Source organism: Anas platyrhynchos, chromosome 2, assembly GCF_047663525.1.
Source record: "Anas platyrhynchos isolate ZD024472 breed Pekin duck chromosome 2, IASCAAS_PekinDuck_T2T, whole genome shotgun sequence".
Taxonomy (NCBI): Eukaryota; Metazoa; Chordata; class Aves; order Anseriformes; family Anatidae; genus Anas; species Anas platyrhynchos.
Window position 1 is genome coordinate 148,033,183 of NC_092588.1, and position 576,716 is coordinate 148,609,898.

Genomic DNA, 576,716 nt, shown 5'->3' on the forward strand with positions numbered 1-576,716 from the left:
TAAGTATAATAAATAGTTCACAGATTCTCCAAAGAAATCAGGAGTATTTTAATAAAGTATTGTTGTGAAAATGAGACAGGTATATGTGTGTTTACTTCTGGAGAGCTGACTTCGTGTCAGCTTTTACTTGCTGAGTCCAACATCTACTGGTGATGACTAAGAACTTTCTTAGAAAGAAAGATGCGCAACAGGTCACATGCAACCTCTGCGTGATAATAAGGAAGGAAGACTACTGGTGCATGAGTTTATGGGGAAGACAGGTGTTTTGGTTCACAGCAGCTAATTTCACCACTTCTAATTTTGGGCCAAGTTCACACCAATATGCATTTTAGATTTTAATTTGATCATTTGATTCACATTACCCTCAGTATTTGCCAACAGTTGGAGGTCCCTAAGGGAGGAAAAAAAAAAAAAAAAAAAAAAAAGTTGGAAAAATGAAGCTTAAAAACCAACATCAGCAACAACAACAAAAACAATGTTTCCATACAGGTCAAACCCATTACACAGCTCCTGGGTTAGAAATCACATTTTCTGCATAGATGGTTTACTATGACTTATCCTGCCATTTGGAAGCCTACCAATCATTTTTAAAACTGCCTATTTTTTGTTGAAATAGCCAGCAGTGGCCAGAAAAGCCACTGTGCTTTGATTCCTTCTTGCAGGGAAGGCTCAGGTCTCAGTTGCTACCTTTGATGTTTCCTGTACTACTAATGACTACTGTGGAGCTCCTCTCTGTGGGAGCTATGACACAGAGAGGCATTTCACTACTGCTGTGAGACACAATTTAGTTGAATTCCTTGAGTATATATATCACTAAAAAAGTAGGCTCAGCTAAAGCAAGACACATAATTTTATCCAGATTTCAGAAAACATCTTATACTGAACTGCATTAAAAATACATCTGAAAAACAAACAAACAACAGCAACAAAACAGGCTTAAGAAAGGAAAGCCAGAGGAGCCACTTAATGTGCCAGATTGTTACCAAAAGAGCTAGTAAGTGCTGCAGAACTATTCTCTTAGACTTAAACATAAATTAAAGCAAAGGAAGACATATTTCCACATATTACAGCATCTGATCCAGATTGGCTTTCTAAATAATTTATTGTCATAACATTTCTGAAAAGTTTCTTTTTTATGTTGGTAATCTCAATAGTTATCAATCTTTTGCAATCTCCCATTGTTGAGAAAAGTTTACAAAAGTACTGTGAAAAACAGCCCGTGACTCCAGGCAACATTTTCTTATGAGTGACACAACATTCACTATCACTTAAACCCTTTTGCAATATCAAAATGGCACCAGAAGTGCTAAGTAGTCACAAATAAGCAAGAAGATGACATTTTTTTCACAATCTCTTGGAACTGGATGTAGGTGCCCAACTGCAGGCACACGTGAAAACTTTAACCACCACTTCTTCACAGCAGTTATTTTAGACCTATCATCTCTCTTGGATACTGTAGACCATGTGGTTCTGCTGACACATCTTGAGAAGGTTCTTGCAATGGATAGATACACTCTTAAATCATTATTTTCTTTTCATTCCACTTGGTCTAGGTGCCCTTGACACAATTTAAAAATACAGTGCAGCAGCACAGTTTAAGATAAACCACTACCAATAAGCCAAGCAATTTAAAATCTCATATCCCCTTCACCTTCGAACAAATCCCCCCAACTTGCAATTCTTGTCAACCTTCCTAGAGGGAAAAAATATATATATATATATATATATATATATATATATATATGAACTGAGCAATGTATGAATTGAGCAATGTGCCTTAAAAATAATTTGAATTTATACTGCCATTCCATAGCAAAATAGTTGGTTGAGCTATTTGATCTATAACATCACTGTACCATAGAAAACAAGTTGCATTGACCACAATCTTTCAACTGTAGACAATGAATTAAAGATATGATTTTGGATAAATATATGGTGATGGCTGTTCTTGTCTGTTCCATCTGCTTCCCTGTTAACCCTTTAATATTTTTAATATTTTCTCTGCAGTCAACCTGTATTTAGCACCTCTTATCTCCCAGAATCATCCCAATATGAGCCTCTTCAAAAGACTATCCTCCCCGCACCCCTCCCATCTACATTAATTGTGTCCTTATTAAAAGTCAATGGAGCAGTTAAAAGTCTGTTTTCAAAGCAAGCCCTTCATGGAGAGTTACACTCTGCAGTGGCTCTGTATACTTCCAAAACCAACATTACATCACTGTTTCAAATGATCCAGCCATAGCCGTCAATGTTTGCATATTGCACTTAATTCTCCTAGGAATAACCATTGAAGAAGTGGGGTTTCCATCACTTTCAGTTTTTATAAGGCTTCAACAGACTGGGCAACATTTTGCCCCTTGTCTCACCCATGAAACTACATCCCTGCCACAGGTTCACAGTGGCCAAACTGAGCACAGCATCTGGCAAAAAGCCCAGAGTTTGACCCAGCAGGTTTATGGCGTATGGAGATGATATTAACACACATCATGAGCCAAATTTGCACTCTGGATGCTTAATAAAGTGCTGCCACTTCAATCATTACATTTGACCTTTATATTAACAGTAAAACAGGCTAAAACATTCACTAAGAATGATTTATCCTGCAAAAACTACTACTTATTAGTGACAAATAATTTGCAATTTGTAACCTTTTTTTGACTACCATCTAATATTTGAGTAATGGGAACTGAACAGTAACACGTGGATGGGCAGCATTTCAGTACATATTTATAGCAGTTTTTAAGTTTACCAGGTGCTTTCAGATTCATTTGAAAAAAATAAATAAATAAAATTGTTCACAGAGTGAAAATTTCATTTTAAACTAATTCAACATATACTAAAGTATAGACATAATAGTAAACAGCTGTTTTTCAGTGTCATGACTAACCCAGATTTTTTCCAGAGAAAACTTTGTGAACTGATCTTTTTTCTTCACTGACAGACTAAAATAAAATAAAACAAAATAAAATAAAAATCAACTTTGACATTCCCTTTAGATTGAAAGAAAATATTTTGCTTGAGACTTCTTAGCTTTTTCTGGCATTAAGTCCAAGCATTTTAATAGCAAATGTCAAGATATTTTGAGATACAGAATGATTTCTGGCAATATAAAAGATGAAAAGTATCGCTCGCTCAATGCATGTGGTCACCATGCAGTGGCAGAATGGTCACAATTCACTTTCTCGTCTGTGTTCAGCTAATTCTAATTACCCAGGAGTAAAATAACATGTTGAACTCAAACAAATAAGTACAGTACATTAAATTGCTCCCTTGCTTTCAATATATTACCCTCCCAAGACCCTTACTACTTTTCCTTCAGCCAGGTTATGGTTTTTGTCCAGCAGTTGAACATAACAGCACTAGTGCTGGGCTGAATTAACATCAATTAGCATTTAAATTGCATGTTTAAATGAGTGCATTAATAGTTGCACGCAATTTATATCTCTCTCTCCTCCAGTTTCAGCTTTATCTAGTGCTAGAGATTTGTCAGACAGACGGTATCAATCTGCCTAATCTCAGACTTAGGATGACTACTTGCCTGCATACATTTAGCTGGCACACACTGATTAAAAGAAAATTTTTATAGGTTGGCTTTAGATTTACAATGTAGTTTGACATACATTTTATCAAGTGCATCTGATTTTACAGCTACCTTTCAAGGGCCAAATATTACCTGATTTACAACCACTTCCTAGTGCCTTCAGATGTGTTGCACTTCACGCTAGGCTGGAGCAAATTTGGCCCCGTGTTTCACTATCTATCTGTATGGACTGCAATAAATTATGGTCTGTGCCATGACATCCTCTGAGGTGAAACAATGAATATCAAACCATGGTTCTTGAAGGGTAGTAAGAGTAAAGCACAAGTGAAAATTGTCTGTCACTAATTGTTGGTGCTGTGACTGAGTTCATTCTATCCCAGAATTTTTACTGAGGGAGATTCTAGAGGTTTAACATATGCAGATTTGATATTCCCTGAAATGAATTTGTAATATCACTGTATTATGTGAAATAGATAGCCCCATTCATGACATTTATTATTATCATCATTGTTGTTGTTGTTATTGTTATTATTACTATTTATTGTATGGAAACAAGGCATCTGTAGAGCCTCAGTCTAATGAGGGAAAATAGGTCCTGAAAGTAATATAAAAATTATTTTAATAGCTTTTTCTGTCTGTTTTGCCATTTCTAGTTTCAAAAACAGATCAGTCTCACCACAAAGACAATGCGTTTGGAAGCCCATCTAGAGACTCACCCTCAGTATTCATGTGGCTCACACTCCCATGCATTGCTTAAGTAGCATGCTAAGCCCACTGTCCATGTGTTCGAGATGACCACAGACAGATGAGAAGGTGTTTGTGGGATTGCTGCAAGGCAGGTTTGTGAACAGAAAGCTACATAGACATAAACAAGGCTACTTCCAAGTTTGTGTCAATTGCATAAAGACACAGATTCAACCCTGGGCCATGCTGACACTAAAAATGATATCTATACAAATATCAGAATAAAATTTCAAAAGCAACTTGAAATATCCACATAGAAATATAAAACACCAGAGACAGTAAAAGCCATTTCAGACAGCTTTGACAGGAATCATCTAAATTACGATTAGCTGAGAAGCAACACTCATTAAAACAAAATTGCAGAGACCTGTGGCTGAAGTGCAGCTGCAGTTGTAATTGTGTGATAATTTCATTTTATTCTGATATCTGGCCTCAAAGATGTAATGCAATTCTTTATATGTTACATGTCCATGCACTGTCCTGAGATTTATTATTTATATAATAAATGAAAGTTCCTAAGCTTTTTCTTGAACAGCATACTACTATGGCAAACTGACTCATCAAGGTTAACCATTCCTCTTGCCTACTACCTTCAAAAATTACATCCTCAAGAGGAATTGCACAACTAAGTCAGATAGTGTGGGCAAATTTAATTAACTAAATGTCAGAGTCCACAGTTGTTACAGATGACATAACGAGAAAAAGAGATAGGGCATAACCTTGAGGTACTTGTTATTGCTGCCAAATGTTTTAAAGGATTGTTTACATGGATATGAAGCTTTCAGTCTGTAGCACAATTAATATATGTGTGTACAATTACAAGTCCCTCAAAATAGAGTTTTGTTGTGATGTTTCTTATACTCATTGAAGGAAACCTGGTGTGCAAGAAAATAAATATATAGGGTTCTGCCAGCTCAGCTCTGGCATCTGTGTTATCATCCAACAGGAGAGATCTGGATCCAGTGCTGCTCTTTAATTGCAACCACGGCAGGGAAGCCCAAGCTTTGCCCACCTCAGGTTCACAATGGCAAACTGCCAGTGACCTTGGGCAGCCACATGTTTGCATCAAATGGTGAATCTGTAGTTATCTTACTGCCTTACTGTAAGCAAGGCATCTAGGAGCACAGCATTGGGTAACTAGGACCTTCCTGCCTCAGCTGAGAGTAGTTGCACAACAGGTCCTGGGTGTTGCCTTTTAGCTCTTATTTTTTCTATCAGTTACATTATACAGTATACATTACCTTTCCAAAAAACAACAATGTGCTCTAAATGTTAAACAAGTCCGTCATTTCCTGTTACATCTGTACTGGTTTTGGGGTAAAGAATACAGGTTTAGTCCATATTTTTTAAATAAATTTACAACAGATATTATAAATAAATATAAAAAATAAATTTAAATAATTATATATATTACAATCAGACCCAACAGACTGATTAAAAACCTGCTACCAGCTGAGCTGTAATATCCTACTGCTCTTCTGGGCCAATGAAAGCCCAAGGCTTGAACATCAAGGCTGGCCTTTTGGTTTTCATTGTGATTTATTAATCTTAGGCTTTCCTAAATTTAGTGACAGGTGCTCCCTGCGAGCCTTTGCTGCCCCTCCACTACCATTCCATGGAAAGGGATAGCATAAGTCACCCACTTTCCCTCAGCAATGCACAACCAGGGGGTGTAAAGCCCACACAGGACCACCCTAGAAAAGGTCTTAGTAAGGACCTTCTCTCTACATGAGACCATAAAATGGTATTTAGTTTGGAAAAATAAATAAATAAATAGATTGGCATCATGAAGAGCAATTTAAAAGAAACACTTATACATTTCCAAACAAACGTGTCCCAGAGCACCTATGGTTATTTAAAACTAGCCTGGGAGTGGTAGAAGGAAGTAGCAGTAGCATTAAAGAGTTAATTAAGTTGCAGAAGCAGAATGGGAAATAAATGAGGAGTGATAAAGAGAAATAAACCTTAAGTAGGACTTCTGAAAAGATCTGCAATAAACTAACTTGCTTATCTTAAGCCCAAAAATTATATGAAGGGAGGAAGGGTGGAACTGAACACAACAGCTTGTAGAAATAATTCCACCCTGGTAGAATTCTTTTTAATACTTATAAATGACACAAACACATCAATTCTCTAGTTTGAACTGTCATAAATAAATAGAAAAACATCCTTTGGACTTAATTTTTCAAACTGCAACATTATTATTTTTTTAAGGGAACGCTGATAGCAGAAAATAATGATTGGTGGCAACAAGATAAACATAATGAAGGTTTAGCACACAGTAATCTCTATCTGATGTTTCAGTAAGATGCAGTGAGGTGGGTTTTTATTTGTCATAATTTACTAAGAACATAGAGCTATCTCTAAGGATTTATGGGGAATATAGTTGTTATTCCTAGGCAGAAACAACTTTCAGAATTTTCTAGGAAGCCTCACAACAAGAGAAAATTTCCTATAATGTAAACACTGTTGAGAAATTGCCTTTTCTAGGCATCCTTTGTTAGGATGTGGTCTGATAGAAATGAGCTAAAATAAAACCATAAGAAACAAATATGCACAAAGAGCATTCGCTGTTTGATTCACATTCCCCACAGAGTATTAATGGCACCAGAGATGTCAGATCATCATAAAGGATATACTGCACATGAACACCATGTAAAAGATTATTTACATTATTACAATTCAGAAATTATGAAATAACATGTTTGACATATGAGTGTGACACTGATTTACACCAGCTAAGGGTCTCTCTTTGCTGGTGCTTTTGACACATATCTTGAAATACACACCTGTTATGCAAACTTTTATAATGATGGCTATGTACACATAAGGTGCTAAAAGTACTGAGTTTTCATTTTTTGACCCTTGGGTTATCTGAAAAACTTTTGCTTAAGGGCCATGTGGGCTATATATTAATGAGGAGGGAATCAAGGAGAGGTTTGCTGCAGAGCTTGCTCTCTGCTAATAGGCCCTGCTTCTGCTCTCTGTTAATTTGTCTCCTCTTCCCAGCAGCCTCAGCTGTTTCCCTGGTCTGTACTATTCACTTCTCCTCTAACCCACAAAGGCAGAAAAGAGGAATAGAGGGAAGATCATTCCCCCTAGCTGAATCACATGATTGTAAAGCTCCCTGCAGCAACAGATGGAGGCTATCTTGGGCAGCAAGCTCTCTATACGTGCATAAGTACTATGACATAAAAATAAACCAATTTGCTAGTGTTGCTTTCCTTTTGACAAATATTTCCTAAAGCTAGTTATAAAGAATTAGGAGATAGTGCCTATTCCTGTTCAGAAATCCCATTGTGTACCATCAAACTGAGGTGCCAAACACCATACATCGGTGTTGCAGTGATTATAAGCAGTACTCACAGAGCAGCCCAAGCACACATCAGGGGGGCTGAGCACTTGGAAGGGCACAGAGAGGCCCCACTTGTGTAAGGAATGTCCCCAGTACCCCAAACAGCTGCCACAGAGTGTCCTGGTCCTTAATACTAAATACTACAGAGACCACATCCAGACTGCCTACCAGGCATGGTCACCAGCCTACACCAGCTCCCAAAACTGACTCAGAACTTGTTGGGGAGAGGTATTGTTAGCCTGTACAAAAACCATTCCAGCACCGTGCTAAAATTTCATACAGACAATCAACTCCAGGTGCCCAGGAACAACACCTGGCACATTTTCATCTAATACATCTCCAAGGCCTCTCTCCTGCTACCTGTTGTAATCATGCGTGGTACTGCAATATATATATACATATCATCATTTCACCACTGATACGGTGTCCAAGCATGCACATTTTGAGGAGTTTTAGCTCATCACACTGTCCATCCAGAACTGCTCATGCACAGTGTGGAGAGGTTACCCTGTTCTCAGCTTGCCAGGAGCACAGGTGGGGAGATAGCACACTGGCATGCAGGACATCCCCTCAGCCCGGGGTAAGCAAAGAGAGGAGTTAAGTCTGGCTGTGGACCTCACCCTGTAAAGCCAGGCACAGCTGATGCTTAATAAATGCTCTCAGGGAGGTGCAAAACAGTCCTCTCCTCAAGTATAAAAGAGGTGAAGAAGAATGAAGAAAATATGTATTCCCAACAGCTGGAAATCCTGATATTCGCACTACCTGTAACTGTCATACCTATACAGGGTTAGGGGGTAAGCCCAGTGAACAATAGCATTGTAGATGGATTACATGTCTAATGCAGAAGGAAAAAAAAATATATATATATATATATATATATATATATATAACAACATGTCAAATCTGAAAGGGCTGAGCACTGAAGACCTTCATATCTTACAAATTCATAAATTCATATAAGGCAGAACTGTCAACAAACCTGCAGTCATGGATAGGTTATGACAAGTGCATAGGCCTTCTCACAAACATTGTCCATCCTCTCTGAAACAAAAATGCATAGTAAACCACTAAATCAAGATGTACATGTTGTATTCAACTTGGATATGGCAATCCCTTTTCCTACAATGGTCCTCTATATCAAGGAACAAAGGTAGGATCATTCATTACAGTACCATATATCCCAGAAATATAATATTCACAAGAAATACTCCTTATTGATTTCCTTATTGGAAAATAGCCAATTCCTGAGAGCTATCAACCAAATAAAGAAAAAGGAAAAAAAAAGGGGGGGGGGGGGGGGGGGGGGCAGAAAGTCTGAGAAAGGAAGAATTTTTAATTTTTTCTTTTTTTTTTTATTAGCTCAAAAACAATAAATTCTAATTAGAATTATTTTATTAATTCAGACAGAGTTTCCTTACATACATATTCTGCTATGAATTCAAGTACTTGAAAAACAAACAAACAAATAAACAAAAACTCTCTCTTTTGTTCATTTCTGCATCTAGAATTAACCCTTCAGGGAACAAAAAGGCTGATGGAGATTCCTGCATGCACTCCAAATCAATTGTGCCACCTACTCCTTTAGATCAGCTTCAAATCAAATTGCAACAGGCAAGCAATTGCTCACTTTTAAGTGCTTATTTGGTTCTGTACTTGTTTAGATCTTGTGAGACTGCTAAAGCCATCACTTCAGGATTGTTCGTAAAAGCTATGTCAAATTATTTTGTAACAATTTGATTTTTTGTGTATCTATTATTTACCACTTTGGTGATTTAGACACAGCTGAAATTTCAATGTTTTTGCTGCTGAACTGAGCAAGATTGGCTGGAGAAGGAGGGAGAAGGAACACTGTGAGCAAACAGTGCTACAATACTAGTTAAATGAGGTTTCTTGTTATTTCTGTGTTTGGACAAGTCTACTACAATATCCCTAACACACTCTGCAATTTTGTGTGTGCCGCTTCAATTATTTTTTTTTTTTTCTATTGTCCTGTTTTCCATATCTACTTATATTTTTTTTTTTGGTGCTTGCCAATGTTAGGCAATGCAGTTGTCTCAGCCCCTGCCCCATATAAGACTATAAGACTTTCCTCTGTAGTAGCCCAGTTCATTTTTAGGAATTTCAAGAGATGGATCTTCCCTGCTTCACTTCTGCCGTAATGTTATCCTATGTACAGAACAGATGTTGCCTAGAAAAGATGGTAAGACCCTTAACTTTTTATTGAAAATATACACCTTTCCATTACAACTGTGCATAGCCTCAGGGTAGTGTTAGAACAATCATTGACTATTACACATAAATACCATTTTGTTAGAAGTGGTACATGTGCTTTTAAGCATAATTGGTGCCCTGAAATATCTTTGCCTTGCACATGGGTGTATTCCTGGATATGCTGTAATAAGGCATTTCAGGATGCATTCACGCCATCTAACTTCAAGTGGCCTGTTCACTGTATAGTAAAAGGTAGGCACATAACTCAGGTGCTTCAGATTGCTGTCTGGAAAAGCCTACTTTGTTTTCATTAACTAGATAGGGTGTTTAGGATCCTCAGTTTGGCACTTCAATTAGATGCCCAAAGTTCAAAGATGTGAATACTCTACTTTGTAACTTTACTGTCTTAGATCTCCACTGGCTGTGCTTTTTATCATACTAACAGACAAATTTAGGCTTACAAGATGGTAATTATCAGTCTCTCTTCCTTCCTTTTCAGACTTGCTCACCTAAATTTTACTTTTATAGAGAAGCACTGGTTTATTTCTTGTGAATTGAGCCTATAGTAATTGTTTCTATTTTCACTCAGCCTAATGTTTGTACAATTTGCATAATAACTTTTCTTCGTTCCCAACTTGAAACCAACAGAGTTATGATAAATGAGATTCAAGGAAAGTCAAAAAGACAAATGTTTCTTCACCTGCCAAAATATCATTAGTCTGACTCAGAAAGAATGTCATATATCATAAAGTGCTTTTTTTTTTTTTTTGCTTTTTTTTTCCTCTAGATCATGTAGTTGTCATAAGTAGGCAATATTCTATGCATTTATCGCCTCTGTTACTTTTCCTTCACTATTAAATATTTTTATTACATTGGCTAACTAAAAACTTATGATTTGTTACAGATCTTACAGATTTGTTACAGATTTGTTTCAGAGCTGCTGATAGAGCTAATTGCTAAATTGCCACTGATCTGCACTCTGGGTAACTTTATTATCTGCCTTCGTGTCACCTCCAATCCTTTTGCACAGAAGCTTTATAAGGCGTTAACGTTCATTGAATTTGACCAAACAAATTGACCATCCTGTTACATGTGAGAACAAGATTTAGTAATTTGACTGTCTCTTTTACCTGAGAAATTTCAAGCCAGCACATCAATTTTCAAAGGTCACTCACTTGCTCTATTTCATTTCACTTTCTTTTCCCCAATCTGTTTGCTTTTCACTAAGTCATTCTTGTTGCTTTTTGGTCCATTCTAGGGTGACAGAGCTCATTACTTCTGCAGGACTCAGGAAAAGAATAAATTGTGCATGACTGATGCCATGTAGTGAGCCAGAATCACTGATGAAACTTACCTGAATTTGCACATGGAAAAGGGGATCTGGACAAAACAGTTTGCACAAAACAGAGCTTTCCTGAATGCTATCTACATTCTGTGCTGTTCCAATCACGTGGCCAGAAATAACACTTGGGATGCAGACAGAGATAGAAACCTGACAGAACAAAAAATGGGGGTCTAAACAACTAAGCCAAGCCTCTTTCCATCATATTTGAAAAGCCCTGGCAGTCAGGTGAACTCCCTGGTGACTGGAAAGAGGGAAACAACACTCCCATTTTTAAAAAGGGTAGAAAGGAGGACCCAGGGAACTACAGACTTCTGAGCCTCACCTCTGTGCCTGGAAAGATCACGGAACCAGTCCTCCTGGAAGCAATGTCGAGGCAAATGCAAGACCAGGCGGTGATCCAAGAGAGAAAACATGGCTTCACTAAGCGCAAAGTGTGCCTAACCAATCTCGTGGCCTTCTGTGATGGAGTGGCTGCATCAATTGACAAAGGAAGACCAACCAATGCCATCTACCTGGACTTCTGTAAGGCCTTTGACACGGTCCCACATGACATAATGATATCTAAATTGGAAAGATATGGATTTGAATAGTGGACCACTTGGTGCATAAGGAATTGTCTCAGTGGCTGCATCCAGAGAGTGGTGGTCAATGGATCTATGTCCAGGTGGAAATCGGTGACAAGTGGTGTCCATCAGGGGTCTGTCTTGGAACCAGTACTGTATAATATCTTTATCGGTCACAGTCAGAGGGGTTAAGTGCACCCTCAGCAAATTTCAGAGGACACCAAACTGAGTGGTGTGGTTGATACAACAGAAGAAAGGAATGCCATCCAAAGGGGCCTGGACAAGCTTGAGAAGTGGGCTCACATGAACCTGATGAGGTTCGATAAGTACAAGTGCAAGGTGCTGCACCTGGGTCAGGAAAGTCCCAGACATGAGTACAGACTGGGTGAAGAACTAATTGTGAGCATCCCTGCAGAGAAGGACTTGGGGGTTCTGGTGGATGAGAGGCTCAACATGAACCAATAGTGTGTGCTTGCAGCCCAGATGGCCAACTGCATCCTAGGCTGCATCAAAAGAGGTGTGATCAGCAGGTTCAAGGGACTTGATTGTCCCCCCCTACTCTGTCATCATGAGGACCCACTTGGAGCCCTGCATCCAGGTTTGGGGCCCCCAGCACAAGAAGGATGTGAACCTGTTAGAGCCATTCCAGAGGAGGGCTACAAAGATGATCAGAGGGCTGGAGCACCTCTCCTATGAAGAAAGGCTGAGAAAACTGGGGATGTTCAACCTGGAGAAGGCTCCAGGGTGACCTCATTGTAGCTTTTCAGTACTTAAAGGGGACTTATAAAAAAGATGGAGAGTGACTTTTCTTAACCAGATAATGACTGGACAAGGGGGAATGGTTTTGAACTAAAAGAGGAGAGATTTAGATTAGATGTTAGGAGAAAATTTTTCACTCAGAGGGAGGTGAGGCACTGGCAGAGGTTGCCCACAGAAGCTGTAGATGCCCCATCCCTGGAGATGTTCAACACCAGGTTAGATGAGGCCCTGGGCAACCTGATCTAGTGAGTGGCATCCCTCCTGGCAAGGGGGTTGGAACTAGATGATCTTTGAGATCTCTTCCAACACAAGCTATTCAATGATTCTATTATTCTATGATTCTATGATTGATTCTATGATTTCCAGACATTTGCACAAAGCACTGCATTACACCTTCAAAGACAGAATGAAGGTGACCACTCCAAAATATATAGACTTCTCTAATTGTAACCTGAAAATATGGTTCGGATTTGTTTGTTTGTTTTGTATAGTTTTGTTTTGTTTTACTTCTCCTCCCTCCCTCTTTAATGTCTATCATGGCAAATGATAGGAAAAAAAAAAAAAAAAGAGAGAGAGAAAAAAAAAAAAGAAAGAAAGAGAGAGATAAAAAGCAGGTTTCCCATTACAGGACTTATGGCTTTGGGACTGCAAGGTGCACCAAGAGATAAGAATTCAGAATTTAAAAAGAGCATGATAAGACTCTCTAAGACCATTTCACTCTCTGAAACTACCTGTTCTAGGAGGCCTTTTCTGGGTCTGTATTTCATTTATCAGAGAGCTGTGGTCAGTGAGACAGCAGCAATTGGCTAGTGCAGCTGGACTGGAACCAGCAAATAATATATCTGTGAAGAACTGGTCACCAGTCAGTCAAACTCTGGTGAACAAACTGTTATAAGTACTCCTAAAATATGTCAGCTGTGAGAGGAAGGACAGAAGCAGAGTTTTTTAAATAGCAATGCTTTTTCAGATTTATAAAAATGTTGTGAAAGTTTGGCTGTACACAAAATTACACATATGTTAAGTGTAAAGTAGTGTTACTACGATGCACCATTTTGTAAAATGTTTAAATATGGATCAGAATATGAATGTTAAAACCTTGCACAGTCTAGTCTGTTTCCCACACATATGCCAGAACAAATAATGATGTGATTTGAGAAGCATAATGACAATACTGTGTCTATAATGCATTTGCCCAAAGGTGCACTTGTACATATGTTTTCTATTCATTTTTGTTCTCTATTGCACATTTCTCTCAATTTAATTATTCCATTGATTGTAATTAAGTTTCCTTTAAGCCTGTGAGTGTGGAATGCATTTTCAAAATAAATATGAGCAAGCTGACTTGTTTCTGAAGCTTTCCTAAACTCTCACAGCTCTGTAAAATGCCTAACAGGAACTTTATTTGAGAACATAAATGCATTTTATTTTAGAGACTTTCTATGCCTACTCATTTTAAAAAGTGAGTTAAAATCTACTGAATTTAAAACTATGAAAATCAAACCTATGATATATATATATATAAATCCTTTATCCTTATTATTTGTGTTACAATAGCAGCTATTATGATGTGGGCAGCCCTACAAAGATGAATATCACTTTATGGTAGGTGCTGAACAAACACACATTAAAGAACAGGCCCTGCCCATAAACAAAGCTTATCCAAGTTCCTTGGATAGTGTAAAGAGAAGATCAGAAAACATGACAGTAACTAGATAGTAACAGAACTAACTGTATAACCACATATATTTTTTGCATAAAACTGTAGTCTCAGTTTGCCACCTGTCTAACCATCTCAACATTGCAACCTATTTTCATAACTTGAAGAAATTCTTTGGATATTCAAATGCTTATAATTATAGCATTGATCTGCCCCAGCTGCACTGTAGCACTCCAAGATTGTTTTTTTTTACCTCTTGCACTTCCCCAAAACCACATGCTGTCCTATAAACACATATGGTGGTGCCGTAGCTTTGTAATATAAACAATAAGTGGTACTAAAATAAGTCATATGCCTATGCTTCTGAGGTGAAGGTACTGTAAGAAACTTGCAAGCAGTCTATTTAAATCAGGCTTAATTAAAGACTGATGAGATTGTTTAATACCTCAGCATTACCATGTCTACCAACAGTGCACTAATATTATATGAATGTAGTGTATCCTAAAACAGGATAATTTGAAATCTGTAAGTATCTAAAATTTTCTAGTGACTCTCTGATGACAGATTTGAAAGAAAACACGCTGCACAATATTAATTAGCTAGCAATATCTCGCATATACTATAGGGTATAGTTTTATATCCAGGATATTGTCATATTAAACATAACATACTAAGTATCAGATTGAAGCAAGCCCACTTCCTTACATTAAGCCCTATTACATCTTCTACATACACCCAGAACAGAATAATTAAAAACATTTTTTCAAGTACCTGATATATGAAAAATCTTAATAGATACTCGTTGAAACTAGTAAACACATTCTGACAATACAGTGTAGAATATTTTGACTATAACATACCAAATAGAATTGATATGACTATGTCTGACCTAGTCACTCCAAGCTCCTTATGTAATGGGAAATATAGATTTCTTGATGGAAATGTAGACATCATGGTCACTGATGTTTCATAAATTCAGTGCTTAATTTCATAAAAACTAATGTCTAGAATACATCAGATGAATTGCAGTTTCAGTGCCCATATTTTCCTCTGATGACTACGAAGGGGGATAGATCAACTGTAATACCCACAGAGTAGATGCCTAAATTTAGATGGTTCTCATCTTTTGTGTAATTTGTCTTGATCTTTCCTGGCCAGTCAAGATGACTATGAAGACTTAACACTGTACTTAGCAGATGGAGTAGTGAATGCTGAAAGAGGGAGCTGAAGTAAAACAGTAAGAAACAGAGACATAATCCTTCACATTTTACTTATCTGCAGAAGTGTATGGAAGAATCAGAACATGCATTTCTGATATGCAATTGCATATCTCAGGTAAACCGCATAAATTCTTAGCTGCTTGTGGACCCCTTCATTGCTCTCAAATGTTTCTTTTGTCTTGTCTGAGTGGGGGACGACACAATTCAGTACCACAGTCCCTTTCATTACTTGACTATACATTGAAGTTTGCTTCTGAAGTGGTGAAATCTTTGCTGACTCTTGAGCTTTAATATTCCCATAAAAATATTCAACAGTTTCTCTTCCTACCATAACCAGCACAAGTAAAGTTTCACTGTTATCTGAAATGCCACCTTGCACAAGTGGGGCCCTGTAGGAGGAAATCTAAAAGTAGCAGAAGGTCATGGACCTGTTATGGGGAAGACATTTTGCCAGGGTGGACCAATAACCAAATTGCCAACACTAAATGTTTATTATTTCTGTGGTTGCACAGGGAGTGAAACCAAACTTCTCACTGCTGATTTAGCACAGATGAATCTCTATTTTAGTATAAACACATTTAGTATTTTGCAGAACATAAGTAATGTAAGAGCTTATATGAGCTGATATTGATATCTTGGGTCCACCATGTCTTACAGATTTTAGTGCACTGGAAGAACTAGAAGACTTATTTATAACAATTGTATGTCACAGCACTTCAGTGAACTACAGTGTTGTGTTTCATATTTGCAGCTGAAGGAGTGTTGATGATACACCAATACTTGGGCAATTGCTGAGCTGTGCTTTCACAGTGCCAACACTTTTCCCCACTTTACCTCCCAGTAAGGAGGCAAAAAGGGGGAAAGGAGCTGACAGGGGCACAGCTGAGACAGCTAGCCAGAACTAGACAGAGGAATGTAATATAATGTCATGCTTAGCAATAAAAAACAAAGTAGAGGAAAAAGAAAGAAGTTACTTTGGCTTCCAAGGTGGTCATTGCTTGGAGATTGGCTGGACATCTGTATGCTCATAGGAGGGGTTGAAGACATTCCTTTTTGATGCCTGCATTTTTCTTTCCTCCACCTATTGAACTGTCTTTATCTTGACCCATTAGTTTTCTTGCTTTTGTTCTTCCTGTTCTGTCTCCCAGCTTCTTGCACTTGGTATAGCATGTGATCATATTTTCTAATTTTTATTTGGACAACTACTCCAAGACTCTGAAGTGTCCCACCTTGGTAACTATCACACGGTATCCTGGTAGCCAGGAACAATTAGAATCTCTTTTGGGGCATTCACAGAAGCAGGGTTGGATACTACTGTAAATGGCCTTAGTGGTGAAATTCCTATTTGTTTTAGTTCTCAGTGGGTTTCAGTTACAAAATAAAACAGAATCTTGTTCTGAACTCTGAGAGACAATGAACAGAACCTGAAGTGAATAACAAAATGGTATGTTAGCAAATCTGTGTATTTATACAAACTCTACTTGCAATCATTTTATAGTTTTACCTAGATAACCAATGAAAATATTGAATACGATTCAACTGCAAACAAGATCTCTGCAGGTTTTTTACCAGAAACTATCACCTGACAGTGTTACAGTTGCTCTGTCAGATCTATCAGTTTAACAGTTTTTAATCTATTCAGTATGGGCTACACTGATTTTGTAGAGTACTAATTTTGTCCAATACTAATTTTCATCATGTTTAATTAAATCAAATACTTTACAACATTATTTTTTTAATGTTAATACAGCTACTTTCATAAACTCTTCATATTATCTCATCAAAATCAGCATCAAATTTACTCAGAAAGACCTAATTTCATTAAAACAAGCTTCCCTAGTGTTAAATATATTAGCCTCCTTCAATTCTTTATTGATCATATCAATAAAAGCTCTTCTATGATTTTTCCAATGATAAATTAATTCTGACCATTTTAGGATGTCCCAGGTAATCCCATTTTCTATATATTTTTTTAAATTATTGCTGGGTAATTATTTGTGCCCTGGAATACTCTGTCTTCTAATACTTGTCACAAGTTAATGTTAAGACTTAGAGAACTCCACTTAGTTTTAAAATTAAATTCATATGCAAGTGGTCTGGTCCTGAGAATAAAATCTTTAAATATGATAGTCGTGGCTTGATATTATTCTTAGGTATTAGCAGATTAAAAAATGAAAGATTTCATTACTACCATTTTCAGATATAAACATGAGATAGATATGTCTGTGATATAAGACATATACAGACTAACAGCAGACTATCAGAGCATTTCTGAGTTTTTCCAACAGGGCTTTTCCACCGTTTCCTCAAAAAAAAAAAAAAAAAAAAAACACTTTCAGATTTTCTTCTACTTTGACACATAACTTAACACATATTTTACCCATAATTTCATATTTTTAACATCCTGGACAACCATATAAGAGTTTTTATGATGTCCTAATATATTTTGAAATAACTTCTCACTGTATTTGTGAAGAAACCAGGGGGAAGGGTGCAAGGACAGGAATTCCTCAGATATTTAAATGTAAAGTCCATGAGGCCAGCTGATGACATCTATTAGAATGAGCCCTGTGCATGTCACTGCCTCAGCTTCTTCGTCAGATCAGATCCTTAGCCATTTGAAACATGTTGACCTTTTCTTACTCTCATCCACCTATTCCTACCGACAGATTTATTTCCATTGTCTTCAGAGATTCTAGTTTTTAAAAATAATTCAATTATTTTTCACATTTTTTTCTTAAGCTTGATTATTTCTAGCCAAAGATAGCAGTTATGATTGCTGAATTGTGTTCTGAGGCAAACGTTTATTATCTACTACTTCTGTATTCAATGCTGAGTTTACATTCACAAGTGCTTTTTAATATTTTTTCTTTTCCACTTGTAAAACTTATGATTCTACAGAACAAAATATAAGTACTGCTGGCCAGAACTAATATTCTGTAAAATAGAATATAATGGTCTATAACTACATATATAGTTATATATACATATATATACATATACATATATAAAAGCCAGATCTCCAGATCTTAATTGTTCATGTCTACTTCCTTATTTTATTACAGAATCCTCCTCATAAATCTCCTACAGAACTATAAAATTACTCTGACTTGTTTTCAACATTTTGTGTATCAAAAACATGTTGATTTTATTACTTAGAAATTCCAATTGCTTTTAACAGCAAAATGAAACCTACAATAAAAATGTTCTAGATCAAATTCTGCTCTGCAATGATCAAGTAGCCTTTTCCTCACAGGTGTGATAGATAAATTGTTTTAAATGTGCTTATTAATTATTAATATTAATTTATTCTCTAAAGCTAATTTTAATCAATATGCCCCTCTGTGATTTATCAGTCTGAGCACTAATACATAAGATTACTATATCCTGTCCTTTTAAATTTTCAGTAGTTTAGATAACAGTTTAGTTAATATCTTTAATGTAGAGTTCTGCTCACAACATCATTCTTTTCCAAGGAGTCACCAGAAATGCTAACATTCAAGCCACATGAAACATCCTTCCACATTTCAATAATACACTGAATATAATTTCATAAATGAGTACTTCTAATTCCTCATTTTTATTACTAGGGCATCTAACTACCAGTAGACCACTGAAGAATATCTTCTTTATCCATCTTTGGACACCTAGGTTCTTTCTATCAACTTATTTTATAGACCTACAGGAAGAAATTTGTATATTATTTCATAATTCTTTGAATATCACTTAAAATTACTTTCTACTTTAATTGTACTACATTAAATCCTTCAATATTGTCATATATTTAAAAAAAATAAAATGAAAGCAACCAAATTAACTCATTTAACTCATAACAAAAGATGGTCATAATATTAATAATTTAAATGTCTATAACACATTACAGTTATAGCAATCAAATTGTCAGTCTGAAATAGCTATAACATTATTTTTAACATTCATGAACAATGATGTAGATGTTGGTTCCCTAATTATTAATTCCGAAGAAAAACTAACACCTCTTGGGAATTTGACATATTTCTTTCAGCTACAAACTAAGGGATAAAACTATAGCAACAACCGTTGTTGCAACAGTTATTATAATACAGAGTTTAAACACTTAAATACTCTAGCAAGAAGTGATCAAATCAAAATTTAAGTGATCACATTACTGTGACAAATCTGCTACATCAGTACACATATTCCAGTGAATCACTTTTTCATCCTTTTCAACTGCACTGCTATGTTAAAAATAAATAAATATATATCTATATATATAATTAAAAAAAAAAAAAAAAAGGGCAAAAGGGCTTTGAAGGTTTTCCATGGTAGGTATTCATACAATTGAAACTGAACAGGTCTAAGCACAATTAATCTATCTGAACAAAGGTCAATGGATTATTTAAAGTAATAGTTTTAATAGTATATGTTCAAGTTGTGTACCTCCTCCTGACTTATAGAAATAAATTCTACAGTCTGACAGTATCTTATTTTTAGAATTATTTTGTCTGTTTCAATCTTGTTACCTGTCAATTTTCCTTGTTTATGTACTGAGGCAAATGGAAAATATTGACCTAAATGCTGAAATATATATATGTGGTGAATATATAGGGTAAGCCTTCCTTCCTTTACTTGAACCTTGTCTGTTAACTATCATAAAAGACAGCCTAAAGTGTTTGTCAATGATGTATATTTCATAACAAAATAAAATTAAGAAGGAATTTAAAAGAATATACCCCATCCACCTTTATGATCAAATAAAATAAAAAAAGAAATTCACCTGTACAACATAAGGATCTGAAAATTAAATTCAGAATATTCAATTTGTTTCAAAAATCAATTATCTCTGACAATGTCCAGATGATTATTAATAAGTACCATTTTCTGAAAAGCAGAATGCTATGGCCTGCACTTTGCATTGAATTTCCAGAATATAATTGACTTACACTCACCCAGCTTGCAACATAGCCTGAGAAGTTCTTGTCTGTCTATATCTACTTGCACATACCTTTAGAGATGATAAGACACATGGAGCTCTCAGAAGCTATAAAGACTCAGAAACTGTAAATAGACAATAGCCCCGCTGTGGGAACACAGTCTTTGGCATTTCTCCTACATATCATACTAAATAAACATTTTACTATGTTAACCAGGTACGAATGAACTCCAGTACATCAAATTCAAAGGCTCTTTACAAAGGGAACCTTACAAAAGAAGAAGGAGGGGGAGAAGAGAACCAGAAAAGAAAGAGCAGAAGTTCCTACTCCCTCTCCTGTATTCCTTTTACTGTTCACTCTTTAGCTTATGTCATTATTAATAATGAAGTTAAAAACTATCCATGACCATATGCAGACATATTTATTTTCATCCTCCATGATATTAAACTTCCACAAACATTTATATATCCCTGAAGATGGATTTTCCTGTCATACAGACGTTTTTATATGTGTGTAACCCAGCTGACTTCAGGGAAGTTATGACACCTTTATATATGTATAAATGAGACATAAATCAGGACCATATTTTCCTAAAATGATGTACAATAGTCTATGTCTTTGAATGGGAGACTAAAAAAATCAGAGCAAACATTTTTCATTTTAAAGTAAGCTGAGTCATATGCCTCTTAGATGCTAAAGCATATTTACATGGGTAAATGTACATTCAGGTAACACATTGTACCAGTCAGAGTGTATCTGACTAAATACAATCTTGTAATGAATTCTTTCTAATACATATATACACAGGTCCTTTTAGTCATACTGGAAGAATTCTTGTATTCTTTGTTTGGTTTTGGTTTTTGGTTTTGGTTTTGTTTGCATAACCTTGCAAAACTATGGTTATGTTTCTCTTATATCAGATGTGGGTTAAGATGAACATGAAACACACAGTTTTAAAGGAAAAAACAAACAAACAAAAAAACCACAACTATCGATATTCAATATTGAAAATCGAAATTCAATTTCAAATTATTGACTATAATGAGCTGGTTAATATCCAGGTTTGGGAGCATAGCAGGTAACATAAAAGTTTTATTTTCTGTACTTCTTAAATGCAGATTACAAGTAAATAAATAAATAAATAAGTTGAAAATAAACATCAGCTCTGGAGAAGTTTTGTGGTTTAACAGATTAGGAGAAAAGAAGTGGGGACTTCACTGTTAGCACAGCTGCTATCCTCCCCTGTGAAAATGGGCAAGTCAACTGCCTGCATATTTTTCCAACTAAAAATCTTCACTGCCTTATCTGTATAGATTTTAAATTTTACATAGTAGGTCCTGTCCTTTGCTGGCCTGTCACTGACCTCAACTCAGCTGATGTAGTAACAGTAGTAACTGTAATAACTACAGCAATCTTGCTACTCAGATATAATTCCCATCTTGCAATCTACTTCAGTGCAGTCAACAAACATCATTTCTCCAAATAAATGAATCTTCAGGTTTGAAGCATTTCTCATTATTCATGCACTCTGCCATTAATTTGTTATGCAGGAGATTCAGAATGAGGGAATGAGACGTGTGGCTGGCTTTTATATGATTTGTCTTTTATTACAGCAACAGTGACTGATAGAATTATTCCCTTATCTACAAAAACACAAGCAGACTTATGTAATTTTAATATCTACAGATAAATCCAGGCACATAGTTTAACGGAACAGTATGAACTTCTCATGCAGTTCTAGTTAAGCAGAGGTTTTGTACATCTCTTCACTGTCAATAACGACCATAATATTTAAGTACAAGCATTTACAGACAGGAAGCATTTACAGACATAAAGTATTCTGTAAGATTTCCTAAGTTTTCTTTTTGACCTCATCTTTTCTTTGTTAGTGGTAGGCTAGTCTACAAATACATGTAGGGAAGGTACAAAGATGATGGAGGCAGGCCAGTTTTTCAGTGGTGCCCAGACAGAGGCAATGGGCACAAACTGGAACACAAAATGTTGCATCTGAAAACACTTCTTTACTGTGTGGGTGATGGAGTAATGGCACAGGTTGCTCAGAGAAGTTGTGGTTCTCCTTTCTTAAAGATCTTCAAAAGCCACCACGGTTCTGGGAAACCTGCTCCGGGTGGCCCTGCTTGAGCAGATTGGACCAGATGGACCCAGAGATCCCTTCCAACCTCAGACATTCTGTGACTCTAAATTTGTCTTTCGTTGTCTCCTTCCTCTTGACATCCCATTGCTTCCTGTTGTATACAGTTTTCTAACTGCTTACATCATCTCTGAAGTATCTCCATTTATCTTTATTCACAGCTCCAGATAACACAAAGGATGTAGCAAAAGTTATAGAATTGTAGTTTATGTACTAAGGAAAAAAAATATTACATGACATATGCTTTAAATGATTCTAGAGAAGGTTAATTGGATTAGAAAAAAAAAAAAAAAAGAAAAGGAAAAATAAGTCAAAATTCACATTAGAAACTTGAGATACGTGGAAAAGAGTATTTTAGTAGTAGTAGTAGTTGTTTTGGATACAATGCTCAAGAATTCTCTAAGTAATATAATATAACCTATTTATCTACTTAGCAGTCTGGATATTCCCAGTGTCCTCAGAGAGTTTTTCCATTTGCAGTTTTCAGACTTTTCCTGTACTTCAGAAACATTTTTGCAGTATGATATCTAACTATGCACTATTGGACAGAATTTTTAAAGGGGTATTTTATCATATTTTTCCCGTTTTTCAAAGCATAACTAAATATTTCTGGCATTATCTTAATAATTAATAACATATACTGTTCTTGTTTTGAACACTGATTTTGTCTTAAGCCTCCATTGTGTTATCTGTATGCAAATACATACACAGATATATAGCTAGGTTCATTACTTTTTTTTTCCCCTACGAACCCCATCAACTAAAAGCATAAGTTTCCACTTTGTATACCAAAGGGTGTGAGCTATCTTATCTCATTCTAAATATCCACCGGGTAAATATCCAGTAGATGTCCAGTAACTGACTAGAACAAACCTTGTTGTTTACTTCCCTCTGAAATCAATGGAGAGAGATAGATACATTCACAATATTTTATGTTTTTTTAAGGATTTTGTACTATTATCAATACCTATTATCAGTGTGACAGGTAGCTGGAATACTCATATATGTCTTACCAACTGAAATTTTCTCTTCTCTACCCTTTCACAGATGTATAAAGAGCTCTTTTTGTATTAAAATGAGTAATTAATATTTCATAACAAATTAATATTTTCTTTCAGAAATCACTTCTTGGTGAATCTATACCTCTCCTTTCTTGATTTTTCTAGACAACAAATTCTTTAATCCAGGTATAGTTGTTAAACAGTGCTTTCAGTAATTTCACACATTTTGATAACCCACGAAGAATTCCATATATTTTGATAACCAATTATGTTTTCCAGTCTTCTTCATTCTATATCTCCATATATTCATAAATCATACATAGCTGTATATTAGTCATATTAATTATTTTATGTTATTAATCGTAATTAATTGTATATTAATTTCAAATAAATAAATAGATAGATGGATAGATATTACATTGTCAGATCATAAGTAATACAGTTTTCAGTTCACTATCTTTCACACTGTAGTGATCATTTTACAGCGTTTTATATCTTAAAATCACCTATTACTTGAAATTGTCCAGAAGAGGGCAACAAAGCTGGTAAAAGGGCTGGAAGGTATGTCCTATGATCAGAGGTTGAGGACACTTAGCTTTTCTACTCTAGAAACAAGAAGACTAAGAGGTGACCTCATTGCTGTCTATAACTTTCTGAAGAGAGGAAGCAGAGAGAGAGAAGCCGGTCTGTTCTCCCTGGTAACCAATGATAGGACCTGAAGGAATGGCACAAAGTGCATTAGGAAAGTTTTTCTTTACCTCAAGGGTGGTCAAATGCTGGAACAGGCTTCCTAGAGAGGTGGTTTATGCCCCAAGCCTGTCTGTTTTCAAGAGGCATTTGGATAATGCCTTTCATAACATGCTTTAACTTTTGGTTATCCCTGAAGTGGTCAGACAATAAGAATGGAATATTTTTGAAGGTCTCTTTCAGCAAACTATTCTATTCTATAAGATTATTAGCTAGCATACTCTTCAAGTATTCTCTAGCCTTTTCCTCAATGACTTTTATCTAGTCCTTTGCCAAAACAAACAAACAAAAAAGAGGTAGGCAGCATTTTTTAAACTAGAGAAAAGGAAAATATTCCTTCAAAGTCATTGTGTCTTACTAGAGATATGTTGTACCACAAAGTAGAAATATGTTCTAAATGGAGAGAAAGTAATTTCTGACATAAAAAGTCCATGTTTAAAGATACGTTTTTGTGTGACACAGTAAGTTATTTGAAGTTAAGTGAAATAACTTTCATTAGTCGTAGCAGCTTTAACTATTGCTCAGCATTGATTTTGTCACTGAAATGTGTTTATTAAAAAAAAATAAAATAAAATAAATAAGGTGAAGAGTACTTTGGATAATAGCTGCTCCTGCTAATTAAACTTCTGCTGTGACAGAGGGCATCTAGCCACTCTGTGCTCATAGGCTGTCAAAATGCACGGTAATGGCCTAGGTTTTCTCTCTTCATTTAGTAATTGACAACATCTGCATTCTTGAGAACTTGAGGTGTTTTATTAAAGGTGAGTAGATTAGTGCTCCCATTAGCTTGGCATTCAACATCAAGACACTTCTATTTTAAAACAAAAACTTGAAAAAGATTATACCACATTTTGGAACTAGAAAAACATATAAATTAAACTAAATTAAACTAACTCTCATTCTGTTTGTAGACAGGGAAGGTACCAGAAGGAATCCAAAAAGCAAGGAGAAATTTAAATCACTGAAAGAAAGCCTATGATATTCAGTGCTATTCACACTTGCTCTTACATTTTATTATTTGGTCTTCCTAATATAGTGACACATTGGTAAATTGTACTTTTGGATGTTTCAGAGCATTGTGTCTATTAGCAGATACTATCTTATGCAGAAAGGATAAATCAGATATACTTCTCTGTTGGCTCTGATGAAGATAGGAAAATGGTTGTGTTTTTTTTTTTTTTTTTAAATCATGCTAATATCTGATATCATAACAAAATCCTGCAAAATCCTGTCAAATGACTGGAACATGAACTTGTGAAGTATAATCTGCACATCTACTAGCACCTTGTAAAATAAATGTTGGCTTCTGTTAGCAAGAAAAAGACAGTGCTCAAATAAAAGGAAAAGAGGGAGGGATGGGGATCAGTGAAAATCAACTTACCAGTTTTCTGACTGCTGTTGATAATATTTATTCTTCTTCTAGGGGTAGAATCTAGGCACACTAATAAGAATTAGATCCTAATAAGGACAAGTCACTGTCTAAATACTGAAATACAGCCCTGAGGCAAAGTCCTCATGTTATAAGTAGGAGAGAACAAAAAGGTGGGAGTCAGACAAATAATACAAGAAATAATGATATAAAAATGACCAGTGTCAATGAAGACTTCTTTTAGGTCATAATTGATGGCAATCATGTTCTTACTGTGATCTAAGTGGAATTTTAGTCAGGAATGATTTTATTATCATGATTTATCCCTACATCTCCACCATCCACTGTACAGTGAGGAAGCATACCTTTACTATCAAAAGGTTCCTTTAATCTAGACCTTACAGACAACCCCCCCCTGCCCCCACCACCACCACCCATGGCGGGGGGTGGGGGGGAAGACTCAGACTGCTATTTTTAAAAGTAGTCATTCTAAAAGCCTTCAAAGAATCTGAAGAAGTTCATAGAAGATACACCATTTTGGGGGCTGAAATGATGTAAAAATAACTTATGGGAGGGTTGCTCCAGAAATGCAAAAGACTTCTCTATACATATCCAGTTTTTACACATTCTTTCCTGCACACAGTCAGTGCTGGTACGCACACAGCAAACCACTGCTGGAGAAAGGATACTGACATTCAGTCTGACCTAAACTAGCTGTTCTCATCTTGTCGTGTGATGTTATTTAATAGAAAATGTGAATTATAATGTCTTCTCCAAAGAGCTCAGTGTTAAGGGACAGATAATTTTTTTAAAAGTGTATTAGTACACTTCAGTAGGTTCAAATATAAATGTATAGATCTGTTCACTTCCAGGGTATAATATGCACAAAAAATGATTCACCAGTATATTAATGGATCTTTCATCTGAATTAATCCTCACAGCTAACCTGTCTGATTCTTAGATTTTGTGGCTCACATGAAAGCTTGAAACAGAAAATGTCTCGTGAAGAGTCCTTGTTCAAAAAAGACATTTCCACCAAAATAGTTTGAATGTTGTTCTACACAGATTAAGCACAAACAGCTGTATTAAACTTATTCAAAATAAATGTGAAAACAAATGGTTTAGTAAGATCCTATCTTCTTTATTTTAGTAACAAAATGTAAGGGGAAAATTGCAATGAAATTCTGGACCTTGATTATGTGCAGTATTAGTTTCACCCTTTGAAGTCATAGGGAATATGCCTTTGAAAGAGAACAACCTAAGAAAGCATTCACAGAAATATGACTAAGAAGGATCTTCTCAAACATATTCTGAATGTTTGTTGAAAGAGGCACAACCCAAAAATGAAGTCACAGAAGACAAAGGAAAACATAATTTTAGGCTAAGATCACAGTCAACTTAGTTGAATGTAATTGATTTTTAAGGAACATGAGATTGGAGTAACAAAAGTTTAAAAAGGTCTTAATTGCACAGAATGAAACAGATCAAAACAGACTAACTCCTGAGAGAAATTCAAGACTGATAGTTGAAATACTTTCAGTAGTATAAAGTGTGTAAAGTGTGGTTGAGACATCAACAGTTGTGGTGCACTGTAAACCATATAAACCAGTTCACCAAACTTAGGTATTTCTAAATTAATTACCAAGTCTAAGTTCAGCAGGACAGTTCCAATGATGCCAAAAGATAAAAGCTTTCAATCTTAATTCAGTTTTATTATGTATTATCTGTCTTTTAGTTATCACCAATCCAATGAGCATTTTAATCATCCGTATAGTAAAAAAGTTTGAATCAAATCATTGCTATATATCAGATCACATAAAAGGCATTTCTTAATATGCACATTTACATCATAAAGTGACAGCACTCCAGCTGCAAGCTTTCATTAGCTCCATGGTGTACTGAAGACATCCTGCTTGTCAGGTCAGTATCCGGCTGCTTAGCAGTCACACCTCGAGCAATCCAGCAGTCCATTTGCACACCAGCGGCAAGAGAGTTTTCAGGTAAATGCAGTGCTGTTTCAGTAAATATTTAAAGCAAAGACATCAGAAGGTATTACAGTAAAAGAAATAAAAATAAATAAATAAATAAAAAGTTTCACTATTTCAGAGAATGGTAAAGATAAATCAATAAATCAAATCAAAAGATTTCAAAATACAAAATATGAGATTTTGAGTCTGTACAGGTCATCACATGACTGTGAAGTCAATACATGGGAAAGGAAACTGTGAAAATCACAGTGTCAAAAAAAAAGTGTCAAAATCACAGAAGGGCTAGATACAAAGAAAATACTGCCAGAAAATTGGAACCATGACAGAAGGGAAGAGATGGGTCAAAGGCAGCATGTACAAATCAAAAGAAAGAAAAAGAAAGAAGATAAAAGACAGTCTGATACAGATTAGGAAGACTTGGTCCTGATATTCAATGTCAGTATATGATTGTATGTCTAAAAATTATTTTGAAGACCAATGAAAATACATACTTTTATGTTTGCTTCCAGGACATTACGTTTAGCAGATAATTTACTAGAGGTTTGGAGAAGGACTATATTTGTTCTTTGATGTTTTTGTCATAACAGAAGTATGTTATGTCATAACTATTAATATAGTTTTTCCTTTAAAGTGGATCTCATATGGAAGCAATTTCAGTGATGATACCTGTGAAGTTTGAATACTTAAGTCGAAATAAAGCTTGTTCTAGCAAACAGCTTAGTTAATTGTTTTTGCAGTATTGACGACTGACAAGGTCTCTGGGATTTCCTTCTCTAAATTAGAGAGAATCAATATAGTCTATTGGAAAATTTTCAGTGTAGAAAACAACTTTTCAGCAAAAGCTGAAGGATGGCAGTGGGTCTAATAATGTCAAGCAAAATAAATAATTAAATAAAAACAGTGTATCATAAAGTGTATCGCACTGCTTAGTTTGTTGTTCTTTGCACACCGAGTTACAACATTTCTAATTTCCAACATTACTAATATAAAAGAAGAACATTCTCTTGAAACACTTTACTACATTTTGATCAGCTCTACTGCAGCTAAAACAGCATCTGTGTCAAAGCTTATTTTAAGCAAGGGACAAAGAAGTAATTGCTTGTTTTGGTCTTCTCACCTGGGTCTCTTGAACTGGAAAAGACAGGGAAATTTTACAAGAAAGAAAAAGAACTAGTATGATTATTGCATGAAGAAAAAAAAAAAAAAAAGAGGAAATTTGTTATTGAGTTGCTATTCTTTTCTCCTCAATACAGTAGAGAAAAGAGAATTCAGGCTCGTTACGGAACAATAGTAAAATCGTAAGATGGAGAAAAAGACTGCCCATTTATGGAAAAAGATAGTTTTTTCAAATCTTTTGACATCAAAAATAGATTGCAAATTAGCTGCTCTCATTGTGTGTTTATGTCATGATTTATTCTTTTAATCTACTAGGGTAACAGCTTCTACCTAGAAAGAACTAGGCATATTTGCTTGAAAATATTAATGAAGGTGAGTGCTTTTTTTTCAGAAATTTATGTTTATATGATCATTTGGCAGGGTCTTAAGACGACTAATTTCTGAAAGTTATCAGAGATAAAAAGTGAAAAAATGCCCATTATTTGAGAATCTAGCCAATAATTTTCTGAAGGGGCAATTTTAAATTATTGGTTCAGTGGAGCCTAAGCAATCCAAAGGAATGCTGCTATTATTCTAGCAAAAAATCACACAGGAAAATGCAAACTATTTAAAATAACTGAGGATTTCATTTAAACTTTTATTTATTTATTTATTTCTCTTTCTATCTTAGAAAAGAAGTATAATAAAATTATAAATCAAAACATTTCTATTGTATTAAAAAAAATCTCTTATAGTGACCCAGGATGAATTATAATTTGTTTTGTTTTGTTTTGTTTTGTTTTGTTTTGTTTTCATGAGTAACTTCAAATATATTTTCTTTGTATAATGTAATGGTAAAAAATACCAAAATGAAGTAATTAGACATGGGATGGAAATTCAGTTACAGTTAGTTTTATTGCTTACCTTTTTCTTCTCTACCTAGACATATCCTTGATTAGCCCCAAATGACAAATATTTCCTAGCTGTACCTTACTAGACTATCCTTATGATATTCCTGTTCTGGATGAAGGAATAATATTTTCTGGAAATATTTTCTTATCAAGGTTCTCTTTTAAAGTTCATGAACTACAATTTCTTTTTTCTGTCATGAGAGAGAAGTATTTAGGGTTTACTTCACTTCTCTGAGAAAACAGTAATGGCAAGTAGTCCTTTCCGAGTAAAATACTGATATCCAAGTGTGATATCCACCATTTGATACTGATATGCACCATTTCCTTTGTGGAAATTTGATTTCAGTCAGGATCCAGCCCCAAAGCACTTCCTGTGAAATGTCTGGTTCCATTAAATGAAATAAGAAATGAGTGATGTTCCCTTATATCTTTGAACTGGTAAGTGTCTGCATAAAGACTTAAAAGCAGAAAATAAATTTTTGGTTTTGGTCACCCTTTATCCCTAAAGGTATTCATGACATGGATGCATTCAAAATTCCTTGAGACCTAATGGTGATGAAATGTGATGATGTAGATGGATGAAAGTTCATGGTAGTTACCCTCTGGCACATTTACAATGCATCATTGTTTTAGCAAACCTGTGTTGGTTCTATTTCGTAGATAATGTTCTGAATAATTTGGATACCATAGTTGTAGTAAATAATGTAAGGTGATGACCCCATTGTTTTGTATGTGTTGGATTTGTTTGGGCACATGTTCTTAACTGAACTATTGTGCAGCTATCTGTTATTTGGTTGATTAACCATGCTTATTATGCAAATGGAAAGCAAGGTTGAGAGAAGTCTGGAAAATCAGAACACAGCAATATACAAAATACCATCGAAAAAAACAACAACAATAAAATAGCAAAGTGAGGCTTCAGAATCTGCCAATGTCAAACCAAGAGGCTGATTGCAAATGGGAGCTTAAGTACCAGGACCTGGGGGTCCTTGTAGTCTCAAAGTTGAACATGATCCAGCAACGTGCCCTTGCTGCAAAGAAAGCTAAAGTTATCCTGGGTGGCATCTCCTCCTCTGACCTGAAAATTCATTCTGCAGCAATCGTTTCACTTTGAGCATGTCCTAGCGTGGACTTCTCACAAAATACAATTATGGGGAGAAGTGGAACATAGCTTCTGTATAATTTCCCTTGTACCTTATGCTGTAAGTCAGAAGCTTGGGTTTCCACTCTATATTGTATGCATTTAATGGTAAAAACACTTTGGTCAAACTGAAAAAAAAAATGGCTTTTAATGTTCAAACTAGGGTATCCCTAGTCAAGGACGTTGAAATTACATCTCACCCCATTTCTTTAGCCATACATTCCTTCAACAGGGGGCTGAAGATCGATAACCTAAGTAAATCACCAAACCCATGTCATAGAATCATAGAATATCCCAAGTTGGAAGGGACCCATAAGAATCACAGAGATGTAGGGGTTGGAAGGGACCTCGAAAAATCATTGGGTCCAACCCCCCTGCCAAAGCAGGTTCCTCAGAGCAGGCTGCCCACGTAGGCATCCAGACAGGCCTTGAATATCTCCAGAGAAGGAGACTCCACAACCTCCCTAGGCAGCCTGTTCCAATGCTCCATCACCCTTACTGTGAAGAAGTTCTTTCACATGTCAGTGTGGAACTTCCTGTGCTCTAACTTGCAGCCATTGCCCCTTGTCCTATCCCCACAAACCACTGAGAAGAAGTTAGCTACATCCTTCTGTCCCCCACTCTCAGATATTTATATACACTGAGGAGATCCCCTCTCAGTCTTCTCTTCTCCAGGCTGAACAGACCCAGGTCTCTCAGCCTTTCTTCATAGGGAAAATGCTCCAGGCCCCGTATCATCTTTGTGGCCCTCTGCTGGACTCTTTCCAGGAGATCCCTGTCTTTCTTGTACCAGGGAGACCAGAACTGGACACAGTACTCCAGGTGAGGCCTGACCAGAGCAGACTAGAGGGGGAGAATCACCTCCCTTGACCTGCTGGCCACGCTCCTTTTAATGCACACCAGGATCCCATTAGCCCTCTTGGCCACAAGGGCACACTGCTGGCTCATGGTCAACCTGTCGTCCACCAGGACCCCAGGTCCTTCTCCTCAGAGCTCCTCTCCAGCAGGTCATCCTCCAGCCTGTACCGATACTTCGCGTTGTTCCTTCCCAGGTGCAGGACTCTATACTTGCTCTTATAAATCTCATTTGGTTTCTTCCTGCCCATCTCTCCAGACGGTCCAGGTCTCTCTGAATGACAGCACAGCCTTTTGGCGTGTCAGCCACTCCTCCCAGCTTTGTGTCATTGGCATACTGGCTGAGGGCAGACACTATTCCCTCATCAAGGTCGTCGATGAAGATGTTGAACAAGACCAGACCCAGCATTGACCCCTAGGGAACACCGCTAGTCACAGGCCTCCAGCCAGACTCTGCTCCTCCAATCACCACCCTCTGAGCTCGGCCAGTCAGCCAGTTCTCAGCCCACCTTGCCGTCCACTCATCTATCCCACACTTTCTCTGCTTTGCGAGTAGGGTGTCGTGGGAGACAGTATCAAAAGCCTTGCTAAAGTCAAGGTAGATGACATCCACCTCTCTCCCCCCATCTACCCAGCTGGTGGTGCCATCATAGAAGGCAATGAGATTGGTCGAGCACAACTTGGTGAATCCATGCTGACTACTACTCATAATCTTCTTTTCTTCCAATTGCTTGGAGATGGCATCCAGAACAAGCTACTCCAATACCTTTCCAGGGACAGAGGTGAGAACAACTGGCCTGTAGTTTCGCGGATCCTCCTTCCTGCCCTCCTTGAAGACTGGAGTGACATTGGCTATCCTCCAGCCTTCAGGCACCTCACCCATTCTCCAGGACCTTTCAAAGATGACGGAGAGCAGTTTGGCGATCACATCTGCTAGCTCCCTTAGCACACGTGGATGCATCCCATCGGGACCCATGGATTTGTGTGCGTTAAGCCCACTCAGATGCTCTCAAACCACTCCCACGTCCACCAGGGGGGAGACCTCCATTTCCCAGACCCTTTTTCCTATCGCCAGGGGCAAGGATTCCCAGGGGAGTGTCCCTGAAGCAAAGACTGAAGCAAAGAAAACATTCAGTATCTCTGCCTTCTCAGCGTCTCCCGTGACCAGGGCACCTCCCTCATTCTGCAAGGTACCCACATTGTACCTAGTCTTCCTCTCGCTGTTTACATACTTGAAAAAAACCTTCTTATTATCCTTTATCTCTTTCGCAAGCCTCGTCTCTAGGTGGGCTTTAGCCTTCCTCGTCATGTCTCTGCAGGCCCTGACAACACATCTATACTCCTCCCAAGAGGACAGGACCTTTTTCCACATTTTATAGACCATCCTCTTCCTTTTGATCTTATTGATGAGCTTCTTGCTCATCCACGCGGGTTTCCTGCCCCCCTTCTCCGATTTCCTGTTCTTTGGGATGCACCGATCCTGAGCATGGAAGAAGTGCTGCTTAAACGTAGCCCAGCTCTCACAAGCACCCTTGCCTTCTAGCAGCCTATCCCATGAGATACTCCCAAGCAGGTCCCGGAAGAGGTTGAAGTTGGCTGTTTGGAAGTCCAGCGTAGCAATCTTGCTTTTAGCCTTACTTCCTTTGCCTAGTTCCATCTGGAACTCCACCATCGCATGGGCGCTGCATCCCAAGCTGCCCCCAACCTTCACATCCCTAACAAGGCCATCCCTGTTGGTAAGAATGAGGTCCAGGAGCACCTCCTACCTCATTGGCTCCTCCACCACCTGCATCAGAAAATTGTCCTCAACGCAATGCAGGAACTGTTTGGACTGCTCATGCCTGGCTGAGTTGCTGACCCAGCAGATGTCTGGGTAATTGAAGTCCCCCATGAGGACCAGCGTTTGTGATCGTGAGGCCACTAGCAGCTGCTCGTAGAAGGCCTTATCGACTTCCTCCTCCTGATCTGGAGACCTGTAGTAGACCCCCACCACCATGTCTCCCATTGCCCACCCCTTAATTCTTATCCACAAGCTCTCTACTTGTCCTTCACCCTCCCCCAGCTGGAGCTGGGTACACTCTAATTGCTCCTTCACATAAAGGGCAACCCCACCCCCTCACTTCCCCAGCCTGTCTTTCCTAAAGAGGACATAGCCCTCAATGACAGCGTTCCAGTCATACGAGCTTTCCCACCACATCTCAGTGATCACAATGAGATCGTGGCCCTGCGACCGAACACAGATCTTGAGCTCATCCTGTTTATTTCCCACACTCTGTGCATTGGTGTACAGGCACTTTAGGGAAGCAGCAGGTGCAGTTACCCCTGGGGGGATGCAAGAAGAAGATACTAGACGGGGGATCAGGAAGGCTACCTTTTCTGAGGAGCCCTCAGACAGTCCTACAGGAGAGCTCAGAAGTTTTTCCCTGTCTTCAACAGTGACAGCAGTGACGACTTCCCCCAGCCCTTCTCTGTCACCTTTAGCTCCCCTCCCTTCCCCCATCAAACCTAGTTTAAAGCCCTGGTAATCAACCCAGATAGCTTGCTCCCCAACACACTTGCGCCCCACTTGCTCAGTTGGTGTCTGTCCGTAGCCCACATACCCGGCCTCTTAAAGGACGGCCCAAGATCAAAATACCCAAATCCCTGGTCCAGACACCACCCCCTCAGCCAGTCATTTACCTGTCCTGTTCTGCTCCTTCTATCTGCATCCCAGTCACCCAGCAGGAGGACCGAGGAGAACACTACCTGTACCCCTGATCCCCTCAACAACCTCCCCAGGGATGCAAAGTCCTTTCTAATATTCTTCATTTTTCTAATAGCAGCTTCCCAGGATCCAACCTGAATGACTACATGAGAATAGTAGTCCTCCGATTTAAAGAGTCGTGGCAGAACCTTCCTAACATCTCTGACTCGTGCCCCAGGAAGACAGCACACCTCTCTGGATAGGTTATCTGGGCAACATATGGGAGCCCCAGTGCCCCTCAGCAAGGAGTCCCCAGTCACCAGGACTCTCTGCTCGTTTTTTGTGGCACCAGTTACAATGCAGTGCTCCATTCAGCCCTGATCCTTATGTTTTGCACTTCCCCCAATCTTGACTCTCTTCTCATGTTTGTTTCCTGAGTTCAGACTACTGTCCAGACCCTCAGCCTCTTCCGCAACCTCCCTGAGAGCCTCAAATCTATTTCCCAGGGACACTGTGGGGATAGGTGGCACCATGGGTGTCAGGGGCAGACATCTCTGCTCCGAGACAAGACAAGGGTCCAGCCCCTTGTCTCTTGCGGACAGTCTGGCCCTCTGTTCTGCATGTGTTCAATGGGGGCAGCCTCTACCCCTTGTCGGGACACAGGAGAGGGCTGCCGAGCAACAGCAGGGGCGGGAGACCCCTCCTATCTGTCACCCTCAGAGACTCCTTCAGTCTGCCAGTTTCTCACTGAAGCCCAGCCACTTGCTCGAGGAGTCCCTGAAGCAGGGCACACCTGCACCCGTGAGAGCGCTCTCCTCTCTCATGGCCTAGATGGACCTCCAGATTCCAGAGTTCCCCACAGTCACCTGTCCAGACTGCCATCTCAGGGGATCCACCTGGGTGCCCACGTGAGCCCAGAGAGGCAGCATCGCCTCCATTTGGGTTGCCACCTCGGACCGACTGCTGTGACGGGTGCCCATCATGGCGAGGTCTAGGTTCTTCTCCCTGCCCCACTTGAACTGCCCTGCACAAACTGCCTGCACTAACTGCCAAGCTGGTCCTGCTAGCGCATCCTGTTGGCGGTGCTCCCTAGGGACTACTTTTATAGCACCGGGGCTGGGTGTGCTGTTGTCACCCCTGGTTCCATCCTCAGCACGTCAGCGCCCATGGCGGCACAAGCCAAGCTCCTGTCTGCTCGGGTGGTGGGGAGGGGGGCAGGGCTGTGGCTCTCTTCTGCGTTATTGGGGGGTTTGGAGTTGGCTTCATTCGTCTCCCTGCCAGGAGCCCTCGCTGCAGCTGATCCCTGCGAGGTTCCCGACTGAATGATCAAAAAAGTCCAACTGCTGGCACCACACAGGTCTACCCAAAAGTTTAGACCATGTGACTAAATGCTCAGTCCTATTGCTTCTTAAATTCAGACAGGCTTGGTACAGTGACTATGTCCCCGGTGAGTCTGTTCCAGTGTGTGACCACCATCTCGATTAAGAACCTCTTCCTGATGTCTAGCCTAAACTTCTTCTTGATGTCCAGCCTAAACTTACCCCACCTCAGCTTAACACCATTCCCGTGGGTCCTATCACTGGTGATTACAGAGAATAGGTCACCTGCCTCTCCACTCCCCCTCATGAGGACTTGAGGTCCCCCCTCAGCCTCCTCCAGGCTGAACAGACCCAGTGACCTCAGCCGCTCCTCATATGTCTTCCCCTCTAGGTCCTTCACCATTGTGGTCACCCTCCTCTGGACACTCTCCTACAATTTAATGTACTTTTCGTACTGTGGTGCCCAGAACTGCACATAGTGCTTGAGGTGAGGCCACACCAGCTCAGAGTAGAGCAGGACGATCACTTCCCTTGACTGACTAGCAATGACATGCTTGATGCATCCCAGGATATGGTTGGCCCTCCTGGCTGCCAGGGCACAACTTGCTGTCAACCACAACCCCCAGATCCCTCTCTGCAGGGCTGCTCTCCAGTGTCTCATCGCCCAGTCTATTCGTACAGCCAGGGTGCCCCGTCCCTGGTGTAGGACCTGGCACTTGAGTCTCTGTCATTTAACTAGTCTCTAAGCACTAAACCAATGTAAAGACTGTGAGTACTGCCAGCTTTTTTCAAAACCGGTCCCTTGCTCAGTATTTCCTACTGACTCCCTTCTTGGTTAGTATATATCTATTATCAGAAACAAAATATCCATACATATTTCAGTGTTCTTTAATAATTCTAGGAATTTTCATAAGTGATTTAAAAAAAAAAAAAAAAAAAGTTAAAAATACCCCTAACAAAGTTTTTTTGATTCTAATGTTTATTTTAATTATAGGACCCTCCAATCATCTTTAAATGTAGGTTAATTCTGATGAATACTGCTTTTTATTTTAATATAGCACATATATTAAATAAAGGAATAAAATTCATTTCCATGGTATAAATTTATGGATTTACTAACACATTTTTTTCTTTTTTTCTACAAGAAGTAGAAATAATTGTATTAATTATAATACAAGTCATTAAATATTTTTTCTTCCATTAAGATAACAGCATATTAACAGAAAAGGAAAACATGTAGAATTGTGTTTATATTGGAAATCTTTTGCCCAGCCCAATCATGAAACGAACTTAATTTATTGCACTGAAAGGGATCTTGAGATGGAAGTCAGCCCATTGCCTGCTTTGGTTGTTCCCTCAGTAAGTGAGTCACTATGGCTTCATCAGTGTCCTAAGAGCTAAACAGTGGTGTAATCAAAACAGTTATCATTTCTCTTCAATCATTCATTCTATCTGAATATATATATTTCAGTTGCTATTGCTTGATTTCTTTTTACTGCTTCAAGCATATGTGTAGTAATTACATTCAAGTTAGCCTCTCCAAAATGAGCAGTCCATTGTTGGTTTGTTGGTTTTGTGTTTTTTTTTTTGATCTCTTTGTCTTTAATGGTCATGGTCATGCTTAAAGAAAACTTCTACAATTTTCAATCCAAATTCATTGCTTTGAATTGTCCTGTGAAAATCTGGAAACAGCACCATCAAATACAAATTGTAGATTGTTGTTGCCATTTTTTTGTTGTTCTATTTTGGATCTTAATTGAATCATCCATCTATTTTCAACTGTCATTAGGACTATTTATATGTTTTCTAGTCAGCCATCAAAGTCACTATTAGATAATCAAGATTTCGGTTTGCTGAACAGATAGGTGCATGATAGGAAGACAACCCTCAAGTCAAATAAATTATAGTCTGAATAATTCCTGCTATAAAAATCACACTCTGCTTTTAACTTAGTGTTGAAAATGTAGAAAAAGTGGACAAACATATTGATTTTACTTTGGGGTTAGGATGTGAGACATAGGTGAGTTCTCTGCTGTTCAAATCAGAAGTGAGATAATCTAGTTGCCCTCTTGTATCTTCTACAGTATACCTTCAACTGTATGCCTATTCATTCACAACATGCACAGATGTGATTGGGAAAAAATGATCCTTAACCACATGGGTAAGTTCCTTCTCTATATAGGCAGTGGATCAATATGATGGCTACTTAATATTAAAATATATTTTCTGTTTAAAATAACACAGGGTAAATCCACTTGCTGGTACTGTCCATTTAACTGTACTGTCATCATAGCCTCAGAGTTCTGCAATAAGAATATGTTTTTAAACTAAGGATTTTTTTATTTTATTTTATTTTTTAAAACTGTAGGTGGAGATATATATATTTATATAACAAACATCTTTGAGGCTGCTGTGACTCAATTTCTAGATAACAATTCTGTCGTGATGGCCTTTCCAGCCCCACGTCTCTCTTGCTGTCAAAGGTTGCTACACCTTTTGGAAGGCAGACAAAGGATTTTTTTTTCCTGTAGCTCATCTGCCTCAGCTGATTTTCTAGTGTATTAGACTCTACTAGTGAAGAAAATGGATTTGTCCTGCTGCCACAGACTGTGATCTCTGGTCAGTGCAGAGTCACAAATTTTCTTTTCTTCCCCTGTTTTGGGGGGTGTAACTGTCAGCACAGCAACAGTCACCTGTGAAACAATAACAGTAGATGAGTTCTCCAAAATTGAGTTCTTTAATTTTTGAACAACTCTAACAAGTAATAGTGCTTTATGCCTGAAGTCTGAGAGTAAAACTGCCTCTGAGGAACCACAGCACAAAATCACAGATAAGCTCCAATTGATGGAAGCTTTGCTTACCAGGGTGTTGAGCTGGCATATCTCTGCAAGTACATTGTGATGCTGAATTGCAGTTTATTTCAATCTCAAATGAAAAGGTTCTAGATGGACCCTAGAAGCCAAAAGTAATAACATTCCTTAGCAATGACAGAGGAAAATCAAAATTTATTTTCAGTAGGAAAAAAGTGGCAACAAATTCTTTATGTGCTATGTGTGCAAGTGGTATGTTTATTTCTAATTTTTTAAAAAATCTATTTTAACAGTGTGCACATACCACTATAACCCACAGAAACCAAAAGCAATGGAGATGTTAGGCATGCAGACATGGAGCAAAGGTGTGTAAGGCATGCAGGAACTCCAGGTTCTATGATTCATCAGAGAGACATAGAGTCCTTTTATTTTGACTTTTAAACATGACCTCTGACATTGGAATTGACTCCAGAGGTAAAGGATATAAACCACAAAGACTGTATGTAACGCTTGCTCGGAAGAAAGGAAAAAGTCATGTAAATGAGTGATTTATAAAACTTATATCTTTCTATCCATGGTTCATAGGTATTGCCAGAAATGGCAATTCAGCTAACAGCCACTCAACTAGCATTTTTTTGGGGATCTTTCCCATGAAAGTTAGAAGTGGAAGCCCCAAATATATACCCCAATATGGATTCTCTTGTTTAACTCATTAACCATACACATCAGCCTTGTGACAGCTAACACCAGCACTAGAAACAGAGTTCTCAGATACACCATTATCACAAGTCCCCTGCAGCACCTTGTAGTGACACTGCAGCATGGAATTACTATAGGAGAGTGGGGGAACCAAGCTGGAAGGTGGACAAAGTCTTTATAGGAAGGTAGGTAGAACAAGCACCTTTCATCACACTGTTCCCATTTTTATCACTGTTCTTTTTCATTGCCTTTAACAACTTTTCCTGTAAAGAACATGCATGTACTTATATGCTATGGCAAATAAAGTAAATCAGCATTGTACCATCCAACTGTCAGGAGCTGGTTTTGTTACAGAAATGAATCAAGTTTTAACAAATAGCAATATCTGTTTGGGAGCAATGGTATAGCTAAATATTTGTAAAAGTTAGCTTGTAAAGCTTTCTGGAAAAGAACTTTAAGCAGTCATGACAGTATAGCTTCTACCATGAGAAACTGCTTCATGCATTTTTTATGTATGGATCAAATTGTGGACTTTTGACATGATAGTAAGGTTTGTAGTATTTCTTTAATCCATATGAAGAGAGTCAAGGCTTTTCACAATGATTTTGCGAAGCTGATATTTAGTTTTAATTCAATTCGAAACAAAAAATCTGCCAAATTTTGTAAGGAAAAAGAAAATCTGGCAGACCACAGATCTTGGCTGTCCCAGACCTTCAGGTTCAGGGAAAGCAATGCTTCTTGTGGACACCAAGCTGGAAATATGGAAGTGACTATGCCCATGATTTCTGACACAACATGCCCTGGTTAGGGCATGTTAGGGCATTGCCCTGCAATTAACCTAACATGTCAGGTTAATTGCAAAGGACATGATCCTGATTACTTGAGAGCCATATCCTTGCTGTCCAACAGGAAGACTGCTAAGAATGAGTTATACAATTTTGCAAAAAACAAACACTCTAAATGAATATCCATGACAGAAGTAGTGTTCAGCCAGAATGCTGACTATTGATGGGCAGAGCTTCAAAGATATCAGAACACTGATATATAATGTTTCATATATCATGAATTAACATTTTTCAATGAAGACATTATGTCAGTGAATTCCTCAATTGCTCTATTTCCAAGTCATTGACGCATTTGGAAAAAAAAAAAAAATAATAAAATAAATAAAATAAAGAGAGTTTAGGAGCACTTCTTGATTTCAAAGCAGATCTGCAGCAGAAGTAAAAACCTTCCAAAGTCATGTTGCTGGTTGGAAGGTAATGATTCATACTGCTTCTATTACAGCTAGGGAAAAAGGAACCTATCTGGATATGAAACAGAAATAAAACCCATCAAGAGATACGGGCTGTACCAGTGATCTATTCAACTAGACTGAAGTTAAAAAGTTAGCAACACGGGAAATGAAAATGTGAGATTGTTAGATCTGTAGACTGATTTTGAAATCAAAGCATTTTGGCTTAAATAAAAAAAAAAAGGGGGGGGGGGAGGGGGAGAGGAGTGAGAGACATTCTAGATGAACATTCAGATCCATCTGCATTTATCCACATGGAGCCTTAACACCTTTAGAGGTCCATTAATTGTTACCCTAGCTGCTAAAGTTTCCCTGTGTCATCCAGTAGAGATTTTTAACCTTTAAAAGTATAGGATAATGAGTGCTTATATGACACAAAGGAACTACAGTGCACACAAAAAATAATGATTCTGTCAGTTACAAAAAAGGTATTTAGTACCATAGAGTGATTTTTCCAGTGTTGCAGTCGACTGCCTTCAATGTCTTGTCTCCAAGGCTGAGTGAATCACCTTTTAAATATATATAAAGATATCCTGTGAAATCACTTTGTCAGTAGCTCAGCTGCACAAGGTAGAGATAATCTATATCAAAAATTCCTGACAGGGACTGTGCTTTCTTAGCAGATCTTTGAAACCTTCCCACTCAGTGACCTCAGGCTTCAATGAGTCACCATAAAAAAAAAAAAAAAAGTCAAGCTGCTGTATGTAGGTAATGAATGCACAGATTCATAATGCCACTATTGCAGCTATGAAAAAAAATCAACACTTTCTGCAAAGGAAAATCTGTGAAGTTTATATTTGAGAAAAAAAAAAAAAAAAAAAAAAAAGGTAACACAATCTCACTGATTTCATAGTGCACATCTATACTGTCAGATGGGTTCAGTGCCTCTTTCACTCCATGACACATATCTCGAAGTCATTTGCACTGCATATATGTTGCAAACCAAGTTCTATCTTTAGCAAAAACAGCCAGAATATCAGTTTGCTTAGGTTTGCTTAGTAGGTTGCACCATACAAGCAGTATGAATATGGCCAGCCTACTTCATAAAGCTCTAGACTTGAGTGGTACAGACTAGAGCTTGCTTATTTGGAGCAACAAAGACATAGCAAATGTATTTGTGCCAGAATGCAGTATTAAGGTTTTTTTTTTTTTAATTGTAATCAATTTTTATGGAACCCTTCTGTCAGGTCATATGTATAATGGCCCCTTCTACCAAGTCCTTTTATGCAGCTTTCCCAAGACACAGGGCAACCTGCTCTAGGTGACCTTGCTTGAGAAAGAGGGTTGGACCAGATGACATCCAGAGGTCAACACTACCATGATTCTGTCACACGGTGAGACCTCCTAGCAGAAGGGGGAAAATGAGGTAGATCCCTACGGTCTTCCTTTTTTCTTTTTTCCAGTACAAAACATGATCAACATATACCATATTCTAGGTGTAGCCTCAGGTGCCAAAAATCATCTAGCATATAATGCATATAAGAATATACAAAATCAGCTTGCTGTAGCTGTTTGTAAAAATCACCAGAACCAATAGAAAATTATGTTATAAGTGAAGTCTTCACTCCAGTGTTTTTCATAGGCTTATATAAGGAGAAAAACGGCAGAAGTATTTCTGAAAATTCAGACAGTGGGCAAATTCAGGACTGAATAAAGGAGATATGGACGAGTTCTCCATTTGACAAAACTCATTTGAGCCCATATTCATCTCACATGATATTATCTATCAAAAGGCTCTAAATCAGGAGCATGGTGTCCCTACATTTTCCCTATAACCAGTTTAGAAAAATTGACAGCTCTAGGGAGCAATTCATCCCCAAAACTACATTTAACTGACCAGTTTGGGGGACTGGTGTCTGAATTCAGCAGCTGTGTACAAAGGACATGGCACATGAAGCAGCAACTAGGCAGCCTGAAGATGGTGTCTCTAACTTACAAGTGTTTTAGTCTGCTTCTCGTCCTCAGACCAGGGATGAGGACACATGTCTACATGGCTCACTCACGCTACTTCTGAGCAGATGCCCTCTTCCAGGCCTAGCTGTGCTGAAAGCCATTGCTATTCCTCTTGTTTATCTCCTGCAAATACACATCTCTCAGTGAGCTGTGCAAATTCACTCCAGAAGCAAGTGAAACAAAGGCAATGTTCTTTGTATACCACTTGTTTTGTCTAATTAATACTCTACATGGTATCCCACGCAGGGAATGAGAATTATATTATGAAAGAGGTGTGGGTTTGTTTGTTTGTTTGTTTGTTTGTTTGTTTGTTTGTTTGTTTTAAATGCTCCATGAAACTTTGGAAATTACCCCATCTTTTAATATAAATATATATATTTTAAGACAGTGTACATCTTAATAGGTATATACACACATATATAAATACATATCAGCAATCACACCTTGAGAACACATGAATACAAAACATTTCCAATTAATTACAGGTCCATCTGGTCTCTGTGGGTTGTTAGCAGGGTAGTTAGTTTTATAGTTGCAAATTCAGGAGCTCAAATTTAAATCCAGCTTGTAATCTGTGAATTGCACTCCAGTCTGCAGTCATTAACTGCTCTCAGCCTGAGGGCCATACTCTACCTCCAGGACTATTTTTGAAGCATAACACTCCAGTCTTGGGGTGCAAAGTTTTCATACATTTCATTCTCTCTGATGTTTGTAGGATTTATTATCTTTTCACATCTGTTTAATAGAAAAACACATACAACACATGAGGACATATAGTTTATGCATTACAATATTTTATGACAGAATTTGTATTCAGTCAGCTGAAGTGAAGGATATGAACAATTTTAAATTCTAAAGTACTAAATATATATAGCGTATATATGGCACACATCATTATCAGAAGAACTAATCAAGTAGGACATAAACTGTTTTTTCCATCTATAACTTTGACAGTCCAGGAATTTTTGCTTAAAATGGATACTAACTACATGGATAACTTAAGACTTTGCCTAATAAAATGGACTGTGAATTCATATGTTTTGATATATCAGTTATCTTCTAACATTGTAGGACATTACTTGACAATAGTTGACAATCGTTCTGGTAAAATTCAGTGAAAACTGTCGTACGTTCCATCAGAAGACAAGGAAACTACTTTCCATTGTCTATGCTCCCTTAGCAATTGGTCTTCTGTGCAGTCTGGATGACTTGGTCTCTAAAACATGAAAATTGTTTCAGAATAATTTCTAAAAGAGTCTTTACTGGTATTCCAAATATTACAAAACACAAGCATACACAAACAAACTAATCAACTTGCAGGAGAGCATTCCTTTAAAATTCACTATTTACTGGGAGTTTTAGGAGCTGGTAAGATATTTGAGGGAGGAGGGATCCCTGGGAAGCTCCAGGGCAGGACACCTGGACTGAAGCAAAAGGAAATACTTATTCTTTCTTTTCATTTATTCAATTTCTGATTTTTGTCCTTCCTCTTATTATGACAAACCCATTTACTCCACTGATTTCTATCATTACTTTTAATACTGTAGGCTTTTGCTGTTTTTCTGATATGCAGAAAACTCAGCAGGGAACAACGCATACTTACCTCCTGCTGGTTTATAAATCAACAGATTAGAGTGTGACCTAACTGCCTTTTAACAAAAAGTTGAAGTTATTTCAACACTGTTCTGTACCATTCTCAAGGGTTCTGGATAGCAAAGACAAACAGTGAAATGTCTAAACCATAATTTCTTTGCTAACTGCATAGACTCATGTTCTTCATCCCACTGACAGACACTACTAGGCCAGATTATTATGTCTGTTGAAGAACATCGATATGCGTGAATATGGCAGCTTAATTTCCAGGAAGACAGACCTAGGAAAGTGAGAGTAACAAGCTACAGCTTGTTTGTTTCTGTATCTCTTGTGCAATGTAAACAATTCTTCTTGCTTTATTCTGGCCAGATAATTTCTTTCTTTCTTTTTTTTTTTTTTTTTCCTACCACAGTTTTATTGTTTGTTTGTTTGTTTCATTTGACCTATTGGTTGAGCCCTGTGTATTTCTCACCTGCACTGCATTTTTTTTTTCCTAGAAGCATTATAAATGTATTTTACAGTCTTTTATTTGCATAATTGTTTGGAAGTAAATCTATTCCATGTAATTCCACTTCCAAAATTTAAAAGAAAGGCTATGTCAAGTGCCCATTCACCAGAGATTCTCTTCAAAGTCAGAGAGGAGTGAGAAAGACAGACAAAGGAGATCCTCATGGACTGATCTTACATGATTCTCTGCAGGCAATCCTCCTCCTCCACTGACTACAGAGGAAAACCCTTGGCAGAGAGAAGGCATGTGGACTCCCCACATAGACACTCTGATTATGTGTCTAAAATTGGATGAAATAACCAAAGTCTGAATCAATACCAAACACTGAACTGCATTCATTTACCTTCATGTGTTCATGATTCCTGTTGGCAATGATTATTACTTTGTTTCCTTCATCACATTGTCCTGTACATCTGTGAATTTAAATATATACATTTTCCATATGATTTCAAATTTGAAGTTCGTGTATCTCAATTTGTGGCACTGTTCATATTTCATAGAAAGAGTTCCTCTGGAATGAAAATGATACCATTATTGTCCTTGTCTGAGCCATACTTCCTCGGTTGACATTGCAAACTGGAACATTCTGACATAATTCACCAAAGTATTTTTTGCAGTTTTCCATCTGTGAACCACCATTGTGCTTTTAATTGTGAACTGCTCCACATGTCTTTATGCCTTAGGTATCCATCCTTGCAGCATTTCAGATCTTTCATCAAACCCAACATGTGCAAACACTCACCGGGGCTCAAGGCTTTAGAGGATGATTTTCTTGGACTGAATAAAAATACTTTGTCAGTGGGGAGTTCTAAATTTTTAGTAGTCTTTTTCAGAGTGTTTTACCCTAGATGCTCTCATTTAGCCAGATGTTAAGCATTGACTTAACTCCAGAACTGAAAGATAGATTTGTGCAACTTAAAATTGTAGAAATTCCTCCACAAATTCTGGCAAACCTTTGTTCTGAGTCTGTCTAAAAATCTTCCACGTTTCATTTTTATGTGAAGTATGAAGTACTTCCTGAATTTTGTACTGCACTTTCACAGTTAGCCTCCTCTGCTTGAGCTATTGAAAACCATTAAAACATCAAGTAGTTCAAAACCACCTACTGTCAGAAATAAGGCTGCCTTCTGTCTACCCTTTTGCTGGTGCCCATTGCTTGTAGTTCCTTTTAAACTTCCTTCAGTTGTCCTCCACATTTCCCAAGGGTTTAACTCTGCTGGGGCCTTGAACTACTCCTTTCTTCTGTGCAGGGTGAAGCTCAGTTGATTTTATTCCTGATCCAGTGTTTCACTCAGCAGCTGCACAAAGGACAGGGAGATGGCAGACGCTGGTGGACTTGGTGAAGGCATTCTTGAAGCACAGAAATACTGCAGTCATTCTTCCTTCACAATGTGTCACCTGCTTCCAATTATCCCAGGTAAAAACATCCTGAATGAGGAGTTTCCCATAAAGTGAGCGTTAGCAAGGGAGAAGACATAGAGAAGATGAAATGAGAGTGTCCATGGAGAAAACAAAACTGTTTGTGGTCTACCTAGAAATGTAAGACATTGGTAAGAGAATCAGAAGTAGCAGCTAATGGGCCTCAATAACTAGCACAGTGTTTTTCCTTTTTGCAATCTTCCTTTTCATGCCTTCCTGGCTGCCTGTGCAACGAACAGCCACTGTGGCAGAAGAAAACAATTGCATCTCAAGGGAAAAAACAATCTGAGCTGAAGCTGTTACTCTACTGAGGTTTGTTTGGCCATCCTACGAGACCAACAGCAGAAGAAACAGGCATATCTCAAAAAGAAGAAATGGTAACACTTTTAGCAAAAGCACTCAAAAATCTTTGATGTTGTTCTCAGCATCACCTATTCAATCTTCTAAGTTTAGAAATAACCCCATTATTTTTAGAAAAACAATTCTACTCAACTGAAGCATTTTCTGTTGTTGACATTTGGTTTTGTAGAATATTGGTGTAGAATCAAAATATTTTGATTTTTTTTTTTGGTGAGAAGAAAAGCAAGGCATAAAGATATGGAAACACAGTCAATTGTATAGCTAACTTGGTCACTTAGAACGGACATGAACTCTTCTCACAACTGTTTCTGCTTTTATAATCAATTAAAAATTCACTGCATTAGAGATCTGGAGATGGGCTGTCTATGGGCTGATGATAAAGAGCCTAGACTGCAAGGCATGTATAGTGAAATCCCTTTCCCTAATTAGTTTAGGCAGAGACTTGTCCAAAAGGCCCAAGTGAATCTAAGTGAATCTTGTAGATACCAGCATATGGTTGTCATATAATGAAGGTTTTCTTTTTTCTTATAAGATATTCATCCTATAAGACGCTACATTTTGAAAACACTTTTTTTTTCCCCATAAAGTTTTAATGGCAGAAGTCTTTATTGAAAATTTTCTAAACAGTTACAGAAAAAGCTGGATTCTGTGTAAAGTTAACAGATGAAAATGGATGTTTCATAAGAGGAAAATGGATGTTTCATGAGAGAAACTTTTTTGCATTATTTTCTTCAAATATAAGAAAATTATTTACTTTTAACAACAGTAACAACAACAAAACAAAGATATTCTAGTAAAATTGATATTTTTTTCTTGGAATTGAGATTCTTGTCACAAAAAATGTTTTATTTTTCTTTCAGAAATATTTATTTTATTTTCTTAATGAGTTTTAAGCCTAATATTTTATTTAGCATGTATCTAGTACAATTCTTCGCTCAGGATTAAAAGGTTATTAGTTTTCCTCGTTGACAGGAGCAGTGTTTCTTCACCCCTACAGTATCTTAGATCTGTGCTATTGTGATAGGATGGAAATAACTCTTTTTATACAACAGTTAAAATGACGTTACACAGGGGTAATCAACTTTCTGTCTATGTAGAAAACTTGTTTTGCATAGAAGACAGTTTTTAAAAGGCCACACAAAAGAAGGTTAGATTTGCTTGCAAGGAATTTGTACATTAAACCACCGCCAAGGATCTACTGCTCTTCGTTACAACACAGGAGTGAGTTCCTATGCAAACAGCTGACACTTTGGATTCCAGGACATCAGGATACCCTGCTGTTGTTTTGATGGGAAAGAAGAAGTGATGAAACAGACTGGGCATTTCAGCTCTACTCTACCTCAACTTAAAACACAAGATGCTGTGAGTGTTGTTCTGTTGTACACTGATCAATGTGATTGTAGCTTTGAAGCTGGCTGTACATCATGCAGCAAAGATATCTTTGATTAATCCCCTCCTGGTTAGTTTAAGTGATAGAAAGCCCCCTGAGGACTCAGGCTTGCTCTCCTTCTTTGCAGAGATCAGAGACAAATAGTTTCTTCCTGTGTTATTCTTGTCTTGTGTAAAGAGGATTTGTACAAGGAAGTCCCTGGTGTAAACAGTATTGAAAAATTGTTCTAAAGGATTAAAGCTTCTCTAATGATCTGACCCAGGGAGTGTGTCTTCTAGCAGCCTGCACTGATGTACTGAGGTTTTGGCTTCAAGAAAGGCAATGCACTAGACATAAAATTTTGAAGGGATGTGATAAACAAAAGCAGAATGCATGAGCATATTTATGAATGACAGTTCTCCCTGCTTAAGGGGAGGTAATTTTGCCCAATAAATTATGCACACAAGAACACACTAGTGTAAGATCTACTTTCCCCCCTTTTTTTTTTTTTTTGAGCGAGTGAGTGAGTGAGTGAAAATAAAAGGCAGTACTTAGAAAGCAGAATTAGGATGAAATGTTGAAGCCCCACTGAATTCTCAGACTGTTCCTATACTGTTCCTTTAAGCCTGAAAGGAACAGGCTTTTTTCCTACATCAGAATGTTGTCCAATGTCACTTCTAATTCAATAAACAGAAATGTACGACTGTCAAAAAAAAAATCTCTACAGCTCACTGACCTTTCAACAGCTTTATCCAATATGAATTTGTCTTCTTTTCAGACACTGCCAAAAAGTCTAACTTTTGCACCTTAAGTGAAACTTCAGTGAGGAGTTCACGCTTACAGCATCTTTCAAATTCATTGCCTGTCTCTCACCAAATGTGCATTTATTAGGCTTTCTGTTAGCTGAGAGCCTAAGGAAAAGGTAGAACAATTCTATTTAATGGGCAGGATATCTGTACAAGAATTCTGCTTATTTATTTTTGGAAATGTAGAAGCCAATGGAGCCGTTGAACTCTAAGGTCGCATTTGCTTAGAGCAAAATCTCTGTGTCAAGATTTCTTTCTGCATATAGTTCTTTTCTTGCAGCAGGAAAACTGCACAGGAAAGGGAGTAGCAGACTGAACATCAAAAGATCACTTGAAAGAATTCTTGTTCTTCCACAGAAGAATTCAGAAAGGAAACATAAAAGCAGAAGTAAAACAGTTGATGCTTTTCTGTATGAATTGCAACTCCGTTTGGAAAAATTACTTTTTGCATGCATATATGTGATGAGAACAAATTAAAATGGCCTGGATGAATTCTTTTTTTTTTTTTTTTTTTTTTTTTTTCAGAGCTTCCCACATCTTTACTGAGTAATTTGGATGTTATTTATAAGTGCTTATTTGTTGTTGTGTGAATAGGAAGATACTTCCTACTTTCTGTGAAGTGACACAGAAAAAAATCTGTATGTGAAATATTGATATGGATCAAAAGTGATGTAGTTTTTTAAATTTACCACCCAACATATGCTATATAAGTCAATGGAAGAACAGATAACATCAGTTATCATACTGGACTATCTGTTTAGTTTGGATTATTCTGAGAGTTACAGCAAGAAATAGAGACTTGGGTATACATCTGCCCCAGATCCTGGGAGCATGGCTAATGTGTCACAGACCACCTGTGCTTCTCCTGGCATCAACCCCTTCTCATCTCCACAACACTGGACCTGTGCTACCTGGCCCCTTCCAACTTCCCTTTCCTCTTGCCTTGTTTCATCTCTTTGCTGGCCTCAGCCCAACTTCATTGCTCAGGTCCACCAGCTCTCACCTGGACATCCAACTTGAACCCACTTCTGTAAACTGATGAACTCTTAAAGTTCATCACTCTTAACACTGACAGAAGCAATTCCACCTTTCTACCCAGCCCACTTAGTTTATTCCAGTTTAATCTCTTGTCAGATAGCCTGAATCTACCACTAAGCAGACTTGCCAGCAGTTGTGTACCGCTGCCTCACCAGTGTCCTTCCCATGGACCATCTGTTATGTCCAGACTCTTTTCCCCACCCATTGCCATCTCCTATTGCCCCTGCTGACCATGTTGTCTCTATTTGCTTCCTCTGCCCTGCTTTCACTCTTGACTATGTACAGAAGTAAAGGACTAGCTGCTGGCCTACAGCTGAAGGGCTTTCACAGCAGTGTCTGCTGGGTTCTCACCCAGACATGAGCAGCAAGGTTAGCTCACCGCAGTGAATCAGATGTGACTGCAGCATAGTTACGTTATTTTGTATTTCCAAACTTCCCATTATTTTATATGAAATAACAACAATGCCAACACAGTCCCATTTCATCAGGGCACTTAGCATATATTAATCATCTATATTTATTCAGCAAAGTACTCAGCAGATGTTTTACTTTAATTCTCACAGAGGTCAGCATATAAGAGAATATTTAAATGCTTACCATAATAGAATTAGGATGAAGCATCTGGGCCTGAGAAGAAAACCAGTCTGCTGTGCAAAAAGTAAAAGAAATATGAAGGGATAAAAATAACAAATTCATTCTTCTTTTACACAACACCTTGTCACAGCTGAATACCTGAATACCAGAAGAAGAAGAAGAAAAAAATAATTTTGATGTACTTTTGTCAATTTAGTGCATTCTGTAAATTTGTTTTATTAGATATGTTTCTTGGTCAGCTGAAATGGTCCCTATAAAGATTTCAGTTACCTTTCCCCATTCGTACTTTTTTTTTTTCCATATTTAATGTATGATCAAGGAAGAGAAAACCAAGAATGCAGAAGCACTCAGGAAAACAATCACAGATTCTTCAGTTACTGCTGAAATAGCTCCCTGAAGATGAGGCACTGTGCTTCCTTTCCATTTTTACTTGGCAATCCTCAAAAGCACATTAGATGTGTGACCTCCCTTGTCCTATCCTTGTCCTCGAACATTAATTAGTTTATGCTTTGTGACTGACTCCTGCTGACTAGTATCTCTGAAGTTAATCATGTCACTTGGGACATATGTATAAGCTTAGGTTCTATGCAATAGCACTAATTATAAAATGAGATGTAAGGTTATTTGGCTACAGAAGTGTGTTGGTTCATGAGGGTACAGAAAACTGAGGTAAGTCTTCAGACATTTCTGGTGAGAAGAAAAAGTAAAGTATGAACTGGCCTCTTGCTAATGAAGGTGTTCATTAACACCTTCATCTATCTTGCTTCACTATTCCTTTCCCTCATTTATGGCACTGTCCCATGGCAATGATATTTTACCATCTCAGTAGGGCAGCAAGGAATAGGGCTTTTTGTGTAAACTTCTGCACAAAAACTTAGTGTCAAAAAGAAGGAATGCAGGATGCCCTGTTACCTGAGATTTTTTTTACAGGAAGAGAGAATTAAATATCCCTTTTCTGCATTTATCTTTTTGTAGTGTTGTTCCCTCTCTGTGGGGGAGCTCTATATCCTACTCCTGAAAGAAAAAAAAAAAAATGTTCTGAAGACAAATATTTGTACTTTTCTGTGGAACAGAAAAACTTGTCATTTAATACATACAAAGTGTCATTGTATCCATTGGTTTCCATTGTTCTGATCCTAAAAGGTAGTGCAAGGTGAACTTTTGGTTAAAAGCTACAGTTCTGGCCAATGAAACCAACGGGAGCTGCTATAAAGTTAGCACCGATCATTCCAGCAATAAAGCATGCTGTTTGTTCCTGCTATGTGTCTCTGAAGTGATCTTCAGACAGGACAGTGATACAGATACAGGAAAACTAAAAAGCAGTTTGAAAATTTACGTGCAGCACTCATTTCATCATTCTCATTTTGTATTTATACCACGAATCTGAGAAATAAGATAACTATAAAGCAGAAGTAATCGCCAATAGTTCAAAAAAAAAAAAAAAAAAAAAAGAGATGGCAGAATATTTTACCAAGTACCTTGTAGATTTTAAATTAGAACAGATGATCTTTCTGGTTAAGAAAAGAAGAAGGACTAACTAATTTAGAAGTTGAAAGTATGTCTAAAATTAAATTATGATTATCCTATATTTTGGATCAGATCGGATCGGATAGGATAGGATGGGATGGGAATCTGTATTTTGTAAGTTATATGATATGCCACTGGAAGCACAACAGTGCTAGAAAATATGCTTTGTCCATGAAAATGGTTGCCAAGGACAATAAAGGTACATGCTGAAAACAGAATAATCCTGTCTCTCATAGCGCACCTGGTGTGGAACTTGTGGTTAACAGAACAGCTGTTTCAATAGCTAACATTCTCAGCACATGACAGCATGGAGACTGATGCCAATGTCAGTCACTTCTCCTGATGCTAAATCATTTCTCCTGAGGCTAGATCTTAAGCACACAAGTGATAAAACCAAACTGTCTTCATCTGCAAAATGCTGGTCGTTCAATCCGAGCCTGGCAGAGACCTGCTTGCAGTCCTGCAGCCAGTGGCAGGCTGCAAGACTGAAATGTTCTCCAAAGTTTCAGTCACCTAAAGGGAGAAATGACAAGATTTCATCAGCATGGTCTCATTTCCCACATTTTGGAGACAGTTAAGCAGTTTAAATCGAGGACAGTACTGATCATGTAATTATACCTAAATATTTTTTCTGAATATATTCAGCGAAAATGTGATTTTAGTCTAGGAGACTAAAATCTTAGCACTTCCTCCTGCAAGATTGTTTGAATTCAGAGCAGAATGAATTTCTTGGAAACTGTTGTGCTTCAATATGCTGTTATTTGTCAAAGTAAAATACGTCATTACAGTGTGGTCTGAAGCTACCACCATAACCAGTTGTGTATGCACTTTTTGGCAGTGTTATGGAGGAGAGAAACTCTCTCCCATCCCTCCTGTGCTACAAAGGTCATGCAGACTATGTTCCTCAAGGAAGGGAAGTGCTTTGAGAAACCCATCACTGCCACTATTCTATCGTATGAATTTGATGGATAGATAAGATCCATCATATGATGGGAGCCGATCTGTTAGCTGCCATTAAAGAAATTATTTAGTTTTCTATTTTTAAAGTAACTTCCTTTAAATTAACAATTTTGTCACTTTCTCTATACAACCAAGCAAAATGATGATTTTGAGTTAACAGCTGAACTGTTAGTACATGAGGACTTTTTTCTTTGAATGGTTTAGAAGTGTTATATACTCCATTCCAAGACCTAGATAAGTAGATAGCAAAATAAATTGTTCTAGTAGTAGTTGTAATATTTCATGCATCTGTTCCTAAATTTGATTTATAATGTTGTTGTTTTTGTTTGGTTGGTTTAGAAAATTGTTATTTTCTGGATTTGGTTTTCTCATTGCTTTGCTTTGCTTGTTTGTTTTTATTTTTATTTTTGTGGTGGTTTTAAACAGCTGGGAAGATGAGCTCTACCACAACTGCTCTCACACTCCCCCTCCTCAAAGGAAAAGGGGGAGAAAATACAATGGAAAGGGCTCCAGAGCTGAAATAAGGCTAGGGAGATCACCCCCATTTTTGTCATGAGCAAAACAGGCTCAGCATAGTGAGATTAGAGAAATTTCTTGCTTGTTATCAACAAGCTAGAGAAGTGAGAAACAAAGAAAAACTAGAAACACCTTCCTCTCATCCACCTTCTTCCACCTCCTCCCCCCGAGTGGTACGAGGGAAGAGGGAATGGAGTCTGTCATCAGTCCATGAGGCTGTGTGTCCACCGCTCCCTCATGGGCCCTCTCTGCCCCTGCTCCCCATGGAGTCCATCTCACAGGATGCCGTCCTGCCTGAACTGAGCCTGCGGGGGATGCCCACAGGCAGCAGCTCTTCAAGAACTGCTCCCACATGGCTCCGTACCACGGGGTCCATCCCCCAGGAGCAAACTGCTCCAGCACAGGTCCCCCAAGGGTGGCAGCTCCCCCCACACCCTCTGCTCCTGTGTGGGCTCCTCTCCACGTGCTACAGCTCCGGCCCGGGGACTGCTCCTGTGGGGGCTCTCCATGGGCCGCAGCCTCCTCCAGGCCACATCCACCTGCTCCACCGGGGGCTCCTCCATGGGCTGCATCGTGAAGATCTGCTCCATGTGGGACCCATGGGCTGCAGGGGGACAGCCTGCTCCACCAGGGGCCTCTCCACAGGCCACAGGGGGACTTGTGCTGCGTGCCTGGAGCACCTCCTGCCCTCCTGTGGCACTCACCTTGAGGGCTGCAGGGCTGGGTCTCACTCCTCTCTGCCAGGTGCAGTTGTGCAGCAAGTTTTTTTGTTTGTTTGTTTTGTTTGCTTTTGCTGTTGGTGGTGGTGGGCTTTTTTCTCTTTCTTAAATCTGCTCCTATAAAGGCTATAAAATTACGCTATAAAGGTATATTTCTTTCACTGCAAAACGTTAGCTCTAAAGGCATGGAACAATTAAGGACTGCCTGGAACAATCAAGGATGATCTGGAACAGTAAATAAGGTACTTTAAGGAACTAAATCAACAGAATACCATGCTGAAATCCTGAAATCTCCTGAGGGGAAAAAAAAATAAAAAAATTAAAAAATTAAAAAATTAAAAAAATCAAAGTCTCCTTCCCCCTTCCCTCAACCTACATCTTAATTCTAGGTATTTTACTCATCTGGACAAGTACACAATATATCAGAAGAGATCTGTTTCATACAGCCATTTCTACATGAAGTATAATATCATGAGAATTGGTACAATAGTGAGCTCAAAGCTGTGTGTAGTCCTGTATACTACATTTAGGGTCTATGTTGGGTCTATATAGGGTCTATAGCCAAGAATTCAGTTCCTTGGGTGCTTTTATATAGAAACAGATAGTCCTGAATCTTTCTAAAAGCAACTAAAACTAAATTAAAAAAAAAAAAATGTTTAGAAGAAATATACTCTGGGTTTGTGTCTCTATGGTGAAATAATTGTTTTGTTGTTTGTTGCTTTCCTTGGCTATTTTACATGTTAAAGCCCTATCTGGTAATCCATGCTAACTTCTATATCTTCCTGTTGTGTTATGTAGCCAATAAAACCCATACAAGGGGAATGTGAAGAATAACCTTGAAGTCTTGCATTCCACAGGGAAGGCAACAAGGAATGAGGCCCAGAGCAATGGCTGTTGTGTTAGTGAGAATAGTCTCATGAAACATAAAAATCAAACGTTCATATATCTTGTTTGATTTGGTCTTTATTAATGCCAGTTGTGTATTCCTGGATATTTAATAATCACTCATTCAATTCAAGAGTGATAGCTGAAATTCTTATCCTAAGACATAGTCCTTGAACTAGATCTGCCAACAACCAATTTTTTTTCCAGCCCCAGGCAACGATGTTTAGTCAGTTAGATCAGGTATACTGGTAATAAGGATACGTAAAGTGTTGCAAAGGGTTGCAGAGTGCATGTATAGATAAGCAGGTCAGGTTTGGCTGGGCTTGTTAGACCACATGTTTAAGAGGTTCTACTTGTTCCTCCCCAGGACAGCTGACTCTGGAAAAAAAAAGTGTAGCTGTGGCCAAGCATTGGAAGTTGAGGCTTTTAATTCCTACTTTGTCATTCTTCTGTTTTCTATTAAAATGATATTCTGTTAAACGTATACAGGGACTGCAAAACAACTTCATTATTCCCACTGTGGGTAATAACATATAGAAATGGTGCAAGGTCAAAACAAACTTTTAGCTATTTTAAAATAATTTTTTTAATGATCATTTGAAACTGAACAGGGATATAATGTTTATGGTTGTGAATCCACCAATAGTTAAAGGAAATAAACATCAGATAAATAAAATTATTTGACAGAATAAGTAGGAAACAAGTAGGAAATATTTGGATTTTTTGTTTGTTTCAGCAGCACTATCCTGACATCATTTTGCTACCTGTATCAAAGGCTGTCACATCCTCCCTTGACCTGGCCAAACCCATATGCATACAACAGAATGAAGATGAGCTGTCGTAAATAACATCATATTTGATTGTCGTACTAGATCCTTATGCTTGATTCTCAGAATCAGTGTTCATGCTCCCAAATTATGTCAGCTTCCTTCTATATGACAGAATACATGTTTCTAGTGATCGGTATGGCATTAGAAGGAGCACTGCACTTAAACCTAAGAGCTATACAAACTGCAGGAATATAAAAGATAAGTCATGTTAGTGGAGCCTTCATACTGCAGTCCAGACAGGTTTTGCATATAGGTGTCAAAATTTTAATGACTGAATATATGTACACATCTATTAACATGCTTGGTATGTATGGTAATATAAAACTTCCTCAGCCTACTCTGATAAAGCTCACTGAAGGAATAGACTCAATTTTCTTATGAATCCACAAACTTGTTTTTGACATAGTTCATGGTATGTTGTTACATCCTTCACACAAATACTCTACCTGAGCAGTGTATTTGTTCCTACCCCTGTTTTTTGTTTTTTTTCTCACTCATTTCTCCACATTTGATCCTCTAAAACCCAACCTCAGTAACCTTCACCAAAAGATGTGTGGGAAGAAAAAGTTAATGGTGGGAGGAAGAGGGAGGAGGGGGTCTCTAATGTCTTGGAAATGGAAGGCAGTCAGACAAACATAGGGTTTTGATGTGAGATTTATCATATCCATCTTTAGCTCAGTGAAGGCTAAACTTCTCCATTACCTGTGATGAGAATCGGCAATAGAGAATCATCCATAAAAAATACCTCTGAAGCTTTCTGCTTCTCTCTATTGGCTATTGAGGAAGCCTGTTGACAGCCTTGTCCCAGGAACCTAACTTTTTGATGTCTGAAGTTTGGAGAAATTAATTTTATCCATGGTCATCATAATAAATATCAAAATAATTGTTATTTATTACAATAAGTCCTTCAGCACAGGGAAGCTCATAGTGGATCAGTTTTTCCACATTTGGTTAATAGTTGTTCAGTGTTGTATCATATCTAGTGCACTAAGTAGTCTCTACAATCACAAATCAGTGTAAAACTATAAATGTATCTCCTTTTTAAAATAAACTGTAGTATTTGAAATTCCTTATGCTTTATACAAGATAACTTACTCATTCCTTTGAAAATATAATTGCTTCTGCAAGAACACTATACTGATTCTAATAGAAATATGCAAGGAAAATAAAAAATGGCAGTAGGTAACTGAAAGGGTTAAAGAGAAAATGAGGCTTAAAACATTCCTAGAGAGGACTAGAAACTAATAACAACTAATAACATGAATTCTCTATTTGCTAGCAAGCTTTACCTACAAACATATTTCATAGAACGTTCATAATATTGTGATAGCAAAGTAATTCCCACCTTAACTTGGGAGAGTAGTACTCCCTAGGGGCATTAGGGAAGTGTTTGCCTGCATGTTTTCTGGGTTCTGATTCTGAATTAAAAATTGCATTTATCCTTCCTTTCAAAATAAGGAAGGCAGGAAGAGTTTGACTCTTCTTGGATAAATACTTGCTCTCGATTAAAATAAATAAATAAATAAATAAATAATATATATATTTTTTTTTTTAAATAAAATGTGTTATAGGCCAAGAAACTTGAAGAATAATGAAGTTGGCTACTCTAAGTATTTGTTTTAGACCCATGAAATCCTTTAGAATAATTATTGTATAGAAGCCTATGGATTTGCCATAGAACTGATTTGTCATAGAACTGATTAGCCATAGAACAGCAGCAACTTTTTTACAGCTCCCTCTGCATTTATTGCTATGTCAGGAAGGCAGAGGTCAGGAAAGACAATATGAATTATATTGCTAACAGCCTATTTTCGTAAGAAAACACTGATTCTTTGGAGGCCATATCTTATTTCTCCCACAAATTGGTCCTGAATCAACAATGTACTTTACCAAAGTCCTAGTTTTAAGCACTGAATACGCCCTAGGATATATGTGTCCCCAGACTGAGTCCTGAGATGAATGTCTTGTCATGACTGTATTGATGTACACAATCTGACTATGTCCTCTAGTTTCCTTAAAAGACAGGCAGTCACAACACACAAACTCTGTAATTTAGATGATCAGAGGACCAGCACAGGGGAACATATTGACCATACCTGATACACGAGACACCCTGTTTGGGCTGGAAGGCTACAAATGGCATTGCAGTTAGACATACTTGCAAATTTGTAGCCACTTGATCCTGTCCCCCACAAAAACCATCGACTTCTGAGGGATTACACTTATGAACAAGCTGATGTCATTAATGTTTTTTAAATATAATATTGCTTAAACTAAATCAAAGAGATTCTAAAGCATTTATTCTATTTTCTACTGACTGTAGAATAATCTGTCCATGTGTTATGACAGCACAAAAGTTCTTTAAAAAGACAAGCACCTTGAGACAAATCACAGAATCACAGAATCACAGAATCACAGAATCACAGAATCACAGAATCACAGAATCACAGAATCACAGAATCACAGAACTGTAGGGGTTGGAAGGGACCTCAAAAAATCATCGGGTCCAACACCCCTGCCAAAGCAGGTTCCTCAGAGCAGGCTGCCCAGGTAAGCGTCCAGACAGGCCTTAAATATCTCCAGAGAAGGAGACTCCACAACCTCCCTAGGCAGCCTGTTCCAATGCTCTGTCACCCTCACCGTGAAGAAGTTCTTTCACATGACCCCTGGGGAACACTGCTAGTCACAGGCCTCCAGCCAGACTCTGCTCCGCTGATCAAATGCTGGTACTAAGCCTTCATATCCATTTACATTCTTTTTTTAAAATAATGTAACAAAGAAATAATAGGAACCATCATTTTAACAAGGTGACCTTCAGAATAGATATTTCAAGAAAGAAACTGCAATTTTTTACACATAACACATAATCTGTAAAGACCACAGCTATGTAGCTCTGAACAGACTGCACTTAGTGCTTTTAGAGTGTTGGTGAAAAGAGTGGGTTTGTTAATTGCATAATTGTAGCCTTATATAATGGTATTTGTGATAGGTGAATTTATAATTTACTATTACAGCACGTTGCAACGAATTACTATCCACTTATCAGTCTATGAACAGCCCTGTATCCATTACACTGAAACTCACTTAAAGGTAGAATAATCACACTAATAGAATAAATCTACTGGTCACAGGGTAGTCCTTTATTGAAAAGAACATGTGAGGGCTCAGCAAGGACAGAAGGACCTTGAATGAGGCACCTGCTCAATTATAGGCTACAAGATGAAGGTTCTAGGCTTCTACTGAAAGTCAAATTTAGCATAACCTTCATAAATAAGAGGAAAAGCAAACAGACAAACAAGCAAAAAATGATAACCTGGGGTTATAACACCCCAGTTTAGTCCTTTGCATTGTTGATCATTGGGGTAACTCCTTGCAGTTTCACCATCCATCTGAATTGTAAATATAGTGAATAGTCAACTGTTGATAAGGATACACGGCACACTGTCTATATACCAAGCCAATGTATAAACCACTTTCTAATGAATGCCTGAATACACCGAACTTAATTAGCTTTTATACAGCTATGTTCAAAAATGAAGTTTTTAGAACCCTTCATCTAGATTATCTTTATTGGTAGCAAATTGTTATCAGCACTTAACTCTCCTTCTAAAAAAGCTCAAAATGCAAACAATGCAGGAAGACTACTGAAGCAGAGTATCAGGATGAAGTAGCCAAAATTTATTATCAAAAAGAGTAATAACCAGTGTATAGTCTGATTGGATTATTAATGGCTGCACCTCAAATTAGATTGCAGCTGGAGTAGAATTTTTCAATCAAAGAAACTACTACTCACCATGTCACCCCAGAAAACATTTTGTCATGCCATAGATTGGGCCACCACTCTGTGCCAGTGGCACGGTGGTATGGGCACACACCTGTGTTGGTATCATGTAATGGAGGTATATATACACTTCAAAGATTTTTTGTGGTTAGGTTAGGAGAGGAGAGTTCAGTACTTTATCCCAGCTGATTATGCCACAATTTTGCCTCAGTCTGGCCACTCCATATAGGCTCACAGCATTATGCAGACACTGTGTGGGACTAAAGGTGAAGATCCGTATCTGAGATAGTCGTCTTTTTCTGACATAATGATTTGGCAGAAGTAAATACTGCTAGGGTGCAATTCATCTTATCCAAACATTAATGTCTACATTAGGTCACACTTGCAACTTATCTCCATTGACAATAAAGACAACATAAATTACATCTAGAATATACATTACATGCATATTTATTGAAATTAACTGGAACTTCATGGGGAGAAAGATTTCCAAACAGTGCTGATGTTTCATGTCCTCCTCTCTTGGGCTACATCTGCATTGTTTTTTAATTTTTTTTTCCAGTCAAGACAGCAAAGAAATAGAACTCCACAGCCCAAGTGCTGTGAAACAGCTCACAGCTGTATTGTTGAAGTTCTAGGGGTCTAAGAAGAACAGATGGATCCCATAATGAGGATCAGGAAAGCATCAACTTTCTATCTAGGATCTAGCTCTCAGTCCAGCCCAGACTATTCTTTGGTCTGTGTATGGGATTTAATACTGTGGTGACTACTTGGTTTGCATCAGAGCAGACACTCACCTTGCAGATCAGAAATCCAGTCAAATGAAGAACAACTATTTTAATGCATTCCTTAAATTTGGAGTTATAATGCAAGACCTCCCAGAATAGTTAGGCAAATAAACTCAAACCATCTATGCAGGGCAGTGTATTTGTCTGTCTGTCTGCCTGCCTGTCTATTTATCTACCTATATGCATATGTATATTGATTAATATGTGAATTAATTGCACATTAATTCCATTGTATTTTATTAATACATACATCATATATATATTAGATAAAGAAAAAAAAAAGGCTTTGATCATACCTTAGTGAATATTAAAAGCAAATGTTAAGCAGTCTAAACAATAACACTGCCACTATCCAAAGGTGCCCTAAGCAAGATAAATACTTGTCACTTATCAGTGGTGCTGCCTACTGATGTGACTTTTGCTTGCTGCAGGAGGTAAAATCTTATGTATCCAGCTGTGTAGAGATAGGGGTTTATTGATCAGTATATGTCTTTCTGTTTTATGAACATGTATTGACTGAGATTGTGTGTGACAATCAGTTTTTCCTTATATATGTATGTGAGACAAGTACCATCTATTGATTTTGATTACACAGGTGGGGTTTTATGAACATCCTTTCTTAGCAACAGCAGTAAGATAGAGACCGTATTTCCTATAAATGTGTACACATTAACTGAAAAAATTCTTAATTTACTTTAGATTGTACTACTGTTCTAATGTGTATAAGCAGCACCAGATAAATATATCCGTATTCATATAAAACATCATATTCTGATATCTATAAGATCATGAATTTAAAACATGCCTGTTGCCCTCATGGTTCATCAAAATGTGTTCACAGAACACATAAGTTTTTCAGCATAACTTGAATAGATCAGAACTACACTTAGTCACACAAAGTTATTTGCATAACTGATTTCTGTTATTATGTAAAATTGCCAAAGCAGTTCAAAGTTCAAGTATATCTAGGTAGGAAAAAATAATAATGAAAAGCAATACACTTTCAAAGTGCAGAAGACACAAAACATCGATCAAGAGAAGCATGACTGAATGAGAGTTTTGCTAGCTGAAAGCCCTCTGTCAGAGTGCCTAACAGCAATTCATACAGGCAAATAAAATTCCTGTATGTACACGAAAATGTCAAATGTAAATATAAATGTGAAGAAATTATTCAAACAGTGTAATGTGACCAAGCAAAACAGTTCTGTATCTGGTCACTGTACTTTAAAAGTAAAATGACATAAATGAGGACTGAGAACAAAACGAACAGAACAGAGAGATTCAAAAATTCATTTGACAACTCAAAAAAGGTTAGATAAAAAACTAGGTAGGCTCTTAAGAGAGGAAAAACTGCACTGACGGTAGAGTTAAAAAATGCCTGGAAGAAATTAAAGTGTCTGCAGTCATGCCACCAAGAAATACAAAATCTACAGAACTAAGCTCCTTCCACAGCTGTCTTTTACTCCAGCTCCTGCACACAGAATTATTTTTAGCAAAGAAAAATATCCAGAGGTTCAAGAAGAAATCAAAGTTTTTGTCCATATAATTTAAGGTTGGGTTCATGTACAGAACCTAAGCCTTTCCAATTTGCACAACCAGCAGCCCCAAAGAGAATACTAAACAGTATTTGAGTGCCCCAGGGTAGCATGTTCACAGTACGTGTCCATAGCAGATGCCCTAAGCATGAGACCTGCCCCTCGGATTGACAAAAACGTACTCTATACCAATATATCCCTGAAGTGGGATATACCTGTACCAAAAGAACAAAGTTCATGAATACACATCTGTGACAGGTAGGCAATGATTGGATGTATGTCAAGGTCCCTCAAGAAGCCAAGGCAGGAGTCTAAGTGAAGAGTTCGCTCATGAAATGAGACCAAATGACTTTTTTACAGTGGTATTTAATATATATATTGTGTTTAAAAATGAGTTATTTTGTGGTCTTTCATTTTAGTCCTATGTCAGATGCATTTATTCTTTCTAAAGCATCACATACTAGGGGTATCACGAACTAGGGGATGAGACATTAAATGGTAAGTGCTGCCTGTAAGCTATTACCTAGGAAAGGTAGGATTTACAATGTAGAAGTTACTTTGGTGGTGATGATAGGTTGATAACAAAAGACAATTTCAAGGTTTTTCTTTCAGTTCAAGGTCTGAAAGAATAGGGGCTTGCCTTTGGATGATTGGTATTTAATTTGGATAATTTTGTAATTGCCTTGAAAATATAGAGTTTCTGCAGGCCCAAAGACTAGAAAGAAAGAAATAAAAATAAATAAAAATAAAAATAATAAAATAAAAATATTTAATAATAAAAATAAAAAGATGTATTAAACACGGCTAACAGTTATTTCTTCAATGTCAAAGCATTGCAGTGTTTTCTTACATTAATTGTTTGAAAAAAGTTATGTCCCTGTCCTGCATTTAAAGGCAAGTTTCAAAAGCTGTGTAAAGGCAAGTTTCATCTCACTGTGACATTATTGTATGGTCAAAATGAATTTTTCAAACATTGTCTGGAAAGCATAAATAGCCATTAAGGATCAAGTATTATAGAAAATTCATTTATTCATCTATATCCCAGGTGCATTTCGTTAACAGATGTAAAGAGCTGCATGCTAGTGTAGACCAGAATGTAACTTGCTTTTGCTATTACTATGGCTGGCTTCTCTGAATTTTTCTAGGCAGGTAGATATCTCCAAAAGACTTCTGATAACCCAACTGAAAATGGAAATGTAAGATTTGGGTGCTAAATTACTCGTACAGGCTTACTGGTAAATACAAAGTAAACACTAAACAGTGCTTGTGAAATAATAAAATGAACATCTGTGCAAGTAGCTTAGAAAAGTGTTTTTGTGCATTCTTTAGACTGCAATCCAAACAGACATAACTGAACCAACTTTAGAAGGTCTAATGTGGGACCCAGATGGATTGTAGAAGAGGCAATATTATACCTAAAACTTCATATTGTACTGAAATACATAGTGTGTGCTAACAGTCATCTTGCAGATCAGAAATCCAGTCAAATGAAGAGCAACTATTTTAATGCATTCCTTAAATTTGGGGTTATAATGCAAGACCTCCCAGAATAGTTAGGCAAATAAACTCAAGAATGAGGACACGTTTCCTCTGGGTTTACCCGGCATTTAGTTATGTAGATAGGGAGGAAAAAATATAAGTGCAAGTGATGCAAGGAACATATTGTTTCTTTCAGATAAGAAATGTTTTATGAATTCCTATGAAGTGTAGGGAACTGCATAATGAAAAATTATGCCATCAATAATGCAAAATGGAAGGGGAGAAATGGAACAAGTTAGGCCTGCAGCATTTTATTTATGTAAAAGAGCTCTTCTGTAACCTTGTCCTGATAAACAAGGAAAAAATGTTTAAAACATTTTTTTAAATAAATCTTCATGGTTTCACTCTACTGGTGCAATAAGATAGCCTGTAATTAGTAAAAGATACTGAGTACACCATTGTGTCTTTAAAAGCAGCATATATAAAAAGTTTACTTTGACAATGTTTAAATTCAGGATCCAGAAAGGAAAAAAAAAATACACAAAAACACACATATATATAGAGCTCATTCCCATTATAATGTTTTGTATCAGCAAAAACACAGTGGGAGACAACCTTGCTTATTTCTGGAAGTACAACACTGCACTGGTGACCTAATTATTTTTGTGCTTAAAGGCACACTCATCAGAAGTACAATTGTCTTAATAACATGCATGAACCTGCCTGTAAAAACTGAGCTTGGTAAATGTGCAGGAAAAAAAGAAAGAGCTAGAGTAAAAACACTACACAGTCAATTTTTCCAGGAAGAATGTATTCTGTTGTAGTTATTAGGAAATTCACTTGCCCTGACAGTGTATGCCACATTCACCTATCAGACAGAAGGAAGTCCCCATATGGTAAAGCTTTGTTCCCAGAGTGGGATCAGTTGAAAGGAAGGACATAACCTAATTCAATGTCATCAGCACAGAAAGGATGAGCACAGCTTTGACAGCTTTCATTAGCAGAGGATCAAATTAGAGGGAATCCCAATTATCTGCTGTGGCTCTATTTGTGCAATGGCAAGCTAGAATAAAATTTATATGAAGAAACAGAGGTAGCAGTGTTCAGAGGAGACAAGGGCTTTTACAAGGTAAAAAAAAAAAAAAAAAAAAAAAAAAAAAAAAGTGCTGATCTTTACCATTTTTAGGACTCCCCAGATTTAAGAAGTCTGTATGCTAAAGGACGCAATGGAATTATTCATAATATAGTGAAACTTATAGTAAGTATAGTATCTGGCAGCAAACTCTGGATCTTTCTCGACTTTCCTTGAATTTAGGAGTCAAAAGAATGTCAACACTACAGATCTCTGTAGTTATTTATATATTGCACTTTGAAAGTTACTTTCTGTCTGAAGGAGTAAGGAATGAGGCAGCCTGTGCTCTCGGTAGACCTCCAGAGATCAGTGGAAATGGCTGGAAGCTGTAGAAGTGTGTAAAATGCTTTTTTGTGTATGTGTGTGTCTGTTTTTTTTTGCTTCCTGTATAATATGGGAGTGATCTCTGTGTGCTTAGGAAGATGTTTTGTGTACTTCAGCATCGCTAGGCAGAGGTCGGAGGCTGTGTCTAACACTGCTAATGAGCTCTCTGCATTGAAGCCCCTTCTGGAGAATGAAAGCCATTTTTAAGTTCAGTGGAGCACCATTTTCTGAATGTAGACTCTGTAGAAATAAATAGACCAGATTTAAGGTATTGCCTCAAAAAAAAAAAAAAAAAGATAGATGAATGGGAAGGTGCCTCTGTATTAACTGAATTGCTATGAGGTTAGATAAAGGAAGAAAGTATTGCTTGGAACTGCTATGGTGTTATTAAAAATGGTCAGTCTGGGTGCAATCTCCAGCTAAGTGCCTGAGGACAAAAAACTGTATCACAGTTCTGATGCTAGTGTTTAATGTGAAATTATATCTTTGGCTGGAAAAGAGCTCTTTGTCTGACAGAGCAGGGAGCTTTTGTTTATGATGTTTATTAGGGCTTACCAGGAAAGGTGGCTAATGTAGAGTGATAAGAGTATTACTAATTTTCTTTGACAAATGGCTCTCAGATATTTTCCATTGTGAATTGTACATTAAACAGCAATTTCTTTCATGAATTTCCTTTTCTTACAGCTATGTGATACTGATTCCACACCCATCATATGGCAATTCTAATGCTTACACACAGTGAAGCAGTATAAAGAGTGCTAAGAAAACAAGATTATAATAAATAAACATCAGGCTAGATATTTTTACAATCATGCTTCTTCAAACAAGCCATAACAATAAGCAGCCTAGAGTAACTCAAAAACACATACCTAGTCCAGATACACTAAAAGAAATTATTGACTTCTGCTATAATTTTTGGTTTGCCTTGATTCTAATTTCCATCAGTATTACAGATACTACTTTCAGCTAAGCTCTGAAAAAAATCTGAAAGATCTGGTTTTTTGCAAAAGAATGAGTTGAGAGCATTACATGTATAGTCTTCTGTCCTGTTACTACTGTCAGCAATTTGCTGAGTAGTCTGAAGGAAGGGCAAGCAAATATTGAGATGAGACTTTGGCTGGAGAAATTATTCCCTGTCATTCTCATCAAGAATATCAGAAAGTGTTTAGTTTAAAATAACTATAGTAAAAGAATGATTTTATGAGCATTTTTTGCTGAGATAATTAGTTTAACAGGAAACCTCTAAAACCTGAAAAACCCTCCAGTTCATCCTAGATCTCTTATAAACAAAATAAATGAGAATGAAAAGCCTTGGGGTAAAAGAGTGACAATTCTTTTCTCTTTTCATCAGAAAACATAGATGTTGAAATCAATTTTTTTTTTCCACTGGGATGAATGAAAAGTATGTGAACTTGATCTGAGGGCTGGGGGAATTTTCACAATGATCCCTTTCATTGAATCAGCCTCTTGCCAGTTTATACAATCTTGAGATTGTATATGAAGTATATGAAGTTCAATGTCTGTACCACATCTTCCTGAAAAACAACAGCTTTCCCAGGACACTCTCATTTTTAGCTGCTGTTTTCATAACCTTGAGCAAGGAGGCCAGGTACAATGCAGTAGCACCATGTACCCTTCAGCACCCAGTCCTTATCACCAGACAATGCTCTCCATGACTAGGTTTTGAGCAATGGTACAAGTTCCTGGAGATAAAGAAAGGTCTTTATCTTCATGTTCAGTGCTGCAGGATATTTTAAGACAAGAAAATCCACTCAGCTCCTTATAAACCTGAATTAGGTAAGTAATGCTTAGTAGTAACTGCTGTAACTTTGTCCTGTAGCAGAAGTATATTGTATGACAAAAAGAGTAGTCACCGAGACAGAAAATGTACAGTGGATTCTGTATTCATTCCTGCCCAAGCATTTGTAATCTCTCACTGTCTGTGAGCCTGCTTTATTTTCCAGTGAACTAAGGCATTTTTGTACAATTTGAGTAGATGTTTCACTTAAGGATTTAGTACCTTTTAGCAACCAATACAGTTGCCCATATACTCTTGAGTGCTTAACTCCTGCATGGTTTTCATGCTCCCCATAACTTCTTTGATTTTTCAGCATTTCTTTTCAGTATTTTTTCATTTCTCCTGCAAGAGAGAAGATGATTTTTTGCAGCTGGAACAGAATGTTTCAGTAGATGTCCATTCTGCTTTTCTAATATAAATGTGAAGGTTATCTTCACTCATGACAGCTCATAATGTTGTTCCCCTGTTTTTTGTTACATAAATATGTTAACTGTATAGGGAATACCAAAATATTGAGTGCAGAACAGTAAATCCAATAAACAATTTTTAGGAATTTCCAAAGTTGGAGAATTTGAGTAAGCAAATGGTGGACAGCTCCACACGTTATTATAGTCACCCTACCAGTCACTGATCTCACTGCATAAATAATTATAATGTAAAGTGAAGGAGAGATGAGAGGAAACCAGACTGCAAAGGAAGAGCCAAAATGCAAAGAAAACAAAATTGGGAACATAAGATGATAAATAGAAAAGGAAGAAAAGAAAAAGAAAAGAAAAGAAAAGAAAAGAAAAGAAAAGAAAAGAAAAGAAAAGAAAAGAAAAGAAAAGAAAAGAAAAGAAAAGAAAAGAAAAGAAAAGAAAAGAAAAGAAAGAAAAGAAAAGAAAAGAAAAGAAAAGAAAAGAAAAGAAAAGAAAAGAAAAGAAAAGAAAAGAAAAGAAAAGAAAAGAAAAGAAAAGAAAAGAAAAGAAAAGAAAAGAAAAGAAAAGAAAAGAAAAAAGAAAAGAAAAGAAAAGAAAAGAAAACTTTTACTGAAAAGGAGTTAAAGAAAGGTCAGATTAACTTGGGGATTTATGAACACTAATATGAAAGAAGAAAATATCATACACACATAGAGAAAAAAGAGGGTTATTAAAGTGCTTATGTACAAATGGAAAGAGCTTAGCAGCAAAGATAAGAGAGCTGACAGCATACATACATTTGGAACTTGTGGTATTGTGGGAATAGTCCGATTGGGCTAGAAAACAAGAAGAATGAGAAGATTACTGTGAAAGGAGATTTGAGTTTTGAGGAGACAGGGAGGGAGGAAAAGAAAGGGAGATGTATGCAGACTGGTGAAATGGGAGAGTTTAATTGCAAAGGATATTTCAGGTATGATATAGAGATGTTCGAAAGAAGACTGTTATTGTGGGTGTTTTTTCCACTATTCCTTAGCTCAGCAGATGAATTAACTTCAAAATCAGTGTGCAAATTGTACACAGTCATAGAATCATAGAATGGTTTGGGCTGGAAGGGACCTTAAAGCCCATCCAGTTCCAACCCAACTGCCATGGGCAGGGACACCTCCCACCAGACCAGGTTGCCCAAAGCCCCATCCTGCCTAGCCTTGAACATCAGTGATGGGGCATCCACAGATTCTCAGGGCAAACTGTTCCAGGGCCTCACCACCCTCTGAGTGAAGAATTTCTTCCATATATATAATCCAAGTCTACCGTCTTTTAGTTTAAAACTATTACTCCTTGCCCTGTCATTATACTCCCTGGTAAAGAGTCCCTCCCCCAAAAAGTGAGGTATAAACTTGGAAAGAGTAGTGGATGTATAACTTAACTCTGTACATAAAATAAGGAGATGCCAAAAGACCATTTATGCATTTTTACTCGTTCTACAAGTATTATACATGTATGCAGAGTGATGGGCATACTCAGATGTATGTCTGCAAGTGTTTTACTCTTTAAGGGTCTGAAATTGACATACTGAATGCCTCAGTTGCCATAGACCTCCATAGGAACGAAGGGCACTTAACACTTCAAAGGTCCTTCATTTGAAAAACAAACAAAAAACAAACAAACAAACAAAAATAAAACATATAAAATTGTGCACAGACAGGCAGCACAAGATTGTTTAACTTCAGGGAAAGGAGTCGATAAAAGAAAGTTAAACTTCTTTTGAAAGTTTTGAGAGTTATAAGTGAAAAAAAAAAAAAAAAAAAACAAGGATGTACTACTCAGAAGGCAAAAAAAAAAAACTGTCTTCAACTTGATTTACTTTTATGAAATATGAATATGCATTGCAGACATCTTTAAAAAAGGCATGATGGAGAAAATGAGGGAGAAGAGCAGGAACTGAATTCAGGTGCTGCTGGCTAATCAAACCAAGCACTGTGGGGCTCCTTTGCATGCTAGCCTACTCTTTCACATGCAAGAGTCATGCTTTGGAAGGATAATGTAATCTCTTGTCAAGCTTCATGGAGTAAGCAGCACATCACTTGTTCAAGCTCTTAAAATCAAGATTATATTGCTCTGATATGCAGCCTGAAGGAGATAACACTTCTTTTTCACATGGCTATTTCACAGTTGATTTTTTATTTATGAGCTGCTATAGATCTGAGAAGGAGAACCTATAGAAAAGAGACAATGCTCTGACTTTAAATGTAAATATCTGCTGCAAATTACTTTACAAACTGTACTATGATGGCTGCTACTATAGAATTTTGACCACAATTGCCCCAAAGCCCAGCTAGCCTTGTGTTGTGTTTCTGACAGCACATTGTTAGGGAAAGCAGAAAGAACTGGCAAGCATGCAAGGAATTTCCTGAAAGAAGACTTCCCAGTTCTAGAAAAGACCAGCTTAGAAAGCCTTGGTAACAAAGGCAAAGTTTTTTTTCTTTCTTTCTTGAATTTGTCTCACCATTTCTTGAACCCAATTCTGCTTTTGGTGTTAAACATGTCCTATGGCAATGATTCCATGGTTTGATTATGTGGTGTGAAAACGTACTTTTCGTTTGCTTTAAACTTGCCACCCGATCATTTCATTTGGAAGCCCTGTAAATCTTACACTGTGAGAAACAATGAATAAATGTTTCCTATTCACCTACCACATGAATAATTCACGATTTTATAAATCTCTGTCTTAATCGTCTTTTATTTTTTTTTCCTATAAAAAGAGCTCTATTCTATCAACAGAAGCTATTTCTTAGTTTTGATCTCACTAGTTGTCTTTTTTTCTACTTTTTATAGTTTCCTATATGTTTTTAGTGATAAGAGACACCAGAACTGTACTCAGATGCTCAAAGAGTGGGCAAACCATTGAGCTGCAGAGTTGCGTAACAGTGTTTTCTGCTTCATGTGGTGTTTATTTCTTAATGATTCCTAACACTTCATTTGCTCTTTTGACTGTTGTTGAATATGGAGCTGTTATTTTCATAAAACTGTCAGCTATAACTCTGACATCATTTTTTTTTGCCTGAGTGGCAATCTGTAGTACAGAGACTACTTGTGTTTATTTATGTTCTTTTCTCCCAACTGTACTACTTTACACTAATGAACACAGAATTTCATCTGCCATTTTGTTACATTTTATGTATTTACTCAGTAACACAAATTCCTTTCAACCAATCTGTTCTCATGAAAGCACATTTTGATAACTTTATATATATATATATATATATATATATATATATATATATATTATGATTACTGAATCTGTTTATTCCCTCTATACCCTCTACATCCTGTGAGAGAGATAATGTTTAAGAATGTAAGAAAAAAATACTGAGAGAAAAAAATATATGCATAGGTTTTTCAGGGTTTCTTTTCATATAAAATCTATTTGTACTTTCCAATTTGGTATAAAGATAGTCTGTCAGTCTCCCTAGTGACCATAATGCTGGAACTATTGAAAAGGACAGATTCCTTCTATTAGGACCACTCAATGTGATGTCTAACAGGTGTTGTTTTTTTTTGTTTCTTTTATTTTCTTTTTTTTTGGGGGGGGGGGGAGGGGAGCAGTGATAGAATTTAATCTATGCTCTGAGTATGAGAAACCATATGTGTATATGTGTGTGTGTGTGTGTGTGTATACACTTAAGATTTTGGATGGCCTATTTTTGCAACAGATGTTATGTCATTAGCTTGAAGTCCTCTGAAACACAGATGTAATAATCATATTATATATCTGTCACAAAATTACCCTAATGCTTATCACATTAAGGAAATTCCTAGATAAAATAGCATATTTTGCATTTTGAGCAAAATTCCTCTTCTGTTTTGAAATTCGTAACATGCTAAAAACTACGTGATCTGGTTTAAAGCACTGTTGAAATGGATTAACCTAGTCCACTCAAAGGCATTCTCAGAGTGGGCTAAGACTGTAGAATTCCACTCGCTTATTTTTGGAGATTTGCGTTAGAAATTCTTACAAGCGTAACAAATCACCCTCAAATGCTACAGTCTTTAAAGATATACACATCTTTAAGGTGTGAATTATCTGACCCACTTTAGCAAAGAATGAATCTCACTTACCTTCCTTTAACTATATAAACCAGAATTTCAGTGACCATAGGGGAATCTGGGGTGACTGGTTCTGCTTGAGCCCATCCCAGATTGAAAAGGAGCTAATACAGCAGCTGTTCTAGTCTGCAAGGCATGCTAAAGTGTATTCAAAAAGATAATGTTTTCCAATCAAATTAAATAAAAGACTGAAGAAAAAAAAAGGTGGTTATCACTGATGTAAGAGGTAAAGATGATAAAAATGAAGTACTCTAAGAACAACACTCCTTTTTTGCATATAACACTCCTTTCTTTTTGCATTCAGGCAGAAATCTGAAATACTGGTGATTATGGGCTACAGTTTAAGACATACTCATTTCTTAATAGTTTTAATGTGCTTGTCTTCCTGCTCAGTAGGAAACACATTAGTGAAAAAATATCAGATGTGGTCTTACTGGAGAATTAGTCAAATTAATTTATACAAAGATCCTGTAATTGTAAAGAAGTAACAGTATGAAAACCACTATTGGAATAAAATTCTCTTTGCTGGGTTAGGTAGATTACAGGAGTGATCTTTGTTTCTGCTTCATAGATTCTAAATTTGATTTTGCCTTACAATTTTGTGTTTGCTTGGATTATATGTTAGCCTTCAAATTTAAAGAAAAGCTAGGTAGCAAACCATCTTTCTGGAAAAAAAATCTGGAATAATATTTTAGACTCAAGTCTATATTAATAATAAAATAGTAGCTTTCCTTATTCATTCCCTTGATTTCCACTTTTCCAAAATATATTCTCTGGCTAAGTACACAGACTTTAGTATGTAGTGTAGTCAGTTCATCTGAAATAAGATCTGAACAGAATATTCATATCTAACACAAATTAAATTATCTCTGAAGTTAAAACAATTTTTCATAGTTGTACTATGTCAGCTTTCATTCTGTCTGTTTCTACTTGCACTTCTGGTTTGGAAGGAAAATTGAAAGAATTCAGAACGATATGCTTTCCCTTTCTGACATTTTAGTTCCCCTTTCTTTTTTTCTTTTTTTTTTTTTTTATTTCACTTCCATTGACTTCCTTCACACCAAACAAAGCTTGTAAGCATGAGGATCCATTTCCATCCTGACTTTGCAGACCAGAGATATAAGTCAAGATCTCACACAGTTCTAAGAAATATCCAATTGAACTACAATTTTATTACAGAAACAGGTCATTATTCTCTGTCTGCAGAGTGCTTTTGAATGTCAGTGAGCAGTTGTGCACCTGCACTGGAAAAAAACTTTTTTAAGTGAAGGAAAAGTCAGTTACTTTAGTCAATAATATCTGCCAGAGAGGCCTTCTGGCATCTAGAAATTCTCTATAAAAATGTTCTCTCTGCAGCAATGGAGTGTCTTAAACTGGTATTTTCTTTAATTTAGAGTTACGGTAAATTCATTTTTTAAAAAATATTTTATTCTTTTTTTTTTAATATTTTAAGAATTCAGACATTCATAACACTTTTTAATTTTCATTAAAGCAAAGCTTCCACTCTCATTTCTAGATCAAGGAAAAAAAAAATACTGTATTCTCAGAAAGACCTAAGTTTTGAAAGAAATTTATCATTTATCATCAAGGTCCATGCAGCACTTAGAAATGTGAAACTGGGTAATAATTGCCATGAATTCATAGAAAATAGGTCACAGGCAGCCAAGATTTTCAGATTATTAAACAGTTTGACCTCTGTTTGAGATATTTTGTGAAAACGAATTTTAATCATCAAAAAATATAGTGAACTGTCCTCTAGTTTAGCAGTAGAACCATAACCTTAGCACAAGAACTGTAATCTGGCTGTTCTCTGAGGCCTGTGTCTCTTTTCTCAGCTGCAAAACCTGTGCAGAACAAGTTCTCAAGTGCAGAACTTGTTGACTCAGAATGATTGTATAGCATAGAATTGCCTCCTGAATTATTTCTTGGTTATGTGCCGCTGGAAGTATTGTCACTGGAAGTGATGGAAGTATTTTTACTGGGAGCCTTTCAGCTTATGCATTTGACAGTTGGAGTAGATATGGAGAATTTTCTATTTAGGTGGTTTTGGGTTTTAGTCTGGTTTCTGGAGAAATCATAGTATATGATTATGGTGACAGTTTGTCTGCTCTTTTCTCACATATCTTTAATATAACAATTGTGATTAATTACAACAAAAATCCCAGAGCAACTACGATCTTAAAATCTGCCTGAAGACAAAGGAGAGAAAGAGAGACCTTCTACACTTGAAAGTTTACAGTGAAAATTTACCTCTTGTTAGATACCAGAGAATAAATGTGAAAAAGCAAGTAAAGCAAAGTATCATAAATCTTTTCATGAAACCACTCATATATACTCCAATTATTTTATTGAACATAATGACTATATTTTTATATTAAAAAATACAAGATGTATGTGGATCTTTTGTATTAAAAGTAGAAATAAATATATATATTTAAGTATCATAAGTGATTTTTTACGTTATAACAAAATACCTGGTTTCTGCTTGGAACATTTTAGCAGAAAATAAACTGATGCAAACCCAGTCGCAATGAAAGGAAATTGACACCGTATCTCACACTTTCTTCGGAAATAAATTATACACAAATGCGCATACAGCAAATAAACCTTCTGCCCATTCTAAATAGAGCAATACATACAGTATTTTTAATCTCCAAAAATTGAAAATAATATGCTAGGAAACAAACAAACAAACAAAAAAGAGCAATGAGAATTCCGTAAATTCCTCCACAGTAAAGTTGCTGGTTGTTTTAATTGTTTTCTTTTGCATATGCTGCTGATTAGCTGCCAAAAAGCAAAGTGACAGATTAAATTTCTCTGGAATTGCAAAAATCTTTTCTAACTCTTTGGATATGCTTCAGAGTCTCTTGTCAGATTAAAAACCTTATGTTCTTAAAGCATGAAAGCCATGAAATAAAACTGAGTGATTCTGTCACCCTGAGGACTTACTACAGTCAGTAACAGCAGTCTTGATCTGACAAAAACTCAGACAAGCAAGGCCACTGAAATATTCCCAAATGTTAATATTTAGTCGTTAATAAAAAAAAGGTTTAAATTTTTAATTTTCCTTTTTTAAGTATTACACAACAAAGCTGATCCAAAAATATTAAGTCTCTTGAGTTCTAATATATATTTTGAGCAGTGAAACAGGCTACTTAAACCAGCCCAATAAGACTTCCCATAACAAAGATAATCCAGTCACATCCCCCAGTACTTTGGGAAACATGCAGGACTACTACATCAGTGAGTATGATTATCAGTGTGACTCAGAAGATCTGAATCTATGTTAACTACAACACCATCCTTGAAAGAAAAGAGGTTTGGGTGGATTAAGATGTGAAAACAGAACTGAACTTTTATGAGAATGACTTCTTAATTGCAATTTTCCATTGCAGGTGTGTTCACAATATACCTGCAGGATAGTAAATCAGGTGTTAAGGGGCATAGAAATTAGAGTGTGACTTACTTACTTCTACTTACTTCTTTGTTAGTTATTGGAAATGAAAACTGAAGAGTGGTGAACCCTTCAGGTACCATCACATGGTCTCTGTATGATTTTGTTCCACTGAAATCTTCAGTGAAAGCATTTGATAAATTGAAAATGATTAATGTATTTGTGTTTCTTCTTCTCTGCAGCTGAGTATAGCAACGAGAATTATAATCTGCAGTTTGAGCAGAGGTCAATGAAGTTGTTCTATTTACTTCATGGGGGATGGAGCACCTTTTACTTAATGAAGATCTAACCTTATGTTTAAACCAAAAAGAAACAGAGAATTTGAAGGCAGTTGGGTCTGACACAAACTCTGCAACTGCAGAAGATCTGTGGCATCAAGTATGCTTTATTATTCTGTGAAGCTGACCCCACCAGGTGCTTTAGCATTAAGCAAGGCTTACATGCTTGCTTAGTTTTCAACTTGCTTTGCCCTTTAGCGTTTTACAAAATTTGGACCAGTGTGTCTGCAGAATCGATCCCTTTTTCTATTGAAAATGCAAAATTCATGTTAAGAACAAAATCAAACAGGTCACGGCAGCTGACAGAAAGGCAAAACCACAAGCTGTATAAAAATGACTGGCAGGATATTTCTGATGTTGTCACATCACCAAAAGCCTTATAAAGCTTTCAAGCTTTCACATTGAGCAGCACTATCTGACGCCAGCTAGATCTCTGGGACTGCTTTTCCCCTTTTTTTGTGTAATTCAGAGGCAAGCTAGGCATTGTTCAAAAGACACCAGTTTGCTCTTTTATTAATTGCCTTTTTCCAGACAACTTCAATTCACAGAAGACAAGGGCCTCTTTCTTAACAATGTTGCATATTTTATCCTCTCAAATTGTTTAGCAAATCCCTTATTCTGTCATAAGTTTTTCATTTCCCCCCTGACATTTCACCCACTATATTATGGGCATCATCTGAGGATTTAAATCCAAAAGCTGTTACTGTGTCTCCAAAGCCTCAAATCAAAATTGAAGGATGTAGTTCAGCTGTTCTTCTATAAATATGCAGCAATTTTAAAGAAATAAGGGTCAAAGCAGAATCCCAGAGAGCATTGCAATAACCTGCACTCACTATATTTAACTAGAAACATGAAAGCTACTTAGTTTCAAGGAAACATTTAAGTATTACAAATGATGAATTTACAAATTCATGAATTATTGATGAAATAGAAACCTCTATGGAATTTGAGTAACTTCTATTTGAACATAATTCCCCATATTTGTGTACAGGAATCTTAACAGCGTTTTTCAATTTCAGTTTGGGATTTTGGATACAGCAAGAGTCTCTCTTTTTTTTTTTTTTAAGCATCTAGTGAATTTGCATTGTAAGTATGTTTTCACAAGGGGCTGTGAGTTTATTGTCACCACTGTCAAAAATCCTCCAGCTCACAACCACATCCACTTTCCCTCTATTCATCCTGCTCTGCTGAAGGAGGTGGCATTTGGTGTAAAGATGTGTCCTGGGGTGTGCTGGCATGTGGATCAGGCTGGTGGGACAAGCACTATTTGGGAAGAACTATGAGGATTCCATGAAGCCTATATTAATATAAAAGACCCACAGGAAGGTTGTAGTTCCCAGAAACTAGTCATGTTCAGAACCAAGACATACTGATTGTGCTGGTCCCCAGTCATCCTTCCTTGCTGAGTATCTGTAAAAGATCTATTTTGGGAAAACATTTGGATCCTTCTCTTAATGGGCAAAATGACTAGAGAAAGAAAACTTGTAAAACTATTTTTAAACCCTTGCTTGGACAAAAGAAAATGGAGCCATGATGGGAAATTAACATAGTATAACATAACATAACATAACATAACATAACATAACATAATATAATATAATATAATATAATATAATATAATATAAATCATAATTAATAGGAATCAAACATTATGCAAGCAGGAAAACCTTTCACTTTCTTCACTCATTTGAGAATTGATTCTGATAATAACACCTATAACCTACACATTAGCTTTATTACTGTTACTATCAAAAGAAGCCCATCAAGACGACTCACACACATACACATAATATTGAGCCTTGCCTTATCCTCAGCATGATAATTACTGTCCCAGTGCCCTCAGATTTCATTCTCATAAAACATAATTTGTGTTTAAGTCAAAACTGGCTAGAGAAATCATAAAAGTTAGAGATTTTTTCCCTTATGGTATGTAAAGTAGTCATTGTTGCAACTACTTGAACTCAGAAAAACTATTCCAGTTTGAATTTCTACCTTCTCTCTACAGATCATGTAGTAATGCTTGTTTTTCCAAATTTCATTTGGAGCTTTAGCTTTTAAAGTGCAAGTCTTCATTGTCCAGTAACAGTTTGCACATCAGTTAGATAGACCAGAGCTTCTTGTGTGTACTGTCAGGCCAAAGACAGACTGCTCTGCTAATCAGGAAGAATTTGACTGCCCAAAGTCACAAGGACATCTAAGACTACAGATGAGTTGTGCACACGAAAGGATGAAACCATTGTCTCCGTCCCATTGCCACTAGCAGAGATATTTATACAAAAAAAGGTATTTTGTTAGGTTGTAAATCCCAACTGTAACATGACTACCTAGCACAAAATGACGTCTACTTGCAAGTCCTGCCTGTTCCTTGCAATTCTTTTCACCCTTCTTAATAAAGTTCTCCTAAAATGGTAGCTATAGAGAACATCCTTTGCATCCAGAGAAAATCTGTATGGATACAACCACACTGAGTTGTGTTGTAACATAAAGACAAAAGAGAAGAAGCTGTTTTTTGTTTTGTTTTGTTTGTTTATTTGTTTGTTTGTTTTCTGGAGGGTTTCACATTATAGTTTAATCTTGAGACTTAATAGGAGTTTCAGTGAATGTTTATTGTACAATATGAACAACTTCTATATTAAACCTGAAAGAACTCTCTCCCTTGGGTCTTCTTTTCATCCTCAGTGGTGAATGGCCTGGTAAAATATCTCAATTTTCTCCTGCATTACATGTTTCAGCTAGCATGTTATGTTTTTCCATCCCAGTGGGCTAGCCTGGGAATTTGATGGCTTCCTAAGACATGAAGGATGACCAACATTTTCACCATTCCTTTTGCAGCCCCGCAGACCACCTTTGCCAGCCACTGAGAAAAAAAATGATACTGTTCTTTGGTGAATGGATAGATAAATAGAGTAATAAGGAATATGAAATAAAAAGAATAATGGGGAAACACCCATCAGAAGTCCTCTCAGAGCATAACAGCAGAATTAGTTTCCTCCACACAGCTGAATAAAAGAAAAAGGGGATAAGGGAGGAAGTCATTGTAAGGACAAAATCAAAACATTCATTTAAAGTCTCTTATCTGTGGTACAAGAACTAAAACAGCTGTTTGCTCTTTCTAACCCATGGCTACCCAACCATCTACAGACCATGGTGACCTCAAGACTGGCTCAAACCACTTGCAGAACCATGCCAGCCACTCTGTAACACTGACTGCAAGATGTAGAGCATACATAGGACAGCAGTGGCAGGCTGGCAGGCACAGTTACCAGCAGAATACATTACCTAAAAAACAAATCCCTTCAAGGTTTTGGATTTTTTACTCTGTTTTGAACATCATAAGAACTAAGCCTTAGGGGATAATGACCTATTTTCAAGTAGGTATGAAGTTATGGAGGAAGGAAAGAAGTAAAAACCCACTAGGTGGGGGTGTCTTTGGCACTGTCTAATATAATTAGCAGGTCCAGTATCCTATGAAGCAGTAGAGAGATGCAACTTCCCAGGCCTTCCTTGTCCACAAATGCCAGGTCATTAACACTGCCAGGGTGGGGGAGTGCAAGAGGTATGTCATGTCTGAAGGCTTCTCAGAAGTCTGAGGTAGATCAGTAAGATAACTTTCAGCAACAGGATTTTTGAAATTTGTGTGTATCACTAGAGGTATACAAGATTTCTGAAAGCAGCATACAGACAAATATAATGCTGTTTTTATAGTCTACATGTTAAACTTTTATAGTTTATATATCCACATCTGTGCAAGACTTAGCAAAATTCAAAATCAGATATTGTTATGATTGCTGACATACAACATGACTCTCTATAGTGTGGTGGTTCATGAAAAATCTATTTGCCATTATTAATCTTGCAGTTTTCATCCTACAGAAAGAAAGGAAAGCCTAAGAATTTAGCAATAGTCAACAACTCCTCCACTTTTTCTGGGACCTCTCAGTTACAAATCAAAAATTCTGATTAAAAAAAATATATATATATGTACATTATATATAATATATATATTTTAATATATGTATTATATTATAATATATGATTAGCTAGACACTATCTATTTAGAAAGTCTTCTGAACACTCTTGAAAGCAATAGAAGAAGTTCTAAGCCATTAACATTATATTCACAGAATTACTATGCATGGCTTTTCCAAAAACAGTTTCAATAGATATTTTGTTTGTAACATTAAAAAAAAAAAAAGACAAAAAAAAAAAAAAAGACAGAAGAAATTAAAATAAAATAAAATAAAATAAAATAAAATAAAATAAAATAAAATAAATAAAATAAAAGCTCCTAACCTAGTAGTATGGCATATCCAAGACCTTGAATAGATTTATTTGATTGTCTTTTTCAAGGTGGCATAGTGACTTGCTGGTGAATGGTATTATGCCATTTTAGAGCAAAATAAAACTTAACAGGTCAGCTGTTGTCCAAGGTGGTTTTAGGCAGTAACCTTTTGATTGATACATAAAGAAACAGTTCTGAATTACTATAAAAAAAATAAAAAGTAAAAATCTTGGAGGCAGGAATCAATTAAGGAATCAATTATGCTGTCGGAGACAAAGATGGAAAAACTGCAGATTGTGGCAATGCATTTTGAGGTTACCTCATTCATGTAAAGACATTTTATAGAATATAATGTAGATCTTCCTGTAGCTTGAATATTAAATTAGACAGTAGTTTTCCATTAACTGCATATGATTCAAATTTCAATTTCCATTAACTGCAAATGATTCAAAGTATAACTTCTTTGTTTCCATAGTGTAGTTTTACAAACTACTAGTTTAAGACCAAGCCAAGCTGCAGAGCAGACCATAGGCACACTGGTCATAGTTTAGGCTCATGACGGTTAACTTTTTTTTTTTTTTCCTATATGATGTACAGTTCAGGAATTAGCAGGGGTTTGAAACCATTCCCAGAGGAGTTTAGATGTCGCTACCTTGTTTTGGGGGCTGAGAGGATTTAATCAGTTGGATACAAATCATACCATGGAGTGAATTGACACTGAGATCAGAAAATGCTCCCATTTTATTTGGTAGAATGGATATTGTATAATAGAACTACTCATTTGTAAATGTATGTAGATAATCTGAAAAACTTTTACAGTGTGTTAGGGGTTAAGTCAGTATTGTGCATAATAATTTTGCTTGAGATTACTTCCCAAGCATAAATGTTTTGGCTGGTGGCTCCATTCATTCTTTGGTTGAACACTGTATAATTTATCCTTTTGTCCTTCACCTATTTGCAAGATGATTCCCATGCTATGTGTCTAGAGAGAAATGAAATTACACTGCGTCACTCAGTCTAGAATGACAAATTTCCAGGCATTCAACTCTACAACCCTTCTTATTAAATGAAAATTTTGCACTGAGAAACTACTATTTATTCCATAATGTTTTCTTAATTTCTGTTTTTATCATATGAAGAGGAATTCTGTAGCTCTGTTTATGGTATCAAATGCTCTGATTTTTCATAATTAAGAGCTTTGTTTGTCAAATTGTTGATGTTTGCACATCACAGCAATGGAGAGAACAGTGCTGTGTGTATGCATGGAAGATGTTCACAGAGAACGCAACTGCCGGCTGTTGGTGTTTGAACAAGCTCTCACAGCAGAATCTGGGGTTATATACTGGGACATCACTGTTTAACTAATACTCATTCCAAACTTTCTTTTCCTCTTGCGTTAGGGAAATCTTTCATTTGAATAATGACCTCACAACTATAAATGCATTTCCTGCTTGATTTAACACTATGGTTTTGTTAATCTGGCACCTAGGATTATCCAATTAGCATATGAAACAGGAGTATTTTCATTCTGGGACCTGGATGAAGAGTTTGGCCCATTAAGTTAAAATTACCTTTCCACAAAAAGAAACAAATAACAGAAGAAAATGTTTTCAATCTGTTACATGTGTACAATCAGGAGTATCTTCTACAATTCTTAGTTCTTTAAAAGAAAAGTAAAGCATAGCTGGTGCCTTTCTACTCTGTGCGTTTAGAGCAAGAAGATGATCATACTGAAAATTTTGGTTTTGTTTGTTCAAGCAATTCCTGAATTAACTTCATTCACCTACTGCCTTCCTACTGCAAATCTCTTGTTTGAACCATAATAAAGCTGTGCACTTTCATTGGGATTTCATAAATTTATGTGTCAGCCAGAGAAACTGATATAGTTTTAATTCCAAACGTTTACATTGATGATGCTGTGATAAGAACCCTGAAGAGCTAATTAATAGCATGATGTAGTTTTATGTCTTTTGATATGCATTTGAATAGGGTGCATTCACAAAACACATTGAAATGTTATTGTTTACAGACACTCTCCTCTCTTGCTATATACAGAGGTCTATATATAAAGATAGGTTGGTTGAAGTCAATGAACAGCACAGGAACCTGTCGATTTTCCTGAGATATGGAAAAAGTCTGCCTAAAACTTTGTGTATTTAATTAAAGGAAATTAATGTTCCCTGAAGCCCTTTCAGAAGAAATGTGCTGAAAATTACAGTTGGTCTCAGTCTCCCACACACATGTAGCTGTCTTCAGAACTGTCCATAACAGAATTCTGACTTTTTGTAAAAGTTTCAAAGAATGTCTCAGTTCTAGATTCTTTTCCGGCAACCACCCTTTCACTAAATTAATCAGCTTTGATCACCACCTTTATTCTCTGACGTCTCTTCGTGATTCTTGTCAGTGCTTATTTTGAAGACTGAATTCTGAAATCCAAAGTCAATGCTGAACAATCTCATCTACCCCATGTTTTTCATGCTATATATATATATATTATCCTCCATATTCTTTCATATGGTTTGAAATGTATATTTGAAATGTATTCACACACAGAGCTTTCATTTCTTATAGGAGATACCTCAGTGGTCTAATAGACCTTAGTATTACGCAATTTCTTAATGGCCAAAACTTTCCGTAATTTCTGTTTTTTGTAATTAAGACACAGTGAACAAACATTAAACAATCATTCACTGGAGCATTAGAATTCTGAATATGTGCTTTGTCTGATAACAACATGGAATAAATTGAATTTGCTCTCATAAAAATAACTATAATAAGAATATAGTAGAATGAGTTAAGCCTATTCTTCCTATGTTTTTTCTAAAGTCGTCATGTGAGTGAAATGTCCTTCTTCTTTTATGTTGTGTTTAATTTCCTACACTGTAAAATTTATGTTTCAAAGTACTGATAAATACTGCTATTCAATTTTACACCTGAGGACTGAGAGGTCTACAGCAGGGAGAGACATTACCTGTCCTTAAGAAGATAGATAGAGCTTTTGCAGAAGAGAAAATAAAAACTGTCTTTACAGATTCAAAATTAATATATAAATATATAAGTATTTCTATTTATAAATTCATTAAATATGATTCTTGGAAATCATGGGTAGTACCTTGTTAGTGATTTTCATGGCAATGGTTATCTCTGTCCATATGGTTATACATGGAAAATTGTGGAAGACATTCTGACAGTAGTATCAGTTTGAGTAATTGGACAGAATATATGGTAGAAAAATTGCCACAGCTGCTCAGGTCTCAGTCTTCAAAGAAAACCTGGTGTATCCCTGATTCATGACAAATATTCATCCACATGAGTTCATTTCAGATACAATAATTCTATTCAAGCTTTAACTGATATACTGTACCATTAAAGTAAATAATTTAATAGCAAAGTTCTAAAGAGAAGGTTGTATGGGAAAATTACACCAACGTAGATTAAATTATATTTTTTCAAAAATAAATGTCATGTAGTGTTGGATCAGTGTAGGTCTCCAATCTCAAAGCAACAACTAGCATACACAGCATTTTAAATTTTCTTTTCTTAAAAAATGTGTTTGAAATTCAGTTACCTGGAGCTTTATATTTCCAGCATCAACATTTTAAAAATCATTAATAAACATTAGAGGTTGCTAGACTTTCTGTATATATTCCTCAGTTTTGCAAAATACTGCAAACCTCTTTTTTGAACTGTGTGTAATGTTAAAACCTGTGCACTTGCACTGAGATTTCATATATTTATGTATCAGCCAGGGTAACTGATATAATTTAAATTCCAAACACTCATGCTGATGATGCTGTGATAGGAACACTAAAGAGTTAATTAATAACGTGGTCTTATGAATTCAGATATGCATTTAAATAGACTGAAATGCACTCTTAATGTTAAAATAGGGAATTATATTTTTTTTACCAATAAGACGTCAACACTAGTAGCTAATTTGTAGATTATGTTGACCTTTGTGGTCAAATTGAGTCAAAGTCACCTGCATTTTCATGATCAATATATGTCCCAATTCATCAAAAAAAATCAATTCCATTTCCTGAAACTTCCTGATATTTCCTGAAAGCATATGTACATTGTCATATTTTTAAATTAAATGTACCTCAGCTAGAGTTAGACATAGCACTAAAGATGGCAATAGAGATCTGATTCATTCTCACATTCTTCTATTTTCTGTTTTATTATCAGTATAAGCTTCAATTATTCTTCAATAATTGAAATTCTAAGTTTGGTTTGTTATCTTGAGCTCTGGAGAGGATGATAGGTAGCCTAAGTATATTTTTTGGCCTTTTGGTGAATGTCTAATATTTCTTAAGATCTTGCAAGCAAAACACTGTAGATACAGTAAATATTTTTTATTATGCTAAACTACTACAGAAGTCTTGTTTCTTGGAGATGTCATTCTGAACTGAAAGTGTAAGTAGGTGGTACAGCAGATATGTTTAATTTGCATTAAAGATTTTCTGGTACAATTATTCTGCTATATTGTTCATACCATCATTTTTTGATAAAACACATTTTCATAGATAAATCTCAAAAAAGTACCTTTCTTTCATTCCTTTTTCCTCATTTTACATTCTCCATTCTGTTTTAAACCTTGTGAGATAGTAGGATAATTTATATATTATAAATGTGAATCAGTTTTATAATGATAATATATATTTATTTTGCACAATTTCACAACTATGAAATACATATTGATGCATTTAAAAAGTAAGTAGAGCAGTTCTGGAAAAGACTTTGACTTTTTCTTCTTCACTGGAGCTTCTATCTCTTTGTCTTCAGTTTCTGTAATCAGCTGTTAGAACAATACTTTAAAGAGCTGCTTTTTATCTTTGATGATCCATAAAGCATCACACTTCAGCAAATTATTATTTAATAAGATTGTCACAAGGACCTAAGTGCCAGGAAGTTTCATTAGTCATTATATAATATATTGATATTCACTGGTGCAGAAATCACAGTTCAAAATTTTACCTTCATATACATGTACCAGAATTTAAGGCTAATGTTTTTGAAAAATATGATGCAGTGCTGTTCTACTTTAAGTAGGAAATTTATTTTTTTATGAAACTTTTTCATTAAATTTCTTTTTTGATAAACGAATACTTTACTCTTTTTTTTTTTATTTGTTACACAATTGAGTAATTAACTGAAACATGAGTTATTTGAGCTACTTCTGAAGTGGTTGGCACAGTTGCCCTAATTTGTACATCATGAATGATCAACAATATTAATGGAAACTGGTTTGTTCTGTCTCAGGGGAGGATTTTGCTTAGTAAATGCTGCTCCTCTGGGTGTATTACATTAAAGGCTGGCTTTCACGTTCCCATGTAAAGTGAAACCCAATAAATCCAGCAACGAAAGACATGCTTCATTTTCTGAAACTAGCTTACTATGAAAAATGTAAATAAATCTTTGTCCAAGAAATCTGTGTGTATGCTGCTTTGATGGCACTTACTGACTGATTGAATTGGCTTTATATTATTTTTTACTATAAATACATAATATTTATTTTTTTGTGCCTCTTCATTTTCACCATTCATATTGGTGTTTCATAGAAACCTGCCTTAAAATTAAACCTCAATTTTAGTGCTTTTAATCATTTGGCATCTGTGTGGTACTTTCCAAAATAACTTCTTTCCTACTGGCCTGGAGTGGTCCTGCCATGAGCATGCAGCATCAGCATGGTGAGGAGCTGGGAGTTCTGAATTGACAGCCTTAGGGTAGACTGAAAGAGCAATTTATTCCATCATTATTATACACAGATTAAGGCAGGTTTCTAATAGAAATCATGTCTAGGAAGAAACATCAATACAAATCCTAACTTGTCCTTGGTGCCTCCAAACTCCCTGAGGATTTAGAAGTTGTCCCAGAAGGAGGTTGTGTGGTGATTTTGTTGTTGTTGTTGTTGTTTTGGCTTTTTTCATTTTTTCCTATAAAAGTCTGAGAACACAAGTTATTTATCAGTGCAAGTCAGCGTAAACCATCCTTTCATCTTGCTAGATCCCCTTTCCACCCTTTGAAAGAAGTCCATCCTATTGCACAGCCACATAGAAAACAAGTCATGAATGGGAGGCATGGGAACAGGTACATCTCTTCTTAAGAGAAGGGAAAAAGGCTATGGAGAAAAAAAAATAAATGCAGGTGGGAGAAGGGAAGAGGAAGCATAAGAGAAAGCAGCCCCCAGTGCCTGAGCACTCACCAAGGCTTTCCTCTCAAGCCCAGCCACTTCTTTCCTCACTCAAGGATGGGAGCAGCTTTCATCTTTCTTCTTCTTTTTCCACCTGTTGGAGCTTGCTTGTCCCCAGAATACGAAGGACTTCAATTCAGAGTGTTGCTGGTTAGATGCTGTATCATAGATCACTTTGATCTCCATTTAGCTGTACCTCATTAGGGGAACATGTTTTGTTTAAGTAGAGATGAGGTTATTCATAAGTAATTCAGTGCCACTGAGAGAAAAATCAATTGTAGGAACATTAAATTTTCATTAAACATGTTAAATGTAACCTGACAGTCAAATGGTCTCCAGTCACATGGGCTTTACTGCAATATTACTTTAAGTAACAGATGAAAGAAGGGTTAGGTGGTAAAGAATACTTTGCATGGCTTACAAGAAAGGATAAAAGTGGAAAAGTGGAGTATTTCTCCATTAGCATTCACTCAGCAGGTATCTTCAATTACTTGTGGGGCCATCTGCACTTCTGTATATACTGTGAGTTCGGAGTGAGTAGTACATGCAAGACTAGAGCAGATTGGAGCTGTCTGGGCTAAGAAAAATCAGACTTTCATGTTTCTGTAGGATATGACACATTTTGAAGCTCCTGTAGGCCTGAGAAAATCATACACCACAACACTTTGCACTCCATTCTTTCTAATATCACAAGGATTTTTCCACCTTTCTTTTAATCATTTTGACGTCATTTCCATGTCTTCCTGTCCCATAACATTGTTCCCATCCCACTCAACACAAAAATTTCTAGATGTTGCCTTCCCCAGCTTTATTCTTATCTTTACATACCCCGCCACCTTGTTCATGGTCCATACTACCTTCACAGCAGTTATGCAGTCCTCTGTCCCCTGAGAGTGCCAACATCATCCCCAATTAGTTGTACCCCGACCCTGCTCCTACAGGTCAGCAATACCTCAGCTTGCCCATCTCCTGGCTGGTTCCTCCCTCCAATGTAGCTGCCTCTTCCTCCTCCCTCCTGCTGCTGCTCCTGACTCACATTAGTACCCATGCCTTAGGCAGCTGCTCCTCTACTCCAGGAGGAAGTGCTCCTGTTCTTATCTAAGGCTTTTATTTCTCCCACAGAGCAAGCTGCAGGTAATTTCTTTCTGTAGGAAGTTATGCTGCTGCCATGAGCTGTACATCCCTCAGCTGTAGCGTGGAGTGGTAGAGCTTCTCCCCAGCCTGTGGCACCACGTAGTGAGGAAGGTCTGTGACTGTCTTCCAAATAGAGCTTTTCTGACAGAGCATCACCATCATTAAGCTTGTACTGACTGTGGTTTATGACATGCCCAGAATCTCCCAGCTGTCCTTCCCAAGTTTATCATGTACCAACGGCATGGCATGATCCTATTAATTTGAGTGTTAGGTTTCATTCAGTCAGCTAGCCTGTGATTTTTCATTTCTATTTATCTATCAGAACTAACTGCCTACTTTTCAGAATGGGATGTATGTATGTGACACATCTTTCCCCAGTTCCTCTGATAAGTCAGTGTGTAGCAGTCAATCAGACACAAGTATGAGAAGAATCTAAGCTTTATTTTACAGTTGCTGCCAGTCTCTTTTGTTCTGATACATCTGCTTAAGCATGGAAAATGATGTTGTAGAAGTACAGGAAATCTGATTAGATATACTACTGCTTTTCCTGCCTTCCCAGATAACTGCAGTCATGCAGCTATATCACACAAGAGTAGTGTTATTTACCTCTTCTTGCTTTAGAAAGACATCAGCAACTGCTTTTCAGAACACGTTTGTGCTGAAGGTTGCTCTTGAATTCTGCAGGAGAGAAAAGAAATGCACACGTCTTGTCATTTTTACTCTCTTCTGCCTAAATAGTTTCTGGTAAAAATATTTGATTTTGATCTTTATTCACCAAAATTAAACAGAAAATGCTAGTGTCTTACAAAAGAAGCCCATTGGCTTGTATAGAACGGGCCAGTGGTAAATGTACCCTCTTTGCTCCAGAAGTCTGTCTTTTTAATGCTACTACTCTCTCTTTAAAATAAAGATAGCAAAATATGTTAGATTCACATGCAGACCATCCTGAGTGCTAACCTGAAAAGGTTAAGGTTAAAAGGTTAAAATGAAAAGGTTCATTTCAAATACAACAACAGTGGAATAAAAGATGCTGGGCAGTTTCTATGTACTATTCAATGCCTCATCTTTAAAAAAGCTGGAAATAACTTTAAAAATAGATAAATAAATAAGTTCTTCCACTCACACAAAGCTTTTATGGAACCAAAATCTTTTATTTGCATGTATAAATCAGGCTTTGAGATAAACTGTCAATTGACATTAAGTCAAGTGGCATAAAGAATTCAAACCAGACGGTTGTCCTTATAACACCATTTACATGTATCTATCCAACTGTTCCTTTTTGAGAAATACAATGGCAAATGCTATATATTTTCCCATGTGTTTCTATGTATTAAGTGTTTTCAGTGAGCAGCATACCCTTGAGTCTCACAGGATCAGTAAGAGCTAACAGGCAGCTGAACCCAGAGTGTCACATATGGCACTCTTTGCACCCTGACTGAGGCAGTCTGAGGAAGACTGTCAACTCATCTTTTCCCTGCTAAATGCTTTCAAATGACCAACTGAATGACACTATTAATACACAGTTCCTACAAATAATTGCTTTTACACACTGAAAATAGGGGTGTTATGCATACGGTAGCTTGAACAAGTTTTTCAATTTAAGAATGTGCTACTTTTGCTCCTTCCAGCCTGCTTTAATGCTGACCTCCCCAGAGAGTTTCTAAATAGTTACATGATTGTCAGTTTGGGAAAGCAGCAGAATTTCTGGCACCCCAGAGGCAATGAAGATGTCACAGCAGGTTCGATCATTACTGCTTCAAAAATGTTACAAACTTTTGATGGATGACATTTCAGAGACTGAAGTTATGTCACTTACTTAATTTGCTTTTAAGGACAAAAGAAGGTGGGATTGTTTTTTTCTCTTTGTTTGTTGTTACTTAACAAATAAGCTTCTTGACATATTCCAGTATATTTATCATTGCATTGTTTAAGTGATGCAGAGTTTTACCTTACAGAATCCCTTACAGGTGTTATAGGAGTTTCTTCCTGTTTTGTGTCCAGAAAAATGAATTAGTACATGTAGTCCTCAGCAGAGAAGAGTACCTTACAAGAGAGGAGAGAACTCTTCAGTAGCCTCCAATCAGCAGAGAATTTGTGAGGGTATCACTTTATTTGCCACAGTTTAGATTCATAAATTAGTTTTACATAAGCTAAAACTACTTGTTTTTATGTGAATGGAGGATAAGAACATAAAGAAAGGTACATTGCATCCATCTTCTATGAGCATCATAGCACTGTTACTAGTCATCTTCCAAATATTTACTTTTTCATTGTGCTTGACAAATTCCTAGGTCACTGATTTTTTCAAAATTCTTATATGATTTTTTGTTGTTGTTATTTCTGTGGATAATGAGTGAAAGCTGAATGAAAGTTACCAGAATCTGGACTACTACGAACAACTTACTATTCAACATTCAAAGAAATGTTTAAACTTTATGTTGGAACGATAGAGGTCATTTTGATAATGAGAATGTTGGTATTTTTATGTTAATCCTGGACAGACATGAAAGTATTTAAGCAGTTTGCCACATCAGTTGAAATATCTGAATTAGAGTCAAATGAGGTAAACAACAGAACAGCTGAATATAGGGCATGACTTTAGAATATACAAAATACGTTGGAGTAAATATGTTCTTTGTGTGACAGAAAAATACAAGACAGTAATGTTCCTTTTGGTTTATTTTCAAATTGAATATATCTCAACCTATGAAATCATACATGACTGTACCTATATCTTTTTAACTAAGGCTGTTAGCAATAGCTCTTACTTAATTACAACTGGAATGTGATCTAATTATTCTTGCTAAATGCTGAACCATTTCAACCTTTAAAGTGAGAAATACTTTTAATGGAATATCTAGGATAAAATCTGTATTATTACTTTTAGTTAGTATTTACCACTTCATATTTATGACAAACTCACAAATCCTTGGAAATGCACAGCAGTAGGAGCATGAGGCCAATCCTTCATGTTACAGAATGCTCTTATAGCAAGTAAGTTATTATCACCAGCCTCATATCTATACAGTGAAGCTGAGGATGCTCAGCAGCTTGTGAGCTGTGAAGCTGTTTGTAGGATACTGCTCCAAACTTAAACTGTGCAGGCACAATGGAGCCCCATGTGAACATTATCACTAAGCAGCTCATGCTAGCAGAGGATTTGGATTTAGTCTATGACTTTTTATTTCCCTGCCTTATGGATTTGTATTGCATTCTTACCATATGTTTCAGTCAAATTCATTGCAAACATTTAGCTTTAATTATTTATACTAAATTGTTATCAATTTCTATGGAAAAATAATAAACTAATCTTCAGAGAGGTGATTTGTATGTCACTGTTCAAAAGTTCTTACAATAGCCATTTTAAAAAGCTGATATCCTAAGCTAAAAAAATTAATGCAGAGGTTAAAGTTAAGACTTGCTGTAATATGGGAAGTCATATGCATGCCCTGTCCTGTCCCTTGTTATTCTATTTAGTTAGGAATAAATTTAGCATTTCAAATCTCACACTAGCACCACTTTGTATTTTGTAATATAGGTTTATGGTATTTTATATATATGATTGCAGTTATTCCAGACGATGAAGGTGGAGGGCCGCGATCTGGGCCCTAAAGGCTTTCTAATCCTTCATTGCCCAAGAAACTGCCTTAACCATTTTATCTGATCTGTCCTAGTGAAACCATGATGCTGTGGGAAATTCAGGAAGGACCCTTAGGGTGAAGAGAAATCTGTAACCTGGAAGATAATATAGTATTGAGGGAATTCTGAGCTCAGTTTTCTGCTTCTGGCATTATTTACATATTTTAAGTTCACATGCTTGGTAAAAACCTCAGTGCACGAAGGACATTGTGTACCTCAGTCTTTGGAGTCCTGCATATCTCCAGTCCTGCAGTGGAGACTATCTAGTAGGTCAATATTTGTATCTTGTAGCTGTCTTTTCAAGAACAGTTATGAGGAGGTCTGACTTGACTAGTGTGTGCCAGACTGAACCTGCAAGCATGCAATTCCCTTCACACTTACTTTCTGTGTCTCTTTTAGGGACATTGTTTAGCAGGTAATGTTGGTGGTAGGGGGACAGTTGGACCAGATCATCTTGGAGGTCTTTTCCAACCTCAATGATTCTATGATTCTAACGAAGTATTGAGGCACACGTAGTTTCTTGAGCTTGAGAATTTGTAGATCCCAAATAAAAGATTCAGGTGTTGAGATCAAGATGGAAGACACCTAGTGAATGCCATCTGATCAGCCTTTTTATGTCACACTGATCCTAAATCGTGTGGACATTTTAGAGATTAGTGTTTAGTTTTGGTGTTTAGTGACTGGTGTTTAGTTTTTTCCTACGTTGTCCTCCTTCTTAGTAGTTCAGACCAAAGCCAAAACTGATAATCCAGAAAAGAATATATCTGAGAACTGAAATACTTATAAAATAATCTTTTTTAACTGTATTAGAAGATTAAAAAGTTTTAATCTGGCAATTAATCTGGAATTGGTGGCAATTCCTCAGCTCACCTTGGTTCTCCATTCTTTTTCTTTGCCCTGAACAGAGCTGTTGTGTCATAACAGACTGGCTTCAATACACAAAATCTTTCTAATAAATTTCAGTCTTGTTTCAGATATTGCCACTGTGCTGGAACTGCTCTTGTGAGAGTTTGTAATGAGGATATGTTGCTTCAAGCTAACTGAGAAGTTCCTTCTTTCATTGTCTTGATTTATCTGCAGCCTTTGATACTGTTGACCATGGGGTCCTATTATATTGCCTTCAGCACCTCCTGGGTTTTTCAGGCTCCATGCTGGCCTGTTTCACATCTTATTTAATGGAGCACTGTCTCTACAGTTATATACTACAGTTCTCTCGTCATACTGATGCCTAAAGCTGTATTGTGCGATTGGATTTTGATGGTGCAATTTGCCATGACAACATTGCAGTATAGTAAAATTCTCACTTTTGTTTGTTAATTTTTTATATATAACATACACGCCAGGTGTACAGAGGTGATAATCATCTGAGAAATTATGCAGCTGTTTGTTTATGGATCTGTATGATAATGTGGTCTCTAACAATACTTGGCGTTTGCACATAACTGACAGGTTCTAAGACCATATGGTGTTAAGTTTGCAGGTTTTGTGTTAAGAAAAAGCTATTTTAGAACAATTGAAAAAGGTGAATTACATCTCCAAATGTATTCTTTATTTTTCATTAGTATGTGCTAGAAGAAAGATGTTCTTCCTGTTAACAAGCAGTGTCTGTTTCAGTGTTTGTTCTGGGCATCAAAAAGGTAAAAATGGAAAAATCCCAGGGTAAAAGGTTGTTCTCCATCTCTGCTTCTTATATAAACAAGTCAGAGACACTTTCTTTTTATTCTGGATTTTCTGCTGTTCATCCATCTCAGGACATCCTGTGCCATAAAGATGTGCCTGTCCAGCTTCTACAGGTGTAGGGGTCATCATCCATCCAGACCTGACTGAAACTGGTCACCTGTATGTGTGTGCGCATGGGATCTCCTTTAAAGTTATCTGAAAGTTATGGATCAGGTTTAATGTATTTTGCTGGAAAATTGCCTAAGCATCATTACCAAGAGAGAATTTTCACTGCTTTTGTTATTTTACATCTCATGAGTTTCTGATATATGCATTCTTACCTAGAAATTCTAGAGCTGAATAGAGGCAGGAATGTGAATCTGAGGTTTATATCTACAGATTCAGAATGAAGTCAGTCCTCACCAGCTTAACTAGTACTTAAAGTAGAAATTAAATTTAAAAGCTTTGTGTGTTTTTTGGTTTGGTTTGATTGGGTTTGGTTTTTGATCTGAACAAGGCTAATTAAAAGATTTCTGATGAAAAATCTACAGTCCATTTCTCACTTGCAACTTAAGTCTTTTGATACACAGAATGCTTTGTGGTTGTATTGAATTTACATGGCAAGGTTTTGGTAGCAGGGGGGCTACAGGGATGGCCTCTCTGAGCAGAGCCCAGCAGCTGCCCCATGTCAGATCAGAGTCAGCCCCAGCAGGCTCCAAAAGGGACCCTACACTGAACTGAGTTGCGCCATGAGCAAGGCTGGTTGGGCCTCTGCGAGAGCAGAGTTAAGAATGTGGGGAAAAAAAACAACTGCTGTGCAGCTGGGAGAGAGGGGCGAGAAGCAGACCTGCAGCCCCCAAGGTCAGTGCAAGAGAGCAGGAGGTGCTCCAGGCACGCAACACAATTTCCCCTGTGGCCTGTGGAGAGGCCCCTCGTGGAGCAGGCTGCCACATGGAGCAGATCTCCACACTGCAGCCCGTGGAAGAGCCTCCGGTGGAGCAGGTGGATGTGGCCTGGAGGAGGCTGCGGCCCATGGAGAGCCCCCCCAGGTTTGCTTCTGACAAATAGACCCCGTAGTACGGAGACACGTGGGAGCAGTTCTTGAAGAATGGGATCCCATGGGAGGGATCCCACGTGGAGCAAGGGCAGAGAGTGAGCATGAAGGAGCGACGAGGAAGTGTCAGGGATTGACCACAGTCCCCATTCCCTGTTCATTTGTGCTGCTTAGGGGGAGGAGGGAGAAGAGGTTAAATGGGAGAGGAAAGGTGCTTTTAGTTTGCTTTTATTTTCTCACTGTTCTAGTAAGTTAGTGATAGGCAATAAATTACATGTATCTCCCTATGTGCTGAGCCTGTTTTGCCCGTCATGATAATTCTTAAGTGATCTCCCTGTCCTTATCTCAACCCTTGAGCCCTTTCCATCTTATTTTCTCCCCCTTTTCCATTGATGAGAGACAGTGACAGAGCAGCTGTGACGGAGTTCAGCTGCCCGGATGTGTAAAACACTACACTAGTATAACAGAAGTTAAGAACTAATTATATGACTCCTTGCCTAGTTTTTTTGTTTGTTTGTTTGTTTGTTTTTTCTTGTTTGATTGTTTGTTGGTTGATTTGCTGTCTTCATTTTCCTTTTCAGTTTATCATTTCTCTTGACAACCATGAAAATGCAATGATGCGAGTAAGAAAAATGGTGAGGTTGCCAGTCCTCCCTTTTCCAGTCACATCCACAAGACCTCCAGAGTGCTTGCTGGCCCACAGTTGTTCTTACAATCAGCATTGTGGTAAGAACTGCAGTGTTGCATCGATTTATGCTATGTCCAGGTTCATGGAGATGAAGTCTTGGGACTAAAATGCCACTTCCCTACTTCATGGTGAATATCTGGGATAGTTCTCACTTTCTCCCTCTTTATCTGTGTTCATGACCATGGAATATATGTAGTATCCTTCTTATGCTTGATATAGAAGTTTCTCCAGCACATGAAGACTAGCCTTCTTTTATAATGCCAGCTTCAGACCTTCTTCATACACTCTACCTTCTTTTTTCATGTAAACTCTGCTCTCTAACCTAATAGGGTATTAGGTCTAGTACACAAGAAGTCTGTTTGTAATGGTAAAATAAAATTTTCTCTGGCATTTTTTTTCTGATGAATTCCTGCAACTTTTCTTTTTTAGGTTAAAACCCAATGTTTGTGATTGTGGAGGGCTGCTTTCTAAGTACCAATGACTATGCACTGCTAAATAAAAAGTGTCAGGGTATAAGCTTGAGCTCTGGAGCCCAGATCACTTATTGCTTAAGTGCTAGCACTTCTGAGTCAGAGATTGTTGGCCCTCACCTCTTCTTGGCAGTGAGGAGAATAGCATGCAGACAACACCAAGGGCTAGCTACCGCAGCACGCAGACCCATCCAGAGAATGGTTATCACTTATGTTTCATTCCTTTTAGACAAATCTAGTGAATCTGCATCTTACAGGAAGAAAAAGCCTGAGATGAGAGCTGGTAGCTATTAACAGAGGAAACCTTGTACAGTTTGGGCTTAAAAATGGGAAATTTGCTAGTACAGAGACATGTATGTCTCTGTATAAATATGTAAATAAATAAATAACAGGTAGATTATAGAGTCATTCACAAAAGTACATCACAGAGTGGAGAAAGGATTGTTGTTGCAATGGCCACTTGGTTTGGTTTTCTTTGAGATGACATTAAAAGCAAAAAAGGTGTAGAATAAATGACTTAGCTGACTTAAATGACTTCCCTGTAATGATTCCTGCATTACTACTGCAGGCAGAGCTTCCACCCTGGAGCAAAGCAAGTGGGGCTTCATCTTCAGCTGGGCTAACAGAGCAACTGCCATGTTAGCTCACTGCAGATTAGATGAGATATCTGATTTTCTAGAATCCTTCTGATTGCAGCCTGACCTTCAGCAAGCTAGGACATTATCTGCACATTTTTTTCCATATTAGAGATAGGTTTACAGGATGAAATTCAGTGAGATTTGTTAAGGCATTTAGCTCCAGTGTTTTGGTTCAGCCTCATTTCTGCTGTATTATACTTTGCACTTTCCATTAGGTGAAGAGCAATTTAAAAATGTGGGAAGAAACCCCCTTTTGAAACCATTCGCTATCATCTTTGCACGGCCCTCACTTCCAAATGTAGCAAAGTAAAGCAATGTGGAATCCATTCATTAAATGACACATTAAGCAGCCAGTGCCTTTTTTCTATATTGCCTGCAATAAAATATATTCAAAGCACTTCATATTTCATTAAAATTATCAGTGAAATGATTTTCATCTAATGTTATTTCTGCTTTTAATAAAAAGGCCCTGCAAAATGAATAACTGAACATTTTTCCTTCCTTTCTTTCTTTTTTTACAATTATGATATTGAAAATATCCCACAAGTGAGGGAATGACTCATAAATTGAGTTATGAAGGTCATATTCTATGAAGAGCGGATATTTTCCATATATCTTTAAAGGCTTGATCAGTCCTGCTGGGTATAAGTTATTTTAGTCCATGGCAAATTTTAAAACTATGCTCTGAGCTTGATATAAGACTGTTTACAGTAGTCCATATTGACTTTGAAGCACGTTTTAAATACCTACATATATTTGATTGGTGTTCTTTTTGTAGGTACTATGGCCACATTAAACATGTAATAAAAGGTTTTGCATAAACTGTCAAGTTTAAAGTAGTTTTGACAGCTTTTTGTTAGAAGTCAGAGCTGTAACAATTAGATTATTTCACTGTGATGTTGTTCATTGTTTTCTGATTACAGAAAGACTTTGAAAGCAGGAAAAAAATACATGGGAAATGGTCATTTTGAAAAGAAAAAAAATTAATAATTTTGTTTCTTTTGATCTTAAGCTCATTATAAACCTAGATAAATGTAAGCTTTGCTGCAGGGATCTCAGATAGGTGCCAGATACACTGGAAAACAAGAAAGTAGGAGTGCAGCTCACCCAGAAGTTACAAAGAATAAATCCATAGGGTATGTGGAAATAATCTGTATTTGGAGAAATAAAGATAATTCATAGAATTATGTTTAAAATAATTACACATTGATAAAAATAATGGTTTCAGTCTGAACAGTTAAAAGATGTTTATAAGGTGACAAAAGAGGTATACTAGAAGTTCTTTAGCTTTGATAAGATAGTTGGTCAGGATTCACTATTAATTTTGAATGTTAATATAGTAAGAACAAGTCATATCATAGAAAGAAGTTATGAGAAACTGTTTGCCCTAAAGCAGAGCGATGGGGATTAATATAAAGTACATTGGGTTTATCATATAATAATATGCTGTTTTTTAACAGCTTTAATATGAGCTGTAATTATAAGTATCCCATTTGCAGAATTAGGAAAGAATACTGAGATAAAGTGAGAAAAAATATTTAATTTGGGTCAAGAAATTAAAAAAAAAAAAAAAAAAAAAGAAAGAAAAAGCAATGAACAGGCAATTATTTTCTGGCATTATAATTTAGAAAGTCACATACACCATTCCAGCATCCTTTAAAGACATAGAGACAACAAAGTAAAAAATGAAGTAGCACAGATGAATTCATGCACTGGAGGGAATCAGATAATCCGTTAAATTATTTTGGTGGCTTTTAATGAACAAAAACTAAATGTTATGCCTTGGATGGTCTTTCTGAGCTAAAAGATGATTCTCTCTTTGTGTTACGATTTAGAGCAGAACAGCATTTCAGGGACTCTTGGAATGTTGAGCCCTACACTTTAGCTACCTAGTTTGTTCTGTTTGAATGTTGTTTATCAGATTTTTTACAGACCACCTTAATTCCTTTCTCTTAGATCAGCCTGCTTAGCTTCTTCACCTCACATGCTGCAGGTGTCCCCTTAGAGATACCAAGGCTCTGGCCTCATCAGTACCCTGCCGAGACCTTTATCAGTTGCAGACAGAGAGTTTTCTGATTGGATTAAAGATTGATTATACACTAATCACACCATCTAGACAGGCAGACAGGCAGCTTGTGGTCAATGGGATCTTGTAATCAGCACTGGGATAATAAGATGCATGCAGCTGGGATTGTTGAACAGCAGGTTTTGACGCACAACCTCCGTACTCTGAAAAAGACCATTTACATCTTAGACTTCTTTGAGAAGAAATGGATAGTCAATTTGCCAGCGGGAACATTAGTTGAAAGTATTTCCCAAAGCATTAAGACTGCTATTCTAATGGTGGTAAGTGCCTTCATTTCCAAATGCTATCTGCAAAGGTCTTTAGAAAAGGTCCGCAAAAATAGCCGCAGCCTACTGACTGCACATTTGTAAAAGCCTTGGAGATATTCAAAATTTGCCAGTTTCCAACTATATCAGACTACTACTACAGGAAATTCTTTCTTACCTTGTATCAAATCAATCTTCACTTTCAAAAACAACAAATCACTTTGAGGTGAATTTGTCCCTGAAGTTTCAGCTAGTTGAGGAATGTAGTCTTTATATAAAGTGAACAGGTAAGATAAACACAACAACAGAATATGTTGTCTCACCAGTTGATTTAAGTACACTTATGTTCATAGGCTTCCAATCAAGAAATCCATACACAAACAAACATACCCAGCCACAAAATATAGTTCTGTAGCTAAGAAAGTGTGTTAGCAGCTTACTGTTTGTGTATGTTTCTGTGGGGAACAATGATGGATGCGCAGCCTTTAGTTGTTACAACAATACAATTAGAAATCTAAATGGGCTTTGATGTTACTGATAGCTGCTTTTTACATTATTCTGTTTTGGAGGATGAAGACTTCCTTACTTTTTGAGAGGCAGGGAAGGAAGGAAACACCTCGTTTTCTTCCTGCTCCATCTTGATTTCTCACAGAACAGCTATTCAACACATGTGAGAATTAGGTGTCACTTTTGGAGAACACTGCTTGGTTCATATATTATTTTGCAAATACTCTGGTAAAAAATACATAGGGAAAACCTTCTTTTTTCTTATTTTACTTTTCAAATGCTAGAAAAAAATGTAGCTTCTTGTAGGATTCTGGCATCTCTAATCAATGTATAGTCTCAAGCACATAAGGTTTTTTAAGATTTTCAGTCAAGTAAACAGACATTTGCAGCTGGATGACATTTCTAGAGATTATTTTTTTCGTTCAATTACTGTGTGTTAAACAGAACCATGCTAGATTACATGCATTTGAAACCACCAACTAGAACTGTTAGCACTTTTCTCTGTTTCAAAGCTAAACACACCAGTGTGTAGAGCAAGCTATAACAATCTCTGGAACATTTTTGTTATGTCTATGCTCAGAATTACCATCTGATTCTTGAAGAAATTACACAAGAATAATTTTGGATAGGAATCTGTGCACCAGCACCAAATAGCACTGCAGTGCAGTGGGGTAAGAAATGTGTGAGAACATTCACCCTTTCAGTTTGGAACAATAAAATATATTTCAGCATTGCTTTTAACTTGTAAACATGTGCAGATAATGATTATCTTCTGCTTTCAGTTTGCAAGCTATAATTACAATACCTGCAGAAAGGCAACAGTGAATAGAATCCTAATCACGGAGGGTGGCAGCTACCTAGAAGAAATTTAAGCAATATTTATTTCATTTTAAAAAACTTAAATTAGAGGTAAAATTCAAAGTTAAGGTATACTCTATTCTCAGTTTCTTAGTATGAAATAGAAAGCTTTTGTAATTTTGCCATAAAACCTTAAAAAAATCAGACAAATTCAAAACCACATTTAATTTTCTTGATTTTGTTCTTTCTAGCCTATAAATCATGAAGATTTTACTAAAGCTGAAAAACAAACAAAAAAGAAAAACTGCTGGCTTAGGTGATTCTTTTGAGTAAAACCTGCAGACCTCAGGCTCTGACAATGGGTTTTGTCACAGTCAGGTTTAATTTACCACAGGAAGATTGTATACAGTTCTACCATAAGTGTTATTTCATTTAAAGACTCAGAATTGAACATTTTTCAGGTAACATTGGGCTAATTAACCAAGGTTTGGAAATCTTTAAAAAAAAAAAAAAAAGCCTAAACTTTTAATACATATGTGTGAACAGGCTACAAATTTCCCATCTTCTCTTGGAGTAGAATATTTTGCATTTTTTTTACAAGAGTACATGTCGCTGAAGTGGTGGAGACCTCTTTCCACATTCTTGAGAAACAAGTATGAAGCCCTAGTTAAAGTAGGGCTGTTACATAGCTGCTCCTGAGAGCAGACTTTGCCTTAAATGCAACTTTAAAATGTTCAAGTTCGTGTTTTAAATCAGTGGGAGGGAACAATGTCCCTGTGAAACACAAATTTTTAGTTCAGCTGCTTGCAAGGAATGGACAAGGGCTATGTAAGGTATAACCTGATTTCTGTTGGGAGCTAAGGCAGAGACAAGTGAATAACATCTCCTTCCCATGTGTACCTGTAAGGAGCATCCCCACAACCAGGGCCATTGAGGTAGACAACAAGAAAGAAAATGAGCCAAGACCAGAGTGCCAAGAAGTTCCCTGAAGGGCGTAGCAGCAACAAAATGGGAATTCAGCACATGGTCCTCCTTGGAAGATGATGGCATAATGGGAATAATGACAATTGAGAATTATTAATTACATTAAATTTGTGCTGAATTACCAGTGAGGTTAAATCTATGCTGAAGTACCTAATGTCACACCCCATTACTACACAGAAGAGAATGCATCTAATAAGGACATGTGGAAAGGCAAAAGCCTGTAATTTCATTTTTTATTTTTATTTTTATTTTTGCTTTTGGAAAGAAAGAGTTCCTTGACCATGGTTTTGATTCTTGAAGCAATCTCCAAAAATAAAGGAGCTATGGGTTTTAAAAATGAAATTGTAAGACTTTATTTTTCTTTTGGTACCTTGAAAAGTCTGCATAGGTTTTTACATGTTCTGATTACCCTGTTTTACCACGCTCTGTCTCCTTTGAATGATCTTTTCCCTTTTTATACATTTCCAGTCTCTTAAAACCAAAACCCAGTCTTGAAACAAACTCAAAAATACCAATTATCCCCATGTTCACCTTCTGCATGAAGGCCACAAATACAGATCTCCTTCCAAACTTTTCTAAATGGGGACAGCTTCACTTTAAATTGTAGGGATAATAGGGAAATCAGGTTTGAGTCCTAGAGCCCCACTCTAAGTACATACATGCTCTGACACTCCAGTCCCAGCAAGTTTCTTATTTCTGTGCTGAGCAGTAGTGTTTGTGATTGGAACAGAACTTTCTTTCTTTACAAAGAAAGCATACTTAAATTATGTGTGTAACTGAAGAATTTGAAGGTGGAAATGGTTTAGTCAGTGCAATAGGTTTAGAAACAACTGGGGCAGAGGAAAAACAACAACAACAACAAAAAACAAACATTTGGATAGCTATCATAGGTCAATGTAGTTTTCAGTAAGTAAAACTGAAGAGGGAAAACTGTGAGACTCTCTGTTAAAATACAAGGTGCTTGTGGTTTTTTTTTTTGTTGTTTTGTTTTGTTTTGTTTGTTTATTTGTTTTTTGTTGTTGTTGTTTTGTTTTCCTTCATTTTATTAAAATTTCCATAAGGAAAAGATTCCAGGGATGCAAACATACATGCCCATGTTTGTCCAGGTTTGCTCACATTGCAAATATCAATATTAAGTTCTAATACATCCCATTGGGCAATTTCAAAATGTATAATGAAAGTATATATAGAACATTTCCATTAAAATCTCATCTCCTGGAACAGAAAAATCTCTGATGGAAATCTATGAAATTCCTTTGCAGAGGCAAGGTACTGATTTAAAACATGAACTGTCTATTTACCCTCATTTAGTTACAGTGCACCATGAAGTAATTCATATTTAGCACTTTAACTCAAGCTAAGGGGAAAAGGGAAAGTTGAAAGTCAGCATAAGATATGAATATATGTGATAAAATTCTGTAGCAATGATCATTGCCTCCTAATAGAGTAGTTGAAGGTTAAGGTAAAGGTTGTCAAAAAAAGAAAAGTTCCCCATCATTTAATGTTCTGCTGATGAAATGACAAAGTAATAATTTCAGTTGGGGTTGTGAAATTGGTACAAAGTTGAAGAATGACATGATATGGAAGAAGTCGTTGAAGAGAATAAAATACCTAAGTCTTTTAGGTCAAAGGATGTGAGACTGAGGTAGGCTCTAAGCATCAACCCAGCAAGGAATAAAAGATGAAGCTAACAACCCTGTATGCCAACAAATACTGAGAAATCACATGAAATGCTTGAACTGAGCATGGACAGGACAAGTCAATAAGTTTAACTGAATGTAAGTGTGAGAGAACTGGGTAAGGAAAGGCAGTATTTACAAAAGGAAAATAGGTAAGTTTCAAGGGGGAGGTGAATTTTGCTTCTACAGTGATAACCTGCAAAGCAAAGTCATATTATCTGCAGCTTTGAATTTGAAGTGGACCAAGTAAATAAAACTGAGAGAGCAATTCTGTTAAAAATGTAGGCCATACTCTGTGCTTAGGTTAATATCTCTGTATAGCAGAGTATGCTTAGCAATATTAAAGCTCCTAAGTAAATACATGGGTAAATAATTTATAGTTCCATTTGCTTCTTTTATATCTTAACACAGTTTCCCTCAGCAAATCATCAATGGACATAGCTTGTTTAATCAAAGAAGCTTGTACATCTTGTGAGGAGTTTATAAACACTTTTGTTTCTCGGGGGAAAAAAAGGCAAGTTACTGGGCTGTTGTACATCTTGCTTCAGACAGCAAATGTTGCTTAATTCCTCCCCACAGGCTTCGAATCAGAAGAGTGTTTGCTCTGAGGGAGGCTAAGCACAGCTGGGGCAGGGTTCTTCTCTCGTGCCCTCACTGCTGGAGAGAGCTCTCATTGGAAACATTGCATGTAGTAGCCAGTATAGAAGACAATTAACAAGATGTTTTTTAAAAAACAAAATCGAAGCATATTGAAAAGCAGAGAAATTGTAATGCCATAGAGATTGTTTGCTCTGTAGAGCTGCTGGGATTGTTGCAGCCAAGAGGATCTAGGATATGAATTTGATGTTTCTACGGGTTTGGATGTTTGTTTGTTTGTTTAAGACTGAAAAAATCTATTTACATCTCTAAGTCCTCAAAGTAAACCTTTCTTCCTGAATTGTTTTGCAGAACACTGGAAATTCAATGCTACAGCATAGTATGGGGATTACAGAAGTCAAATAAATTTCTTTTCAGTCTCCAAACATAAATTACATTAACTTTCTGTGCATCCATTTTACTCCTCTTTTTTATTAAATATAGTGCTGGGATTCATTTAGCAATCCCAGCTGTTGTGTAAGGAAAGCATATGAGGTACTAGTTCTCTAGTGAGGGAGGTCTCAGCCATGCTGAGCTACTAGAATATGAAAGATTTTGCTTGGTAACAATACCAGATTGAACAGGTACTTGTTGTATAAAGTCCATTCCAACTCTAGATAAATGACTGAGAAAAAAGTAATTTATAGTTTAAAGATAAAAAAGAAACAAATGCAACCAAAAGACTGTGTTTACTTCAGAAATGTTCAATATTATCATTTCCAATACTGTCATATTGTATCTGGAAATGGGAATAGGAGTTAAGCTAGATAATGAGGTTTTGTTTAAAAACTGAGGTAGTTTCCTAATGCAGTCTGATGTGATTACAACAGGAGAATCAATAACAGCCACCAATAAAGAAGTGGGACAACTAAATGCAAGAGAAAAATTTCATTATAGAGACCCTTCACATGACATATACAGTGCTAGTGCTTATTGGTTTTGGACCATTATGTTTATACAGAAAATATAGCAGAGAAATTAATCTAGGCTTTTCCTTTTTTCTATTTTTTTTTTTTTTTTTTAATTTTAAAGCATTTATGACACTTAATTACGCACTGTTTTCTCTCTTCACTACCATCATAAATATTGCTACTTGTCCTGCAGGATGGCATGGTTGTGCGTTGCTAAGCAATTTCTTGACATTTATAGAAGGAAGATAAATAAATATATAGGTTGCAAGGAAGGACATGCATATGTAATCATACAACCAATGACAATCCTTCTTAACAAAAACATCTTGAGACCATTGTTCTACACTTTGATGCAGCAGTCATCTTCCACTTATTTGGAATTCTGTTCTCCAGTTACTTATATTTACTAGTATGTTTTTGTACATAGGAAGCCCACTGAATTCAGAAAGGTTTCTCTGAGTAAATGTTAAAGCACTGGGATCTTGCAGAACTATATCTGCTTCTGTGGAAAATTATACTTCAGTGCATGGAATCTAAGACCAAGACTTTCTGCAGAAGTGTCTGCTTGTGGACAAATAGATGCTATTCATGTCTGTTGCTGTGTAACAGCTCAGATGGGGATATTCCTCTGTAATGCACAAGTTTTTGCCTGTTCAGTCCATGTTAAATTAAGGTGAGAGTTCAGTCCTCATCAGTTTCTGATGTACAAATCCTTTCCCTTCATGTGTCTTTTGAGTGCTCAGCAGCTAGGATGAGATGAAAACCTGACTCTTCTTCTGTGCACAGGGCACATACAGGAGAGCCACAAGGCTCAAATTAAGTAGCTGTATAAATTCCTGGGTCTCCTACTGGAATTCACCTTTCTGTTTCCATTAAGATATGGGCAACAGCCCAGCAGTAAATACTGCTGCACACACAACCTTAATCTAATCAAATGCTTGGAGAAGTAAGTGGCTTTCTGTGGACTTTGACTCGGGATAGTGCTTTTACTGCATATAAGCCATCTTGGGCTCTGGAACCGGTTTTGCTTTAAAATCTTAATATAGCCTCTCAGCTAGCTCCTTCATCTGTGAGACAGGTCTGTAATGCTGAAGTATTAACTTGTAGAAAAGATGCAGTGACTGCTCTTCTCTCAGCCTGTTCCTTCAATGAAAGTTTTTCCTATTGAAATGTAACTGGATACACCATGAGCTCATAAGTTATATCACATCACGGGATCTGGACCTGATGTCAGATGCTTTGTATTTCCTCCTCTGTATTGAATCACTACTGATACATTCTTTATATATCAGAAAACATACACTTTTGGAAACCTGACATGATAATCCTATCTCTAAATAGTGGGATGGCTACAGAATTCTTAAAACCACTCATTAAGAAGTCTTTTGAGTAGTGCAACCTTGAAAAAGACAGAAAACTCATAAGAGGGGAAAAATAACAAAGAAAATTATTCCCTAACTTACAATATTTTTTGACCCAGCGATATTCATTCATCCTTTTCAACTGGGTGAATTTCTTCTCTAGGGGAAAATTGCATGGCCTGTGGAAACAAGAATGATTTCTACTCAAAATCTGGACATCTGTATGTCAGAACAAACACAAACCAGTCTGTAATCCTGAAGACTGGCAAGGTCAGTTAAATGCACTTAACTTGATTCTAGCTGTCTCAGAGTTTGATGAACTGTCCCCTAATAAGAATGGATTTTGTAAACAACCAAATGCATAGGGTGCATAACATTATCTTGAAAAGCAAGACAATCTGCACCAACCCTGTATTAGAGAAACTTTAATGTGTTTCTTTAAGATGAGAATCTGGCCTTTATCTTTCCTGCCATGGCATATATTGTCCCTATTTATGGGACAATGTGTTAGAAAGACACATACATAAATAAATCTGTAAGCAACAGAGAAATTGAATTGGATTGGTTGCATTAACAAAAAATAGTTCAAAGAAAACCTGTTCAATGTTATCATTATCAATTGAATATATGAATAGACATGTAACAATATAGGGTTTATTAAAAAAAAAAATTGTAATACAGCTATCTAAATTTTGTTTCTCTGTGATGACTATAAATGAAGAATATATAATAATCATCAATAAAGATCTGGAAAAGTTGAAATGTGATGGTGGGTTTTCAGTGTAGGAGCACACTGTGTGACACCTGTAATCCTTGGTTTTGGACCATTGTGCAAGCACCTCAAACAGTGAAAATTTGATTTCCTATGGGTCTGTGACTTATGGTCACAAATGTACTGTGCCATGTAATAAAGGGCTCATATTATTGCCTGTCTCTTGTAAGCCCGTTAACAAGGTCTTTGATCTGTAGGGATCACCTTTTTCCATTAAGTATGTACATATACAATATCTTTAAAATGTCTTCCTATTAGCTTTGGCTGAAATTGGCCAAAGAATCCCAGAAGCTGTAAAGGTGACTGTTAGAGGAGTAAATATGTACATAATTCTCAGGAAACTGGATGGAAGAAATAGACTGCCGAAAATAGACTGGGTCATACAAGAATGAGATGAAGCTTGCGCCAGTGTCAATTACCACATAAATTTGCTGATATGATTCACACTGACACATTTTATATTTGTACTGGTGATTTTCACTGACATTTAACTCAAATGTGTAGCTCCGTAGAGGCAAAGAAAGCTTGTGTGTGAAGAATAGCAAAATCCCGATTATTTTTTAAATACTGGGTGATAAGTCTGAACTACTTATTTTACTGTAAAGGATTTGGCATAATCAAATTGTATGTGATAAATCTATCTCCCAGACAAAATCCATCATGGGGCCAAATTCCTCTTTACTTTGAACACATAGTTTTATTTATGACTATAATTTGATCAATGATTTGAATAGGAGGCTTTATACTTTACTTCTGTTATGCCAAAAAATAGAACACGATTTTCAGTGTGATGCATGTGAAGAACTAACATCAAATTCTGTCATTTACTACACAAATACAACCCTGCTCACTGAAATGGATAAGTGTAAATTCAGTGTGCAGTTTCATTTTACATCTGGTGTGCTGCTGCCAAAAGGGGCTGCTCTACTCTCTGCTAAGCATGCAGTCTTGCTTTGCATTCAGTAATTAGAAGACTGCAGGGTAGGACTGAAACATATTCTAGTTTTTTGGTCATGGATTACTTTGTCACATAAGCCAATCAACCTGCCCTACATAGTACTAAATGTTGCTTTCTGGCTGTCTGTCAATGCTCCTTAATACTTAGATGAAAGCAACATGTAATTATCAGACAGAAATTAAGAAGTAATTCTTTCTGTTCCTGTTTTGGGAAGATAAAGAAAAGGGGATGATTGAACAGGACACCCATCTTTTTAAACTGCCCAAACCTAAGAAAATTACCTGCCTGAACGCAAAGGTATTTTCAGTTTATCCTATCAGACATCTAAGTCTTTGTAGAATATATTTTCCTGGTGGGGCTCTGCCAGTCTCTGTCCATCTGGAGGTGTGGCTGGCTCTATATATAAGCAAAATGAGTCTGAGGCTGCAGACTGTTTGGTCAAACTGATAAACTGTAGCTTCAAAAAAAAAAGTTTCTAGAGATCTTTTTAAAGAATTTTGATCTCCAGAAGTTTTAATGAGGTCTTCAAACATAATCCAGAACAATCACATGTTATTGAGTCATAAAGAAGTCTACCTGCATGGTGATACCTCAGAGAATATGAGATTCTCTACACAGGCTTGTTAACTCCTGGAATTCAAAAGCAGTTTGTACATTATTATTCACCTTTGTAACTGAGATGGAAGTGGAGTAATGACATGCAATATTGGCTCAGAATCCATCTAAGATTCAGGGTTATGGGAGCAGGGCCAAGAAGGTGCTGTCATGTGTCTGTCCAGTTCTGATATTCTTCTTCTGAGCATCTTTATTGGAGAATATATAGAAAGAGTTGGAGGTAAGCTATGCTGAATAACAAGTAGCCCTTGGAAAGTAGCTGGGGCTTGGAACTAAGGGTTGAGATGAATATGCACACCAACGAATATGCACACCAACAAATGAAGAAAGAGACAGAAGGGATGTTCAGAAGGAGGAAACAGCTGGGATATTAAGCAGAAAATCTCTGACTAGCACTCTCTGAGAGCATCGGAAGACCTGGGGGGGCACCCAACAGGGCTGTGCATAGATGTGCATAGCTGTTACCAATTAAACTGAAGCTTCTCCTTTAAGTTATAGCTACAACCAGAAGGAGATAAAAGAGATAAGACCTTTGGTTTTCTGGGGGAGTCTGTAAGCAGAAAGACACAGGAAGAACTTCAGCCAGAATATCAGGAGGAAGATCCAGAGGAACTGCAGGCTGGCACAGACATTACATAAATAAGAGGATTTTCCTCTTGCTATAATGGATCCAAAAAGTGTAATGGATCCAAAAAGTGTAATGAATTTTCACAGCTTCATGGGAAATATTTTCAGTGGAAGAATGTAGAAATGAAGTGGAATAAAGTCTACATAAGGAGGATTTTTTGAGCTTTTGATAAGGTGATAAGATACCTTGTTATTTGGTGTTTAGATTGTTCACAAAGCTGTGGAAATCTTGAGGGTAGATGATGTATTCGAAATGCAGTCTGGAGGCATCTGGCTGGAAAATGTTTCTCTTTTTCCACTGGTATGCTGATGTGACCTTACAACATTACCTAAGTGAGCTCCATCAGACTAGGAACCAGGAGCAAGTGAGGGCCTGTCTTCCCCAGAAGGGAATCATCTGCCAGTCAGAAACAGGACATGGAAATGCACTTTGCAGGTGACATACTATGACAGATCTTCTGTTAAGCAAGAGAAAAGCTCAGAATGTATAACCATTTGCCTGCTGGGCTATTCATATCACAGTGCAAATCACAGGAGCATCCAAGAATGCATTACAGCTTTCTAAATACAGGTTAAATAAAACGATCACAGTGGTGCTACTTCTCTTGTTAAAAGCAAGCCTTGAGTTGAAACTTTTGTTCCTGGCAAGTTCTCATTTTCTGACATTTGATAGAAAGTTCAGTATGTGATTATGCTTTTTTTTTTTTAAAAAAAAAAAAAACAAAAAAAAACAACTCTCAACAGAGAGTTGAGTGGTTGAAGCTGCAGATCCCTAAGGGAATAAGTCAGGAGAATGTCAAGTCAGCAGAGGCAAAGCCACATTTGAAGGATGCCATAGCTCAGGCTTCACTCACCAGTGAAACTTATCAGAAGTCAAAGTAACCTCTTTATAGTTATGAAGGTATTTAAGTTTCCCATAAAGCTCATGTACACTAGCTAGTAAAAGCATAGTTTTTCACTCTTTGAGACATTATATGAATGTACTAAATAACATTTTTTATCTACAAATGAAACTATTTTATTAATAGACCGATGATGAAAAAAATAATAACACTATAATTGCTTTATGGTTATAAAATTCATCATTAGTTTACTTCTTATTAATTTCCATAGATGTTTCAACACGGGACTTGCTTGTTGAACCCTACAGTAGATGACCTTGAAGTGCAAACTGTCCATAATGTCTAGTACAACTTTTTATTTTCAATTCCAAACAGCAATCATAGAATCATAGAGTCATATAATAGTTTGAGTTGGAAGGGATCTTAAAGACCATCTAATTCCAACCCCCTGCCATGGGCAGGGAAACCTCCCACCATCCAACCTGGCCTTGAACACTTCCAGGGAATAGCCATCCACAGCTTCTCTGTACAACATATTCCATGTGCCTCATCACCCTTATAGTAAGGAATTTCTTCTTTATATCTAATCTAAATCTCCCCCCTTTTAGTTTAAAGCCATTACTCCTTGTCCCATCACTACACTCCCTGACAAAGAGTCCCTCCCCAGCTTTCCTGTAGGCCCCCTTTAGGTACTAGATGGCTGCTATAAGGTCTCCCTGGAGCCTTCTCTTCTCCAGGCTGAACATCTCCAGCTCTCTCAGCTTTTTTTCAAAGGAGAGGTGCTCTAGCGCTTTTATCATCCTCATGGACTTCCTCTGGTCTCATTCTAATAGGTTATGGTTTGAGAATGAAAACAAACTTACTTGAAATTCACTGATAATGCAACAATGAGGATCTGCATTCTTCATGATGCACGTAAAATGAAAAATGCTATTCAAGTTTTTGACCTCAGCTTAAAAACAACTTTCTGTGCAAAGATTCTTTCAGCAGCCTTTTTCATTTCTTTTCCTTTCCAAAATTTTACCTGAAATTTATAAAGAAGATGACTTGTAAAATGAATTTCTCTTAAATAAAGTGCCTTCTTTTTGTAATGCAATGCATTCAGAGCCCATGTGCATGCACACCGCTAAGCATGTATTGTGACAAGAGCACTCTGCAGTGTACCCATTTCCTAGGTCTTGTGTCAGCCATGCAATATGCTGTCACACTTTGGGAAAAACAGTTGTATAATTTTGTTCAGAAAAAGTCTTCAGGGATATTTCACATAAAGGGATTGTATTCACTGACTATGATATGAGTCAAAATCTCTTAGACTTGTTACCATAGCTATTCTTGACTGCTACTGCTGATATTTTCTATACATATAAAATGTACTTTTCTTCAGAATTCAGGGATGAATTCCTGTAAAAAGCTTCAATAAATGATAGAAATACATTTCCTGCCTTTACATATAATTATGTAAAATAAGGATCTTCAATTTTAAACTAATCATGCTCTTCATTCTAGCAGAGAAAATATTCTCTAAGAAAGGGTAGATGATACCATCAGTTAGAGTACTGCTGTACAACTAAGGATAAAAATTGGGGTTTCAGAAGATATCTATCACTTATTGAAAAAGCAGGGATGTGCAGAGACTCAGTCTATTAAAAACTTCTGTAGATAGCATTATTCTACACTTGTAGTGAACTCAAGTTTTTGCTGCCACTCCCACACGCACAAACCACAAGCCGGTATGGATATGGAAAGATTTCACTGATGGGCCGGCAAGAGGAGGAAGCACTGCCCAGAATTTGCAGCTTCCAGAATAGTTTGAAGTGGAAGCTGCTCCATAAAGTCTTTACATATCAAGAGCTTAAAATGAGTAGATAGCAGGATAAAATATCTGCAACATGAAAGAGAAAACTTTAGTATTGAAAAGGGAGCTTGAGTTTAATTCATGCAAGAGTGAAAGTGGGTTAGAAAAGCATATATGTTAGAGCAAATGCAAGAATCCATTAAGTCAGTTAATATTGTCCCTAAGGTTCCCACTGCAGAGGTTCAGTCTGAAAGGTTAGTGTTCTTATTGTTCAACAAATCTCTGAACAAGCTTCCCCAGGTACTTAGTTTAAGCAAACATTAGTGCAAACGTATGTTTTAGAATGAGTGCTAACGTCTCTCTGCTGATCATTGCCAATATCTTCACCAAAAAGCAAGATTTATCCATTATGTAAATGTGATTCTCCAGAGTTAAACAAGGAGCTTTGCTTTTCATTGAACATTATAGAAATGTTTCCAGTTGTTTAAATCATAGCAGTTCTCTCTATTTAAATAAAAGTGTGGAGAGGACAAAAGAAAACATCCTTGATGGAAAAAGTGCTGAAATGAAAGCAGGGCCAATTGTTTCAGGAAGCTTCAGGAAAAGCTGGTCATGCAAAAGTAAAGGGGAAAATTTGTCTTTTGTGCAGCTTCTTCTTTTACTTTTCTGCCCGTTTAACAGAAAACTGTATGTGGTGTGAGCCTCTGACTGCTGAGACTGTTGTGACTCACCCAGGTGTGCCCCTTTCTGCATTGTTTTAAGCACTAAAGGGAGCCCTCCACCACTAACCGCTTTCCTCTGCCAACTTACGTCTGTATTCTGACCCCATCCAATAATTTTTTAGCCCTCTGGCCAATTTTGACCAACTTGGAGATAGAGGTTAGAGAAAATTAAGCTCCCGAATGTACTGTGAAAAGCAATGACAATATAAGACTTTTGAAACTGCTGCCACACTGTTCTGAGAATATCCTGCTTTCTAGGAAGCTCTATCTGATTTTTTACTAGACAAAATAAAAATAAAAAAAAAAAATAAATAGCTTGTTTCAGACTCTGATGTGTAATTTGCTGAAGAGGATATCGGTACACATCTCTGTACTGCTCTGCTGTCTGCTCCTCCTCATATTCTCATGTTAGAGATTGTAATCTCCTTGGCGGGAGAATTGCTGTTAACATAAACAGAACCAGGGCTTCAATTTGCTTTAATACAGAATGAAAAACTCCCTTACATGAAGGCAAGAAACAACTCCGAGCAAGCAGCATAGAGACAACGGGTCTCATGCCCAGCTTAAATAGCTCTTTAAAACAAAATATGATGAGCATCCAGCAGTCTGCTTGGTAATGCGACCATTTATTTCCAACTTCATAAAGCAAAAGAAAGGCTGTTAATATCAGCAGCTAATTACAGGGCCTCCTTCTCTCTCCAGGCACATAAAAGAAGCTGTGAAGTGCAGAAGGGAGAGACTGCAGCAGTGGCAGATTGAGGCTCTTCTTGTTAAATTAAATCTGGCTGAAGATTTAATGTGTTAGAGTGGACAGCAGTGATAATGGGTACTGTTTCTTTAGTGTGCCTGTGTATAAATTAACTACCTTTAAGTGCTATTTGGACAATAAAGCTTCAGCAGTTTTGCTTCTAGTTCCACATATGCTGCAGTAATTACAAGCGTAACTTTATTTACTTCTGGCAATAAAAGTATGAATAAATGATGTCTCATTGCTTTGGTCATGTTCTCTCTTTGGTCTCCTCTCTCATTCTGCTGTATCTTGAGTCATGTCCTTTGCTCTGGTAGTGCTATGAAACACCAAGCTGGCAGCTGTCTTGCTGCGTGACATATTTCCCTCTCACTCAGGTCTTTAAACATTCACTCTTCCTGTTTTCTGAAGAAATGTGAAGATCTGATAGAAAAACAGAATGCCTGTAGGGCTTATGCAATGCAGGGGTGCTGTTCTATGTACTAAGTTATTTCTAGAAAACTTAAAACATTGATGACTATTACCTCTTTCTTACTTTATCAGGTCCTTTCAAATCATAGTACCTTGCCATCAGTACTGAAACTAATTCAGCTGTGGCCCTTAAGCTCAGTGACTACATTGATTTTTCTTTTCCTAATTCTTGTTTTCTCTTCCATTACAAAGTACCACCAGAATTCCCACATGGGTAATGAATCAGATTTTTTAGACAACTGGGTTAAAAAAAAAAAAAAGAAAAAAAAAAAAAGAAAAAAAAATCCTCTACTCTCATGACTTGCAAAAAAAAAAAAAAAAAAAAAGTCTAAAAATAACAATATCAAACAGAAGAAAAAGTAACCTAGTCATAAAATAAGTATAATCTATCTTCTTAATTTTGCACAGAAATTTCAGAAAGCTGGTTGCATTTTTGTTTTATTCTTGGAATGCCTGGAATTATGTTTTCAGTTTGCTTGTAAGATTCTCATTTAAAAAGTACATTAGGTCAGTATTTGAAAATAAATGAATTTTGACTTGAATAGACACAATACAAGAAAAAAAGATGCTGTAATGTCAGCAAAGTTGTAAAGCCATCTTTATCTGGAATATTCAGGTGATACAAAAATTAGATAAAGTCATTCCAATTATAGGCAGGGCTTGTGTTTATGTGTATGTTGCATTTGTTGCTTTTAATTCAGATTTCCTAAGCTCAGCATTTAAAAATAGACACTGAAATATTTTGGCAGCAGCAAAGGCTTGATTTTCAGACATCCTCCATATTCACAGCTTGCAGTAAATTTATTTTTCTCTAAAATCAAATTAAGGTTCTTAACTACGTGGTTTTGCTCCTAATTGTATGTGTTGAAGCAGTAGCTGATTGGAACTTACTGTTGAATTTAAATTAAATTTCACAATATAGACTTGTTTGTGTGTTTTCCCCCTAGTGCACAAATACTCAAAAACTGATGGAAGCTTATGTTAAGATGCAAGAATGCTAGCATTTGAAGGAACAAATTCATGAGCAACTCCCCACATCTTGTATTAAAACACTCTTTGGACCCTATGTTACACTTTTATGAGAAGACTGTATTTTATAATGTTTTTTAAACATCTTCAGCTAGAGAAGCATGGCACGTGAGCAGTGCTGTGGCCGCAGCAGAGGGCTTTGGGAACCACACAGACTGTACAGAGAGGGAAACCATGTGCTTTGCCATGTGTCCTGCTCTCCAGTCAGGTGTGCTGTGACAGTGTGGCATGTTATGGGTAGAAGGTGAGCCCATTTCAGACTTAGCCAGTGAAAAATAGGCCTCTAAATGAAGAACTTCACTTTAGTCTGAAAGGCTGGGGTCTTTCCTTAACCCTGCTGCTGACCCATATGATTCTATAGCAGCCATTTCCCCTCTCTGTTGTTGCTTCCCTCCTGCCTTCTCAGCTGCCCTTATTTTGTTTTCTAGTTTGTTTAATACACAACCACCTTTTCCTCTTTCTATGAAGTATCTCAACCAGACACCTCCCTTTCATTCATCTCCATGCATCTCTAAAGACAAATAGTACTTTGTTGGTGTTGGCAGACAGGCTTCAAGAGGACTTTGGCCTGTAGGAGCTATGCAAATGTAGGAAGAAAACAGTCCTGCAGTGGGTTTTAGTTTCCAAGATTGAGATTCCCAAGATTTCCAAGATGAGAGAAGTGGAATATTCCAGAGCTTTTGTTTGGCACTATTAGTTCAACATCAATGTGAGCTTCAGAGCTCTGACAAGCAACAATTTAATGGGCACTTATTCTTATGAAGACAGTTTTTGCATTGTGCTTCTTGAGAAAGCTGGTGCTTGAAAATAAATTAGTATATGATGCGCTGTATTATTTGCAAAATGAACTTGCAGTGAATAGAGGTGATTAGCACAAATACTAATGGTCAGTGGACCTGGTAATCTTGCAACACCCAGTGTTAAATTACTGTCTTTTAGCTTGTTCCACCAAATGTTCAAAACTTCATAATTAGAGATGATGACACTTGAATCTGCACACCGAAGGTTGTCCAGGTCCAGGGGTTTGCTCAGATTTTTCAGGATAGAGCTGCCAATTGCAGCCCTCTGCTGTGAGGCCAAACCTGAACCCCACAACGAAAGAAATTTGATTCATATTTGTTTCAAATTGTTGATATCTAAGATTTCTAATACTTAATGTTTGGGTTTTTTTTTTGTTTGTTTGTTTGTTTGTTTTTGTTTGTTTGTTTGTTTGTTTTTAATAGGTAAGTGCATTTGGGAATGTTTCCAAAAGAAAGACAGGTTTGGGATTTGTTCCAGGAAATATTTTATCAGAAGAAACCTATTTTTGAAATAAATGCAAAAGTCTGCATTTTTACTCTCTGCTGGACATCTTAGTGGGGGATATGTTTTATCTTGCTTGACAGCAACTCAGTCCACAAAGCCTCGCATGATATCTCACTACTTCTGATTTCAGGACCTGGTGACAGAAAGTGGCCTTGGATCCCATCCCGTGCTGCCTCAGCTGTGTAGGAACCATTTCCCACACAGATGGAGCTCTGCTAAGTGATCAAGAGATGAATGTGAGACTCTTGATTTTTAACTCCCATCTTGAGGTCCCCTCAGCAGTACTGTGAGTATCTCATGTGAGCAGCAAATTGCTTCTGCCTCTTCTTCCCTGGTGCGCTGGGGCAGCTAGCTGGCAGGTTCATGACTGATGCTGGGACATGGGCGAGGAGAAAGTAACACTGATGACCAGAGGCACTTGGACCTGCTGAAGGAATAGGTCAACAGGAGCCACAAGAAATGCAGCCAGGGCCTACGCCCAGTCCTGCACTGGGAACGGAGGAGCCCCCTAGCAGTGACACAGGCTGGGGCCAGAGCAGCCCAGGGGCTGGGGACAGCACGTGGACACAAACATCACCTCATGGGCAGACAACTGCCAATTTTCTACGCAGCACCCACCTGCCTCACCCTCTTTGGTCTATAAACATTATGTTTCAGGTGCCTACAGACTTGATGCAAGAAAGACTTGCTGTTGTGACTGCAGTCTGGAGACCTTTCTCCTTTCCAGGGAAGCTGAAGAAGCTGCTGAGCAAAGGACTTCATTTTTCCCTTGCCCTCTGTCCAGGAGGGATTATGAGCATAGGTATGCTCAAGTATTTTTATTTCAGTAGGAAGAAGAGATTGAAGATACACTGGGACTTTGGGAAATATTTTATGCTTTGGAAGAGATGACACTGACCTAAGGATCATCTAGACCAAGAAGAGAACATCTTGTTAACCAACACAAAGCCAGAAAGAGAGGGTAGCCTGTCATTTCTTGAAGGTGTAAAAAACGTCTATTTCTTCCATCCTGGCACAGAATAACATCATATCAGTGACAGTGACAGATATTTGGGCCTAAACCTCTTTGTATCTTAATTTCTTCCTAGTCAAAATAAGTTTGCTGCTAGTTTTATAGCACATTCTGTGGTTCTTTGATGAAAGAGATTTCACTATTGCAAATTATTATTTTATTACTTTTGGCAGACAGAATGTTTAACAAGTCATTTGAAATGTATGCTTTTTCAAAACCCGCTAACTGTATTGGGAATCTTTACACAGAATCTTAATTTATCCCTTTATACTTCAGTTGTTTTTTGAATTCTTCTTTTGAACCACTGAGCGATTTTCAATCTGAAAAGAGAATCTGAGGAGCAATATGCAATTGTCACACACATCAGACTCCAAAAAAATGGTTTTATGCCTTTGATGTAGTCTAGACAAATGAACATATTTCAGAAACATTGCACATCTTAAGCTACTGTCTGACTGATGAAAGTACTGCCTAATTTTTAAATAATTAGCTCTTCCAGTTTTTGAGATATGAGCATCTGCAAGTGAGGACTTTACCCAGCAAGTAAAGTCAGCATCCACGTGCACTTTCAAAGCACATGAGCAGATGTTGCTCAGTATCCCCTCCCCACTCTGCAGTTGGGGACAGCTCAGCTAAGCGCTCAGCTCCTACTCCATTCAATGACACAGGTGGGCAAAACAGGAGGAATGACAGAGTGAATAATTCTGTATGAGCAGGGCTCTCCATGCAAAAATCTCTTCTTAACAGCACAGATACATTCATGTGTTTATAATATATATATTTGTATGAGTGCAAGCGCATTTTCTACTGCAATGATCTTTTGGCAGCTAGGGATTACTTTTTATCCTTTTCTGTATCATAAGGCTAATGAAACAGTCAATTAAATTAATCCTCTGCAAATTTAAAGTGGATGAGAAATGAGCACAGCTATAAGCTGTAGAATTCACAGCCAGCTGATATTGACGGGGAAACAGGTTAATGCAGTCTGATAAAGAATGAGATCCTTAGCCCAAACTGTAGACACTCTGTGCATGGCATTCCTCTTGATGTCAGTGAGGACAGTAATGCCAATGGTTTGAATTCTTTACAAATCGTAATTTACTTGGCAAAATCTGTTTATCTTTCTATTGATACCTCTTCTGCAGGAATGACTTTTTCCTTAAATCAAAGCTGATTTTTTCTACATTGGAAAAAAAATAAATATAATATTGTCTTCTCAATGCGCACACCTTTATGTTCCCAGCTTTTCTGAGTCTAACATTATCCTCACCTCTAAGAGGTGTCTCCTTTTGGGAAGTAACCATTGAGCTGAAGCACAAATAAGCATAAAGAATTGCCAAAACAAATCTCATTAATCCTTTAACAGAACAACCTTCATGACTGGATTTTGAAATAGGAAATGCAATGTTGCTTCTGTTATTAATTAGTTGGTGAATCAATTGACTGCTAACTACTAACTAAATAGCCAATCCTGCAAACCCGTAAGCATCTGTGCATCTTTAGCCACAAGAGTAACCCTGATTACATTGATGGGAGAACTGTATGATTAGAATTAAAACAGACTGTAAGTGTTAGCAAAACAGAGGTCTTAATTACAATATTTCTCTATAGAAAGCCTGTGTTGCTTTCTAACTTGTAAAGCAGTCGTGTTAGTATTTACATGTAACTGTAGTGACCTGTCTCTAACTGAAGAAAGTCCTATTCAAAATAAGTACATGAGTCAAGACTGAAAAGTACAAGCATCTTCTATACTGGGTTTTCTCAGCAATTCAAAAATAATGGTGGGGGCGAGGAGGGTGAAGTATATATAGTTTTTTCATATGTTACTGTTCCACTTACGTTTCAAGCTCCGTGCTTTTTCCTAAACTCTCCCTTTAGTTTCAGTTCTTAAAGCTGTCTATAGATGCATGCAAGTGTCTACAACGGTCACTGCTCAGCCTCAGGACAGATGAATATCTTTATTTATCTTTATTTATATAGATCCAAAAGTCTGGGCACTCTGTAGTTTGTCGATGTGCTGACCATTGCCAGCAAGATGGTTAATATCACCTTACTGAGTATATTTACCTTTCAAGTTGTAGAAAGATTCCTGGTGCAGCTCCAGGTATGTCATGGTGAGTATTTGAGTCTTTGTACAATGAATCAACAGCAAACAATGACCCACACCTACCTTGCTCAGATTATTCTGTGCAAGTGGAGCAAATACAGAAGTGGCAACTGTACTCTGATACCACTCTACGGAAAAGAACTATGACGGTTTGACTCAGGAAAAAATAAATAAATAAACAAAAATAAAAAGTAAATTATGGAAAACCACCTTTTTCTTACTGTTGGAATGTATTTGTAAAGGAGCAATCACCATGCTCCAGACTGTGGGGTAAATGGGAGGGAGAGATTTAAGGAACACTTTCGGAGTTACACATGGATATGAAGAATGGATTGCTGAAGTTTTTTGGTTTTGTGATGTTTAGTGGGTTTTGCTTCTTTTTTTTGTTGTTGTTTTGGCTTGTGTTTTTTGTTTGTTTGTTTTGTTTTGATTTGATTGATTGATTGATTGGTTTCATTGTCTTTTCACATAACTGCCACAAGTTTTCACAAGTTTCTCACAGATTTAAGGTACTTTGATACTTCCACAACTCTTAGAAGGATATTCCTTAGAAGGAACAGCATGAAGCTGTATCAGGGGAGGGTCAGGCTGGTGTTAGGAAAAGGTTCTTCACCAAGAGGGCAGTCAGGCACTGAGACAGGCTTCCCCGGGCAGTGGTCACAGTGCCTAGCCTACTTGAGTTCAAGAAGCATTTGGACAATGCTATCAGACGTAGGGGCTGATTGTGGTCTTGTGCAGAGCCAGGAGTTGGACTCTATCATACTTGTGGGTCCCTTCCAACTCAGGATATCTGTTATTCTGTGATTCCTCAGCTTACTCTAAACTCAGTATAATTTAAGCCACAAAGCCATGGCTACTGTATGTAATACATAACATGCCAAGGCTGTTAGATGTTCCTGAGATAAGCTAGTTATATTTTCATAGTATTCCAAGATTTTCTTTTAAAGAGCTTCAAATGTTACCAGTGTTCTTGTTTAATCAACTGAGATGTATCAATTTTCACTAGCACAAAATGTACAAGTCATGTCAATGTAGTAAGTTTGCTCTGTGCTTAATGAGAAGAGATTGTCTTGTGTAAGATGTCAGTTGGATGAAGAACATTTGGCATGAAAAGGCAAATGAGCAGACACTGCCAAAGTATCATTGCTGTGAACCAGTTGTCCAATGTTTGATGACAAACGTACTGAAGACAATGTACATCAATTTTCTCTGAAAATGTGTCAATGATGCTGTATAGTTGAAGACAGCAGTTGTGGTGACATAACACATTTCTTATATGCTTTACTAAGTTGCAAAAATATTTCATAGCCTAGAAAATTGTTCTTCAACAGTGTACCCCAGATTTTTTGTGGTAACTATGCTTTCCTTGTACAAGTCTGGCTACCTGTGGCCTGTCTTTCTTCATGCTCACCTTAACCTTGGAAAAAATTACTCCCTGTAACAGAAGTAGAGATGTGGTAACTTAATGTGAAGAAGAATAAACTGTGCTGTTATTGGGATTTTGTTCATTCTTTTTTTTCAAATCTATCACAAGAGACTGTAAGCCAAAATATGTAGAACATAATAAACAACACTGAAAGAGGCTACAAACTGCATTTTGCAACTTTGAACTTAATATTCTTCTAATGCCCAAACAATGGTACATCTTAGGAACAAGATAAAAGAAGCAAAAGTGTATCAAATTCCTGTGAAATGATTCCCCTACTTTGCATGGTATAACATCACCTATTGAGGAATGCAGTTGTTTAAGATGCTTCTACATCTGATTATAAGATTAAATTTAAGAAGATAATATATACTTTACCACTTATTTAGTGCTGAAGTATAATCCTGTTCTATGTAAATGGCTAGAATACAAAATAGATCTGCCTTGACTTAATGAAGGGAACTTTCTCCTTTCAGTTTATATGCTTCTACAGATGTGTGCTTTTTTGAGTTATAAATGCCTCCTTTTAGAGTTCTTCCTCTTCACACCCTGAAGGGGCAAAAAGTAGATAAGGATTTTTGGGTTTTGTTTGTTGTTTGAAAAAAAAAGTTTTTCATGAATACCAAAGTAAGTACTGTAGCATGAAGAATAACTTAAATGGCTTTGTAGCATTGTACAAACAAACCATGAAAACTTGAGATAAATGAAAAATATTGAACTACGGAATTGAGACTCTGGATGAAATTAGTCACAGTATGAATTTAATATCCAGGACACATCATCTGTGTGGGATTACAAAGGTCACCTATTAAAAAGTCAACATTTACCAATAGTTACATTCTGCTCTGTGTGCACATTTACGTGCATAGTTCACAAGTTAAGGAATTGTAACTGATAGAGAGATTATTATTTTTCCTATGGTAAATAATTTGTATTTTGTGTTTTGTTTACAGATTTATAATATCATTTGATTTGGGAGGGAGCTGGCTACCTATTTAAGCACTGAAAACTCAGACTTCAAGGTTTAAAATGTATACTTTAATGAGGGAGTTAGCTGCTGGAGTTAGCAGTGCGGGATGGAAAGACACATTTTGCTGATTCAGAACTTATTTTTGTTTTGTCTTGTTTTTTATTCTATACGTATTTGAGTTCCCACAGACTGATACTCCTTCAACCCTAATTTTCTCCTCTCCTTTCAGCTTGTTGTGCCTTCTCAGGGAAATAATATTCTTATAGGTACAGTATCTTAAAGCCATATAGCTATCCCCTGACAGGCACTTTACTTATGTCAAAAACTACTTACATCTATAAGGTATAAAATAATAAAGAATACTTTGTAAAAGATGCTATATATATACACCCTGTCTTGCTCCTCTGGGCCAGCTCCCTCAGCCAAGCTTTCCAAAAGCTCTGCTTTCTCCTGGGGAAGATTTCTGCTGGTTGTGGTGAAGTGTCTGACAGCTGGGAAACACAGAAGTATTTTTCCAGGCTGAAGCAATGGTAGGACGTTTTCCACCTGGGTCTGAAGGAGCATTATGGATGGATCTGTGTGAGAAATGATGCAGGCAGATCATCTCCTCCTCCTCCTTGGCAAAAGGCTCCTCTGGAAGTTCTGTGCCATACAACAGCTCTGAATCTGCCCTGAGCTCTCTGCTGTCACGTGTGCAAATTCAGTACTTGAACTACATTCCTAGGTAGGCTAGGTATGCTCTAAGATGATCTGCAGCAGTCAAATGCTGACTGTGTTGTAATTCCAAGTCCTGTAGCTGTGAACTTCTATAATATGGCCTCCCTTGCTCTCATTTCTATGTGCTCCACCTGCAATTTGAAATTGCTCTCATAGGCTTACCCAACTTCAAGCAGAGCTACGTTATATCTTTCCTTAAGCCTCTTTAATAAAAGCAAGAGCTCCCATTTCTTTTGGTTGGGGTGTTTATGCCTATTTATGCCTGTCTCAGCTACAAAAGGACACTCAGCCCTTTTGCTGCCTTCAGCTGGCAGAGGGGAATCAAAGCAGGTGAGGTGATTTACCTGTGCAAGAGGATGCTTGACCTGTCCTTACCATTTTTCCAGGGGGCTCGCCTTTCCAAGCAAGGTATATTTGACAAGGCCTATTGCAACGTGAGTACCAGCTGCTAACAGACACAGACCAGTTTACATCACTCTGGGATGAGATCACATCCCAGAGTGATGTAATAGGGCCTTGGTTTGCCATTTGTACTGTTCAGGATCAACTGAAGAAACAAGTTCAACCGTGTGGATTGGTTGACTTGTTCGCGCTTCACATTTCGATAAGAAGCAAAGCTTTATATATCATAATAAAAGTTCTTTATGTGAGAGACTTTCTCAAAAATGCTATGATAGGTAAGCCATATTTTATTTTATCTTATTTTATTTTTCCCACAGGATGAGAAAATGCTAGAAAAATATACATGGTAAGTACATTCACTTGCCTCATTTACTGACCTTGCTAGCACTCTGTATCAACCACCTCTCTGAGCAGGTCAGTGCTGAGTGGGACATGTACTCCTGGCAGGAGAGGAAAAAGTTTTTGTTTCTTTAGTACAAGAATGTCAGCTTTAGTTTGTCCCTGTGTATGATGGTTTTATACTTCTGAGTATTGTGTGATAATTGTAATACCAAGGAGCTGAACTTGTGCAAATCCTCTTGTTTCTGAAGTTAGGATCTGTGGTGAAATAAGAGTGGGTACAGAACAAGGAGAAAAGCTTGGCTGACTTACTAGTGTTTAGGACTTTGTAAGACATTGTTAAAGGACTAACAAGTAGCTCTGGTCCTGCTGCTAATATAACTGTATTCCAAATTAGATTTGTTAATAATTCTATCTTTGTTTTATTACTTCAATTTCTTTTCTGAAGAATGGTGAATTTTTCTCTTTCTGACTTTTCATGATAAGTTTATATGCTGAAAAAATACAATGAGACTATTGGTGCAATTTGCTGAGCAGATAATGTATGACATTGAGGTCAGTCTTTGCAATGAGGAAGGTAACCACCTTCCACATTTAAGCAGATTACTCAAATATTCTTGGTCAAACATGAAATATAAAATCATGAATATGATGATAAATCCTATTTCATAATTTATTTACTCTGCTATTAATGAAGTTTTGGAGAAATATAACAAAAGGTAAAGGTGTCTGGCAGATTTAAAATTGTTGTTAGATATTTTCTTTCTTATTTATCATATGACATTGCATGCTGGGGAAAAATATACACAAGATATCATTTTTTCTTGTTATATGGACACCAAGTAATATTCTCTTTTCTCCCCAAAGAACTTTGAGAAAAAGTTTGGGAAGTGCTTTATTTTGAGTGGACAACTGTTTGGACATAGACAGTTTTAACTTTAAACATTTTTTCACTTCTGTTTCCATGTACATACAGCACACAAAAGGATGAAGGTCTTATATCATTTGGCTTTTTCATAGCCAGCATGAAAGAAAACTATTTTGTTGAAAGCTTATGTCTAAAATTACCTTAACTTATCTGCAGTGGTTGTACCACTGCTTTAGAGGTTTTAGAAAGCTATTGCAGAAGCATCACTGCTTTCTTCCCCTCCAAGATAGAAAATAGCCACATATAATTGCAATGTGATTTTTCACCAAGATGACAAATTAGACCTGGACAAATCCTGTTTAAATTAAAATATTGATGTGAATGACACCCACTGTAGTTCAGTGATTTTTTTGTGAAATAGAACAGACTAAAATGTTAAATCTGAGGTCCTGTTCCTCTAGAATATGCATCTCTGTCTCACTGGGCCATATTCCTTACAAGAAATTCCCTACAAGTTCATGTGTATGATTTTAGGAAGCTCATTTCTAGGCCTTCAGGTTTCCTATGTATAGACTGAAAAAAGTGTGTCTGTGAAATATGTTCTAAAATCTTAACTATGAGAAGTGTTAAGCCTTATTAGAGTATAGAGCTGTTAGTGACAGGGATTGTCCAAAGTCATGGGCAGAATGGGTCTTTCTTATAACGACAGATTATAACGAGGGGTGAGAAATTGGTGTAGATTCTCCAAATGTTCAGCTTTTTTAATTATATCAGGGATAAGTAAGACTGAGAGTCAGTAATTTCTTTCCCAATAGTCAACTGTCCTTTTCTGTTCACCAACTCTGGCCCGAAGGCTTGGTGCAGATTAATGAGCTCTACATACTCATAGTTGCAGTTTTATTATATTAGTGCTGTAGGGTTTGCATACACAGACCCCCACAACAGGAGCAGATCAAGAATTATATATGACTGGTTATAGATTTTGCAGACAATCTTTTCCTGTTACCAGAATCCCCTCCATCATTTGTAGATTTCATTTTAACTAATTGTTCTTCACCAAATTTACATGTAGAAAGAATTAATTTACCCACAGATGCTATTCTATACTGTGCCAATTCTTTCCTTAAAGAGTGAGATCTCAGTGTGTGAGATCTGAACTGTCTGAGTTCTGAAATGATAGTTCTCTCTGTATAAACACGGTATATGAATACATTTCTGAGGGAAAAAAAAGGGGGAGGGTGAGGGAGGAAGAGAGAGAAATGAGGGAGAATTAACTAGTTCATTTATCCAAGCTTTGCTTCATCCTGAAAGTTGCTTTCAGGGATTCTGCTACCAAGGTCACTGATTTTGCAAATCTGGATGCCATTTCTCTATATCTTTAAAGGAACCTATTAAGACTTTCTTGAAAGACAACATCTTACTTTTATATAATGCATTATTTTTTCATAAATACTATTGACTACTTAGGAAATATAGAGTCCTCTCTGGCCTCAGTTGCCTGCGTTGAAGTTCCATGTTTCAAGTTTTGTCGTGGCACTGAAGCAAGAGGAAAGAAATGAACTCTGCTAACCTATTCTCTTTGCCCGCAAGAATACTAAAACTGAGTTACACAGAATTATGTATTCCTAGCTGGGTTGTAATCACTTGCAGCATATTCTTTATATTTATGGCATACATCTAGGAAAAATAAGTAAAAAGAACACTGAAGCTTTCAATGGTCTCAGAACCGTTTCCTTCTATTATTACAATAATATGGTGGGTGCCTGTTGTTAAATGCTGTATAGATCCAAGGTATTTCTAAATTTAATTAATATTTAAGTTTAGTAATATAATGCACAAAATCACTATTATTTTTTACTTTAATGAAGCCTATTTTCTAGCACAATTTGAATAGGCAGCACTAAAATAGCACTAAAATACATTAACATTAGGTCATCTGCTTTGCATTTACAACAATAAGCTCACATTTTCAGAAAGGATAATCTTAAACAACATTTTTGCAGTACCGACTGTACAGCTTTATCTTAAAATTCCAAATGTTTCAACAAAAGAAAACGATTAAGAACTAGACACTTATTCTTCATCTCTCAATGATTTATGACACAGAGGGAGACCTTTTCTTGAGAGTTTGAGGTGCTAAGGAGGAGAGTATATTTAAGTTGGCAGCTTCCTGCCCTCTGCCTTGTTTATTAGGCACAGAAATTACTTCATTGTAGCCACCTTACTAGAAAATGAGGCTATTGACTTGATTACATGGTTGGCCCTAGGTATGGACACGTATAGAGAGATGGGTTCTTCAGTATTTATATAAGCACGTGTAGAAAATGAAAATAAAGCACACGAGCACACACATTCCTCGAGCAAGTGAAATAGAAAAAATAGAAAAAAAAAAAAAAAAAAAAAGGCAAAACTCATCTTCCTATAAAGGTCTTTAGTATTTTTTTGCCTGCACGATGTGTTACATGCTTTCCAGTCACTGAAAGAAGAATTTTGCTCGTTTCAAGGGTTCACTATTTAATCATGGAAAAATAATAGCCAGTATGGAAAAAAAAAAAAAAAAAAAAAAAAAAAGTGAGAGAAAATGTTTACAAAAACTTCTGCTCTTTTGTATGTGTGTATGTAATTTATAGTTCATTGTTCTTTAAATTTTGAGCATAGTTACAATAATCTGTACAGCCCCACTGGTTTTAGGGCTTTACTAAATCTGTGATCAGTATTAATAAAATAAATGGTACATTTGAGTGCTACTGTTCTGTTCCTATTGAAATCAGTGAAAGTTCATCAGTTAAACAAAAAGGGGTAATACTTCACCTCAAAACTGTAATCAGGAAAAAAAATCAAACAAAAAAATCATAGGAGTAAATAATCAACCCACTCTCAAATGACTACCAGCAAACTGAGAATATTTTAAAAATAGAATTAATATTCTGTTTCTTTCCTCCACCTACTCTGTTTCCTCTTGTTTCTTTTCACATGTCATTACTAACTCAATAATCTCCCACATTGATTGTCATACTGCGGAAAGTATTTAACAATGACTGAAATCATGCCTGAAGCTCTTAAGTTACCTGTTAACAAGATGATATATGACCTGGATACGATGCATGAGGCCAAAACATAACACCTGCATTGCTTTGAGTGATGCAAGACATCTCCATAGCACTCATATGCGTACTGGCTGCTAAACAGTGGCACAGGACTGTTGCATACAGGTTTATTCCAACTCAGTGCTACATAATTGTTTTGTTGGAGCAGAACACACAAACTGGACTTAAAAATTTTAATTTATTCAACCCAGATGTTAAGGATAAAACATATCATTGCTGAGTTTGCAGTGGTGAGTGACAAATTAAAAAGTAGTGAAAGAAATACTGTTGTGTACACTCTGTGGGGTTAGTTAGGAGAGAGTGTTAAGAGTAATTCCTCCCATTTTTCCTCTGTTATTTCCATCTGTAAGGAGACTGTGACTCTTTTATACATTTCTGTTAGTTCCTTTGCCTTTTTGCCATGAATACAATGCTTTATTTACACATTCTTTGTTCTCTCTGTTCTGTCCTAAACCCCCATCTACCAAGCTCCTAGGACTCCATTACTGTAGTGATCAATAAATGAGCACTCATATTTATACCATAAAGATCCAAGTTATCATCCTGGCTTGTACACTCAAGCCCTCTATTTTCATCATATATTTTCCTTTTGGGGGCTGCACATTTGCTACACACTTAGCTAACCTGTTTTTTTTTTTCAGGGTTTACCTGAATCCAGAATCTCAGGGTTTACCTGAGTCCAGATTCTCTTGCTGCTAATATTCTCTGACAGATATAGCAAGTATTTCCTTATGTTTCATCTGGCAGTTTTGGTACATTGTTGTTTTTGGGGTGTTTGTTGTTGTTGTTGTTTTGTTTTGGTTGGTTGGTTGGTTGGTTGGTTGGGTTGGGTTGGGTTGGGTTGGGTTAGGTGGGTTGGGTGGGTTGGGTTGGGTTTGGTTTTGTTTTCTTTTATCCCTTCACATCTCATAAATGTGACTCACATTTGTGTGTCCAATTCCAGCATCCTGAGCAGCTATAATGGTAGTTGATCTTTCTGAGAAAAGCTGTGATAAAAGAGCTGTTATTGCTTTTGTTTAGGTTCTAGTTAAGAAAGCTTAAAGTGTACTAGAGGGCATTTAGATGTGGTACTTTTCCTGGCAACCCTGGTGACCTTCACAACTAAACCATCGTGCTGGTAAAGCTGAAACCGAGGCAGAAGCTGGCTGATTTCTGGTTCTCTAGTGTTCCTCTCACAAGAAAAAAAAAAAAATATATATATATATATATATATATATATATATATATATATATATATGTGTGTATATGTTTTATGCTGATTGGGAATCTTTAGCTTTGTAAGATTTTCCATAGAATTTTGTCAGTCTATAGGAAGGTTGTCAGACTTACCTCTTTAGTGAGATACTAAAGTGGATTGTTATGGACACGTATTCCTAGGTGATTTGTAATCAGTGTGTGTCTTGTATTTATAGCTGGCATCAAGGATAGAAGTACAAAAAGAATATAATTCTTAAATTGTATTAAATGGACTAAGAGTTATCGTTATTATTATTACGAAAAAGATTTTGTACTTCTATTTTTAAACCCTGTGTAATTCTATGATGCTTCTCCATTTAATTAATGTGCTAGTACAATAAAATAACACACAAAATCATTATTTTGTGACATTAATGAAGTCTACTTTTCGAGCACAATTTGAATAGGCAATTGAACAACAGTGCACTAAAACACATTAAAACCAGGTCATCTGCTTTGCATTTCTAACAATAAGCCCACATTTCCATGAAGGGTAATCTTAAACCACATTTTTTTCAGAGCAGCCAGTACATCTTTATCTTAAAATTCCAAATGTTTCAACAATAGAAGATTGTTAAGAAGTAGACAATTATTTTTCAGCACCCATTGATTAATGACTTAGTCTATGACACACAGAGAAAGTGTAGAACAAAGGAGTGCATTATAATAATGCACAGGCATTAAACCATCTTCATTAATAGGGTCTTTTTGGATTCCGCTTAGCATAAAACAAAATATGCCATAAAGAAAGTGAAGTATTAGCTTTAAATATCTCTTTAAACTCACCTGATAAAAAGAAAGCCTACATTGTGCCCCTAGTCTTAAAAAATATTTTGTTTTCTGGAATTCACACATTCTCCAAACTAGGAGAAAGCTGCAGGCAGCTCTCTGAGCTGCGATTTCAGCTCACATTCTTCATATTTAATTTTTTACATTAGGGCTTTGCATTGAAATGTGACTGTGTCATCCTTATTCCAATTCCATGCAATAGCAGAGTTTAAGGTATTGCTCAGCACTACTAGCACTATCAAAATCTGAATATTTTAAAGTAGTTAACCTGTTGAGATTTAGTAATGCAAAAGCATTAAATGAACTTGAAGAACATAAGAAAGAACACAGTGAACGTGTGAACGGCTTTAATTATAAAAGATTAAACTGTGTTAATTTTTCAACTGCCACAACCCCACAAGTGCCTTCATGTTTCAATCCTTGAGAGATTTTGGCTCCTCGTTTTATAAATATATTTTTAATTCTGGCACCATGCCTCTTTCCATTGATCTTACCAGGTTTGCTACTGATTAAGTACATGCCCACATGTACTTCATTACAGACATTTTTACTTTCTTTTTTTATAGCTATTATGTTAAGTTTAGATACAACAATTTTATTTTATTTTTTTGCCCAATTCTGTCATGATTCTTTGCTCCAAGTTTTTATTCTGCTTCATGCACGCAAGTCAAAGAACTGCAATTAAAAGATTAAGTTCAAAGCTGCAATATGAACTAGGTATAGACCATGTTCATAGCACTTGGGATGGACAGAAGAAGATGGATTATAGAGAGGTTGTTGGAGTTAAGTGAATAATTCACAGTGAATAATTCATTTGACAAACTTAGCCTCTTTGTACCTACAGACCAGATAACAGTCTCTTCTAGTTCATCCATTATTCAGATTTATTCTGTAAGTATGTCTTGAAGAGGGCAGGGCACAGAGTAGCTAAGGCATCTCATCATGGGTCCTAAAGCATGAACTAAAATATCTAGCTGATTTCATATTTCATTTAATTCCTCTGCAAATCAGGACCTCCTCATTTGGGCCAGGAAGACAGAGTCAGAGGAATTGCTGTGGTGTGGGCCAAAAGCCCATCTAGCCCAGGATGACATCTAGAAAGCTGCATTTGTCTCCAAGCAGTAGTAAAACAGAAAAGACATATATTCCACTTCTGTGAGAGAATTTTTATGTAGGATGGGGCTGGCCTCTGTGGAGGATCACCGTTCCCCCTTTCTGCCTGTTTTAAAGAGTGGCAGGCTGACAGGAGAAGGAAATGGATTGCTTCCAGCACTTCATTGGAGTAAGGTAAAAGGGACATCTTCCTTTTAAATTTGTAATGGATTGACAGGACAGGAGAATGAAGCCCATTCATGTGTGGAGCATGCACTATCCTGGCTGTATTTTGCTGCAGGTTTTCCCCAAACATGTGGAGCGTAGTTAATTGGGTTGCTGGTTTACAGGAAAATCTGATCTTGGCTTGAGACTCCTGACGTTTAATGGTAAGCAAAAGATACTAGGACTCACCAGTTGAGGTACCCAAATGTTTGGTGGTTGACTATAAACACCATAATTGTTACTGACTATACGCTTTTCAGTTTCATTCAGGAGCACACAATATATGGTTTCTGCCCCTAAAGCTTTCTGCCCCAAAAAGACAGACAAGATAAGATATGTATAGGCAAAAAAAGTGAATGATGTAGCAGAAATTGTGCCAGACAGACTGGCTGTAATTTATAATCTCACTTGCATAAGAACCCTCTACACAGAATTTTATTGCTGATTTGAATTTGAATTCCATTTGGTGTAATGTCATATACTGTATGCTATATCTAACAATGGTAATTACTGTTGGTGTTGTTTTCTAACCAGATGTAACAATGCTTTGATGAACTGTTCTTTAATTTAATTGCATTAATTTACATATGTGTATCTGATAATATATTTACTGACAGCTTATCTGGCAAGGACATCCATGGTTCAATAAACACGAATCACACTGTTGTTTGTACATATTTTATAACATTAATTTGTTGGTCAATGTTTAACAGCTTAATGCTAGAGCCATTTCATCAAGCATTCTATTAGTTTATCAATAAATACTCATGTTATATCTTTTAAATGGTAAGCCATAAAAAGAAAAAAAAAAGTAAAAATAATAATTAAAAAAAAAAAAAACAACAATCCTCCCCATCTCTATTAGCTTGTGGCAGGTAAAGAATAAAATTAATATTAATTAAAATGTATTGATATCACAAAGCAATCATGATTTTCAACTTGTATATTTAAAAAAAAAAAAAAAAAGTATTTTTCTGGAAAAAAAATTATCTTTGATACTATTAATTAAATCCATTTAGGGAGAAGTCCATTGTCATGGGTACCGCTTTTTCATCAACTATTTTGATGAAAAAGAAAGCTAGAAACAATAATTTAGTTTTTTCGACTTCTGGGCTTCACTTTGACCTTTTTTATTTTATGTTATGTCAATGACAAACTCTTAAGCACTGCCACAACTTTGCTTTTCTGCGAGTCCCCTTCATGTCCCACATGATGTTTTACAGAACCAAAATTACTGATAACCTCTGGTCCTTGAGGGCAGAACCTTACTGTGATCAGATAACAGAAGAAAGCTTTGGATATTTCTTTCAGCTCTCAAAACTCCTCAAAGCAAAATGGAGCTGGGTGAGTTTCAGGATTTTAAGTAGTCACTTTAGTTTATAACTAGAATTAGGGTTTTCCTCATCTGAATATTGACTGTCTTTCAAACCTTGTCTTACCAGGTCCAGTGCATGCAAACTGGATCTTCAGAATCAAGGATTTGAAGGACATTTAGCTGGATGCTTTGTCAAGGCAGGTGTTTCTGTTTCTCTGCAGGGTATCTCAAGTCTCGTGGCAAGCAGGAGTTTCCCTGCACTGCAGCACAGTGTTGTGACTATTTCAACAACCACAGAATTATTCGATGTCATAAACCCCAGGCTCTCAAGTAACTTCAATGTTTGGCTTCTGGCATGCCTACGATTTCATTGCTCTCACCACACAAATTAGTTCTATTGTTTAAGCTTTCTCTCATACATTTCTTCCTGAATCATCATCTAACTTGAGTTTATTTCTCCAGTGATGGTGATGGAAGCTTAGAATATTTTCCATAAGAGAAAATGGCTTTAGGAGTTGACCAAACTATTTAGCTGCCACACCACTGGTGCCATAGTTTGCCCAGAAAAAGACTATTACTAATCAGACAAGACATATGAAGAGTCATGCCTTATCTAAATGTTCCTCAAATTAGGCTTATTGTTTTTGTTGTTGTTTGTTTGTTTGTTTGTTTTTTTCTTCAGAAGGAAGTTGAAGCTTTGGTATAGCAGATAGACCAGGCTGATGGTTGGACTTGATGATCCTGTCTTTTCCAACCTAAATGGTTCTATGATTTTACAGTTTTTACTGTAGTTGAACTGTTCTGCTGTTACATGTATGTTTCAGTACTGTACGCACATCTCAGTGATCTGTTGGGACAGAAAATAAATGAGTGTGGTTTCTCACGTAATTCTTGGGCAGGAGAAGTTTAGGTACAAATGGATTTGAAAGTAAGGCCAAAATTCCTGCATGCGTTTAGAGGATATTACCTGCAACTTGAAATATAGAGCAGACTTGCACATTGGTATCTTGGCTGTCCTACACTTATTTTTTGTTTTATTTTAAAGGCATTTTTTAAAAGTTTGTATGAGCATAATATCCATGAAAAGTGATTGTGTGGCTGCTTTTAAGACTGAAATCCATTCTCACTCTCTCCACAGGTTAAGTGCCTCCTGCACATAAGCAACAGATGCTTTCAGGCAGCATTTGACTTTAACTTTGGGAAGATAAAGACAATCAGAATAAGCTATAATCAGCATACTCAGTTTTTGACATGCCTTCTTTCCATACTGTCCCCTGCTGGAGGAAAACAACACTTTTATCCTACACTATAACATTTGGTCGCTCTTTGTAACATTACTGTTTATACAAGATGGGTGATCAAATAATAAGAGAGATACCAAAACCTCATGCTGCAATTTTAAGTCCTGGGAATTTCATGGAAAGTCATCCTGTTTTAATACTGGAGTTCAGGGTATATTTTTTCTTTCATTAAGCTATAAGGGTTGCTTCTCTTTTAAGCATTTGCAATCAAAATTCCTTTTAATTGATATGGCCTGTTCCTGAACAGTCCCTTTCCCCTCTTGGTCCATGTATTTTCTGAACATACTGTGCACAAAAACACATATGAAACCTGAGGAATTAGCAGTGCTAAGCAGGTCAGAAAGATTGCTGTCTGAGCCCAGTAGATGGTAGTCCTGTTTAGATAGTTCAGTACAGTATTTTCTGGTTTTGCAGCAGGGTGATATTGCTAACAAACACAGGCTGACAGGCAAAATACAGGAAATATACACAGGAAACAATACTACAGTGGGTGAAAGAGATGACCTAGACAAGCTCATTGATATTCTCCATATTTTGCTTCTGTATTATGAATTATTCTATATTCTGTATTATTGCTAATCCTATTCACACTGAGGTTTTGCAATAAACCCCTATTGACTTTAACATAATGGGAATGGGTTTGTCATTTCTGTTGATTATGTATAAGCATGTAGTTATACTTTTCTTTTTTATAGTGTATTTGAAATGAATCATAGATGCATCCATATAAGATGATAACAAGGTATCAAACTGGGTACTGGTACTTCCAACGCCAAAAATATAAGTTTATGCTCTCTAAACTAAGCAGAATGTTCTTAGTAGAAATTAGCAGTATAAAGATGGCCATGCACCACAGGGAGGTACAATCCATGTCTTTGCAGACAGCATATCTTGGGATACTTATTTTTAAAATGACCTTAAAAAGTAAGTACAAGAAGACAGAATGTATTTTATGAATTTGTAAATCCTATGTCACTATTGTATATATGCTCCTATGGAATGAGAAGGGCTTTTGCTTTCTAATTTGACCCTCACCCTGCCTTTCCAGAAGGCTAGATAAAGCTTCAATGCAATCTGATTCTTTGAGATTAAAAGGCTGATTTATCATTTTCTAACAAGAAGAATCTTGCTGTCATAGGAGGGTAGTGGGCTGATTTGGAATACCTGTCAACCAGAAAGGAAACCCCAGAAAACAAATAAAACAACCAAGAAAACTGCGAGCTTAACTTACAAATTCCTTATCATTTTGCCCATATTCTAATGCAGTAAATATTGTTGACCCCAGTAGCTTTAACCAGCACAGGCAAACAAGCTTTGAATTATTGCTCTGCTGCAATGTAACAATTCCATTGCTCTGACCCTCGGTGTCTTGCAAAATACAGTAGAACAATAATTGTCAATCCTTCCTATACAATGTGTTATATTTGACAGAGGTCAGCATTAGCTACAAGACCTTTGGCTGGTGCTCAAAGAGGTAATATCTCTTCTCTAGTTCAGTTGATAAAATGTTAAATAGAATCAGTGCTGGCCATGCTTTTGCACAAACGGAGATAAAAACAATTTTTACACTGTAACATGTTATTAATAGACAGAAAATAGATGACAGTATTTCGTGAAGTGCTTTGGTAAATATACTATTTAAATGTCAAAAGTTTTAATTTTTCTGAAGAGAAATGACATGATTCTTCTTTCCAATTTGCAGAATGATTAATTTAACAAGGCTTCACAGTGGGCAGAAAATAGAGGACTTTGTTACGGATCTTACGTGAGTAATGCATGAAGGAAAAAGACTGACTCATAGACATTTTGTGTCAGTGTGTGATTTGTATAAAGCAAGCATGTAATCAGACATGGAAATAAAATGCACAAGCATGGGGAAATGCTCCTCTTTGGCACACTGCAGGAGCTAGTGGCAAGGTCAGCAGTTGCAGCTTCTGCGTTCCTCATGTTGTAAGCAATTGGTAGTTAACATTTAGCTTCAGTCATAGAGCACACATCTTCTGTCTGTCATCCCCGAACATTTTGATTGAAAAAAAGACAGATATGGCATGAGTCATATCTAAGGAAGAAATCAGACTTTTAGACCAGAAAGAAGAACTGGCGTGTGAGAGGAAAGCATTTATTTTTGTAACTCAGTTTAATAAAACTATTCCTACTGGTATATTTATAGGCTGTGCACATAAAAATGTATAATGTTGAAATTAACATCAACAACAAAGAGCTCCTCATGATTGATTTAAGTGTATTCCCTGGTCTCTATCCATACAAACAAATAGCATACCATATAAACCTTTGCTTCCCACCTCTGCTGAATGTTGCTGAATATGCTATTTTGAATATGTTGTCAGCTCAGGTTCCTGAAGACTGGGGTAAAGAGAAGCCATAATGTTGGCCAAGAAGCTGCCTGTAAAAACAGCCATTTAAAAGCCAGTAATTCAGCATTGAGCTTGAGTGTCTGCTGTGATCTTCACAATAGATAAAATGAGGATATGTTTGAATCCCAGAAATCCAAACCTTTGAAATATTTTCCTGCAGAGAATTTTGGAATTTTCTATATGCTGTGACACTGAAGGTCCCGAGCAGTTTGTCATTACACAGTGAAGGCTTGCACATCTTCAGGGCACTGAGTACCAGAACAAGGGGAACATGGTGGAAAACAATGGTCTTTGATGACCATTTGTGTTATGCTTATACATACAGAAAAAAATACCTCAGTTGGCAAGCTGTGTTGCATTGGGGATGTTGGTGGAGTAAAGCCTTGTTTGTGCTGATCCTGTGTAGCAGGATTTAGGCATCTTTGCTTCACCCATCTTACCCCATCCCTGTCCCTGTCCCTTCATCTTCACTTTCAGTAAATCTGCCAGTGACTAAGGCTCTGTCTCTGCTCATACAAAAGTCTGGTTCTACAGAGAGATAACAAAGGAGATAAGTTATCTAAATGCAAAATGTGATGAAGACAAAAGAACCTGGCAGTGTTTACTGGAAAATAATTGTTGGAGTCAGCTGTCTGCATCCTTCACTCCTCCATCTCCTCCTCTTGCCCAAAGGTCGAGTTCACCTGGTTTACCTTCCAGTAACCCCCTAGTGCTCTCAGTATGTTGGTGGTGGTGTTTATTTATTTTTTTTTTAATGTGGGATAACTAAAACATTTTTCTTATTAATTTCCCAGAAATTAAACAATGACTTGTGACTCATGGGCTGGAAGAGCAGTATTACATTGCCCAGCCTCCATGTCCAAAGGGAAGGATCCATGTTTCAAAAGTTCATGCTCCAAACAGCAACAATAGCCAGTAAATTTCTCACAAACAAGATGGGTGCAAACAACGTAGTTGCTCCTAAGAATCACAGAATCACAGAATTGTCTAGGTTGGAAGAGACCTCAAGATCGAGTCCAACCTCTGACCTAACACTAACAAGTCCTCCACTAAACCACATCACTAAGTTCAACATCTAAACATCTTTTAAATACCTCCATGGATGGTGACTCCACCACTTCCCTGGGCAGCCCATTCAAATGCCTCACAACCCTCTCAGTGAAAAAGTTCTTCCTAATAGCCAACCTAAAACACCCCTGGTGCAACTTTAGCCCATTCCCCTTCATCCTGTCACCAAGCATGTGGGAGAATAGACCAACCCCCACCTCGCTACAGCCTCCTTTAATGTACTTATAAAGAGCGATAAGGTCGCCCCTGAGCCTCCTCTTCTCCAGGCTGAACAAGCCCAGCTCCCTCAGCCACTCCTCGTAGGACTTGTTCTCCAGACTCCTCACCACCTTCGTCGCCCTTCTCTGGACTTGCTCGAGCACCTCGATGTCCTTCTTGTAGTGAGGGGCCCAAAACTGAACACAGTACTCAAGGTGCAGCCTCACCAGAGCCGAGTATAGGGGGACAGTCACTTCCCTAGCCCTGCTGGCCACACTGGTTCTGATACAAGCCAGGATGCTGTTGGCCTTCTTGGCCACCTGAGCACACTGCTGACTCATATTCAGCTGACTATCCACCAATACTCCCAGGTCCTTCTCCACCAGGCAGCTTTCCAACCATTCATCTCCCAGCCTGTAGCACTGCTTGGGGTTGTTGCGCCCCAGGTGCAGGACCCAGAACTTGGCCTTGTTGAACTTCATGCAGTTGACCTCAGCCCATTGGTCCAGCCTATCCAGATCCTCCTGAAGAACCTTCCTACCTTCAAGCAGATCGACACATGCACCTAACTTGGTGTCATCTGCAAACTTACTGAGGGTGCACTCGATCCCCTCATCCAGATCATCAGTCAAGATATTAAAAGAGGACTGGCCCCAGTACCGAGCCCTGGGGAACACCACTAGTGACCAGCCTCTAACTGGATTTGAATCCATTTACCACAACTCTTTGGGCCCGGCTATCCAGCCGTTTTTAACCCAATGAAGCGTGCGCCAGTCCGAGCCACGAGCAGCCAGTTTCTTGAGGAGAATGTTGTGGGAAACAGTGTCAAAAGCCTTGCTGAAGTCAATGTAGACCACATCCACAGCCTTTCCCTCATCCACTAAGCACGTCACTTTGTCATAGAAGGAGATCTGGTTCGTCAAGCAGGACCTGCCTTTCATAAACCCATGCTGACTGGGCCTGAATGCATGCTTGCCCTTCAAGTGCTGCATGATGACTCTCAAGATAATCTGCTCCATGAGCTTCCCTGGCACTGAGGTCAAACTGACAGGCCTATAGTTCCCCGGGTCTAACCTCCGGCCCTTCTTGTAGATGAGCATCACGTTTGCTAGCTGCCGGTCGACTGGGACCTCCCCCGATAGCCAGGACTGTTGCTAAATGATGGTAAGTGGCTTAGCCAGCTCCTCTGCCAGTTCTCTCAGTATCCTCGGGTGGATCCCATCTGGCCCCATTAACTTGCATACATCCAAGTGCCGTAGCAGGTCACCAACCATTTCTTCATGGATAGTGAGGGCCACATTCTGCTCCCTATCCTCTTCCACCAGTTCAGAGTACCGGGTATCCAGAGAACAACTGGTTTTGCCACTAAAGACTGAGGCAAAGAAGGCATTAAGCACCTCAGCCTTTTCCTCATCGTTTGTAACTAAGTTCTCCCCCACATCCAGTAAAGGACGGAGATTCTCCTTAGTCCTCCATTTTGCGTTGATGCATTTGTAAAAACATTTTTTGTTGTCTTTAATGGCAGTAGCCAGATTGAGCTCCAGATGAGTTTTGGCCTTTCTAATTTTGTCCCTGCACTGCCTCACAACATCCTTATAGTCCTCCTGAGTGCCCCACCCTCCTTTCCAAAGATTATAAACCCTCTTTTTTCTCCTAAACTCAAGCCACAATTCTCTGTTCTGAAATTCAATCTCATTTGATAAAGGGGAGGACCAGGACAGTCTCCTTCAGCAGAGGCACCTTATAAGCAGCCAGGAACAGTAAGTATGTGAGTAAGCATCCAGAAAGGCAAGCAAAGGGAAAACTGAATGAACGTTTTCTCTGAAAAAAAAAAAAACAAACAAACAAACAAACAAACAAACAAAAAAAAAAAACACGAACAACAACAAAGCTAGTCCCATGAATGTTTCTAAATATGTTGTGTGGAAAGAGGCAACTGTAACATGTAAGCATGACTGTAAGCTTGACCATTTCTTTTCAGACTGTAGAAAAGAGAGGTTTAGAGGTTTATGGAGAAGAGAAATCTGTTACCAGTCCCTTTTTTCTCCCTCCAGCATTTGAAAATATCAGCCCAGTGCCAAAACAGCCATCCATTCTCCTCCCTCTCAAACAGATAACCTGGCAATTAGGACTCTGCAAAGATGCTGGACTCCCTTTGTGGCTGTATGAGAAAGAAAGAAAGAAAGAAAGAAAGAAAGAAAGAAAGAAAGAAAGAAAGAAAGAAAGAAAGAAAGAAAGAAAGAAAGAAAGAAAGAAAGAAAGAAAGAAAGAAAGAAAGAAAGAAAGAAAGAAAGAAAGAAAGAAAGAAAGAAAGAAAGAAAGAAAGAAAGAAAGAAAGAAAGAAAGAAAGAAAGAAAGAAAGAAAGAAAGAAAGAAAGAAAGAAAGAAAGAAAGAAAGAAAGAAAGAAAGAAAGAAAGAAAGAAAGAAAGAAAGAAAGAAAGAAAGAAAGAAAGAAAGAAAGAAAGAAAGAAAGAAAGAAAGAAAGAAAGAAAGAAAGAAAGAATATCACGTACACAAATACACACTTTCATCTTTGCATCTGAGTGCATTTATACTGCAGGAGTACATGGGATTTTTCTACAAAGACAAGGAGGCAAGAGCTGTTTTTTCATCATGTGTTTAAAAGTGAATTCTCACATTGGGCCCGGAGCTTTGTGAGCATGTGAGCAGCTGCACCCCTGCTCTTGACTTCACAGTTTTGTTTCTGAAGAAGCTGAGCGCACTGAGCAAAGATGCACAGTTTGGTACTAAGGCAACCAGAGTGTGTACGCTGATGGTTGTATGCATATATTTGTGCATTTACCAACAATGTGGCTGGGAGGGAGGGAAAAGAAACACTGAAGGAAAAAAAAAAAAAAAAAAAGTCTATTACCAGGAAGGATAAAAATTTAGTGACACAATTTAGTAAACTGTATGAAGCGTAGCGTTCTGTGCTCAGGAAAACGCCCAGATATTCAGCTTCTTATCTAAAGCATGTCCAAACTATCTGCACTTCTCGAGTCTGCAAAGCTGAACTGGAAATTGGACAAGACAGGCTTTTCTGGTATTGCCTGTTTCTGGCTTAGACAGATAGAGGCTGATACCATCTTTCTTCACACACTTTTGCGGCGCAGTTAGCTGGCCCAGGCCAGCCACAAAGCGCAGTGATGTGCAGGAGTGATAACGAAGCCCAGGATTAATTCCGGCAGACCTTCATTTTGTTCCCAGTGGAGGTCTGGTCCCATGCACCCAGGGCAGGATCCTGCCCCTTGCTGTGAAAAGCGCAGCCAGCCCCTGCTCCTGAGATGGCCATGAGATGCTGGGGGGCTGAAGGCTCTGTGGATGACTGCGTGGTCTTCCTTGGTGTCTGCATCTGCAGAAGGTGAACAGCACGCAGAGTTGTTTCCTTGGGAACTTCTACATAACCAAGACAATAAAAACAAGGAAAAATAAAAGCAATGGATTTTGCAGATACCAAATATATCGTCACTTGTCCTCTTGATTCCTGGGGCACCTTCTTGTGTCAGCAAATGTGGGCATCTGCCAAACTGTGTTTTTGTAGTATACTGGATGATACAAATCCTGCTGTGGACTCCTGGGAGCCTGGGAATTACACCCACCCTGATTCAGCTGTCCAACCTCAAGAAACCAGAAGAAAAAGAGGGCAGGATTTGCTCACTGTATTGAAAATAATAATAATAATAAATAAAATAAAACAAAATAGGACAAAACAAAATAAAATAAAGAGCTTGAATTAGTTTGCCTTGAATTCATTTTCATTTGTAGGTAGACACATTTGTAAGAAATGAATTATTTCTCATAACAGCAAAAGCAAACAGCCACATTTAAATGACAGGAAACAAGGTTACAGAATAAATACCGATCTATGTTTACAGCGCATTACTAAAGAAATAGAACAAGTGTTTTGTTTAACACAGGTCTTACTTTAACCAGAAGAATGGATATTTTCAGGGCTAACATGAAGAAAAGCATAAATAAAATTGCCTGGCATTATGAAGAGGAGGAAAGGGATGTACAGAGTGATCATAAATAGCAGAAAGTATCGATCAGTGATGGTGAAATATCAGGGAACTCTGCAGAGCACTTTCAGTTACCTCCTTGTCTTTGATTAGGTTCAAATGTTAAATTTAATCTGTAAACCTTTAAATGGGAATCAGACCAAAGAGTCTGAGTCTTGAAGACCCGAGGTTCCAGAAAACAACCACTACGTTTGATCCGAATGTCAGAACAAAATTGCAGAGAAGTACTTCATATCACTGGACTTGGAAATTAAATTAAAAATCAATGAATTGTTTTTATCCATTCTTTCTCTCCTTGAATATTAAAGAGCGGGTAAGAGGCATTGTAGCAGCTTGAGAATTTGCTGTATTTAAACTGTGTAGTCAAAGCTTCTGTCCTGAGTTTAAAACAAAAATATTTTAAACATCATAGATATTTCTTTAAACCTAACAAAATCAAATGAGTGTTTTTTTACTTTCTTACACATGATCCTTTGCTTTCTGTAGGGAAAAAAAAAAAAAAAAAAAAAAAAAAAAAAAAAAAAAAAAAAAAAACACTGTTTCTTTGTGGGGAAAGCAGTTTTTATTAAAACAAAGCATAGAGGTTTCATCCTGTCCCCTACAGGACCAGCCCCGATGTTAACAGCCCCATTTTAATGACAGCCTTCCTAATTCCTCAGTGAATGGAGTTTTCACCAGTGTCTTGGTCCACTTGGGAGGTGGGCACTGACACTCCGGATCAGCTGCTGGCGGCGAGGGCTGCATTGTAATGCAGAACAAATGAGGGTTGGATACATGCCCTCATCGCATTCAGCCGCCACTGCTGCCACTTACAATTACAAAGGACAAGAGCAGGAGACACTTCAGCAGCGGGGAAGCATGACCTGCGAGCCGCAGCTCATTTTGCACTGCACTTATTCAATACAGCACTGCCCTATAATTTCCTATAGCATTGTTATCTGTTAGCCGTTTACACAGTCACACCTTCATTATGTCCCTGGTTGCCAGCGCTGGCTGCTTGTCACATCTATTGATTGCACTCCAGCTGCAATTTGCATGGATCACTCATGGCAGTCCTCAGACAGGCTGATGTCCCTTACAGGGGCTGAGAGACCTTGTAGGGGCTGATCCCCCTTGCAGGGGCAGATACCCTTTGCAAGAACTGATACACCTGCTGGGGACTGATATCCCTCACAGGGACTGATGTCCCTTATAGAGACAGATACCCCTTATAGGAACTAACACCCCTGCCAGGGACCAATACCCCTGCCAGGTACTCACACCTCTTGCAGGGACTGATAACCCTGCTGTGAACTGATGCCCCTTAGAGGGATTGATACCCTTATAGGGGCTGGTATTTCTTGTAGGGTACTTCTTGTAGCCCTCCTTCTGGGGACTGAAACCTCTTCCAGGAAATAATGTCCCTTTGGAGGGTGCAGCGGCCAGCGGAATACAGGCCAGGGAAAATCATGCCCCCAAGCAACCCATTGGCACTGAACCTTTGGAGAGGCAAATCCTGTGAAACCTATTGCTCTCCTTCACTAGATGGAGACCTTAATCACGAAATTGCTGAAAGCCAGAGCAGGTCATCAGAGCTGAGGGTTCTTTGGTCTGTCATCACCTGACCAGCTGTAGCACCTCACTGTGGTCAGGAAGGGCAGGGGCTGGGAAATCTCCTCAGCAGCTGGCAGCCTGTGGTGAGGATCCGAAATCTCCCATCCATGAGGACCTCAGACATTGCCCTTGCCCTGCAGCACATGCAGTAATGGGTACGTGCAAACCACTGTGATAGCCACAAGGAGCTCAGTACCCAAATGCCTCTGTTGGTTATTTGGCATTAACTGCTACAGTTAATTGGGTAAGTGTTTTAGAGCAGAGGCTTGAAGAAAGACTGAGACACAGGGAATAGGAAAGGAAAGTTGGATGAGACATCTCAGCATTGTCTGTGCTGCAGTAGGCTTTCTCTTTTCCTGCCATAATAAAAGACAAACTAAGTTGGCCTGTGAGACTGAGGGTGTCTCCCACAGATGCAAGCTGGTATCAGCAAACACCACTGCATATGCCAGGACAAGAATGTCCCACAGCTGGGGTGCAGTACGTCCTGAACCTGGGATACTGCGCTCTGAACATGAGTGCATGTGTGAACCTGGCTCTTGCAGAACTGTTGCTGGATCCAAAGAGATGTGATTCTCAATTCTGTCTGTGCTGAAGTCAGTAGTAACCGGTCTGCTGCCTCTGGTTAAAGCAGAACTGGATGTGATAACAGAAGCAACTGACGATCTCTGCCCAAAAATTGTTTAAGTGGGTACACAGGCAGAGGACAACAAGGTGATCAGGCGGGGCTGAGAGAAGCGTTAATTGCTACATTCCAGGAGGAATATCAATAGTCTCTTGAAAGGTTTGGTGATTCATTTGCCCTTTCTCTCCTATGCCTTTGTGTTTCAGTGAGAGGTTTTGTGAGATTTTGGCTGCAGAAGGAAAGAATCCAAGCTATCTGGACCAACTATGGTAGCTCAGCTGGATAACAAAACCCTCGCATTACTGCAGAGCAGGCAACTACGCAAACCTTTTCAAATCCTCTCCACAAGTAGAGTGCAGATAAAAGCAGGCAGCAAAATGTTTCTGAAATTATCTGTGATGGAGTAAAATCATGCATCATTTCATGAGGGATGCTGAATCAATGCTTATTACTAACAAGTAAGGTGTTTAAATCTTTCAATGGGTATGGGAAGAATAGAAAGAGAAGGGAGCGACTGAGATGAGCACAGTAAATTGTAACATGAAGTTAAAATAAATCCATCCTAATTATTAGTATTTTAAATTGTAACATATATATTCCTGATCATTCTCTAGCTCTTCCTTTTAGTTCATGACATTGGTTAACTTACTGATCTATTCAAGTCATTTGTGTTTTGTCTTTCCCCTCTATCTTGTTGCCATACACAGTGTTTTAAAGAAATGACACTAGTGCATCCGAAAGCCAGAACTTGTAGAAAAAAATATAATAAAATCTAATCCTGGTAAAATGGTGGTAATTGAGAATTTTGTCACTGTATTAAGGGGATGAAAGTCAGATAGCTAAACATAAAACATGAACTAGCATTTGAAAATTAATTCTGAAAAAAGCCAAGTATGCCTCAGTTTGGTGTTACTTATTTCATAATTTCAACATTAAATAATATGTAACGATTCTCATTTCAGAAATTTTCAGTATCTGCACTAATTTTCAGTATGTACACTATTTCAGTATTTGCACTAATCTGCATTAGTGTAAAATATTATCCTTTTATTTATTATTGTATCAAAGTAGGTGATATTAAACTGCTGGCTTCATACATACAGCTGAGTCTGCAGTTGTTTTGGTTTTCTTCTGTAAAGCACTACTACACCTCTATTCCTAGCCAGAAGGTCATGAAAGTCATAACACAACCTGGCCACTTACCTTTCACTCTTCCTGCAATACAGAGCAACATGGTGTTGCTTTAAAAATTTACACTAAGGTCATGGCCAGGAAACCAATAAACCCATGCAAGCAGTGGAGTGCAAGGGTCTGTGGTGACAGATTATCCATACGGCAGTGGTACTGTGCAGTGCTGCCCACGGAGACAGGGCGTGCCATTTTGAGACCCCACATAGCTAATGTGCCGCATGGCTTCTGACCTCAGATAGTCACGGGTAATTAAATTTTGTAAAGGACTTTGAAAATAGCTAACTCAAAAGTAAAACATGATTGAACAATGTGCTGGACTTGGGGAGGAGGGTGCCTCTCAGGCAAAACTCATCCTGGTAGAAATCAGGCCACAACATTGGTCTTTTTGGGTGAGCTGAGGCACTGAGGCAGATGAGGGGAAAGAGAGGAAGAATCCTGCTAAAACTTCTTAAAGTCCTGACGGGCTCTAGGTCAGGCTATCAGCATGAAACATGTTTTCTATCCACATTGTCCTCTGAGCTCAAGGAAACTATATTCTCAGCCTTCTATCTCGGTATGATTAAGGAGGCATCCTGTACAATAAACGCCACTCTAAATTATGATTTTTCAATATTTGTAGTTTTACCCAAAAGTTTTTATGTGAGTTGTTTAAATCCGAGAACAATGGTGAAGATAAAAGAGCAAGAAAGCTTTCTTGTGCTATTTCAGTATTTGCTGAAACTAATAATTCAGTGTCGTATGTGATGATGTAGTGAGTCAGCAAACGTGAAATATCTCAAGGGAGCTCTTTGTTCTGCTATTTTTTTCCAGCCAGTGCTTCTGGTTGTCAACAGAAAAACATAAAATAAATTTTCAGATTCTAAATAAAGCATCTTATGTATGATCCCAATACTTCTTGCTGGGAAAAAAAAAAAAAAAAAACTAAGTCAAGCACTGATGTCGAATTTTCTTTAACTGCTTTCCCCTTTATAAAAGATTTAATAGTAATCTTGAGCATTTGAAAGGAAGGATATTTATGAAACTGATTCTAAACAAACAAACAAAAAAACAAAAAAACGAAGATAATATTTTATAACCCAGGATACTATTTTGTATTTTACATTGATGTCACTTCAACTTTCCTCTCTTTTCTTTCTCTTTTATTTTCACACTGGATTTAATTTCTAATAAATTCTAGGGAGAAATGAGCCACAGCCATCCAGTTTTTCCCATTTTTAAGATAAAGTCTACTATTACTGATTTTGACTACCTTTAGGGTTAAAAGTAACTCTGTTCAAGTTGCCCATAATTCACTCAACATTCAACTTACCTGTAAGGGGAAAAAAAAAAAAAAAAAAAAAGTATTTCCAAAATGTACTTGTTTCTACCATGTTTCTACCATCTGGAGACCTGTCTTTCTCCAGCGTGTGCAAAGAAGCACAGGATGACAAGATTCTTCACTTAGGTCTTCACCTGTGCTAAGTGTCAAAATTAGGTGGGATGAATCCAGACTTAGGTTTCCCATTTTGTGACTAAACAACAGCTTTAAAGTTGTATTTCCACTGAATCTTTCCCAACCTCTAAGCTTGGCAGAGTTCACATCTGCCAAGTTTATTCAGCAGCTGCCCAGCAGTAAAGAGAAGTTCATTATTTTAAAATAAATCATGTCAGTTTGGCTAAGCTTTTATTTGATACAGCACTTGTGTTTTAAGGCTTCAGTGGCTGACTGTCATTGTCATCCTGATGTAAAGCTGATTTTTACTGGTATGACACATAGAAAGTGATGCCTCAATGCAGATTCAGTGAGAAAAACTCAAAGAAGGTCTTCAGTGGAGGGCAGAGGCAAAAACTTCAGGCTGAAGGACTCTGTAGCTACTATTAATTAGAACAGTAATTGGCAGAACCACTGTGTCCCTAGGGAACCATGTGCGAAGTACAATGAGTTTACCTACTTATATGAATGAAGGGTTCAGGATTCATCACTGAGATGGACATGTTGTGCTTCAATAGTTTTACCTGGTGTCTTAAAATAACTTCTCCTGCCTCCATCTGTTTGTTGAATTTGGACCGAGATTTTGGTCTGCTGAATAATCCAGAGAGATCAGGTTGTTTGCTGGGGCTTCCGGAGCAAGGGACATACACAGACTAATTACTGTTATTGCTGCCTCTCTTGATGCCTCTGCTTATCTTGATGCATATTTTGGATCTGTTGTTCATTTTTGCGATTGCTTGAGTTTCCATGGCTCATCTTAGTAGGGTAAACATCATTATCCTTCAGCAGTATAGTTTTTGAAAAGACCTCCAAGCCAGCACCCTTAGGTATTTTATTTTTTTTCTGCAAACATGCTTCAGCACCTCTACTTTCCAGACGCCTACCTGAGATCAGGCTTTTGATGAAGCAAAATCAGTTTTAGTGCAGGGAAATTAAGGAGAAATTGATGTTAGAGATATAGGATAGACCTGTAATATTATTGACTGCACTCCTTACTCAAGATAATACAAGTTTATTTTTTGACTCAGAAGCTGCTACTGTTTTCTCAGTGGTTCTGGTGGATATTAGTTTAGGGCTGTGATTATAGTTATATCTCCTTGACATTTCTTCATTCACATTATAATATCATCTAGACATCTCAAGTAAGAGTTGGGGTCCATATTTGTAAGAGCTGCACCCAGCCACAAGCAAAAGACAGCATTTATCTCAATAGTTTATAGACAAATCAACAAAAACAAAAATTACAGGAAGCAATGTGGCTTGTTGTCATTTTGTAGAACATAGATGACTTACCTCAGCTACAATGTCTGCTAGAGTTGAGACCTGACTTCACAATGGGGATGTTTCAATCTTGCACCAGTTCGATGATGATATTGTAATACAGGATGGATGTCTGTGAGAGGAGTCTTCAGCAAAGTGAAACCCACCTCCATTTAGCAACACGTCATCATTTACAACAGTTGTAGTGAAGAAAGAGACCCACAAGCTGATGAGGGTGGCGTTGAAGAGAAAACTATCCAGAATTTCAAGCTAAATTTAAACTATTCTATCTATCATATTGGAAATAAAATGCACAATACTGTTTGGTAGTACTAGGAAGCCATTATGTTTTTCTTTTTTTTTTTTTTTTTTCCTATTGGTGTTATGTATCCTCTTGGCTTCTTAATTTTGAATCACCATACTATGAAATACAGACAACTTTCCCCAGGCAAACCACTGCATCAGAAGGTTTATTAGGAGGATGTGCAGAGACAAAGAAACTCTTTTTAAGTTCTTCACTAGAGAGTTTCTAAGCTAGCTCATTCAGAAAAACATAGATTTTTATTTTTTTTCTGAATGGCCTCATTCTGTCTGTCTATTGTAGGATACTCAGTATAAGCTGTAGGAAATCTTAGAAAGTTGTGGTTGACTGGTACTGCTGGCGAAGTATTAGAAAGGACATGTAAATACAGAGGTGCTCTTTTATTTTCATGCATTTTTCTGCATTTACATCCTGAACCGTTGCTTTTGGCTGTGCCATGATTATATGTCATCTTAATCAGAATGCCTTTTCAAAAAACATGTCTAAAAATAAGGTGAAAAAATTGCATGAAATACCTTTCATAAAGCAATAGGATATCACTGAAGCCTGATGGATCTGTTAGGGAATCTAACCAAAGGTTAATGCAATTTACCACACTACTCTTGTACTAGCTGTTATTGCACCTTAGCTTCAGCCACTGTCATTAACAAGGTCAATGACTGGTGTTGGAGGTCTAAAGGAATAGGCTATAATACTAAACAAATGCATGCCTGCAAATGCAAACTTTAGTCAAATTATACTTCTGTAATAACTTCTTTAAACTCTAGCACATTGAATTACAGAAATAATGCTGTACAATAACTATGCTATAGTATTTTTCAGTACTGCCTTATTTCTCTACAATGCAGTTACTGCATGATTACTCTATAAAGCATTTTTAGAGTCCCAGAGAAGTTGGTTATGGTTTCGCGTGACATAGGCAAGCAGCATTCATTTTAGAAGATGGTTGAGTCTTTCATCAAAAACTTTGCAAGTCTTTGCAAGCCACCCAGCTGCTAGGAGGAGAATTTATTCATAACGTAATTTCTGCAAGATTTCCGAACTGGAAAGATTAGGGTGAAAAGTATATTGTATGCAAACAGCCCCTGGTCATTTGAGATTTCCTTAATCCCCTGTGGAAAGCATTTGCATCTGTACTTTACTGATGAAAAAGCTGTCAGCACAGTGCAATGAAGGTCTTCATTTTTAAGTCTGGCCACTGTTTTAGATGCTTCTTGAGTGCCAGATTTCTCAAGCTGAGGCAACTGCACCAGGAGGGCGATGCCATGGTTCCATCTCTCAGGAATTCCTTGCAGCCAGACAACCACAGAGGAGGGCTGGGGACCCACCAGTGACACTGGCACTGGACCCGCTGGTCCTGCTCAAGGCTAATCCCATGCCCCTCTGCTCTGCCCTCAGCCAGTGCTGGGATGTGCACAGGGCAAAAAAAACAGGGCTGCAGTTCCTTGCTCTGGGCAGGCATGCTGCAGCACAGGGAACATCCCCCCGGCAGATTCTGTGTTTCAGGTGGGTTATTCAAAGGATGTAGAGAGACAAAAATGATTTTTTCAGGATTTCGATATCAGAGAACAAATACTGCATAATTAAAATATAATAATGCTTAGCTGTTGTAGCATTGATCCATTTTCAAGTGCTTAAAGAAAGAGTGTACCTACTTACCTTTCTGCATATTGGGAAACTGGCATGGAAAGAAACACGATCAAAGGAGGCTTACAGAAAGTCTGTGACCAACTTAATGCCACACGAGCAAACCAACAACGTTCAGGCTGAGCCAGGACTGCAACACCTGAAGATAAAATAAGGATTCAGACATCCCTGCTTTGGAAACACTTCATTCCATGTTTTGGTTTAGTTTATTACAAACACAGAAAACATGATTAAAATCAAAAGCATTTCTGTTGATGAGGTGTATCTCTACTCCCCTCCAGAGTCAGAGCTGCTGAGTTATGTTTTAATATGCCAACACAAACATCTTTCAGAAAGTTTTGTTTCATCTCCAGAGACTGCTGCTGTTTTGCATGGCATATACAGTCTTACTAATTACAATGATTTGCAGTCTTTGACATCTAGGTATTTTTCCCATTAAAGACAGCATTGTCTGAGCAGCTTTGAAATGTTTACCTTATGCTTATCAGGGAGTTTGACACAGCTTGCTGCTGGCATGCTGCATGGCATGGTGAACTCCTGTCAGGCTTGATGTGGGACCCACCAAAAACAAGGGGAAGAAGGGGACCTTCTCCTGTGGGAGCTGAGTCCCAGCTCCTGTAGCTTTTCCACAGCAGTGCATTGCAACCTGAACACCTTGGTTCTTCTGCAGTTTAATGAAGGGGCGAAATCCTTTTAGCATTATCTTAACCTCCTAATATCCAACACCACAGCATCAGCCAGTGTGGGCTATTTAACATACAGGAAGGTGCAAAGCAGGCAGACAGGACCTGCCTGCAGTAAGGCGTTTGACTGGTAAACTTGATGCACTGAATATGGATCCCTATCCTCATTGCTTCATCGCCACCCTGCGATGTTTGGCCCCAAAGCGAAAGTGGCTTTTGCTGCAAATAGCCACACCGACAGCTCCTCTTAAGTAGGGCAAGAGTGGATTAGTGCAGGCATTTTGCGGCAGAAGGCTCTGGAGTCTCACCTGCGCAGCCACACGATCGCATTCACGTCCTGCTTTAATGCCCTTGAGCATGTTTTATCTTCCAAATTCTAAGGGACCTCACTTTTTTTCTCCACCTACACAGGCAGGGCCCTACAGGAGGGAGCAAAAGCAAGCAGAAATGGGGTGGGGAGGACGGGAGAAAACTGGAGCATTGCTGCTACATCCCTTTCTTCCCCAAGGAGCCTGCAGGGCCTGTGTGCTTGCAGGCAGCATGTTACAAAGATCTCCGTGATGGCCTGCTGTGCTCAGTGTCCCCAGCTCCTCATGGAAGGGGTGATGCAGCTGGAAACTGGGGAATACTGCAGCCAGGAGGCCTCTCCTGCAAGTATTTGTGCACATCCCAGGATATGAACAGGCTGGAGCTTGCTTCTGCTGCTGGCTGTGCTGCTCTGGGAGAAGCACCCCCTGCAAATACTGCAACCCTCCTGTGAAGCAACCCTGATGTGTCTTAGATGAACTTTTTTTAAACATTTTCATTTTTGTAAGTTCAGTGCAGCTTTTTTCGTCTTCAAAAAAAGTTTGTTTCACACACAATTTTTGTAATATCATGTCTTTGAAAATTAAGTTACTCCAAATTTTAGAAAAAAACAAAACAAAAACAAAAAAAAAAAAAAACAAACAAACAAAAAAAAAACACAGAAGGATAAAGAAATAATGGATTTCATATTTATTTTAGTTAAATATTTTTATATAAAAAAGTTCTGGTGCCACCCATAATACTGATGAATTTAGTATTCAGATTTGGATAACTGCTGTGTTCTTGGAGTTGCTTATCTGAGCTATATGTTGCTGAAATGGGGGTGGGCTGTTTTTTGTCTTCATACATTTTCTTTTTTTCTCCATTTCTCTTATTTATTAACTCTACTGTGCATTTTTAGGTATGGCAATTTATGTGTCAATGTATAATTAAGGTGAGCATTCTGGCATCTGGTTTCCTACTCTCTCTCTAGTATATTCTCACAGTCCCAGTCAGTCTTCCAGTTAATAAACTTTTTGGCCTGCCCTTCAGCTCTTGAATTTTGAGAGAACTTGAGTGAAGAAGTGAATTGTCACAAGGCTGGCAAAGCCTGAACTCCTTGGTTGGATATTTCCAGTGCTGAGAGACCTATGTCACAGAAACAGGAATATTGGTTTTGACATACGGGTTGGGATGGGTTGTGGTGGGTCACGAGAGAAGTCACCGCTCCTCAGACCAGATAGGAAGCAGTCTTTTACATCAGAACTCATGCTGTAAGTTCCCCTACCTCTCTGATTCACCTAAGTCTGCGTGGGTGGCTACGCACTGGCGTGGTGTGACTCTGCAGGCTGTAACTCACGGTGTGTAAAGTCACTACCTTTAGTAGCCTGAAATGCTTCAGCTGGAATGTGATAAACATAACGATCTTCCCAGCTCGGGGAGATGGGTGAAGTTCTGAGCTGCTTTACTCTACGACAAGGAGCATGTAATACCGCTGATGATTACTATCAGGGCACACAGGAATAGCCATAATTTCTGTGGGGCACTGAGGCTATCGAGTTCATTGGCCACTAGTGGGCATGAGCACATAATGGAAAGAGAGGTGGTATTATTTTAGATTTTTTTTTTTTTTTTTCTGCCTCACTGGTACTGCTTTTGTATTTTTTGGATTGAGTTTATGTCACTGCCTTTACCATAGTGCTTGAAATCATATACATGCTTGCCTGGGAGGAGAGACAGACCCAGCTGCGCAGGACTGGTAACCTTGCATTGGAGATAAAAAAGGGTGTTGAAACAGGGGGTGTCGCTGGGTGGAGAGGGTGACTCCTTCCACTGTGGAGAACAAGAGGAATAAACAGCACATTTAAGGAATCCTATTGACTCTGTTGTTGGATACTACTGAAAGTGACTGCCTTTCACCTCAGCTCACGTCCGAGGGGAGACCTTCCCCCAGCATGACTTCAGCTGTCTTCATGCTCTCACCAGGCTAGTGCCTAGAACTGAAAGTATTTCATGAAATTGTTAGCACTGAGGGAGAGCTGCTGAGAATTGGTAAACTGTCACATTTTTCAGGTTGGCTTGGTAGCACGCCTTATCTAGGGACTGGCAACACCAACTCGTCAGTCTATCATCTTACACTTCGGATTTCCTGTTCTTTTTGAGAGAATAATTAAGTGGTATCAGAAAGAAAATCTTCAGAAACTTTAAAGAATGTGTTGAGCTTGAAGCAAGTCCTAAGTACAGGTAAATGTTCTGGGATGCTCATTTTGTTTCTAACTGGGCCTTGCTTCTCATTTAGATCCCTAATGGATAAAGCACGGATTGGTACTGAAGCACAGCAAGCACTATTTTCTAAATCTGGCTTCTAAATTGAGCGCCTTAAGTTCCAGACTGGATGCGAGTTTGATATGCAGTTGAATGTGTGGCTGAGTTTTGCAGTAGCATTATTATTGCACATGCAATACAAATTTTCATTATATTAATAGACAAGTGTCAGCTGTGGTGAGAACAAAAAAAAAAAAAACAGAAGGAAAAGGGGAGAAAGGCTAAAGGCTGAAGGCTCAAGCAAAAAAAAAAAAAAAAAATTGTGATTGTCTCTCGCTTCCCACAGACATGTTTTTTCATGAAATAAACAGAAGCTTTTAAAAAGATGTTTACTCAGGCTATAGTTCAAAGGTTTGACTTTTTTGGGTGATGTGTATGATGTTTTGGGTATGATGTTGCAGAAAAACAGCAGCCATTAACCCATAAAAGCTGTGCGCCTAAAAACCTGCTTCCATAGAGGGCATCCCAAATTTTATCTGACACCCAAGCAACACTGGTCAAAATTCTCAGGCTCTCTTACCTTAGCTAGTAAGATACTGGAACCGGTTCTCTTCTGTGTTTATGCTGTGCCACATAGCTAAAACTGGAGGTACACAAGGCACACTTGCCACAAGCAGCAACAGCAGACCTGCTCCTCGGAGGATGGGTCCAAGAGGTGACATCGTCTTGGTTCAAGAGTGTCATCCAAATTCTGGCTTAATTGAATGCTTTTTTAGATTTTTCTGGAAACGTTTTTAACCTGAAAAATCTGTGCTTTGTGTAGCTCTGCTTAATCCAAAACCGACAGAGGCCTAAAGCAGCCAAACGCAGAGGGTTTCTAATAGAGAAGAGAGTCGCAGTGGAAGTGCTGAGCAGCAGGCGCTGAGTAACCTACATTCCGACAGAGGAAGTTTTAGATTAAAGGAGTTCTGATAAACAGGGTTTTACTGTGCTCCTCCAGCCGACTACAAATAGAGTCAGCACTAATGATGACATTAATTATTTAGCATATTTTTTTCTTGACATTCTTCTGTTTTCCATTCACTGCCTATGATTCCGAATGCATATTTTTAACTTAGATAATAACTGAGGAGGGGAGAGTACAGAAGCAGCAAGTCCCTTGTAACTTAAAGCAACATCTTATCTGTGGCATACGTTGGCTTTTTGTAATGAATGCGTAATGCTCTGTAGTCAAGCTTTTCAGAGGAATGCTGGTGTCATCTTCCTCTCCGTAAAAGCCCCTCTGCTCCCGACACGTTAATTGCACAGTTGCCTAAATGAGGCACTGCGGAGTGTTAATGTATCAGCCTGAGCGACAACACACTCCTCTTTTCACAGGGCTTTTGCCCTTGATCGTGAATTTAGCAAAGTGAGTACCTTAAAAATAAGCGGAGATTCAATTACACTTAGCCTCTTGCGTAAGGCTTGTGGGTACAGGGATCCTTCGACTGTAACTCATGCACTTTCCCTAGAAACAATAAGCAATTGGTGAAGTAGTTGGCAAGTGCTGGGTTAGGGAAGGATGCAGCGGCGTTCGTCTGTGTCTGGAAGCGGAGTATTCAGCGTCCACATGGTTTACAGAGAAAATAAATAGGAAAAAGAAAAAAAAAATAGGAAAAATAAAAATAAATTAATAAAAGGGAAAAAAAATAAAAGAAAAAAGGGGAGGAAAGGGGAAAAAAGGAAAAATGGAAAAAAAAAAATGATGAAAAAGGAGGGAAGAAAAAAAAAAAGAGTGTGGGGGGGAGGGAGGGAGAAAAGGGCTCGGGATGCTTCCTGCAGGAGCCCCCTGACCAGGAGCCCCATCCCCGGGCAGGATGCTTCTCCTGGCTCCGGGGCTTGCTCGGGCTCCGGCCCGTGGGGCGCGGGTTTTGGGGCGGCGGGCTGGCGGCGCTGATGTCAGCGCAGGGCGGCGGGAGCGATTGGGCTGCGGGAGACTTTGCAGCAGCAAATCCGCCCCCCTTTCCCCCCAACACGCCTCCCCCAGACTCCTCACCGTCGGTTCCAAAGCTCGGCCGGCTGCGGGTAACTCGCAGAGGTGCCAAAAAGAACACACAAAAAATAAAAAAAGAAAAAGAAAAAAAAGTGGTCGAGGGGCCGGCCCGGCCGCCCCCCGCCCCCGGGCATCGCCCCGGCCCGTCGGGGCGGAGGAGCGACCCCTCGCCGCCACGCCGGGCAGCGCCGCCCTACACGGCGCCCTATAAAAGCCGCCTCCAGCGAGGGGGGAAGCTCGGCGTGAGGAGAAGGGAGCGGAGCGGGGCCGCTCCGGCCGGCTTCGGGCCATGACATCCGTCCTGGGCAGCGGCAGGGCGTCGGGGGGGCCGAGCGGCCAGCTGAAATGCAAGCCCAAGAGGAGGCGGAGGAGGAGATCCAAGAGGAAAGGTAAGGGAGATTTGTGTTGTTTATTTGTTTTTTTTTTTTTGCCTTGTTTGTTTGTTTGGGTGCTTGTTCTTGCCGCCCGCCCCGCGGACACGCCGGTCATTGTCTGGGGATGGAGCACAGCGGCACCCCCAGGGCTCTCCCCGGGGGGAGCCGGCCAGTGGGGGGGAGGTGTCTCCGCACCCCCCTTCTCTCCGCAATCTTTATTTGGGGTTGTGGGGGACTCTCCGGGTGCCTCAGCCCCGGTGTCCCGCTGTGGAGGAGCAGAAAGCTGCGCCGAGCCCCCCGGCTGCAGGCAGGCGCCACGCCGCCCCTTTTTGGCTTTTTTTCACCATTTTTTTTAAATAAGGTCCGCCAAGTTTTGCTATTCTGGTGTCCGTTCCGCTTCCCAAGCAAACCTTTGTTAGGAAAGCGCTAATTGTCATGAGCATGAAAAGTAAAGCTACAGGGTGTCACTGCAAACAGGGAATGTGCCCTAGATAAAAGCTCTTCTGAAGTCCTGTTTTCTCCTGTAGAGAGGATGACACACTACTGCCTGATTTCTGATGTTTTTTTGCCTGAAAAAGCCGAAGTTAACAGACTGAGCACTTTAAAGTGAAACGATACGGGAAGCGGGTCCGGAGATGGGCAGGTGCAACGCATCTGCTTGCAGCGATGCCAACTCCCAGGGTGCCACTAAACAGCAAATGTCACCCAGCCCATCGCTGTCACCAGTACCTGGGACTAGCACTAGCTTCTCAAGTCAAGCCGGCACTCGGATACCTTAGTTCTGCTGATTCCAGAAGCCCTCCTTTAGAGACATCATTAGCTAGGAGTCTTTTGGTTATTGATTATGTCGAAGCCAATAAGCGTGTTATTGGGGAACTTTTCAGAAGGGTGTCAAAGCAGGTTTTGTGTAGTAACAAGTGAAAAGGGGTCAAAATGCTGGATGCTGAAGTGTATCTACAGTTGTCACTGTTTCAACTTTCATGCCTGAACTCTCAATATCCGTAACTGTAGTAACAAACAGTGACCTGAGCACAAGAGAGAACAGCAGGCATGCAGATGTGCTCGTGCTTCCAGTAGGTGTGTAATCTTGTCTTGCTACTCCGCATCTTTAGCATGCAGTAACAGCTGGTGATAAAGGCTGTTTTATACTATTACCAAACAAACTTTGAAATATTAAACAAAGGGAGAGCTGCCATTAAAGCTGCTTCTATTTAAGTTGTGCTCTGCAGGCTTATGTTGTATTTGTTTGAGCAAAAAAAAAAAAACTTTTCCAGGGGTTTACAAACTTATTCTAGCCTTAGATACCCTGTGCTTGGCCAAGAAAAGAGCGGTCATTAATCCATGCAGTGGGGAAAAGGTTCTTTGTTATAAAGGTAAATTATAAATGTTTCCCTTTCTAAGAAAGTGACAAAAGTGAGGGTGTTTCAGTAAGACTTTTTTTTGCTGCTTTCTTTGTTGCCAAATGTTTTGCTGAAATAAAGTGGAAGTTGAAAGCCTTAACAAAACACAAACTTGCTAAATAATAACTTGGTAAATGCAGCTATTTACAGAACGCACAGCTGGAGGCTGATGGCATTCAAGAAAAGTACTTGTCTGACCAGTATCAATGAGTGCATTTGAAGCATTCATTTTTTATTCCTTCAAACATACTATCCTAACCACTTTCCAACCAGTTGGTTAGTATGCTAATTATAGGGATCAATGCTTTTGTTTGTATTTTTCTTTTGTATATAACCACCCTATATATTCATTAACAATACACATTCCTGTGAATTTATGTTGCCAAAAATGGCTTTAACTTACAGTAAGCCAAGTATAAAACCTGTTAGTTTTGACTATTACTATAGTTTATATATATACTGGTGGTAACTAATACAAAGGTGTTGCTTAACAAACCAGCTCTTTTGAAGACTTGTCAAGCCAATGTTTATTAGGCTCACAAATTACGTCTTCCTGAGAATTAATGTGGGCTCCACTGTTTTTCAGATTTGATCTATTTAATAGCTTGTGGAAAATCTTTTTCTGTAGTTACACCTAAGGCATCTCCCTTAAACAGCTCTCCAGCATGTATTTTGTTATTTATAGTAAAAACACTTTTAGAAGATGCTTTAAAATATGTGCATGTATGTACATAGACACAGATACCTATGGACACATGTACACAAAGAAATTCATTGTAGTCTTAAATTTAAATTGAATAGTAATCAGAGTAAGGAAATGATATTGCCTTTCGCATCCCTACTCTTCAAGGAGGTAGGCTCAACAGATTTATACACTAATATATTAGAAGTGTTAAATGTGAACAGTGCTTAAACACAGTTTAAAACATTGCATTCCTAGATGTTCTATGAGGCAAAGCAGCAGAAGCAAATACTATTTTCTATTTAATAACATTATTTTTTACTTCTTTGGATTCAACTCTGTGGTTCTAGTCATGTTTTTGTCCTGGGTAGTGTGAATTACAAATTAATGTATCTGGGTATAGCATTTTGCTCCATTCCTTTTAAACCAGAGCATCCAGGTATAGGAGTTTCGGGACAGTAAGCAAGTTCAAGCAAGGAGAGCAAACATTCTTTGAATAGCTAAATCTCCATGTGTGTTTGTGATAAAAACAATAAAACACATGTGCTGTGCTGCAAAAGACAGAATTTCCCTATATGCAAATAGAGCACTGAAGACCTTGTGTGATTCCAGTGTGCAAAGACATAGTCCTGTAATTGATTTGTGTGCACTTTATTTTAAGCATACAGAATCCAGCAAACTACTCTATAAATATTCTACCTTGATGAGTTAATGTTAAATGTCTGTGCGCAGAATATCACATTGCAGGTGTATATTTGCCCAGTGATTTCATTCAGTTTTACACTACTTGCAGAAAGCGTGTTTTAAAAAAAATAAATTGGCTGGATATTTATAGCTTTTTGTTAAATTATTATAGGTAGGAATCTTTTCATTGTCACTTAGAAAATCAGTATGTTAACTCCCAGGGGAGTTAATTTATTAATTTCTCAGAGACCTAATGCAAAATAAATACAGATGGTTGCTAGAATACCTGAATATTAATTCTGTGTAAAAGCAGAAACAGATATTGTTTCTATTTTATTCTATATCTGTGGTTATAAAATGACCAGAAGTTAGAAAGCTCTGCATAATGACTTAAAGAAATAACTTCTAAATTTTCAAATCCTTAAAGGAAATTGCTGGATTTGTGTGTTCTTGTGTTTTCCCCAAGGCTTTGGAACATGGCAGAGTATTGGTAGAATTGAGCACAGTGGCCTCAGCATGTTTTATATGGACTTGCTAGCCTGCAGTACAGATCTTGGAAAGAAAGCTTGTGTTCTGAGATGAATGATTAAGAGTAGACAGAACAAAAGCAGAGTTGCATTTACTAGTAACACTAAAAAGGCCACACATCAGCAGCCTCCTGCAACTTCTTAGAAATCATTATATAGAAACTAAACATGAAATGGGTGATGGGGGATATGCCACTTAGTTATTGTGCAGTGTAAGACTACAAGTAAGCCACCTTAGTTGCGATGCCTTTTTATAGAGCTAGCAATTAAAGTTAATTACAGGGATTGTGAGGGAATCAGGTATCCCTGATGTGGTGGAAGGCTGGGGCTGGGGTTGCCACTGATACAATGGGACATGAAATAGAAATGGACAGAATAAAGTAAATAAGGACAGCAAGAGGATGAGAAGCAAAAATGATTATGAAATTAAATTTCATGAAAAATAAATGAAATAGAAAGAGTGCTGAGGACAGAGGGAAGAAACTAACTTGGTCCTTCATCATCCTGCAACACCAAAGTAATAAATGAACGCATTTCATCTTAGTGAGGTTCAGGGACACAACTCCTTCCCCACAACAGCATTGTGTCGTGCTTCAAGATGTGTTACGCTTATCTCGTCCCCTGGTAGCTCGAGGGGAAGGGACTGGATTTGGTGATAAAATTAAATTGATTAAACCTTTATCCATCATCTAATTTGGTACCTTTCTTTTTTCTTTTTTTTACTATTACCTCCAATTTCTAGTGATCCGTGTAATGACAGCAATTTGAGATAGCATCAAGGACATTAGCTACAATGACTGAACTTAAATTTAGAATAAAAATATGGGATTCATGAGTCCATATCTAAAGAGCAGACAATTAGGTTATAGCAGTTGTCTTCCTAGCAACAGCACATAAGTGTGAGAACAATAAAATGGTGCATTTTACTTTGAGAGAATAAAATATTTCAACTTTAAGGTAAAGTGTTAATTATGTAAGCAGAAAAAGCAGTAATGTAAAAGTTGACTGTATCTTAAATGAACAATTACAGATATAGCCTTTTTGAACACAAATTGTCAGATGTTTTGCTTTCTTCAGTAGTGATGCAAAGACATTTAAAGGCAGTGGCAAAATATCATAGTGTTGGAAATAGCTTCACACTGCTTAAAATTTTGCAGCTTCTCCTTTGTGATTTGGGTAGGGGAAATTCTCCCGTAAGGTGATTTGTTACAGCTTTGCTTACAAATTCCAATTTAAGTGGTATTAATGGAGTTTTTAAAATACTTAGCGGCAGCCCTTTCTGAAGTGATACCCTACAAATGGAAAACCCCGCTCTAAAAATTAAAGGTCACATGAAATTGCCTTGTGAAATATCAAAGGTACTAAAGGTCTGTGCAAACGTTTTCTTAGGTTCTTTTAATGCCCTTTAGGTTAGCAAGTTGCATTAAAAGGCGAGCGTTAGAATATCTGTCTGATCTCCATTAATTGTACGACTTTTGAATTACCGCTGTCCAATATTGCCTAGGTTTTGCAAGTAGTAATGAACCTAAATTGATCCCTGTGTTCACGGCTAACTATCTCTACAACCTTTCAGGCAGTTTACCACTCTTTCCCATGTAAACTATTAGTTACCCAGACAAAAAAGCCGATATGCATCAGTAGATAGATCATTCTCGAGGCATCTGTGATGAACTTGACATTTTTTTTGTGTAAAACAGCTTGGTTTGCCTGCAGATCATGTAAGTTCCAATAGGAAAAGAAAGTGCTTACATTTCTTCTCTAGCTGACCTTTGTTTCCCGTTGCATGAATTTTAAACGAAGCAGCCAACCCAGAGGTGTTCTAACAGCATGTTGTGATATGTAATATATTACAAAGACTACTTTGTTAACTCGTGGAAGCAGCTTGTCAGCCCATACTAATAGGCAGCCCTCCCTGAGTCATAAAATAACCAAATTTAATGCTTTAACAGTGAGCATTTAAATGGATGCTGTTATCATCATTGTTCAGTCGGTCTCAAATTTCTTGCTTCTTATGATGGGTTTGAAATATGAAGGTGTATTTTTGGGCCCCGAGTTAATAATGTCTGCTCTGGACTAGGGACTGGACATTGCTGTGGGTGGTTTAATGAAAATCCCCGCTAACCAAAGCGTGATAACAAGGAAAGGAGAGAGCGGGGCAGGGTGCATAAAGAGCAGGATGCCCAACATTGAAGATATTATGATGTCATTAGTGAAAGAAAGGTATATTCTTGCAAAATGCTTTCTACTTCATTTTGGCTGTTCTGGCTCAAAAACGTATACTAGAAATAGTGAGGATTCAGAGACATATGGCAAAGGGATTAGAGATGTGTAAAATTTCAGTAGAAGAAAATTGATGAGATCTGTATTGTTTACCTTGGAGATAAACATAAGAAGGAATAGAGCAAAACCATATTAATGAAGGAAAGATTACAAAGAAAATAAACAGGCTACTCTGGTTTATTCCTGATTTACTTAAAGACAGAGGCCTTTAAGGAAGCTGGATTTCTTCACATTATGAAGGAGTGAGAGGACCTTGTTTAGAGACAGTATGTAGCTGGCCTGTGGGATGCATTGCTTCCAGATATGGAAAACCAAAACTTCAATATGTGTAGGGAGAGGAGGTGCTTCATTAGCTCAGCTGAGACTAAAGCTAGAAAGTTTGCTGTTTCCTTTGGTAGGATGTGTTCAGAAGGATTTTTATTTTTTTAATGAGATATGAGCCTTCTTTTTCAGGAAAGTGACTGACTTGGATTTAGAGGAAAGGCAATTTGTAGACGCTTTATTTGATCATGGTCACTGAGGCTGTCACTGCCTGGCTACCTGTGTGCCTCATAAAACTGGGAAGCATGGCTGGAGGAAAGCGGGTGTATTTCCTTGGTTTTCCCAATGACATGTTTAGTCCTTATCCTCTGTTTCCACTCATCTCCCCATATGTAAACTCAGGCTGAAATTGAGACTGATTCCATGATGCTGTGGTGAGTTTAGAAGGATAACAAATTGTGTCGTCCCCATTCTTATTCTTTCCACAAAAGGAACTAAGTGGTGGGATATCATGGGGTGAAAATGAGCTGTGTAAACATTTATTTCTTCTTCAAAAGGCCAGTTACTGATGTGACTGCTAACGTGTACTGTGAGATGAATGGTGTGTAGTAGATGACTCCCACAGACCGTGGTTGCCTTTGTGCAGGTGTTGGGAATTGTTTGTTAAAGCTGTACCAGCCCTTGCACTGATACTGGAGTCACACCGCATGGGAGTGCTGTTTCAAAAGCTGCCGTGTGTGGCGATGGTCCTTCATGTGCAGTTCAGAAAAGAGGAGTGAGCGATTGTAGATCTCAAAGTGCTTCAGGAGAAAGTGTTTCTTCTCCATTCTTACATCATCTTTGTACCTTATGAGGTGCTCAAAACTATTAGCAGAGCCACCATTCTGTCCCTGCTAATGAAACGTCACCATGAGAAGTCAAGGCTGCTGGGAAGTGTGGGAAAGAAAGAAGTAGGTTTTGACAGACATTTTATCTTCCTCTCCATAGAAAGAGATTTATACACAACTAATTTTATGCAATTGCCTGCTTCTTACCAAGTGAAATGGCTACTTATTCCTTAAATAGAGGGGTTTAACAAATGTAAAATGATGGCTATCTAGCCAACTCTAATAATGTGTTACCTTTGTGTGAGACCTTACGCTGCTGCACTTACTAACAGTAAAATTACAATTCAAAGTTCCTCTCAGCATGACTCAGGGTGACAGAGCTGTGCTGCTATGGACATGTGTCTGTGCTTAAACACTTTTATATGTAATAGGGATGTTTGATTTGTCTAGCTGTGTAAAAAATAACTGAATAACCACCGGGTCCTATTAGACGGTAGGTCTTTTTTTGAACTCTACGGGCTTTATTTTCATTAGGGATCCATCTTTTTATTAAGTTGAATGATTTTGTTTAGAGATGTAAAGATGAAATACATTTCCAGCATGTGTGTTCATACATGTACATGCTGTGTGAATTTGTAGTTTAAAATACGTAGGCATATATGTAAACATTTTTATACGCTTTCTGTATGATCTCCCTCTAACACGGTTTTACAGACAAATCACAAAGGCATAACTACACAACAATTGTAAGATTGTTTCAATTGAGAAATAAATTAAGGAAACTTACTATAATCCAGGTTTTTTGGATATTTATGTGCTAACTTTGTACATATGTTTTCTGAGTAGCTAAGTAATTCAGAATGGCAAAGACAGATGCCCATGCAGGACCCTGTAATATTTATGTCAGGAAACCCCAACCCTTCGTCAAAAAGGCAGATTTGGTCTGAAGCTTCTTTGTGTTCTGATCTTTCTCCAGCAGAACCGTATGGAAAAACTGACATAACTGTGAAGAGGAGCAACCCTGAGCTTGTGTTCTGTTTCACATCCATGCCAGCAGACCTGCCAGACAATGCCAGGCAAAAATGCCTATGGATCCTTGAACAATATTTAACGAAAATTAACTTTCATTAGCTGATGTCCAGGTTGTAATTTCATCTCCCTCATGCCAATCATGAATTGCATTTGTGTTTGCATGAATGGCAGTTTTGGGAGGTAAGGGGCAGAGCCGCAGTGGTCTGTGTTGGCTCCATTGTTGAGCAGTGCAGACAGTAATTAAATTGGAGCTCAGCTCTTGCTGCTTGTGGATTTAGGAGTTTAAAAGAAGCAGTACAAAAAGAGACTATCCTCTAATATCACTGACAGTGGGTCTCCTCCAGCTACAACTGCTGCAAAGATTATTGATTGATCCATGTTTATCATTTATTTATGCTAAAGCATCTGATATGCTTCTGTAAAATCTGTTTCTAAAATTAGGACACTTGACTCATTTTCAGTTCACATTCATAATGAACAGCTTTTACAGATGTATGACAGAGGTTTGCTTTACCTTATGTTGTGCTCACATGGAGCACTTTTTTTACTTTTCAGTTGAAACACATTTGATTTTTTTTTAAGTTTCCCTGTGCAAATCCTTTAGATTTTATACATGGGCCAGAAAAGGGAATATACAGTATTCAAGCATAAATGTGAAGCATTTCCATTCTGCAGAATAAGTCAAAAGAAGGTCTTTCTAGGTTAACTTTTACTCTGCCAATAATTCTTTTTAAATAAGATATTAGCTCTGCATTATTTTTTTTAAAGAGCTGAAGCATTTTGGAGTCTCTGCATGTTACAGCACAAAGTGTAAACTGTAAGGTAAAAAAAACAGGCAGTGTGATGCTAACAGTCTCAGTTCTCAGAAGATGCTTATTAGGTGCCAAAAACAAATGGGGGGGATTTTTTTAAAATGTACACTGGTTTTGATTAGAAGTTGCCGTTCAGCAGTGTGGTTTGTAGTACATGCAGTTTAACAGGACACTGCTTTCTAGATTAGTTACCGAGGTGGACTTCTAAGCATTTCAGCATTCTGAAATGGTACCAGGCAGGAAACCATTGGCAAAGAAGCTCTGGCAGCCTTTCCTGAATGTTACCAGTGAACCCCTTATTAAATTTACACTTAGGATGCAAGACACATTGGACTGCTTTTTTGTTCTTCCTCATTTTGTTCAACTCATCCTAGCTGGCAAGGACTCATTGCCCAAAAACATATCAGTATAATAATGCTAGGTACGTGCCTGAAGTACTTATTAAAAAAAAAAAATTGCTATTAGATCTGAGGCCACATTCTCCCAGTTTAGAGAGGGAAACTGAGTCAGAGTAAAAAGTGTTGGAGCACTAATTAGGAGATGTGCATTCAGGAGTCTGCAGGTTTAGTTTCAAGCGGCAGATGAATGCCTGTTTGTAGTTCATACGTATTTTTCTTCCGTAGCTGCCTCACACCCGTAGCGGCAATGCATCGCTTGGCTAGGCCGGAGTGAGACCCTGGTGTGCCATGGCCCAGCATGACCGCGGCTCCCAGCCTGGCTGCAGGCCGGAGCTCTGTGCTGGCAGCAGCAGGCCCTGCCAGCAAGGTGGCCTGTGGGGCTGTGCAGGGTACTTTCTGCCTGTCTGCAGCATTCGGAAGAAGGGGCCTCTTGATTTACTTTATTTTTTTGTATGTAAACAGATGTGTGGGAGTGGATTCTTTGCAAGCGTTACCTAAATGTCATAGCTTCTTCACTAAAAGTAGCGGTGCTTATAGTGCTTTGCCTGTAAATTTTGTGTATATGTGTGCTTCTAGGAAGACCAGGAGAATATTTCATTTTAGTTGAGACCAGTGTAAATTGATGGTACTCTTTAACCATAAGATAATACTTTGACTAAAATGTGGCAGAAAATTCTCAGATGGAAAAAAAAAAAAGGTGCCCTGGTTCCTGAGCATAGGCAAGAAATTCTGGAAATTGAAAACAATTACTAACAAAAATCTGTTCCCTATATTACTTGAACTTTGCCTCAATAAAACCAAACCCTCATCAAGAGTCTCCAAAATGAAATGAAAGCAAGAAGCAACAAATTACAAATTATTTTGGGTCTTATAGAGCGCTTTATTAAGGCGACTATGGATTCTACACTGTAGAGGCCATCTCAGTGTATTATATTAATGACCAAGGTAACTACAAAGGCTGCAAAAAGCCACTCTTAGAGCAAAGCACAGTGTATGTAAAATCAAATCTGTGTATTTATCACATATTGGCACTTAAACTTCTTGTTTTACCCAATACCTCCTGCTCTTGTCATTATCTCAGTCTCCTCGTATGAATAACAGCTGGGGAGGATACACACAAATTATAACAGTGAAAGTATGTGAGATAGGTGACTGGATCAGACCAATATCTCATAAAAGGTCTTCAGGATAGTGTGTGGCCTTGGTTCAGCAAAATCACTTCAGTCATTCCACCACTGCTCAGAAAAGCAGTAAATAATGAGTAGCAAGATCTGCATACAGATATGCAGGTGCTTAAATTTTCTGTGGAATCAGGAACTGAATAGGAAGCTATTACTACTCTTATTTTTCTCTATATATAAAGAAGTTCCTAATACAGTTAGGGCTCCAGTCTCATTCTGTTTTACCAAATCTAAACTGCTCCTCTTAACACTTCCTCGTCTGAAGAAATGTTTCTGTGACACTACTGTATAAAGTTCTTTTCAATGCTGTTTAGACAGAAATGGGAGATAGCCCCTTACCTTGATTTTTTTTTTTTTTTTTTGCCAAGATTTTCCTTCCAATAGCAATTCCTGCAAAAGCAGTGTGTGCATCGTATCTAGGCTGTAGGGTGGAAGCAGTACTTTGTTAATCTTGGTTCTGAATCATTTGATTTCTGTTAGTTTGTGCTGTTGTATATTGTTGCAAACCTTGGTATGGGGCACGTATCTGCCTGCGGGCACAGCCTGCATGGATGTCTCTGCAGCCAGTACATAGCACACTGAATTTCCATCTGTCATTTCCCTGTGCTCCGGCAGGTATCCGTGAGTTTGTGCATTGGAGAATAGATGAGGATGATTCACTGAAACCTGCATGGCAAAAAATACTTCTCAGTAATCACCATCACAGTAAGGGCATAGACATGAAGCACAAGCAGCCAGCACAGTGAGATGGGATGCTGTCAGCACATCTGTGACCAAAAGCATGGAGAGAGGGTAACAATAATGTGGCTTCTGATCAAATATAGGAACCTGGTGTCCGTCAGTCCTAACACACAGCTTGTCTCTGCTGAATGTTGACAACGTGTTACATAAATTTCCATGCAACAGCTTGTTTCACAAACTTTTCCCAGTAATGTAGATTAAGTCTGAATTTCATGTTGACTGCTTTCATGCATATTCATTAGATAAAAGCCCAGACAATTACTGTGATAGTTTCACTAGCAGGTGGAGCATGTTTTAGGATTTGATAGGCATGGGATTTGTTGGAATAATCTCAGAAATTTGGGGGATTATTTTTGTGATGGAGGTTTGTATGGAAAGTGAGAACATAAGCAGATTGGAAGGTGATTTCATTATGTTTTTACATTAGTTTGCTTTTACCATTTTAAATTTAGAGCAAGTTCATACTTTGAACAAATGAATGTCTCTTAGGACAAGCAGTGAACCACACAAATAAATGCTATCTAAATAATATAGTTTAAAATTGCATAAAGAGTATACAGCGGTATTACTAAAGGGATATGATTTTATTGTTCATTTTCCAAAACAGTAAAAAGATCTAGGAAATATATATTTTCTCTCTTCACTTGTGTAATGATCACTGTCATCCATTATGTACATTAAGGTTATAGCTTAAATTCTGTTGAGTAGGTAATATGCATGCATCAACATTGCTTGTTGTGAATTTGTGAACAAAAGCACTATTTCCTTTTTTGTTTCCACTAGAAAAGAAAGATTGAAAGCAGAGTCAAGATGAAGAGAATAGGAGCCTGATCCTGCACTGTCACGTGGGAATCTCTTTTTCAGAAGCACCGGGCACTACTGCTTATGGGGACCTTCATCCCATGGGTCATTCTCCCATGGGTGGTCATGTCTGCTGTGCAGATTGACCTCAGTGGTAATCATCATGCAGGTTACGGTCATGCTAACTGGCGCTGTCAGTAATGCATCACTGCCAAATTAGAATTTCAAAAAGAAAGCAAGGAAGTTAAAATTGCACGCTCAGGAAAGCACTTTATTTCATTCCTACAGTACAGCATCAGAATTTAATGTTATAGGAGGTTTAAAAATACACTTGCATACCACAGAAGATACCAGTCTAGACTCCCCATCTGTTGAATGCCTTGTTAGTAAGTAGCAGTTCAGTATTTGACTTAAACAGAAATCATCATGTAAAAATGCTAATAATTTCTCTACGCTGTTTTGTTACTAATGAAACTTCAAAGCTATGAATGCATATGTTTATATTCAATTTCTATTTATATACTTAAACACAGACACTCTAGTACTATGAATATTAATGTGCCAATATGTGCTTCAGCAATGCGTACATTAACGTACATGCATATTCATAAAGGGGTGAACTCACAGAAGTTTTGTCCCAGGTTTCATAAAGACTTTGAATCAAATCCTTATTTTTCAATAAACATTGGGCCAAATTTCCAGGAATTGGTTTGATTCATAATGTTGTCTTTTTGTTGTTGTTGCAGTATCTCTTGTTCCTAAGCATGTTTTGCATGTGCTACATCACTTGTATAAGCTTGTGCAGAGGTGACAGTGCTGCTTCCACACTCTTGTCCATCCTCCTTTGTCTATTTTCAGTGCATTTTGACCACACATTGTAATCCCCTATGCCATTATAATGGATTAATTATCAGCCCCTCAGTTTCAGGTTCTAAATCTTTCTCTCAGGCTCAGATCACTTATAGCATCAGCTGAAAGGACAGTATTGAATGTCTTCCTCATAACTCTTTGCATCTTGTACTTATCATAAATTTTGTTTATTCTTTACTATGAGCACTGCTTTAAGCATGAAATGTTAACTGTTATCTGGGCTCTTAGCTGAAAGAAATCCATGCAGGTGGGAAATAATGAAAAGTCAGGAAGTCTACCACTCATATCACTTCTTAGACTGTAGACTTTGGGACTTCAAATATCCATTTATTTTTTTTTTCAAAAATCAACTTAAAGAAACTGACTAGGAGAGGGTAATGACAGAAATTGTTTCTTTGCAGAGCTTTCATCAGCTTATTTTCAATTTTTCTTCACAAATATGTGGGCTAGAAGCATTCATATATTTGTATATGCATGAAAAGTAAACACATCTAACACTTCCATCCAGCCATCCAACTTCTGAATGCTAAAATCTGTGGCTTTCAGAAAAATCACATGGCAGAGCCTGCATCTGCACCAGGGATTTTGGCTGTAGCAGTTGCAGCCAAAAGCCCAGCTGAGGTGTTCCTGCCCCAAGAGGACAGGCTGGGCAGGGGCTGGTGACCAAGGGAATGCTGGCCATCAGCTTCAAGGAGAGCCCAAGCACCCTTTGGCCTCATCTCTGCCACTCTGTGTCCTGTTAGATGGCTGGTCCCAGCCTGGGCCAGGACAAATTCTGGATATAAGTTACCCTGGGCAACCTCAGGTCAGAGAGGGCAGTGGCAGTGAGGCTGAAACATGGGTCCTGGGTGAAGTGATTGCAGGCTGCAGGGCCAAATGTTTCTCAATAGGGTTACTGCAGGTTTTCAATTAATAATGTCAATTAATAATACTATCATTATGGGTATTTTTATTATGTAAACTTAAGAGGAATGAAAACAGCATCTAATTTTTACATTTTTTTTCTTTCACAACTCTTAGTGGTTACCCACGAGCTTTTTAGATACTATATTGAAAATTAATTTCAAACATGAATAAGAAAGAGCAGGTGCAGAAAGCTTTGTCTCAGCTAGAATTGGAAATGTGAGGTGCCTTCCTGGAGCTTTGATTCCAGTTTGCTGGCTTCCCAAAGTGCACAGAACAAGTGTGTCCGTGACCAATGGAGCCCATGAAGCATTTTGAAATTGTCTCTAGTGCTCATTTCTTTCTCCAGGAAGAACTAATTTTAAATATTCCAGCAGGCCTTTCCGGAGATACGGTACCTTTTTCCCCTGACTGCATCTTTTTGCTGTTTGTGTGTTTTTTTAAGAGATCTCATCTCACAGATATTTACTTACAGCATTATATTGCCTAGATACATCACTCTCTTCTCAGGCTCTCTACACTGCTGGTTGGTCCCCTCAGCTGCTGTCTTTGGACAGCAGTGTATTGGGAAGGAGCAAGCTCAGTGATGAAGCTTGGTTAGGCTAAATTTAGGGGCAACAAAACATTTCTGTAGAAGACACAGTGTTGGTGGTGCTTGGGAGAAATATGAGACTGCGCAAAAAAATCTGTACTCCAGAGGGAGAGCTGACGTGAGACTCACACATGAGACACTCCTTGTCTTCTGCACTTGCTTTTTACCATGTGTGGCCAGAAAGTTTGTTTTACAAAGAAGTCCATGAACCCTGTTTGTGTATCCAGGTGCAGGTCAATGACTTCAGTTGAGCATGTGCTGCTGAAATGCTGGGGTGGTCATGAGATGCTTCAAATAGCAGCAGGTCTCCTGGAGGTACTTGCACACGAGCTGCTGATGGATGTACTCCTGGGTGGGGAGTCCTACAGCCACGTTTGCTGCAAGTCTTTTGGTGATACGATGGAAGCACTGTGGCCTGGTGGTGCTCCCAGCCCCATCAGCAAGGAGGATGTGTCTATTACTTGGTGTTCATGTAGGGCTCGGGGGCAGTTTACACACTTGCAAAATGGATTTCAAATAAAGGAAGCTCTATTTTAAAATTAGCAATGCTGAAACTTAAAAATATCTCTTCCTTTATTACTAGGATGTATTTTTAGGACCTAATTCATGTCTCGTGTGAATGCAGTCCACCCACTGCTACGTTGGGAGTACTGAGCTGGAGTCTGAGGGCTGGGTGTTACATTTTCCAGAAATAGGTGCTACCCAAGAATTTGAATATTTACATTCTTTGCCTTTTTAAAAAATGTGTCCATGGAGTTGAGGCCTGTATATAGTTTTAAAATAGTGAAAATTTAAAGTATGAACTGCTAGCCTTTTTTTGTCCTATCACTTGATCCTCATTTTTATTTCGGTTGCTTGAGGGGGATCTTTGCTTAGTTAGTTTGCATCTAGTTGCTGTAAACTGGAAAATGTCTCAAACATAGTCACAATTTCTGGAGGGGAAAAAAAAAAGTATGTTTCCTGTTTTCCCCAGTCTTGTTTTGAACTGCAGTACCACAGTGGTTGGCACCCATCAGTACATGAACCTATTTATGCCCCACTGTCTTCAGTGGTCAGTGTGAGGCCAAAACTAATGACATACCTATATTACTTGCTCACTGAAGCACCTGCTGCTGGTGTTCATGGTGGTAAGCTCAGCCAAAAATCTCCTTCTGGGAGCCAAGGGCAGTGTCTGGCCTTCAGAGGAGTCTCCAGTACCTGGATCAGTGACCGTGGCTTTGAAGCATGGAGTTCTGTATGTCTCTACTAATTAAAGAGCCCTGCCGGTGCAACATTTAGCAAGCTATAAAGCTAGATGATGAACTTCAAGAAGACAGGAGGTTACTTACCCCAGAAACAAGCCACTGTTCTCATTAGCGCTGTTGCTGCAGGCAGAAGAGGCCTGCAGTTGTGTGCTGGACCTTGCCCTTCCTGACTTCAAGCACCACTTGCAACTGTTTTCATCATCCCCTTTCAGATATCACTGCCCCACACTGAATATTCATGGTGTTAATGCTGTCATAACAAACACAGAATGTGACCCTGCAGCCCTTATTACCAGGAGGTGCTCTGACACAGCAAAGTAGGATAATGACACAAGCTGGCATGGCAGGAGCAGGCCTTTGCCTTCTTGTCAGAGTGGCCAAAATCTCCTCACACTCTGCTCCTGGACCCCACCTGAGACTCACCTGGAAAGACCCATTCTGAGGAGAAGGGCAACAAGATTTTGGCAACAAGTAGTGCAGCAGGAGGACTGTCTCAGTGTCTCTGTGTTTGAAAGGTAAGCCCAAGGAGGCTCTCAGTACTTGCCACCTCACAAATAAATCAGAAATATGAAAGATGTAAAATGTGTATGTTTTGCCATAGAACAGCGATGGAATTTCATATTAGAAAATAAATAAATAAAAACTACCCACACCTCAAGTTGTTATTTTATTTAAAATAATAATAAAGCCTCTTATTTGGGCACTGTACTCTACAGATTAATGTGATCAACGTAATAACCATGTTCTCAAAAATGTAAAAAAAAATATATATATATATATATATATAGAACTTGGGAAAGCTGTTTCATACCTTTACATAAATAAGGCAAAAATAAATGAGAAATGTAGAAAATGCAAATCATATCTGTTCTCTGGTTTAATCTATCATTATGGGAGCTTGCAATAGGTAGGATTAGAAAATGATTACTGAGAAATATTATCGGTATACAGAACACTTCAAATCACTGAGGACTTTCATTTAAAATAAAACCATCAGCAAAAGGCTATATCAATACATGAATGGAGAGGAATCAGATATTTCTGCCACTGCAAAAAAATTAATAACGCAAGTCATTAGCATTAGTGCAACTTGCTTCTCTTTCCAATTTACAGCCGCATATCTAGATTAACTGTAAAATATTCCTAGGTTTAGGACACACTGTCCTCCATTGAATGCTTAGCAGGGAAAGGTTATTAACGTTGAATGGGGACTGTTCTCTCAGGAGAGCTGCAGATAAAATGACCAGGGAAAGAAATAGCACAACTTCTCAAATTAGCATAATTAGTAATTATCTCTTAATAGCCCCACTTGGCTTTGGAGACTTGGCACTTGAAATTCCGCTTAAAGTTCAGTGAGGAAAAACAAATTTCACGCTGAAATGTCTCAATAACACAGCTGAGCTGCTGAGGTAATCGTCTGGTTTAGGTAAAGGGAAGGAGATGAACATATGGATAGCAAAGATCTTTCCTGTAAGCACTGTGTTTGTGTTTGCATATGCAAAGCACTCGAGGCTTAATGGTACAATTGCGACTTTCTCTGGGGGTGAGGGGAGGGCAGGAGGATGAGAGACTTTTCTCCTTTAATGGAGAGAAATAGATGAAGATAATAAACTAAAATGAGGAAATCCCATCCATTTTGCACTAGCATGGTGTGATTTCTTTTGCAAGTCTAGCTGAAATAAAAACCCCTGAGACAAACAAGCCTCAGGGTGGACAGAAACAGCAGCTTTTGTTGTAGCCAGTGGCAGAACTGAAACCTTTGCCCAAATGGGTACTGTTCTCCAACATTTCACTCAAGGCAAAATCAGATGAATGAGCAAAGCGCCTGGTAACCCTAATTTTTTTTCTTTATGTGGCAAGAAAACAGATGGTTCTCTTTAAATGCTTTTGGCTGGGAAAGAACAAAAGAGGGAGAGATATATTTACATTTTTTACATACCTAAACCCCAATTCTCTTTATCCTTAAGCAGAAAGCAATTTTATGAGCCCATACTGATTGGAACAAGCCTTTTGTTACTGAGAAGGCACTTTTTGATTTACGTGGTGCACAGCTGGTTGGAGACTTTCCACTAGGAAACACATATGCAATTGATAAACCTTCCTGAATTGGTTTGAAACAGCAAAAAAGGTTTTTTCACCCTATTTCCTTTGACAGGCAGGTTTTTCATGCTGGGGGGCCAATGGACCCAAACTAGATTTATTGAAGTGACAGTGCAGAGGGCTTTTTGTTGTGGTTGTGGGTGGTTTTTTGTTTGTTTTGTTTTGTTTGTTTTGTTTGTTTGTTTGTTTGTTTCTTTTTTGCTTTTGTTTTTGTTTTTTTGGTTGGGGTTGTTTTGCTTTGACAGGGTTGTGGATTTTCTTTTAATTGCTGAATCTGAAGGTGTAGGCATGCAGTGGATGATGCCGCTGATGGCCTCTCTTGGGGTAGGATCAGGTCCCATAGAGAAGAGGCACTTTCTGCTCTGCCTGCAGAGCGGAGAGCCCCTTTGCTGCTGGGAAGTAACTCTCTTTTGGTGCCTTGTCAACACACAAAATAGGAATGATGAAGATAAACTAGTCCAAGGAGGTTGGCAGCTGTTATAAAACTGATAGGCTGACACCCTCATGGCCAGAGGAGCGAAAGGTTTGGCTTAGAAATTCTAATTAAGGCTGGCCAAGGTCCATTAGCTCGCCTTCACGAGTAGCTTTGCAGCCTCACACCCTATGTATCACCCTTATTATACAGGTTCTAGGTGAGAAATGTGATTAAGCAATCTGCTATCCTGTGTTTCCAAGGCCCAGCCTCTGAAAGCATTTCAAATGCCTCTACCAACCAATAAAATCCATTTCAAAATTCAAAAAGAGCATGAAGGCAAAGAGAGAAAAAGGAGAAAAGAAATGGAAGCAGATCAAAAGAGATGAAATGACATTTGAAAAGTATGGAAATTAGGAGAATATTGAGATGGAATTAATTACAAAAAAATCCTAAAAGATGCAAGAATCCAGCAGGTCTGATGTAAATATTTGCAAGCCAACAGAAAGCAGGGAGATGGGGTAGTATCACGACGAAATGTGCACATTGCTCCCTGTTCTTCCCCACTGCCCTACTCCCAAATGAGCACTTGACAAATAAATTAAGCTCAAGCACTAACAGTGAAGAGAACACAGAAAAATACTCTGACGGACACCTGAGATATCTCCCGATAGGCTGTACGTGGGCAGCTGCTGAGAAGAAAATGCTACAAAAGAAAAATGCCCACTCCTTGACAAGCCTCTTTGTTGAGTGATTGATATGTTTCTGCCTTCCTCCTTCCCTATAATATTGGGAATGGGAACTGCTGCTTCAAGGCCAGAACTATTAAAAAATAATAATCTGTGAATACTAGCTTGATTCTTTATTATTTTTTTTTAGAGCATATAGCTGGAAGTGGTGAGTGTTGATTTTTTTTTTTTTGGTACCCCAAACTCTTTTTTAAGGCAGATTTTTCAGAACAGGTCTTTGTCAATTTGCTGTAAAATTTCATATGGGGAAATACAGCAGTTCTGGCTGAGTAGTTGCATGTTTGTCTTAACTTGCTTGTACAATTCATTAGAAAGATGATCTTGTTAAATTCAAGAACCCTGAATTTGATTTTTTGGTTCTGCTGCTGTCGTCCTTTTGATTCTGACAATCTGCTTGTCTCACCTCTGCATGGAGTCCATGGGGACAGAAAGAATACCTTTGTCATTACTATTTATAATCTCTGCACGCTGTGAGCCCTTTAGAGACCACTAAATTATGTCTGAAATGACATGGTCCTGATCTGATTTTGGACCTCCTGGTTACTATTGTAAAAGTAATAGCAACTTTACTAAATGGCATTAAGTTTCATTTCTAGGCATTGAGGGAGCTGAGTGTGTAACCTGCAGGTGAACTTTCAAAGGCTACTTCTTTGACATTTGATCTTGTCTGACAGCGACTAATTACTTGACCTAATTCTGCAATGCTTGACAAACCTTAGTGAGGTGTAAAGAGCATTTTTGTTCTGCTAAAACCAATGAGTGCTCAGCAGTTCCATCAGGATTGGACCTTTAAAATTGGACCAAGCAAGGAAGAGGAGAAACATGTAAAATTGCCTGAGCAGAAAAATGCCTGAGGATAATTCTTTCTCTTTAAAAATGCCATTGGGTCATACTGGCTTCATAGGTAGCATTTAATTGTGTTAAGATGATAATCTGTCACCTTGTTCCATTTTTTCATTCCTTTTTCCAATTTTTGGAACCATCAATTTTAGCTATTTCTTGAATTGCTAGTAATTCAGAACAGGGGGTGAATAAGAACATACTGTGCATTGCATTTGTATTGCTTTCAAACAGAGTTAAACATAGCCTGTATATACAGATCATGGTAAGGAAATATCAGTAATTTTAAGTGAAAGAGTAAATTGGTCAACCTAACAGACCAATAGGGTCTGGCCTATTCCTTCATTTAATAAACTATGTCAATATTTTATGCTGTTCACATTACTGTCATTCATTTTAGCTTTACTAATAAAAGATTAAGCAATCGTGGAACTATTCCACTAATAGTGGAACTGGTTAAGCAATAGTGGAACAGGATATCAGGAAAGATATAAGAAAAAGAGAAGTGGGTAAAAAAATAAAATTAAGCTGTATGTCACTAGAATGCACCTATAAAATTTGGCAAGTAACATCAACTGACACCCTAGTTTTGATTTCTTGTATTCATCAAGACTAAAGTACAAATGAAATGGCACGTGAAAAAAGTAAATATATACATGTATATATATAGAGAGAGAGAGAGAGAGAAAGAGAGAGTGTACTTCTTTAGCTTCAGATCAACTATTAAACACTCAGGAGGTGCTAATGATGGGCTTTATACAATCCTGTCATAATTCCCATTTAACTCTCTGAGTGGTTATTAACTACTAGAGACTACTGTGATCTGGCTCCATCCAGGTGGTTCTGCTGTATCTATGAAATATTTGCTTGTTTAGCTCCTTTTTGTTTTACTAGCTAGGTGCCTACCTCAGGGGATGATTAGAGGCACAAGGGATGCTAGATGATCGTTATAAAATAAAGTTCAGGAGAATGTTAGTCTATGTGGTATTATTACCATGAGGCCATTTATTGACACAAAACAGTGTATAAATATGTATAAACATATACACATGAAATACCATGGATTTTTTTTATTATTATTTTTTTTTTGCATTCTAAGTTTTTTATTCACGTTGAAATCAGTGTCACAGTTAAGAAACTCTTAGTTTCTTATGCAGAACCTTGGAAAGCTATGAATGAAATAAGAAGGAACTGGGATTCTTTTTATTTGCTTGTTAGCTTTTGGTTGAGACATAGGCTATGCACTCATACCTTTTCTGAAAGAGTAAAAAGCTTTCAAAAATCTTTGGAAAGAGTGAAAAACTTGTTCAGTTTCACACAACAAAGTAGACAGATTTCTTTCATATTCTGCACTTTAAACCACTGTCTTTTTCTCAGGCTCTTCTTAATTGGTAAGAGACCAATTTAACATATATACCTCAAACCAGTTCATGTTAAAATACATTTAATGCACTGGATCCATTGATACAGTATTTTGGAACCATTTGTATTTAGTCTTAGACTCTTCCCATGGTCTTGGGTGCAGCCCCCCTCCCCCCCCCTTCACACCACACTCTGTACAGGCTGTGCCTTGTCCCGTCTCATACCCTGGAATGCCTGTGGAAATAGGAATCCTTTCTGCTCTTGGTGTCTCCTTCATCCCTTTCTTCCCTCCCCTTTCATAAGCCACCCCAACCTCAACAATAATAACAACCATGTACATCTGCAGTAATAAAATCCACTAGCAGGTAAAAGGCAAGAAGAGCTTTTAGCTGTTTTACATTCTCAACCTCTAGAAATTGTGTCAGGGCATGCCTTAGATTCTGAACCCTTATGAACATGGAATACTTTCAGTACAGCATACCTAAGGTTTTGCTAAATTGTTTCCTAAACCAAGCAAAAATATTCCCATTCTTTTACATTTGCCAAAGTCAAACAAATTCCCCATTGCATGCTGAGCTAAGGATATCTCTTCTTTGTCCCCGAGCAAAATACTGTAGTAGCCACTGGAAGCCTTATAATTAACAGAAACTAGGAGAGATGAGTTATTTCAGTAAGTCATAATTTAATAAGTGGAACATAGCCAAGAACTGTGCCACTGATGAACACTGAAACAATGAGCAGGTAGAACAGGCTGTAAAAATTGAAGTGGCTCTGGTGAACCTGGAGAGAAAATGTAAAGATGACCTATTTATGGCGTGCACACACACTATTTTCTGTTTTGTTTTACTTTCTTCTCAGAAACAGAGAATTCACTTGACAACTCCAAATGCCTTTTCTTAATCTGGTCTCAGCATGGTGAGTAAGCCATTCCCCCCAAGAAAACAAGATATGGATGTCATTTCATTCCACAGAGGTGACAGTCAGCATACAACCTGCATCTTCTGGTCTTGGAGGATACACAAAGTTTTATAGTAACATTGCAATTTACTCCAGGAAAGCAGATCACAGATGAATTCCCAGTAGTCTGATGTGCCATGTACAGCTTCGTTTTCAGCTCCCGTCTCTGAACCATCTGTGGCATGTACATGTGCCTCTGCAGCATAAATACTAGGCTGCAAATACCAAAGTTTAGCCAAAGCGCGTGTCGGTAATGTTGGTAAAGGATCTGTTCATTTACCAGTCAGTCCTCTGCTTCTCCCTGTCCTTCTCCCAGATATCCATGGTTCTGGTGTCATGGTAGAGATGAATTGTCATTGAATATTTAATTTTTAAATACAGTGTTTATCTTTACCTCCCAGTGACCCCAGGTGGGTTGAAATGAGACCTTATGCATTCACAGCTTCTAGACTTTCCACTTACTCAGAAGTGGTGAGGGTATACCTGGAATACTCTGTCCAGTTGTGGGCTCACCAGTACGAGAGACACAGACGTGCTGGAAAGAGTCCAACAAAGGGCCTTCAGGGTGACTGAAGGACTGGAGCACCTCTCCTGTGAGGAAAGGCTGAGACAGCTGGGACTGTTCAGCCTGGAAAAGAGGATGCTCAGGGGGATCTTATCAATGTCTATAGGTACCTGAAGGGAGGGTGCAAAGAGGATGGAACCAGGCTCTCCTTACTGGTGCCCAGTGCCAGGACAAGAGGCAATGGGCACAAACTGGACCACAGGAGGTTCCATCTGAGCGTCAGGCAGCACTTCTTTACTGTACAGGTGACTGAGCACTGACACAGGTTGCTCAGAGAGGTGGTGGAGTCTCCTCCTTGGAGATCTTCAAAAGTTGCCTGGACAGGGTCCTGGGCAACCTGCTCTGGTGGCCCTGCATGGGGCCACCTGCATAGGGCTGTACTAGATGACCTCCAGAGGTCCCTACCAACCTCATCCATTCTGTGATTCTGTATAATTGTATATTCTCCCTTAAAGAGCAGGCAACCATAAAGCCTCTATTTTGGAAATAATAATAAAAAATGGGAGAGAAAATCAAAACCGAAAAGATCTCAGTCCAGATAATTATATTGAGGTTTAATAACCAACAAGTTGCTGCAGCCACAATGAAATGAATCAGAAAAAAAAAAAAAAACAGTAGTTCAGCTTGCAGTGGCATGAGCTGCCAGTTTTCTGTCTGTCTTCCGATGCAGAAAGAGCTGAGATCTGCTTTAAATTCTGACATCTGGTAAAGCGTAGTGATGTATTTTTCGGCACACAGGCTAGTACATTGCACAACAAAGTATGCCATTTATGAGGCTCTCTAAATATAGGAAAGCAGTCTTTTTAAGTAATGCAGTAAATAACAGAGTGGATATTTTAGTTCAAGAGAATGCATAAACCTTGAGGCTGAATTCAAGGAAGAACGTTTTTATGTGGATACAGATCTTGGATTATCAGAACCATATGCCTACCTGTCTCTAGTTTCTGTATTACCCAGTGATCATTACTGCTTGACATCTTGCAATAAATATTCATAATTGACTAGAGGTGGTGATACGAGAAACAAATTGATCTCATAGAACGTGGCCAAGAAAATCTGAGCTGTCAATTTCAAAACTTCCTTACATATAATCATGGGTCTGCATTGTTCAGATTGGCATGGACTGGAAATTAGAAATCTCAGCATCGCCAGATGCCTTTAACTGTGGAATCTCAAAAAAAAAAAAAAAAAAAAAAAAAAAAAAAAGATTTCTTTTCACATTCCTTGGCTGAAAGGAAAATTTGGCCATTGATTTCCAGTGGAGCTGGAGTGGAGCTTCAGATCCTGCAGCCTGGAGGACTTGCTGCCCTAGCTCAGAGCTGACCTGCCTCCTGCCTCTGGCAGTAATCGGCCATGGATGCTTAGGAAGGGAGCTAAGCACAGGACAAGCTATGTAGGAAATCTTCCTATATTTAAAGCAAGGAAGTTGTGGGAGTGCCGGGGCCAGAACTTAAACCTGAACGCATAATGAAGACGGCTGCCACTGCGATGTTGTTCTTTGGCGCTACGAAGTTTTAAGTGTGGGACAGATGGGATCACAGAAGAAAGTCAGTGATGTCCTCCTTTGCTGAAACCCCAGTGGAGTCAGTGGATTTCATTGCTTTACATCAGTGCTGCGGTTATCTGTAATTTCAAAATGAGGCTCTGACTGTGGTTTTGCTGTTAAGAGATTTAAACTTTAAAAAACAAACAAACCTGTTTTATCATGTTTTATGACTAATTACTATTATTCTACCGTGTACTAGGTTTGTGTATACTCACATGTAAAATCCTATTTATTTCCAAATTTCCTGCTCTAATGATTACTGTTATTTGTTTAGTAGCACAACATAGTGTGAGAAGAAAAATAATACAGCTGTTTTCTTTTTATATCAACTCCAGAGCTTTACAATCCATCCAGCCCACAGAAGTCACTTTCCCATGGAGCAAGAGCAGCTCAGAATCCTCAGCTTGCAGTGCCAGGAGACTGGTTCCTTTGTACATGGCCCTGTTATGCTTGCAACCTGACTGCACTGCATGTTTCCATTAGCGATTACAGGTTCCCCTTACCTTGACAGTATTTTCGAAAATCTGTTGGACTCAAAAAGCTTAGATCAGGCACAGACAGTTGACTATGAATAGTAGATAGCTGGCATACAAGCATAGGTAGGTGTCATAATATGCTTTATTCTCATCTAACCACATGCATGTCCCATTAATATAAATGTGGCTTTATTGATTTAAAATATGTACATTTCTAACAAGCTGTGCTGGAGGTTATGGACACACTTTTTGCTCACGTGCATGGAGCCTATGTGCATCTAATTAAATATTTCCTAACTTTTTCTATTGACTACTACCTTCTATGCTGATCAGTCATAGACAGTGATTATTTTTAGTCCATTTATGGTTTCAAATTTTGGGGGATATATGTTTTCTTGACAAAGAACACATGACATTTATGTTCAACTGGAGATCCAGAAAAAATGTGTTTCTCAAGAAACAGAAGTATTGTTACTGGTTGAAACAAAGCATGACATGGAGAATAAAATATTTAGTTGCCATTTGTAAGACTGGTGCATAATTTAAAAAGTTTTAAACCGAAGACTTACTGATACTGCCATGTTGGTAAAAGGAGTGGCTGTTGTTAAATCTGTATGTTTTCAGCTGAGAAAACATTCTCTTAATTGTTCTCCTTCAAGATGAGGTTATGTCTGCATCTTTGTTTCCCACGGCACCTGCAGCTTATATAGATACATTGAAGAGAAGTTGTTTGTTTTTGTTTTTTTTTTCTAGTATTCCTTGCTTCATTAACACATTGTTCTGACACAGGTGTGTTGCCAAGGATGGAAAGCAAGTAGGACTGGGCAGGTTTGACATAATGTTGTAGTCCCACCTTCTCTTGCTCTTTTCAAATAAAAAATAGCATTGGAAGCAATAGAAAGGGCACAAGGTTAGGGAAAGAAAATGTGGTTATTGAGTTCTCCATTACTCTGCCGGTGGCTTTTCCTGGCCACATACTGATATGCCAAACCCATCACTAATAGCTTTGAGAAATTCCTCATGTAGTGCTCATGCACACTCCTGTTATAATCCAAACAACATTAAACTTGCTTCCAGTTTCATACAAATTAGCTGCTCATCAACTCTGTTATTACACAAACGCGTAGCAGCTGCACTGCAGAAACTCATTACTGTGAAACTCCTTCAGTTCCAGCTCTCTTATGCAACCTTCCTGTCGTTTTACTCAATTGATTAACTCAATCCAATTTTACTATTAATTTAATTTCACTGTTGTCAAAGGCCTCATATAATTTTTCATATGTTTGTATCTTTTGGGCCCGTCTGTGTCTAATACACCCTTAAATCAATTATTTAACAAAAACTGCTAGGCCTTAATAATTTAAAGTATCATCACCAGGAAACAAGTATCCATTAAAAAGAAATATTTTAATAGGTATATAAACTGCAAAATCTAATGGTGTTAAAACAACATGGGTTATTTCACTGATTCAAAATTATATTGTTTATCCCATCTTGCCATATTCAATAAAAACTTAAGCTAGCTTCTGTGAAAAATTCAGAAAGCAGTTAAAGAAAAAAATAATAATAAAAAAAAAGCTTGAAGATCTTAGAGCTGATATCCGTGACTACAGAAATTGTTAATTATTGTCTGGCTTGTGTCTTAGATCTGATGCATTCTGGATGTGTGCACTCAGCTGGTGATAAAACTGCTGTAGGTTTCATTTGGAAATAAAATGAACTGTAAGTTCTCTGCACAGTTCACTTTGTATTTTCTCCAGAAAAAAAAAAAAAAAAAAAAAAAAGAAAAGAAAACAAAACAAAACCAAAAACACCTTACCGTGAATATTCAACAAGCCTATTTTTTTTCCTTGAGTTTCAAATGATCCTCCTCTCAGCTGCACTAAGCTTACTTCCATTAAGTTTGCATTAGTGTTACAGTGTAAAACATCACTGAATCCAGATATGAACATGAGTGAAATCATGATCTGAACCCAAGAGCTTTTCAGGCTTCATGTGGTTGATACAGATTACTGTTTTTAAAATTGCAGTGTACAAAATATGTTTTTACTCATTGCAGATGGCAGTCAGGCTTTTGCATGCCTTTTGGTGTTTCTCTGCTAGAGTTTGGATCCCCTGATGAGTAAAGTTACCATCATCTCTTCTGAATTTCAGCACTGATCTCTGACATGTGGCTTACAAAACCCATCTAGCTAGTTATGGCCAACAAGCTTATGACTTTTCTTCTCCTTTCCCACTTGCTTTTTCTGCTCCTGTAGCCCATCAGCTACCACACAGTATTATGCATCACCATGTCATCTGCAACAGGCCTTGGCCAGATTAACCAGGTTGTGTGTTACAGCCCCATCATCCATGAACCTGCTGGTACCAGGTTACTGGCTCATGACCAGAGTGATTAATATATATATATATATGTATGTATGTATATATATATGTATATTTCCCCCACCAAAAATAAGTCTCAGAGCAAATTTGCCACCAGCAATATCTATTGCTGTTATTAAGTAGTGTTATGGTAAGGGAAGGTCACAGGAGGCCCTTCAGAGCAGTGGAGATGCTGAATGATAGAGGATAGATGTTGGTGGAAAGGGTATGGAAGCAAGGGCAGCAGCTGTACACAGGTGACTGTAGTTGCACTGATTTCTGTGGGTGATTATTGGGAAAGGAAAGGACCAACGAAGGAAGAACTGGGCAGATATGGCTAGTGGGCTTCTATGGGAAGCTGTGGAGAGCATTAAGGTGCTCATGTGAGACACTGAGAAAGTCGGCACTGCCAGTCAGCAGACCCCTCTGCACACTGAAGGGGTTGGGCTGCATGTAGTGGACACTGGGAATGGGAGAGAGATTCAGGGGTGTTGAGCAGTCCAAAACTGATTTGTTCCTAAGTGAGTTTTTTTTTTTTCTGTAACTCTGTAAGTCCTACTTACAGAAGGACTTCTGTAAGGACTTCCTTCTGTAAGTCCTACTTACAGAATTACACAGAGCCCTGTATGCCTAAAGCAAACACTCGGTCTCTTCTCTGAGCCCACTGGAATTCATAACTGGACAGCAGTGGTGTAACAGCCCATGCCGAGTGATTGTGCCAACACCTATTTGATGTCTCCATCTATAACAGTCATATAGGACTAATGAAAAGAACACACAGCTAAATGTTCAGTATCTTCACCTTTGAAGTCAATGTCTTTGTTTCACCTTTGCCTTTTCTGTTACAGCAGGAGATCTGTACTTGGTTGCAACAGTTCATTACTTTGATCTTATCCCATTAAGTGGCCCGTCATTAAACAATATGAAGAAAGTTTTCCAATAAAATCTATCTCAGCAATGGTGACCACCTGATAAGTTATAAAGTGGGAGATATGTCCTGGTCTATTTTTTTCTGGCAGGGTATACAGCAAAATTGTTCAGCATTTTAAAATTACGCTTGTTCCCCTATCCCTCTCCACTTCTGCAGTGAAATGACATCTTCTTGAGGTGTGAGTGTCCAATTTCTCTAACAAATCTGTGAGCACAATAGCCATGGTCTGACTGCACAAGACCTCACAGGCACAGCATGTTTTTCCTCTTGTGTTATTTAATACCTAGCATTACAGGGTTTCTGCATTATACTGCAATATAAATAATAATAATAATGTAAGAAGATCATTTCCTAAGTAAATCACCAAGCAGTCAGTTCTAATACTGTACTGCTATTTGTTTTACTTGGTCTGTGTAGATAAAACCACAGGTGTTCTTTTTTCATATGAAAGGTGACTTATCTATAAAGCAAATAAGATGGGCGCCAGCTGCCCAAATTGCTCTGTAATGCTGTTTAAACAGTGTGCTTTGTTATTTCCAGGGGAAAATCTCTTCTTTTTTAAGTCTGTATATGGCAGTGTAAGTTCACTTACACGTACAACAAATGTTCTGCTTAAAAAAATGTCATCGTTCAAGTGACTGAATGGAATAACCCAAATCTTCTTCAGCAAGCACCAGCAACATAGGTGTTGCCTGTAGGAAGGTGCTCATTTGGGGTTTTATGTCACAAAATTTTAGGTAAAACAGAAGACACCGCAGGAGCCCAAATTGTATTTGAGTACCACTTAAAACATTCTGTATGTGACATAAGCCCCTGTTGTCCTCAGTTCTTATTTTGTGGCTAGTATAACAGTTTTGAAAAGCCCTTACCCAATAGCTAACAAAATGTTGGGACCCTTTTTACATATGCAGGGCTATCTTAGGGAGTTAACTCTCAATTTTTATTGTGCTGCTTTAACCTACAGGCCATACAGATAGATTAAAAAAAAAGGTTTTAGTTTTCCTACTTCAAAAAAAAACCAACTTATTTTCCTTGCCATACTACCGAATCAGGTCCCTACTTGTTCTTTCTTGCTCTTCCTTGCCCCCATTCCAAGCCATGCAATAGCAGCAAATGAAATGCTGACAGCATGTCCACTGCTGAGGGCAATTTCCACTGATGGATGACATGCCTATAACAGGTGAACCATCATTCTCATTTCTGTCTTTGAAATACATTAGTAACTATTAGTCGGTGTTATCACTGGGCTTGCCTTCGCAGCAGCTGCACTGCTCTGACTGGTCTACTTTGTCACTGTCTGTACCCCATTGCTTGCCCAGCATTTGACATTATGGACATTGACCTGCTGTGGCCTCCCTCTTATTAATATAAATTTCACTATTTTAATCCTTTGGCTTCTTTTCTTACTTTTACCACTTTAGTGTTTATTTATTTTAACAGGTCCCAGTTACCCAGGCATAAGTGAGATCTTACCCTCCTTGGGTAGCCCAAATCCACTACACATATGTTAGATGCATCCAGGCCTTGGAGGAGTTGTAACACAAATTCTGAATCTTCTGATGACTGTTCAGGAACTTGCTTTGTCTTCTGATGGCTTTGTGTGAGATGCTGAGTATCTCTTTATAGTCCTTGATGTTGTTGCCTGTTTATTCTTAGAAGGACATTCTATATGAAATCGTAAATGGGCTGCCCAGGGAAGTGGTTGAGTCACCATCCCTGCAGGTCTTTAAAAGACGTTTAGATGTAGAGCTTAGTGATATGGTTTAATGGAGGACTTGTTAGTGTTAAGTCAGAGATTGGACTAGGTGATCTTGGAGGTCTCTTCCAACCTAGACGATTCTGTAATCAGTAAGGAATGGAATGAAAGACTTAAACAAAAGTGGCAGCAAAAATGATCACTCAAATAGCTGAAATGAAAACATTCAAAATCATCAGCTTTTTTTTTTTTTTTTTTTGTTATCAGGTTTTTGATAAAGTGTAAAATGGGAATGACTGGCATCAGGTCTTTAGTAATTCCAGGTTTACTGTGTTTTAGTACTTAGAATAAACCTGAAAAGCTTTTTTCCACATCAACTAATAAGGAGGATACGATTAGCATGCAAAGAAAATTGGAGATAGAATTAAATCACATTTCAAACAGACTTGAGAGGTGAAGATTTAAAAAAAATATGCCTCTTAGTAGGCTCAGGAAATAAAATACAAGAGGAATCAAGATTTTCTTCTCTACTCCCTGTCCTTGAGGGTTTTGTGTTCCAGGCACTGTGGAATATAAGGTGACAGAAGCCTTACCAAAAGGATGCAACACACTTGAAGCTCTTTCTCTCCCCAGTGGGCTCATCTGTCACCTGCATTTCTACGTAAATAGCCAGGTCACAAAGAATTAATCTTGCAGAGGTCAAAAGTGCCATAGCATTTGCCAAGCAACCTTTCAGTTCAGAGCACAGATTAAGCAACCACAATAGAGAGGGAGCCTGATGAATCGATCATTCAGCTTGGGAGAAATCATAATCAGCTTCCCTGTAAAGCAACTCCACAGAAACGTTGCCTCAGAGGCTCCCCAGGACTGTGACAGACCCCTGGGTTTGTTACTCCTTTGGGGACGCAGCTCTTGTCTCCTGCACTATGTGCACGAGATGTGCAAGTCCTTCTTCTCCCCAGGGTGCTGACAGGCAGGGTTGGAAGGGTCACGTTCTTCCATAGACACTGCTCAAAGACCTGGTCCAATTTCCTTCTCCTAGCTCTAACCCAGTATTATGCAATGAACTAGGCAGGGAAACAGCATGGGAACAAAAGAAGAGGCCCCTTCCAGCACTTTCCCAAATCTTTGTTAGCTGTTCTCCTGCTACATTATTCCTGAACACGCATTTGTTACTGTACTGGAATACAGCAAGAAAATATATTAGTGCTCAGTGCAATACATAGTTGGCTCTCAGTCCTGCACCTGCATCAATTTCGCTCTTCAGCCCTGCTGGAATAAAAATAATTTCTTGCAAAGTCGCTTACACTTGCTTCTAACTTTATTGTAATAGACACTGACCTTTTAAACCACTGAGCCTATAGGGGTCTAAATTATAGAGTTTACCTCCCTAGATGCTCCTTAGCTGTCATAATGAAGGAAGTTTACAGTGGGAAAGTGAATGAAGCAAGCATGTTTTTAACCATATGGTAATTATCTGCTATCTGTGCAAAAGACATAAAGTGTTGTTTACCAGTTGTGAAAAGAGCATCTGAGAAGGGATTCCCTGGAGAGGGAGTAAGGGAGATTTGGCACAGTGGCTGCTTTTCAGATGGCTTGTAATAGACCCTATAAATTTGGAATATGCACTTGTTAATCAGTGGAGATTGGAGATGGTTGGCACATAATTTTTCAGTTTTAAGGGGCAAGTGATTGTCTTGCCAAGCAGACGTATATATATATATATATACACACTATATATAAAAAACTCTAATTGAATTATGCAAATGCATGATTGTTGGTTGAACTTTAAAAGTAAGAACAAAGAAAAACATGTAAAATAACGTCCTTAACTCTTTGATATCCGATACATTAAATAAGAAGGAAAAGTTAATCGGGTAGTAGAGTTATTTTAAGACTAATAAGCTATTAGCAGTGTTCATACTCTTAAAAAAGTATAATGTAGTTTGAAGTCTCTTTTCTTCCTTTCAGTACTGAAGTAATAAATTCTTTGCTTCTTAAAAAAGGAGGGTGGAGAGAACGAAAGGAGAATGCGTCATAGTTATAATTGTAACCGCGCAAGATTGCAAATCATTTAATTTTCAGTACATTAAATTATTTAGAATAATTACCATGGCTCATTTGCACAAATCTACTTAAACTGCTTTAGCATTTCAATAGCAAGAAAATTAGTTGTGAAAATCCAGCCAAATCATTTGCACTATACTGCCTGAACCTAATGCACACTTATGATCCCTTAAAATTGCTCAGTAATGCATAGACAGATTTGGCCTCAGGCATGCAAAAAACAGTTTGGAGTGAAAACTGATGTGCTAAGTGTCGACTAAAGAGCACTCATTACCTTATTTTATTTTTTAAATTGAGTATTTTCAGCTTTAGTCATAAAAACAGCAGTTTTTCTGTACTGAATGCTGAAAACATTTGCTATCTAGTTAATGCTTATTTTTTACAAAACGCTCTTTGAAATGGTGAGCATACATGCTCTAGTAAAACCGCTGCATTTTGAAATGAGAATGTGTCTGATCAGTTCCTAAATCAATTTTTCATTTGTGTATTTCTCAAAAAAACATATTTTTTGAAGAAGGAAAAAGGTACGTTAGTCACTTTTATTTGCACCTTCAGGTAGAGATTTCAGAGAGGTAAAATGAAAAGCTGAGTTGTATAGGTGAAAGGTTCTCATGAATAAGAATATAGGAGATATGAAGAGACAGGCTAAACCGTGACAAGATATAAGGAAAATAGAAACGGAATCCCAAGACAGAGCATGATCCTTAAAGGAGACACGAATGAGCCAACTGAAAAGGGTTTAAGAGAACAAAGTTGTGAAAGCTGTGGGAAGGCAGGATGACGGACATTCAAAGTCAGCAACAAGGAAAAACAGCTAAATGCCTTGAGAATGGGACAAAAAGAACCCCCTTTCTTCACCACTACATTCTGTCCCCTCCGCAGTTCCTAAAGATGTAGGAGCTGAGCCCTAAAGTCCTTACTTGTGTGCGCAGTCCTTTGATATCTGCCAGACTTTCAGCCAGGTTACCCACTGGAGTAGATGTTTCAAGAAGTCTGTAGGGTGTAAATTTTTCCCTAGCAGGGTTATTATCTTTCAGACCAGGCTCTAAAGCCCAGTGCACATTTATGGTGCCATTTAAATGAAAAACAATAATATACGATATAGTCTGAATATTATACTTAATGAGCTATATTTTCTTTTAAAATAAGATTACAGTGTATAGCCAGAACATTATGCTGCCATAAATTTCATGAGACTTTTTTCCAAACACCTCAGTCTATAAAAGTCAATGACTCACAGAGTCGACATAATCTACAGGAAACTTTGACCTTTTGTGTAATAACAGCCTTACAACCTGTCTTGTCAATGCTCTGCTTCCCCTGAGTGTTCTCTGAAGGCCTTAGCAAAGTAACCATTATGACAATTTCCATCTGGAACTTGCATTTTAATAATTCCATAATTATTAATAATTATATTTAAGGAGTCTCCTTTATGCAATGCCTTTTTTGCATTGTTACTCAATGGCCCACGCAATCATTGATCTCTTAAATCAGAGCCATCCTCCTTGTAGGACTCAAGGAAGCAGGCTGCAAGAAGTTTCATGGAGATGTTGTTTCTCAATGACTGTCAGAGCAAGCTGGATGTTTTGTTTTTACTTAAACATGATAAAATTTTTATCATGTTTATGTCTATTTCACTGATATATCTGATTGTAGGTTATTTAAGCCTAACAGCATACAAAACCTTCTGGTTCTCACAGTACATCAACCCTTTTCTGTCTTACAGAGCTGCCATTCACAGCATTTTCAGTCGGGGCACAGAGGCTGAGCTCAGACGGCATTTGTTTTTATTGCAGAGGAGAGCTGAGATGTGTTTGTGCCTATGAATTATCCCTCCTCGCTTTTGTCATGTCTGAATTTTCCTCGATAGATGCAAGAACATGATACCTATCCTTATTTTCCTTGGCTTGAGTTGCTAATTTTTATTTTCCTATGTTTCTCATACTATAGAGCTTGTTCTTCTGATCTCAGGTCAAAACAATGTCTGCGGACTTCAGGGCTCCTCAGAAACAGCTGTTGGGTATTTGATTTCTGCAGATATGTTTATGTGTTGGGAACAGCAACCCTTGATTACACTGGAAGTAACTGCAGCAGAGGATCTGTGGTGAGCATTGTCATAAGCCATTACTCCCCAATAGGATATATGCAGTAGACAGATAAAATTGACTTTCATTTACTATGATGACATTCAACAGAAGATGAAAATGACTTTTTCTGATTATTTGTATTGAAGTCCTTGGGTTTCTTGAAAGTGCTTTGTGTGAGACCAGGCTTGAATGGTTTTCTAGAAGGTCAGGCAAGCAGCATGCTGCATCCCTCATGTTGGAGAGCATCTTACGCTGGTAAACAGTTACCTCTCTCTTATCAGGGATCTATGAATGCATCTGCTCAAAAAGTAAATAAAGAGCTAACTCAGGCACAAATGTGGGTTGAGTTCTCCAAAAGTACTTCCCAATCAATGCTAATTCAATGCTAATTACATGAGTTAGGGAAAAAAAAAAAAAAAAAAAAAAAAAAAAAGTAAAGGAGGTGAGTATAAGGGGAAATAAAGTAAATGAAATATTTTGCATTATTGCTCTCCCCGCAAAATAGATAAATAAATAGATAAATAAAATTACTGCTTTGGCTGTGTTTTCTTGTTTTCATATATAAACTGTACTAAACTTTTATTTCTATACTGGTTTACGTATTTTGCTTTATTGATAATTTTTTGTGCCATTTCTTCAGAAAATTTAAAAATACCAATAACGCTGTGCTTTGCTGCACAGAAGAGACACACGCACATGCTCACACACACACAAAAAGGGCATTGTGGTTACTTTTTCTTCTGATTTGTCTTCTAAAACAGCCCTTGAGCAGTTCTGCAAATGAACTTGTGGGCTCCAGTATATTGTCTCCATTGTATTTGGATGGATGAAGACATGAACTAATGAATGGTTCCTGCATGCAGAAAGCTCTATGAGGAAGCAATAAAGATGTCAGGTAGCCTTGTTACCTGTTACATACTCAAATAGATAAGCTGAGAGCTCCAACAAACAAATATCTGTTAAGCTATACCAGCATTCATGGTCTTGACAGTACTTAAAATAACTTGAGACTGGAACTGTAGTGGTGACCAGTGCTTGTCTGAGGTTGATAGACAAGAAAAAAAAAAAAAAGGAAAAAGAAAAGAAAAAATAAAAGACTAAAAAAAGACAAGAAAAACATTACCTAACCTAATTCTAAGAGGTTTAGTCTGAAACACAGGAAGAGCTCTAAGTCAGCTGTAGTCTGGAACTGTATGTGATTTTTTAGGCTGTATAAAGTTGATGGTGTGATCTGGAACAGGACATACAGACTGCCCTTCTTTCACATATTTAAGTAAGAAATGCATCAGCTGTAATTCACTGAAACTTCCTTTATCTGTATTCTGCTTGTTATTTTCTTGGATCTTTTATTCTTGCTTTCTGATGTATTTGATGTTTGATGTTGACTGACCCCCTGCTACTTCACTTGGAGCCTTTTTATTAGTTTGGATCTTGATCTAGTACTTGATTCTTATCCTCAGTCCAAAATTCAAGATAATGTTTGTCCTTGAATCTATAAAATCAAATACAAGTACTTATGCGTGTTGGCAATTCCTGTAAGTTCATTCACTTTAATTTCAATGAAATGCTTCAAGTTAAGCATGCACTTGTTTGCAAAAAGAGGAAATTTAGAAGGTGTGACAATGCAGTTAGGTAACAATTACTGTAATGTCTGATCTGTAATGTCTGAAGAAGAAGAAGAGGAGGCTCAGGGGTGACCTTATTGCTCTGTATAAGTACATTAAAGGAGGCTGTAGCGAGGTGGGGGTTGGCCTGTTCTCCCATGTGCCTGGTGACAGGACGAGGGGGAATGGGCTAAAGTTACGCCAGGGGAGTTTTAGGTTAGATGTTAGGAAGAACTTCTTTACTGAAAGGGTTGTTAGGCACTGGAACAGGCTGCCCAGGGAGGTGGTGGAGTCACCATCCCTGGAAGTCTTCAAAAGACGTTTAGATGTAGAGCTTAGGGATATGGTTTAGTGGGTACTGTTAGTGTTAGGTTAGAGGTTGGACTCGATGATCTTGAGGTCTCTTCCAACCTAGAGATTCTGTGATTCTGTGATTCTGTGATCTTTTTATTCATAATCTTCTTCTCAAACAAAATACTTTTTTTTTTTTTTTTTTTTCCCTTAACGTGTAAGGAACTAATAACAGAGTGATTTTATCTTTTCCCATATGCACCTTATGTTCTGCTTTTCTCAATATATCTTGAACAGTATTTTTGACCTCTAAATGCTAATAGGCACAGGTTAGTAACATATATCTTGTGAAGCTCTAACCTTCAGGTAGGCCATTGAGTAGGAATGCAAGAATACATACAAAATATTTAATTCTGCTTTGCAATGCAGAGGATTCCGGAAATTGGCAAAAATAATTGCGGGAGGTTTTATTTTATGCTTCAAGTGAATAAGCCTGACTTTGGGATGTTTGTACTCTTTTTTTCTTTTTCCCTGTAGAAAGACCAAGTGGCTGAGAATACTGGATGGAAATTATGGGATTTAGTTTTGCAGTAGTATGAGTTTGGTGTGTTTTTTGAATGTGAATGTGGTCTCATTGGCAGGGTTTGCACACAGATGTGTGGCATTAACATAGTGGATAATTGGATATTGCAAATGAATTATCCAAATGTGGTGACTAACAGGATAATGTCCCAAGCTGATGTATTCAACACTCCTTTAACATTAAGAAGAGGGGGAAAAAAGATTTATAAGAATAAATATACTTCTTTACATTTGGATTACTTAAAATCAATAATAGTCTAAGTTATAATGATGCAATTCAATATATTCATATATGCATATACATTCTTAGACATTGAATATATCTACACAGTAATATATATATATATATATATATATACATACATACATATAAAGAGTTATGCTAATGGTATATATACCATGTTTTAGGAGATACATGATGTGCAGTAAAATAACATATTCTACCAGTGGGCCTTGCAACATTAAGAAAAGGTTGATTTTTCGGCACAATGCCAGAGTAACTCCCATTACATCTGTAAGGGTAATGATGATAAAGTTTACATAAGTAAATCAGAAAGACAAAATGGTGGAAAATTGGGAGATCCAGCTATCAGGACCTTACATGTTATCACACACATTGATCGGTAAGGGCAGATGCACTGATTTTACCAGTGTAAAATCAAAAAGTGATCTTTTTCCTCCACATCTTTTGTCTTTAATTGCCTTTTGTTGTTGTTCATTCATAGTATGTAGTCGTTTATCTTGGTCAGTTCTGTCCCTTTTTTCAAATAAAACTTTACCATAGGAAGAAACAATTTGAAATTTTCCGGTACAATGCTGTCGTCTACTGCATTTGGTATGGAAATTTTTCTAAGCCTTATTTTCCTTCCAGTTAAAATGGAAAGAAAATATCATGGTGAGTTACACATTCAGGTCCCACTGAAAACTGAATTGCCCTCCTGTCTGCATTTTCATTTTCAGAGTATTATGCATTTTCTTTTCTACATTAGCCAAGGTTTCGAAAAATCATCCTTATCATCTGCAGACACGGTTAAAATACAGTGCAGTATCTGGGTTCATATAGTGTGACCAGCATCCTATTTCTTAATTGGTTAATGTGCCTGCAGTGAATATTTTTGGTTATTGTTTTGAGGGATGTAGCAGGGGTCAGATATGCAGCAATTCTAGGATATTTTGCTTTGAATTTTTAACTCAGGAAACTATTTGCACGTTATCACTACAGATACAAAAATTGCCTGTTCTGCATTGTCTAAATGTAAAATAACTTTTCTTATCACATATCAGCAGAATTAACTTGCTTCCTAAGGTATTTGACTGTCCTGCTGATACTTTAAAATCTGTAGGCAGCCTGGGTAAAATATAAGACATATTACCTTATAATAATTTTAATAAAAATAACTACACAACACATTCAGAGATTTCATTTCAGGCATCACAGTTTGGTTTATTTACCCAGAAAACAAATTAGAAATTACCTTGGTCTTTATTGATTGCAGCATTTAATCTAATGTTTATTTGGCTATTTAATGTGGAATTTTTGATCAAAACAATGTCACCCGTGATATCAGATTAAATTCTCCTACACTTTAATAGGGAGTGTTAAAAGATTAAAATATTCTTTTACCAAAAAAAAAATCAAGTTTCCTTGTTGGCCTATGTTTCAAAAATAAATTCAGAAAACAGATAAATTGCATTTCTATAATCTAGAAGATTATGTTCAATATTGAGCATAAAGCTCACAACATTGTTAACTATTTGAATTCATAAGATGTACAAGGCAGACTAAATCTATCAAAGGACTTGCTTCTGGCTAACTTATGTACACCAGATGGATGTACATGCTGTTACATTAATTTTAATGTGTTTGCCTTAAAAGGTGTGTACATAGGTGTGCCAAAGACATAGCATTCATGTGCAGTAGGAAAAGCATAATGTTTTATTTCTGGAGTTCAGAGGGGAAGAAGGCAATAGTAATGAAAAGCTATTAGGCACAAGGGCTGTTAAAGGCATGCGGGGCTGTAAAAATTCATGTGTTATTATGAAAACCATATTCTGGAAAAAGCAAAGCCTTCCAAAACAGCTTTCCATAGAGACTTGTAAAACTAAGTCAATAATTGTATAATAGCTGGAAACATCCATATTTTGGCTTAAGAAAACAGATGCATCTCAATGTATTAATAAAGGAAATTTCTGTGAGTAAATGTACATGACTTAACATGGAAATTTTAGGCATGACATAAAACAATTGCTTTGTTTATTCCAGACTGGATTATTTATTGTTTTGTGTTTTGTTATATCACTTATAAGCTGTTTGAAATCACTATTGCTGATTCCATAAAGAATCAAATTTTGTAGTTGTCTTCTCCAACATGAGGAAACTATAACATAAATTATAGATGAAATCTAACCCAAAAACATGGAATGCAGGCTGCTACTTTGTCCTCAGTTACAAGAGGTTTACAGATACAGCACACTGAATCTTTAAAGCAATGTCTGGACACCTTTCCCCAGCCTGCCATTCCCTGCTACAAGTTGTGTGTGTGCGCAGGAGCAACAGAAGCAGCAGTTTCTGTGGGCACCCCACTTCTCTTGCACCACCTCTACCCCTCTTCAGTCTAAAGCCCTTGATTTCACATTTGATTTTGAGCAGGAGTCTCTGTTTGAAAAAAAGAACATGGGAAAAGACCAAGTTTTACCATAACTATGATAGTCATGAAACTATGCTAAATTTGAGACGGACAGCATCATCTGATGTTAGAGTTAGGACTTACTCTCATTTCTGGCTTGGATGCAGTGTTTGATTATGAACTATTTTGTTTATTTTGCCCCTCTCACCTTGTCTCTGCCCTGATTTCACTGTTACCTGCTGGGGTCAAGCATTAACCTTTTTTTATTTTTCTACTGGTCCTAATACTGTTTGAAACTTTTAAATGAAGCCATATCATAGCATAATAAAAGACAGAATACAACTTTACAGGAAATGAAAACATTTTAATCTTGGGGAGGGGGAAGGGTTTTATAGGAATCAAAAAGCAAAACACAATCAGAAGGATATTAAGCTATACTTGACCCTATCATCATGACCAGCAATTTAAAAACAGTCTTAGGTATTAACTTAACTGTGACCTGATAATGTGCTATGAAAGCTTTGCCATCTCAGAAATGCATGAGATCTATTGATGAATTTTATCATATAATACAGAAGCTGCCTAATCCCTCACAATGTGCTTAAATGTGAAGTAGAAGCAGTGTTGCATGCTGGAAATGTCACAATGAAATGAGAACCATTAACACAGCATCATGAGATGCATCTCAGGGAGAGACGGCAACTGCCACCGTGCTGCCAAGGACATCATTTAACAGGTAACACAGAGTTCAAGAAAGACATGTAGGTTCAAGGCATGTCTATGTCAAAATGAACAGGAAAGAGTTTGATATTGGTTTGTCAAGAGGCATCAATGCATGTTGCTGCCGTCAGGCATTAGGGAACAACAGCATCATCCTCAAAAAAAAAAGATATTTCTTAAACTTTTGAAAATCTAAGCCCTTTCCTGAGACGTCTGTCTGCCCTGGTTGAGAGAAACTTTGCCAGAGAGGAAATGTCAACCAGTTACTTATATACACCCTTTGCCCCCCAGATGCTAAACTGTTGTCAGTCATTAGAAGCAGTTTGCAGTGCCCTGAAAAAATACAGATCTACCAATAAATATAATCTTTAACCCCATCTACTTTTGAGGAACTGAGCAGTGATCATCTAAAACTTTGCAGTTCTCTCAACTGAATGGTGTAGTGGAAGAGGGCAGTCTGAAAACTCTGCTGTTAGTAATATTCACTGTCCTGTAAGCTACTGAAGATCATCATCTGTCCGATCATAGTAAATATTTAAGGAAAAACATACAAAAAACAAAGTACTGACTTTAAGCAATATAGCTCCTATTTAAAGCATGAAAGTCTGTACATGAGAATGATTGGACTTGGGCACTTTATTTTTTTTTTCTAGTTCATAAGTGCATTTAAGCCTATCTAAAGCAGAGGAACTGTAGAAGGATGAGGCACATTTCTTCTTTATGACATGAGAAAATCCAGGAGATTTTTTTACAAAAATTATATGCAAAGACTATTCATTTTTATCACCATAAAGAAGGGAGGAGATATTATATATATTTTAACACCATGCAATCAATTTGTGGTCTGATGTTGGTAGGTAAAGGCAGGATTTTAAGTGTGATTGGCAGAAGAAACCCTAGGGCTAGCCACTAAAGATGGCCATTATCATTTATTAAGCAGGTGTTGAAATGAATTGGTCTTTTATCGTAATGCAGATTTACAGTGCATTAGGCAATCCATTTTTCAATTTAGTGTACTGCCTCTGATAAATTAACAGATGTCGATTGATTTTTTTTTTCCTTCGGTCCCCCCTGTTTACACCTGACAGCCAGTGCTTTATAGCTGAGCAGTTATTTGAAGTTATAAACATTATAATTAGCAATTTTTTAATTAGGCTGACAATTAACAGGAGATTTGCAAAGCTGCTAATTTGACATGTCATACTCTCCACAGTGTTTATGTTAACCACTACTTGAGTGAATTCAATTGAATTGAACTACGGTGTCTGCAAAATCAATCTCAGAAGAACCCTTCTCCCCACTTGGCTAGCATTATGGCACTTCAGGCAGAGAAGTGGGACTTCAATGAAATTTTACAATATGACAATTCCAACAATTGAAGTTTAAGCAATGTGCCCATGTTAGCTCAAAGCTGCAATTAAGCATGATGTGCCAAACACGGGCATGTTCTGGGCTTTTTTCTCACGTTAGGCTTCATTTTTTTTTCATTTTTAATGGCTAAGATGAAAACATACAAAACAACCCCACCAATCTTAGCTCTGAAGATAACCTCAGTTCTTTATGTTAAGACAAGGACAAAGAAAATACATCATCTGGTTTCACTGTGATCATTGATGAAACCCATGTGACTTTCCCAGCAGAATTCTGCATATTTTAGTACAAACTGTGATGTGAATAGAAGTGTTACAGCAGCCTTGCTGCAGCAGGTGGGAATTTCCTGACTCTTTCCATTAATCTGACCTTCCACTCAAGTGATACAAAATGCCCTTCTTTCTGATTGAATTTTCTCTGGGATCATTATCCACTGAATGCTATTGGCAATCCTGACATGGGGAAAGCTGGGTGGACACAAGGCAGTAAGGGTGTTAGAGTGCTCAGCAAGAGAGAGGAGCTTGCGTACAGAAAGAGACGGCTGATAAAAAGTGGCCTGCTATTATCAGGGTTAAGATAAATTGGTGGGACAGCCTGGGAAAACACATTTCTGGTTGGCTGCAGTTGAAAGGACCAGAAGTAGTGTGTTCTTAGGTCATTTCTGAAAATTAAGATACATAATCACATCCACTTTGTAAGGGAAACAAGGTTATCTTTTAAATGCAAATAGACTAGATTTTGATTAAGAAAGCCCTCTTCCTTGAAAAGCATGGGTATTTCCTTCCCCTAATATAGGCAATTTTTTAACTTTATTTCACTTATTTTATTTTTTTTTTTCCAACAAGTCATGTGCTTTCATCAGGAACCTGCTTCTTTTATCTTCTGCTTCTGAATTGTCTCCTTGCTCTTCCCATTGATGGTTCATCTTGTGGAAACACCATCAGCCCTCAAACTAGATCATGATAACAGTAAAAAGAAAAAGAAAGAAAAAAAGAAAAAAAAAAAGAAAAAAAAAGCAGCTTCATGCACATCTTTTTAAAATTCAACTTCTTTAATCCTCTGCAGCTATCAAAATATGTCCACACCCCTTCCCATATTACCCTTTATTCTCTGAGGTCTTCACTTCTGTTGGAAGTAAGACACATCCCTAACTTGACTTGTGGTGAAGTACCAGGAGGAATCAGGGTGTGCAGAAAGTGCCTCTCTCCAAAATACTCCCTACCTGCAGTCTCCCCACCAGAGTTAAAAAGAAAACCTAGACACAAAGTTATCAGAACCTTTTATTCTACTGGTATTACTATCTCCATGTATAAGTGATCTTAGTCACTTTCTGAACTCACCTGCTTCCTTGAAGCTGCTTGAGAATGAACAAGATGAGGCATTTGGGTTTCATCCCAGTCCAATAGGAAGATGAAGGGCTTGTTTAAAGGGGGACTTCAATAAAGATCTCAGGAGTTGATTCAAAATGGCAAAATGCTTTCTATGTGTTCCACTTCAAATGCAGGATTTAACAGACAAAAAGTACCCTACTTAAATAAAAATATGGCCCTGATGGTGATATTGAATTAATTTGGTTTTAATGGAGAAGGCTTTTATTACTTGCAAATCGTACATGAAGTCACTGAGGGACAGATCCTTGGCTGGTACAAATTGTCATAGGATATGCCTCTGAAGTATCCTGTTTTCTTACACAGAGTTAATGATTTAATTATCTGCTTCTTTTCAGTGACTAAATAGAAACAATTTGGGGTTCATGGCCCAATATGTTTTATAACATATAGAACTAAATGCCAATTTATTTCTAGAGCAGTTAGATAAAGAGCATCTTAAACGGCTCTATCAGAGCAAATGGGGAATCAATATCAAATGAGTTATAATTAAATATGTGGAGCTGTGGTGCCAGCATCTTACTATTTTTGAGCTCAAATGGTTCTAATTAGTTACACAGATAATACCATGTTTGACATAAGGTATATTGAGGAATCCATCTACTATTTGTTTTATGTAAAATCCTACTTGCTCATTTCACACAGTGAGTCAAACGCTGCTGCCAAGGAGTGCTATTAATGGGTGAAGTATCCATTTTTTTTCCTGTGGGACCAACACCCACCCCAGAAGCAGCAATTCTCCTCTGAGAATGAGTCAGAAAAAAGTAATTGATCACGACTAGCATTCACTGCAGAGCTCATCATCCCTACATTGATTGGGCACAAAAGATAGAAAGTTCTGGATTATGAAAATGTCCTTGAGAAACTAAGAGCCAAGGGTAACTCAAGCAATGAGTAGGAGGAACCTTTCAGAGGGAAATTTTTGAAAAGGGAGAAGAAAGGGGAAGGAGTTGTTTAAGAGCTTGAGTTCAAACTGGATTTTCTTCATCAGAAAGCTGAGGTATACAAAAGAAAGACTGTGGTGGATGAACATATTTCAAAATAGATATGTACAGGTCACAACTGAATTAGGGTGAAAATGTTCATCTAGGTGAAGAGGGAGGACTAATTGTGGACCATGAGAGTATTTAAGGTGGGAGAAGTTAGGTCTAGAGACTAGATAGAAAAAGAAGGGAGGATCCTTCCTTGCCAGCATAAGATATAGTATCATAGTTTGAGGAGAGGCATCATACATGTAAACTACAGTGTTATTAATGTGGCACTGTCGGGCTTCAACCCATCAATAGCAAATAAAAGTGCATGTCATAAGGGTAAAATCTTTGTTATAAAGCCCAAAAAAATGGATATTTGGGGGAGGTGAAGAAGAGAGTTTTGCTCAGCAAAGCAAACTGGTTAATGATGTTATAGCCTTTTGCAACTCTTGCATAAGGTCAAGAGGGCCCTGTCCCATCAGGGTAAGGAGACAAAGGAGACACTCTGCTAATGAATATCCCAGAACAGGACGTGAACAACACTCTAATGGAGAAAACTATTTATTTTGAGCTGTTTATTTAAGCACAGGAGGATTCCTAATGGAGCCATCAGACCTCACTCATTGGCTAATAGTTTAATTAGGCCCATCTGGTGGAGGCTGTGGAGAGAACTGTCCCAGCTCTCATATTGGCAGAGAGGTAATTTGTCATCCTGTGGCCCAGTGACTGGCACGCGAACATCTCTAAAGCCAAACAGAAGCTCAGCAATCTGTCTCACATGAGAATAGCTGAGAGCTATTGGAGGCATTTGCGTGGTTCACCTTGGCACACCAAGGAGAAATGACACTATTCCACAGTATCCTTGAGATAACCTCAGCAGAGAGATTCAGGCAGAGTCCCTGAAAGTCAAGTCAATCTTGCGTTTGTCAGCCAAACCAAATACAGGGAAAAGCTTTTTCCTCCCTTTTTCCCAATGTCCCTTCTTCCATGCTGTCCTGATAAGACAGCACAGTAAAGATGTTTTATTTTAGTTTCTGTTCAGGGGCATCTTTACTTCAGATACCAATTCAATTGCTACAAAATCTTGAAACAAAAGAATTTCCCTTTTGGGTGGAAAAACATGCTCTTTTTAATTAATCCTATTTCTACAAAACTATAGTAAGTGATGCAAATAGAGAGCAGCAGTGCAAGACTTCACTCAGCTATAACCAGTCTGTAAACTAAGTAAATAGATAAAACTATGGGTTAATTCAACTGAAGAAAGAAAAAAATCTTCAAAACTGGAACAGCAGCTGCCTTAAAAGCTGAAATCAATATTTGATTCTCAGTCTGGCGTTACTATCAGTATTGGTGTTAGAAGATGTTAAAACCACTGTGGCCTCTGCAGGGGTAATATCTGAGAAAGCATGGGAGACACCAAAGAAAGTTGTGTCTCACGTTTGTTTACCCCCAAGTATTGACGTAGCACTTTTCCTTATTAGTCATTGCAGTATAACCCTTTGCCTTTTCCAAAACTTCTAAAACACTTAATATGTCAAATATCAGCTTTTTAATTTTTTTTTTCCTGTCTCGTATTGTCAGTGCTGACTAAACTAAAAGAAGCAAAAAGCTCATCCAATGCAAACATAGCAGTTTCCACTGTAAACGACACTTGGAGAGTCTGAGTAGCCTCAGAGGAGGCATCATAGCTTGAAAAAAATCTGTAAGTCAGTAAATCACTCAGTTTTATAGATCTCAGGTACCTATATGTACCTTAAGAAACAAAAGATGAAGACAACACAGAGAGTAAAAAAAAAATAAAAAAAAAATAAAAAAATTCTTAAGAGATGAAAGCATCTGAAGCGAATGTTTCAATTAATCTCATGGGCAAACAGTCCATTGTGATCTCTTGACCAAAAAACATTAGGATGTTTAAATTATTTTTCCATGCTTGACAATATTCACCATAATTTTATAGGTGTAGGTTAGTACTCTTTTATGACTGTAGGATATATTTTTTTTTCATGAGCTAGACATTGCAGAACCAAAGTAATGCATTTGAATGCCATAAATTGGATTCTGAATTCAGCTGCTCTTCTTACCTCGCCTGGTTGTGCATACTGTGGCAGGCACACAGTCATGCATTCATACCTGATAGATGCTAATTTCTGCCTATAGTTTTTACAATGGATAGACACGTGTTTTAGAATTAACACAAGTGAGTTCAGAGAGTTTCAATCTGCAGCTTCAAACCTATGGAAATAACGCAGTTTATCAAAATTTTGCCAGTCTAGTTCCCCATTAATTAATTTTGTTTCATATGCAAGTACAAGCATCATTAGTTTGTATCATTTTTAGCAACATCATGAAGGAATCAGCAAGTTGTTTTTGTGCTCAGCCTGATAAACTGTCAAGACAATTTTGCCGGCAAAGCTAACTCACGCAGTGCAAATATTTACCAAGAGATTATCTATCCTTAAAACAAAGTCACTAATCCAGGTTGTCTCTTCCAGACATAACTCTAAACATGTATATTGAGCAAGCTGAAAACATAGTAACAAAAATGTTTTGCAGTGTAAGAGCCTCCTGATCATCTGCTGCCTTCAGCCAAATCTGTTTTGAAAGCTCGTTGCTGTGTGTTTTGCTGCGTTTTGAATTCTGGTTTGTTTTCAAGAGTAGAGGAGACAGCTGATAAAGCGGAGACATTTTCCTGTTTATATGTGCACTTGAGTGGTATTATCTGGTAATTTTGATTCCTACTGATCAGTTTTCTCTCCACTCACCTGTCTAATTTGTCAACACCAGTGGGACAGGCTTCTTCTTGTTCTTTGTTGTCCAACTGGAATCTGGTATGTCTTATGTCTATAGTGTCTGGTTTTGGTCTTGCCTTGGTACTTCTGTGATGCAAATAACTTACAATAAATGAAATGCTACCACAACCACTCAGCAATATACCTACTTACTGCTGGAAAGGAGCAATAGTGCCTCTTTGGTTTGCAGAACTTGGAACAGAGTTGATGTGCCATCATCTTTAGGCCAGAAGAGGTGGCTCACAGGAGTGAGGCCCTGGAGATGAGAGCAGCCTGAAGCTACAGTTTAGAGAGACGTGGACCACAACAGCCACGTCCCTACCAGCTTAGATGGTGCAAGACTGGCTTTCCAAAAGCACATTTTCCACTGGAGCTGCATCTTAGAGTCCTGGTGCCTCAAGAAGATGCAAAGGGGACATGTGCCAGAAATTAGGGCATGCTGCAGACACAGAGCTGCCCAGCTGCCCACCTGTGGGAGAACAGAGCTGCAGCCCAATGCATGCAATGAAGGACAAAAATGGTACTGGGATAATAGGTTACTTTACTGTGACCCAGAGTAAAATGCTGGATTACTTCAGGGACCTCAGAGAACCCCAAAGTAGATGAAAGGGATCTTTTTCCTATGGAGAATGAGGAAAAGATATCAAAGGTTCGTTCACTGTTGCATGTTAGAAAAAAGCAATCCAACAGGAAAAGGCTTAAGCTATCAATTTGTCTTTGTGGAAGACTGTATGGTTATTTATCTTTTTTAATTATGCTTCAAGGGGAACATGGTGCTGCAATAAATAACATTAGGCAACAATGAAGGGAACAGCACAAAGAACGGACTGTAACTTGTTCTTCTCACCCTCTTCATTTTAACCTCCATAGAAGTGTGGGGTTTTCCTTTTTTTTTTTTTTTTTTTTTTTTTTGAGATATTCAGGACTGTGTTATTTCTGGAAGCAAGTGAAACACAGATGCTTACTGATTAAGGGGATACAAGAGATGGCAGGATTACATTAGTATGATGCATGTGCTGCTACTCAGGGACCAGCAAGTTCTGAAATTTAGTGCCAGATACACACACATGGTCACATCTGAGCACATAAAAAAATGTGGCACTTCCACCAAAGCCTGAGCAGATTTTATTATCACGTGTGCTAGAGAAAAGACATAAAATTTCCTGACTAGGATTAGGAAGGCAACAATACCTCTTGTAAGAGTTCCTGTAACTTTGAAGGATGCTTTTCACTTCAGCTCCAAAGATGCCAGCTACAAAGGCACCATTTTGCAGAGGGGTTGTGTCTGGCCAGGTCCTTTGCAGGGTGTAAGCATTTTCAGAAGTAATTAATTTTGCAGGGCTTCATTTGAGAGGTTTTAGCTCAGGGCACTCATGAAGGGGGTTGATTTCCTGAAGGCTGGGTGAATGGCCTCTCTCTGAAGTTTGCAATTTTCTGAAAGTTTGTCACAGCTTGGCTGGTTATACTCACTGCTCTTTCTTGGAAATCTTGATACTTAGTATTTGGGAGCAAATTAAGGAGAATTAGTTAAGACCTTTGCTGGTATAACTGTGGCCCTAAAGCTTTTTTATAATCATGCTGGCGGTAATGTAACAATTTATCTTACAGACAAGTCTAACAACAATGTCATAATTTCAAAAGCTAAGCAGTCTTTCATATTCCTTTCAGCTGCAGAGAACTGTTGGGATTTTCACGTATGTTTTGCCTCTGTAAAAATAGAAGTTGGAGTGCGGAATCATAGATCATCCTTCATACTCATTAGCATTTTAATGGCTTCTCAATTGTTAACAGATTTGATGTAGCTACTGAAAAGATAAGACTGGGTTGTGATTTACGTCTACACATTGCAGTCCTGTAGTAGTCAGTCATATTTCGTTTTACTAAGTGCAATGTCAGGTCTCTGAAATAAATTTTCAACCCTATGAAAAAAAAAAAAAAAAGACAATAATAAAGGAAAATGCCAGTATGCCCTCTCTAGTTTCTTTCCAAAGTGATAATTCTGATTTGATATTTTTGCGGTGCTCAGAGAAAATTCTCCCTATCAGAAACAATAATTAATGATATAACTTGAAAGTTATTATATTCTGCACAACTTAACCATATAGTGTAATAATGTAAAGCAAAATGAATAGTCACAGCAGGATGATTTGCAGAATTTGTAATATAGAGAAGTTATTTGAAGATTCATATTTCACTGTATTTTTACTACGTTTTTATTAGGAACAGATTATATAAGTTGTCTTAGTGAATAGCAAACAACTTTCTTAACATGCACAGAGCAGTTAGGATGTAAATATTATACTCTGCCTACTTTTATCTTCTTGGACGCCATCAGCTCCAAAAAGAGATGTCAAAGCCAAAAGCACCATGGCATTGTATTGGAAATATTCATAGTGTCAGGAATGATCAGAACTATTCAAATTAAGCTACCAAGTGCATATCAGCTGGTTAACTGACTATCATTATTCTAGTAGGGGCTGCTGTAGCCCCACGTGCCATTCAAGACACGTGCCTCTTCCTTCCCTCCCTCAAAGACAGGACTGAACCAAAACCTGTATGTAATAAAGGTGTTTGAATTTAAACACTGACAATATGTATTGACATGAATCTCTGATTTGACTTCTTCATAGTCCTGGACTCATTGCCAATGAGTAATTTTATGTCCTGTAGCATCAGAGCCGGCCAGAATCCAGAACACCACCAGGATTACCAGAAGATCCACCAGAAGGTGTTTTGTTGGCAGGAGTGTTGTTACTGACTTAGCTGAAACAGAGTCAGGACTTCTGAATTAAAGAAAGATTCCTCTGTTCAGAGAAATCCTTATGTCACTCTAGTACAGCAAACAACATTTTGTTGCTTTTTGGTTTTGTTTCATTTTGTGTTGTATTTTGTTTGTTTGTTTTTTAATTCTAAATATTTTTTTGTCCCCCATCTCCTCCTAGGCAACTGGACACACTGAGGAACCAGACAGTACTGATGCTTTGCCATAAGTTATTAGGGTACTATCCTATGCTACCTGTATTATGGTCTAGAAAGTCTCCAAAAGAAGTTGAACAAAATGCCTACCTTTTATTTATTCTGTTTATTTCAGCAGAGGGGCTTTAACATAATATATAGAAACTTTCAGTATTATTGTCTGTTCTGTACCTACCATATGGAGGCAGAGGATTTGAATTTCCAGCAGTGCTGATTCAGCAGTTCCTGACTTTTGGTGGACTTGAGGGAAAGCTGCAAGTTTTGTTTGCTATTTTTTTAGAAAAAGAAAATGGTCCGAAAAATTCCCTTGCATGGCTTGTCTGATAGGTCAGATTTTTAGATCTAATGGCTCTTTTAGATCTAAAGATCTGATAGTTTTTCTCAAACTAATAGCATGGCTTGAATGCATTGAATTAGATCACAGAATCATAGGATCACATACTGACTGCAGCCCTCTGAGGACAGCCTTTATGTCCTGCTGTGATTAGCCCTTTCTTTTAAGTGGAGAATCAAAACCTTCTGGACTTGAAGATCATCTTGGTGTTACTGTCTTTCCTGTATTATAGGGGGGAACATGCAATGTGTTGGACAGCTTTTCTCAGAGAGAGCATAGCTAGAGGTGATACTTGCACAATGCTGTTCGAAAGTGCCTCGTATGCACTTTTCATCACTTGGCAAATTAGATCTCTTCCTGTCAGAAAGTTAGACTCTAAAAATGTAAAATGCCTGTAGTAGAGATTTCCATCCACCAACAAAAGGTTCACTTTCATCAGGAAAATCATTCAAAATGCTTCTGAGTCATTGTGAAAAATACGGGCCATGACTGTGTCTTCAAAACCCCATTGAGCTGCGCCACTGAAGACAAGAAAAATTGCATTCATACCACTGTGATCATCATCTGTCCACTCAGCGCGGCACTCTCCAGGAAAAGACAAAGCTGGGGTGACAGCTCAAGGAGCAGCTTGCGAATTTCTGTGTCACCGCTTGTGAGAACCTGTGGCACCATGCAAGAGCAGGCATGTAGGGGGCTGCGAAGAAGCAAACCCTCTGCACAGGTTTCTTTTTCCTCCTCCCTTTTCTTCATCCCTGAAGTCTTGATATAAACTTGCTGTGATAGATGCAGGTGGCTAAAAATAGTGTGTTTCGTGTGTACCATACAAGCAAGTGAATAATTTTCTGCTGTAAGCAGGATGCCAAGGGACAGCGAAAACCTGAAGGTAATGGCAGGTAAGGCACAATGATGGAGTGTGGCTTCCAGCCCACTAAATCAGTGGCAGAGCACTTGGCACACTTGCCAATGCTGCTGCAGCCAAAGAAAAGCCCTGGAGAAATGCTCCCTGCATTTAAAAATTATGCTTGAGATATACATGTTTTATGCTGGGAGTTTGATAATTTATCCTTGCAGCATAGGAACCCTGTAGTAACAAGTGATAGTTCTTGTTATATTACTTGTTGCAGCTTCTACCTCCTGGATTTTTAGATTCTCTGTTTCTGGCCAAGAGGACACCATATATATTTCCCTACAGTTGTACTTGTCTTAAAGCATGGAAGTTGAATAATTACAGTGAATGCTGGACAGAATCTAGGAAGAGCGCATCATGATGAGTTCACGTTTTCCTGGTTGTACCTGTCATATCATCAGTACTGCATCTGGAATTTATTTCATATAAATTATAGCAGCAAAAACAGTTTTCATGTACAGAATTATACTCTGACTTTTGGACAAGTAGGAAATCTGCTACAGAGGCTTCAGTTTGACACTAGTGAATATAAATTCCATTATTATTTAGTGCCCTGATGCCATGCTGACTGTTGCTAGCAGTGGTTTCCATCATCTGGAATGAAGTCCTGATCCTTTTGAAGTCAGACAGCAAAATTCCTGTTGACTGCAGTAGGACAGATTTAACTCCCAGAATTGTGCAAGATCGTAAGTCACCTGCAGGTAGCCAGATCCCTCAGCAATGGATATTTTTATCAAGTCGACCTTGTTTATGGAGTTGCCTCAGAAAGTCTGATTAGGCTCAGAGTAGATACAACTAGAATAAAAGAGGTGCCTTCCTAATTGGAAAGTGGGGGAGGCTGAGTTTTACAAGAGGTACTTAGTGCTAAATAAGGAATAGAATAGTTTCCCTGGGGAGCTTGAAATCCTTTTAAAACTTTTATAGCTTCCTGTTTCTTTGCCTCTGGTTTGCACTGCCAGATGGAGGTTTCCATGCCCCAGAAGGATACAATTCTGTATCCTAACGACACTTGCTGCACAAGGGACGATGGAGGGAAGAGCTGGGAAGTGAGCCTGCTGCGTGGGGTGTGGTGGCAGAGAACCTACTTATGGGATGCAAACAGGGTCTCTGCCCTTTCCATGCTCAGTTGTGTTAATTGTTTGGAGAAGGGTGTCTGAATTCCTGAGCTGAGTGGTAGATTGTGAATTGCATCCCCACTGCAGCAGTATAACCTAAGAGGAGTGCATTTTCTACTCAGCATGTTTGTTTCTCCCATTTCAAGAAAACTAAAAATGGGAGGAGGGTTAAATCCTTTTCTCTGGATGATGAATGCAGGCTATAGCCACGCTCTCCTTCGTTATGCAAATAGCTCAGGCATATCTTCCTTCCCACCACGTTCTTATTTAAATGTACTCTAGTGAACAAAAGAGCTAGTGCTGTTACAAGGACTAGTATTAGATTGTTCACATCATTAGTTTAAATGAGACTATGATTATACCATCTGCATTCAGTTGTGCTCCATTCAAACCTGGTCATTGCCTTTGCCAAACTTAACATCTTTTGGGGTGTTTCTTTGAACACCATTTATCAGTGTTTCCAGCCTATTCAAAGACACCTCATTGCCTGCTATAGCTACATTTAAATTTCTTTACTTAAACATTGCTGTTTCACTGGGTCTTTATGTCAGATTTCCTGTTCCAAATTACTAGTATTGAAACTTGCACTTTTCTGAAATCAGATGCCAAATTAACCTCTCATTGCTCTTTTCCTATGCATTCCTCCTAGAGCACCCTGGAAGTTATCTCATTTTCTCTTCCATCTGACATTGGCAGCCAGCTCTGAAAGCCACCTTCCCCAAATGGCAGAGTTCACAATCCAGTTGCTGGCCCTGCTGAGCACACAGAGGTGTCTAAGGTGCTTCTCAGTTCTTAACAGCAAAGTCATAGATCACAGAATCCTTAGAATCATTTAGGTTGGAAAAGATCTTCAACATCGTCAAGCTTACCTCCAACCATCAGCTTACCTCCTGAGTCCCATGTCCCTTAGAGTCAAATCCACACATCTCTTACATACCTCCAGGGATGGGGACTCTACCACTTCCCTGGGAAGCCTGTTCCAGAGCTTGACCACCACCCCCATGAAGAAATTTCCTAATGTCCAATTTAAGCCTCCTGGCATCATTTCCCCACTGCCACGTCCCTTCCTCAAATCCCTCCTCAAGGTGGGTGAAGGCTGCCAAGCATTGTGCTCTGGCAGCCACTCCTGCACTGCATCTCATCTCAGGTCCCACTTCTCTGATGGAGTGGCAGAGAGCTCGTGGGCTTTTGTCCTTCGAGGCAGCTCAGCTCTAGTTCCTGGCCGTCACACAGACAGGCCTTCCTCTCACCCCTGCTCTTTCCCTCTTGTGTCAAATCCTCATGTGGGAAAGCAAGAGGCTTGAGGTGAGCATGTGATTCAGCTGTAGAAAAGAAGAGGCACTGACCCAGCCCCTTTCCTTCAATTTAAATCAGCGACAGACCCATGATCTATCTGCTGACTGTCCCTGCATCTTCCAGAAGGATTTCACGGGGCAGCATATGACGTATTCTGCATTATTTCTGTCGTCAGAACTTTGGATCACAGAAGACTGAATCCAGGATAAGGTTACAGCCATGGCAGATTATTTATAACATGTAACACTGGTCATTAAATTTGCATAAAATTGCAGAGGGAGGACAGCAGAGTTTGGCTGCTCTGAGCAAGGTACATTTACAGAGAACAAAAGTTTTCCCATTTATGTGAGAAAATGCAGAGTTATTTCTTTCTCTGCTTTTCTAAGGCTTTCCTTTGTTTCCTTATTAGAAGACTTCCTATTCAGTGTAAGAGCTCAAATTATGTGTACTTTATGGCTCTGTGTTTTGTGGAGGCCTAAGGAATAGCAATATCCATACAACACAAAGTTACAACACATCATGCGTACAGTATGCAGCACAAATATTTTATTAAAGGAAGATGAAAGATGGCCAGAGTTAAGTTACTGACCCGGGTCTCAGGAGAGCTGAAAAATTCCTGAGGTATGTGTCATTCCTTCTTGGCATTTTCAGTTTCCCATATATAAAACAGAAATATTAATTTCCTTCCAAGTACCTTAAGTATTCTAACTCTAAGCTTTGTAGGACATGCACTGTCTTATGGCATTTATATGCTCAGTACTTAGTTCATCTGGCGGAAGTCTTTTACAGGACCCCTAGTTGCTACTAAAGTTTAAGCTATGAATCAGCAACTTTGCCTTATCTTCTGCCACATTCACTGAAGCTACTGAGGTTTGGGATGGAATGTATTGATTCCAAAAAGATTTTAAATGTCTGCTTAAAGTGTCATAGACAAAACCCACCAACACACAGGGCTTAATAAAATGTATACCAAATAAAAGGGAAAAAAAAAAAAAAAAAAAGTAGTCTGCATCTGATTGCATTTGGATTTTAAATATAAGGAGCATTTGGAAGATGACTGCAGGACCCTGAGCTGTAGTTTGTTCCAGCTTTTGTGTAGACAACTATAAAAATTAGATTGTTGATTCAAATATATCTAAACAGTATTCCTGTTTTTAAACAAACATTTTGCTCACTTGCATACCTAGAAAGTTGCATTATTTTCCAAAATGTTTGACTTTTTATTATTTTTAAGTGTGAAATCTGTATTTTAAGCTGCTTTTCTGTGTTGCAATGTAGTTTCTACAGCACTCTTGTTTTTATAAATTATTAGAAATCTGTTCATTTTTTCCTATTTAGCTTCAGGATTAACATAGTCCTTTGAGAACAATAATGGCAGCTACTGAGACTTGTGAAGAGTCTTCTGCTGTTTCAAAGTGCTATATAGCGAGGAGTAGAAAGCTCAGATTCCCTTACCCTGGTTATGACCTGACTCCAGATGATGCATACTGCTGGAGAAAAGGTAATTTAATGCCCATTATTATCATACAATCCTGCACCTCCTTTGAAGCTGTCAGCTTCAAAATCAACTCCAGTCGTGTATGTTCATTTGAAACCTTTGCCGAGCTTTTTATCAAAGCATGACACAGAGCTGCTTCCTAAACACCTTCTCTTTCTTGCACACCCAAATTAACCACTTTCCCCTCATTTAACCAAAGGGAGAAGTACTTTGAGGTCCAGGCATATACAGTAACTGTTGAAACATGGCATAAAAAGAAGGAACATGCTAATTAGATTACTGATGCACTTTAAAAAGATTTGCTTCCCTTGTAGAGTGTGCAACATGGCTGGCATGTTAATTCAGTTGTAAAGTAAATTATTTAAACTAGTAAATCATTAACTTGACATTTTAGCGAAGCATTTCATTAAGCTGCTGAAACATGGAGATGTGACGCATTTATAAAAGTACAAAACAATGCTTGTGTTGTTTGTGAGGAGGCAGATTTGGCTCCTCCTGTGCCTGAAGCCAGAGGAGCAGATTCCCAGGTGTGGGGTCAATATGATCTACAGGTGTCCTCCAGTCCAGTTCCTTCATCTGCTGACCTTGGTACCTGAAATATGGGCACATCACTCAGCTCTTGGCTGCAGAGAAGCTGGAGTACTTGTAAAGGTTTTACAAGCTGTTAGGGAATTTGGTATTGGAAATAATTTCTTTGTGGAAGGACACTGGGGAACATTTTATGACCCTTCACTTTTTTCTTTCCTTTTTTTTTTTTTTTTTTATATATATAAACAGAGCCTTCCCTGATTCTCAGCTATGATATCACACTGTTAGCTCTCTCTGTGTGGTGTTATTTCTGTTGAATATCATTCTCTGCTCTACAGCAGTCCCTTCTTCTTTGGGCCAGCAATGGCCAAGTACACCTAGAGCATGGTCCTTAATGTCTTGTTATCAGGGAATACAAAGATTTTTAATATTTTTTTTTTTACTTATGAGTAGGTGACAAAAAACTCAGGACAGACAGAATGGTAGCGAAGAGATCCTCACAGGTCACTCCCCTTCTATTCAGGTTTCTCCCCCATCCTAATAAAGGCCCCATATAGAAGCCACCTTCTAGGTAATGCAGTAATATCAGTACATACCTTTGCCTAGTGTTTTGGTGGCTTCAGAGAGTAAATAAGTAGTCTCCGAAGGCCAGGGAACTTTCCCATGATAGTGGGAGTCAGAGGAAAATGGCATCTCTAAGGATTTGGCCTTCTAATTGCAAATTGACTTGAACATTATCAAAACTGGGATTCATGCAGCAATTTTACATAGTTTGTATACAGGCTGTTGAAATGCTGGCAGCTGAAACAAAAACCAAGAATGTTATCTCTACAGGATGTGTTCTTTGTTTATCAGATCAGTCTACTATTAATTACAGCTGTAGATACACTTCAAGGAAGATTGTCCCTTCATATGAACTCCTGAAAGATACTGGGCTGACTTTGCCAAAGAGAAGGAGGAGGTCACCTATATGTTAATTAGTCCCCAGTACCACAAGCAGCAAAAACTTGTAACTGATGCATAGAAGTGAGGTGAATTCTGGAACCCTTCATAACGAGTTTCAAACACTTGACAGCAGGTTTCTTTATTGCATATATTCCTGCTGTGCAAAAAGATAACGAGACATCACAGGACAGTTACTTTTGTCATGTGCTTGGAATTGGTGTGCAACTATTGGTAGTAAAGTAGTGTTAAAAAACAATAAGAGATGTAGGATAAAACCAGAATGTATTTAGGATGCTTTGACAAGCAGCTGTGACATCTGGGAAAAGTGTGTATCCTACTCTGACTATACAGGTCAGTGCGGCACTGCATGCCATAAGTAGATGTTGCCTTGAATCCAAGCTTCCAGGACAGCCTTGTGACATTCTGTTTTAAAAAGTAGGACTTCTTACCTAAGCACTGCATCTTAGTATTCCTGTAGGAGCACAGCATGTATTTTGATCTGTGCCAACCTGTGACTTCTTAGAAACATTGCTCCATTTCTAACTTCAGTCCTGAATTCTCAAAGTTGCTGTCCTGTTGACACTATAAATCAAGGATTACTGGATGTGTTAAGTAAACTCCATGTTTCTGAAGAGTTGCTGCCTACGTCTGGATCATCACTGAGGATCATTTAAGGGAAGCCATAGTGAAGATGCCTAGATCTACAGAGTCCAGTAGTATCACAGAAAAAGAAAGAACCGGCTTTGTGAAAATGTGATGAACCGTATCTTAACATACATGAAGGTTTAAGTTAAAATAGAAAATTTAAACTAATCTGTCATGTTTACAGATTTGATCTGCCTAAATTACTGTGGAGAAGAGGAAAATGAAAATACCATTAAAATAAAGTCTGTTAATATTATCAGTAGCAAGACTACTGCATTTCAGAAACATGTTAGTTGCAGTTAATGTGCAGTGGGTGCTAAAGAAATATTTAAACTATCTTTCAAGGATTTAAATGAAAATTGGCTTCTGTAAATACCAATTGGTTTACTTAAATGCATCCAACTGTGACAAAGAAGTGGTAGGAGGAGAAATAAAGCAGAAGGTATTAAAATGCATTTGTTTTGAGAAGTGACTACTGATTTCAGTGAAAAGCTGTGCTGGGGTGAATGAAAGTGGTGAATATTTGTTCATTTATTTAAACTGTTTTCTTTCAATATATCAGTATCAGTTCCACATTTAATGAAATGAATTCAATTAAGTGGGTTCAGAAAAACCATATCAATTAGAAAAATTAAACTGGCAACAGTAGTATCACACCTAAGTCTTTGATGCAAAAAGAATAATCCCATTGAAAATGATAAAATAAGCACAGAATAAATTCCAGGTACTGGAATGAATATAAATGAATTGAGAAGTTATCCTGGATGTACAGTTTCCGCATTTTTTATACTGTATAGTATATAATTGTGAGCAGTAATTAATCATGGTACTTGAGCATGGCTGTAACAGTTAATATATATGTAGCTGGGAAATGCATGAGGTTGGGAAGAAACACAGAAAATCAAGGCATTCAGGGAAGGTCTGACAATACAGTAAGGCAAGTTGATGTAATATTTGCCACATTATTATCCTCCTTCTTTTATGTAGTTTTAAACATGTCCATAGCTTTTAGTGCATTAGGCAGTGTTTTTTCATGTGACTTAATAGAGACATAACTGAAGTATATTAATGAGCCAAAGATTGAATAGAGAGGAGAGCCAATGCTCTCTGCGATCTTCCTGCCCTTTGTCATCTTCCAGGCTGGAGAAACCGCAGCGGTGATTTAGGCAAGGTCACACTGAGGAGTCCTCTGTGCAAGCAGGAACCGTCCTGTTCCTGCCCAAGCATGATGTGTTCTCATCATGTTTACTTCAGGCACAGCAAGGAGCTCACAGTAAAGTTCAGGGTGTACAGAAGCCTGTGGGAATGGTTCTGTTGTATTCAGGAAACCCAAATTCATCCGTAGTGTAAGTAGCTCAAAGAGCTGATGGGAAGTGTGATTAAATAAGTCTCTTCCTGTTCTCCAAGCTTAGCTTTGTAGCTCTGGAGGTGCATCCCATCCCTGTTGAAAGCTTCAGACCCCAGTTCTCACTTTGGTAGTATCGTGGGTGGCAAGGGAAAACAACAAAAAAGAAGCATTTTTCTCATGCTAGAGAACTCTCCAGTTTTGTTTTGGATTCCATATGTGGTGCATAAAGACAGAGCCATAAGATACCTTTTTTAGGATCAAGGTATTCTGATTTCAAAGTGAGAGGTCACTGTCATGTCTCAGCAGAGTTGTAAGGTACAGTTTTCATATTTGAGTCCATTAAAAAAAAAAAAAAAAAAAAAAAAAAAAGTGTTTTTTAACATACTTCCTATGCTGGGGTTTTACCCAGTGAAACCAGTAGATCCCTTCTTCAGCAAATGAATCTGTCAGAGATGCAGAGGTATTCATGGGCAACAGTTTCATCTAGTGCACCAGTATGGTACCAGTAAGCCTATAATTTTATTCCAGGCAAGGAGCAGATCACAGAGTTTGCTTTGTAATAAACATTTCCTGCCACTGCATCCCTTTTCCATAGCTCATCATCTCTTTTCTTCCACAGTAATAAAATAGCTGAGCAGCTATTAGTAAAATACAAGAATATATATTAGAACCAGGGTCCCTTCACACACTGAGAAGAGATGTTGATCTGTTCCGTAACATCTTCTTTTCCAGATGGCTACGCAGAATGTGCTGCTGGTTTGGTTTAGTAATGATTTTATAATGTATTTTAATCTGACACCACAATTGCCTAGATCATTCTTACAGATATATTTCTTAAAAGCCAAATAAATATATCTAGTAGTACCACATCATCTGAATGTAATTGGAGGAAGCCACAGGCTTCCTACCTGCATTAATCAACTGTAGATGAGCTTAATTAATCTCTCAGATGTAAATGGAGGAAGAGAAATGAGAGCTATTTTCTTGAAAGCCAGTATAGCAGGCTTTGAAAACATAAAAGCTGTCCTGTTTACAGGTAGGGCTGTGTAATGGTTGGAGTCTTACTTAAAAACCGTTCATCTCTGTGAAGGAAACACGGAGAAACACCTGGGTTTTGGTTATTCCAAAACCTAATTTCTCTACCAAGGCAGAACTTGCCTAAAGCTTCGCTGTGTATGTGGCATCGATCACAAATGCCTTAGCTTCTTCACTAACTGTTCATTGCTCATTTCCAAGGTGAATAAAAACAAATGTGTTTTTATCAATACTTTTATACAATTTTTATCAATATTTTATCATTTTACAGGGGCTAAAAAAAGTATAATAATAACAGGCTACCCACCTACAGTCTCCTTTTTGGCGGCTCCATTTTGTGATAGCCCTATTGCAGTTTGAGTGGCTGAGGTGATGTTTAAGCGGAAACATAGCTGAAGTTCAGATGCAAATAGCAAAAATCTGTTGATACCAGGATTTTATACTTTAAGCATAATATAAACAAGTTCCCCTTCTTATAACATTTTACAATTCTTTCACATGTTGTTTGGGTGCAAATCTTCCAAACAGTGTTACACAGGTGGCAATCTCAAATTCAGGAAAGATTTTTTTTTTTTCTTCATTGCCTTCTTCCCAGCCAAGTTGGTAGCTTCCTGATTGTAGCAGGTTCTTGAAAACTAAATCAGGGGGATCATTACTTTGTCCAGTCTGACCAGTCTATTATGAGTCATTAGATTGCACTGCCTCTGTTGAGGTCTGTCATTTGTGCTTAGCTGAAGCATGATTTCCAGCAAGTCCTCTACTACCACTTGAAGAGATACAAAGGCAGAAAACCTTGTATTCCCTTTAATATTTTATCCAGCGGTTAGTCACCCTCACTGTTGCAATCTTATGCTGTATTCCTAATTAGAAGTTGTCTGGCATCAATTTCCAGCCAGTGGTGTCACAGGGCTCAGAGGTGGATGTCTCCTATATCCTCACTTTTCCTGTGACATAATTGATTTTTCATAAACAGCAGAAAGTAAGGCTGAAATTTGCCCAGCAAAACAATAGGAGCCATATTGGAAATCCTTTCTGAAAGATATGAGGGTAATTTTTTATCCTATTTATTCTAATATTTTATTGAGCTTTGCATCAGGTTAGTGGATACTCTTTAACCGTGACTTCCTCTGAGGCAGCACATTGTTGATGCTAATACTGAGAAAATGTATTAATCATTTGGCCTCTGGCACACTCTGCTCTCCTTCTCTCCTTAGCACAGTCTCCCATTTCTCAACAGGATGGTAATCGACATGCAATTTTGCTGTCTCGACGATGGTTCAGACACATATAATCCAGATCTCTGTTCCACAAATGTGGCCCTGTAGAACTGGTGTCTCTGTATTGCTTTAGGCTCCTCTGCACGTAGGTACACAGCCCGTGTATGTGTAATCTCATTGTATAGGCTTAGAGAGGCATATGCAGATGCTCTCAGGCACTACATCTCGTTTAGATAATAGCATTAGCTGATAGCAGAATTGATTTATGTAGTGTCTTGATGTTTTCATTAAATGGATCATTTATGCACTTTATTTCTTATTAAATATTTGCTGTTTTGGTCTAGTTATACCTCTTCCAATATGGAACTATACAGTTTTACAGAACAAAATCCAAGAAATAAAAATGAAACACTTGGAAGTTCCGCCAGTTTTGACGTTACTTGGAAAAAAAAAATCTAGCTCTAATTTGGGAACAGTATCCAATGCATTCTCATACACTGAAGAAATCCAAACTGACTGTAAGTATCTAAGCATTTTCCTGGATAGAGGCCATTGGCTCTGTAAACTTGATCGTGACAGATTCTTTGATCCAGGGTAAGATTTGTGGTCAGAATGATCTAGTGACAGCATCCCAGAATGGGCAAGTGCCAGTACATCAGACTTGTGCATCCCACATATTCTGCTCTTAGTTCTTCCTGCTTTCCCACACCCAAACTATGTACTTCAGCAAACTAAATGTGGAGTCTATTTTTTACAGCTACTAGATCAGTTCCACTTAGTATAAGTAATGTTCCTAACTCTAGAAATGTTGGCATGTCAAAAACTGGTTTAATTCTGACAAAAACATATTTCAACATTTTTTGCAGATTAGAATGAAAGGAAAATCATGTTTTGCAAAACTTAACATGAAATAAATTTTAAGGGGTTTTTGAGTATTTTTCTCATTTTAATATTCTTCCCATTATTAGGATCATTACCTAAATTTAATCTTTCTTTTATTACCAGAGGTAATTGCTGTTGCAGATTTACTACAGGGTATAGCAGCCCATTACTAGCATTGCACATTGCACAGGTCTTGCATGGCTTTCACATGGCTGCATCATGGATAAAACTTTTAAGGCTGACCATTATAAACAGATGGACATCCACAGAAAAGAATCAGTTGCATCTATTTTGGTGAAGGCAGTGTTAACTTTCAAGTACTAGCACAATATAGAGTGGCAAACCTTGTATCAGCATGCAGCTCCTTGTTTTCTAGTTTGGTAGCAGTATTTTCTGTTCTAGGAAAAGACCATTAGAACCTTGTCCATCTTTGTAATAGTAGTAATAATAAAATTACCATTTTTGTTTGTTTGTCTGTTTTTTTCCAAGTAATGAGGGATATGCTTACAAAAAATGATTAAAATATCCATTCCAAAATACCTTGGAATCTGAACACAACACTTTTAATCTTCCCACTTGCCTTGTGTACCAGAGGGTACTGCTCTATGTGTGGGTGGATGAGAAAAAAAGAGTTTCAGAGAAGTCTATGTTAAATGTCAACGCTGTCTTGGAAGCACCTTTATTATCAGTGATAGCTTGTCGGGTCTCAGATAAAGCAAAATTATTCAAAACATCTTAATAAAAGTATCTGTTTGTCTTTCCTCTGCTAAATGGCAGCTTATTGATTTCTTTACTGTGCTATTACAGTAGCAGAATTTGAAATGTTTTGAAAACATCCCTTAGAGCCACACAACAATAATTAACAACATAGCAAGTGCTGAGCAGCGAGTAGCTGATAATGACAGAGTCTAATGTCGACTGAATGCAATTAATCATGGATACTACCCATAGAGCTTAGGATTTATACTTGGTTATTATAAAGCACTGATGAGGTCCCCTCTCGATCTTTCACAATGTATGTATTAAGAGTATCTCTTCTCTATAAGCAGAAGAAAGCAGGAGGAATGCTTTGAGACTTGTATTTCTTAATATGTTTACTATCACTCCATTATGCAGTTAGTGGCTGATATTCTCCTAGGAAAGCAGTATCACAGAGAAGCAGCAGCAGTTCATGCCTCTAATCTTTCCGGCAGAAATGACAACAAGCAGTATATATGCACAATCCCAAAGTGGTGTATAAGTGCCAGCACTGTGGGATACCTTTATCCTACCTAAAAACAACTTTTCATTGCCCAGCTTTGCTTAGGGTAAGCAACCATGATTAGTGCAGTGTGCCTACTGGCGGCTTCATAATTCATATAAAATGGCATTCATTCTTTTCCTTCTCTGTTGTTCCTGCCATCATGTTCCACTTGATCAATCCACTCTAATAGCTGTTTGGCACTTGACGGGTGACTAGACTCTTAACCCTGAAGTGAGTTCAGAGCAAGTAAAAGGGCGCAGGAGTTTGTCATGTTGCAGCACACTTTCAGTCAGATGTGAAGCTCTTTATAGATGAGTGAAGAGGACCTCAACATACAGAATTCTCTCCCTCCAAACTTGAATCAAACACAGCTCACAGTCTCACCTAATTCCCAAGAAAGAAAACAGCAGGGAATACTGATTTCTAAATTATAGGATGTTGCATATACATTCAAGGAGCTCACAGTGGAAGGACCACCCTGATCTTCTCAGTGTTCAAAAAGAAGAGTGTTTACCTGTCTGTATTGTGTTCAACTTAAAAATTGAATGTGAAGGAATATCCACTGGTATATTATATATATACTGGTATATTATATATATATATATATATATATAGTCATCCAGCTGATAAAAGATGTGGTCATTGGCAGGCTGATCAAAAGTCTTGTACACTATAAACTCTTAAACTGAATATGTGAAGTGAAATATACTGTTTGAATCTTAATGCTCCATGTTGGTCACCAACCAATTCAGGAGTAAACATCTGCTGATGAAAGCAAGGTGTCTTTGAGGACTTGCAAGAGAAAACAAGACAACAAACGTCTTTTTAGAAAATACTGGGGCCAAAAGAGTGAGTAACGATTGCTGATATGGGTTGAAGGGCTCTTCGGGACTGACTCATAAGTCAGGCTCTTGAAAATCCATTGATGCCGATGGGCATTCAGCACACAGCTACAGAGTTAGAATACCTCTTTCTTGTTGCTGCTATCCACTCCTTTTTATATTTCACAATAAGGCTGTGGAGTATATGGACATGAAATGTTACCTAAGATGAAGGCATAATTGAATTCCATAACTGAGGAGATACTTCAGACAATAAGCAAAAACTCTACTAAAGTGATGTGTTTTTTATTACTTTTGGAAGATAGAAAATGAATGGAAGAGGGCTGCGTTTCTGGGTTTTAGGCAAAAAACAATATTAAATTGAGGGAATGGGAAAGAAAATCCCCATGTGTCCAGACTGCTCCATTTCTATGCAGCTGAATTTCCTCAGAACTGGAGCGAACAATATGGATGATTGCTTTCACAAGGATATTATACGGTATGCAACTTTTGTCCAACTTTCTGGGGTAACTCCTATGTCCTGAAGGAATTTCATAAGAAAAGACAAAAAAAATAAAAATAAAAAAATGTGTTGGACAGTACAGTTTGTTTTGTTTTGTTTTGTTTTGTTTTCACTTTTGATCCATTCCACCATTTATTATTCCAGAATAATAAATGGACATTGCTCTCCTAATAAAGTGCTTTAAGTGAAGTGCGATTGCCTTGTGCCTGGTTTCCACAGTTAAACAGAAGAATGCAGCCCACTGGAAATCCAGTGGGCTGCATTTCAGACAAGACATAAAACTTAGTATCTTGCATGTTCATTAAAAACTCTACACAACTTTGCACAGAAGGTAGTTATTCTGATATCTTAATCAGTTTATAGGCATGACTTTACAATGATCCCACAAATTCCAGTGGATTTCCTTTAATAATTTCTTTCCGATTAGAATTCTCTTACTGAAAACATGAAAAAAATGAAACAGCACATGGGAAAATTAAAGAAACAAAAAATAATGCCTTGAAACAGCACATGGGAAAATTAAAGAAACAAAAAATAATGCCTAAGCAGTGGGGAAGACTGAAATGATACTTCCATGGTTGAATGCCTGGAGTTGTCTCCAGAAGTTCATTTTCTGCCTGTAAGTGAAATAGACGGGAGTGTTTTAGTTAGCAAGCTGGGAAACCAAAAACTGCTATTTTGCTTTCCCGGAAAAATTGATCTTTTGAAAAATCCTTCATGTCCCCTATTTATTATTAATAATAAATATTATTTATTTATGAATAAATATTAAGGAAAAAAAGAAACAATAGAAGTGAGCAAAATACTTAATCGCTATGCTTTGAGTAAAAGGAAATTTTTCATTTTACAGGATTTTATTTTAAATTCTGTCAGGGATTCTATTTGTCATGTGTCATTCAAGTCTAATTAAAGCCAAAGTTACCTGGAAGATGAAATGGTCATTTTCTTTCGTATTACCTACCATTTTCTATCCTCCCGTGTTGTTTTGTTTTGTGTTGTTTTTTTTTTTTTCCAAACCTAGAAACCAGTGCAATGCTGCTGAAAGCAGGAGAACTATCCAGGCATTTTTCTTTCATGCGTATCCAATTGATTGTACTCCAAAGTGTAAAGAGAACTGTTAGTTTTGCCATTGGTATTAATGGAAGCACTAATGAGAGGTTTTAGCAGATCAGATGTCTATCTAACATCAGAGTACTACTCATATTTTTCCCTTGTTTGCATATCAAAAAGTATAAAAAGAAAACTGTTAAAGGCAAGGAGTTAGGATGTATCAGTGCCATAATACAGTTATAAAATTTGTTTATTTTCTGCCTTACCACTTGTTATCAGTGCATACTTAGCTTCTCCCCATGACAGAGGAAATGCCAGGCAAGCACTGGAATTTTTCATTTTCTGCTACACCTGGAAACATTGTCCCTTTACTTCTATGGCAGTGGCTGCAGTGAGTCTGAATTAATGACTCTGTATGTGTATTATGGTCATGATGGACATTAAGTCTTCCAGATACAATTTTCAGTAAAGAAAAGTCATTTTATTTTCAGCTGAATAGGCACTCAATCATATTACCCAAGTCAAACAAAGTTATTATTTGGCTTTTTGCCAAGTTGTACAGTATAGAAAGGTCATATTTTTAATAGCTTTGTACTTCATGGTAATCAAATTTGTAAGCCTGGAGAAATAAACTACTTGACTATATCAGTGTTGTCTGCATGTTTAACTGCTGCTGCTCTGTTCATATGGTAGCTGCAACAGCAGAGCAGCCTGGGTTTTATCTTGGTTATTAGTTTTGTGTTTTAAGGTATAATGTGCTAATCATATAAGATCAGGGCTAGCTAATTTTAGCTATTTACTAAACTCCAGTTTTGAGGACTAAATCAAAAGATAGTGTTCCTGATCAGATGTCTGCGGTAAACCAAACAAGGTTACAATATTGTAAACCTGGATACACATAAGTGTTAATAACTTTCCTGAATCGACCATAATTAGAAAGAACACCTGCTTTTTTTAAAAAAACATTTTTCTTCTGGTTGACTGGGCATTGCATTTTGTGGGAAATGGATGCTGATTACATGCAAATGAAATTTCTAAGGTTTTCTTGTGTTTCATTTTAAAAAATAATCATGCCCTGTTGTGCACCAGAAGCAATCCAGCCTGGCTGTTGTTCAACAGCACCCGTATGTCAAAAAGGAGCTATTAAACCTTGAGAAGTCTGGAGAAAAGGAGAAAATCTTGCATCACCACTACAGCTATCTATCTTCTTAAACGTTAGATTAACCTGAGGTTTTTGTGATTTTATAGTAGCAGTTGTTATGAATTGGCTTAGAGTCAAGGTACAATCTGACTGGTGAGAGGAGATGAATTATTAAGCTGTAACACAACGGCTGAGATTTGGGCCTGCCAGACAGGAAAGTTAGTGCGATGGGTGTCGATGGCTTCTTGATGATGAACTTTTTGTCTGTCTCAGAATAGATGAGGATAGTTGCAATAGCCACGGTGATGTGGTAGTGATGTCTGTCTTGGTTATTAATTTCATTGACCTTTCCTTTTCTTTTTTTCTCAAATTTTATTTTGCCTGCAATTTGGTGGTTAAAGTGTGAAGTTATTGGCTACACTTATGAACCTCTAGAATAAGGAGACACTCAAATCCTAACAATTATTTTAAATAGTCTTTCTTACTTTTAATAGCTACCAAATGATAAGTAGTACCATCAGAAAACCTAAGCAATATTGTCATGGAGACAGAAATCTTCCTCACCTGCTAGAGATTTACTTGCTGCAGTGCACTGCTAGAACTGTGCTTTACATTTTGCCTATACAACATATGCTGCAGAATTTGAATCCAGACTATATAAAGATGTTAATTTAAACTGGATTGTTAAATCATATGATGCAAATCTTTTATTTGAAATTAAAGTGGTCTTCATTGGATTTAGCTTAATTCACTTTGGAAGTGTCCATATTTGATTGTAATGCAGTTTAATTAATCAATTTTAAAACCTTATTCAATGTAATTTACTTGAGCATTGCTTGCATAAGAGTACTTTCCTCTGTCTATATATCACATTCTCTGATAAAAAAACATATTGGTGAACTGGTACTTTTCATAAACCTTAAAGGAGAAGCACCATATTTTAGTTTAGTTGAACACCCCTTGCTTCACGAATGGGTTCCACAGTAAAATACTGTAACACCCAGGACTCACCTCTGAAAGGCACACATTGCTGCCTGCTGCAGTGTGTGATGTGGGTTACTCTCCTGTAGCTGCTGCCACACAGTGGGAAACCCCAGCCCAGCAGAGCACTCTGCTCCATCTAAGCACAAATCCAACAGCTCGCAAGTGCAAGTGGCTAGGGGCCCTGCTTTACATTTTAAGTAGGTCACAGAAGCAAGGGCTCATGTGAAGTGAGCCTGAATGACTTAGAAAATTATAATTTCTAGAGAATTGAAGAGATGTTTCCATATGTTTGACACAGGTTCTACAGAAGTAGACTCTTTGGGTGTGCACTGAGAAATGAGGAAAATCCGCTGTGTTTTAGTTATTATTCATTTTTATCTTAGATCTCAAGTTTGTAATCATCTTTTCTTCCAATCACTTTCTTTTTTCTTGCCTACTGAAACTGCTTAAATACTATCCAAAAAGCAGTGCTTTTGGTTGTGAGGCATTTTTTCCCATCTTTAGAAAGAAGGAACTTGTTCCTGTGCCAACCTGTTCTAAGGTGAGTTTCAGTTTCAGCTAATTATGAACAACTAGCTTGTGTCATCACAGAGAAAATAGTATTTCTGTAACTAAACAGAAATATCAAGAGATTCTTTATGTTTGAAATCAGATGTCACAAAATTTTAACACATATGAAATGGAAGGTGTCATGAGCATAATTACATTTAAAGTTCTATGACTTCATGTGTATTATGTTCATAGTAATGTCACCATCATCCTGGTGACGAGCAGGCACAGAAGCGTCAAAAACCATTATCTTGAGACCCAGTTACAAACATTTGCAAGACAAGAATTTTCTGCTTAAATATAGATTTCAACTTGCACAGCTTTGCTCCAACAAGAAGTACTTGAGGACTGAACTGAAAGGTTAGAAGAATTTTTTTCCTTAAGAAAGGGGGAAGTCACCTAGTGCGAATTCTGTTGAATTCCTTCAACAGGAGGAATTAGATCACTGAATGAAGATCTGAATTGACAATTCCAGCTCCCTGCTGGATGAGGTGACTGATTGCAGTCCTCTTGCAGGGGATACTGTGGATGGACTTCGTGTATGGCTGCAGTGAGGCCAAAAAAAAAAAAGTAGTTTCAAATTTTTCCTCTTTTATGAAGTGTAGACTCTGACTTACTTGCTAGATTCTGAAAATGGGATACACCAATCTTTGGGAGCAAAACTTGTGATGACAAGTGTTGGGTTATCTTACATGTTCATATGTTTTCTCTCCAAAGTTGTCTGCAAATCTGTTCCTTATTGACCCATATACCATACCCAAAATCTTAAGCAATTTCCTTGCCCTTTTCTCCTTATTTAATGCCTGCTTTTTCTCTTCTCCTTGGTCTGGTGCTACAGGACAGGAATGGCACATAATCAGCAAGGCAGTGTTTTGCATGCTGGCGGTGTTACAGTCCTAGTACAACCAGTCAAGCAATTGGATTGAATTGGCAATGTCATGATGGACACGATTCTAATGCTTCCCAACAAAGTCCTCCAGTGTCTTTTGGATGCGAGTCTCAGACAAATAGACATTACTAAATAAAGCAGAAATGAGGACATTCTCTGAAATATTCATCCAGAAATTTTACATTAAGAGTAAACTGAGATCTTCTTCTGCTAACAAGTGCAGAAAACAATGGATTTAATTTATTCTGTGCAGTTTTTGTCCCCACATGGCAGCTGGAGCAGTTGGACAACTGCAGGCTGCTCTCCCACCTTGTGGCCTGGGAGGCCTTCAAACCATGCTTTTGGCCTCTAAGTCACAAAGGCACCATTCCAACATAGAGTTGTGAAGATCTGGAAACAGGAGATTTATTTTGGTGGCTAGAAATGTTGTTTGTTTTTTTTTTAGTTTAGTACATGTAAAGCTCAGTCAAGAACAAACTGTACTTTGTAAGCAGTATGCCATCTGCACTCTGGTAATGATAAAAGTGGTCAAAAGATTGTCTGGAAGTCAGGGAAGGAAAGGACAGGAAAAGAAAAGGGACAGTAATAAAGTTAATTCAGTAAGAATAAAGGAGGGCCACACAAATGTCAGAGTCTATGTGGCAACATATGCTTTTTTATATTCTCTAAAGTTAAGCAAGGGCTGTATCATCGGAAAGGCAGGTTGATTATGTGTGAAAACATCAGTTAAGCTTGAAAGGAAATCTTCAATGAGCATAAAATTCACAAATGCATAAGTACGTAACTTTCTGTGATATGAAAAGGATTCTAGCATTGTTTTTCTCTGCCTCTTACAAATCCTGTCTCATTAAGGGAACGGATTTGGGAGGACTGCAAAACAAGAGGTTTGAGTACAGCAGGAGATTTGATGTAAGTGCAGGGACAAATAAGCAGGGATATCTGCTGAAAGTCACAGAAAGAGGGAAGAATGGGTAGGACTGTGTTCATTACACGATGAAAGTCTGTGGTGTGTGCAGGGACTTGGTGGAATACAGGGAAGAAACCTAAAACTTGAGATTTCCAAAGCCACTGGAGGGAATGAACATGTGCTCAAGCCTCTAAAACTGCTGCACAATCTCTGATCTTAACAGCATGACATTTTCTAGTTTAATACCTGTAATACAGTCTGCAGTCACTGTGCCTGAAGCAGCCAGCAGGGGTGTGAAAGGACAGAGCCCAAAGTCAGCCTCCCCTCTACCCTTCCTTCTCCTTACCTTTCCCCTGGAGCAGGTGGAAAAGGACAAAGCCACAACCTTCATTCATGCTGAATACCTGGCACAGACAGCTTTCCAGTATTTCAGACATATTTCAGGGTTGTTTGCTGTGCCTAGTGCAGAGTGCATTTTAAAGCAGCTTGTGCTGCTGTGCGTGGCTCTCTCCAGCGGTATCTGACCAAAAGCAATGATGAGTTACAGCAAGGTAGAGGAAAAGTGGTGCAGGATACAGATCTATGTTGAAAGGCTGGTATGCAGCTTATTTTCCATGGTGCCAAATCCACAGTCCCATGCATATGAAAGGCAGAGGTCAAATCCATTTCTAATGCGTTTTACACGACCGCATTAAAAGACTCTGACAACCTCCCTCTGCCTCCCTCAAGCACTGCGAAGGGCAGAGTTTACACCACTGAGCAGCTATGCAGCTAATTGCTTGCCTGTAAAAGGCTGATAGATTGCATAACAGTGCAAGGGATGTGTATTTAAACCAACAGAGAAATCACCTAGTGATTCCTTTATTGCGTTCATTTGTACGGGTAAAGTTGTTCTCTTAAGATTTCAGGCAGCATTGTGTAACATTGGGCATCCCCTGTATGCATTTAATAAAGGCACAGATTTCAGCCCAGCAGAAAAAGGAGTGTGAGGTCGGGGTAGGAAACGAGATACGCTGAAGTAAAACATTTCTGTGAAGGAATGAAAATAGGAGCCAAACTCAAATGCTCCTATGTGAATGTGCTTCTAATTGTTTGGATCACACAAGGTATTACTGATACTAGAGTTATTTGGGGAAGAAGCATTCATGTTTACAAACATCTAAGAAATACACAGTCACAAAATGAGATGGGTAAAACAAAGGGTTGGGGTGGCAGGGCAAGGTTTCTTGTGCTTGGTTTCCCTTCTTCTTCTACTTAAATATTTGTATTGCAACACTGAGATAGCAAATGGTTAACAGGCAAAGACAAAACCCACTGTGACCGTCAGGTCTCTGTGCAATCATCAGCAGAACTAGCTATTCTAGCCAATTTAATAGCTTGAAAATGAACTCATTAGTGGTCTTTTATCAGTGGAAAAAAGTCTATTAAATCCGGATGTGTGAAGAAGCAGTACGGAGGCTCATTTCCATCCCACTTGTGACCTGAACAAATCAGAGAAATGCTTTTCAAGGAACGGGGTCAGGCTTGACTGCAAGAAGGTATTTTCTATACACAGCATCCAACTTGTATCTTTCCTTCAAGTTTCTGATGCAGTTAATTTTAATTTACAGTCTATTTGTCACTCCCCACATCTCTCCCTCCAGCCCCCTCCCCAGTACCGCTGTCATCCATAAACATGTGGGCTGTTTATACTTTATAAAGAGAAAATGTACTACAGTCTGTTGGATTTCTTGATATACCTGCCTAGTGACATCCCTCTGACAGGTCTGGACACTACTGCTCATGGACCAAGGTGGTAAGAAAAGATTCAGGTCCTCACCTGGAAACTAATGACGCTGATTCATAGCAGCCTGGGATCCATCCAGAGCTATGGGCAGGGCCAAAACATGCTCCAGCCTTGTGTCTGTCCCTTTGTTGAACATGTGAAATGTTTGAGATGTATATCCCCAGAAGGAGGCAAAAATATTGTATACGTAAGGATATTGGCATTGCTCTGGGATTATGTCTCAAAATTACCTATACGCAGCTGTTTCTGTATTTTTGCTTCTGATGTGACTGACGCACAATGCTGAGTGTGCTAACACACGTGAGACTGAAATACGCATTTTCCTCAGAAGGTGGTATATCCGTGGGATAGTGCCGTCAGACAGCTTTCAGTCTTCCAGCAATAGTCCACAGTGAATTTTAAATCTTTAGCCTCTTGAGGATAAGCACAGAAGGACTGTTGTTGGCAGAAATATTCAAAAACTTTCTCATGTCTTGATATGAATGAGTTAATATCTCTGTAGGACTACCTATAACAACAACAGCTTCAGACACTACTGGAATTTCCACAACTGATCCGGTAGTTCCTATACAACTGTATGCAGTCACTACATGGTGAAATATCACTGTTTTCAACACTGCAAGGGAAAGACTGTTTCCCTTTTTCCTTGCAACTATTTGGTCAAAAGTTAAACTTGTAATGGAATTAGATTTTTTTTTTAAATTTAATTCCAGACATTTTATGCACATGTATTTAAACTTACATTACTTAATAATATACTAGGATTACTTAATGGCCTCTCATCCTGCCCTGAAACATAACCCTATTATTCCAGCCTTAGCTCTCTTATGAATTGAAAATCCCAGCTATGGTAAATTCCTTTGAAATGATGCTGGGATTTTACACTGAGTCTGTGGGCTAGTTTGAGACCACCAAACTCATTTAATGTTGTCTATTAAGCCAGGCATGAATCACAGATCTCTGGGGTGAAAACTCACTTTATTAACCCCCTGGGTCACCCAGCTACCAAGGCAACGGGTTTCTGCAATGAGTAACTCCATAACTAAAGCATCAGCTACACGAAACCCAAATCCCTTGATTAGAAGAGGGGCTGGCAAACCTCAAACCGGGCACATAAATACTTCCCAGAAGTTTGTTTAGCTCTTAGCAGAAGCTGTTCTCCTTCACTTGCTTTGAAAGGAGCAAAACTGAAAATTGTTCCCTAGCCCGTCTTGCCAGTGTAGAGCCAGCCTGATAACTTGATTTGTGTGGTCTCAGCCTCGCAGCATGCCTTCTCTTGTCATTACCTTGTGTGCTCCTTCTAGCATGCCCCTGTCCTGGGGGACACTGGGGGTCCAGGAGACCTGGACGTGTTATTAGCTTGTCTTACAGATGCTATAAGGTTTGCTGTGAGTCTATCATGTACTGCATTGTGCATCAGAAAAGGAAACATGGGGGGTGCTTTATCCCATGAAGCCCAAAACTACATAAATTTGGAATTAAGAGTTGGTATTTATTTAATATTTTAAGGTAAACAGAAATCTCATTTACCTAGGAAAAAGATTCTGCCCTCTTATGTCTTCTGAAGTCTAGTTTAATTTTTGCGTCTCCCTGAAAGACATGAAAAAGGCTGCAGAATTATAAGAATGCAGCACATGAGTGTAGCAGGAGAATTTTATTGAACAGATCAAATAAGGGTCTGTCTTATTTAAGGTGTTAAGATTGCCCCGTGCAGCAGTAGATGTCCCGTAGCACAGGCAGGCTGTTGTGCAGCACTCTCAGGCATGTACCATTATTATGGAGCATCACTCAATCTGCTTTCTTGCCGAAGCTTTTGACACGCTGTAAATTTGTTTGTAAAATTCCACTGTGCTTTGCTTAGCATGTCTATAGACCAGCAGATGCATGCATTTGTTGCTGCGAAGTAATTTTATGTTATCTGAAGTCCTATTTTTATGTTTCAAAGTCTTTCTCCACACATCACTGGGAATGTTAAACTCTCACAAAGCAAGGGGAGAGAGCCATTTAAATTACAGGCATACAGATAACATTCTGCCTTTTATTCTTTGTTCTCACAAAGTATGTACTGTACAAGAAAAGAACATGGTCACCTATCCCCTTGCTAGAGAAACTGTCATTCCTAATTCATTTATACAGGGTGCTTAAGATGCCTTAAGCAAACTGAAATAGCTTTAAAGGAAAATTAATCTAGTTTGACTGGAGCAAACTAGTTTTTTTTCTAGAAGTGTAACACATTTGTTAAAGAAAGAGGTCACGCTGCTTTTGTAGGGCCATTCACAGGGACTGTTAATAAAATACTTTGCCACGCTTTCACCTCTTCCCAGTGGGAGAATGGCAGCACAGCCAGCCTCCGAGAACCCATCCAAGCCAAAGTGGCGGGGTGGCTGCTCCCCTCATCCCTGCTTTGGACATCTCCTGGTAAAATAATGGTGAAATGAAGGAGCAAGTCCTCAGGACCCACGAGGGAGGACCAGGCTGGTGGGGTTATGACTGCTAAGAGGTTGCAGTAAAGGTTCCTGTACAGGGGGTGATCTGTAGGACCTCTCTGAACTAGGAACATAGACACTCTCAAGGGCAGTGTTCAACCTCTTCTACACAAAATGTTATTGAAGAAGTGTGTATTGGCTGAGGGCATCTTCTCAGACACATCTTCTCATCCGTGTCTTCATTTCTTCTCATGTCTCAGAGAGCCTTATTCCTGTGGCTTTTGAAGGATTTCTACTTTGTTGTTCTGTTAATAGAGATTGAAGCAGTAATACTGACATGAATTTTCTAGGGACATCAGAAAAGAACACAGCTTCTTTGCATTAAATTCATCAGCTTGTTCTTTTTGGGAGAAGCGTGGGAAGAAACATAGCACAGGCATGTGTGATGGTTCTTTGGTTCTTATGTATATTGCTCTCTTGTCAGCTTGGTGGCAATGTCAATGCACTATTCCTCAGAACAGCAAGCAAGATTAATTAATGGATAATGTTTCAAAAGAGTAACCCTTCTCTGTTTGACTGGATAACTTCAGGAATACTACAAAAATCTTTCTAATTGTTGTACAGCAGGATTTAATGACAATGTTGTAAAATATATGTAATATATAATAATAACTAAATATAATATATAATCAGTACTGGATTTTGTAGAGTTTATTCCTACATCTTTCAAAATCACACAGATAACTTAAGGGCTAATTTCTATCATCTATATTCATGGAAAACATTTGGATTTTTGTCCTGAAAATGTCTTTTAGAAAAACTAAGAGCCATAGTCAATTGTGAAATTACGAACGTACGTAAAGAAACAAAATCCCAAGTTAGATGTTTTTGATTGCTTATATTAAATTTCTATGCATCTATGAGGGATATATATATATATATATATATATATATATATTATATATATATATAATAAAACAGAATTGCCAGAGCACCTGATTTTCTTGTGAAAAAATCCTCTATTTTAGATATGATACTGGTTACAAATAAAGCTGTTCAGAAGGAAGGTGAACAGGCTGCAGTGTTTATTTAAGAGTAAAATAATTCCGAAGTTATGTCCTCACATCAGTGAAGAAAAGTTTTTTGGAAAAAAAAAATTGAGATAAAAGTTCTTTAGAAGAATAAGGGATGTGCCCAAATACACATTTTAAACAAAATCTGAACTATATACATGTAGCATCTCTTTATTTATTTATTTATTTATTTATTTATTATGAATTTATAAGTTGAACTGCCATGGAACATCACATGGATCTTTAGAGCTAGAAATTGCATCATAGTTAAGATATTTGTTTTGCTAGCTTAACCCAAAACTACATTTAGCACATCTAACCTGAAGTTCAGTCCAGTACTTATCCCTGTAATATTTTCTGGTTTGTAAACATAAGTAGTCTGTATCTACCAACATAGCTTCCTGTTACACAGGTCGCACAGGTTGTGCAACACCTGTTGTGCAGGTTAATATGTGTTAGGTAGTGTTTGGACCATTTAATAGATTTTTATTTTAGGTGAAAGTCTTTCTTTCTTCTGGTTTGATTCCTCTAAGTTAGCCATGCTTAAACATTGTAGCATTAAGAGCATGATGCTCTTAATGAAAGCACATCATGCATAGGCTCAAATGGTTGTTTTCAAGGTCAAATCTTAACATTTAGTAATTACTGAATTTGGATACAAGCTAGTGTTATTTTAAAGTGCTAATAATTATGGAAGTGTGTTTATAATCTATCGTAGTATTAGAATCTCATTACTATAGTAATGCCAAGTGCATTGGTTTCAAATACATTTTCTCTTTTTCATGTTCTACCAATTGATTGCTCCCTGTGCAGTCCAGGACATGCTTAAGAAAATGTACCTTTTGTTCTGCTTTGATGGAGAGTGAGCACAAAGCATTAGTCTGTCTGATGAAATGGGATTGAACTGTTGCATAAATCCCCAAACAATGGTAAATTCCACCTCACTGGAAAAATAAATAAATAAAAAAGCATCTCATTAGTTCTCTGCTGTCATTTCCTGCCAGGTTATCAGCTTTAGAGCACTCCTTTGATGTGTCATATAGCTGTTTTTAAAATAGGAAGAAATGATTTTGGAACTTTGGAAGAATGCTGGCATTTTTCCTTTAACAAATTAGAAGCTGAAGGAAGGCATTTGGAAAAAAAAAAAAAAAAGTGTCTCGTCTCGCCTCCCCGCTCCATCAAAACGCTGTCCTTTAGGCAAGATCTTTCAGGGATATACTGTCTACTGACTATCATCATTTATACCATAGAGAAGCAACTATGAAAAGCTGAGACAAACATTGTTTCACCAGTCTACAGACTACTGTAAGTATTAATACGGTCATGTAAAGATTCCTAAAATATTGCAATAATACTAACAAGATGATAGTAGCATCTGGTAGTGACTTACATCTCTGAGCCACCAATGTCAAAATTTTCTTGTTCAGACAGATGGATTTCATAAAACTGTTATAGTCAGACAGAGAAAATATAGTAGCTGCGATTCTTGTGTTGCTCCTCTCTAATAAGTCTGAGCTTTGAAGAAGTCATTGCATGATTATTTTGATTTAAAGGAAAGAGAGGTCGTATTTTCCTGTATAGAATTGTGTCTATAGGGGGGCATATTATTTTGTGCTGGCTATATTTAGGGGCCAAAACAGTCTTAAGACAGTATTGATTTAATTTTTCAAGTATGGTTTTGGTTGCAGTCCTTTATTAATCAGAGTGGTCACTAGAGCACTGACTGTTCTCATTCCTGAAAATGATTTTGGCATAATTGGTTCACTCTGACTTCAGCCTACCTTCGTACACCCATGTGTGAGTCCTGGGTAACATAGTCTGAAAGGCAAGACAGCCAGCTCACAAGCTGTCATTGTTGTACCTAAGGAATATACAAATCACAAACAGTAAAGCCTGTATGTGTATGGCAATAAATTACCCAAGCATCATTCAAGCTGCGTCTTTTAGCATCACTGGCTGGCTGGCAAAAAAAAAAATAAAAAAAATAAAAAAATAAATAAAAATCTGGGAACATCTATCTCTGAGATGTTACTGTGGCTGATGGCCATGAATGGGCATGGGCTGTTGGATGGGGAAGCCAAATATGCCATGGCTAGACAGCTGCAGGGCACAGGGAAGACTGTAGGAGTGAGGATGCTGGAAAGGACAAATGGACTTGGGGGCATGCTGGGATGGACAAATAAGAAGAGGGAAAGCCCACCACAGCCCTGAGTGAACTCAGCACCTCCTAAGTAAGCCTCCTGACACAGGTTGCTTGTTCCAAGATTGTTTTCCCCATAGCTAGGTGAGATAATAAGGAGCCAGCTTTCAGCTGACTAAAACCCAGTCAAGTGTCTCTCCTGTTCATTCCCATTGTGCTTTGCATTCCCCTTCTGTATTCCCCAGCAGAAGATGTAAGAGAGGCATAATATAAATAACATTGCACCTGTGGTCAGGAGCCCTGCACCAATTTGTAAGACGCATGAACCGTTGTGGTGTGATTCACTTTCTACCGAGCATTTGTTCCATTTATTCTGTTCGTTTTCCTGTGCAGTTAACTTTTAATAAGAGGGAACTCTTTTGAACAAACCCCTTGTTCATCCATTTTAGTACTTTCATTTATCTCCTCATGCCCGCTGTGAATAGGAAGCCTTAAGATATTTCATTAATGAGGCATGTGAAAATGAACCAAGTGGACAAAGCAAGCTATTAATTGATTTTCATGTTTGTTGGTTATCAGCTGTGTGCAAAATTGCTCAGACAGATTAAGAACACATTTTAACCTTATCCCAAGCTCTAACTGCCTGATACTGGAAGAAAAGGTATTTAGCAGCTTCTGTAGCATGCACTGCTCAGCAGTCAGCTGTGGGTCAAGAACAGTACAAGAATCGAGGGCTTTTGGCTCTCCAAGCACAAACCACTAACACTCAGCCAAATGGGGAATTCTCACTTGCAAGAGCAGAAAGAGTGCTTGTAATCTCAGGCATGCAACTATCAGCAAGTAGCTTTTCATAGTAACATTTGAACATACCTTTCAATGTATAGTGGACGGAGAAAAACTACAGCAATACTCCTGTGTGGGTTAAAAGGAGACATACACTTCAGTAACACTGGTTTTCTGAATGAAAAGACCCAGAGACTTGAATAGTGAATAGCAATTTTATCACAAGAACCTAGGAGGGTCACTACAGCTGGCAGCAGCAGTACACACAGCTCAGCCCTGTGTCTGACTGCAGTCCATGGTGGATATGGGGGCAAAGGAAATGATGCTCTGAACAGGCTCTCACCCCACACTAAGCAGCAGCTAAAACACTGCCTGAGCTATGCACTGTGTTTTTCACCACTGCAGGCATAACATTAAAAAATGGTGTTGTTTAAATGACCTGAGAAGTGTATATAGGTTATTCATCTGAGGACTAATTGGTAACATTGCATAAAATCACAGAATCCATTGATTTCAGAGCTCTTTTGAATTTCCTGTTTATGAGCTATTCTGTCTGGAGCAGCCTTGGTGCAAGTTGTCCCAAGTTTCACTGATTTATGGGTCTATTCCCGTGAGTGCCAAATGCCCTCCACTCCTAGCTAGTTCAATGCAAGTCAAAGTCACAAGCCACCAGCAGAATTCAGCTGCTAATCCCAGTCCCTGTGATCATTTGTTTTCTTATTCACTGTATGATTCACTCCCTTGCCTGGATTTCAGAAAACTGCTTCTGCTGTTCATAGTATTCTATCTCCTGAATGACAGACACAAAGTGTCTCAGCAGCTCATTTCTCCCCATTGCACACCACTTTTAGAGTACTGATCAGACCTGCAGATCTTTCGCTGCCTAGAAAGCTGTTCCTATTTCAAATCTGTTTGGATACTGTTTTCAACCTCTTGAACATATGTAATATTACATTTTTAGTTGGTATCTGCTAGTGTATTTTATTTGCCTTGAACAAATGCTCCAGTACAGGTCCCTATTCCCCTCTTACTGTAGGTTACAATTTAATGAACTTTAATAAGCTTAGATGCCGAAATAGATAGATAGATTCTGCTTTTTACGTTTAATATAACGTGTTGCCATGGAGATAAGTTCTTCTGTATATGACAAGTGGCACAGAAGCCAATGAAGGTATTGCCAAAATAGTTCAAAGATTGGAAATGTGACATTAAAAATCTTTTTGCCAGTGAACTAAATTATTTATTTTGCTTCTCTTCTTGCTGACATGTTTTATCTCTTCTTCCCTTTGGGACCATACTCTAATATCTCTACTCCTGCTCTCAGGACAGGCAGACATGTCTCTTTGGAGCCCATCTCAGTTCTGTTCTGTGAACTGGATTATGTTACTTAGAGAAGTAACTAGCATTTGAGCAGCCCTTATCAGCAAAGTCTGAAAGGCTTTTCTTCATCATAGACCCATTACTTGGGTTTTTCCTGATCCCCCACGCAGAAGTTCACTGTGCAGCACTGCAGGGATTGTACCAGTTGGGATAACTCATGAGCTCATCTCCTTCTAGGATTTTCAGCATCGTAATTTTAGCTTGTCCTTGGTACTTCTCTGAAGCTTTGCACCATTGTGTGAGAAACTTTATTGGACTAGAAATATGGGGCTTTAAAATTGGGGTTTTCTAGTTTAATCAGTTAAATGGATTGAATAATCCATTAAAAATATATGCTTGTCAAGGCAGGACAAGATTATCAACACTATACGTGTGTTCAGACATACAACGAAGCACTGGAGTTAGTGTGGTTTTCTCTTGCCTCGTTAAAGCACTTGGGGCCACTGCCACTGATTTAGTCCCTCACACAGAGTAAGAGCTGTGTGCTCAAAAAGCACAAGATAAGTTAGTATTGTCAGAAGTGGAAATAGTATGAAACGTTCATACGGGAAAGGCTGTGGATGTGGTCTACCTTGACTTCAGCAAGGCTTTTGACACCGTCTCCCACAGCATTCTCCTCAAGAAACTGGCTGCTCTTGGCTTGGACTGGCGCATGCTTCGTTGGGTTAGAAACTGGCTGGATAGCCGGGCCCAAAGAGTTGTGGTAAATGGAGCCAAGTCCAGTTGAAGGCCAGTCACTAGTGGCGTCCCCCAGGGCTTGGTGCTGGGGCCGGTCCTCTTTAACATCTTCATCAATGATCTGGATGACGGCACTGAGTGCACCCTCAGTAAGTTTGCAGATGACACCAAGCTAGGTGCGTGTGTCGATCTGCTCGAGGGTAGAAAGGCTCTGCAGAAGGATCTGGATAGGCTGCACCGATGGGCTGAGGTCAACTGTATGAAGTTCAACAAGGCCAAGTGCCAGGTCCTGCACCTGGGGCGCAATAACCCCAAGCAGAGCTACAGGCTGGGAGAGGAATGGTTGGAGAGCTGCCAGGCAGAGAAGGACCTGGGAGTGATGGTGGACAGTCGGCTGAATATGAGCCAGCAGTGTGCTCAGGTGGCCAAGAAGGCCAACAGCATCCTGGCTTGTATCAGAAACACTGTGACCAGCAGGGCTAGGGAGGTGATCGTCCCCCTGTACTCGGCTCTGGTGAGGCCGCACCTCGAGTACTGTGTTCAGTTTTGGTCCCCTCGCTACAAGAAGGACATCGAGGTGCTTGAGCGGGTCCAAAGAAGGGCGACGAAGCTGGTGAGGGGCCTGGAGAGCAAGTCCTATGAGGAGCGGCTGAGGGAGCTGGGCTTGTTCAGCCTAGAGAAGAGGAGGCTCAGGGGTGACCTTATTGCTCTGTATAAGTACATTAAAGGAGGCTGTAGAGAGGTGGGGGTTGGCCTGTTCTCCCATGTGCCTGGTGACAGGATGAGGGGGAATGGGCTAAAGTTACGCCAGGGGAGTTTTAGGTTAGATGTTAGGAAGAATTTCTTTACTGAAAGGGTTGTTAGGCACTGGAATGGGCTGCCCAGGGAGGTGGTGGAGTCACCATCCCTGGAAGTCTTCAAAAGATGTTTAGATGTAGAGCTTAGGGATATGGTTTAGTGGGGACTGTTAGTGTTAGGTTAGAGGTTGGACTCGATGATCTTGAGGTCTCTTCCAACCTAGAAATTCTGTGATTCTGTGATTCTGTTCCTGCAAGGGCTGTGGGTTTCTGCACCAATCATTACCCTGGCTTTCATCTTACATCATTGGTGCATCCACACATGCACCATTTATTTGGTTCCACGTAAGGATGGAGTGAAATTCATGTCTGTTGCATAAATACCAACATTCTTAAGGAAAGTTCTGGCTGAGAGTCTGACAAGTGGTAGAGTTTTAGAGAAAAGGACAATGAACCATTAGACCAGGAAGACTAAAATCCCCTCCTTCCTGGGAGGCAAGTTTACTGCTCTCTTTATTGGACATTAATTCACAGAAGATGTTTGATTTTAAATATCAAAGACAAACATGTTTGGGTTGCAGTGAAGTGCTCCTGTAACTACATAAAGCATATTTTTCAAATTTTCAGGATTTTTGTGCTAACAGTGATTCAACTTATAGACAGTTTACAAAGTCTATTTTGGTTTTGTGTTGTTTATTTATTTATTTATTTATTCATTTATTTATTTACCTGAATATAGGGTACTTCACATTCAGTATTCTTCTAATCAGCAGAGTAATTTGTTACTTACCTCAAAAAATATTACACTCTTTCCTAGCTTGATGATCTAAGTTATATGGAAAATTCATATCCAACTTAGTTGCTCATTTATTCTGACCTCCAGAAAGAATTTTAATTTGGCTAATTAATTTGGCTAATATAGCCACGTTTTTATTATTTATTATTTTTATTTATTTCAAAGTCCTATTTTTAAATTTTTATTAAATCTAAAAATTTTTCTTAAACCTAGGTGTATCTTAGAAAATCCAAATTCAGAGTAGGGAAAATGAAGCAAAGTAGTCAATGAAGTTCTTAATTTCATGTGTCAAGAAAAGCACTACTCTTTGGTGTTTTCTGTAAGAAATAAATGAGAGAGATGAGTACTCAGGAGTCAGGAGGCAAGGACAATAGGATGGGGCTGTATCATGTAAGAGGGAAAGCAGAACATTTCTGATCTTTGCATTTAATAGTTCATGAATATTTTTTGCTTAAAATTAATTAGTCCCATGAAAACTCAGTTGTCCCCATTGGCAGCTACTCTGCCTAGCTTTCTTCCAGTTGTATATGTTCACATTTTTGAATTTGTTTTGATTTTTCAAGTTTGAATGTATCAGTTCAAACTACTTAGTCTCACTTGGCTTCACACTAGAGCTATTAAAATTCCTGTCATTATTTCTTTGCCATAAATTGGAAGAGATGTGGAAAATACTCAGTGAAACTGAACTGAACTTTTAAAAAGAATTTGCTTATTTCAGAATTTCTTGTGAACATTTGACATATATATACGTATATTTAAATGGTATAAAAATGTGGAGAAAAATATTCTGAAAACTGCACCGAGCAATGTCAATGTGCCAGAGTAAATCATGTTTAACCATTCCAGAATCAACCACCTTAATAATGAAGCTGCATCCAACTATGACAGTGCCATGTATTGAGAGGATTCTCATTTCAGAGTTCTTTTGTACTCATTTTGAATTATAAGACAAGGTGTATGTCATAAAACCATCAAAATGCCAAAATGGTGGTTGGAACAAATTTCATGAGGTCTCTAGTCCAATATTCCAGTTAAAGTGGGCCTGTGGCCAACACTGGATTAGGTCAATAGAGATTACCTATTAGCCAATGATGGAGCCTCCACAACCTTGTTCTGCCACCTTTTCTTACCAAGGAGAATTTCACTCTGTCACCTTTGCAAGTCCCCTTCAAGTAGTCATAGGCTGCTACTAGATTACCCCTTAGCTTTCCCTGCCCCAACCAACAACTGCAGATGTCTAGGATCCTGTGACCTAGACCCTGGAACATCTGAATAGCATTGAGCTGAACTATGTCCTGTTTCTCATGATAACGCTTAAATATAAAATAAAACAATGTTCCATATCGAGATTCACCAGCACCCTGTGGAGATGGGTAGTAACTATCCTGACCTGCTAGCTGAGTGTTTTGGTTTATTTGCAATCAGTACACACTGTCAGCTTACATTCAGCTCAATGTCTATCACTACCCCAGGTCCTGTATAGCAGGGCTGTTGCTCAGCCACTCACTTCCCATTGGTAGTCCTGCCCAGCACATCTCATTGAATCCCAGAAGATTCTGACGATTTTCCAGCCACTGGTTTCTCCAACCTGTTGGAGGATAAGCCACTACCCCTATTTTGGGATCATTTATAAGGATACCATTGTGTCTCATCATCCTGATAGAATAAGATATCAAACAACATAAGCCCTGAAGAAGTCCGTGGGATATTTTCACCAAAGAACTTAATGTCTTGTAGTCCTCATGATGTAGTACATAGCTTTATTTCACTTTGCCAAAAGAGTATTAAAAAAAATAATCATGTAAATGAAAGATTCCTAATACCCTTTTACATTAGGGTAGAATCGTTCTTCATATAATTCTTCTGAATTTAGAAATGATTTTTCTCCTTATTTGCATGAGTGGATAATCTGTTCTTTCACAGTTTAACAATAGTAATCAATATTATTAGAAAGGTTTCACTTTTGTATTGAGAAGTCATAACTTTGAAAGAACAGAATTGATTTTTTTAGAGCCTTGCTAACTAATAAGCACCATAATTTTCTTGTCATTTAAAGAAACTCCTGTTCTTGCAGAAGTCCATCTAGGTACAGAAAAGCTTCTGTGAAATGTCATTAGTGTTTAAGAAGAAGCACTGGGTATTCGTCAAGAGCTTTACTGCTAGCAAACTACAGGTGTTCACTTCAAATTTGGGTACACCAGGTATTTTAGTATTCATCCTATACTAAGAAAATGAGCTGACAACTAATTATCTGCACAACTTCACAGAAGTGACTTATGCCAACTCCAGTTCAACACCATTGAAATGAATATTCATTATATCTATTTTGAAGTACCATTTTTCAGAATGAGACACAAACAGATCAGACTGGGAGCAAATGTAAGTCTGAATGAAGCCAGAAATTACAGCACACACTTCCCTTGTGCTTATAGAGTCAGAAGACTTCCTGCATGGCAAGGTTGAAGCTCACATTTTCTTTATTTTTGATAAAGAGAAGACTTACATAATTAAAGCCTATTGGTAAAAATGTCTCTTTCCACATATCAAAAAATGAGGAAAACTTTTCTTCTCAGAAATGCAGGTGGAGTTCAGCTTCATGTAAGGTCATAGACATGCAAACCCAGACCTACTCCTTAGACAGGAAGTGTCTAGGAAGTGTGGCCAAGTCTCCAACATTACTTGCAAGAGAACTCAGACTTTCCTGCTGCCTTTGTGATTATAATTTTGCCAATAATATCCCTCCTCTGCTCCCAGGGGAGGATGAATCTCCCCCAGTTGAGTACAAACAAAGTTGTCTACGCTTCTTTAGATTTCTCTGTTTCTCACTCTCTTGTCTCTCTCTCTCACACACATCCTCATCACTTTCTAGGAGCAAGCATATTCTTGATATTTCACTAGTAGCAAACAGGGAAAGAATCACCTTTGTCTAAAACTGTCTTTTAGATAGGTAACTAATGTGAAGTGTTGACTGCTTATATGTCAGATGAATGTGTTTTCCTAAGGGTCTTGGAGAGAGAGAACACAAACCTGAAGGGCCTGTGCAATCCTGTAACATTTTTTCATTTGTTTCTTGCTGTTTGCTGATGACAGCAAAAAGAGACTGACTTGATGCTTTAACTAATACAGTAGCCATGAGACAGTTTTACTCTAGTTTATTAAATCTTCTGGCAAGTTGCATATGTGGAGGGAGTCTCTTGGAGAATGAGCAGGTGGACTTATCCATCGTTGTTTAGAGTTGGCTCAAGTCCGTTTGCAGAACCATTGCCATGTTGTTATCCTGAGTAAGTTGGTAGCTTGAGGGCTGGACAGTCAATCTATATGGTATCTCCCAGGATTCACTTTCAGTCTCTTCACTGTTTTATATCCACCTGCTTCCTTTTGGAAATGTGGTTAGGCTGTAGGACCAGAGCTGTCACTGTTCTGTCAGTGATAAATAACCAATGCGCTTGTCATTCTCCCTAGTCGTGCCATGAATGCTTCATGTTGCCCTTAGCAGCTGTTCTTTGATAGAAAACTTGCAAACAAACTCGTTAGAATAAAAATCTCATCAGAGGAGGTTTAGTAAATATCTCCAGTCCCATCCTCAGGATTCAGTCCAAGCACAGATTCGTTGGTTTTAGAAAATACTGTGAGAAAGCCTGGAACACTTCCCTTCCACGAAGTCTAAATGTCTTCATTAAATATCAAAATGTAGAGTGCCAACTTCACCCTAAAAGACTAAGTATGTTTGAGGCATCCATCACGTGCAGTCCCATCTCAGTCAGCTGCTCAACCAAACCAGCTGGAGCCAAACGCTGTGGGGGGCCAGCCTGTGGGACTGGGGCTGCAGACTCCTGGGGAGGGTGGCACACTGTCCTGGGCTGGTAGCCATCAGCCGAAATGCCTGTCCTCAGACTACCCAAAGCAATGCCGAGCAATCAAGCAAGTTGCCAAAGCTTTGGAATCATTCCTCAGCTTTTTTTCTTGTACACCTGAGTGGCTGAAACTGTTTTAGGGTTTCAGAAAATTATTACAGAATTTTTCTGTGCCAGAAGTGGAGGCTTTCTTACAGTTTTGTTTGTTTGTTACCTGTATTCTGATAGTAGTTGTCACTACCAAGTAAAGAGTTTTTAGACAGGGGAGGTGGAAAGAAAAGTAACATTACTGACAAGACCAAGCAAATCTGGAAGAATACAGCACAATGATTTTGATATACATCCTGCCCCATGCATATGTGTCCTTCATGCTCTTATAAACCATTTTCTCCAAATACCACATTTGTCTAGTGCCCACTAGATAAGTAGAATTTTCTGTAGTTTTCCAAACAGCAATAGATTATTACTTATCCTTCTCCATATCTTTGAAAGAGCTTCCCTCATAAGCATCAAAGCAAACTGTTCATGCATTTGGATAACAACAAAAGGCTTATGAGCCATCTTCCCTCCCATTTATGTCGGTTTTACTTTAATATCTAGAGAGTTACCCCTATTTGCAGAGTAGTAATCAAAAGGATTAATCTTCAGCCTAATTTTGCTGCTCCTCTTTTACCTGATAATGTTTTCTCATTTCCCTCTGTTTAAAAATAATGGTTGTAAGCCTTTACTCCCTGGAGTAGCTCCTATAAAAAAAGTATTGCTTAGTTTTTCATACAGATGTCATCCCCCTGATGAAGTCTGACAAGGCAATTGCAATTACTGGAATGGAAATGTTTCAGGAATTGTATTTGTTTGGCAAACATCTTAAAAGAAATTAGTGAATGTTAGGTCTGATAAAAGGAGCTATGAACAGTACCAGGAAATGAACTCTGTTATTTATCTACCAGGCAGCTACAGACTGATGTCTCCATGCTGACCTGCAGGGATTGCTCCTGCGGGTGATCTCCATAGGCAGTCTCCTCAGCATGTTTCTCATGGTTTCTGTAATCCAACTGCCTGCTCATATTGGTTGTAGCAGTACTTTATTAAGGTACACTTTAAAAAGGTGATGAATTGAGCTGCGAATGGGCTCCCGAACTTTCAGGGGAATATCCCCAAAGTGTAGCTCCATTGGAAACTATCAGGCTTTTCTTGATGCGCATGAGGAGGAAGATAGCTGAGATTATTGGTATTCTCCCTGCCATCAGTAACCACCCCTTCTGTGACTTTTAGTTATATTCTTAGTCACCAGGAGGTTACTAAGTCTGATCTCACTCATAATGCTTTCATATCAATGTAGCTCTGTTGAATTTTCTTTCACACGAGTGTGAGAGAAAAAAAATGATGTATCAAGGAAACATTACACTCTCTGTAATCACAGAAAGGTTAATTTTTTTATATAATAATGACATAGGCAAAAACAAAGAGTAGAGTAGCTGAAAGCAAGATTTGAACATTCAGTAAAAAATGAGACTTGGGATGCATAAAATTTCTTTTAGGCAAGCTCAGGCTAATTTTATGAACCGTTCACCCAGCTCAACTTTCTTTTTCTGTCTCATTTTCCTTACCAGCTAAAAACAAATATAGCAAACATCAGTAGACCTTGAAAAACATATTAAAATTGTGCACAAGGTTCCTCCTTTCTTTCAATATATCTCAGCTAAACTGAAACACCGCTATATTTTTAAGATGACAGCTTTCAAGAAAATATGATATCAAGTTTAACTTTAAAAAAAGACTATATTTCAGTTCAGTCTAAGAAACATATGCAATGATATACTCCAGAATACATTGTAAAGAACTATTAGAAGACACCTTTGAAAACAAAATCCAGTATACCAAGTAATTTCAAGCTCTGCATTTGTGTTGCTTGTCTTTACAGGTTGTTAATTAATAAAGTTATAAAACACAACCTACAGATAAAGGCATTCATAATGGAATGTATACGATTAAATTTGTGTGTTCTCATTTCTTTTTTTTATTACCACTTTCTGGATATGAGCTGGCATTTCCATCCCCAGGAACAGAAAGAGTTTCAAATTAATTCCATAGACCGCAGCAACAGGCAGGCAACTCCAGTGACTTTTCAGTCCCAGTCCCAGTAGACATGACATGGGCTTTTGTGTTGGGTGGATCTGAGTTAGAAGAGTAGATGCTATTACTTGTTCCCCAAATTCATCAGAATGTGTAGCTGGGAGTTTGACTAGACTTTCCAGCTTTCAAAGGCTCTTCAAAATATACATCTGTGCCCTGATCCACTGGATAGTTTTGTTTCTGTACCTGGGTCACCTCCAAGAACAAGGAATGAAGCTGCCTATCTTAACCAGGTAAGCAAACATCATGTCCATCAGAGAGAGCAATGAGCAGGAGCTGTTTGAAGTTATTAGGAACAGTTGGTGGAGCAGGCTCAAAGCAACCCCATTCTGGTGTCATTATCAAGATACAGGGGTTGTTTCCCCGAGACTTGTTGATAGTCTTCAGTGATGCAAGTCACTGTGTGTTTTGAAGGAGAGGTCCAAGGACATAGGAATTTCATAGGCTGATACTCTGCCATGAAACATGGATTAGTTACAGGAAAAGCAGGCCGTACTCACTAGCTCTCGCACCTTGAAAAGGGATTTTGTAGAAGGCTGCAAGTTCTGTGTGGTGACTCAGACTCTGCTGGATTTTGAGTGCTTTGCTGTTGTATTTCTTTAGTATTTTCTTTATTTTCTTTAGTATTTCACATTTGGATTCACCTCTCATGGCCAAAAGATCATGAGGGATGTAACAGGAATGAGACATGCACCCACCTGGTGCCACCAACTGGTATAAGTACATGAAAGCTCATAGAAGTGGTTTGATTTACATTGTTTGGAGATTTTGTTCTAAAAACAACAACCTTATTAAAATTAGGACAGATGATACCTGCTGAGCCTCATCACAGCTGTTGTGCTGCTTATATATGAGGACAAACTTCATTTCCTTAAATGAGAAAAATGAACCCTCCCCTGGGGCTACCCAGCTCCTCGGCAGGATCCAAATCTCTGTCTGTCCTGCCTGAAGCTCAAGGCAGCCTGTCTTTACGGGTAGTCAGTGCAAAATTGTAATCTTCATGTTTTCTCTGTCCCTTTTCTCTGTTCTTCCATCTGCAGAACAGAAAGAAAGAAAGAAAAAAAAGAAAAAAAAAAAAGAGTTTGCCAAGAGTCACCTTGTGCAAAGTTTCCATTTTTTTTCTGATTTTGGCATAAAAAGATCTCTTTTTTTCTAAACTTCTTAAAAATTGAAGACCTGTCCTTCCAAGAAAGGCTGATATCCAGCCCTTCTGTCTGAATGAAGGTGTAAGCCATTCGCTCTAACTGAAAACTATTCATTAGCTACTGTGTTAACCAGCTAGAAACATAAGTTTGGGGTATTAATTCTTGCAGATGTTTGCTAAAAGCAAGCATGATTTCATTTAATTTCCAGGAAGGTTTGTATTTGTTTTTTCTAGAGCAATTCAATGAAAAATGTGACAGTATCATAAGCACTGAGAGGCAGAGATTTGATAATTCAAGATGCAAGGTGTTTCTACTAAAATTTACTAAAATATGGCTTTGACTGATATCATGACTGAAAACCAGTACGGCTGATTGCATTTTGATGGTGTCTGTGAAATGGAAGGCCTAAAGCTTCATATCATCCATCATATAGAGATATTTACTTTACTTCAAGTGTTTTAATTCATATAAAATGGTTTGCCTGGGTGGACTTCTGTTGGAGTACCAACATTCTGCATGTCGTCCCAACTTGGAGCTCATTGGAGAAATGCCACACTGTCCAGGTCTGATCCTTTACAGAAGTTCTAAGCTTATTTTATGGCATTTAATGCAAAATAAAAGGCTGATACACGTGGTGTAGGCAACTCCTCCTGTCTTCTCAAACACCTGCATTGAAAGAGATGTGGGGACATCACTTTGGCAGTTATGTTTTTCACTTGGTTTTATATTAGTGATGGCTGTGGACTGGAAAAAAATAAGTACAAAGTGTCTTTTCTGCAGTCAGAGTTCAGCTCTAATGAGAGTATTTGCTTATTGAGTAATAAGATGCTGTTAATGAAACTTCACTCATGATCCACTAAGGACTTTGCCATTCATGTTGATGTTTATGTAAGGGCTTAGATGACTACACTGATAGGCCCAAGACAAGCAGGAAATGTGAGAGTGCAAAGATAAGATAATACACGTTCCTTGTTCTTCTGCTATATTATATCTCTAATAAATTGTGCAGTGCTATTTATTTCATTTGTGCCTATTATACACAAGATTGTGATAGATTACTGATGTCTCTTATAAATAGTACGCAGACAAGGCCAGCCTTAGACACAAATTCAAGGGATTATTTGGGACCATATAGGCCTGTACAGTCCATCCAGGCCAGTTTCCTGATCACCAGATTACTTCATGGTACCTGACCAAGTACCTGGCTTACCTGGTAAAGTCTCTGAGGTTGGTGATGAACTCTCTGCTGGAGATACAAGGGTGCTGCAGAGCTGAGTGGAAACATGCTCCTGCATCTCTGTTGCTCTGAGCAGAAACTAAGCCAAGAGCTGTGCTTCTAGTTTGGGAAATGTGTTATCAGCCATGAAAGGCTGCAGGCTGGGGATGGGTGAGATGAGGGTTTGGTCAACCATGGGAGCAGGGGGCAAGTAATGGCTTAAGGACTCAAGGTGCAGTCAAGAATGAAGCAGGTTCGGGTGGAGGAGAGCTCACAGTGTGAAAGGAGAAGACAAATTTTCATTTTTAGGACACACCTTGGTTGTAAATTTTGTTGGAATCCAACATGTCTAAGGCTTATCCTGAAAGTAATTTTCAAGCATTACTGAGTTTGCTTATTTCAATAAGACTACATATGATACCACAGTTCAGTAATACTAGTTTTCATCTGGGACAAAGTTAATACCACATGTTCAATTTTCTTGCAAAATGTTATTCAAGATGTTTTTTTTTACCAACAGCATTTGTACTTGTTTGACTCCAGTTGTCCAGTGGCTGAGGGCATGTCAGGTTCATTCTTTCTCTTCTAACACAGACTAGCCAGTAGTTGCCAGTGCTCGCTCTTTTAAATATGTATGTACTGGTGAAAAAAATACTGTGTCTACACATTGTTTAGAAGCTTGTTTTTCCCTAATAGATCATATTATTTTGCATAATTCCAATTCTAATTAAAAATGCAGCGATTTATATATTGGTGCTGTCTGACAGTGCTTCATAACACTTTTATTGCTCATTAAAATGTAAATGGTAGCAATCGAGGAATTGTTCAATTTATATCTTTACTTTACATACGTAACAAAACTGAATAGTGACATGGCATATCTTCTCCTTCTTTGCTATAATTATTTAGGCAGGTTCTTAAATTTAGCTGAATGTTTTGAATGTGGAAAAAATAAATAGGCAACACTTCCTTCTGTCCAAAGGTAGCTCGGTGGTTAATCAGTGCAGCCAACCCTTGTAAAAGAGAGCAGAAGCCTTCCAAAAGTGAGGAATGAATAGTTTCTTTCTGAATATCTTTGAATGCCTAGAATGTTCTCCTTCATACATCCCACTGTTGCTAAAAGATACATGAAGTAGAACAGTGCTGTTCATATAGCACCTGAGCTCACCTGATCATGACCTGCTTTTGCTGCAAGCCCTCAAAGAAAACACTTTATCAGGGTCCACCTCTCCTATACAAGAGACTGCAGTTTAAATAGGAGAGTTTCAAGAGCCTGAGACACCTTTAATAAACTATTAAGAGAAAAATGCCTATGCTCCAACTTGGAAATGTAGATGTGCCAAAAGTGTGTAGGATCTTGTCTCCCCATGGTCTTGCTCCCCTGCCTCAAGTCACACCTTTGCAATTTTCATTGGATATGCTGTTTCTTGCACAGCTCAGTTTCATGCCACTAGCCACGTAGGCCTATGGCAGGTATTGCCTTTGCTAGCAAGAAGCCATAGGCTTTGTACTGAGTTTGCAAGGCCTCAGGACTGATACTTGCTGGGTTTGCTCTGGTTGCACTTCTCCTGACCTGCCTGCAGGTTTGTTTTCCCTGGTTTAGCTGTGACAGCAATTTCTGTTACCTACAGCTAAGTTGTTTTACTTCTGTTTACATTTGTGTGGTACAACCATAGCTTTATACAGAAAGCAGGAGCAGGAAGTTTTGCTGTGCATAGTAAGACATTCATGGCTCTAACACAGTGATGTCATGCAGAGAAATTCAGGCCTGGTATGATAACAAAGACCTTGAGAGATGGAAACACAGGACAGGCAAAGAACAGTGCAGGCATGTTGTGATGAGAGGTGGGGCGGACTGGCACTGGGGACCCCAGCAATTAAAGAAATGCAAACCTGGAGCTGGTTAAGATGGTTTTAGGAATAACTCAGAGAACACAGAAATAGTACCTAGCACAAATAAAAGGCACCATGGAATGAAATTTGGATATAATGTGGATCTGCAGGCCAAGGAAGAACGAGGAACAGTGTAAATGCTTCTTATCAAACAGAAAAATGACTCAAGTGGATCCTGAAGTGAAGAAGAAATAATCTTATGGACATCATGCTCCATCTCGTGAAGGTCTCCAGCTGCTGTGACTCACCATAGCACCCGTCCCACCACCACTGCCACCAAGATGACAGCACTCACCTTGGGCACTGGGGAACACTGAGCATAGCACAAGGACAACGGGTAGAAACTCAATGTGTGTATATCAGTTTTAATTGTATCTCTTTATTTATTTATTTTGCAAATAATTAGATCTGGACTAGTAATGATTATACTCTTAAGATTTCAATTATACTAGCAGTAAACTCTTGGTTTTATATATACATATATATTTCTAATAGGTGTTTGCCCATGAGTTTGAGCATAAAAATTCTTTGAAAAATGGGATTCCAGTGTTGCCATAACTGTTTCATTGTGTCCTAAAGTATCTTCATAATCAATAATCCAAATTAATGAGAAATGGTGAGATTTCAGATCATTTCAATGTTGTACACTTTGTTGCTTCAGTTATAGAGTATGTGTTATTATTGGAAAATTCTGGTCTTTAAGAATATTGTGTATTTTCAGTGAAATAGTTGTTCGTGAGTTTTTTCATGGCTTTGCTATCTAGATCAATAATTAATAGGTGTTCTCAGAGTATTTCTTGTGAATTCTGGTATTTTAAGAAAATTGAATAAGTATCTGCATACTTTTTTTGGTATGACTTGACCACTTCTGCATAGAAAATATAATGGGGAGAACAGATAAGTGGGATTTCCTGCAGAGATCTGATGTGCAGAAGAAAAACAGAAAGAAATATATACAGAAAAACTGGGGTATAGGGTTTTTTAAGCAGCTTATTTACAGAGAGTCATTCTGGAAGATGTATGGATCAGAAGAATAAGCATACACGAATATAATGACATAGGATGGAGGAAAGGATTATTTTAAAGTAAAATGTTAAAGTAGGTTTGCAGTGTTTTCCAAGTTTAGCAGCATTTTAGGTGTCCAGTTGTGTTGAGAGGGTATGACAGTGTGCAAGGGTATGATACAGGACACAGAGGAGGTACAAGCTGGATATCAGTGGCAGAAAGATATGGTTGTTTCACAGATAAGTCAAGCTACCAGCTTAGATAAACCGAACTGAAATATTGCTTAAAGATTTTCTCTAAAAAAAATTTACATTTGACATTATGGTGAAAATATATTACTCTGTTCTGCTAGTAATCTTTGTCAAGTAATCCTAGTATATTCTGCCCTTAACATTAAAAACAAATACTGAGAAGCTGGTTGGACTGAAGGTGATCTAGAGCTCTGTTCTGCTTCAGTGTTGCACTAGATGGGAAGAAAGTCAAGTGAAACAAGTGTTTGCGTGGTATTAATGAACAATAATGTCCCCTATCTTGGCATAAGAGAAATAAAATCTGAATAGAAAATAGTTGCATGTTTTTCTTTCTAGAGTACTATCATGTATGGACCACAGCTTTAAATTCCAGTGTTAGTCTTCATTATGTCTGAAATGGGACAGTTCTATTGGTATAAATCCCTAAAGGACCATGAATGTGGAATTTAGCTTAATTGAGTTGCTTTAAGTCAGAGCAGTATTTCTAGCATCAAAGTTGAATTAGTCATTGTATCCCAGAGTCTGAAAGAGCAGAAGAGCCTTTTACTTCTTCAGGGTTTTAAACTAGTACAGATGTGAGAGACTCCCAGTGTAGTTCAGTGTCTGCTATGTCTCTGGCATGTCTCTCAATGCCCCACCCCCCACCCCCCCCCCCATGTGGGGCTGCATACAGCTGGACAGGCAACGTGTCTTCAGCTGAACTGTACACTAATCAGGCTTTCAAATGAAGATGGAGCATAATTAAAGTCAGTGTAGAACTACCCAGAAGGCACTAACACATTTTAACAGGCTGTATGTAGCTCTTTGACATTTATATCATAAAAAAGTATGTTTTCTCCTCAGGGGTGCAAACCCAGAAGGTGTTTGATCTGACCTAGCTGAGGAGGCTCATGACCTCCAAAAAGATGTGTTATGCCTTGCAAAACTCAGCTATAGGGCATGAAAACATGTTTGTGTTTCTTTCCACTTCTCTGCCACAGACACCAGCCTGGCTCGCGGCCTTGATTTGCACACAGAGAACAACAGAAAATAATAATTCTGTTCTGCAGAGGCAGCAGTGCAATGATCTTGCTTTGAATGTCACCTCACATATCAACTACATTTTTGCCTCTCATGCATGGAAGTACTTACACTCCCCAGAGCAGCAGAAATATTTTTGCCAGCTCTCATGGACTTGTCTGTTTAAGCTGAATGAGCTTTCAGTTGGCAAGAAAGCTTGAATGAAATAACTTTCATTCTAGTTAAGGGCAACCTCCCCTTCCCCTTTGAATGCTTAGTAATGGGATTCCTGCTTTCTCATAGGAAAAAAAAAAAAAAAAGACTGGTTTGGGATCAGCAGTAACAGTGGTATATCTGAGACAATGCAGATGTTTCAGAGGGGTACCTCACGTTCTTCTCTCCCACCAGGGCTGTGTGGTCACAGTGACCAAGAAAGCAAAAGCAAAAAATAAATAAATAAATAAAATTAAAAAAAAAAATCAATTTATAATGGCAACTAAGGCAGGAGTTACATTCTGTGTGTATAACTTTATTCATGATTACTTCTCCTAAAAGAGACTTTTATGGTGGATCTAGACAAATATTTATGGGAAGATAGAAGCAGAGGTCTTACACTTATACAAATTTATACCATCAGTCTGTCCAGTTCGACACGTAGCTGGGACTTCATGAGTAAAGACCCCCAGGAGAGATGCTCATTCATTCCGCCAAGATCTCTGAACTTTGATGAGGTAGAAAAGATGAACAGGTTGGCAGCATGCTTTAAAGTCTATCCCCTACACAGACAGCCGAGGCACTGGGGCCTTGTGCCTAAAGGGTTCAGGGTGCAGTCGGGATCCGTCATTCTCTGTCTGTCCCAAGGTGATCAGCCGCTACTTTTGCCTTCTAATCATCATATAACTGGCATGCTGCACATTTCTGCAAGAGGTTGTTAGGCTGCTAAAGCAAGTATCTTCAACTTGACTAAATTAAGTATACATATATGGACTTTAGATTCCAAACATCATGCTTTCATTTTATTTACAGACAATATATATATATATTATTTAAAAAAAAAAAAAAAAAAAAAAAAAAAAAAAAAAAAAAAAGGACCATAATCAGCAATAAACAAAAGCCTCCAAGAATACTAAGAATATAAAGCAGCATTATCACTAGGGTTGATATAATAAGGTCAATAACTTTGGAATAATGCTGCTGTACCAGTATTTCTACATACTTTTCAAGGGCTCATAAAAGCCCAGTAGGCAAATTTAATGTAAATTTAGGTAACTTTGGCTTTAATTTGAAATTATTTTTTGGTGTCTTCCACTGCTGGTTTGCCCATTGTCGACAAAAAATGACAAATAGTTACTTTTATAAAACAGTCCTGAGGAGGTAAAAAGCTCTCATTTGAACTCAGCTGTTCACATTTAGACTCCTCTGAGCTGTGCATTTTCCTTCCCACTGTCATGCTGGGAGGCAGCAGGAGAGACAGCTTGGCAGGAAAGATCGTCTTCATTGCCTTGACTGCTTGCCCCCATGTATGCAAGTCAGGGCCCTTCGTTTGCACCTGACCACCAAGCGTGTTGTTTCTGCTGAACAAATGCCCAACACATCTGTGTGCCTGCTAATGGGCATATGTAAAACTGGCTGTGTCCGGGTACCAGCATGCTGTTTCAGAGCCAATATGAGGTACGGCCCTCTGGGTGGGCTTTATGCTGCCTGTTTTGCTGGTAGGCCATGTCTGGGCAGATGTGGCCACCCCTACAAGGCCACACAGAGGCACATGAGTTGTGTCTACATCTAACAGTTGTGGAAGCAAAGTGGGGGGGAACAAAGTATGGAAACGGTGCATTAGGTATGTCTATTCAAAACGTAATGTTTTTAAAGGTGTATAGGTACTAAAGATATATATGGCCTGCAGGCATTTTCAAGACTGCATGCTCAACACATCTTGAGCTAAATAGGCATAACTGAAAATGACATAGCTCAACGATCTTTAGACACCAAAAGTCTTTTAAAATTTGTCCTTAAGAATGTCATCATCTTATTTATAAAACTCAGACAACTCTAAATTTCTAAGGACTACTTACAAAGCCTTGGTATTCTTTGTCTGCTTAACTGTTTCTGGATATTTTATCATTGGTGACATTAAACTACAAGAAATTGGCAGGTAACTCTCTAATTAGAATTTTGTGATTTTATATTTTATAAAATACTTTGTAAGACTTACAAAATTGGTCTGGATTTCATGATCTCTAGTTCATCAAGAGCACTGAAATAACAGGTAATGTTAATTAATTCAATCAAATGCTTATAAGCATGTTTTGCAGGTAGAGTAATTCCAGAGGTTTTGACTTTTCTTTATTAAAATAAAAATGGATGCATTTTTGTTGTGACATGAGAAGTTGCAATAAATTAATGGTTATGTTTCTCAGCTCATTAAAATGTAGCAGCCTGATATCGCGTTGTTACTGCTGATTATTTCTACAGCGAGAAAATGTATGGCTATTCCTTGCAGGCAACAATGATAGATAATAATTGGTTTTAAGGATGCCACCAGAAAACTGTAGCAAATGGAGGAAGTGAAATAGTACCAGCATGACCAAATAAAATAAAATATATTATGTATTACTATGTATTATAAAACTACTTCTTGCTCAATACTACAAAAAAAATGCTTATAAAGTTTTTCAGTACTTAGTCAGAAGTCAGCGTATCTTTTCATCTGATGTATAACTACATATGACAGTAATGTACAGAAAAGTGAACCAGTTTCTGGCAGTTCTGTTCGATTTGCATGGATACTATATATGGACACTGCGGGAAAAAAAAAATCTATTATTGTCCTAAAAGCATATTTAGAACTCAGCTAAAATCAAGATTTAATGCAACATTTGCAGTATCCCAAAAGAACAGTGAATAATTCTGCAGAAATGAGGAGAAATACCTCCAGAAAGAGAACTGCTACTTCAGGTCTAGCTATATTTGTTTGCCTTCCTGTGATCATGTTGAATCTAATATAAGGAAGGTATTATATTTGCTAAGGCGTCTTTGGAAAATTACTATTCTATTTCTTATGGAAAACAAGGTTTGTCTCACAGTGAACTGTACCCAGATATTGCTTTATTAACTGAATTTTCTGCACTATATTAATTCCATTCATTCATCACTCTTTCTTGCATTTCTGTCATGCCTCTGGTGTTGCTGTGGGAGCTTCAAGAAAACGCAGTGAGAAGTAGTGTGGCTGCTTGTCATGTGGGGCTGTGGTGGAACCAAAAGTGTTTGGCTTTAAAAAAAGAAAATAATTCCACAAATTCTTGTAGAATAGGTCAGAGTTCATACCTCATAAGCTAAATGAAATAAAAGTAACCAGACAAAGCAATTATATTGTGGAATAAGAGATCCCCAAGGGGTGTTACAGACGTTTAACTACCATGTCTGTAATTATATCACTAAAATGCCCTGCCAGATTAGTCTGAACAATTATTCCAAACCTAAAGACAGTTTGCAAAGGCTATTTCAGGATTCCTAGAGTGTTGCTGTGAAAATGGAAGGATGGAATTTGAAAATTGTAGGCCAGATCCTGTGAGAGAAAAAAGTAGGCTTTTAAAGCTCTGAATAGATATATCCCCTTCAGGGTGAGAGAGGAGAACGCATCACTCCCTGAATACTGTGTGAAATGTTTCCTTTGCAAAGCCATACCTTCATGTAACAGAAAATATTAGGACCGGCTCCGCATAATCTTGTTTTCATGGAGGGTCTTAATTTGGGTTTAAAATAAGGATTTCAGGCCTTTATGGCTTGATTATGGAGTTGGCCATGTCTGTCTAACCACTACAGTCATAGGCTGGTCACCCAGCAGAAATCCCTTTTTCTTGGCTGAGCTAAAGCACAAACAACCTTGTGTTTTGGGATGATGAAGATTCTGGCACCCTCTCCGGCAAAACAATGGACACCTCCAGTCGAGGGCAGGGCTGAAAAATGTTCTTAAATTACAGCTAAATCAGCTAAAAATTCATTGACAGAGCCTTATGTACATGACAGTGTCAGTGATTGGATTAAATACCTAAAGGCACCTCAACATGCAGATCCATTTTTGATCTAGCCTTCTAGAAAATGTCATTTGCTGTGTTAATTCCCAAACTTGTTTATTATTAATTCCATATTAACACCAAGATTTTCAAATTCTTCTACCATATTTTTTTGATATATGGTAGATATATCCTGCGTACTCTGTCTTGGGAAACCTTGACACTACTAATGATCAAAATGAAGTTGGCTGGGAAAATAATGGTCATCTAAAAAGCTTGTTAACCTAGAAAATGTTAAACAGCCATTCATTTCTTCCTGCTTTTACCACAGATCAACAACGAAATGCTTAACTCCAAATCACTGTCAATTCAGTGTTTATACAGAGCATTGTGTTACGGGTCTTTCACACATAAGTTAGCCAAAACTATCTTGAAATCTACGTGCAACAGCTAAAATATCTAACATAAACTTTTTTAGAACTAGTGTATAAAAACTCCATTAAGACCTTCATCCTTCATACATATTTTTTTCAGTGCAGTACATGTTGTCAATACAACTTTTAAAAAGCTTTTCCTTCACAAGGAAACAAACAAACAACCAAAAAAAATGAACAACCTCAAAGCCCACAAAATTTTACTGATACACAACAAATTATCTTTGTTATAGACTAATATAATTACATGTAAAGTGATAACTGTCACAGCTTGCCATTACTTTTCTCAACCATCTTTACCAATTATAGTACAATAGTGAGCATAATTCCAGCAATTTAAAGCAAGGAGAATTTTTGCTGAAATCATAGTTTTCACTGCATAATTGCAATCTCTAATTGCATAAATGCAGCCTATTTGTTTGCACTGTTCACTTAGGCAAGTACACAAACTAGGGCATTTGACTCCTATTCATACAGTAGAAATTTTCATTTTTTAGTGAAGACATTTTTAGTGAAAGTTTCTCTTTCCACTCTAAATGGAAAACAAAATGGTATCTAGATTAAAGTTTGTGTTTCCAGCTACTGTTGTAATGCTGAGAGTAATAATGACTTCACCTGCAATAGGGAGCTAATCAGGTGAAATAAATTAATGGTGAAGAAGATTGAAGTTAGTTGAAGAGTCAATTTTTTGGAGGGATAGTTTTTTCTTTTCTCATTGTGAATGTCTCAATTTTGCTTGTACTTTATGTACCATCTCACGTGACTTGGTGCTTTTCCTTTTAAAATCAATCGTCGTTCAAATTATGTGGCATTTATCCTTAATCTAATGCATTTTTTTCTACACAGAACTAATAAATCTTATTCAAAACAAATTCTCCTTTTTCCTCATCATACTTTTTATAGAAAATTATTCATAAATATGCATCTTTGTGCATGAGGAAACAAATATATTTACATGTTCTTGAGCATTTTTACTGCATGAGATAGATTGGCATATATACACAAAAGAATGAAAATTAAAGATTAGCTTTGAATTGCGCAAAGGACCAAACATTCTGTAATGACTGCTTGTTGGAAATGGGAGTTGTCAAACTCATTGTCATGATAATTACTCTAATGTTCAGTATTCTAACTAATGTAAGTTAGTAATCGTGACATTCAAGAGGATTGCTTATGATGATAAACAAAATCTGTGTCTAGTGACCAATATTTCCATGCTCCAGCACTTCCAATTTAAGTTCTTTAAATAGAGAAAAAACATAATATTTTTTAAAGGAAAAGAAATAAAAACCCTCAAGTTGTTAACCTGTTCTGTCTGCAGAGGTCTCTTTCTGGGTTCCTGTTTTGAAACATAGCGTATTACAGCATTCAGTCACAGCTTTCAGTTTCTGCAGCATCTTCCGTGAGGAGGTTTCAGAGTACTTTGCAAATGTAAAGAATGCTCCCCTTGTTAGCGAAGGCAGACAAGTGTCAAATCTATTGTACTAATTATGAAATCAAAGTTTCATTTATATTTTTAGTCCCTTTAGAAAGCAGAGTTGAAAGACACTTTCAGGCATTACACCTGCCTCTTGGTGACACTGACAAATAGTAATATTTCACAGTTGAATCATAATCTTTAAAAATGTTTTTCCATCTTCATTGTTCCTCAGGGAAGGGCTTACGTGAATAAGAGAAATGCTAATACGAGGAGAGAGCAAGGTAATACTGGCTATACATACACTGCTGTCTAATGCACCATTAAATAAACTGAAAAGATGAGGGAAGAAACTATTTTCTCTAAATTCTTTTAGTTACATGGTTTAAGAGGTGTTTTAATAGAGACAGATAAATTTCTCATTCAAAGTAAAGTGATGATTTCTTTTATTTATTTATTTATTTCTCACTCTGAACCACCTCTTGGGCTGTTTGACAGATATTTCCATGTGTATCCAAACCTGTGGCTGGTAAGAATATGGCCTGAAGCTGTCCTTCGTAGGGCTATGAGGAAGTAAAAGAACAGCACTGTAGGATCTCCCTGGAAAGCCACGCGTGTCCTTTGGAGCCACACACTTAGCTTTATTTGAAGCTGGTTTCTCACAGCTGAAGTGGTGCAGGCACCGCCGCGCACCAGCACGGCGTCCTTAATGGATGCACCACAGAAAGAGAGCAACTCCATCAAACCGAAGTACAGCCTTTTAATTCCCTTTGGTCCTGAGCACTCACTTATCACTACCTCACAGCATCCTACATCCAAATCAAACCTGCCAGCTGCTTAGAGCTCTAGTTGTATTTAATTTAGTTAGTTAAAGCAGCACCTCGACTTTTCCCTCCCAGCTGCAGACAGGTTTCTTTCAAGCTATGCTGAGTGGGCGTTTTCTCTCCTGGCATGAAAGGGCAGCCAATTTGTAAGGGGAAAAATTAAATTTAGGACACTTAGTTCATAGGAGAGGAAGAAAAATAGACTGGGGGATGTGACATTTATAATGTACATTCAACACCTATGCATACACATTAATAGATACCTACTTGCAGAAACAGTAAAGGCATTAGGCCACAAAACAACTAATAATTTTTGAACAATTGATAATGCTGTGAATCTTTCCACAATAGGAAATTCTGTGTCTATCGCTAAGACTTCATGAGTTTTGTCTTTTTTTTTTCTTTTTTTTTTTTTCCCAGGGAGAAAGAAAAATCAGATTTTCTTCTACCCCTGTAAATCCAGTAATGCCCGAAACCAAAATATTTTACCAAGAACATGAGTGATCTGAATTCAAATTTTTATGTGCTTGAAATTTACTTTATGATTTTGAACCAGTCACTTAGCAGTTAGCATTTAACTGTGCTCCAGTCCTCCATCTGTGAAACAAGACCAGATCGTAATTTTTTTAGGTCTCCATTTATTGTAGTTCACTCAGAAACCCTCTGAAGTAAGGACGGGCCATGGATATATGCAGTACCTACCAAAATTAACTCTGAGGTCTGTTTTGCTTTCAGTCTGCCTGCTTGAATCCCCTTAATACCAGCCCCTACAGAGCTGTGACCCTGAGGCAGGGGATTATAAGAGAGGATTTAAATATAGGAAAGAATAAGAGTGGATATGTAAATGTTAGAAGATAGTGAGTGATTGTTCAGCGGGAGGGCAGGAGTGTGCTGGATGCCTTTTTTTGTAGCTTACCTGTTAAGGTCCTATAACACTTTTGTTTTTCTTGTAGGAAAGACAGCCAAAATTCCCACTGAAGTTTTACCTTTTAGGATCTTTTCCTGGAGAATGATATGAATGCAAAGAGTAGTTGTAGGTAGCTTGTACTTACTCAGTCTCAAACCCTTTTTTGCATACAAACTTTCTGAACAATGGAAAGACCACAGTTGTGGAGGCTTTGCACCACCAACTCTTCTGGAAGCCCTGAAGTAAAATACAGTAATTCACGTTTACATGTACATGTACACTCTTTGTACTGGTGTTCCTCACAAATGCGTTCCTTGGAAAATTTAGACACAGGACTTTTTTATCTCAGGACTTTTTATCTTTTTGAAGATAACATGTTTACATATCCTCTCCCCTATCTGTGCTTTCCTGACCTGGAGCAGCAGCTGCCTCCAATAGCAAGAAAGCAACAGGTTGAGCCCAGACAACCAGTCCTTGCCCTGTTAGCCAACACTGACAAAAAGGGAAAAAAATGTCTTTTTTAAAGGAAAAAAACAGACCTTACTGTCTATGCAAACGAAGTGGACTAGGTGAACAGACAGTGAAGCTAGGGAAAGAAGCAATGTTCCTCAGACATAAAAAAAAAAGTCTATGATGGAGTCTGTCTGAGCCCAAGGTTTCCCAAACCAACAAGCTTCAGATCCCTACTGTTAGAGGGCAGACAAGGAGATTTTGGAATTTATCCTAAGTCTGTTATCTCCATTCCTACAACTGTGCCCTATATTTAACTGATTGAGTTAGAGCTTCTCCATGAGATTCTGAAATAGACAACTTTGTACGAGTTAAAGTTCACAGAATTCCATGTATTGTTTTGATATATGGGGTCAGAAAAAATTAAAAATATTATAAACACCAATGCAGTGATTGATACAAAGGGTTGTTCCTTTTCCCACAACTGATTTGTCCTGGTGTCTTGTAATTTATGCATGCAATGGAACTGTGATGGATGATGTAAATTATATTGTTTTTCCCTTTTGACTTAAGTAATAATTGCCATTATCCTAGTACAGTATGAAAATATGGGGATAAGACTTGGCAAAGTGTTGCAATGTTTCCTTTTTTTTTTTTTCTTTTCCTTTTTAAAGAGGAGAGCAATTATCAGCATGAGTTCATTACACAGAAAGGATGCGTTTCTTAAAGAGAGTGAAAATGTCACGGTTTAAGAACACCACCTGAATGCTGAGAGGCAATCCTGTCAGAGGCACCTTGAAGTAAAAGATGATCAAATGGAGATGTCAGGTTTTTTGAGCCAGTGGTCCTTTTTCAAATTTTAACTCATTGCAACAGATGCAACATTAATAGGTTCTGAATATGAAAATATAGGTTCTGGCATAAAAATATGCAGTTTGTAAAGCTGCCTCTTATGCATCTCCCTAGGGATGGAAACTTGGAAATATAAATTGGAACTGAAAAACGGAAAGTAAAGCAGCCTGAGACTACTTACCTGGACCTTGTGGTATTGAATCCATCCCCAGTAATAATCACTGTCTTTTTAGTAAGCTAACACTTGTCTTCATCGTTTTCTTTTTAAAGATTTGTTTTCTGATACAGACTTGTGTGATCTACCACCACTTGTTTGTGCCACCACAGTGATGACTTTCCACTCTGAGCACTTGCCCCTGAAACCCAGTGACCACACTGCCAGTTTTCACTCCTTGTAGTGGAGAACTTGAGTCTTCCCAAAGAACCAGCAGAAGGCTGTGAGGGAGCTCATCTTCCTTTCACTGCTTTAGACCTCATCCACTGGAAAATATCTACTTACAGACTACTCATTTGCTTTAATCTACTTGCAGAATCATGCTTCATAAACATCAGTCTAACAAGTTCATGAAATCCTCATCCTTACAGCTCCCTCTTTGAGTTACGTATCATAGACAGGTGCCTGTGTAGGATGATACAGTGGCTGTGTTCGTGTTCACACAGACTCACAAGACAGGAAAAGGCTCATGGTGATGTTTTTGGTGAATGTGCCATCCCAGAGCCCATTCCCACATCTTCTGTTTTCTGCTGTGACTGCCAGGTAATACCGGCAGAGGAAGGACCTTTTACTGCCCTGTGACTTTGTTGTTGTGGCCCCTTGATGAAAGGGGCTAGTGCTAGGTCACTGCAAGAAATAAATTTCTCTGTTGGGATATTGTGTTCAGAGTGAGGGCTTGCAAGGATTATAGACTGACCAAGAGTGTGGAATTCAAATAGTCTCTTTTTCCTGGCTGAGGCAATGCTTCAAGTACACAAAAGACAGCAGAGTGTCTATATCAGAAACTGCCAGCAGTACAAAGCGTATTGTTCCTGCTGTTTCCCACGGAACAAAAGCACACATAGAGAAGTCACTGGATGTGATAAAAAAAAAAAAAAAAAAAAAAAAAAAAAAGATAGCCAAGAGCTAACGGGAAGTGGCAAAACTGTTCATATACTCTTTATTCGTGTAATATATACTCATCACTTTGAATATGTAACATGTTTTTTTTTGGCCAAGCAAAGGATCAGATCTGATTCAAATAGAAAATAAAAAATCATGTTTGATGTCTAGTTCCTCTGTGTCACAGAAACATGGGACCTTCAAATAGAAATCCACCAGAAATAGGTGAACTAGTAATGCATTAGAAAGTGTGTAACCACAAATTATTCTGGTAAAACTGTTCTTACACTACTTGTGCAGATAAATGTGCTTTTACAGTAATCAGCATATCCCATGGATTTCTGTATTACCTGGAAAGGACTCGGGCTGATTAGGACGAAGTTTAATTTGGTCCTTAATCAGCTCCAGGCAAGCGGACCGCGAAATTAGCTTGACACATTAATTTTATGTTTTATAGTAGGTAGCCCTGCCCAATTTGCCCAACTGTGCTAGACTGATTTTAGGAGTATATCTACATATGCATTAAAACACACACATATATATATATATATTCCTATTAAATTATATGGAAAGTATTTCAGTTGCCTGAAACACAGGTGCCATGATGTAACATTTTCCACTTTTCCTCTAGACTACAGGCAATCCCTCTTGGGCCTCACATTTAAAGCATCACACTTTCTTTTAGTTCCAGTCTGCTGATGGTGCTAATGTTTAGTGACAGTTACTCAGTACTAATGATCACCTTTGGGGATTTTCAGAGTGCTTGCCTCTTGCTGGTCATTGGTGAAATGTAATCAATAAATCTGCCAGCCAGGCTTTTTCTCTTGCCTCCCTTATTGGAATTAAATGAACATCACAGTAACTGATTTGTGATGGAGTTCCCTTACCATCCAGAGCTATCCAGCATGTGAATAATGCCTGTTTAAACCGATCTGTGAAGAATACTGTAAAATTGTAAGTAAATGGAAGAAAGCAAAAATACTTACGTTAGGATCATTCTTAGGTATAACTCTTGACTGGGGAAAAAAAAAAAAAAAAGAGAGAGAAAATATAGAAATTGCTTAAAAATATGTTCCATTTGGTTCTTACTTTTTTTCCCAATTGCTCATAAAGAGCTTTTCGCTCTTTAACTCTGGTCTGGATTGGCACGATGGACCATTCCTTATTGTTCCCTTCTGATGAGTTGTTCCAACCATTTTTCTTCCCAAATAGAAGTGGTGTGTTATTCACTTTTTTATTTTTATTTTTATTTTTATTTTTATTCAGCAACTGCCTTTAAATTTGCTTTGTGTTGTTGGTCCTAAACAAAATCTAGTTGTGTCTTCTCTGTAGGGAACAGAAGATATCATTATGATGTAATTTATCAGTATTATCAACTAAGAGTTAATAATCTGTCATCTGAAAAATTACATTATTTATTTTTAAACCACTGTCCTTAGTGACATTATTTTCTATTTATGATTGTAAGAGTAATTCCTTTAGTCTTTCCATCTGTCTGATAGAAAATAACAAGCAATATTCAGATAGATGCTAAATGTTTTTCATGGAGATGAGAAGAATGTGCCTTTGACAAGGGCAAGATCATGCAAAGCACTATGAGAAACTTCCATGGAGTATTAATGCTAAACTCAACTGTTCAACTGAGTTTAAGGAAAGCTACTTCTGGAAGACAGGGATCTGTCTTCTCATGCTAAGAAGTAGTGCAGTTCCAGAGCCTCTCATGTTTGTATGGTTGAAAGTATCTTGTGCGATAGTGAGTAGGTGCCTCTGAATGCTTGTAGCATCGCTACAGAGCGAAAGCTTCCAGGCCTTTTAAAAACAACACTACCTTTCACGTGGTAGTGGAAGAAAAAAGTCAGAATAGCAAAACATTGATTTGTCTGCTTCCTGCTTCTTTACTTCACAGGTGGCAAAGCCCAGACAGAGTTGATGCCCTTCTGTAACTCACTCAGCTTTTCTGAGGGCTGACAATTTACATGCTGAATTCTGTGACTAAATTGTTGAAATAATTATGACCTAAATGTGGTCAAAAGAGAGAAAAGCTGAGTATTAATTAAAAACAAGTCTTCTCATGGCAGTCACTTCCTTATCTCAGCTGATTGCCTCCCACTTCCTTGGTCCTCGCTGTCAGTAACTTCTCTGACCTAAGTCCCTTGAACACCCTTTCCTCTGGGAGCGGCTGTGGAGGAGCGCTGGAGCTGCTGCCCTGGCCGAGCATCACTGGTTGCCCAAAGGGCTCGGGTCGAGGTGGAGTGGACCAGCTGGGTGCAGGTCTGTGGCTGGGGGCTTCTCTTTGGATACCAAGCAAATGCTGCTGTTTTTTCCTGCTTCAGGAGCCAATGCTTGCTGTGACTGTGTGTGTGTGGTACACGTGTTTGAGTCGCGGTGTCAGAGTAGAGGCAGGAAAGTAGGAGGCACGGGCTAATAAGTTGAATTTCCCTGAGACTGCTGTCAATATCTTTGGAGTTTCACAAACTCTGAGTTACATCATTTAAATGACTCATGCTCTGCCTTAGTCGTTGTAGGATGAGGGTCAGCTTTCGGGCCAATTAAGAAAAATGTTACCAACTTAGAGACAAAGCAGTTTCCTGAATTTCATGAATTGTTCTAAGTGAGGAAAGGAAAGGGAGACAAAAGCTGAGTTCATGCGATTTTATGGTGTTCTAGTTTGGTTTGGTCCCAACTTCTACAAAGTCAAATTGAATCAGCCCAAATTTTTAGGCATATTTTCACATAATTCACTTATAAAAACAACCATACTAACTCTGCCAATAGAAGTGGTTTAGACACCACACCTTTTTTGAACACATTATTCATTTATTTCGTGCATTTTTCTTAAGCCAAATGTAAGCAAATACCGAACCTGAAAATGACATATGTGTAGTGAAGAATTTCAGAAGCAGAGCTCAGGAATAGTCTATGAACATACGCACATACAAAATGTGCAACACCTACGTTTGTGTTATGCATCATTCCTCATATATGAGTTCTGTCACACACATGTGAATAAGTAGCATATGGTCTTCAAAAAATACTCTTGTGGATACTCTTAAAATACATCTTACAAGAAGTGATTCCCTTCTTCTGAGGAAAACTGTGATAGTTTTTCTCCCCGTGTGCACTGACATTTGAATCATTTTACATCAGCGTGTTGTTGACCAACCTGGCTGCTATGCAGAGGCTGCTCAGCTCACTACACAGTGTGGAGAAAGGTTCCCCCAATCCCTACTCCAAGTGTTGTCATTGTGGGAAAAAACTGCTGTCACCACCAAGGGCAAAAGGATCCTGGGGGATCCGAGCACCATGGTCAGTGGGGTTATATCTTCTCCTCCTCTGTGGCATGGAAGAATATTCCTGCTCCACAGGGATGGATGAGCTTATGAAAACCCTATAAGTGAAACATTTCTCAGGTTATTCCCATACCTGCCGCATCCTACTGTGAAGTGAGGTTTTTAAGGAAACCATGATAGTATTACTCTGGGACACCCATGCACAGCAGTCCTCGTCTGCTCTTTTCTGCTCCCACTTCAGCCTCCACTGCACACAGGGTTGTGCCAGCCACCTGGCAGAGGGGCTGTCCTGTAAACAGAATGGTCCAGGTGCAAAACAGAGCTCTGAGGAAAAGGAGAGAAGCTATATTTAACTTGGAGCTGTGGTTAGAGCACAGCATGCCATGGGGATGGCAGTGCAAGGTGGGGAGAGTGAGCTGTGCTACAGGAAGAGGTGAGGATGGGGGAGCATCTGTGGGAAGGGCTTTTGCTGGGCTTCTCCCTGGGCTTGTCACCCTCTGAAACATCAGCAAGAGAAACTGCAGTTCTGACTTTGATACAAAAATGTTTGTTTTTAATGATAATGTTAAACTACTTTTATAATTTGTTATATTATTGTATTATTTTATTTTATTATAAGCATATATTGTTGTAAAAAGTAAGCATTCCTACCAGACCTAAATCCTGTGAGCAATGCAACATCAGGGAAGAGCTTTAGGTAGGACAGTGCAGCCCCACTGCCCCACAAGCATCACCATCCATGGCAGGCACACCAACCTCACAGGAAACGCGCCTTGCCTTTCTACCCCAGGTAGACAAGTGCTCATGGTCCTCCTGGCATAGCCATTAGGAAAGCAAGCGCTCATGTCTTGGTATGTTTCTGAGCAATGAGGTGTAACTGCATGAGGCCTCAGCTGCAGATGTGTGATAGACAGGTCCATTAGGGCTGCTCTTTTCTGTTTTGTCATATTTTGTTTTCGCTATGCACCGAGAGTAGAGTAGTGTTGCCAGCACTTATAACAGAGCATAACGAGACCAAAGTCAGTAAGACTGCTCGCAGAAATAAACGGCATGTCCAATAGAAAATGCTGACGGGATCAGGCTCTGGGACTAAAAAATTCTCATTAAAAGGTTTTCATTTTTTATCACTTCCATTCAGCCCTGTCACCCCTGTTCAATAACTAACACTATTGACTTCAGTTGAGTAAAGATTACGTGTGAACGCAATGACTGATGGATTAGGCCATGACTTGTGAGATGTATTTTCTTTTTCCAGAGCACTTTGCTCTGGTCTTTTTACAGATGACAATTATAGCATTTGTGCAGGCTGATAACACTACAGTGCTGCAAATAACAAATTAAATATTTGCTCTGGGTTTTTTTCCCCGTTTTCAGAAATTGCATGCATGCCAACATATTTTGAATCCCATCCAGCTTTTCTGCACCATATAACTTTCAGAAATGTAGCAATTATAAGCCATTAAAATGAACCAATTTATGAAATACAGATGCCAATTTATAGCAAAAATCAGTGCTTGTGTTGTATTGCTGAACTGACATTTATTATGTAATTAATGATTAGAACAGGCATTCCTTCAAGGCACCCACAATTACATACAACTAAATGGTATCTCTAAGGGGTAACTGTAAGTTAAGAAACTACATGTCGGGGGAGCCATGGGGAAGTTGGGAATTTCGGATTGGGTTTCCCTTACAGAGATGGCACAGACCTGCAGAAAACGAAGCCTGTCCACTGGTGCAGGAAGGGTGTGAACTGGGCCAGAGCATATTTCTGCACAACCCCAAGTGCATATAGGTGTCAGTTTATCCCTGTGGATATTTGTCTAGGGGCAAGATGCAGCTTGGACTACATTGTGTAAGAAATATGCAGAAGAAAATAATTTGCTGTGGGCTTATTTCTGTTTTAACATCAGTACTGCATATTTCCATGTTAACATAAGAGGCATTTCCATATGTTCCAAAATTTATTCACAGTTAACCCTCCTGAGGCCATCTACCCCAACCTTAGAGGAAAACGAAGCAAAGAAAGATTTGGCCAGTTCTGAGGGTGTCTCTGTACAGGAGCTCACTTCATATGTACATGCCAGTGTTGATAACAGAAAAGGCAGTTTCCTTGTAACCTGACAGCCATTATATACTGATCCTGGGAAGGCTGATTCCACCCATCTTCATGGCATCTAAAAATCTGTACTGAGGGATAATGAAAGAAATTAGCACACTTAAAAAAAATATAATAAAAATATTGTGAGTTACTAGCATGTAAATCAGCTTTCATAAATATGAACCACATTCTACTGTGACATAAGCCTAGAGCCACCCCATTTTCTTTGTCTGAACAAATCACTTTTGGTTCAATCTGACATGGAAAAAGCAAGATTTCTACATGCAGCTTCCTTTTTTTTTAATTTTTCTGGTTTTATTTTTTGTTATATTTTTTTTCATATCCAAACACACATTGGGCTGGAAATGAAGGCCTGTAACAATTCTACTGTGAATCAAATGAGCATCTAACTTTTTTCATGCCATAAAATAAACCCAGAAGAAACAAAACTGCAAAAACATGCTGTTAAAGTAACAATGTTTGAATGAAAGCAAGGAAATTCAGAGTTAAGTGCCTGGTGTCCTTTAACTCAACCGCATTGTGTCTAGAGAGACAGCACTTTGCAGCATTTCACTGTGTGATCATTTCCATTCCTGCAATCCCAAACACAATGGGGTGAATTAAGACTGGAGGGGAAACATTAACTCTTTGTTGCTGATAGACAATCTGGAGGTTTGTGTAATAACTTGCTGAGAAACAAGATTCAAGTTGCCAAGAACAGTCAGGGTTTGGTAGTCCTCTGTCAGTCTGATGCACTGCTTAAGACCAAAAAATTAACAGAAAACACCAACCAAAATACTACAGCATAGCCTTTTTTTATTTTTTTTTATTTTTCACTTGAATTGCATCTCTCATATTGTGAGCCTCCAGGCAATAGATGTGTGAAGTGAATATTTCATACATATCCTTATACACAAAAATTTACATACATAATGCGTTATAGATCCTTTTACTTCCATACATAATATCCCACGTGGTGATTTCTTTACCAGAAAAGGATTTGTGAGAAAATGGCAAGTCTATTCTGAGTTGTAACTGTAGGCAAAATGTTACTAAGCCTCTTGCCACCACAAATTGAATATAAAAGAAGCTGTGCACCAGTTCAGCATAATAAAATGTGTTGTTGGTTTTGGGGTTTCTAAATAACTCTCGCATGTAGCATGTTATTTCTGGAGTTGTTTGCAGTTGCTGCAGCTACAAAGGCCCCACGATCAATTCTGGGCTGCTGACATAAGGAAAACAGTATTTGATGTGGCTCATCAGAGATCCCTGTTGTCCTATTGCTCTGTAAACACAGGTATTTCCAGCCGACAACACATGAAAAGCCTTTGTCTGGTTAGATATTCCTGCAGGCTTCAAATGGGCTGGGAATAGCACTGGAATCTCTGAAGAGCTCAGCCAAGAGCTCCATGTCCCAGAAGGATGGATATCATCAAACCGGACACAGAGATTTGCAGTGGAGGTGAAAGTGGCCACATGAACTCTAACAGGGATGTGGTAAGCAACTCAAGGCCACACATAGCCCTCTCTACACAACTAGTAAATGGCAGACCAAAACACATCCTGTAGGTTCATTGTTGGGGCACTCTACTGGAGGTTTAGCACAAAGCCTCGATGTAGCCATTCCCAAAGTCAGCCTCCTGAATGTTCATGTACAGCCTGAAGTCACGGCCCGATTTTCAGCAATTCCACTCACCTATACCTCTTGCCACAAATGTGCAGTCTCAGAAAATCAAGCTGCAGGTTTGATGCCTTAAGTTTTTTTTCATGAGGCATAATTTAACGTGAGTCCCCTCTTTAGCTTTGCAACTCACTTGTGTGACTTTGAATACTGAGGCATGGGGAGATTAAGTGACTTTGTCAGTGACTTTCACTACTCGGGTAGGTCTTTCATTACTTTCATTACTGTGGTAGGTCTAGGAATTAGACCTTGATGTTGGGCATTCAGAGGAGTACTTTCCTTCCCTAATAACTGAGTCGTAATACACTGCATTCTTATTTGGAAGATTCACATTTGATTTTCAATTCTTTCATCTCCAGAGAAAGGAGTGCTCTGGAGTCGGAGCACTCTGCCTCTGAAAGTATGCAAGCCAGTATTTCTGTCAATTAATGGACTGCAGATGAATGGAGAATGTCCACTCTGGCATACTCCTTTAAAGCAAGGGGTGAAATAGTAGGGAATATTACGAGCTAATTGTTCCCATCTGAACTATTTTTCCCAATGACTTTTTCTTGTGCTTCTGTTACAGGTTGAATTCAACTACTCTTTAAGCACATGTCCTATATAAAGGGCATAATGGCTGAGCAGAGAATAAACATTAAAAATATGAATAATTTTAAAATAAGCAGCCAGCCATCATTAATTCACTTGGTACTCATTACAGTAATATTAATAATGACTTATGCATCGGGTATTAATACAGTCTCCCACTGAAAAGCTGGTTTGCTTCTAATTTTATTTCAAGAAAAATAATTGATACTTAAAACTTCACTTATTCTGCCTTGTTCTCAAATCTTTTTAAAGTTAAGGTCAGGAAAATAAATAATCTCTAAAGTGACTAGCAGTGAGGTATGGAGCTGTTTATCCAAATTGGGTTGGTGACCTCCCTCCAGTCACAGCAGAGCAGATGTCTCCAGTGGCCTCTTCGGGGTGTTTGTTGCAGGAGGGCTGGTGGAACTGGGAACAGAAGTTGGTAACAGTGAGAAGCAGTCTACATAGGAGGTAGCCCCCATAGCTGCTGTCCAGTGTGTGTGTGTTTTATAACCCATTGTGGGAATAAGAGTTTCATTTCCATGGCTGTCAATCTAGTGCATTTCCTGAGCAATATTGCTTTCTAGATGCAAGGGTCAGTTTTACTAAAATACATGGTGACACTGGTGTGACACAATAAAAGCAGAATCCATTGCCTTGGTTTGTTCTGCAGTGTTACTATTCTTGGTGGTGGTGGTGCTTTATTTGCTTTTGATGTGTTTTTTTGTTGTTGTGGGTTTGTGGTTTTTTGTTTGTTGTTGTGGGTTTGTGGTTTTCTGTTTGTTTGTTTGTTTGTTTCAGGTGCTGCCTTCTATCACAAGAGAAACCAGAAATGTTGACATTGTTTTGCTGTTCGAGCCAATAAGTTGAAATGGCAATCTCTCTCCTAGTGTGCTCACAGCAAATGCAAGCTTTCAGTTACTGGAAAAGACTCAAAGTTTTTCTTTTCTTGTTTTTGGGTTGTACACCAAACTCTTCTGGATATGGTCCATATTCCACAAATTGGCCTTCATCTGGTAGTTTTGTATGGAAATTTATCTGTCTGATAATTTTAATAAGCACTATCAATTATAGAAATTGAACTTATTCAGAACACTTTTATTCAATGGGAATTCTTTGGAGAACAAACATGTTTAACAATGGGTACTATCATCTGTAGACTGCCGAAGTTCTTAATTGGCCTCCAATTAAGCCTAAGATTGTTGCGGATGCTTTAATTGATCTCGCTTTCAGATGCAATAAGCTATTAAAAACCAAACGCAAAACCAGAATTCTGCTTTTGGACATGATATAAAAACAATGCGGAATTGTTTGGAAGGGTGGCCTGCTTAGCCCTCACTCTTCATGTAGCCTGACTAGCCCTCCAGGAAGTCTCTGAGCTTTTATAGAATTGGTTTATATACTCATTAGTGTTTAATAGTCAATATTTTCCAGTGGTGGTTTTATTTTATTGTTAATATCAGTAAGTTGTTAACTCCTTAAAATTCAGCCATGAAGCTGGCGCAAGTAAAACCTGCTGTTACAAAAAGGCTTGTTGGACTGAAAGAGCAACAATTCCTTCTGGAAGAGGAGAATATGAAATAACTGGGGTGTGGTCCTGCTCCTTTTGACCTGAAAGAAGTATTTTCATTTCTGGTCCAGGGAGAAGGAGGAGGCTGTGGTCAGTAACCCCTTCCTTTGACCTAGAAAGATGTGGCTGGGCATGTCTGCCAATTCCCTACCATAGTTATTTGTTTCCTCTTGTTTTCTTACATTTGTTTTCACATGCACATTCTCCTGACATTGTCCCCTAGTGCATAATCATTCACCATGTTTGCACTCCAGGGACCCACTGTCAGACATGAGCCAGAAAGAATAAATAACTTTTTTTTTTCATTTTTATTGGCAAATGGGGGGGGGGGGTGAACCTTTATTTCGCCCCCAAACAACAAGAAAAAATCAAAAGGAGTATCTGCCACTGCTCAGATTAAATCCAAACTGTCTGTTAAACCTCTAATTATCAGCTTGCCTTGTGGGTAAAATGGTACCATTCAATTATTGTTTTTTGTTCGCTTGTCAGCTGCAAAAAACATATTATCACTGCTTTTCAAACCAGCAAAAGAGCAGAAATTCTGCAAATTGCTTTCTAAACGTAGTTACTTTAAACCTAATACCTCTCTGCAGCATGTCAGCAATTGTATAATGCGATATTGCATGCAAATTGTATTTAATGTAGGTATACCAATTATTTGTTTTACATTATGTAATTTTATTGAAATCATTTTCTTTGTTGCAATGTTACATGTGGTTCAGTTTGACACATCCAACTTGGTATGTTAAAAATAAACACACACGCACACACACATATACACACTTGCCTGCACACATTTCATCAAGCTACTGTAAATACAAGCAAAAATTGTCAAATGATGGTTAGTTCTCTGCAACGGTAGTGAGGAAAGAAATAAAACCATCTTTTCAGGAGTAATTTCAGGACTGATTGTATTTGACAGTCTTCCTATTTATTTATTTGCTTACTTACTTAATCTTGGAGGGTACACGTATCTAGTATATCCTTGATCAATTTATTTCCTCTTTGCCTGTGTGTGGCACTGGCAGGAGCTGCCAGTGAGCACTACAGCCCCCACCCTCCAAGCCACTGCAGGTAGCATCACGGCTCTGCTCTACAGCTGGAGGGACTGAAGCTCCACTACTCCTGTGATAAAATACATGACATATTTACATCAGGCCTGGCTGGCGGATTTTGGATGTTACACTTCCTTAGCTTTCCATTTTTCTGTTTACATCATGTGAAATCTATTTTCAAAGCAGAGGGAGCTCAGCAAAGAGATTTCCTACAGAGACTGTTAAAACCCTTCTTCCCCTCTCTGACTTCTCTCTCTACACAGCACTGTAAGTGATCTCTGCCATAAGCAGGGATCTGTAATGCCATCACTGGTGGCAAATAAATATACTTTTTGCTGAGCTCCTAATTTGCAAGCAATACATCTTAGCAAGGCAGACTGAGAGGTGGCTCTGCTTCAGCCTTATTGCATCATATATTGCTTCTGCCACTCCATAGGACTCTGCAGGGAAGAATTCCTAGGGATTGCTTTCTTTAGCCAAAATGGTGATTTTCAAAATATTGCAGTACTTGTTAAGGCAACAAAAGGTAGGAACCTGCTTTTCGTAAGGTTCAGCATCTTCCCACTCCCTGGGGGAAACTTATGGAGATTTATCTGCAAAAGTAAAGCTACGTGTAACTTACACTGTTTGAACCACATCTTACTCCCTTTTCCTAATGTTAGAATAAACAAAATAATTATTTGCTTTGGGATGAAGTCAGAATTCTCCTGTAATTATGCTTTAAAAGTCTATAAGGAAAATTTATCAGTTTAGATATGTAATCTATTATTCATCCTTTGCTATGAGAGGAAATACTTTGCTGAGAAAAACCTCAGTGCTTGACTTGCCAGTTAGGAAATCTACTTGCTGTAGGCAAGTGGTGAGGACAATATTACACTGATGGTTTAACCCCCAATGTTTTTCGTTTTGTTTTGTTTGTTTGTTTTTTGTGGACAAAGAACAGCATAACAGAAGTGTATGTGGACTGAGTTTCCCCGAAGTTCCCATCTCTGACCACTGCCTGTCCTTACCCAAAGACAAATGATGCTTTGACATCTATTGACTGAGAAGAGACCACAAGGGGTCACAGGCAAGGAGATTCAGCGAGGCCAGGCAGCCAGGAGGGCCAGGTCACACCTCATTAGTAGGCATGCAGGTAGGAGAGCTTTAGATTTGTTTCAGGCCCTTTACAAAGGTTCCTTGACAGCTTGAGTTATGCTGACAGCCTCCCCTCAAAGGGAAAGAGAGTGTCAGGCAAGAGAGATGAAACATGTTTCACTGTCACCCTCCACACAGCGTAAATGGATGGCCCAGCACCTTGCCATCAGCGACATTCCCATCTGGGGAAAAAATGGAAGAGTTGAGTTTGATGTTATAAATCACCATAATTTGTTACAATTTCCAAAGACAAATATGACAGGGTGGAATTACTTTGCGGTGCTGAGACAGTCATTTGCAGAAGCCATAAAGTGCCAGTATAAATCTAAGGATGAGATATATTTAATCTGAAGAAACAGAGCAGAATATAACCTCGGTATATTGTGTTTACCAAGAACTTAGCTGCAGTGATGCTATGGTATTGCTGGTTGTTCATTTCATTTTACACTTTGAAATCAAACTGACTCTTTTATAAAAAATTCTAATGAGGTAACAAGATTCTTCTGTACATTTTGTATTTCACCACTGAAAGGTGGTTTGAATTGAACATTTATTATTCTCAGTTTTGACAAAAGAAATATTTTGGGGGGGTTATACAATACATGAGATTCCAGAGAGAGCTGGCACACCGTTACACATTCTGGGCTGTCTCTTTACAGCCATTCCCGTTTAGCAGCTGTTAAAATAACAAACCCACTGGCATACTATTCCTGTTGGAATTGTGCAGGTCACGAGCATTACTCCCAAAAGCTGTATCTTGAAACATTTAGTTTTCTTTTTTTTTTTTCTCTTTCATTGACAATGGCAGAGTCCAAAAAGACACGTTGGAAAAATCAGTAGCGAATTGTAGGTGTTACCCTGTGACATTTCTGTGGTCACGGTATAGATCATCGATTTTGTCTGCTCTATAACAGATGCCATTTGAGGTACCTCTTTCTGGCACACAGAAAGGAGTGTGAGTGTTCAAAGTGTAGCTGAAGCCAAAATTGCTAATCATTGCCTGTGTGCTCGTGGGTAGGCTGCTTAGTGTGTCTGCACCTTCATTTGCCCACACATAAAATAAGCACATACTAGCCTTCCTTACCCTTCCTGTAAAATGATTTGAGTGGCCCATAAGTAAAAGGATTTCCAAAGAAAAGTGCAAAGTCCTTTTTAATAGTTTTCAATTTAATAGCAATCTTTTTTATTTCTCAGGTGAAAGAATGATGGCACATTACACACCATTTTTTTTAAAGGCTAGAAAAATAGCAAAAAAAATTCTAAGTACTGATTTGGCACTTACTTAGATAAGTCTTCCCCATGCCCTGGCTTTTTACTTCCATAAATTCCAACGTTGTTATGTCAGCGAGTAGATGATGATATGCTCACCCATTCCACACTTGGGTGTTATCAGGAGAGCGATGAAACACATTTCTGTTTTGCAGTCGCTACTGAATAAATCAAACTCCAGTGATGCAGTGTGATGGTATGAAAATCTCGCAGCCTGAGAAGTCAGTCGCTCATATGTGATGAAACTGGATCACCCTCCTTAAAACACTCTCTTAGCCAGAGCTCTCAGTATGTCAGCTCACTACTCTGGAAAAAACTGGCAGGTGCTTTGAGCTTGTAGAAATGACAGCAACTTTAGCAAATGTTAAGAAAGGTTTTGCTGCTGCCTTTCCCTCTTCCTACTGTCCTACAGATAGAGTTCAGCTTGTTTCAGCCCTTCAAGATGCCATTCATGAAGTCTAACAACTGCATGCGGGCAGCCCACAGTAATTGCCTTTACAATTTTTGCCTTTGTTGCATTCTGATTTCCTGAGCTCTGCACTTGTCAGTGTATCCAATACACAATGATAATAATGAGGCATTTGTTTTCATGCTTGTGTTATCATTATGTTTTCATTTTGTTTCTTAAAAGAGGAGCTACTGTGAGTGGCTACTACCCATGAAAAGTGACTATGTTTCTAAAAGGCTTGTCTTTCAGGCAAGTGCCAACTGGCACGTCTTTGCCGATGCTAGGGGACCTGCAGTGGTTTTGTAATCCTGCTTTAGATGGAATGAAAATCATGTGAGCAGAGAAGGAAGAGTCTCCTTCTCCCTGCTGAAATGATGTAGGAATAGCATGTGGAAGCTTTTTGGGTCTGACCTCACAGGTGGCTTCTGGCTACTGCAGAGAATGCTCTTGCAGGTCTCCCATGCCTCTCCTAAAGATGTGCTGCGTCTATTTAGAGGGGAAAAAAGGTTTAAAGACCACTGCAGAAAAATAAGCCAATTTGCTGCTTTAAAAATGTAGCAACTGGAAGGAAAGTTAAGGCGGCACACACACACTTTACACACACTGTGAGCGTGGAAACACCTGCTAAACTAAATGCTGGGAGCGGGGTGGGCAGGGTTGCACCTTGTTCCCTGCAGCCATGCCGGGACTGCCTGAGTGGTCAGAGCTGCTGTGCTCCGAGAGCAGCAGGAGTGGGATGGGAGCAGGGAAGGGTCTGTATGTCTGCAGGAAAGCTGGGCAGCCTCTGTGCAGCTGGAATTTGCACGGTGGGGCATCTCCTTCCAGCTGCAAGCTAGGTCTGAGCAGAGGGGATGACATGGCTGGAGCCTGACTGGGCCTGGGTCTGTGGAGCCGGAGGGGTGGAATGGAGGCTTGGTATTATCCCTAGCGTGACAAAGGAGTGCGAGACACAAAGACTGAGGGAAAACACAAAGTTTTGTGCCTTTGTGCTTTGAAATGTCCTCACTTTCTCGCCTCCAAGCTGACCTTCATGTCGCAGGGAAGCACTCTGAGAGCGCGTTTCAATCCATTTTGCTTTGAGTGCTCCCGGAGGGAAGTGGCGGTGGGAGGAGACATCCTCACCTGGCTGGGCCCCCCGCGGCACGGCGTGGCCACTAATGGAAAGCAGAGAGGGCAGCAGGGCCTTTCTCCAGCACAAAACACAGCTTTCCCTAAGTGCCCCCAGCCCGCACACTGCTGTGCCAGCCTCTCCCCTGCCATTCCCACCTCTCTGCCCCCGCGGGGCTCAGCCAACCTTTAACTCCAAGGCCGTGCGGGTTTTGTTCCTGCTCCTGACGCCTTCAGCATTTCAGCAGCAGCGACGTCCTCGCAGTGGTATCGCTTCGTGCAGGCTGTTGCCAGACCTCGTAAAGCTGCTGCCAGCGTGGGGATGGTTTGCGGGCAATGTCAACAAGAGGAAGAGGGAGCGGTAGGAGAGAGCAGGAGAAGTCTGTGAGATGCTGCGGGCGCTCTCCGGAGCAGACGGAGTGAGAAAGAGTTGTGAAGTGCTGCTGGCTGGTGTCTGATGCTTCACGAGCCCGGGCCCGGCCTGCTGGCAGGGGGATCAAATCAGCTATTCAGCCACTGCTTAAGAACCTCCTCCAGCTTTATATATGCAGCTTTCTTCTCCTGTACTTGTACTTGCCTTTATCATTTTATATTTTACTTCTGTTACCAATTCTCACCGCAGCGAGCTCTAAGATAGCTTGGGTTTAGCGAAGCCAAAGGCAGTGTACAATGTTATTTCTTAGACATTATTAATCTTACAACATTTGCTTTAGTTCTGGAATGGACATGATTTCCAACATTAAGCAAAAGCCTAGAAGTGCAGCTGTTGTTTTTTTCTCTCTTTTTTTGTGTCAGTGTATGAACATGGATAAGTGCCTAACCACTCTGTCTGTGTTCGGATCTCCTACAGCAAGACATTGTCACTATGTCTTCATTGTCATGGTCTGGCAGCTCTCAACAGTAGACAGTCTGAATTATTTTTTCATCCTCTTGACCTTAAAAACAAGAGTAGTCATGATTTCTCAGTTTGGCACACAGCTGACAGTGTGAATGTAGCCCAAAGAGGACCTGAAGCTGTTCAAGTTCACAGAGACCTGATGCAGACCCCCAGTGCCTGGGATCAGAGCAGTAAGATCTATCCACCACCCCTCAATTTATGCAGAGACTGGTTGAAACGTGTGTCAGCACAATAGAAGACGAGACAATAAGCAACCAGAGGGCACCTGAGAAGCACTGTGTGCATGCAGACTTCTTGTGGGTATCCCACTAGATGCACAAGATGCATCCCAGCTGTGTTAATTCCTGCTCCCTTAGGAAAGGCATGCATTGTGCTTGTTAAATTGGGCTGGGGGGGTGGGAACATCAGTGCGTCTTCTCTACTTAGTGCACTGGAAATCAGATTCACAAAGCAGTCAAAGGTTTACACTTTGGGGGTAAAAAAGAGAGAATTTAAGGGAATTGACTACAGCCTCTTTACCTAGAACAACTCACCCCAGTGAAAATTAGTGCAAGAGACAGCAAACACAGATGAAAAATAAGTTGTCTTGTGCAACCTCTTCTTTCTCATCACCTACTCCACAGCTGAGGGTTGTCCTCTTTCTCCTTACACCTTTCTGTCAACAGCATTATTGGACAGAAAATGAATTCTCTGTAAGCCAGTTCTGGGCCAGTTCTAGCCTTTGTGAAGTACAGTAAATAGAGCAGAGTGGAGGTCCCAGCCTTCCAGCTGACTTTTCTTGGTTCAGAGACAAAACTTGGAGAGCCTGTCAGCTGGGAGAGCACTCTCATCAGTAGAAAGCCACTGTGCCCCGGGATAGGGACAGCTGCCCAGTCTTCAGAAGGGAGAGGAGGAGGAGAAGCATTATGCCTTGGTTCTCAGACCTGGTGGTGGACATGCCATTGCTCTCCTGGGCACACAGATTTCCATCGGTCCCAGCTGGGCAAAAGGCAAAAGGTGAAAGGGTGTACTGCTAAGCTTTCCTGTGCTCTAGGGCTAAACTCAATTTCACAGTAATTTAATTTAATGCTAATTTGGTACCTAGCAATTGTACAATCACTCTGAATGTGCCCTCAAATCAGTCTGATAATAAAGAGCATATACTGCTCTAAAAATTACTGGAAATGTGAACTTCATTAGTGTTCATTTTCTTTAGGGAATCCTCTGTTTCTCTCTGTCTGTAGTCTGGCCACAAGACTTCTGTAAAGGAACAGTTTATTAGAGCAGAGTAACTGTGTCTGAACTACAACTGTATTTTGAGACTGAGAAATCTGATTACAGAAACACAATCATTCAGAATTTTAGAGGGCTGTTCTAGTGTACCCTCGCCTTTTCACTTGGTTTTATTGGCACAACATGTATTGTAAATAATGCATACCATACAAGTAAATAAACTCTTGCAGGTTACTGTATCTGTTTCTTCTCCAGTATGTAGGTCTATTTCAGTATGTAGGTCTATTGCTTACTGTTTTGTCTTGCGCTTCTAGTGTCCCCAAAGGAAGGTCAGACTTCAAACCTTCCCCAGGCAGATCCTCCTGCAATACAGCTGATCTTCTAATTAGCAAGATGTTCCTTATATGCATCTAATACAGTATGGATTTACTCCTTCACTTTCACTGCTTCTTGTCTGGATGCTCTGTGTAATAAGATATTGCATTTCAGAATAATTCATAGACTCTTTGCCTGAACACTGGATCTTTCAATAATCAATCTAAATTACAAAATACCTTAAGCAGAAGCATTGTTTGCCTGGCACTATTTAAAAACCATGGAAGCAGAGGTATGAAGGATGAGGGAGTAGATCTATTCTCTACTCAATATAGTACCATCCTTGAGAAGAGGACATTGCAAAGACATTGATATATAAATGGATGATAAAAAATTGGACTTTTATATATTTGGGAGGTGAGGCTGAGGTATTCATCATGAATAGTGGCACAGCTGTATAACAAAAAAAGCAGTGTATGCTCTAGAGGAACACATCTGTATTTCTAAAGTTAATTTAGTGTCCTCAAACATGCCAGACTGAATGTAATCTGTGTATCTATAGAACTAGAGAATGGGAAACTGCCAAGAAAACTACACGTATTGATACGAAGAAATGTTCTGGACAAAAAAAATCAAATGTTACCCTTCTCTAATTTTTCTGTCTTTATGATGTCTGGAACCCTTCTGGGGCACATGAGTCACTGTAGAAACAGAATAAAAGTAGGGCTTCATTGGAGAGTCAGTCTCAACCCCAGTGAAATGGGGTTGTTTCTCCCCAGCACAGGTAGTGGCAAATTAAAAGAAATGCAGCCTCAGCATGGTGAAGTGCGGTCTCAGCACCCTGTCGATCACATTGTTTCTGACAGATGTCACAGCAAAGGGGGATCACCAATTTTTCATCCATTTCCTTCTGGTTTCTGTTTTACTAGAAATCTTGCTTGCATGTGGAGAGAAAACACACCTTAAAAGTAAAGACACAAATGTATTGTTACTGTGACTGAGTATTAATAGTCTAATAAAAAAAAACACTATTGGTCCAAATCTCATTATTACTGAAAGAAGAAGAATGCATCTCTGCAGAAAAAGTTTCAATAATGTCAAAATTATTATACACTCACTTCATCATTTCTGCCCCTTTTGCAAGCATTATGCTTACCTTTCCCCAGATCCTCTGGATCGCTCTGATGGTAGAATTGGTGCTACAGCAGATTGTCAGTCAGCATCTGGACTCCTTCAATGGGAGGAGTATGATGTTCATGTTGATGGCTTGGTCTTCCTCAGTCCAGGATCCACTCCACGTCATTTTTACATGGTTGATATCATGCTTTTACATCTTAAGCTTCCCTCATTTGTCTGCAGCTCCAAATTATATCCAAATTTCTATATATGTTGTCTTTTGCATACATTAGACATGACTTCCTTGTTTTCTTTGCTACCTTTAAAAGCAGCTTTGTTCAGCTTCCAGTCAGTATTTCTTTCAGTTCCCATAGATGAATCGTTTGTAGCCCAGGGATCCCCAGTGTCAGCCCATGCCCTGTCTGTTATCACCCCATGTCTGCACTCCTGTATGCCCTGTTCTGTGTCTCCACCATTGAAGACCTCTGCTAGTACCTTGTACCAAGTCTGTGCTTCAGTATGGTACATCATTGCATTAAAGTCATAAAAATCCCATTCTACACTGGATGATTGCTTATTTCTCTTATCTACACAGAACTATTTCTGTACAATGCAATTAAAAAAAAAAAAAAAAAAAAAAAAAAAAACAAACATACCCACTTGATCAGTTAGAAAAAAATGCTGTCACTGCTAAACCAGGAAAAACAAAGCTGCAGTCAGGTCAGAAGTGCAGCCAGAGCAAAACCAGCAAGTGTCAGTCCTGAAGCCTTGCAAACTCTGTACAGATCCTATGGCTTCTTGCTAGCAAAGGCAATACCTGTTACAGGACTTGGAGCAGTGTTATAGACATTGGTGGTGATGTTAAGGGGATGTTTGGGGTAGGTAAGCCTTTGAATTCCTCCTACAAATGGCTGCTTCCAGTCATTGTGGGAAGCATATAAACTCCAAAAACTCTCAACCTTTATATTTGAGAGAGAGCACAGTGCATGCGGATTATTGCTGGTGTAGAAGTAGGATCTAGCCTGATCCACCTTGCTATCTACCTTCCTCTCAAAGCAATTATCTTAGTCCTGAGAAATGAGGTGTTCCTAAGAATTTACAAATGATGGGATTTATTTCATCTAATTTTAGAAATCTCTGCATCTGCCTTTCAGCTAGTCACTATAGTCTCTCTTTCCAGCCTGCAGAAGAAACACACTTTCTTTGCTGCACATTTGATCTCTAGATTTTTTGGAAATGACAAAGGCAAATAGGAGAACTCCTTTCTCTATACTGCCTACAGGGGAAGGTAACTATCTCAGATCAAGACTTCAGAGGTCTAATTTGAGGTGAGATAAATCATTTGCAAACTGTTCATTTTAAATATATTCCATAATTCCTTGGGATGCTGTTATCAAACGCATACTTGGGAACTTGACATTGTTTTCAGCTTTCTAGTGAGAAATTAAAAAAAAAAATAACGCACATCTATGCAATTGGAAGATGGCTATAGAAAATTCCAGTAGTCACAGGTTTCCATTATTGTCCTGGTCAGTCAAAGAAAACTTATTGTGTATATTTTTGTTTCTTTCCTGTGTCAGAGGCATAGATGTATTGCCAATGGTGTGTATGAATGAAAATTACAGTATCAACCTAGGCAAAAAAAAAAAATGTTTCTCCAATGGAATAATGGAGTAGGATAGTTACATGATACTTCTGAGTTCTGGAGGACTAAGCCTACACTAGTAAAAGATTTATGTAAACAAAATGATTTAGCCCAGTCATATACAATAAAATGATTTAGCACAGTTATACACAGAGAGTCAATATCCCAAGAACAATAATCGAAGCAAAGGATAGCTGAAATCTTAGAGGGTTCACAACTCAGCAAGCCCAGCAGCTGCCTTAATACAGACCCTGTATATCAGTGAAAGAAGGCCAGTAGGACAATGTGTCCTGGCAGTGACAGCTCTTTGTGAGAAACTTATGGCAAAGTCTCACTTTCCATAGATTTATAAAGCTCAGGCCAGAAAAGATCATCTAGTCTGATATCCTATATATCTCAGGACATTAAATTTCTTCCAGTTAGTTCTGAGTTGAGACCAATAACTTAGGTCAGCCAAATGCATTTAAGTCTTCAGAATGTTAAATGACTGTGTGCCAACAAAAGATATTTGGTAGCTTGCTGATACTTAGTAATATTTAATAATGAATTGTGGATTAACCAGCACTGTAGATGACTGTAACTGATTTTGCAGATCTATGAGTCTTGCTTTTATGGTCTTGACAGAAGTTTATCTATATAGCTTTATTTCAAGGTTTAAATAGTTCAGTTTCACCATACACAGATACCTATCTCCATCTCAGGCAATGCATCTCCCCAGACTCCATCAAAATCAGAAAGTCTGTGCTCAGACCCCTGAGATAGATTAGCCTGGGATGTCTGCTCCTGCTCAGAAAACCTGCATAGAACACAGAACTTTCAGGGAAACTTGCTCTCATGCTTCTTTTTCTTCTATGTCTTCTTGTGATGGTGTCATTTGTGCCCTTCTGTCCTCCCAAAGCAGGAACAAGCAAGAGGCTATGCTGATTTGTGACTATCTCCCTGTATTCTTGTAGCATTTCACATTTTGATCCAGTCAGGAATGAAATGCTGATTTAACAGCCTTTGAGTCATTTATTCTTCCAGGTAGCCTCAGTCCACAAACCATTATTGGATTATATTAGATTAGTCAATTTTTTATCCAAACTCCAGCTATTAACAAGGATATCCTACAATCTTCTTTAGATGAAAAAGGCATGGCACCATGTTTCTGGTGCGTGCATAACAATATAAACTCCTTACCATATCATAGTGATCTTTTAGGATTGCATGCAAGTATAGGATTAAGTAGTGCAAGAACTGATTTTAGTGGGGTGCTGAATGCAGGAGCTATTTGCAAAGAAGAAAGCAGTGGAGTGTGGTTTTCAGTAATGTAGTGCAAAGGTAGTGGAAGGAAAACTTCTGTCCTTACATTCAGTGCCCCTGCAGTTGGAACAGCACACAAGGACTGAATGCACCAGAGTTGGCTGGAAGAGTAAGTATCATTCACCTAGGCTCATCAATACGACTTTTACTTTTCTTGGATGATGATGATGATGGTAGTGATTAGGTGGTCTCTGTCAACCTCATTTTTAGATCTGACTTATGCCCAACTTTCACTAGTTTGATGAAACAGCTAAACAAGAGCCCATATTCCCTATACATGAAATACAGGTAATGAAGTGCCTCTGGAGGCCTCCAGAAGATCCTTCCTGTCTAACTGAAGTACCTAAACACAGGCAGACAGTCTGTACTTAGATCCCTTAGATCCTGCAGAAGGTGATCACAATAATCTGATTCTCTTCATTGATTATATTACAAATTCACCCTGTGTAGGCCGCTTCATTAAGTGCTAAATGTAATGAAGCTTGGATGTTTAAGTCAGGTGGATAGGCTCCTATAGTCAGTACATTCTTACCTTACGCTAATTACCTCGTATCATCTAATTGCTGATAAGAGCGTACTTATAATGAGCCAGCACAGTGTCCACTGGTGCTTGGAAGGCAACTTTGAGGAATGTTTGTTTTGTTGCTGTTGTTTGTTTCTGTTGTGTGTATTTTTTTTTCCCCATGAAAATGGACCTATTACAGCAGAGAGCTGCTGGGCTTCATAGCTTCGTATCTTTCTATTTTGAAGCACGTAGTTATCCTGGGAGTGTAGCGCTTCTCTGAAATAAAAGGGAGCAATGACTCCTTTTAAATTTGACTCAGTAGTGTTCACATAACCCAGTAGAGAAATGCTAATTAGTAGGTAAATTAGATGCCTCTATCTGCATTTGTCCTTGGAGAGATGGTAGATATAATTTTATAGCAATGTTGTTAGCCTCTTCTCATTCAGTGGGCTGGATTAAAAATCAGTGCGAATAACCCAATGGGTGTATCATATAACACAATATCTGTTATGAGTAAAACTCTGCTTAACAGCCAACCAGTGCAGACAATGATGCTTTACCCTCTTTAATATAACCACTTAGCTACCTTGTGCTGTGGAGTAACAGAGGATGAGGAGACACTGGAGACCATTCAGTAGTTTCTCATTTCCTCACAGCCTCCTGACAGCTAAACAATATAATCTACTTTGCAGTATATTGCCATAGTGTGAGAAACATATCTCGGTGTATTGCAATAAAAATAATAAAATTGTATGTTCTACATCTCCATTGCACATACCTGTCAAGTTTCAGATGGCCATTTAGATGATGCTATTGCAGTGGAAGCGTTAATAGAAGCCACTTACACCTTTGTTTTTCAATCCAGCACTGCAGCTCAGAGCAATCAGAGGCTGGAGATAGTATCTTTGGACTTTGTATGCAGACTTTCTATTATAATACCATGAGGGTGGTTTAGGCTGGCATGTTTTCTTTCACACTTGGAGTTGTCTTGGTGCCTACCCCAGTCAGTCATGACAGCTTAGTTTATTCACAACTTTGAACAGTGTTTACTTGATCATATGCAAGCAGCTGGGCATAACTACAATAATAACTATCTTCTAAAAGGTGACCCAGTTTTAGAGAATGCAAATAAGAAAAGTACTTCCAAGCCACATCACTGTCACAGCTTTATGGCATGCTCTGCCTTGTCACTGTGCTGAAGAGGCTTTTCCATTTCTGGCAAATAAGAAACTGTTTCGGGAGTCTGAATCCCACTGATCTGGTGACAAAGCAATGATTTTTAGGTCCACTAAGTAAGCTGCAGAAAGTTTAACAGGATTTGGAAAGGACCGTAAAAGTAAAGGAAAACCAAGTGATTGCAATGGCAGGCTGAGTTGGAGATGGTGGCAGGAAAGGGATAGGCAGAACATCAGAAAAAGGATTTTGTTTTGAAATGCAGAGGTGGTCTGACTAAAGCACAGGGAAAAGGTTCACTTAAAGGGAAGTTACAGTGCCGATGAAGATGCAGATGTTCATCAAGGACCTTCTGAGTGACCTTAGGCAAATCAGTGTCTCTCAGTTCCTCATTTGACAAATGGGTATAATAATATTTCTCTGCAGTATAGGAGAGTTTGTGAAGAAGATACATTAAACATACAAGGGGGCTTGGTGCTTTACTATATGAGTACCTAAAATACAGTGAAGAAATCTCCCAGAAGGCATTTGATCCCACTGCTTTTTGAAGGTCAGAACCTCTTCAGAATTAAGAATCTAATATTATTTTGCTCACTGTTGTAGATGGTGTGACATTGCAAGATGCTAATGCAATATCAAGCCTAAACCTCCAGCACTTGATAACCAAATGCTTGCCTGAAGCAAGATCAGTTGGAAACGAATTGTTTCTATACATTTTCTAATGCTTATAAGTGAGTCTTTAGTAAGGAATAGGGCTTCCTCCATGGAAGAAATTAGAAGTTTGTTGGGTTTTGTTTTGTTTTGTTTTTGTCTATCCATGTTAATTCCTTATAACTGGTTAGAAGAGATAGTTTAAAATGTGTTTTTTGTTTGTTTGTTTTAAATAAAGTTTTAGAATTACATTTGCAAAGCATCCTACTCATCTGCCAAATGTCTTGCACTCCTGAGTCACTTAGGCACTCATAACAATGCAATTCTTTGACTACTTTTAATTTTAATTCTAGTCCACCCAATCTCGTAATACAAAAACAAAGTATGTTTCATGAGAGAAAAGCTTTTAAAAATATAAAAAGTGCTTCCTTTTAGCTGGGACTGTTTGGTCTGTAAGGCTCATTGTCATGGTATCTTGAGGCCAAGAACATATCAGGATTTTAAAAGCATTGGCTATTAATACACAAAACATAAATATTTGGCAATATTAGGATTTAAAAAGATTTTAGAAGTGATACAAATCTCCATGCTTCAAGGAATAAGCCAATCTCTAATTAATCAAGATTAGAAGGAAATCTTTTGGAAAAACTGCTCTATTGTAGGATTTCTACAGCTTGTTTTTAGCTTGTTACTCTCAAGTACTCAATGTCGAAACATGTGCAGACTAGAAAGATGAGTGATCAGATTCCATGTGGGATTTGCTGTTTCTTTACCTCATTATGTATTTATCACACAGACATTTATAAGTCCCTCACACAGTATCTCTGTGCTGTTGCACTTTTGCTGGTGTCACGGTCCATTCAAACTCTGATCGACCAGGATATCCTCTACTCTCTCAGGAACACACCAGTGTTCCTTCTTAACTACACGACCCAGCTGTCTTCATTACATGTCAGATCAATAAATATAAAAAAAAAAAAACAAAAACACTGAAGTAGACAAATGAAAAGCACTCACTAAACAAGGCTTTTTTTTTTTTTTTTTTTTTTTTTCCCAAGAAAGCCTTGATTTCAAATATTAATAAATATTTCTATTGAATTCATTATTTCCATTGCTTTCAGGAGAATGGAGAATTTGTAATTACTGTGCATTGTGCTTCCAGCAACCCATGCAAATGACTTCCTTGTTTCTAAAATCCTACAGTTCAGTTACCCTGCACAAGAAATAATGTCCCACCCACCGATAGGTGTTAATGACAGTGCTCTGTGCTGCCAGCTGAGCTGGTTGAAAGGACTGTCCTGTCACTCCCAGGTCCCAAATCACAGGTCAAGAACAGACAACCATATGCATTTCAAAGCAGCCCCTTCTTGTCTCCTTTCTGCACACCACAGTCTAGCAGCCAGCACTCCAAATATTTTAACTAAATGATTTCACATTTAGCACCTTCTCAATTCCAGAAAATAGTTTTTCAAGAAAAAGTTATACAACATTAATCTAATGATGAGAGTTTCAACCACAGTACTGGAGATGTGTATTTAGCTGCTTGCTTTGCCTGATTTAGATCAGGGACATGACCCTGGTTCCCCCACATTTTAGATGAGTGACCAAATCGCTGAGCTATCAAGACAATCACTTTTGCTCCCTGTCCCTATTAATATCTCATTAGTGAATCAAACTGAGCAGCTGAACCAGGGTCTCCCACTTGCCTGCGTGTGCCAGGCTGCCTGATACTCACAGCAGGGATTTCTGGCTTCTCTGAAACACCTCCAGGGGATCTTGGCTTCATCCCACTGGCAAAGAGCAGGATTTCTGAAATCTCAGGGAGTATGATAGGTTTAAGGAAACTCTCACTCAGCTTCAACCTCAAGTATTTCATAGGCTTGCATTCATGTAACAAGGTCTGTGGAAACCTGTATTTCTGTCATCTTGTAAGCCATTTTTTGCAAATTTGGAACAAATGCCATCTCTTTGATTTAAACTAATGGACGGGGATGCAAAGAGATGGGAGCTATGTGGTCTGTAACCACTACTGAGTCAAACGAGTAGCGTGCCAGTCCAATATGAGAATGGTCACCTAAGCTCACACAGCCACAGAGAACATCTGCAAATTTGAATTCACAAATTTGACTGCACAAGTAAAAGACTTAACATCCATCAAAACTGCAACCTACTTTGACCTCCCATTTGGGACTGAAAAAGAATGGCATGAGGTGAATGACAAGGGTGCAGTTAGAAACGTGCCAAGTTACAGGGTTTCGGGGAAGTATGCATGCGTGTGTGTTGTGATATCCTCTCTTCATAGAGAGAAGAGGATGAAGGAATAGAGAAGCATTTTTTAACCCCTTTCTGCATTAAGGATACATAATAACTTTGTGGAATTGCTGAAGCAAGTTGCAAATGATGTATGAAATGGAAAATCCTTGCCCACTGCACAAAGTATATGACAGCACTGTGCATTCACCACTATACTGTGCTATTTGCTGTGGTAACCAATTCAGACAGAGCTACAAAACTCCACCAAGCTCAGAAGTTTTGGATAAAAGAAACTAAAAAGGCAGAACACAAGTATTCTATTTTGTGGGATGATTTAGTGGTTTAAGCATCTAATCTGAAACACCTAGGCTCCATGAAACTACAGGTTTAAATCCCAGCTGGGTTCATTTCATCCTTTTATCTCTCAGAACGAGATAAATTGAGTACTCTGCAGTTTTACTCTGAAGGGTTCCACAGATGAAATCCTTAAAAAAAAAAAAAAAAAAAAAAAAGTCAAACTCAAATTCTTAATATTTTGGAAATTTTGGATTCCCTAATTTAAAAACAACAATCAACAATAATAACAACAGAAACACTACACTGTTCCTTTTGATGGCAAAAAGTACATTTTGTTAATCTACAGAATTCAATATAATGTCAGGGTTTTTTTTACCCATACTGACTGTGGTATGTACCTCTCCAGCAATTAACATGGTAAAGACACCCCAGGTGGCATATCACTGTATTTCTTGAGCCCTCAGTGGGGATCAAAGACTGACAACGAATTCCACAGCACTGAACAGCCTGGGTATTTCCGCCGAACCCAGCTGGGCTCTTCAAGAAATCAGGAGCACTACTGAGTGTGTGCACCAGAACCTGGTACTAAACTACTTTATCCCACCAAAACTAAATTATCCCACCAAAGGTGAAAAACTAAAGAAGTTTAAATAAAAACATTTGCCACCACTTTTTTAGTTTGATTAAAATGTTTTTATCAAACACTGACATTCTGGAAGATCAACCATCTCCAAGCACACCATCCTAGGAAAACTAAGGCACAGTAAGATTCAACACTGGAGAAAACCATGTAACTCAGTGCCCTCCTCAGTTAAATGTCAGTCAGATGAGTCAGTCAATGACATTTTACATTTAAGTTGTCATAACCACATCCTGTACCTGCTCCTTTCCTTTCTCTCTCACCTTGCCTTCCCTTCCACACTTTCTTTCTGTCAAAAGTCCTTGCTTTTCATGGAGGCCTCATGTTCATGTGTTTGTAAGTTTTTATCACTTGTAAGTTCCTATCTCCCTTTGGAATCACAGAGAAATGCAGGCTGGAAAGGACCACCAGAGCCCAGCCCCAGCTGGAAGCAGGGCTGCCTTCACAGGGGGACCTGGCTGCTCAGGGACACATCCTGACGAGGAAAAAAATCTCTGAGGATGGAGATCCACAAACTGTCAGCAAGCTGAGGCTCTCATGCTTTGTCATTCTCACCACAAGCATTTTCTCCTTACAGCTTTCCTGAATTTCCCCTTATACAATTTTTGTTCCTATTATATATTTCCTATTACAATTTACTCTATTGACAGAATAGAGAATGTGTCTGTTTTTATGAACTTGTTCACCTGGCAGTTTTTCTCTCTGCTAAGAGAGGTGACTTTTAGAGTTGTCACCCATCTCTGCAGCAAGCAGGGACTCTCCTGAACCAGGTGTGTGTATACCAGGGATCAGTCTGACAGCACTGTGTTCCCCAGGATGCAAGAGAAGCATGTCAGTGCAGTGCAAGTCAAACGCAGAGCACAGTTACTCTTGGTTCTATGTTTATTACACAGATATTTCCCTTTCCCTCATTTTCCACCCAACACGAGCAACTGGTTTTTGTTTGTGTGTATTAAACAAAATGTCATTCCCGAACTGAAAACGATTTCATCCTCTATTCGAGCTGACAGCAATTCTTTGAAAATGGCAATAGTCACTCTGTCATTTCATGTTAGGCCTAGGTCAGAGCCAAGTGTGAATTCTTAGCTCATTTCCCACTCAAATTACTACTCACTCACCAAATGACTCAGTGCTCCATTGAAGGGCTCTGCAGAAGGGTGCTGGGACCCCCAGGGGGAAGAAGCCATACCACCCCATTTTCTCAGCACTGCTCGAAGCCCTGGTATGTTACTGCTAGCTTCCCAGAAGCAGGTCAAGAAGAGAGCGCAGCAGACCCCAAGGGAGCTCTTCACTTCTTGTTTTTACTCCAGCCCGGGTTGACATTGCTGTTAGTTGGGATCAGATCCTGCCATCAGGGTTCAGGGCACAAACTCAGTGTGGCCACCAAGTCATTAGCTACCTCCAGCCCCAGCCCCAGATCTGACCAGATCTGGGTCTGACCCACCTCAAAGGTCTCTGCACCCAGTTTCACCATTTTTGCTGTTACAGCTTGACTCCTTTTCTAAATGACTAGCAAGGCAGAGTGCCAAGGATGCTAATAACAAATGAAGCTGGACATATGAAGACCTGGTATCACAGCAGCTGAGGCCATCATGCAGAAGAGAAAGGCTACCTGCACCAAGGATGAAATGAAAAGTACATCCTTGTGTTTAGCACTTCAGAAGATTTCCTTGGGTGGAACAGCCTCTGTCTCAGGCAGAAGCAGTGTCATCCCCTAGGAAACAGTCATCCTCTTAGAAATAAAGACATTTAGATTACAGAAGCTCCCAATAAAAAAGAAAAAAAAAATCACAATACAAAGCATTAAGGTTAAAATGTGATGTCTGCTTTGACAAAAAAAAAAAAAAAAAAAAAAAAAAAAAAAGATCAAATACTTACCAGGGCTAAGAGTGTTCTGTCTGAAAGAAATGTCTTTATGAAAGATATAAAAGTAATAAAAATAGCCAGTACTCACAAGAAACAGTAAAAAATTAGTCTCTTTCTTGGAGAAGATCTACCTGTACATTACGTTAACAAAAATAGAGCAATCAAAGAGGATTTTTCCATCTAGTGTGTATTTTCTTGGCAGTTGTGCTCACTTGTGGACAGTGTTACAGCACTTTAGTTTTCATTGTACAAAACAGAGTCAGAAAAAGCAGAAGTGGAAGGGACCTCAAAGGTTAACTAGTTCATCTTGTTGCCCAAAGGCACAGTTAGCTATGCCAACATGATCTGGACAGATGTTTTGCTTCTTAAACAGGCATTTCACGCATCCATAAGGACTGGTTCACAATTAAACCACATTAAACCACGTTAGAGATAATATATAGCTACACTATTCTAGAAGCACCTGAGAGAAAGTAGGTTCATATTTCAGTTTCTTCTCTAATTTACTGTTTTGCTTTCTGGAAACAGGTGCTAATTCATTGTTAGTAGCAGGAGGGACAGTGGCGGGGATGAGGGGAGCATCACTGTTCGCCCTGGCAGCAAAGTTAGGTAGAGCAACCAAGGAGTCTCCATTGGGACAGCCTCCACTGTCTGCAACGACAGTGTGTGGATGGCCACGCATGAAAACTTCCAAAATTTAGCATCATGAACCCAAGTCATGAACCCACAAGGAATTCAGTTGGAGAACAGGAGGTGACCACTAAACCACTAGACATCGTAAGTCCAGAAGTGAAACAGAAATGAAGCTGCTGGCACGTCTGGGAATGAGAATTTCAGGTGGTACTGAGAGTAAGCAGAAGGCTAAGCAAATGCTCTGTAATGTTACTGACTCTGGGATAGTTACAATTTATTCAAATAACGTTTTTGCTGACTTTAATTGAATTTTGCACCTTATTCAAATATGTACCTTATTTGTCCTTTAAATATTACACTTTCTGTTCCTCTTCACCAGGTTTGTGGAATAATTTGCTGAAATCAGATGCAAGCATAAATGTTTTGTAAAAAAACAGTTAGATATGCAAGTCCCAGAAAAGTGTCACAATCATTCTTTTCACCAGGTCCTTTTTCATAAATGAAGTTATTTAATTTTGGTAATAATTCGGCTGTCTACTTTTAAAGTTATCCTGCAGCTTATTTCATTTATTTGGTCTATAGTATTTATTAAGGCCTAAGTTGTGAGTGAGAGGGCCTCACATGCACTCTTTGCAGTTGATTCAAACTTCGAACGTTGAGTCTGAAATTTACATTTTGTTCTTGATTTAAAAAATTAAAGTTTTGAATTTGACTTTGAATTTAAACCTTGAAGACAGAAAATCTTGCTTGATTGCTTATTTTACAAACATTTTAAGTAAGTACTGACTGTCTAAAACCTTAGAAGATATTTGGACGTACACCTAAAGATCTATCTTATAGCAGATTCTTGAAATAGGATATTTAAGTTCAACGGAATCAGATGTGAATGTGAATCAGCAGCTCATGTCTTAGACATACGAGGTGTCAGGCAGTTACATGTAGTTCTACATGTGTGGTCAACAGAAGAGTAGGGCTGTGGAAGAGTGTAATTCATTGCAATACTGTGGAGTGTGGTCTTCCTGTTTCAGGAGATGATTTCTAAGTAAATTCATGCATTTTTCACTTGAAGATCAGGCCCCCTTAAAGCATTTTGCCTTGAAAGTGAACAATATAAATTATACAGGTATCAAGCAAATGTATAATGGCAGTTTTCAGCTGGTCACAAGTCAGTCAGCCATGCACTGGTTTTCACCAAATTTCCATTTCTTCACTAAGGACATTTTTTCCAGACCAAATATCCACCCTCAGGTATTTTCTCTGTACTCGTTGCAACATCCTATAATAAAAGAAATATTTTTACCTTGTGTTTGGGCATGTCACAGCCACAGTAGATAAAACTTCTTGCACTGCTATCAGCCTAAGATTTAATTCAGACCTCCTTTCAGCTCCAGTTCGTACGTCTGTTTCTTAAAGTCTGCTGTGATGAGAATGGGGCCCTTAGGATGGTGTTTCCCATCTGTAGCAAAGATAAAACTCTATCTCTGAGACACATTTGTTGCTGCTATTGTTTTTTGCTAGGACATAACCTGAGTCCTTTAAAGTCATTGTGAAGATTTCAGTTCCTCCCTGGAGATCAGTATCCACCATGAAGAAAATGCCTTAGGATAATTTTATTGTATTTCATTTTGATGAGACTCATCCTTTCTAGAGTTATCATCGTTTGGAGAATCTCCACACATTTTCCTCCTTTACTTTCAAGACCTTTATACTGTGTGAATCATGATCTTTCTAATATTTCCTTTCAGTACAAAAGCCCATTCTCAATATGCTTCTCTGCCAACATCGGCTTTTCAAGGGCAGTTTTGAATACTTATTTGCACGGCTAGAATATTATGGTACTTTTTGTGGCACCACAGTACTTTGAGTAACAAAACCTGTGCTTAGGAAAGAAAGTATCAGAAGAGAGGGTTTCCAGTACATATTCCAGAGGTGGGAAGTTTGGTGTTCTTTCAAGAGATTGTCAGCCTACATTACCGCTGTCAAGAGGAGCTAACTGAAGCATGATGTATATGGAAATGACTTTTTCTGGTACTACATATAGGGAAGAATAGACTAAGTGCCATATCATCAGCATTATTGCACTTCCCTTTAGGTTCTACATAAAGACTACATAGATTGAAAATGGGGTGCTGATATGCAGATCACAGCTCTCAGATTTGCCCAGATCCAGTAAGATATTTAACACACCATGCTGAGGTTACAGTTTTGTCATTACTGGGTATTAATGAATGATTTCAACATGTAGTCCCAGGACTTTTCCAGTAACTTGCACATTTTCTGGTGAGAGGAGAATCCCAAAAGATTAACAGACTCATCTCTTTCACTCAAAATCTTATCAGTGCCTTTTGTATCTGCTGAGCTGCTCAGAAAAAGCACTTCAAGACAATTTCTGAAGTACAATTTCTGATTGAGTTAGAAAAGCTAACAGACTGGCATTTATTATAGTATTTATTTTTTGTGTACTTCCTTCCAGGTCATCTGATTCAGGAAATACAATCTTAACCAAACACAGCCTAAAAACTTTTTGACCAGGCTGAATTTTGTGCAAATATTTCTATGTTACATGTTTCAGTTCATCCCCCTCCATGGGTGCATGACTGAAACTTCAAATCCTGCACACATGTTACTGAAACTGCATTTGTAAGTGCAATGTAATCTCGTGGTCTTCACAAGGTCTATAAGCCACTTGCATCCTATGTTAGCTTCCTGTTTCACAGCAGTGATTCTGAGTGTACTCCATAGTCTTTAAACCTGGAAGGATTTATGAACGTGAACTATGAATAGGCCTATAAAAATTAGGACTGTCCACAATGCATGAAATTAAACATCTCATAGGATCAAGGCCCAAGATCTCTCCAAGCATCAATTTTCAGGGAACAATTTTCAGGAAAAAAAAAAAAAAAAAAAGATAAATATTAAGCCCTCTCACTGCAGCACAGTTGATTTTGAGCACTTAATTGACTTTGATCTTCCCTCAGGCAACTAGAGATCTCTGTTGTGAGGGAATTTTCCAGGACCAAGGTGAAGGATCCTGTGGAGGAGGAGGAAGATGAGGATCAAAGCTGGGGAGAGCCACACTGGGAGCCAAAGCAGTGGGGACATCAGATCTGAGTCCAAGCAAACAGAGGAGGGAGAAAGAGGAGAAGAGACCATAAATATTCAGTCCAAGATTCCCCAGAGGGGCCATGGACTCTACTGGAAAGTGTTTTAATGACTGATTGGAGAGCTGTCTGTGATTTATGAGGTGGCTCTACCAACTAACACCAAACCATACAGCCCATAAACTGTATTTACAGGACAGCCCTGTCTTATTGGGTTGAATGGGAATAGAATCACAAAAGTATCTTTATTTCCTTATAGAATATTAAACTTTACAGATGTTTTCATTAAAACAGTGCTTCAAAAAATAAACTTTGCTTTTTGGCTTTTCTTTTTCCTTATTTTTTTTTTTTTCCTGAGGTTTTAGAACTGATTTGAATCTCAGATGATCATATTTTTTACTGATGCAAACAGAGGTCCATTATACCTAAACAGATTTATGACAGCTGAGAATCTGTCCATAAAGCCAAATCAACCTTTAAATTAGGCTCAAAAGAAATACTACCAATTAAATTTACTCTGTGACCTCTAACATAGGTTTAACAAGCTCAACACATTACAGATTTCAGTAGGGGAAAAAATCAATTAAACTTTAAAAAAAATCAAATCCCCAAAGTATAAACCTTGACAAAAGTAGTTCACAGATCCTGTAGCATCCAGCTGTTTCCATGGTATCACATCCTGTGTGCCAGTTTTAGGGTGCTATATGGGATGTAAAAGCAGCCTGAAAAAAAATAATAATAATAAAAAAACTATCTATTTTTTTTACTATCATTGTTGTGGTTTTGTTGTTGTTGTTGTTGTTTTTGCTGCTGCTGTTTTTTGTTGTTGTTATTTTGGTTTTGTTTTTCCTGAAAAAGCCCTGTATTTTAATTTGGATATGAACATTTCAAAGTCTTCAGAGATCATGGGACTATTTCTATTGTGGGCAATAACAAACTCATTGCCCTCAAGGGGAGCTGGATTGGGCCCCAAGGGAAGGAAAAAAAAAAAAAAAAAAAAAACAAGGGAAAAGAAGCATCATCTTTTCCCAAATTCCCTTTTCCCCAGAAATAAGCTAACATAACCACCCTGATGCGACAAATTTATTAAAAGCAAATAGTCATCTTGTACTACAAATCCTTCGGAATACAATGTTTTGACTAAATGACATTTAGCAGTGTTGTAGCTTTAATGGTAAAGAAAACACTAGCAGCTCAGTACTTAAACCTCTGTCCCACAGTGAATATCATTTTCAATATCCTGTAAAAATTCTTTGAAGTGTTTGTATCCAGGCTGCCCCAACGGATTTACTCAGAATTAGTTAATAGTGAGAAAGCATTGAACTAAATTTATCGGTTACGGTCTCTCATGATCACATAAAAAATAAAATTAAAAGGAACCCTCTATAGAATACTCTATCAGGCTTGGTAATGGCATCATCTCTGACAGTGAGGCAATAAAAGCATATTAGTGACCCCCTGATGAAACATGTTTACAGGCAAAGTCAAAGAGATTGATCATTCTATCTGGAAAGTGGCATTTTCCTTCTATGCACTGTTACTGTTAGTCACAGAAGCATACTGATCGGCTAATGCATGGCAAGAAGCAAATGTGTGAAATGGGATGTAATTATCCAGACTTGCTCAGCTTTTGAAGGAAACTTGGGAATGTTTTCTGCTCCAAGGCTGAACTCCCTCATTGTACCAGTAATGTCTACTAGCGTTGGGAAAGAGAACCAAAAGGTGATAGCCAAGACTACAGGCATGATTGTGCTGGGCTTCGTATGGGTATCATTTCCACTGAAGTGTTTGCAGTATAAATAGGTGAGACAGAGAAGAAGAATAAGAAAATAATAATAATAATAATAATAATAGTAAAAGAAAACAGTTCAGGAAAATGTCATAACAAAGCCTGAAAGAACTCCCATTTAGCGCCCTGAGAAAATGGCCAACAGCTCCTTAGCAGTTACTATTGGGATTTTCAAACATGGTCTTTGGGATATTTTCTACATCTTCATACTCTCATGCAGTTTATTATATATCCAAAATCCTAAGCCCTAGTGACACACCAAGTGTTTCCTGCAGAGAGACGTTAGCTTATAGACTCCTGTTCTGCCAGTTTTTCCCATTTCAAATCTTTTTTAGTCTGTCACTCCTTGTCTTATATTTCTTCTTCCTTCTCCAGTTGCCTCATTTATTATATGGGGAAAAAAATGGCAATTTTTGTATTGCATACGTGACAGTGAAAATTGCATTCTTTCTATTTTAACTGCTCACTTCTCTCAAAAGATGGGCCAGTGCCATATTAGGGATGGATTGGTCTTGTTCAGAAACAACCCTGCTTTCATTCACTCCCATTTGTATTTTCTGTAAAATGGAACAAAAGGAAACCTAGGCATTTCTGAACCATTGTTATCCCTTAGCTCACCTCCTATCCAAAAGTATCAAACAGACATCACCTGGCGTGTTTTACAGAGCCCCTGTGTGCAAACCAGTACCTCATGTTTTCCTACCCCGTTTCTCACCTTCTCTATTGTTACACAGTCAACATGTCAGACATGGCTGCAAGGGAGGGTTCCAAGTGTAAAACTATTTTTCTGCTGTAGTTTTCAAAGATAATTGTTCAATGATTAGCCAGGTCAGTTGGAACCTATTACTGTAAAGCTGTAATGCTCTGTTCCCTGACTTCCTTGAGTCCTCATCTTTCCTCATGGAGACACCTTCAGCATCCACATGGATGTATGTTGCAGGGCAAGCTGGGAAGCAGGGCAGCCCAGGCTGTGTGTAGGACAAGGGAAAAGGATGGGTTCCAGGGGGCTGTTTTTGGAGCAGGACAGTATGGGGCTCAGCCGTGGAAACAAGATGTTTCTGGCAGAGCTTGGCAGGACAGAAGAGGGGTCAGGAGCCAGGGACAGTAGCTTTGGGAAGTGGTGTGCATTGAGGAAAAGCTTCAAAATGTTGAACATTTTTAAAACCTTCTATTTCTGTCAGCTTAATGATTCTGTTAATAAGTAAAAATGATCAGAATTCTTAGCCAGTCACTCACTTCTATCATCATCCCTATTTCTCTGTTATGGTCCAGATGCACCATTGCCTGGCTGAAACAAATAAGACATTAAATGTAAACCACATAGGTGAAGGTGGGAAGAAGAATCGAACCTTAGAACTGATTAAGACAGAAGTTTTCCTTGATGGGAGGGAATCCTTTAAGGTTTTGAAGTCTCTGATGGGTTCCACATTATTTGATGTTCCTGACTGCACAAGAGGTGTCTGTGTTAGAATTGTCTTGCTCTAGCTAATCAAGAGGCTGCATCTCTTTCTGCCATGTGGTAAAAAGATCAACCAACCTCGTGTTTGTCACCTTTGTATTAAATTGAGCATTACTTTACAAGGGTTTGATGGAGAATATGATGAAGAGGATCCAGATGGTTCAACACATGGTGACTTGTCACATCAGCAACACAGATTGATAAGAGTTGATCAGTTCAGTTCACTACGGACCACCCTTGACTCCTTGTTCAGTACTGACTTTTGTTTTTAAGTCCTTTATTTTCACATCTTTCAGCTGTCTAGATCTTGACTCTTTGCTTGACCCCATTTCTTGCTGTGCTCATCACATATAGCAGTAATCACCTATGGCAATATTCACCTATGGCAAGAAGTTCTCTGGAACAAGAGCTGACACATAACAGAACAAGACTTCAACAAAGATGGCAGGACCTTTTAAACAGACTTTGAAACAGAGTCAAGGCTAAGCATCAGATCAGCCACGCTCTGGCAACATCCAGAATGAGGTATAGAACCACATAAAATGCTCATTCCATGATGTGATTTCCAAGAGTGACAATCTGGAGGCAAATGAAAGAAGAATATTAGTAAGAAAAGCAAGTACAGGAAAAGAAGAAAAATTCAAGTTCTGCCTGAAAAAAAAAAAAAAAGAAAGAAAGAGGGGCATAGGAGCTACATTCTAATATTTGCAGGCTTGAAGTTCAAGAGATGAAACAGTCACCCTTTGTATCAGTGTCTGGATAGGGGACAATATACGCCTTAATAAAGAGGATTAAGAAATAAAGAAAACATAACACTTAAAAGCATTTTTAAATAGAAGTTTCCCAAAGACTGTCATGAGGCTTTTGCTTTAACAGTCTTTTACTGCAGGATAGTATTGTACTATGAAAAGCATTTCATCATCTGCAAGGCAAGAGGTTGTTGGCTCAGACAAGTGTCATTATCAAAGACAATTTTCACAATGCATTCAAAAGCTTCATTAAGTGCCTGCCTGACAATAACATTGGCCCTGCTATGTTCAGGCACTCGAATACAAATCCATAGCTGACTACTGTTTCAGGCTTATGAGGTGAATATCCATCTTTAACCTGCAGATTTATCTGAACCCATCATGTTGCCTAAAAGACACAGGTCAATGTGAGTAGATCTGTGTGGCAAGAAGTCTCTTGTAGTGAATGGTTTTCAGTTTTTTTTGTTTTTGTTTTTTTTTAAAAAATATATCAAAACTGGAAAGTAAATTAATCATTTTGTTAGCACTTCTTCAATCAGAAGAGAGCAACAGGAGACAGATAAGGGCAAAACTGTTGAAGGTCTAAAGTAACTCAATAAATCAGATCTTAAATCCCTTCCTCACCCCATACCTCAGCAAAAAAAGATGACCAGACATCACAGAAAGAGATTTCCTCTGTTTAACTGAAAGAGGGTAGTGCTTTCTCACACATTTGAAATCCATTTTTCCCCATCATTACGGGTTTCTACCTGGATTATCAATGTCAATGTTTGTTATAATGGACTGGAAGCAAAAAACTCTTTCTATCCTTGTCTCAAGTCTGGGATGCCAAAATCTACCCTTTTATTTCCATTTGTTCTGATACCGTCTTTGAAACAAGCTGAGAAATATAAGTTTTATCTACATAAAGTTATAAAGTCTTCATCAAAATATGCAGAAGTGTTCCAGCCAAGCTCCTGTGTCCATATCACAAATGTCTACTAGGAAAATAGTGATGTCGGAAGAGCTGTCCTTTCAACAAGTTCTTAAGTTCTACACAATATGAAATATTTTCACCCATGTTCAGCAGATAAATCCATGTTCTGATAACAGACTGCTTTATTACAGATCATCTCATGGTGTAAAAGGTTGGATTCGGTCTTCAAAGCACAATGAATATCCAGAAGGAGACAGGGCCAAGCCTAGAAAATATTGATCATGTGTGCTCTAGCAATTGGTTCATATTCTCCTACTTAGAAAGTATCAAGCAGGTCGTCATCAGTCCTCCTTCTAGAGGTTTCAAGAAAGATAAATTACTTAAATCTTATATTTAGAAATCAAAATATACAGATTCCACTTGGTCTTGATGCAAATAAATATATTTAAGAAAAAAATGTTCTAATGATTAACAGCATAGATAACACTAAAAAATAAAAAATAAAATAAAATAAAATAAAATAAAAACCCCTAACCATTATCTGCTGAATTTACCAAAAGGTTATTTTAATACCAGCATTTCCCCACTTTGTTTTCCAGATCCACTCTGAATGAGCATGTCTTGGCTTGGCTACACCTTTAATTGTAATGTCTGCAACTTTTGCAATGTAATGGGTACGGAGAATGGCAGTTGCAAAGTTGATGACACAGGCGGAAAGCTGTGGCAGCTGATGTGACAGTACTAATCCACTAAAATGACACCAATTTATTGCCCTGTTTTTCACAGAGTATTACCAGAATAGCTTTTGCTACTGTTTGTGAGTAAAAAAAACCTTGCTCAAAAAATCTACAGAAACAGTATGTTCATGGCCTTTGCAAATCTTTATAAGCCTGGCTTTGTTTTCGTGGGCTCAAGGAGTAAACCTACCAGAACTTTAGTCAACTAAAGGTCATCTGTCAACTAAAGGTGCTGGGCCTTAACTTTGCTGTCACATTGTCAGAAGTTAGCATTGGGGAGAGTTGTGGTTGCACGGAAGTACAGTATTTCAGCATTTTATCTCTTAGTCTGGTTGAGATGCTGTTATATATTTTCCCAGCTTAGACTTGCTCATGGGATGCTTGAACAAGTATCACCTGTACTAAACCCAGTGCTGGAAGCCCTGGGGGACAGGCTTCAGAGATGCTTGTTCTGGTCCCAGTTAATGAAGGTAGGTCCCAGTACTCACTCCCAGATGCTTCAAGCTAAAATTGGGTCAAAATCATTTGGGCACCCACAAGAAAACTGAGTTGGTATCCATGTGTTGTTGCACAGCATGAAACCTCAGTGTTTTAAACATCCACAGAGGGAATGTCCAGGCCCAAGCTAGTCATCATCAGTTCCCTCTGTGGCCAATGAAGAGCAATAGGCACTTTTCATGTGGGATTCATCTTACCTATTTTCGTTGTCTTCTTTTCATAGAATCATAGAACAGCTCGAGTTGGAAGCAACCTTAAAGATCACCTAGTCCCAACCCCCCTGCCATGAGCAGGGATGCCACCCATGAGATCAGATTGCCCAAGGTCTCATCCAGCCTTGCCTTGAACACTTCCAGTGATGTGGCATCCACAGCTCTCTGGGCAACCTGTTCTAGTGCCTCACCACCCTCTGAGTGAGGAGACAAATCATTCCCAACTCTTGAGTATATTGATTCTTTGGGGAGCTGAGCTAATTGAACCTCCATTTGTATGGGATGAAGCTGGAGATGAGACCAGAAGCATTTGCAGGCCCCAAAACAACACTGAACCCCTAAGTCTAGGACACTGCATCCCACCCAGTCTCACCTCCCTTGTCTGCTGACTCCATGATAGCATCATTCTTTATCAGGATTTACTACATGAAAACAACATCACAGGCATTTTGTGTCAGCTTCCAATGAGCAGCCAAGTAGCAGCCACACTGGGTCAAATCAACCATTCTTCAGTAAATCACCTCTAAGTGATAGCCCCACTGAATGTCTAGGGAAGAGTGTAAGAATAGGGAATGTATATAACAGTACTTTCTTGGTACAGTCTCAGCATCCTGTGATCTACAGGATCATGATTATCTGTATCTATTGGTATCTATCTGTATCTATTGGTAGCTCTTGTTAGAGTTTTCTTCCAGAAATTCATTTAATTGTTTTTGGAAACCGTTTACTGCACACAGCATCCTACAGCAAGAATTCCCACAGCTTAACTATGCATGTGGCAAAAAGCATCACCTTGCCTTGTATAGAGTCTGTCCTTTGACAAACAATGTAAGTAGCTAATGTTTTTTTTCCCAGAGACTGAGTACTGGATCCTAAGGGACTGCACCTACCTCTAGGAACAAGAACTGTTCTCCTGGTTGTGCAGCTAAGCAGAGATCTGTTCTGTTCATACAGTAATGAACAGGAGAGTGTGGGTGCTCTCTGGTGTTATAGTGATGACTCTGATGTCCTTGAAGATCATAGATTCCCAACAAGTGTCTTTTTATAGCTTCTCTAGGATAATACTGCTATCAGGACCTAGTAACTGTACCTCTATTTGTTTAAGAGGGGACTTGGAATCACCCATTCAACTACACATAAAATAGAATATATAAGGAATACAAAAAATACCTAGCTATACACACAAATTTGTGCCTGTAGTTTTCTATCTCTGGTAAGTAAATGTTCACTTAAAAAAAAAAATAAAGAAAGAAATTTGAAGAGGGTTGGAAGGCAAGCAATGAATCGTGGATGCAAGGGAGCCCAGCATGCAGAGGTAGTGCTAGATTCAGGGTAACCAGCTTGCATCTCTCAAGCATATGCTGCTGTAACAATGGCTGTAGTACAGAAAGTTTGCTCAGAGGCACTGTGGAGTGGCAACCTGTGGGGCTGCCATCTGTCCTATCTCAAGAAAGCGAAGCTTGTCCTTTCACAGGAATGGAAGCTGCAAACTGATCACAATCATGTGGGGTTGGGATTTCCTATGTTTTTAGAATGTCTGGCTAAAAAACTGACTGTTTAGGATCAAATTATAAATGTTCACAGTTTGACTACAGTATTCACATATCAGCATCACACAGGTATCAAAGTCCTGGTAGTTTGCTTTAAAAAAGTAGAATCTATGACAGTAGGAGAAAATTCTACACTGTTGAACTGCACTGGCTTTTTGGATCAGTCTTTTAAAAATAATTTAAGAAAAAATAATTTCTTCTTCTGGGATAGTAAATGGCAGAGAAATGCCCTAGGCGACCTCCCGAGGCCCATCTCTCCAGCTCTGTGGTTGTACAATAGCTAGAGTTCAAGCTTAGGGCTCCTTCAGCTTTCCCCAGAAAATCTTCCTGAGGCTCTGAATAAAAAATGATGGTGAATCAGAAAAGAAAAAATAACTTTCAGAATACAGCTGATACATCTTATGTTCCTGTACCAGTACCCAGGTCACTGCTTACAATGAACTTCTGTATGTTTATCGTGCCTTTCTTGCAGGAATCGTGGTGTGTTCAGCAATCGTCAGTAGCTTCCCAGCACCCTTGTGGTTGTAAACCCAGGATGCTGGTATCACAGAGTACAAAAGAACCGGAGGAAGTTTAGATACTGTATCTTCAATTTACTCCCGAAGTAACAGGAACACAGAATAGGATTCATTTTCAGAGTTGTGATATTATTGCTTTAACTGCAAACACTGTCTCCTTAACCAGGTCATCTGAGTACACAGAAATATGCTCTCTGCCTTATGGGATACAAGCAAATGGGTGAAATTAAGGCACAAAGATAACAGTGCACATCAGGGGAAGAGAACTAAGCTTTTGCTTCAAAAACATTCTTCACAGAAGGATCTAGTGGGATTTGAAGTTTTCTTCTGAAAGTAGGTAAAAGTTTGAGCTTTCATTTGAGTTTCACTTTATGTTTCATGCTCATTTCAACACAGCTCAAAGTGAAACTCTGGGATTTGGAAAAATGAACAAAAAGCTGGAAATGCGCGTTAAAATGTCATGTGCAGAAATATTTCAATTGTGCACTTAAGGCACCATCTCTTTTAAAACTGCACTGGAATTTCCGTATTTGACCTGAAAAGACTTCTTTGAAATTCTAGCTTTAAGCACCCTGTCCAGCACAGGGCGGCTGCTGAGGGTGCAGGACTGTCTCCTCCCTCTTTTTCCACAAACAAATCTCATGCATACTGGCGTTGGAGCAGAAAGTGTGCATGCTAAAACACCTGTCATTTCCTCAAAACTGGTTTGCAGTAGCCACACATATGACAGACAGATAAGAAAGCTTTTTGATTTTTTTCTTTAGTGTATCATGATGTATAGGTTATAGTAAAAACATATTTGAGAGTGACATCCAACTACATGGTAAAAATCATACTGCATTGAATAAGGATGAGGAGATAAGGGGAAGGGAGAACAAAGTCTGTGGGGGAGTATCACAGCTTAGCAGCAAGCACAGAAGAATGCAAAGAGACTTGGAGAATATATGTTTTAGCTGTATTCTGTTAAGGAATATAATGGCCTTGTTATAAAACCAAAATCTCCTCTTCCAGCTCTGGCCACCCAGGAACTACCTGGGATGGAGGAGCTACGGGTTAGGATGTTGCTGAGGGGGACAGAGTGCTTTAGATGCTCTTAGAGGCTGGTCCTCTTCTCATGTCTCAATCTTTTCAAGGCAGCAGACTTGCCTGAATAAACAGGAGTTTCTTAGTCTCGGGCAAATTCCTGTCTTTTGAAACATGCAGGTGTGCGGGAGGCCTTTGTGCTTTTAGCAAGCTACAGTTCAAGTAGAGAAGTGTTACTTATTACAGCATAACATTTCATGAACCCTTATCGTCCCTCCAGTGAGAGGATGATAGGGTTTTGTATTTGAAAAGGTTGAAAGCTGATAATTTCCAATTTAAAATTTAAAAAAAAAATGCCTATAAAGAAATGTCCATAAACACACAGATAACCAGACAATTCAGAAGGTGGTTGAAGCTGGGATAATTTTTATTTATGTTCGCTCCCACTAGCTTAATTCAGGTATGGTTAGGATTTTCTCCACAAACTTATTTTCAGTCAGAAAGGCTGAATGGGAGTTCAAGGTTGCAGTTTCAACTGAGCTTTCTTTAGGAAGAGTTTCGGAGCTCTGAGGGACCCAGTTCCTGTTGTGCTATTGTTGAAAAATATCTATTTTGTCACACGTCTGAATAGAAGTAATCTATCCTGAGAAAGCAAATGTTTCCAGCAGGGCTGTATCTGTCCACCTGTGCCTTTGCCCTTCTTCCTCCACTTTAGTACTCTACTGGTACTAAAGCTTCTCCCATTTTTCCCTTAGACCTGTTTTTCCCTCTCTTACCCATATGTTTCTTTCAACAAAGCCCTCCCTCAGTATTAGAAACTTGGTGCAGTTTACTGGTTTCCCTAGTCCTTCTTTTTCTTTTTTACCTCCGTTCTCCTGCTCAGATGGATAAAGCAATACCATGTCAGCAATGGTTCAGAAAAGCAGACTGGCACACCAAGGATGGCCTCTGGCTGTTATTCCCTCTGATGACCTCTTCAGCAGTTACCCCACTGGAAACTTTCATCAGAATTACTCAGTGAATCAATATGAAGTATTACCTTGCTAATCTGAATATAGCATTATAAAAGGGGAGTGGAGTCAAAAGAGGGGGTTCAACACAGCCAGACAGAAAAACAATATCAACAGAGTTGGTGCACAAGAGGGAAAATCTGCAATTTAGACCATTAGACCATTACAACATTCTTACAATGGTGCCTTTGGTGGAGCACAGTCCTTTTCACCTGTGAGAACAGCACTGCTCAGTTTATAAACCGAAAGCCTCTTGATTGTACAGTTACTTAATCACTGTAAAACTGCACATTACTGATGTCACATGGCTATAGTAAAAGGAATATTTAAAAGGAAACAGAGCTTAAGGGTAAGCTAGGGTTTGGTGATCTGCCAAGCTGAAAATAGCATTTAACAGGCTTTTAATCTATTTCATAGGTTATTGTCCCCATGAGTGCTGTTATAGTCTACAGATAAGAAAAATGAGAACAAAGGGTTATTTTCACTTACAATTCAGCAGCTGCTGGTATTATTACTGTGTCATTGGTAATCAAACAGAGGTACACTAATAATTGTATCCTTTAAAATGCAGTGTGCAGTAAATATTTGTTGATTTAAAAATAAGTAGGCTGTAGAAATTAGACAGCTCTTTCTGTCAAAGTTAGCAGATTAAATGCTCACAGAGCCAAGCACCATCAAGAGAGAAATGCTTGGCATTTGTGGAAGATTTTGTTGATCTCTGCAAGATTGTTCGGGTCTGTTTGCACAGGGAGAAAAATAGACATTTGAAGTAAAAATGCAATTAAAATCAAAATTAAACACATGTTTTTGCTTTGATCCTAATTTGTAGGTAGTATGTGATACAGTGTTTTATACCTTGGAGATAGGCAATTACCAAAATAACCGACTACTTGCATCCGTTTGACTCACTCTAATTACCAGAATACACAAGGCACAAGAAGAGAAACTTTTACATTTTCCTGCTCATCAGCTCTGCTCAGGGGATGGAGAGTGAGGCTTTCCTTGTGCTCTGTGAAGGACAGGCAGGTGTTTTCTCTGCACATAACATGGGGGAAAAACTGGAGGTTTCTTTTTGCCTTGTAAAGGCAAGAGAATGGAAAAGAGAATTCCTAGAGCTTGGCAAGTTCCTTTGCTTGCAATTTTGTGTGTTCTGTAGAAAAATGACCGGGTGCAGGCTGGGGTGCTTTTTCTCCTCTGTGTTTGAGCAGCCTCACTTGTGCTGCTGTTGAGTGTTGCATCCCAGAAAACCCAGAGCAAGACTGTGCTCATGGAACAAACTTATAGGGCTGGACAGGCAGAGAAGTGATGCTGAGGAGGTGGGGATGTGTTGCTATCATCACTGCACAGCAGGACTCCAGCTGTATGAATGCATTTCGCCTACTGTTGGGAACTTCTTCCCTGCTCGAGCTGAATGCAGAGAAGGATCTCAAGGAAGACAGATCAGTTGTGTTGTACCCATGGCTTGTTTGAGTCCCATAACTGTAAAGGAAATACAGGGTAACTAGCTCAGATGTGTTAAGTCATTTTGTAAGTGCCAAAATGATGAAGGAAACTTACTTTTCAGAAGTGACTTAAGCACATCTAAGCCCGTATGTCATTAGCAGCTAGAAGGACTTGGGTTTGGAAAATGGCATTTTGAGCTTTGAAAGTGCTGTGTGCTTATGAAAATGTTACCTGTGGTGACTTACCAGATCACTTGTAAAAACAGGCAAGTTCTGAGCCACAACACCCACTTTAACAGCCAGCCTGGCTCTGTGCTCCATGGGGTACCAACCTGCCCACCACTTTAATAGCAGAAAGCTTGTGATGTGGTTTCCTTTAAACAACTTGAAGTATTTTTGAGTCTTTGACATTTGATCTGATAGATAGCTCTAAATATTAATAGTAATAATAATAAAACAGCAGCAGGCTCCACACAGTGTTCCTGCTGTGCTCCAAGCAACATGTGAGAGCTACTGCAGCTTTCAGGATCCAGGGATTTCCTTCCTTATTCACCCTTTGGTTTTGTAAGTGAGGAAGGCTCAGACAGTAATAAACTGAATCTGAGCTACACATCTGCTTTTTCAAGTACTGTTTGGTGCAGGGGCAACACTGACAGATTTCATTACAGCAGCCTTTGCAGGCGTTGATGTATTAACACTGTCATCTCGCATGCAGTTTGGATGAGAGAGCCCCTGAATGAAGCTGAGAGCTTCTGATACCGATGTGGCAAATGATTCAGCACAGATCATTATACGCATTGGCCTGTTATCTCCTCCACGACGTGTGAGGCTGAGAGCAAGCTGTCTCTTTGGTTCATTATTTATTTTTCCTTCGCTCAGGGTTCTGCCAGCCAAGCAGCCTGGAACAGAGACAGAGAAGTAGCTTGGGATCCGGCACAGCGTGCTGAGAAGGTGACATGAGATCACGGCCCTCGCAGCACCCCACCAGGGCTGGAGGGCTGACCCTGCACCTCAGCAGTGATGGGAGGGCAGGGACCTCGCAGGAGGTTTTCTGATGAGGTTTTCAGTCAGGTTTTGTGGGACAGTGGTTCAGAGCGAAAGTCTGCTGCTTTCAGACTTTGTATCCACAGCATCTTTCATCTGAGAACCTTTAAGCTCTTTGGGAAGCATTAGGACTTCCCCTGTCCCACTCAGATAAGCAAAATTAGATCCATTGTGTAGGTTGGGAACACATAGCGGTGAGATGAGGTCATTTTCCTCAGGTCATGTTAGAAGTAAAACTGCAAATAAAAAGAGAAACTCCCCCAGATGGCACAGTGTCCCAGCCCTGACAGGAACGAACCCACCAGGCTGCAGACTCTGGAACAAGCAGGTGAATTTATTTCCACAGAAGTGCTGTGATGAGGTCTAGGAGCATGGGGCATTTCTTGCAGGCCATGAAGCCATGGAGGTCATGACTTTGCAGGTCATTTTACACATTAATGGACACCTGGAGGCTGGTCTGATGGTGCCGAGAGTGGCTCCATGGGGCTCAGCTTCCTCCATGGGCAGGGCCCTCAGCTCCTGGGCCCTGGCCCACCTGAGAGAGATCTGGTTGTCCTCTGTGGTACAGCCGGCCCCTCGGCACATGTACACTGATAGCGCAGTCATATCTCAGTGGAAACAGGCCGGGTGAGTCTAGCCCAGAGCCTGGTTTGTACCTCTCACAATAGGCTTTAGCTTGAAAAAGCTGGGGGTTTTCTGCTTGTCAAAAAAAGCAGACAAAAGCTCTGTCTCTGACAAGAGCTCTCTATAAGCTCCAGCAGCTATTTCATTTCATCTTTGCCCATGAAGAAAGCTGTATTATAGAGCGAGGTGGGGAGAACTCGTGTCAAAAGCTTTTTAAAAGTTACTTTAAAAGTATACTTCATCTTCAAAATTTAAGTGGCTTATCCAACTTGTGGCAACTGAAATCGGCTTTCCTTATCTCAGTGTATGGTGTCCCTCAGCCAAGTTGCCAAAATCTCTTCAGCTGAGGCAGCAGTTTTGGGGACATCAGAAAAGCCAGCCTTTAGCCACCACTGCTGAGAACGTGTGTGTTGTGACATGCCACAGCCCCATGGAGGGTGCTGGGGTGCAGGCACTGCATGTTCTCTCCTGTCATCCCTGGACATCAAATCTCACTTGGGATCTGCAGTGGGAAGTGAAGCTGGTGGCCTTATCTCAGCCCCTGCATGACCCCAGCACAAAGCTGCCAGTCTCTTCAGGTGGAAGAAACACTAAAACTGTGCATCGCGAGGATGCTTCAGCTCAGGATTCATTGCAAAACAGCCTGGAGATACTTGTACACATCCTGCCAGCATCCTGCATGGCTGTAGCTGATGTTACAAATTCTTTGTTGTGAATAGGTTTAATTTGCTTCCAAGCACTGCCTACAATCCCCTTCTTGCCCAGCCAAACCCACCCAGGTGCCACTGTGTGCTGGGTACTGGGGATATTGATGAAAGCTGAGCAAGACACCACATGTGGCGAGCTAATTAGAGGCATCCCAAAACAATGAATATCCATGAGCATGGTAAAATATGAATGAATAGAGCACAGGGGAGTATATCCTCAAGTTAAATGTGCAACTTATGTAGGAAGTGGAGGAGAAGCTATGTAACTGAGCTGCACATTGGGTTGAAATCTCTTTCTGCATGCATTAAAGCTGATTGTTTGCTGAAAGCGCCTCACAACTCATTCAATAAGAGCAGCAAATAATTGTTTGTGTAGAGGGGAAGCAGAAATGTACATTTAACAGTCTCCCACAACTCCCTAATGCTGTTAGGGCATTTGTCTATCTTTACACCAATTCAAAAATGCAGTCCCTGAAGGTCACTCTTTAGGAAAGGCCTTAATTAAGATTTCTGCCTGCAGCAAATCTTATGAAGTATAATACATCACGCTGTAGCAAGCCAGATACAGATCATTGGCTACCTTGATCCAGTCATGTGGTATGAACAAATATTACCATTTTCTTATCGCCAAGGATCATTTTACAATGTGAATAAAAAAATAGCAGCATCTAGATTTTCTTAAAATGCTCATGAAAAGACAGAAAAATGTCTGCCATTCAGGCTAAATAAAGCGTTGACTTGGGGAGTGAAGGTCAAATGGAGATATATACTTTACTGACAGAAAAATGCAAATCTTCTTTGCATCATAAATATTAAAAACAATACAGTTTAAAAGGTCTAATTTATTTTTATTGAATTAATTTCCTTCCATCTGTTTTTCTGCTCTTTCCCTCTGGAGCTCCAAGGGCTAGCCTTCCCAAACCAAGGACAAATCCTCTCTGCCTGCCAAGCCTGAAAGTTCAGTTTGGACGTGTTTCCCAACATATCCAGAACTTTTAAGCATTTTTTTTTCAAAGCACCCAAAGCTCCAGCTATGCGCAAAAGCAAAAGAACCTATGCAGTACTGCACTGCTTCATCCATCTCTTTAACCCCTTCCACTCTTACCTCCAAACCTTCCCATGCAGGTCTTTGTGGGAGAGCCCTTGAGCCTTGTTATGTGAGGTTGCACATATGCACAAAATCCACTCTTTCAGAGGTAGTTACAAGGTCAGTGCCAGAATAAGTGACCCCTTTCAGGTTTTCTGATTTACTTTTTTTAGTCAACAGCAAATCTATTTTTGCTTGGGATATTTCTGCCCACACACCACCAGCAAAATAGATATTTTAGTTCATATTCTAATGAAATTATTCCTGTCATGAAAAGGAGCTTATTTTGGGTGGGTCTTACCAAGGCTAAAATGTTTTCTTATCAGACATACTCAGGAATATTAGTTGTTAGGAAACAAAAGCATTCACCTGATGGTGGTAGTGCCTGTGAAATTGCAGTCATATTGCAAGTACCAGGGAAGACAAGGATGCTTTTTTAGCAGAATGAATGAGTGGTTGAATTAAATGTGAACTAAATCCAGTTATAACGCTGAAGTGTGAACCGGGTAACGTATGGGCTGACCTTGAACCATGGGCAGGGGGGTAGAAAAGTTGCCACAACTACTGATCCTCTTTCTCCCCAACAAATGACAAGGTACAGTCAAGCCAAGCCCCTGTAGCAGGCTGATTGTGGAATTTGTTTTCAGCTGAAACTAGCTATTGGTAAGACAGGAGGATCTCAGTCTCCTCACTTCGAAACCAGACAGCTAGCTACTTGGAAGACAGAGTGAAATCCAAGCCTCCTGTAATCTGTTCCCCTCTTCATGTCATTCAGCACTGCTGATGTTCAGGTCCACCCCTTCCAAAGCAGGAAGGACTAAGACTTCAGAACTAAGACTAAATTCTTCAGACTGCTATTAGAAAACACATGGGCAGATATCTGCTAGATGCAGGGATATGCAGACATTCCTCACAGCTCACACCTTTCCCTAGGAAGATTAGTGACCTGACCTGCTCGATTTCACCTGGTATAGACCAGAAAAACATTTTTCTGGAAGATCAGCAAAATCTGAGTTGTAGCTCACCAGCAGGTCTTCTAAAATATCTTGTTGAAATGCCTGGGAAAAGCAAGGAGGAATGTGCTTAACTTCAACCCAGAATTACATCTATATGGGTCTCTATCCCAAGTCCAAACTCGGTCCTTTCTCTGAGCTGCAGAGACATTAATACTTGCTCTGCATAATGAGAGCACTTTGCAAAAGAAAAAAAAAAAAAAAGAGAGAGAGAAGAGAAGAGAAGAGAAGAGAAGAGAAGAGAAGAGAAGAGAAGAGAAGAGAAGAGAAGAGAAGAGAAGAGAAGAGAAGAGAAGAGAAAAAAAGAAAAGAAAAGAAAAGAAAAGAAAAGAAAAGAAAAGAAAAGAAAAGAAAAGAAAAGAAAAGAAAAGAAAAGAAAAGAAAAGAAAAGAAAAGAAAAGAAAAGAAAAGAAAAGAAAAGAAAAGAAAAGAAAAGAAAAAATCAGCTTTGTCTTTAAAAATAAAACTTACTCTAAGATAGTTTTCCTTTTTATTTATTGTGGAGAAAAGCATTTATCATTGCCAGCTGACAAGACAGTGAAGAACAAGTTAGTGTTTTAGCCTTGGGGGTCATAAGAGGCCAGTAATCAACCACCCCTCGAGTCCTGGTAACATTTAATATCGCATCTTTATAAGGCATGGCTGCATATACAGCCTTGAAAATCTGAGGGTGAATAACAGCAGTGGGTATTTAAAAGATGCCTGTCTTTAAGCACAGAGCAGACAGTATTTTTCCTTTCCTGATATGCAAAATGCTCTTGTGATACAAAGCAGTTAGAAACAGATGACAGTAACATTTCAAAGCAATCAGCAGTGCAGCTGCCTAACTACCTTCCTGCTTTTCTTTCATTATTTAACTTCAGTGTCATGTTCAGGGAGGAGTTTAGTATAATGGTGTGCTGTGAGACAGACAGATGATATATAGATGGATAGATAGATAAATAGATAGGAAAGTCTTCACATGAGCGAGAGGCAGTTTGCCTATGACTTTCTTGCGTGTCACTTTTCAAACAGATTTTCAAGGATTTTTTCTCCCCTTTGCAGCCGAATGAGAGAAATATAGCCTGCACATGAGAGATAATATTGTCCTGGGAAATATCCAGTGGATTAATGTATTTCTACTGAAGCTAGCAGGAAATTGTGTTTCAGTTTGTGCTTATGGGCTTATTGTGAATACGTCATATTGAGAACAATTTGTTAAACAAGAAACATAGGGTGTTAAAAAAATCAAAAGGGAAAATAAACCAGGAATGTCAGGCTCTATAATAGGCTTGATGTGTATCTGTATTGTCAACAACCCAGATGCCAAGATGCCCAGATGCTTTGTTTCATAATGAAACAAAGAAGGCTGTGGCTTTGTGAGTTTTTATGGTCTGTGCCTAAGCTTCTCTCTGTAAATCATTCCACTGATGGACTCTAGCAAACAGCCTTTTGATGACATCATTACAGACAATTAGTTCTATACCTTAATTAAGAAAGCTTTATCTGTAATGCAGTTATTGCTGAGCAAAATTTGCCTTTAGGATGGGAAACCTCTGAGCACAAGTGGGAGCTGTGAGAGTCAGGTCTGAGGGAGGGACGTAGGGCACAGCAGATGGATGGCCCGAGTGAGTGAGAACCCAGGGACATGGGATCAATAAGGAGTTGAAGTAAATGATGTGGCCAGGGTCAGCCACTTGTATGTGGCCAGGGTTTAATGGAAAATGGTGCCTTTTGCTTTTTCTTTTTGGTTTCTGATGAAGCCATGTCAGCATTCATTTCCTGCTTACAGGATGTACTATAAATGGGAGCCTGGACTTAGTCACAGCTGCAGCTGGGTGCGATGTTTCCATAGACACCTCCAGCCTCATATGTTCTCCATGCAGTAGCCTTCTTAGGATTTTGTCAGCTTGTCCAACAGGAAAAGGGCTTTGCAGCAGACGTTTAAAGCCCCTCCTATTTACAAAAACAGACTTTGCCCTTTCAGTGTACATTTGGTACATACTTTTGATGTAAAGAAGCCAGAGAAACCCAAAGTAACTAATGATGCTGGGCACATCCCTTTTCGCCTGCCTAGCAGGAATTATGTCTAAGAGGCTTAATTTACAGAGGGCAGAGGGTCTGGTCCTCCTGTTCTGCCTTTGAAAGCTTCGTATTTTGCTTCAAACCACTGCATTTGTGCTTCGTGCTCTCTGAGTGTTTGTGCTGGGGTGTGTGTCTGTGCTGGGTACCAGTTCCTCTCTGTGGGTGACACCTTTAAGCGGGAGTTCTTCCTGCTACTGTCGTTTCTGATCCTGTTTCCATGGAAACCAAGGTCAGATAACAAAAGAAAAGGTTAGGGGATATTTTTCTCTTAATTATTCTAAAATCTTTATCTTATTTTCCTCTTCCTGCAGTCCGTTTTCATAGAAGGGCAAGCAAATACACCCTATTTCTATGTATTATTTATGTAGTGCCCTGTATATGGGGATGTACACACATACACACCCATACATGTGCACACAATGCAATATAATGAGGCACATGTATTTGTATATAATGAGAGATCTCTCCTAAGTTTATGTGGCATTTAACAGAGAGAACCTTAACTCAACTTCTGATGTGTTTTGTTGTTTTTGTTTTTTATTTTGCACATCTCTGTCGGCTTCAGAAGCACAATGAAAAATACAATAAGATTCAATATGAGTAACACCAGCCTCTCCAAGTTCTAATAGTGGTTGTGTAGTTTTGACTGATCAGCAGTTGAAACAAATGATTTTGATGTTGGAAGTAAACTGATGACTGTAGGCCAGGGTGTTTGTGCCATGTAGGGCTACTATAGGGACTGCTTTCTGGCCTCATCATCAGTCAGGTTCAATCTGGGGTCTTTCTTCCCTTCCAGGGAAAATGGCATATTTCTAAGGGGTCCAAGAGGTGACTAAGAAAAACAAATACTATCTGCTACTCAGCAATTTGAGGATACGGCATTGAAAAAGCAGCCCATGTCACTGCTGAAAATTCTGCATGGGACCACAAATTGAAACAGGCTGTAAACTGCTGAGTGATTTAAAGCTAAGCAGGGGCCTCCAATCTCCAGGCTTGTGAAAAACTGGCAACTGTTTTTGCAGTTAAAAGAAATAGTTCATGTACATGACACAGAATGGGTAACTGTGCACTGACCTGGCAACAAACTATTCCTGTTTCTTTGTTTGGTGCACCTTACATTTCCCCCATACTGATAGTCCTGGATCTCTTTTTTTTTTTGTGCGTCAGGACCAGAAAGAACTAGTGTTTGTTCTTTCTGAAGAAGAGCTAGGAGTACAGCACAAGGAAGAGATCTCTATAGCCAGTAGTGCATGACATTTCAGGTGTCTGTGATGGGCTTTGTCTCAGCTAATTTAAGGTGTGGGGTCCCAAAGAACATTTTTGTACAGTAAAATGATGAGAGACAGAAACTTCGAGACAGAGCCTGCCATGTCCTAAGCCAGAGGTATTCATGGCAATTAGCTCGGGGAGCAACCTGTCAGGGTGAGTAAGGACAGAGAAAATAGTAGCATAGGGTTTCAGAGATAGATACTGAATGATATATAAAAGAAACAGACAGGGATGGCACATACATTGGACTTTCCTCCTTACAAACATCTCTGAATTGGGCTCAGTGTTTAATATCACAGATTAGCTTCATAAGTGTAATGTCTTGTGTTAGTTGCATTTACTCTTCTCATATCGTTTTGTATCAAAAAATATTTTTCTGTATTTGTCCTTACAGAATATTTCCCTTTTCTAAATAACATAGTGAAATGTTTTTGACAAAAATCAAAAAGAAAAAAGAAAAGAAAAGAAAAGAAAAGAAAAGAAAAGAAAAGAAAAGAAAAGAAAAGAAAAGAAAAGAAAAGAAAAGAAAAGAAAAGAAAAGAAAAGAAAAGAAAAGAAAAGAAGAAGAGAAAATGAAAAAAAAAAAAAAGAAAAAAGGAAAAAAGAAAAGAAAATATTAGGTTTTGTCTCTGCTTTCATGCTTGCTGGCAAGAATTTTTGTACATTGCCTTTTTATTTTATCCTAAAGCTAATATTGCTATCAAGGCCACACTCTACACTGAAATCAGTGTATATTATATGCATATAAATATATACATTGATTGCAGTATAGAGAGAGTGTGTGTATATATATATGTATATATATGTGTGCGTGTATATATATATACATGTATAAAGCTATTAAATTCCTCCAGGGTGTCAAAAGTAATCTGTCTGTCAGCACTGGATGTGCAGACAATCCCTGTCAGTCAGTAATACCAGAGATCTGACCAAGTGAACAGGGTAATAGAAATGAATATAAGGGGCTGCTGCTTAGCTCCTGCACGTTCCTTAAGTCTGCAACCAGCCAAGAAGATGGAATTTTGCACATAGCGTTTGAGTGTGATGATAGCAACTGTGGGTATTCTTGTGTGCCAGGGATCTAGATGGTGCCAAGAGAGAACAGAAGTTCCTGGCCCATCTCTTTCGTAAATGGTTCACCTCCATGGGGTAGCGGGGCAGGAGGCTTCCCTATGACTTGCCTGGGTTCGGTCCTTTTCAGGTCTAGGAATAAACGGAGACAGCCACAGAAAACAGGGTCAGAGCCTATAAGTGCCTGTTAGCTGAGTGCAGACGAGAATAAACCACTCTCGATGTTTCTGGGTGAGCATGATGGACTGCAGGGACATGTTGTCAGCCAGCCCCAGAGAACCTTCTCCATGTTGCAGCTTTCTGCCTGAAAATGCTCAGCTGAGTCAATCTCTGATACAAGGAAACTAGTTAAGAGGAGTGTCGTCAGATCGCTGAACTGGAACGGAGCAGAAAACCCCATTGCCTGCTGAATGAGCGTTGGGCTCAGCCAGAGCCAGAGCAGGGGAGCAGTGCAGAGAGCTTCTGATGAAAACTGCATTGCTCAAAGTTTGATCTCGTGCATTAATTAATTGGCTGTGCGAGTCAGTATTTTCCAGACACTAAATCAACTTCATAACAGGTTATTCATGAATAATTCCAACCTGTTTTTTCCATTATTAATAATTATTTGTACAACAATATGACATCAAAAGCCCTAATAAATGTAAGGCTTCATTGTTCTGGACACTCTACAAACAACATCATAAGGGGCAGCCTGATAAGTCTTATTAGTGGGCTGAAAGAATTGATCAGCATTATCTGGAAAGACTCCTGTACAGTGAAAAGACTTAATTGTGAAAAAATGTTTCTCGTTTCCCACAGAATTGTCTGAGAATGCAGAAGTGCCTTGGCCCAACTTCCTAAGGAACCACAGGGCTCTTCAAGCTGCACAGAAATAACAAAAAATGACTAGGCTAGCATCTCACCTGGGATGTGAGCTATTCATGTACCCCCAGTGCCTGAAAATCCTGTTTTGCTCTGAGCACATATTTCTGTCTGAATACTCTCTGGTGGGACTTCTTCACTTTGTCTAAAACATTTGGCAAAAAGAGGGAAAGAAACTGGATAGTTAGGGTGAATTCACAGGGGGAATGATGAGAGAGCCACAGGGGGAAGAACTGCCAGGTTGGTTGTGTTCCCTCTAAGCCTGGTGGAGAACTGCCCTGTGCAGATACTGCCACAGCTGAAACTGATACACCCTGAACTCACAGGGCTGAGCCCACACCAATCAGCTGCACAGCATGCAAACAGCAGCTCCTCTTCATCTCAAATGCATCTCACCTTGGATAATGTATGTGCAGGGGGGGGCATTTTTCCTGAATACAAGGAATATAGTGAGGGGAAAAGGCAGTTTTTGGTAAATCTGGAAATATGGGACCCCAAAGCACTCAGGCATGTCTTCAGGCCTCAATGCAAATCAGGAAGGTCAAAGACTACAACAAAAAGGGGTTCTTTTGTTTCTTTTCTAAGAAGGACATTGCCATAACTAGTTGTTCCTTGCTTTTCTTCCATAGGAATTTTTTTCTCTTTGGCCAATAATTCTGCACTGGAATTCAAGAAAACTTTCCTGGTGGTAGTATTTTCTAAACCCTTATATTGCCACACACACACACACACACACAAAAAAAAAAAAAAAAAAAAAAAAAGCTTTGGGTTTATGCAGTTGATGTTCTCTTACAGTCAAACTTTAAAAACTAATATACATGACTTTCTCTGGAGCTAACTGTATAACAAATGTCACTTGTAACAAATATTTCAGCTGCTAATAGAAAAGACTGGGTAGCTCACAGGCAATCAGATCAGAAAAAGTAACAAACTCATCCCTAAGGTTCATTATTAGACAATTACTGTAAAACTGTAGCAAAAATATTTTGTTTGAAGAAGAGAGTTCAGCCAGCAGTTTTAATGAGGTGACAGGACTCTTTGAGTGGTCTGAAGTGCTTTAGCTTAGTAGACTGATCTGGAACTCAAACTACTTCCTTAACCCTGTCACACATCATGGTGGCTTGTTTGCTTCTTTTTGAGATGTGTATGTCTTATTCTGATGTTCCTTGTACCCTATTACAAAGGAAGGACCAAATCTAATCCTTTCTAATCCCAATAAATTTCATAGGATCTTTTCTTTCTTTTAAAAACACTGTAATACTGTAAGCTTAAAAATTCATTTGCATTTTTTCAGCCATGAAACATTTTAGGATCCTAAAAAAATAAAAGAAAAAAAAAAGAAAAAAGATTGCTTCTGACAACCATACCATACTAACATATTAAAAACATATTGCCTGAAAAGTGATGATTATAAATAGCTGGCATTGTAGCTCAATACATTAGTGTGCCAGTCTTTGATTCCTCTATAATTATAGAATGAAAGCTTCAATCCCTGCATTGGGTGAGCACTTAAAATTACAGCTGAGGTAGTAAATTACTGGTCCTCAGTGTCCTAGTCAGACAGATTGCTTTCAGTTCATAAAGAGAAATTCAGTGTTGTGTCAGAGGCAGATTCCCCAGTGAGCTTAATGTCTTCTATTTAAAAGTAGCAGGTGAACTAAAGGAAATACTAGAATATTTTACAATATACTGACATAAACAACAACTCTTGCTTTCAAAAACAAGTAGCACCAGTGTTGCCTCAAAATGTTCACATTGTTCATATTGATTTTCGTTTTACACATCCCCAGGAACAAAATGTACCAGCTAATAGCTTGTTTTTATTAGTTGCACTGGATGCTGTATCAATAATGGGTTTAACTCTTGCATGAAGCAACGTGCTGGGCTTTTTGAACCTGTTGACGGACATTTGATTCAGTGTCATTCTTCTGTCAGTAGAAATCCTAATAAGCACATACACACAATAAATAAATAAATAAATAAAAATAATCATTAAAAAAAAAAAAAAAACACAGGAAACACTGCAGTGGATTCTAACAGGTTTAGTTTTCTGACACATTATTATCTTCTAAGTATTGTTTCTGAAATATAGAACAAAAATAAGTATCAGTCCTAGAGGCTAATTTAACCTTTTTAAAGCACGGCAAAATACTCTGAATGAAATCCTTTTGTTATAGTCTAGGGCAAAGTCTGAAAATCATGTAAGTAAATACAGATTGAGAAATGTCATATGCACTCTGCCCACTTGTGCAAAACAGATTTGTGTGTTGAGCAGAAAGTGCATTCCCTTAAACCCATATTTAGGTGTATAAATAGCTACCTAAAACAAAACTGCATACATTCAATGGGCAACTTCCCACTGAACATCCTGGCTGACAGTATAAAGTGGTTCTGATTTTTCACATCAGCGTAAGCTTGAGATCAGCATCACTTCAAAAACTGGAGGATGTGAGTAACATGAGCCTGACTTCCATCATCAAGGTTGGATGCTCACAGCTTGAGCTCTTGGACTGGTGATTGCTGCGTGGCCAGCAGAAGTCTCTGCTCCTTTGCCTTGAGGGCACACAGGCTTGGAATGACCATGGTGCTCTGGATATGCGTGCTGAAAAAAATATTTCTGCCTTGATCATGATTCAGACTCAGCAGAAAGGTCAAGAATTAAATGGGCAATGAGATTAAATTACTTGCAGAAACAACTACATTGTTGCTGAAACATATTTGTGCAGTGCAATGAGGTACTGTTCAAAATTCTTAAGGGAGACGGGAAAACACTAAGTGCTACTGAAGTGTGCTGATGAAAGTTAGAAGTTGCTGGAAAATTTTTGGAAAATATGCCAGTGCTGTAGTAGTCATATCTGTACCTTCTGAAAAAATCTATCAGATCAGGTTCAATGGAAGCTCGACCAACGACACATACTTTTCAGAACGTCCAATATATGTTCAATGCCTTTTTACCAGGAACAAGAAAGAAACTTTTTTAAACAGAAAAACCTGAAGATCAAAATCACCTAACAGTCTTGAGATCATTTCAGCCATAAAGAAGCTAGGCATTAATTCAAATACTATAAAGAAGAACATTGCCATGTATGCCTGTGCACCCTTCACTGGTAGCAGTCTGCCTCCTCCCCAGGTGAGAGCAGACATGCAGCTGTGTCAAAAACATCCATGTAAAGGTACACAGAAACCTGCCTCTTTCACCTTCATATTTGGATGCTCGTGGACAGATCCCACACCAAGACAATAATCAGCATATGTGTGACCAAGGTGTGTGTTTGCACTGTCGTAGTTGGTGAAAAAAGGGCTTGGTGAGTTATTTTCTCATGAATTGAGAAGAGAGAAGGTTGCATGTTTTGCAGAAATAAAATAATAATAGAAGTACAGTAACAGTACTATCTGAAGGACTAATTCAAGGCTTATTTTGCTCTTAGTTCTCTTTATCAAAGCTTTGGTAAATATAAATGAAAATAATATTGTTTATCTGAATGACCTTTCACGTGAAAGGTCTCTGGATAGTTATCTGTTAAAGTTAAAGGACTGGAGCATAATTCTAGATGAAAGTGACTACTTACAGTTTGAAAAACCTTTGTTTAACTACACAAAACTAGTAAAATAGGACTGGGATAAAAAAATAGTCCTTTTAAAATGCATATCCATTGTTTCTCAATGCATTAAATAGATTTTGGAGGTAATCTCTTTTGCTATTAGATTGACTCTTTTTGGCAGTGTGCTCCTAACCGCATTCTTTTCTTAAGTGGCCTTCTTGGAAGCCTACACTTAACAGCAACAGAAAGCAAGCAGTTGCCCTCTTACAGAGCAAAACTGAATTTGCAGTTAGAAAGCATTGCTTCCTTTCTTAGGTCAGCAGGATGTATGTAAATGTGCTAAAGGAAGACACGGGAAACCTATAATGATTTCATAACATTTGGAAACCATAAACAGATATCTGATTAAATTCCAGGCTGTTGGGATTTCTTTACACAGACATTCTCAAGTCAAGGGAAAATTCTTACTGCACAGATAAATGGAGTAATCATGCTTCAGAAGTCGCTGTTTTGGGGGTTGTTTTGGATTTGTAAGCAAGAGCTTTTTAGACGAAAAAGGGAAGCAGATGAGTATTCTATTTTATTACTATTACAGGCAGAAAAAAAAAAAAAAAAACACAACACTTTACTGCAATGTGTTTTATGAAGTGAGTGAAATGAAAAGGATGACATCTGCCCATGAGATGAATGATTTCCTGAATGAAAATACATATTTTGATGATAAAAATCATAAGTTAATCATTTCTTATGGCTAAACTCAAGTTTCTATTTACAACACATTCCCAAAATTAATCGTCTCAGCACAGAATAATTTAGATTGGAACAGACTTCTGGAGGTCATCTGGTCCAATACTTTTGCTTACCAAAGTTAGATCATGTTGCTCAAGACACTGTCCTGACAGGTTTTGAAAATATACAAAGACAGCATTTCCACAACAACCCTGGGCTACCCAATCCAAAAGTTTCCATCCTGGTTTTGATTTTTTTCTTCTTTGTATGCAGTCAGAATTTCTCTTGTTGTAATCTTCAGTCTTTGCTGTGCATGTGTCCAATGCACACCTCCCAGCATTCTTTAAATAATCCATAATATATCACTATTTCTAGGCTCAGAGTCTTTTTTATAATTCTTCTCTGAACCTTGCTTAAGTTATCAGCTCTGTAGACAGAACTTAGTGAAGCTCTCTGACACTTGCCATACCACATCAAACACCATGTGCTACAACTTTCTTATTCATTGCTTATGTGTTCCTACTATTGCTTTACCCCTTAGTAATTAGAAGATCAAACTGATGGCTTACTCCAAATGTTTTTGTGGCTCTGCATTTCTTGGGTTACAATCCCCTACACCTTTTTAACTGAGCAGACCTTCATTGTTTCCCCATGTTGCATTTGAACAGCTTCATCAGAACACATGTAGATATCTACAAATAACCTAAACTTCATTTGCAGTTGGTGGAGAGAAACTGGTAGTTTTGGGGCATTGTTAATCTTTTTCTAAAGTAGACAACTGGCTGATTGAATCACACACTAAAAATTCCTGTTTCCCCATTGTGTCTTCAGACTGTTAATGCACAGTCTGAGGAGAATAGGAACCTGTTCCATCCATAGAATTTTTATGTCCTTTAAAAATAAATGTGTGTGTGTGTGTGTGTGCAGGTAGACAGGTGCACACCTTTGTATGCCTGTACAGGCAGCTTCCTAAGCATGTATGGGACTGAAAAGTGTTGTTATGTCATATTCCTGAATGTAAAGACAAAGAGTTGTTGTGCTGGAGAACTTCTGTACAGCCTCCCTGCATGCAGCAGCAGTATGAATCTGATGAGAGAGATAGCTGAGAGATAGTTATCAGTCTCGTACCAACACTTAACTGTCTTGTGAGCAGCTTTGGCTGATAAATCTATATGCTGAGACAACTGATCCAAAAATATAACATAATCTTTCTCTACTCTCTCTTTCTTTTTTTTTTTTTTTTTAAATAACCTTTAGCTAACCAGGTAGGTTAGGTATTTCATACATTTTTCAACTTTAAGTTAAAAAAAAAAAAAAAAGGCAGAAAAATAACATGACTTCATTCAGCTCTTCAAATTTTGGAAAAATGTAGTTAATTTTTTATTAGCATTCTTCAGATCTTCGCTTCCAGTTTACTTAATTAGATCTCTCTGTAATTAAGCATCATACAATGAGCTTTTGAGTATTTGAATGAATGTACAGAGGGAAAATGCCTTTTCCTGGTTTAATTTTTTTCAGAAGCCACCAAAGTTTCTCTTGTACTTTTTTGGTCCCAGGTACTTAAAAGGAATACCTTCTTGTAGTTAACGTACAGTATAGCCAACCTCATCTATTATTCCTTATGAAGACTAATCCTACTTTTCCTACAGATTTGTTCTTACTAGTGATTTTATTGGTAGCAGAGTAAATATAAAGTTATGATTATACAGGATGCTTTAAAAACATATATATGAGAAAAAAATCTTTATAAAAATAAAAATTAATGCAACTATATGATTAGACTTTAAGAGGACAATGGTATTTTTTCATTCCTTAACCATATATTTTTGCCAATCTGAAATATATTGGTGCAGCTTACAGGAAATACCTGAAAACATGAGAAAAATAATAATTAAAATAATAATAATAATAAAAAGGCAGCTCTACTATCTCTCTTGAAAAAGAATGAAATTAAAAAAAAAGGGGGGGGGGGAGGTTGGGGAGACAGATGAAACTATGTGAAACCATCTACTCCAGTGGAATTTTTCACTTACATGCTTAACATTTTATTGCTGCTAGAAGGTTTGTGTCTAGCGGGGGGTTAGTACAAAGTGCTTGCTTTGCACACGGGATTTATTTGCAGGAAATCTTGAGTGTAAGGTGCACTCTGCTCTTGTGGAGAATTGCGAAGAGCCATAGATATCTATTAAGGACATAACAGGGAATCTCAAAAGGCAGTGATATGTTACTGTGTCTTTCATCCTAAGGCCAGCTGAGGTCTTTTGTAATGGTAGCATATGAACAAAAGAAAACAGAAAAAGAAAACTGAACTTAAAAAAAAAACAATGTCATTAAGCTGTGCATGTTTCTGGCTGCCACATCAGAAATGTTCTGGGTTCAGCCTTGCTTTTCCAAGCATTTATGTCAGCAGTTCCCCAAATGTGCTGTCTCACAGACCACAGCTGCAAGCAAAGGTAGGCATCCAGCAGCATGAGACCTTGCGCTTCCCTTTAACCTCAGTTTGCAAGTCTTATTGTCTTCTGCCAACAATCAGCCTTGTATGGGCTCAGAGGCAACAGCATCCTGGATGGGAGCTGGGAATCACTGACAGGCTGGAGAGGACCAGAGGCTTTGCAGCTCCTCTCCTCCACCCCTGTTGGCATTGGCCTGCCTCCATGCATTGCACAGTCACTTCCTCCTCTTAGGACTGAGCCTACACCCATGGCCTTCCTGGGTTTTACAGCCTCAGCTTTCCTCAAGCAAAAGACTTGAATGTTGTTAGACACCTTAGCCTGACTTCATATATTCTGTTGATGTAAGATTTTTTTTTTTTTTTTTTTTTTTTGAATACATCAGGACTATAGCAAATTATAAAGGAAAATTCCAGTGGGTGAGACGTGATTTCCAGAAAAAGATCATGCCTGGAAATCTAGCAGACACCTGTCTTTTACTGTGAACCATGCTTCTGAAACTTGCAAGAGGTGGTGCCTCTTTGTGATGGAACTGGGAAGATCCCATTTTCCTTTGCACCAAGGAAGATTTAACAGGGAAAGACTTAGTGTCTCTAGAAAACCTCGGGCAGACCTTTCCTTTTCACTTTCCCACAAGTTTTTTTCCCCTCCCTTTACACTGTATCCAGGTGCCTGCTTGCTTTGCCATGACACCAGGGCACTTCCAAAGCCACATCTGTCAGACTTACAGGAGGTGTTGCTTCACCTCCAGGGGTCAGATTAAAGAGGAAAGAGAGGAGACCTTTGCATCTAAAACTTCTCAGGTTGAGGTCCTGGAGCTGCACTGCTACTGTAAAGAAGTGATAACAGAAAGTCTGCTCCTGCAGAGCATATATGACATGGTTAGAAAATAAATGGACATGAAAGTATCTGTGGAGTATCAATTAGATAAAGAGAAGGTCAAAAACAAAGACGACTTCCTCTTCTTTTGTAATGAACTTTCATTTCATAAAATACTAAGTCAATAAATTAGATTGAAACTCTTTAGTCTTCTTGTAATTATATATTACAGATTTTCCCATCTATTAATTATCCAAGAAAAGATCCAGTAATATAATAACCAGAACTGAGTTATGCTCTTTGGGAGCTGAATCCCTGCCTTATAAATGAACTCTCTTCCTGGAAATTCTAGTTTTTCACTGTGGATGATATATGGATTCAAATCAGTCCTGTGCAGTCCTGTGGGAGAGACAATCATTATATTTTTAAGATGCAATGGAAAAGAAAACTTACACAATTATTAATGTTCATTTATTCCAATTTTAATATCTTTATTTAAAAAAAAAAAAATCAAACAAAAGACCTGTGTTTAGCACTTCAGTGGACTTTTTAAAAATGTACACATTGTATTTCATTCAAACACATTTTTTTCATTTTGGATAATTCTCTATGATTGGGCTTTATAACTTGGATGGAATTTACTTATGCCTAGAGATTTGCAAATTCATTCATACAATACCTCCTTCTTTAGTTACAATAAACTGAGGAAAGGACAAGTAGCCTCATTAAACATACAACCTCAGGAAGGTAAAATGAAGGTATTGTGAACAATTCCCATGCAAGATCTTCAAATTGTCACATTATGGTGAGGTAAAATGTTAATACGAAGAATGCAGGCGTTTTCTGTGGCTATTAACAGGAGCTTAACTTTCCATCAAGAGCCTAAGTTCATCTGAATCTCTATGACCTAGAATCCACTATTTATTTTATTTACTGATAAATACAGGAAGGGATTGTTGTTATTTTATGGCTTCAGAATGACAATGTCTGTTTCATTTGCAAACCCAAAAAAAAGTAATCAAATATTATAGCCAGTAGCAATACCAGTCACAGCAAATTAGCATTGTATTTCCTCATCAATTACCTACTCCTTCAAACATTCCAAATTAACATTTTAAATTCATCACATTGCTGTTTTTTAAAGTAATATCTAATGAATAAATTCCTGCCAGGTGGTGTCTGATATGCAGCTGGCAAAAAAAATATTGAGGCAGCTGCACTTTAACAAGTAGCCGTCTTTTCACCTGCTAACAAGCATCTGTCAGCTGGCTGTATGGATAAGCAGGACGTGAATTTTGCTTGTAAATAAATTGTACCTGTGAAAATCATGTGGTGCAGCTCTCCCCTCTACAGATTATGAAAGAGGGGAGGGGGAAGACTCTTTCAGGCAATGTTTTAACCTTGGTGTAAGCTAAAGCCCTGCTAACCCAGATCTTCTGCAGCCCCTCTAATAAATGGATGCCTTTTATGTCAAAACATTTAAAGGACAGAGGGCATTGGAGAACTTTGAAAAGGGGAAAAGAGGGAAAACAAAGGTATCTCAGGGTGTTTAATCTGCTTGAGGGTAGGAAGGCCCTGCAGGAGGATCTGGATAGGCTGGACTGATGGGCTGAGGCCAACTGCATGAAGTTCAACAAGGCCAAGTGCCGGGTCCTCCACCTGGGCCGCAATAACCCCAAGCAGTGCTACAGGCTGGGAGATGAGTGGTTGGAAAGCTGCCTGGTGGAGAAGGACCTGGGAGTATTCGTGGATAGTCGGCTGAATATGAGCCAGCAGTGTGCTCAGGTGGCCAAGAAGGCCAACAGCATCCTGGCTTGTATAAGAAGCAGTGTGGCCAGCAGGGATAGGGAAGTGACTGTCCCCCTATATTCGGCTGTGGTGAGGCCACAACTTGAGTACTGTGTTCAGTTTTGGGCCCCTCGCTACAAGAAGGATATCGAGGTGCTCGAGCAAGTCCAGAGAAGGGCAACAAAGCTGGTGAGGGGTCTGGAGATCAAGTCTTACAAGGAGAGGCTGGGGGAGCTGGGCTTGTTCAGCCTAGAGAAGAGGAGGCTCAGGGGCGACCTTATCGCTCTCTATAAGTACATTAAAGGAGGCTGTAGTGAGGTGGGGGTTGGCCTGTTCTCCCACGTGCCTGGTGACAGGATGAGGGGGAAAGGGCTAAAGTTGCACCAGGGGTGTTTTAGGTTGGCTACTAAGAAGAACTTCTTTACAGAGGGGGTTGTGAGTCATTGGAATGGGCTGCCCAGGGTAATGGTGGAGTCACCATCCCTGGAGGTCTTTAAAAGATGTTTAGATGTTGAACTTAGCAATACGGTTTAGTGGAGGACTTGTTAGTGTTAGGTCAGAGGTTGGACTTGATGATCTTGAGGTCTCTTCCAACCTAGACAATTCTGTGATTCTGTTTTTGAGGGGAGTTAAGGCAGAAGGTGCAGATGGGGAAAGGGAAATGCTTTTATTCATTGCAAAAGGAAAGACCCTATGTAGAAGAAAATAGATTTGAACCTTCATGGCAACCATCTCAAAGCTTATTCCAGCCAGTGCATTTTAAGATCCATTTGCTGGCTTTCAAATGAAATTGAAGTTTTCCAGAAATGATTAACAGGCTCCTTGTTTAAACACTAGGTCCTGACAGAGGGCCCAAATGAAGATCTGCTGCAGCTGGTGCCATTAAAGTCTCCCAACTTCTCTCTGTGCATTTGCAGATCCCAATAACAAGCAGTCTGCAGTACTCCTTGCCTTCTGGAATTGCTACTAGGTTAGTGGCAAAATAACAACTGCTGCACAGAACAGGCCTTGCTGTGTCTGCAGAGTGCCCAGGTCATATCCAACTGGTGCTCCAGGGACAAATGTCATATTTTTTCGGAGATGTCAGCAGTCTCAGGGCTGTCACAATTTTCTCGGTATGCTCTTGAGCAGAGGACATAGGACAAAGCTGTTCAACTAGCAAAACCTGTGTCGTGGAGAAGCAAATCTTCAAATAACCCAGTCTGAACAGACATAAAACAACAACAAAATATAGGACAAAAGGCAATTGGACCACAGAGCAGATTCACAAGTAATTTTCAGGTATGATAAAGGACAGGAAAAAATTGGCTGTGCTCACCATACTGCTAGTGTCTCTGCTCAGAACCCTCACCCTTCACCCATTCCCACTGAGCTCATTACATTTTCGTGCCTTCACTCCATACACCCCCCAAAAAAATCACACTTAAAAACCAGGAGAAAATGTTTCCAGCACCCAGTGGTGCTCCAGTGGGAAGCTTTCTGCATAAGCATAGGACACTTCCATTGGTACTTAGGTAAATATGAACCTATCACCACTACCATAGCAATCCCTGTGGGCCACTGCTGCATGGTATCATCACTAATTGCAAAGATCATTGCAACAGCTCATAGCTGGCTGAGGGAAAGACAGACACATTCAGTTGTTGTATTTAAGGAGCTTTTCTTTTGGCAGATAGTGTTCAGCTTAACAAAGATAAAATGCTGTCAGTGTTATTGACAAAAGACAGATTTGAGGTCAGAAATCCAGTGTAAGCTTCCTTGTCTTTTTGCATAATAAAATACCCTGTGTGCTTCTTCCTTCATGGCAAGCTGCTAGTCAACAAAGCAGACAATAATAAAAATATTTACACTAATAAATAGGAAAAAAACAGCTAAATGTCCCTGTATTCTCTTGCAACTTTCTTTCTCATGATAAATTATATTCAAGCAAAAGTAAATATCAGGTCTTGAAGGTTACTCTAAATAAATAGGTAATTTAAATGCAACAGTAACTTCTTCATTGTTTGGTGTTTATTTTTAAAAAGACCGCTTATCAGAAGTATGAACTCTCCTCTGTCAGAGCATCTGGAGGCACATATCAAGGTCACTAACTTTTAACCATGTAATTTGAAGTCTCTCCATCCTTTTTAAAATCAAATCAAGGATTTCCTAAAAAAAATTTGTTTGCTTGAAATTTGGAGAGAAAATTAGTTGAGTTTGAGAAGCTAGAAAGTGTACATTTTTGTTTGCAGGATGTAAGCTTTTCTAGCCTGCATCCACGAGTGACAGGATGAATACCCAACTACATGTAAAGAATGAGGGAAAATTTGGAAAGCTTTTGATAGTGTGATGACCCTTGCTCGGGCTCCATCAACCTGAAAAATATAATCACTCAAATTCAATCTCTTTTCTGCCAAAATTGGGATGAGCAACCTTCAACAAGCTAACTAATTTATTTTGGGATTACTTGGACTATAAATAGTATGGGTTTAATCCTATTTATTTGTCCAGGACATGACATTTACATTCAAAAATATTATAAATAAATCATAGAATAGATATAGATATAGATATAGATATAGATTGATAGATAAATACACACAGCACGATGTATACATGTATAACTCCACAGAAGTCCAGGCAGTTTTGCAATGGGCTCAGTAGCATGAGGTTTTCACTCATCATGTTTTGAAACCCCTCATTGGAACTGTTGTGAAAATGAAGTAGTAAAGGTATTTGTAGATGTGGGGGTTGCTGCCATGTGGGTTTGGTCTAAGTCTGAGCTCCCCAGCCAGGAGAAACCTGTTTGTCTTACCCAAGCCCTCTTTCAGCTTCTTTGTTTTTCATTAACAGACCTGTGTTTAGTGGTACAATATAGTTTCTATTAAGATTTTAATCCATAACTACTTCTCAGTTCAATACACTCAGCTACAGGCACGGTTTACCTGAAGCTTATTAGTGAACCACAAGTGCAGTGCTGATGCCTAGATAAGGCCCCCATAGGACTTTTAAGCTCTCCCAGGAGTGCTTGTCTCAGCGTATCCAAGTCATCAGCCACGTACAAGGAGGGAGGAGTAGGAGATCCTTCCCTCAGCTTGGAAAATACTGTCTCTTTGGAGGTTTGCAAGTGTCCCCTGGGACAGGTGGAAATGTCAGTTCAAAGTTGCATGAGTTAAGCGCGGCATTCCCAGCCTCAGTGTAGCACCACCGTGGTTTTCCCACCAGTATTTTCATGTTAGGGAACAAAGCAGGTGATGGATCACCCTTCCAGGTGGTGGAAGCCCTCAGAGACCAGCTGGTATTTGCAGCACACATTCTTGTGACCCAGCAACATCAGCTTACAGGAGAACATCAGGTCATGCTTGGCCTTTTCTTATGTCTAGAGTTTCAGATTTACCATTAATTTTTCATCAAACTGCTCTGCGGAGGTGCCATTTGTACCTTAGCTAGTATGAATTAACATATCCATAGCAGGTTAGAGTTTTGGGGGTCAAATGCAAAGGGGAATGGTAATGTCTGTCCATTTTATTCTGCATCTTGTTTGCAATTACTAGTGTGCTTTGCTTTCTGTTCTACCAAATATTCCAGGATTTACAGGCTTCCCTAGGCTGATTTGTTTAGAGATGGTATTATCGATGGCTCATGGCTTGCACCACTTGCCTGTTTACTTTCATTTTGTTTGTAGGAGACTACCATTCCCCAAAGAGCTGATAATAGCAGCTTTATCTGAGGCTGTGCCCTCTCCACTTTGTCCTTCCTCTTTTTAAGCTCATGTTCAGTAAAAGCTGAGTTTAAACTCTACAGTTTAATCATTACTTTTGTTGCCAACAGAGGTTTCATTATTATTTATGAACTTATAGCTGTACAACTTCACCTCAGATAATAATTCAACATCTTAGGTTTTCTAATGCTGTTTTTGTATAATTTATTGCAGTCTTGATATTATTTTACCATTAAAATATAATATTACTCCCTACTTTGATTATAATGATTTATATTTCTGTTTTTAAAGCTGCCTGCCTGGGCAAGACTTCGAAAGACATAAGCAGAGGAACAAAATGTTTTATAACTTCTTATGATTATCAGGAGTTTATCCCTTGGAAATTCAGTAGTCCTTAAAGGAAATTGTCCTGTTTATGATTTACAGGACTGCTGTTGACGTAGTCAATATTTATTCCCCCAATGTTCAAGAAGATGACATAGGAATCAGTACGTGTCATTTTAGCTCTTCCAAAGGAATTAATTACCCCTTCAAGCTCTCAGATGCTGCAGATTACTTGTTTGCCCATTTGGGAGATTACCAGCTGCCCAGCTTCATACCATGACAGTTTTATTGCTGCAGGTAGCATATGTAGCTGCTATTGCCCTTCATCCCCAGGCTGGCTCTGGATTTGGGCAAGGCTGGTGAGTATGCATCCCGTACTCCACTGGTCTCACTGTAGCCTGGGCAGGGAGCACTGCTTTACCTAAAGTCCTCTGAGTGTTTTCATTATAAAACCTACTCAAAGGTTAATGAGCTTGTGGTATCTGTGTTTTGCAGCATCATAGACGTCAATAGCTGAGTGGGGTCGGTCCATCTCTGGGTAGTTGTTTTGCCCAATCTTTTAGGATGAGTCTTTAGACTACTACCAAACCTCATCTGTGCCTTATATAGTTGTATTTAGTACTAGGTTCTTTCCTCTGTCTGCAGTTAAGGTTTTACAGCAGCTGCTGGAAAGCTAGTGTTTCATCACCAGCATTGTTTTACAACCTGTAGAGCAGTGCATCTCCAGTCTGTCAGGAAATGTGTGTTTATGGGCAGAAAAGTGCACCCACTGTCCCAGCTCTTTACAATGTGTGTAGTCATGCCATGAGGTCTGTGGGAGGATCCTCTCATCTGCTGGGTCGGTTGTTGAGCTGCTTCAATTTCTGTTGAGGCTCTAGTGATTATACAATAAATATCAAGGCCCAGGCAGGACAGAAAGCTGTGGATGGAAGAGGCCTATAAAATCACCAGGACCATCTCTTCATCTGAGCACAGCTTGTGTCGGTACTGTGTCCAGAGGAGTTGCTGTTGTACACCAGGAGAATATGATCCAGTATTTCTTCTGGAAGCAAAGCAGAGAGAATGATGCCCTGCACAAAAAGAACTATTCTACTATTAAGTCAGGCCACTGAGCTATTTCAGTATTTTTTGTATCTTTAAAGTATGGAAGGAAATGGCCACAGAAATCAAATGAAACAGAAGGAAGTTGCAGGATGTAGTGAGCAGGGCTCTGAGGGGCTTCTGTCAGCACTCTGTGTGATAAGGCCATAGAAGATAAAGTTAGAGGTAAATATTCAGCTAATTAATAACCTGAGCAGCTTCTTAATCAAACAAAAATATTTCAGAAATAAGTTCTTTTTGCTGCATGTGGAAGGCAAATTAAATTTTCACCATCTGCCTCTCCGTGGCCCAGATCCTCCACAATATGTAATGCATGTTTGTTTTCGGAATGTTATAGTGTTTCTAAAAACAAACCCAATCACTGTGTGCAATCTGGAGCACCTGGAAGTCTTCCTGTTGGAATTTCTGCTCCAGGTTTTCCCAGAGTGCATCAAAATGTCCTGCAGGTGACCCAGCTAACTTCTGACCCGTAACTCTACGAATGCCTCCTGCTGCTCGGCCTGCTTAGCAATGGGAAGGGTGGCGAGGCATCTTTGTCAGCCACGACAAAATTACACTGAGCAGAAAAGAGGACAAGGAGTGTAACACAGAGGTCTAGCACAGACGCTCATCGTCATTTCTACTGCTGTTGAGATTAAGATGCTTCTTGAAATACAGAGCTAGAAGATATGAATGCAAATGAGGATTTACTATCTGAGATGTCTTCTAAAAATAAGATTTGTACAATAACAATAAATTACAAGCAGCAGCCTCTTCTAAAATTACCCATCTCGTTTTACAAAAGCGCCAACTTGCTTTGCATGTGCCCTTTTAACTAAGCAAAATACCACCCATTAAACTAGTTTATTGTAAGAGAAATAATAGGATCCATACTATGAGAAGCAAATAACATAAACTGTATACAAAAGGAGAGGAGTGTGATTTTACATTCTTCTGAATTTATATAAATGCAGGGATTCCCTCCACTACCCATTTGGAAAAAAAAAAAAAAAAAAAAAAAAGTGGTGTACAGGATTGATATTATTAACTAGTCTATAACAAATGAAACCAGGTAACAACTATACAGTTTTGCACTTGTCGGCTAGACTTGACAGTTCGTACTTAGCAGTGATTCAGCTGACACTACCAAGTGAGCTTAAAAACCAGGCTGTCACGCCGTGTGGGGAAAAGTTTTAATCATTAAAGATCTGTATAGAAGGAGCATTTGTAACCAGTCTGCCCTATTCAACATGTTTGACTGGCAGCATTTGGCTTGTTTCACAGCAATAAAAAACCTTTTTATTTCAGTGCATCATGTTTTATTGACTCTCTATATAAAATATTTCCAGTGTTTATCCTAAAATACTATGATTCAACATACACCGTGCTGGAATACATTTTATTGCAGAAATATTATATTGTAGACATGTTTTGTTTGGAATCTGTATCTCATTTATCTTCTGTAAATTATGTTTTTTTCTTTTTTTTGTTTTTTCTTTTTTTTTTTTTTTTTCATGACTGGGGCAATAAAAGTAGGAGAAAATTGCATCTTAAATATACTGATATAACAATCCATCTTAGAATTGGCCTGGCCATATTCCAATGACACGCTTTCACAGGGAGATTTTATGATTTTAAATTCAGGTCTCCAGGTGAAACTAGTGAAAAAAAATGGAGTGACTAATTTAGTGAGATAGTTAATTTCAAATGGCTGCTTAATATGTCATTTGAAGAGCAAGTAGGAATTTAGGGTGTGTTTAAGTTTTGTTTCTTTCCCATCATTCAGCTGCTTCTAGGCCATTTTGTCTGTATGTTGCTGTGAACAGGGAATATTATGAATGCACTTTATGGATATAGATCCCACAATAACAATTGGTAAATCCCAAACCATCATGTTATGTAGACACATGTGAAACCTGACTGAGGCTTAGCACCTATAAAGCACTGAAAAAGTCTTGCTATTTATGTAAAGTAAGGTTTTTCCCTGAGGTCACTCTTGGAGGTGGAACATGTGCAGTGGTAAGGATGGCTCCCTGCTTTTGCTAGTCTGATAATATTAATGGCCCCTTTCACCTTTTCATATTAGATATGAGCATGAACGTCATGATTTTCAGGTTGCCCTGTTATAGACAGACATCAGGTCATCTGTTTAACTGCATGAAATCTCCTCCCAGGGGACGATGGGATCCAGCAATGAATTGCATGCACACCCAGTGTGAGAAATTGCTTGCTGAGTGACATTCATCAGCCATCACACCCTATTCTTTACATCAGTGGAAGTGTTTGCATCAAAACCATAGACAAGGAAAGAAGTTCCATCCAAGAAGGGCAAGTGGATTTTCCTTCTAACTAGATCTCTTTTTCCTGCTTCTCACCAGTACTGAGTCACAAGGGTGGCCTCCTTTACAGAGCAGTAATCAAATGGTTAGTACATTGGGTAGTACAGTCCGTTGAGGAAACATTATTAGTCATTAGGGCTATTAACGCTGTAAAGTTTCAGGTATTTATTTAGATGCCTATTGCTCTCAACAACCCACCTCTAACTCATTCTTGAAACCCTTCGAGGGTTCATGGTCCTTCCCAAACCATGTAGAAGTTCATGAGTCTGTGTAACCTTTGCTTCGGCATACATGGATCTTTTGGACAGAATACACTTATGATTTGAAATCAAAAAGCCTCAGCTTTGTTTCCATCATTAGCAACATTGAATGGTGAATTATGTGGTCTTAGAAGACTTTCTACATCTCACTTCTCTTCAGAGAGACATACTCCACTGCCATCCATCCATTTCCAATTTATTATTAAAGCTCTATTCAGTAAGACTTTGACTGCCTGTTAGTAACAATGGAACTGGTAAGACAGACACTTTCCTATTAATGTGAGCTACAGCTATGGCACTTACACTTGTTCCAATACAAAGGTAGGTCTTCCCAGGTGTGCAAGCACTTGGAATTTACAATGTTCAGTTTATGCATGATCTGAACTTGTGTTCAAGTTCATGAAAAGCTATGCTACCCAGCCCCAGGAGAGTTCATCCAATTTTACTGCATAGTAATCCTTTTAAAGTCATGTTCATACAAAGGTATATAACATTATAGCCTTCATTTCTAAATCTAATAGAAGAACTGCAACTGGAAAGGTTTTTTGCAAATGTAAAGACTCTTAATAAGAAGATATGTTTTTTCCCTAAGAATTCTGTTCCTTTTTTTTTTTTTTTAATAAATAAAAAGGTATATCTTAAACCCAGTTTTACTGTCAGTAAGAAACAACTTCAGAAAAGTCAAAGTGGAAACCTGAAAATCTTTTCACTTCTAAATTTATGAGGAAAAGATGCTTTTGCGATAGATAACTTTTCTAAGCATCTCTAAGAGCTGACAGCAGAGTCGTTTATTCATGTGAACATAAAGCATTAAATCCTGCAAATGTATTTATCCAAATATGTAATTACCTGATTTTCCATTTCTTCCTCCCAAATTTCATGGATACAGATATGGTGAGATTAATATAAAGTGCTATGTAGCAAGAAATATGGAGCTGGGTGTAGAATGTCTTCTTAAGGAATCTTCTCCTTGAACGAGTATATAGTCAGTAATAAATCAACATGCTGCAGGGTTACTTGAAGCAGCTGCATTTCCATCCTAGAAAATAGAACCTTTTTATTTAAATGAAATAGCTGATTTAAAGGAAGAATGTAAAACTTGAAATGACAGTTAAGTCATCCCATCCCCAGGGGAAATTTAGATGTACCTGGATACATTAAGAGTTCCAGCACTGATTTTTCCCCCCTCAAAGCCATTGCAATTTAAGATACTCTTGGAGACCTAAAAGAAGTGTTACTTCCCACCAGTGTATTTGTCTTGAGAGGTGGTGAAAGCCTGTCCTTGATGATGTCAATAACAAATTTTCTGTCGGCTTCAGTATGGCCAAGGTTCCACTGTGGCTGCTCACCTAAGAATCTAAAGACTTAACAATTTAACCATTTCAATAAAGATTCTAGGAAAATTGTAGGGACAGGGATGTGGCAGTCCTGAAGAAGTACGTGAAAGTCACAGGAACAGAGAAGTCTAATAAGTGCTTTTATATTACATTCCACATAAGGACTTCACAAAGCCAGTCCTCAGTATTAAAGTTGCCATGCAGTAAGTGCAATATCACTAAGTACCTTCTAAAGACTGGCCTCTGTGTAATACTGATTAATTTTAGCAGCCCAGTATCACTTGCTGTTGCTTATTCTTCTGTCTTTACCAAATGATGAATGGCATTTCAGATACCAGTCCTACATAGCTTTTAGGTAATCTCCAGAGCAGGAATAAAAACTTTAAACTACAGAAAGGTGTAAAGCATCTTCCAAAATAGGTCTTGTGCTAGTCTCAAAAATAGTGATCACTGCTGCAAAAATTGCTAGTGGCTTATTGTTGTGTCCTGGTGCTGAAAACCTTTAGGAAATTTATGGACAGTTCATAAATGTAAGTGACTAGAGAAGAACAGCTCATACTTGCATAAAAGTATTCATTCTGTTCATAAAAGATGCTGAGAGGTTTTTAAAGATTTATATTTACCATAAACTGACATTATATTAAAAGAGATTCTGATTGGTGCGGTGAACCTAAAATACCTTCTTGCCTTTCCATGGTTAATAAACCAACTCAGCTAACATTTACTTGGCTAATAGGGCACACACACCGAAACAAGAAAGGAGACTCAGCAGCAGAGGGAAAACATGTTAACCACCATCAAGCCTTTCTGGATGGTCTCACCAGTACAGTCAGGCATAGCCAACCTCGTAATCACTCCTTGTTGATAGCAAGGGCTACTTCACAGAATCACAGAATCATCTAGGTTGGAAGAGACCTCAAGATCATCGAGTCCAACCTCTGACCTAACGCTAACAGTCCCCACTAAACCATATCCCTAAGCTCTACATCTAAACGTCTTTTAAAGACCTCCATGGATGGTGACTCCACCACTTCCCTGGGCAGCCCATCCCAATGCCTCACAACCCTCTCAGTAAAGAAGCTCTTCCTAATACTTCTTGCAATGTGTGATCAAATGCCGCTTTGGGTACAGCTGGGAGTGAACATTAGGGATATAATCCCTTCATAGGTCAGACTCAAGAGTTACAGACTGATTCTTTATATTTTACACTCTCCATTCATCTCCCAGACCTCTCCTCTTTTTTGCTTGGTCTAAAAAAATGAAGGTGATAGAGAAGCAGGAAACTAGAAATTATTTTTTTATCCATTTTTTTTTAAAGAGAAAAAATTCCTACCATGAGTTCTCCCGTGATGCACCAGTTTCAGCCTATGGTACTTTTGTCTTTCTGTATTCACTGAAAACTGACAGCAAGTACAGAAGCAAACAGCATGATCATTTCCATAGGTGCTATAGTCCTTTTTCACAGCCAACAGAGATTATAAAAAACCTTAACACAGAGAGTCCCAGCAGAAGTAATCCCTGCAGGAAGAAAGGGTTTTCAGAAATCTCTGTCACATCAATTTTGCACTAAGGCAAACACAAGCAGACAAGTAAGGAATTTTTAAATAAAGTTTTATTTGTTTGACCCTGATGGAATCAGTGTATGACACTGGGAAAAAAAAAAAAAATGTGCCCAGACTTGCAATGTCCTATGAAGTTTAAATCAAATCATGCTAAAATTGGGTTGCTTCTCAGGTGCCTGGCTTGTGCCATTTAGCTTTGAGTTTGATTGTAAGCAATATCAATCAAATTCTCTCTAAATTGAATCTGATTTTCTTTTTCCACTGAATGTAAAATATACAGGAAGTCTCCTGGTAAAAGCCCTTCTCATCAGATTTCCTCCAACGCCTTGTAGTCCTACAAGGAATGGGATGTATAATAAAAAGACCTACAGGATAAGAGGAGAGAGAGGCAAGTGAAGTCTCTGAGCTGCTGGAGTCCCATCTCCTCCACTGGCTTTCTCTGACAATATAAGAATATTACTCGTGTATTTACCTGCTGAAAAGCTGGGAAAATATTATCTTATTATGTGAAGATTTCTTTTAAACTAGTGGATAGGAATAGGAGAACCAAGGCAAAACACTTTGGCACGCACTATACAGTCTTCTAACATTAGTTGCCTTTTTACATCTCTGCCTTGATCGTTTTCCTGGGCACTCTCAACAGCCACTGCTTGAACCAGCTCTAGCTGTAGAGTCTCCATCCATGGTGTGGTGGCTTTACCCTGCTGAGTAGTTAAGCTTCGCCACAACTGTTCTCTCACTCCACCCCCCACCTCACCCCCAAAGAAATAGGGGACAAAATGTGATGAAAAGGTGCTCATGGGTTGAGATATGGGGCGTCAGCTCCAGCCTGAGGACTGTGCCTGTGGGGGCTCTCCATGGGCTGCAGCCTCCTCCAGGCCACATCCACCTGCTCCATGTGGGACCCATGGGCTGCAGGGGGACAGCCTGCTCCACCAGGGGACTCTCCACAGGCCTCAGAGGAACTTGTGCTGGATGCCTGGAGCACCTCCTGCCTTCCTGCATTGACCTTGGGGGCTGCAGAGCTGGGTCTCACTCCTCTCTCCCAGGTGCTGTTGTGCAGCAGGCTTTACAGTCAAACTGCTGCTCTACACAACAGCTACCTGCTCATTGCAATCATTTTAGAACGTAGTATCTTTTAGCATATATTACACCTCTGTGTTTAGCAGCCGTATGGAAAGCTTAAATTGTGTGAGAACAGTTCATTATCAAATTAGACTTTCTGTGAAACTAGCTACATTATGGGCTGTTTAATCCTCAAATTATTCAGCTCAAAGTGTGCTTTGCAGCCATGGAAGGCTGTCTTAATTTATAAAGATTCCCTCTGCATCTCCATTCCTGGTTTACTAGGCTGCTTGATTTATTTTTCTTCCCAAGGCAAACTGAAAGTCTGTCATACACAACTTCAGCAAGGTTTACCCCACTGAAGACATTAAATGAATTTAAGAGAACAAGACACACTGGCAGCACTCATACACTGTAATTTAGGTATTGGCAGAAATGAGAAACATTCTCTTCCATCACAACCGATTGCCAGTTCTGGGCCTGATTCTGCAGTGTGCATTCACAGAGAAAGCCCTTCCCTCAAATAATCCTGGTCATGATCATGCTGCATCTTGGGTCCTGTTGGCTGTCATTCAATACCCTCATGCGACATCTGTCTGAGGGTGAATCTGACACTGAGCCAACTTCAGTTATGCTTTTTCTTCTCAGGCTTGCTAGTATTGCATTAGTTAAACTGAGCTGCATTTTGCTTTCAATAAAATTAGTTGCTAATTTATCTTATCTCTCTAAATTGCATACTCATAAACCAGAGACAACCTAAAAATTCCAGTCTTAATTAACCACTGCTCCAAGTACTTTAAATTGGTGCTGCTTAGAGTATGTTTGGATAAGAGGAGCATTGTCATGTGGTAAGGGCACAACTCACATGACACAAGAGAACCTAAGGAAGCCAGTTGTTTGTATGATGGTAACAGGCACGTGTTGTCTCAGACAATCTGAAAAATGTGGCCCAAAATGGAAGTAAACTTCACAGATTCACAAACAATAAGAAAGCTCTGCTCACATTTTGGTCAGAGCCCTAGACTATTCAATAGCTGCATGTATCATAGAGCAAGACAACTACTTGACAGTGTTCAAATTGCTGTGTTGGTTTTGTTTTCAATCTTTTATATATAATTATTAGTAGAAAGGAAGTATGAGCACCTTTCTTTCTCTTCACACTTATGGAGTGTTTTGGACAGTCTTTTTTTAACCTACTGTTAATTTTAGGCAGAACTCATATGGAACTCATGTTCAAAGTTTAGGAGCACAACCCAGACATTTGGAATAATCTTGTGGGAAAAAAGATGGTAAACATTCACTACATTTCTATTGTTGCAGTACAGATAAGGTACTGGCTCTTCCTATATTAATGCTAGAAAAACAAGGTATCATCTGTTACTCCTATCAGTAGTTTCAAAGGATCATATGTTGTTAAGTGTAAGTCTTTTCTTTGTTTTTAAATGCCTGGCATTAAGTTCAAGTTATGCTGGTGTATTGCTGATCATTCAGATTAATTATAAAAAAATGCATGAGTATATAATTAACCATTGACAGTTCAAAACAGTATTTTTGGAAGTTATGTGCCCTTTAAACATGGATGCTTCTACTGTGTTTCACAGATTTTCTCACATTTCTGAAAGCTATTTTTGTACATATTGCCCAGCCATTAATAGAACCTGAAATTCACACCTTCAGTCAGACCTGCGTACTCATGCCAGAATAGCTCTTGACTGAAGAGAAATGACTTAAATTAGTCACACAATCGGAATTAAAAACAGTAAAGCATTTGTAATAAGAAAATAAAATAAGATAAAAAAATCAGACTGAAAAAGAAATGACATCAAACACTTTGATTCATTGGTAAGGAGGTGAGTTAAAATAAACAGAACAAATCATAACTCACAGAGCTGTCTTTCAAGAAGATGATCAGCATGAAGAGTTATGGGAGAAAACATTGTCAAGCCAGTATTGATCAACCCATATAAACATTGAGGTCTTTTAGGATCTTTACTCCTCCTTGACAAACCAACCTATTAACGGCCAGGTTCATGATATAAAAGACCTAGCATACAAAGGCAAGTATTAAGATCACCACACGCACACCAACAAGTGCATTTTCTGCCCCCATATCACTCCTGTGCAGTCAAAGAATACTCACCCGGTTGTAGAAACAGAAGGAAATGTGCACACAGACAGCAAGAACAAACAGCCTGTTCTTACTCAAGTGATTTGGTTTCTTCTTTCAAATACAAAATGCCCAAGAAGAGATTACACTGAAATTCCCATTTATAGAAAATACAAAAAGAAACAAATCCGCCACTGATGATACTTGGAACAGCTGGTGGTTTCTACCAGCTAGTCCCAAGTGGCCAGCAGTCGCAATTTGTGACTAGTCTTGTCTTCAGACATCTCAGGGCAACCAAAATACGACAGGATGACAGATAGTCCTTTCAATAGATACTGACAAACAAATTAGTGCAAAGATGCTTTTCATAGCATACCAGATGTGTTGAGTTCTATCATATGGAACAAGGAATGAAAAACTGTCTACGTCCCATCTGTGCTTTTTCAGTAATCACTGATGCACTAGTTGTGGAGTATAAGGTGCAGTAAACATTTGGACTGGGTTTTACATGTGAAATAAATGGAAAACCCCAGGTATTGGCCTCATCATCGGTGTCTAAAGCTTTTATATTAACAAGAATACCTTAAATACCTGGGAGAGAGATGTTCAGGAGTTAGTGCATTGTCCTGGTGATTAATTGAAAAATTATGCAAATGCCAAAGAAAGGTTTATGCAAATCAGAATGGACTGCAAAAATGCATTTTGCTTCCAATTGCATGCAGGGCTTCAAGCCTGTCATAGAAAAGCACTAGGTTAAAGAATTGCTATTTGGATTTACATCGTTCCCTCTCTTGGGGCTTATCTGTCCTCAGACTGTTAACCCAGATTTAATTCAAAGAGGCTACAACTGCAGCTGCAAGAACAGCGCTGAAATGGAAACAATGAGCAGCGAGTGCTCTCAGCAGGTGATTGAAAGGCCCAGGGCGCTGCAGCACATGCATTTCTAGCCCACTGTAAATGAAACCAGTGTCTCCCAGGAAAAGGCCCTTTGTGGGGGTTGTCCTTCCATTCAAAACAGAAGGCTGCTGGGCCATATAGGGAGCGGGGTGGGGTTAGAGGTAAAATAATGTATGACAAATAGCAGGGACATAGCAAGTGGAAGACCTGGTCCAGATCCTCCATGAAGGGGTGAGCTTTAGCTGTTTAAACTGTTTTAACGTAGGCTGATATGATACATGTTGTCCCTACTGCTTCTAATAAAATCTTGCTACTAAGAGACGCCCTTTTACATTCATACATCACATCACCTCTCCAGCCCATGTCTCATCCCCACTGGGCCCTGGCTGCAGGATCTGCTCTCAGCACAGAGGGATGCACTGTATCCTCTTCTCCTGCCCCTTCTCTGTGTGCCCAGGGCACCCCAGGAGGCAGGTGTGCCAAGGAGATGTGCAACCACATCTGGTGTCTCATTGGTATCTTTGTGGTGAGTCCAGGACACCAAAGGACCTTTTTTCTCCCTGGGCACGTTTGCCCTTGGCTGCTGATAGCTGCTCACTCTTTTCTCTGCAGCCTCTCGGAGCCCCACAGCCACCCAAGCTCTTGCCTCTCTCCCACCATCAGACTCGATCTCCTTTTATTCTGACTGTCCCTTTCCTCTCTCCTCTGCTCTCTTGCATAAACCTCCTATTATTTCATGGGCAGTAATCTGTTTCTTTGAAAAAAATCCATTTTGCTTTCTCTTTCCCTTTTGGTTGGTTAGACAATTATTAATCCACCTCCTCTTCGTAAAATAGCCACAGTCATAATAATAAAGTCGAAATATGATTTCCCCCATAATATGGCATAATCTCTCCCTTTTCTTTATTCCCTGCAGATGGTACACCTCTTAGCATAAACAGCATGTTAGCGTACTGATTCCAGATGCATAAAATATGTACAAATCTTCACATTTTCTCTCTCTCTCTCCCTGAACGAGTGTGTGTATATATATTATCCTTGCCATTTAATTTTCCCTGCTTTTCATTTTGATTTCTCTTTTAGGACGACATGGACTTGTCATAATCCATCTGGGATTTTATTCTTCATCATATAAAAATGGCTCGAAGGCCAGTTTTTACTTGGCATTAAGAGACTGAAGATCAGCCTAAATCAGAGTTTTATAAACCTCTTATAACAAAATCCCTTCAGTTGTAAATGTGTTGTCTCAATAATTAGATAAATACACCAGACCACTTGTGACCAGACTAGCACAGGAACTAATTGCATTATTTCCTGTGGTTGCATGCAATGCACCAATTCACTGTCAAATAACAGGCTTCAGTATCTGCCTGTCTTCTTCTGATGTTGTTGTAAATAGCTGTGGTTCTAAAAAGGGGTTATAGCAAAGGCTCTATTAGAAGAGAAAGGCATTTAAACAAAGAAATGTAGGAAGATGCTGTGTGGACTAAAGGATAAACTGAATGTATTTTACATTGGTAGGTAAGGGGGTTTAAAATTCTCATTTGATCATTTACAAAAAGCTTCTGACTTGATTGTGAAATGTTTTCTCTTGTGCTTAAATTTCATGCCACAGATTATTAAAAATTGACTTTGCAGTATTTATTTAACTTATCTACCACAGCCAGGCTATGCTTAACCATAGATTTTGTGAATTATTAAATTTTAAAAGCAATTTGTGTTGGATTTTATACTCCAGTTCTGTCTGTGGGGATGTGCACCTCCAGTCCTATCCCTGAAGCTGGAGTGCTTTGATTCATCTTTAATCTGAACAGTTTTAAAAGTGCATGTTTCAGAATGTAAGACATGACAGTAGTCTCCGGTGTAACGCTTAACTAACTCCTTGTTAGTTTTAACATTTAGCATATGATGAAAAATAACTAGTTTCAATAGGTTATCTGAGCCATAACAATGCTCAACATAATTCATTCAGTCAGATAACAAGAACTACTTTCGAACATAATGAGAAGCTAATAAAGGTCACTGTGCCTACAAACACATATACATCACTATTAATTTAACAGTACCAATTCCAAACGCATGCATTTCAAGTACAAATCTCTTTAACTGAAACCTCTCGATGTTAGATGAATGAAGGCAAGTGAATAAATCTTCTGTATTTAAATTAAAGGTAAGCCCAACTTAACAAAACTTAAATCTAAATCAGGAATCAGACTAGTACACATATTGAGTAAGAAGCCTGAATTACCTAAGTAAGTTTAAGGTCTAAATCTTAAAATAAAAGCTGCATTCCCCTAAGGATTGAAGATAAGATCCATCTTCTCTGTTAAAATTAAGGACAAAACTGAGGTTTTTACTGTGACTTTCAGTGCCTCCTTTTTGGCTTACGCAAATTGATTTCCAGAAAAATACCAACAATTATTCAGGGTGTTCTTAAACTTCTTATTTAAACTGAACCCCTCTGTGAAGGTGGGAAATCCAAAATGTTAGTGTTGAAAATTGAGAACTGTTTATAAACTGTTGGCCTATTGCTGTGCAGAGAACAGCAGCAGCAGATCTCTTGAATGCTGTATGCAATAAATGCAAACACTGATTTGGCATTTACTTGGGTTTTGCCTGCATGTTGGTGTCCATGACTTTGTGAAGAATTTTGCTGCCCAGTGAGATGCATCGTGGCATTTCCCAGTCATACAGGTGTAGCAACAGCAAAAAGCAACATCTAACACACAGCAAATAGACTGTAAAAAAGAATGCCAAATAGATCAAAAATAAAAAGAAAGCAACAGAAAATTATGTACAAACCTCTGTTCTAACTATGTCTGTAAACACAAACTGAAATGCTAAGGCTTGGAGTTGCTCCATATTATAATTAATGCTAGATCCCAAGGTGAAATTGTTTTAATTATACGCAGCATTGGCAAGATTACTGCAGTGGGTGTTGACCTCGTTTTGTTGTTTGTTTGTTTGTTTCTGGTTGATTGCAAAATTGATGCAATCATTTATGTGAGGACTTTTTACTTTAATGCCTTTTTTGTGCCGTGGAACAAGTAGTAAATCCCTGTCATCCTGCTGAACAGCCTGTCATGACTGGGCAGCATGTAAGAAAGAGGAAAGAATGGAAGGAAACCTTCCTTTTTGTGGTTCTAAATTGTTTTGGAGAAGCTACTTTTTGTGTGTGTGTGTTTTCAATAATACTTTAGAGCCTAATTTCAAATAGAAAATTATTGTTTGGGGCCAGGAAATCTTATTCTTCTGATGAGCTTGTAAGCAATCTCAAGGATCAAATCAAAATGGGATGTTTTTCTAAATATGCATTCTGTGCTGTTCCTTATAAAGCCACCATTCTTACAGATCTACATCTGTTCGGATCTCTGTATGGCCCTGTTTTCTCTTCCATAAGCATGCTTATATTGGCATTAGAAACTGTTGAGTCTGCTGAGGCTTACTCTTTGGTGCAAACATGAAGGTTCTCTCTTGGATATGGGGAACCCCGTTTCAAACATGAGTACCTGAGATGGATGCCAAGAACTCTGAGGTGCATATGGCCCCTGTATGTATTTGGGTGTTCAGAAGCCATAATGTACAAACCAGAAACCTGTATTCGGAAAATCACAAGGGTTTCTGTAAGTTTGTGTGTGTACGCATGTGAAGGTGATGTGCACATACACTCCTTCATGGCCATCATCCATAAGAGAGCTCAAAAGCTGTCCACAAGAGTTGACAGATAATCGTTGTGGCCATATGATCAAATTCCTTTCTATGACCTTGGCTCTTGCTTGCAGACTGGAGGCAGTTTACGGAAGAGATTTTTCAAACTGTTGCGGATTGCATGCATATAAGACACTTTAAAATTGAAGATAAGCAGCATGGCTTTGAAAATCTCAGAGCAGCCTTTTGCCAACTTTCCCTGAGTCACACCTTGAAACCAGCTTACAGTATCTTTTCATTGACAACAGTGCACATTGAAAGGACAAATCTACACAAAGGGCTATAGATAGTAGCATTGAAATTAGAATGTTACAGAAAAGCCTCTGTCAGCAGAGTCCTCAAAATAACAGTGCTGAATGACCTTCCTCTGCGCTTAAAAATACATGCTGCCTATTTTAGTTCAGATATCTTTATTTTCTTCTAATTATGTCACATATAATGATGTTGATGAGTTTTTCCACAAGGAGTCATAACAAGGTATTTGGGGTTATGAACACTGAGTCAGGGGTTGTCATTTACAAGAGCCTGGAAGTTTCTAGGTGCGACCTCAGTCTAGACATTTAAAAAAATGAAAAATATTCTGATACATAGCATATGTTTCTAACAAGGTTGTCAGAAATAAACATGGCCCCAAGAGGTGCCTGGAACTTCACTGAGATAACACATTGAGCTATGGCAAATGACGCACATTCAGGAGCCCTGTTCTCTTGCACTCTGAACGCTGTTGCACCTTTGCCCGCAGATTTGTCATTAGCAGTCACATTTCTTCTATAAACTCATTCCTAAAAGCCTAACTAACCATAAAAACAGCATCTGGGTTCCATGGGGGACTCTGCGGATGAATGCAGTGTTCCTTCTGTACTAATCCACCCGTCTTCTTTGAACAACCTGGCACTGGAAGTCGTTACAAGTCAGGTCAGTCAGGGCAAGGTTTATCTCACCTAGCCTCAGCCTTTGCTGTGCTAAGCATCAATCTGGCCAGAAGGAAGACTCTGGGGCAGTCAAAGGATTTGTTACAGTTTGGTCTTTAGAGGCCATCTGTTTTTATTCAGTAGGAAAGAAGGTCCAATGCCATTCATCAGCAGCAGAAATCTCATCTCTTTTTCCGTTGTAAAAAACATAGCACACTGACATACACACCTATGTACTTATGAATCCATTCCCATGGATTCATCCATAATTCTTACTGAATCCCTTACCCATGGATTCAAACTGGTGTGGTCCAGGCCTCCAGATCTCTTCATCAGCAGCCTGATTAGAGATAGGTGATGCCAAGCAAAGATAGTTTAAAATAATGCTTTTGTATTAGAAAAGAAGCTTTACTGTACTTATTTTCTACAACGAGTTCTGCAAGCTAGTATTTGTATTTTTATTAGATTTTACAGAGATTTTTGGGAATGAGTCTTACATTTTAAATATCTGGATTTTAAAGAATCATGAAAATGTTCCTTTTACAACTTATTTTGTGTATGTGCAAATGCACTCCATTGTTATTTTTCATTTCTGTCAAGACACTAAGCATATCTGTTAGAGTCAACAGATAGTGACCCCTGTTATGTGACTGAGAAATAGCTTTTGGTAACTTTATTGGGTGACTGGAGACAGATTACAGTGGAGATTTGCAAAACAGTTCAAGGGACTTCAGGGATCAGTCATCTGCGAAAGCACTGGAAAGCTGCAGTTTGCCTTAGGTGGCTGGTTACACAGCATGAGTAGTGAACAGTCAAAACAAATAGTTTGCATAGGCTGAAATATGTTTACAAAGTGTGTTTGAACAAATGCTACAGACAAATATATCTGGAAAAATCAAAGTCTGATGCAAACAGGAAAAAAGCTTAAAACCACTGAGCAAATGACTGTGTACAAATCACTCTCTCAGCAGTAGACACGAGCTAGACAGATCTCAAGCTTCACACGTATCGATGGCACAGACTTCAGTCTACAACCTGGATCACCTTACAGTGCCAGGGCCACATGGAGCATGACTTTATGTTCTTGTCCCTTTGGGGAGAAGATATAGCTTTGCTGTTCTCTATTTCCTTTTGAATTGAACAAGTTCATTTTTTGTTAGCAAGTCATTTGTGGAAGTGGCAGAGGTCACATTACAGCTTGAAAATTTTGTCACTCAGAGCTGAGGAAATGAATAATGGAATTGTTTGCATATAAATCATCAGCATTAGACAATTGTATTTATCGTGAAAACCATCTGTAAAGTCTGGAAGCAGAATAGCTGAACACAGCTTGATGGACTTTCTTTCCTAAAACTCTGTTCACTGGAGATTTACTGTGTGGCTACTTCTGGAGACAAATTGCTACCTTCTCCTTCTCCCTCTCTCTCTCATTCTCTCTTTTGTTAACAAATATGAAGCAAATCCATCCCCTGAGGCTCAGCCAAGGCCAAGGTGTTTCAATTTTCTTAGCACAAATGATCCTGGATGCTATGAATGGTCCTGGGCAATCAAATGGCTTGGAAAAGTTAATAAATATAGTTCCAGTGTCTTGGTCTTTAGCCATGGCACTCGAGATGTGACCCCCATAACTCCAAATACATTGCCATGACCAGCATTCAAGATATGATCAAGAATACTTCAAAACTGAACAAATCAGCGCATAGCCTGATTCTTGCAGTGAATAACTGGGGGTTTAAAGAATTATTTTGCTGTAATACCTAGCATTTGGTGGCATGACAAAAAAGCCACCTGCACAAAGCGAAGTGACCAGTAGGAACTATAAGAGACTCTGGGTGCAGGGTGTCAGGCTGCAGGGTACTGTTGTCAACCATCAGCAGTGGGGCTGTGCTTGACACTGATGAGGGGTACACACACTCTGGTACAAGGAGTAGGAAATTCAGCATGGGAAAAGTCACACAGTGATGGTTCACAGTGTCTTTTCTGTGTGTAAGAACCTGGCATATTTTAATCAACAGGCCTGGAAGCCAAGCAAGGCCATGGCAAGCATGGTCATTAAGCATATGATTACCACAAGGACTGGTATTTTAGATGGATTAGTACCTGCCATAATTGGCAGCATGGAAGAGCAGGATTACTCTTTGTTAAGTGTTCATTATTATTTTGCCTGCATTGAAAAACTCACTGGTCTAATTTAAAGGTTAAAATGTAGAGAGAGGGGCATTAAATTATACACAGAAGAGTAGCTGTCTGTGCAGGCAGACAGACTGTGTTAAAAGTCTGCTTATTGTCAGGATTGAGGGCACCGAGGGGCCTCCCTGGCCCTGCCCAGCCCCGATTTCATCCCCCTCCAGGCAGGCAGGCAGGCTCTGCCCTAGAAGTGCTGGTCTCCCAGCCCCACCACAGCCCTGCCCTGGATAAATGCAGTAACCCTGTCACACTGGTTAAAGTCTCTCCATTTTCATCCCTCAAGTACACCGTCTTTTAACAGGCATGATCCCTGCTCCTATTTTCTCTTGTTTTGAAAGACAGGGCCTGGACATCAGCCCCCAGGAGGAAATCCCAAACAGAAGAGCTCCCTCCTAGTAACTAAGTGAACTCCACAAGCCCCGAAGACGGAAAGGATTTAGGTCATACTCTAATCTTCAGTGTTCATTACTGTCTACTTTGATCAAATCCTTGTTAAGAAGTCCGTCTCCTGTGTGTCCCTTTCCGAGGTGTTTGATGCTCTCAAAGCTAAGTGTGTCTCCTAGGCTCTGATGCAGGGTCACATATTCCACTTTGGAAGCCAGAACCTCGTGCCTAGATTTCTACGCTGTCTGTTTAAAGGTATAAATCTCAGTTATCTTTTGACACCATGCTATACCTATATTCTAGTGCTAGTACTCTTCCTTCCTCTGTCAAATTGTGCCTGAGTTTCCACAGGATGAGAAGACCTAGATGTAGGCTAAGGAGGACTTTTCATGAAGTGTGAAGAGGTCTGCAGATGAGCAAACACATAGAGTTGGTTTTATCTGACTAAATGTATACCTCTGTATCTGAGCCAGTCACCCAAGATTTCCTTTGTTATCAATGAAGTTTAAAGTACAATACATCTTATCATAAAATTAATGTCATGGTTATTAAAGTTTGCCACCAGTGGCAGAGCAAAAGAGGTACAGGACCAAAAGAGTAAGGTGCTGCTAACTGTGAGTGTACCCAATTCTGTGGCAGTTTAATTTCTGTAGAGGTAGCTTTTATTTTCTGGTGGTTTAGGAGAGGGCTGTAGCCATCATGTTACCCTATCCCTAGTTTGTAAGGAGCTCATTAGCTACGTCAGGTACTCTGGTCTTTTGAATCACTTCAGATCAAAAAATTCCTGCTTTACCAGAAAAGAGGATTTTCTTTGTTGTTATGGAAAGAGGGAAGATGGCTTGTAAGAGGAAAAAAAGGATACTGAATTCACATGACTAATGGAGTTAGATACATTTGAAGTGTGTGAGCTATACATTTTCTAGCAAAGGGGCCTTCTCCTCACCAGGATTTCCTGTGCCAGAGGGAAGAAGGTTTCAGATTGCTTTTGCATTTTAAAATGAAAGAACAGAGCATGGGAGCAGTTTTATAATCTCTTGCTGAGATCAAAGGAGAAGGGGAGGTAAATGTGTCTGTACTTCGTTCTCTCTGGTGCTGCACTAGCTATTTAGTAGAACTAATGGAGGCTCCAGTGTAGAAGAGTCAGGGATTAGCCTCTTCATCTCTGTTAACTGTAAGGAGTCCAAAAGGATTAATATTATTAAGAGGGAATTTCAGCTAAAAGTAGGAAGGAAATTCTCTCTCCCCTCTTCATCTTTGTTTCCAGAAATAACTCTGAACCATGGTTTTCAGCCTCCCACCCACTCCTATTTTTTCTTCTTATTTCTCAACAAAGACAGACTTGGAAATATCTAAAACCCTTGAGAAGTTTTGACATCATGGCATTTTTTGATCAGGTTGCATCAAAATTGTGAAGAATTATCAAGACTGAATTGTCCTGATAAATTTATGGGATTGGATCCTTAACTGGTTTGAGTCAGTGTTATTCTACTTACCTCAGCTGATATGGCTCCATGTATGCTTGTGGACTTCAATAAAGCCACACAGATTCACTCCAGCTGAGGATCTGACCCGTGAAATTATGGAGTCTTATCCAAAGCAAACTGAACTTCTGTCGTGAATTGGTCTTCAAGGGAAAATAATTGCTAATTCAATGACTCCCACTGTTTTTACTGCAGCTGCTAGTCATTCTGTGCAGCGGAAAATCTTTACTTTTAACTGGTGAATCAAGAGCTTCCCCAGCAGCTTCAATACACAGAAGATCAGAGGGGCAGAAGTGTATACATAGGCCGCCAAATGTTGTGTATTAAAAGGCAAGCCCTAGGGTCAGTCCACCAGGCAAAAGTGACATACTCAGGAGAAATCTTCCCAGCTAGACATTATGCCTCAGTGTCCTATTAGCTTTCCAAGTAAATGGTGGAAAAAAAGAAACCTAAAATCAGGGTTTAGACAAGATTTTTTGTCACATACAGGGATGTCGTAGTCAGGGTTAATTTTGTGTTGAAATAGTCCAAAAGAGCTCGCTGGGACCCGTTTTCAGCTTATCAAAGCAGTAACCCTGGCATATTGTATTGATGCTGCAGCACCATCCAGACAAAATCATCCTCAGAACTGCAGAATTTAGAGCTGAAGAAAGTAAGCAACCTGATCAGGAGGTTACAGCTCTGCTGTTCCTCTTGGCAGTCACTGAAGGGAGATGAGCAGAGGAGAAACGCGATAAAAAGTAAATGGCACTTTCCTGCTAAGCTAATCAGTTCTGTTTGAGAATGAAGGGCTGTGCCAACTGCAAATCAATGCACTAAATCACTTTCGTTCCTGTGCGAGTCCTGCCACCATGGCAGCTGCTAACAAGGGAATAAAGAAAACTATTATTGGATATTTAGTAGACTTTCTAAGTGCTTGTGTAAAATAACATATTTAACTTAATGCAAAGTTATAAATGTAATTGGAGTTTATGGACATTACAGCAGGGAAGAGAAGAATAAGCTTATTCTTTCTGCACAAAGAGCTGTTTTATGCTCCCAGACCATCCTTATCAAACTCTATCTGCACTGTTAAAGAACAGTTTTCTTATGGGTTTTTACCACTTCACCAGTTTATTAAGGAGTAAATGTTGGGATAATCATAAGTCTAATATTTCACATGTTTTTTAACATGTTTAAGTCACAGAGCATACTTTAGGATGAAATTAATGTACTTTAATGTCATAGGATATATTAACTAAGTCTTCATTGATTATAAATAAAGCCTACTGCTCCAGATGTTGATATATACCAAAGTATGAAGAGATTTATTTGGATAATCTCCCTAAAGAAAACAAGAACTCAACACAATGCACCCAATGGATTTATTCAATGATGTAATATTGTATACTCTTTTTTTTTTCCCTTTTCCTTTCCACATAGTTCCCAAATAACAATCTTTTTGTCCCTAGCTGTGACTAGGACTGGTCCCTTTCTGTGACTAGATTCTGGGACATTTTCAGTGATGATATTAAATTGCTTATGAGAAGGCTGCAGCTTTCCTAGAAAGCTCCTTTTCTGCAGCATTCTCAGAATTCTCTTAGCTTAAAACACAAGCCTCTCACATCCCTGAACTCCTGGCTCAAATCGCTGTTGTACATACAGAGCCGTCCAACTTTGTCATCATTTAAATCATCAATCGTAGCTGTGCAGTGAAACGCTTGATATAAAACACCCACAGGCAAACAGTAGACTGCCTTCTCTTTAATTACATCAATCCTCAATCACCCCAAAGCAATGCCATCCTTGGAAGTACTAACTCTGACAGGTAGTACTTCTGGGAATGCCATAAAAATGCCAACAAAGCAGCAATGGCAGAGAAAATAAGCTGCCTCATCTTTGGAGAATTATTGGACTGTACTAACATTCAAGGGTACAATGTCAGCACAATGCAGAAAGAGTTAGATGCATAGCCCCCATTATTATTGTTGATGGGAGTCAGGTGTCAAGTTTCCTTTGCATCACTCTGAGAACTTAGCCTTCTTTGTAAAGCTTTAGCCAACTTTTCCTTTGTTGCTGCTTTTAATTGAAGGGCAGATTCGAAGCCACTTGTGCTATGATTGAATAAATGCTAAAAACAGTAAAAAGAAAATACTAACCAAGTAGCAATGATGAACCTGAAACTTTCAGACTCTGTCCAAGCTGTGATGGAAAGTTTAATGAATATTAAAGACTCATGCCTTAAAAGGTGAAAATGGAGTAGCTGTGTTGTAGCAAATGGTACTGTAATACCAGCAACACCAGGGACAGCCCCAGGGCAGCCCCTAACTCCTACTAGCTGTCTCAGCTCCCATGGAATCAAATGTGAATTTAAGTGCCCAAATCCTTAAATAACTGACTCAATTAGCAGACATATCTTGTCTGAGGAAACCCTTTAAAGCTCAGCCCTCTTGTAGCACCTGGAGTGAATTGTTTGCTCTCAATATGTGCACATTTTCAGTAAATGCATTCCTAAATTATAACAGTGGTACCTTTAACATTCTGCCCACGAACAGAATGATTAGCAGAGGACTGCTTCATATTAGGATAAATCAGGGCAGGATTCAGGTTAAATATATATTACAGATGTACAAGAGACAAAGACCACAGCTGGCTGTCTTACAATAGATAAAGAGAGCAGGTTAAACAAAGTCTTTAATCACTAATTGCTGAGTAGAACTTTCTGATGCTGGTCATTTATTTCCTGATGTTTAAGCAGGTATTGAGCTTGGGAAAGAGTTGGGTACAGCTTGAGGAGGAGTGCTGACAGCCTCACTGGCAATGTCTGCACTAGGCTGGGCCATGGCCAGTTTATCTCCTCATGGGTTATGGAGGGGAGACAAACAGCTATATCTAGCTGTATGTGCATTTGTAGGCATCACTACACATTGCAGATTAATAGTTTAGAGGAACTGGTAGAGCAGTTTTCGTTGAGATGAGGCACATCTTGATGCAATGTTGGGTGATCCACACACAACACAGTGAAACCATCATCCTGTAAAGGGTAGAAGAAACACCTCATCTACACTGCACCTATATAAACATTTTCTTATTGTTTGATTTGGTCTGATTTTGGGTGGTGCTGTGTGGAGTCAGGAGTTGGACTCGATGATCCTTGTGGGTTCCTTTCAACTCAGGATATTCCGTGATTCTGTGATTTTTATCCCATGTAAGATAACTCCTAACATTTTTCATTCTTTGAGTGCCCTCAGCATGAGCCCTGTGAGCATAAAGAACTCCCTATCCTTCATTCAGTAACATGTGACCCAGTTGGTTGCCCAAACCGATGTGAAGATCAAGGAAAAAGTATCAAGAAAACTTGCCAGCAACACAGCCTTCTTGCTGGGGCTGAGCTGCTGGGGGTACTGGGACATCTCCCTCTGCACCTTGTGGTGCAGCCACAGGCCATGATAACACCCACCACAAGATAGATCAAGTGTTCCTGGCAAGGTAGATGACCAAGAAAGGGTAGAAATCATCTCTCCTAATTTTGGGCACCTACAAGTTAGTCTTTTAGTCAAAATCAGTAGTCCAGTTTCACAGTAAATTCAATGCAGACATTCTGAGAGGGTTTTATTGTACCTATCTCAGCAGGCATTTATGTGTACAAGTTAATGCTGATGTCTCCTCTCAGAAGGTAAAGTGAGGTCAATCCTTCCTACAGTTTTAAACCACTCCTACAGCAGGTGATGGCTGAACCTGGAGACCTAGACTTTGGAGAACTGAAATTTGGCTTTAACAGCTCAACCCCACCTAAGACTTCAGGCATCCTTCTGCTGGATTCAGAAGATGGTAAAACCTTTCAAAGTCGGATAGTGCAGCTCTGTGCTTTGCACCCCCATGCTGTTCTGCAGGCACAGTCCCAAGGCACGCTCTGGAGCGATGCCTCCATGGGCAGCTGCTTCACCTCCCCACATCACAGCCCCACCAAGCACACCTCCATACAGAGCAGCATCACTTTCACCCACTGCTTCCCAGTGTCTTTTTAAACACCTCTGCTAACTTTGGTGCTCTTACTTTGGCATAGACATCCCTGTTTCACATGGTCATAATTCAGTTAATATATAAATTAATGGTGGGTAACTGAGCTTCATATAGTTTTCTGTCCAAGTTTAGCTCAGCATCCTTAGGTAATGCAAACTTGCATGTAGGCACAGGCTAATGAGAAATAAGCTCATTCACCTTAACTCTAGCCAGACTAGTTTCCCACATGACTGAGGAAGCCCTTCAGTTTGCTTCAAATGTGTAGACAGATGCCCTTTGATAGTATTGTTTGATATGCAGTTGGCATGCTACCCAAAGTCATGGGTAGTGTCAATTATGCAGATTTATGAGGTGCCTGATAAGTCCACTGGTCATTTTTATGCTCTTCATTGCAAGACTTCAGCAGAGAGCTGAGCACTAGTAGCTTTACATAATCATCCTCTCTTGTACTTCTCTTTCCTAAAGTGATGACATCCAAAAAAAAAGAGAGATTTGGGTTATAGAATACAAAATAAAAATATTTCCAAAATGAACGTTCAAATAGCATAAGAAGCTTGTGAAGATGTAACTTTTAAACTGCTATTTCCAAGCCAGAGCCAGATCACTTAGAAAATACATAATATAGTACACTCCACAGGCAGATGGAGATGCACATAAACTGATAATAACTCAAGAGTTTTTATCTCTGTGTATCCTCAAGCAAAGCATCAGGAGAGAAAAACACTCCTGAAACAAAATTAAACAGTTTTAGATCTAATTTTACTAGGCTGAACTAGATTTCAGATTGATTTCTGTGGAATCTAATAGAGAACAACACACATACGTATTGCCTTTCTTATATAAAATCCATCAACCACCTTGTGTTTTTACTTACTATGCTCTTTACTGGAAGTAATAAGAAACTAATATTTCACAACATAACGTGCTTCATTCTGTAAATGGTCTTCCACTGCAAAGGAGCTGGGAGGGGGCTGTTATGGAGCACTAAAATACAGCCAGAGATTTGTCTACTCAAATGCCCATTTACATTCATATGGTGAAATTGAGCTAAAGCCTACCACCTTCATCCTGGGAAAGCAGGAGAGGAGAGCTGCAGGGCAGCCTACTGTGCAAAGAAATAACGCCCTAAATGCTACAAGTATTGGCTAAGGCCCATGATGTGATCAACACATCCCAGAGCGTATGTCCTCTACCTCAAGCTGTATTCTATAAGTTTGTACAACTCACATGCATGGCTTTGTGGACGGTCCTTTCTGCTTCCTAAGTGATAAACTGGAAGTTATTTTGTCCTTCGAGGAAATGGGCACGTGTGGAGGCCCTGCTGGGATGCTGGGTGCCAAGTGGTCAGGGCACAGGACATGAACTGGCTGCTGCATGTTAGGGGCTGGATCACCACCAGCAAAGCATTTCATGGAGCTTCCCAAAAGCTTTCCAAGAACAGCAATTCTGGATCAATTAACAGCCCAAATAGGGAGCACAGAGGTAGAAGTATTAGTCCCGTTACCAGTCCCCTGAGCTCACTGGTGCTTCACACTCAGTGGTCTCTGCAGTATGCCATAATGTGATCCTGTTATTTAATATACTGGCATTTCAGAGCTCTTGTCTTGGACGAGGACCCCATTTCAAATAGTGATAGAGCAGAGACATATTCCCTGCCCAAACAACCAGATAAATAAATGATAAAGGGAGCAAGTAGATCCATTTGGAGCAGGCTCCTTCTCTTGGTGGAGTCTTCCAGGTGAGGCAGGTAAAAACACCTTCAAGGTTTTTTTTCGAGGTCTGTGTGGCTCCTGCATTATGTTGGACAGCTTGTTGCCCTGTTTCAGAGGAAGCATCAATCTCTCTGGGTTTGTACCTCCAGCTTCTGACTCAAACCTCAGCCTGCCTTGTGCAGCCAAAAGCCTTCCACTGAAGCACTGACTATCCCAGTGTTCCCTGTCCCCTTGTCCTGAGAAAAAAATGTGTTCTGATGTTTCACATCTTCATTTCAGATCCCTGCTGAAGCAGATAACAAAGAGTAATGCAGAATACTTTTTTCTTTTTTTTTTCTTTTTTTTTAATTTCTTTTTTTTTAATTTCTTTTTTTTTTTTTTCTTTTAAAAACCTAGATTCCTTAATCCGAATATTCCCTTGTCTCCACACTTATGAAAAATGTTCCAGGCAAAAATCTTATTCAACCAGAAGATATTTCTCTCAACATATTCCTCTGCTACCTCCAATAAAAGCTTTCCTTGCTGTTCCCATGTGGGCCAGTGTGGGATATCATCACAAATGCCTTGGATTGAAAACCAATTATAGAAAGCAGATCATTAGTAACTGTCCACCTCAGAGGCCACACTCTCAGGGATGCCAAGCACCATTTCTGCAGATGGAAACAGTCCCACACTTTTTAACCCTTTTCTATCCTCTAGAACATAGGTTTGTGTTTTGTTTTGTTTTTTAACCCTTGGGCTGCTTAGTTGGATGTGCTGCTCTAGCTGCATTAACTGATGGCTCTCAAGGAGGGCACATGATGCCAGACAGGCCTCACCTTCAGACCTCCCTGTGTAGAACAGAGACAACAAAAAGCAAACCAAAGAGGAGTTGTCATGTGTTACTAGCCCCTTGCAAATATATGCAGGCTTGAATTCTTCCAGTGTAAGGTACTAAACTGGAACTCCTGCACCAGGAACACAGCCATGCCAGTGTTGACACAGACAGGCCAAGTCTGCTGCCATGGCTGTGCAGATACATGAACCATCTGAAAGTGTTCAGAGCATCCACACTTAAAACTTCACCACTTCAGCTAGAGGGGATGGACTGAGATGATCTTCCCAGCCACGCTGGCATCACTGTGGTCATTCACATCACACAGAGACTTCCCACTTGTCAGTGCAGCCAAAAGCACTTGGGCAATGCTGCTACAGCTCTGCACATTCAGGAACTCATGACTCAATGCCTGTTTCTCAAATTAGTCTGTACACACTGATTCTAAACCAAGCAAGTAAATCCCTATCTGGAAACTGGCTGCTTAAACTAAATTATGCAGCATAGTGGCTGTACAGGCCATCGTTTAGGAGACTGTGAACCTCTCTCAGTAAGTTCCGTGGTTTAAAGACATTGTTATTTTCCCTGCAAATTTGCCCTATTTTTCTTTTGTGTAAGGAATCCCCTCTTCCTGTCAATCACTGTCAGCCCAAGCCTGAACTGAGTAGGATGTCAGAAGGAAGGTAGAAAATCATTTCCTGATGTGAAAGATCTCTTCTCTCCCCGTGTCCCTCCCTTTCAAAATAAAGCCAGCCTAATGTGGCTTTAAAAATGCAACTATTCGAACAGCTGCAAATACTGCTTTAGAGAAATCAAATTAGGTTTTTTTTCAGTACGTTTTGTATTATTGCATCAGAACTGACCTGTCCTGAGCAATTTCACACTCCATGCAAACCAAGTGAATTATTTAAGATTGGTTTATAATGTCTGCATTTTGTTTTTAAAATAATTCTGTTAAAGAAATCTCTGACAAGTAAAGTAGCTTATGGTAATCAATTAAAATATGAGAATGAAACTAATTTAGTAAAACATTGCTAATGCTGATCTGGCAAACCACTGGTAGCCATCTGTCTAATCCTTCTTGTGTTCAGAAGTTGCGTTTAAAAAAAAAATAAAAAAATGTTATTAATAGTGCTCATTAGCTGCCAAGCAAAAGAGCATGCCACACACTTCTGCTCAGAGATTAGCTAATATTAACAAATACTACTCACTTTTCCAAGTTTGGGCTAAAATTTACTGTGTGATATCAAAGCCAGGACAAGTCTTTCAAATGGGGACTAGAGGGATAGGGGAGACTGTAATGATTTGAGCCAAAGAAAGGTAAAACACCCAGCAGATGCCAACCATCTTCCTACAACCCTTCTGCAGTAACAGCTCCTCAGCCTCCCTACTAAACTATCTATTCCAGTGCTGCACTATCCTTACTGTTAGGAAGGGTTTTTTAATGTTTAAAGTGAATTTTCCATGGTGCAATTTAAGTCCATTACTTCTAGTTGTGTTAATGCACATGGAATGCTGTTTGCTTCTTTCTTCTGTACAGCAGCTTTTTATGTCTTGGAAGACTGTTGTTATGACCCCACTCAGTCTGCTCTTCTTAAAGCTAAACAAGTTGTCCAACACGTATAAGGACTGATTTTTAAAAGTGTTGAACTCCTGCCATTCCCATTGCTTTTATTCAGGTGATTGAGAGTGAAAGAACCTCAGTGCGTGTGATGATCAAGCTGTATTGTCTGATGCCCTTTAAATACTGATAGGTATGAAGGGCAGAAAAGCTATTTATAGCTGTATATGTGTATTCTTGTCTCCACAATAAAAGTGTATTTACAAGACCTGCGACCTGCCTGCATCCACAGGGCAAGAGCAACTTTACAAAAAGAACAGATTTTAGTGGAAATTTGTCTGCTTGATATGCTAAGCTTTGCTGAAACATTTGGACTGAATTATTTTCTGTTTTTCATACACAAAAATATCTTGGCCAATGTCTTTTTCTTTTTTCTTTTTTTTTTTTTTAATTTGTTTGCATGATTTATATGGCTACTGTAAACACAATGCTCACAATTATTTTTAACTATTTGCTGTTGTTGGAAAATATATACTGAAGAAGTTTGAATTCAAATATTTTTCTGTCCCAAAACAGAGAAGAGCAATGTTTCTTCCTATAATGTTTTTCTCATGTGTAGAAGTGGTGATTTTTATGTTTAAGGTACTGGAGTAGAGTTTCAGGTGTCATCAATTGGAAGGAAGTTTTTATAGGGAATATGCTACAAAATAAGATGTTATTTTCCTGTGTTAGCATTCCACTGTAACTAGAAATAAATCCCACTACCAACTGCTCTTTGTCTCACAATTTCCATTGTAAATACAACTTCCTTTGTGGCCTTCATGAAATAGCTCCTTCTTGTCATTGGAGGCTTTTGGTACAACTGTAATACAAGCAATAATAGCTCCTCTTACATGTTTTCATAAATGTAGTGTTACATATTTCACCTTTCTGGAGAAAAGAGTTTTCAAAATGTCTTGTTTTCTTCTCCTAGGCCCTCTTTCCTAGCCTTGGAAAACAACTTCCTTAGACAAATACAGAGAACATTTACAATTAAAAAGAAAAAATAGCAGCTCTAATCTGGGGCCTCCTGTTGTTGCTTCTTTTTGGGGAAAAAAATGGGAAGGGAAGAGAGTAAGAAAAAGAAGGAAAAAAAAAAAGAAAGAAGGAAAAGGAGACTTTAAAAGTATTTCTCTGAGAAATTGTGTTGCTTTTTCATATCCAGACACATCCCTTATTTTTATTCATAAGATTTCATCAAACTGGCAGAGATAAGACTAATTGTGATGGACATGAAAATATACAGGGACTGTAAAGGGTGAATACAGAATTTACCTAATCATATTCCAAAATGGTAAACAAAAATAACACTGAATTTCACCATTGACAATAAGGCTGAAGTAGCATCCTATGGTGCCTATATGTTAATAGGCAATAATGTGCAAAAGATGGAAGTGCACAGTCATAGCTGAAGATATATACCCAGCCAGATTACTTCACTGTAAACACCTACATTTAATTATCCTGCCATCTATCTTCCCCTCCTCCATAGGCTCCATAATTCACCTCTGCTATGTGCATACTGCAGTTCCTCTTTTCTTGCATCACACACTCAAAAAAAAAATGCCCTCCTCCCCCTTCTAGACATACACTAAATCTTCCATTGTTCCACCAATGAACAGAAATATTAAATTCTGATTTTTATTGTCCGTATTGATTGAAGGATATCCTGTTTTTAGGGCCTGCATGAGCTTGGTTGACATGAACGCATCCACTGCTGATCTAAGAGTGCAGTAAATTTTACAGGCCATCGTGGCTCTCTGCCACACAAAGTGAAAGCACGAGCAAGGTCTTCAGGTACAAGTGGAAAACAGTAACAACAAAACCTTAAGGTGGCTAAAGGGCCACCCAAGGCAAAAAGGAAAATAATTTGATAATGTTCAAAGTTGTTTTGTAAATCCAGCCTACTGCATGCACAGAATGTGTTGGGGTGAAAGACGACTCCTAGAATATCCAGTAATAATATGGAATAAAACTATATGGTTTTGTTTTCCAGTTGGTGACTGGGGTAGGTATTAGCAACCTCAAAGGGCCATTGCTGGTGCTGAAGTCAAGGACCGCCCTGGTCCTAAGTCTATCTGAAGCACTTCCCTTACCCAATGTAGCATTTGGAATAGGTCCCAAAAGTCTCTGTTCTTCTCACTTTCCTAAAAGAAACTAGCTGAAAAAGCCTGGAGAAAATAACAGCCTTTATCCTGATCACAACCCAACAGCCTCCCTTACACTGAGACAGCATCTCACAGAGATGCTGCATTTCTCAGGGAGCTATGCCTTAGCAAGAAGTGTCAAAGTATTCACTTAGGAAAATCTTTTAGCTGAAGCATTCATAAATAGCTTCATTCTTTTGGTTTGTGACATCACTACAATCCCTTAATGAAACTGCGATTCAAGGAGGCTAATTTGTGCTCTAATTATATATTAGTCTGGGCTGAAAGGTTTCTGGACAGAAAAAGGTTTTCTTCAGGCAGTCTTTTATTCTTCTTATTGTATTTACTTAACAAAGAACAGTCAGCTTTTACTGTGCTTCCTCGTAATAGAGTTGAGCAGTAATGTTACCTAGCTAAAGGCAAACATCTGCAGTCATTTTTTGATGGATTCTGATAACAGTCTTTAACAAGAGCAAGGATTAATTGCAAATGTAGGAATAACCAGGCTGAAAAGCTAACAGATGTGCTGCTGAAATAGAAAAAGATTAAGAGCTCTTCAGACAGAATGCCTTCCAGACCAGTGGCTACCTGAGAAAAGTACATTTATTAGCCAGGTAATTCAAGGAAATTCAGAGAAGTACTTTCTCACCAATAGAGTGCCCGCACAAATCATTTGTCCTGTGCTACCTGAAAGAAGACATGCTTAGATTGTTTTTTATGTTTTTGTCACAAGATGAAAGCCCAGCACTGTTCACAATGTGCATGATTCAGAGCCATTCCACCTCACTAAGGCTTTCTAAGCAGATAGGTATTTTAGGAAAGCAAATAAGTCCTTCAGATCTATGAATCACCTTTATAAAGTGTGTTTCTCTTGCCTCCGCTCCCTGAAGTAGCCACTATGTTCATGTAGGTCCCCAGCAAAGCATCTGTAGCTTTCCAGAAGGAATTCAGACTCAACAAACTAAATGAACAAAACCAATGAGCTAACAATCTAAACAAAATATTTATCTTCAATATTTCTGTTTCTAGAGTTTGTGCTATCAGCAACTTCTCCTCATATATATAAGTATATCTTTTAAAAAGAGCTAAATTTTGAGCTAGTATCAATCAGTATCAGTTCTTATTTGGCCTTCACACCAGGTCCAGGCTGGAGGGCAGTGCTTGGGCACCACCGCTGTGATGCACGGCCAGAAGCACTGCTTAGACACAGAAATCAGGAGGGACATGCATTTGGGATTTACATGTGCCAGCTGTAACAAATGTGATTCAGTTCTGTGGATTTTGGTGGAGATGTGGAGCTGGGAAAAGCAAAAAGGGAAAGGACTTGCCAAAATGTTTTCACCTGAGAAGAAGTGTAGAGTAGATCTGTATTTTGTCAGGGTGCACTGACAAAATACTGATTTTATATGTATTTTTTATTCTGTTTTCTTCTAGAAAAATTAAGCATACTGTCAACCTTTATAGCACCCTTCAAGTATCTGAGTCCTGGCACAAGCACCATGGAGGATGAAGACAATTTAAGTAAGCAGTCTCTTTTCTTTACAAACAGATGAATAACAAAGTTCAACAATACAAGCTCTGTAGTGTAGGGGCAATTGTGGAAAGGAGGTGGGCTTGCAAACACTGGCAGGCCCCAGGCCCAGTCGTCATGCAGAATGCAAAGTTCCCAGGTACCAAGTTTAAACATGTTCTCCGATATCCAGGAAAGGAGGGGTTAACCTCAACTCACCTTCCCACTTTTCCCTATGCAGGCCTGGCAAATGGGATTTATAAGTGTTGTGAAACAAATACAAAGGGAAAAATTATTACAGAAGGAAATGTTTACATTTAGAGTCACAGGACTGTGAAGCTCTTTTTCCTTTCCTGCTTGTTACCTTATTTTTTTTGCTTGCTTTTCTCACAGTCTCTAAGGGTCAGAACGCTTTTGATACTGAAAGTTTCCCCCAGTTTATACTTTTAAATTCAGTTGAGAAGGGATTTAACCAGGCTTAAATGAACTAGGTGTAACCCCCAAACTAGCCACAGGATTGTCTCGAGCACTTGCACTCCAAGAAAGGCACTGATACTCCTCGTGCTGTGGCTGTGGAGCTGGATGGGAGCACTGCTTGGTTGGAAGGAGATGTGAAGTCTTCAAAACACCCACCAGCTCAGGAGTATCTCCCTAGGGCTGAATAGCCCTCAGCAAGCCCTCCCATTTATCACCCAGAAGCAATTGGCATGTGTTATCCAGCCCTGCTTACAGTAACATATCTCAAATCATAAAAAAAAAAAAAAAAAAAAAAAAAAAAAAAAAAAAAAAGGTGGGAAGTTTTCTGAACTAAATGAGCAACTCTTTGAGTTTTAGTATCACCTACCAGATGGGTTTCTTTCCCAGCCAGACACACACTGATATGTTGCCCTATTAGAGGCAGTGGGTGGGAGGAATGTTTTTTCCCCCGTTGTTGCTAATCTGCTGTGGTTTGATCATGATGCAGCACAAGGGTAATAGCTTTTGAGCACAGCCCTCTACTTTCTGCTGCTGAGGATCAAATGGACACCACACTGTACTGCTGCAGGGGGACTGGCAGGTTTTTACATATCTCAGCAAAGGTGAAAAAATCCTGAAAATCCTTCAGATTGGTCCCAGGGAGGCTACATTTTCAGGAAGAGATACGAGGAGTGCACACAGGAAACATATTATGCACATGATGAGCTTGTGCAGGCACCTCCTGCGTAATGCTTCCCAAAAGTGCCACTTAGTTATTTTTAGGTAATGTAGGAAGTTTGTACAAGCCAAACACTGTAACACCATTTTCTTATTGCTGCTGTAAAGCTAAGCCTGTGCTGGCTTTAAAATAGCTCACATGGACAGGGTAAGCTACGTTTTCTGGAAAAAAAAATAGCAAATTTTAGTTTTCAGGAACACTGTGCCTAATCCTCTCTTGGGTCAAACACTCACTTCAGTGATAATGACAGCAACTTCTTTCTTCATGTATACAACACATTTTAAGTGCTACTATTAGGAACCTTCCAAAAAAAAAAAAAAAAGACAAAGATGAACTACTTTGCAATCATCCATACCTCACTGTTCACTTCTAGTATAATGGCACAGATCCCACTAATTCCTATAGCACACAGGTACCTGTGTACTAATTAGGCATTGTAAAGAGCTTCAGTGATTTGCTCTGAATAAGCAGAGCCTTCTATTGTGTTAACAGTTTAACAGACGTCTAGGAGAATGCTAGGAAGGTAGAGCAGTGGTTGAGTTATCCCTGCTCACTGAGCATCCTGTGAGAGCACCCTGCCCAGACTGTGCTGTATCAGTAGGCAGAGTCCCAACAGATGAAATTGATTCAAATTCTCTTTCACTTTCCTTTAGATTTTCTTTAGAAATGGAGCCATGGCAGGTTAACTGCAAGTGCATTTTAAACTGGTGGTTATTAACATATAGACAGTACTAATGTGGTTTATGATCCATAAACTATTGCTGGAAAAAGATACTGAAGGCCCTAGGTACCTTTGGAATGGCATTTGGGGTAGGCTAATAATCACTCTCCAGTGAAGACTTTACCCTGACCATGACAGAAAAGGATCACCCTATTCATTCCCAGAGGTCAGATATACCTAAAAGTGTAAGAACTGTCATATGGGATTAGAAATAGGATGTTTAGCTGTGTACACTGTCTTCAACATTTGCTGTTAGTGATGCACTGAGAAAAAGGACATTTAAAGGGTGATCCTCCCCTCAGTATATCTTTCTAGCACCCAGCAAGGAATTTACTCAGCTGGAGTTTGCACCTGACTCATCATATTTCTTATACGCCAACAGACCTGTCTAGTCCTCTCCAGAGCCCACTGATGCTTTTGATCTCAACAACAGTAAGGAGCAGAAGTTCAGCGATTTTGTGTGTTGTCAAGAAGTTCACCCTTTTGTTGTTTCAAGTCTGCTGTCTCTAGGGCTCAGATTGTACAAAACAGTGAATAATCATTCCCTGTTCACTGCTTGCTTGCCTTTCATGATGCTACAGACCTCCGCCTGTCCCTGATCTTTAATCATTCCATCCACACTATGCTACAACATCAAGGCAGACCATCACTAGACACAAATACTCACAATCTGGGGTCTACAGGAGCGTATGATTCCTGTGTCTGTCATTGTGCAATGGTGCCAAATGCATAGAAGTGGTGCAGCTCCCTTCTGAAAGCACAGAACTCTTCTCAGTGCCAGCAGGAAGAGCTGATGGTGATGGTCCCCAATGTAAGGATCTCAGAAACAGAAAAAATCATGTGGGATGAGTCCCCACCCATGCTTCAGTGTTTAGAAGTATGGTCGGTTATGAGCCTTTTGGTCAAGTCCCTTCTCAGATTGCACAGTTGAGATGTAGCAAGGACCATGGTTCCCAGAATGCAGGGAACACCCTCCTCCAGCAAGAAAAGCCCAAGCTATCTCACACCAGCTGACATAAGAGAACCAAACCCTCTGGTTTCACGTTGAAAACTGTATCTATTACCCCCTTTCAGATCTCTCCTGTGCTTAAAGCTAAGCTCTAGTCTGGTCCAGATTCATGCGTGTACTTAAATCCATTTCTGCTTGGAGCTGCCCATGTTTTTTGCTGCACGTGCTCGTTTGTCAACTTGGACATAGGATATCAGAGTGTGAGCATCACCTAAGTCAGGCTATTTGAATAATTTCCCTAATTGGTGAGAGTTTTACTAGAGATGCATGGATTTCACAGTTATTTCAGACAATAATGTGATCAAAGTAGAGTATCTTCATTTTATTTATTCAAAAATGACCTCTCCTCCTTCCCTTCCTGCTCCCCTTATCTTACATATTACCAGTAGCATGGACGGTGTGGAAAATAGGATACGTGTTTATATCCCAGATTTGATATGGCATATAAATCAGAGGCCAGGGATGGGCATTGTTTCTAAATGCTGGCATCTAGACAAAAGTAGTTGTCCGTGCACCCTCAGTAGCTCATTTTCAGTATCTGACTGTGGTGGACAAACTGCCAACTTGTGGCTGGAACAGCCACAGGCAATGGCAAACACCTTTCAAAAATATTCAGTTTCCAGTCCAACTCAGCAAAATACTGTACTTTTTCTGCATAGGCAATGTTTTCCTTCACAGAGTGGTGTTACACACCAGTAAATCCTAGCAATATCGTTTTAAGCAGCCTGAGCCCTGTGAGCTGGTGAGGAGGGCTACAGCTGCAACAGAGAGATCAGAGCTGGTTTCCCTTAAGTAGACTTACATAATGACTTCTTTCATGAAGATTTTAAAATATATGTCTGTGTGCTTGCATCTAAGAGAGGAAGGAATGATTTCTGTTGTTATCTACAAGTTTATTATTCTAAAGTCAATAATATAAACCTAGAAATCCCCAGCAGAAGAGTTCCTGAAGCTCTGTCATGGATTCAATATGTGTATGAAAATGTCATCTTGCTTGCAAGAGGAAAACTGCCCTACATCACTTTTGATGTAGTAGCTGACCTTGGACAAAAGTATCATGGCTCTGTCTCCCAGGTTCATACCTACTGCTTCTGATTTAAAATTTTTCACTTTCAAGTATGCCAGGAATTATGGAGGTCAGTTCTTTTAACCTCTGCAGTTAATGTAATGTAGATGAACAGCAAAAACATACTCTAGGTAAGCAGGTCAAACAAGGGCTAGACATTAAAATGCAGAACACAAGAAAATAAAAATTAAATCCTACCTGTATTATGGAACATGCATTGGTAGCAATCTTGTGTTTGCTAAACATTTCTAACAGCAGTAACTTGCTGTTTCAGACAAATAGGTTGAATCAGAATTCTGCTATGCTACAGAGACTGCAAATTCTTTCTTTCAACATCAGAGCTTATCAATAATGTACTGCCCCTTGTGATTCAAAATTAAAGATGCCAGCCAGAGTGAAGATGCCACCTACTACCTCTTCTTTCCCATCCTCCCTGGAAGTTGGCTTGGCAGCAGAATAACCTTCAACAGGAACAATATTATCTCTTCAAATGTAGCGTGGAGTATCGGATGGCTAGTTCTGCAGAGCCCTTATGACCCAGAGACATAGGCAGTGTCATTATTAGTGATGCATTATAGTTCTGAAAAGCTCTTGATGATGCAGACTCTCTAGGTTAACTCTACTGTGCATAATGACCAAAAGGAGAAAAACATGAAAGAGCAGACAGAAGATTGAGGAATAGTGCATAAATAAATACATTTCACTAACTGCTTTCTTCTTTCCTATTCAATTACTGAAGCAAATACAAGACTGCAATGTCTCCTCTTGCTTGTAAAACTGCAGAAATCAATGAATAAACTTATCTGAGGACATTTTACAGTGCTGAATTATTTTTTGAGATCTTACACAATAGGTTAGAATCTATTGCCCCAAAAAAAATGTAATATTTTTCTTTCTCCTTTTTTTTTAACTCTGCCCCCTTACAATTTTATTATTCTCCAACCTTTCATCATTGGAGAACCATATTTTATTATAATTACTTCCAAATGTGTAGAGAATGTGTTTGGGGAACTCAAGAGCAAAGACATTACAAGAGATAACAGGGCTGAAAATGATCCACAGTTTTGCATTTTCCCCATGTGTATCCTCCGACTTACCCCTTTCCTTTTAGTGCTCTTCATTTCTAAAATTGCTTGTGATTGTTCTATTACAGCTGCTTACTGTATTTATCTTATGTAGTTTGGTGTCATTTGCCTGCTTTGTCTGATTTTCACAATAGAAGTCCATGTGCCACCATTAGAGAGGTAATCTCATGTCTGCTATACAGAGGTCTCATAAAAGGCACATTTCAAAGACCTCCTATTTCAAAGATACCTGAAAGTATAAAGTAATTTCACTTTGTCCAGCTGCTGCCAGATATCACACAAGTCCATCAGGCTTGCAGGCTTTCTGAGGCACTCACAGAGTTTCAGCTGCTTCTGTTTTACATGATGCAATGACTTTTGGCCTGTTGCAGCTCCCACTGAAGTCTATGAAGAACTGAGCTCTGTCCTGGTGTTTCAGGATGAGGTCCTTCAGAAATCTTGTTGTCTGTAGGGACACTTGCATGGATTTCCTTCACTGTGATTAGGCCGAGACACACCATGCATCACCTTCACACATGCCTAGCCCTGTCCACCTATCCACTGTGCCTAACCTCTAGAACATTTGTGTTTACATCACTGCATTTTTTCACTGCTTCAGTGCAAACACTCTGCTCACCAAAAGCTGGGCTAAAGAATTTCACAGACCAAGTTTAAGACAAAAAAGTAATGTTTATTTTATGTTGCCATATTTTTGTGATTAAGGTATGATGCTAAGGTCACACGTTCGTGTTCACAAATTTATGGTGCTCTGACTGTGAAAGAAAAAAAAAAAAAAAAAACAGCTGGAAAAAATACAGTAAGAATTTCAAATTGAAATAACCCCTGAGTTTTCTTATTCAGTGGTGCATAATCAATACAAATTCTTGTCAATCCTGAATACAGTGTGAAGCACAAGCTATCTTTCTTGTCACGCTTCCTGAGTACAATATCATTATGTACCATATCTGGGTCTGTAAAAACCTGCTAGGTAAGAGGAGAGAGGAGGTGTGTAACATAGAAACAAACTCACTTGCTTCAGAAAAGTGTCTGCAAAAGCAAGCAAGCAACCAAAGAGGTGTATTTAGAATGGGTGGAAACAGGAGAAACAGTCAGAGTGGAAAATAAATGGCTGGCCGAAGTCACTGCCAAGACAAATAGAGCAAAGTTAAAGCTGGCGTCTCCTTCCCTCTCAGATCAGAACTTCCATAAATAGTGTTGTGAACTCAACGAGAAAAGACCACATTATCCTTGTGTCTTACTTAACCTGACCTTTTAAATGTCTTATTTCCAGTTAGGCTGGTTTAAAGATGTCACATTTTATACGGCTGAATGCCAAGTGATGAAACTTTTCTTTTTCTATTATGTATTTCTTTTTCTTTCCTTCCTCACCTGTCTTCATTCTCTCCCCTTAGCTTTAGAAAGTAAAAATTAACTAGTCACTAAGACCTTAATTTGTCAGTCCGTGTTCTGCCTCAGCAAGGCACTTCAGCACACATATGGAGCTCAGCAAGTAACGTCGGTGAGGCGCAGACACAGGCTGGAAGTACAGTGAGCACCCAAGGGTGTTCAGGAAAGGGAGCCAAAAGCCTCAGCCCTGCAAATGGGCTCTCACACATGCAGTCATGCCAGGATTTTTATTCAGGTCCAAGCAGTGAGCTGCTCTCTGTGGAATGATTTGCATGAGTGCAGCCTTATCACTCTGATGAGAAAAAGTCTTTTGATAAAAGTGCAACTCATCGGGACACAAAGGAGGTTTTTAATTATGATGGTTGGTTCCACATAATTCTCTGCAGGCCCCTGTGCATCTGTCAGCACAGCCTAATACTGGGCTGCAGCAAAGACACGCTGCTCCAGCAGAAGCTCCTTGAGGCGTAGACGGCTGTTCACCTCTTGTATCTTTGCAGCCAGCTTGTACATCAGGGTAGAGAGGAAACTGAACATGGCCATGGCCCCGCAGAAAGGGGAAAGATGATTCTCTAAGGACCTCCCCTGTGCTTGGGACTCACACATCCTGCACAGGTGGCATGCTCGTGTCTGACAACAAAACATGGAAAAGGCTCCGCAAGCAATGCTGGTTGGAATACAGCAGGCAGCCAGGCAGTGCTCTGAAAGGGATCAGGTGCATCGCTCCAGGGATGGGTTGCTTCACGGGTTGATTAAATTCATGTTTACTTCCCCAACTTGGTCTCTGCCCCAAGCAAGGCACAGGAGGGCTGAAGGATGCATCAGAGATGCAATACGTTTAAACAAAATCATCAGAAATGACAGAAATGTTCTATGATGCTTATTTAGATATAAGCACATTTTCTGTCTCATTCAGGACATCAGTGAGATGAATCTCCATTCTCAGTCATACATCTGCTGTAGCAAAGAGCAGCACAAACACTGCACAAGGGAAGTTTAGAGCAGTGTGATTCATTGTCACAACAGCAGCAGAGTGCTCCCCCCACAGCTCCCCATTGTCATTTCATCCCCTTCCCCCATCACCGTAGTGCTTCCTAGCAGTCACTCTCTCCCATTGCAATCTTTGACATAAATCATCTTTTACAACAGTAATCACTCCCGTCATGATGCTCTGGCGTCTCCTACTCTGATTTAGATTTACTTAGATTTTTTGCAATATTAGTTGTTGCTGATGCAGGAGCTAAGAGTATCTGCAATTGAACTTGACAGAAAGATTCTCACTTATTAAACTGGAATCCAAGGCCAGATCAAATTATTGTTTCAAATACTAGGAATGTCTTTCTGATCATTTTTTAAGCTGGATTTGTGATGTTAGCAACAAAAGAACCTATGGTGTGAGTAGAACTGGTCAATGTATTCATAGCAAATAAATTATTCAATGCATTTACCCATTTTTCTATTTGTGATTCATTTGTGAATCATTTCTGATTTCTAATAATGTGTTCATAAGTATTCGCACACATGGATTATACTAAAAAAAAAAAAAAAAAAAAGCCTTAGGGAGCTTGGCAAACTATTCACTTTTCACTATAATTATCCAGTGTGAGTAGAGTATTTTATTTAAATCACATGGCATCAAGGCATCAGTTATACTTTATCTTTGAGTGATGTAATCTTTTTTAAACAGGAGGCTATTGACTAACAGAAGTAGGACCTTAGGAACAAATAATCATTCAGGACATGCAGAGAATCTGTGCTATGACAAGGAAACCAGCCAAAAAGAGGACAAGCAAGGATATCTATCATTAACTTCTTTTTTCTTTTTTGGCTATTTTTCCAGCCCCAGGCATGATGTCAGCTGCTCTGATGACAACTGTAATGTGAGGTTTTTTCTTTCTTTACTGACAGGTACCAGCAGTGCAGAAGTAAAGGAAAATCGAAACATTGGCAACCTGGAGGATCATCCAATACCCTCTAATGAGAGGGCAAGAGGGGGAACACCTAGCAGTAAGAGAAAAAGACCCTTAGAGGATGGCAATAATGGCCATTTCTGCAAACTCCAACTCATCTGGAAGAAAGTCTCATGGTCAGTGACACCAAAGAATGCTCTGGTCCAGCTACATGAACTTAAACCAGGTTTACAATACAAAATGGTTTCCCAGACAGGTCCAGTACACGCTCCAGTCTTTGCTGTTGCTGTGGAAGTAAATGGACTTACGTTTGAAGGCACAGGGCCCACGAAAAAGAAAGCCAAAATGCGTGCTGCAGAGCTAGCTCTGAAGTCATTTGTCCAGTTCCCCAACGCCTGCCAAGCTCACTTTGCCATGGGGAACTGCATCAACCCATCCACGGACTTTACTTCTGATCAGGCAGACTTCCCAGATACTCTGTTCAAGGAGTTCGAACCATCCACACACAGCGAGGACTTTTCAGTCTATAACCCGGTTAATAACGAATTGCTTTCCACCGCTTATCGCCACGGGCGCTTGCTCTGCCATACGTTGGACCTAATGGGCCACGGTAAGCAAAACAGGCACAAGATGGCCTCCAAAGCGGAGAGCGAGAAGAACCCGGTGGTGCTGCTAAATGAGCTGCGGTCAGGCCTGCGGTATGTCTGCCTGTCAGAGACCGTGGAGAAGCAGCACATCAAGAGCTTTGTGATGGCGGTGCGAGTGGACGGGAGAACATTTGAAGGCTCAGGACGTAGCAAGAAGCTGGCCAAGGGCCAAGCAGCGCAGGCTGCGCTGCAGGCCCTCTTTAACATTCGGCTGCCCAGCCACATTCCCAGCAGGAGTAAATGTCACCATTTGCCACAGGTGAGAGCTCCTGGGTAGCCACCACCACGTTGGAGGAACTCTTTCAATTAGTGCGATCGGTGTTGCTGTTCCTGCTGTTGTCCTATCAGATGGCTCCTCTGACGAGCCATGCCACAAAATAGCTCCTTTTTCATAGAAAAAAAAAGCGTGTATCACAGGCAAAAGCTTAAAAGTCATATCCGAAATCTTTGGGCACAATTTGCTGGCCCTTTCTATATGAGGCATAGATGGGAGGGCAGAAGGTAGGGCAAAATGTCAATGTTTCAATTAGGTAGAGAGAATGGTAACATTGACATATGCAGAAAAAGCAGGTCATTTTGTAATGCTGCCTCTTTCTTGATGTTGGTCCATAAACAAAGGGATGTCCCATATTCTCCTTTTAGAGTTATTTTTTGCTGTGGACAGCACCATCCAGAGGAGATAGCAATGACACGGAATGTGCCTTTGTTAGAGCAAACTCTCCTGACAATTCTGTCACTAGAAAAATTAAGAATTTTTGTTTTTTATAGTCTTACATTTTTTGTTTTGCCCCCGGTCCCCTCCCCTTTTTCTTTTTCTTTTTCTTTTTCTTTTTCTTTTTCTTTTTCTTTTTCTTTTTCTTTTTCTTTTTCTTTCTTTTTCTTTTTCTTTTTCTTTTTTTTTCCCAAATATGCCTCTAACAGGGAATGGTGAAAGCTCTGAAATTTTCCTGGAATAAATGTAGATATTCCTGCTGTATTCATACAGAAAATACAGATCAGAGGTACATCCTTAGGACATCAAAATTTCATAGTTGGTTATATGCCAAAGGCTATCTTAGCATTACTCAGACTTGTGTCAATTTTCTAGGTTCAAAGGAAGCCAGGATTTGCAGACACTGAGAAGCATTACATGGGCTCAAGTGATTTCTTGGTTTGTTTCCACTATCATAAAAGGTTTGATCCACCAGCACCAGGAGGTGATCTACCACCACAAAGCTCCCTTTCTGAAGGGAGTTGTTAATGTCCAGGATTTATTGCAAAGCACTGGGAGCTCTAAGAATTATTCTGCTGCTGGCTTGCTGTGAGACCCTAGGCAAGTCATTTAAATCCAATATTCCTGTAATAAAAAATGGGCATATTATATGAAAGAACACTTTAAGATCCTTAAGTAGTGTGTAAATGCAAATTGTTAGTAGCAATTTCCATTAATGTTAGTAAAGATGTTCATTAGCAAGACCGAGTTTGATAGGAGATGAATTCTTTATGTGACATGATTGCCTACAGAACCCAGGAATTTTATCTGGTGACCCAGAATTTCCCTTCCTGTGTTTCCAAAAAGGAAACATGAGAAATGTGAGGAATTCTAAAATACATCATAATCTTCCACCTCTTTCCCTTTAATTCTGGTTTATAAACTCCATGCACAAGCGGGATATTAACATCATTTAAGAACAGCAGTGATCTTCACAGACTGCTTTGCAGGCATTTTGGAGGCTTTGGCCAACCTGGCATTTCTATCCTCCTAGTACTCCTCTGAAGTATGGATGAGATTTAATTGAGAACTCCATGCTGTCTCCTATCTTAATTAGTTCTGGTAAAAAAAAAAAAAAAGTGGTTTCTTTGGAGGAACATCTCTGTCCTTCCCCATGGAAACCTAGCAATTGGATATAAAAAGGAATCTCTGTTTGTGTCCTACTGTCTGCTTTACTGTCCTCAGTGAACTTCGCTGGGTGGATCAGCAGGTAAATACCATGCATTCATCAACAGATAACTTGGTATCTCATATTCTGAAACTGCATGACAAGTACCACTATTTTGATTCCTGATCTCTCAAGTATTTCCCGGTTGTTTGGCTTCTTGATATCTTCCATTCTCATATCACATCTTACCTGGATCCCAGATTGTTCACTGTACAATACATTCTTCATCGTGTATTCTCTCTCTCTTTTTTTAAGGCTTTTTCTGACCTCCTTACCTTCGTTTTCTCACTGTTCTGGAAGTATCAATGTCAGTGAAAATGTGTCATCAAACTTCCTCTGTCAGTATTTTTAAATGGCTATGTTTTGTCCAACTAAAAGATTAGTCAGGCACTTTTAATGCCAGCACTCAGCATATTCGTTGAGAGAGAAGCCTTAACACTGATTTCTTCTGACTTCCTTACTAACTTTTTCCATCAACAGACATAGCGACCATGACACAAAACCTGAGTTTGTGATAGTCGGTTATGTTGTAACCCAACTTCCACTGACACCAGCAAATGTATTTCCACTGACTTCCTTAGGCACTAAATACAGAAGCGTATCTACTTGTTCTGGCTGCGTTATGCAGCATCTCATCAAGTGGCTCTTTGCTCACTGCTCCAGTCAGTCCATCTGGCTGTTTTGTCAGTCGAAGCAGTGGTAACTGTATTGGAAAGAGTGTTGTTCTCATTGAGCTGTGGTCAGAACCAGCTGCCTTGAAAGTTGTTTCAGCTCCTTCCTATCTCTCTGATCTTCTGTGAAACACATTTTCAAGGACACATTTCAAGCCACATTTTCAAAGCTATGCCTACTTTTCATTTAGTAAGTTCAGCTTGTTTTGTGTCCAAATCTATTTAAAAGCATGAAAGCACTCTGAAACTCAAACAGCTTAGGGACAGAATTTGAAATATTAGGGGTTTTTAATTTCTTCACAGAACAAGGAGTAACTGTTCTCCTATGCAGCCACCACTATTATTTTTTTTCTTTGTGTGTGTGTGTGTGTGTGTTCCATCTTATTTTTCAGGATATCCAGTAAGGACAGGCAAGCTAGATCGGTTTCACCCATATTCTGAATATTTTGTAGAATACAGGCGTATGTTTATCTCTGTGGTTGTCCTTCCCAAAGAATATCATGCCTTTGTGTGTCTCTGCTCCTGTTCCCATTGCTGTTATCAGTGGCTATAAATAGGAGGCCATCATTTGGCCTTTCCTGATTATAGCCTGACTGGAAACAGGAAAAGCCCAAAACCTCATAACACTGGTAGCCCAGCTGTGCTGAACTTACGGATTTGACTTGGTCCAAGGAAGTGTCAAAAATTTCACAGGTTCTTATCAGCTGGAATTCCAAATGTTGACATTTGTGCCTGGCTCATCAAGGCTCCCAGGGGACTTGGTGTTCCTCAGCCTGGCCCTCAGGCATGCTCTCAGCCTGACAGCCACTTTCCCTGCTGACCAAGGGAGATTCAAGGCAAAATGTCAAGAAAGGCACCGTTTTCTCCAGTCTGTTCTAATAGGTGCTGCCTACACAGTAGGCTTCTTGAACCGGCAGGAAATTTGGAGCATAGCTGTAAAGTCCTGCCATATTGATCTCTTCTGATTGAGGCAAAACAAAGAAATGCAAGAACAGCAAAGCCAGAAATAGATTAATTCCCTGGGGCAACTGCAGTCAAACTTGGTTCTTCAGCTGTCTCCCCTGCCCCTCTCCTGCCAATGCTGAAAACCCACCATGAAATTTTGAGCTCTTTACACTGCCAGTGTTTTTATAAAAGAATATCTCTCTGCCTCTGATTTTCTTCTCTGTGATTGTTCCACTATGTGTTTGGCGTGACTGCAAGATTATACCCCAAAATAAACAATACCTCACGTTTTACACCAGGAAAAAAATATATTAACTCAAAATTTAAAGATAGTATAATCCAAATTGTGGCTTCTCTGCAGTCCTCAACAGTGTTTTGATCCATTATTGTGATTCACGTACATGTACAACGGGGTTCCAAGCTCTTGAACATGTATAAGGTGAATAGGAGGTAACTGAGATTATCAAGGGACCATCTGAAATGATCACAAGATTTGCCCATCAATCTGCCAGCAACTGCTCTTCCTCAAACCAGATGTCTTATCTGTGCTAGGCCACCGAAGCATGAAATAAATACTATTGATGGTCTGGGACTGGGCATACCATGTTGATCAGAGTAGCCAAGGAGGAGCCTGGAGAGCTGCTAAACTAATGAAGAACAGCAGAGACAAAGTGAGTCATGAGAATGGGAAGTACAATGCACCACTGTGTGCCTTTTCTAAGTCACTAAATAATTGCTCCTTGTTTCCTGGCATACTTGGTCTGAACTCAAACTGTCCATCAAATAGTATGCGCTTTCTTCAATTATCAGCTTTTATGGAAGTCTGACAATTATTTCTCCTCACATTGTTAGCTAATATTCTTGTAATCCGGAATGGGATATGGCACCGAGGAGAGCTGACCCAGCCAGCCCTAATGAGTCTGCACTGTAGATATCTGCTCACACTCCCAGACTTTCTGAATGCCCTGCGCTCATTTCAGGAGATCAAGGTGACCCCCAACTGCATCTGACCAGTTTACAGATTGTTTTTCTAATCTTACAGTCCGTCTAATCTATCTCACTCAGTCTAAACAGTATTCTTACTGCTGTAGAGCAAAACCATTAATTAATAATAGAGGGGTGCTTGGATTTCAAATGGACCTAAATTAAAAACGAATAGGTGTGAAAATCACATTCGCTCGGCTTTGAAATTGCTTAACACTGCTGTTGCTGGTTCTCATCCAGAGCCTCCAGAGCAGTCCTTGCAAATTTATTTATTTAAATGAAGCCTCATTGTGACTTACATTAGTGTCATCAGAAGGATTCAAACTTTTTTTCTCCTTCTGCAAGTAAGGTTAACCATTTGAATCCAGTTAAATCCTTTTTTTCAAAAGTGCCATTTGCAGACCAGAGCAATCTGAGCATTCACATTGCACTGATTCTTTACCCTGTGCAGACTGAAGCCTCCTGCCAGCTAACCACAGCATCACCTCAGTGAACAATGTCATGGGAAGAGCAAGCACCACGTCAGGGAAAGCCCTGTACCCCATGCCTCTCATCTGCTTCCCTCCAAAAGCTTGCTTCTCTGGGTTGTAAAACACTTCATTTCCATTCAGTATCAATTGTTCCTGCCTCCTTCATTTTATTTCTCTAACTATCCTAATTTGCCAACTTCCTTGCTACCATGCCCTCTCACCTGTGTTGCAATTAAGCCAGTGCTGAGGATGGCAGTGATAGATTTGATTCTGGTGTGAAGAGGGACAGCACAGAACTAACACTGAGTTTTGAGAAGCTGTTCCAGTGTGTTTACGTGAAAAGCTTTGTCTCATCAAGTGATCAAGTACGTTTTTTATAAATGTTTCTGTCTCCTATCATGCAAAGAGAAGCAGCTCATAGGTATGTGTGTAGTTCCTGACAGTGAGATGCAAGAAAGGGAAATGGTGGGGACCAAAGAAATGCCTCTGCAATACAAATATTGTTTGATTTTCAACCATCTGTTTCTGACTCTGCAGGTGGGGGAAGCTGATTTTTATAATCACAGCAACAGGCAGTCAAGACACTTATGGGATTACAGTTTCTTAAGAAAAACAGAAGAAAAAAAATTAGAGGCACAGCGTTAGTGCACTGGATACTGTTATTATTCTCCTGGCTGCTAATAAGATTGCAGTCACTTCTAGGCTCATGGTTGAGGAACTAGGACCATCTCCGCACCCCTCATATACGTCCAACATAAAAGAGGCTTATTGCCCCATAGACATTACAGCAAGAGTCTCAGATGAAGAAATTACCAAGTTTTAATGTATATTAGAAAGATCAAAGGGAGATGTGCTACCTACACAGAATCAGAAGAAACAAATTAATAGTGTAGAAAGGGCTTTGATCTCTTGCTCTTATGGAATCAACACATAAGTGTAGACACTTTAAGGGGTCTGCACATGAAGTACAGTCATCATTACACAATAGCACATTACTTTGCATCAACAACTGTCTGGCAAGCTGCTGCAGGAACAAGCACCAGAGACAGTGTATGCATCTCCACCCAAACACCACCAAAAGCAGCAGGAGCCTGTCTGTGCCATGGGACGCATTTTGGGAGCCTTCCCATCTACACCTCTCTTTTTTGTTCCTCTGAGGCAGTACCCTGTAACTCAGCTCCCTCCTGCCCATAGAAAATTCCAGCATCACCCCAAAAGGACTCCTCTGCACTTATCTTTAAGTTCTGTGTGATGCAGTGTGCTCAGGGCTTTCAGAGTACCTGAATTCTGCTAAACCTAATGCTTCTGACAGAAAGTACACTGCTCACCTAACTAATAATAGTTAGAGCCATAATAATGGTGAAAATTAGTTAATGAATGGCTGATCTCCATTTACAAAAGTGAAAAACTGATTTTAATATCTTCAAGAAAAAAAAAAAAAAAAACAAACTTTGAGGCATAAAGGCATTTTTCTCAAGTGTTTATTTATATAAATTTAAGTTTATAAACAACCTAAATCCCTTTTTCCTCTGAAAAAGGGAAAAATAAAAACATGCCATTTTCCTTTACAAAGAACCTGAGTCCACTGTGATTAACGTGCATTTAGAGTAGGGCGAATCTGATTTAGCCGTCTGTCTTGGCTGCTGACTGCTCTTTTATTGTAACTACAAATACTTCGTGCCATCGATACTGCCACAGAACCAGTGTTTCATTTCTTCCTTTCACAGCCTAGATTGCTTATTAAATATGGCTAGTGATAGGCAGAAAGGACCCTGCTGGCTCCTGTTATTTACCACAATGAACCAGCTTTGTCTATCCTGGGAGCCGGTGGCATGGATCTGATTTGTCAAGAATTATTATTTGTGCGACATGTTATGGGGAGAGAGTTTATGCAGGGCTCAGGCAACGAGCAGAGCTAGTTAGTACATGAAAGCTGAATCCCAGCGTGGTGTCATCCGCACATAAAACTTCCTCCTAAACCAGATACTCGCACAGCTGGCAGAGTCGCCTTTGTTGCTTTCTGGCTTTGTAACTGAACTAGAGACACTTCAAAAAGCTCCCGGCAAGCTGGACCTCATTAAAGCTCCTGCTTCGTCCTGGACTCGCATCCTGACATTGTTTATGATGCTTCATTATTATCTACTTAATACGAGCCATGGTTGTTCTGCTCCGCTAAATGGAGCTGTAATACAAGTGCCCGGAGTGAATTTTTCTTTGGTCGAGTTCCATGCAAAGCCTTCTCTGCCCGAGCTGGAGCATTACGCTCATGCCAAAACCGCATTGTTTCTCTATTTTTATCTGTAGTCACATCTAGGAAGCCTTAATTATTCAAACAGGTTTCTCGCTCCATGCACGGAGGATCAGAAGCCCGCCACTGCCATCCATTTTACGATGACTACCTCCCTCTTGTGGTGCATGTGCCAGCTGTGTGGCAGGCAGCGCTGCCAGGTGCCAGGGGAAGGCCAGGGAAGAGGGATGCCTGGGCACCTGTGGAGAGCCTGTGGTCCTTGGTGATGCTGCTGGGAAGCAAAAAAAAAAGAAGCTCACAAAGAAAAGTGAGAGAAAATACAATGGAAAGGGGTCAAGGGTTGGGATAAGGACAGGGAGATCACTCAACAATTCATCACTCACAGGGAAAACAGACCCAATATAGGGAAACTAATATCATGTATTGCCTATCCCTAACAAACTAGAACAGTGAGAATAAAAGCAAACAAGAAACACCTTCCCCACTATCCACTTTCTTCTCTCTCCTTCCCCTGAACACTGCAGGGGACTGGGAGCTGCAGTCAGCCCCTGAGGCTTCATCCCTGCTGCTCCCTCACGGCCCCTCTCTGCCCCTGCTCCATGCGGGGTCCCTCCCATGGGATACCGTCCTTCCAAAACTGAGCCTGCGGGGGCTGCCCACAGGCAGCAGATCTTCAAGCACTGCTCCCACACGGCTCCGTCCCACGGGGTCCACCCCCCAGGAGCAAACTGCTCCAGCACGGGTCCCACACAGGCAGCAGCTCCCCCCAGACCCCCTGCTTCTGCGGGGGCTCTCCATGGGCCGCAGCCTCCTCCAGGCCACATCCACCTGCTCCACCGGGGGCTCCTCCACGGGCTGCAGCATGGAGATCTGCTCCATGTGGGACCCATGGGCTGCAGGGGGACAGCCTGCTCCACCAGGGGCCTCTCCACAGGCCTCAGGGGAACTGCTGCTGCGTGCCTGGAGCACCTCCTGCCCTCCTGCTGCACTGACCTTGGGGGCTGCAGGGCTGGGTCTCACCCCTCTCTCCCAGCTGCTGTAGCACAGCAGTTTTTCACCCCCCCCCCCCCTTTCTTAACTCTGCTCTCCCAGACTCCCAACCAGCAGCAGCCATGGACCAGCTCTGGCCAGTGGCGGGTCCCTTTTGGGGCTGTTTGGAACTGGCTCTGATCTGACATGGGGCAGCTGCTGGGCACTGCTCAGAGAGGCCACCCCTGCAGCCCCCCTGCTACCAAAACCTTGCCATGTAAATGCAGTACAACATTGCACGTGTGTAGTAGTTCGGGATAAAAACAATATTTCTCTTGCCATTTATCTCAGCTAAACTTTTCATGCAGAGTGCTATTGCACACATGCAAACACACCAAATAGGCATATCGTAAAACTCAATACAGAATATAATTAGAACTTAATTTTAGGATTGGTGAGAACAGACACAACAGACTTCAGACTTGTTATAACGGATACAAAATTATACGTTCTTTATATGTTCAGCTATTTATATAACCAAACAAAGCTAGAGAATTGGCTGAAGTTCTTCTAGAAAGTAATACCAATTGCTGTTCATTTAGTGGTTTCTTTATATGAACTCCTCACAAGTGTTTGCTGCTCAGATGGGAGCAAAATTTATGGGCAAGATGTTTGTTTTTTTCCCTTTTTTCACATGCAGCATACATGATGTGAACTTTTGTTAAGATAAAATATTTTTATGAACTCCTGAGAAATAGAAATGATAGAGTAGGTAAATTCTCAGCCTCCTTTTATCACAAAGTTTTATTCAGTGAAAACCATCAATATTCTCTATATCTCATGATACCCATCAGCTTCTTAGGCTGAATTCTTAGAAATATAAAATGATAATGTGTCTGTGAACCTTTCCTCCTCCACCTTAAATACTTCAATATTGCCTTTAGACAAATCATGTTGCTTTTTCATCCTTTTTGGCTTTCTAATTGATAAATCAGTGTTTACTTTCAAGCAAGCTAAGCATTGTTTCCTATTCGCTTTCTGAGTTGGAGAAGACATTTGATATGAAATCACCTAGCCATGATTGCTCTTAACCTACTTGTCATCACATCTACTGCAGGTACGAGTCACGTAATCAGACCTGAATTCAGACAATGGTACCTTAAAATCAGTGCCATGCTGAGATGTCACCCAAATGAACATATGCTACTGAAGCCACACTGATTTGCTGTATAAATTCCTTGTGTGCTGTTGTTATCCTTTATCTACTTCACCTCTAAAAACTAAAGGTCGAAGGAGAGTATTCCTTTAAACAAACAAACTCAAATGAACAAAATGAATGTGTTTCAGTTTCTTCAGAGAAGTAGCTAGAAGTCCCATGGTTTCTAGGTTTTTCCATTCGTGTCACTTCATTGCTGAGTTCCTATTTTTAGACCATCTTCTCTGAACTGGACATTACTACTCACAGAAATAATTACAATCCACTCCCTTCCCTCCTATGTGGGTCATTGCTTTATTAGGTTAAACACAATGAATAATGTGAGTCTCCAGGGTCTTGCAGGGAGGGTGAAGTCAGAAGCATTGGCTTCATTTCTTGTTTCATAATTAGTTTTTATCCAAACCAACTCTGCCCTATACTTTTAAGGAATAATCCTCTCAGGGATATCAGAGAATAAACTCATTACTCCTGAATCAGCCCCCTCCTTTCTTCCAGTCTCCTTGATACACACAGACAAGTCATTCTAACCCTCTGTGCCTAATGACCCATGTACACTCATAATATGGAACAATAGTTCATAATAGTACCACAATTAAACTGTTAGGGCTTGGTTGTCTTGATCATTGCAGAGAAACTGTGTCCAAGAGAGATGCAAGAATTGAATGTTCTTATTTAAACCTGATCAAGCTACCCAGAAACCCTCTACAAACCAAGTCAGTAGCCATCAACATGCAGCAGACAAAAAAAGCAAGCTAGAAAATAAAGGGAGTAGTGGCTGATAACACAGCAGGCATAAAGTCAAGTTCCTTGCAGCCTCATAGTCATGGCAGCAGTAAGGGGGCAGATGAGCTGACTGATACACCCCAGAAGACACAAATCAGAGCCACACTGAAGCTTGTGTGCCTGTGTATGAACAATCCAGATTAAAATGGAAATGGCTATCCCGTGAGCCAAAAGTTAGCTGCTGTACCACTTGGAATAGCAGCATGATTCACCGAAGATGTTTTCCTATAATAATGCTAATAATGGCTCATAACATGATAACATGAAGAGAAGAGAAATGGCTCATAAGCAACACAATTCTGGAAAACACTTTCACAGATGCTAATGACACTTTGAGCTCTCCTCCCACCCAAAAAAAAAAAAAAAAAGAAGAAGAAAAAAAAAAGAATCCCTGGCATGCACATAACTATGGATCATATGGATCATTGAGCTTGCAGCTCAGCCCTAGAGTTTTGCTATTCCCAGCCAGGACTGGCAAAACATTACAACACTGTCAAATTTTGCTGCATTTTGGATGGATGTTTTCCCTCAGCATAGGGCAACTCAGCATCTTTTCCTTAAATCCACAGAGCATTGCATTATTAGTGTAGCCTGATTGTTGTGACTTTCTGATATTGACTTCTGGTAATAGCCCTGCTCTCCTGGAGCCCATCTCTGGTGCTGGGTTACTTGGAGGTTTGCTGGAAGGTTCGTTTTAGCATATCATAATATATCTATATTGAGTTACGTGGACATTAGCAGAACGGCAGACATGAGTTCTTAACACAGAGATATCTTTGTCCATTTTGTGTTCATCTTCAAATATACACCTTCTTCAATACCACAGCATGTTTCCTCTGACCATAATTCATGCACATTTTTCTGAGTTACTATATGGTCTAAACCAGCAATATTTATTCTGGCAAGTATCTCAGCATGGCTAGAGAAATCTGTGGTTTCTATTTGTCCTTTCTCTAGGCTCTGGCTACTAAGCAGAGAAGATAGCAAGACCTCTTAAAATAAATAAATAAATAACCTTTATTTCTAAAATAAGCCAATTATTTTACTCAAAATTTATAAAAAAAAAAAAAAAAAAAAAAAAAAAAACTGTTTTGAAAGACATTTCACATTGCCATACAAAGCGTCAAATTGAAAGACTTTCCTTGTGTGTGTGTGTGTGTGTGATATTTTTGGTCATAATCATAATAACAGGTGATGCCCCTTGCTTTCCCAGGATAAGAACCTCCAGCTGTGTGCTTTACAGTTTGCCTTTGAGGGTAATTAGAGTAAAAGAGGGATGAGGCTGCTGCTGTCCCCAGGTTCTGGAGAACACTGGCAGGAGTAAACGAACACAACAGCACTCCCCGAAACATTGGCAAGCTGCAGTGCATAAATTTTCCTTTTAAATCCTGTATTCATCAAAAAGAAAATAATCTGCCTTTCAGATTTTCTAGTCTTTGATATTTTGAAACCTTTGTCTCTATGAATAGGCAGGAACCTAAAATGAGTTTAGTTTTTCCAAAACTTACATCTTTGCCTGCAGCTTCTACTTGGACATTTGTGAACTTGGAGAGATCGTCAGCCCTCCCTCAAAAAAAGAGAGAGGGAGAGAGAGAGAAGGAAAAACATAAAAGTTCATTGTCCTTTATGTATCAAAAATCAAGCCAACAAGCCAAGCTACAAAGCAAGAGTCCTTGCAGGCAGAGTAGCAGCCTTGTCATGTAAATGAGCTGAAATCAAGCAGATATCTGAGCAAAGCTTCCCTGTGGCAAAACAGGAGGACTTGTGCAAATCAGAGGGATCTGTTGGGGAGCCCTCGATATCCACAGGTCACCAGCTGAACGCCAGTGAGGCTGAACTGATCAGCAGCAGAGAAAGAAACATTGCACAGACAAGCAGGGAGAAAAAAAAAAAAAAAAAAAAAAAAAAAAAAGGCTTCCAGGCTGCCTTTGACAGAAATTGATCCGAGCAAATTAAACACTCATACTGGTGAGGTTAGCAGCCTTTTTTTTTCCAGCCTTTCAAAATGTAAGCTGTCAGCGGGGAGATGAGAGCAGCTGTTTTGCCTGTTCCCAGCTTCAGACGCAAGGGGAACTCGGTGGGGTCAGGAATAAAAGTTCAAAATGTAGAAATGGCTCTGTCAAGGACCTGGGAGCTGGGTTTGGGGGTGAGGCGCAAAACTTTTACCTTTGGTGGAAAGTCAGGAAGAAAAAAAAAAAAAAAAAAGTCTGGGAGGGAAACTTCATGTTATTTTACAGCCCTGAAGTGAAATCCTACAATCCTACTGATGGGCTGCAAGGTACAGGGACATGCTTTGCTGGGAGCTGGGAGCTGTGTTTTGCTGCCCATGCTACATTTTGTGTTCTGGGGACTTATTTCTTTGCACCTATACTTGCTAACATTAGAAATATATTTAAAGTCCTTTATGTGGTTGTGAAATTAATTTGATTAACTGAACCAACATAAACTAAATTTGCTCTGATATATGTGGGCATGGAACCACAAAGCAACGTGGGAAGCTAATGCTGATATACCACATTTCCACAGGCATAAACCAGAGCAGAATATGAACCTGTGGATTCATAGTGAAGAAAATATCAAACTTACCCCCAAAATATGTTGCAGCTGTTTCTCATTCCACCATGCAGCTGATAAATAGCTAATCTCCATCTCAAGCCTCTCTATTTAAATAGGCACGGTAAAAAGTTTAGCTATCTCTGACTGAACTACTTCAGCTGAATATTCTTAGCTTACTGCTTCTGGCCCCTATTAAATGCAATTCAGATAAAGGCTGTTTTCTGCTACTGTTTGTTTTTCTCTTGACACTGTTGGTATCTACTGAAAAATATATTATTTAGCCAGCATAACTAAGCATTACTAATCCTGGGAGGACAGAAAACTTGCTCTTTGTTAGCTGTTAACAAATATATTGTTCTCTACAGGCACCATTAGAATTGATAATTTTGCAGAGCTGAGACTCAAAAAAAAAAGGGGGGGGGACTACTACATCTTTACCTGTAGCATAGCAGACAAGCAAGAACAGTGAGACACCCTCTTGCTGTCAGTCTGTAACCACTCAGTTTGCTGCATTTTCTGCTTACTTCACTCATCTGTTCACAAGCTGCCCTAACAGTGTCCCACGCAGCTTTCCAAAATCCCCAGCCTTAACCCCCAGTGCTGATTTCCAGTCTCCCTTCTCACCCTCCCATTACAGGGAATGGCCTCTCCCCCGGTGTGCCTTATCCAGGCTGGGGCTGGAAATAAGAAAGCAGCTGCGAGAACAATTCCGTAACATTTTAGGTCAGATGTTAGGTGCCCTGTCCTTGTGATAATTGTTTGCATTAGAGCACATTAACACAACCGCACGTGCAGTAAATTAGCAATGATCTGTGCTGAGGCACAAAATCAAGTGCAATAATACTTCAACTGCATATGAAAAACAGCCGTGATCACTATCTAATTAATTAATAACTAGTTACTGATTAAGAGGGGAACATCTGAAGCTAAATGCGTCCTTGACAACACCAACAGGATTGTTTAAGCACCGATCGCATTTTACCGTAAGATATATAAGTACAAATAATTGCTTCCACTATATCATGGCATTAGTTCCATGACAGTTCAGCTGATTACTTCAAGGTTTTATCTGTGCTTTGTAGCTGCTGGATCCGTTACCATTTTGCACCTTGCTAGCCGGGAATGAAACATCGCTGTCTGTTTACATGTATTGCATGTAATGTAGCAGGAGAAACAGAATCAATACCGTAGATATATACAGTACCTGCATCACAAAGGTTACTGCGCTCAGAAAATAGCTGATGAAGACTTGAGGTAATGAGCTGAAACATCCTGAAAGTAATTCCTAGCAGCACTAAAGACAATAATATAGCTTCCCATGACATGGGTAATCCTCCGCAGACTGAGGGAAGAGTAATTTTTTTTCTTTTTTTTTTTTTCTGGAAGGGGGTTTTGTGGTCAGCTGAGAGTTTGAGTGAGATATGGGCTATACCTTAGGAGTGAAGAGTGGCTCATAACTCATGAGAGGTGGAAACTAAATGAAGTCCCAGAGGTCATTCTCATTTTATCACTGGGGGAAGTAAGCCCTGTGTATCATTCAGCCTTTTTGTACGTTTAGTTACAGGGATAATTCTGGGTGTAAATAATTGCTGTTTTTTTTTGTTTGTTTGTTTTTCTCTCTGTGGGTTTCATGGACAAAAATCCTTTAAAACAATTAAAAACAGTTGGCAAGGGACTATTTGCCCTGTGAGTCCAAAGCCAGTCTCTTTACAGATGTGTTTAATGACATACATAGTAACATAGACATTTTTTGCTGCTGCAGTGCAGGGGCTAGGAGGGCCAGTGAAGCAGTCAAAGAGGTTTGCTATCTTTTTATCTCCCTTCACAGTAGCAGCTATTTGTGTAACGTGAATATTTCTGCAGAAGAGATTTCCATGCATGTTTTCAGACTGCTTTCCTAGCAAAATTAGCTTTTAGTGATCATGCTTTTTGCTGCTCCTCATAACCTTTCAGACTGTTCAACTATATGTGACAGCAGCAGATATCTCAAGACACTCAGTCTCTGTCTATACAGTATGAAAATGAGGGCTTTGTAGAAGTGGAGAGGGGACAAGGCAGTTATCCCCGAGGGAGCAACCAGCAGCAAAGCAGAATGACAGCACAGTTGAACTTTGGGACATGGCCCTACTGAACCAGGGATAGTGCACTCTAACATGTTCCCTACAAATGGAGAGGATGAACCCACATCTCAGGCTGGGATGAGACTGAAAAGTGAAAATACGAGCTCAGCTATCTCAGTGCTTGAATGGTGGGGCCAGGGGACCAGGTGCATTTTACATCTACTTATGGTGATAACCCCAAATTGATCATCTGGGTTTAAGTGCATTGCAGTAACAGCTGTGAACAATTTCACTGTTTTCTAATGTAGTGTGGTGCTAGTTTAAGGGACTATTAGCTATCATCGCAAAACTATTTCTCCTTCTCTCAAATAGTAGGATAAATTCAGACATGGAATTAGTAAACTCTCCCTTTTTTTCTAACGTATCTGGTCCTGATTTCTGGGGGTGTTAACTGGCAGAAAGAAAGAGGTTGAGAAATGAATGATTACAGTTTCAGCTGGAAATGTCTGTTCATGAGTCCAATATGGTACATTTGTTATGGAAGAGGTGTGGCAGGTGCTAAAACCCTTACTTTAGCAAAACTGAAGAAAACTGATGTTGACACTGAATTAAACAGGGACTTTTGTTTTTCTAGGCAGCTGTGAAGGGGGGTGAGGTGTGTTAGAGGACAGGGACAGCCTGCAATAATGCATCTGAGAGCTTTGTGGGTGATATTCCAGGAGATGACTCTGAGCCAGTATTGGGTGGAAACTGAGCAGATAACATGGGAAGAAGCCTGTGGGAAACATATAAAATCACCATTTGTGAATCTACATTGACATATTGGTTTCCACTGAAGCCAGTGGCAAAATTTTGTTGGCTCCAGGTTTCCATTTTAGAGGACCATATTTAGGGAGTATTTGGAAAGGAAAAGACTGAGATACTGCAATTTAAAAACCACATTGATGGCTGTTCTCAAATAGCTGCCTGGTTTCCATTCATACCCTGAGGGTCTGATCAATAAAGCATAATTATCTCCTCTGTTTACAGGGTGATGCTTGTTCGCAGTTTGAATCGAGAACTATTGAAAGGCCATATGAGGAGGACCTGAACATATGCGTCAGGATCAATTCAGAGTTTAAATTGCTTATAATGGCTTTTTAATGCCAATGCAGATATATCAGAGTGGCCTAAAGAGAAGATGACAAAAAAAAAAAAAAAAAAAAAAAAAAAGAAAAAAAAGAGAAAAAAGAAAAAAAGAAAAAAAAAGGAACTGGTTTTGTCACCAGCTATTTTTGGTTTTGTAGTTTAAGGGGATATTGTCAACCTGAAACTTTTGCAAGAAACCAAAAAGTGCTAAATGCAGCACTTTGCATCTTGCTTGTGATTTCTTTATTTGTTTTAGCTTTCTTTTCTCCCTGATTGCTGTTGAAAGATCTAAATCTCCTTCTTGCACTGGGGAGAACAGCACAGGACCCAGCACTCCAGCTGTGGCCTCAGCAGTGCTGAGCAGAGGGGAAGGATCACCTCCTTCAACTTGCTGCCAACTCTTCATAACACAGCCAAGGAAGCTGTTGGCCTTTTTTACCATGAGGTCACACTGCTGGCTCGCGGTCAGCAGTGAGATTTCTAAATTTTTTTTTTTTTTTGATTTCTAAACTTGAACCTGAACCTAGGTGCAGCTAAATCCACTGTGGCTGAGTTATATCCTTTATGCTACTTAGCTAAGTTTATAAAGCATGATCACAAAGAACCACTATAGCACATTATCATGCTTACCAACTATCAGTAGAAATAAGGGTCCTCCTAATCTACAGAAGTAACCTTGGGAAGCATCTCTGCCCAAGGGGGGTCCTGTTGTGAAGCCCACTGTTGTGTCAGGAGAGCTCAAAGGTTTCCAGGGCTGCTCACTATTTATGGGGTAAGATGATGGATTTATGGTCATTCTTGCATACTGATGTTAGCTTCTTCCAAATTTGGCTTTAGTTGGACTTCCTTTTAAATTTGGCTCAAAATTGCTGAAGTAAGCCCTGGGTTGTCTTCTGTCTCCCCTGAATCCCAGACACAGCCATCACAGCAGGACACATCCATCACAGCTGCCACTGATGGCACTCTGCTCAGACCAGGTGATGTGGTGGATGTGGGAGCACACCATCACAACCACTCACCGCCCTCTGGGCTGGGTCAGTCAGTTTTCGACCCACCTCACTGCCACTTATCTAACCCATACATTGTCAGCTTGTCTATGGTAACATTATGGGAGACCGTGCAAAGGGTTTATTAAAGTCAAGGTAAAAAACATTCACCACTCTCTTATCCACCCAGCTGGTTACCCCATTGTAGATGGCCATCAGGTTGGTCAAGCATGATTTCCCCTTCATAAATCAAGGTAGACTGCTGTTAATCACCTGCTTGTACCTCCTGTATCTGGAAGTTGCTTTCCAGGAGGATTTAGTCTGTCACCTTTCAGGTACAGAGGCGAGGCTGACAGGCCTTAAGTCCCCAAGATCTTTCTTCGTGCCTTTCTTGAAGATAGGATTGGTGTTTGTTCTCTTCCAGTCTTCAGCAACCTCTGCCAGTCATTACAAGCAGCAACAGGATACAGAATAATATCCTCCATCTAGTTTTACTACAAGCTGCAAGTTAACTGAGCAAATTTCAGGAAAACCTATTGCAACACACCATGGTCAGCACTGTGCTGGACTGTGGACCAAAAAAATAAATAAAATATATACATGTATATATATGTATATATATATATCAAAATGGCACCTTCTGGCTTTAAAGTCTCTTAAATTATTTATAATTCTATTGCGTCAAATGCAGCCAATACAAATGCAACATCTTTTTAAGTTGATCATGTCCCTTTGTCAGGATTACTTAATAGTCCTAAACACTCTTGTTAATAATGTGTGACAGGCAAGTGTGGTGGGAATGCTCCGTGATTGCTCCTTATGCAATATCATGCTGGGATTGCAGACCTATGCTCCACTGTTTATGCTATCTCTACTTCACTTCAGACATGTTTTATTATGGTACTTTAAAAAGGAGAATGGAACGTTTTATCATATTTTTCTGCCAACCCCCTTGTGTCTATTTTTTTCCTTAAAGAATTGTTTTTATCATCTATCTTTTACTGTGTATCACAGCATTATCTCCACCTGTTAGGGGAAAAAATGAATGGACTTACAGTGTACAACAGACTGACAGCAAATCATAGCATGGATGTTCCCTTCAGAATGACAGTTATACCCTAGACAGCATAGTGACTAAATAACTCATTGTGAGAAACTCCTTTTCACAGACAGTTGTTAAATTGAAGGTATTACCAAAACAGAACGTAAGAATTATTGCTTGCTCCATGGTCATTTTTCTCTGGGTAAGAATATCCGCCTCTTTTTTTGCCTTCTGGAAGGAACAAACTGAAAGAAACAGTCCAGTCCTCAGCAGCACTGCAGCACCATTATGGTTTATGCTGACTTAGTATTTTCATCGTAAACCCTGTTTTCCACATGAGGCTTGAGATCGGGGTTCTTTTGCAGTCCAGGCTTGTTTGGGGAAAAATGTTTTTTAATGGACTATGAGGACTGAGCACAGCCCTTTTAAAATTTGCAGTAAGTGACATAAGAATAAAAATTAATGATTTCAGATGCTTTCTAATATTAGTTTTTTTTTTGTTTGTTTGTTTGTTTTTTTTTGTAGTAAAGAAGCTAGATCTCAGTTGGAAACTGAGGTTTCGCTGGCATTTAATGGTAAATTGCTACAACTCTTCTCAGATTAGAATCAACACATTTAGGTGAATGGCTTTATTTACTAAGAAAAGTGCCTACATTTTCAAGTGCCTACATTTTCATTCTAGAAACTTTACTGAACAAATTCAATATAGCAACTGAAACATCTCCTGTAATCTGAAGACTGCAAGGTGTTTTGTTTTATTAGAAGGTCATCAGCATATCTGTAGTCCTAATAAACAGATCTGCCTGTTCTGAGTACTGATGTAATAATGGATCAACACAACTGTACCCATTCAAAAAAGAAAACAAAAGGGAAGGAAGGAGGGAAGGAGGAAAGGAAGGAGGAAAGGAGGGAGGGAAGGAAGGAGGGAAGGAAGGAGGGAAGGAAGGAGGGAAGGAAGGAAGGAAGGAAGGAAGGAAGGAAGGAAGGAAGGAAGGAAGGAAGGAAGGAAGGAAGGAAGGAAGGAAGGAAGGAAGGAAGGAAGGAAGGAAGGAAGGAAGGAAGGAAGGAAGGAAAGGGTCCCTGTGAAGACAGCATTCACAGTTGTGATACTCTTTGATACTATTTTGTATCATCTAAGACTGTTTATCCATGGCCTGTGTAATGCCCATATTTTTGCCATACCTTTTTTACCTTCCCAACAACCATGTCCTCCTGTAGCCTTTCCTTTCAGATCATTTTCAGTGCTCCCTGAACTCTCCAAGGCACTTAACTCTGCCCAGTGATCTCAGGTGTCCACCCCAGTGAATATCTTACTGTGGCATCCAGAAACAGCCTTAGGATCTGTGATCTCATATTCCACCACTACTGAGCATTTCAGGCAAAGAAGGAGGCAGCAGGTCTTCAAGGGGTTGGAGGACAGGGTCTGCCACAGCTCTGACTGGTGAAGGCACTCAAGCCCTCCCAGGTGTTTTCAGTGTCTCTTGCACTAAAGCTGCTTGCTCCATTGCCTGGCTGCTGAAACATAGGACAGAAATGTGCTGCAATCCACTGGAGATGGATGCAGTTGGATTATTCAACACCCAGAGCAAAGACTGCTTGAAGCCTTTGCTTTGGAGCAGGGACTGGACCCCTGCTGCCAGCAGAGCTGGGATGTGATGAGGGGCTGCTGGGGAACGCAATGTCTCCAGCCAGCATTGCTGGGTTGGGAGGGCTAGGCCTGACGGCAGCTCCAGCTCCCATTAAGGCCCACACGGTGTGACTCAAAACAGGAAAAATGCTCTTTCAAGCATATCCCCAACACAGAGCCCACCATGTGCTCAGGCAGTTGGTTGGCATTGCACACAGCCGACTGGGGGCACTAGGTTCAGAGTTTCCCCATGCCCAGGAGGTTCTCACTGTGTGCCACCCCAGTGGGCTGCATGTAGAGGCCCTGGCTGCATCCTTTTCCCTTGGCTCAGCCACAGCAGCTGTCAGCTCTGCAGCAGAAAAGGGCTCCTACCTACAACATCCACAAACACCAGATAAATTAGGCTCCAGCTCAGTCCTCTACCTGCCAGGACAGGGCTACATATTGAACAGGATCTGCCAGGTCCCTCACTGATTCCTGTTTGGATGGAAGACCCTAGCTAAGCCACACAGATTTAGTTTGGGTCCATTCCTACCACCTATAATGTATTGGTTTAGCAAGGTCTGTACGCAGGGATGGTTCGCCACCATCTGGGCTCTTGAGCTTGGAGAGCATCCACTCCCCGAGCTAGGATAGCTCATGCTGAGCAAAAGATTTTACTTCAGCAATCGAGTTAGTGCTCTAACACACAGAAACCTGTCCAGCAGGATAATTGGGGTGGTCCTCTGGGATAACCTAGCCTTGTCAGCCCAATTCCTGCTTTCCAGAGCCTGGAGGTGAAATTAAGATTGATTCTTGCTTAAAAATGAAACAAGGAAGGAAGGGAAAATCTTTGATTCCTGTCTCCCTGCCATCTTCTAAGTACATGAAAATAACACAGCCACACATGGGTTCATACTGGTCTAGCTTCACCCAGAGTTTAAAAGCTGATTTAAATTCAGCAAGTGTAAGTTTTCTGTATGGACAAAACTCAAGACTATTGGAAATCAATGGGCTTAGCCATTTCTGAAATTCTCCCCTGTGCAAGGCAGTATGAAATCCTGTAACACTGGGGTAAGTGACTACACAAGGTGCAGGTCAATGCCGAGTCAGGCCAGTGGACTGGTTCGGATAAAATCTGTTTTCTGCCTCCCTCTTAACATCCCCCCTCATTTATTTTTTCAGATACCAGTGTTAAAATGACATCAGGATCCTAGTTTCATCTGGCAAAGATTAGGAGAAGAGAGAGATTGAGAGGGTTGTTTGCAAAACTGTCAAGAACATGGAGCAGTCCAAGTGTAAAATCTATTCACCTTTACTTTTTGCTGCTGATCGGTATAATAAGAAAATATTTTTCATTCATCCATCAAAAAAGCTAGAGCTATTTACACATATATATGCAGAATGCATGATGTGATTTGGCATAAGTGCTTTAATAGCGTGCATTTCAGATGTAACCTACTTGTAGCTCCACAACTGGGAATGTCAGACATCTATCTCAAGTGCAGGCTGATAATAAGCATCATGAATCTTCCCTCTCCATCCTGCAGCACTTCCCAGCTGAGGGGCTTGCTTGTGCCTGGGCTTTCATGCAAGGCTTTCACTGAAGGCAAAAGCAATTCCTTGTACAAAGGAGCCACTGCACCACACAAAGACAGACAGACACTTCTGGGGGGTGAAGCACTGTCACTGGAGCCACTGCCTTGTTGTCAACAGAATTTTCTTTCCCCCACCCCCAAAAAAAATATACTTGAGCAAGGAGAAGAGAAACAGACACAGAAAATGTCACAATATCATTCTGTCCAAGCAATGAGAGGGGACTTGTACTGTGAGACTCCTTGTAAAGCTGGTGTGCCTTTACAGTGCTTTTAAAGGGAAGAAAAAAAAAAAAAAAAAGCTAAAAAAAAAAGCACATGGAGAGTAATAGAAATGCATAGGATATTCTTTTGTGATGTGGGGAAAAGGCAAAAAGTCAATAAAATAAGAAACAGTGCCCAGCTGTATATGGGAGATCATTTTATTTCCTTATAATTATACTTATAAAAATATTTTCTTTCCTGTCTCAAAACTGACAGCATAGGGAGAAATAGCTTCAGTCCTATATTGTGGTGTTAGCTAGAAGAAATACAACTTTGGTGTAATTAATTTTACTAATTTTCATTTGTACACACACACATAACTGCAGAGGAATATAATGGGCAATTCTGCAAGGTCATTTGGACCAGCTCACTTGCTAAAGTAAATTGTTAAAAATAGCATTTTTCATAAAATCTCAAACAGGAAAAGCATTTATAAAGGCATCTAGACACAAAGTTTTGAGTCTTTAATGCTTTCCAGAAATATTTGCAAAATTATCAGAAATTCTCCATGAGTCTGATCAGAAACTAATTAGTGTGATTTTTTTTTTTAATTACCACCACTGAAATTTCGTCTGGCCAAGTTTACACAGATAGATCACATCTGAACAAGATTTATTTTTTTTAAATTGTCCTAGCTTTAAAGACATTTATGGAGAAGAATTTTTTGCTTGAAAATTGTAAATATAAAATTCAGTGTATTTATATTTTTTTGAATGAAGCCTCGTTGAATTAGATGTAAAGTTCATATACAGTGAAAACCTTTAGCATTAATTACTCCTGAATGTTTGTGAGTACCCAAAATCCTGATATAAAAGCTGTAATTTCTATGCAAAGCAGATAGGATGATTGAGTTATAATTAAAATGGTAATTATACCCTTAATGCTCTGTATTTGACTTTTCAAAAAATGTTATGCTCCAAGAAAAGCTATTTAAAGATCAGAGAAAAATGTTTGAAAAATGAATGTATTCAAGACATTCTAGATCTTTTAAAATCCCGTTATTGATTTTTACATGCTTTCATGTGTAGTCTGAAACATTTTCTTCATTTATTTCGGTCGATGGAAATAATAAAAAATCATTGGAACGTGAAAAGCTTAAACGAAGGCAATATTCTCCCGGTTGATATTTAACACGATAAATATTTGAGGTGTCGGAGGGGAGGCAGCAGCATTCACTTGCTGGCTGCAAGCCTGGCCTTCCTCCTCCTAACCAGGTAGGGCCAGCGGGACCGAGCACCCCGCGGTCCCCCCCTCGCCACCTTGGCATTTCCTCTGATCCCTCACCGGCTCCTCCAAATTAAACAGAGAGCACCTAGAGCTATACATCAAATGTCAGGCATGGCAGCCTGCTGGAGCCGTGTCAATGTTTGATGATGTATGGCTTGCTGCGGGAAACGCCGGCCGTGGCGGCCGTGACGCCCGGTGTGCTTTGCGCTCACTCAGCTATGCTGCGTGCCCAGAGCTGCTGCAGGGCATGGGTGGGAGAAGAGAGGCGTGTGTGCAAGAGCAAGTGTTCACCTCTTCCCAAACCTCTGCCATGCTTGTTTTATCCGGGGCTTGTGCACCCCTGTGCAATAGTGAAACCAAAACAGGAATAGGAGTGCCTGCATTCACCCCAGTACTGGAACCCCTTCTGCTGCTCAATTCATCTGAGGAAAGCAAAAGGAGAGCTGTAGTTTGCTGAAAGTAAAATCAGTAAAATTCTGCAGTCGTAGGTTTTATTTATTTATTTATTTATTTATTTATTTATTTATGCATTGCTTACAAAGAAATCCATATCTACCATCCATCTATTCATCTTGTGTATCCATCACTCACCCCAGACTTCATAACTTTTCATTCTAGTTAATCTTTGTGAAAATTGGAACTTTTTTCCGTATGTGACTTGACTTGGAGCTTTTAGATCAGAATCCTGAAATTGTGTGGTTTCTGTAAAATACGCAACAGTGATTTCCTAGTTTCTAGCTATCTTTCCTAGCATGAAAAGGGAAAAGAGCCAGGGACTTCACTCTTTCTAGTCTATTTTCTGCTCCCTTTTTCCACCCATGGGTGGTGGTAAGAACCTCTTGGCAGGTTCTAAAAACAGGGTGAAGCTAAGCCATCCCTGCAAGACATGAGCTATATTTTGTTACAAGCAGTCCTTCCTCTTCCAGTACCTGATCAAAAGCCAGGGCATGCATTCATCTCACCAGCAGTTCTGATAACCCCTGATACTCATCCATTTCCATAAGGTCTTCTGGTTGATGGTAGGGGTGATCACACCTTCCAGAGCAGGCACTGAATGGCATCCTTGGCTCCCTGTGTGGCAGGTCGTGTCTCTGCCCTCTGCTAAATACCACCTGAGCCCATCATGACATATTTTTCCTTCTCATGCCTTTATGCCTTTTGCAGGTAATGCTGAGGATCTCCTCTTCTCCAAGGGGACTAGAAATGGCAGCAGGGGAAAAATAAACATCTAAAAAATGGAGGTTCAGAAGAAACAATGAAAAGCCAAAGGGTAAAAAAAAAATTGAAAGAATACAGTAGTACAAGAGAAAGAGTAGAGAAATCTGGAAGGAAAAGGACAAGAACTATTGCCTGTTGTCTCCTCTTGCTTTTTTTTTTTTTTTTTTTTTTTTCAAGAAACATTTGTAAACTTTTTTTTTCCTGTTTAGAACAGAGGCTATTTCAATATCCCATCCCTTGTTTCATGCAGTGGTTTGTGGTCTGTCTGCCTTCCATAATTGAGAGCTGCTATTTGCAAACCCCTGCAGTAAGTTCTGAGTGACTGATTTTTAGTCATTGAGATCTTTCGAAACAGTACTAGTTAGCAAAAGACATGCTAGGGGTGTATATCAGTGCCAGTTGGCCCAACAAAATGGGTTGTTAGGCATCACTGATAGCCATTAGCTATTCCAAATTTCTACAGATGTAGTCTGAAATTAAATGCACAAGCAAATTTTTTAAAAGCTTTGCATAAAAAGCTGAACTTACAGAATAGCAAATATCTTCCACTTTTAAAGACACAGGGAGTCCAAAACAAAGCCTGCTTCAGTAACAGTAAATGTTTCTATGGATTTCTCCAAGGTTTGGCTCAGGTTCTAAACTCTTTCCATATGCCGTATAACTATAGTCTGGCAGGGAGGTTTTGTGGGAAAAAAGAAAAAAGAAAAAAGAAAAAAAAAAAAAGCAAGAGCAAAAGCATTTTAAAATGTGGTAGATTTGGAAATTGTTTTTGAAGTGTTTTTAACATTAAAAAGAAAGCATGTTGGACAGCCAAGTCCAGTTGGTCTTGCCACATTGAAATGAACATAATTCACCCTGTTCTTACCAACGGAGGATCTCAGCAGCTGTGGTTCCTTTACCAAAGCTGGAGTGGAAATTTGCCAGTCATTCACAATTATTTCTTTCCTCTTCTTTGTTTTGTGCTAGTCCATGTCTTTTGGGCTGAGTTTTACATTTGAGGCTTTCTAATCTAAAATTCTCAAAGTAGGATGCTTTGTGCTCCCTTTAAGGGACTTTGCTAATCTCTTTAGGGATGTGTAGAGATATTTGTGGTATGAATGCTCCTGGGTCTTCAGCCTTCCTGGGGAAGAATAGCAGCACCAGCAAGGGGGGGCCTCCCTCTCCCCTAGCCTGCATTTTGTAGTGTAGTTGTACCTGTAAAACAGCTACCAAAGCATTTCACTGCTGCCAGGTACTGAACCAGAAACAGAAACAGCCTGTGGTCTCCCGTAGCCCACATAAGCCATTTTCTCCTCAAAACAAGAAGCCCATAATGGCGCTGACACTGCTGGCTGTGATGGAGGCTTGTTCCCAAACACCATTTCCCAGGGGCAGCCTCCCTTGGTGATGTCCAAATTTATACCTGATGTATCTTTCTGGATGGACAACTGTGTTCCTCTTTGGAGAGCTCCCAGCTGTTGATTTGCTACCAGCCCACATGTAAAGAAAAAAGCTACTGATAGAGTCCTGCAGGAGAAGTTGGCTCTCCAACCTCTTGCAGCATGTGGCAGCCCATGCACCACACCGCCATCAAGGCAATCAAGGAAGCAAAGGCAGCACATGGACCCATTTGTCTTAAATACAGAGGCACACAGACAGAAGGATGGATATGAGGTGCCACCTCCCATTGGGATTGAACGGCTGGTGATAAAACCAAGTGTTACTAAGAGCTGCATTTCACCCATGAGGGAAGTAAGCATTCATTTTGTGCCTTTGATGTGGACCCCAATGTGCTACCTCGTGCTGCTGATGTGATGACATTGTGGCAGCAGTGTTTCACTTTCCCATAGGGATTTCCATACTGAGGTCATTTGCTAACAAGGACCAATATTCTTGACATCACATAACTTTAAAGGATAAATGTACAACTAGTTTCAGTATGCAATGAGGCTGAGCTCTTCAAAGACCTTCAACCATCCAGCTATGCAAGTTTAGTGCTTACATACCTCAGGGGAGCTCAGTTTTTATCCTTTCCTGTGCTACTACAATGTATTTTGCAATGTCAGTAAGCTCCCTGAAGAGTCTCCCAGTTTTGTACCCTGAGAGATTTCCCATTGTCTTTACCTTGAAAGACACCTTTACATCTTTTTTTTGGTGAAAGTTTGATCTGTGGTGTGTTGTTTTTTTTAGTTTAATTAGACAAAAATATTAAGGTCAAAATAACAGGAGTAAAGCCTGTCATATTAAAGCTTGGATAGACATGGAATGACACTACCGCATCGCTGCTAGAAGCAGATGAGTGTTAATCTTTCAACAGTTAAAACCTCTATGTGCTGAAGAAACCATCAAATATGTGATACATGACATAAATTTTAGCAAAACAGTTGTTGAGATGTGTTGGAAATGTCAGCTAAAAAAAGTCTACTTAACCACCTTAATGTATAAAAAATGGCAATCTACAACTTGGCATGATATATGCATATATATATACCAAGTACGTGACAAAATGCAGCTGAACCACATCATTTTAGCCTGCAAGCGAAAGACTTTCTTATTCTGTTTGTTTCCCAAGTCTCAGGGTCTATGATAATTTCATTAGTTACTGAAACATATTGTTAGTGCATTCCAAGGACAACGTTAAATGCATGGGGCTCCTGGTACTAGCAGTGAAAATTAATATCTAGGACATTTCAATAGGATCTGAACATTTCACTACAAAAGCGTTGCAATATAATGAATGTAGAGCTAAATGGGATTTAGGAGAGGGGATTTTATTTATTCCATTTTCTGGTGTAAGGAAATCACTTTATTCTGATCACCTACTACTGGTACCTATTCATTACTAGGGCATTGAAACTGAAGAGACAGATGAATGATTTTAATCTGCTCTTGAAAGCCAGTAGGTTTGGGCTCCCCACTTTGTCAGGGGAGAGAAACAGTCCCAGATGGGAAGAGGTGGCCAGGATATGGCCATCACTTGGGTAATGCTTGGCACACAGGCCCCCCATTGGAAATGAGGGTGACTGCTGAAATGCTTACCTAGAAATAACAAGCCAAAACACTCAAGCAAAGGTGGAAGGTGCTCAGTTCCCTAAATCCACCTTCCTAACGCAGCCATAGCTGACTGCCTAGGGACCATTGCACTGCTTTCCATCAAGGCACCCCGCACCAGGATCCAAAGCTTGTTATCCTCCACAGAGGCTGGTTACAGCTCAAAATACCTTTTAGCATTATTATTCAAGGAGACGAAAATATATGTCATAACATGCATCCTTTCACAGCGCAGTCTGAAATGAGCCATCGCTTGATGTCCCATGGAAACAGAGGGATGGGGTCTCCTGGGACACATAATACAGACTAATATGCAGACTGGGTTTTAAATACTGGGTTGTAAGAAGAAGGAAAGAAGAAAAAATATAAGGACGAAGCAATAAAGAAAACTTCATGGTAGTGTTGGCTGTCAAGAGCAGAGACCCTGAGGTAAAACCCTGTTGTCCAGCCATGTATTACCCAGCTGAGGTAGATATCTCTGGGAACCAAAGGGAAGTGGCAAGAAACCATCAGTCAGAAGAAAGTGACTCTGTGAAGCTCAGGGACAGCTCGAAGGCATACAGCTTTGGTGTAAGGGTATTTTGGCACTCTGGCACGAGAACCATAGTGTTGCGTTTCCCAGCTCAGTGACCTCACAGAGTGCTGTCTACACTGTGAAACAGAAAATGTGCTCATTTCAGCTGTCACTGCTGTATGGGCAGAATATTATTATTATTATTGCTGCATTATTTCATGGCTAACCAAATGTTAAAATGCAGTGCATCACCCGCTACTGCCATGCCAGGGGATATGATGGCTTTTCTTTCTTTCTCTCTCCCCTTCTCTCTCTTTTTTTCTTTTTCTTTTTTTTTTTTCATCTTTTTAATCAATTTCATTTTTAAATAGATGCAGAAGTTGTTGTGGTAGTCAGACTAGCAGTGCTCAACCTAGGCAAGTGAAATCAGTGGCTTTAAATGTTTTGTCAGTTGCAATCAATGAGAGCAGGTCTGATGCTTTTCAGCTCCTAACAGAGGTTTCCTTCCATTTACCCTCCAAAGAGCAGCATCTGTTGGCATGGTGTAATGGCCACTGTGTCCTGGTTTCAGTTAGGTTTCAGTTAGGTTTCAATTCACTGCAATTCTGTGATGAGGAAAGGACAAATGGGCAACCAGGCTGGAAACACACTCTGCACACACGTTCACATGCAGAAATGCTTTCATACGCTCTTTACCCAGGCTGCTCTGAAAAGAAACAGAAATATCCACAAAGCACTGCTGGAGGAGACTTTGCCAACCTGCTACTCACCTGTGAAAATGAACTACATAGATTAATTGCCTGACAAAGGCTGGACCACAGCTGTCACCTCAAAACGAAAGAGTAGCATGTCAACAGAAACAAAGCAGGAGACGCAGGAGACATGCTGGAAGGGATTTTCTCTGGGGCCATGAGTAGGCTCTTTTCTTTTCTTTTCTTTTCTTTTCTTTTCTTTTCTTTTCTTTTCTTTTCTTTTCTTTTCTTTTCTTTTCTTTTCTTTTCTTTTCTTTTCTTTTCTTTTCTTTTCTTTTCTTTTCTTTTCTTTTCTTTTCTTTTCTTTTCTTTTCTTTTCTTTTCCCTTCCCTTCCCTTCCCTTCCCTTCCCTTCCCTTCCCTTCCCTTCCCTTCCCTTCCCTTCCCTTCCCTTCCCTTCCCTTCCCTTCCCTTCCCTTCCCTTCCCTTCCCTTCCCTTCCCTTCCCGCTTTGCCTTGCCTCGCCTTGCCTTGCCTCGCCTTGTCTTTTCTTACCTTTCCTTGTCTTGCCTGCCCTTGCCTTTCCAGCTTCACCAGAAATGTTCCCATTTTATGAACTGGAAACTGAGGTGCAGGGTGAGAGCAGGCCTGGCTTTGGTATGAGGGCACAGGGGCAGAAACTCAGCCCATATCCCTGAGGCTCAACCCACCACTGCCTGCCTGCCCACCAGACTTGCAGGACAGGCGAGTCTTTTGGGGCTGATTTGTTCATACCACAGATAATACTGGAAGTTGCTGTAGCTCAGAGCTTACATACAGACATGGGAGTGGTCCTGATCCTGCAGACGAAATATTTGCGATGCAGGCAAGGGTGACCCGGAGTCAGCAGCGACTGCGTAAATCGCTGCTCGCCCCGTGGCTGCCTGAGCTCCCATGCCAGCCATCACACCTCCAGCTGTTTGCAAAGCCTTACTCCACCCAGGGGGAATTTTCAGTCCGATGCACATAGAAATACTCAGATTAATTTGATTTTTGGGGAGAGGCAAGGAGATTTAAGTGAGGTTTTGGGTTGTTTTTTTCTTTTTGTTTGTGTTTATTTCTCCCCTCCGAGCTGCCTTTCATTGCGCATTTACTAGTTCTGGAAGACAACACCCTGCTGACACTTAGAGAAGCATCAGTGAATAAAGTCTGTTGTACAGGCTGCAAAGCCATCTGGACTTTCTACTGAAAAGGTTGGACATGGTTTTAGGCAAGATTTTATCACATCTGAAAAAAAAAAAAAAAAAAAAAAACTTCTTCTCACAGTACCTCTTCCAAGGTTGATGTCAGATTTTTTTTTTCTTTTGTAGGTTGCAAAACAAAAAATTGACAAACAGTTGGAAGGCAGTAAGGATGGAGATATAAATCTCTAGAGAAAGCTTTGTCAAAGGTAGCAGAGTATAAACAAAAAATAAATTAGTTTTGGTGTTATCAGAAACTGGACAGACTTCGATTTGTATAATAGTTTGTCTGGGTTTCCAGACCACCTAGGCAATGCCTCTGTGAGGCTAAGCATAGATTCACTCAGCAAGAGTGGATTTTTTTTTTTCCTCTGAAAAAGGGAAAAATATTTAAACATATAATCATAGGGGCAGAAGGGATGAAGAAAGACAAGAAGACAAAGGTGCAATGGCAGACAGCCCTAAATCCTCTGTCTTTTTGCCTTAATTATTTCCAGCGTCTCTGAGCAGAATATTTTGATTTGCTTTCCATATTAGCTCTTGAGCCCAAGAATTTTATGTAGCTATAGCCTTTGTGCTACAGGTCCCCAGGACAGTTTTGTGGACCAGAGAGGGCAGAACAAGGCTGTGCATCAGCTCCTTCTTGCCGAGGAGCCCTGTGAGCACTGCAGGAGAGAGCAACTTGCTAGATGTCATTTACTGGGGTGCCCTTTAGGGTAGGTGCATCTTAGCAAATGAGCCAATTTAATCATCAGTTATATAGGAGTAAATATACTTACCTACCTAACAAATCTTACAGGGTTTGGCCAATTTGTAGGTAAACTGCTCTGAGATTTTTTCTAAGCAGTTAAGGACATAGAAATAATTTCTTTTGAATTTAATTACTGGGTTTATCCAAGTATTCTTTGTTTTGTTTTTCCCAATAAGTTCTTTTGTTGGCCACAGTGATCACTCTCTTATGATGAGGAAATCTTAAAGGTTTGATGTGCAGTAAGAAATCTGAGCTGTGATTGAAATCTGTAACGCTTCATCCATCTGGGGGCAGATCGTCATGGACTAAAACTAATGCTGAATTTTTAGCATCCAGTGCAGGTTCTCAGCCAACATGCAACAGTAAAATCCTTTATTAATTTCAGCAATGTCATGTTAATGACCTGTGTTTGTCCAGTGAAGAAGAGTAAGAGAGGAAGAAATGGGTTTTAGCCCTGGTGCCACACATACCCCAGTCACCACAGCCACACACACCCCAGGCCACCACAGATGAGGAAAATTATCCTTGCTAATTACACGTTTGAGGAGAAGCCCAGAGAAGGGTGAGGTAAATGCAGTTTGCCTTAATATCCCTCCCAGCCAAGGGAAAGGTGGCTAGCAAGGTTACAGCTGGATTTCAAGAATCATTACAGCAAATGATAGCAAGATCTTTAACAAGAAAGGAAAAATTCCAATGTCTGTATCGTAATTGCCGAGTAGTGTATTATACACCTCTGCAGTGATTCAGAAAGTTGAATTGTGCAGTGCCTTGCTGGGATCAGCAGTTCAGAATAGATTCAATTTGTTTTGGACACTGCCTGCACCCCACTTTATCTAACAAAGCATATGTGTAATGGGGAAGGCTCTTAATGGTGCAGCTCCTTAATGAGAACCATAAACACACAGGCGTAGATTTTCCAAGTAGTGCTCGAGGGATTTGAGCAAGCACGGCTCTCTCGCAGCTTTCAATATGTACCCAAGAGCTGCTGACTGGTTAGGCTGTAGGAAGAGAGTGGACCTCAAACAGCCAAGAGTATTGTATGGGTTTGCTCCTGTTAGTTTCCAAAGGATATACATTTTAATGCACGTAAGATAAAGCAAGGAAACAGAAAACTGAAAGGACATTTCTCAGATAAAGCACTGATTTTATTAAAGAGATACGGCTCATAATATGAATCTAAAATCTAGTTTTTTATAGTGAACATAAAAGCCTTTTTACAGAGTTAGCCATTCCCAGGCGCTGGTGGCTTTATAGAGCTTTTATCTAGTTAAAGAAAACCCATTCGTGCTAATTTAATATCTGTGGTGTACAACAGCTTGACACCTGAGGCTTGTCCTAAAGCAGGCACAAGGCTGCAAAGTGAACACTACTTCATTGTTTTGAATTATTCAGCACTCGCAGCCAACCTTATGTGTGTCTCTGTAGGAAGAAGGCTTTTGGGTTAAGGATCAGTAGAAAAAAAAAAGAAAAAAGGCAAACAACCAACCCCTCCTTTCCGGTGTTTGTTAGCAGGTGCAGTATTGACTTCAAGAATGATTCTGCAAAATTGGTGTGGACATCCTTCATTACCAGAGCGACAAACGCAGAGCTGTACTCAGAAGCAGCAGAGGCTGGAAGCTGAGTACGGCTTCCTTTAGGGAACAACTGTTCGTGTCGGTGGAAAAGCTTGTTTCCTCTAAATTCATTGAAATGGTACTTGTTGGTAGCATCTTTTTAGAGCAAGATGAATGCAGACAGTAATGAATCAACCTCAAATAGAGGGGCTCATCTGTTAGCATCCTAACATTAACACACTAATGTGAATTTAAAGATTCTAATTAAACCTACATACGAAATGTTTTGCTACAGAATAGAAAACCGTACATTTTGGAGGAGCTGGGGCATTTGGATTTTACATTAATGCCTTTTTGTATAGTATGCTTATTTTATGTATTCTATTTTCTTACAGCCACTCCAGGGGGCTCTGAAACAAATAAAAAGATAGATTATATTAAGTTTGATTGATTTCCTGTAGTCGAGGGATATATTGAGAAAACAGACCAATTTTTTCACTGAGCTCTTAGAATAAATTCCTGTTTGATCTTCATTACTCCCCACCATGGCTACAAATTTCTCTTTAGATATTTAGCATTGATTAATCTCATTTACAAGATCACATATTTGTACTTATGGACAAATTTACAAGTTGATTCAGTATAGCAGAACTCACATCATATCTATCTCTTTCTAAATTTGTCCATCCATCTCCAAATATTCCAACAAACATTTCTTTTTCTCCATTTCAGACTTAGTATCTGTGAAAAAAATAAATAAAAAAACATTTAAAAAAAAGGTGACATTTGTTCAGTACCCCTTTGACATTCATAGGAAGGACTTAAAAAAAGAACTTAAAGAAGGACTTTAACTAGCCCTCCCATTCATCCTTTGTACCATCTTAATTTCTGTGTGCATGCTATATCCTCTCAACACTAGTCAGGGCAGTACCTATCATTTTCATAAAGCCATTGGGTTACTGATAAACCCCAAAACCTTTGGGTAGAGAAAGGACTTTTCTATTCCAACTCCCATTCCAGGGTCTTTCAGTGCATTTTTGTCACTCTTTCATCTGCTGCACAGTGTCTGTCTTTAAACTCTGCTTCATACAGCAGCCAGCACAGCGTTGAAATTTAGTAAATGATCACTAATGATATAAATAATGGTGTGGAGGCAAATATGTTCTGTGGGGCCTCGGAAATTAGCAGAGCAATCAGCCTCCAGCCGGGGTGAGAGGAGGAGAGGCAAGCAGCCAGCAAATGATGGCTCTGAGCCCATGAGCCCCTTGCACAGTCCAGACAAGACGTCCAAGTCAGCCGAGGTCAGCCGAGCCTTTACAAATGCAGAGCAAATTCAGAGCATTTGGTGATTACAGAAATGAGAAATGTATTAGGGTAACACAGCATCACATGTAGCTAAAACTTTGTAATAGGACCATGAACAGCTGAGAGGGTTGGTGAAAGGGATTCTTTTGACTGAATCAATAGGAGCTGTTGATCTTCCCCATCAATCTTGATAAGAAAACGATGAGGATATTCAGTGTCAGAAATGTGTTATTGTTATTGGAGTTTTCATTAGAAGCTCGGTGTGGGAACGCATACCCAGCTGCTGCCTGTGCAGCACGAGCACAGTCCCCTCTGAGGAGCGCGAATGAGGAGACCTCTCTGAGTCAGGATGTACACAGGATATATGAGCACGTCCAGCTGAAATGAAAACATACAGCCAGACAAAATAAAAGCACGTCCATCTAAGATAAAACAAAGCCCATATATGCTGGCCCTGAGGGATAAGCCAGAACCAGACATAATGATCAATACTGTAGGAGTTAAGATCGGAGAGAAATAATTACTGCACATCTCAAGGAAAGGACCACAATGAATTCCTTGGCAATGCCTTGTTCTTTGAGTAATACTCTGTAAATGCCTGTGCATGCTGAAGGAAGGCTGAGTTATGAGGGCTGTGAGTGCCTGCAGCCTCCAGAAGTACCTGCATGACCCTGCTTGGAGGTCTCGCTGCTGTTAATGCCATTTGCCTCCTTTGTGAGGAGGGTAAAAATCATCCCCTTTTACCTCTAGAGAAGTGGTACTTGTGGTAAAGCAAAGAGCTTGCACTGAGGCTGCGGGAAGGAGTGAACCCAACCTCTGACCTGCCTCCCTCCCTCCTTCCATGGGCCACCCCCGCCTGCACTTTCCTCTTGGTCCTGGTTCAGCCCTTCCCCATGGACAGGGGGAGCTCCTGGCTACACAAAATTGATGCCAGCAGATGAATGGTGGAGAGCAGCCCATGACCCTCTGCCATTTCTCTTCTCAAGGCTGTCTTGAAGATGATGTAGTACCTGGGAAGAGCCTGACTAATTCATTGGCTCTGGGGTGCAATCTCTTAGTGATGAATCTCCAACTGGCTACGGCAAACTTATTTACAAGCCTGGGAAAAAGTGTGTTGTGTAGCAGCAATTTGCTGTGCACCCTGACCAGGACCAGCACTCCAGGATTGATATTCGCTGTGCTGTTTTCCTCCCTTCCCATTTAGGCACTGAGAGTACTCCACAGGAAAAAATACAAACTCCCACTGTCAAAGAGCGCCTGTTTCCCCCTTGGCCAGTAAATAGAAGTAGGTGTGCGTCTCCTTTTATCAGTGAAGGAAGTTGTGAACTTAATTCAACCCAATCCCCATTCATCGTGTTCAACATTTACCCCCAAATGTCAGTAATTTTCTGGAAAATAAAGTACTTGGGAGACAGGAGAAACAGAGCCCTTGGTGATATCTGTATAGTAGAGTATTTCTTCCCATCCATATGCAAATCTAACCTTTTTGATATTTCAACCCCGTAAACCCTAAGACAGGATTTCAATAGAAAATGTTTACTAAAGGCTTTCTCCTTTATAATCTATTGATTTTAATATCCTTACTACTCCTGTTGAATGTCAGTTTTACCCTGAAGACTGCCATTGCAAACTTGAACACATTTAATTATTTATGCCATTTGAAATATTAGTGCTGAGAAATGACTAAAAGTTTTTGATTCTGTAATGGTATGATCTAAAGTTTAATTTTCCTGTGTGAATAACATTGGTAATTTGATATGGTAATCAAGGACAGATGAATTCCTCAGACAACACAGTGCAGTTTTAGTGGTAATGACATCTATTTTTCATTTTTCCAGCCTCCTTTTACATGACAAAATATATCTAATTGTGTTATCTCACAGTGTTTCTTCATGTCAGAAATGTTAGTATTGTCTGTTTTCTTTCTTCTGCTAGGCACCTGAACAGGTACCTGTTCCTTTCACCACTGTCAGTGGGCATTTAGGCAATGTTCATGACCTGAGTGCAAGTAAAGGCAGATTTGGGCTTCAGTGTGGGTCGAGCAGCCTTCTTTGCCTTGCTGCTACCACCTACTCCGTTAGTAAGAATGAGCAAAGTTTTGATCTCAAAGACATTGCCACTGAGACAAATATTGTTTGTACAGAAAAAATATAATTAAGGGCCTATAAAAGCCAAGATTTTGAAGGCAGACAAACCAAAGCAGGCCATCTGAAAGAAACACATCAGCTGGAAGGTCAGTCCTTTTGGACAGAGGTGTTTTTTCCTCCCGACATGCTGGGTTGCCCATGCACAGCGCCAAAAGCTGGCGTCGCCAAGCTTGCCCTGCCTGACCACTTGAATTCCCCTCCTTGCAGGCTGAGCCTCATCTGGAGCATCTCTGAGTCAGGCACACTTCCACTGGCTTCAGTGGAGTTTTGGATCAGACCCCAGTTTTCCAAGGAGAAACACTTAAACAAAATTTTCCCCAGAGCCAAGCATTCAGGCGGTGTTCAAGCATCGGTATGAATTTGCAGAGTTCTGACTGTCCACATTTCTTTTATTTTTTTCTCCTCTGCCCCCAGCTACTATTTCTCTGCTATTACATGTTTCTTCTTTTCCCAATGAATGTTTCTAGTCTTTTCTTTTTTCTTTTTTTTTTTTTTTTCCATCTTCTAAAATCTTCCCTTTTTCTGGTACCAACCTGATAGTTGTTCAGAAGCTGCCAAGATGTATTTGGCTCTTGTATTTACTCCAGATGGAGACTCTTATTCTCACTCATATCTGGCAGTAAGAACTGTGGTATCACCAAATGCAACTTTTCTATGAGATTAATTTTTTTGAAGAGTAACAAAAGACTGGTTTCTTTTGTGCATAGTTATTCCTTATGGCAAATAATGTCAGCTAACCTGTATCCCAAAGTTCAACCAGGCTCACAATGGTCATCAACAGTGGGATTTTTCTGGTTTATATCCCATCAAGAATGATCACTTGGATATATATCTTGCAGTAATCTAGGATTATTGATCAAGTGTAAAGCAAGAAAATCTCTAAAATGAAATCTCTGGTTATAAACTGAACAGGGGTAAATGCAGGAACACTTACCCATTATATCTGTCCTGCATGCATTCAGTAGATTTGTAACCATTTTTGTTTCTGTGCAAACACTGAAGGCCAGTTTAAAGGCTCTAAATAGGAAGAAATGCTTCTGCTGATTTCTGTGGGTGTGACTGGCTCAAGACAAATAGCTTCTCTGGTGTGTGTTAGAGGGGAAGGCAGCACACTACGCATCTTGCAACCTAAGGGCATCAGGAAACCAAACCTACACCCAGCCCCGCCACTGGGCCAGCTTTCAGGGCTGCATTATTCAAGACCCTGTGATTACACTGTACTACACATGCCTAAATCCTCAGGTTATCAAACCCCTCACAGGGCTGTCTTGACTTCTTTTTTTTCTCCACATAGAACAGACTGCTCCTTTTCCTCTCCTCTGTACTCTGCAATACCCAAAGTTAGGGCTGTATGATTGCCCTTAAGTGACCTCTTGGATAAGACATTATGGTTCTGGTTGTTTTTCCTGCTTTCTCCATTTATTCATGTATTCCATTGCTCCTACTGATTTCACTGGCATCCTTTTAGGCAATGAATTCAAGACAAAAAATATTCGCCTGACTTATTCTAGCTAAGAGGCTTCACATCTAATGGATTTGCTATTCTTTAATGTCCCAGGTCACTCCTTGAGATCAGTGAATGCTGAATTTCTTATCGTCCCTAAATGTTATCTGAAGTCATGTCGTTATTTTGCCTTTAGTGAGTCTCTTTGCATTCTGGCTTTGGAACCTACTGCCAAATGAAGTAAGGAAAGCTCTGACTGTAGGGATTTCTAAATCCAAAGTTAAAAGTTATTTGTTCTATTTAGCATTTTTAAAATGATTCTTTTAGGAATTGTATGTGCCTCTAAGCTAATTAACTCTTAATGAGCGCAAAATGCCCTGGGATGCAGATTTGGAGGGTACTCTAGAAGTGCAGGCATGGATTGAACTGTAATACTGCAGAAGATGAAATTTATGATTTGATTCTTTTTTTTTTTTATGATGTGTATATAGTTTTATTTATATGTTCTTTATTTTTTCCCTTTTTTTTTTCAAGTCTAAATAAAGCTGATCAGATTTCAGACCACCATATGGGACCCAGTTACATCAGTCCTGCAAAAACAGTTTAGTTTTCCGCTATGGATGAAGTCACCCTCCAGTAGGGAAAACAAGTTTGGAAACAAACTTTCATGTTATGAAAGACAGGCAGCGTTCCAGCGCTGAGCACGTAGCCAGAACATCAGGAAATCAGAACACCTGGCTCTGCCCGGCTCTGTGCTATTCCCTTGGACCAGTCCCTCACCCTTTTAGTGCCTGCATTCATTCATCTGTAAAACAGCTATAATTGCATTTATATCACAGGGGTGCCTTGATGCTTGACAAATGAGAATTGACCCAAAATTCATCCTTCAGAAGCACTGTATTAGCAATACCTTGCTCACATGGTGGTTGTGGACAATTAGATTAGAAGAGGTATAAATGCAGTCAAAGTGAAATTCCATTTAGGAACTGTCAAACTGTTCTTGATAATTTTTCTTAGTTTTCATCTAATTCTTGTGTAGAATTTTGTGAGCATCTCACAGATGAGTTTTAATGCCTCTTTCCTTTATTTGCACCAAGCCAGAGCATTTTGTTCCATGTTATATTAAACTGCCTTCCTTATTATGGGCAAATGGTTGGTTCCCAGAGCAACACCTTGGAAAACGGCACTTAGCAAAACAACGAAAAATTATCATGTGGAAAAAATCCTATTCTTTATGAGCAAATCGAGATTATTTGCAAGGATCATCTGTTAAAAAAATATTTAAGGTTTTACGAAAAGACAGTTGCCTAATGTTTTTATGTTTTATTTAATTAGATATTATACATATATTTTCTATAATAATGTTTAAAAATTAAGATGATTTTCTGCAACAAACTGTAGAAACATATGGTGTACAGCCTGCAGAGGTGCTCAGTGGCAGTAGTATTACTGATAATATTTGTGAATTAGAATCTTCTTTCCTCTGAAAAATAGCTGTGTGTTCTCCCAGTTTAAGATAACGTGTTTTTGCCAGCATGTTTTTATAGCCATTGACAGTTAAGGGAGGGGAAAGAAAAAAAAAAGAAAAAAAAAAGAAGATATGAACTTCTTAAAGACATTTCCTCACTTCTGCATGATGATGGACCTTTCAGGGTGAGGGAGGGAGAATTATCAGCCTCAGCCTCTCAACCAGGGGTGCTCAAGAGGTCCTGCTATACCAGGTGGGCTTAGTCCAACACCAGAAGAACAGGAACTGTTGCTCAGCCAAGCCACAGGCATAGTCACTTGGGACTAACCAGATTACAGAAGGTCTCAAACCAGTACCCCAGAGTAAGCTCTGGCCTGCAGGAGAGGCTCCCAGAAGGATTTGTAGGCATACCATGGTTTCACATTAGAAATCAGATGGCTCAAATAAGAAAAAAGAAATATATCCTTTGGATCTTTCTTTTTTATGCTCAGACTGGCAAAGCATTTGAAGAACAACTCATGCTCACAAACAGCATTCCTCTGACTTATCTCTAATGTATGCTTGAAAGGCTCTGTGCCAAACAAAGTGCTGAGATTAAGTAAATTAAAAGATACTAAATGCTGCAGGAGGGAAACAGTCCAAGTAGTGGTGCTCTCAGGAGCATCACAGATGTTTTAGGTTCACATTCATCCACATGTAGTCTTCAGAATTCACCTTTTAAACTTTTTGCCCTGCTTGGCTTCAATACCCACCTTCCCGAAGGTGTCCTAGCAGACTGAACTCACTCACGCCTAAGGGTTCAGAGCACATAGTCTGCAGAGCCCAGTCCACAGGAAAATCTGACCTTTCACCAAAGGGACTGTGCTGACCCCACTCAGTAAGAAGTGCAAGCAGAGGTTCCCCTCCTCTCCTTTCTGATGGCAGTCAAGGCAGAAACAAGACAGACCATGGTGCTCCTCTGACAGTATTAAACAGATCATTTTACTCCTGGAGCAGTGCATCATTAAAAACTCACCTTGACTGCAGAAAAAGATGGCCCTTTGATACCTTACCCATAACCCAGGCCTCAGCTCCGCTCTTAGGCTTCAGTGAGGTAATAGAAAATTTCCTTCCTTAGCATTACTTAACAACAAAAATCCTGAAAATTACTAAACCTTGATGTTGTTGGTACCTAATCCATGTCTAAGTGGTTTTATGGGACATGTGTTCATCTCTTCAGCTCACTACAACAAAATTATTGAAGGTCTAACATAATTTCCGTGAACTGATCCCACAGCAATGACTAGGAGGCTAAGGAAAAGTCGACCTTGAAATCTTTTCCCCTTACCACTAATCCTAGTCAATACAGGCCTTTGCTTTAATTCAGTTAATTTGGATTTAGAACCTAACACCAGCCATTTCTGAGGGGGGTGAGGGTAGTCGGCAGAGATGCTCCTTTCATCTCTGCTCAGGTAGGTGGCGTCTAATTCTAAAAGGGACTGCTCAGCAGTTGACAGCAGGTGATTAATCTGCAGAAACGCCCAGGTGCTTCAATCAAAGAAAGTGAAAGAATTCTTTCTGACTGTGTCTTTCAGGACTTTGCAGACTCCGTGTACCAAATGGTTACACAGAAGTTCCAGGAGCTGACAGACAATTTCACTTCCATGCATGCACGCCACAAATCTCTTGCAGGAATTGTGATGACCAAAGGTAAGATATCCTCTCATTTATTTTCCTCTGGCATTTTTCATGACTAAGTAATACATTATTTACCTAGTCCGCAGTATTGAAGGATGCCTTTGCTCCCACACAGAAAAAATAAATAGTAATGCAGAGAAAAGACACATTAAATATTTACACCTCAAGTAAGTTCACACAAAAAATATTGGCAACAGAGGTAAAGATTTATTCATAACTATGTCCCCCCATTGCTGTGTTTACAGGACAAAATGCAGACCTGTCTTACTTCACATTTCCTAGTAGATTTTTCTTTTTTGTGGTTTGTTTGTGGTGTGTGTTTTTCTTTCTTTTTAGTTATCAATAAAAAGCTGTATTATTTGTTAATTGTTTTGTTTTGTTGTTTTTTTTTTTGTTTGTTTGTTTGTTTGTTTTTGTTTTTGTGGTTTTTTTTTAGATCTGGAAATACTTAGTTCTGTTTGTACTATACCACCATAAACCTTATTTTAGACCAACAGTAAAAGCAAATCTCAACCCATTTCCTTCCTAAAGAAAGGAAACCCAGAGCACACATAGCTCTAATTCTGCTCTGCTTTAACCATGTAAAGTACTTATCAACAGGGCCACTATTTGATATTCTCTCCAATTAAGATTTACCCAAAGGGCACATGCCATACAGAAGTCTTTATCCCTTTGGTGAAACTGTTGCATAAATGGCCTTTCCTTCCTTCTGAGCACACCTCAGTTCAGGCACCTCAGTCTTTATGAAGATGTCAGCAGCTGAGATGCTGCCGTAAAATCCCTTCTCACTCAGGTGTGTGGTGCAGTGGATTGAGTTTAGAAATGAGAGGATAAGTTCACGGGGGAAGGGTATGTATAATTCATCCAGGCTTGTCTTACTTGTTCCTTTCAACAATTGTACATGTACTGGCTAGTTTCGATAGAAACAACTGTGAATATTGTGAGACAACAGGATAGAGACAGGATGATCTGCTGTACGTTTTCCAACCACAGAGCCTAGGTACCATTTTCTGCAGAACAACTTCTTTCTGATGTGGACAGAGTGAGCAATCAGATCCAGAAGTTAGAAGCAGAAAAGCTGACGTAAATACATTTTCAACCTCTGGTTTAAAATGAACTGTTCTCTGGATAAATCTCATGTCATTACAGATCATCTGTTTCCAGTGATTGTTTTATGTATTACTTCAGGACTTGCAATAATGGAGGAGACTTCCATTTCTGATGTGTCATAAAAAGAACATAGTTCAACTTTTAGATACTCATTGTGGAGCCACAAGTTGGTGTCAATGATACTTGTGATTCCCTTCCAGCTCAGGAAATTCTATGACTCTTATTTTACGGTTATACAAACACTCAACATGGTCTACGAGCCCTAAGGACCCCAGGAGACATATTTAGCACCAAGAAAGAAAAATAAAAGAGACAGTCCCGTTGAATGTGAGATGTGAAAGATGTACACTAGGCTCAGCCTACTAGCTGCCTTGTCACAGCCAGGTTTCTTGACCATGGCACTCATCAGATCTAAACAAAGTGTTGTAATTTATTTAGAAGAGCTCTTTTCAAGCAGTAGGACCACAACAAAGAAAGTCTAAGCATGTCTTTTAGAAGAGGCTAAGTTACAGGACACAAGAACTTTTGCTTTCCCCAGTTTCTGAGGGGAGTCCTCAGTGTCCCTGTTCATTTTTCTTACACTCAATATGAATTTGTTTGTAAGAATCTCACCTCATTCCTAAGTTTGCTACAGCACCAGCATCCTTTAGACCCAGGTGTAAAAGCAAACTTGATGGAGCTGATGCAGTCTCACTGCTCTATCACTGGAGAAGCAGACATGGGAAGGACAGTGTAAGACCCCATATCATAGGGAAAGAGGAGTCACCCAAAGGGGTCATAACTTTTAAAACTGCAGCTGCTGAGGGGATGCAGTGCTAGGGGGAGGAAGGAGCATGTCCAGGCCAGTCCTTCTATCCAGCTGGGGCTATCTGTGCATTGTCTTTGGGGAAGAACTGAAAGAGTCCTCCCACTGTTTTTTTAATGAGCCACATGCCTTTAGTAGGATTTTGCACATTTTTTATTTCATATTTATTCTTAGTCAGCATTAAAACAAAGTATAATTGTTCTGATGTTCATAACCCATTTTTCTCAAGGCTTTTGTTTTAACTCTGAATTCCCTTTTATGAATTTCCCCAATCTGTCAGCCATCCAATTTGTCAATATCTTCCTGGTCTTGCGAAGCCGAAAAAAGAAACTCACAGATATAATGTGATTCATAGAAGATGCAAAGCTAGAAACAGACTCCTTTTCATACATTTTCCAGGAAGATTTGAGTTCCTTCCAGCGTGAGAATGTCTGCCAGCCATGGCAAGACGAATCATTTGCCATTTGTGTCATTTTCTGTACTAAAGTTGTAGCAGTGTGGTCTGCTCCCCACTGTCATCCCCAGAGGGAGCAAGGATCTTGACATGCTCTGTTCAAAGATGGCACAGACAGGTTTTCCACATCAAACACTCAAATAAGTACAGATTTCCCATGTTTTTAACATAGAACTTGGCTGAAAACCCTTAGATCTCTGCAAACAATATACTAATGACATCAATAAAAACAAATCTGGTAATGTCTTGTTGTGTTTGGTATCATACACAACTATTACGGTAAAGAAATTGATTTGTTTTTGCCTTCATTTCAATTTAATGTCATCGTGACTAGAAACAGATTTATCTGTGCTTGTAGAGTTTTCAGACAAAGCTGGTAAAAAGCACATTGTGATTCTGTGATAACTGCTGTTGAGATAATACAGAAATCTCTACAGAGAAAACAGAAGTGTGCTAGATTGGTTTTCTTTTCCTGAACTCTGACATTTTTTCTGCCATTTCAGTTTCCCAGGGAAACCAAAGAGAGCTACATTTGGGCACTGTAATTGACTTATGCTGTAGCACCCAGGGCATATTCCAAAGCAGGAAAAAGAAAAAAACTTTAGAAAATTATGTTATTGACTGACTGTGAATGTTCTCAAGTAATAAATTGCCAGTCAGAAAAGCATGTCAGTTCAATGTATTTACATATACTTTGCTCTGAATTTTTATGAAATTTAAAATCTCAATACATTTTTGTGAAAGTAAGTCTTCAAAACATTTGGTTAGTAGATATCAAGATAATCTTTGAAAACCTCTGCCTAGAATTAATACCTAAGAGCAAATTATCACATTGGATACTAGTTGATGTGATGTTATCTGATGTAATATAGTAATTGAAACATAATAATAAATCAAAAACATACATAACAGATCTGAACTAAATGCTTCAAAACAAAAAGATAGAAAGGTTTAAGTAAATTATTTAACAGTTCTCCAGTTGTAATATATTTAATACCTGCCAGTCCTCTAACAGATTCTTCTATCAAAAAAACATTTGATTTACTCTAGGAAAAAAATGTTTAAAAAGTAAGACACTCCATTCAAATCTTCCATGTATAGCAAGCCATATTCCCACATATCCAAGCAGAATAATATCTTGGAATAAGTGGAATATCTCCAAGAACAATAAGTCTTCTTGCTGTTGTAACATAATATTAATACAAGGACCTACATTTTATTGTGTACGGACTATCCACAGTAGTTCTGACTTCACTGAAGAAATAACGGGTTTACAGCTAGCAAACTATGGTCATTGGTTCACCTGTGTGAAAGACAGTCCAGACCACATCTCATCAACTACACACCATCAGCTCAGAGCACACATATCCATGCATGTGAGGCATGGAGATAACCTACCTTAGAGCAGTATGTACGATGCTGTGCTTTGTGTTTGTGGCTAAAACGCTGCAGATAACACCAATGTTTTGGCTGTTGCTGAACGATGCTTGCACAGTGTCAAGGCTTTCTCTTTCTTTTCCTGCCCCTTGCAAGTAGGTTGAGGATGGGCAAGAGGCTGGGGGAGACACAGCCAGGGCAGCTGTCCCAAAGATGAAGAATTCAATATTCCATACTATGTGACATTGTACTAAGTAGTAGAAGCTCAGGGAAAGGAGCAGAAAAAGAGGACATTTGGGGTTATGGCAATTTTCTTCCCAAGCAACCATGAGGTGTCATCTCAATCCATGAGTCTTCTGGCCTTCCATTTTATCCCCAACCCACAAGAGAGGAGAGTGAACAAGACACTGGGTGAGTGTTTGGCTGTTGGCCAGGGTCAACCCACCACATATATATTCAGACCTGTGAAATGATCTGAAAATCATTCAGATCGTGTATAACAGAATTTTTAAAAACACTGTCTGTATATGGACCTGTGTTTTGGCACAGTTTGTAAAATCCCTGAAAGTGTGGAAGCTCAGACTTATACCTAAATAATTCTAGATGGAGTGTGACAACATATTTTTGCCAAGTTTAAGAACTTTATTCCCCTCTAGGCTCTCCCCACTGGAGCACTAGCTAACACCTACAGAATGATTTATCTCTGCTCTGCCATTTGAGGATGTCAGTCCTCAAACTGAGTCTTGTATCATGCGTGTAAATACCATTCAAATTTCCAGATTTCCTGATCTGTACTGGTTGCAGTCAAAAGGGATGTAAATGCATCTCCCATTTATTCGTCCCCTAGGTTCACTAGAAACTCTTCCAAGACAGGAAGAGGCAGATTTCATTCCATCAAAGGGTTAATTTCTGGATTCCAAAACTGGAGCCAGAGTTTTGAAACAAAATCTTAAGATTAGACAATGTAGACATATATATACCTTGTTCGTGATGTTAATGAGGTTTTCCTTGAAATTTCAGCTGTGAGAGTCAAACATGTAACTGAGAAAAATATTGTGCATGAGACTAGATCCTCAGACTTCGGCTTTCTGTTTCATATTCAGATTTTCTAGTTGCTGCTAAGCAGACATATCTTTAAAAAAAATCTCAAAAATCCTTAATTCTTCTACTTTTTATATGTCTTGTTTATAGCCCAACGACCATAGGATCATAGGATTCTTCAGCTCAGATGGGACCTGAGGCTCTCAGGACAATATCTGTGATCCAAGTGTTTATACCAGCCTTTTTTCCAATGCACCCAGGGACTGTGTTTTATATTTTGAAGCTAGCAATCCTACAGAAAGACAAAGACAGTAGGCACAGTACAGGGAGGAAAGGGCATTGGGAAATGCTGATGACAGGCCACCAAGGGGGACATATTTCATTTCAGTGTGTAGCAATAATAGCTGGACATAGCATTTCTTGCTGTCACAGATTAAGGTAACCTACCAGTTCCCTCTTCTCCTATGTGACTCTGCCTCTCAGACACAAGTTAGACATCTTATTTTGATCCACTGGTCTGCTTTACCATTTTTCTAGTGAAGTTTGCAGGGAGAAATAAATTTATTATTATCAGGGCAGTTAGAACAGTTGGAAAAAAAAAAAAAAAAAAAGGAAAAAAAAAAAGGCAAACAAGTTGATATTTTCTAACACAGGCCAGCAAACGTGAAACCGCAGCACTCTCATGTACCATCATCCCCAATGCATGAAGTCAGGTTATCTGATGACAGGCGGACGAGCAGCTCTAGCCAGAAGCAGCTCTTTCAGGGCTCAGTGAAGTGCATGGCCCCACCATGGGTCTGGTCCAGCGAGGTCAGGAGGATTTACCAGCACACGGGTAAATCCTCGAGGAGAGAGGGCAGACAGTGCTGCCCATCAGAGCTGGGAGGTTGGAAGCCCCAGTCCAGGGCAGCACCAGGTGGGAGTTAGAAGTGGAACTGCACATGAAGTGCTGCAATTTAAAGGCTGGTGCAATTCACAGTGTTTATTTATATCCTAACAGAGTTTGTCTTTGCTAGCTCTGAACAGATATGGGCACACATTTGTGCTCTACATGAAATCACCGGACATGGTGAAGAAAAACTGCCGCTCATTGCAAGGATGATGATTGCTGAGGTTCTTTTTGCTCAAAAACCCTCCCATAATCAGTGTGGACAAAATGAGGCTGCTATTTAAACACTATTTTCCCATTTGTATTTGACAAATCTTAGCAGTTTAAATACTGATAGGAACTTTCTGTCATGCTTTCTGTTAAAAATGAAGCATTAAGAGAGTTCATTCCTTTTCACAGGAGCATGGCATTCATAGAAAAAGGTTATAAGTTGATTTTTCACTTCAATTTTCTCTTTTCTATCCTTTTTTTTTTTTCAGGCTGACAATCATTTTGATGTTAAAAGCAAACTAGGAGGTCTTTTCAGTTATCTTGTATGAAATAAAGATGAACTGGACAAAAGAGCCCTAAATAGCTATTTCACGCTGTGATAAAAGATGGCAAATTATCATCTATACCTCATGGAACAGATCTTCATAATTGCTAAGTGGAATAACAGAAAAAAGTAAAGTTGACAATATGTCTCCATGGATCTTTACAGTCATATTAAGATTCATAAAGCCTGACACCTAAGTACAATCAAGAATATTGATGGGCAATTGATTTCTGCTCCTTAGCTTAAATAGGAAGTTGGAAACTGGTAAAATACAGGAGAAAATTCAGGCCCTATGTAGAGTATCAATCTGCTCCATCCCCAGTTGAATTCAAGTAGCCAAAAAACATTTAGGCAACTGTGATTAAGTAACAGATTAGAAGGGCAGGTGTCTTCAAGAAGAGAGTCACAGAATTTAGGGTCTCCAGTCCCATTTGCACAGTTAAATGGATGCTAAGAGCCACTGAGACTTGGGGTTTCAATAAGATTCCTGACACGGAAAATGGGTGCCCAAGCTGCTGACTTGCTTTTAAAATTCTCATGAAGTCTCTTCAGCTTCTGTTTGCTGTTGTTAAACTTCTCTTGAGGTGGCTCAAACTCACTGGACATTCTTGGGAATATTAATTATCTGCTGCGTACAAGTTCCAATGTGATACATCACTACCAGATGACAAGTTTTCCTGAACCATTTTAAAATAAGTAAATACCTACTTAGTTAGAAACCACGTATGTAATTCAGTTTCTCAGAAATCGGTTTTTCTCTGGTTAGAAGCCTTAAACCAATCAACTTCTGATTCTCCATAAGTAACTTTGAACTCCATAAGAGCATCTTTGTTCCGCAGTTGCAACTCTGTTCCTAAATTGTGTGATGTGGAGTCTGGGATCTCTGTGGCCCAAAAGATTTAGGTTTTCAAATTCCAGCAGGTCCAAAGGAAGGTCTGAGGTCTTGCAGTTAAAACTGCAGCTCCACCAGGTTCACCTCTTCTTTCAAAACGTGGGTTATTTTGAAAGGGAAAACCTTCAGTCACTCCCCTAACAGGAGTGACGTTGGGCATCTCTCCATCTTGTCTGTTATATCCTTGCTGAGGAGCAGAAAATATCTCAAGACGTACTGACTTAAAGACAGAAAATATAAGGTGGGTCATAGCTGTGTAGCCTGCTGTACTTTCACAACGTAGGAAAAAAAAAAAATGGGTGGAAGGTTATCTCAAATATATAATCAGGCCTGGTTATATATTTTACATTAAACAGAAATTAGAAATATGTATGCACCAGCTGGAAGTACAGAACCAGGGCTTCCCTTTTCAAGGTACAGCCCCTCCCAGCTGCTAACTAACCTGCCTCTGTCCTCTTATCTGTTTGGTAGCACAGATCCAACAAGAACAGGAGAAAATACCCACAGGTTTGTGAAGGAAATTGAACGCCCATTGTCCACCTGCTGCACAGGCTGTGGGTGTCTTCAGCTCTTCCTACTGGAGCCCTCTGGGTGGCTCCAGTGGCAAACATCTTCCTCCACACTGCGCCCACTGGTTGTTCTGGTTTCCATTGCAGAGCACCTAGCTCTTCACAGACCCTGAGCCTTTATCCCAAATCATTGTCAGTCTCTGGACATTTAGGTTCTTGTTTAAAGGATTTTTCTGATGCCTCTCAAAGTCTGGAGGCATGCGAGGCCCTGGTTGTTTCACACATTGTTGTGTCAGCCTCTAGGTAATAATAATTTATGTAAAACATGGAAAGGAGAAATAGACACTTCTGGTCCATTCCTGTGTGTGTGAGGCAAGGAGTTGGAATGTGCAGATTTTTATTCTGCTCTATGAAAAGCCAAACTGGAAACTGTCCCAGTCCCATTACAAACAGTGCATCTGATCCCAAAACCAGGGAGGTTTCTCGGGTGAATAAAGGCTTAGTGACATCAGCCATTGCTTTTACATTGTGATCCAGTAAAACAGATAGGAAGACTAAAATGCAGGTATATTTAATAAAAATAAGATTTGAGAATAAGGTCCTCTTGTACAAAATCCACATTCAGGATTTCATCATTTCTCACTCCAATTAAGGATCTCACTAGCACATAAGACTGTCAATTTACCTAATGCTTAAATATTAGTGGCTCAGAATTTATTAGAGAAACACAGATATGAGTCAGCAGTGAGGACTTAGCAAGAGAGTGCAATTCAGTCCTGTTTTAAAATTAGGAATTATCTGTAAGCATAACTCTTTTCCTGAGCAGAAAACTGGAGCTCATACTCACATGAAAGGATTGCCAGATACCATTGATTCTGCTGCTATTCATTTAAGTTAGAAAAAAATCTTATGGACTTGATGTGGGGATGAAGCACGCAGAGGCTTGGACTGTCTGACTCTCCTTCCCTTCCACATTTCGGGAAGGGAAGGGAAGGGAAGGGAAGGGAAGGGAAGGGAAGGGAAGGGAAGGGAAGGGAAGGGAAGGGAAGGGAAGGGAAGGGAAGGGAAGGGAAGGGAAGGGAAGGGAAGGGAAGGGAAGGGAAGGGAAGGGAAGGGAAGGGAAGGGAAGGGAAGGGAAGGGAAGGGAAGGGAAGGGAAGGGAAGGGAAGGGAAGGGAAGGGAAGGGAAGGGAAGGGAAGGGAAGGGACTCGAAAGCACAGCACTGTCTCCTTCCAGGCTCTTCAGATGCAGTTCTGATGGGGTTTATCCTTTCTGTCTGCTAAGGGGAGGAGAGAAATGGACCATGGAAATGAGAACTGGAAGAGACCACTAAGACATCCAGTCCATTTCCCTGCAAGTACAAAATGGCTCCCCGTGGTGCATTCCTGAGTGCATTTTCTGGTCTAGATTTAAATGAATCTATTAGCAATGGAGATTTCAACACTACCTTGGGAAACCATTCTAGTCTAGTAGATCTCATTGTTAATCATTCTCATCAGTTATTCAGGCTGTCTTTATTTTCTGCAGTTTCATCCCAGGTATTCAGTCTTACTGTCCTAAACTGTCCATTTGGTACCCACTCCTCTTTGGTACCCACTTCTTAGCACCCTTCAGATACATGCAGACACTGACACTACTTTTACAGGCGTCACTTAGGAAAGGCTTACACATTTAATTTTTGCACTCTTTCCAGCTGGGTCACTCTCTTCAGCCGTTTTTCCCCTGTTTTCTGATTCATCTCCGCTTGGGCAACCTCCTCCCCATTCTTTTCTGAGCTGGGGAATCGTCTTTGTGAAGGAGACTTACTGGAAAGACCTGCACAGGGGCATCTTGCCAAATGGATTAAGTCCTTTTTCAGGCACCTGAAGATCTGATCGAGCAGTTCAAAACTGCCTGTGTCAGAAAGGAATTTTGCATTTACTTGTACATATCCCGAAGTATTGATGACAGTAAAAGAAATCCCTGTACAACTCCAGTATTTCAAAATCTATATTCCATTTACACCCCTAAATATCTTTAACCCTGCTGCTAGCATGTGCTGTACTGCTAATATTAGCTAGCTGTGTGTTTGTCTTTTGTTTGGACTTTGAATGGGGCTGGCAGATAAATTCATAGAGCCAATAGTTAAATGCATGATGTTTATCGTGCCTGCCCCTGCAGGGCTCAAGGGCCCGCCTTGGGGTGGTCATACACCCATGGCACATCCCCAGGGGCAGCTTTTCCAGCACCAGTGCACTTTCATAGTCTTGACTATCTCCTATTACAAAATTAAAGCCCTTTGAAGGATGTAGTGGAGCTGCTGGGGAAGGAGATAACAGAAAATAATACGGGACTTGTCAGTGTTATGTAGCATCAAAAATTTTTCCTTCCCTAAACAAACTTGAAATGGAAACCTGAACTTACTCAGCTACGAGTAGAGAGTATTTAAAAAAAAAAAATCCTCTGTGATCAGAGCTCTATTAAGCTGCCTCAAACATTATTCCAAATACACTTTTTTTCAGATAACAATAGACAATCCTTTTGACTGATTTGTTAAAAAAGGTAAAGATAGAACATAAAATTATTGCTTATCAAAGAGAGAAGCAGCACCATTTAAAATAACATGAAATTGTACCCCATGAATTATTCACAAGGGCTGATGTTACACTATCATTATTTCTGGATTTCCTTTTCACTGAACAGTATTTCGTGTCAGTTGTTTCCAACACAATAAAAGAGGTGGAGTTTTTTTAATTAATCACACCTGATTTTTCTGATTATTTTTCCTAATTTAAAATGAATATATTTCAAACAGTGAGATGTCTTCACGGTGTCAAGTTGAAAAGAAGACAGATTTCATTATCCCTAGCAGGGTCTAAAACATGCAGCAAAGTAGATACATGCATAGTGACTGGTGTTTCTCTCCGTGTTATGCCAGCTGCTGAGAAATCAAAGTGTGATCCCAGTCGTACGCTGGCATTAGCAGTTGCAAGCTCCATCCTGTTCAATGTGAATTAAGCCCACTGAGCTCCACGGAAGTTCTCCAACATACAGCAGGTGTGAGTCAGATTTCATGCCACTGAATACCGTCTTCTGATTGCACGTTAACAGTCAACACCTCTTGCAATTACCCGGTGATTTTGATTTTCCTTTTCCAACACATAAATATGCAGGGCTACAACTTCTTTTTTATGGAAGACCTTAATGATTGTAGCATGCTAGAAGTGAGAGTAACTCTATTAAAGTCAGCTGAAACACCAATTAGGCCAGCCAAAACTCTGCCTCTCTGTTTTTATTGGTAGAGCTGTGTCACAAAACAGATGGGTGTAGACAGTTTGCATTTATGGCCACGGCTGAGCTCATCACTGTAGTCCAGAAGATGTTAGCCAGTTCTCCATATCCAACTTATTTGCTGAACAAACTTACACATTTTTTCTTGTTTACTGTCTCTTCTGTCAGCATCTTTCTGAACCATTTACATTGGAAGCTCTGTGGCTTCAAGACTGATGTTATAGGAGATCAAGTAGAAAAGACAGCATTGTTTGCTTTATTTACATAGTAGTCCAGCTCAGACAATATGACAATCTATGAATATATTAACATTAACAGAAAAAAATATCCTTAGCTATTATGGGGGGAGGGAAGGGGGAATAAAGATTTACCTCAGAAAGTTCAAACATCAGAAAACAAAATTTTAAAAGGCACCGAATTTGTTTTGTTTTGCTTGCCCTCTCATGATTTGGGAAGTTTTGATTCATGCATGAATGCATGTAATAAGAGAAATCTTACCGCAAGCAGCTGTCTACAGTACAGAAAACTGTACTGCTGCTGGCTGCCTACAGGTCTTCAGAGCTCATGATGAGAAAGTGTCAGTACTGAGGTGCAATTCAGACTATCCAAATGCAAATATCTAAAATAGGCCAGATGAATCACCTCCCAGGAAAGTTTCTCTCCATTGACTGTAAAGAGAGTCTGCAGCAATTAGCCCAGCCACAGACATCTAAACTCTAGTTATCCGGAATAGATGAAATGAATCCCACCGCTGGTGTCAGCAAACTGAAAATGGCCTGTAATGAAACCAATTTGTTTTTTAACTGCTCAGCTATGATCTTGAAGTCTGGAGTATCACTGACATCAAAAAATTTAGTATTAGCAGGGTTGAGGTCCCCCCTAATCGTGAGAGGGGACCCAGACTTCCTGGCCTTCAGGGGAGCTCAAAGGGGCTCAGACCTCCAGCAGAGCACCAGAAGGACTCGTTACCTCCCCACACCATGAGACTGGACCTGTCAGCCGAGTGGGTGAGGCATTTATGACTGTATTTTTGTTCTATAACACAACTAATTAATTGGCATCGTTTGGGGGAATAAAAGGGGGAATAAAAATTCCTTTCCTGCTCTCCCAGCTGTCGCTGTGAACACGGCGTTAGCTGGTCCCCAGCCTGCACACTGACACAGCTCCCCAGTTCCCTTCCTCTGCTCCATTTCCTTTTCAAATTGAAAACTATTAGGAGGCTTTAGGCAAATAATAGAAACCTAATGCAGGTGCCTGTTATAAATCGTTCACTAGTTACTTTTAACCTAATGTCTTCTCAAACATTACTTCTCGCAAGGCAGCGAAGGAAAGAAATGCTTCAAGAACTTTGACAATCAATGGGTCAGGAGTTAAGGTCACAATAATGTAGCCCATTTCTTCTTGTTTGTCAAATGACTTGAACACGGTGAGAACCCTGGGTCTTTAATCTGAGGTTGGCTTCCCTCAGTAAGAATGTAGATCTTGGCAAGAATAATCCTCCTCTAGGATCATATCCTGATGTACTCCCTGGAGCAGGGAGTGAGGCACAGGGCTGATGGTGACAGGATTAGGTGACAGTGTTAATATTTTTAGATTTTGCCACACCCAACGCTTTCTTAGGCATAACTTGAAGATGTGATCTGTCTAGATCTGCCACGTGTTTGAGGTTAAATTAATCAGTGTTTAGGACGCAGCTTGACTCTCATAAACAGAAATCCCCTAACAAATCTGAAGTATTCTGAAAGCAAAATAAAATAGGAAGTAAGTAACAACAAGTTAGTAATGACATTTTTATGTAACATAGAGAAATGTACAGAAGTGCCTATTAATTCTGAATCACTGCAGAAAGTATGTAGGCTCAAGAGTTGGAAATGCTGCCTAAAATGTCAATGTGTTCAGTTTGTGTTAAAAATTTGGCTGCACCAACTGGGCATCATATACCTTATTCTCACAGACAAATTCCCCCTATGTTCACTGGAAGTATTATAAAGCATTTGACAAGGGATAAACCTCCAGCTCTATGTACACACTTGAGATAAGGCATGCAAGAGGACAATCTGTTAGCATATATGCCCACGAACACATCAGGCTGTTGGACATATTTCTCATCATGAAAGGTACCCTCACATGCCGTGTTGAATGGTGGTATATTGGTCACAGATCACTTTCCCCATTTGGCTCCCCAGTGAGGTGTAGATATTTCAGAGAGAGTGCATAAGTCATTTACCCCTGTGTTCTGGAGTGCCTCAGTAGTGAGATATCACTCTTGGGTATTTCTGAGCATGGAGGAACATGGATAATATTCTCTGTCGTTGTAAATGGAAATTACATGGAGACTTTTAACGTTTAATGCTCAGACCAGTTCTGCAAATTCTTGGGAACTGTTGCCTACAGCCCCAGGCACCATCAAAGTGATGCTGAGCAAACATGTGCACCTTGCCAGGACTGGCAGACACCCCAGGCTGTGTCCACACACAACTACCTGCTGGGCCCTGTGTCACTGAAAGCCAACATACGGAGCTAATGTCACCATAAAACAAACATCCCAAGTAGACTTTGTTATCACGGTGCATGTGGACATTGTTATAGCAAATAACATCAGAGGCATTTGTACCACAGCTGCATCAACAAGTCCTGGGTGCCTCCGTAAGACTGTTTCATTTGTGAACAAATCTAGACCTCACAGAAAACACTGAGCATGCTAATCACCTTGCCCTCATGCTAGAAGAGATCATTTATGGAAAAACAAATGTTTGAAATAATTAAAGTCATCACACAGAGTACTGGACTGATGGGAGAGGCGGGGGGTAGGTGACTAAGGTACCCCCCAGATGGTGCAGAGCCTGATGCACTGACTGCGAGGTGAAGGGGGAGAAGGGGAGGCACGTTAGGGGCATACTTCAGAAGGTGAAAGAAGCAGAAAGTCAGGATAAAAAGAGAAAGAAGCAGCTGGTGTCACTGCCCTGAGGAGTATCGATTTGGTCTCCTCAGGTGCAGGATGGCAGAGGGAGGGGTTGTGGGTTTCAGAATCAGGGAACTGCCTCTTGCTGGTTTACTTCTACTGTATGGGGGAAAATAAGATTCCACGGACATTTCTGAGTAAATAAAATAGCACCAAAAATATCCTAGTCTCATCACGAACCCTCCAACCAAGGAAACCACTATGTACTGTTCAGGAAAGTATAAGCCACTCTTTGAGATGCAGAGCGGGACTCAGACACCTTTGTTGCAGGCAATGCCTCGTGAAACGCTTGGTATTAACCCATGCAAAGGACACAGCTAACTAGACTGACATCAATCTGATCTAAACCCATTATTTTTCTCATGAAGACAGTGCCCTTAAAGCACCAAAGCAATTCTTATATACAAGAGCATAAATTCCTTTCTTTGTATGGACAGAGCCATTTGTCCACCTCACCTTTTTATCAGGTAATAAAAGCAAGATTCTCTGGGTTTTCAAGACTCTGAGCTCTTCTAATAACGAGAGATGAAACCGCAGACACAGGTATACCATGATGTGCAGTTTGTCACTAAGACCTAAAACAACTTCTGTCTGAGAGTGTCATGACCAAGGCATCAGTTGTGACTAACTGAACTTTTTCACACCACTTATACCTCACCCACAGATGTCAAAATGCTGCCATGCCATGGTACTACTGAACATTTTGGACTACGATGTAGCTCTCATATTGGTATAGACATGAGATAATTTTGGAGTCATCTCCTATTATAGATATCAAGCATGGTAACCGCTAGTACCGGTGCTGTGTTGAGATTGAGATGTATCGTTAATTCTGTTTACAAACTGGGACGTTATCAGCAACACCAGGCCTTTAAGTTTAAAATACTCATTTCTTCTCTGTTCAGCTGTTTTCTCAGATCAAACCTATAGGTCTTATGAGAAAACATGGCCCCAAGCATGGTGCTTCCTATGCAGAAAAGTCTCTGCATCTTTTTTTTCTGCCACTCAATAGACTTCATCATTAGAAAAATAAAGATTGCTGACTCTATAAAATTATTCCTAAAGCTTTTTTACAGCTAAAATAAGATCACAGAAATAAGAACAAAGCAAGAGCGTGTATGGATTCAGTATTCATTCTCCAGTAAAATGTGTTGAAGTCAGAAGCATTTAGCCCGTGGTGAGATTTTTTTCTACTCACTCTGTGGTGAAAACTATGAGGGCTTCATTTGTTTGCCTAAAGGCAGGCATCTGTTTCCACTGAGTCACCTCATGGATTTCTATGTGATACAACTGGGGAGGGCACAGAACCACCTGGACACCCCCTTCCTCCCTGGAGCAGCAGCCAAAGGTTAAGCAGGACACCAAGGGCATCTCAAGTGACTCTACATGGGCACACCCAAACTCCAGCCGCCTGGCTTGCTTGCCTGTAAATGTGCTTGCCTATGCACATTGACTTCAATACATATTACTGGAAAACAAATACTGAAATATACACACTTATGTACAGTTGTCAAACACAGTCCTATGCTCTTAGACTGCTTTGTTGTGCCTAGAGGAAGCACCCATCTGCCAGAAAAAAAAACTTTTTTTTCTTTTTTCTTTTTTTTTTTTTTTCCCAAGAGCTGCTCCTCTGTTCTTTCTTTTCCGGAGAGACGTATTCTGAAATGTGCTGTTCGGTAGGTAATTTCAGTTTGGGCTCAGTTCATTCTTAGCAATTCTTTCAAATTGTCTGCAGGGCTGAATGAGCTACGTTTCTGGTGAAACCCAGGTCCTGTTGAAGTCTGTGAGCACTTTGCCACTAACTCCAGAGAAATGAGGAATTAATCCTAGAAAGTGTCTATCTGAACCAAGAAAGGCATGTTCTTCAGTTGCTATCACTGTTACCTGGAAAGCCAGTAGACTATTTGAGCTGGTGTCAGAGAGGAACGCTCCACCCCTGGGGCCACAATAGAAGAAGCACTGATGTAACTGCTCTTGAAGAAACAAAAAGGAGACTCTACTGAAAATCAGATCTGTTTGTTCTCTGACATTTTAAAGAGCAGCTCTAGAAGTGTTACTTGCATTTTATTTAGTACTTCTAGTGCAACAGCAATGAAAACCAGCATTACAGGGAGTGTGTGTTCCCACCAGAAAATGTCTTCAACAGCTCATAAAAACCTGGCCATTTATCAGCACTGCAGGAGATATTTATTACCTCTCTACAGCATATGCACTACTATGATGTAGTTATTGATTTAACAAGTAAACATTGTGGCAAGGTTTTATTTCTGAATTAGCAGGAAGACTGAAATAGAACCCTTATTATTCTAATAACACTGACGTGAAATTCTCACATATTCCAAAGATCATATCAGTAACTCTACAAGCATCCTGTTAGGGCCATCTCAGCTGCCACATCAGTGTGGGCTTTGCGAACTTTAAAAATTATGATATCATACTCACCCCCAGGCAGTTTCACACCACTTTTGTTTTTCTTTCTGCAGGTTTGGACATCAGGCAAGCTCAGGTTATTGTGCTGTCATCGGGTACCAAATGTATAAATGGGGAATACATTAATGACCAAGGGCTTGCGGTCAACGACTGCCATGCAGAAATTGTTGCAAGAAGGGCATTTATTCACTTCCTTTACTCACAGCTGGAGCTACACTTAAGGTAAATGAATTTTGTTGATGCTTAGTGAATGTTATATGGCCTTCAATGGAACAGATCCATCCTCCAGACATTGGAACTATTTGTTTCTTGATGTTGTTGTTTCTGAGTCTTTGGCTGATGAAGGACCCACATACTGTACTGTACAAAATGAGTGTTAGGTAGTCTGGAGTGTTGGGTCATGAGCTCCTTTACTTCAGCTGATTTTCCTTCAGTAGCTATTAGACATGACTCATAAAGTTTGGTTTTATGAAGCCTGATGATTTTGTACAAATCTTTACGTGCAGGCTTATTAACATCACTCACTAACCATAGACTGGAAGGGGGTCATTCTGCTCTCTACAGACATTTTTCTGTCTTCCTTGCTGCTGCTGAAATACCTCAAGGAAGTGATTTACTGATCATTAATGCCTTCATTGACTCACTAGAGAACCAGTGAGTGTTAACAGTACAGTAAACTTGGTGCCAAAGTGCAAGATGCTATCACTCATTCCTTCTTTATGATGTTCTAAAATGTTATAGCATGTAGAGTTACTATAGAGAAATTATTGGTCCTGTCTTCAGCCAAACCCACCTTGTTACCATTTAAATGATTAATGGGTCATACACTGCCTGGAAGCTGGTAACCAGCAGGGTACCACCAGGGTCTGTCCTGGTACCTTGCTAAGCATTTCCATCAGTGATCTGGAAAAGGTTATGGAGTGCTTCCTCAAAAGCTTTGCAGATGACACCAGGCTGTGGGGAGACCAGTTGACAAACTTGAGGGGCTAGGCTGCTATTCAGAATGGCTGTGGGAATGGGCCAGCAGGAACTTCAACATGAAATTCAATACGGATAAACAAGAAGTTCTGCACTGAGAAGGAAAGAATGACCTGCGACAGCACAGTTTGGGGCAACTCTGCTGAACAGAGAAGGGGGGAGTAGGCTGGCAGCCACCTGCATGCAACCAAGTCCTTGGCCTGTATGGAGAAGCTGAGGGAGCTGGGCCTGGTCAATGTGGAACAAGATGGCTGACCCAGAAGAACCTATAGGAGGTCAGCAAAAAGGGGGAAATGGGGTCATTACTGGGGAGCACAATGGGATGACGGCAAACAGGCAAGCACTGGAACAAGAGAAGCTCCGTCTGGATATATAAGGACAAACCGTCCACATGGGAATAGGTACACAGTAGAACAGGACACGCAGCAGGGTTCTGCAGTCCCATCTTGGAGGTTTTCAGGACGCAACTGGATAAAGCCCTGTGCTACCTAGCTAGAGAGCTGAGACCCCTTCCAGTCTGAATCCTATAAATCCTATGATCCTATGAAACCCAAGCAGAAGTGAAGCTGAGGTGGCATTTTTTTGTATGGAAGGAACTAAGGAAGGAAGGAAGAAAAGAAATCAAAAGCCCTGAGCTAGAGACCATTCTTCCGCCTTCCATTCTTCTTGGCATTTTCATGGAATTTTAACTGAAGGCCATTAACTGTGGTGAAAAAAAACTGCCTTTGTCTTCAGAAGATTTTGCATCAGGTCACAGGCACAAAGACTGTGTGTTCTTGTGAGTGCCTATGATATTTTTGGCTCCAAAGCAATGCTAATAGAAGTAGTGGTTATTTTCACTTCAGGCTGGGGTTGAAGACAAGAGAGTATATTGAGTAGATGAGCTTGGCTGACAAAGGAGGACAAGAGCCTTGAAGGGTTTAATAAAAAACAATATTCTCCCTATTTCAATCTGAATTGCTTTCAAGTTTACATTAAATTATTATGTTTTCAGCAGTGTAGCAACCCTAGTACTTCCTTTGTGCTACAGTCTCTTGGGAAACAAGTGTTACCACTGTATCTTAAACTATTGTATTGATTCACTTCCCTAACATGTTCAGTCATATTATTATTTTATTTGGATCAATGTTAACAGTCTTTTGTTAAGAGAATCCTCAGCGCAGCACAAGCTTTGTTCACAATAACTTCAAATCACTCCCTGTTCAGCCAAGAGCAGACACAACTGCTTCCCTGACCAGCACATATAATAAAAATCTCAACCAAAAATTGTCAGGTCTAAGCACCTTTGAAAGACAGGGCTGAAGATACTGTCAAATCAGGTTTTGCTTTCTTAAAATCCATGTGGAAGCAAAACTGCATACTGTAATATATTTTCCAATTACATTACAGTATCTATTGCTGCATTCAGTTTTAGGCCATCATCAGGAGCTTTGTCATGAAAGAGAGTGGGGGTGTTTAAAATTAAATGAAAAATGTGTTTACTGAATATTAAAGTCGCATTTACCCCTTTTTCTCTATAAGAGGAGAGAACTCCCACTGGTAGAAAAGCCACATTGTGCTACTGCATAGCTAAAGATGAGGTTTTTAGGACATAGAAAGACAGCTTTTTTAGGACAGATATGTTAACTCAGCTCCACTGGGACTCCCTGTATACTAGCTCCTCAAGCTTGGGGGAAACACAGACAGGATTTCTGTGTTGTTATGCTTTTACATTAACCTAACCCAAATTCAAGTCCTCTCCTGGAATCTGTTGCGCAAAGTGGTATACAAACTGAGATCAAAGAGATGGTTCCCTAACCAAAACCATACTAAAAGCAGAGTACATGTCTCAGCTTAGATTTTCCATCCCTCCCTATAGAAGAGACAAGGTTGTTCTGTGGGACAGTATTCCCTATTTTGTCACACATCTTCCCACTATGCCTGCCTGCTCAAATTGATCTCCACAGATGGATTTCAAACTTCAGGACTTTCTAGTAAAAGACTTATTTTTCAAAGCGGTGTTCTCCCTGTAAAGGAACCACTTCTCCATCATTTACAAATAGTTCCACTAGCTTCAGAGAAAACAAAACTTTTGCTTCTCTGAATGTAGCGTGGAAGCTTCGAAAAGCAGGAACAGGGAGGCTAGAGAGATTGAGGGCCAGGATAGAGAATGAATGTCCAGGGGAGATGGATTCACTGAGCTGATTTTAGTTCTTGACACCTTGCTTGAGATGTCTACAAGTTAGTCAACTGTGAACTAGATACCCCAAGGCTCCTCTTATCATCAGTGAAGAGAGATGGGCCTCTCTGGAGTGTGATTCAGCAGACCTATTTAAAGTATCTATTGTAGGCGAGGTGAATTGCCATGTACTGGGGTAATTTTTTTCCATTGCTGTAAAGATAGCATGGGGTGACTGCTTCAGATATTTAAAATGTAGAATAATTCCATCCACAAGACAAAGTTGCAGCAATATGTAAATTACATTTTTTTCCTTCTCTTCATATCACTAAATGTTAAAGGTGCAGCTTTCCTTAATTTTCTTGTGGAAGAGAGTTCCAGAATGGGAACTTTATCCTCTCTAAGAAGCAAGAGTGACAAATACTTCAAAAGGAAACTTTCTTTCAACAATTCGTTGTCAAGAGCTTGAGTTAAATAAAAGCTAAAAGCACAACTAAAACCTGACAGTTTCCAACCAGTCTGATTAAAACCCCTACCCCTCCCAGATTTCATTTTTATGACAACCATAATCCTCAAGTTCTCAAGACTTTCACAAAAAAGATGAAAAGTAAGACACAAGTTTTCTGATATACAAAAGAAGGATGAGAAAGACCGTTTGAGAAGCTTTTTCTAAAATTCACCATCAAAAAGTACACAAATATCTTAGTCTGATTATCTTGCAATGACGGCAGTAAAATTCACGTTGACTTCAGTGGGATTATTTACATCAACAGGCCAATAAGGAAGAAACAAGATCCGAATTTTCTTTATTAAAGAAAACTAAAACTAATGGGCTATTCTTCAAACAAATCAGCACTGTAACAGTCTTACTACTATAGTAGCCCTACTGGTACCAGAGGATTGATTTTACCAGTAGTTCTTTGAGAGATTTATATGAAAACCACTCTTGATTTTATATGTAAAAAGTAAGGAACAGTCTTCATCCAGTACAGTCCATTTTTATTTTTTTTTTCCAGGAAATGCCAGCTATTTGTTGTACATCTACTATTTCTTATTTTTGTCCTACTAGCCTCTCAATGGATACAGCCTTCATAAGCCTGCTCTTAACTTCTCTAGGATGCTGTGCTCTATGCCAAGCAATCCACGTAGCACTAGAAACTCCCCATACCTACATTTATGTGCTAAAAATAGCTCCTCTACTCCTCTTTTAGAGAGTAAGGTCTTGCGTCAGCAAAACACTTCACATATATTAAACCGTTAGTACATGCTGAAATCTTTTTGAAGTCATCTCAAAACATATGCATGATTATTAAATAATGAACTTAAGCACAAGATTAAAATTAGCACTTTCTGAAGTATTTCTCTTGAATGAGCCTCAAATTCTGACTCTGCTGCAGTAATTCATAACAGGCAAAGATTTAGGGACAAATTCTGCTCTTTTAGCCACTGTCAGCATGTGGAAGTGATACACTAATGCCACCCACTGAATGAATGACATTGTGGGCTCACTATGGGCTTCTCTCTTCATTGCTTTAAGCAGGTGTGCATGGCTATACAGCTTGGCTTGGGAAGGTCCCACCACCTCAGATTCATTTCCCCCCTCACAAGGGTGAGAAGTAGCATTACAGAAGTGCCTCTCATGCTCCACACAGCCCACTTTTACCAGGTCCCCACATCCCCTGGGGTCTGAAGCCTTGTGGGGTCCCCAAGCTTCTGACAGACAAGACTCCCTGCAAAGCCACTGTAGTTAATAAATGCAGAACTCATTTATAACAATATCCTCAGAGTTTTGTTAATAAACCCATTCAGCCACTGGGCAGGGATGAATCAACCATTCAACCCCCAGAAAAACCACCCCAGCGGCAGGTCAAGAGCATATGTAGTAGGGAGTACTTCATCCTCCTGGAGGAAGAGCCAAGCTGCCTTGCCCTCCAGCTGCCTGTGTTTAGAGCAGCTGTCCATCGCCCAACCCATCAACCACACTGGCCACAGACCCTTCGAGGTATGAGGGAGAGAGCAAGGTTAATCAGTGAAAAACAGCCACAGGATGGGTGCTGATTGCTGTGAACTCCTGTAACCCAGCCCAAAACATGACTGCTCCAACCCTACATAGCAACTGTTTCCAAGTCGTACAAGCTGCCCCCCACACTAATGCGGTTTAACATACTAATAGCAGGCACCAGGACTGCACAGCTTTGTATTCTCCCATCTGATTTTGCAGTGAATTATTTAAAACCAACTGCACTCGCTGTAAAATCCAAGCAGCAGGACTTACGGGTATTTTATTATTTCAGAGGCTTGCATCAGGGCGATAATATAATTAGTGTGGTTGGGAAATTCCACCGCAGCCCTCAGTAGAAGGAAGGAGCCAGCGCGGCTCCCTGCCCCTGGCAGGCAAGGTAATGTGCCTGTAAATTCTTCCTGACAGCAAACGCATCCCAGCATCAAAAAATGACAAAACACCCAAAGCACGGAAGAGTGACAGCCAAACAGCTTCAATAGCACAGAGGCTGCTCTGGGAGAAAACAGGCAGAGGCAGCTTGGATGAAATCCAAGGACTTGCTCTGAGGCTGGGTAAAAAGCACCCCTGTTTGCTCTAACGGGAGGCAGAGAGACCAGCAGAAATTGCATCGGTTAATGGTCTGTCCTAGGGTGAATTAAATGGGTAGGACTCTGGCTTTATTAGGAGCCTCTTAGGGAAACCATCACCTGCAAACGCAGTTCTGCTCAGAGACATTCCTACAAAAATACCCTCGAGTTTATGAGGGCAGGACCAGGGCATCCAAGGGAAAGAAGTCTTTCATTAGAATTTCACTGATCACATTTTCACCTTCAAAGTGATAATCGTTGCCCAAATGTACATATCAGAGGCAGCTGTCTGTCAGAGAAATCACCCATGTCTTCACAAATGTAAATCATCTGAGAAACCGCACCACAGCATAGCCCTAATGTGAGCTATTGATGCAAACTGCAGGACGGGGAGGGTTTGGCCTCCCGGGCAGCTGTTGTTAATGGAATACGAGCGCTGTGTCCCCATCTAGCTGCTGAACCACTTCGCAGATAAAAGCTTCATCTTAATAAGTATCTTTTTCATCTCAGCTGAGAAAAGCCTGCAGAAGTCCTCTCTGCACTTTTCAGGACAGCTTCTGATTTCCAGAAACACCAAGGGACCAAGGAGATGCTGCTGGCTTAGATGGGGTGCTCATGGGTGGCTCTGGTTGAACGGGAAGGAAAAGCAGTGCCAGGAGAGTGGGAGGCTTGGCAGGGGTCAGAAACTCTAGGTGCTTTGTTAGAGACCTTTTCCAACAGAGCATAGAAACACACATCTCAGTTATGGTCATGTTAACAGGATTTAAACATGTGGCTCGACACACTGATAAGCAGATCTGATTTGCCTAAGAAAACTTCACCTTTCTTTATGTGCCAGAACCTCTTTAAAATCAGTGTGTTTATGTATCCGTGCTTGTGAGGAAGAGAGCTACCCTTCAAAAATCCATGTGTTTTGTCATTAGAATATATCCCAGGTAAGCAAGCCAAAAGCATGTTGACAGTTTTGACCCCCTTCAAACATTTATTCACTTGGAGAAGCTTATTGCTTTTCTCTTCTTGTCACCAGGCAAAATATATGATGCCAGGTGCTAATAAAAACAAACAAACAGAGGGAGAAAAGCACAGAGAGAGAGCAGAAATGTTTCTGATTTGGCGTGTAACAAATGACCTGGAACCTCTTTTGTGATCATAGCAAACGGCGAGAAGACTGGGAGCGATCAATCTTTGTGCGATTAAAAGAGGGAGGCTACAGGCTGCAGGAGAACATCCTGTTCCATCTGTACGTGAGCACTTCGCCCTGCGGGGATGCACGCCTCAACTCCCCCTATGAAATCACAACTGACTGTAAGAAAAAAATTCTCTCTCATTTTTCCCCTTTGTGTGTTTTTTGTTTGTTTGTTTGTTTGTTTGTTTGAAGACCAAACCTTCTTTCTTTCTTTGTTTGCTTGCAGAAAATGCGTTTTGGTCGACAGCAGGGCTGTGTGGCATGTGTGTAGCTGTGGGACTGGTGCTTCATCCTGCATGTTGGGAAGGAAGGTGTAGGGGGAAAATCAGAGCTGGGCAGAACTGGAACTGCCCTGCCTACCTGAGGCTCCATGGCTTTGCTGGGCAATACCCCAAAGCCTTCACTTTATGCTGGGAAATGCAACCCCAGTGTTAAAAAAATGCCTTGGGAAGGGTCCTCACAATCAGATTCTTGGCCATGAGCTAGACTAGAGGACCAGGTATCCAGCCAGGACTGCATGCATTTTTATCAAGGCTTAGGCAGTATGGATGGGTTGAGGGGCTGAGTTTATGCCAGACCTGAGCTGTCCACGCTGTAGTGGTTGGAGTCTGAGGTAGGTCAATTATATGAGATAAGGCACCTGTAATGCTGGTTGAAGGTCGGTTTCACTCCAAATGCCACCTGCTCTTGTCGCAAACACTGTCAAGACCCTTCTGGGAAGAATCCTTCACAGACCATCCTGCCTGGGTCAGACCAACTACATGGTCATTGCATGGCAGAGGAACTAGATGGAGACCAGCGGGCCAGCCTTGGAGTCCCTGGACCCATACCTATGATATTTAAACAGGCACATGACGTTACAGGGAGTTGGCCTCTAGAGGTGATCCCACAACTGAGGTAAACAAATCAGACCTTGAGTTAGTGTGGATGCCACCAAGAGACCTGCAGAGCTTGTTGGCCACGAAGGGACAACCCATCTTTTCCACACGTCCCAGTGATCTCATGATGTCAGCTCCCCACAGACGTGCACATCCCTGTCATTGCCCCACCAGCGAGGAGGCATGTCCCTGCTGCAAACCCATGGCACCACCTTTGCCTCTGTCTGGCCTCAGGGCCTGGTCCCACCAAGGGATGGTGGACTCAAGAGATCTGTGTCTTGCTGTCACACGTGTCTGTCACTCCATGATCTAGTGCATGCTGCACAAGGTGCACGCTTATCGCTGTCCCTAGGCACTGTTTCCAATACTTGCATTTTACAGTGGCATAATGCTCATAGTACTCATTGCTAAATGTACATATAATGAGAAACAGTCCTTGCCCTGACTACCTTGAATGTGAAGCAGGCAAGACAGAAGAACGGATGGAGGGGAAAGCGTAGACACAGGAATGTAAAATTAATCATCCAAGGTCACACAATGACCTAACTTCCTCACAGGCAAATTCATCAGATGGTGGTTTCATTCCCGGTTCTTATTTGTATGAGTTATTTATTAGCGATTAAGTATTATTCTCCCCAGACTGGAATCTTTTTGTCATGTGTGAAACGGCAGCTTGCTGGGGCGAGAAAAGAGAATGCACCTATTCAGAAAGAAAATACTCTTCCTTTCCAGACATGATTTCTACATTCTGTCAGTAGGGCATATAAAATAAAGAAAAGCAAAGAAATTTTTAGAAGGCAAGCAGCAAATAGACAAATTTGTGGTAAGGTAGGAAAATGAGGGTACACAGGCATCCCCTTATAAATAAAACTAAAAACAAGTACCTATGAATATCAAAAATGAGAAACGATTTTGGCCTCACACTTTTTGTGCATATTAAAAGACATCAGAAAAGATTTATTTTTGGTTAAATGCCCTCAAGTTTTCCAGAAGGCAGGCTTCCTGGGGCTCTCTATTCTCAACACCAGAATTGGAAGCACCAAAATCAGTTATTATTTTTAAAATGTGGTTCATTCTTGAGAACAATTGCAGACTATCTGGGACTGGATGCAGCTCTCACATGCACAAGGAAGCAGGTGCTTCAGGCCCTGCTTGGCTCATGGACTGCTTCAACAAACACATAAATCTGCCAACTAATGAGGGAATGCTTCTTTAGATAACAACATACAGAAAGCTACATTAGAGATATATTTTCATGCAATACCTGGCATTCACAGGGCCACAAAAATACTTTTCATTATGGTTATTATACCAATTGTTGTCCCGATGCAGAATCTGAGGCACAAAGGGCTGTGTGGCTTACCAAAGGTTATGGAGTGATTCGGTAACAGGACTTGAAGGGGCACCACATCTGGTTTGCATTTCACTGCTATAAGCAGCTCCCTCTACCTTTGTCCCGTGCTCTTACGAGAATTTAGCTCTGTATAAAAAGCAATGTTGCCAAAAGCTGTCCTTCAGTGAGATAAGCATTTCCTTTTAGCTCACATTATCCCAGAGACATCTGGAAAGATAAGTATTTTATAATGTTTATCATTCAGATCTTCTCTCTCTCTCCCTCTCTCCCTCTCTTTTTTAACTACAGAAATAACCTTTCTTTCATCCAGTAATGACAAGGAACTCCAGATGAATGCTGTTTCATTTCTTAAACAACAAAGAGGCTTCTCCTAGAGCTAGCACAAGCCATCAAACATTACTGATTATTCTCTAAAGATGCATTAACATTTAAAAACAGTGTCTCGCCATGTGGTTTCTGTTTTTGCAAAGGAGTATGATAAGCCTTTATCAATATAGGGAGTGAGTAAAATCCACTTCTCAAATCTCCTTCCAAAAATTTCCTATTATCCACCGTGTCTTCCCAGCACCCTCAGGGAGGCCTCACATTTTCTTCTTATGAGCTTTGTTCTGGTAAGGGAGGAGATAAGCTAGCATGCACTTGAAACCCAGTTTATTTCTTGCTGGATAGTGCTGGGTACCAAGTCAGTGGCATGTGTAAAAATCTGACCTTACCATGGTTCCTGGGAATGGCTGCAATGCAGAGCAGGAGAGGTCAGGGAGTCCACACCAATGCTAGCTTCACTCAGAAAAGTAAGAGATTAGGGCCAAAGAGAGCAAATTGTGCATTGATTTGCAATGATGCCCTTCATGGGTCTGAGGGGAGCCGACTTGTTTGTTGATGTATCCCAAGCCAGCTCTAACAAAGAGGCAAAGAGCCAGCTGGTACAGGGCTGCTGTGAGCATGGAGTGAAGTTTTCTAACTCTTTTTTGCTGTCTGTAGGTCACGCAGCTGGAAGAGCTTCTGAGGGGATTCAAGGAAATTTGAAGCTTTGGAAGAGGCTGGTAAAATCCAAGAAAGTAGGGGATGAGGGTCAGAGAAGTGAGCAGGAGGAGAGACCAGCCAGGTTCAGTGGTGTCGCAGGAATGAGAGGCTGGGAAATACCAGAGGGGTTTCAGGCTGTTGTGAGAGTTTGTATGGATTTGTCCTGGCTCCTTCTCCTCAGCCAGTCTCCATTCCAAGACTCTCTTCCCTTCGTCATTTTCCAACCACAAGGTTGTAGCCCAACTATATCATGAAACAGCAAGTTCCCAATGCCCTCACCACTCTCTAATTGCTCCTTCACACACATCTGCCCTGCTTTAGTTTGGTGCTGGAGGCCAGCTCATCTCCTTCTCCAGTACTCTTTTCTTCTGTTTACATCTGAGCAAGGTATGCCTGTATTTCTGCCTTCTGTCAGCAGTATCCCAGCACAAAGTTAACATTGATTTCCTGGAGGTTTCAAGGAGACTGGCATTTCCCATTACAGCACACATACTCCATCTCCTGAGCTGGAGCTGCAGCCGTGGGGACAGCTAGCCCTACAGTAACTGTTGCATATTTTACACCTTTTCCTGAATCTAGGGCAAGCCATAGAACAATCAAGCCCTTGATTTGCTGAAGTACCTTTCTAGCTAATTTAGGGCTTCTTGACTCGCTGGCTTCTTTTTTATTATTATTTAAGAACCTCTTGAAAAGCAAAATGAATTGCTTAAAAATTGAGCTAATAAATCCTCCACTTCTCCACTAGTCCTTCCCTGGCAGGATTTTACCTCTTTGTCCATCTTTCTCCTAGAGATGCACTCTCTTTTTTTTTCACTACATGGACTGCGAAAGAGACGAACAGAATCTGCCCCAGGGCTTGTCTCCATTCTTGTCCCCTGGGCTGCTTTTCTATCTCTTGCTAACATGCTGTATTGCCTTGTACCATTGACTCCTTGATAGCCCAGCTCCCGTTTTATCCCACACTCCCTTTAGGTCTGAAACACACCATTGCATCTACTCCACATGGGGTCTTCCTCCTGCTTGTCTATTAACCTACAGCTGTGCTGAAGCTCTCATGCACACACATTCAGCAGCGCTCTCATCTAAACAGGATCCACTTGCGACCACGTGAGCTGGATCATTGCCTTAGTAGGTGATGTGGTGGGGAGAAGATGTGCACTGGAGTTTTCCCAGAAGCTGGGGAGCTGAGGAGTACCCTGTAAGACAAGTTTGCCCTCTCTAATTCAAGCATGCTTTCCCTGTACAAACCTGTGCTTTCCCTGCTTGCGGCTCTGGCTGCTGGATTTTACGTCCCATGCTCAGACGAGATGGTCTCTGTTAACCCCCAGAGATGGCGTTGCCTTGAAGGGTTTCCCTGCTCACACCAGAGAATCAGCCCTGTGTTCAGATGGGGCTGGCCCAGATTGCAGCAGCATAAGATACCCAAACCAGATTATCTGAAAGTCCTGTCCTGGGCAAAGTATCTGAAGAGGTCCAGATTCAAATAGAAGCTAAGGAACCTGTCCATCTGCAAGAGAGGAACACAAATGATCTGCAGCTGTCAGGAGACTCTCAGCCCCAGACCTCTGCATTCAGGGTCCTGCAGGCAGGTATCAGGGTGCAAATACAGTGAAGGTGTTTATGACAGACACCACCTAGGCTAGAATCACACCCAACAGCATTGGGTTGGGGGAATGTTATTGGAAGTGCAAGGGGAGAAATCTCCACCTTCCTTCTGCCAATCCCATGCTTTGTTTAAATGGAAAAAAATCTGTTCTTGTGAGTAGACACTGAGGAAGAAAAGGCATTGCAAGAAGAACCATCTAAATAACTCAGTGACCTGAAAAGAAATCAAATATCTGTAGCTATCTCAGGTTCTAACAGATTGATATATGCCCTTGTTAGGAAAATCAGGGGTAGCTATCTGTCATCACTGGGGCCTAGACACTATTTATTTCCATTGTACAAGTTCTCCCAGGTATCATTTTGTTCCATTGTGACTGCTGGCCTGCTGCAGCTTGGGAATCCACTGTGGAAATTCGTAGTTATTCAGTGCGTGAAGCAGCTTCCTCCTAGGTTGTAAAGTCGATTTTACGCTGATGAATGACCCGTCTGTGGCACTGGCATGAAGGTGCATTATTTTCCTATTTTTCATGTGACTGAGCAGAATAATACCTTGGGGGACCTCAGGAAAAAAAAAATTATCATAGAGAACCATGCCCAGAAGTAACATGAATGAAAAAAAAAATACACACAGCACTGTAGGCTGTAACACTGAACACTGCCTCAAGAGAAATAATCCCAGCACTGGATGAATTTTTGTAGTCAGCCCAGATTGCTTTGTCATTTACAGGATACTGCAGGAATGGCAGACACAGCATGAGGCTGTTGAATTGCTTCAGGGACTTGGGATCTGTTTATTAAAGAAGTTGAGGTGAAATTTTCCTTTCGTTTCATTAGGGCTAGACTGGGATGGTCCAAACTGTTTGGGTTTGGGGGATGAGCATAGCATCTTTGCCAGCCTCGAGTCCTATTGAAGCAATGGCCCCTTTCTGCATGTACCACCATCACAGCCTCAATTTGCCAAAGTAAATACAGAGGAGACACAAAGACTTTCTACAGGTAGCTAGAAGCTGGCCTGCCAAGGAACTTATGTCCCTACTCAGATCCAGTAGCAACTCATCAGCTTCCAATACAATTGCCCTTTTCTCTAACACAGTCCTCCCACAGTGGTGAAATGCTGTTTCAGTGTGGGTGCTTTTGCTGAAATTAACTCTGTATGGAAACCATGGCCACAGCCCCGTCACTTCTGGCTAGTGCTCTCCTGCACGTGCATGACATTCATGGTGTGGAAGTGGTGCTGCTTGTAGCCAGCTCAAGGATTTCTCCCCAACATCCAGCATAAGTCTGTGCATGGGGAAAACTTCTTCTAGAAGAGGTGAGAAAAGGGATTTGAGGAGATGGAAGTGTGGTGGAGAGGGAGCAGTGGGACCTTGGACAGGAGGGCCATAGTGAGGATGGGAAGCCTGAGGGGGTTGGTAATGGTCAGCTTCGGTGGCTGGTGGGTAACAGACAGCAACGTAAGGCCTGCGAGGAGCGGGGAGTGCTCTACAGAGCTTTGGGATGAGCAGAGCTTTTCTTCCTCTTCCAACACCTACACGAGGCCTGCAGGCAGTGCTCTGACTCACCTGCAGTGCTGCAAGAAGCTCTTCCTCCCCCAGCATCTGGCTGCTGAAAATCCCATCGGTTTTGGTAATCCATAGGATGTCTGTTGTCCTAAACAGCCTGCCATACTGGTTGGTTTGCCAATGCCTAAATTCATCTCTAATCCCTAAACCTAGCAGAGAAACAAGTAATCCCCTGGTTTAGAAAGGCTGAGGTCAGGGTGAGGTGAGGCTGCAAAAGCACAGGTGGGTCTGGTGTTGGTGTTATCATGCCCAGCATGGGCCTTTGAAGGAGGTTTTGCTACACACGAAGATTTTGGTACCAATTACTCATTTTTTCAAAGTTTGCTGTTGCTTTATATTTTATTATTAATCTCTGTCAGGCCAGTTAGTTAGGCATCTTAGTGGTGTTTTGCTAAAGCTGACAGGAGAATAACAACTACGTGGGCAACTTTCAGGTCTTAAAGTACTGACTGGTTGGAGATGAATCAAAACCTTCTGGGCAAATTTTTGAAATAAAGTAACTGTGTGAAAACGGGATCTCATCCCATATTTTTCATGTCTCCTTGCTATCAGCATACTAGCTAGAGGTAGAAAAAAAAAAAAAAAGGAAAGAAGAAAAAAAAAAAAACACCTCCTTTCATGCCTAGTTCAGGGTGGGTTTCTCATTCAAGAGCACTTAGGCTCAAAGAGAAACTTGAAGCTGTATCTCCTAAGTCCTACATCAGATCTCCAGTAAAATGACAGTCAGCTGAACTATCAGGTCTCCTCTTTTCAGTTTCTGTTATAAAACTTTGTCAAAACCGATACATTATGAGAAATTTCTTTGGCTTTGACAATGCATTAAAAATATCCCAGTTCACTCTCCTTGTAATATGCTTGGCTGCTTTGGCTTATTTGGGTTCTTTTGTTTCAGAGGGAGTTTTAAAGTAGAAAATAAGATTTTGTAGAAGGATATATCTGTGTAGTGTGTGTCTATCTTGGAAAAGAGAAAGACGAGGCTGGAAACTATGGAGAGCTCAAAGCCAGCATTGGGCACAGCATTGAAAAGCTTTCATGTAAAGCAAAATGTGTTTGTTAGGACTCAGGAAAACAGGTTTCCACAACTATAATCAGATCCTAATTTTAACAGAATGCTTGAATCACCAAAGAGAATTGCACCATATTTATTGATTTTTCTTTGTCGTTGGGTTTTGCTTCTGGGTAAAACATTGCATTCGGACACAATGTTCAGATATGATAGAAAGGCTAACTTATTCAGCAAAAGGTCATGGCTGAGAGGCTTTCAGAATAGCAGTAGAACTTTTCACCCAGACAAGCCGCTTATCACAGAATTTGTCCATGATTTCCAAGGTTCTCTGAGATCTTCTGCAGAATGGCCCAAAAGACCACATGTTCCAGGACACTGCTGCTCCAGTTTCACCCCCAACATCCAACAGCCCACTGGAGATCAGAGACTGAGATACACATCTAAATATGGCACGTATTTTGGGTAGAAAAGATCAAACCATAACTGGAAAAAAAAATCCCTGTGGTAAAAACTGCACCCACTCAGATTCTAATTTGGTCCAATTTACTCTTCCACTGAGAAGGAGCCACAGGTAAAGCTCATGAGCTGAGTTTTATAAAGGTTGTCAGGCACCTCCAGGTCCAGCTGAGATCTCTGTGGGGCTTTACAAACTCCTTGGACTCCTGGGGAGTTTCTTGGAGTTTTCTGAAGAGAGAAATTTGGAGACAGCTATGTAAGCGTGACAAACACAACTTGATCTTAACTATGACACTGCTGCTACTTCTCTAGCTAGCCTTGAACTCACTTTACTCTGGCTATTTCTATTTCCATACCCGTAAAATGGCAATAAAAGGTATCCAGCTGTCACAACTTTGAGGAAGGGTAATTAATGCAGAGATTAGGTATTAAAGTGGAAAGCACTATATATTTTAAAGACTGTTATATTCAGAATATTCATTATTCAGGATAATTTAGCAATTACAATTTATAGATTTTTAAGACCAATGGGGACCATCTTCTTATGATCTAGCCTAAATTTGTCCACCCAGAGACCATAGGACTTTACTCAGTGATTTTCATCTGCAGATCCAGAAGCTGAAGCTGAGCTGAGTACGTCTAGTGATGCAGCAGGAACCACAGCCTCTCTAGGCTATTACCAGCCTCACAGGGGCTGAAGCTGATCTTAAAGCAGAAATATTATTGACAGATTTCTGTTCCTTCCATCTCCTGGGCTTCGTTTTCTATTTTCATATTTTGCTGGCTTCTTTCTTAACTTCTTTTTTTCCAAATCACTCTTGAAGATTCCAATTTCCAGACAACAACAAAAACACCAAACTCACATGAATAACAACATGTTTCTTTGATAAAGAAAAGAGGGTTATGATGAATAGTACATTGCCTCTGTTTGTGTAAACTTTTTGATTAAAACATGGCAGGGAAGAAAATTGTCACCAAATGGGCAATTCCAGGAATGTTGACAATTTTTCACAGAAAGCACATTTAAAAGATAAAGCCCAGCTTTAAGAGAAAAGCTTTTTCCATTTTCTTTGAAAACAGACAGAAGATATAATGATGCATAGCTGATTACATAGGTGACCCATTGGTCCCTGCTGGTGGTCTCCAGCTGATGGCACACCACCAAGTCTCTTGCTGTCCCCATGCATCTCCCACTGCTGCCCTGGCTTTGCTCAGCTGATAAACTAGGCACCAGCAGTCCATGCTACTAGAGAACATCTGATCATTGCTGGAGTCCAGCTGGTTTGCCTCTGTGGCTGGATATGAGGCTAATGAAAGCTTCAGAGGAGAAGGTTTCTCCATCATGGAGTTTCACAATGCTGACACAACCTTTTGCCAGGTCTCCAAACTTTTCTCGTCAGGGGCCTCTATACTTCCAAAGCAACGGCACTGCACATCTAATTTTAGATGAGAGGAGCAATTAGTAATTAAAAATAATAATCCTGAAGTGTTTGAGTTTTACTTTCCTTGATTGCCACATGCACAGAATCTTAATTCCACTGACGGATCCTGTGCTTTTGTCTTTAACATACTAATGCATTTCTCCTCCAGAGCAGGCTGGAGTCTCCAGCCTGGATTTGTGGGTGGCATGAAGGATCTCCCTGACCCAGGACTGTTCATTCCTCCTTGTCTGTAACAGTTGTTTATAGCTCTCAGAGAAAACTGGGCATGATTTTGTTGTCAACAAATTGTTTTAAAGAGAATTTTCATTAGTTACTCATATTTTGATCCCAGGGGTTCCTCAAAGACTTTATGGAGAACTTGTTTGCAAGGTACATACTTTGATGTATTTCTGTGGTTTGTTGGTTGTTATTTTGTTTCTTTGTTGTTTGTTTTGTTTTGTTTTTGCTGTTTGTTTTTTGGTTTGGTTTGGTTTTTTGTTTTGTTATTTTTTTGTCCCAAAGGGTTAAAGCTTGATGAGAGACCAGGGCTCACTTAGAAGTTAGCCCAATATCAAAATGGGTTTCTTGTGTTAGAGCACAGTTTCCTATGCTAGCAGTTAGTTTCATAAAGGTAGCCAACACCTCCCCCTAGGATGAACATGCAATGCATTTCATATTGTTCTGCAAAAATAATAAAAAGTCTTTGTAAAAGTTCTGTGTCACCTGAAGAGGTGAAATTTTGCCCTTCATTGATCATATATGGAGGCATTTGCCTCCATGTGGCATTTGCAGTGCCACATATTGATGCAGAATGAATGGGCGAATTCCCTTCACTTTCTTATCTATACGTTATCTGTACATCACTTGAAACTACTGGTAGATGAGAAATTATGGAAGTGGAAAGATTCATAAATGTTATTTGAGGATTAATGATGAGAAGAAAGAATACCATCGTAAAGGTAGCAACTTCCATCAGACCATGGGCTACCTGACTGCTGTCCAAAGCCAGGATTTCAGCAAGGAAAGATACACAGTGGAGGGAAAGGTAAAGAAGTTCAAATTCAACTTTTAATTCCAGTTCTATAGATCACAGGTGTTCTTGGATAAAGTACGTGTTCGGTACTTAGACGTGTCTATCTGGCTTAATGACATGGTCCAAACCCCAGATGTGAACTGAGCTCTGGCACAACATTGTAGGCACTGCACGGCACTGGCAGTGAGCAGAAGAGCTCCCTGGATATGTAACAGGCCTCCTGTCCTGCATTTAAAAAACGTCTGGACTTTGAGGGATGCACCTCCATGTACATTTGCCTAGTGTAAGCCAGGTGCACATTCCCAGGTGGAAGGACACATTGCTTCACTTGCCACAGAGGGAGCTCCACAGACCCTCAGATGAGACCTTTGCCTCTACCTGCAAGGCTCTGGGTGCGATGAATCCCACCATCAGTAGCCACAATTCAACTTAGCCCTTTGTGAGGAGCCCTGTTCTTTTTTCCTAAACTCAGCCTCCTTTCAGAATATCCCTAAAGTTTCTTGCTTCCAAAAGCTGGGCCACTGCACTTTAGCCTTGCTCTCTGCTGGTTGCCAAAGCACAACATGGCAGAGATTTATCTGGCCAGCCACCTACCAGCAAAGCAGACATGTCCAAGGCTCTCAGAATGCTGAGATGCTCACTGCAACACTTCCAGAAACTGCAATGTTGTACATTTATCCAGCATCTGCTTGAGGAATGTGCATCTCTAATAACCATCAAAGTACAAAGGCAGTCAGATGTTAACACCTCTCTTTCCACCCCTTTGTTTCAAACCACTTCAAGGAAGCTTTATAAACTATGCTGATGAATGGAAGGTCCAGCACTGGAAAAAAAAAAATGCAAGATATGCTGCTTTATTTCTTCCTTCATGAGGAGAGAACGGCCTCCACTGAAGCAGGGAAATAGAAAATGAACCTCAGAGGCAGTCAAGCAAAATTTCAGACAGAGCCTTACTCGTGTGATTCTGTTTAATCACCGTCCATTTCCTCTTCACTCTTCAACTAAATAATAAATATGGAGTGGCTTTTTTCATTACCATTTAAGCCAGAACTGGTCCTGGAGAAAATGTGAAAATAAGGGTCGAGCCTTGAAATCAGTGGATTTCAAGATGCTATTTTGAATACAAGCCACCTGTGTAAATTTATAATCCAATAATTAATAATCCAGCACCTTTTTATCTTAGAAACTCTCAGGAGTAATTTCCACATCTGAGCACAGCACACATCATAAATCCACTCCAAATGATTTTTAAATTTGTCCTTTCCAATTCCGGTTTGAATTGACATTTTGTTCTGGTTGAAGTGGCATCCTCAGACGCCTTCTCCCCTGCAATTAGCTGAGATTAAGCAGTTGGAGGAGCAGCACAGCAAAGATCAGAAATGCTCGTAGTCACTGACGCTTTGATCATACTGAACAGCAGAACAGCAGTAGGCTGTAGTTTGTGACTTTGTTACATAAATAAATATATTTCTGAGACTGCTTTAAAATGATCCATAGCAGACTGTGCCAGCAAGCAGACTGCATTTCTGACTGCCAGCAAGCAGCTCATGTGCTGGAGTCTGTCTGCAGCTTCAGTGCAAAACACGAGACATCTTTTTCTTTCCTCAATATTTGTATCTCCCTGCACTATTTAATGACATTAAAAAGGATCTAGGTGTGTTGCAAATGTGGATCTGGATTTATTTAATCGTTGTCAATCTGAAAATATTCAGAGGTCTGGGTTATTAGTATTTTCTGTAGGTGCTACGGCTCTTTTTGGGGCATGTGCGCCAGCTATCCCAGTAATGTGAGCAGCCTGAGACAGGCAGCACAGCAGAGGGTTTTAGTCACACCCTATTCATTGAATTTAATAGCAGTTGAGCAGCTAAAACCCCTTATCGGTGCTGTGGAAGTGCATCCCAGGGTGAGTGTACGCTGGCCTCAGCAGCCTGAATCCTATCAGCTAATGCTGCCTGCTTGGCTGCACCCTGGGCAGGGCACGCAGTGCGGGCAGCGAAGTTTGATACATGGGCTGAGTTAGTGTGAGCATTTGGAAAGTGAGGTGATCTGTGTAGTCACACACACTTCTTAACGCTTTAAAAAAACTTTATTTTCAGTTCCTGGTACTTGAAGGCCAGCTCTGAGATGCTACAAGACCAACCAGACCTAGAGTACTTTGGCCTTTGTACATCCAGACAAATAAAAATTAGATAAGTAACTCCCTCAAAACTCACAGAAATGTTTAAGACCCTCTGCATTCAACTTGTTGGCCTCTGCTTTAAATTCCTCAAATGCTCAACAGCTGTTTGCAGGGCTGCTGATATTTTTATCCCTGAACTGGCTCTCTCCCTCTCTCTGTCACCATGCTGGGGGATGCCTTGCCACTCCCTAGATAATGTAATATATATATATAGTGAAATCAAAGTTACGTACCCAATGGGATGCTCATCTTGTCATGTGGTCAATAAAATTCCCTAGCAGTTGCATAGCCCCTTGCGCGTATGCAAGCATGTGGAGAACTAGTTGAAACAGAGAGTGGTTAAGGAGACCAGTCTTTGTACAGGAGAGGTTCAGAGCAGGAGCTGAAAAAATAAGAAAAAAAATAGAGAGAGGTCAGAAATGGGAGAGAGACCCAGCTAGAGAAAAAAAAAAAAAAAAAAATAGGGAAAGAAACACTAACAAATCATTTTTTCCTAGGGGATTTCCTGCAGGTGGACTCCTGTGGTAGATCTTTATTGAAAGAGTAACATCTGGCTTTCATAAATAGCTTTTGAGCAGTACCTTTAAATGAATTTGCAGAACAAGGAAGCATCATTATCTTCATTTTACCTGCGGGAAAGCTTAGGAAAAGAGAACCAATTTACTTAAAGTAAAACTTTCTTCCAGACGAAACAGCTATAGCCTCTTGAGTCACTCTTCACTGCTCCCCTGGCAGAGCTCTGGCTCTGCCATACCTCCAGATCTCAGTGTGATCAGACTGAGGCAAAGTGGCTTTGCTGTACATTTCCTATGTTGCACAGCTAGACACATTTTTTAGGCAGAAGTGATCACTTTCTCCTTTTGTTGTCCAAATTTCATTCTTCCTTCCCCATCCCTCTGTTGTTTAATAATAAAACATGCTGCTCATCACTGCTCAGAAGCATTTAAAAAAGTTGCCTGCAGAGACACCAGAAGAATATGGACTGGTTCCCAGACAGCTAATCCCATGCACATAACATCCTCTGAACAACGCTGCAGGAGGGATGTACCTGTGGGCAGAGCACACAGCCATGGGGATGGTTTCCCTCCAGAGCTGGCACAACCCAACTTGAGGGCAGAGGGATCTGAGATGTCTCCAAGAGGCTGGGATTTTTTTTTATTTTTTTGACCAAAGTTTGACAGTACCCACCATGTCTCCCACCAGGGACACAGCAGTTAGTGGGGATGGCACTGCAATAACCACTTTCCCCCAAATCAGCTCCCAAAGCAGCAGTTTGCAGCATTTGCAAACTTTTCAGGTATGATGAAGCCTGGTTTTGGGTGAGAATCAGTTTTGGCTCTGGCCGCTTAATCCAGTCAATACCTGGTCCAGCCAGCTGCCCACATGAACATCCCCACATCGAATTTTAAAAAAGCAGGAAGGGATACAAGAGGAAATGATCTGCGGGGGCTCAGCCACCACATCTGCTGGCAGGTCACAGCTGACTCTGCTGTTCTACATGTGTTTGTTGCTTCCGCTAATCCCAGCGGGCTGAAGTGATTTATTTTCCCATTCTGTTTTTGTAAGCCATCCATTGGCAGCAGCCAAAGTCAATCAATTGCTTCAACCGGAGCTCGCAGTGCAGGCAGCAGTCCTACAAGGCAAAGATGAGAAGTGGCAGGAGGGAGAGAGCGGGCGGCTGGGGAGCATCCACACACCCAGCCGCTCATGGCCAGAGGTTTGAGCAGTCAACCTGTGACATCCCGGTGTTACTCAGTGTGAAGAATGAGGCTAGGCAACCCCATAGCACACTAAGGGCTGAGGATCATCGCCTTCGCCAGCAGAAACCTCCTGGTCCAGCTAAGGAGCTGGCCATGGAAAAATAAACAGGAGACTTGCAAATATGGTCAAAACCCTCATGTCTGTGGAATTAGTATTCCTTTCCTGGAAAGCAAAGGCCACCTTGTGCCATCTCTGCTTCTTTTCCTTTGAGCTAAAATATAAAAGGTCTGTTGTACAGAAAAGGTATTCTTCAGGTGTCCTCCAACAGAACCCTCTGAGGTAAGACAGTGAGCAGACCCAGAGGATTTCCTTGCTCCTACAATGCTGTTCTTTTACTACCAAAATACTCAGGAACAAGGAAGCATGATAAGACAGTAAGAGTAATTTCAATAATGACCTTTTATAAAAAAGTAAAAAAATATGGCAAAGTACTTCAGAAATGTCACTATATTTTTCATTCACTGTATATCTGTGAGACAAGCTCACCGAGGCACAGGATACGTGTATTAGCTGTGTGCCCTTCACCACCCCAACAGCAGTCACCTTGTCCTCAAATGTGTGATATCGCTGAAGTGACGGATGGCAATGTCAGAGACCAGTATGGCACAAGACAAGAGAGTACCTCCCTTGTGTAGGGGGACTACAGAGGGAATTTAAGCAAACAGCTCAATCTTATAAGATTGAAAGAAAAATAAAAGAGAAAAAAATATCATGTTGCTTCTTTAAAAAAGAAAATCGTCTCTGTTCTTTTCAAATATGGAAGAGAACGTCAATGTGACCTCAATTTATGTGATGTCAACATACATGTATATGAAGGGCCTGGAACACAAGTCATATGAGGAGCAGCTGAGGGACCTGGGATTGTTTAGTCTGGAGGATGCTCAGGGGAGACCTTATTGCTCTCTATAACTACCTGAAAGGAAGGTGTGGGGAGATGGGGCTCAGCATTTTCTCACAGGTAACTAGTAGATAGATAACTAGTGATATGGCCTCAAGTTGTGCCAGGGGAGGTTTGGGTTAGAGATTAGGAGACATTTCTTCTCAGAAAGAGCAATCAGGCATTGGAACAAGTTGCCCAGGGAGGTGGTGGAGTCACCATCCCTGGGGGTGTTCAAGGAAAGGTTGCACGTGATGCTTAAGGACATGGTTTAGTGCTGACATTGGCAGTAGGTAGGTAGTTGGACCAGATGATCTCAGAGGTCTCTTCCAACCTTAATGATTCTGTGAATCTATGATGTAAAACTTTTGATTTATGTGAAAAATAAATCATGCTTTTCTCCATTGTACTCCTTTCTTCAGCTATAGCCTCACCTAATTTTGCACCCAACTTCAAGGCCCTCCACAGGCAAATGCAAGCCACCGTGTCACCACAGCCTCTGTTTCTTTCAAAAGGCATCTGAAAACAATTAACTATTGCCATTCTTGTCTTCATTTTGTGCAGTGAACAGCAGCAAGCACATAGTGAGAAAATACCGAGGGCACCTCCGAACAAAGATCGAGTCTGGAGAAGGAACCATACCCGTCCGGTGCCACAACGCAGCGCAGACGTGGGACGGCGTGCTGCTGGGAGAGCAGCTCATCACCATGTCCTGCACAGACAAAATCGCCAGGTACCGTACCACCAGATGCATGTGCATCATGAATCTCTTTGCATGTGGAAATGAAGTTTGATGCCACAAAAAAACGATGGCTACTGGTGGGGGAATAACTCACAGGTGCTGACAAAGCCTGCAGAAACAAAGACTGCCTTTGTATGCAAAGATAGACCCTATAAATAGGATGGAATGTAAATAGGACGTTTTCCCAAATTCTCCATGGGTCGTTAGTTGCTCTTTACAGTGTGACAAAAATATAAACCCTCTTTTCAGCATTTTCTGCCAGTAGAATTTCAGTGTGCAAATAAAATACATCTTATTGCTCTTATTGGATCATTTACTGCAAAACTTGCAAACCAACCATCACGCAGATAAGCTTACCTCATCTGCACCAATAAAGTGCCCTAAATACTGTTAAGAATATTGCTAATATTTTAAATGTCATTGCAGAGCTCTCTTGTCACAGCCACCTCCGTGGCTTTCCACTCTGTCTTGTAAATATGACATATCTTTATGGAGAATAATTGGCATTTACAAATATTCCATAATTACTCCATGGTGGCACATAAGATGTCATCATACTTGCTTTTCTCTATTTAGAGCATTAACTGATAACAAATGATGGTTATCACAAACTGAAAACAAAGCATGTGCAGTTGGATGCATACTTATACAGTCAGTATATACCTCTACATGCATGTATACTTATGCTCATAATTATATATATAATGTTTATAGACGTAGCTCTCCATGTAAAATACACCGCATTATAACTATAAAAATGTAAATGTTACGATCAAATTCTCTGCTGGAATATGGTTCCTAAGAACTCAGCTAAATTACAGCAGTTGAGAATCTGGCCCAATCATTAAAAGCCAATATAAGCAAAATCTTTTTAAAAAGTACAAAGCTTTTGTTTATTGTAAATGTATAAATTATTCACTTAGCTTTAACCAGATGACCTACTAGAGTTCAATTGGTCTGTAGGCTTAGCAAAGCCTGGCGTTTTGGCAAAAAAATGTACGACTGAACCAGCAAATGTAAATACTAACAGGCTCAAAAGACAGAACACAAAATCCACACTCTGCTAAGCGTAATCATCACAAATGTTGTGCTTGCATGACAGATAAAGAGTATCTTCTGCTATAATGTTTTCATTTATTCATAAAGAGATAAAAGAAAACCCAAACTGTTTTCAGTGGATCTCCCACACTGTTTCAGATGCAGCTGGGTTTTCCAAATTCAGACTCAAAAAAAAAAAAAAAAAAAGAAAAAATTCAAGTTTGAGAATTGAAATATTGCACTCTCTGTGGTTTTGAATGTCATTAGCCAGTGAATTAAATATCAGCTTTGCAAACGGTGTTGATGTGGATGCTGACTGTAATACACACTCTCAGAAGCTAGTTTTTCTCCAAGCACATCTGCTAAGCACGTTCAGTGAATCCTTTCCTTGTTGCCACATGTCTAAGCAGTCTGTGAAGAAAAAAGAATCTACCAGGATTTTTCCAGGATTACAAAACTCCAGGATTAAAAAACAGCCTCCAAACTACACATCTTTTTGTCATAACTTCTGTTGGGCTCACAGGTTCTAATTTGGGAATCACTGTAGTATTGAAAGCAAAGCACCGATACAGGAAATGTTCACAAAAACATGTCTATCATGGTAGAAAATAAGCAGTCCCTGCAGGGCAAGCCACTGGTGAGTATGTTGTCAGTGATTTTTGGCTGCTAGAAATGTTATGTAGGGCTTAGCAAAGACTGGTGAGAAAAGGCTTGGATATGACATATTCAATAAACTTGATCCCAAATTTCAGTTTACCATATTAAATACGATCTATGATCAACCTTTGTCCTTATCCTCCTCACCCATACAGAGAAGAAGTCAAAGATTTCACCTCACCTATGTGTCATAACATAGAGTATTTTTTTGCCTTCATCTCTGGACATAGAAAGTACAGACAGGAGTGGAGTTTGGTGAACAATGATATTGGTGTGCGAGGGCCCTTTCCCCGCCTCTCTGCCCCAGTGGAGAAATCAGAAAGTGGTTTCCATGCCATTCTTCAGATTCCAAATATTTGCTCTAACACAACGAGAGTTGACTCGTCAAATGTCTGCAGGATGCAGGAATCTAGTTTCACATCATCTGGACTTGTCTAGCAATGAGAAAAATAAAAATCTCCAGAGCTGAAATTCATGTTTGTATAACCAAGATTTGACAAAAATCTGACTTGTATACTTTGGATTTTATTGCTTGTAAAAGCCCCTCAGGAACACTGGGCTATTAGAGAATGTTTTCTCTTGAGAACCTAACCAGCTGCTAAAATATACATCATTTTGCATTATTTGCAAAGGACATTGCTATCAGAATATCAAAGATCCAAGAATAGAGTTACCCAGAAAAGTGAATAACATTCTATAAATCTTATATCTAACAATTTATGTTCTTCCTGCTCAGAGGATAGCCACAAGCAGGGAGTGATTTAATCAGATTTATTTGTTATTCAAAGGCATTTAGCAATTTTTATTACTATCACCACAAATTTGAGAGAATTTGATGCTTGGTATGCATTATTCTGGTTCTGTGGCTGTGTTGAGATTGCAGGATAAACAGCCTGGTATCATACCTATTCCCTTACTGAATTAAGGCACAAACACTTCTAGCATGAATACTCATGTTATTTGCTCGGGCAGGGAATTACGAGGTGAAATTCTGCAACTGCATTATAGAGGAGGTCAGACTAGATCTTGGTGGTTCCTTCTGGCTTTAAAATCCTATGCATTTATATGTGCAAATTTAAAGTTTGGGCTCCGTGAATCCCCAGATAACCCACCCTGAGAGAGTGTTAGCTTTTACACTCAGAACTTTTGTGAGTCTCACAGTGCAGCTAAAGTCAGTTCAGCCTTTTTGTGCCACAGATTTTAGGATTAAACCATGTTCTTTAGACCCGAAATTCATTAGTTACACTAACACCTAGGATTTTGACTTTCATTTCTCTCTGTAATGTACACCGTGAAAAAGAGCAATATCATGAGCTAAATAGTTCTGAAAAAGATCAACTGTTTGGGGAAAAATGTGAGTAACTTAACATTTTCTTGATCAGAAGTTATATTATCGCCTTTATATCAACAAAGATATCCTAGGTCAACATCACAGCCCTAAAAAAGCTTATTTTTTTATTTTTTCATGGAATCAAACCCATTCATACAATGGACTAGATTAAAATTCTGTTCCTCTCACTCTCTCACACCAAGGCTGGACATGGAATTAGCTCGTACCTTTGCTTATTAGAAAGTCAGTGCCAAGTTAACGCTGCTGGTGGTGGAAGCCTCTACATTTTCTGTCCAGATGTTTGAAGAAAAACATACAAGCACACACACTAAAGGACACACAATTAGATAAAGAAAGGATATGTCTAGAGTTCAGCTGCTCTTCAAAGATTCAAGTGCAGCGATCAACATTTTGTAAAGCCCAGCACTAAATTCTCACCTTGGACCCTCATAAATGTCCAGAATAGTAAGGTCTGAAAGGCACTCTGGCTCCTACCAGCCATGGAGATGAGTTTTGCAGCATTCCCTTAGTGCCCTGGGGCTTGGGGACAGAGGCTGTCTGTGTCCCTTTCGGTGACACAGTCCCCAGCTGCACAAAGAGAGCCCAGAGCTTCCACGCTCCCCTGCACAACTCTTCTGGCTTCCCACAACACACCAAGCATATACATGCACTCCAGATTTGCAGGTAATAATTTGCACAAACAAATACTTTCATATATAAAATAAGAAGTCCCAAATGTCTCTACTTCTTTTTTCTTAAAGTAGGAGAAATATACTGGGGAAAAAAAATATTAAAGAATGGTATATTTCTGTTACTGAAGTCCATCATCCTTTGGTTAGACTTATAGAGGAAAGACAGTATCTGCCACAGAGTCCAGAAACTTCCTTCCTTTCCATAAGCTTTGTCTTCTGACTCATGGAAACTCTGTCTGAGCTTCAGGCCAAGCTCCTTCCACCATGATTCAAGCCCTAGTCCCACCATGTCCCTGGTTTGCCAACACATACTGTCTGTCCTTCCTCTTGTATGGTCCCTTGCTCTGCACTCTGAGCTCATCAAACTTATACATCTCATCATCAGCACCTGGCTCCCTTCATCTTCCATGCAGAGAAAGTAGAGAAATTATTTCTCCCATCACCAGCCAATCCGTAATAGCTGAGCATTCCCCCCTGAATAGCTGCACAGAAAGTTTTAATGATGACCATTGCCTGTGGTTTGGCAGAGAAGAGCAATAGAACTGGGAGTGCAAGGAGGAGGCCACCATGACACAGCAGCCTCATAGCATGAAGTAGTGTTTCCAGGTCATTTATCATCACTGTAGAAATGTGTGCAGATTATTTAGAGGATCTAAATGCAAGCATTCAATGCTAAGGTTTACATAAAAATCGGTTCTTATCTGGGAGGCTGAGTTGTGTAGTGAACTGCTCTTCCCCAAGACCCTCTTCCTTGATACATCTCAACAAATGGATTGGAGATCTTAAACTCTGACCTAGCTGATACATTTACTTTGGAGAGGTGCCAGCTTTCCGTGCATCCAATGTGCATCTAATAGTGTATGAATGTACCAACAAACGCACGAGACAAGGCACTTGTCCTCTTCCAGAAGGTGGCCTCTGCCAACTGCCAATCTGCAGCTGCCCTTGCAGGATGCAGGCCTGAAGAAAGTGTTTACACAGGATCTGGGGGAAACAGTCCTCACAAACATTGTCTTTATACAGCAAATAAAAGCCAGAATTCGGCGTGTATCTTGTAAGCTCTGGCCTTGAAATTGTTTTCTTACTACAGCTTCTTAAAAGGTCACCTTTAAAAGACTGTGTATTTTCTTGCTACCAGGTTAATGGTCATCAACTTCCTTGTACTTCACAGAAACAGTGGCATTAAGCCTGGGGGTTAAATAAGACCTAGAACATCTAAATTATACCTCACCTATAAAATGTCACAAACAGTAACAAAAGACCTCCAAACTTGGCATTACAGCCCCGACAGTCTGTTCCTGTCCCATGGCTAAGGTTCATAACTTATGTGGGCCCACAAGCTAGAGGGATCTTTTTTTGAGAATATCTTTAAAGTGTTGCAAGGTAATGTGGTCTTAAAGTACTGTTGCAGGATTTAGCAGTGGGAATCTGAAAGCACTTTACAAGATGATTTGGGCACATTAAACTATATTTAAATATAGCATATAAAAATGCAAGACTAAAAGTCAGTGTTAGAAACTGGCATTCTTAGATCTATTTTAGCATTAGCCCGTCGACCGGAGCCATTGTTAACAGAAGGCTGAGCCTGACAAGGTAACTGTTAAGAAAAGCTACTTCAAAGGCTGCATATTAATGTAAATGAAAATCAATTAGCACAGCGAGATCTTCAATTAGAGATGATTTGTGCACATGATTTGTAATTCTCCCTCTTAACCCCTTTCTGTGTGACTGAGATTTCAATTTCAATCTTTCACCATGAGGTATATTCCAGAAAACATATATAAACCACCCACTGTTAAAATACAGATCAAAAACTAATGCACTAGTTCCAGTTTCCAAACCAATAATAGCTAAATGGTCATATAAATAGGAACACCACAGGTGTTCTGCTGAGCACAGGCCACCATGAATAACAATTTATATTGTGTGAAGCATAGCTGGAAATATTGGTAATAGAAACTGTGGTACAGGAGGTTAACAACACGCCAAGTGGGTAAGACTTAAAGCTCTTAATAACGACACAAATAGTGTGTGTTTTATTAAAAGCCTTAACAAAATAAGCTTTGAAATTCATCAGCAGTGCATTTTAACAGCCGAGGTTTCCAAAGGTCCCCAGGAGACACTTCAGCCTCAGCTTCAACAGCAGGTGGACAGTGCTCCCCAAAACGCTGTGAAGCATCGATGCCAATTTCTCCACATCTCAGTTTTGAAGCCATTTGAGGGCAGGCAGGCACCAAAGTTTCTCTTTGAATGATGCCACGTGCAAACCAAGGCTGCAAATAACTTGGGGGTGTCTTGGGGATATATTTCCCTGAATGCCTCACAGGTGGTATTGGTTGGTGAAGAGCGCAGGAGGCGGCAGGGGCTCGGTGGGGCCAGGAGAGCACGGCGTCTCATTAAAGAAAGGCTGCCTTGGTCTGGGATGCCTCCCAGCTCGCCGCTGGCATTTCCATGATTGACAAACAGGCAAAAATATATTGATTTAAGGATTATCTATATTGAAAACCAGACGCTGGATTTTGTCTTTGTAAACAGTGCAGTAATATCTGCTGTTTGAACAAAAGGAAGGGTATTCTTTCCTTCCATTTAAGCACTGAAAGCTCCCACATTTAGGTGAAAAGGGGAGACATTTGTTTTTGTTGATCCTGCTTGCTGAAGATTTTGTTGTGCTTTTTTTTTTTTTTAATGATCTGTGGCTAAGGGAGCAGTGGGTTGATTTTCTCTTTAGTGTAAGGGTTATTAAGGAGCACACAGCATATAAGTTATTAGAGAGATGCCTGGCCTTGAAAACAGCCCTTAAAATCTTGCTCAATTAGGAAAATTCAGAATGATCCAGCATATTTCTTCATAGTGAGAAAAGTCACTTTGATATATTGAGGACCCAAAATGTAACACTGCATTGCTCTGAATAATAATTTTATTTTGAAAAGCTGCATTTGAAGTGAGCACTTTGTTACAGATGGGAACACAGCTACTTTCATACACCTAAATTAGGCTATAGAGAAATTGCTCCTTCAGAAATGAACACCCATACTGATAGCTTCACTGTTGCTCAGAGAACTTTCCTTATCATCCACCTTAAAAAAAAAAAAAAAAAAAAAAAAAAAAAAAAAAAACAAGTTTTGTTGTTACAATTCAGTGCAGTATCCGTGTTTGTTGGTCAAGGGATGAACACCACACAGAACAGGAGACCTTCTCCCCAGTACCCCAATATTTGTCATTTAAGTCTATTCCTTTTGCTGAACTGGCAGCCTGTTAATGTAGATCTGTTTATCCTCAAAACAGAAACAGAATGACTAAGTGAACATTTCCCCCAACAGTAACATCTTTTTCCTGTGCTCTGAAGGACAGGAGCAGCAGTGCAAGGGTCTCATTTTGCTTGGTCATCTGAGCACAGGGCACCTCTTTTCCTAGGGCTTGTGTTGGCATAGTGGGACTTGTGCTCAGGGCTGCTTTCCAGAATGAAGCAAGCAGCCAAACACTGAACCTGGGCCAGACTTGCAAGCAAAGCTCCCTTTTTTTTTCTTTTTTTTTTCTTTTTTTTTTCTTTTTTTTTCTTTTTTTTTTCTTTTTTTTTTATTCCTCTTTCTTGCGTGGTTGCAGCCACACTAAGGCCATGCCAAACCAGAAATCCACCAGCAGCAGGTCACTTGCACTCAGTAGCAGTGCCAGTGCCACCCTCATCCTGTTTCCCCCCTGCCATGATGGCGGACACCAGCCTTGGTGTTGCTTGAGGAGATCCAGCAAGACATCCAAGCTGCTGAATTTTGTCTTGTCGATATTGGCACCTTTTCTGCTTTTTTTTTTCCCTTTCTACCATAGGATGCTATCTGATTCTAGGACAGCATGGTTTTTACACCACCTTCTCCCCATCAGGTATGACTTTCTCTCATGCCCTGTATGTCCCATGTTTTCTTTGGTCTTACCCCTCCACCCAATCTGTTTGGTAGCCACTTATACCAAACCACTGCTGATACAGGAGTTTTGTGCCCCCACCTGCTCCACCAAACCTGCCTGGGTCTTCTTTTGGGATGGGAATAATGCCACAGACTTCAGCTAGTCGTGCTGACTTTCTGCCTTGATTTCCCAGTGTGTATAAAAACGGGGCTTTACCTCCCTTAAGCATTGTGAGAATTAATTAATGTTTATGAAATGCTTTTGACACATAGGGGTTGACCTGATCGTGCCTATACTATGATTTACAATAATGTAATTCCATTGACATCCGAATCCCTTTATATGCTAGGGTGAACATGTTCAGAATTAGGCAGAGAAATATCTCTAAAGAAAAGGCAGGTTCCTTGCAAAGAATTTAAATGAAATAATCACTATTACCTTGTAATTTATGATCTGAACACAATTTCCTATTTTGGTAAATAAAGCTCAGATGATTTCTTGTGATGTGCATATCATTAAAATTCCAATATTGTTGAACATATGTTGTTTTTCTGTTTAGCTGTTTTTATTCTCTTCTTCAATCAAACATACTTTTTTTTTTTTTTAAGGAAATGTCAAATGTTAAAAACAATACCAAAATCTCACAAGCTTCCAACTGGACAAAGATATCACTGTCTAATTTTTTTACTGTCCTCAGAAGCTCATTTGAGGCATAGTGCTGTTATCTGAACTCAACTCAATTTCTTAAGCTTGCATTATTAATTTTGCGTCATGGTAAGACATTTATTCAAAGAGGCAGCTAGTTCTTTCCTTTAAAAGTGATGTTATTTGCAGGAATGACCACACTTTTTTTTTTGAAATGAAGTTATGCAAATCTGATCAACTAAAGTAAATGTTTCATAAAACCAATGACTGTTTAAATTGTGGGACTAAATTGTTTGTATATAAATATTACCTTTTATATTCCATTTGAGTTTTATGTAGATGAACACATTACTTTAATGACCTGCATTTACAGAGGGAGACAGGGAGAGTCTGACTCTGAAATCCTCGGCAGCCAGATGGCTGCCTTTTCTTGCATGAGATTAAAAGATGTTTCTCATTCACAGCCCTGCTTCGGAGGCAAATTAATATAGCCAGCTAAATTGCTTGTGTTTTTGGAATAAAATTTAAAGAGAACTTTTTAAAGCAATTGGTGTCACAGGTTCCTAGAGCAGATTGCTCTCCAGGTACAGCATGCTGGTTTTAAACATTCAGTAATTAATGGAAAGTATTCCGTGTTAATTGACTGCTTCAGGAAAGGGAAATATAATGACTCCTTATTAATCATGAAAAGAGACATACAGCACTGAGGCACTGCAATAATTGCACTAACGGTTGAGAAATGTTAATTAATGAAAAGAACAATGATGTAAGAAATTAGCTACATAATGCTTGCTGCTGATGGAGATTGTGCTTTAAACACATTATTTAGCATGGCAGCCACTGGTTGTTGCCTTAAATAGCAGGCACCTCTTACCCTCTACTTCAGTCAGCCACAGAGTTCCAAATGTTGCCGGTGTTTTGGTTTTTAATGAGCCAAAATACACTCTGCAAAACTACATTTTCTGAGGAGTTTTCAGTTTGAACTCCTGAACTCAAAACTATTCAAACAGATTGACAGCATTCAGCTTACATAAAAATATTGTAAGAGAGCATGTTAGTGTTTGTGTCGTAGGGAACAACTTGTTAGATGGGCTGAGCTGAGCAGGTTTGCTACAGAAGATAACTGCATCACACAACGTCCCGTCCTCTTTTTTTTTTTCCAATTTTTAACCAGTCACCTGTCCCCTGAAGAACTCACAACCCATTCATACATGTGCCTAGCATGATGTAAAAATGTGTAGGAAAATAAAATAAATGATAGTTCTGGCAACTAATCCACCAGTAAGGAGCTCAGTCATAAACAGAATGAAGACCCCAAGGTTTTCACCATCATTTTCTTGCACCTTTGAGACATCAACAAGGTGAGACAGGTTCATCACTGGGAACATTTTAGTATCGGTTACAAATAAATTGCCTATAAGTGCCTATCAGGAACAGGATTTGTTTCTTAGAGATGTCTTCATATCTGCATGTCCATTTGTGCAAGGAAATGCCAACCTATGAGGTTCTCAAAAAATATTCACAAGACCTTTGTGATAATTTTGGCATCCTAAGTCACATGGCATCTTGGCTGTATGAATAGGGATGGTAGTAATGTAGGACAAAGGGTAAGTAAAGGAAGAATAACAAAAGCACTCATTATAGCTCTACCCTTGCAATTGAAAAAGGATACATGCAGAAAAAGAAAAAAGAAAGAAAGAAAGAAAGAAAGAAAGAAAGAAAGAAAGAAAGAAAGAAAGAAAGAAAGAAAGAAAGAAAGAAAGAAAGAAAGAAAGAAAGAAAGAAAGAAAGAAAGAAAGAAAGAAAGAAAGAAAGAAAGAAAGAAAGAAAGAAAGAAAGAAAGAGGCTAAAAATGTGCAAAATTAACTTCAGTCAAACAAAAATGCTTATATAAAGAACAGTTCTTAACAGGAAGCCTCTGCAATAACAGAAGATAGAAATACATCCCTTGAATCAGTGGCATCACAGTAATCTAAAAGCATTGTGTGGGGAGAATCAGTCCTACAGGAGTATAATAAACCATCAGCACAGTGCTTCATGCATGATAGGACAAGGACAGGAATGGTTTCACCCCTCATCCCTCCAACCCATGTGTTTGTTGGCCTTTGCTGATTTTCCCAGGACTGCTCTCTTGTGGCCATTCCTCCACCCATGTGTTTTCTCTCTCCCAAATTTCTTTTCCAGGTGGAACATCCTTGGGCTCCAAGGCGCACTCCTCAGCTCCTTCATCGAACCCATGTACTTGCACAGCATCATTGTGGGAAGCCTCTGTCACACTGGTCACCTTTCCCGGGTAATGAGCCATAGAATAGAAGACATTGGTCAGCTGCCAGCTTCGTACCGGCGCAATCAGCTGCTTCTCAGTGGTAAGTGAACACCTGCCTGCAAGACAAACGAGCCCCTCTCCCACTGCTAATTGCTCAGGTCACTAACAGGAAAGTTTACATGTTTGTGAGTAAATGATTAGCCCGTGCCGCCTTTTTTCCTGCTGAGTATGAATTTGTAGAATGAAGAAGCGTGCTTTTAAATTCAGTGACCATGAAAAAGATCAGTAGTGGATAAAAGCCAACTAGGAAACCTGTCAATACACTAACTGGGAAAAAGTTATTCATAATAAAATATATATATATATATATTATTTTTTTTTAAAGGAGGTGGAACTGTTCTGTACATTTTAGTTTTAAGTCTTTCATCCTGCTCTCCCACACCCAGAGAGGGTACAAAGGTTTGGGGTCAGGAGAAGCAGTCCTCACATCTCTGGACCCATGCATGCAACCCCCGACCAGTGCCCCTTAGTTGGAGCCCTGCTCCTTCACCAGTCGTACTCAGAGCAGATGGCTCAGAGAAGGACTGTGGGTTCATGCAGGGGTCCCTGCCTGCTCAGGACACCTCCTGGAGGCATTGCTGCTCCCTGCTGAGCCTGCTGCCAGTTGTGTGAGCAGCTTGGTGGTTCCCAGCTATTATTTGGGCTTCTTCCATTGCCACCACTTCTTTCCAGCCCTTCTCCCTACCCCAGGTCTCTGGTCCTTTCTTCTTCATCTCTCCCCATCTCCACCACAGATTACTTAACCCCCAGCCAGGCAGCGGTTGCCCAGCCTCGTCCCAGCAAAATCCCACAGTTCTGAATGCCTTTCAGATCCCCATGAGGCATGTAAGGACACTAGCTATGCACATTCAGACCTTTATTTTGCTCTTAGACACTGATAACTTTTTCAGGAGGATTTACTGAGACACCGGTACAATGTCAGGAGTACAGAGATGGGAGGTTGGGATGCTTTAGTGGGGTGTAACATTGCCTTTCATAGCCCTCTAGGTCCCGAAGTCATGGAAATTGTTATTTTATCTTTTATCTATTTTTTGGTTTTTTATTTGTTTTGTGTTTTTTTTTTTTCTTTTTCTGTGTCCTTGTGACAGAATTAGTTTAGCTGAGGCAGAAGTGATAGTTTAGCCACTGGGGAAATTCTCAGGTTCTGTGTGGTTTTGTACATCTGGTAAGTGTAATATGCATGTACGTGTTATAAGGTGAATAGGTCAAAAGGCTTATCTTGTTTGAACAGCTTATCTCAATTTTTAACTCTTCAGTGCAGCTAGCCAAAGCCTGTGTAATGCAAGTATGAGGAAACTGTGCTCCACACTCCTCATCCTCCTCCGTGTCCCTCCTGCCCTGGTCCAGCCTGGGCACCACTCAGCCCCCTCTTCCTTCCCACACCACTCCATGGGAGGGAGGAAGGAAAAACCTCTCCATTTCCCAAACCTGGATGTTATTTTGCTAACACACCCCTGCTTTCAGGAGGCATCTGCATCTCCCACCGGGGAAGCAGTTTGCATCCCATGCCACTTCTGCCAGCCCTAGGTCATTGCAAGCCCACCCATGTGTTAAGATCAAAATCACACCCAGCCTGACCCCCTGGAGGACTGAAAACACAACAAGGGATTTAACCACAGAATAGCCATTGTTTGGCTGGGTTGGACTTGCAGAGAAGACATAATGGCTCAAGTGTGTGTTTATATCTGTAAGTAATTGCCAGAGATTTCAGGGCAGTTAAAAGTGCATCAAAGGGGCACTGGTGGCACTCCAAGTAGTTGCATGCTTCGTGGCCGGCTTCCTCCTTCCCTGAGACTGCTGTTTGAAAAAGCTTTTGCTTTGCTTTCAGAAGTGTTTGTGGGTTTTCTTCAGCCTAGGAGAAGCAGTGGGAGGAATCTGTCTCTCTCTGTCTGCATTGTTTTTGTCTCTAAAGCCATTATTTGTAATCTTCCCTCCCCCACAAGTCCCGGGGAGCCCACACTGCAGCCCTGCTTAGAACTTACATCACTGAGCCTTGTGCTGCATTTCTCTTAGCTGGAAAACTGTGCTGACAACATATTCAGTGACTGTGAGAATGACCACCTACCAAAAGCCACACCGAATTCATTAAACACTAAACCACAGCAACCTCGACCAGGCCCTTCCACCTCCCACTCCCCTCTCTGGGATCAGACCAGCTGGGGATTTTAAATTGCAGGAGATCTCCAATTATAAGGAGACCAATTATTTTGGCTCTTCATCGTAATGCTACAAGCATTTCAGTGGAGAGAAGAGTCATACTGTGTGATGAGATATCGTGAAATATCTCCTTGGCCCCACAGATAAATAATCAGTGAGCTTTTCTACTCATAGTAGTCCCAGCCAGATGGAAATCCTTTCATTCACTGGAATTACTCTTGGGTGTATGGTTTAGAAGAAAGAAAAACACTGTTTAATTTTTATTTCTCTTTCTCTTAAGACTGAGGCTGTTCTAAAGGGTATAGTGAAGAGGCATGAGGCTTTGCTAGGAGGGAGAGGAGAATGAGAATAGATTTCATTTCATATCCCACAATGCTCAAGTTCGTATTGTTTGTACAAAGACTTTTCTTTTCCTTCAAGTTCCTACAGTCTCCTATTGTACTCTTTGTTGTGTTGGTTTTAAGGAGGATGTTTTACATAAAGGAGAGAAAATGATCTAGATTATTTGGGAGTTACCTTTCAAACAAAGTCAGAACAATTACTTGTCAAAAGGAAAACTTGAAGAAAAATGTTACAAAAAGGATCAAAAACAGCAATCACAGAATATATCCAGGTCTGCCATCCCATTTGCGTCTGGCATGAGTCTCATGGTGTTTGCTTTGAAGCCTCTTCTCTTGCATTCAGACAACGATGTGAAAATATCTTCCACTTACCTAAATATGTATATTGACATATGATAACTGGGAAGAAAAAGTGTGAAAGCAGAACTGGCACAGAGCACTTTCCAGGCATAGTGCAAGCCCCCTGCTCTCATGGACACTCACCAGGAGCAGAGGGAGGTCTGGGGCTGGACATGGAACGGGTGTACAGCCCACACCTCCCCACTGATGGGCACCCACAGCCTGCTCTGGCCCCAGTGCCACCTTTCCATTTCCTCTGCACAGTTTTTTTCATGGCCTTTTTACTGATTTTGTGACCCATGGCAGCTTCTCACAGGAGGGTGTTTGCTATCGCATTTTTTGGCACTCATTCTTTTTGGGTGCTATCTTGGCAGAGCTGATGTGTAGTGTCAAACAGCAGATTTTGATCTGTTTGCATCTTGTTCTGTACAGAGGCGTTTCAATAGCTCCAGGAGCTATCTGATTTCCAGGCTTTCAGTTTATAGTCTGTTGCCTAGGTGAACTGGAATCTTAGATGCAGACTGATCTGCTATCTCAGGTAAAAAAAAAAAAAAATGAACGAGGTATTAATACACCATGAATGTGTTTACAAATCCTGGGTGAGGTTATGATTTAGCTGTAATTCTCTTCTACACGGCAATGAGTTTGGTCCCAGTGACTGAGCTGATTTCTGCAGTTCCAGCTTTGCCACCAGTACAAAGTGGATGTGCCATATATTCTTTTCTCTTCACTGGCCACCTTTCTCTCACTGTGTGTGCTCAGTTCTGCCAGGCTCTTGCAGCTCCCTCCCAGGGCAGAAGGGACCGTGATGGAAGGAGCAGAAGGGGAGCACATCCCTCACTGACATTGCTGAAGGGCCATGGGCAGGAGCTGCCATGGAGGCAGCATCCCCATCACCACCAGCCCTTCATAGCTCTCCTCCTCCGTCACAATCCCTCTCAGGGGCCTACTGAACTCACCATGTTTAGAGGTGGTGGCAGATGCCTCGTTTCTACCAGTCCCCATCTCCTCCCACATCATCTACTGCCCACGTTGTCCAACCTATTTGGACAGACTCAGATTGTTCCATCTTTTCCAGCTTGGAAAGCTCCAGATGTTAACTGTCTGCTCCCAGAAGCACTAATGAGCAGGGCGAAGCAGAGCTCACTCCTGTACTGGAAAATAAAATACACACTTTATTCCTCTTATCTCCTCACTAAGACTCATCTTTTCCTGGTTCCAGGTACGAGAAGAGGGAAAGAGGTAGACATCATGAAAAGGACGATGTACAGTAAATGGTTACAAAGGGTTAGGAATACACCTAATTAACAATAACTCCATCACACAGACATCCACAGCTGACCTTTTGGCAACCCTCCATTATAGCCAAGGGAGATCTCACCCACGTAGGCTCTGTAGTGGACTGCAGACTGTTATCAGATGTCCAAAACTGGCCACGTGAATGACACAGAGGTCATTCAGTCACCACAGGCAGCTGAAAACATCATCGCTGTAACAGTCTGGAAGTAAAGATGTATCACACTTAAGCATGTCCGAAATACTGCCGTGGTGACTTTAACTAGATCTTGAAGAAATTGTCACATCCTGCAGGGTAGGAATCTCGCAGGCAGAAACAACGTGAGGAGTTGTTTTATGTGCTGGTCTGTGATGTCTACATGATCTTCATTAACTTGGATATAATAATACCTCTGTGGTGCTGGAATGCATGATTCATATTTTCTTATCCCCCATTTATATCACCTATCATCAAGAGTACCCATCATAGAGAAGGTCCCCACAATTGATAACAGATAAATACACCGGACCAGGAAAAGCACTCTTGAAGGAATTCATGGCAAAAGCATTTTGTTTAGTTCCTTTAAAAACTGGTCATCCCATTAAAGCCTTCCCGGAAGATTTCATTCAACAACCATGACACTACTGTCAACACCATACATTACAAACTCAGAGAGTGAGAGCTGGGGTTGTTCAGCCTGGAGAAGAGAAGGCTCCAGGGAGACTTCACAGCGGCCTTCCAGTACCTACAGGGGCCTACAGGAAAGCTGGGAAGGGACTCTTTGTCAGGGGGTGCAGTGGTAGGACAAGGGGGAATGGTTTTAAACTGAAAGAGGGTAGGTTTAGGTTAGATATAAGGAAGAAATCCTTTACTCAGAGGGTGGTGAGGTACTGGAAGAGGTTGCCCAGTGAAGCTGTGGGTGCCCCATCCCTGGAAATGTTCAAGGCCAGTCTGGAAGGGGCTTTGAGCAACCTGGTTTGGTGGGAGGTGTCCCTGCCCATGGCAGGGGGCTGGAACTGGACGGTCCTTAAAGTCCCTTTGGATTGAAACCATTCTATGATTTTATAATTCAATATAATTTTATAATTCTTTCCTCAGGCTAACAAAAGGTTTGTCTGCCAGGTAGGAAAAGCTCTATAGGAATTGCACGTTATCTCTCTAGGGTGCTGAGACCAGTCACATTTAACCAGTGGTGACAAGAGCACATGCAGTGCATTCACCCGAGGATGTCGCATGTGCCGCAGTGAATGACCAAACATTCTCAGCCTCTGAAGGTTTGGGGCTCTGGGTGTTACTGATGTCCTTCTCTCCTGCCAGGGGTTAGTCATGCTGATGCTCGTCAGCCTGGAAAATCTCCTGGCTTCAGCGTGAACTGGATTGTGGGGAATGCCGACCTGGAGGTTATCAACGCCACAACGGGGAAGAGGAACTGCGGGAGCCCCTCACGGCTCTGCAAACACATGTTCTTCGCTCGGTGGGCAAAGCTTCATGGCAAGGTAAGCCTGACACAATGATGGAACATTGCTGCCTGTCACACATGGTCTAGTCCTTACCTAGGAGTCAGCCCTGTCTTGGCAATCTCATGGTAAGAGACCCTGTGGGGTCAGCTGCAGTAGCTGAGAGCACAAAGAAAGCCAGCAGCAGAAACCCAGGCAGGTTTGGAGGGCAGATGGGTGTTCTGGCTCTTCATGGCACTGGAGCCAAGCTCCAATGAGCAGTGAAAAGCCAAGACAGTGCTGAGTGTCCACACAAGCAGAACTGGGGATTTTTCATGTCTTACCCCAAGTACCTCTTTGTCTCCAAGGGAAGTGTTGAACACACCAAGTCTCAGAGGCCTGAGGGATGTATTTGTCATTGTCCTGGAGGCATCTGAATCACTTCATGGCCTACACAAGGATTTAGACTCCCAAATTAAACTGCTCCCTGTCTCACCCAAGTTAACTGATGGAAGCAGGTGCTATGGATTGCCCATTCCCCTCTCCTTCCACACTCCCCCAGATGAGTTATTTAATATTGATAAATCCATGCAATGACACACCTACTTGTCACAAGGTGAAGGCTGTCTGATTTCATTACACTCAGCAGCAGTACAACCTAATGGCATTAAAACTACAAGCTGTATTAGTTAACATAGCCGCCAGCCTTCAACAGCCCCACTTTCTCTAGGAAAGATGGCCATCAGCTCCCCTCATTTGAAATGGTACCATGGTCAGCCTACCTTCACACTTCACTTTAGTTTCCACAGACAGGAGACAGTGGCAGGTCAGATGGATGGCCGAAAACTAGAAGGCGGAGCTTAGGGATGTAGGAAATGTAGGAAGAAGCCTGATATGGAATAAGGAAATGAAAGCAAATAGGGTTTGGGCAAGAAAGGAGAGTGATAGGGAGTGGGAAGCAGGGAGCAACCACCTCCTGCCAGGGCTGGGTGGTGCCTCAAATCCTTCCTCTTGTTGACAGGTGGGAAACACGAAGCTGAGGAGATTTGGGTATGAACATTTTGAAACAGAAATGGGCCTAACAAAAAAAAGAACATTTTCTGCATTCAGGCTCCAAACCAACCCAGGGAAAAGGGGTGTTTTTAAAAGTAATTTCAAGCCAGTGTTGTTATTTTACATGAATAGGATTTGGCAATTTATCAGGGAGTACATTGTCTCCTGAATGCTTGTATGAGCCATTTTTTGTCATTATTCCTAGTTCTGAAGTCACTGTTTCTCCTCTTGCCTGACCTTTCAAGGAGGTGCTGGTGGAGGCAGGGACCAAGGCAGCAAGCTTGACCCTGCCACCTCCAGGAGGAGCAGCAGGAAAAAAGCAGCGTCTCTCCAGCCCTCCTCCTTTCACTGCTGTAAAGTTATTTTGCTATAATGAGGCTTGTCCAGAATCATCCTAGAGTTCATGTAGGGTGAGAGAAAATGAGGACAAGACAAAAATGATTTTACTAAGTGTCCAAACCTTTTTCCTATGTGGAAATGAATGGGAAAGAACAAGACAGAATGATGGCAGGGAAGTCTACAGCCACTTCCACCACCAAGGTCATCCAAGAAGGCATAAGGACAGGTATGGTGGGGAGGTGTAAGGATGAGCCCAAAGGGCTTGTTCTGCTCTGCAGGACACCCGGGTAAAGGAGTCTGGCAGGACTCATCCATACCAAGCAGTAACAGAGACCTGGAGTCTGGGGACAGCAGAAGGGACCAGCCTGGGTTTCGTGCCCTATGCCCTGTCACCGTGTGGTGACACAGGTCCTGACCAGCCATGGGACAGGAGGTGTAGAACACTCCTGCTGCTACCCAAAATGCAGGGATCCTCACAGGAACAAATCCTGGGACAAGCCTGTGGCAGGGCCGTAGCCAGTTTGCAGCCCATGTACCCCCAGCTGGAGCATCGCCCTCCCTCGCTGGCTGGGCCTACACACCCCGGGGCTGAGCAGGCCCGTGCTGTGTGCCCAGATGGCACCAAGCGAAGCAGAGCAGCTCATTTCAGGCTGTGTGTTCCTGTGGACTTTTCCTGCAGTCCCTCTTTCAGCATTTCTGCTTTTTACAGAGAAGGAAAGCAGTGTTGATCGCTGTGCTTTGACAGTGTTTTTTCCTACAGGGTGCTATTTCCCTGGCTTGTAAGCGTTGGACTTTCACCTGCCTGCTAGCTTTAAGGCATTTTCCAGATTTCAGTTTCTTTCGTATAATGTCAAAGACTCACCACTGCTTTGGCGCTGTTAAGGCATTGGCAGGTCAGAGAAGGTTTTCTGCTTGGTCCTTGTGAAAACAGAGGGTGCGTACTGCTGTGTGCGTGCTTGGGGCCATGAGGGCTGCAGGCAGCCGTCTGTCTGTCAGCACAGTGCTTGCTTTGCTGTCCTGCACCGGCCTCCTTCCCTCCAGCACCAGCACAGATCCTGACACTGATTTCTGCCCCATCCCAGGCAGGTTTCACAGCATTTCTGACAGTAACAGATTAAAGAAGGGAAAGGGAGGGTGCAGCAGGAGACTCTCCTCCTGCAGCCTCCTAGTGTTACTTTGAAGCCCTGAGCTACTGGGGTAACCTGTGTGCATTCTTTAAAGATTCCGAGACAAGATTTTTCTCTTTCTTTTCTAAAAATCATTCTAACCGAGAGGCAGATGTTTGCCATTGCAAAGCACACTAAGATTTGCTGATGATGATGCCCACTCCAAGGCAAAGCTGTTTACCTCATTCCTCTTTGCAACAGTTTGAAACAGTGTCATGGGCATTCATTGCTTTCCTGTTGTTTGTTTTTTTGTTTTTTGTTTTGTTTTTTTTTTTGCTGTTGTTGTTGTTAAACCAAAAGCAAACACACAAAGCACAGTGATAGTTTGTTTGTTGCTTATGAAATGTAGACAGGAAGATTATACGGCTACTGAAGCCTCCTGTTTCTTTTGGCTCATGGGTTGATTTTTTTATTATTATTTCATTTTTCCTCTTCTCTGACTCTTGTTCTGCAGCTGAGCACACGAACACCAAGCCATGGAGACATGCCATCGGTGTACAGCGAGGCGAAGCTGGTGGCTCAGACGTACCAGTCTGTCAAGCAGCAGCTGTTTAAAGCGTTTCAGAAAGCCGGTCTGGGCACCTGGGTGAAGAAACCCCCAGAGCAAGATCAGTTCCTACTAACTGTGTAAATCACTCGAGACCTTTGCTATGTGACCAGATCAAATCAGCTGGAGAGGAGGCTAGGCAGGATGCATGAGCCGAGAGAATTGAAACAGCTTGGTATTTAATAGCAAACTCCATGGGAATATTTTCTTTTGATTCTGTATTGGAAATACACAAATATAAATGTGTATGATGCACTGAAGTCGACTTTAGAAAACTGCTTTTTAACGACCCCTTCCCAAGAATGTACCTGCCCAAATAATAATGCCAATCCCACAAAGATTCTGCTTTTCATAGTTTATCGCTGTTGGTATTAACAATTTGAGGCATTAGCAGGCCACCTGGCTGATCCCAAATAGAGTTTGTTTTCCCTCACACAATCAGTGCAAGAGTTGTCACCGAATAACAGAAAATAGTACACAGAGATGGAAGTACCCCGGGCACACAGCAGGTCTCTGAGCATCCATAATCATCCACAAAAACAAGCAAACAAAAAAGTGTCTAACCTCTATGCAAAAATCACCCAGCTCGCTGCCTAAATCTGTGAGAAAGAATTTGGGCCTTGAAGATATGCAGCATTTTTAAACCAATTCCCACTGCTGGCTCTGAGCACAATGCCGGACACCAGCTTTCCCTTGGTGTTTACATTTATTCCCTCTGGCGCCGTGGCCAAACTACTTCCCACCAAATTTTCAATTCTGGCCATGAATTTTGCACACTGAAAATTTTAATTATCTGAGCCCAGTTCATCCCGCATGACCTTTAGGTACCAACGGGGAGTGAGGCAACCTGGGTGTCCCTCAGCCTGCACCGCAGGGCAGATGCTCTCCTCTGTCCACCCCTACACTGCTCTGCCAGGGCTGGGGGTGAGGACTGCTCTGCCCCAAATCAGTCAGGCTGGAGCCAGCACCCAGAGCCTCAGACCACAAAGATGCCAAGGGTCCACCGCTCTAAATTGAGTCATTATGAGCTCAGGATGCTCCCTACAGCTGAAAAATCGCTGGGTTGGGTAGCCACAACTGAGACATCCCAAACTAGACAGCACGTTTGATACTTGTCTCTTTCCTGACTCCATTTCTCCATCTGTTAAATGGGGATAATAATACTTACCTGCTTCTTCTCTGAAGAACTTGGCAGGAGAAAAGTTCTCTGGTCAGATACAACAACAGTGTAAGGTGCAGTGGATTTCACCTTGGCACATAATCCAGTTGTTGGAGGTGCGGTAGATACAACTACGAGCTTGGGTAAGATCTTACTCAATGCAAGAGTTTCCAGATTCTATTTCTGTAAAAATGGAAAGTATTATTATTATTATTATTCATCTGCTGCCTGAAAATCAGGTGTTTTTTTTTAGTTAGGAGATGAGTAACACCTAACAGCTAAACATCTCTCTCATAACTGTGGCTGGGTTTAATATTATCTCAGCTTCAAACCATCCCAAACTTAATCAGAAGGCAGAAGATACAGTCATGGGAGAACTGAGCTTTGATAGTCCCACTGCAGAACCAACCTTCAAATGCCCTGTATATTTCTTTAAATGTTTTTTGTTTTGTTTTGTTTTGTTTTTAAATGACAGAATTTGCGGGTATATAACTACTTTTTTTTCTTTTTATTCCTGTGATTCTCTTTAAATCTGTATATAACATGCTGCTACTGATTTGTGATAATTGTCTTGGTATTTTCTCAGAACTGTCAAGCTGAGTTACTTTTCAAACAACATAAGGCTCATATTTTTCCATGTAATTTCCTTTACACGGGAAACTGTTCCTATCAATAAAGATAGATGCTCTTTGTATAGGGTTTATCATGTTTGGAGAGCCATATACAGTAAATACATTGTTTATTGATGCCCACAATAGAATAGCTACAGTATTTTGATGAGATTTTATTTTTAGATTATAAACTACAAGATGTATCTATAGTGTCTTGTATAAAAACAATTGTGATAAATTAGAATTTTTAAATTAGATAAAAGAAAGCTCTCCCCTTCCAGAAACCTTTTCAACAAAATAATACATTCCATATTAACTACCAAAAATATTAAAAAAAAAAAAAAAAAAAAAAAAAAAAAAAAGACTTAGAGTAGAAATAGTAAAAAAAAATAGAGAAAAAAAAGAGAGACATGTCAGTAATGGAAGCATTTTGTAGTAACCACTTTGTCAATGCTTTGACCACTTTGTCAGGAATTCTGATTAGAGCTCAGAATATTTCTAATGTCTCCTGAAGCTTCCCGCTACCTTCATGTGGTCCTTTCCTCCAACACAGCCATTGCTGCTGCAGCTGCCCTGCAAATCCTGGGCGGCAAAGGCACATGGGGGTGGTGGGAGGGCTCGTGGTCAGTCCCAGGACTGGTGGGGCAGGGGATGCTGCTGGTGATGCCAGCAGTGGTGGTCCCAGGGGCTTCAGCTGCTCCCAGCAAGAGAGGGGAGCCACTGGGCAACCAGAGAGGAGGACCAGGGCTCTAGCAGAGACCCGTAGGACATGGGGAAGCATGTCTTCTACTTTTCCTCTTCAATTTAGTCTTTACCTAGCACACAAGAGACCTCAAAGGCTCCTCCTTACATCTCCCTGCCCTCATCCGCCCTCCTCCAGCCCTGGCACGACATCAGCTTGCTAAGGTGACAACAAAATGCCATGCCTGGTTATTCTTAAGGACAAAAAGAGAAGTGTGGTGAGATTGAATTATCCTTTGTTGCAAGAAATACCTAAACCTAATCTTGGCTTCAGCTGCCAGAACAAATCTAGCGGTGGGGATCGAACTGAGCCCCTGCTTCAGGCAGGCACCAGCCGATCCCTTTGAAGGCAGTGGAGTTGCACCTGCTTGCACTAGGGTTGAATGTGACCTTAGATGTCTACTTCTTCTCGTTATGTGCAGCAACAGAGTGTGGTGGGACCACCTCCCAGAAGCACGCATGACCTACAATGCAGCATTTCCTGAAGCAAAGGAAAACTTGCTCAGTAGTAACTCTTTAGTGAAGATTTCTGTACATAACACGCATGAGTGAATGGCAATACTGTACTAATGGATGTACATTTGTAATATTTGTAAAAAAGAAAAAGAAACAAAAAAGACAACAAGAGAAAATAAATCCGAATTTACATATGTGAATTTGCTGCTAAGTTCTGTAAATGCACTTCAGTGATACCTGATAAGTGAATGTTTCTGTTAAGTGAATAAAATGCCAAGTAAAATTGTTCTTTCGATGTTTGTTGACCATTTTTCACAGTGGCTTAGAAATCAGTTTGCACTTGCACAAACAGATTTTTATCCGTAGGTGCCACAGATCTGCAGACAGTCTGTTCTCACTCAGTTTGGGTTTGGCTGAGCTGGGTCCACCTCTAACTTCATCTTTTCGGGTTACTCTCACACCCCTTGCTTGGGTCATCAGTAGCATTGGCTTCCCCCACAGAGAGGCTTCAGAGGGGCCGTGCTCCAGCTTCAGCCCTGCTCCTGAGCACAGCATGGGCCAGGAAAGGATAAAGGGGACACAGAGGTGGCAGCCCCGCACGTGCCCTCATCCCCATCACCTGGCAGTCCCTGCCAGGGCTTCCCGGCGTGCTGGGAGCCCCCAGCCCACACCTGGGCACTTTGGCCATGGCTGAGTTCACTGCAGGTGGCTCCCAGCCTGTTTTTGCCTCCAAAAGTAGCTGCTAGTGCCCGACCATGGCAAACACTCTAACGTGATTTGGCTGACGAAAACAACTACAAAGCAGTCATTAGGGTAAATTATATGGATGGATTCTGTGTTTAATCTCATTAAGTTTAAAGGCTAAATACCAGAACTGCGTTTTAAACTTTACAGGCATACATCCCGGCCTCGTCAGGCACAGTTATTTCTTTTCCAACTGTATATTGGAAAAACAACAACATAAAACATGAACAAGCTGATATATCGGCTAATAGAGGGCTTCGGAGAAGTGCCTGTTTCTCAAATAAAATAAATAAGTCCTTCTGCTGCAGTTAAACCTTGATAGCCATGCTTGTGTGTGGAAGAATGAAATAGCAATTTAAGAGCTTTTTAAGCCTTTTGATTCATTACTGCTGTGCCTACTTTCCAGCCTTTAGACCTGATTACTTTGGTTAGTTTCAGCCTGATCATGTGGATACACCAGTTTAGCTGGAAATCTGTGTGAAGTCACAGAAAATCTGAGACTTTTTAAAGCATGGTGACTGCCTGGATGCAAAGACAAACACACACAAAAGACATGCAAGCACATCCACACACAAAGACATGTGTCAATTCTTAGCACTCTGAGGTCTCCTGAATAAATAATTCGGGCTTGGAGAAAGGGGATTTAATGATCATCGCCTTTTCAGTGATGAAATAGTTCTGCTCAAATGCTTCATTCAGTCTGGCTTTTCTGGTAATTAAATCCTCCATTAGAGAAGTTTATGTTCTATTTTATCAACTTCCTTTGCAATACAGAATTACTTCCACTAGACCATTAACGCCTTGCTCTGCCCAGAAGAGGAGAAGGTCCTGCTCATTCTCCTTTGGCCCTGAACAGATGCCTTCACAGCAGCGATCACTGAGGAGCCTATATTGCCATGGAAAAGAAGAGGCAGCTCCTTCCTTTACACCCAACAGGACTGAAACATCCTCCCCTAAAGGCAAATAAAGATGTGAAGAGTGGTATTAGCTGTTGGGTCTGACCAGTCCCCCTCATAGAGGACTTGGTGCCCACCACTTCTATGGGGTCCTCAAAGTCATGCTCAGGCACAGGCTGCACTTCACATACCCACCAAGGATGGAGTTTACCTCTGGTGCCTTTCCCCATCAGCACCACCAGCCTAAATACACCCACCCCTGCCTTCCACAGCATATCGTTTGCCACAGATTGCTTTTGTTTCACTTGATTTTAACAAGCTCTTTAAGTTGTTTGCTCACTAATCTAGTGTTTAACTCTTAAATCTATAATAAGATACATTTTACTGTGTATTCTGAAGTAAACTGTTTTTGCTAAGTCAGGCTTGTTCTCATCCTGGCCTCAGTGGTGAAATGAAGCATGTTTAGAAGTAACAACATAATTTACATGGCAGCATACCCTTGACACCACAGGCACCTCAAATCCTGACCATTACCCAGAATAGTGAGACTTGGGCTCCTCCACCTCAGATTTCAGTGGGAGACATGGTAACATACACAAGGGTCTTGTTACTCTGCCTGTCATTGTCAACACCTAAATCCCACATTGTTGGGTACCACCCTCCCCACTCAGCCTCTGGCATTAAATATCCTCTGTATGCCTTCTGGACAAGCCTTGTCCTTGCTGCCTGCTGTGGGCCTGGTGCTGATCCCCACCATGCTTGGACCTGTCCAGATTCATGAAACACACCTACACTTCCTAGCTGTGGTCCTCTCAAAGCCTTTACAGGGTCATGCCCAAGAGAAAATGGACAGCTCCTCATAATTTAGCAGCCAAATTGGTACATGATTGATGCTGCTGTCTAAAGGGACAAGGAAGTATTGCAGTCACCAGAAAGACAGGCACTCTGAAAGAAAGGTATTGAAAGGATGTGCCTCGCATTTATGTTGTTTTATGCTATATGGAAAAAGTTAGATTACTTGTTATTATAATTTAGTAACATGTTGACAAGAGAGAGAAAAAAATATATGATAAGATCAGTGGTTTTAGGACACTTGCCTGGGAAAGGGGCAGCCCTGAGTTCTTCTCCATGTTCTGTCTCTTGAGTGAGGCACAAGGAAGTAAGCAAAGACCTGAGACCCAAACCGAGCTCAGGATAGGGGAGCTCCTGCCCTTCAAGCACCTTGTTCATAGCACATGGAAGAACATTCTCGGAACAAAATGGCAAGGCCCATCTTCCCCTAAACCACTTTATCCACCCAAGGCTAGGTGTCTGGTTCGAACCCATTTTCCAAGCTTCATGGACAGGGAAAAGTGGCTCCGTAAGGAGGTTACCTGACTAAACACAGTGTCCCAGAGACATGGAGAACTTGTTATCTCAAGGGTCTGGCCTCTCCCAGCTGAGAGGAGAGGGTGCCTGGCCTGCTGGTCTCGCAGGAGGACACGTGGGGAGGTGACTTCCAGCCATGGAGCCTGCACACCACAGGACCTCCTGTTCCTCCGTTTCAAAAAGCAGTGACTCCTCTTGTCACAGTGAGCTCTCTTCTGAGTATTAATTAATGCTATGAGGCTGTAATCAAAGACTGTTAGAGAGGTTTCTTAATTTTCTATGTGTATACTATACATGAAGTAGGTTGGTCTGCTTTTAAAGTGTGACCTTCATATTCTGGGAAGAAGGCATTCCAGCTCTAAGTTTCAATAGCTGACTAAATTTACATAGCTGTACACATTTAGAGGTTTAGTAAGGGAGTTTATTCTTACACGACTTTGCTGCCACTGGAATCATGGAAAGGGTCCCTGCTGGCAGCAAGTAGCAGGACTGGGCTGATACTAAATGAATGTTTCAGCTTCAGAGCTAAGAGAACTGCTTCCTATTATTTTTGTGCCAAAACTTGGTTCCTAGCCCTGATGCACCTGTACTCGCTGGAAAACGAAAACCATCCATCACTGCCATCCGAGCCTTTGTGTTAGAATTTCCTGGTGGTGGCTCAGCATTTCCCAGCTCTATTTTTTCATATCTGACCCAGTAACTCTTCGACCCTCAGACAGGTGGGAATACATTTGAAGAACCTTCCTTGTTATTTGAAACATTCATTGTACAAGTTTAGCTCTGTTTTCTGTGTGCATGGTTGTCTTAAAATATCCTTTTATCTTTGGGTGGATTACTCAGGTGGTGATGCAGAGATGAGAAGTAATTAAACTGTTCGTCTATTTGTCTCATTGCTGACCTGTTTCTCTTGAAGCATTGTGGCAAAAGCAAAGACTGACTAATTCTGGAAATAACCCCGTGTTCACTCAAGAGGTGATGCAGAGATCACTCTATCCCAGAACCGTTGGTGAGCTGTACTAAAATAATAATTTTGGCCCACAATGCTATGGGACTGTCCAACTAAGGTAAAACTCTGTCGCTTTAATGCAACCCCGTTGACTTCAGAAGACTCAGACTACTGTAACTGAGCAGAATTCACTTTATGAAGGGGGTCAGGGGGTTAAGGTCACATAAAAAAATGTAGGTGAAAGCACTTAATCATTCCCTCTCCTTATATTTTCCCTGTGCAACTCAATGATTTGCACCACTGAGCACCGAAGCAGCCTGCTAGTGTCTCTGGACAAGGCTGGCTAAGGATTACCCTGTGAAATGACATTAAACTGGTGAAGCATTTTAGTGCTTATAGGCTTGGCCAAGGAGTGCCATACTTTACTCCTGCTTCTAATTTCTCTCTTCTTTTGTCATCTTTCCTCCAGTTTTCATGGGGAAAATGTGCTATGCAGCCGTTGCAGGGAAGATTGGACCCTAATGAGAAGGTGGGAGATTTTAGTGTGATCCTGCACGTCACAGCAGTTCAGCACCTCTGTCCTGAGAGCAGGTCCATAACACTTCTTTTCAGTTGCCACTGTTTTTTTGTTTGTTTTAATAAATATGCTCAGTTTCTGCTGCTTTTTCTTTCTCCTTGTTGTCTATTGCTCCAGATATCCCTGGCAGAAAGATCCCTGATCATGCCCCAAGCCAACTGCTTTCATTGTCATACTCATGAGGAGGTCAGATATTTTTGGGGTCCCCTGCTAGCTAACAGAGATAAATGTAAAACAACTCATGAAGAAACAACAAAAACTAAAAATACATCTTAACTGAAGCAGCTCTCCATCTTTTACAGGGAGGTTTGCAATAGCTTCTGATACCATTGTTATCAGTGGTCAACCAGTTTGATAGTCCTTCCACCCTCCAAGGTTATCTTTTTTACCACTAGAGGAGTCCTAAGCCACATGGGGATGAGCCAATGCAGAGATGCTGGGTGCTAAAATCACTTGGGGTCCCCCCATGCTGGTAGATCTGTGCCTGCAGTAGATGGAGAGTGTGTGGTCCTGTGCCTTCATCCAGCCCTTCGAGTCTGCTCCCCACCTGTAGCAGGGCTGTAGGAACCACCGTCAGAGCTGATTAATGTCTTCTTGCCACCAGCGATAAGATAGAGCACGCTCATGAGTCATACTGGCCTTTAATATCTGCAAGCCAGAGAAAAGAAAACTGCATTAATTTATATTCATTAAAATAAATTAACAGACTGGAGCCCTTCAGTCCTTCGCATCCCTCTCCCCGAGCACTGGCAGCAGCAGCCGGTGCCAGGGAAAAGGCGGGGGCTGCCCAGCAAAAGACAGCAAATGACCCGGGTGCCTCCAGCTCCTCTTTCAAATGGAAAAACCCTCAGTGTGTCCACGGGGCTGCTGTAGTTCACGGGCTGGTAGCTTTGGTATGTGTAGATCTCTCTGGGAGTGTATGGATGTGTATACATACATATTTATTTTATTGTCCCAAGGGCCCCTTCCCACATGCTGTGTCAGGACACTGGTACTTAATGGCCCATCAGCTGCTCAGTGCCTCCACTGCCAGAAAACTGGGGGGTGAGGTGCTGCATGTCCTGCTGTTCAAGCAGTAGTTTTACTTGCATTTAAGCTAGGACAGCCTCTGAAAACAGTATTTCTCTCTGTGTTCCCCGTTGTGTCCCCCCATTTCTCTCTCCCTGCACTGCACTGGCACTGGAGACCAGAGAGGTACCCAAGTGATGCAGAGCAGGAAACCTGATCCAGCCAAAAACCTTTTTTTTTTTTTTTTTTTTTTTTTTGTCTGGTATATTATTTCAGAGAAGGTCCAAGCACTTGGCCTGGTTCACTGCAGCACCGTACATGTGGCACATGTGGTCATCACATGTGGTATCCCTATGTCTTAGAGCTCCCCACTGGAGAAACTGCTGCTGTAAAGTTTTTATCCAGGGCACAGCCCAGGAGCTTGTCCATGTTGGTTGGTGAATAGAGGTTTATTTATGCCTGCTCTCATCAGCACATAATGGAGCGGTTCCTCAGATAGTCACCATGATATAAGCACCTGCACTTAATATATTTCTGTCAGTTGTAGAATTGCATTTATTCACGGATGTTCCCATTTGTTGTGTTTTGGTTCTTTTTGGTATTTCCCACCTCACAGCACTGCTCACTGCCTGCTCCCCTCCTGCTGCCTTCCACAATAACTGAGCAAAAGGCAGCACGAGAGGCAGGAACTGTCCCCACGTGCTTCTTTCCAAGCTTCAGCAAAGTCCCTTGAACCTCTCTTTTCCTCCACAGGGACCACGGGCACACTCCTGCTATTGAAGTCTCTTTACAAATGCACTGTAAGGGGACAGATAACTTTGTGTTATTCCACACTGAAGCATCATCACGATAGAGAAATCTCTGCAAGATTTCCTGCCACCATGTCATGGAGCTGGGGGAAAGGACTCGGTGAGGCAGGGATGGTGTGTAGTGCTGTGGCTAAGGATTCAGCTGGGCAGTGGGGTGTCTTCCAGACATCAGTTAAAATATTGATCGAGAGGCCCTGAATGTTTGGGACTGCGTAATTGAGCAGCTGGTGTCCTGTGAACAGTCGAAGCTTTTGAACTGGTACCCTAAGCCCCTTGAGCTAAAGCACCAGAATGTCTCCTTTATACGTGAATAGAGTTGCTAAATAAAATAAAGTAAAATAAGTATAATAAAATAAAATAAAATAAAATAAAATAAAATAAAATAAAATAAAATAAAATAAAATAAAATAAAATAAAATAAAAACAGCAAGCCAGACAGAAACGGATTTAAATAAATCACATTAAAATACTTAATGGAATTTTTAAATGTAACATCTATTATTATGTCACATCACGTTATTGTGTGTACGTTAGTAGTGTGTGCTAGCAACATGCATACACACACATATTTTAAAATATGCACAAATGTGAAAAATATGATGCTTTACCTGATGTAACCTATATTCTTGTCACATTAAAAACTAGCACTAAAACCTCTAAAATTAAATTCCCCTGAGCACTACACCAATATATGCTTTTTTTTTTTTTTTTATCCTTCTCACAGGGAAGCACCCAAGACTTGGCTCTTGGGGTTGCCTTGACCCTGCTGTGCTCTGGGTTGACCTGCAATGAAGCAGCCAGGTGAGTGCCTCTCGCTGCCTGCCAGCAACTATCCGAAAGCTCCCGTACTCCTCTGCTGGAGTATTTAGGTTCAACATGCATTTTTTCTGCTCCTCCTATCCATCACCTGCAATGTATAGCGGAAGTGTTTGGCTCCAGTACATTTACGTGGCCATCAGATCATTAGCCTGGGGGAGGCATAACACATTAATGACTTCAGAAATGTTGGTTAAACTCCAGTCCTGATCAAAGAGACCAAAATTTATTGTCATTCCTCTAATAGCCATGTGGTAACCAAAATGAAATCAATTTGATGAAGATAATTAGCTTCCCATCTCCATCACCACACGCTTAGAACAATTAGGTGGAATGAGCTTCCCCTGCTAGCAATATGATACTGTTAGCGCAGACTAAAATACTTCAATAGCAGCAGCCAGGAAACATTTACTGAGACAACTGCTTCTTAAATTAGAAATTGCTGATTCACCAGAATCAGAACACCCCCAGGAGTTTTGGTACCACGTGTGTTGGGGCCTGGGCAGACACGAGCAGAGTGGCGTCATCCCAGGACCTCGCCTGTTGGATATGCATGGTCAGGCCTTGGATCTCCCTTTTCCCATTCCCGAAGGGCGGTGGGGATGGTGCCCACCCCTGGAGCATGGCTGGTCCCTCCATGCTGAGCCGTGGCCATCCCATTGATCAGGGTTGGTTGCTTTTTGGTGAACCTGTTCACAGAGTCCAAGCCAGGTGTAGGAGGATGTTGAGGTGATGCTCAACAAGGTGGCTGGGGAGCCAGAGGTTCTCCAGCCCCTCCCACCAGCTGGGACACCTTCAGGCTCTGCACCCACCTCTCCCATCTGCCAAGACCCCAGCACAATTATCTTTCTCACGGAGAGGCCTTTGTATCAGCCTGCAGCTGAGCAGGAAAAGCAAATTAAATCTTTGCAGAAATAAGGAAACCTTCTTCCATCTCTGAACTCACTGGAGCCAGAATTTCTCCTTGCCTTAGCTTCATAGGCAGAATATATTAGTGCCCACGCTAATCAAATAATGGGAAACCTGATTTGTTCGTATACTCATTAACAAGCAGTCAAACTGCTTTCCCAGTTTTCTAAAAAATAAAATATTCCATTTGTGAACATTCGGCTGATACTCATTTAATTTATTCTGAATGTTTGAAAACTTCTGTAATTGCATAGATTTTAGCAAAAATGACCCATATCTTTTCAACGCAGACTTTCAGCTTCACAATAACTGTTGCCAGCAATTTGAAACAGAGGTAAAAAATAAGTAACTTAGGAATGCAAGACTGATTTTTGGTCAAAGCTTTTGAGAAATGCCCCCAAATTTTCATTCTCAGCCATTTAAAAAATAAGATATTTTGTTCCTGAGATTATCCCACCACTTGGGAATGAAAGTATTTGTATTTCCTCAGGTTTTAAAATCTTACACAGTGCCCATACCTTAAAAGCCAACTTCCCAACAGAAAATGATTTATTATGTCATTTCTATGCAATTTCTCTCTTCGCATTTTTTAAAAGTCCTGTTACAGTGTCTTTGTGTTGTGTGGTGTCGCACACAAATCGGTATGACATTTGAGGCAGGTTTTTCAACAACATCCCCAGATATCAGAGTGAGGAGGATTTTATAGATGCAGGAGAGAGAGGCCCAGAGAAGTTATGTGCCAGAATTAAAGCTATTTTATGCCCTTTCATCTTCCAGGTGCATCCCCCTTTGCTGCCCTCAGAGTCCTCCCTAGGCACATTTTGGACAAGTGCAACCTTTGTCTCCGTGTCTGAAACTCCTAACAGAGCATGTCTGGCTTCTGCAGAGAGATTTTGGAGATGACTCAAAGGAAACTGGTAGAAGAAACAGACTATGGGGATGGTAGGCAGAAGATCATATTGCTCTTTGGAGGACTGGGCTTCCTAGATCCCCCTCATGTCCTGGCAAGGGGCTATGGATTACAACTCTCATGATATGTATAATGAACAAATTTGTATAAGAAAAATCTGTCTAAAGCTATGAAATATGAAGATGTCATAACTGACTCAGCAAGGTCCTGATGCTGAAGGCTTGAGAAGTAGTCTTTGATAAATATCACAGCCTGCTTGTCCTGTTCTTATACTCTTCTCTAAGGGCATCGGTTATCTGTTGTTGAAAACAAACAGGGGGGTAATTAGAAGTTTGCCTGGCCCAATAAAGCCCTTCTGTAATGCTTTTACTTAATAATATTTTTTAATTAATAATCATCAAGACCAAAGCAGGTGTTCCCTTGGGCTTATTATGGCTTGTCTTAGGGTCCTTATAATATTTCATTAGACCTTGTTAGACCTTGAGGCTGGTGCTTTAATTTTTAATTTTTTTTTCATTTGGATCCACTAGTCTGTGGCAGAAGAAGACAATAACCTCAACCAGAAGCTGAAAAGCACAGTTTATGTGCAAGGCACTGCGCATATTTGTCATAAGTACATCAGGAATGAAGGCTCTAAAATAATTAGACCCCCAAAAAAGGTGATAGAAATCTCAATGAAGAAACTACATGAATTATTCCTGTGCTTAATCACAGTCTCTGGTATTCTCAGTGGAAATACTATGATGAATAAGCAGATCAAATGATCAAAATTCTTGTGTAATGAGCCCTATGTTAATTGCCCCACTGTCCATTGAAATACAAACGATACTAATGAAGCACACGATCTCATCATCTTCAGACTGACTTTCGTTAGCCCGCTGCTCTAAGTTACGCATCCAAAGGAAACTGTGGAATATGGTGAACTCGGTACAGGGCCTCAACTTTCTTCTGAGGGTGAAACATCCTTCAGTGAGACTCTCAAGGCAGAAATACGAAATAATTCCCAATCATTTCCCACATTACAAGGCAGCACGTAGTGACCCCAGTCCCTCCCCAGCCATCACTCCCTTACCACATCGTACATCACAGACGTTCAAGCCTTTACAGCAGCAGGACAGACAAAGGCTGACTTTTTTCTCTGTTTCAGTGGGACAAGTTGCTGTCACAGGACTTCTGGAAAAGTTTTTGCTGGCTGTCAGACTACGGGATTTAGGAAATGATACCCATCCTACTGAGAAAATGAGCTGTGAGCTGTTCAGACACCCTTTCCACACACATGAAGCTCACCAGAGTTGCCACAGCCAAAGAGCAAGGCAGGCAAGGAACAAGTTCAGAGAAAAGGCTGAACACAGAGTGTTTTGGGCATTGTTGAGTGTGTTTTTTTAAGTATTTATCATGGAAGGAGGGGAAGGGAAGCATTTAGAGTTTCTCTGGACCTACATGAAGGTTACTTTGATCATGTGAATTCAAGCTTACTCTAAGGTTTCTTTAATAAACAAGTCATTACTTTCATACATCAACTCTGGCTCTCCAGGCAAATGCCCTGAAATGCCAACAAAACCTTTGTACTTTTCCCACACCGCAGGTTCAAGCAGTGAGAGCTCTGCTGTGAAGGTGCATGTGGCAGGGAGATGTGGCCACCCTGTGCAATCCATGCTCCAGGTCATGGGGCGATGTAGCAGACTGGTCCCCTCCACCCACACAGCACTGGGATTGCATTTAAAGCTGTCTTGAAAGGCTTGTCCTCCTGCTGTTAGTTGGCAACAGGCAATAGCAACAGTTTTCCTTCCCCCTTCCTCCCAAACACTTTGAGATCCCTAGATGAAAAAATAGTTCAAGTGCAAAGTATTTTTGCTTATAAAGTATTTAAGGAACATCAGTCTGACTCACAGAACTCATTTCAGACAAATGAACAACCTTTGAAAACATTTTATGGACATTATTTCCTCTCCAGCTGAACTTCATCTGTTGAATTTAGTCTTATGTTATGGTCTGATTATTCTCAGAAAGAATTAAATTGGAGCAGGGAAGAAATGAAGGTATTCCCTGGAAATCCTTTCATTTTATTAAAGTCTATGTTATTGCTTGTGTTGTGTTTGTCCAAACCACTTGTCAAGATTTCATTACCCCAATTTAAAACAGCAGCACTATGTCTAAATGTGGTTATGACTTAAAATGAAGGTACTCTGCAATATTCCCAGGGAGAGCAGAGCATGCTGCTTTCCTGGGCTGAGCTTAGAGAAAATAGGCTACAGATAATGTACATGTTCATCCATCAAATATCACGCCATGAAGCAACGCTAATGTGCTAAAAGACAATTTACAGCCCCAAAACATTAGTGAGTCAGACAAGTTACCCTTCTTAAGACAGGAATGACCAACACTAATCACTACAGAAGTGATCAAATGTTATTGCTCATTAAGTGCCATGGGTGAGCCTAGCCCTCTGCAAGATTAATTAGCTGCAGCAGCTTCCCCAAAAGAGCTTGTAGAGAGACTCGGTAAGAAATCATCCCCAAAATGCTCTGAAATGAGAAGTCCCAGTACCTGCCTGTTGACATTGGTGGGCACAGACCAGTCAGGAAAAAGAGGCTTGGGCTTCAGGGGGTTGAGAAGAAGGTACAGCCCCATGTACTGCAGGGCAGGAGTGGAGCGTGCACAGAAAATGAAATATCTAAGGACAGAGAAAAAGGTGTCTGCGTGGAGATGGCTTTCAGGAGCAGTGGGCTGCACCTTTGCCCTGTGTGACAACATGCCTGAGATCTGTAACAGCGAGGCTTGAGTGAAGCCTGACGTCTTGGGGTGATGATCATAGTCATTGGCTTTAGGAGAAGGCAAGCCACACTCTGGGTTTTGTTGGCTGCATCAGCAGAGCTCCGAGGGGAAACACAGCATGAAGTATTTCAGTGTTTGCAAACAACCACCCCAGAGCTCCCTACCACAGCTGCCAGCAGCCAAAGCTGGCTGCCCTACCCAGGCTGTGGACGGTGTCACCTAGAGCTTTGTGCTTGGCTTTGGTGCCCTCTCGGTCTGCACCCATTACTGACACCAGTCTTTTAGGAATCAAGCAGTTCCTGTACTATGTCGACTTCACAGATTTTGAAATATGCTAAAGAAAAAACCTGTGGGCAAATCACGTGGAAATGCGACAGTATGAACTTTGTCACAGTCCAGTCCCATGCTCTTAGGAAGGTTTTAAATGTCATCAATGTTTTAATTGTATGAGATGCTGTATGAGAAGCTTTGGTACATGAAAACTGAACAGAATGTTTCAAAGAAATGTTTTCAAAAGCCCCATTAATTTACCTACGGCTGGTGTCCAGTCTGAAATAAAAATATTGCTACACATTTCTCAAAATGTACTAGATATTCACATTTGATCTTTGTAGCCTAAGGTTTGTATTTCTGTAATAATCACACGCTTCAAAACAAACATTTAACTGAGACTTGACACACATGTACACAGAGTTAAACTGCTGCTTGGGATGATGTATTTTTCAGTGTTATTATTCATCTCTAACAGCTGTGTGTTCTTGGTATCAATCAAAAGAAAAATTCATGACTGCAATTCTACTGTGCCCAGGAAGTTAGTCAGGTTTAATTCCCTTTCCCCATAATTACCAAACTTACTCATTCTTTCTCTGTAGGAACATATAATTTGTATTAACCCCTTACTAGAAGTGTATATATAATTTTTCCCATTATTTGAAAATGTGTGCCAGCACAAAGGTAATTTCTCTGAAATTCTGAACAATAGACGATATCTGTAGCAGAGTCAGGTGATTTATTCCCACCTAGTGACTTATATATGTATAATTCTGGTTCTTTTTATAGCTTTTATTGAAATTAGCTGGACTCTGGTGTTGATTTCAATAGGAAACGTTCAAATCCCAAATCATCTTAACTTGGCACCGTTGTCCTACAAAGATGGTTTTGGCCCCAAATCAGAAAGCCAACCCTGCTTAATATGCAGCTAAATTCACGCTTGAATGCTGGTCAATGAAAACAAAAAGGTTGGGAATCCCCCCAAAAAAAAGGATTGAGCAGCTCCAGTGATGGCAACCGAGGACAGCAATTGCTGGGCAAGTCCACGAGGACGAGTCCGTGGTCAAATCAGGAGGACATGTCATGGGTTGCTCACACCTACCCCCCTTCTGGTCCAGGGCAGGATCTGCTCTGAAACGAAGCCCTGATTTGCCCCATTCACTGCTGTCCCCTTCAATGACACAAGGAAACGCAGTGGCCATTGGTGTCCACCCATGGGAGACACCAGTGCCCAGCACAGGCAGGGGTGGAAGCTCAAGCCCAGGAGGAGAAGGACATTCACAGATCCCCTCTCAGATCCAGCCACAGCCCCATCTATTAGGCTATTAAAACCTAACTTTATAAGGGCTGGAAAGCTGTTTACGAGAAATGACTGCTTATGATCTATTAGCTTACATTTTTCTCTTTCTAGGAGGCTTGCATGATTTGCCAGTTAGAGGAGCACAAAATCAGCCTAATGACTGTATTCCAAGTTTTCTAAGGCATTTCTAAGGCCTGTAATCTATAAAGAATATACGATAGCTTAGGTTAATAATGTAGAGTGGCTGCCACTTACCCTGGCACTAAGTTGTAATAAATACAGACTCAGTGCACAGAGAAGAAAATAAATATATGAGGGATGGAAAAAAGGAGATAATTATAGGCAGATATTCTACTTTTTTTAACCACTTCTCTTATGCTAGGAAAACCCTGAACCCTAGCTTCCTGTACTTCAGAACTGGCATTTTACTGAATATATGTTTTGCCATGATGGAAAGAGATGTAAAAACACAAGTGGCTTGGACTTACATTTGTGGTTTTGTAGATGTTTCATAAAGACCTCCCAGTTACTCCTCGCTTATTGGGAATAATGTGGCTACTTAAAACTTTGTGTACAAACCCCCAGAGCGCGTATGGGAGTGCATCTCCTATGACATTTGCCATTCACAAGCTACACACTCGGTGTAAGCTGGGTGTGTAGGGGCTTCTATCGATGTTGGGGAGGCACTTCCTAGGGGAAGATTATCCCATCTGCCTTGGGGAGCTATTTCAGGAAGGAAAATTCACCCTCTGGAGATACCTGTCCTTGCCTTGACTACACCAGCAGCACAGATATCTGTCACCATCACGATGCTCTGTTTTGGAGGGGGCTGTAGGGATGTGGGATGACCTCTGGCTGCTAACACATCACCAGCACGTGCTGCCAGCCTGGCTGAGCTTCCTGGTCCCCAGAACCAAACCAGGGGTGTCCCGGTGCTAGGGAAGGTCTGGGGCACGCAGCAAACAGCAGCAGCAAGGCAGGCTATTTCCCGGGCTGCTCCATTGATTATAATGATTGTTCAAGGCAGGGATGGAAGTGAGCTCCAGGCACGGCGTGAGCACGGCGGTGGGACTGCTGGTTACGCTCAGCTGCTGCTCCTCTGGCTGCCGGCTGAATGTTTAGGAGCTTATCCTGTTTGGGGAATTACCGAGCAAGAACTTGGCAGAGCAGACAGCATGAGACGAAATTGGTCCATAAGTTTACAGGGCAAGGTTTAATGAACTCTTAGAGTCCACGGAGGGTACCAGTGCCTTAGGTGTTAAACATGTTTGTTTATTGCTCCACCAGTTCTCTGTTAGTTAGAGTTTATACATCTTTTGGCCAAACAAAACAAGTTTGGGGGGATTTTGTTGTTGTTGTTCTGATTCAGGAGAAGATATTTTATTGGGAAATTGATTGTGTACCAAAGGCAGTATTGGAAATATTCCTGTATCTGTATAAGAGAAATCTTCTCATAAAGTGCGTGATGTTTTCCACCTACACGTTGCTTTTACAAGTGTAGTTGGGACCACCTGAATATATCTAAGTGTTGGGTTATTTCCTTTCTGAAAGGAAAAATAACAGATTTTCTGCTGGATTGAGAAAGACGTTTCAGTTGATTGCAAACTCCTAATTTAATTTTGGGATCATTTTACTGGTTAGCTAAAAGAAACAAATACTGCTTAGTTACTTTGAAAAACACATTCCTTCAAAGCAACGCTAATTTTCAGGGGTAGAAATTGGTGTGTTTGAAAACCTTGTTGGTCAACCACAAACTATTGTGGCCAATTAAAGAAATATTGCCTAAGAAGACAGCAAGGAGAAAGACTTTGTGCTATCCTTGAAATAAATCCTAAATGAGTAACAACGAACACCTTGGAACTACTCTCATTGCTGGAGCTGTTCCAGTAACAGGGAAGGGAAGGGAAGGGAAGGGAAGGGAAGGGAAGGGAAGGGAAGGGAAGGGAAGGGAAGGGAAGGGAAGGGAAGGGAAGGGAAGGGAAGGGAAGGGAAGGGAAGGGAAGGGAAGGGAAGGGAAGGGAAGGGAAGGGAAGGGAAGGGAAGGGAAGGGAAGGGAAGGGAAGGGAAGGGAAGGGAAGGGAAGGGAAGGGAAGGGAAGGGAAGGGAAGGGAAGGGAAGTCACTGGAGGTGCTGGGGTTACCACCTCCTGTGGGGCTGTCCCCAGGTGTCCATCTGAGTGCACAAGACTTTCCTTGCTGAGGGATCCTATCTCACCCCCCTAAAAACTTGTGCAGACAACGTTCCTTTAAACGACACTCCTCCCATGTAAACCAGGAGGGGTTTGGGCAGCTGTTTATTCCCTCAATCCCAAAAGACTGAGGTACATGGGGGCAGGAGTGCCACCAGGGCTGTGACCCCACACTGATGAGCAGCAGCTGTGCCAGGGGCTCCAGGTCTGCCCCTGCCCCAGGTGTGCAGCATGACCCTGAGCACGGCAGTGCCAACCCCAGAGCGATGTTAGCTCGGAGCAAGAAAGGGCCATGCCCCCTGTACCCACCTGCCGAAATGAAATCTCATTTTAGTGACTCCGAGGTGAGAACTGTGTTTCTGATCTATGAGAAACTAAACAGCACGGGAGAGTTTGATTAAGCACTTTGCCTGATTAGCTAAAACACTTTTCCTGTCTTTAAACACTTAGAAATCAAGCTGCAATTTCTCTCTTTTTTTTTTTTTTTCTTTTTTTAAGTGGTGCAGGTTTTCCACTCCTGCAGCGAGCATCAGCCCCCATGCACCTGGGATGTCCTGGGCCACAGGGTCACCTTAGCACCTGGTCCCTCCAGCCCCTGGTCCCACCACCAATTTTTTCCACCAGCCCCTTGCACCATCACCACCTCATACCACCAGACCCCGAGCCCACCGGCAGCAGCAGAGGCACAGCACAAGACGAGCACCAGCCTGGAGCCTCTGCCCTGTGGACATGGAGGACAGGGGACACCCTGGGCTTGATGGTTCTGCATGGGGTCCTCTGGGCAGATCCGTTCATTCAGTGATTTATAATAACAGCCAGTGAATCACTGAATGTCATTAATCTCTCTGGTAGGATGCAGTTGTGTATTGGCACTAGCTGGCTGCTTGTGTCTCCTGCCAGCGGGATGGCCGGGGGAGGTTTTATTCCCCATAAAGACTCACATTTATGTGGTCGATCAGTAAGATGTTCAGTGGGTACAATCCCACCTAGACCAGCACACTGCACTGGAAAACACCTAACGCCACAAACCCACATATTGTAAATTTAGCCCTGAAGAGCAACAGAATCAACACAATATAAGAAATAGAGATGCAATTATTAAAACAAAAACAAAGAGCCTCTGTGCTTTTACAACAGCAAATCTTGGCTTTTAGTTCTGCCTTTTACTAAATGTCATGAAGGAAAAGCTAATGGGAAAAGACCAGGTAAGTCAGGGGAGGGAGGGAGGCGCTTTTCATCAGCACATCTAAAATTATGCTGCTTCTGTGGTTGTTTTAAGATATTTTTGTTGATAGCATTTTTCAAAGCAAAATACCACCACTTCCCTGACAGACCAATTATATTCCTTTACAATGTCCTACAGGCACATGAATTATGAACCAACCGAGTTTCGCCTAACTCCTCAGACAAACTGCACATACGTAATTTCGTTTTTTTCCCATCCTCGCATCTCGGCGTGCCCTCTGGTGGCACTTTGCTGCCTGCTCAAAGCCCCCTTGCTGGGAACACCCGGGGCCAGCAGCTCTGCTCGTCGAGGAAGGGTGGTTTTGGTAAATGCACATGATAAGAAATTCTGGAAATAGGAGAAAATTAAAGCAAGTGCATCCTCCGTCGACTTAGTGGCAAGAGAGGCACCCAGCAGACACCAACAGACACTGTCTTCTGGCAGGGACCACGCACGTAGCCTCTGTCCTGCCACAGCCAGAGCATTTCTTTCCTTCTTCCCCAAAGGTATGATGTAGCTTGGTGCTGACTTACCCCTGGAAAACCAGCTCACTTGGGAAAATAGAAATATAAATCCCCCAAAAGAAGAATTCAGCCTCGCGTATTCTTGATCAGATCATGCAACTCTGGGGGCAGTCAGAGATTTCCTCGTTTAATGCCTTTTAAGTGTCTATATATTCCTGAAGGATTGTTTGTTTTTAAAACAATCAGAACTTTCTGTCAAAAAGGACCAGGGAGCATATGGGCAGGAAACTGCAATCGTCTCCCCGCAGAGCCTTTCCTAATGAAGAAGAAAAGACTTGTTTTCTTCCAAAATAAAAAAAGGATCTGGCTCTGCTCTCAGATATCCCATGGAAAGATGATGTTGCTAATGGAGCTGCACTGGTATAAAATCAACGTCACGGATAAGTGATGGGTTCTCTTACGGGGAAAAATGGTGCAGTCCTAAGGCAGTGCTTTTAGCAGACCCCAGGGTGAGGAGCTTCCTTCCACAGCACTTGGATGTTAAAAACAGATGAAAAAAAAACCTGTTCTCAACCATTTTCTAACTGCCACTCCATAGGTCCTCAGAGGAGGATCCCAACCATGTCTTCATGCCCCATCACCACTGGTCCCAGCTCCCCAAACCAGGGCTGTCCCACATTTCCACCCCCTGCTGGAGGTGACCCCCAGGACTGCCCCTTCCCTTCTCTGTGTCATGGGAAACAGCAGACACCAGAGTCCTGTTCCCCCCAGAGATGTAGGACCCATGTGTGGATGCTCCAGCTCACCAGTCAGTAATTAAACATGCAGTAGGGGATTGTCCCTGTCCAAGAGTTTACAGTGTAAAAAAAAAAAAAAAAAAAAAAAAAAAAAAAAAAAAGTAAAGACGAGGGAATAGAGGCAGGAGGCAACTACAGTCAGCAGGAACATCTTTGCTACTTTCAGGGCTGGGCTCTAGACTAAGCTGGGGGAACAATCTCCGCACTGTACTTGCAGTGACATCATTCCATGACACTCAGCAAATATTTTGCATTAATCACACAGTTTATGAGCAGCTTCCCCCAGCCAAAGACTTCACGTTTGCTGCATCTGCAGCTTTGAGCTCCAGAACTGGAAACCTTTGCCTTAACAGAGCTCCACGGTACCCAGCTGGACCCGCACAATGGTTTGACTTGTGGGATTGAGGCCAGTGTTTGCGTTTTGACATTGTTTATTTCCAGCAGGAGCTCTGGAACTTGTTGGCAGGGCCGACTGTTTAGAGGTCATTCCTTCCGTTGCATCTGGAGAAGAGGAGATAACTTTAAATACTTGTAATCAGCTTATTAACAAAGTGGATCAGAAGCCAGATACCATTTCTCCTATGATTTTATACTTGTAAACTTCAGGAAAACAGGTCAGAGGAAAAATCAAAAGGATATTTAATAAGAATCAAGATCAAATTAAGCCGGATTAAAACAGCTCTACATGTTATTGAGCACAACACAAGGCTTTGTTGCAAGGTGGAGTGGACATCCAGATAAATTAATCTTTGGCCTTCAGTATGGGAAAATAAATACGAAGGAGACTGTTTACAAAGCAGGTTGGGGCAAAAAGGAAGTCTGATACGGACTTGTTCTAGTGCTTGCTTTTACCTTTCTCTCTCCTCTCAAGTCACTCTGAGGCAGGAAGACACCAAAGGGGGAAAAATCACTTTTTCAGTGGAGGAGAGGAGACTGGAAGGGGGCATCTCAGTAGCTGTGGCTTTCAAGTGAGAGAGCAGAAATATGTTATATCTCAGAGACACTCCTGGGTGGTTCAAAGAGAGAACTCAAGTGAGCAGCTGAGACTCTTGCAAACACTCGATTGCCAAAGGCCTGTTGAGTCCAACAGCACTGCGTGGAGGCACAGGGTTTGGAAGAGGTGAAGCACATCTGGATAGCTAAGACCCCCCCAGAATAGCGTACTTGTATCTATGTAACATTAAACAGCATTCCTAAAACACTTGAGGCGATGCACAGCAGCAGTACAAACACAAGTAATATCTTGTCGGGTCAGGACCTTACCCTCAAGGAGATTACTAGAACAGATGCTCATCCTTTAGGCAAGGATTCTTACAATCAATAACAGAAAGTGCTGCCTCTTTGCTAAGGAGAATATTATTGCAATCTTTCTTAAATTTCAGTTATAAAGCCAGCATTCTGGGTGAATGAGGGGTGAGGGCTTCTTCTTTGTTTGCTTTCATTTTTAAAGGCTCAGATTACCCTGATTTCTCAGTCTGTGAAGACACCAGACAGGATCTACCTGACCTGAGACTCGTGCCTCAGTGGGTTCCTCCTGAAATGCTCCTGCATCCCATGCCCCTCCGGGTATCACTGCACTGAGTCACTCCAGCTTCCTTCATCAGAAAACTGGCAAAAACACAACGTCACCTTCCCTGTCCCACAGCCCACTCCTCCTCCTCTTTCACAGACGCCAACTTTTTTGTGTTTTTTTCATCTTCTAACTCCTTCACTTGCCTTAGTGACTCAAGCCTATCGCCTTAACACCCACACACACTCTCATCCTCTTCTGAGCTTTTTGTGTCCTTTCTTCTTTTTCTTTTTAATTTTATTTTTCCGCTGACATCAAAGTTTTCATCAGTTTTTCATATCCTAAACAATCCACTGTGAGTCCCACAGGCTCCCCTCCAGCCTTCCTCCTCCCTCATCTTCCTCACTGAGCCCCCACTACCCCTCTGCACCCCCTCCCACCACCTCTAATGTTGTCCCTCATTATGTCCCCAAGGCAGCAAGCCACCCCCCTCCTGCCACACCTCACAGCCCAAGCTGACGTGCCCTTCACCAGGTCATCATCCTGTGGGGCCAGCCATCGCCACCAGTCCCATCCCTCCTGCTCCTGCAGAGCTCCTGGGAGACATCAGACCCTGTCCCTGTGGCACCACAGGGCCCTGTCGCTGATTTCCTTCTGGGCCACCTTGTTTTCACCATGAAGCCCTCTATAATCCACTCAATGTTTCCTCATGCTCCCCGGCTGTGCTTGTGTCACCCTGGTCCCAATGTGTCCCCAGTGGGGAACCCCACAGGGCCGATGGGTGGCTGTGCCCAGCATGGCAGCACCCCAAGGCCAGAGTCATGCTCCCTTACTGGCTGTATCTACTGTTAAGGCTTCTATATGTTATGGTAACAATGATATTGGGCTAAATAACACTAATTTTCTGTACATTGTTCCCCAGAAGTACCTCAACCTACTTGTCTCTATTCCCAGCAGAGCACAACTCAAGGATTTTGGGTCATCTTCTCTTGTGATATTCATATTTTTCTCATGAGCGCTTGACTTAGGTGGGTCACAGCTAATATCTGCAGGGATATGGCTCTATCTAGCGTTTGCTCTTAAGCTTTCCTTCAGTGCGCTGTTGATCTGTTTATAGCTGCCTCTTTTAAGAACTTGCCAATGCTTTTTTCAAAAGACAATACTAGTCTGACAAAAATTGATTTACTGAAAATACTACTGAAAGCATGAACCTGCATGAACGTGAGGGAGACACACTGCAGCCGAGCAGGTAAAGGATGAGAAAAGTGCAGTGTTAAGAGCCAAGTGCTGAGGCCCCTTGCAGCCCGGCTATTCTGTCACCACAACACCAGACTTTAGTGCTGCAGAGAAGTGCTAAGCACACAGCAGCAAGGTCGGAATGTGGACAAACTGATGTCTGAGTACTGAAGAGGAAGGAGGCTGTGAGAAGCCATGAAAGCCTTCTCAAAAATGCCTCTCTCCAGCTGCGGGGAGGCCTGGGAAGAGATGGCGGGCCCTCAGCACTGCAGGCAGCCCCCTCATGGTTTGGGCCCTTCCCTCCTGCCTAGGCCCGAGCTGCTGCTGGGGGCAAAGCCCCTGACATTGCCCCCACCTTGCTCCATCTCCCACTGGCGCAAAAGTTAGGACCAAGTTTCATTTTACACCATCTCATATAGAGTAATTGATATTCATCGCCAAGACCCCTTGCCTGCACCAGTGCAAATAAATGCCACTCACTTCAAGGAGGTTGTATTTTCTGGTAAAAGAAACATTTGGACACATCTCTCTGTCACTGCCTGCTTGTACATCAGTACTATGACACAGAAAGTGCCCCTCAGTAAGCTCACCTGCTGACGGGCATCCAGCGCTACCCCCAAGGTAGGCACAGAAAAGACCAAACTGCAACCCAAGTTATTGTACAGGCAGTTTCTCAGAAATAAGGCATCGGTTTGAAAGGTCCGGTCCCCGTAAATATATGCATTTGGATTTGATTTCCTCCATTTTGCACATAATGGAAGAATGATGGAGGATTTTTTATTTTTATATATACATATATACATATATGGATGTGTACAACTTCGGTCACCCAACTCAGGTAACAGACCCGCTGAGGCTCTGTAACAAAGCAAGCACACGTAGCCACCAATGTAATATTTGTAGTGTTCAACTTTTCATAAATGTGTCTGTAGCTAAACCTTTGGTTTCCTTTTCTGTGGAAAACATATGCTATGACTTCCACGCTGGGGAGAAGATTTTCATTTGAAAGAAGAGCAATGAGTATCCTAAAAAGGTATTTATTCCCTGATCAGTAAATAGTTGTATCTGGAGCTGACACAATGTCGCTTCAGTTTTTCAGCAGCAAACTCCAAGAAGCCTTATATAACTTCAAAGGGAAAATAATCTCTCTACTTTTCTTACGTTTCATTGAACTATGCGTTTGTGTCCAAGAACTTTTCAAGTACGTTAATTCAGCAACAACATAAAACGTATACAAAATTAGGGTATGGTTTTCAAAAGCAGGAACCTAAGATGAAGTTTCTAATTCCACATTTAGGCGTATGAATCTGATTTTCCAAACTACTAACCACCCACCAGCCTGCACAGAAGGCTGACGGGAGCTCGTCATTTCTGGAAGTTGCACCACTGAACTGCAGCATCTGACTTTTTGACAGCCTTCTGGCGAGCAGTTTGCACAAGCCTCATAAAACATCAAAGGCCAAAACAACATGTCCTGCAATTACCCACTGAAAAACAATCTTAATTAATAACGATATCATCACTATTCCCTCTATCCTTTAACTGCTGCTGAAAAGTTTTGCTTTTCCTTCATCTCTGTCCCTGCACCTTAATGCTTTAATCCTGCCCTTCAAGTTTTTATCGTACTATCAACCTGATTTCGGTGCTGTTTATTACCCGCTGTGTCAGATTTTTTTCTCTCTTATTTTTTGGATTAGTCTGCTTGCTATATACTCAGCAACTACAGGCTCAGAGGACATGCATTACTCCATCAAAATACTCTAAGTTCAGTTTTACATGTGTATGAGGCTGATCTTAGTGATATCATAAAAATTTAGATAAGGATGAAAAAAAATAATAGGAAAGTAAGAATTTGGATTTCTGGCTTTATCCACATTAAGCATTTGGGAAAAAAATAGTAATTAAAAATATTAAGTACCGAAAGCATGTAAGTTTAGAACATTAACCTCATGGAGCTGACCAGTTATTTGTTCTCCTTTCCATCAGCTAATGGTTTTGATGTAGACACAGAATGTCACGTTTGCATAAGACTGATAGTGCCTGTATCCTTAGGTGTGTATTTTAATCAAAAGTGATTCAGGTAAACTGGAATCAAAAATTTGACCACTGAAGCCAAGACTAAGATTTTTACTCATTTGGGTTAGTGATGGAGAATGTCAAATTTTGTCATCTCAAAGTGAAAATTGGATGGAAGGGCTGGTTCTGTCTTTCCCAGGACTAAGAGAATTATTGGAAGTACAGCCGTATCTCCCTGATGCAATCAAATGCCTCTATTTTGGGTTGGCTGGGAAGCATCCCCAGTCAATTCAAATTAAATTGAAATAAACAGAATTAAGGCAAGTATTTAGAGCATTTTGGCTTGAAGTCATGCTGAAATTTAAAATGCTGAAACTTTCTTTGTAGACTAGCCACACGTACCCGAAGGGACCTTGTAAAACACCATGTCTTTCTTGCAAATCAATTGTTCATTCAAAAAAAAGGAAGAGATTTCCAGTCTGAGTGACTCCTAATAAGCCTCATGTCATGCTGTCATACCTTGAGTTTGCAGGATGGAGCTTGTTTGCCTGCACCGTTTGTAGTCCTCCACTGGAACAGCCCCATCCCAGGAGTGCAGCCATCAGCTACTCCAGTAATCACAGCACCATTGCAACAGTTGAAGTAGAAAATTGAACATATATCATTAACATTGTGTTTATATAACTGAGGTTTTCCCCAGACCAAGGATACTGAAAACAACAACATATTCTTATTAAAAATGCAAAGATGTTTAACATCCAGCAGTTTCCACACCGGGCTCTGGGTACCAGAACATCCCAATATCCACATTTCCCAGCAGCTCAGGAACTGCTGCTTCTCCCTGCCCAGTTCCCATCTCTTCTTCCTTTTCTCCTCAAGTCAAGGGCACACACTGGGCTCTGCTCTCCCAGCACCATTCGTCTCCAGATGACCACCATGAGGGTCACAGTTTCACCTTTTAGGCACACACCTCCTCCTCATTGCTTTGTTCTCTCATTATACCTGTCTTCCTAAGCTGCCCCAGTTTTATTTCAGCTTTGCATTTCCCTTCATTTTCTGTGTTCCTCAACCGCAATCCAAACACTTTCATCACAAATTTGCCCCTCTAGTTTCTCATGCAAACTTACTTCCTTCTCAAATCAGCTCCCAAATGCTGGGTCACCATCCCTGCTCACACCACAGGCCCTTTCTCCTCACTGCTGGAAGCAGGTGGGACCATGCAGTGAGAAGCAGCTGGAAATGGGGCCTCAAATTGAACCACCCTTCTGAAAGCTCCACGAGTTGTACGAAGAGCCTAAGGTGCTTTTGACTGCTGAGAAATGCCGTGTCCTGGCACGAACACTCTCTGTAGGACACTGATGAGCAGCATCCATGGCACGTTTGCAAAGATGCCCTTCTCCAGCACGGTGCCTCTCCCAGTTGCTGGTACTTTCTGACCAGGATTTACAGTCTGAATTAAATGGGATTTTCTGTGTAAGCTCCTGCAAATTACTTATGTTCTGAAAATTATGAGCTGTGGGAATTAGAAAAGGTAACAACACTACTTAAAAATAAAATATCACAAGGCTGAGTAATTTTTCAGTGACATACTTTAGTCTCAATGGAGCATTAAATAAAAATTCCGTGCCAGTCAAAGAAGCACAGTGTGACGCATGAGAGCGGTTCTCCTGCAGCTCTTCAAGTTAGAGCACAGACATCCTACTGAAACCACTCGCTTGTGCTTGCGATTTACTCACAGGTTTAAAAAAGAAATAAATCTGGGCTTCAGAATACTTATCCTCAACCCCCCTCAACCCAGAGTATGAGCAGGAATAGCCTTTGTAAATGTCTATCACTTAAGTCATGAGGAGATTTAAGGCCGTAAGTATTGCAAGTTTAAAATCAGTTGCAGTAAGTCCTGATCTGAATCCCTCAAGATTGACCAAAAATATAAATAAATAAACCAAAGAGTTGCATTCTATCCCAAACCAGCCCCTAAGTCTGTTGTGTCATCCTGTAACTTTGGTCTTTTATTTCTGATCCGTATCACCAGTGATACGAATTTTCCAGAGCACTAGACCTTGAAGATTTGAAGTAGCAATACAGGATCCCGAAGAACTTTGAAGTATCCTACTGCAGCGTCCTACAGCTGTGTTCTGCACTCAGGTACTGGCTGAGACTCTGCTAAGGCACCTGAAACCAGATGGCACAGCCTGCTCTGACACCAAGCTTCTTAGGATTGATTTTATCACTGCAAAACTCTGTTTCAAATGATACGGGTACAACAAGCAAACCATCATTAACCTAAAGAAATAGTGATGGAAGGTTTTAGACTGCATTTAAAATATCACTCTATAAAGTACTGGGAAAAATTGCATGGAGACTTCTGTTTAATCTGCATAACAAAATGTGATTACAAAATGTCTTATACAAAACCGAAGACGAGAGCACAAATGCCAAGTCTGAGCACCTTTCAGCCTACACACTTAACTGCCAGCACGACCAAAAGCACTCCAGAAGTCCTACCTCAGGGGCAGACTTGGCCTTCTTCCCGAAGAACTGCACCCATCATTGCACTGGAAGTGAACTTTTTGAGCGAAAGAGGGGAAAATGGATAGGAAGATCATTCGACTATTAACAAGATGAAATATTAATAGCAATTTTAATGCAGAACAGAAGAACAGCAGGTTTCAAAAAAAAAAAAAAAAGTTGAATGTTTTAATGCATTTTGAATCATAATGAGGAATAACATATTACATCTAAAAACAAATTAGCAGAATAATAAAAAGTGGTTCCACATAACTTATAAATTCTTTTTTTTTTTTTCCAAAAAGATGGTTTTCACAGATTTAGGCAACAAATAAAATGTTTCACTCCAGATTTGATTGTAAAGTATACACACAACTTGTGAAAACTGACGTGCATTGCTTGAAAGACATAAAAGCTTGATTTTGCCCAGTGATCAATTTCCTGTGAAATTCTGCACAATACTGAAACTGCAACTTTCCTCCATTTTATGAAATGTTGGACATTGTTGAATGCTGAAAAATTCTCTCTAGAACATTCAAAGCCATGAAATGTTTTCCACGTGTTTAGCCAGGGCAGTAGCATTCGCTACTACTGCTCAAGGGTGATTTGCTTCAAGGGGAATGGCAGCCTGGGGTTAATCCTCAGGATATAGGATATATCCTCAGTACAGGATATAAAATAAAGCTAAGGGATAGTTCAGTATTTAGCTGACTGAGTATTAGCCTGCTCATAAGAACGTGGCTCTAGCACCTTGTCTGGTTGATTATTTTTAATTTTTAAAAAGTAAAAGTGTGTAATCAGCCCGTTCCTGGTGCCAGAGGTGTGTCCCTCTGGTGATATAAAAAGTTTGCAGCAATGATTAAACTGCATAGAACCCAGTGGTCCTGTGTTACATATGTATATTAGAGACGCCTAAGCTGTCAATTTAGTTCAGCAGGACCAAAACCATGACCTTCTTCCCCACCTCATGTAATTAAAGGTTAGTCATTGCTCAAGATGCTACACAGGCCATGCTGGAGAAACCGTTTCTACTGGCTGGAAAGAAGTCTCTCTCTTTGTTAAGCAGCATCAACCTGCCTAAAGCTCTCTCCATCACCAACTGAAAGAAGAAGTGAGCCTTTTTTCTTAAAGAATAAAACCTGCAACCCAACATCAAATGGCCTTACCCAAGAGTTAAAAACCCAGAAAAAAAAAAGTGAAAACAATCTTTGACACCATCCTTTAACCTTTGTTATCAAAAGGCTTAGAACTCTGCAGCTGCTTTCCTCAACCTCACTAGTTTTGGTGTTTTAAGATTTCTTCAATACAATTCTGCATATATCTTGTACCTCAAAAAAAAAAAAAAAAAGCTACAACAACCCATACTATAAAGATACTGGACTACTCCATTAAATACCTTGGGTTTCTTCAATATTATGCACTCAAAAACCATTTTTCAATATTATGCACTCAAAAACCATTTCCAGGACCCCAGCTTCCCTGTAACTACTCAGTGATGCATTCACCATCCCCTTCCATTGCACTCTAATGCCTTTACATGTTAGGTAACAGGCAAACCAGCAAACACATCAGCCTTAATGTCATTATGAACAGTGCTGTATGGGACACGAGCACAGCTACAGCTTCATGTAATCCTAAGGTGGTGATAAAAAGTTTCAACTACTTTCCTTACAGCAACCCAATATACTGATTCCCACTGTCAGAGTGCTTTCCCTCACCCTTCATCTTATAGTGTGATATGTCAGACAGATAGGGGCAGTATCTCGCTCCAGCTAAGAAGTGTCTGTCTGAAGCAGCCTTCCTGTTCTTTTGAAGATGTCAGCTGCCACTTGCATTTACTTACATAATCAGCAGCTGTGGCGTAACACCACATTGCCAGTGCAAAAGAGGCTGAGCACAGCGAGGAGCAAAACCAGAGTAAGATCATTTGGGAGAAAGAAGGGAGACCTGTGTTAATTATCCCCCTTGGAACAGGATAGGGACTGCAGCAGCCCTCGCCACAGCTGAGAACACAAAGGTGACAGATGATGTTTGCTTATCATATTGCTCCATTAGCCTTAAGTGTTAATTATCTTAAGGATCACATTTAGTATGATTGTCTTTCCTCTCATGTCAGAGATAGTTCTTCAGCCAGAGACCAAAAGTGCTTTTTTCTAAGCTACGGAGAGATTCAATGCATCTTGACCAACATTCACTTTTGAGGTAGTACTAATTTATTTTGTATTGCTGGCTCAAAAAAAATAAAATCTGGGCAGTGAGCACATTTAAAAACATGCTCACTGTAGGTATAAGAAAAAAAAAATGAAAATGAAAAAAAAAAAAAAAAAACACTATTTCCTTTCTGGGCAGATCACCAAAAAGAAGCAATCCTTCTTACAAAGGTCATCTCACATTCACTGGTAAAGTCAAACTTTCATATATGGTTTATAACAATAGCTATAAACTAAAGTGCTTCAAAATTTGCTTGACTAGATTTCAGTGATTAGAACCATAATATTCTGGATTTTTGCTAGTGTGAAATGCCATGAGATTTTTAGAATCACTTTATATAAGAAGGGCAGAATGACCGTTTTTCTTTTTCAAAAGAAAAAGTACAAAAAGCATTCAGAATAAACCTTGCAGCCTATGCTCACTACAAGTAGTTTATATTTTCCTTCTCAAATCTACTATTTCTCCAGTAACTGGACTAAAAAATGGAGTTGAAGTTGCACTATACTGCAGCACTAAAAAAAAAAAACAAAACACTATTCCAATCAGATGCAAACAGGGAAACGTTTACAATCATATACCTAGTGAAATTCACACTTCATTTCAAACTTTTAGCCCTGCAGATTCTGTTTAACCCAAGGCAGATATGTAGACTCATGGAAAAACGTAACAGACTGCTATACATTCTCTACACTTACTACATAAATTTCACATTTATGTCACAAATGTAATGCCCTACTGTTTATCTATCAAACGCTAAATAACTTATGAACATTTATGTGCTCTATGCAACAGTGAACATATTGACCAGTGGATGCCAAAATATAAAAGTTCATACACGAGACGAACTAATTTTTAAAAAATCACATTTTCTGTACAATTCATGCAAACTGTGCACAACGTGGTAACAAGAACAACATTTGCTGAAGTCTCCATGTAAGGAAGAGCTTTTAGAGCAATAGCAGACCAGTATTCGGAGAAGTCTGCAGGAGTGTAGAAGTCCATGGCAACATAAAATGCAAAAAATTCTTCCAGCATTTCATTTTTCTTGTAACAAAGCGGGGATGTTGATGTTCCAGCCAATAGCCTGACGATCAAATCCACATGTGAAGAGGTTACAGATTGGGTGGTCCTCACTCCACGCTGAGCAGCATACCATTCTTCTGTGGCCCTGCAACAGTTTGCGATGTATCAGTACTGCTTACAACAAATTTGAAAGCCTCTGTGTCAACAACATAAAGTCAAAATAGAAACTTGTTCATGCTCTACTTTTTTTTGTTTGTTTTTGAGGTTCCTGTTATATTATATTATAGCCACTTCCATCTGTAAGGTAAAAATCTTTGTGACATTGAGACTGCTTAATACCAGAGCTGGGTTCATAAAGACAGAAGTCTACAAACAGGTGAATCAAAACTTTTGAGGTTTTCACAGTATGTCTGCTATCTAATTGCCACTTTATTTACAAAAGCAAACTGAATTTTGATTTTAAAACTTTTACTTATAAAAGAAATCTTAAAATAAGGAACTACTTGCTGGCAACTGCTTTCTTATGAACCTCCAAGGTTTACTGTTGATTTTTTTTTGTCTGTCATGTTTATAATTCAGAAAGGATAACAGTACAGCAGGAGGAATGTCATACTGAGGAAAAGCAATGCCTTATCTATTGTTCAAGTCCAATAGTAAGAAAAATACCTCAAGGAGGATTCTGACAAACATTTAAGTACAAAAAATATCCATGATTTCTGTAGTGTCGACCAGAATGTAAATATTAAGGAAAAATACAGAAAAGAAGAAAAGTCACAATATCAAGACTTAAAAATAGGTAAGCACTAAACAGCTCTTAAAATCCTTTCCTCAATTCTGTCAACAGGTGCTGTATCCACATACGTACTTGGTTTCCACAAAAGCTGTGAGTGATACAGGACAGTCAGAAACCCTGCCTTTCAGATGGTTAAGCATCCTACTTCTTATAAAATATTTGAAATGTGCTGGAAAACTAAGGTCTTTAAAAAAGGTATTGTAAAAGGTCCCTTTGAGTGACATAATCCAATTAATTTCACTTAGTCTAATTTGCTACAATAGCAGTGCTTGCCGTGCCAAATAGTACCACAAATGAACAAACTTGGTGGCTACAGAAAGTATGGTTGAGTAGTTGGTACCAAATATCAAGAATTTCTTTGCATAAGCATGGGAGAAAAAATGATTTTCACCAAATCATATAAAGTGAGTTTTTAAAACTATGTCCCATTTTTTCCTTTTATATTTCTTTACAAAACAAATTCATCACACATTAATTGAAAAAAGCCTGAAACCTCAAAATCTCAAATCGAACTTTTCTGATGAGATTCACAGCAAGATGTTAAAACACTTTTAAAATGCTCTTAAACATTTTTATCCATTTAATAGAGAAGGCAGACACTGGGGTCACTTTCACCAGAAGAAAAATTATGATGAAATCCAGTTGAAACATCATTTCCAATTCCAAAATGTGGTTTTACTTATTTGCGCTTCGTTCATTTTCAACAACAGTGTATTTGTATAGACAAGCGTCTTTCAGCATTTCTTCAGCTTTTACACTACAGATATCAAACCCTATTTTTAACCTTGTATGAAAGAGAAGCACAGACATACTTTAAGGCTATAAAAAAATTCAGTTACCTGTCTATTACTGCGAGGGAGCCGTGCTAATCGCACCCCTGACATGTCAAATAACCTAACCTGTCGGTTGTCATGCGGAAGCGCGATGATTCTTTGGCCAACACACACGTTAATCCTGCACATAAGAGACAAAAGTAGGTTATGCATAAAATAATCAGCCTGGCAAACAAAACTTGATGATATAAATTTAAGCTCACAAGAAGTGATATAGCTGAATTTTTCCTGGTTAGTATTCAAAAGTGGAAAAAAGAAAGTATTAAATCATTAAGATGACTTTTATTGTACCAGATGCTCTAACAGGTTTAACTTCTGCATCCCATATAAAAATCTCAGAAAATCAATACAATATATTTATTGAAAATGAATGTTGACTAAATCTGTATTTTGGAAAACCACTTCAGAATGCGTTCAAAAACTCATAAATCTCTCTGCACAGCTTTAATTATAGTGACTAAAACTAAATCTCTGTTCAGTGAATTAAGAAAATAGTAACTTGGAGATCTGCTTACCTATTGACTGCTGAATCTGTACGGATGGTTGCAATAGGAGACCTCATGTTTTTCAAATCCCAAACTTTTACAGTACGGTCATCACTGCCAGAAACAACATTGTCTCCCACGGTAAAAACTGCAGATGTCACAGTGCTGAACAAACAGGAGTAAAAATGAAACAAGATCAAGCTCTGAAGTTTGTATTTAAACTAGCTGCTGATTTAGAGTTCTACTTCCCGCTCCTATGTTTCCATTAAAAAATACAGCTTGCCTTCGCCCGAGCACAAACCAAAATAACCTGAAATACAGAACTTGCTTTATTCTGAGATACCCCCATCAATCTTATGAGAGGTTGTTTCATTTAAGGTCTAAAGGGCTTGACTGGCCAACATGCTATGAAAAGAAGCCCAACAGTGCAGAGTCAATTTGGAGGCACCACTCCTATTCCATTTATCCTAAGAGGACTGGGCACTTTTACCTCATGAAGCTTTAATTCACTTTTCCATTTCTTTGTCAATGTTCACTACACTGAACAACAGACACCCAAAACTGAATCAGTAGTATACAATCAAATTCTTTCTCTCAAGTGCCTTGAGACCACTAACTCAAGTTGTTTTATTTTCCATTGAAAAACTTTTGTAGAACTACCTTAGGCATTTGCACAATGCAGACACATAGGAGATCCGACTTGAGATACAACTAATGCTATTGTGTGCACACACCTAAACACGTTACTACACACACAGAGCTTCCAGAACAACTCTACTAGCAGCAACTACATCAGCCTAACAATTTCCAAGTCTGATTTCAATTCCTATTCAACAATAGCTGAAGTCTGAGAGTCAGGTAAGAAAAATGGATAGCAGTAATATGAAGAAGCATGACCAGCCAACTCTTCAAATTCGACCTATTATGTCTTCAAATGCACAAGTTCAACCAGAGAAGGACTCTCAAGAATATTTATACCAACTGGAAGCACAAAATATTACTTTCAGAAAATGTTTTTTATTTTTTATATATATATAATACATACCTAAATATATTTATATTATTAAATATTATTCACATAAACTATTTTTAGAATTTTCTCTTATTTACATCTTTTACCTACTATTTCATATTGTACTGTACCAGTAGTACTCAGTATTTAAATGAAAATAGTAGTACAATTTGAATTCTTAACTTAAAACTAGTTTTTTTCTGTTCACAGAGTACACTAAGAAAGCATACAATCTCTCCCTAAAATCATTAGGAAAGGCTTCTCAACTCTGTTTCTGCAGATTTGATTTAATGACCTATCTTGTAACTTGGGTCATGCACATCAATTTCTTAGAATTTAGTAATTTTAATTTAAGTTGTCAGTTGTTGCTGTCACTTTGGTTGTTCTGCAGAAATTTGAATTCATGTCCTACCCAAGATGCTGATTGAGATTAGCACTAGCCAGGTCACAATGGACCAGTTTATTCAAGCCTCTTAATTTAAATTGACACCAAATTAAGTTTTAATTAGGATGAAGGTCCACTTTATTCATGACACCAAGTTTCCTAATGCATTATTAGAGTGCAGCTAAGCTATCAGGGAGATGATTATAATAACAGGCCTTTGCCTAATCTTCTGGACTCATGAACCAAAAGTCAAGAAGTTAAAAGATACACGAAGGCCACAACCGAGGAGTCTTTCAATAAGCACCTTCACATTTGGGAAGAAAATTCATCCACACGATCAAGTTACTGCAGACATACGGTTGGTATGTTCTTAGCACAGAACTTCCACCTGCCTGACCTCCACACGACTTACTAATTCCTGCATTTCCTTCCCCACGTTCTTGAACGCAAGCTGCAAAATACCTCACAGTAAAATGTTTCAGACTTCCACTGCACTCCGTATCGGTGTAACGCATTTGAAATAATGTTTAGCAGTTAAAATTTACTATTAAATCTGTACACTTTGCATAAGCATTGCAAGACCACCTTGTACATGACAGCATAAGGAATTCAAGCTGTAGAAAGACTCCAGGTGAGTGAAAAGGCAGCATTTTAGTATTCTGCTACCAACACACAGATATGATCTGTTTTCCCATCATACATTTTGTTCCAATTATCGTCGTAATATGTTCCCAAACTGTCTTTAAATAAACCTCCAATTTTGGATGCTTTTTTCACAACTTTAAACAGTTTTCCAGCTTCTTTGATCTCGTATTGGTTCTCCTTTATCACTTATCACTGTCAAACAGTTAAGTCTTTTTGACCACATAAAGTCTCTCTTTCTTAGATTTATCATCTTTCAAATGAAAACATTCAAAGCCTTTGCCATGCAAACAGAACGCCAGCTCTAGGTTCACTCAAAGATTTTCAAAATAAACCAAAATCCTTTTCTGCACTACTTTCAGTTTGACAATTCATTCTGATATTACTGGGCACATCAGGAAGAAGTTTGTAAAATAGAAGTGCACCGGAGTTCTCCTGTAGCTCTCTGTGATGACTGGGTAAAGGGTAGAAAGGCAAAAGGAAAGCTGCCATGCTGTTTTCCATGATGTCCTTAAAGGCATTTACTAGTCTTCATCCTCTGGCTCCCATCCCAAAGCTTCACTGGAAGGCACTGCAGACTGAGATATGCGCTATTTACAAGCACACGTGACTACAATAGCCCTTTTCATAAGGAGCTCTGAATTCAAAGGCTAGATATAAAAGCACTTTTTATTGCAAAAAGGCAACATTGAGAAAACCCACTTCCTGAGAAGCAAGCTAAGCAAAGTCTGTGTGGGAAGAAAGAAGTTGGCAGAGCAGCCAACATCCCAATAACCTTTCAGAAGTATTGCCTCCCTAATCCCACCCACATCACAAAAATAAAAGGCTGCTTTCTGCATTTTCATGGGGCTGCTTTTACTTTCCATCGATACCAGTCTTCAATTTGTTCTAACCCAACTGAAATTGTGGTTAACGTCCCCTTGGCAAAATTAATAAAAAGTGTCAACAAAAGATCATCAAACCCCGTGTTAATGGAATGCTAGAAGACATTAGGTTTTTAATAACTCAAAAAGATGACAGGTATTATAGGACATTAAAAAAAAAAACTGGCAAGGAAGCAGCAGTCTTATGACACTTCAAACCACGGGTCCCACAGGGAGTTTGGTGTGCTACGACCATTCTCCAGAAAAGCTTCAGCCCCCGCCAAACCCCAGCAAAACTCATTTATCTTGTCGTAGGGAGCAGCCGAGCGTGTACTTCCAGCTGACAGCGTGGCACTTCCTCACCACACACCGCTGCCTGGCCTCGAACATTCTGCTCCCTCCGTGGGTCTCAATCAACAGAAATACTGTAGTGCTAGCACTCCTCATTAGGCCGAACAGCTGTCTCCCCAGTCACACTGAGACACAGAACTGTTTTGCATAACAATCTGCTGAAATTTCACACACAGGGAAAAAAAAATGATGTGGAAAATGTTGGACCATGAAATGCTGATGCAGAACACTTACTGGCAAAGCACCAAAGAAGAAAGTTAACACTGCGGTTTCCATTTTGATTTGCAACCTATGCTGGGGTTTGCTGTTGAGTACTTGGAGAGGACTTGTTTTCCTGGCAGTGGGAAGGCAGCTACTAAAAAGCACTAACCCGCATGTGGGCCAAGGTTCTGGAGAAAATGAACTGAAAGAGAGCTTTTGGATAAACACAGTCAACATACACCAAATCATAGTTAACCAACAAAATGGGAGTGTTCCAACTTGTGTTTCATATTCTAAGTGGTAAAATTTAGGAATGAAACCTAAAGAAAGAGGTATTTGGGGCAGCCTTTCCTGTACACGGGAGTCTACCTTCTGTTAGGGGAACTAAGCATATCCTTACACAGAGCACCCCACACACTGTGGGGAAGCTTAGACCTGGATTTAAAGCCTCCATTTATGGAGGACAGTCTGCCCTGGACATACAAGTACCACATAATGAGCACCCCAATACCTCCACATCTGACTGTGCACTCAGGTTTTAGAAGTGCTAAGGAACTTAAGTCCAAGAGCAGCTACACACACAACTCCCCGAGACTATTTCTGGTTTTATCTCCAAATATCAGCAGAGCTTCTTCCTCCCACTTCAGAAGCGCTAAAAACAAACCACGAAAGAATTAACACAAAAACGGTGGGAATTCAGAGACAGCTTCACACCGAAAAGTCATCTATAGTGTTTAAATCAACAATGCCTTTCAAAGATACGCGTTCCATGACACTCAGAGAAAACACCCCATATCTCTTTCTCTCTGTCTTAACAAAAGTTACAGGAGATAAAAAGATACAGGATTGAAAACCAATTGCTAGCTTTTATGAGAATTACTCAATGGCAAGTTAGCAAATTAGTTAAGGTGCAGATGTCTTTAAAATCAATTCCATTACCTTTATGATGGATAAAAAAGGTTCATTTATCCCTGCAGTCTTGCTGCATGCGTTAGGTAAGCTTTAAAACAACAAAACACTATGAAGTGTTTTCCATTGAATAGGATATAAAGAAAAGGCCTTTGGCTACGCTTTTCTGTGGGTCATTTGAAAAAAAACATAGTACTTTTTAGAGCATGCATTCACAAAATGGAATTAAGATTCTCTCCATCTACTGTAGTAAAGCTGAGAGCATTCACAAACAGCTAAATAAATTTATTGCCCTCATCTTTTTTTTTTTTTCCTGAAGTGGCTGACAAAAACTCCAACGGCTAACATCGAGTACAGTCAAACTCTGTGTTATATACTCCATTCCCCCAAATAAAACATATGATGGATTTTTTAATTATTATTATTATTAAGGAGATACAGGGTTTTTAATTTCAAAGTTACTCTTCCAGCTTAAAGAGACACTTACTTTTTTATATTTATTAATTACAAAGCAGTTTTCTCTACAAGAAGATTAGTCAATGACAAATTAAAAATCAAAAAGAAAACAAAATTATCAAAGAATATTATCTTTCAAACTGCTTTTTCATCACTTCAACTCCATGACGGTGCAGTAACTCTCTTTATTTGTCAAAATGTTCAAATACTGACATACATACAGCTAGCATTTATGGAATGACTCATTTGCCAGAATTTCAAAAGTGATTGCAGTACATCTCTATTTCCGAGTGCATACTACTGGTTGTATAGCAGAGAACTTGCTAGGATAAGGTCAGTTACTCGAACTGTTAGTATTATATCCTACAGCAAAACTTCCTTGTAACTGATTTTCTCTGTAACACTACGTACATTCCTTTTACAGGAAGAAAGGATTAAACTTCATCAAGTTTTGACTATTCTCTCAAAATAAAGATGGCAAAAAAAAAATTCAAAAACAGAGAGAGTCTAATTGTCATTTAAAAAAAAAAAAATAGAATCTCTCTGATATCAACTCCATAGCATCACATTTTAATGCCTTCCCTCTTAGTCTGATGATACAATGTTTACAAGAAAAAAGCTAAGTTGAATACTAGTGATTATTGGGGCTTACAAACCCAGTTATGTTACCTTTTTACACACATGGTAGTGATACCCTAAATAAAACTCCTAATTTTTTGGAGGAGACAGAACAAGATAGATACAGTAAGAGAAGAATCATCAAGTTAATCAGTCAGGCTTGGGCAGAAAAACAGATTTCACAGACAAGTTTTGCACTTCCTACAGAAGCTGAGTTGAGAGACCCACACATGGGGAATGCCAAAGGCACTCCTTGATTAGGAACAGTAGAAAAACAGAAGACAAAGTAAAGCATCACTGATGGCATTAATAGCAGAGGAAAGACCAGGAGTATCTCAAGAACACCCAGTGCTTGAAACTGGTTGAATTTCACTGACAGCATCCAACAAGGTATTCCCCCTTCACCCACATCACCTTGGCTTTCAAAGGCGGACAAGACACATAGCAGGTATGAGAATTAAATCTTGCAGAATAAAGGATCTGGGAAAGCCTGCTGACCTTGGCAAACTTGAGTGTCCATGAAACTAAAACAATTATTAGTCTCTTAATACAGGATGCCATTTTGACATTAATTCCACGCTCATTAAATGTCAGAATTCAACCCAGCATCCTAATCAGCCACTAATCAAGTATTTTTACATTTTTTAATTCAGCAGAAATAGGAGTTAGAAGATGAAAAGTTGAAGAAGCTAAGGAAGTTTGCGCCTCCTTCGTTTCACAGCGCTCACAAAGCACAACTCACCATCAGCTGTATATTCAGAGATACACAGCCAGCAGAGTTGCTGGAGCTTTCCACACATCTCCTATAGCCACACAATTGGAATGAAAGTCGAAGGCATATGCAGTAGTCTGGAAATGCTACAAGCCACCCCATTCTGCTCTTCAGCAGCAGTAATACCAGATCCACTTTGAGCAATTTTTGTCTGAGTTTGCCCACAAAGACGTAAGACCAACAACTAACACATTCTTCACGTTGATGTACTGGCTCTGAGTCTGAGAACTCAAATTTTGCAATTTTTTCAGCCTAGGTCAAAAGCACCTGCTCAGATGATGTTTCTGAAGCCAGAAACATGCTTATTGCCATGACAAGTTGGTGCCTAACGAGGCACTACACAGTCAAGAAGCATTAACAAAAGGGCATTCAACTAAGAGCTACCCAAAGCTGCTTTTGAAGACAGTATTTTACACCTTGGAGGTGTAAATCTAGAAAGATCTCACCACATGTAGAATACCTGAAGATTCAGAAAAACACTGACATTCTCTAGCTCTTTCAGATTATTGTATATTCCTCCTCCTTTCACTGTGTGACTGCAGATGACAACAGTGGAAAGCTCCAATTCATCTGCTGTATGCAACCTCTGCACCTCAGAGGCTGAACCTCTGCTGCTGATGGGAAGTAGTCAATGAATTCGTTGCTCTGTTTGTGGGTGCAGCTTTTGCTTTACCTGTTAAGCTTTCTTTGTCTCAACCCAGGAGTTTTCTCACATCTACCCTTCCAGTTCTCTCCTCCATCCCAGTGCAGAGGAGTGAGCAAGGAGCTCTGTGGTGCTCAGCTGCCTGCTGGGGCTAAACCACTTGAGTGCCAAACACAGAGGCTTTAACTCAGGAAATGAGCTCAATTAACTTGCAACAGGTCAACGTCTGGATGATACTGCATCCTTTTCCCAGGGCTCTATTAAACATCTCATGGAATAATATGATTGGAAATGAAAATTACTAGGAATATAAATTCCTTGTGGTGCACACAGCAAAATCATACAGGGAATAGTAGTAAGTGATACAAACTGGAGGTATACCAGGTATAATACGCTAGACAAACGCAGACAAGAAAGGCACAAAAAGTTTAACAAGGAGGTTAAATGCTGGAACAAGCAACTTACAGGATGTACCAAGGACTAAGTTGAAATCTTTATTACTGAAGAACTTAATATAAAATCGGACAATTCTTCTAAAATTACCACTTAATTAAAAATAGGCACCACTATAAGAAGCCCAAGACAGATGTGATGATCACAACAGGCTCTTTCTGGCCTTACTGGACAAGGTTTTATTTTCTTGGACTATCTAGTCCTTTCTAGTCAGAACTGTGACAGGAGTAAACTACAAGAAATACCCCACTTCTAATAAAACAAACAGTTATATGTGCAGGACACCAAAATAACACATGATTTCCTAGTCCATTCATTTAAAATACAAACAGACTCAACTCTGGTATACATACACCTGTTTTGAGCAAGTATCAGTTGATCACACAAGGCAACACACAGTAATTGCTTCTTGGTTTTAGAAATCAACTTATAAAATCATACTTTGTATGTAACAGTCTCAGCCTGTTACACTGTAGTTTATTTTTAAAAGATAAAGTGCCATTTTGACTAAATCTGCAATCATTACAGTTAATAAAAAAGGAATTTGAAATTACACTATCCACCTACGTCTTCAGTATGCAAACAGACACAAAGCATAATACGGCAGTGAACAGAAAATGTAGTTTCTGAGCAGGTTTAAAGTCTTTACTTTCTCCCTCACATTCCCAAAACTAAAAATTGCTTTTGGAATCAAGAAATCACATGTCTGATGGCAAAGTTTTAAGAGGCAGAAGTGGTATGCCACCCTCTGAGTTCAGAGTCTGGCACCTACGAGTCTCTTTTATGTGTGAGTTTTTTCTTTGACAGCTCTGAGCTGGGGCTGCAGGCACCCAGGCTGGCGGCCACCAGCAGAGCTGTGGTGCCATCTGCTGGGCGCTCTGCTGCCCGTGCTCCTGGCTCTGCCACCAAGCAGTGAAGTATTTAGGAAAAGCTGCTTTTACTCCCTCACCAGAATTTTTACTGCATTCAAGAGAGAAGCAAGAGCTACAAAGTATAAAATATAGCAGAAAGGAACAAAACTTCAATTCTGAACCATACATCAGTAGGGTTCGATGTTGGTTTAGATCTCAGATGAGAACAAAAAGGCAGTAACAATACTGACTGTAGGTGAAAATAAAGACAATTTTCACTGAAACTCCTACCTGTCCTCCTTACGACCTACCATATGACCTCCAGAGGTCCCTTCCAACCTCAATTATTCTGTAATTCAGTGATTTATTTCACACTGAAAGCACAACAAGCGGAGATGACCTGTTTGATCAATTGTAGTAATAACCCTGAACTACAGTATAACCAATGCAAAAAAAAAAAAAAATGTCTTATAAAACAGGGGAATTAACTTAGTACCTCAAAGAGCACATTAACAACTTTGTTCAGATTGGCAACTGAGGACATTTATACTCCTAGAACTTCTAAAAAAATTTTTATGTTTTGTATTAATTGTGAAGTAAGTGTCACTTACTCTGTGTGGCCCTGAAAGACATTCACAGAATGGATAGAAGGATCTCTGAAATCCCACAGACGGAAAGTTGTATCACGGGATGATGTCACCACAAGACGCTGGGTGGGATGCGTACAACAATGCGTTAGCTCTTGGTCATGCCCTACAAGCACAGATGAGGACATGTAAGGTAATGAAAATAAGACTTTTCATTTCCACATATGCTTGGAATGAAATGCTGATGATTTTTTTTTTTTAAACAAACAGTAAACAATAATGATCATCATTCCAAACTTTCATTTTACTGTTGCTATAAAAGTTTAGAACTATATTTAAAAGCCAAAACAAAAAAGAAAAATCAGACAATTACCACTCAGTTCACACGACTGTTAAGTAGCAATACATTCTTGCTACTTAATATGCCACGAAGCTAACAAAAACTTTTTGCAAGAGATAAAATTTGGCTACATTCACTTTAAAAACAACTGCTTCATTGGCCATATATCACATGAAAGAACACAAATTCATGCTCACAGGATTCACAAGGTTGGAATTTGAGAAGCCACTCAGAACTTAGCAGCAGCGCAAGCCCTTCGCAAGCTCACACCATACTCCAGCGAAACAACTTAACTTCCCCAGTGTTTCGATATCTAAAAGTAATCCCACATATAGAAATAAACCACCAATTTTAGAATTGTACTATGTAAAAGAAATACCTGTAAGGGAATGGACCAGTTCAGAAGTCTCTACGTCATACAGATTTGCTGTCCTATCCCAGGAAGCTGTCACGGCTTGCTTTCCCCCCACAAGCCAGTCAGCTGCTATGACCACTCCTTGATGGCTTTTGAGCGAAGTTAACGGGGCTCTGATAGTGGGACAGTCACTAGAACCATCTCCGTCTCCATCAGGTTCATCCTTATCTGAGAACTCATATTCATCTTCTCCAGACACTTGCTATAAAATGCAATAGGAAAAGGAATAAAAATAAATGGGAAGGAATGGCTCAAAGTCACATTTTACAGTGTAAATGCATCCAAACCCCTTTACTATGGAACGTGGGTAGCTTAATTCTCTAGAACCTAGCCTACTCAGATATCTACTACGAAAATCTTAATTGAAAGGATAAGGCAGGTGAGTTAAATGCATTTTTAATAGCTTCTTCATTTTCAAATCTCTCCTGAACTGTTTAGCTCTGAATATCTGCCCACCTTACAGTCTGGCAAATCTTTTCTGTAAATCCTCTCACTCTATTACCCTGAGTTTCATTCCCATGCACGTATCAAGGGACTTTCTTACCTTTAATTTTTTTAAAAATCAGAAGCATCTAGAAGGACGCTGTTTTTTAATCTCTGGGAAGACAATCATTTACAGTAATATTTTTACCCCTTAGAATTCAAATCCCAACATCAGGATTTGTCTGTTGGTCCTTACATCAGAACTGCATGCTGACACAAAATAAACTCTTCTGCTAAGGTGAAAGCATCCAGCTCTGAAACCTACCTCACTTATGCAAGCCAAATACACTTCTCCTTCACCATATTCAGAGGAGAAAAAGTAACATTTGTACCTATCAACTCAGCTGAATCAAACATTTGCCATTCAGAAATCAACCTACATATCTCACATTATATAGCCATCTCCTGCCTCTACGCAGCTTACTGAGAAGCTCACGCTACGAACTACATTTTACATTTGTCTTCACAATTTAGTAAGGGTGACTTGAAGTCAAATACAACACTCGACAGTCTACAGTAAATGTTGTTCCCAGGCTTTTATTCAGTCAGCAAATGTCAGTTAGTATGACGAATACTGGCAAGGGTCAAACAGAAATCAGATTTAGAGATACAATTAAATAATTGCCAAAAATATGAACCTTTACCATCAGTTTTCAATTCACAGCAACTACAGCTAATGCAGGTACCTTGGTAAGGTAAGGTACAAGAACTTAATTAGTTTAACTTAACTTCATAATTATTGATGATTGTACTAGTTACAAAAAACATACTTGCCACCTCATTTACTTATATGTTCAGCACCTTCAGAAAAAAAGTCAAAGTGCTTGCAGTTTCATAGTCTATTCTGCACTTCTATTCTGATCTTCAAAAACATGAATCTTTTTTTATAAGGATGCTGAAATATACCTGTTCAACTAAAACCTTACACCCCACCTTTTCCAGTCCTGAAATCATGCAATTTTTTAATTATGTATAAATTTAATGTTTAGTATTATCATAACACCCATATCTGACGGAATTGCTGTGCAATTAGTTGAGTTGCAGTAAGTTGATTGCTTACACTGCAGTCTGCAGTTGGCTGAGGTGTAGGCAACTGTACTATGTATCTCCAGATGTGAGCTGTCTGGTCTCCAGATGCTGCAGAGGGAAAAGAAAGCACAAAAAAAATGGAGGGGGGAGAGAGAAGAGGAGAGACCGACTAAATAAGAGCATTTCCATTAAAAATAAAAACAAGTTTAAATATTACATATTTGGCAATAATGTCTGTGTGGATTTTTTTTTTTTTTAAAGCAGACACCACTGCAACTTTTGTGGTAAGCAAGTTTCAGTGAAATGGCCCCTGGCTTCAATACAGATAAGAACATAATTAATCATGCAAAATGTAAGTATCTACCAAATTAATCCTTCTTACAGTGAAAAATATCTACTTAAATACTACAAATCAGAACACCAGTATCACTGCTGTTCTAGTACGTAACATCTGAAGAAATTACTTAATGCATTAGCAAGAGCCATCTTTCATTTGCCACTTCCCAAAATGCTAGGGGGTTCCTCTTCATTCAATGATTTCTTTTGTTACATGTTTCTAGCACATTTTTAATGAGAAAATCAAAACAGCAAGAGTGAAGCTATTCTGCCTCTGCCTTAAGCAACTCAGCTTAACTAGCACCAGTTCACAGCTCAGCAGGTATCATTTGATTTTAGACTTCACCTGTTTTTCAAAGAAACCTACCCACTAAACAAGATTCTCTTTGTTATGGACAAAACAAACATGCTCCTAATACTTAGGGAGTACAATGTTGAGAGTGCTACACTGAGAAGAAAAACAGTCTGTTATGTGTGTGCACAGACTTGGAAAGTAAAATGTGTGTGAAAACATTTGGAGAAATTTCTTTTTAATAGACCAAGTAAGACAGGTTAAAAAAAAGTTCAGCCTTACATGCTTTTGGGTGTCAGTATTCTGGATCAGGGAGGGAGGTGTTTTCTCACTTGCTCCCCCCCCCCCCTTTTTTTTTTTCCTCATTTAAAGTAGTCAAGTCAATCGAGTGACACAAATTTTCAATGGAAATGTTTTGTGGAAACGCCTCTCAGAAAAACAGAAGTCTCACTATGGCTATTTTTTTTGCTTTGGTTTTTGTTTTTGGTTTATTTATAAGTCAGTTTACATAACAATATTATTTATGGTACTGCAACACTAACTATAGAGTTAGCATATGAAAACAGGAAAATCCAATTAGCCAAACTTAAATCACCATTAGCCTAGCTAGAAATCATGCCTACCTTCTTTTAAGGTAGCCACTGCTGAAGCAAAAAGCAGCAGCATTTTAATTTCTAACCTCAATAGCAATTATCTTCATTTTACAGTGAGTTACCCAAAAAACACAAATTGAATCCAGATCTCTTTAATCCCAAGGGTAGTACCCTAATTGCTGGCCCATACAAAACACAGCACTAACCACATTAGACAATTTTCAAACCCAAAGCTTAATGACAAAATTCTCAATCCTGAAAACATCGTTACGCTACCATCCATATTTTCTTTCCTTCTTTTTTTCTGCACATTCAGTATCAATATTTTCCTTCGCTTCTGGAAATATAACTTAATCCAAAAGGGCTAAGATGTATGATTCCAAAGGTCTGTTTTGGAGCAGGTAAGCACAACTGACAGTATGATATGATAAACAGATGGAAAGATCTAGCTCTGATTTCTTACACATTCAAATATTAAGATCATTCTATCAGCAATGATACTGATAAAGTGGTGAGAGGGGAGACAGTAGTAAACGATGCATTTATTTTTCCAACATAATTAAAGTACTCAGCAGATGAAAACGATGTACGTACCTGTAAGAGCCACTTGCTCAGTTGGATGAAACTTTATGGAATTTACTGTGTAAAACAAAGGAAAGCTTTAAGCTAGCATACTAAAAGAATTATTTCACAATGCTTTATCGTAAAGTATTGAGACATCAAGAAGTCTTCAGTTTGAAATAACTTCTTGTCAGATCATAGTCTCTTAGGTGAGAGAAACCACAATGATATTTGAGCACGTAAGCCTATGTAGTATCAAAGAAAGCAGTTATTGTCAATCACAGATACCACAGTACACATTTTCTAGCAAGTTATTTCCTAAACATAGTGCAAGTGTTTCATGTTAAAAAGGACAAAAAAAACTATATTCATGTAATTGTGTGCAAGCTGGCTGGAGATAAATTCACTCTAGGGAAATTTAGAGCATTAAGTATTCATAATCATTTATAACATAATGAAAACTTCCTACGCAGGACCATCAACTTCCTGCTTATTGCTACAGATTACAGGAACAAATGCCTAAAGATCCAATGGAAATAACAGAAATTAGACTTCAGTCCTGCAAAACTACATGTAATTGAAGCATGAGTGTTTTACAATACAGTCCTAAAAGAATTCTATCAGCCTACAAAGCGGTTCTTAGCTCAATATTTAAAATTCGGTTACTTTACATTACTAAGCACTTTCATTTTCAAAATCCATGAGCTTCTCTTCAATAGTTCTTCAAGAAAGAACTTGAAAATCATTTCTATCATACAAGTAAAAGAGATGCCCATGATCTCAAAAGAGAGTGCTAGAATTTAGTAGGAAATTGAAAAAGTTACTCATTATTCATGCTGATCTACCTCAAGTCTACTAATTGCTGGCATCGAACATCCCTGCTCTATTTCCAACCAACTGTCAAACATAAACAAGTAAACAAAGTTTAACTAAATACAAGCTATATGAACTGAAATTTAACTGTAATTCTTTTATTTTAAAACTTAGTTTACAAACTGTTTGATTATAGTTTGGAGTCTTATTATTTTCATGATTACCCAAAGAGCAAATTAAAAAGAAAATAACAAACAAAAACATCATCACCTCAACACAGGAGCTGGGTACATACTAAGTTTATGTGTGATGCTAAATTAGAGGAAAATGCTGATTTCCTTGAGGGTAGAGAGGCCTTACAGGGATATCTTGATAGATGTGAGTGCTGGTCAATCACCAATCGTATGAAATTTAACGAGCACAAATGTCAGATTCTGCTTCTGGGACAGCGTAATCCTGGCTGCACATGCAGGCTGGGTGACGAGGTTGGCATGCAGCCTTGCAGATCTGGGGGGTTCTGGTTGATGGTAAGATCAGCATGAGCCAAAGACACGTCCTGGTGGCGAAAAGGGCACCAATTGTACCCTCACCACACTGCAAGCAACCTGAGAGACCTGCATGAGTTAAGTGTGACCTGTTGTCTCTATGCATCTATCTATAGGGCGTTAGAATCCTTATGCTATAGGAGCTAGTAGTCGTAGCAGCAAAGAAAAAAAAAGTAGAACTCCTGGCTGAAAGCAGCTGACCTTACTGCACAGAACTTAATCCTATTTGTGTCCTTGCCACAAAGTTCACATGATGTGCCAGCTGCATTATCTAACCAAACACACCAGGTTAATAATGGTGTCCCTCATCTACTGGCTGCATGACTCAATGCTCCATATGCGATGTGAGAGCTCAACTCTCATCAGCAAGTTAAAGCTATGGAAAACATCACCACCTTTGGTGATAAACCCCAATATTCTTACCCATTAAGAGGCAGAAGGGAGCTAAACAGGTGCTTGTTGTGAAACTGGATACCAAAAATGAAGATTAACATCAGAACACTTACTGCACTGCATTTTTTCACCCAAGAAGCAGTACAAAAACACTAAGGTCACATTTCTGAAATGTTCATACTGGTATAGAGGAAGACAAAAGGGAATTAACTGTCTTCAAAATAAGATTTTAATACCATGCAATAAATTATATATCAAATCACATATTGAACAAAGAAGTGAAGATCGATGGTCACCCAGCACCTGTATAGTGAATCCCAAATAAAACACAGATCCTACAAAATAACCAATTTCTGATTGTGTAAGCTTCCCTTTGTTCTGCATACGCATGAAGGCCTTAATGAATTCTGACATTTAACTTCTAAGTGTTGTACCTGTGTCTGTTACATTTCTTTATATGGAGCTGTTTATTCATTCAGCATTTGCAGAACTGTCTTAATATTCCTCTCTAAAATAGAATCACATTAGAAAACATTCACAGTATGAAGACTAATGGAAATTTACAGTTAACTTGCTAATGGTGTTGGCAAACCTGACAGTAAAACCACAATAAACATTTCTGCAGTTGTCCAAAACACATTTCCCTCTCCCAAACACATTCTGCTTCCAGTCTACACAACACGCCCTTATCTTACCTGATCCAACGTGCCCTGCATACTTGACGAGGGACTTCCCTGTTTCTATGCTCCAGAGCAAAGCAGTATGATCTACAAGATTAAAAAACAGCTGTAAATATTGTTACAAGTGTAAACTTTTAACTTTTAACTCTGATTCAACAAGCTAGTTATCTTGGGCTGTACAGCATACCATACAAAAAGGACTTCAAATCCAGGTAATGCCAGCTGCTCTTGACTATTAGCTTTCACATAAAATAGAAAAGCTTCCAATCATTACAACTTAAAGCAACTCTCAAAACAAGTAAAAGAAATTACCCCAATCAGATTAATCTGCAGTAGGTATCAAAAGGCAAGTTCTATTTGTGGTATTTTTCCTAACTTGAAAACTTGATTTTTGGATCACAACAGGTACATCAGTGACCCACACAGAAGTAAACTGACACAGACTTTAGAAAGATCAATAAGGATGCCTGAATTTTCTGAAGGTTAAATGCATTTCAAGAAAAATCCAACTTAAGGATTTTTGAGACAAGGAATTTCTTTGTATCGACTTTTTCAGAGCTGTGCTCATTGGTGGAGTGAAGGATTCAGGAATGCTTTTGATCTACATTTACTATTGTTTAGAGATTACACCACAATTTTCTGAAGATTCGAGTAACACAAAACGTTACCAGCAGATGCAGTTCCCAAAACCACAGGCTGAGTTTTCGCAACGCTGACATCCCAAATACCGTCCCTGTGGCCAACATATTCCTTTACCAGTTGACAGATTGCCCTTGATGTGGTAGTTTTAAAACTGGAGACGATCTGAAATAGCAGAAAGACCAAAATCTTTTTTTCCACACTAACACAAGATTAAGTAATTATTTCACAAATACAAATAGATAACAAATTTTTCATACCAATTCTTTAGTTTTCAACAGTTCACTGTTGTCAAGAATTTGACACTTGATGGCAGGAAAGTGAGTTTGGATGCAAACATACCACAATTTCTTATAACGTGTCCTTTTTTTTTTTTTTTTTTTTACAGAAGGCTAAACAACCTAGTACTGCACTAATACAACCTCTTTGAAGTAAAATACTGTGCAAATGCAGTGCACACTTCCCACTTCCCATCAGCGTGGGTAAGACTGCCAACAACAAGACACCTTCTTATTTCCTAACGATTCTAATTCCTTAACAATTCCAATTGTCCACTCCCAAACAATTATAATTGACAACAACAGTGCAATCTTTGATAAAATCTACTATTAAATAATTTTAATAAAACCCACAAACATTCATTTTTTTCACCATTTTTTTTCCAAAACTGCAAAAAGCTAATTAAATCAAACTGTAATCTGAGAGCATCTGACAGTTTATTTCTGCACTAACACATTTTCCAAGATATGTCAAATTCATCTAAGCGTTTGACAAATACATTCCCTAAATGTTTTTAAGGGAAAACAGAGAAGACTCAATAAATCCAAATTAGTATGTGCATAAATAATAGTAAATCAAAGGAAGAAAAAATCTAGCAAAAATGGGAAAACTACAGGACATTATGGAACAAGAAAATAGAAACCACTTGGTGTCTATAGAAAAGTAATCTACTTGCAGAAATTCTATATTTTCAGCTGAAAGGAGACTGTAATACTATTAAAGAAAAAAAAAAAGTTTGTCTCACTCTAACACTTCCAGAGACAACTGAAAACAAGAGTGGTGAAAGATCACTGCAGTAAGAGCAAAGTATCATTTACAAGTTCCTATTATTATCCCACAAATCTTTTATCCTGCATGCGATTATGGGAAGGTATCTGACCATTTGATACAAAACCTTTAAATGCTTCAACAAAAATCAAATGAAGACATCTACAACTTAGCAGAAGTTAGAAAAATAATTAAGTCTACATTTCACATACAGTAAACTAAGGTTAAAATCTCATTAGTTTGTGGCATCAAAAAAGAAGTTCTGAAGCATATCATTAAAGGAAATTACTTATTTAAAATGTTCTTAAAGGGCATCTTCCAGACTTAAAACCAGAGTATATTCCAAATCCTGAGCACATCGACTTTACATTGGCAAAATGATAATGCCCTACATGAATTCCAAAGTAACCGTTAATATGCAATTCTGTTTCATGGCAGCACAAGCAATGGTTATTAAGGCTGCATTGAAAAGAGAATGGGTTAATGGAAAAGTTATTAGTTCAGTCATACTACAGAGTTTCACAGGTGATGAAGTACAATCCTATGGGTGCAGCCTTAACACTGAATCTTGTCCTTGAACTAAACAAAATCAATCTATGAGAAACAAAACAACAGAATTAAGTAAGGAACTAAATAACAGTTAAGGACTAATACAGCACTCAGCTCAAATTCCAAACCTGAAGTTTCTCAGCTCTCATACCCACACTCAAGCTCCTTTTACACTCTCTTTTTCTAATTTTGAGTCAAATCCTCATGCAAAAGTTGTATGGGAAACCTAACTCCTATTCATCAACAAGGACTGATGTTTCCAAAACTGCTGGGCAATTTCTATTTAATAGAAAGGCCAAAATACTCCTGCTGGAGCATCAGCCATTTTGAATGAACACAAGGGATAAAAGCTCAGGAATATTACATGTTTAAAGATAGATACATAAATTTGTTTGACACTTTCTCTACACATGGAATCTTTTTAAAAGCATATATATACACACGCATGTACACTCCTCTTTTGCTGTCTCTCACTTCACATACCAGTAATTGGATCAATTGGATCTTCCCTGGGTTACTTCCTGGTTCCTTACACATTCACAAACATTTTTCCAGAAAATGAAAGGAAATATTTAAATACTATACAACTTGCTAGATGCCTCTGCACTGCAGAAAGTTTTTAAATTATTTGAGCAGGCCTCATATTATCATATGCAAGTGCAAGTAACTGGGCAGTATCTTGACAGTGTTCCAGTTTGTCCTATTTGTTAAATCGATACAGTTTCCTGTACTTCCTTCTGTACAGAGATTTGCTAGTGAGAAAGCAATTGTTTGCATGTAGTGTCAAAACACTGTAAAGATGTCTCTGAAATGGACAGGATACATTAGAGCTAAGAATGAAAACTTGGCCAAGTCAGGATCAGCAACACTGCACTGTGGCTGACTAATGGAATTTACTGTCGAAGAACATTAAGCAGTGAGGTTAAACACTACCTCTACCAAAAAGTTTTATTCCCTTCAACTGCTCAATGGACGGGTGAAGTAATTCCTTCCTTTAAGAGTCCTTTTCCTGGTCCAAAAGAATCAGAGATCCTGGAAGATAGTTCATGACGAAGCAAGTTATGCAATTTCAGTTTATTTTCAGATTCTGCATAAACTGTTAATGTGCTCCTGACATCTTATAATCTGTTACAGCTGGGGGTTGTTAACATCAGCAATAACATTGCCATCAATGCATGAATTTCATAGAGTAATCCTTGTATTTGCAGAACATTTAATTTAACGTTAAATAACAGCATCTTGTCCATTAACATACACAAAAATGAATTTTAGAGTACCAAGCACTAAATCTACTCTCTCTCCAAGATTTGAGCACCAGTGAGTTACCCCAGGTGCCAAAAGTATCCTTATTCTCTGATAAGAGTTTTACCAACTTGAATGTTCTCACCTCTCCTCTTTACATCCCAGTAAATTCTGATTTAAAGTTGCAGAAAGAAATACTCCACCACGTTCAGACGTGTTAGTTACCAACTGATATAATCAATACGATGCTCACTGTCAATTAAATTCTTCTTGTTACACTACTCAACACTACTTCAATGCGCATGCATATCAGAACACCGGGAAACAAAGCAGGTACTCAGGATTCTCCCAGTTTCCCATGCTGAAGTTATGAGGTTCACCTGTCTTGCCCAGGAAAGAATATGAGCACTACATTGCTAGCAAGTAAAAGAAGGCAAGCATTTAACAGCAGGTGAAAAGATTAAAAAAATAAAGCAGAAAGTATTAATTGATAACTCCATGGTATTGTACTATTAGTACTATGTTGTCCCTATATAAGTGGCCTCACTAAAGGATTTATGAGTCATTACCTATTAAAAAAAAAAGTATCTCTGTTCACCAGATTGGCAAGAATAAAAAAGAAAGTTTGAGAAACAACAGGAAAAAGGGGGAGACCAAATAAAATATGAACTCAGATGTGTTTCACCACACTATTCTTATTCTCTCACTTTCAAACTACTTAATAGACTGTACTTCCAAGACACCTGCAGTCATTCTATTGCCTGCAACAACAGTCTCTGCAGAGCTTCTCATAATTAGGTTCACAACCAGCTCTCACTGTTTTTTCCTCTGAGACTTCGTATTTTATTTACTCTTAACATATCACAAAATTACCCTGAGACAGGGCAGAAAGAGCAGCAGGTAAAACCGAAAAATGTGAAAGAGAAAAACAAAAGTACTGAACAAACGTAGCTGTACAAAAAGAAAAACATCAGACAGGGTAATTGTGCTAAGAGACCTGACAAAAAGATAGCTAGCTACTAATTTTCAAGGCTTGTGACATAAAGAAAAGGAATTCATAGTTTAAAAAAAATATATATCTAAACCTACACTACAATGCCTATTCATATCTCAGGTTCCAATTTCAACTGCGATATCCAAATCTATATTCAGAAAAAACTAATTTCTGTTTCCTTCATCAAAACTTTAGCTATCTTTACAAGAGAGCAGTCTCACACAAACATACACACACATGCACATTCTCTCCCCTCCAACATTCACTCTTTAAAAATGTGAAGAGTTAGTGTAAAAAGGTGGTGGTAGCGTGGTTGAAGCAATGAGTAATTGATGAATCCAAGATAAAGACACTTTTCCTCATTAGGCAGGTTCACATAAAGCACAGCACTACTCAGCTTAAAGAAACCACGATTTACAACTTCAGGACAGCCATGTTAGTCTCATGAGTACACAGTGATGAGTAGAGGTTTAATTGGTCTCATACCTTGCTTGTAGATGCCTTGTAAGTTGTCTTTAATTTCTGAGAAAGCTGACTGGTACTATGACTGGCTGTTGAGACAAATAAATGTAAAGGAAGATATTTCAAATACAGCATTAGCTTATTTGTAATAGGTATCTGGCATTAATTCCTTTTAATAAATTTTAAGTTTAGGCCAGCCACGTACGAAAAAAGTACATTGAAAAAGACTACACAGAAATCTTTGTGGATCTCTTACCTTTTGTTTTCAGTTGTCCTTTGCTCAGTTCAGCTCCATCAATTGTCTGTCCTTCAGCTGCTAAACGCTCGTTAAGTGTATCAATCTCTCTACGTACTGATGAGAGCAAAAATTCACATTAATACAAAAAAATATAAGTATCATTAACAATGTCATTAACATACTATTTAAGAATTGTTATGTAACATATGCACGATGTATTTTGCACGAAGGACAGGAAAATAGATTAACTGTGATTTTAGAGAAGCAGTTCTCACCAAGACATAAACCAAGACTCATGCTGAATGTTCCAGAGATCAACCTTGACCCAGATTCCAAGGTAAGTATTACTGGCTTCTAATTACTGTTGCTTTTACTATGAAACGTGACTAAAGATTAACAAAGCAACTTCTGCGAAATAAATGACCCACCTTTACTGACTTAAATCCAACAGAAGGCAGAAAACTTACATCATCAGAAATATTTCAGCCACACAATTAATACGTCATTTCTTGGCAAAGATTTTACTCATCATGAAATAGAATTTTCCCCCGAATGCTTTTCTACTGCTAGTTTCAGGGGAAAAAAAAAAAAAAAAGTAGAGCAAACATGCATTTTACAACACTTTTGTTGTATTTCAGAGTGAAGAATGACGCATAAATTTGCACTTAAGCATTTTCAAAACATCAGGTACAATCAAAATGTTTGTGCATGTTACACAGAGCATGTATGCAAGAATAATCTGTCAATTATTTATGACTCTTGCTAATGCCATTTGAACACCAGAGTGATGGCATAGCTAAAACAGATCAGGTACTTGGAAGTGATTTCCAGTTGCTGGGTTGGTTTTAAAGTTCCCCGGCTTCATTTTATAAAGATGAAGATGGCTTATTTTTTTCCTCAAAATCTGGGCCGATATTCTTCAAGCATCTTCCTTAGGTGAAACTTGGTTGAGAGGCTTTATCCAAGCAGTTTTTAACTGTTCTTAAATCTAGGTCTGTCTTTTCTACAAATTCTTAGGACTACTGTTTTTAAAACAAATAAATAAATAATCACTCATTCCCAGACTTCAGAATAAAGCTTTCGGATCTGGGAGAATAATCCACCAGGAGAGTGTTTTCTGACATTTCTAAGAAATTCAGAGAAGTCTCAGTCATAAGCACTAGGAGTCAGTTTGCAACTGTGTATCAAATCCAAGTGCCTGAAATGAGCAAAGCAAGGTTCTCTTTCCTGTGTTCCAGGTCACATGCACCTAAACTTATTAAACACAGAATGAAAGAGAAGTAAACAGAGAGACAAGCTTGTAGTAACAAATGACTGAAACAGACAAGCCAGGCAAACTAAAAGAAATGGCTGGGGAAAAAAATAAAATAAAAATCAAGACTGCAACATGGAAGGAATCAGAAAAGGAAGAAACTAGAAATTAGCTGCAACAAGGAAAAGTGGATATATGAAAAGCCAGGAAAGAAAAACTGAGTGAGATTCTCCACATAAAATAACTGCAACACTAACACAGGAGTTAGATCATGAGCCACAGTAACAGACTCAGCATCAAAAGAGAAAAATTTGGAAGTTGTCAGGGAGGCAGAAAGAGATCACAAATGCCAGGAGCAAAATATAACTAGCAGGTGAAGAAGGATGCAGAAGTAACAGAAATAAGATGGAAGGAAAATAACCATGCTCTGGAGGGTACAGCCAAATTTACCACTTGTTTTCTGACAGCCATTTGTGAATTTCTGAAAATTTTGGAAGGAGAAGGGGGTCATAAAATACTTTTCTTGCTTCCAGCCAACTTCACAGCAGGAAGCCAAAAACTGAGGTGTGCAAATTGTCACTACTGCAAGAAGTGTGCAGTATTTCTGACGGCCTTTAACCAACACTGTCTCCAGTTTTTAAAATAAGAAAAAAGCAGCACATTTTCCAAAAGCATGCAGGAGTGTTTTTGTAACATGAGTGTTTGCTTTAACTGTGATAACAGATTAGCTTTGGAAAAAAGTTTGACTTGGAGCCAAGACAGACAGATTCCACAATTCAGAAGCCAAGCCATGCAACACAGCTTCTAGAACGCAACAAGGAAAATTTAGCAGGGGCTTCACAATATGGTTGCTTGTGTTACTTACTCTGGGTCCTCTTACATCACTTTAGATCATTTATATCACAATACAGTCATTACACATAGAACATTTTTTCCAGATAACACCTGGGATTTTTAACTGACTGCTCAACTTCAAAATTCATGAGCAGCTGCAGGTGCTGGTTATGCAATTCGTGAGGTAGTATGATCCAGAAACGCTACATTTTATACTGTTGTGGTGTGGTTTTCTCTTTTGTTTTAAGACAATTTCTGACTAAAATTACATCATTAAAATGAAGCCTGTAAATATATATTGCAGTCACAGTCTCAAACATCAATGGCTGCACAGTTACTGCCAGATTAAAATGGTATAAAACCAAACGTGCAGCGACAAGGAGACAGCCACTTCCCTTTCTCTGCCAAGGAGGGTATCACACATTAGTTCTCACTACTTGCGTCAAAGAGCTAAGAAAGTTATTTTTTCTGAAAGGGGACAAACTTATGTCTTTCACTACAAGTTCACTACAAAACAGTTCTTGAATTCCTCACCAAAAAATACATTAAATTTCAGTATCCAGTGTAAACTCTTCCAATTCCTAAGTACAAACAGTTCTTAAGTTGCTGAAAGAAAGATATACTCACATTCCAAATTTTCAATATACAGGTTTTCAAACTCCCGCTCTATTTGTCCAAAAAGTTCAAGGAGTGTGTTCCGAACAGAAGATGGTAGCTTAGAATCCTAGAAGGCAAAATACCGGATTTTATAGTTTTATTTAGATATTATTATCTATGTATAGATATAGATATTATATATATATGTGCATACATAGAAAAGTTTACTCTGAGCTGCATTTGCCTTTCAATCTTATGCCAATTTTAGAAGTTTTCTACCTCTTGGCAAAGAGGGAAATTAAAGCTTCTTCTAGCACCGAACACAAAAAGTTTTGGGGACATTTCTGTGCAAATAATTCATTTTACATATGCTTTCTCTTTCAAGGGACAGAATTCAAATGACCATTTTTTTTTATTATTTTTATTAGAGAAAAATTATAAAAATATAACAATAAAGGAAAAAAAAAAGGTGAAAAAATGTATTATGAAGTCAAGATGCTTCTAGTTCAAGAAGAAAAATACCTCTGGTTGACAAAGTAACTTACAAGTTGACTATGCATTACCTCAAAAAAGTGCTTTGTTATGATATCTACTACTAAACCTACGGACAAACTAAGCTTTTCAACAGTCACCTATTTTTGTCACTAGCCATAATTAAGTGTGAAAGAAACAGCAATCTCTAACCCATCCCTCCTCCATATTATTCAAGAACCTCCCTGTTGCAGAAAATGCTTTGAGATAAGTTTGCAGAAAAAGGCTGAATTTTTTTCAGCATTATCAGCACCACAGTTCTGAGGCATAAAAACGTGTGATAAAACCACTAATGCGGGATTTAAAGGGCCCAACTTCAGTATGCAGTTCAACACAAGTTTCTGAAGGCAAACTACTAAAATTTTATTAATCTGCCTCTGAAATACCACCCTGTCACTGAAGAAACCCATACCGTACCACCAACAGCTGAGCACTGATTTCTGTTGGGATTCAAGGTCCCCACTCTATCAGTTACTGAAGAGCTTTGAGAAGACAGCGAGTACAGGAGAAGGCTGCAGCACACTGATAAACTTGCGACCCAGTACTAACAAACATGTTATAAAATTTAAAGCACGGTATGCTACTAAAAAGGAGTACATTAGAAGGGAAAAAATACTGTCATAAGGATGATAACTGTAGTAAATTAATCCAATAGCTGGCTTAATCTACAAATATGGATCGAAGGACGAGCTGTCCTTGTACACCATGAAAATAAATTATGCTAAAACCGTTATTTTCTTCTGCTGCAGATAGACCACAATATGGGCTTACTGCAGTTATCATTTACCTACTTAGCCAGTTATTTGGAAATTTCCACTTAGTGAGCCCTACCCTAACATTGAAAAAGCTCAACTATTCCTTTGTAGCATATCTAGCCTGTCATCTTGGAGTTCATCTAGCAAATACAGGGAATGTGCCTATCAGCAACTCAAAAAATAAAAAAGTACAAGTATATACCTTCAAAGTCTTGAAACCATCAGCTCTGAACAAAAAAAAAGAAATTGAGTCAGCTCCTGCCACAGCACAAACCACCACTACTTGAGGTCTTGGAAGTACAGGAAAACCATTACTGAGTGGAACATTAATACAGAAAACCACCCAAATTATAGTGAACTTCATTATTTCAATGCAAGTTACAGAATAATTATAGCTTGTTTTGTTCTTACGTGTCCCAGCAAACCCAAACCAAAAGAAATAGTTTCCATTCCTATACTCTGACTGCAATATGAACAAGCGTGTGCACACTAGCCATTAGAGGGCAGCATGCATCTTTGATCAAGTCAGCATCTAAGCGATCAGAATTTAGCCTAACATTCTGGTTCATACATTCAGCACGACTGACTATAGAGAAACAGAAAAGCCTATCACGATCTTCATTTTGTATTAGCTAATCGGTTGTCTCTGGATATCCAGCTTAGAGAGAAAAGCAAGAGAAACCACTGCCAGCCACAACACAGAGCACACCCGCTTTGTGCACAGCTCTGTCTTACACCTGTTTCATGGCTACTTTCAACTGGGAAAAGCAGGTAGGGTGCTGAAAGAAGCAGTCCTACACTCCTCGTGCCTCCCCAGTTACTCTGTTCTCCATCGTCATCTGCCTCCCCCCGGACAGGGTACTTCTCTTCACACATTCACAGAGAACCAGAATATCAAACAGATCCAGATTAAAACCAGCCTGGTATAAAATTGATTAAACAAGAATACTACACAAATTAAACACTACCAAAAGAAATACTGAAATTCAAACAATTATTTCTGATTCAACTACCCGCTAATTCCATACAGCAAGGTTATAAAGGATACTAGGCTAGCCTTCTAAAACTGTAGAAACACGGAAGGAAAAGTAAGGAAAGTTTTTATTCTACTTCTCAGAGCTGGATAGCATTAGAAAAATCTAAACCTGTCCTAAAGTAACCAACACAGTAAAACGCATCCACTTCCTTTACTAACTTGAAAGTTGGCATAGCTTAAGTTAGCTTATTAAAATACCACATAAAAAGTATTTTTGCAGATAAGCAGACAGCATTATCTAGATTTCATGCAGTTTGCAGCTCCTCTGTGAAGTAGCTCTATCTCTCTACACATTAGAGCTGGCCACTGGCTGTTCAAGGTTAAAGGTCAACAGAATAAACTAAGACGACACACAAAACACTTAAAAGATCTACATACTACAGCGCAATACACCTGTGTAGTCTTATAGGAAATACTAAAATAAGTTAATGTGGTTTTTTGTTCGTTTGCTTGTTTTACTGCACAGAAGTGACAGCATGACCTCCCAGCTGCCCTTCCCTCCTGAAGTCAGGCTGTAACAGCCCAAACGCATGAGCACTTTTCTGTCCGAGGAAGTATTGCCATCCAACTTCCAGATGACAAGCAGCAACAACTTCAGCTCTGTCAGTTCTCAGAAAACTAACAGTGTAATTAATTGAATAAATAGATTCAGCACAAAAGCCTGTCACACCAGAACAAACACAAGCTGTTGTTCACTTCAGAGTATCTGCAGACCAGAAGAGAAAGTGAGGTTTCCCATAGCTAAACGCCGTTACAATTTCAAACCAACTCTCTGATAAACATCAAGTTTTGCATCATCTTTGCCAGGCCCACGCTAATATTGCATATTCAACTTGAAAGCAGATAGTTTTCAAACTGCTACTTGCTTATTTGCCAGCACTGCTACAAGCACTTCCTAAAGGGGTCTTGCCTACAGTTAATTTCAATATTTAAGGTGAAGCATTCCAAGTGGCTCCAAACTGCATGCACTGTACAGAGTGACACGATTTAAAAAGCTACAGAAGTTTGTGGTTGTTGTCCTTTCCCTTAAATTAACTGCACAGAAAATCCCACCTGTATCTGATCCAAGTTCAAAAAAAAAAAAAAAAAACACACCACAAACAAAAATCTAAGTTAGCTCAAGCCTGTCAAGTGGGCAATATTTATTTATTTTACAGAAAGGAATGCAGAAGAGTTTTCTCACTAATACCTTCCCTATCAGAGCTGTAATAAACAAGTATTTCAGTTTATCATACTCCTAAATTACTTCTGTTCCAATTTCAAACTTATGAAATCAAGAACCAGTCTTCACCTTAGAGGTACGTGGAGATGGCAGGGGGACGTGCAGCAATCCAAACAGGCTTTTTCTCTGTATTTGTTAATGGTTTCATCATTCGTGTAAGAATACGTAAAAGCTAATGAAAAGCTTCCCAGGTCTGAAAACAACCTGAAACGCTCAACATCTGCGTCAATGGTCTTCAAAGACAGTCAGCACTTGAAAGCAAACATGTCTGCTGTTTCTCCAACTTCACTGGATGTATTTCATCACTTAAGTTTACTTAGCTTCTTCACGTAGGGAATACTTCATTAAAAACAAAAAAAAAGCTAAGGAAGTTACCCAAGCAGTAGCGTGTTACCTTACCTGCCCTTCCAGCATGTCTCTCTGCAGCCCAGCCCGTTCTTGCTCGGAACTGTTGGTTCTTCGGATGGAAAGGCTGTGCGATTTACGTTTCTGCTTTGCTTGGCGAGCAGATGCACAACTTCCACTTTCTATTGGCATTACTTCAAAAAAACAGCTTCACAGAGGCTCCTATGATAAACTAAGGACAAGCGTTAAATGTCACAATTTGCTTTCCCAAATTAATTGGAGGTTTTTGGTTATTTCCTCAAAATAAAATTCTGCTAAATTTTGGAGTTCTTTGGGGTGTCATTAAAATAGAGAGATCCTATTACTCATAAGTTCAAAATCATATGCATAAATGCAAATAATGGAATCATTTTCACGTTACCGTTTCATTAGCTTACAAACCTCCACAAAAGGAAAACAAATTCCACTACCTTGCTCATTTTGGTGAACACCAGCAGCAATAGCCCCAAAATGCTTCCAGAAAACAATTATTATGCATACTATAGTTCACTGAAATGCATGCAGAAATTAAAACCCAGCTGGAAAATGAAAGCAAACAGACATGATAATTTAAGGACACTGTCAGGTTCGAATTGTATAATGCAACTTCAAGCACTAGCATATGAATGTCAATACACGTGCTTGTTTACATATAGCAGAATTTAATTTTAATGGCATTCTGAAAACTACTTTTCACTGTTTTTTGACAGCTCATGGTTTCAGTTTCTTGGACAGTAAAAGTGCACTTGCCTTAATGTGACCACCGAAAGCGAGCCTGACTTACCAAGTCGTTGCTGTTAATTTTCAAACTTTGTCAACTTTTTAAAGGCAATTATGCATTCTGATATCCTTAAAAAAACCTGACAGTATCACCAAATAGCATTACCATGCATGATCTACTGCTTTCCCCTGTGTAAGAAAAATCAAATCATATTCGATTTCTTGCATAAATACATGGAGAATATGTTCTTTACCATTAATTTGTTATTATTTTTAAACAAACATTTAATTTCTGGATTTCTTTTTATTAATTAAACCTGATATTCAACACCAATTATTTTAGCTTCATGGGGCACCAGCTGTTATACATTTTGAAAATTTCAGGATTTATTATTCTGAAAATAAAAATTCATTCTCCAGCATAAAAGATTTCTGAAACAACAATTACAACTTAAAATAGCTGCAACAGTCTGCAGAGAAATAGGAGAGCAGAGTTGGCAAAGCTAACAAGGCAACTGAGCTTCCTTTCAGACAAGATGATCAAAGAAAAATTTAAAGCAAACCCAGGGCCACTTCCAATTTAAGATCCGCCAACACACTAGATCTCAAGCTAGGAATGAGCACCATAGCTACGAACAAGATGAGGCATTAACCACTTTGGTGTTTTTGACATGGTTTTTCCAACTTTTTAACATATCATATAGCCAAGGAAAAGCAGAACTTACTAAAAACACAGTATACCGTGAATACAAACAGCTTCGAATTTGCCTTGTTTTTTGTACTTTTTTTTTTTTTTGTATCTTCATTTTGTGGTATAAAGGAGCCTTGATGTAATTAAGGTTTTGATGCCCATAATCCTCAGACCTTCTAAAAATATAATTGGTATTTCAATTAGTTGCTGGAACACCTGAGCTCCAGTAATCTGACACCAATCCCCGAGTGGATCTAAAACAAAATTCAGGTTGCAGCCCTGGCAGCTTGTCCTTCGCTGAAATGATTTCATTCATTTCCACCGGACTCTGCACAGTCCCCCCCTGCACCTAATCCCACTGGAGCTCTTCCTGTGTGATTAAGCAGTAGTAACTAATTACCTATATTCACAAACCAAAGGAGAAAGAAGAGGAAGAGCTACCATCGGGTAGTTTCTTATTTCACTAGGTTTCTTTTTTCCCCTGTGGCTGGATTCCTCTATCATTACAAAGACAGGGGTAAAATTACAAAAAAAGCCAACCCCATAATCGAGTTATTGCCAATTTTCTGGGCTTCACTGAGTATTTCCTGTTCTTGAACATATGGTCAATGATTAGGAATAGGCTTTCAGTGCTCCTCACATTTGTGTTTCTTTCCATACTACGATCAGGCACCAAGCACTGTTGGAGATTCTTCTCTTCTTATCCCACGTGGGAGCCACTCTTTTGGTTGTTTTCAGTTTAGCAGATTCTGTGGTGTTCGTGATTAATTTTTGAGGCCCAGTGAAACAAACTGTGCACACACATAGATGCATTGAACAGTTTTATACCTACACATGCACACAGTTGCATATAATCATATAAATCAGTTTACACTGTTTCACTTCAACTCTGTGAAAATAAATCTGATTTCTAACTCCTGCCAGACATCAGCTGCTAAGCTGCAGGTACCCACAGAGATGTTAACATCGTTTATATTTATTCCTTACCAGGCTTGTTTACTTACTCCTTGTTTTAACTGTGTTAGCTCCCAACTGCCCTGCGTTGCCAAGTTCCTTCATTTTAGAAGACATCACCAAGCTACACTCTTTTCTGTGCTGCTCCAGGACGTACAGATTCAGCAGCTCTACACCAGCACATTCCACCACGTAGAATTTAAAGGGACACAGTCAGGCAAGATTGTACTTTTACACAGTGAAATGCTCCCAGTAACTGCATGAGAGATGCTATTTTCAACGCTGCTAAGCAAACAGAAAGGTGAGAGACGCTTCCATACTGTATGCACTTCACCTGCAGCCAGTGTCACTGCCAGGAGCCGCACTCTCCTCATGCACCAGCAGGACCACGTCGCTCATGCACTGCTCTGGAGCCAGCAAAGCATGCACGCTCCTCCCCAGGCCCAGCACCAGGGCACAGCCAGAGCAAAGCTGCAGCCGGAGAGGCAACAAGCAGGCACGTGTATACAGAGGGCAGGAAGGAGAAACCGAAGGGGACCAGCTCAACTTTCTGGAATATTAGTCAGAATTCCACCCAACAGCCTCAAACTTCCAGGAAGGGAGCAGTCATTAAGAGCTTATAAAAGCAAGACATAAATTCATATAGAAAAAGGAATGACAGTGTCCCTTTAAATATTGACTTCTCTTTGACAATTTCAGAAGTGTTCAGACACAACAGCGAGAAGCTAGGGATTTTCCAAGAGCAGATTTCGTAGAACGGATCCTTGGCAATACGATACTAAAATATAAATAAAAAAGGTGCTCATTTCTAGCAGTTACCTGATTCCCCTCATTACGTAAGGTTTTCAAGCAGTGAAAATTACCTGTCCAGAATATCAGTGTCATGTTACATATCCTATGAAAACCATATTAAATATTGATTAGTGACACAGTCAGTAGTATGCAAACCAAAGTTTTTCACATTTCTGAAACGTTTGTAGTTAGAACACAGAAGACTACGGGAAAGGGGGAAAGGGGATATATCGATACAAGTTAGGGCTAAGCACCAAATCTGAGTCAAACAGAGTAAGAAAAAAGGCATCAAAATGACCCATTATATACTGTTAGTCAGACGTAGTTAATCAGAGCTTTGGAATGCTATAAACGGGTTGTGAGAAGACACATTCATTTCCCCTTGCTTAGCAAGACTACCAGTAGGAACGGAAAGTCACCAAGAGGCATGGGACTGGTTTCCTGAACCAAATGAGGCTGAATTCACAACAGCTAAAAATTAGCATAGAGTACACAAAGCTGAACAAAAGTACTTCCCAAGGGAAAAAACAACAGAAAAGGGGGAAGACAGCTGTATTACTAAACTACATTCAATAAAGGCACACCACTAAACCAGCACTGTATTATTACAAAGCGAGCTTGTAGGACACACGGAGCATTCCTGCACAACTGTTTGGGAAAAGGCTGCTTGCATAGGGCTCTTCACACAGCGATCTGTCAGAGCCTCAGGAGTGCTACCAAATGAAATTTCCAACAAAGTCAGTCAGCAGAAGTAGGGGAAAAAAAAAATGTGTCCTAGAAAACAGTCTAGACCATAGGTGATTACCACTTTCTGAATGCAAAGCTACTCTGGCATTTCAATTATGCTGTTTAATTAAACTCCTATCATATTTTATAGCATGTTAAATTAAAGTTCTGCCACCTACCTTTCTGTAACAGATGTTACCATGTATTCAGTCACAGGAAATATTTCATCAGAGTTAACAGCAAACCAGTTACTGCTTTATTCAGCTACAATAAAGGGCACTGAACAGACCTGCACACACAGATCTTACTCGACTTACAGAATTAATTCACTGCAGCCATCAACTGATTCCCCTTGCATGCTTCTGCTCTCGAGCATGGAACAAGAGCAGCAGGCTGCTGAAAGGAAAGAATTCCTGGGGTATGCGTGCTGCTGAAGCCAAGGAGAAAATCTGTTTTAAGAAGTGTCAGAGCGCAGACAGAACGGCTACAGTACTGCATTTCCTTTTTTGTTCATTCAAGACAACACGCAAGGCTGGAAAGGGAAAGCATCAGGAAATTTCAGCAACATCTCTTACCCAAGATCTCCCTGCTCCATTTTGTTTAAAGTTTAGCAATGCTAACACTTACTATTTAAAGGATCATCAGAAACAAAACAAAACAGAACAATTTTACTGGGTTTGCGTGTGCTCTTAAATCTCTTAAACAGTTTCAGGTCTCTCTGTTTCAAATATGTTTTAGAACACAATTTTGGCATATACTATACAAGAAACAAAGGCTTATTGCAACAGCAATTATTGTCCTGTGCAACAATAAAACCTTAAGGTACAAAGATGCAAATTAACACATCTTCATAAATGGGGAAGGAAAGGGGAAAGAGAGGAGAATGACTGCAGCTATGAAGTTCTTAATCACATGTAACTGAGTTTGACAGCATTACTCACGAGTTAAGGGAATTTAAAAATCAACCTACACCACTACAACCTTTATTAATATGCAAAGGAATCAAATTTAAAAGCGTTTTGAAGTTTTCACTGAACAATTAGTTTCGAGGATGCTATACATTCAAGTGTAGTTAATCCATTGCAAATGCCAGGAACAGAGCACACCTGAGAAGGATCACATTGAACAGACTTCTTTGCAAGGCTCGATGTTTTTCTAAAGATAAATATTTAGGAAACAAAACCCTTCCGGATCATCCTAGATGATGCTAGAACCTCTGATAAGTGTGCTCAAACCTAACAAAACCCACTGGAGTGTTACAACATGATTTTTTTTCTCCTAAATTTAGAACAGCACGCTCTCAAACAAAACTGGATGTTACTTGAAACGTAAGAGGGGAGAGCAGCCCCCAGTGAAAAGGAGACAACCTCTCTTTGACAGCAAGCATGGTAAAGGAACTGCACCGATGAATTTTAAGTATGTTATACAGCTGGGAAGCGATGATAAAAACTTCAATGTACTAGCAGGAACCTACCCCAAGCAGGCTTCTAACACCAACACTGAAGAGTGAAGCAGGCCAGTTTTGCTGCTAGCAAGCTTTGATCTTGCTAATTCAACTCTGTCAGCAAACGTTGTGATCCCGTCAAAATGCAACACGGACCTAGGCTGCTGTCTACTAAAGCAAAAAATTATACCCTTAGCCATACATACTTATTTTAGTTGACATTAAACAATAATCAATAGAAGTAGATGACTTTTTATTTAGAATACAGAAGAATGGGCTCACTGTTCCTACTAGTTTAAGCCGCACAGCGCACAATACAAGCTTACATTTAACACTAGTTACTTACCTCTGCAGTATATACACTGTGCTTATTTTATTAATAAGTATTGATTAGCTGACTTTTCTTGAAGAGCTCAATAAAGAGCATCAAGACCTGCTAAATTACTTTCCGCTGGTTAAATCCCAAAGAGCAGCCTTCAAACATACTTTATTTCCTTAGCCGTTTCACAAAGCCTTTAGCTCTCATTCCTGTATCAGCAAATCCCTAATAGCTTGGAAGTAGTCTAGATGCGTGCTCGGGTATGCAAATACAAGACCTGAGGGTGAGGAATCCCAAGGAAGCTCGAGCACAAAGGTGGTTTAGCCAGGTATTTGTTTAAGGAAGCGCTGCATCTAATTAAGAGGTCAGATTCTTGCTCTGCTATTCTCCAAACAATACATAGGTGCTTATTACCAAGTACTAGATAAATTGCCATCGCATTTGTATGCGAGCAAAGCGACCTCAAGTATCACTGCCTTTCATTTGGGAATACATTAGTTGCTAATAAATTAGAGGTTTATTACTGATGAGATGTCAGCAGAAGCAACTTGGATGCTAACTGTAACACACCTAGCAAGCCTTTCTGAAGCACTGAGTAACCCTCAGACAGCACACTCTTGAAGCATTTCCTCCTGTTACCGAGCAGGGAGAGCTACCAAATCTTCCGTCCGCACGCCTAACAGCCCTGCGAGTACCCAGTCCCACCACTTTGAAACACCAGGTCTCAAAACAGTCGGCAGGGGTTAATCGATGAGGAGAAAACAAGAAACTCCTCTGGCTTGAGGTCCTGGTTCCTCACTGCTCGCATGCAGAGCACTGGCAAACTCACCCCGCAGGGGTTTGAAGTGTTGGCATCTGGAACAAGCCCCAGACACAGCCTTCACCTCGCAGGCTACAAGCCTTAGCTCCAAGACCAACAGATTGCAGAGCATAACCCCTGCCTCATCTCAAACATATAAAATACAATGTTGCTTTGCTTCTGGCTATGTGACACCTGGTAATTCTGGTTTGCAATTCCTGGATCATGTAACAGCAAACTCCTCTTTTAACACATTTTCATCCCGCTCACAAGACTTCTCCCCTGACTGCACCAACGCTCCAATGCACTTCAGTCCATACCTGAGGCTCTGCATCCATTAAACATGTCCTAAATTTAAAAGAAACATGATGTACAAGCATGTCTACATTAGAGAGATAAAGTCTGATCTCACAGTTACCTTCAAATTCAACATAATAAACCTAGTTTAGGGACAAGTATACACATAAACAAGTGGCATTAAAATAATTTACACTGGCCTTTGCCTTAAATTCTAACACTTTGTGCATGCTCTTCTAAAAAAAAACCTGCCCAAGTACACAACACATAAAGCTACATTTAAAGTTACTACCGAAAGACAGGGTTGGGCTGACACATGCACAGAAGATCTTATCTAATATAAACTACCCATAAGAAAATGCACCACAGGATTCTTGAGGTTGCCAGATCTCTTTTTAAAATCTGATGTTAGAAAAAATGCCAACAGCAGGCCTGCTTGGAAAACAGTCTCAGAACTTGGTTGAGGCAGAAGGATAGTGACGTTTCAAACCCAGCGCCTGAACAATAGAGATTTGTGCACTCAGTGACACTGAATCACCTCAAAGAGGCTGTTCCACAAGTTCTTTAGGTAAATCCTCCATGAATTGGTGTTATAGACAGCGTGCTTGGAAGTGCTGTGACAAAACAAACTTCCACAAGCTGGAAGGGACAGCGAGTAATAAAAACACACATAGAAGTTTCCCTTTTTTCACAAGACATCCCTGAGCAACATCTCAGGGCTTCGCTTGAAAAAGTTTTCCTCACCTCCACATAAGCACCATCTTTTTTGTTTCCTACAACTGGAAACAAATCTACTCAACCTTTCAACACGTGAAGCATATTAACTCCTCCCCGAAAATTGTTTCCACAGTTTTTAGCTCAGGGAAGAATAAAGACAAACTGCAAGTGCACCTAAACAGGCCTGAATTTCATACATTTTGCCCAGTTCTGCGACACCCTCCCACTGCCGGAGGCCAGGTCTACCCGATGCCTCCCCAGCCAGTGTTCCCCTGGCTTGCCCAGCCGTGCCCCGCTGCAGGGGGTGTAAAATGGGGCCTTTTGGAATTTTAACCCCATTTTTGCGTGATGAGAGGGTCTGAAGCAAACCGTGAGCCACAGCGCTGGGCTTGTCCTCAGGACACACAGCGGGAGGTAAACAAAGTTCGCCAGCAGCCCCCTGAGGAAGCGCTCCCACTCCCACCGCCTGCAGCACTGGACCATCCCTACGCCCCATCAAGAATAAAATTATATATATATATATATATATATATAGGATAGCAGGCATAGGAGAGTGGGCAGGCTCGCTCTGGGCGATTTTGGCTTTTAGGGAGGGATGCGCCAGGCGCTGCCGGCGGGAGCCCCGCTTCCCTCAGCGGGCCCCGAGGCGCTGGGAGCCCACAGCCCGGGTCCCCCCGTTCCTCCCCGGTTCCCCCCGGTCCTGACAGGTCCCTCCCGGTCCCGTCCCCTCAGGGCAGCCGCTGCCGGCGGCGGGCGGGTGGGCGGGAAGATGGCGGAGGCGCGCTGAGGGGAGCGGCCCCGCACTCACCTGTCAGCACCGGGCGGGCGGCGGAGGGGGGGGGTGGCAGCAGCGGCGGCAGCGGTAGCTGAAGGAGGAGGAGGAGGAGGAGGAGGAAGAGGAGGAGGAGGAAGGCGGGAGGGGCGGCCAGCAGCCCGGCAGCGACCCGCCTCGGTGCGGAGCAGCCCCGGCGGTGACATCCGGCGGCGGGCGGAAGCGCAGCGCGGCCCCCGCTCCGCCGCCATGGAGACGGGGCCGGGACGGGCCGGGGCGGGGAGGGAGCGTGGCGCTGAGGGGGTCCCTGCCCCGCCGCCATGGGCGAAATGCGCCGCGGAGTTGCAGAGGGGTTTGGGGAGCCCCCAGCAGGGAGGCAGCTGTGTGGGGAGTAAGGCGGGGAGGCACCGCAAGTGTCTGCCTAAGCATCCTCCTCAGCGTCCCCCAAAGTGTCCCCAAAGTGTCCCCCTAAATGTGCCCCTCAGCATCTCAAGTATCCCCCTCAGCGACACAACTGCCCCCCAAGTGTGTCCCCAAGTGTCCCCATAAATGTCACCCTCAGCATCCCAAGTATCCCCCTCAGCATCCCCTAAGTGTCCCCATAAGCATCCCCCTCAGTGTCCCAACTGTCCCCCAAGTGTCCCCCTAAATGTCACCCTCAGCACCCCATGTCTCCCTAAACATCCCCCTCAACATTCCCCCAAGTGTTCCCCTAAGCATTCCCTTCACCATGCCCTTCACCATCCCCCTCAGCCTTCACTTTATGCTGGTATTTAACAACCCAGCCTGCTTTTCCTTACTTCAGCCCCACAGCTGGCTGAGGAGGGAGATGAAACTTCACTAAACCAGACACAGAATTCCCTACTTTTCGATAAGGAAAGGCAGAGCAATGCCAAGCCTCGGTGCTCGGCCAAGCGGGACCGCCGACACGGTGACAGAAAGAGAAAATCAAAGGCAGCCGCCGCGGTCTGCACGCAGGCTGCTCGCTTTGAGGCTTACAACACGTAATTGAAATGGGATTAATTCCTCTGCTGATTAACGCTCAGAAGAAGCCCCAGTGTAAAATTCATTGTAGCAGATTATGAAAGTCAGAAGAGGCCTTTGCCTAATTACTTGCTCTCTTTCTTCAGATTATCTAGCGGCCTCTGAAGAGGTCTGTAAAGAGGCCAGAAGAATACAGGCCTCGTTGTGAGGGCTACAAATGTTATCACATTTTCTTTTCATGTGCTTCCCAGCTACAACTGTGCCTTCCGATTTCTTTTGTCTTTTTTTCCTTTCTACCTCCTTTTATGCAGCCACGTCCTACATCTTAATTGCAACTGTACTAACAGACAAAAATAGTGTGGTTTACCTATTTACTACCATCTTTTTCTTCACTGGAGGTTATTCCAGAAGATAACCAGCCTAACTAGTTGAGAACTTCCCATAGCTTTCACCCATTCCCTTTTTCAACGCCCCCAAAAGGAAGGGAGCAAAAAGAGTGGCTGAGTGGCGTTAAGGAGAGGAAAAGGGGAGGAGAGCATGGGCAAAAAAAGATGGAGAAGGGGTAGAACAGCATCGCCTGGGAGGAAGCTTGAGCACAACCAAGCAAATGGCACCGTTTGATGCTTTGAATTCTCCTTATAGTTACTGCAGGTGCAGTTATCTCAGCCGTATTATCTAAGGCACCGCTGGAGTCACCATGATTCAGTCCCTAAGAAAAAATTCATTTAAGCCTCATTATTCCTACTGAAGTTACTTCATCCTAATGTAATTGTTAATGTAATGCAATGGAAAAAAATGTCCAGAAAGCACATGAGTATCCACATTTGATATTTCTCTGGAAAATAAATAAATAAAAAATTGCTCTGCAACTGTCTTCCCTGGAACAGCTCACTCTCTAACAGCAGGGGGCAATAAAGATAACACTTTTTTTTTTTTTTTTTTTTTTAACTGATGAAGCAATGCAAAATACTGCAATAGGGAAAGACAGGGCTTTCAACAACTTCTTCCCTGACATGGGGTGACTAACCCTAAAATCAACAGGGCTGGTATGGATGCAGTTACTTTCTCACGAGAACTGTGTGACAAGCAGCACTGTTGTCACCCTAGCCCTGGGCCTGGTGTTGTTTTGCTGCTGCATGACAAGGGCAGCAAGGCACCATTTAACAAACACGTACAGAACAAACTGTTTTTTGCAAGCTACTTGTTTTAAAAAAGACACTTGCACAGGTACCAGTACAGGAGCCTAGGGAAACATGGGGCAGGATTAGTTAGCATGAGTCTTACCAACAGCTAGGTGTTTGTTTGTTTGGTTTTCTTTTGTTTGTTTTAAGTGCTACAGTAAAAGTAGTGGCACACATTGGGTTGTCCTTGACACCACCTTCCAGACCGTCTGCTGCTGTACTTCTGCACCCATAACTGGACTTGAGAAAACAAGATACGAGGCTTAGGAAACCAGCAATGGAACAAAATAATAATTGAATCCTCTACATAAAAATTTTCCAAGCCTGAAAATGTAGCAGGAAAAAGCAGAACTTCCTGCCCAGTGCACAAACCAAAAGAAAGAACATCAATAAATAAAGAAAAGAAAAGAAAATGAGATCTAGGGGATAAAAGCACTCCAGGGTTTTGTCCTTCTTATAGGAAACCTCTTAATAATTCCTGGCTGTAAGAGCTGTTTCCTGTATTATTCATCGTCACCTTATGCCATACATGCAATTTTCCACCACAAGTCTTCCCATCACACTCGAGATAGCAAACTGCAAATACAGCATCTTATATATTTAGCATACATGTATTACATTTTTACTACAAAGCCATCTGTCTTCTCTGAAGCAAGCAAAAACCAACCCACTTTCCTGCAGCTGGTCTTTTAAGAAATCAAACAGCAGAGTGTTTAGGACAGGGAGTTATTACCTGCCAATACAGATAAATTCCAGGCTGGTGCTAGCTCTGCACGTTAGTGTAGCCTTCAGACAGGTATTTTCTGAAGAGCTATGACTCCAAGGCAGAAGCTGACTTCTGACAAGGATGCTGCAGGGAGATTAGCAGCTCGGTCTACAGCTGAGAAGGGTGAACTGGAAGTCTTAAGCTTTAAAACAAGTGAAAAGGAAGCTTAAAAAAAGGCAGATTGGACGTGAAGGGTGGAGAAAAATAAAAACTTGTTTCCTTTGGCAAGTTGAGAACTGAGGAGAGGCTTACTCCACAAGTCTGTGTCTTCTGAGGTCAGATCCCATGGAACCCTGCATTTATTTATCCTGCCATTTACTGCCTTCTCGTTTAACTTCCTGGATAATTACAGTGTTTTGCTCCAGTTTGGTGTATTTGCATTTCCCTTCAACTCAGTAGACAGCAAAATTCTGTCAGTAATTTGCAGCTGGTTGGATTTTCAGGTGAAACGAGAGACTTCCCAGTGGTGACAAGTGCTTTCCTTGTTGGCAGAGTATCGGAAAACAGTCAGCAGACTTCAAGAGATGCATAAATTAAATCAAGTCCTAAAGCTATATAGATGTCACTTCACGCTTCATTTCACACAGGGAAGAGCAAAATTTCTGAGGTTTCAGTGTAATGCATGCCATTACCAAAACTAGAGGCCATTATTTCCAACACAAATAGTTTGTTTGTGGGTATGGGGCAAAGCGGGAGGGGAGAGAGTGAGATGAAGATGGTACAGATGGCATAAAGCTTGGTCCTGAGGACATCCTTAGAGAAATGCTTGGGAGGTCTCTCACTCGTCTGTTTTGTGATGAGGGTTTGTTGTGGCTCTCACAGCCTTTTTGGCTCCTTTTTGGCATCCTTTTATTCTAATTTAATTTATTTTTATTTTATTTAATTATATTTTTTTCACATGGAGCAATGAACCTAGAGAGTGGGCTGCGCAGCAGATGGATTATTTTATTTTATTTTATTTTATTTTATTTTATTTTATTTTATTTTATTTTATTTTATTTTATTTTATTTTATTTTATTTTATTTTATTTTATTTTATTTTATTTTATTTTATTTTATTTTATTTTATTTTATTTTATTTTATTTTATTTTAATTTCTTGTGGTGCTGCCCGGTTTCACCTTGCCCCCTCCCCACGCCCCCCTCACGAAGCCCTGCCCCCGTGAGGCCCCCTGCCAGGACACCAACGTCGCCCGCCTCAGCCGGGTCCCGCCCTCCCCACCCTGATTGGCTAGCTCGCCATCCCCCCTCTCCTCATTGGCCCATGCCACCACCCCTCTGTGCGTCGATTGGCTGCGCTTCACGCCTGTCCCCCCCATCCCACCCGCCTCCCTCCCTCCAGTCGCGGTGGGGCGATCGGGCGATGCGGTGACGTCAGCGTGCCGCCGCCCGCCCATTGGTGGCGGCGGGCTGACGGGCGATGTGGCGCGTGCTGCTGCGCGCCCTGGGCCACCGTGGGGCTGCTGCGGTGCATCAGGGGCGTCGCTGCACGCGCTGCTGCTGCTGCGCCTCTTCCCGCGCCCGCTGCCGTCGCGAGCCGCTGCCGCGCGCCGCCGCCTTGCGCGGGAACTGGGCCCGGGCCCTCAGGTGAGGGTGGAGGGGCTGCGGGGAGGGGGGCGCGGCGGTGGCGGCGGGGACCCAACGGCCACCAACGGTCCTTTAACGGTCCTCAACCGGCCCCAACGGTCCCCAACCGATCCCTAGGGGTCCACAGCGGCCATCCTCAGGGTTCCTGAGGTGGAGGGCGGTGGGTGAGGGCGGTGTTCGGGGAGCGCCCCCTCAGCGCAGCCGGTCCCTCAGGAGCCGCCCTGCCGAGGGGCTGTGAGGGGCCCCAGCCGTGTGACCCGCCCCGTCCCGTCCCGTCCCGTTGTCCCTCAGCACCGTCACCGCCATGCCCGAGGTGAGCACTGACAGCCTGGACGAGCAGCAGGTGCGGCTGCTGGCCGAGATGTGCATCCTGATCGACGAGAACGACCGGAGGGTGGGAGCGGACACCAAGAAGAACTGTCACCTGAACGAGAACATCGATAAAGGTACGGCTGCGCCTCGAGCCACCGGATCACAGAATGGCTCGGGTTGTAAGGGGCCTCACAGCCCACCCAGTGCCACCCCCTGCCATGGGCAGGGCCCCCTGCCCCCAGCCCAGGCTGCCCCCAGCCCCATCCAGCCTGGCCTTGGGCACTGCCAGGGATGGGGCAGCCACAGCTCCTCTGGGCAGCCTGGGACAGGGCCTCACCTCCCTCTGAGTTAGACTGAAGGTTTTTACAAGTATGCAAGGCATAGAAATGTGGCTGAATGAAAGCCTCCCTGCCTTTTAATTCTATGTTGCAATAGGGAGGAACAAGCAGTTGGAGGCAGCAGCAAAGCAGAGAGATGTGCGATATGGACATAAGCTCTATGCTATAATATTTCTGAATTGCATTTTGTTGGTAAAACGGTATTATTTTCCTGTTATAGACACCTGATTTTAGGTAATTTTTTCTAAACAGTGCCACTTGCTTCTTTGCCGGGTTCTCACAGAGAGGAGACTTTGATGTCTAATTAATGAATATGGAGTTCTGCTTCAGCTACTTCTAATGGGAAAGGGTTTTTGGTTGTCATTTTAATTAACGATGGGCTTTATTTTAGGCTAGTCATATCTGTGAGTTTCTTAGCAGTTTGTGACCTCCTTTTTTCTAGTCATCAGAAGTATTTTCCTGGAGAGTAAGGAATAAAAAGCTCAGAATTTTTAAAAAATAATAATTAAATAAAATTGTACTGTGCTTGAGGGAGTTCATTTTCTGATGTAATTTTTGCATCATTGTTCGTAGCACCTTGCTAATTTCATGATGTTTAGTGTGTACTGACACAGTAACCTAAATAATGACTCTTTTTCATCAAATCCTTGATTTTTAACACTTGAAAATTTTTGAATTCAGTTTATCAAAAAATGAGGCTGTTCTAAGCCCTGAAGTTTTGTCTTCATGTGATTATTCTCCTTTGTAAAATAACGTTGTGTTTTTGTTTTTAGGATTATTGCACCGAGCATTCAGTGTTTTCTTATTCAATACAGAAAACAAACTGTTACTGCAGCAGAGGTCAAATGCTAAAATTACATTTCCAGGTTAGTTCTGAAACACATTGCACATAAATGTTACATTTAAATCTATATTTAAAATATGTCAGTCTAATTTTGCAGAGTAACTCCTTCTGAGGCTTTAGAATTTACTCTCTTTGGAGAGGAGATGCATCTCTAAAGTATTTTAAAGCACTTTTCTTGTGGATGAAGCAACGTAGTGGGAACATCAATTTATTGGTATGCATGTTCTTGGGAAATGATTGCTCCCTGACTTGTTTGATCCTGTTTATGGCATATGCTGTTTACCTTATCTGTTGTAAGAGATCTGTATGGCGTTAGAGAAATTGCTCTGGCAACTCTGGAGAATGCTTGAATTCCTCTGGGAAGGACATGCATTTGGTTTATTGTGGAACTGTTTCTAACCCTTCTCAAGAAAGACCTTTCCTTCTAAGCAAATTTTTATTTTTTCCTCTGACTGTTAATTAATCAAAATACTCGAGTGTAGCCTGTAAGTAATCAGATTCCATTTTAGATGCTTTATGAGCTAGACTGTTAAAGGTGAGAGGTTGGCTGATCAGTTACTCTACGTTACTGATAAATAATTTTTAATATACTTGAAGTAGAGCACAGAGGGTACGTTCTTACAACTTTGTACAAGCATAAATTGCCTGTTTACTTCCTGTCAGCTGGTCTTGTAAGCTCTGGAGGTATTATCAATATTCTTTTGCATATCAACTCTCAAAAGCTGCTTCAATCAGCATCTGCAAGGTCTCTTCAAATTGGCTTTTGAAGTAGGTGCTGTGCAGTCAGAACACGTGTGTTCGTGTCTGTCAGTCACTAACCTGCAAAGCAGCACTTAACAGGCAAATCCAGGTACATAAATGGAAAGAAAAATAAGGAAAGCTTCCTCTCTGAACCTTTTCTCCAAATGAGAAACAAAATGTTGTATGTTGATTAGCTAGTCTATGTCTCAGGCTTTTTTGTGTGTATGTGTTTTAATGATTTATACATGTCAAAAGTGTGCTAACTGAAACTTCTTGCAGATTGTTTTACCAACACTTGCTGTAGCCACCCACTGAGCCACCCACTGGAACTGGAAGAAAATGATGCCATCGGTGTTCGAAGAGCTGCACAAAGACGAATGAAAGCAGAGTTAGGAATCCCCATGGAGCAGGTAAAGGAAGGAGAGGGGGCAGTTCTTAACAGCGTGTGCTGACTCACAGACTAACTGCAGCTGGCAGATGGGGGCAGCATGAAACCTAAAAATGCCTTTAATTTTGGAGACGCAGAGGACTTAATGGATTTGAGGCCTCAGCAGTAACAAAGGATTTTATTGCTTCAGGTCTAACTAAGGGTGCCTACATTTTCTCCAGAGCAGGCTATCCTGCTTGCCCAGGAGAACTTGTACTATCTGTGTACGAGTCCTTGTGATCCCAGGTTTCCTATAGGAAAAAGGGTGCCCTGGGCACCTGGTTTTCCTTCCAAAACAACTGCACTCCCTGCTTCTGGCTGCCTTCTGGTATGGTGGCAATTGGCGAGTGCACAGAGAGCAGGGTAAAGCTGGCTGGTTTATGCTGGCGATCAAAATCTCCTTCCACATTTTGTAACTAGGTACGTTTGTGTCATGGGATACGGGAGAAGCTGTGGGCTGTTGGGGAACACGATGGTGATCCCCTGAACTAATTCCCTGCTTGGCTGTTTGCACTGATCCCTGTCGGGTCAGCGTTACTCGTGGTCTGTCAGCAAGCACTTCTGGCCGTGGTGTCAGATAGTTGTTGGGAGGTAAGGGGCAGGTACAAACGGCTGTCCATCAGCGCTTCCAGAAGCGTGCTGTGAGCTCTGGGAAACATTATTTGAAACTTAAGTATACAGAAGAAATCTTGTCAAAATATTGTCAGGTAAGTCTGCCTAGAGAAATGCTGCACAATTTATCTGATCAAAGCGCAACAAAAATGATTTTTTCCTAGTAATTATTTATGAAGAAGTGCAGTGCAGCTCTATCCTTGAGGGGAGAAATAATTTATGAGGGAGGATGGTAATAGCTGGTAACTCTCAGCAGTTCCTAGCAGTTGAATTATTCTGCCTTGCTCCTGGTTCTGACGTGCGCTTTGGTTGTAGGTAACTCCAGAGGAAATCCTCTACCTGACCCGAATTCACTACAAAGCCAAGTCTGATGGGATCTGGGGTGAACACGAAATAGACTATATCCTGTTCGTGCAGAAGGATGTAACGCTGAACCCTGATCCGAACGAGATCCAGAGCTACTGTTACGTGACGCAGAAAGAACTGAAACAGCTCTTGGACAAAGCCTCCAGGAACGAAGTCAAGATTACTCCGTGGTTTAAACTGATTGCAGAGACCTTTCTGTTTAAGTGGTGGGACAACTTGCCTAACTTGGAAAAGTTTGTTGATCATGAAAAAATACACAGAATGTAAATAGCTGCAGTGAAAGATGCTGAAGGCTAGTAATGATGTACTAAGCGTGGTAACTCACCACTCAGGTGCAGAAAAGTGGCCCACATGGAGCACGTGTAACAAATAATACTATACAGAGGTGTTTAGAGCCGTTTTTTCCTGCTGCTTCACCCCTTTCTTCCAGCCCCATTCCCCGTGAGTGAATTAAGCTTGATGTCATTTAAAATGAGCAACAGTAATACAAGAATCCCCCTTGGGTTCATCTTCCTCCGTTGCCTCGTGTGATATTAAAGAATCCTCAGCCTGCGTGTGCCTGGCTGGCCCTTCCTGGCAGAGCCGCGTGCCCTGGGGAGGGAGCTGGGTGCCTGCTGCCCCGCTCATCCCCTAGAGGTGACAACATCTTAAACAGCAATTACAAAGGAATTAGGGTTCTGCGCTGATGTTGGGAAAAGCAATCACCAAAGGAGAGGTGATTAGTTCAAAGTGGTTAGGATGATTTTAATTGCAGAGTGTGCAACTCTTCAACTACTGTACTATACAATTAACCGAGCACATAAAGGTTCAGTAGTGGGATTGTGTGGACTGAGTTTTCACACAGATTGCAAGTGCTACGTGGTGGGCAAAATCAAAACACTGATTTCTCCCCGTCCCCCACCTGTTTAGTTGGCAACCAAATACTGGACATTGCTAATTGGTATAATTAACCATTAATTTTTAGGTATAGATGGTGGGTACCTAACACAGGTAGTGGCGTGTCCTTGCAGGAGGGGAAGGGATATGCATTAGGTAGCTCTTCCTCATCTTCCAGCAAACAGGCATCCTGCTACAAGTTGTTTCTTTGTGCAACATCTGCTGTGATAATCCTTCCAAAGTCCTGGAAAATGCACGCCTCAATACAGAAATTCAGGATTGAGAATTTGGGGGTTTATACCAAGTCTTAATTTCAGTTGATCAGAAATTCCAGCAGAGTGTAAGAGCCAATCCATTGTGATCTTGCCTTTTCTTCCCACCCCCAAAAAATTTAAATTGATTTCTTTTCTTAGTAGATCACTCAATCCAGGTACCTTCAGGTCATTTCTGGGTGAAATAGGGTATTGTTCCTACTGGTGCTCCGTGTCTGTGAGCTGTGGTTATAACTAGCCTGTGCCTGGTGTCAAGGTAAAACCCCAATTTTCAAATGCTTTGTGTTTCTCATCCCAGTTGTGCCAGCAGCTCTACACTTAAAGTTTTTAGGGCCAAGTTGTTGTATGTTGGCCTGAAATGATTGATTGTCATGAAGCAAGTAACAGGGAGGGAATAGTAATGCAGTTACAGCTCTCGAATTCAGTTCAATCAGCCATGTTACTCAAGTAATGTCTTTATAGTCCTTTTGAAATACCCGGAATACTTTTTAAAGATTGTCTTGAATAAAAGATGACTATTAAAACTCCTGACCTAAAACGTGAACTGGGTTTTTTTTTTGCAGACTTAATTGCCCCATGAACAGGCCTCCTAATAAGCATCACTGAAGCAATATGGCTGGGAGTAACAGGGCACACTCTTGTTCGAACAAAGGTCTCCTCTATCAAAGAGTTACTTGGAGTGAGAGCTGGCAAAGCGTATCCTGAATAACAGACATGAAGAGAGTGTGTGCCCTGTGAGCAAAGTTGTGCCAAACAGTTCTTTAACATCAAAACATTTAGAGAACTTTAAAGTTTTTCTTGACATTGAACTTATTTGCAGCATTAAAGACAATTTAATAACGAATTTATTACATGAAGGAGATGAGGGAAGGAATACGAGTGTAAATCCACAAATACAACTCCAGTATGTGCAAGCTGACACCTGAACACTCCTGTTACCTCTTGTGTTGGGCCTCCTTGGGATAGTCTTCACAGTTGCTCACAGGCTGCTGTATTTTGGATTTGTGATGGAAAACAGCGTGGCTCACGCAGTGAGGTTCACAGAGTGCAGCACAGCACCTAGAGCCAAGGACGCGTGGTGCTCGCACTGCCTGCCAGCCAGCAGGCTGCAGGTGCACCAGGAGCTGGGGGGGGCACAGCCAGGACAGCGCAGGGGTGTTCCCAACTGTGGGGCTTCGGGGCAGAAATAAAAGCTGGGGGCAGACAAAGGGGGGCATTGGGAGTTACAGCATTTGTCTTTTGTGAAGTGTGATGGCTCCTTCTTTGCTGAACAGCTGCCGATGGTGGGAAACGGGAAACAGTGACTGAATTCTTTGTTTTGCTTTGCTTGTCTTAGCTCTACTGCCTCTATCTCGATGCAGGAGTTTCTCGCTAGTGCCCTTCTGGTTCCTTCCCCCATCTCTCTGGGGAAAGTGAGGAGCAGCTGCGTGGTATGTAGGAGCCTGCTGGGGTTTAACCACAACACCCTCTGGTATCGAAAAATAGTTGGAAGTAAAAACAAGATCAAGGATTCTCCTCCTTGCCTTTTATATTTTTTTTCACTGGACTCCACTATAAACTTTAAAACTGCTTTGTGTTTTGTTCTTGCACCACGTTTGTAACGCATGCTTTTACTCATTTACAGGTATTTTCTACCTTGTTTATGACCAACTAGGGACAAAAAGGGAATATTTAAAGTTTGGCAATGCATTTTGCATTGAATGTATACAGATTTGTTTTCAGCTTCTGAAGGGAAAACAAGCGTTGACATGAACTCAAGCCATTTCAGTCTGATCCATATTTTTAAATACTATTTAAATTAATAATCTGAAATATGAGTAATCTAGGTTGTAATCTACCCTGCTCACACTTTTACAGACCATTAGGCTGTGGGTCAGCACTAGATCTGCAACTATTTCTCCAGTTGCAGTCAACATTCAGCTTAGTTAACTGGCAAGCATTTCATTCACCTAAACCCCTTTCAGTGCCCAACACCAACTCGGTGCAGTGCTTACCTGTCTCCTCTCCCTTCCCCACCAGTTCCAGCCCTACCTGCAACAGGAACTCATCACCTACATCCGAGAATTAACAGGCATGTTGAAAACCAAGCCTCGTTAATTCAGCTCCTCATAAAGCTTTATGTTTTTAATTCTGGTGGCAGCTTTATTAACAAATACTTTTTTTTATATATATATTTTAACCTCATTTTAAACACAGTTTTACATTAAATAACAAATGCTTTATTGCTACAGGAAAGTCAGCAGTGTCATTGGTCATGTCTATTTAGAAATGGCTTCTGCCACCAGTACTGACAAGTTTCTCCTGCTATTACTAACCCTTAGTAACAACTTAGAGCTGTAAGATCAACATATCAGAAGTTTCTGAGCTTCAAATACCATGTGCTTTTTTTGATATTCTCTTTTACAGAAAAAGGAAAACAGGACCAGAAGTGACTTTTAATAAAATTATGTTTTAATTCAGAAGGGCGCTCATCTTCTCTGTGTTTTACCCATTTTTCTCTTTCCGGCCAGGAGATGTTTCGGCTTGGTGTCAAATATGTGCCTGTCCGCCTCTCCTTTCCTGCCCATGCGATTCATTTTCGTCTGAGCTTTCTTTGCCATAGTCTTGACCTTCTTCACCATCTATTTAAAAACAAGCACACAAATATGCTGAGTGACTTCCTCGGTAACTCGGGTAACTAGCTTTACCTTTAAAAAAAACAAAGCTAGAGGATTTTAACAGGGACATGAAATAATGCCCAACATAACCACCTGCTACTACTCTAGCATAATATAAGGGTAAGTAACAATTAACAGCCATAGAAAAACTCTTTTTTTTCCCCCCTCCAATATAATAAAAATATGATTATGCTATCCCTAAAGATCTTACATTACTGAAGGTGGAACTCCACCATTAGATTATGGAGTGTATACAGATTTTAGATCTCTTCTGGCATAATTGTATTTCAAGAAAAATAAAGTCCTTTCTTAGTCTGTACTGTTACATCTTATTTTTAAGAACAAACTAGGCATTTTTAAAGTCTAGAGTTCAAACAGACGATGAAACTGAAAAGAGAAGCAAAACCAACCAGTACTGCAGGTTTCCCAGAAGCTGTTTTAAGTACAACTCCACCTGCTGTAAAGGGCAGATGACTTTACAAACCTTTTCGTCACGGAGCCCGGAGACATCCCGTGGTGGGCGAGAGGAGCTGCGACTGCGTGCCACAGATGTGGGGGTTTCGGACTCATCACGTTTACGTTTCCTTGTGACGCTGCGGGACCTTCTGGCGTAATGTGCCTGAAATTCAGAACAGCGCTTTGGTTATTGAAAACTGAACTAATCGGCTTGGACAGACGCCCCATTTCTAATTAGACTAACATGAGAAAACAGGAAGTAAACTGCTGTGATTCACTGTCGTGATGCAAACAGTTACTTTGGATACCAAAAGACAAAATGATACCTGAGGCATTTTGGTTACTCCACAGTAAAATAAAGACCTTGTCACCTGGTGGTCACTGTCTTTCTGTCCCAGAGTAATATTCAAATTTCAGTGAATATTAGCACATTCTTTTCAAAATTATGAATTCAATTTTTATAATCTTTTTTTCAAAAGTTCATAAGTAATGGATAAAAAGACACAGACTAACGGATAGCAATACAGAAGCAAATTTGCAACAGCGTAAAAGCAATGAAAAAATATCCCCTGATTAGAGCCTGTTTACAGGACCAAGCCCTAGGGAACCATCATCCCACAGCGTGAGAATGAAACTCCTCATTGAGATAGCTCTTCAGTCAACATGGCATATCGGCCCTGAGAAGCGCGAATGCTTGCTTCAGATGGGCACTGTTGACACTCCTTGTTTCCTAACCCCTTGTTCAGCTAAAGAATTCAAGGTCTCAAGATCTACATATCCATAATACTGCTGGATTTGCTGTGCAAAAATATATTTTTTTAAATTTGAAATAAAAGAAAATGGCTCCCTAAGGCAAATCTAGGCCTGAAGTACTCTGACTGACTTACATCTAAAAATGCCAGTCACGGTATCCAAAATTCAATTACAGGTCACGACATTAATGAACTGTAAAAAGATGAGCCTGATCCAATATCACTTTCTGAAATACCACTACTTCTGACATAGTTGTGTCTCATCCAACAACGCAGTCCTGAAAATTAAGCCCAGTTCTTGTATCCTATACAATTCCAAAAGAATTCTAACAGAAAGCACTGCATATATGCATGTGTGATTCTACAGAAATACACATTAGTACATGTTTTCAGCCAACCCAGTATGTTATCATATCACTCAAAAATTCCAGCATCAACTGCCTCATTTAGGTTTCCTGTTTCATCCTTAATTGATTCCACCTCTCTCTCTCTCGTGTCAACTGTGACACACCATTCAAGTGTGCACAAGGAAATTTAGCATGTAACGGAATTGATCTCTCTTAGATGAACAGTGTTAAATTAGCAGAAACTTACATCATCTTTGTTAGTCATGTCAAGTCCAAGATCACTCATTTCTTTCTCTAGCACCTTCCGCTGGACCTGTAAAAAGACAGTTAGGAAATCATGTTTATTTTAAAAAAATATATTTATATCTTAACTTTGTCTTAACATGCAAAAAAAAAAATAAAGATGCAGCAACCCAACTAAACTGAATTCTTAGAAACTTTTCCTACAATATGTATGGAATCCTATAAAAGACTCATTTGTGTTACAGAAAAAGAAATAAAAGAAAGGTTTGGCCTCCATAACTAAATAGTTATCAGAACTCCTAGGAGCACAGAAGGAAGCAAGCAGCAAGGGAGAGGGTCAAACATGAGAAAAAGCCATTATTGCCCAAAATTAGTACGTGGTTTTATAAGTTTTTATACATCAACAAAGTCTTACTACAGAACATGTTCTATACTTGCCTTCTTAGCCGTTCGAGGCATCCTTGGCCCTCGAGTATCTTTTTCCTTTGACTGCAGGATTTTCAGTTTCTTTTTTTCTCGGATCTGTTTTGCCAGCTGTCGGATTTCCATCATTTCTTCATCTTCGCTTTCTGGTTCACTGTCATATTCTCCAGCAGCTTCTCTCAGCTCCTCTTCTTTCTCTAATTCTTCCAGTTTCTTAGAAGAGATTAAATGAAAACCAAGATGCTCATCAAATCCTTCACTTACAATCCTCAACATCACATTTCTGTATGGTGCAGGACCTTTCCAAAGACAGCATGCAGACACTTCGAAGATGGAACTGTGTTATTTTAGGGCGCCTCCAACCATGCTCTGTGCACTTAGTGATACAGATTACTGAGCAAGAATCCAAGGGGATTCAAGTCCTATGAAGACCTACTTGATCACATCACATCACATTGTCGTTTGGCTGATTTGTACAGCTGCCCTGAAGGTGCCCACTGTGTGAGTTCAGATGTACCGTACTGTGACCTGTACTAGCTGTGCTGTTTCTGGTAACACACTCTCAAAAAATCTTCTGTTTCTAATTTAGCATGATTCCGGAGCACTAGCAATTCAGATGAACCCAACTGCATACCCAGCAGGCTCCGCTGTCTGCACTCAGGACTTCTTCTTAACCATCAGGTTCTTAAGTCAGGTTTTTGTTATTAAATGAAAATGCTATAAATTTGAAAATTCAGTCTATATTATTTGATAACTACAATCCTTCTAGCTACAGTCATAGAGTAAGGAAATAAAACTTCCCCTGCAAAACTCGTATCTTAAGATGCAAAAGACAAGATCACCACTAGGTCTGAAAGGGTAAAGTAATTTTCCATTCTTCTGAAACTATGTCCTTGATCATTCAGAAAACAGTCTCTTTTCCCATGGCAAGCACAGACAGCGTAGAAGAATTTGTTTTCGTAACATATTGTTTTTATCCAGGAATACAGCAATCTATGCTAAACGAATAAAGGGATAAAGAGGCAAGAATATGTAAAAAGTACAAAGGAAAACTCACTTTCATTATATCTGGATCGATGTAGTCGAGGATATTGTGACCTTGCCATATCTCTGGTATCTTGTCATACTTTTCAGATGCATTCATTAAGTCCCAGTATTCTTAAATAAAAGCAAACACACAAAACCAGGTGTTAATAAAAAGACAAAAACAATTTCAAAGAATGTTCAATGACAGAAAACAACACTCATCACAATAAAAAAAAAATTAGATCCCTTTGTGGCAAAAATGTGACAGCATCTCTGACATACTCATAAATACTTCTGATCCCCTGCCAAATACTGTTCACTAATGACAAGTCCACTGCAAACTATAATAAGCAACAGATATTAAGAAAGCATCAATATGAGAACTGGATAAAGTCAGCATCAACAACGAATACAACATCACAATATAAAGTGAAAAGAAATCAACAGACCAGTCACTCTGTCTGTGACTCTAAAATGGGAAAACACTACGAGACATTAAAGACCAAGGAAGAATCAATGAAGATCACCAGTTTTGGAACAGGAGAAAAGGACTGTAAGAAATAAAAAGGTGGCACTGTTACTCAGTTGAAAGGAGTCCAGGTTAAGCATTCTCCAATAAGACTGAAATAGTTAAACTTCACTGATCAATAATAATACTGAGACTTATATAACACTTACTCTGAAGATCCAAAATATAATCATCTCCCATTTCCAGTTCAAGATCTCTCTCCTGCAAAGACATACAGAGCTTTATATATCTTATAATTGTACATCTATGTGCTATTATGAAGCATTTAAAAACCATCCGCTGATCTCCTAATTAAGAGATGCCACTCACTGTTTTCCTCCTGGGTGTGTCTACTTCCATGCGCTTCTTCCGTGCTATTGCTCCCTCAGGTATAAAGGGCAGCCGCTCCTGAAATTAATACAACAATTCATCCCGATAAAAAAAAACAAAACAAACAGAAAGAAGAAGTCTTGAAGTCTTGAATCCATTTTTTATAATGCTATAAATCATGGTTTTGAAGTAACGGATTTTGAATGAAAGCAAAGGCCCAGGCTGACTCACCCACCAGCAACAGCAGTTATAGATTAAAAAAATAAGCAAATCTCATCACATAAACTGTTCACATGTTAAACAAAGAGAGAATTCTTATCCTTCTTAAAGAGTACTGGAAAATATACTAAAATATAATATATATATAAATATATATGTATATATATATATATATATATAAAAAATATATAATATACCTTGTATGTTATATATATATATAACGTGCAAGTGTAAATATATAACATACCTTGTCATCTCTTTTTGCTGGCATGGCCAAGTGTAATCTATTCAACACTTCATTCACTTTATTTCCTTTCATTTTAGTATCAACACGGTGGGCTAACAGTCTGTCACAAGCCTGAAAGTACACATGGCAACATGAAGCAAGGAATTAAGTCATCCTGACCCAGCAAATGACACAGTAAGCTTTCAATCCCAAATATCTAGCTTTGTATTTTATCTTGTGTTTTACCTCTCTAGCTTTCAATAAAGTATCAAAGTATTTTATATAAAAAAAGCAGCACAGGAAGATGCATGTGATACTGTTTTGTTGGTATAATCCACCTTTCATAATGAGCTGACTATAAGAAAAAGCAACAAGACCCTGAAAAAATACCGCCGAATTTTTGAACAGTATTAGAAAAGTAAGCTTCCATTTGCAGCCAAGTCCACAGAGACTCAAGAGGACAGTAAGGATAGCGTGCTTAAAGCTTGTCACTATAATGCACAGTTTAACTGAGATTAAATTCATACAACTGAGGCAAAAACATCAGCTGTTCCTTTTGAATGAAATTGAGAGAAAGGACATACCTCTGTTTTAACTTGGATTACACCTTCTTCTGTTAGAGTGCTTGTCTCTATGACAGAAAATCCCTCTGCTTCAAAAGTTTCAAATATTTTCTGAAATAGAAACATTATGCCAAATAATGACATTCTGCCCATTTCTTAATATATCATTACATTAAGAACTGAAATTTTAATCTAACATCAATAAATACATGGAACTCGTTACTAAGTATTTCATTAAAATGTGTTTCTAAAAACATGAGAGGAATTTACAGCTATAGTTCTGTCTTTTTTGTGTGTGTGTTTTGTTTTGTTTATTAAGTAACTAGATGCTTTCTATATGGTAACTGTAAATGACACATGAATAAAAAACAGAAAGAGAGAAAAAGAAACACCAGTTTTATGTGTCCTTGAAGTCACAGATACAAAAGAAGTAGCCCTGCATATACACAAACTGCTGCCCAACGGGAGCTCCTACTGCAACTGGCAGCAACTGTCAGTTCAGCCTGAACTCTTAGTGAAATGGCATTTTTGATCAAGGCCATTCAGTCTTCCAGCTACTGTAGTAATTAATAGTTCTCAGTGTGTCCAAGATTTCTGAAACCATTAGCGAGCTGCTTTCTGTTTGGCATTTACAATAGGCAGGCATGTACATGCTTTAGACAATACAAGTACATACGTTAGACATATGGGTCAAGACCCGGAAAGCTACTTTCCATTATACTATTAGACAATGAAATTCAGAAATGATCATGTACAATTTCTTGCCCAATATAAATTATGCAAACCCATGAATCTTGCATAGTACTTCTGTAAATTTCAGAAGAAAAAGAGAGGTGGGAGTAGTTGTCTCACCTGACTCTCTTCAGGAAGTTCTGCAATTCTTTTCACATCACATTTGTTGGCAACAATTATAAGTGGCTAAGAAAAAAAAAAAAGGAATCATAATCCAAGCTATCACATTACAAACAAAAATAAATTGGTTTTATTAATAATGTAAAGCAAACCTACCTTGTTGGCAAATAATGGCTTAATGTTTCTGAAGAGTTCTACTTGCTCCTCCAGGCTATGCCCGCACTGCTCAGAGACATCCATCACATAAAGCACAGCAGCACGGAGATGTGCGAGTGCAGTTATAGCCTGCATCTCGATGGTGTTCCTGTCCTCTAAAGGATGATCCAAAATACCAGGAGTATCTACTACCTAAAACGAACAGAATTAACTCAGGCCTTATTACAAGGTAATTGACGTGCTGTAACATGTACTCAATTTCTGGTCCGTATTTATCTGGTCAGTATTTATCCTTTTAAAGACAGCAGTACTCCTTCCTTTCATTCATAAACAAGACTGTAAACCAATAGTTTACAATAGTTGTAAACCAATAGACTGTAAAACAATAGTTCCAAGACACAAAAATGCAACTCACTTTCCAAAATGGCAAATCAGATTATAACCTGTTAATTCCTGGAAGAAAATGCAAAACAGTGACGGTTCTTACCTGCCAACGCAGATACTTGTAATCCATATGTCCCACAAAGAGAGATTTGGTGGTAAAGGCATAAGGCTGCACTTCTACATCTGCTCTTGTGACCTTAAAACAAGTTATTCACACATTTAGTGATAATTTCCTGAACTTCCAAGAAGGACGTGATAATTGTAACACACTTCCTTTGCTACAGAAAAGCTAAAAACTAGTTGTTCTGACTGTTTCTCTGCAAGACTTCATCTATGAGAAAATATGTTAATTATATACACGCTATTTTGAAAAAAATAATGATTTTATGAGTGCAATCTGTTGCAATTTTACATATAACCCTCCAAAAATTTCACTCAGTCTCTATCCACACATTTAAATTTCCCATCCTTTGTACCAGACAGTGCTATAACTAAATCAAATTGTTTAAATGTTACTTTATCTTAACTAAATGATATCTCAGTATAATTAAAAAAAAATTCACACACCTTATTTATAAAGCTAGATTTTCCAACATTTGGATAGCCACACAACAGAAGAGTCCTTGTATTGGGATCAATGGTTGGCAAACGAGACAAATGCTGTCGCACTGAAATGTTGAAAAAAAATCTTAAGTATTTAGGATAATTCCAGTTTGAATGGGAGAAAAAAATCATATTCTGAAGTATTTACTCCTGACTTAATATTTTTGGACATCATAAATTTATCGAGCGATTATTTATGAAAATATATCGTTGCTTGTTAACTACAGAAGTATCTACACACAACAACAACAAAAGAGAAATTTACTAAGTATTTTAAAAATAAAGACCAGTAACAATATAAAGTTTTAAATTTAAAAAGAGAGAAGCACTCAGTTGAAAAATAAATTCTAAGTGTTTGTGGGTTTTGGAATTATTTCTATGTTCCCATTATCTACATTCCATATTAAACACATTTTTCTCTTTTTAACTGTTATTCTTTGTACAAATAGGTTTTATATTCTCTTTATACTCCTTTGTTTTAGCCTATTTATTACACAGACCTTGCTCCAAGTATTCCAAGCTTTGTTTCTGTCTTTTGATAATCGTGCACATTCGTCCCAGAGCAGCACGTTTCAGTTGCTTGCAGCGGTACAGAGAATCACCGTATTTCATCAGGCGCACGTAGTCTTTAGCAACACTGCAGAGACAATGAAATACGAAGTTAGCTATCAACCAACCACACGGGTAGAAAATCAAAGAAATAAATGTTCCTTACTTGTCAATCAGATTCTTGGCAATATTAATCTGCCCCAAAGCCAGCTTGTAGTGATCTTTGTCATAGAGAACGTTCATCAAATCCGCATAAAAAGGATGGATGTCCTAAAAAAAAAGCATAAAATAAAATTAAGATTCGTATTTTCTTGAAGATGACTATGTCTTGGCAACTATGTAAGTTCATCTTTTACTCTAATATAGCAACACAAGTGACAATACAATCTAGACTGTTTTCATTATCGTCTTACTTAAGGAAAACAATCTCCTTGGTCATTACATGCCTAATTCTTAACACGTCAAATTTCTTCTGCAAGCATATCCTGGACTCATTCATATAGTTTCAATTTCTTCTCTTGCACTATAAAATACTTTCCGACTTCATCTTAAACGGCTATTTGAGCAGAAACTTCATCAAGAGAAATTAAAATGCAGAAAATATTTGTGGAAATCCTTCAGTAATGATCACTGGATACAAAAACAGCAGGAAGGTATATAGGGCTGCAGCATGTACAGCTGTCCATAAATAAGTCCCACTGGACACATGGATGCAGCTGTAACTGTTGGGAAGTTAAGGCTACATGTGTCTTGTCAAAGTGCATTTCCAACAATATCCTTTGTGTGGCCAAGAATAAGTTTTTGTTGTCAAATTAGCACTTCTGAAGAACTGAAGATGGGAAGCAATGTGACATACTTTTGGAATTTCTAACTTCCAGTAGGTGTTTTGCAGGAAAGACTGACCACAGGCACATAATGACTTACATTTACACACATTAAGAAGAAGTACACCAACACAACATAGGAAAAAGAAACTTTCTCACTCATCATTTAACAGCAGTTTCTGGCCAACATCACCTGATCAGCTAAAACCTTGAAAATGCATCCTTTGGCAATCACCCAGGGGCACAATTCTGACTTTTCTTAGTAGGAATAAAGTATTTTTGTAGAACAAGTTTCCTAAATTTACTCTAAAAAAAATCTACTGAGAGTTATTCTAAATCTTCCATGCAGCGAATCAGCACTGTGCTGCTCAGGCCAAACTAAGCTCTAATAAAACCACTGTTACAGAATAATTTCTGATTCCTGAAGTTCCTTTATGATCAAATGAACAAATACTTACATCTAATTTGGGGAAGTCTGTTAAGATCTGAGTGAGCCTATCGTGGTAATTCTGTTGAGTATATTTGACTTTTCGCATGTAAAACTGTCGAATCCGATGGATTTGGTAATGTTTATGAATGACGGTTGGGGTCTTTCGCTGAGTCTTTGACAATGTCAAATCTATGAAGTCCTGCAATCAAATAAATGTTATTAATCATGCAAGCTGTCAAGTTTTAATGAAGCGATAAAGCTTTAATTGTATTTTGGTGGAGGAGCGGGCAGAGCAGTTAGGCCCATTAAGTGATGTGGCCCATGCCACTGCTCTGCAATGGATGAACTGAGCATGTTTTAGAATAAAACACCTGAAACACAGACTTTTATCTCCAAGCAGTAACAGAATGTGCATTCTGAGTGGGGTTTTCCTGCCAATTATTGAAGGACTGGCCTCCTCTCCCCAGCAGAGCTCGGGAAGCGGCCCCACTAATGCAAGCCCGCTGCTATGGAACGAAACTCCTTCATTAGACCAGGAAATAACTTTATTTTAGATAAATGCACGGCGGTGAGACTGAGCGTGACGCTGGGGGGGAGAACAGACGGGATTCCTGTCAGGGCCAGCCCCGCCAGGGCAGAGCCGCGGGACCCCACCTCAGGCGCCCCCCCCCCCCGCGCCCTGCATGGTACAGCCCGCCGCGCCGCCCCGCACTGCCCCAGGGCGAGCCCATGAGCCTGGGGGGGGGGGAGGGGAAGCGAAGGCCGCGGCCACGCCGGGCAGCGCGGGCGGCGCTCCCCTGAGGCGCGGCGGGCGCAGGGGCTGAGGGACGGGGGCGAGGGGGGGATGGCGACGGGCGCCCTACCTTGGCGGACGGCACCACCGTGATCTTCTTGAAGTTGTAGAGCGCCATGCCGGCAGGCTGCCCGAGCCCCACGCTGCCGGAAAGGGAGAAAAGAGGCCGTGTCTCTCGCGAGAGCCCCGAGCTTCCGTGCCGGGGAGGCGGGCAGAGAGGGAGGGAGGGGAGCTGGCCATGACGGGAGGGGTCAGGGTGCCAGTCCTGCTGCACGCCCAACCTCCACAGTCTGTCCTGCTGTCTTATTAAACTCCATTTCTGTTTACCTTGTTGAGAATTTTTTTCATTGCACGTGTGTGTGTGTGTACAGATCCAGCTGCCACCAAAAGGGTAATGGCTCAGAGGGGCCGCGTGTGGGGCACCAAGAACAGCAGCATGAATCCAGCAGGGTTGTGGGTATCGGTGTGTGTGTGCATGTAACTGGGAGACCTGGGGGTCTGAGGGCCAGATACGGGATGGTTCCTGTGTCTGGGGCTCATTTTGTGAAGGGGTGCACAGGGCAGGGCTGTGTGAGAGAGTCCTGAGCAGCAGCAGCTGGAGCAGGGCTGTGGGCTTGTGAGGTTCACACATCAAAGTGCCAGAAACTGTGGAGATCAGGAGATAGTGGGCCAAAACTACCTGCCCAAGACCAGCTACTTGATCTATTTTGTCCATTTTCTGCTAGTTATGCTGATCAGGCAGAAAGGGGACGAGGACCAGGACGTTCCACCTGGTGTCTGTGTGTGTATGCTCATTCTGGGTATGCACCCAAACAACCCCAAACACACATCCTCTCACTTTTTTTTTTTTTTTTAATAACTTTTGGTGGCTTGTCTCACACAAAATTGTAAAACCTTTAAGATAAAGGCATAGCTTGAGTGAATTCTGGAGCAGTTTGTGATCTTGACTACACCTTGTGCTCCATTCTTTGTTGCTTATCTCCAGCAAACATGAGACCCAAACATAGACCGAGGACATAAACTTGAAATGTACCTAAATGCAGGCATGCAATGCACTGTGCCTGTCTGTCCCTGTTTAATACTTGACACAAACAATAGGCTGGCATGCACTGAAATATATCTGTTTTAGATAAATTACATTTTATGTGATACACTTTGGAAAATAAGTTAGATTAAGAATTGACAATTCTTTGGCTTCCACACATTTTTTCCTCTCTCTACACAAAGCATGACATTTTCCACTTGAGAGAATCTAGTCAAGTATTACTCTGCCACTGCCCATTTTTCTACAGTACTAGAAATTCAAATGCACAATTCCTTCCACAGTTCCTTTATTTCATCATGTTACTAATTTTGCTGACACGCTCCAATGCCACAGAAATTTTTAAGGTATTAGAAAATTAAGAGTCCCTATAATCAGTCAAGCCAGTAGCTAATCCTTTCCAGAAATTAATTTCCGTAATGACTGTATGAGCATCATTTGATCATAAACACGCTGTTAGAACCATCCCTGTTGCTATAGCCTCTCAACCATGCTGCAGCTGCCCCATTATGATGAGCGCGCTGCTTCATAAATATTTTGATAATAATACTTCAGCCTGCTTTCCTGGTGCGTTCTTGAAGCAGTGAGATTTGGCTTCACATTTTATGTGTGTCGCATTTTGCCTCCAAAAACATAGGTTTAGAGAACAGAAGGAGCTCTTCCCTAGCATATCCCCAGGACTTCCCAGTTTCTGGCACTTTTAGATGTGGACTCTGATCCCCACAGCCCTGCTGCACTTGCTGGTACCCAAAACAGTGACACACAGATGTGCACTGTGCACCCCTTCACAAAACTGACCCCAGACACTGGGATCATTCAATAGCTGCCCCCTGTGTGCCCCGTTCTCACACAGCCTGTACATTGCTACTCTCCTGAGCAGTTTTGAAGAGAACTAGTTCTTTCCAAGACGAAATGTGGGTACTGTGCTGGATATTGTCCTCTGGAGACTTCTTCCAGGAGCCAAGAGAGATGAGACCTTATCAGGTTGTTTTTCTTTCAGTCCACATGCTTCTTTCCCCAGCTGGCCTTCTGCACTCCGATGTCCATGCCAAACTCAAGGCATAGTTTCATGTTTTAAAAAACATTGCTCCAGTAGACTGTAATTCATACCACTTTGAAATTAAAAACAAAATTGGTTTTGTGTCTTGTACAAGAGCAGCTAATAGCACCCAGCAGGACCCAGACCATGCTCAGAGAGGTGCTCAGGAAAATCAGCATGGGAATGGGCATCATGAGGGAACCAAGAAAACTCTGTAACAAATACCCCTGCAGGACACATGAGATTTCTGCTGTGCCTAGCTATGACATAGTTTCCCTGAAGTGTCAGCTGAAAATTCCCAAAGTAGCCTCAGATTTGGGGGTTTGGGTCTGAATTTGATTTGTTCAAGGGTTTGTTGTGTTGGGTATACTTAACAAATTTGAGTGTTTCAATTAGACAGAGCAAATATTTGCTTTCTTAGCCCACAAAATGAGAAGAGCAGTTCACAGCGTCAGAGAATCACAGAAGAGCTGAGGTGGGAATGGATCTCTGGGTCCCTCTGGTCCAACCCCAGCTCAAGCAGGGTCACCCAGAGCAGGGTGCTCAGGACCACATCCAGGTGGGTTTTGAAGATCTCTGGGAAGGGAGACTGCAGCCTCTCTGGGTAACCTGTGCCAGTGCTCAGTCACCCTCCCAGTAAAACAATATTTCATGATATTGAGACAGAACCTTGTGTGTTTCAGTTTGGGCTCAATCCTTCGTGTCCTGTCACTGGGCACCACTAAAAAGGGCCTGGCTCTGTCCTCTTTGCGCCTTCCTTTCAGATAATCCTATACATCGCTAAGATCCCATGCTCATACAGGTCTCTTCCACCTGTACTACATTCATTCTGTAGAATCTCATCCAAATTAATTTAAAGTTTAAATCATTTCAGCAATTTGCTGTTGCAAAGCTATTTCCAGCATCAGCCCCTATGTATGTATGTGTTCAAGTTTTAAAGCTCATCTCTCAGGCAAACCCTGCACGCACTGAACCTTGCCCAAGTGAAAGGCTCAGCCTCTTGTTTCCTTACCAAAAAATATTTCTGAGTGGGGTTTATTAGATAACCTGCAGGTCTGGCAGCAATATCCAGTCCCCCTCACCTTTGATATCAACACATTAAGTCAAGCTGGTCAAAACGTTAACGAGCTGGTCAGCAATTAATTCTGTTAATTCTGAAGGCAATTTTACTTCAGTGGGGTGCTTGGATTTTGAGGGGAGCAGCCCAGACAGAAGATGCCTGTCAGCCTGAGAGCTGCCAGCCTGGGAACCAGCCCTGTGAGCCCGAAGCATCCTTGAGAAGCACTGCTGGCACCTTTGAAGTGCAGCTGAGCACGTGGGAACCGGAGACATCCTGCAGATACCACGGATAAGGGCAAAAGCGAGGATCTGCAACAGCAGCTTATCGTCTGGCAAAGGGAAAACAGTCTGGAAGAAAGGGGAAAACATCCTGAGAAAGCGGGAGCCAGCACTGCTGTTGTCTGCGTTAGCTGAAAGAAAGGAAAACAGTCTGGGGAAAGGACGGCTCTGCCCGAGGGGCATGGAAAAACCGCGACCATTGGTTGTCTCAGGTGAGAACGGGCAACCAGCCGCATCCATTGGGTGCTCCGAGAGGTGGTGCCCTACGCCCCCCAGGGTCTTCAGGGTATATCAGGGCCCTGGTGTCCGTCCCAAATGGAGCCTCTCTCTGGGAGCACATCCTGTGCTGCACGGACTTCTCCTTTCCCTCTGGAATTCCTGATAAATCGACCCTTTGCTGGGCACGCCTGGCTGCCTCCAGACGCCGTGACGTGGATAGAAGAGTATCTGTGAGCATAGAGGTAATCAGTCCTAACTAGATTTGCTACTTTCCTGGTGATGGGTTTGTTGTAACCTGTAGTATTAATATATATGTATATATATATATCTACTTGCTGCTATATTATTGACTGCTACTGCTATAGATTGCTGCTGGTACTGATTGCTGCTATTAATAACAATTTATATATATACTTGCTTTCCTGGTAATAGATCATAATAGCCTGATATATACTTGCTGTTTTAACCATAGGTATACTTGATAGTGGTGTTTTGTAGTAACCTGCAATAACGTAGAGAAACTTAGGGAATAAAGCCTCCGTATCCTTGTGTATTAGAGAATCCTGTGACCCCACTGCTGTGATCTCTATAAAGCTGCAGGCTCGGTGAGCCTTTAGGCTGTAATATTAATTGGTGTAAGAAGCGTGATTCTGTAAAATACACAGGTCATGGATGCTTGGGAGGATGCAGTAGAAGAGCAGAGAAAATGGCAACAGGATAAGGGGTGGAAAACCCCTAGGTGGGACAGGAATTGGGTAGCCGAGAATTGTTTCAACTGGGAAGCGCTGCGAGCAGAGTTCCAGAGGTGGCAGGAGAGTCATAAAAGCAAAGGCAAGGAAGGGAAAGGGTCCTTCATTGGGCTCCTCACAGAGGCATTAGCAGCTGCAGGCACTTTGTTTAAAACTACACGGCAGAAACTAGAAACTGCCTCGCAGGATGCCTTGCAGCGAGCTAAAGACGCAGAAGCGCAAGCGAAAGACGCAGAAGCACGAGCGCAGGATGCCGAAGCACGAGCAGCTGCCTACGAATCTCACAGCCTTATTAAGGACCACTTGCTGCAACAATTAGAGACGAACCTCAGACCCCTGGCTTTAAGCCAGCTGGAGCAAGAGCATACGCGCCCGGTCTCTGAGAGTGAGATCATTGACGAAATGCACACACTGAAAAACGACAACGAGGATTCCGATTTTAGCAACGGGCTGTCTACGCCCACCTCGTTGCCCGAATCTAACCCAGACGAGACAGCCTCTCGGTACCCCATCACACAGCTCCCGGCTCCTGCCAGGGACGAAGGCTCTCCTCAGGCGGCGATGGCTGCTTTAAATTTTAATTCAGGACAACTCTGGCAGAAGTTCATGCAGTTCAGCAAGAAATCCAGCGAGGACTGGCTGGGGTGGGTGGCGCGATGCTATCAGATGGGGGCTGGAACACTCATTCTTAATCAGAACGAGGCTAGACAAATATTCCTGGGAGGGGGGATAATTCTTCACAACCCCGATGAGGGGGCCGAACAGAACACCTTTTCTCTACTATCTTCAATTATACACGCTGTCAGACAAATGCAGGTACGGTGGGGATACAGCCCCCCTCCTCCCTGGAACACCCGCAATGGGTTTGCCAAGTGGACGATGAGACTGGCTGCCTGGGATGCCCTTAAGGCCCAGGGGGCCATCCCAGAGGACATGATGTCTATGATGGCTACAGAAGCAGGGAAATCGAGGCTACTGGAAAACGCGGCGTACGGGGGAGCGAAGGGTTTGGCCTTAATGCTGTACAGCAGGACTTACGATTGGAACACTATAATGGTCCAAGGGCTGCAGTACTGGGTAGCCTTTATGAAAAACACCCCCAAATCAACAGCTCGCCAAAGGGAAGGGTGGGTCAGGGTCACCCAGACACCAAGAGGAAATCACAAAAAGGGGCAAAATGTTCGTAAATTCCCCGCTGAGATGAATCGCCCTGACACAAGAAGATCCCCTGACAAACAGGAGCGAGACCTGGAGCGGAGACGCTTGTGGGGTCTCCTGCGGGGGATAGGATTCACACCAGGACAATTAGACAAGATGCCCACGTTCCTCTTACAGAGACTGTGGGATAATCGCAAAAGGGATTGCTCCTGCACCCCCAGTGTGAGTGAAGAGAAGCTGACAGACAGCGTTGATCCATCTGCTTCTCTGATCCCGACCCCAGATAACCCATCCCCTCCCCCAGTCCCTGATTCGGGAAACTGATGGGGGAACCCCCAGCTTCCAGCCCAGGGAGTTCTGACATCCTGTCCCAGGAGGCTGAAATTTTTAGAATTAGTGTTAGCAAAAGTCTTTGTATGCCTTTAATAGTAAATGGTAAATACGTTGTTGTTGTTGCTGTTTTCTCATGGATATGGGAGCCCCAGTATCAATGATCAAAGCGGAGCATGCCCCTGGATTAATAAAAGACAATACTTTGAAAGGATTTCTGTGACAGGAATTGCTGGAAAAAGACAAGAGGTTCCTGTAGCCAAGATAAATCTGACTTTGCCCAATGGAAGAACGCTGAGAGCTGTAGTGGCAGCAGGACCCTCAGGTGTATTAGGTATGGATATATTGAAATCTCTGACTATGAAGGTTCCTGTAGGCACCTGAGTGCCAAACCATCAAACTCAGAACTCTGTAATTTCTGTAGATGAAATACCAGCTGAAGGGTCTACTGCTTTTCTATTACAGGCTGCACCTAAATTACCTGGAAGTACCTTAACTTATGCACAAAATATCGTGTTAGCCCTGAAGCCCTGCAAGGTGTAGCTGCTGTCAGTCAGGATTTAGAACAACAGGGTGTTAGGCAGAAAACTCTGTCCCCGTATAACTCCCCCGTGTGGCCTGTCCAGAAGCCTAACGGCACCTGGAATTTGTCAGTAGATTAGCAAAAATTGTGTGAAAATAGTGAAAATAGTGGATCCTTATGTGCAGCTGTTCTCTCTGTTAAAAATCTTATTTTTGCTATAGTGCAAGCACCCCTCCCTTGGATGCCTCCCCTGGACAAGACAGAAGCATTTGTCATGGTCTCATTGCAAGCTGAGGATCAAGAGAGATTTGCTTTTACCTCAGCAGAAACAAGTACACTTTTGCCTGATTACCCCAGGAATTCAAATATAGCCCTGTGTTGTCACATCTGGCTTTGGCTAAAGAATTAGAACATGTTTGACACGAACCAGGGGTGAAAGTCTTCCTTTCAAGCGAAGCATTGAATTCGTTTATTATGCCATGTTTCAGCACACCAGGCTATGGGGCCAGTAATACCAGGCCCCATTTAGCCTACATGTAGGACTGACAGAAAGAGGGCATAAGTGAGAAATATGGCAATGAGTTCCCAATAAAGTCCAATTAATTCCTGTATTATTTCAATCAAACAGGTGGCAGAGTTCGCAGGTGTGATATTTGCCTTTGGAAAAGTCATTCTCAGCTGCTTACTCAGTCCTATTCGATACTGAGCCCATCACATCAGATGCACCCTTAGAAATCCAACCCCTGCTCCCTGTTCTTTAAAGAATCAGGGAGTCTACTCCAATTCTGCAGGCAATTTGCATGCTCAGTCCAGTTCAGAAAATGGGGACATACACAGCACAGTGCAGCTGGATCGAGGGGAAGCCCAGCCTTACAAGGAAAACGAACGGAGCTTTTGGTCTTCGAGAAATGTGTAGATGTAAAACTTAGTAGCATGGGTTAGTGGTGGACTTGTCAGTACTAGGTTAAAGGTTTGACTAGGTGATCTGAGAGGTCTTTTCCAAGCTGAATGACTCTGTAATATTCAAAGAGCACCCCTGGAAATGCCGCCCTCACCCACTCAGGAGGCACCGCCTCTGTCTGGTTCACACAGAGATGCTGAGGCTTGGTCCAACGTCTGGTTCACAGCTGGGCAGCTCAGAGGGCTGGAGGGGAAGGGAAGGGCAAGGCTGCTCTCTGGCGACCTGAGGATGGAACAGCTCAAGCACAGGAGCTGGATGGGGCGGCTGAAGTGGCCGAGCTCCTGGCCACGGTGCTGGCCCTGGGCAGGAAGCACCGAGTCCTGTGCAGCAAGGGCTCAGTGTTTCCCATACTGGAAAGCTTCTGGTAGCATCCCCACTTCGTGTAACCTCAACTCCAGGCGTAAATGATCATCACCAATTATATATTGGACAAACTGTCCTGTTAAATCATCCACAAAGGGAAGTTTCCCTTGCATATTACAAACACCCCTCCAAACTGCAACATGGAAGGTGCTCAATCGGCAGGATGATGAGCATCTTACCTCTGAACAATGAATGTCCCAAATACCTAATATCCAAAAGGAATGAAGCGATTTTGTTTTTCTTTCAGGTTATCCGAGCTGCAACATCAGCAACGGGAAACTCAGATCATTTTCCTTGGATCCTGGTCCTACCTTATTCAGTGAGCTGATTGACTGGCAGCTTGCCATGAAAGGAAACAACGTCACGAGCAATTTGCTTCCCTTCTTATAATTGTTATTTTATATATGCAATGATTGGCTTATACCTAATAATTATAATCACGCTCATTCACTTACCCCTGGGATGGAATAGCAATCACATTGGTTAATTTATGAGTACAATTTCTGAAGTGGGCAATGAATCAAGCAGTTGGTGTTGCTTATACCACCCACAAACACCGATTGCTAAATTTTGGTGGTTAGCAGAACCCATCCCTGAGGCATCTCGGTCTCAAAATAATTTGGCATACTAACTCCCCAGTCCTCCAAATTATCAAGAACTGGGGCAATGCAAGACATGAGCGCAGACTGGGAGAAGAACATGTTGAGAGCAGCCCTACACAGAAAGAATTGGGAGTTCTTCTGGACAAAAAGCTCGACATGAGCCACCAGTGTGTGCTTGCAGCCCAGAAGGCCAACTGCATCCTGGGCTGCATCAACAGAAGAGTGGCCAGCAGAGGAGGGAGGTGGTTATCCCCCTCTGCTCTGCCCTCGTGAGGCCCCACTTGGAGTGCTGTGTCCAGGTGTGGGGCCCCCAGCACAAGAAGGATGTGGGGCTGTTCGAGTGGTCCAGAGGAGGGCCACAAAGATGATCAGAGGGCTGGAGCACCTCTGCTGTGAAGAAAGGCTGAGAGAGCTGGAGCTGATCAGCCTGGAGAAGAGAAGGCTCCAGGGAGACCTCATTGCAGCTTTTCAGCACTTAAAGGGGACTTATAAAAAAGATGGAGAGCGACTCTTCTCAGTCAGATAATGACTGGACAGGGGGGGATGGTCTAAAACTATAAAAGTGTAGATTTAGATTAGATGTTAGGAGGAAATTCTTCACTCATAGGGTGGTGAGGCACTGGCACAGGCTGCCCAGAGAGGTTGTGGCTGCCCCATCCCTGGAGGTGTTCAAGGCCAGGCTGGATGGGGCTGGGGGCAACCTGGTCTAGTGGGAGGTGTCCCTGCCCATGGCAGGGTGTTGGAGTTAGATGGTCTTTAAGGTTACTTGCAGCCTGAGACATTCTGTGATTCTGTGACTGACAACAAACCTTTCAAAGCACATTCATATGATAAGGCCCCATGGAGCAATGAAATGCTCCAAGGTACAAGTTCAACTTCGGTGGGAAAGATGAGCAATGGTAATTACACCTGATATTGCAATCGCAACCAAGTGCAGTTTCAATTTAGATGTGACAAAACACAAACTTACACTGATTCTGAACTGAAAACCTCATGGACCTGTGATAATAAATCTGCACTTACGAACAAAGGTGGTTTCAGTGGGTTGAAATTCTGGACTATTGCATCAAATGTTAATCATATGAACTGTCAAAGACACTACAATTTCACCAGTCCTCATTCTACACACTACAGCCCATGCAGAGTACTGACAGCAGTTGGGATACATGCAGCACAAACAACAGGTCTGGCTGTGTGGATCTTAACCCCTTTTGGACAAGCCCATCAAGACAAAGATGCTTAATGAACTGTAATTGTTCTAAGCCATTATGTTCATTATGCAAACATTGCAGTAACTGTATGGGGCTTGTAACTTTTCTTCTTTCTTTTTTTTAGTACCTGGATGGTTCTGGCTTTGTGGCACCTGTAGGAGTCCACCACCACAGTGGGCAGTACTTGCACCACAGCCCATCTTGGCCTCCATGCTTTTTGTTCTAAAGATTTAGCATGAAACTTTCAATGCAACCATAAGTAATAAGCGCAGAGTCCATAAGCCCTTAGTGACAAGACCAATTGAATTTCAGAAATTTGTACGTGCTCTGTGTCCAAACTTGGGCATGCTGAATTGGAACGAGCTATTGTTAACACTTCTGCCACCCTTTGTTGCAGAATATCAGGACTCTGAGTGTGTAACAACACAAGCAATTTGAGATAAGCCAGACAGAGGCTTTATTAACTACAGTCATAGCAAGAGAACACCGGGGCAGCACCTGTCCCTGTGCCCCTGTGTTCTCCACCCAGTGGCTGCAGAGCCCCACCTCACTTACTGTTTCAAAGAAATGAAAGAAGTAAGGAAAGCCATTGTAAGGTTAACAAAGCCAGGTGTGCATTGTCAGGAAGAATGGACTGCAACCAAAAATATATATGTTAATGAGGCCAAGTGCTCATTGCTGCATGGATGGGCTCCTTGAGTATCTTTTTAACAGCCACGACTGACACAGTGGTGGGGCTTGTACAAGGGACACAGAAGTGGGAGAAAGGATCAGACTGCTAGCTTTTGGTCAAAAGGGATGTGCCTTTTGTTAGGATAAACTTCCTAGTGAGACTTCTCAGATCTTAAATTTTAATAGTTTTTGTACCGCACCTTGAAATCACCCAAAATGCTAATATACATGCTTTAAAGACTGTACAAACTGATATAAATTCATTCTTACAGTTGGCTATCCATAATTATTAGTCCTTGGACCCTCTTTCAGCCTCACAAGGAGGTGTTTGTGTATTGATAAATACTGCCTGTTGCTTTTACGCTAACAAATCCAAACAAATTGAATGCAATATGAACATTATTCAGCAGTGTCTGTACCTTTCAAAAAAAAAAAAAAAAACAAGCCCTGCTTGGAAGCCTGTCAGCAGATCGTGGCTATGGACTTGGTTATCAGACCTCAGACCATGGGTATAGCACATTTTAATGGTATTAGCTCTCAATCTAGCTGTAGGATTTGTGCTTTTCTGTATTGTATCTTGTATCAAATCACTGTCTGTATCACTTTTATGTAATCCGGTACCATATGCTTGTGTCTCAACTAACAAACCACCTCAGGAGGCAAAACAACACTGGACATAGAGGGACAGAAGTCTCCTCCGCCTCACGCACTAGGAGGCAAGAGAGACGCACCAAGCACGGTGTAGTCTCACTCCTGGTGACCCACAGGTGGCTGTAGGCCAAAAGGTGGAGTGATGGGGGCAGCCGTAAGGTGACCTGGCAATAATGGGAGACAAACTGACAGGAAATGACTGCTGGAACATGGACAGAAGATGCCTGTCAGCCTGAGAGCCGCCAGCCTGGGAACCAGGCCTGTGAGCCCAAAGCATCCTTGTGGAGCACTGCTGGCACCTCTGAAGTGCAGCTGAGAACCGGAGACATCCTGCAGATACCACGGATAAGGGCAAAAGCGAGGACCTGCAACAACTACTTATCGTTGGCTGTGTTAGCTGAAAGAAAGGAAAACAGTCTGGGGAAAGGACGGCTCTGCCCGAGGGGCTTGGAAACACCCGCGACCATTGGTTGTCTCAGGTGAGAACGGGCAACCAGCTGCATCCATTGGGTGCTCCGAGAGGTGGTGCCCTACGCCCCCCGGGGTCTGCAGGGTATATCAGGGCCCTGGTGTCCGTCCCAAATGGAGCCTCTCTCTGGGAGCACGTCCCGTGCTGCACGGACTTCTCCTTTCCCTCCGGGATTCCCAATAAATCGACCCTTTGCTGGGCACGCCTGGCTGCCTCCAGACACCGTGACGCGGATCCCCCTCACAGTGAGACTTTGTTCCTTACTTACTTGGACCCACAGCTGGGGTTGGCCTTTGCTGTCCCGTTTCTGAGGTGGCTTTGATCTCCCTTCTGAGATGGGTTTGCTAGTGCTTGGTACTGGTATCATTTTGAGTAGATAGAATAGTAGATAGCTAGTAGATAAAATAGTAGATAGATCTGTGATCTATCTAGTAGATAGATCACAAATCTAATAGTAGATAGATCTGTGAGCATATAGGTAATCAGTCCTGACTAGATTTGCTACTTTGGGTTTGTTGTAACTTATACTATTAATGTGTATATACTTGTTATGGTGTAACCCTGGTAGGCAGCTGAGCACCACACAGAGTCAAAAGTGAGAAAACTCATGGGTTGAGATAAAGACAATGTAATGGGTAAAATGAAAGCTGCACCCACAAGCAAAGCAGAACAAGGAATTCATTGACTGCTTCCCATCAGCAGCAGATGTTCAGCCATTTCCTGAAAAGCTGGGTCCATCACACATAAGCATTGCTTGGGAAGACAAACACCGTAACTCCGAGCATTTTTCCCCTCATTTCTCCCCAGCTTTCATTGCTGTTCACAACATCCTATGGTATGGGATCTCTCTGGTTATTTGGGGCCAGCTGTCCTGGCTGTGTCCCCTCCCAGCTCCTTGTGCACCCCCAGCCTCCTCACTGGCAGGGCAGCACGAGAAGCTGAAAAGTCCTTGGCTCTGTGTGAGCACTGCTCTGCAACAACTAAACACACCAGTGTGTTATCACCGCTGTTTTCATGGCAAATCCAAAACAGTATCATAGAAGCCTCTATAAAGAAATCAGCTCTATCCCAACCAAAAAGTGGCACATTGCTGATGTATTATTGACTACTATGCTATAGATTTCTGCTACGATTGATATCTATACACTTGCTTTCCTGGTAACAGTTCATAATAGCTTAATATATGCTTGCTGTATTAATCATAGTTATACTTGATAGTGGCGATTTGTAGTGACCTTTAATAAAGTAGAAAAACTTAGGAAATGAAGCCTCCATCTCCTTGTGTATTACAGAATCCTGTGAACCCACCATTGTAATCTCTGTAACTCTTAAGATCATGACAGATTTTAAAAGCTGCATTGTATCAGTTGTCAGCTTGCGGAAAAACAGCCAGTGCCATTCTGGCCATCACGATGAAGAGACACAGACCTGGATGGACCTGGCAGCTTCCCCTACCTCTTGCTCTGTAAGATGGATGCAAAAGTTGAGGCCAAGGAATCCTGGCAGAAGGCAGTAGCAGAAACTACTGCTTCTTCTCTTGCCACTACTCAGGCCTTGATCAGAGAACATTGGACTCTAAGCTGCCAACCCAGTAGCACTGCATTAAGTACAGAGAATAGAGCTATAAACAGGCAACTGTGCTTACACATACCTGCAGTGTCTGAAATAGCAAGAGCATGATTTTATTTTGAAACAGTGTCAATTGGTATCAGCACACAAAAGGCAGGTAAGGGGAAGTCTCAAGATTGAATTAATAAGTATCAGACTTTTTACTAAATTATCATTACAAAGGGCACGCATAGTAACAGATCAAAGAGCTCTGGAGAACAGCAATGCTGCTGCAGATGAGCAGTGCCTTCTGATCTGTCTTGGTAACATGCCTGAGACACGCTTAGGAACACTCTGAGGAATGCAATGTATGCATGCTAATGGTTGTAGCTGCCCTGTAATCCTGGGTAAACTTTCAAGTTTTTAAAGGAGGTATAATGAGGACATGCTGTGTTATCTTCCCCAGCTCCTCCTCTTTAGAGTTGTTTGAGGGAAAAGATAGCTTAACCAAAAGGCAGCTGGCGGAGCCTTGTGGAAGTAGCCCCTCATCCTCAGCAGCTGGGTGCACAGGGGCTACATTCATGCTGCCAGAGCTGGGTCACAACTGTACATCCAGGGAAATGCTCATGAAGGGCTGCCTTCTCCTGTGCTTGATTGTGCGCAGGCATCTGCCCAAGCATACAGGCTGGGACAATCCTCAAAAGCCTTAAAGAGCCCCGAGGAGAGCTTCTGAAATAAATCTCAGCCACCTTCCCCAAGGAGTCAACAGCCAAACTGAAGTAAACAGAGAGCCTCAGTATATCAGTTACTGATACTTAATTCCTGATATTGTGAAAATATCCTCAGGAACAATCCGATCTGCTGATTATTATGGTTAGGAAAGAGTTGCTTTGCTAATCTTTCTGCATATGGATGCTCAGCCTCAGGGCTGGCAGAGTTCTATAATGCTTAAAGGAATAGGTAATTCCTCTGCAAAAATAGGGCCTCTTGTCAGTTCTGTCAACGCTCTGGCCCAGACAGAGTAGTATCCATGAGTTATGTTCTCAAAAGGAGTTGCACCCAGCCTTTCTTTGCTGGAAGAAGCAACTCACAAAGTGAGTGCAACCCTGTGTGCCCTGGGCACCTCTCTGAGACACCTGAAGGGCATGGTGGGCTATTGCCTACCTTTTAGGTCCAAAATAAGTGGTTTTTTGTTTGTTTGTTTGTTTGTTTGTTTGTTTTCTTTGTTTTGTTTTGTTTTATGCTCCACTAACTTGCTTTCTAATATTGAATGATCACCCTAATTTAAATTTACTGCAGACCCTAAGTTGCTGACCCGTCTGTGACTCCCTGTGGCTCCATGGAAAATGAAGTGCTGGCAGGGTCTGTGCTGGCACTGCCTGCGACCAGAGGCTTTTTCCAGAGCAGCCCAAGGTGTGGAATTCCTGGCACTAAGGACAAAACTGCACTCACAAAAGGCTAATCACTTTTGCAAACCTGCCCTAAATGGCAATAGGAGGAATTAGCCTCGGAAAATTTTTCCATGTGAGAAAGGAAAAGGCAAGAAAAGGAAAGGAAATAAAAAAGAACAAACAGTAACATCAGCGTTGGAAAGTAAGACATAGGAGGGCAGTATTAATATTTTATTTCATCATTATTTTATTTGGCCTTAATTAAGATTTAAGAACCTTTAAAATCCAGAAGTGTAAATATCAGAACGAATCAGGATTACTGAATGGATATCCCTTACAGTGCAGAAGCAGGGTGTGCTTTGTGCTCAGATACTCACATCTACGTCTTTCACATTTCATATTTTTGGAGATGATTTCCAGCATTCTCAGATTCTTGCACTTGAGAACATCTGCAGGTGTAATTTTGCTGGCACATGTAATTGCAGGCACATTTCATTGTACTTAAATGTCTAGTTTGTTTTGGCTGGAAAGCAAGTGATTTGACATCTAAATGCCCCTGCAATCAGCTATGACATAAACTGTATCTACAGATGTATTCTTGATGTAAAATTGGACACCAAGTTGATGTCCTTTTAAAAAGTGATGCCTTCAAACTCACATCGCTGGACTGAAAATGGTAGGTTTCAGATTGTATAATATCGGATCTTTGTCAGTGTATATTTAACAAGTGCCAATAATGACATTTGAGAAATAAAATATCACCCTGTTATTGTTAAATGCGGTGATACAGCCAGCTTTCACTGCAAGTAGATACAGGAGGATTTGAGGTGGCAGCTGGGACAGCCGTGCCGCTGTGGCAGCAGTCAGCAGGTGGTGCTTTCGAGTCGCAGCTCTTCCACATTGCCCAAAGCAAAGGAGCTCTGTGGCATCCTGCAGCATCTTCAGTTCTGGCTCCAGGCGTGGCAGTGATGCTTTGGCCAAGTGCTGTATTTGGGGCTGTTTAGAGCGTTACAGTCTGGGCTAACCACTCCGGGTAGACCTAACTTCTGTAGGTGGCCTCGGGATCTCCTGTGCTCGTGATGTGTCTGGGGAGCTCCTGCTGGCTGTCCAAGGGCTGGAACCAGTGGCCGTGTCCACCCTGCAGTCCTCCTGCCATGCCAGACCACCGGCAGCCTGAAGGCCAAAATCAGCTGCCGCAATCAGGAACGTGAAAAGGCTGCAGCCTGCTTTTTAGCTAGTCAGAAACATTTCTGCAGGTCCATATTCTTGCAGTCACTGAGGTGAGAAAAGAGGCAGGACATTCCTCCTGATGTGAAACACAGACTTCCTCGGATGAGAGCAGCTTTCCTTCCTCTGAACACAAGGGCACCAAAGGAGCCGATGTTTCACAATTTGAGTTTTGCATTTTCTTTACATTCTGCTCATGACCTCTTTCTCCCAACTGCCTGTTTCTCCACCCATTGCAAACATTTTCTTTCCACATCCTTCACTCGGTGCTGTACAGATCCATATATCGGTCACACCGACGCTATCCTTGTCAATCACAGGCATGCTGACTGGCATCCCTCCTGAAGAAAATCTAAAAATGTCTGCCAGTTTTGTCACTCCTCCTTCTAGAAATTCATTTATTTTTATTTTTTTCCTTAGTCTTCATTGATTCTTGCTCTATGTGAAAGTCCTTGCAGTATTTTTTTCTTAGCCATTAAATCAACAATAGTCCCTGAGACATAAACGTGAATTAGTACTCAGCACGTCAGGCTTCCCTTTGTTGTCACCTCTCCTGTATTTGCATCTGCCACACAAACACCCTGCACTTTGTAAAGACAACATTTGTGTTACAGAGATTAAAACAAACACACACACACACACACACAATTCCTTACCACTTTCTTCCTGTCAGGGTTTTTATAAGGTCACCTTGTCCGTGTGCTGTCAGAGAGCCTTGCAGAAGTACCCAAGTGTCTTCAGCAGTTCTTTATGCAGTAGTGGGGTAAATCCAGGAGCACCTTTGGTATCAAACTGTGATAGTGAATGTTTTAATGTGTATAATTTGCTATATAATCTCATATTTGCTATGAATAATTGCTACAAAGGTAGCATCAGAAACACAGGAATATTGAACCTTAAAGGGTCCTGCATATCACTCCTTGGGGAAGGTATTACCACAGCATCATTTGTAAAGCAGTACTAAAACCTCCCTATATTTTATAGTTCCCAGACACACATACAATTTGCAGTACATACACGTGTGGGTGTATACATATATACACACTGTTTTGTAAATATATGAATTTTACATACCTATACAGACTTACATAATCACAACACAGTCTTTGTCTTTAGTTTACTTCACACATTTTCAGGGAAGTGCCATTTGTCAGGTGGTATACGGGGCTGTTACTGTTCACTGAAATGTGCATGGTACATGATAGGAACCTAAAACTGCAACAAAATATCAGGGGGGAAAAAGGTCCCAAGCTGTTGCTGTACAACACTTGATAATACATAGGAACACTTCTATAGCAATTTTCACTTTCCCAACTTTCAAAAAAATGATTAATTAATCTTTGCAACATTCCTGCAAAGTAAGTACTATTCTCAAATAACACCTTAATTAGCAGATTTCTGAACAGCCCAAAAAAAGATACAACAGGAGGCTCAAGAGACAGTCCTTTTGGAAGGAGCAGCAGTGGTTGCACACGCGTTGCTGCTGCGTGCCTGTGATCTGACCCAGAGCAGCTGCTACCCTGGACTACAAAGTGCAAACAGAAGTGTAATTAGTGTTCAATTACTCCTGCTTTCAGTGCATTAACGTTAATGATTGGGAAGTACTTCTGCTCTGTGTTTGTCTGAGAGAAGCCAACCTGAAATGTCCAGTCACTGAACTGGGAGTTTCGTTGGGATGAGAGCACTGACGCACCACTTACTGACACGAAGGAAATCTCCCTCTAAGTGCCAGTATGGTTGTAAAGATCCATCATCTTTACAAAATTAGGCTAAGAAAAATATTTTTTAGGGATGTAGCTTCACTGTTCGCCTCAGTGTTCTCTTTATTCTGCTCTGCAGTAAAAGAACAGTCTTGCTGACTGCTAACACGAACACTGTTAATCACCGCTGAGGTTGGAGGGCACCTCTGGAGGTCATCTGATCCAGATGTCACGCCTAGTGCAAAAAGATGGATAAAATCACAGTTGGAGCATCTTCAAACATTCAAGGTGACCAGAAGGAACTTGGGGCCCCATCTACTGTGTACGTTGAGGACAGTGTCAAGCCCTCATGTGAAGCCCTTGTTCTCCTACATCCCACTCCGTGTACTCCAAGGAACTGGGACTAAAATTAGGTCAAATCCAGACAGGATATATAAAAGGAATGGTGTGCTTTAGTGTGTGCATATGGCACATTGCTGCATATGGTCAGGCTCTGGAGCATTGGGTTGTGTCCAGCTATTTTCTGGTGCTGCCATCCCAGGGCAAACAGAATGGCCTGCAATCACTTCTAGAAGGGCTCCGACAGCCCCAAGAAGCACAACCTGCTGGTGATTCAGACAGCTCCTGAGTCCTTCTGCCCATTTTAGGGTGAGCTCTGGCGCCTTGAGGGCATGCCTTCTGGTACCACAACCAGAAAGCCACAGCATCAAAGGGGGATGCCTGTGCTGTGTGGAGCATGGCTCAGCAGCTTCCCCCCAGAGAGCCCAGGTGCAGGGGCTTCTCTGAAGCGTGGAGCTTGTTCAGAGCTCCCAAAGAGTCAGGTTGCAACCATGTAAGTCCACCTCCAATATGAGCAGCAAGAAGTGCCAGACAACTAAGGCAGCTGGCATCTCCATTAGCCATAACAGCTTTTAGATGACCCAAGAGCTACTGGAGTCATAATTAATAAGGTCAGCTCCCGTGAGCGCTGTGGTGATCATGGAAACCAAAGCTCAGCTGAACAACAGGCACTGTAAGAAAGCTTATGGTGAGGTCATACGTGTAGGAAACAAAAATGTAGGTTGCAGTTATAGATTGGTACTTGGAAAAGGATGACTTAGAAAATGGTTGTGAAAGCCCGATGAGTTAACTAAGAACACATCAGCTCCCAGTGTGATGCAGCAGCCAGAAAAAAAAAAAAAAGAAAAAAATAAAAAGAGTCTTGTATAAACAATGTTGTTTCCTCTGAAAGCAACAATGCTGAGGACATGATTGGAATATTGGGTCCTCGCTTCTCATTTCCATTTCTTTAAAGAATATTGGCAAATGTAAAAATGGTCAGAAAAATCTATAATAGTTGAGATCCTTCCAGTACCTAAAGGGAGGCAACAAGAAAGCTGGGGAGGGACTCTGCTTGGGAGTGTAGTGATAGCACAAGGAGTGATGGCTTTAAACTAAAAGAGGGGAGATTTAGATTAGATGTTGGGAAGAAATTCTTTGCCATGAGAGTGGTGAGGCCCTGTCCCAGGCTGCCCAGAGGAGCTGTGGCTGCCCCATCCTTGCCAGTGCCCAAGGCCAGGCTGGATGGGGCTGGGGGCAGCCTGGGCTGGTGGCAGGGGTCCCTGCCCATGGCACGGGGTTGGGGCTAGATGACCTTTCAGGTCTCTTCCAACCCAAACCATCCTGTGATTCTGTGATGATTCTGTGAGATCTAGACAATTTCTCCCAATGAGAAAAGAAGGCAGCTCAACCCCAACAAAGAGGAGAGCATATAAATACTTGTACAAAACGACACCTGGCACTAGAAGACTCTAAGCTAATACAAAACAGACTGGAAAGCTGAAAGTATCAAATCCAGCCTCAAAGGGTATGTAACTGGAGAGTTCTAGTTGGGGATCCTCTGCAACTGGAAATTTTAAAGCAGTAGTGAGTAATTTCTCATGAGATATAATGACAGAAGCTGCAAGACTGAGGATGGGAGTGCTGGATGAAAATGCCTGGTCCATGCAAGGCAGAACATCACAGCTGATCAGTACAGTGTCTTGTTGGGGCATTTCCATCTCATGCAGGGTGTCAGGTTGCCTGTTTTCCAAAATTGTACATATATTAGCTCATATCCAGTCCTCTTCTGAAAAGACTGACCAAGAAAACTTAGACATAGACTAGAGAGAATTAAAAGCCCATCCTTGACATATAGGTCCAGGTCAAAATAGCTTCCCTTGACGTTACCTAGCTACCATATGCCATCCAAAGCCAGCCATGTAGCATCCCAGGCCTCTCCCTAATCAGATATAGACTGTGCCATTACCTACATGTTTCACATTCTGTTACACTGCAAAAAGCCACATCTGGCTGGCTGGGAAGCAGCTGTGTCTGTGGTCAACATCTGCAAGAACCACGCCTGCACCCACAGCTTCTTTGGCAAGAAGATTTTCCAACAGAAATATGAAGGAATAGCAGATATATAAAATAAATAAATAAATAAACAAACAAACAAACAAATAAATAAATAAATAAAACTGAGCAGTGCTGGATTGTGTTATAGATGTTGGAAGTTGTGTATAAACATGGAAAGGTCAGAAAACAGTCCTTGGCTGCAGGTAGGAATGGCCAGCTTTTGCACCAAAAACTTAACTGGTACTTGGGAGACCATGATGGTGCTTCATGGTCCCCTGGCAGTTAGGTGTGCATGCCGGCCTCCTTTTCAGACTCTTCAGACTCACAAAAGCAGCTGAAGAGAGAAAGACCAAGAAGGGGAGAGGAAGAGCGAGGACCAGGCAGGCCCAGGCTCCAAATTCTGGTATGTTCTCTACTCAAGCATCCTTGGAGGCAGCCTTGGAGAGATCAGCTGGCTGAGAGCACGCCACCAGACCACAGGGCAGGAACCTCGCTTCAGCAAGCTCTTGGTGAGGACATCCATGTTACTGTAGGAGAAAGAGGGCCTGAGAAGAGGACACGTGAGCTGTGTTCAGTGACAGCTCACTGACTCGTGGCCTGCAGGCCCTGGCAGCCAGAGGATGAGAATCAGCTGCGTTCGGTACCCCGAGGGTGCCTTCCAAAAGCATTTCACTTTGTCCTGACCTTGCCAGCACACACAGAAAGCCAACTTCTGTCTGTTCACAGGGGTGGTCCCCTGCCTGGTTTGCTTGTGAAGCAGTTGTAGTGGTTTAATGGCCTGCTGTTCATTTGTCTTGCTCACTTCTAACAGCTTTTCTTCATAGTTAACAGAACCGAATGGTTGTATCCTCTGCCCTGGTCCTGTACCTCACAGGTGCCACCAAATGAGGTTGGACTTGCCATAAGCCACAAGGTGATTCCTACCCCCTGGGATACAGCAAATAGTACAGGGACTGTTAGCCTGGGGTTTGCTGGAAGGCCCGGCCACAAAGCTGGCAGATATTTGGGAGGTGAAGTTTCCACAGCCCCACTAACAACAACACAGGAGCAGCCAGAGGACCCCTCCCTGCCTATCGGTCTGTACTGTCACATTTAATAACTTCCCAGCAAGATAACTCCTTCCCATTCACCCCAGGTAATTCACCTTTTTTAATCTGAGCAAGAATCAGAGCGGTGAGACCTGTATTTTGTGGTGGGGGGGACCTGCTATGAAGGGACCTGCTATGTCCCCACGGCAGCCGGTCGCACAGTGCTGTTCCCCAGGGTTTCTGTGACAAAACACCACCGTGTGGGGTGGGTTTTGGAGAGGTGCTCTAGCAAACTGTATGCAGTGTTATTTCCTTTTAAATAAAGGCACTTCAGAATTGCACAAGTGCAGGGGAAACATCTGATATCAATTCTTTCTTTGTATCATTAAAATAGAAAAAAATAGAAATTAAGCTTCACTAACGAATAACTGAAATATAGCAATTATTTTATGTCAAATTACAACTTGAAGCAATCCTTTATCTCCGCATTATGAATTCACAAAAGCAATTGCAGCATGTTTTTAATTATTAACTACTACATAATGGAGGAGGAAATACAATATACTAGAGTTTTTGTGTTTTGTTTTGTTTTTCCTTTTTCCATGTGGGAGATCTGAATTTCAATTCTGGAAATGTCTACAAATCAAAGCGAATTCTCAAATTTCAACCTTTCACTGTCCACAGGACCAAAAATAACACCCAATTAAAAGGATTATCTCCAGGAGCTAGGTGTGGGAGAGCAGTACTGATGCTATCCAGTTCCAAGTGCAGGTCCATTTGAAAGGACCTTGCACAATGCTTGCATATTAATGTCAGCAACCCCACATCACTCATCCAGAAAAAAAGGACACCTGATGACATCATTCATCTTCTCTGTCAAGTGACCCACAGTGCCCAAAGAAATGGATGTTTGCTAACACAGTTTTGTAACCAGCCATCAGGAACAGCTGGAGTGTCAAGCACGGCATTTTCCAGTGAACAACGCTGGAGTCCAGAAGCTGTTCACTGTAAATCCTGCACGGGCTGAATGCAGAGCCTGCTGAAATCCCTCTGAGCGAGATGGGTATGGCTGTCAGTTAAGCTAAGGTGCTTTTCTATGCCACTTGATTCATCTGAAGGAGTCTGGCAGTGAATGGAAATGATGCTCTTTGGGTGCCCCCTGCTCTGAGGGCCAGCATGGGGCTGAAACCACCCACACCAGATTTGCTCCAGAGTGTCCTGCAGGGCTCGGGCATGGTTCAGGATTGGTGCAATTGCCTGTGCGCACACCCTGAACAGGCCACCCCAAAGGCAGCCCCCTGCTCCTCAAGAGCTGGGCTAACCACACATCAGGTGGTGGTAATGTATCTGTAGTGGTCATCTCTGCAGTGGCTGACAAAGAAATATTTATTTTCCTGCTGTTTGTTTCTAGGTAAAATCCAGTTTGAGCGGTTTAGGTCAGTGGTTCTCAGTGTTTTTTGACATGTTACGACAGCAGAAAGGTAGAGATCAACGCTGACTCTATTGAAAAAAAGAGCATGGAGCAATAGTAACCCAGCCTGCCCTCACACGCAGCCCTTTCAGCAGCTGGGATTTACCATCCGGGGGTGGAGGATGAATATCCAATGATGATGCCTTTAAACAAAGAGGGACACGCTGTACTCAGCCCACATCCTTTCTGTGAGCCTGGGTTAGGAGGCTGGGCTGGGCACTTTGGATTTGGCACTGAAAAGACAGTAAATGGTGTCAGTCTGGCTCCTCTGTCAGGAGCCACAGGGCAAAAACAGAGCTCAGTGCTAACACGGGCAAAGAAACACAGCCCAAGTGCCATGAGAGAAAGTTGTTACTGAACGACATGTGAGCTCTTAGATATATTTACTGCATTTTACACTGAAAGACAAACTTCTGGGTTAGAGGTGTGTGCAGATGGATGAGATCAGCTGTACGGACCGTGACAATGTGGGTGGAGTTCCCTGCAAACATACGGGCTGTGCCAGATTACCTTCCACAGAAACGACATAGTGGCAAAACATTCGATGCTGATAACTAGATGAATCCCGAGGAATATCGTGCTGATGCCCTCACAGCCATCTTCCAAATCCTAGAGGTTAACCAACATCATTAACTTTGATTTTTGCACGCTAGCAAGTAGATTTTAGGAGATTACCTACAGGATATTAATAATCAGGAGATTGCCTACCTCACAGAAAACAGTGTGGTTAAAAGCACTTTTCTCAAGATTTAGGTAAAACAGAAATTAAGAGAAAATCATGTAAAGGTACAAGTTAAGCTGAAATCTTGGTTCTACTGAGTTCAAAGGCTAGATCCTCTTCTAGAAAGAATTCTATACATACACATACATAATTAAGTGCTTCTGAGTGCTCTGTTAATAACAAACAAGCTAATTTAATGATTTCAGCTAATTTCAGAAGAGGAAGGATTTTACCTAACTTTCTGTATGTATTCATGTATTCATGAATATATCAACATGCACTGCATATAGGCACTGAGGCACCGGTGCAATTTTTTTAGGAGTCTGCCCAAACAAAAAATATTTTCAGCAATAGAGCTTGTTCCTATCTGTACACCCTACTTCTGTCGCAAAAGGGAAGCAAAGATCAGTTTTAAAATCTGAAATTAGAGATGGAAGAGAGATGCTCAACAACTACTCCGTCACCTTTGAGCACAGAAGGGCAATTCTCTTTGCACGGGTGTTGGTGCTTTGCCAGGTGCAGCTACAAGAGGCACATGGGAAAGGTCTCCCTGCATGCCCAATGCTGTTCCTCCATGGTCTTACTGATCTCAGTGGAAGAAAACACTTTTTGCACATTCACTTCTTACTTTCCTCTGGTTTGTCCTACCTCTTACATACCTTATAGTAGAAATGTTGTCATTCATTCCTCTCCATATTCTGCTATGATTACTGCACCAGCCAAGGGGCTCATGGGAGTCTGTGGCTGTGGGTCTGTCCCCTTCAGAAAACAAACACCTAGGAAGATCTATGAGCTTCCCTTTCCTTCACTTTCTGGAGACCAAGGCTTGCTTTAGAAAAAAAAAAAAAAATGGAGTTTGCTGTCTGGGCTAGGCATAGCCATGATTTATCTCTCTATATTCGAGGAAGGTGTCTGAGAGCACTAAATTCTGCATTGCATTTCCAGAGAACTGACACATCTCAAGGGCACACGTGAATCCCTGCAGTCATTTTCATGGAAGGAGTTTTCCTTAATGAATTTTTGCTTGCGAACTTGTTATGCTCTGTTATAGGTAGTGAATTATCATCCTTCTTAATGGTAATTCTTGAGGGCTAAGTTTGGAGATATTAAAGATTATGCCCAGGGTCACTTTTTTAAAAAGACGGTTATGGTATTACGATTTCTTTACTCCAGTTTTCTTGTACACTCTGTATTTTACATGGCTTCTCAAGCCGTAAGACATGGACAGTTTTAAACCTGCCTAAAGATGCTCCTAGTGCACAGGCAAGCTGTTAAGGTTTTTTAAACAGTAAAGATAATTTGCTGAAATCTTACCCCATGCCTTATGAAATTAGCTAGATGGGTAACAGAAGTCCCCCTGCACTCATTCAGACTGAGCTCTTCAGAAGATTCATCAGTCTTCCAGTACAGCATCAGCATGCTGCAAAGAGCATCTCAGCATCATCTAAAGGCGTGTATGACTGAAGACCTGGGGTACAAGCTTCTCCCATGCACTTACACTGAAATCCACTGAGCACATTATTAGTGCTAAAGGGAAAAGCATGCTGTTCCTGCATGAAGAATGTCTCTTGCTTCCCCTGAGCAGGTCACCTTGCACTCTCAGACAGACCGGGCACAGAGACTGATGCTGGCAGGTGTGAAAACCTCAGAGAACACGGGGCAGGACTGGGCCATAACGTGCGCACAGGACCTCCAGGTATGATGCTACGTTTAGTATAAGCAGCACGTCTACAGTGGCTCTTTATAGCTCTTTTTCTTTTTTTCTTTTTTCCTTAAGAAAGCTGCCAGACAAAGCAATAAAGAACGTTTCCTGCCTTTTACAACTTAATGTGACTGCAGTGCCTCAGCTGTACTGAAATTCAGTCCGTGGTGCTATGGGCTGGCTGCAGTTCATCCTGTCCTCACCTCCCAAGGGTACAAAACTGCCAGTGTCCCCCCTTGTCCCACCTCCCTCCTTGGGGACACTGCCAGGGTCTGCAGCTCACATCAGCAGGGCTGAGGATGATGCAGGAATTAGCTTCCTTTAAAAGAGAATGCTGTCAAAATTCAAATGGAGAAATTAAATAGAAAGCCCAGTGCTAGGAGAAGAGAAAGAGAGTGTCTCAAAATGAGTGTTGGTGAGTCAGCCCTGTGCTCGCTTTGGCAGAGCCGGCTGCTGCGGAAGGCAGAGATGCAATGCCTGAGGAATAGCCCTGCTGCTTTGGTTTTGTAAAAAAAAAAAAAAAAAAAAACAGAATTAGGAGTGCTATGGATAGATCAGACACACTAGCCTGAGATGGGTGGAAACATTTCATACAGTTTTGCTTATTCTGAGTTGTCAGAAGCAGAGAACCCCTGAGTCTTGCTCATTTAAAGGGTGAGAGTATCTGATATTCAGACAATGTTGTGAGGATTGGTATTTATTTGGGATTTTCAGGGCTGTGGGCTTGTCTGGAAGTGCAGCTGAAGATCTGTTGCCAGGAGCAAACAGCTCCTCCACATCCAGAGAAGCTGGCAGTGGCATCGCCCAGGAAGGTACAGATCTGTGATGCTCAGCCTACCCGAGGCGGGTTGCTGTTCCCTGCCTAATATCCTAGTGACACCACAGTGCTGGCCTGACGGTCACACAGTGTAAGAGCAAAGCTCTGCAGCACACCAAAACTCTGCAGAGCAGATCTGAGCCATGCAAGGAATGAGAGGGGTGCAAAGGCTTGCACATTGTCACTTCTCTGATTGCTTTTCTACTAGCAGAAAGCCCATCCAGCCTTGCAGCCAGAAGCAATTTTTGTAGGAAATAGAGATTGGTTGCTACTCTGATGGAAAATGTTCAAAGAAAGGAAGATATGCAGGATGCAGGGCTTCACAGTGGAGCCTGCTCTGCTTCACAGCACCAGCCATTACTACCAAGACAGAGCAAGAGCCCAGAGGGGAGCAGAACATAAAGAACAATCTCCAGAGAGGTGAGGGCCTTGGTACAAAGAATTTCTTCTCTTCAAGCCAGAATGAATGAGCTGGGAGGAGCTTCTCACCTAGAAAAGAGACAACCAGGTTCTCCTGTGAGCACTAAGATCTCTCCTGTGTCTCAGAGGAAGCAATACTCCTGAGGACTGGATTGAAAGCAGCCCTAAGGAGAAGGATAATCAGAAGGGTAGAGCACCTCTGCTATGAGGACAGGCTGAGGGAGTTGGGGTTGTTCATCCTGGAAAAGAGAAGGCTCCAGGGAGACCTTATAGTGGCCTGCCAGTGCCTAAAGGGGGCTGCAGGAGAGCTGGGGAGGGACTCTGTGTCAGGGAGTGTGGTGCTAGGACAAGCGATAATGGCTTTAAACTAAAAAAGGGTAGATTTAGATTAGATACAAGGAAGAAATTTTTCACTCAGAGGGTGGTGAGGCCCTGTTCCAGGCTGCCCAGAGGAGCTGTGGCTGCCCCATCCCTGGCAGTGCCCAAGGCCAGACTGGATGGGGCTGGGGGCAGCCTGGGCTGGGGGCAGGGGGCCCTGCCCATGGCAGGGGGCTGGGGCTAGATGACCTTTCAGGTCCCTTCCAACCCAAACCATCCTGTGGTTCTATGACTACAAGCCACTGGTAAGGGACTTCTCCAGGGAAGGGCCTGGTTTGTGGCCCACCTGGGAAATGAGGACACCCTACATCTCCTCGAGGTGGTGGAAACCAGAGATCGTCACAAATGGAGGCTGCTTCCCTTAAAAAAGAAGGGATCCCATTTCATCTTGTTGGTTCCCAGACTTTTTGTTAACTTCCTTGTTGATCCTTTCGATGAAAAAAGCTGTTTCCCCTGACACCACTCCACAGCCTCTCCTCTGCTTCTGCTGTGCCTGCTCCACGTTTACCCAAGGATACCTGGCTGCACTGTGAGCTTGACCAGGCAGATCAGGACAGCAAGGAGAAGCTGGCTCCATTTTACTCAGAA

The 576,716-nt window shown here is 39.9% G+C and overlaps 4 protein-coding genes and 1 long non-coding RNA gene across 12 annotated transcripts; 2 read left to right on the forward strand and 3 right to left on the reverse strand.

Moving 5' to 3' along the window:
• The first annotated feature begins 151,324 nt into the window (after positions 1–151,324).
• ADARB2 (adenosine deaminase RNA specific B2 (inactive)) lies at positions 151,325–462,811 on the forward strand. Of its 2 annotated transcripts, XM_021269585.4 has the most exons (10): positions 151,325–151,701; positions 352,458–352,544; positions 360,901–361,808; positions 401,133–401,247; positions 417,563–417,731; positions 424,388–424,539; positions 440,140–440,308; positions 450,761–450,942; positions 456,333–456,511; positions 459,464–462,811. In XM_021269585.4, the coding sequence occupies exons 1-10, from the start codon at positions 151,602–151,604 to the stop codon at positions 459,638–459,640; spliced, it is 2,238 nt and encodes a 745-aa protein (XP_021125260.2). In that variant the 5' UTR covers positions 151,325–151,601; the 3' UTR covers positions 459,641–462,811. The 2 variants fall into 2 exon arrangements, with proteins under 2 accessions (XP_021125260.2, XP_027306269.1); XM_027450468.3 differs by lacking the exon at positions 352,458–352,544.
• LOC106015774 (uncharacterized) lies at positions 367,975–375,160 on the reverse strand. The gene is made up of 3 exons (XR_001188020.5): positions 374,749–375,160; positions 374,341–374,414; positions 367,975–369,057 (listed from the first exon to the last, which is right to left on the reverse strand). It is a non-coding gene; the product is annotated as an uncharacterized lncRNA (long non-coding RNA).
• Positions 462,812–487,638: 24,827 nt separating the features above from the next.
• On the reverse strand, positions 487,639–531,393 carry WDR37 (WD repeat domain 37). Of its 7 annotated transcripts, none has more exons than XM_072033819.1 (15): positions 528,413–528,590; positions 525,503–525,640; positions 520,161–520,338; positions 516,248–516,344; positions 513,553–513,648; positions 513,321–513,385; positions 509,032–509,167; positions 508,379–508,450; positions 505,966–506,010; positions 504,182–504,258; positions 502,603–502,840; positions 501,908–502,049; positions 493,171–493,305; positions 492,662–492,776; positions 487,912–491,174 (listed from the first exon to the last, which is right to left on the reverse strand). In XM_072033819.1, the coding sequence occupies exons 3-15, from the start codon at positions 520,296–520,298 to the stop codon at positions 491,043–491,045; spliced, it is 1,488 nt and encodes a 495-aa protein (XP_071889920.1). In that variant the 5' UTR covers positions 520,299–520,338; positions 525,503–525,640; positions 528,413–528,590; the 3' UTR covers positions 487,912–491,042. The 7 variants fall into 7 exon arrangements, with proteins under 7 accessions (XP_027306267.1, XP_071889920.1, XP_027306266.1 ...); XM_027450465.3 differs by lacking the exon at positions 525,503–525,640 and adding an exon at positions 523,374–523,405 and having other exon boundaries at positions 528,413–528,538; XM_072033818.1 differs by lacking the exon at positions 528,413–528,590 and adding an exon at positions 523,374–523,405.
• Positions 531,394–532,671: 1,278 nt separating this feature from the next.
• IDI1 (isopentenyl-diphosphate delta isomerase 1) lies at positions 532,672–538,212 on the forward strand. The gene is made up of 5 exons (XM_027450467.3): positions 532,672–532,893; positions 533,185–533,339; positions 534,317–534,409; positions 535,408–535,538; positions 536,483–538,212. Exons 1-5 carry the CDS (start codon positions 532,727–532,729, stop codon positions 536,798–536,800), a joined length of 864 nt encoding a protein of 287 aa, XP_027306268.2. The 5' UTR covers positions 532,672–532,726; the 3' UTR covers positions 536,801–538,212.
• A 1,898-nt stretch (positions 538,213–540,110) lies between these two features.
• Positions 540,111–550,250, reverse strand: GTPBP4 (GTP binding protein 4). Its single transcript, XM_038174948.2, has 17 exons — positions 550,093–550,250; positions 549,258–549,428; positions 548,142–548,245; positions 547,927–548,063; positions 547,391–547,491; positions 546,927–547,019; positions 546,440–546,631; positions 546,284–546,349; positions 545,453–545,542; positions 544,890–545,000; positions 544,424–544,501; positions 544,264–544,315; positions 543,617–543,717; positions 542,575–542,772; positions 542,141–542,206; positions 540,823–540,957; positions 540,111–540,302 (listed from the first exon to the last, which is right to left on the reverse strand). The coding sequence occupies exons 1-17, from the start codon at positions 550,138–550,140 to the stop codon at positions 540,150–540,152; spliced, it is 1,896 nt and encodes a 631-aa protein (XP_038030876.1). The 5' UTR covers positions 550,141–550,250; the 3' UTR covers positions 540,111–540,149.
• Positions 550,251–576,716: the final 26,466 nt, after the last annotated feature.

What these genes read in the sequence shown, in the direction of transcription:
- IDI1 (XM_027450467.3), top strand. Translation starts at nt 532,727, where the DNA reads ATGTGGCGCGTGCTGCTGCGCGCCCTGGGCCACCGTGGGGCTGCTGCG. An exon ending in GAACGAGAACATCGATAAAG is followed by an intron (nt 533,340 to 534,316) that starts GTACGGCTGCGC and finishes TTTTGTTTTTAG; the next exon opens with GATTATTGCACCGAGCATTC. An exon ending in TAGGAATCCCCATGGAGCAG is followed by an intron (nt 535,539 to 536,482) that starts GTAAAGGAAGGA and finishes CTTTGGTTGTAG; the next exon opens with GTAACTCCAGAGGAAATCCT.
- ADARB2 (XM_021269585.4), top strand. Translation starts at nt 151,602, where the DNA reads ATGACATCCGTCCTGGGCAGCGGCAGGGCGTCGGGGGGGCCGAGCGGC. An exon ending in AATGTCACCATTTGCCACAG is followed by an intron (nt 361,809 to 401,132) that starts GTGAGAGCTCCT and finishes TGTGTCTTTCAG; the next exon opens with GACTTTGCAGACTCCGTGTA. An exon ending in CAGCTGGAGCTACACTTAAG is followed by an intron (nt 417,732 to 424,387) that starts GTAAATGAATTT and finishes TTGTGATCATAG; the next exon opens with CAAACGGCGAGAAGACTGGG.
- GTPBP4 (XM_038174948.2), bottom strand. Translation starts at nt 550,140, where the DNA reads ATGGCGCTCTACAACTTCAAGAAGATCACGGTGGTGCCGTCCGCCAAG. An exon ending in AATCTAGCTTTATAAATAAG is followed by an intron (nt 547,020 to 547,390) that starts GTGTGTGAATTT and finishes ACTTGTTTTAAG; the next exon opens with GTCACAAGAGCAGATGTAGA. An exon ending in TAATCCAAGTTAAAACAGAG is followed by an intron (nt 545,001 to 545,452) that starts GTATGTCCTTTC and finishes GTGTACTTTCAG; the next exon opens with GCTTGTGACAGACTGTTAGC.
- WDR37 (XM_027450466.3), bottom strand. Translation starts at nt 520,298, where the DNA reads ATGCCAATAGAAAGTGGAAGTTGTGCATCTGCTCGCCAAGCAAAGCAG. An exon ending in GTATATTGAAAATTTGGAAT is followed by an intron (nt 513,649 to 516,247) that starts GTGAGTATATCT and finishes TGCTCTCATCAG; the next exon opens with TACGTAGAGAGATTGATACA. An exon ending in AGGACAACTGAAAACAAAAG is followed by an intron (nt 513,386 to 513,552) that starts GTAAGAGATCCA and finishes TTGTCTCAACAG; the next exon opens with CCAGTCATAGTACCAGTCAG.